Source organism: Haematobia irritans, chromosome 1, assembly GCF_050003625.1.
Source record: "Haematobia irritans isolate KBUSLIRL chromosome 1, ASM5000362v1, whole genome shotgun sequence".
In the NCBI taxonomy this organism is placed as follows: Eukaryota; Metazoa; Arthropoda; class Insecta; order Diptera; family Muscidae; genus Haematobia; species Haematobia irritans.
In genome coordinates, this window is record NC_134397.1 from 154109323 (window position 1) to 154686038 (window position 576716).

The 576716-nt window shown below is 33.5% G+C and overlaps 9 protein-coding genes and 3 long non-coding RNA genes across 18 annotated transcripts in view; 6 read left to right on the plus strand and 6 right to left on the minus strand.

The window, feature by feature from the left end:
- The first annotated feature begins 8837 nt into the window (after window positions 1-8837).
- Mur89F (Mucin related 89F) lies at window positions 8838-401622 on the plus strand. Its single transcript, XM_075291951.1, has 5 exons — window positions 8838-8919; window positions 77516-77558; window positions 251824-252064; window positions 389565-398380; window positions 400626-401622. The coding sequence occupies exons 3-5, from the start codon at window positions 251920-251922 to the stop codon at window positions 400911-400913; spliced, it is 9249 nt and encodes a 3082-aa protein (XP_075148066.1). The 5' UTR covers window positions 8838-8919; window positions 77516-77558; window positions 251824-251919; the 3' UTR covers window positions 400914-401622.
- A 1996-nt stretch (window positions 401623-403618) lies between these two features.
- Smug (Single-strand-selective monofunctional uracil-DNA glycosylase) lies at window positions 403619-405362 on the plus strand. The gene is made up of 2 exons (XM_075291952.1): window positions 403619-404018; window positions 404076-405362. The coding sequence occupies exons 1-2, from the start codon at window positions 403689-403691 to the stop codon at window positions 404613-404615; spliced, it is 870 nt and encodes a 289-aa protein (XP_075148067.1). The 5' UTR covers window positions 403619-403688; the 3' UTR covers window positions 404616-405362.
- On the minus strand, window positions 405055-405711 carry LOC142222030 (uncharacterized). The gene is made up of 2 exons (XR_012718245.1): window positions 405404-405711; window positions 405055-405253 (listed from the first exon to the last, which is right to left on the minus strand). It is a non-coding gene; the product is annotated as an uncharacterized LOC142222030 (long non-coding RNA).
- A 1870-nt stretch (window positions 405712-407581) lies between these two features.
- Det (baculoviral IAP repeat containing deterin) lies at window positions 407582-408324 on the plus strand. The gene is made up of 2 exons (XM_075314360.1): window positions 407582-407989; window positions 408092-408324. Exons 1-2 carry the CDS (start codon window positions 407687-407689, stop codon window positions 408221-408223), a joined length of 435 nt encoding a protein of 144 aa, XP_075170475.1. The 5' UTR covers window positions 407582-407686; the 3' UTR covers window positions 408224-408324.
- Window positions 408325-410305: 1981 nt separating this feature from the next.
- On the plus strand, window positions 410306-410941 carry LOC142222031 (tRNA-specific adenosine deaminase 2). The gene has a single exon (XM_075291954.1). It carries the CDS (start codon window positions 410401-410403, stop codon window positions 410884-410886), a length of 486 nt encoding a protein of 161 aa, XP_075148069.1. The 5' UTR covers window positions 410306-410400; the 3' UTR covers window positions 410887-410941.
- A 227-nt stretch (window positions 410942-411168) lies between these two features.
- On the minus strand, window positions 411169-415506 carry LOC142222032 (uncharacterized). Its single transcript, XR_012718246.1, has 2 exons — window positions 415242-415506; window positions 411169-411467 (listed from the first exon to the last, which is right to left on the minus strand). It is a non-coding gene; the product is annotated as an uncharacterized LOC142222032 (long non-coding RNA).
- A 4171-nt stretch (window positions 415507-419677) lies between these two features.
- m-cup (ankyrin repeat protein mann-cup) lies at window positions 419678-427843 on the plus strand. Of its 2 annotated transcripts, XM_075291957.1 has the most exons (9): window positions 419678-420348; window positions 420433-420634; window positions 423928-424250; window positions 424342-424522; window positions 424709-424884; window positions 424942-425037; window positions 426361-427049; window positions 427108-427233; window positions 427304-427843. In XM_075291957.1, exons 2-9 carry the CDS (start codon window positions 420435-420437, stop codon window positions 427526-427528), a joined length of 2016 nt encoding a protein of 671 aa, XP_075148072.1. In that variant the 5' UTR covers window positions 419678-420348; window positions 420433-420434; the 3' UTR covers window positions 427529-427843. The 2 variants fall into 2 exon arrangements, with proteins under 2 accessions (XP_075148072.1, XP_075148071.1); XM_075291956.1 differs by having other exon boundaries at window positions 419678-420634.
- A 2545-nt stretch (window positions 427844-430388) lies between these two features.
- Window positions 430389-460493, minus strand: knk (cytochrome and DOMON domain-containing protein knickkopf). Its single transcript, XM_075291955.1, has 9 exons — window positions 459755-460493; window positions 436741-436820; window positions 436538-436686; window positions 434299-434646; window positions 433687-434240; window positions 433357-433579; window positions 433228-433295; window positions 431262-431350; window positions 430389-431202 (listed from the first exon to the last, which is right to left on the minus strand). Exons 1-9 carry the CDS (start codon window positions 459885-459887, stop codon window positions 430711-430713), a joined length of 2136 nt encoding a protein of 711 aa, XP_075148070.1. The 5' UTR covers window positions 459888-460493; the 3' UTR covers window positions 430389-430710.
- Window positions 460494-472031: 11538 nt separating this feature from the next.
- On the minus strand, window positions 472032-524478 carry tws (protein phosphatase 2 regulatory subunit tws). 6 transcript variants are annotated; one of them, XM_075291958.1, is made up of 5 exons: window positions 523053-524478; window positions 497569-497889; window positions 476387-476538; window positions 475523-476326; window positions 472032-473311 (listed from the first exon to the last, which is right to left on the minus strand). In XM_075291958.1, exons 2-5 carry the CDS (start codon window positions 497735-497737, stop codon window positions 472943-472945), a joined length of 1494 nt encoding a protein of 497 aa, XP_075148073.1. In that variant the 5' UTR covers window positions 497738-497889; window positions 523053-524478; the 3' UTR covers window positions 472032-472942. The 6 variants fall into 6 exon arrangements, with proteins under 6 accessions (XP_075148073.1, XP_075148076.1, XP_075148077.1 ...); XM_075291961.1 differs by lacking the exons at window positions 497569-497889; window positions 523053-524478 and adding exons at window positions 491376-491949; window positions 492944-493100; XM_075291962.1 differs by lacking the exons at window positions 497569-497889; window positions 523053-524478 and adding exons at window positions 491376-491949; window positions 492793-492937.
- On the plus strand, window positions 473383-483921 carry LOC142222036 (uncharacterized). The gene is made up of 3 exons (XR_012718247.1): window positions 473383-473616; window positions 483330-483406; window positions 483496-483921. It is a non-coding gene; the product is annotated as an uncharacterized LOC142222036 (long non-coding RNA).
- A 4903-nt stretch (window positions 524479-529381) lies between the features above and the next one.
- TAF1B (TATA box-binding protein-associated factor RNA polymerase I subunit B) lies at window positions 529382-555562 on the minus strand. Its single transcript, XM_075291965.1, has 6 exons — window positions 555269-555562; window positions 549637-549832; window positions 549460-549580; window positions 540804-541247; window positions 539670-540740; window positions 529382-530838 (listed from the first exon to the last, which is right to left on the minus strand). Exons 1-6 carry the CDS (start codon window positions 555480-555482, stop codon window positions 530200-530202), a joined length of 2685 nt encoding a protein of 894 aa, XP_075148080.1. The 5' UTR covers window positions 555483-555562; the 3' UTR covers window positions 529382-530199.
- Window positions 555563-563651: 8089 nt separating this feature from the next.
- Window positions 563652-576716, minus strand: part of wake (ankyrin repeat and fibronectin type III domain containing protein wide awake) — a 138732-nt gene continuing 125667 nt past the window's right edge. The window contains exons 9-12 of the mRNA XM_075291966.1: window positions 575602-575808; window positions 575304-575514; window positions 573101-573233; window positions 563652-570977 (exon numbers count right to left, since the gene is read on the minus strand). Of these exons, the coding sequence (XP_075148081.1) occupies window positions 568503-570977; window positions 573101-573233; window positions 575304-575514; window positions 575602-575808 (3026 nt within the window). The 3' untranslated portion in view covers window positions 563652-568502. The remainder of the gene's footprint in view (window positions 570978-573100; window positions 573234-575303; window positions 575515-575601; window positions 575809-576716) is intronic.

A 576716-nucleotide genomic window follows, 5' to 3' on the forward strand; every position in this document is an offset into this window, starting at 1 on the left:
GCGTTACCGCAACTTAAGTAATTCGATTGTGGATGGCAGTGTTTAGAAGAAGTTTCTACGCAATCCATGATGGAGGATACATAAGCTTCGGCCTGGCCGAACTTACGGCCGTATATACTTGTTTCTTCATGTGATCTAAAAGTCTTTTAAACATTTATTAACGAAAAATTAAATTTCTAAATTCAAACTCGACTTTAAGTAGAAATATTGCTATGCCATTTACGTAAAAGCGTCTTTCAAATAATGTATATAAAAACATCTCCTATTTTTAACAGGTTGGCTAATAAGTCCCCGGTCTAACAAAGAAAAACACATTTTTTTGTCAAAATTCGTTTTTATTATTCAACATAATTCCCTTCAAGAGCGATACAATGATTATAACGACCTTCCAAATTTTTTATACCATTTTAGTAGTACTCTTTCGGCCTCAGTTTCGGCGATCATTGCAGCCAAATTTATTCCCTGCGAGCATCGTTTTGAGGTCTGAAAACAAGAAAAAGTCGCTGGGGGCCAGATCTGGTGAATACGGTGGGTGGGGAAGCAACTCGAAGCCCAATTCATGAATTTTTGCCATCGTTCTCAATGACTTGTGGCACGGTGCGTTGTCTTGGTGGAACAACACTTTTTTCTTCTTCATATGGGGCCGTTTTGCCGCGATTTCGACCTCCGCACGCTCCAATAACGCCATATAATAGTCACTGTTGATGGTTTTTCCCTTCTCAAGATAATCGATAAAAATTATTCCATGCTCATCCCAAAAAACAGAGGCCATTACTTTGCCACGCTTCGGAAACGGTTCACCGGTCGCTGTCCACTGAGCCGACTGTCTATTGGACTCAGGAGTGTAGTGATGGAGCCATGTTTCATCCATTGTCACATATCGACGGAAAAACTCGGGTGTATTGCGAGTTAACAGCTGCAAACACCGCTCAGAATCATCAACACGTTGTAGTTTTTGGTCAAATGTGAGCTTGCACGGCACCCATTTTGCACAGAGCTTCCGCATATCCAAATATTGATGAATGATATGACCAACAAGTTCCTTTCATATCTTTAAGGCCTATGCTATCTCGATCAACTTCATTTTACGGTCATTCAAAATCATTTTGTGGATTTTTTTGATGTTTTCGTCGGTAACCACCTCTTTCGGGCATCCACTGCGTTCACCGTCCTCCGTGCTCATTTCACCACGCTTGAATTTTGCATACCAATCAATTATTATTGATTTCCCTGGGGCAGAGTTCGGAAACTCATTATCAAGCCAAGTGTTTGTTTCCACCGTATTTTTCCCTTCAGAAAAGAGTATTTTATCAAAACACGAAATTCCTTTTTTTCCATTTTCTTCAAAATAACAAAAGTTGCTTCACAAAAGACGCTCTATCTCACAAACTAATTGACTTACAGACGTAAAATTTTGGCACGAATCATTTGAAGGTTGATACTATATAAAAATAATATGCATTTAACACTAGCGACGCCATCTATGTGTCAGACCGGGTACTTATCAGCCAACCTGTTATATCGGTCTATTTTTGGAACACTACAACTTAAAATTACAATTGGAATACTGTTAAAATGAGATTTAGGTACACCACCTGGAGTCGACTCCGGGGTCGGAGTCGAGGCTAATAAGAAATGCTGGAGTCGGAGCCAGAGTCGAGCAAAATTGACTCGACTCCACAGCCCTGGTAAATATACGCCGATTTTGTCCGATTATTATTAAAATGAAAGAGGCTTTCTCATATTGGACAAATTTTAACTAAAACATAATAATTCATATGCACTGAACTGAAATTGGCTTTAAATCCCCGGATTTTTTTTTTTGACAGTTCGTGTGAAATCACGTGGAGAGGCTTTGAAATGAAAAATCTTTTAAAATTGTCTGTCAGTATTACTGAGGATAGAGGAATTGAACCCATCACAATTTCTATGTAGGGCTCTACGGTGGCTCCCGAAAAGAGAAGTGATACAATTTCAAAATCCCTTTCATTCTTAGTATGGCCCTCGTTTTACACATTTTTCTTAGCCTATTGGCGATTATGTGCTTATTTTTCATAATAAGGAAATCTTCTTGATAACTTTTCTAAAATTATCTCTGAAAGAATAAACTTTTCCCAAAAACTAAACCGTTGAGTTAGGGCGGCAAATTCTAAATGATGTATGTTACAAATAGTTAAGGCCTATCTCGAGAGTTGCACATCTGCCACCACAATTTTAACTAAATCTCAACATTTAGGCAGAAAAGTACAACAAAAACAGCCTAAGGCTATAGTTGCAATGTGTTCTCTTCCACAAATGGACGTCAAAAGAAGGTATGAACATTTCAACACTGAATTGAAACTACAATAAAACATTTTCTCTTTGAAGTTGATGTGTGTGTGTGTGTGTGAATGGGTGCGTGCTCTAGCCTGTTATGTAAGTTTTGATAAATCGAGAGGCTGTTTTGTAGCCTAGATTTTCTTGTGTAAATAGTTTATTTTTTTTTTTTTAATTTTTGAGTAAGTTCTTAGAACAAGCATTAAAATACCTAAAGCAAGTTTACTATTTAAGAGTTTTAATGTTTTTGGGTCCATAGAGCACCTAAGTTTTACACACGCACACACACAAAAACAGAAACGAACAACAAGGCGTTTGTACAAACACTTATGATTTACCACTTGGTTACCATATGTGTAGGTAGTTCCATAGCGTAAACTTGGTAGTAGATCTTTGTTCTGCAAGTCCTTCATGCTTTTCCTCATGAAGACCTAGTCAACGTCAATGTGGTGGACTACAGTATTCCACCTAGTTTTAATTCGCGTTACAACCACGGTTGCCACTCGTGCCAAAATAAAAATTTCCGAAAAATAAAAAAATACCAAAAATCTATCAAATTTTAAAAAAATCTTACTTTGAAGATTTTGATCAAAATTTTATGATTCGTATATATATATTTTTTTTCAAAGAAATATTTTATTATTTGATTAGTATTTTATTAATTTATAGTATTTGCAAGGCTATATATACTATGGATATCTTCTATTAGCAACAATGCGTATATTTACAATTAATTTCTATAGAATTTTGTCAATATTTTATTTCTATAGAAAATTGTATAAAAATGTTATTTATATAGAAAATTTTGTCAAAATTTCATCCTGCACAGAAAAAAATATCACCGAAATATTTCCAATTAAAAAGTTAATTGAAGTTGAAAATTTTTTCAATTAATAAATTAATTGATACAATTAACTTTTTAATCATAATAGAAACATTAAGTTAATTAAGTGAATGATTGAAAATTTTAAAATTTTTAATTAAACAATTAATTGATACAATTAACTTTTTAATTAAATTCGGAAGACTAATTCAGTTATGAAAAAGTTCTGATTTTTATACCCTGATCCACACTGTGGAACAGGGTATTATAAGTTAGTGCATATGTTTGCAACACCCAGAAGGAGACGAGATAGACACATGGTGTATTTGGCAAAAATGCTCAGGGTGGGCTCCTGAGTCGATATAGCCATGTCCGTGAACACATTTTTGTAATCAAAGTCTAGGTCGCAGTTTTAGTCCAATCGACTTCAAATTTGGCACAAGTATGTGTTTTGGCTCAGAATAGATCCCTATTGATTTTGGCAGAAATCGGTTCAGATTTAGATATAGCTCCCATATATATATTTCGCCCGATATGGACTTATATGGCCCCAGAAGCCAGAGTTTTACCCTAATTTGCTTAAAATTTTGCACAAGAAGAACAATTAGTACTATAGTCAAGTGTGCCAAATTTTTTTGAAATCGGTTCAGATTTAGATATAGCTCCCATGTATATCTTTCGCCCGATATGGACTAATACGGTCCCAGAAGCCAGGGTTTTACCCCAATTTGGTTGAAATTTTGCAGAGGGAGTAGAATTAGCATTGTAGCTATGCGTGCCAAATTTTGTTGAAATCGGTTCAGATTTAGATATAGCTCCCATATATATCGTTCGCCCGATTTACACTCATATGACCACAGTGGCCAATTTTTTTACTCCGATTTAATTGATATTTTGCACAGGAAGTAGAATTGGCATTGTAGCTATGCGTGCCAAATTTGGTTGAAATGAAGCCAGGGTTTTACCCCAATTTGGTTGAAATTTTGCAGAGGGAGTAGAATTAGCATTGTAGCTAGGCGTGCCAAATTTTGTTGAAATCGGTTCAGATTTAGATATAGCTCCCATATATAGCTTTCGCCCGATTTACACTCATATGACCACAGAGGCCAATTTTTAACTCCAATTTAGTTGAAATTTTGCACAGGGAGTAGAATTAGCATTGTTGCTATGCGTGCCAAGCATTAAAATACCAAATTTGGTTGAAATCGGTTCAGATTTAGATATAGCTCCCATATATATGTTTTTCTGATTTCGACAAAAATGGTCAAAATACCAACATTTTCCTTGTAAAATCGCCACTGCTTAGTCGAAAAATGACTCTAATTTTCCTAAACTTCTAATACATATATATCGAGCGATAAATCATAAATAAACTTTTTCGAAGTTTCCTTAAAATTGCTTCAGATTTAAACGTTTCCCATATTTTTTACTAACATTGTGTTCCACCCTAGTGCATTAGCCGACTTAAATTTTGAGTCTATAGATTTTGTAGAAGTCTATCAAATTCTGTCCAGATCGGGTGATATTTAAATGTATGTATTTAGGACAAACCTTTATATATAGCCCCCAACACGTTTGACGGATGTGATATAGTATCGAAAATTTAGATCTGCAAAGTGGTGCAGGGTATAATATAGTCGGCCACGCCCGACTTTAGACTTTTCTTACTTGTTTTTTTTTTTTTTAATTTTTAATTAAAAATGTATTTCAAACAATCATTTGTTAATCCAAATAAAAACTCTAAGCCAATCCAGAAAGTAATTAAAAATAGTTATCTTTTTAATTAATAAATTAATTGAGTTTTGCAATCAACATCAATTAAATTTTTAATTGAATCAATTAAAAAATTAATTGAAATTTGCGGAAAAAATCAATTAATTTTTCAATCAAGAATTTTTTCTATGCCCAATTAAAACTGTGATTGATACTATCATTTTTTGTGATTGAAGACATTTCAATTAAAAAATTAATTGCATCAATTAATTTAGTGATTCAATTAGAAAAAAATTTTTTGTGTGTGTATGAAATTTTGTCAAAATTTCATTTTTATACAACATTTTCTGAAAATTTTATTTCTATAGAAAAATTTGTCCAAATTTTATTTCTATAGAAAAATTTGTCAAAATTTTATTTCTATAGAAAAATTTGTCAAAATTTTATTTCTATGGAAAATTTTGTCAATATTTTATTTCTATGGAAAATTTTGTCAAAATTTAATTTCTATGGAAATATTTGTCAAAATTTTAATTCTATAGAAATTTTTGTCAAAATTGTATATCTATAGAATATTTTGTCAAATTTTGAAATCTATAGAAAATTTTGTAAATATTTTATTTCTATAGAAAATTTTGTCATTTCTATACAACATTTTCTCAACATTTTATTTCTATAGAAAAATTTGTCAAAATTTATTTCTATGGAAAATTTTGTCAAAGTTGTATTTCTATGGAAATATTTGTCAAAATTTTAATTCTATAGAAATTTTTGTCAAAATTTTATTTCTATAGAAAATTTTGTCAAAAGATCATTTTCATAGTAAATTTTGTCAAAATTTCATTTTTATAGGAAAATTTTGTCAAAAGATCATTTTCATAGTAAATTTTGTGAAAACTTCATTTTTATAGGAAATTTTGCCTCAATTTCGTTTTTGATGGAAAATTTATCAATATTTTCTTTCCATTGAAAATATTGTTAAACATTAATATCCATAAAATTTTTTTCTCAATTTTATATCTATAGATTTTTTTTCTATAAAAAGCTGTGTCAAAATTTAATTCTGTAGAAAATTTTGTCCCAATTTTATTTCTGTAGAAAATTTTGTCAAAATTTTATTTCTATAGAAGATTTTGTCAAAATGATATTGCTATGGAAATTTTTTCAAAATTTCACTTCTATAGAAAATTTTAACAACATTTCATTTCTATAGAAAATGTTGTCAAAATTTTACTTCTACAGAAAAATTTCTCAACATTTTATTTATACAGAATATTTTTGCAAAATTTTATTTCTATAGAAATTATGTCACCATTTTATTTATATATTTTGTAAAAATTTTATTTCTACAGAAAATTATGTAAAAATTTTATTTCCATAGAAAACTTTATCAAAATTTTATTTTCATAGAAAATGTTGTCCATTTTTTTTGTAGAAATTTATGTCAGATTTTTATTTCTATAGGAAATTTTGTCAAAATTTTATTTCTATAGAAAATTTTGTCAAAATTTTATTTCTATAGAAAATTTTGTCAAAATTTTATTTCTATAGAAAATTTTGTAAAAATTTTATTTCTATAGAAAATTTTGTCAAAATTTTATTTCTATAGAAAATTTTGTCAAAATTTTATTTCTATAGAAAATTTTGTCAAAATTTTATTTCTATAGGAAATGTTGTCAAAATTTTATTTCTATAGGAAATGTTGTCAAAATTTTATTTCTATAGAAAATTTTGTCATAATTTTGCATCTTTAGAAAATTTGTTCAAAATTTTATTTAAATATAATAATTTTTCAAAATTTTATTTCTATTGAAATTATATCAAAATTTTATTTTTATGTCAACATTTTATTTATTTATAGAAAATTTTGTAAAAAATTTATTTTCACAGATAATGTTGTTAAAATTTTATTTTTATGGAAAAATTTTTCAAAGTTTTATTACTATAGAAATTTTTGCCAAAATTGTATTACCATAGAAAATTTTGTCAAAATTTTAATTCTGCAGATAATGTTATTAAAATTTTATTTTTATAGAAAATTGTCTTAAAATTTTATTTCCAAAATTTTATTACCATAAAAAATTTGATAACATTTCAATAGAAAGTTTTGTCAAAATTTTATTGCCATAGAAAATTTTGTCAAAATTATATTTCTATAGAAAACTATGTCAGAATGGTTTTCGATAGAAAATGTTGATTAAAATTTTACTTTTGTCAAAATTTTATGTCTATGAAGGTATTGGTCAACATTTTAGTTCTATAGAAAAATTTGTTTCTTCAAAATTTTATTTCTACTGCAAATTTTATTTAAATTTTATTTCTATAGAAAGTTTTGTTAAAATTTTATTTTTATATAGAACATTTTATTTTACTTCTCCAGAAAATTTTCTCAAAATTTTATTTATACAGAATATTTTTTCAAAATTTTATTTCCATAGATATTATGTCAACATTTTATTTATATATTTTGTAAAAAATTTTATTTCTACAGAAAATTATATAAACATTTTATTTCCATAGTTAATTTTGTCAATTTTTTCTATAGGAAATTTTGTCAAATTTTTTTTTCCATAGAAAAGTTTGTCGAAATTTTATTTACACAGAAAATTCAGTCAAAATTTTTATTCTATACAAAATTTTATTTCTATAGAAAATTTTGTCAAAATTTTATTTCTATAGGGACTGTTGTAAAAATTTTATTTCTATAGAAAATTTTGTCATAATTTTGCATCTTTAGACAATTTTTTCAAAATTTTATTTATATAGAACATTTTTACAAAATTTTATTTCTATAGAAATTATGTCAAAATTTTATTTTTATGTCAACATTTTAGTTATTTATAGAAAATTTTGTAAAAAAAATATTTTCACAGATAATGTTGTCAAAATTTTATTTTTATGGAATTTTTTTTCAAAGTTTTATTACTATAGAAAATTTTGCCAAAATTTTATTACCATAGAAAATTTTGTCAAAATTTTATTTTTATAGAAAATTTTGTTAAAATTTTATTTCCAAAATTTTATTACCATAGAAAATTTTGATAACATTGAAAGTTTTGTCAAAATTTTATTACCATAGAAAATTTTGTCAAAATTGTATTTGTATAGAAAACTATGTCAGAGTCTTTTTCTATAGAAAATGTTGATTAAAATTTTACTTTTGTCAAAATGTTATGTCTGTAGAAAGTATTGATCAAAATTTTATTTCTATAGAAAAATTTGTTTCTATTGAAATTTATTTCAATATTTTATTTCTACAGAAAGTTTTGTTAAAATTTTATTTTTATATAGAAAATTTTGTCAAAATTTTACTTCTATAGAAATCTGAAGTTCCTCATAGTTGAAATATTTTGCTAAATCTACGAAAATTCTACCAATCTACAAAACAAACAAAAAATCTACCATTTTTGATAGAATTCTACCAACTGTGGCAACCGTGGTTACAGCACAACTTCAATACATGGCCCATGAAGTTTGAATTATGTTTCCGTTTTTATTCGAGCCCACTTCCGGTAAATCTAAGTTGTGAGTTGGGTTCGTTTGTTTGGCACAGGGAATCAACCGGGAATGGCCAGGCAATATTTCAGTGCATTTTCATTGGAAATTTTTGAAAACTGAGCGCTGAGCATTCTTGCCCCATTCTATCCCTCACACCTTGGTCTCCGTTTGATGCAAAGGCAGGCGGTGAAAATGGTTTCTGGCATGGTTGGAGCTCTTTCGCAACAACTTTTCTGTGGGTAAACATAAATTTTTGTTTAATTTTATGAAACTCACTCAAGCACGTATTGTTTAGTTGGTGCAATGTTCGTGGCTACACCACACTTGGGCCACCACACTCATTCAAACGGAGTGTCGCCTGCAGTTGTCGCAAACCAAAAGGGTTCGCCCACAAAAAATGCACACACACACACACAAACAAATGAAGAATCCTTTAAAGTTACAAAAAAGTTTCTAATAAAGTTTTCTTTTCCTTAATTTCTATATTGCAGAAAAGGGGGTCGTCTGTTATTCGAAGGTTTCTGATCGCAATTGCACCTGGAGGTGTGTTACAAAAACTTTTTGCCAAGGTAAGAACCAGCACATTTATCTCTTGAAGATCTCTTGCAATGACCTATCATCCAAGTGGCCAAAACACAAATACTATAACACTTCACTTAAAACTAAAAATGTATTTGTGGAAAGTTGAATTGAAATTTGAAAGATGAAAGTGCGTAAGATGCACAGTATTCAAGTTTTATAGAAAATTCCTAAGAAATTCAGAATATAGAAGACACTAGGGCCCCCTGCTGCTGCGGAAAATATTTAGTAATCTACAGATGAACTATAAACTATGATAGATATATAGACTAATATCTCAAACCAACCTTACCCACACGCAGAGAAAGAATATGGTAACCTCATAGAGCAAAATGTTATTTTTGGATGAGAAGACAACAACATTTTTGGCGCAAAAACATAAAATTGTTGTCAAAATGAGATACGTCATGTTCGAGAAAATGGTTGCGTCAATCATGTTACATGTTCACAGTCCAAAAATAACATTTTGCTTTAGGATGCCTCTGTCATAGTAGTTCTCGTTTCTATTGGCAAAAACTTTAAGGATTTTTTTACACCAGAAAGTTAATCACTTGGTTCTAGGGATTATAATCAGAATTAACAAGTACATACGGCTGAAAGTTTACCAAGGCCGAATCTTATGTTCCGTCCACCATGGATTTCGTAAAAATTTCTATAATTATCAACCGATGTGAACCAATTTTCGCAAGGTAATTGGAGGTCAAATTTCAAACGTATCGGATGAAATTTGTTTCTCCATAAGGCTTCCGAAGTTAAATCTTGGGGACGCTTTGTATGGGGGCTATATATAATTATGAATGGAAGCCACCCTGGTGCAATGGTTAGCTCGCCCGAACCAAAAAATTTTTCAGCTGTGAATTATCCTCTCTCAGTAATGTTGGTGAGTGTTTCAAAGTTTTTCAAAGTGTTTTCACCGCATTGTAGAATGCCGTTCTGACTCCGCTATAAAAAGTAGGTCCCTTGCATTGAGCTAAACATAGAATCGGGCAGCACTCAATGATAAGAGACAAGTTCATCACAGTGGTATCGCAATCGACTGGATTGTATAAGTGAGCCTGAAATATCGGGCTGCCACTATACCTAACCTAACGTAATTATGGACCGATATAGATCATTTTTGGAACGGTTATTAGAAACCAAATACTGGGGGGTTACTATGTAACTCGATTCGAAAGTTTGAACAGCTCGAAAGTTGTATTCGATCCGAATTTATAGTCTTACCATGTAAGAGTTTTGAATCGAGTAAAAAGTGCTGTCACTATTTCTTAACATTTTTGGCAGTACTTTCGAATGTTTTATTCAGAGTTGGCAACATCTATTACTCGGATTATTTATGATGGAGTTGAGCACATTTGCGACGACTTCCTCGGTGTCCTTACTGCTTGTGGCCGTACTAGTGTCGTCGCTGGTTGGGGGGGTACTATTATTAATCCCAAATTTTCGGACTCCACTCATACCGTCCACCGCCTTCTGCATATCCAGCAACTCTACGACACCTTCTTCTAGCGCCGTGAACGAACATAATTTTACTGGTCCTCAGCCTGTGCCCGAAAAATTATTTCGATTCTTTCGCAGTTTGGCCTTAAGATGGGTCTTGTGATCTGCCCAAACCTAAAAAGAAATAATTAATTTCCATTTATGGGCAAACTATCAATTGCATACCTTTTTCCAACCGACCACTTCCCGTATTGGTGGACCGGCTGCATTTAGCTCTTCTGTCAATCGAGACCATAAATTATTGGTGACTTGTTTGGCTTCCGGAGCTTTGAGAAGATTCAGACGCGGATGTAGGACTCAGACGCGATTACCGGACCACACCATAATCCTGCAGGCAGAAGCGCGTGCCATAACGGAGTGTGTTAAATGGTTCGAAAATAACAGGAGGTCAGAGAACGGAGCAGCAGGAATGGTGCATGCCGGGCGTATTTTGAGGAAGAGGTGATTCGGGACCTGGCCCATCTGGAAAATAGGGAACGGAAACAAACTGGGGAATTCGTTCGAGACACAGTGGAAGTTAGAGCGCACAACAACCCGAGTACTGCCTTAGGTGTATGCCAGCCGACATGAGTCGAGCCAAGATGCTCTCCTCCTCTTTTCAACCTAACCTAAGATAACCCGGAAGCCAACTCTGGGGAACGTTTTATATGGGTGCTGTATAATTATGAATCGATATGCATCAATTTTTGTACGTTTGTTGGAGGGCATATACAAACATCACGTACCAAATTTCAACCGGATCGGATAAAATTTGCTATTCCAAATGACTCCGGAAGTCAAATCTGGGGGTCGGTTTGTATGGGGGCTGTAGTATATGGTCTCTAACAACCATGTAAAAATTGGTCTACATCGGTTCATAATTATATATAGCCCCCATATAAACCGATCCCCCGATTTGGCTTGCGGAGCCTCTAAGAGAAGCAAATTTCATCCGATCCGGCTGAAACTTGGTACTTGGTATTGGTATACGTTCTCTAATGACCATGCAAAAATTGGTCCACATCGGTCCATAATTATATATAGCCCCCATAAAAACCGATCCCCCGATTTGGCTTGCGGAGCCTCTAAGAAACGAAAATTTCATCCGATCCGGCTGAAATTTGGTACATGGCGTTGGTATATGTTCTCTAATGACCATGCAAAAATTGGTCCATATCGGTCCATAATTATATATATAGCCCCCATATAAATCGATTCCCAGATTTGTCCTCCGGAGCCTCTTGAAGGAGCAAAATTCATCCGATTGAAATTTGAAACATGGTGTTAGAATGTGGTCTCTAACAAACGCGCAAAAATTGGTTCATATCGGTCCATAATTATATATAGCCCCCATATAAACCGTTCCCCAGATTTGGTCTCCGGAGCCTCTTGGAGGAGCAAAATTTATCCGATCCGGTTGAAATTTCCAACATGGTGTTAGTATAAGGCCGCTAATATCCATGCCAAAATTGGTCCATATCGGTCTATAGTTATATATAGCCGATCCCCAATCACACAAAAATTGGTCCATATCGGTTCATATTCATGGTTTCACTCGAGCCAAAAATAATCTACCAAAATTTTATTTCTATGGGAAACATTGTCAAAATGTTATTTCTATAGAAAATTTTCTCAAAATTTTTATTTCTATAGAAAATTTTGTCAAAATTTTATTGCTATAGACAATTTTGTAAAAATTTTATTTCTATAGAAAATTTTGTCAAAATTTTATTTCTATAGAAAATTTTATCCAAATTTTATTTCTATAGAAAATTTTGTCAAAATTTTATTTCTATAGAAAATTTTGTCAAAATTTTATTTCTATAGAAAATTTTGTCAAAATTTTATTTCTATAGAAAATTTTTTCCAAATTTTATTTCTATAGAAAATGTTTTCCAAATTTTACTTCTATAGAAAATGTTGTCAAAATTTTATTTTGTGAAAATTTTATTTCTATAGAAACTTTGAACTTAATTATATACGTATTTAATCGGTCTTTTTTTTAATTTTTGTTTGATATATATCCCGTATGGACTAACTTACAATTGAGAAGACGGTGTTTAGAAGTTTTAATATACCTTGTCGTCGGCAAGTGTTACTGCAACCCAAGTAATTCGATTGTGGATGACAGTCTTCAGTAGAAGTTTCTACGCAATCCATGGTAGAGGGTACATAAGCTTCGGCCTGGCCGAACTTACGGCCGTATATACTTGTTTTCTTTCAAATTTCCAAATTGTATTATAGTTGTTTCTTTCAATCAAACTTTTCTCTATCCAGCCCAGAAAATTTCTGACTTATTTCGAAAAATTTATTAATTTTCCTTTTCTCTTTCAAATACACAATAATTTCAAAGCTACTCTATTTTCAAATTTTCCTTCTGTTATAAAGTGAACCAATTCTTATTTGTGACCTCTCACATGGGATAGACGGACATCGCTAGATCGACTTAGAATTTCACTACAACCCAGAATATTTCGATGTGATAGAAACGCAATGACAAAGTAGTAATATATCCCCGATCATATGTTGAGAGTATAATAGAGTCAAAGGTTTGAAATGTCGGTACATGGTGTTAGTATATGGTCTCCAACAACCATGCAAAAATTGGTCCACATCGGTCCATATTTATATATAGCCCCCATATAAACCGGTCACCAGATTTGACCTCCGGAGCCTCTTGGAATATCAAAATTCATCTGATTCAGTTGATATTTGGTACGTGGTGTTAATATATCGCCTCAAACACCCATGCAAAAATTGGTCGAAATCGGTCCATAATTATATATAGTCCCCATATAAACCGATCCCCAGATTTGACCTCCGGAGCCTCTTGGAAGAGCAAATTTCGTCCGATTCGGTTGAAATTTGGTACCTGAAGTTAGTATATGGTATCCAACAACAATACAGGAATTGGTTCATATCAGTCCATAATTATATATAGCCCCCATATAAACCGATCCCCAGATTTGACCTCCGGTGCCTATTGGAGAAGCAAAATTCATCCGATCTGGTTGAAATTTGGTACGTAGTGGAAGTATATGATATTTAACAACCATGCCAAAAGTGGTCCAAATCAGTCCATAATCATATATAGCCCCCATAGAAACCGATCCCGAGATTTGGTTTTGGAGGAGCAAATTTCATCCGAGTCAGTTGAAATTTGGTACATTGTCCTAGTATATGGCCGTTAACAACCATGCCTAACTAGGGCCATATCGGTCTACAGTTATATATAGCCCCCAGGTAAATCGATCCCCAATCATACAAAAATTGGTCCATATCAAGTTCATAATTGTGTATAGCCCCCATATAAGCGACCCCCATATTTCAATTCTGGCTCCCTACGTATCACGCAAAAGTCCTATCGATTCGTAATTATTTGTAGACTTACCTACACATACCCTTTTTGTCTAATTTATACCACGTATGGACTAACTCACAATTTAGAAAATGATTTAAGATACCACAACCCAAGTAATTCGATTGTGGATGACAGTTTTTCGTAGAAGTCTCTACGCAATCCATGGTGGAGGGTACATAAGATTCGGCCTGGCCGAACTTACGGCCATATATACTTGTCTCTTTTTAGCTTAGGATTTTCAAATGTGTGGAAGTTTCGTCCGCAGAAGTCTTTGGTGACATTAGCGTCATAATGTTGACAGTTCTATTCGTGTCAACTATGCCTGGACTATCCAAACTAAACGGAATCGTTTTATTCTGACTATTTTGCTATGATCTTCTAATAAGAGATCGTTTATTTTATTCCCTTTATCCTCCCATGAGTCTCCTCCCAATCCTCCCAGTCTTGGCCAACCTCTGAAGAACTTGTTTCATTTAGCACATACCGATCACACAAGAAAGGAAAAACTTTTGGAATACTTGTATTTCAGTATATATGTAGATCCAATGAGATTTTAATAAATAATAGTATAAACTTCATAAATTATAAGAATAATTTAAAAATTGCGAGAAACTGGAGCATCCGTACCAGTCCTGTGATAGATCCGTTAGTGGCAATTTTCACCTATTTCCCTTAGTATAATGTCACCTTCATTAACCCACCAGTGAAAAACTTGTTGGTGTTTAGACGAACCCATGATTCTTTATATGCAAGGCAGGCATGCTAACCATTACACGCACCTTCACAGTGTCTCTCTCACAGTGGTGAGATAAAGTACTTATAGAACCACCTACATAATAATTATTGTCAAACATATTGAAAATTATCTTCGCTTCGTTATACCTCATACACATTACACTTCCAAAATCCACTTTATCCAGATTTCAAATGTCATTTGCCTTATAAAAAAGGGATTTCAGATCTACTTTTAGTAGATTCTGAGCCTAATGTGTATGGCCTATTAGGTTAGGTGGCAGCCCGATGTATCAGGCTCACTTAGACACTATTCAGTCCATTTTGATACAACAGTAGTGAACTTTTCTCTTATCAGTACTGCCCGATTCCATGTTATGCTCAATGACAAGGGACCTCCTTTTTATAGTCGAGTCCGAACGGCAATCCACATTGCAGTGAAACCACTTAGAGAAGCTTTGAAACACTCAGAAATGTCACCAGCATTACTGAGGTGGGATAATCCTTTGCCCCCGACCTTGTGTTTGCAAGGCGGGCATGCTAACCATTGCACCACGGTGGCTCCCTTCTGTGTCCTTCGAAATGTTATTTTGTATCCTTCCTAACATACTCCTAATTTTCTATAGTCACCGCTATAGAATTTCCACAAAAAAAATATGAAACAAGTATATACGGCCGTAAGTTCGGCCAGGCCGAATCTTATGTACCCTCCACCATGGATTGCGTAGGAACTTCTACTAAAGGCTGTCATCCACAATCGAATTACTTGGGTTGCGATAACACTTGCCGATGGCAAGGTATCGTAAAACTTTTTAACACTGTCTTCTAAATTGTAAGTTAGTCCATAAGGGGTATATATTAAACAAAAAAAGGCCGATTAAATACGTATATAATTCAGTTTGACAAAATTTTCTATAGAAATAAAATTTTGACAAAATTTTCTATAGAAATAAAAACTTGACAAAATTTTCTATAGAAATAAAATGTTGACAAAATTTTCTATGGAAGTAAAATGTTGACAAAATTTTCTATAGCAATAAAATTTTGACAAAATTTTCTATAGAAATAAAATGTTGACAAAATTTTCTATAGAAACAAAATGTTGACAAAATATTCTATAGAAATAAAATGTTGACAAAATTTTCTACAGAAATAAATTTTTTACAAAATTTTCTATAGAAATAAAATTTTGACAAAATTTTCTATGGAAATAAAATGTTGGCAAACATTGCTATAGAAATAAACTTTTTACAAAACAAAAAATGAAATTTTGACAAAACTTTCTATAGTAATAAAATTTGACAATTTTTACATGGCTGTTAGAGGCCATATACTAACGAAATGTACCAAATTTCAACCGCATCGGATGACTTTTGCTCCTCCAAGAGGCTCCGTAAGTCAAATCTGGGGATCGGTTTATATGGGAGCTATATATAATTATGGACCGATATGGACCAATTTTTGCATGCTTGTTAGAGACCGTATACTAACATCAGGTACCCAATTTCAAACGGATCGGATGACTTTTGCTCCTCCAAGAGGCTCCGGGGTCAAATCTGGGGATCGGTTTATATGGGAGCTGTATATAATTATGGACCGATATGGACCAGTTTTTGCATGGTTGTTAGAGACCATATACTAACACCACGTACCAAATTTCAATCGGATAGGATGAAGTTTGCTCCTCCAAGAGGCTCCGGAGGTCAAATCTGGGGATCGGTTTATATGGGAGCTATATATATTTATGGACCGATATGGACCAATTTTTGCATGGTTGTTAGAGACCATATACTAACACCACGTACTAAATGTCAATTGGATCGGATGAATTTTGCTCATCCAAGAGGCTCCAGAGTTCAAATCTGGGGATCGGTTTATATGGGAGCTATATATAATTATGGACCGATATGGACCAATTTTTGCATGCTTGTTAGAGACCGTATACTAACATCAGGTACCCAATTTCAAACGGATCGGATGAATTTTGCCCCTCCAAGAGGCTCCGGAGGTCAAATCTGGGGATCGGTTTATATGGGAGCTATATATAATTATGGACCGATATGGACCAGTTTTTGCATGGTTGTTAGAGACCATATACTAACACCACGTACCAAATTTCAATCGGGTAGGATGAAGTTTGCTCCTCCAAGAGGCTCCGGAGGTCAAATCTGGGGATCGGTTTATATGGGAGCTATATATATTTATGGACCGATATGGACCAATTTTTGCATGGTTGTTAGAGACCGTATACTAACATCAGGTACCAAATTTCAAACGGATCGGAGAATTTTGCCCCTCCAAGAGGCTCCGGAGGTCAAATCTGGGGATCGGTTTATATGGGGGCTATATATAATTATGGACCGATATGGACCAATTTTTGCGTGGTTGTTAGAGACCGTATACTTAGACCACGTACCAAATTTCAACCGGATCGGATGAATTTTGCTGCTCCGGAAGGCTCCGCAAGCCAAATTTGGGGATCGGTTTATATGGGGGCTATACGTAAACGTGGGCCGATATGGCCCATTTTCAATACCATCCGACCTACAACAATAACAACTACTTGTGCCAAGTTTCAAGTCGATAGCTAGTTTCGTTCGGAAGTTAGCGTGATTTCCACAGACGGACGGACAGCCGGACAGACGGACAGACGGACAGACGGACAGACGGACGGACGGACGGACATGCTTAGATCGACTCAGAATTTTACCACGACCCAGAATATATATACTTTATGGGGTCTTAGAGCAATATTTCGATGTGTTACAAACGGAATGACAAAGTTAATATACCCCCATCCTATGGTGGAGGGTATAAAAATATATAAACCACCAAATCTAAATAGAGTAACATCATTTGCAAAATAAATATCCACTTGATATCCATACAGCAAATATGGATTTCTTTTATCTTCCCACAAACAAATAGAAAGTAGGTTAAGATAAGCTGAAAAATCACGTCATCCACGAAAAGGAGGAAAAAAAGTGAAGTAAATAAATTTCAAGCAGCACAATGCAATCAGCAGCAGCAGCAGAAAAATAGAATTTCTTAACAAATACAAAAATAACTCCATTCACAGCATTTTGCTTTTGTTGTTGTCGTTTTGTTTGCTTTTTCGTTATAGCCCCGCAGGGCAGGTAGCCTTTTGTTGTTCAAGAGGTGATACCTTGGAAGTCAGCTTGGAATTGTAGAAAAATTTCCATGGCAACCAGTCGGGTAGAAAGAAACGCGGCATCACAAGTGGCAGAAACCGCTAAAATGCAAACAATTCAAAAAGTACTCCACGTGTCAACATTTGTTTACCACCACCGATTCCTTTGCATTTCATACTGATGCTGCTGCTGGTGCTGGTGTTGGTGTTGGTGCTGATGCATCATTGTACCTCTCGCCATATATCGTGTATCGCGTATAGCGGGTCTGTGTGTAGTTCTTCTTTTATTTTTGTCCCAAAGTATTTTCGAATGCCGTTGTTGTGTTTGTGGTAGTTTTTGGATTCCGCAAACCAAATGGCGTTTTTTGTGCCATTTCTTCTTTTCCGTCATGGACGACAAACACTTCGTCGCCATCAACGGAATTCCTATTTGTTGTGCAGTCAATTTAGTATTTGTTCCATTTCAAAAACTGTTTCACATGCGAGGGGGTCATGTAAGTTCCAAGAGCTTTGCAAAATGGGGAAACAGGCAAAAATATTGATGTCATGTCATAAATTCCTATTGTCATAGCCATTGATGGAAGAGGTGATCCAGAACCTGGCTCAGCTCCTTAAGCGAATGTCAAAATCTTTGGATTCACGTAATTTTTTTTTGAGTGTAGAATTGTGGTAGAGGTATAATAAATTTGCCACTCTGTTTGTAACAAATCGAAATATCGATTTTGGATATTCTTGATTAGGGAGAAATTCAAAGACGATCGACCAAAGTCCGTCTCTCGGTTGTAATCACACTACAACCTTCAATCATTCTGAAATTTTAATCTACAAACAGGTCAAGTTCACAGATGGACTATTTCGGTCCAAATTTTGATATAGTTCTCATATACAGTAAAGCTGGTCTGACAGTTGACAGATTTATTCCAGTGACAGTACACGCAGAGAAGGAATATGATCACCTCAAACATGTTTCAAGAGTAAAATGTTATTTTTGTATGGTGACCATGTAACATGTTTGTCACTAAAATATTATTTTCTCGTCAAATAAAACCTGTATCTGCCGAAATCAGATACATGATTTCCGAGAAATATAGAAAATAGAAAATTTTTTCAAAATTGTATTTCTATAGAAAATTGTCAAAATTTTATTTCTATAGAAAATTTTGTCAAAATTTTATTTGTCGTTGTTTTTTATTGCAGCTTAAAATCATACATTGACTAAACTACAAGTGTAGCTTAACCAACAGAGGAAAAGAATGTTTGTCAAATTTATTTGGGCAAAGCCCTATAGACTGCAAGATGGTTGGATGGACGCACGTTTCGGAATTACCACATTCCTCATCAGCATCCTCTACTTGCAGCAAAACTATCAACCAATTATCAGAATAAATTCAGGCAGTTCATTAAACCCAACAATAAACCACACTTGAACCCTCCCAAAAAAGGCTTTACATTGATAGCCGGCTTATGCCGAAATACATTCGTACAAACATCTCTGATTTGATGGTGGCAAAGGCTTAGCCCAAATAAATTTGACAAGCATTATTTTCCTCTGTTGGTTAAGCTACACTTGTAGTTTGGTCAATGTATGGTTTTAAGCTGAAATCAAAAAAACAACAACAAAATTTTATTTCTATAGAAAATTTTGTCAAAATTTTATTTCTAAGGAAACTTTGTCAAAATTTTATCTATTATAGAAAATTTCGTCAGAATTTTATTTTTTATTGAAAATTGGTCAAAATTTTATTTCTATAGAAAATTTGGTCAAATTTTTATTTTTGATTTTTTTCAAAAAATTGTATCAAATTTTTATTTCTATAGAAAATTGAAGTACCTCTCATCTGGAAATTGAAGTACCTCTTATTTTTAAAGATCTTGGATGCATAGAAAATTTTGTCAAAATTTTATTTCTATAGAAATTTTTGTTAAAAATTGTTTTTCTATAGAAAATTTTGTTAAAATTTTATTTCTAAAGAAAACTTTGTCAAAATTTTATTTCTATAGAAAATGTTGTCAAAATTTTATTTTTATAGAAAATTTTATCAAAATTTTATTTCTATAGAATATTGAAGTACTTCTTATCTGGAAATTGAATTACCTCTTATTTTTAAAGATCTTGAATTCATAGAAAATTTTGTCAAAATTTTATTTCTATACATTTTGTTTCTCAAAATTTTATTTCTAAAGAATTTTTGTCAAAATTTTATTTCTATAGAAAATTTTGTCAAAATTTTATTTCTAAGGAAACTTTTCAAAATTTTATCTATTATAGAAAATTTCGTCAGAATTTTATTTTTTTATTGAAAATTGGTCAAAATTTTATTTCTATAGAAAATTTGGTCAAATTTTTATTTTTGATTTTTTTCAAAAAATTGTATCAAATTTTTATTTCTATAGAAAATTGAAGTACCTCTCATCTGGAAATTGAAGTACTTCTTATTTTTAAAGATCTTGAATTCATAGAAAATTTTGTCAAAATTTTATTTCTATGGATTGTGTTTCTCAAAATTTTATTTCTATAGAAAATTTTGTTAAAAAATTTTTTTTCTATAGAAAATTTTGTTAAAATTTTATTTCTAAAGAAAATGTTGTCAAAATTTTATTTCTATAGAAAATGTTGTAAAAATTTTATTTTTATAGAAAATTTTATCAAAATTTTATTTCTATAGAATATTGAAGTACTTCTTATCTGGAAATTGAATTACCTCTTATTTTTAAAGATCTTGAATTCATAGAAAATTTTGTCAAAATTTTATTTCTATACATTTTGTTTCTCAAAATTTTATTTCTAAAGAATTTTTGTCAAAATTTTATTTCTATAGAAAATGTTGTCAAAATTTTATTTCTATAGAAAATTTTGTCAAAATTTTATTTCTAAGGAAACTTTGTCAAAATTTTATCTTTTATAGAAAATTTCGTCAGAATTTTATTTTTTATTGAAAATTGGTCAAAATTTTATTTCTATAGAAAATTTGGTCAAATTTTTATTTTTGATTTTTTTCAAAAAATTGTATCAAATTTTTATTTCCATAGAAAATTGAAGTACCTCTCATCTGGAAGTACCTCTTATTTTTAAAGATCTTGAATTCATAGAAAATTTTGTCAAAATTTTAATTCTATGGATTGTGTTTCTCAAAATTTTATTTCTATAGAAAATTTTGTTATTTTTTTTTTTTTATAAAAAATTTTGTTAAAATTTCATTTCTGAAAAAAATTTTGTCAAAATGTTATTTCTATGGAAAATGTTGTCAAAATTTTATTTTTATAGAAAATTTTATCAAAATTTTATTTCTATAGAAAATTGTGTTAAAATTTTATTTCTAAAGAAAATGTTGTCAACATTTTATTTCTAAGGAATTTTTGTCAAAATTTTAATTCTATAGAAAATTTTGTCAAAATTTTATATTTATAGAAAATTTTATCAAAATTTTATTTCTGTAGCAAATTTTGTCAAAATTTTATTTCGATAGAAAATTTTGTCAAAATTTTATTTTTATTGAAAATTTTGTCAAAATTTTATTTCTATAGAAAATTTTGTCAACATTTAATTCTATAGAAAAGTTTGTCAAAATTTTATTTCTAAGGAAATTTTGTCAAAATTTTATCTTTTATTTCGATAGAATTTTATTTTTTATTGAAAATTTAATCAAGTTTTTATTTCTATAGAAAATTTTATCAACTTTTTATTTCTATAGAAAATTTTATCAACCTTTTATTTCTATAGAAAATTCAATAGAAAATTTTGTTAAAATTTTATTTATAAAAAAAAATTTGTTAAAATTTTATTTAAAAAAAAAAATTTGTCGAAATTTTATTTCTAAGGAATTTTTGTCAAAGTTTTAATGCTATAGAAAATTTTGTCAAAATTTTATCTTTATAGAAAATTTAATCAAAATTTTATTTTTGTGGAAAATGTTGTCAAAATTTTATTTCTATAGAAAATGTTGTCAAAATTTTATTTCTATAGAAAATTTTGTCAAAATTTTATTTCGATAGAAAATTTTGTCAAAATTTTATTTTTATAGAAAATTTTGTCAAAATTTTATTTCTATAGAAAATTTTGTCAAAATTTTATTTCTAAGGAAATTTTGTCATAATTTTATCTTTTATTTCGTTAGAATTTTATTTTTTATTGAAAATTTTATCAAATTTTTATTTCTAAAGAGAATTTGGTCAAATTTTTATTTCTATAGAAAATTGTATCAAATTTTTATTTCTCTAGAAAATTGAAGTACCTCTTATATGGAGAGGAATGTTTTGCAAAATCTACTAAAACATCGAGAAAAGTAGAGATCTAGCAAACGGTAAAAAATCTACAATTTTTGGTAGAATTCTATCACCTGGGGGCAACCGTAGAAAGAAGGTGTATTTATTATCCAAAATTCTTCGAAAGTACAAGAAAATTTTGTGGTTTAATTTCTCGTGCTCATTCGGGTAGTAGTGGTGAAAATCTACACAGTTATTTTATGGGATTTTTCTAAATTGTTCTAAATCTGAACCGTTTGTTAGATGTTTCAAAATCAATAGCTGCTATCTTTAAGCCAACGAATAAGATAGTGCCAAGAATTTGCACGAAGAGTCTTAAATTGCCAGCTGTAGTTTGAACACAAAAATGGACAGACAGACGGACATAGCTAAATCGTCTTAGAATCCCATTCGTCTTTTCTACCCCTTTGATGTCTATCATTTACACTCAAAAAAAAGTGAACTCTCTATTTCACTAAAGTCATATTAACTTTATATTAGTTCATAGAATCATTATGTTTGGAAAAAGTTTATTTTAGTCAAATAATTTTTTGCGTATGTTAGTTAAATGAACTAAAAAACGGGAAAAAGTTATACACAAATAAAGCATAAAGATTTCCTAATTTCGTATTTCTTACAAAATAGATCATTATTTCTTTAAATTTGCAAATTTTACCAAAAATGTGTCCATCATGAACTTCGTATGTCACTAAAGACATTCTTGCAATTTTGAACTCCAAGATTTCTCTTAAAACTACAAAATTTTCTTCAACTACTGAAAAAATTTAGTTATGTCTAATAAATTTTCTTGAATTTGTCGAAAAATATTTACTTATTTTTGTCATATCGGAGTGATGCCAGCGCTTGTAATACCGTTTAGTTAAAATTTTCTAAAAAAGTTCCAAATTTTCTAAAATTAATCGAAAGTTATCTTTCCTGGTGGGTTCACTGTTTTTTCAGTGTAGAGAATAGCAATTTTCGTTTTTTGTTATAATTGAGACAATTCTTTAAGCATTGAAATGTCGACTGTGCACTCAAACAAAAGTTTAGTTGGATCCAAAGATTTAGACCTTCCTTTAAGGATTTTGGTATTGATTCCGAGCCAAAGATGCGGCTTCTCTAAAAAAAGAAAATTTTTAGCGACCTATCTGGCTTTAAATCGAGGATAAATAAAATTAAAATTAGGATACATATCTTATTTATCAAATTTTCATACTCTTTTCGCGGTTTATTAATAAAGGTACTCAAGTACAAAGAACTGTCAGTTTAAAAATCCAAATTATAACGGATTCGTCAAAGAAAAAAATTTTTCTTAATTAAAAATAATACCCTGTGGCGCAGGGTATAAAAAACAAGTATATACGGCCGTAAGTTCGGCCAGGCCGAATCTTATGTACCCTCCACCATGGATTGCGTAGAAACTTCTACGAAAGACTGTCATGGACACTCGAATTACTTGGGTTGTGGTATCTTAAAACTTCTTAACATCGTTTTCTAAATTGTGAGTTAGTCCATACGTGGTATGTATTAGACAATACGTACACACAAAAAATTTTTTTTTGATTTCAATCACGAAAATCGCAGATTCAATCATTTTTTTAATTGAAATGTCTTCAATCACGAAAATGATAGTATCAATCACCCATTTTGATTGAAAACCAACACGATTTTCAATTAAAAATTTAATTGAGTTTTGTAACGGAATCAATTATTTGTGTGATTGAATCAATAAAAAACGTGATTGATTTTTAACATAAAACTCAATCACAGTTTTAATTGAATCAATTAAAATTTTAATTAATTTCGCGACAAAAATTAATCAACTATTTGATTCATTCAATTAAATAATTAATTGAAATTGGCTATAAATTTCAATCAAAAAATTTATATATTGCGCCCCCAAAATCGTATTTAGTTTTATTTGAAATAAAAGAAAATATGTGTTTCTTATAAAACATATTTAATATTTTATTATTTTTTGAATTGTGCAATAGACAAATAAATTTGGTTCTTGTCATTTGTGTTTTGTTCTAACATAACTTGCACATACAATTACTATCAATAAAAACTATAGGGTGAAAAAAAGACTATATAAATCATTATCTATATAAATCATTATCTTCCTTATCATAATAACCATGTCAGCATGTTCCTTCTAATATGTAAATGCGCCTAGATTTCCAATAAATCAGCAACCTGTAAGCTAAATTAGTTTTTCTGAAAGTAAACAGAATAATTCGAATTTAATTTTTTTCAATTAAAAGTTAATTTTCCTAAAACTTACCTGCATAGAATATCAAGTTAAATTCTTAGTTACAGGTTGCAGATTTATAATCTTCTTTTGCAGTTGTAGTCTTCTAGTATAAAAGGGTGTATTAAGGAGCTCGGTAATTTAATTTTAGTACAATTCCTTTCCAAAATTTCCACACACTGAAATCGTCTATTAAAACTTGAACGAATCAAAGACAAAAATAATGGCAAAACAATGAAATATTTGGTATTATGTTTATGATACTTTGCAAATTCTGGAAATAGAAAAAATATAAATGGAAAATACATATTTTTATTATTTTCGGATATTTTTCATATTTTTAAATTCAAAAGAAAGAACTTTTTTACCGTTACATAATTCAGCTCATTAGTTTATATATCAGATATACTGCTGTCTACTTGGGTTCAAACTGAAAAAGACAGGTAAAACAAAAATGCAATCTAATGCCAACGCTACTTCGCAACTTCAAGACCCATACCAACAAACCCACACCGCTCTTGGTTTTAAGAAAACTAGGAGTGAAAATAATTATAATTTTAAAAGATCAATATGGTACCCACCTTTTGATTGCAAACATATTCTTATATTCTTATATATTTGATAAAATGATGCAGTTGATTGATTGACCAATTTCACGAAATAAAATTGCTCACTAAAATAAATGAATAAAAAATATATTATTTTACTTTGTTTAATGTAAACAGGCTTCAATAGAAAACAGTATTCACATTTCACAATGTTTTACCTTCAATAAACGTAGATTGTTTTCCATTTTTACAATACCACAAAACACAAACACAGGTAATTTCTAATGCGTTCTGTCATATATTTTTTCAAACGTTTACCACGTGGCCATTTGTTGTTGCACACTTTATTTATTTCAACCCTTTGCTATGATTTGTTGTTGGGTTCAAAATATTTATGCACACATTTTGAATGCAGCAGACAGGATGTCGCCAATCATGTTTTTCAATTTACGCGAAAAACAAAAACCCAACCGTTCGTTACGAGTTACTTCCACAGACTGATCTCTCCATCATACATTGTTGAATAAATACCTATACTCTTGTTCTCTTTTCGCTCTTTCCATTGCTCAAAATTATTCAGTTTCAATCACAAAGGTGATTGGATCAATCACATGTGTAATTGGAAACGGAAAAAATTTCAATCACGTTTGTAATTGAAAATTATTTCCGAATTGATTAACAAATTGATTGAATCAATTAATATTTTAATTGGAAACGTAACAACTATCAATCCTTTTTTTAATTGGTTTTTATTCGGATTTGATTAAATAATTAATTGAATCAATTAACATATTAATTGAATCCGTTTCCAAATTCAGTTAAATGTTTAATTGAAAAAATTTTGGTGATAATTTTTTGTGTGTAGATAGCCAGAATTGAAATATGGGGGTCGCTTATATGGGGGCTATATACAATTATGAACTTGATATGGACCAATTTTTGTGTGATTGGGGATCGATTTATCTGATGGCTATATATAACTATAGACCGATATGGACCTAGTTAGGCATGGTTGTTAACGGCCATATACTAGCACAATGTACCAAATTTCAACTGACTCGTATGAAATTTGCTCCTCAAAGAGGCTCCAAAACCAAATCTCGGGATCGGTTTATATGGTGGCTATATATAATTATGGACTGATATGAACCAATTCCTGCATTGTTGTTGGATACCATATACTAACTTCAGGTACCAAATTTCAACCGAATCGGATGAATTTTGCTCTTCCAAGAGGCTCCGGAGGTCAAATCTGGGGATCGGTTTATATAGGGCCTATATAATTATGGACCGATTTCGACCAATTTTTGCATGGGTGTTTGAGACCATATATTAACACCACGTACCAAATTTCAACTGAATCAGATGAATTTTGGTCTTCCAAGAGGCTCCGGAGGTCATATCTGGTGATCGGTTTATATGGGGGCTATATATAACTATGGACCGATGTGGACCAATTTTTGCATGGTCATTAAAGACCATATATTAACACCATGTACCAAATTTCAGCCGGATCGGATGAAATTTGCTTCTCTTAGAGGCTCCGCAAGCCAAATCGGGGGATCGGTTTATATGGGGACTATATATAATTATGGACCGATGTGGACCAATTTTTGCATGGTTGTTAGACACCATATACTAATACCATGTACCAAATTTCAGCCGGATCGGATGAAATTTGCTTCTCCTAGAGGATTCGCAAGCCAAATCGGGGGATTGGTTATTTATATGGGGGCTATATATAATTATGAACCGATGTGGACCAATTTTTGCATGGTTGTTAGAGACCATATACCAACACCATGTACCAAATTTCAGCCGGATGGGATGAAATTTGCTTCTCTTAGAGGCCTTGCAAGCCAAATTTGGGGGTCCATTTATATGGGGGCTATACGTAAAAGTGGACCGATATGGCCCATTTGCAATACCATCCGACCTACATCAATAACAACTACGTGTGCCAAGTTTCAAGTTGATAGCTTGTTTCGTTCGGAAGTTAGCGTGATTTCAACAGACGGACGGACATGCTTAGATCGACTCAGAATTTCACCACGACCCAGAATATATATACTTTATGGGGTCTTAGAGCAATATTTCGATGTGTTACAAACGGAATAACAAAGTTAATATACCCCCCATCCTATGGTGGATGGTATAATAATATACCCCCCATCCTATGGTGGAGGGTATAATAAGCCTTAGTTCAAAGACATGCGACTTTAACGAAGGGATGCAAATTTACAAAATTTGTGTCCTAAATTTAATGAAAAAAGTTTTTGAAGCAAAGATTACAAACTTTATTTTAATTAAAATTGCATTATTTTGAAGGAATTTGTCCTTAATATTTTGTAAATTTCGCTTCCTAAAATTTAGGTTGCGTAATCTTTAATATCACGTAAATATTTTTTTTTCAGTGTGGCACGTCTCACCCAAGGGACATTTCACCCAAAGAACCGTAGGTTCAATTCCAGACTCTAACAAATCACGAAAACCTTTTTCATCATTGATTAGACATCAAAGTAGTACAATCGATATTTTTGACTACGACCCAACACTCTGCGATACTCCGTCCGGAATTGTTAATTTCCATTAAATTTAATTGAGTCTTCTTCTTCTATTTCCTCCAACTTTTGAAATTGCTTTTGTTTTATGGGCATCTTGGTATGATCAAATTCAAAAACTTTTTCAATAACCCCACTATGCTAACAGAAGGACTTGCATCGCACAGGTATCTTCAATATGGTATCAGGGTCCTTTTGCACCAAAAAAAAAAACTCTACACACACGCACATACCCTTACATGTATGTGCCGAAACTTTTACGATTATATATGGCATGAGGTGCGTCTACGTTGCGATATGGTTTCTACACGGACTATGACGGTTGAGGGTTGGCCTATTTATTCAGTTCACGTTGTTTACATACGATATGTTCCACTACCGATATTTCTTTGTCGTCATATTTATTTGGAGTATAGACTGTGTGTGTGTGTAAGAGAGTAAGAGTTTTGCACCCAAAAGTTTCCTCAATAAAGCATTCTTCGGATGCATGCAGCTGTTATTAGAATTTTGGTTTGCTATAGAGGAAAGGCTTTTAGTTCACTATGGTGTTATTTTTTTTTTTTTTTGGTTACCACCATCAAAGGCATCATATATTTATATACATATTTTCGGGATATGTTCTAGCATGCTTTTAGATGTGAATAGTAAGACTGGCAATTGGAAAAAGGGAACTTTTTGGGTGATTAGAGATGATGGAGTTGAGTGATATTTTGTGCATGAAAAAGAGTTGGAAAATTTTTTGTGGAAGGTCACTGTTTTGAATACTGAAGGTAGCACAAGATTGACATTTTTTCCAAATTGTAAACACAAAATGTTCGAAGAAATAGGGAAATATATTGCGTAATAAGTTATTTGTTTCCACTGCATTAATTTTTATTTCATTGAAATGTTAGGTTAGGTTAGGTATAGTGGCAATGTTAGGCTATTCAGTTCATTGTGAAACCACAGTAGTGACCTTCTCTTATTACTGAGCGCTGCCCGATCCTATATTTGACTCAATGACATGGGACTTTCGTTTTAAAAATTTCGCCTTCCTGGGCTTATCCGATTTGCCTGAAATATCAAATCCAGAGGTACTGTAGATCCATTAATAGGTCTGCCTGAAATTCAAAATATAGAGGGACGTAGCACAGTGGCTCCAAATCGTTTTTTTATACCCACCACCATAGAATGGTGATGGGGGTATAATAAGTTTGCCATTCCGTTTGTAACACATCGAAATATCGATTTCCGACTATATAAAGTATAGAAATCAGGGAGAAATTCTAAGACGATATAACATGTCCGTCTGTCTGTCTGTTGTAATCACGCTACAGTCTTCAATAATGAAGCAATCGTGCTGAAATTTTGCACAAACTCCTATTTTGTCTGCAGGCATATCAAGTTCGAAGATGGACTATATCAGTCCAAGTTTTGATATGACCCTCTCCCCCCCCCACCACACGAATTTGGTTTAGGGCTTCTAGAAACCGTATTTTCTATCCGATTTGCCTTAAATTGGAAATCTAGAGGCATTTTTGGACCATAAATAGGTGTGCCGAAAATGGTGCCTATCGGTCCATGTTTTGGTATAGCCCCAATATAGACCGATCGCACGATTTTTATACCCTCCACCATAGGATGGGGGTATATTAACTTTGTCATTCCGTTTGTAACACATCGAAATATTGCTCTAGGATCCCATAAAGTATATATATTCTGGGTCGTGGTAAAATTCTGAGTCGATCTGAGCATGTCCGTCCGTCCGTCTGTTGAAATCACGCTAACTTCCGAACGAAACAAACTATCAACTTGAAACTTGGCACACGTAGTTGTTATTGATGTAGGTCGGATGGTATTGAAAATGGGCCATATCGGTCAACTTTTACGTATAGCCCCCATATAAACGGACCTCCAAATTTGGCTTGCGATTGCTCTAAGAGAAGCAAATTTCATCCGATCCGGCTGAAATTTGGTACATGGTGTTGGTATATGGTCTCTAACAACCATGCAAAAATTGGTCCACATCGGTCCATAATTATATATAGCCCCCATATAAACGGACCCCCAAATTTGGCTTGCGATTGCTCTAAGAGAAGCAAATTTCATCCGATCCGGCTGAAATTTGGTACATGGTGTTAGTATATTGTCTCCAACAACCATGCCAAAATTGGTCCATATCAGTCCACTTTTACGTATAGCCCCCATATAAACGGACCCCCAAATTTGGCTTGCGATTGCTCTAAGAGAAGCAAATTTCATCCGATCCGGCTGAAATTTGGTACATGGTGTTGGTATATAGTCTCTAACAACCATGCAAAAATTGGTCCACATCGGTCCATAATTATATATAGCCCCCATATAAACGGACCCCCAAATTTGGCTTGCGATTGGTCTAAGTGAAGCAAATTTCATCCGATCCGGCTAAAATTTGGTACATGGTGTAAGTATATTGTCTCTAACAACCATGCAAAAATTGGTCCACATCGGTCCATAATTATATATAGCCCCCATATAAACCGATCCCCAGATCTGGCTTGCGGAGCCTCAAAGAGAAGCAAATTTCATCGGATACGGCTGAAATTTGGTACATGGTATTAGTATATGGTCTCTAACTACCATGCAAAAATTGGTCCACATCGGTCCATAATTATATATAGCCCCCATATAAACCGATCCCCTGATTTGATCTCCGGAGCCTCTTATAGGAGCAAAATTCATCAGATCCGGTTGAAATTTGCAACGTGGTGTTAATATATGGCCGCTAATAACCATGCCAAAATAGGTCCATATCGGTCTATAGTTATATATAGCCGATTCCCAATCACACAAAAATTGGTCCATATCGGTTCATAATCATGCTTGCCACTCGAGCAAAAATAATTTAGCAAAATTTTATTTCTATAGAAAATTTTGTCAAAATTTTATTTCTATAGAAAATTTTGTCGAAATTTTATTTCTATAGAAAATTTTGTCAACATTTTATTTCTATAGAAAATTTTGTCGAAATTTTATTCCTATAGAAAATTTTGTCAAATTTTATTTCTATAGAAAATTTTGGCAAAATTTTATTTCTGTAGAAAATGTTGTCAAAATTTTATTTCTATAGAGAATGTTGTCAAAATTTTATTTTGTCAAAATTTTATATCTATAGGAAATTTTGTCAAACTTAGTTATATACGTATTTAATCGGCCATTTTAAGTTTAATATATACCACGTTTGGACTACGTGGTATATATTACGGTATTAGGAAGTTTTAAGATAACTTGTCATCGGCAAAAGTTACCGCAACCCAAGTAATTCGATTGTGGATGACAGTCTTCAGTAGACGTTTCTACGCAATCCATGGTGGAGGGTACATAAGCTTCGGCCTGGCCGAACTTACGGCCGTATATACTTGTTCTTCTTGGGCTTCTAGAAACCATAGTTTCTATCCGATTTCCCTAAAATTGGAAATCTAGAGGTATTTTTGGACCATAAATATGTGTGGCGAATATGGTGTGTACCGGTCTACGGTTTGCTATAGCCCCCATATAGACCGATCTCCCGATTTTACTTCTTTAGATCGTATAGACCGATTTCACTTCTTGAGAGTATAGAAGGCGCACTGATCAGGAAAGTTGCTTGAAGCTGAACGTAAAATTGCCCGATTTTACTTCTCGCAATCAGTTTAATAATGGGGGTAAAAATCTTCACAGGTAGAATCTTTAAATTTCTCTTCGGGAAGCGTACTGGTTGAAGTGATCTGCTTGGGAGAATATCTGTCATCATTATTATATTTGATACATGGTGGTGGGTATTTAAGATTCGGCCAGGCCGAACTTACTGCTGTATGTAATTGTTTTTAAATAATTTTGGAACTTTTGAACGGATAAAGATATTAACATAATTTTTTCTTTGTGTGAATACTGAGGTATTTTCCTGTAAGTTTTTGGGTCCCCATCGGGTCCACGGGCTGACCAGTAAGCGTTGGAAGTTGGTCACCTCGGGGGTATACAATTTTGTTTTAGCTGCCTAATCCGCAATTATGAACCGATTTAAAAAAATCTTTGTGTGAATACTGAGGTATTTTCCTCTAAGTTTTTTGCAAGGGTCCCTATCAGGTCCACGGGCTGATGAAATCAATTAATTTTTTAATCAAGTCTTTGTATGTCCAATAAAACTGTGATTAATTCTATCATTTTTGTGATTGAAGACAACTAAAAAACAAGCGAGTAAAGTAGAAAGTCGGGCGGGGCCTACTATATCGTACCTTAAACCACCCCTACTGAATTAGTAAACATTGTTTGTGGGGTATGAGTTCCATTTCCATATGTAAGAATATTAAGGGGTACAAAGTTATGTGAGTTTTATCACAATCTGAACAGAAATGTCTGATCTTAGGAGCCATAGCTGATTCTGAACCTACAGAGTTTGTATGCCACTAATATTGCTCCCATTATTAAAAAAAAGAGGAAATCGCTCAATTAGTTTGGGTAATAAATCCAAATTTGTGCAAATCGGCCAATATATTTATGTACAAGCTACATGTATGGCTAAATAGATCGTCTATTACATCAAAATTTGAAATTTAAGTAACGTTGGTTAATAAATAAGAGTATTATGGCAAATTTTTGGAAAATCGAGCAATGCATATATATGGGAGCTATATCTAAATCTGAACCAATTTGGATAATATTTGGCAAGTTTAATTAATACCACAGAAGATTACCTTGTGCTAAATTTGAGTAAGATCTGATAATAAATGAGGCCTCTATTGTCAAAAATATGGTTATTAGGGGCAAATTTTTCAAAATCGTGTAATACCTATATGTGGGAGCTATATCTAAATTTGAACCGATTTAGATGATATTTGGCAAGTTTGGTTGGTACTACGGAAGGTTACCTTTTGCTAAATTTGAGTAAGATCGGGTAATAAATAATGGTTTTATGGGCAGATTTGTGAAAATCGGGCGATACATATATATGGGAGCTATATTTAAATCTCAACCGACTTGGGTGATATTTGGCAGGTTTGGTTTACACCACAGAAGGTTAACTTTTGCTAAATTTGAGTAAGATCGGGTAATAAATAAGGGTTTTGTGGTCAAATTTGGCTAAATCGGGCGATACATATATATGGAAGCTATATCTAAATCTGAACCGATTCCGATGAAATTTTGCACATTTGAAAGTTGATGAAAAATATTACTTTGTGCCAAATTTTACGATAATCGGTTAGTAAAAAACCGCAACGTAACCCCATTTGTCGAAATCGGGCGATACATATTTATGGCAGCTATATCTAAATTTGATCCGATTTCTTCCAAATTAAATAGCGTTCGTCCCTGTACCCAAAAAACACACTGTACCAAATTTCATCAAAATCAGTTAATAATTGCGACCGGAATCCTGCGAACAACAAATACATGGACAGACGGACGGACACCAAGCGCTAGATCGACTCAGGAGGTGATTATGAGTCGATCGGTATATATTTTATGGGGTCTAAAATCAATATTTCTGGTAGGCACATTTTTTGGCAGATCAAAGTTATTATACCCTGACCACTATGTGGTTTAGGGTATAATTATGTTATGAACTAATTTCGTGATTGAATAAAAAAAAATTTTGTGTGAAGAGAATAGTTCACCACAATGGTCTGACATAATGGCCTAACATAACCCAAGAACCACTTTAGATCCCTAAATAGATATGTCGAATATGATTTGTATAGGTCTATGTTTTAGCCCCTATATATACTGAAAAGAAATTTACCTGAATTAAATTTTAGTATGCGCAATTTACATAATATTAAGGACAAATTTCTTTAATATAAAGAAATTTTAATTAAAATAAAGTTTATAATCTTTACTTCGAAAATGTTTTTCATTAAAATTAGGACATACATTTGGGAAATTTGCGTCCCTCCGTTAATGTCGCATGTCTTTGAACTAAGGCAAATTTTCCTTAAAATAAAGAAACACATGTTTGATATAAAGAAATCGTCCTTAAATTAACTGAAATATTGACTCTTTAGATTTAAAACAAAAACGCTTCAAATATAGCCTAAGTCTTATTTGGAGGATTTAGCATCTTTGGTTTAAAGTGTTTTGTTTTTTGGAATTATGGAATCGTTTTTATACCCTCCACCATAGGATGGGGGTATATTAACTTTGTCATTCCGTTTGTAACACATCGAAATATTGCTCTAAGACCCCATAAAGTATATATATTCTGGGTCGTAGTGAAATTCTGAGTCGATCTGAGCATGTCCGTCCGTCTGTTGAAATCACACTAACTTCCGAACGAAACAAGCTATCGACTTGAAACTTGGAAGAAGTAGTTGCTATTGATGTAGGTCAGATGGTATTGCAAATGTTGCATATCGGTCCACTTTTACGTATAGTCCATATAAACGGACCCCCAAATTTGGCTTGCGATTGCTCTAAAAGAAGCAAATTTCATCCGATCAGGCTGAAAGTTGGTACATGGTGTTAGTATATGATCTCTAACAACCATGCAAAAATTGGTATTTTTATAGAAAACATTGTCAAAATGTTATTTCTATAGAAAATTTTGTCAAAATTTTATTTCTATAGAAAATTTTGGCAAAATTTTACTTCTATAGAAAATGTTGTCAAAATTTTATTTTGTCAAAATTTTATTTCCATAGAAACTTTAAACTTAATTATATACGTATTTAATCTGCCTTTTTTAGCTTAATATATACCACGTATGAACTATGTGGATATATTACGGTGTTAGGAAGTTTTAAGATACCTTGCCATCGGCTTCAGTAGAAGTTTCTACGCAATCCATGGTGGAGGGTACATAAGCTTCGGTCTGGCCGTACTTACGGCCGTATATACTTGTTTACTTTGAAGTATCCGTTATAATTTGTATTTTTATACCCTTCGCCACACTGTGGAACAGGGTATTATAAGTATAAGTGCATTTGTTTACAACACCCAGAAGGAGACGAGATAGACACATGGTGTCTTTGGCAAAAATGCTCAGGGTGGGCTCCTGAGTCGATATAGCCATGTCCGTCTGTCCGTGAACACATTTTTGTAATCAACGTCTAGGTCGCAGTTTTAGCCCAATCGACTTCAAATTTGGCACAAGTATGTGTTTTGGCTCAGAATAGAACCCTATTGATTTTGGATGAAATCGGTTCAGATTTAGATATAGCTCCCCTATATATATATTTCACCCGATATGGACTTTTATGGCCCCAGAAACCAGAGTTTTACCCTAATTTGCTTAAAATTTTGCACAAGAAGAACAACTAGTACTATAGACAAGTGTGTCAAATTTTATTGAAATCGGTTCAGATTTAGATATAGCTCCCATATATATCTTTCGCCCGATATGGACTAATACGGTCCCAGAAGCCACAGTTTTAACCCAAGTTGGTTGAAATTTTGCACTAGGAGTACAATTGGTAGTGTAGTCAAGTGTGCCAAATTTTATTGAAATCGGTTCAGATTTAAATATAGGTCCCATATATAGCTTTCGCCCGATTTACACTCATATGACTACAGAGGCCAATTTTTTGGTCCGATTTACTTGAAATTTTGCACAGGAAGTAGAATTAGCATTGTAGATATGCGTGCCAAATTTGGTTGAAATCGGTTCAGATTTAGATATAGCTCCCATATAAGCTTTCGCCCGATTTACACTCATATGACTACAGAGGCCAATATTTTTCTCCGATTTAGTTGAAATTTTGCACAGGGAGTAGAATTAGCATTGTAGCTATACGTGGCAAATTTGGTTGAAATCGGTTCAGATTTAGATATAGCTCCCATATAGCTTTCGCCCGATTTACACTCATATGACCACCGAGGCCAATTTTTTGGTCCGATTTAGTTGAAATTTTTCACAGGAAGTAGAATTAGCATTGTAGACATGCGTGCCAAATTTGGTTGAAATCGGTTCAGATTTAAATATAGCTCCCATAAAAGCTTTCGCCCGATTTACACTCATATGACCACCGAGGCCAATTTTTTGCTCCGATTTAGTTGAAATTTTGCACAGGGAGTAGAATTAGCATTGTAGCTATGCGTGCCGAATTTGGTTGAAATCGGTTCAGATTTAGATATAGCTCCCATATATATGTTTTTCTGATTTCGACAAAAATGGTCAAAATACCAATATTTTGCTTGTAAAATCGCCACTGCTTAGTCGAAAAGTTGTAAAAATGACTCTAGTTTTCCTAAACTTCTAATACATATATATATATCGAGTGGTAAATCATAAATAAACTTTTGCGAAGTTTCCTTAAAATTGCTTCAGATTTAAATGTTTCCCATATTTATACCCTGCGCCACACTGTGGAACAGGGTATTATAAGTTAGTGCATATGTTTGCAACACCCAGAAGGAGACGAGATAGACACATGGTGTCTTTGGCAATAATGCTCAGGGTGGGTCCCTGAGTCGATATAACCATGTCCGTCTGTCCGTCCGTCTGTCTGTGAACACATTTTTGTGATCAAAGTCTAGGTCGCAATTTAAGTCCAATCGCCTTCAAATTTGGCACATGTTCCTAATTTGGGTCAGAAATCGGTTCAGATTTAGATATAGCTCCCATATATATCTTTCCCCCGATATAGACTAATATGGTCCTAAAAGCCAGAGTTTTGGCCCAATTTGGTTGAAATTTTGCATAAGGAGTAGATTTAGCATTATATGCTATGAGTGCCAAATTTGGTTGAAATCAATTCAGATTTAGATGTAGCTCCCATATATATCTTTCGCCCGATATGCATTTATATGGACCTAGAAACCAGAGTTTTATCCTGATTAGCTTGAAATTTTGCACAAGGAGTACAATTAGTAGTATAGTCATGTGTGCCAAATTTGATTGAAATCGGTTCAGATTTAGATATAGCTTCCATATATATTTTTCGCCCGATATGGACTTATATGGCCCCAGAAGCCAGAGTTTTGGCCCAATTTGGTTGAAATTTTACACAAGGAGTACAATTAGTAATATAGTCATGTGTGCCAAATTTGGTTGAAATCAGTTAAGATTTAGATATAGCTCCCATATATATGTTTTTCTGATATCGACAAAAATGGTCAAAATACCAACATTTTCCTTGTAAAATCGCCACTGCTTAGTCGAAAAGTTGTAAAAATGACTCTAGTTTTCCTAAACTTCTAATACATATATATCGAGCGATAAATCATAAATAAACTTTTGCAAACTTTCCTTAAAATTGCTTCAGATTTAAATTTTTCCCATATTTTTTACTAACATTGTGTTCCACCTTAGTGCATTAGCCGACTTAAATTTTGAATATATATATTTTTTTAGAAGTCTATCAAATTCTGTCCAGATCGAGTGATATTTAAATGTATGTATTTGGGACAAACCTTTATATATAGCCCTCAACACATTTGACGGATGTGATATGTTATCGAAAATTTAGATCTACAAAGTGGTGCAGGGTACAATATAGTCGGCCCCGCTCGACTTTAGACTTTCCTTACTTGTTTTTTACTAACATTGAGTTCCACCCTGGTGCATTAGCCGACTTAAATTTTGAGTCTATAGATTTTGTAAAAGTCTGTCAAATTCTGTCCAAATCGAGTGATATTTAAATGTATGTATTTGGGACAAACCTTTTTATATAGCCCCCAACGCGGATGTTATATGGTATCGAAAATTTAGATCTACAAAGTGGTGCAGGGTATAATATAGTCGGCCCCGCCCGACTTTAGACTTTCCTTACCTGTTAAACTGATAGACGTGACTAACTTTGTTATATACCGCGAAAAGAGAATGGTAATTCGAGAATTGGAATCTGTATCCTAATTTTAATTTTATTTGTTTAAAAACCATATAGGTAGCTAAAAAATATCTTTATTTTAAAGAAGCCGCATCTTTGGTCGGAATCAATACCAAAATGGTCAACATCTTTGGATCCAAGTAAACTTTTTTCTTGAGTGTAAACCCAGATCTCAATTATGTTATTATTCGATTTACGTGAAATTCAAAATCATAAGTAAGTTTTGACCAACAGATAGCCGTGTCGAATATGGTGTGTACACTGATAGAAAAAACTTCGTTATATTAACGAAATGTGTCATTGAAATTGAGCCAATGAAACAAATTCGTTGATATAACGACATTTTTCGTTATTATAATGAATTTTCTCTTAATCAATGAAAAGTTTCGTACTATTAACAAATATTTTCATTATCGCAATGAAAATGTTTCATTATATCAATGAAATAGTTTCGTTAGCTCAATTTTAATGAAATTTTCTTTGTGTGTAGCGCTCTATGATTTGGTATAGCCCCTATATAGACCGATCTTCCGATTCGACTTCTTGGACTTCTGGACACCGCAGTTTTTATCCGATTTGCTTGAAATTCAAATGCCAGAGACATTTTAGGCCCACAAACCGGTGTGCCGAATATTGTGTGTTGTTGTGTATTGTATTTTCTCCGGCTTTTTAATTTTAGGCAATACCAAACATTTTCTCGTCTTAAGGTGTAACTGCTCGTGGTTCCCAACATCTATATCTATGTAGGTCAAAAGTTGATAACAAAACTTATGTTTAAACATAAAAAAAGCATTATAGACGTACTTCTCATCACTTGTGTCCTTAAGGAGTAAAGTTGGCACATGATCTATTACGTTGTGAGTGAACGCCTGTGCATACGGAATTTCTGTAATATTCCAACCATCAAAGGCATCCGCATCGTTTATCATTGGCCAAACAAACAACGAAATTTCATAGTAGAGACCATGCGAGATTTTCCCCATAGCCAGCCTCGCCCCTCTCCAACAAGAAAAAACTTTGCTCATTTACGCAAATTGTTATTCGAGAGGAGGGAGCATCATCGTCATCATCATCATCGCTATAGTGGACGACAGCAGCAGCTTCACAAAGAACAGCCCCAGAGGTGCCAATAATCAGCCAGGTCATATTCATGTATAGTGGTCTGTGCTCATGCATTTAATGGTGCGACCACCAACACCTCTTCGAACTTTTTGCCAAAGCCAATCTCAATTCTCATATCAGCCACATGGAGGGAATTATTCCTATACAAACAAACAAAAAAGAAAGAGGGAGACTACAAAAAATTATTATATGGCTATCATAACTACATTCATGCCATCCATCTGATGGAATTTAATAAGACCCGAATTTCATATGGAAAAGTCAACGCATAGGGAGGTGAATACAAACACACTCTATCACCAGTCAACACATGGAGGGACAAGGGTTTTTAATTTGCTCTTGGGGGCAGAAAAAAAAATTAATTACCAAATGTGGTCCTTTAACGCGCACTCGATTGACGCTCTTCTGTTGTGGAATATATGAGCGTGTGAGCCAATATTTGGCAATTAAAAAATCCAGAATTTTTCCAATATTGCATCCTATGTAAAAGTTTGCAAAAATAGAGCGCAATGCCCAATGGGATGATGTTGATAAAGTGAAAACATGATTATGATTTTTTTGGTTTGATCAAATATCATAAAATATGAATTTTCAAGTGGTTTTGCGATGACAATTTTTACGTTCCCATTTAACACGCTTCTAGGAAAAGGAATATGGATTTCCCGAAATGTTTCAATAGCAACCATCATATTTTCTCGGAAGTTATGAGAAAATAATCCACATGTTTGAATTGACCACGCAGAGAAGAAACGTAGTTGTCACGATCATATTCGAAGAGCTGAATTATACACCGAAAAAAGTGAACTGTTTTATAGGAAGAATGAACTACCTCGCACGAAAATTGAACTAAATTCTACTCCACATTTTGAGATTTCCACAAAACCAGGAAATTTTAATGTCCTGTAGTAATTTTTAACTGCAGTTCACGAAATTACATCATCTCATAGAAGAAAAAATAAATTAAAAGTAGAGAAGAAAATCATTGGCGCCAAATCATGACCATTTTAACCATACAGTAGTTCATTCTTACTATATACTCACGTTTAGTTCATCAAATTTTTGAGACATACTTAAAAAAGTAAGATTTCAATAAGCTGTGGAAAATTTCGATAAAAATAATAAAATTTAACTACAAGCAAATAATTTTTTTCCAATAAAAATAAGTTAAATTTAGCGTTAGTTTAACTACGGAATTTTTTCTGTGTATGATTGGCGTGCTTTTGTGTTAATAACAATAACATATTTGTCATCTAAAATTTAGTGTTCGTGGACAAAAATACTTTTCTTCCTATTATAAATGTTTCACACTCTTTTAGTCCATGGTCTGAGACAGAAATATTTGTCCAAGCCTTCAATACTGGCTTTAGGCCTTTTTCCCGATAATATTCGACATTTATTTTAAGCCCACGGTTGGTTCGATTCCTGCTTCGACCGAACACCAAAAAGTTTTATAGCGGTGTCACTCAGTAATGCTGGTGACATTTCTGAGTATTCAAAAATTTTGGACGGAGAACATGTTACATGTTCTCCGTCCAAAAATAACATTTTGCTCTCGAAACATGGTTGAGTTGATCATATTCCTTTTCTGCGTGTGCAATATGGAACGCCGTTCGGACTCGGCCATAAAAAGGGGGTCCCTTTGTCATTGAGCTTAACATGGAATCGGGCAACACTCAGTGATAAGAGAGAAGTTCGTATGACAATGGACTGAATAATCTAACCTAACCTATCGGCGGCGTTTGTACTCTGGTGGCCAATCAAAACTGAAAATTTTCAGATGACTTCTCTGACAAGAAAACCCGATTATTTTGTTTGTTCACAAACTGCTCAATTTGGAATGGCTTATTAAAGACAAATTTCTTAAAAATAATAAAATTTTAATTACTATAAAATTTGTAATATTTGCTTCAAACAAATCTTTAAATTAAATTTAGGATACAAATTTTACAAATTTGCGTTCCTCTCTTAAAGTCGTAGGTCTTTGAGAATGAAAATTTAATAAAATAATCTATCCTAATTTTAATTTTATTGATCCTATATTAAAAGCCGGATAGGAAGCTACAAATGTTTTTATTTTAGAGAACCGCATCTTTGGCTCGGAATCAATACCAAAACCCTGAAGGGAAGATCAAAATCTTTGGATCGAAAAAAAAAATTTTTGACTGTCTGTGGCGTAGATTTCAATCAAATCTGGCCTTCACTTTTCGGATCATTTCTGGTTTTGTTATCGGTTTGTTTCGTCCACTGTTTTGGTCATGGCGCAACATTGCCAATGTCACGGTAACGAGCAATTTCCGTGGTGCAATGGTTTTTACCTGCCTTTCATACCCAGGGTTATGGGTTCAATTTTTTGACAAATTTTTCTAAAGAACTAAAATTTGACAAAATTTTCTACAGAAATAAAATTTGGATAAAATTTTCTACAGAAATAAAATTTGGACAAAATTTTCTATAGAAATAAAATTTTGACAAAATTTTCTATAGAAATAAAATTTTGACAAAATTTTCTATGGGAATAGAATTGTGACAAAATTTAAAATTTTGACATTTTCTATGGGAATAAAATATTGGCAAAATTTTCTATAGAAATAAATTTTGACAAAATTTTCTATGGATATAAATAGAAATAAAATTTTGATAAAATTTTCTATAAAAATAAAATTTGACAAAATTTTCTATGGGAATAAAATTTTGACAAAATTTTCTATGGGAATAAAATTTTGACAAAATTTTCTATGGGAATAAAATTTTGACAAAATTTTCTATGGGAATAAAATTTTGACAAAATTTTCTACAGAAATAAAATTTTAACAAAATTCTCCAAAAACCAAAAACAAAATGTTGACAAAATTTTCTGTAGATACAAAATTTGACAAAATTTATATAGAAATAAAATTTCGACAAAATTTTCTATCAAAATAAAATTTTGAAAAAATTTTCTATAGAAATATAAAATAAAATTTGACAAAATTTTCTATGGGAATAAAATTTTGACAAAATTTTCTATGGGAATAAAATTTTGACAAAATTTTCTATGGGAATAAAATTTTGACAAAATTTTCTATGGGAATAAAATTTTGACAAAATTTTCTACAGAAATAAAATTTTAACAAAATTCTCCAAAAACCAAAAACAAAATGTTGACAAAATTTTCTGTAGATACAAAATTTGACAAAATTTATATAGAAATAAAATTTCGACAAAATTTTCTATCAAAATAAAATTTTGAAAAATTTTTCTATAGAAATAAGATTTGAGAAAATTTTCTATAGAAATAAAATTTTGACAAAATTTTTCTATAGATTTTTCTATAGAAATAAAATTTTAACAAAATTCTCCAAAAACCAAAAACAAAATGTTGACAAAATTTTCTGTAGATACCAAATTTGACAAAATTTATATAGAAATAAAATTTCGACAAAATTTTCTATCAAAATAAAATTTTGAAAAAATTTTCTATAGAAATAAGATTTGAGAAATTTTTTCTATAGAAATAAAATTTTGACAAAATTTTCCAATAGAAATAAAATTTTGAGAACATTTTCTGTAGAAATAAAATTTTGACATAATTTTCTATAAAAATAAAATTTGACAAAATTTGCTATAGAAATAAAATTTTGACAAAAATTTTTATAAAAATAAAATTTTGACAAAAATTTTTATAAAAATAAAATTATGACAAAATTTTTAGTAAAATTTTTCTGAAATTTTGGTAGATTATTTTTGGCACGAGTGGCGACCGAAATTTTCTACAGAAGTAAAATTTGGACAAAATTTTCTATAGAAATAAAATTTTGACAAAATTTTCTATAGAAATAACATTTTGATAAAATTTTCTATAGAAATAAAATTATGACAAAATTTTCTATAGAAATAAAATTTTGACAAAATTTTCTATGGGAATAAAATTTTGACAAAATTTTCTATAGAAATAAAATTTTGACAAAATTTTCTATGGGAATAGAATTATGACAAAATTTAAAATTTTTACATTTTCTATGGGAATAAAATATTGGCAAAATTTTCTATAGAAATAAATTTTGACGAAATTTTCAATGGATATAAATAGAAATAAAATTTTGACAAAATTTTCTATGGGAATAAAATTTTGACAAAATTTTCTATGGGAATAAAATTTTGACAAAATTTTCTACAGAAATAAAATTTTAACAAAATTCTCCAAAGACCAAAAACAAAATGTTGACAAAATTTTCTGTAGATACAAAATTTGACAAAATTTATATAGAAATAAAATTTCGACAAAATTTTCTATCAAAATAAAATTTTGAAAAAATTTTCTATAGAAATAAGATTTGAGAAAATTTTCTATAGAAATAAAATTTTGACATAATTTTCTGTAAAAATAAAATTTGACAAAATTTGCTATAGAAATAAAGTTTTGACAAAATTTTCTATAAAAATAAAATTTTGACAAAATTTGCTATAGAAATAAAATTTTGACAAAAATTTTTATAAAAATAAAATTTTGACAAAATTTTTAGTAACATTTTTCTGAAATTTTGGTAGATTATTTTTTGCACGAGTGGCGACCGAAATTTTCTACAGAAATAAAATTTGGACAAAATTTTCTATAGAAATAAAATTTTGACAAAATTTTCTATAGAAGTAACATTTTGATAAAATTTTCTATAGAAATAAAATTTTGACAAAATTTTCTATAGAAATAAAATTTTGACAAAATTTTCTATGGGAATAGAATTATGACAAAATTTAAAATTTTTACATTTTCTATGGGAATAAAATATTGGCAAAATTTTCTATAGAAATAAATTTTGACAAAATTTTCTATGGATATAAATAGAAATAAAATTTTGACATGGGAATAAAATTTTGACAAAATTTTCTATGGGAATAAAATTTGACAAAATTTTCTATGGGAATAAAATTTTGACAAAATTTTCTATGGGAATAAAATTTTGACAAAATTTTCTACAGAAATAAAATTTTAACAAAATTCTCCAAAAACAAAATGTTGACAAAATTTTCTGTAGATACAAAATTTGACAAAATTTATATAGAAATAAAATTTCGACAAAATTTTCTATCAAAATAAAATTTTGAAAAAATTTTCTATAGAAATAAGATTTGAGAAAATTTTCTATGGGAATAAAATTTTGACAAAATTTTCTACAGAAATAAAATTTTAACAAAATTCTCCAAAAACCAAAAACAAAATGTTGACAAAATTTTCTGTAGATACAAAATTTGACAAAATTTTTATAGAAGTAAAATTTCGACAAAATTTTCTATCAAAATAAAATTTTGAAAAAATTTTCTATGGAAATAAGATTTGAGAAAATTTTCTATAGAAATAAAATTTTGACGAAATTTTTCTATAGAAATAAAATTTTGAGAACATTTTCTATAGAAATAAAATTTTGACATAATTTTCTGTAAAAATAAAATTTGACAAAATTTGCTATAGAAATAAAGTTTTGACAAAATTTTCTATAAAAATAAAATTTTGACAAAATTTGCTATAGAAATAAAATTTTGACAAAAATTTTTATAAAAATAAAATTTTGACAAAATTTTTAGTAACATTTTTCTGAAATTTTGGTAGATTATTTTTTGCACGAGTGGCGACCGAAATTTTCTACAGAAATAAAATTTGGACAAAATTTTCTATAGAAATAAAATTTTGACAAAATTTTCTATAGAAGTAACATTTTGATAAAATTTTCTATAGAAATAAAATTTTGACAAAATTTTCTATAGAAATAAAATTTTGACAAAATTTTCTATGGGAATAGAATTATGACAAAATTTAAAATTTTTACATTTTCTATGGGAATAAAATATTGGCAAAATTTTCTATAGAAATAAATTTTGACAAAATTTTCTATGGATATAAATAGAAATAAAATTTTGACATGGGAATAAAATTTTGACAAAATTTTCTATGGGAATAAAATTTTGACAAAATTTTCTATGGGAATAAAATTTTGACAAAATTTTCTATGGGAATAAAATTTTGACAAAATTTTCTACAGAAATAAAATTTTAACAAAATTCTCCAAAAACAAAATGTTGACAAAATTTTCTGTAGATACAAAATTTGACAAAATTTATATAGAAATAAAATTTCGACAAAATTTTCTATCAAAATAAAATTTTGAAAAAATTTTCTATAGAAATAAGATTTGAGAAAATTTTCTATGGGAATAAAATTTTGACAAAATTTTCTACAGAAATAAAATTTTAACAAAATTCTCCAAAAACCAAAAACAAAATGTTGACAAAATTTTCTGTAGATACAAAATTTGACAAAATTTTTATAGAAGTAAAATTTCGACAAAATTTTCTATCAAAATAAAATTTTGAAAAAATTTTCTATGGAAATAAGATTTGATAAAATTTTCTATAGAAATAAAATTTTGACGAAATTTTTCTATAGAAATAAAATTTTGAGAACATTTTCTATAGAAATAAAATTTTGACATAATTTTCTATAAAAATAAAATTTGACAAAATTTGCTATAGAAATAAAGTTTTGACAAAATTTTCTGTAGAAATAAAATTTTGGCAAAATTTGCTATAGAAATAAAATTTTGACAAAATTTTTATAAAAATAAAATTTTGACAAAATTTTTAGTAAAATTTTTCTGAAATTTTGGTAGATTATTTTTGGCACGACTGGCGACCGTGATTCGGACTTGGCTTAAAAAAGAAGTTCCTTTGTTATTGCGTTCAATATTGAAATGAGCAGCACTCATTTATAAGAGAGAAGTTCATCACTTATAACAATGAACTGAATAGTACAATACAATAACAGTAGTGGCATTCTATAGCCTAACCTAATATATATCAGCCACATTTTATATTTGTTGTCAAACAAATCGAATGATACTAAAAATCCCATTGAACGCAAAATTCATTACAAAATTCGATGCAAATATAAGAAAGTTTTAATTCAAAACAAATCAACCTTTAACTTTTCAATTATTGTCCTAGAAATTTAAATAAACAAATCTATCAGAAAAACCTGAACCTGAAGCAAATCAATAAAACATTCAAATATTAAAAACAAAAAATACGAACATGTCTAAATCAAATTTCTGTGGTATAGCTAATTATTTTGACGTAAATGGTGATGGTACAAACATTGGTTACCAACAATTGAAATAAAATAAAAATAAAAAAAACGAAACAAATTTGAATGATTATATTATAGCTTAAAAACTAGTTATAAACGAAAATTTCCATTTAATTATAATTTATGTTTATTGTTGTCATAAATTTGTATAAATGTCATCTAACCAAATACCATATACAAACTCATAAAAATATCTAGGTTTGTGTGATTTTGTGTATGCACTACACATAAATCCATTAGATTGTATTCAAAAATTTGTCGAAAAAGTATATGTGTATATGTATGATATTAGGGTGTGTCAACATATATTGGATTCAACATATGTTGGAGAACAAAAACTCACCGATGTTCAAAAAAAAAATAGACTGGAAAGGTACAAGGAGATGCATTGCTTTGTAACGATTTTGGGTTTTCTCCGATGAGAAGCCATTTCAAATTGAACAGTTTGTGACCGGTTGTATTTACCGAAGAGATCAGCTGAAAATTTACATCTTCAGTTGGCCACCAGATCTAATGCACCACCAATGGAAATGGAGTCAGACGCCATAACGGCTGTTAGTCGCTCCCCGCTTATATTCATCGACCATGTGGTCAAAATAATAATTAACGAATATTATGGAAAAAAAGTCCTAAAGACAGTATTGAAACTCTGGGCAGACAAATATTTCAGGCGCAGTCTATGAAGATTCCAACAGGACTCGGCAACATCGCACTCACCACGCGTCAACAAAAACTGCGCGTCGGCGAGAATTGGCCAAACTAACGGAGATTCATTTTCGTGCAGGGAATAACGATCATATAAGGCCATCATTCTAAAGCCTTCGATACAGCGAACCACACTACCATATTACGGAAACTTCCTTCCCCAATAATGTTAAGGTTGGCCAACTATACACTAATAGAAACAAGTATATACGGCCGAAAGTTTGGCCAGGCCGAAGCTTATGTACCCTTATGTACCATGGATTGGGTAGAAACTTCTTTTAAACACTGCCATCCACAATCGAATTACTTAAGCTGCGGTAACGCTTGCCGATGGCAAGGTATCTTAAAACCTTCTAACAATGTCTTCTAAATTGTATGTAAGTCCATACGTGGTATATATTAAATCAAAAAGATCGATCAAATACGTATATAATTCAGTTAGACAAAATTTTCTATAGAAATAAAATTTTAACAAAATTTTTTATGCAAATAAAATTTTCTATAGAAATAAAATTTTGACGAAATTTTCTATAGAAATAAAATTTTAACAAAAATTTTCTATGGAAATAAAATTTTCACAAAATTTTCTATAGAAATAAAATTTTGGTAGATTATTTTTGGCTCGAGTTGCAACCATGATTATGAACCGATATGGACCACTTTTTGTGTGATTGGAGATCGGCTATATATAACTATAGACCGATAAGGACCAATTTTGGTATGGTTGTTAGCGGCCATATACTAACACGACGTTCCAAATTTGAATCGGATCGGATGAATTTTGCTTTTCCAAGACGCTCCGATGGTCAAATCTGGATAACGGTTTATATGGGGGCTATATATAATTATGGACCGATGTGGACCAATTTTTGCATGGTTGTTAGAGACCATATACCAACACCATGTACCAAATTTCAGCCAGATCGGATGACATTTGCTTCACTTTGAGCTCCGCAAGCGAAATCTGGGGATCGGTTTATATGGGGGCTATATATAATTATGTACCGATGTGAGCCAATTTTTGCATGGTTGTTAGAGACCATATACCAACACCATGTACCAAATTTCAGCCGGATCGGATGAATTTTGATTTTGAATGACCGTAAAATGAAGTGGATCGAGATAGCAGAGGCCTTAAAGATATCAAAGGAACGTGTTGGTCTGTGTCTGTGAAAAATGGGTGCCGCGCGAGCTCACATTTGACCAAAAACAACAACGTGTTGATGATTCTGAGTGGTGTTTGCAGCTGTCAACTCGTAATACACCCGAGTTTTTCCGTCGTTATGTGACAATGGATGAAACATGGCTCCATCACTACACTCCTGAGTCCAATCCACAGTCAGCTGAGTGAACAGCGACCGGTGAACCGTCTACGAAGCGTGGAAAGACACAAAAGTCTGCTGGCAAAGTAATGGCCTCTGTTTTTTGGCATGCGCATCGAATATTTTTTATCGATTATCTTGAGAAGGGAAAAACCATCAACAGTGACTATTATATGGCGTTATTGGAGCGTTTGAAGGTCAAAATCGCGGCAAAACGGCCCCATATGAAGAAGAAAAAAGTGTTGTTCCACCAAGACAACGCACCGTGCCACAAGTCATTGAGAACGATGGCAAAAATTCATGAATTGGGCTTTGAATTTCTTCCCCACCCACCGTATTCTCCAGATCTGACCCCCAGCGATTTTCTTGTTCTCAGACCTCAAGAGGATGTTCGCAGGGAAAAAATGTGGCTGCAATGAATAGGTGATCGCCGAAACTGAGGCCTATTTTGAGGCATAACCGAAGGAGTACTACCAAAATGGTATCAACAAATTGGAAGGTCGTTATAATCGTTGTATCGCTCTTGAAGGGAACTATGTTGAATAATAAAAACGAATTTTGACAAAAAAAATGTGTTTTTCTTTGTTAGACCGGGGACTTATCAGCCAACCTGTTGTTTGTAGACTTGCATATGCATACCTTTTTTGTCGAATATATACTACGTATGGACTAACTTACAATTTAGAAGACGATGTTAAGAAGTTTTAAGATACCTTACCATCGGTAAGTATTACCACAACCCAGTCTTTCGTAGAAGTTTCTACGCAATCCATGGTGGACGGTACATAAGATTCGGCATGGCCGAACTTACGGCCGATTATACTTGTTTTTTCTTTTTTTTTATTGAAGCCTCTTTTACAGACTCACCCTAATAAATAACCCACACACACACGTACATGTACATTCAATTGTTGTTGTTCTAATACTCGACACTGACTGAATTAATACAACGACCAAAACAACCAATCTCCATTTAAATGGATTTTGAATATTTAGTAGCAAAAGTAACACCAGTAGCTAAATCGATTGGATTTTAACGACTTTTATGGCCGCTACCTATGGAGGCAATAAAATTATAATGTTTTCTATGGAGCTTTGTTCGCGATTAGCTTAGTCTAGTCGATATGGTAATGTTGTCAATAAATTTTGTGTTGTTTTGTGCGTTGAAATTTTTCATATCGCCATATTATAATATCCAATAAATTTGAATTAAAATGAGATTAAGAGAAATTAACACTGAATTAGGAAAGATAAAGAGAATTTCTAAAATATTTTCATGTATATCGGTATATACAAATTAGATATCTCTCTATTCTGTAATTTATTCATCAAAGCTGTTACAGAAATCGTTAGGGTCCAATTTTTAATGGTTATGTCTATCATGTGATATTACGAAATTCGAATGAGAACAAAATCAATCTCATTGCGTCTATTCAATAAATTCAACATACATTCTGTGGTCGGTTTTAATGGACAGGTAAATCAATTTAGATTTAGCATAGTAAATATCAAGCTTAGCCCTTATTAGATTGTTACGAACTGAAAGACAAACATAATTAACTTCAACTCAATGATAATGTATAAATTTGTTATAGGATATAATGTAGAAAAAAAAATTAATGAACTTTAAGTTGCATTCAAATTGTATGATAAACATTTACATTCCATAGTATCTAATTCATTTGCACCATGCAAACATTTTTGTAGAAGTTATAAGGCTATCCATAAAAAGAAGGCAAGGTTAGGTTAGGTTAGGTAAAGTGGCAGCCCGATATTTCAGACTCATTTGGACTTTTCAGTCCATTGTGATGAACTTCTCCCTTATCACTGAGAGCTGCCCGATTCCATGTTAAGCTCAATGACAAGGGTCCTCCTTTTTATAGCCGAGTCCGAACGGCGTTCCACATTGCAGTGAAACCACTTAGAGAAGCTTTGAAACACTCAGAAATGTCACCAGCATTAGTTTAGGTTAGGTTAGGTGGCAGCCTGAAGTATCAGGCTCACTTAGACTATTCAGTCCATTGTGATACCACATTGGTGAACTGCTCTCTTATCAATGAGTGCTGGCCGATTCGATGTTAAGCTCAATGACAAGGGACCTCCTTTTTATAGCCGAGTCCGAACGGCGTTCCACATTATAGTGAAACCACTTAAAGAAGCTTTGAAACACTCAGAAATGTCACCAGCATTACTGAGGTGGGATAATTCACCGCTGACAAACTTTTTGGTGTTCGATCGAAGCAGGAATCGAACCCACGACCTTGTGCATGCTAACCATTGCACTACGGTGGCTCCCAAGAAGAAGCCAAACAAGTATATACGACCCAGAAGATATATACTTTATGAGGTGAGAGCAAAATTTCTATGTGTTACAAACGGAATGACAAAGTTAAAGATAACAAGTATATACGGCCGTAAGTTCGGCCAGGCCGAATCTTATGTACCCTCCGCCATGGATGGCGTAGAAACTTCTACAAAAGACTGTCATCCACAAATTTCAACTCACTCGGATGAAATTTGCTCCTCCAAGAGGTTCCAAAACCAAATATCGGGATCGGTTTATATGGGGGCTATAAATGATTATGGACTGATATGGACCACTTTTGGCATGTTTGTTAAATATCATATACTACCACCACGTACCAAATTTCAACCAGATCGGATGAATTTTGATTCTCCAAAAGGCACCGAAGGTCAAATCTGGCGATCGGTTTATATGGGAGCTATATGTAATTATGGACTGATAGGAACCAATTCCTGCATGGTTGTTGGATACCATATACTAACATCACGTACCAAATTTCAACCGAATGGGAAGAATTTTGCTCTTCCAAGATGCTCCGGAGGTCAAATCTGGGGATCGGTTTATATGGGGCCTACATATAATTATGGACCGATTTCGACCAATTTTTGCATGGGTGTTTGAGGACATATATTAACATCACGTACAAAATTTCAACTGAATCAGATGAATTTTGGTCTTCCAAGAGGCTCCGGAGGTCAAATCTGGTGGTCGGTTTATATGGGGGCTATATATAATTATGGACCGATATGGACCAATTTTTGCATGGTCATTAGAGAGCATATACTAACATCATATACCAAATGTCAGCCGGATCGGATGAAATTTGTTTCTCTTAGAGGCTCTGCAAGCCAAATCTGGTGATCGGTTTATATGGGGGCTATATATAATTATGGACCGATGTGGACCAATTTTTGCATGGTTGTTAGAGACTCTATACTAACACCATGTACCAAATTTTAGCCGGATCGGATAAAATTTGCTTCTATTAGAGGCTCCGCAAGCCAAATCGGGGGATCGGTTTATATGGGGGCTATATATAATTATGGACCTATATGGACCAATTTTTGTATGGTCATTAGAGACCATATGCTAACATCATGTACCAAATTTCAGCCAGATCGGATGAAATTTGTTTCCCTTAGAGGCTCTGCAAGCCAAGTCGGGGGATCGGTTTATATGGGGGCTATATATAATTATAGACCGATGTGAACCAATTTTTGCATGGTTGTTAGAGACCATATACTAACACCATGTACCAAATTTCAGCCGGATCGGATAAAATTTGCTTCTCTTAGAGGCTCTGCAAGCCAAATCGGGGGATCGGTTTATATGGGGGCTATATATAATTATGGACCAATTTTTGCATGGTTGTTAGAGACCATTTACTAACACCATGTACCAAATTTCAGCCGGATCGGATGAAATTTGCTTCTCTTAGAGGCCTCGCAAGCCAAATTTGGGGGTCCGTTTATATGGGGGCTATACGTAAAAGTGGACCGATATGGCCCACTTGCAACGCCATCCGACCTACATCAATAACAAGTACTTGTGCCAAGTTTCAAGTCGATAGCTTGTTTCGTTCGGAAGTTAGCGTGATTTCAACAGACGGACGGACGGACGGACGGACATGCTCAGATCGACTTAGAATTTCACCACGACCCAGAATATATATACTTTATGGGGTCTTAGATCAATATTTCGATGTGTTACAAACGGAATGACAAAGTTAATATACCCCCCATCCTATGGTGGAGGGTATAAAAATTCGTCCATTTAACGAAAATTTTTACGAATATAATTTTTTCGGTAAAGCGTCCATTTGGTGGAGAGTTCATTGGCCTCCCGTGCATACTGTTCCTACGACCACCCTTAAGTACTATATATTGGGTAATCGAAAAAGTTCACAGTCCAAAATAAAATTTTGCTCTTGAAACAGGTTTGGCGTGATCATATTCCTTCTCTGCGTGTTAGATAAAGCTCCTTTTAAAATTTCCCATATTGTTATACCCACCACCATAGAATGGTGATGGGGGTATAATAAGTTTGCCATTCCATTTGTAACACATCGGAATATCGATTTCCGACTATATAAAATATATAGTTTCTTGATCAGGGCGAAATTCTAAAACGATTTAACCATGTCTGTTTGTCTGTGGTAATCACACTACAGTCTTCAATAATTAAGCAATTGTGCTGAAATTTTGCACAAACTTGTCTTTTGTCTGTAGGCAGGTCAAGTTCAAAGATGGGCTTTGTCGGTCCAGGTTTTGATATAGTCGCCATATAAACCGAACACTGATTTTGGGGGTTTGGGCTTATAGAAACCATAGTTTTTATCCAATTTGAGAGATATTGGAAATCTAGAGGTATTTTAGGACCATAAAGAGGTGTACCGTAATTGGTGAGTATCGGTCCATGTTTTGATATAGTCGCCATATAAACCGACCTCCCGATTGTGGGTCTTGGGCTTATAGAAACCATAGTTTTTATCCAAATTGCCTAAAATTGGAAATTTTGAGGTATTTTAGGACCATAAAGAGGTGTGCCGAAAATCTTGAGTATCGGTCCCTGTTTTGGTATAGCCCTCATATAGACCGATCTCCCGATTTTACTTCTTGGGCTTCTAGAATCGGTAGATTTTGTCCAATTTGCCTGAAATTGGAAACCCAGAGGTGTGCAAGAAATGGCGTGCATCGCCCAATGGTTTGGTGTAGCCCCCTTATAGACCGATCTCCCGATTTTACTTCTTGGGCTCCTAGTTTTTATCCAATTTGCCTGAAATTCGAAATCTAGAGTTTTTAGGACCGTAAACAGGTGTGCCGACTATATTGTGTATCGGTAAAATGTTTGATATAGTTCTCTTATAAACCGGACCTCCGATTTGGGGTCTAGATTCTTGAACTACAATTGTGTATATCCGTCCATGTTTTTGGCATAGCCCCCATAAAACTGATCTTCCGATTTAACTCTTTGGGTTTCTAGAAACCGTAATTTTTATTCGATTTACCTGAAATTGTAAATATACTGGTATTTTAGACCCACAAAAACACGTATAGGATTTAGTTTTATCGGTCCTTTTTGTAAGGCCTCCACTACTTGAGGGTACAGAAAGAGCACTGATCATGAAAATTGCTTGAAACTGAATGTAAAATTTCCAGATTTTACTTCTCGTAATCACTTAAATAATGGGGATAAAAATCTACACATTTTAGATTTCAAGGAGTTATTTCATACTTTTTTTTTTGCACATTTACAAGCGATGTTTATGATTCCTCTAAAACTCAAACAAAAATGGTTCCTATAAATCCACATCTAGTCTTCATAGGTAAAATTTTTAAATTTATCTTTGGGAAGCGTACTGGTTGAACTGATCTGCTTGGGAGAATATCTGTTATCAAACCCCCCTGAAATTTTCAAAGGAAACTATTATATTAGATTCATATTTGTTGTTGCTAACAATTTGCTCCACTCCAGGTTATTAGCCGACTTAAGTTTTAAGACAGTCGATTTTGTAGATGTCTACAAAATTTTGGCCAAATCGATTCAGATTTATATATAGTCAACCATAGTATGGGAGTTACATATATAAATTTTATATAAATTTTGTCATTCCGTTTGTAACACATCGAAATATTGTTTTAAGATCCCATAAAGTATATATATTCTGGGTCGTGGTGAAATTCTGAGTCGATCTAAGCATGTCCGTCCGTCCGTCTGTTGAAATCACGCTAACTTCCAAACAAAACAAACTATTGACTTGAAACTTGGCAGATGTAGTTGTTATTGATGTAGGTCGGATGGTATTGCAAATGGGCCATATTGGACCACTTTTACGTATAGCCCCCATATAAACCGACCCCCAAATTTGGCTTTCGGAGCCTCTTAGAGAAGCAAATTTCGTCCGACCCGGTTGAAATTTGGTACGTTGTACTACTATATGGTCTCTAACAACCATGCAAAACTTGGTCCATATCGGTCCATAATGATATATAGCCCCCATATAATTCGATCCCCAGATTTGTCATCCGGAGCCTGTTGGAGGAGCAAAATTCATCCGATCCGGTTGAAATTTGGTACGAGCTGTAAGTATATGGTATCTAACAACTATACAAAAATTGGTTCACATCGGTCCATAATGATATATAGCCCCCATATAAACCGATCCCCAAATTTGGCTTGCGGAGCCTTTAAGAGAAGCAAATTTCATCCGATCCGGCTGAAATTTGGTACATGGTGTTGGTATATGTTCTCTAATGACCATGCAAAAGTTGGTTCACATCGGTCCATAATGATATATAGCCCCCATATAAACCGATCCCCAGATTAGACCTCCGGAGCCTCTTAGAGGAGCAAAAGTCATCCGATCCGATTGAAATTTGGTACATATTGTTAGTATATTGTCTCTAACAACCATGCCAAAATTGGTCCATATCGGTCCATAGTTATATATAGCCCCCATATAAGCCGATCCCCATATTTGACCTCCGGAGCCTCTTAGAGAAGCAAAATTCATCCGAGCCGGTTGAAATTGGGTACGTGGTGTTAGTATATGGTCTCTAACAACCATGCAAGAATTGGTCCATATCGGTCCATAATTACATATAGGCCCCATATAAACCGTTCCCCAGATTTGATCTCCGGAGCCTCTTAGAGGAGCAAAATTCATCCGAAATGGTTGAAATTTGCAACCATGCCAAAATTGGTCCATATCGGTCTATAGTTATATATAGGCGATCCCCAATCACACAAAAATTGGTCCTTATGGGTTCATAATCATGGTTGCCACTCGAGCCAAAAATAATCCACCAAAATTTTATTTTTATAGAAAACATTGTCAAAATTTTATTTCTATAGAAAATTTTATCAAAATTTTATTTCTATAAAAAATTTTGTCAAAATTTTATTTCTATAGAACATTTTGTCAAAATTTTATTTCTATAGAAATTTTTTTCCAAATTTTACTTCTATAGAAAATGTTGTCAAAATTTTATTTCTATAGAAACTTTAAACTTAATTATATACGTATTTAATCGGCCTTTTTTAGTTTAATATATACCACGTATAGACTATGTGGTATATATTAAGGTGTTAGGAAGTTTTAAGATACCTTGCCATCGGCAAGTGTTACCGCAACCAATTCGATTGTATATGACAGTCTTCAGTAGAAGTTTCTACGCAATCCATGGTGGAGGGTACATAAGCTTCGGCCTGGCCGAACTTACGGTCGTATATACTTGTTTTTTTTTTTGGTTTTGAAGAAATGCGTTAATGCAGCTTTTTCTCGAGAAACTACGAAACATTTACGTTGAATAATTATATTTCGTTAAATAGAGTTCATTATAAATTCATATAAAAAAATTAGTTAACATTTTTATTAGAAATAAGTTTGCTGGGCATTTTCTATAGTTATGACTAATAACGTTTACATGTTTTGCGATTCGTTATATGTACGAGTGTGTGTGTGTGTGCCATATGATTCCATATATGCGTATGTAAAAGCGGTATAAAATTTTGTTTGAATAGGAAATTGCTTTATCATGTGTACAATTAGAACATAATTCATTTAAATGTTAATTCGGAAAAATAACATAAATTTTTTATAATATTTTAATTGTGTTTATTTCTGTGTCATCATGAGTTTTGGGGCAATAATTCTGCAGTGGTAAACAATACGACAACAAACTTCCTATGTCAAATGATGCGCGATTGTTTGGTCAGTTGTTGTGTCAGGCAAAGCACCCACAGCCTAATTTTCAGTGATAACCTAGAAATGTATAAAGCGGATATGTCATAAAAATAATGCAAATAAATTGTAGTATGTACATTAGTATGGGTACAACATTATCAAAATTTAATGGGGATTGTAATGAAAAAGTCAATATTTCAGAATTTTTCAAAACTTGGAGAAGTCGAGTTTTTGAGTTTTGGACCTTTTGCAAAATTTGGAAATATCGAGGCTTCGAAAATTTTAAAAACTCAATTTTTAAAATTGAATGGAAATTTGGAGATTGTAATCCAAATAAAAAGTCAAGTTTTTCACCGTTCAAAATTTGAAAATTTCGATTGTTTGTGTCTTGGACCTTTTGCAAAGTTTGAAGAGATCGACGTTTCGGAAATTGTAAAACCTCAGTTATCAAAACTGAATGGAAATTTAGGGATTGTAATCAAAATAAATAGACTAGTTTTCAAGACTTCCAGACATTCTCAAAATTTTGAAATATAGACCATGTTTTGGGAATTTTTTCCGGTGTGCATACAATTGGAAATCGATAGGTATTTTAAGTCCACAAAGACTTGTGTTGAATTCGGTTAATATCGGCCAATGTTTTGGTATATCCTCCGTATACAGGGTGACTGATATGCATTGCAATCAACTTCAGGTTTGCTACCATTTCCAAGCCTCTCGTCTGACAGCCAAATGATTTATTCCATTGACATTAATATCCCTACATTACACACTACAATTCTCATCCGATAGCATCAAGCCTATTTTGTTTCTCATCCTGTAATTTTATATTTGCCTCTTTGTAAAAATTATTCACACTCATATCTGCTACATTTTCATATTGCCTTTGGCATCAATTTGGACATTAAATAAATTTCATTGTTTTCTTGGTTTTCTATGGGAAATATCTGAAACAAAGAAACATTTATATTTTATTGTCTTTTGATAACACTCTATAAATAAATAAAAATTAGTTCAATTATTAAATCACATAAAAGTTGTATTTACTCTTTTATTGTTATTTAAAAATCGAAATTCATTTAATTCTAAATGATTTCTATTGTTTTGTGGGGGCAAAATGAACAACAATATAAGGTGAATAGCAAAATACTAAATTATGTTCAAGTGATCAAAATTTTTTATATATTATGTAAAAGTACATAAATAGAGAGATTAAAAATTTAGAAATGAATTTATATGGTAGAATTATGAATTTGAAAATTTACATAAATGATATGATAACTGTGGGCACAAGAGCAAATTGGTGAAGTCGACGTATACAGTATTTAAATAAAGTTTCTGATGCGGTGACCTTTCAAATATTTGAATATCTTTTTGTAAATATTTAAATTTTAGTGAGCGTATTAAACAATATTTTTATAAACTCCTCCAATGGAAAGGGTATACTAACTTTGTCTTTCCCTTGCAACGCAGTAAAATAGTGGTATCAGATCGCACAAGGTCTAAATACCAGGTATACCGGTATGAAATGAGCGTGCAGATACAAATGCCTGGATAGGGAATATTTATAGAAAACGAGCCCTTAGTTTTTTTATACCCATGGGGTAGGGTGGTATATTAACTTTGTCATTCCGTTTGTAACACATCGAAATATTGCTCTAAGACCCCATAAAGTATATATATTCTGGGTCGTGGTGAAATTCTGAGTCGATCTAAGCATGTTCGTCCGACTGTTGAAATCACACTAACTTCCGAACGAAACAAGCTATTGACTTGAAACTTGGCACAAGTAGTTGTTATTGATGTAGGTCGGATGGTATTGCAAATGGGCCATATCGGACCATTTTAACGTATAGCCCCCATATAAACTGACGCTCGCGGAGCTTCCGGAGCCTCTTGGAGGAGCAAAATTCATCCGATCCGGTTGAAATTTGGTATATGATGTTAGTATATGGTCTCTCACAACCATGCAAAAATTAGTCCAAATCGGTCCATAATTATATTTAGCCCCGATATAAACCGATCCCCAGATTTGACTTGCGGAGCCTCTAAGAGAAGCAAATTTCATCCGATCCGGCTGAAATTTGGTACATGGTGTCAGTATATGTTTTTTTTAAAAAACATGAAAAAATTTGTCCACATCGGTCCATTATCGATCCCCATATAAACCGATCCCCCGATTTGGCCTTCGGAGCCTCTAAGAGAAGCAAATTTCATTCGATACGGCCGAAATTTAGTACATAGTGTTAGAATATGGACTCAAACAACCATGCAAAAATTGGTCCATACCAGTCTTAATTATATATAGCCCCCAGTTACACCGATCCCCAGATTTGACCTCCGGAGCTATTGGAGGAGCAAAATTCATCCGAGTATATGGCCGCTAACAACAATGCCAAAATTGGTCCATATCGGTCTATAGTTGTATATGGATCCCCAAAAATAATCTACCAAAATTTTATTAATATAGAAAATTTTGTCAAAATTTTATTGCTATAGAAAATTTTGTCAAAATTTTATTGCTATAGAAAATTTTGTCAAAATTTTATTGCTATAGAAAATTTTGCCAAAATTTTATTTTTATAGAAAATTTTGTCAAAATTTTATTACTATACAAAATTTTGTCAAGATTTTATTTCTACAGAAAATTTTGTTAAAATTTTATTTCTATAGAAAATTTTGTCAAATTTTATTTCTATAGAAAATGTTGTCAAAATTTTATATATATAGAAAATTTTGTCAAAATTTTATATATATAGAAAATATTGTCAAACTGAATTATTTATGTATTTAATCGGCCTTTTTTTATACCCTCTACCATAGGATGGGGGTATATTAACTTTGTCATACCGTTTGTAACACATAGAAATATTTTTCTAAGACCCCATAAAGTATACATATATTCTGGGTCGTGGTGAAATTCTGAGTCGATCTGAGCATGTCCGTTCGCCCGTCCGTCTGTTGAAATCACGCTAACTTCCGAACGAAACAAGCTATCGACTTGAAACTTCGCACAAGTAGTTGCTATTGATGTAGGTTGGATGGTAAGCAAATGGACCATATCGGTCCACTTTTACGTATAGCCCCCATATAAACGGACCCCCAAACTTGACTTGCGGGGACTCTTAGAGAAGCTAATTTTATCCGATCCGGCTGAAATTTGGTACATGGTGTCAGCATATGATCTCTAACAACCATGCAAAAATTGGTCCACATCGGTCCATAATTATATTTAGCCCCGATATAAACCGATCCCCAGAATTGGCTTGCGGAGCCTCTAAGAGAGGCAAATTTCATCCGATTCGGCTGAAATTTGGTACATGGTGTTAGTATAGGACCCCAAACACCCATGCACAAATTGGTCCATACCAGTCTTAATTATATATAACCCCCATTTAAACCGATCCCCAGATTTGACCTCCGGAGCCTCTTGGAAGACCAAAATTCATCTGATTCAGTTGAAATTTGGTACGTGGTGTATATAAAGGGTGATACGGTCAAAATGTGGTCAAGGGAAAACGCGTGTAAATCGGTGAAATCGTTTATTTAAAAAATCAAATTAAATTTCTTTTTCAAGTTCAATTAGTATAAAATTCAGGAAAAATATTCAGTTAGGCTTTCGCTTTTCCAAATCCGAATTGCCGGGCCTCACGCTTGACACCTGCCATCAGATTTTGTACAGCCACCTTGTCCACCTTCTTCGCCGCAGAAAGCCAGTTTGCCTTGAACTGCTGCTCGTCCTTATCAGTTTTTTTTTTGGTCTTCTTTAGGTTCCGATTGACAATAGCCCAGTATTTCTCAATTGGGAACCACCTGCAAATTGTTGGCGGCGTACCACTCCATGGCCTTTTTACCGTAATGGCAAGATGCCAAATCCGGCCAAAACAGTACGGAACAACCGTGTTTCTTCAGGAAAGGCAGCAGACGTTTATTCAAACACTCTTTCACGTAAATTTCTTGGTTGACAGTCCCGGAAGCTATGAAAATGCTGCTTTTCAAGCCACAGGTACAGATGGCTTGCCAAACCACATATTTCTTTGTGAACTTTGACAGTTTTATGTGCTTGAAAATATCTGCTACTTTCCCCTTCCTTTTGCCGTATAAAACTCCTGTCCCGGAAGCTGCTTGTAGTCGGCTTTGACGTAGGTTTCGTCGTCCATTACCACGCAGTCAAACTTCGTCAGCATCGTCGTGTACAGCCTCCGGAATCGCGCTTTGGCCGTCGTATTTTGTTTATCATCGCGATTTGGAGTCACTACCTTCTTGTAAGTCGATAGTCCGGCTCGTTTTTTGGCTCGCTGCACGGTTGTAGGCGACACACCCAGCTTATTTGCGGCATCTCGGAGAGAGAGGTTAGGGTTTCGCTTGAAACTACCGGCAACTCTCTTTGTCGTCTCAGCGGCTTCCGGTTTTCGATTTCACCCCGATCCAGACTTCCTGGCTGTCGACAAACGTTCCCCAAACAATTTAATTACATTTGTAACGGTTGATTTGGCAACTTTTACCGATTTTGCCAGCTTTGCGTGCGAGTAGCTCGGATTTTCGCGATGCGCGAGCAAAATTTTGATACGCTGTTCTTCTTGCTTGGACGGCATTTTGACATCTGAAGAGTGAATTCCAAAATCAAAATAGGAGCAACATTCTGCACACACACACCTTCAAAATGAGGGGTGTTCAGGTTTTTTAAATGCAAAATTGAAAGAAATACGTCAAGTTTATATTGACCAAATTTTGACCGTATCACCCTTTATATGGCCTCAAACAGCCATGCAAAAATTGGTCGAAATCGGTCCATAATTATATATAGCCCCGATATAATCGGATCCCCAGACGGAAGAGCAAAATTCATCCGATTCGGTTGAAATTTGGTACGTAATGTTATATATGTTATCCAACAACCATGCAAGAATTGGTTCATATCAGTCCATAATTATATATAGCCCCATATAAACCAATCCCGAGATTTGGCCTCCGGTGCCTTTTGGAGAACCAAAATTCATACGATCTGGTTGAAATTTGGTACGTGGTGATAGTGTATGATAGTTAACAGCCATGCCAAAAGTGTCCATTTCAGTCCATAATCATATATAGCCCCCATATAAACCGATCCCGAGATGTGGTTTTGGAGCCTCTTGGAGGAGTCCGACTCAGCTGAAATTTGGTACATTGTGCTATTATATGGCCACTAAAAACCATGCCCAACTAGGTCCATATCGGTCTATACTTATATATAGCCATCAGATAAATCGATCCCCAATCACACAAAAATTGGTCCATTACAAGTTCATAATTGCATATAGCTCCCTTATAAGCGACCCCCATATTTCAATTCTGGCTCTCTACCACATATGGACTAAATCACAATTCAAAAAACGATGTTAAGAAGTTTTAAGATACCACAACCCAAGTAATTCGATTGTGGATGACTGTCTTCAGTAGAAGTTTCTCGCAATCTATGGTGGAGGGTACATAGGCTTCGGCCTGGCCGAACTTACGGCCGTGTATACTTGTTATACCCTGCGCCACACTGTGGAACAGGGTATTATAAGTTAGTGCATATATTTGTAACACCCAGAAGGAGACGAGATAGACACATGGTGTCTTTGGCAATAATGATCAGGGTGGGTCCCTGAGTCGATATAACCATGTCCGTCTGTCTGTGAACACATTTTTGTGATCAAAGTCTAGGTCGCAATTTAAGTCCAATCGCCTTCAAATTTGGCACATGTTCCTAATTTAGGTCAGAATAGAACCCTATTGATTTTGGAAGAAATCGGTTCCGATTTAGATATAGCTCCCATATATATCTAATATGGACCCAGCAGCCAGAGTTTTATACCGATTTTCTTGAAATTTTGTACAAACATAACACTTAGTCTTATAGTCAAGTGTGCAAAATTTGATTGAAATCGGTTCAGATTTAGATATAGCTCCCATATATATCTTTCGCCCGATATAGACTTATATGACTCCAGAAGCCAGATTTTTGGCCGAATTTGGTTGAAATTTTGCACTAGGAGTACAATTGGTAGTATAGTCAAGTGTGCAAAATTTGATTGAAATCGGTTCAGATTTAGATATAGCTCCCATATATATCTTTCGCCCGATATGGACTAATATGGTCCTCAAAGCCAGAGTTTGGCCCGATTTGGTTGAAATTTTGCACTAGGAGTACAATTAGTAGTGTAGTCAAGTGTGCCAAATTTTTTTGAAATCTGTTCAGATTTAGATATATCTCCCATATATATCGTTCGCCCGATTTACACTCATATGACCACAGTGGCCAATCTTTTACTCCGATTTAATTGAAATTTTGCACAGGGAGTATATGGACTCAAACAACCATGCAAAAATTGGTCCATACCAGTCTTAATTATATATAGCCCCCAGTTACACCGATCCCCAGATTTGACCTCCGGAGCTATTGGAGGAGCAAAATTCATCCGAGTATATGGCCGCTAACAACAATGCCAAAATTGGTCCATATCGGTCTATAGTTGTATATGGATCCCCAAAAATAATCTACCAAAATTTTATTAATATAGAAAATTTTGTCAAAATTTTATTGCTATAGAAAATTTTGTCAAAATTTTATTGCTATAGAAAATTTTGTCAAAATTTTATTGCTATAGAAAATTTTGCCAAAATTTTATTTTTATAGAAAATTTTGTCAAAATTTTATTACTATACAAAATTTTGTCAAGATTTTATTTCTACAGAAAATTTTGTTAAAATTTTATTTCTATAGAAAATTTTGTCAAATTTTATTTCTATAGAAAATGTTGTCAAAATTTTATATATATAGAAAATTTTGTCAAAATTTTATATATATAGAAAATATTGTCAAACTGAATTATTTATGTATTTAATCGGCCTTTTTTTATACCCTCTACCATAGGATGGGGGTATATTAACTTTGTCATACCGTTTGTAACACATAGAAATATTTTTCTAAGACCCCATAAAGTATACATATATTCTGGGTCGTGGTGAAATTCTGAGTCGATCTGAGCATGTCCGTTCGCCCGTCCGTCTGTTGAAATCACGCTAACTTCCGAACGAAACAAGCTATCGACTTGAAACTTCGCACAAGTAGTTGCTATTGATGTAGGTTGGATGGTAAGCAAATGGACCATATCGGTCCACTTTTACGTATAGCCCCCATATAAACGGACCCCCAAACTTGACTTGCGGGGACTCTTAGAGAAGCTAATTTTATCCGATCCGGCTGAAATTTGGTACATGGTGTCAGCATATGATCTCTAACAACCATGCAAAAATTGGTCCACATCGGTCCATAATTATATTTAGCCCCGATATAAACCGATCCCCAGAATTGGCTTGCGGAGCCTCTAAGAGAGGCAAATTTCATCCGATTCGGCTGAAATTTGGTACATGGTGTTAGTATAGGACCCCAAACACCCATGCACAAATTGGTCCATACCAGTCTTAATTATATATAACCCCCATTTAAACCGATCCCCAGATTTGACCTCCGGAGCCTCTTGGAAGACCAAAATTCATCTGATTCAGTTGAAATTTGGTACGTGGTGTATATAAAGGGTGATACGGTCAAAATGTGGTCAAGGGAAAACGCGTGTAAATCGGTGAAATCGTTTATTTAAAAAATCAAATTAAATTTCTTTTTCAAGTTCAATTAGTATAAAATTCAGGAAAAATATTCAGTTAGGCTTTCGCTTTTCCAAATCCGAATTGCCGGGCCTCACGCTTGACACCTGCCATCAGATTTTGTACAGCCACCTTGTCCACCTTCTTCGCCGCAGAAAGCCAGTTTGCCTTGAACTGCTGCTCGTCCTTATCAGTTTTTTTTTTGGTCTTCTTTAGGTTCCGATTGACAATAGCCCAGTATTTCTCAATTGGGAACCACCTGCAAATTGTTGGCGGCGTACCACTCCATGGCCTTTTTACCGTAATGGCAAGATGCCAAATCCGGCCAAAACAGTACGGAACAACCGTGTTTCTTCAGGAAAGGCAGCAGACGTTTATTCAAACACTCTTTCACGTAAATTTCTTGGTTGACAGTCCCGGAAGCTATGAAAATGCTGCTTTTCAAGCCACAGGTACAGATGGCTTGCCAAACCACATATTTCTTTGTGAACTTTGACAGTTTTATGTGCTTGAAAATATCTGCTACTTTCCCCTTCCTTTTGCCGTATAAAACTCCTGTCCCGGAAGCTGCTTGTAGTCGGCTTTGACGTAGGTTTCGTCGTCCATTACCACGCAGTCAAACTTCGTCAGCATCGTCGTGTACAGCCTCCGGAATCGCGCTTTGGCCGTCGTATTTTGTTTATCATCGCGATTTGGAGTCACTACCTTCTTGTAAGTCGATAGTCCGGCTCGTTTTTTGGCTCGCTGCACGGTTGTAGGCGACACACCCAGCTTATTTGCGGCATCTCGGAGAGAGAGGTTAGGGTTTCGCTTGAAACTACCGGCAACTCTCTTTGTCGTCTCAGCGGCTTCCGGTTTTCGATTTCACCCCGATCCAGACTTCCTGGCTGTCGACAAACGTTCCCCAAACAATTTAATTACATTTGTAACGGTTGATTTGGCAACTTTTACCGATTTTGCCAGCTTTGCGTGCGAGTAGCTCGGATTTTCGCGATGCGCGAGCAAAATTTTGATACGCTGTTCTTCTTGCTTGGACGGCATTTTGACATCTGAAGAGTGAATTCCAAAATCAAAATAGGAGCAACATTCTGCACACACACACCTTCAAAATGAGGGGTGTTCAGGTTTTTTAAATGCAAAATTGAAAGAAATACGTCAAGTTTATATTGACCAAATTTTGACCGTATCACCCTTTATATGGCCTCAAACAGCCATGCAAAAATTGGTCGAAATCGGTCCATAATTATATATAGCCCCGATATAATCGGATCCCCAGACGGAAGAGCAAAATTCATCCGATTCGGTTGAAATTTGGTACGTAATGTTATATATGTTATCCAACAACCATGCAAGAATTGGTTCATATCAGTCCATAATTATATATAGCCCCATATAAACCAATCCCGAGATTTGGCCTCCGGTGCCTTTTGGAGAACCAAAATTCATACGATCTGGTTGAAATTTGGTACGTGGTGATAGTGTATGATAGTTAACAGCCATGCCAAAAGTGTCCATTTCAGTCCATAATCATATATAGCCCCCATATAAACCGATCCCGAGATGTGGTTTTGGAGCCTCTTGGAGGAGTCCGACTCAGCTGAAATTTGGTACATTGTGCTATTATATGGCCACTAAAAACCATGCCCAACTAGGTCCATATCGGTCTATACTTATATATAGCCATCAGATAAATCGATCCCCAATCACACAAAAATTGGTCCATTACAAGTTCATAATTGCATATAGCTCCCTTATAAGCGACCCCCATATTTCAATTCTGGCTCTCTACCACATATGGACTAAATCACAATTCAAAAAACGATGTTAAGAAGTTTTAAGATACCACAACCCAAGTAATTCGATTGTGGATGACTGTCTTCAGTAGAAGTTTCTCGCAATCTATGGTGGAGGGTACATAGGCTTCGGCCTGGCCGAACTTACGGCCGTGTATACTTGTTATACCCTGCGCCACACTGTGGAACAGGGTATTATAAGTTAGTGCATATATTTGTAACACCCAGAAGGAGACGAGATAGACACATGGTGTCTTTGGCAATAATGATCAGGGTGGGTCCCTGAGTCGATATAACCATGTCCGTCTGTCTGTGAACACATTTTTGTGATCAAAGTCTAGGTCGCAATTTAAGTCCAATCGCCTTCAAATTTGGCACATGTTCCTAATTTAGGTCAGAATAGAACCCTATTGATTTTGGAAGAAATCGGTTCCGATTTAGATATAGCTCCCATATATATCTAATATGGACCCAGCAGCCAGAGTTTTATACCGATTTTCTTGAAATTTTGTACAAACATAACACTTAGTCTTATAGTCAAGTGTGCAAAATTTGATTGAAATCGGTTCAGATTTAGATATAGCTCCCATATATATCTTTCGCCCGATATAGACTTATATGACTCCAGAAGCCAGATTTTTGGCCGAATTTGGTTGAAATTTTGCACTAGGAGTACAATTGGTAGTATAGTCAAGTGTGCAAAATTTGATTGAAATCGGTTCAGATTTAGATATAGCTCCCATATATATCTTTCGCCCGATATGGACTAATATGGTCCTCAAAGCCAGAGTTTGGCCCGATTTGGTTGAAATTTTGCACTAGGAGTACAATTAGTAGTGTAGTCAAGTGTGCCAAATTTTTTTGAAATCTGTTCAGATTTAGATATATCTCCCATATATATCGTTCGCCCGATTTACACTCATATGACCACAGTGGCCAATCTTTTACTCCGATTTAATTGAAATTTTGCACAGGGAGTAGAATTGGCATTGTAGCTATGCGTGCCAAATTTGGTTGAAATCGGTTCAGATTTAGATATAGCTCCCATATATAGCTTTCGCCCGATTTACACTCATATGACCACAGAGGCCAATTTTTTGCTCCGATTTAGTTGAAATTTTGCACAGGGAGTAGAATTAGCATTGTTGCTATGCGTGCCAAATTTGGTTGAAATCGGTTCAGATTTAGATATAGCACCCATATATATGTTTTTCTGATTTCGACAAAAATGGTCAAAATACCAAAATTTTCCTTGTAAAATCGCCACTGCTTAGTCGAAAAGTTGAATAAATGACTCTAATTTTCCTAAACTTCTAATGCATATATAAACTTCTAATGCATATATATCGAGCGATAAATCATAAATAAACTTTTGCGAAGTTTCCTTAAAATTGCTTCAGATTTAAATGTTTCCCATATTTTTTTTTTTTACTAAAATTATGTTCCACCCTAGTGCATTAGCCAACTTAAATTTTGAGTCTATAGATTTTGTAAAAGTCTATCAAATTCTGTCCAAATCGAGTGATATTTAAATGTATGGAGACAAATTTGGGACAAACCTTTATATATAGCCCCAAACACATTTGACTGATGTGATATGGTATCGAAAATTTAGATCTACAAAGTGGTGCAGGGTATAATATAGTCGGCCCCGCCCGACTTTAGATTTTCCTTACTTGTTTTTACTAACATTGTGTTCCACCCTAGTGCATTAGCCGACTTAAAATTTGAGTCTATAGATTTTGTAGAAGTTTATCAAATTCTGTCCAGATCGAGTGATATTTAAATGTATGTATTTGGGCAAACCCCACCACATTTGACGGATGTTATATGGTATCGAAAATTTAGATCTACAAAGTGGTGCAGGGTGTAATATAGTCGGCCCCGCCCGACTTTGGACTTTCTTTACTTGTTTTTTACTAACATTGTGGTCCGTCCCGGTTATTAGCCAATTTAAATTTTTAGTCTAGACATTTTGTGCAAATTTAAAATATTTGGAAGATGTTAAGATGGTATCAAAAATTTTGGTATACATAGTGGTCAAGGGTATAATATAGTCGGTCCCGCCCGACTTTAGACTTTCCTTACTTTTTTTCGAAATTTTCCTCAGTTTAAGTAAATTTTACTTTTTTAAGTATGTCTCAATCATTTTAGTTTTTCTTCTATGGGAAGTTATAATTTCGTGAACTGCAGTTAAAAAGTATAGCAAGGCATTAAATTTTCCTAGTTTAAAGAACGCTTTTTGTGGAGTAGAATTTAGTTCAGATTTCGCACAAGTTAGTTCATTCTTCCTATAAAACAGTTTACTTTTTTCTGTGTATGGTCCTTAATGCAATCTTCACATTTCATATCAAATCTTCAAATTGACCTATAAAGTAATAGTGATCGGATTGAAAAATTGCAATTATGTACTATATGTAGAAAAGAAAAAAATTCAACCCCAAATAGTTGCGATACCAATAAAACAGCAAATAGTGGAAGTTTATTATATGCTATAAAAAGTAGTGTAAATAAATTTGTAATATGTTTGTGTGTGTGTATATTTATGAGTTTATCAAAAATATGTTTATTATTGCAATTCTATGGTGTTTTCTCAGCATATTTCATAAAAATATTCTCACACGTGCAACGTAGACATATCCTGTCACATACAAACACTCACAGCCTCACATGTAAGTCTCTTATAGCCACAATACTCCAGAGTCGCTCGGAAGCCATACATATTTGTAAACATATCCTGTGTATGTGTAAATGTGTTTTGTGTATGTGTAATATCCATGTGTGTAGTTGAGACATTGTGTTAGTTTTATTTCGCAAAAAGGAAATTGTTTATTTGTCTACTCAGTATGAATTTTTTGGATAGTTATGATATCTCAACAATACTCACGTTCAAAATCTGGACATTAGGCGAGATCTAAACATGAAAAACCGTAATGCAATTGCCGAAATTTGGATCTCTGTTAAATAAGGCGTTGATAAAGTCTTAGCAATAGTATAAGGCTCAATTTCCTGCTGATGAAAATAACTTCCTCAGATGTCTCGTGTAGTCAAATATGAAAATAATATATGTAAAAAATCTGTTTTGGGACTTAATTTTCTAAAGGATTATGTAAAACTTGTAGAACGACCCGGCCCGCTTCGCTGCGTCTTCCTGATTTTTATACCCTCCACCATAGGATGGGGGGTATATTAACTTTGTCATTCCGTTTGTAACACATCGAAATATTGCTCTAAGAGCCCATAAAGTATATATATTCTGGATCGTGGTGAAATTCTGAGTCGATCTGAGCATGTCCGTCCGTCCGTCCGTCTGTTGAAATCACGCTAACTTCCGAACGAAACAAGCTATAGACTTGAAACTTTGCACAAGTAGTTGTTATTAATGTTGGTCGGATAGTATTGCAAATGGACTATATCGGTCCACTTTTACGTATAGCCCCCATATAAACGGACCCCACAAATTTGGATTGCGAATCCTCTAAGAGAAGCAAATTTCATCCGATCCGGCTGAAATTTGGTACATGGTGTTAGTATATGATCTCTAACAACCATGCAAAAATTGGTCCACATCGGTCCATAATTATATATAGCCCCATTATAAACCGATCCCCCGATATGGCTTGCGGAGCCTCTAAGAGAAGCAAATTTCATCCGATCCGGCTGAAATTTGGTACATGGTGTTAACATATGGTCTCTAATGACCATGCAAAAATTGGTTCACATCGGTCAATAATTATATATATAGCCCCCATATATACCGATCACCAGATTTGACCTCCTGAGCCTCTTGGAAGACCAAAATTCATCTGATTCAGTTAAAATTTGGTACGTGGTGTTAATATATGGCCTCAAACACCCATGCAAAAATTGGTCGAAATCGGTCCATAATTATATATAGGCCCCATATAAACCGATCCCCAGATTTGACCTCGGGATCCTCTTGGAAGAGCAAAATTCATCCGATTCGTTTGAAATTTGGTACCTGAAGTTAGTATATGGTATCCAACAACAATTCAGGAATTGGTTCATATCAGTCCATAATTATATAGCCCCCATATAAACCGATCCCCAGATTTGACCTCTGGTGCCTTTTGGAGAAGCAAAATGCATCCGATCTGGTTAAAATTTGGTACGTGGTGGTAGTATATGCTATTTAACAACTATGCCAAAAGTGGTCCATATCAGTCCATAATCATATATAGCCCCCATGCAAATTTCATACGAGTCAGTTGAAATTTGGTACATTGTGTTAGTATATGGCCGTTAACAACCATGCCTAACTAGGTCCATATCGGTCTATAGTTATATATAGCCCTCAGATAAATCGATCCCCAATCACACAAAAATTGGTCCATATCAAGTTCATAATTGTATATAGCCCCCATATAAGCGACCCCCATATTTCAATTCTGGCTATCTACGTATTGTCTAATAAATACCACGTATGGAATAACTCACAATTTAGAAAACGGTGTTAAGAAGTTTTAAGATACCACAACCCAAGTAATTCGATTGTCGATGACAGTCTACGCAATCCATGGTGGAGGGTACATACGATTCGGCCTGGCCGAAGTTAAGGCCGTATATACTTGTTTTAACTGAGAGACTATCGTAGAATATTTCACAGGATAAAATAATGAGACAATCCTTCTACAAACAATCCAAAGGATTTGAAGTTATTTTCGAAATTTACATGAATACGGATTTCATCTTTTAAGATTTTAAAAGGTTAAGGAAGAAAATAAATCCATCGTAATATACAAATGTTTCGCGCGAACCAGGATTGATAATGTTGATACGTTAATGCCTTTTTTTGATACATTTCGGCTGCCAAAAGCACGACCGCGAGCAATTTGGTACTTTGTCATCACAATTTCTCTATATAACATGGAGTTATTCTGCTCTAAATGTGAACGTTTCTTAGATATCCACTCAACTCTAAAAATTATGAAAAGCGGACATTGAAGAAATAAATATATTCCCAAATGAGGATGTAGAAATAATATTTTGGCAAACTTTTCTATTGAAATAAAATAATATAAAGTAAAATTTTGTCAAATTTTCTATAGAAATAAAATTTTTACAAAATTTTCTTAGAAATAAAATGTTGACAGAATTTTCTATAGAAGTAAAATGTTGACAAAATTTTCTATAGAAATAAAATTTTAAAATTTTCTATAGAAATAAAATTTTTACAAATTTACAAAATATATATAAATTTTCTATAAAATATAATTTTGACAAAATTTTCTATAGAACTAAAATGTTTACAAAATTTTCTACGAAATAAAATTTTTACAAAATTTTCTTAGAAATAATATTTTGACAAAATTTTCTTTGAAATAAAATTTTGACATTTTGTACAGAAATACAATTTTTACAAAATTGTCTAAAGAAATAAATTATAATAAATTTTCTATAGAATCAAATTTTCTATAGAACAAAATTTTCTATAGAAATAGTATTTTGACCAAATTTTCTATAGCAATAAAATTTTGACAACATTTTCTATAGAAATAAAATTTTGCAAAATTTTCTATAGAAATAACATTTTGACAAAATTTGCTATAGATAAAAATTTTTTACAAAATTTTCTATAGAAATACAATTTTTAAAAAATTTTATATAGAACTCAAAGTTTACAAAATTTTCTTAGAAATAAAATTTTGACAAAATTTTCTATAGAAATAAAATGTTGACAAAATTTTCTATAGAAATAAAATTTGACATTTTCTATAGAAATAATATTTTGACAAAATTTTTTTAGAAATAAAATTTTGACATTTTCTACAGAAATAAAATTGTGACAAAATTTCCTATCGAAATAAAATGTTAACAAAATTTTGTATAGAAATATAGGTTAGGTATAGTGGCAGCCCGATATTTCAAGCTCCATTGTGATACAACAGTGGTGGACTTCTCTCTTATCACTGAGTGCTGCCCAATTCTATGTTAAGCTCAATGACAACGATCGCATTTTTATAGCCGAGTCCGAACGGCGTTCCACATTGCAGTGAAACCAGCATTACTGAGGTGGGATAATCCAACTCTCAAAAAATTGTTGGTGTTTGTTCGAAACTGGGTTCGGACCCGCGACCCTGTGTATGCAAGGCGGGCATGCTAACCATTGCACCACGGTGGTGAAATTTTGACAAAATTTTCTTAGAACTAAAATTTTAACTAAATTTCCTATAGAAATAATTTTTTAAAAAATTTTCTATAGAAATACAATTTTTAAAAAATTTTATATAGAAATAAAATTTTACAAAATTTTCTATAGAAATAAAATTTTGACAAAATTTTCTATAGAAATAACATTTTGACAAAATTTTCTATAGAAATAAAATTTTGACATTTTCTATAGAAATAATATGTTGACAAAATTTTCTTAGAAATAAAATCTTGACATTTTCTACAGAAAAAAATTGTGACAAAATTTCCTATAGAAATAAAATGTTAACAAAATTTTCTATAGAAATATAGGTTAGGTAAGGTATAGTGGCAGGCCGATATTTCAAGCTCACTTAGACTATTCAGTCCATTGTGATACAACAGTGGTGAACTTCTCTCTTATCACTGAGTGCTGCCCAATTCTATGTTAAGCTCAATGACAACGACCTCATTTTTATAGCCGAGTCCGAACGGCGTTCCACATTGCAGTGAAACCAGCATTACTGAGGTGGGAGGTGGAATAAACCAACTCTGAAAAAACTGTTGGTGTTTGTTCGAAACTGGTTTCGGACCCACGACCCTGTGTATGCAAGTCGGGCGTGCTTACCATTGCACCACGGTGGTGCAATTTTAACAAAATTTTCTTAGAACTAAAATTTTAACTAAATTTCCTATAGAAATAATTTTTTGACAAAATTTTCTATAGAAATAGTATTTTGACGAAATGTTCTTTAGAAATAAAATTTTGACAACATTTTCTATAGAATTAAAAATTTCGCAACATTTTCTATAGAAATAAAATTTTGACAAAATTTTCTTTAGATATAAATTTTTTACAAAATTTTCTATAGAAATAAAATTTTTACAAAAGTTTCTATAGAAATAAAATTTTTACATTTTCTATAGAAATTATATTTTGATAAAATTTTCTTAGAAATAAAATTTTGACATTTTCTATAGAAATAAAATTTTGACAAAATTTCCTACAGAAATGTTGTCAAAATTTTCTATAGAAATGAAATTATGTCAAAATTTTCTATAGAAATAATATTTTGACAACATTTTCTATAGAAATAAAATTTTGACAACATTTTCTATAGAAATAAAATTCTGACAACATTTTCTATAGATATAAAATTTTGACAAAATTTTCTATAGAAATAAAATTTTGAGAATATTTTCTTAGAAATAAAATTTTCACAAAATTTCCTATAGAAATAAAACTTTGACAAAATTTTCTATAGAAATAAAATTTTGCAAAATAGTGTTCAAATTTGACTTTATGTAATTTTAGCACCTTTTAGCTTCGAAAAGTACATTTTTAACTAGTAATTTTTTGTCAACATCATTTATCATCCCTGGGCCAAACACAACATTTAGTTCGTCTTCTTTCAAGTGTGGTTGATTTCTCTTCAGTGGTGTGACTCATAGCATTATTGTTGGTTCAGGAGAATTGGGTAGCACTTATTTTAAGCAATATTTCACTCACAGTATGTGTATTTAAATTTCCACGACCAACATTTGATAAAAAATTTTAATAAAATTAATAAAAACTAAAGTAAAATTTGAATTCGGAAATACGTTGGATCACTTTTAAATATCTTGACTAGAACCTTAAAAGATATGCAGAACATTTTATTGTGTACACCTATTCCTTTCTCCGTGTGGAATCCATGGCGAGCTTCCTATTTCAAATGCATAAAAATACTATGTTTGCTGTCAAATAAAAGTAAATATTTACAAGTTCTTAAAATACGATCATAACAACATTTTTTGGAATGTCAGAAAATGAAGAACCCTCTGAGTACTATGTCTGTCAATAAATGGAAATTTAAGTTTCTTATTTAAAAAAGTCTGGGAATACTGTGTATTACAAAATTATATACTATGTTCCCATATAGGACAAGGGGGAGGTCCCCCTTCCCGTCCAAGCCTACCCCGCGTTATCTACTATTTCAAGTAGATCGGAGATGTTTAGTTTTTTCACAAAACTTTAAAACAAAAATCGTGCAAAGGGAAGATCCCCCTCCATTACAATTTCAATTCAATAAAAAGAGCATAACAATTTCAGTTTTGTATAAAAATATCTCTAAAAATCACATTAAAATAAAAAACATTTGTGGATTAAATACATATTAAATAAACGATAAAAAAATATTTTTCTATAAAAAATTTCAATTTTCTAAAATATAGTTATTAATTCGGTAACACATTTTTTTGCCAATAAACAAAATATATTCTCACTACTCGTAAGATCTTTATGATTTATATATAACAATGAAGAAAAAGACCTGTGCCATAAAAACCCAAGCCAAAGGGAGTCCCCTAGTTTTATTTCCGAACTTTTTTCCAAAAAATTTTAAAGATTATTTCAATATTTTCTTGTAATTTTATTAAAAATGATAATTGATTGTATGATTGATAATTACAAAAACTTATTGGGTACGCGAACGGAACTAATATCGTCATTTCCTATTCAAAAATAGGCATACCGGAATTTTCTTTTTTCTGAGTAAAAAAAATCGAGTAAATGCCTATAAAAAATTGGTAGCCTTGGCCATGTGTTGTTGTGGATAACTCCGATTGTATAACAGGTTGGCTGATAAGTCAAAGGTCTAACAAATAAAAACACATTTTTTGTCAAAATTCGTTTTTACTATTCAACATAGTTCCCTTCAAGAGCGATACAACGATTATAACGACCTTCCAATTTTTTGATACCATTTTGGTAGTACTCCTTCGGTTTTGCCTCCAAATAGGCCTCAGTTTCGGCGATCACCTCTTCATTGTAGCAAAATTTTTTTCCTGCGAGTATCCTTTTGAGGTCTGAGAACAAGAAAATGTCGATGGGGCCAGATCTGGAGAATACGGTGCGTGGAGAAGCAATTCGAAGCCCAATTCATGAATTTTTGCCATCGTTCTCAATGACTTGTGGCACGGTGCGTTGTCTTGGTGGAACAACACTTTTCTCTTCTTCATATGGGGCCGTTTTGCCGCAATTTCGACCTTCAAACGCTCCAATAACGCCATATAATAGTCACTGTTGATGGTTTTTCCCTTCTCGAGATAATCGATAAAAATTATTCCATGCGCATCCCAAAAAACAGAGGCCATTACTTTGCCAGCGGACTTTTCAGTCTTTCCACGCTTCGGAGACGGTTCACCGGTCGCTGCCCACTCAGCCGACTGTCGATTGGACTCAAAAGTGTAGTGATGGAGCCGTGTTTCATCCATTGTCACATATTGACGGAAAAACTAGGGTGTATTACGAGTTAACAGCTGCAAACACCGCTCAGAATCATCAACACGTTGTTGTTTTTGGTCAAATGTGAGCTCGCGCGGCACCCATTTTGCACAGAGCTTCCGCATATCCAAATATTGATGAATGATATGACCAACACGTTCCTTTGATATCTTTAAGGCCTCTGCTATCTCGATCAACTTCATTTTACGGTCATTCAAAATCATTTTGTGGATTTTTTTGATGTTTTCGTCGGTAACCACCTCTTTCGGGCGTCCACTGCGTTCACCGTCCTCCGTGCTCATTTAACCATGCTTGAATTTTGCATACCAAGCAATTATTGTTGATTTCCTTGGGGCAGCGTCCGGAAACTCATTATCAAGCCAAGTTTTTGCTTCCACCGTATTTTGCCCTTCAGAAAACAGTATTTTATCAAAACACGGAATTCTTTTTTTTCATTATTTTCACAATAACAAAAGTTGCTTCATAAAAGACGCTCTATCTCAAAAAGTAATTGACTTACAGACGTCAAATTTTGACACGAATCATTTGAAGGTTGGTACTATATAAAAATAATATGCATTTATTACTAGCGACGCCATCTATGTGTCATACCGGGGACTTATCAGCCAACCTGTTATGTGCTTTTATTTTGTCTATGCGACTTATTCGTTAACGCGGCACCTTCCAAAAAATTGCATATGCTTCAGCCATCCGGAAAATTTTCACCCATTCCACCCCAATACTCAATGTTCACTCACAACTACAATATTGCCATTTTGGTTGAGCACATATATCGGAAATATTTTGTATATTTTACCAGAGGTTATAATAAAATTGTTTCGATATCCATAGCGCGTATGTGTTGCAAAAGCGTATGGGGTATAGTTTTGCGATATTTTTCATAAATCCTACTTTATTTAAATATTTATTTATCAGCCAGTATACGTACAATAATAAAGTTTATTATTTTGTATTGAATAGAGCCCATCATGCATTTCATGTGTGGAGAGTAGGTTAAATGGTATGAATTCGAAATATACAACAAGAAAAAAACATCAACAAAAACAAACAATATGTAACAAGCAAGAAGAGCAGACAAAAATATGGAACAGGATATGCCAGGTTATGAAAAATATGCCGGCATAGGCAAAAGGTAAAAATACAAGTATTCAATTTCGTAATGCTGTTGCCAAAGGTTATTCACTTATGTTAGTTCAGCCGAGTCCTCTGTTACTCTGGGGAGATCGATTTTTTTTTTACTTTTAAAAAATGCCAACGAGAATTTAGGAAAAACCGGTGAAAAATATCAATACAAGAAATTGTAGATACTAGACAAAAAATTTCGTACTCTTAGCGATTTGTAACGTTAGTAAAAGGTGATACGGTCAAAATTTGGTCAATATAAACTTGACGTATTTCTTTCAATTTTGCATTTAAAAAACCTGAACACCCCTCATTTTGAAGGTGTGTGTGTAGGATGTTGCTTCTATTTTGATTTTGGAATTCACTCTTTAGTTGTCAAAATGCCGTCCAAGCAAGAAGAGCAGCGTATCAAAATTTTGCTCGCGCATCGCGAAAATCCGAGCTACTCGCACGCAAAGCTGGCAAAATCGCTAAAAGTTGCCAAATAAACCGTTGCAAATGTAATTAAAGTGTTTAGGGAACGTTTGTCGACAGCCAGGAAGTCTGGATCGGGGAGAAATCGAAAACCGGAAGCCGCTGAGACGACAAAGAGAGTTGCCGGTAGTTTCAAGCGAAACCCTAACCTCTCTCTCCGAGATGCCGCAAATAAGCTGGGTGTGTCGTCTACAACCGTGAATCGAGCCAAAAAACGAGCCGGACTATCGACTTACAAGAAGGTAGTGACTCCAAATCGCGATGATAAACAAAATACGACGGCCAAAGCGCGATCCCGGAGGCTGTACACGACGATGCTGACGAAGTTTGACTGCGTGGTAATGGACGACGAAACCTACGTCAAAGCCGACTACAAGCAGCTTCCGGGACAGGAGTTTTATACGGCAAAAGGAAGGGGAAAGGTAGCAGCTATTTTCAAGCACATAAAACTGTCAAAGTTCGCAAAGAAATATCTGGTTTGGCAAGCCATCTGTACCTGTGGCTTGAAAAGCAGCATTTTCACAGCTTCCGGGACTGTCAACCAAGAAATTTACGTGAAAGAGTGTTTGAATAAACGTCTGCTGCCTTTCCTGAAGAAACACGGTTGGTCCGTACTGTTTTGGCACTAATTCATCAATGGAACAATGTCATATTGTAATTTTCGTTTATTCACGAACGTTAGTCAACAAACACCAATTGTTAATATTACTATTGGTGTTTTCTTTTAGTGTATGTCTTCTTAAATACCCACCATCACGAATAGTCACCACCTTACAAACTATGGTTCGTGATTTCAATCCTAGTTGTGACCGAGCACCAAAAGGTTTTATCTCTTCTCGGTAATGGTGGAACGGCCTTCGGACTCGGCTATATGAAAGATTTTTCCTGCTAGAGAGCATAACATACCATAGATTTTGGCAGTACTCATAAGCGTAGCCAAAAAATCAATCCGTAAATGATACACCCTCAAAGAAAATCGCTTCTCTAACATATGTTCCAAACATATTTTGCAGGAAGCACATATATTATTGGATACTGCCGAAATATTAATATGTTTGTTTTATGTGAACATATTATATGTTTGGAAGCATTTTGAGCCCAAAAATATTATATGCTTGGAAGAATTTTTCCCAAAGAAGATTGTGCACATATCCTCACATAATTTTCACTTCCACGTATGGACTAACTTACAATTTTGAAAACGATGCAAAGTAGTTTTAAGATACCTTACCATCGGTAAATATTACCACAACCCAAGTAATTCGATTGTGGATGAAAGTCTTTCGTAGAAGTTTATACGAAGTCCATGGTGGAGGGTACATGAGATTCGGCCTGGACGAACTTACGGCCTTATATACTTGGTAATTTTTTTTTTGAGTATATGAATCCATATTAGTACATGTTAATATTAATTAATAGCGTTGAAAATGAAAAAGTTTTTCATTAGTTTGTAATTCTCATTGCAAACAATAGAAAAACACACGTAAAAAGTCACACAAGCCATAGAGTTACTTTTTTAGCTGATCTAATGAAAGTTATAATTTCTTCTGCCTAGAATTTAATTCATTTCAAATGAAATATATCGGCATATAGACTATAAAGTTATTTTCATAAATTGCTAATTGGATACACGCATCTGTATGATTTCTCTCTCGTTTTTAAATTTAATTTTAATAAACAAAAATATGTAAAGCTTCAATAGTAAAATAGTTGAAATAATTAATTTGAAATGTGGTCACATTCCTCTCTCTCCCTCTCTCATAAACGAACATACTTTTCTGATTCATTGCAGATTTTGTGCATCACACACGCTTGGCCAATTATCCAGACTTAAGGTGAGTTAACCAACCAAAACAGCCACCAACAACTACTGCCTGGCAGCCATGTTCTATAGGTTTAGTTTCGAATTTAGCAGAGGCACAGTATTTCGTATCTTTGCTCAACATTTATAGATTTCGAGAATATGAAGTTCATAGAAGCATTCGTAATATTGCAATATTCATTGAAGATATTTCAATGTCATCTTCAGATGCAGAATCCTAAGGATAAATTACCGTAACGTTAGTTCAACATACGGACGGACGGACATCGCTAGTTCGACTCAGAAATTCACCACGATATAATTATTTCCTTTTTGGAAACTCTTTATACACTGCGGCACACTGTGGAACAGGGTATTATAAGTTAGTGCATATGTTTGCAACACCCAGAAAGAGGCGAGATTGGCATATGGTGTCGCTCGTGAAATAGGTCGGTTTAAGCTCAAAGACATTTGAATTTATATACTGAAACATGCAAATTCGGAAAATGATAATTTTTTCTTTTGAACAAACCTGAATTGAAAATTATGTATTTTAAACTGAAAATTGAAACGAGATGAGATGATCGATTTGCTGCAGATGCGAACGTGAAAAAAATCGCGTGCGCGATTTGTGTTTTTTTAAATTTTATTTTGAAAGGCTCTAAAAAGGCAACTTAGTGCTTTTTGGACATCAAAACGCACTAAATTTCGTGCTAAAAGCACCAAATTGGCATCACTGGTCAGATACCATTCTTACAAGCTTGACTATGCATATGTTTCAGTGTTGGCTAATCCATATTTCCATAGTCTCTAGTAAGATCTGGTCTATTTTTGAACGCTTTTTATACCCTGCATCACACTGTGGAACAGGGTATTATAAGTTAGTGAATATATTTGCAACACCCAGAAGGAGACGAGATAGACATATCGTGTCTTTGGCAATATTGCTCAGGCCGGCCCTTGAGTCGATCACTGCGAATATGGGCCCTACTAAAATCAGTCTCAGAACCTAAATGAAGTAGGCCCCTACAAAATCCTATGGAAAACAACTACCGAATTTTAATGTTTTTTGGGAAGAAACTTCATTTTATTTTCGGGCCCCGTTTGCATTATGAAAACACACTCCTATATTTCAAATGAAAATAAAACCCAAATTTCCCTCTTTGGGATTGTGCATCGTTGTCAAGTGGCAACTATTTCTTTCTTGGGTGGCCGGCCTCGGTCTTTTATATCAAAAGAGAAAATGAGTCCTACTATTATTTTAAGGTTCATTTTCATTCATCAGTTACATTTTGTTGGAGCTCAGAGTCATTATGAAGCGTTGCTTCACATTTATGGAAAACAACCACATCTAAATTTTGTTATTAGGGAGTAACTTCATTTATTTTTGGCGTCCGTTTAAAGTATTAAAAACTCATATTTCAAATTAAAACAAGTAAGGAAAGTCTAAAGTCGGGCGGGGCCGACTATATTATACCCTGCACCACTATGTAGATCTAAATTTTCGATACCATATCACATCCGTCAAATGTGTTGGGGGCTATATATAAAGGTTTGTCCCAAATACATACATTTAAATATCAATCTATCTGGACAGAATTTGATAGACTTCTACAAAATCTATAGACTCACAATTTAAGTCGGCTAATGCACTAGGGTGAAACACAATGTTAGTAAAAAACCAGTAAGGAAAGTCTAAAGTCGGGCGGGGCCGACTATATTATACCCTCCACCACTTTGTAGATCTAAATTTTCGATAGCATATCACATCCGTCAAATGTGTTGGGTGCTATATATAAATGTTTGTCCCAAATACATACATTTAAATATCACTCGATTTGGACAGAATTTGATAGACTTTTACAAAATCTATAGACTCAAAATTTAAGTCGGTTAATGGACTAGGGTGGAACACAATGTTAGTAAAAAAATATGGGAACATGTAAATCTGAAGCAATTTTAAGGAAACTTCGCAAAAGTTTGTTTGTGATTTATCGCTCGATATATATGTATTAGAAGTTTCGGAAAATTAGTCATTTTTACCAATTTTGGACTAAGCAGTGGCGATTTTACAAGGCAAATGTTGGTATTTTGACCATTTTTGTCGAAATCAGAAAAACATATATATGGGAGCTATATCTAAATCTGAACCGATTTTAACCAAATTTGGCACGCATGGCTACAATGCTAATTCTACACCCTGTGCAAAATTTCAACTAAATCGGAGTTAAAAATTGGCCTCTGTGGTCATATGTGTGTAAATCGGGCGAAAGCTATATATGGGAGATATATCCAAATCTGAACCGATTTCAACCAAATTTGGCACGCATAGTAACAATGCTAATTCTACTCCCTATGCAAAATTTCAACTAAATCGGAGTTAAAAATTGGCCTCTGTGGTCATATGTGTGTAAATCGGGCGAAAGCTATATATGGGAGATATATCTAAATCTGAACCGATTTCAACCAAATTTGGCACGCATGGCTACAATGCTAATTCTACACCCTGTGCAAAATTTCAACTAAATCGGAGTTAAAAATTGGCCTCTGTGGTCATATGAGTGTAAATCGGGCGAAAGCTATATATGGGAGATACATCAAAATCTGAAGCGATTTCAACCAAATTTGGCACGCATAGTTACAATGCTAATTCTACTCCCTATGCAAAATTTCAACTAAATCGGAGCACAAAATTGGCCTCTGTGGGCAAATGAGTGTAAATCGGGCGAAAGCTATATATGGGAGCTATATCTAAATCTGAACCGATTTGGCTGATATTTTGCAAGTTTTTCGAGACCTATAAAATATTCGGATGTACGGAATTTGAGGAAGATCGGTTGATATACACGCCAATTATGACCAGATCGGTGAAAAATATATATGGCAGCTATATCTAAATCTGAACCGATTTTTTCCAAAATCAATAGGGATCGTCTTTGAGCCGAAATAGGATCCTATACCAAATTTTAGGACAATCGGACTTAAACTGCGAGCTGTACTTTGCACACAAAAATACATCAACAGACAGACAGACGGACAGACAGACAGACAGACAGACAGACAGACAGACAGACGGACATCGCTAAATCGACTCAGAATTTAATTCTAAGACGATCGGTATACTAAACGATGGGTCTCAGACTTTTCCTTCTGGGCGTTACATACAAATGCACAAACTTATTATACCCTGTACCACAGTAGTGGTGAAGGGTATAAATATGGGAATATTTAAATCTGAAGCAATTTTATGGAAACTTCGCAAAAGTTTATTTATGATTTATTGCTCGATATATATGTATTATAAGTTTAGGAAAATTAGAGTTATTTTTACAACTTTTGGACTAAGCAGTGGCGATTTTACAAGGAAAATGTTGGTATTTTGACCATTTTTGTCGAAATCAGAAAAACATGGGAGCTATATCTAAATCTGAACCGATTTCAACCAAATTTGGCACGCATAGCAATAATGCTAATTCTACTCCCTGTGCAAAATTTCAACTTAATCGGAGTTAAAAATTGGCCTCTGTGGTCATATGAGTGTAAATCGGGCGAAAGCTATATATGGGATCTATATCTAAATCTGAACCGATTTCAACCAAATTTGGCACGCATAGCTACAATGCTAATTCTACTCCCTGTGCAAAATTTCAACCAAATCGGAGCAAAAAATTGGCCTCTGTGGTCATATGAGTGTAAATCGGGCGAAAGCTATATATGGGAGCTATATCTAAATTTGAACCGATTTCAACTAAATTTGGCACGCATAGTTACAATGCTAATTCTACTCCCTGTGCAAAATTTCAACCAAATTGGGGTAAAACTCTGGCTTCTGGGACCGTATTAGTCCATATCGGGCGAAAGATATATATGGGAGCTATATCTAAATCTGAACCGATTTCAATAAAATTTGGCACACTTGACTATAGTACTAATTGTTCTTCTTGTGCAAAATTTTAAGCAAATTAGGGTAAAACTCTGGCTTCTGGGTCCATATGACTTATCGGGCGAAATATATATATGGGAGCTATATCTAAACCTGAACCGATTTCTTCCAAAATCAATAGGGATCTATTCTGATCAAAAACACATACTTGTGCCAAATATGAAGTCGATTGGACTAAAACTGCGACCTAGACTTTGATTACAAAAATGTGTTCACGGACAGACGGACAGACGGACATCGCTATATCGACTCAAAAGCCCACCCTGCGCATTTTTGCCAAAGACACCATGTGTCTATCTCGTCTCCTTCTGGGTGTTGCAAACATATGCACTAACTTATAATACCCTGTTCCACAGTGTGGAGCAGGGTATAATTAACCCCAAATTGTGTTTTTTTAGATTGTGCTTCTTTTTCAAGTGGGACCTTTTTTGGCTTTGTGGGATTTCACAATAGTGATAACTATATGCACTATTGTTGTTTTGAATAGCATAAGATTGGGTTTTTGAGAGGACATCCTTTGACCGGGATCTAAGACTTTTTCCAAAGAGATTCGAACTAAGGGACACATATTTAATTTTTATACCATCCACCATATATTAACCTTGTCATTCCGTTTGTAACACATCGAATATTGCTCTAAGACCCCATAATGTATATATATATATATTCTGGGTCGGTGTGAAATTCTGAGTCGATCTAAGCATGTCCTTCCGTCCGCCCGTCTGCTGAAATCATGCTAGGTTAGGTTAGGTTAGGTGGCAGCCCGATGTATCAGGCTCACATAGACTATTCAGTCCATTGTGATACCACATTGGTGAACTTCTCTCTTATCACTGACTGCTGCCCGATTCTATGTTAAGCTCAATGACAAGGGACCTCCTTTTTATAGCCGAGTCCGAACGGCGTTCCAGTGAAACCACTTAGAGAAGCTTTTGAACCCCTCAGAAATGTCACCAGCATTACTGAGGTGGGATAATCCACCGCTGAAAAACTTTTTGGTGTTCGGTCGAAGCAGGAATCGAACCCACGATCTTGTGTATGCAAGGCGGGCATGCTAACCATTGCACCAAGGTGGCTCACGCTAACTTCCGTTGGTATATGGCATCTAACAACCACGCAAAAATTGTTCCACATCGGTCCATAATTATATATAGCCCTCATATAAACCGATCCCCAGATTTGGCTTGCGGAGCCTCAAAGAGAAGCAAATTTCATCCGATCCCGCTGAAATTTGGTACACGATGTTGATGTATGGTCCTTAACAACCATGACAGAATTGGTCCATAATTATATATAGCCCTAATATAAACCGATCCCCATATTTGAGCTCCGGAGCCTCTTGGAGTAGCAAAATTCATCCGAAATTTGGTACGTGGTGTTAGTATAAAGTGTCTAACAACCATGCAAAAATTTGTCGATTTCGGTTCATAATTATAAAGGGTGATTCTTTTGAGGTTAGGATTTTCATGCATTAGTATTTGACAGATCACGTGGGATTTCAGACATGGTGTCAAAGAGAAAGATGCTCAGTATGCTTTGACATTTCATCATGAATAGACTTACTAACGAGCAACGCTTGCAAATCATTGAATTTTATTACCAAAATCAGTGGCAGAAAATCCGCTTTTTTATCGACAAATTTTGTTCAGCGATGAGGCTCATTTCTGGTTGAATGGCTACGTAAATAAGCAAAATTGCCGCATTTGGAGTGAAGAGCAACCAGAAGCCGTTCAAGAACTGCCCATGCATCCCGAAAAATGCACTGTTTGGTGTGGTTTGTACGCTGGTGGAATCATTGGACCGTATTTTTTAAAAGATGCTGTTGGACGCAACGTTACGGTGAATGGCGATCGCTATCGTTCGATGCTAACAAACTTTTTGTTGCCAAAAATGGAAGAACTGAACTTGGTTGACATGTGGTTTCAACAAGATGGCGCTACATGCCACACAGCTCGCGATTCTATGGCCATTTTGAGGGAAAACTTCGGAGAACAATTCATCTCAAGAAATGGACCGGTAAGTTGGCCACCAAGATCATGCGATTTGACGCCTTTAGACTATTTTTTGTGGGGCTACGTCGAGTCTAAAGTCTACAGAAATAAGCCAGCAACTATTCCAGCTTTGGAAGACAACATTTCCGAAGAAATTCGGGCTATTCCGGCCGAAATGCTCGAAAAAGTTGCCCAAAATTGGACTTTCCGAATGGACCACCTAAGACGCAGCCGCGGTCAACATTTAAATGAAATTATCTTCAAAAAGTAAATGTCACGGACCAATCTAACGTTTCAAATAAAGAACCGATGAGATTTTGCAAATTTTATGCGTTTTTTTTTTTAAAAAAGTTATCAAGCTCTTAACAAATCACCCTTTATAAAGCCCCCATATAAATCGATCCCCAGATTTGGATGGCGTAGCCTCTTGGAGGAGCCAACTTCATCCGATCAGGTTGAAATTTGGTACATGGTATTTGTATATGGTCTCTCACAACCATGCAAAAATTGGTCCAAATCGGTCCATAATTATATATAGCCCCCATATAAACCGATCCCCATTTGGCTTGCGAGGCCTCTAAAAGGAACAAATTTCATCCGATCCGACTGAAATTTGTTACATGGTGTTAGTATATGGTCTCTAACAACCATACAAAAATTGGTCCATATCGGTCCATAATTATATATAGCCCCCATATAAACCGATCCCCAGATTTGGCTTGCGGAGCCTCTAAGAGAAACAAATTTCATCCGATCCATCTGAAACATGGTGTAAGTATATGGTATCTAACAACTGTGCAAAAATTGGTCCACATCGGTCCATAATTATATATAGCCCCCATATAAACCGATCACCAGATTTGACCTCCGGAGCCTCTTTGAAGACCAAAATTCATCTGATTCAGTTGAAATTTGGTACGTGGTGTTAATATATGGCCTCAAACTCCCATGCAAAAATTGGTCGAAATCGGTCCATAACTATATATAGGCCCCATATAAACCGATCCCCAGATTTGACCTCCAGAGCCCCTTGGAAGAGCAAAATTTTTCCCATTCGGTTGAAATTTGGTACGTGATGTGTATATGGTATCCAACAACCATGCAGGAATTGGTTCCTATCAGCCCATAATTATATATAGCTCCCATATAAACCGATCCCCAGATTTGACCTCCGGTGCCTTTTGGAGAAGCAAAATTCATCCGATCTGCTTGAAATTTTGTACGTGGTGATCGTCTATGATATTTAACAACCATGCCAAAAGTGGTCCATACAGTCCATAATCATATATAGCCCCATATAAACCGATCCCGAGATTTGGTTTTGGAGCCTCTTGGAGGAGCAAATTTCAACCGAGTCAGTTGACATTTGATACATTGTGCTAGTATATGGTCGCTAACAACCATGCCTAACTAAGTCCATATCGGTCTATAGTTATATATAGCCCTCAAATAAATCGATCGCCAATCACACAAAAATTGGTCCATATAAAGTTTATCATTGTATATAGCCCCCATATAAGCCCCCATACTTCAATTCTGGCTCTGTACCACGTATGGACTAACTCACAATTTAGAAAACGATGTTAAGAAGTTTTAAGATATCACAACCCAAGTATTTCGATTGTGGATGACAGTGTTTCGTAGAAGTTTCTACGCAATCCATGGTGGAGGGTACATAAGCTTCGGCCTGGCCGACCTTACGGCCGTATATACTTGTTTAGTTTAATATATACCACGTATGGACTGTGTGGTATATATTACGGTGTTAGGAAGTTTTAAGATACCTTGCCATCGGCAAGTGTTACCGCAACCCAAGTAATTCGATTGTGGATGGCAGTCTTCAGTAGAAGTTTCTACTCAATCCATGGTAGAGGGTACATAAGCTTCGGGCTGGCCGAACTTACGGCCGTATATACTTATTTTTCTTAAAACTGTTTTGTATTCCATCAGTTATGATTCATTTTGAAATCAAAAGATAAAATGAGCTCTAATTTTAATTTGGGGTCCATTTTCAAGCTTCAGTTAAATTATTTTGGGACTCATATTCATAATGCACCGTTGCCCCACATTTGTGGTCCTATTTCAATTGGGTTTTGGGTCTCATTTTCCTGGGACCAATTCCATTTATTTTCGTAGCACAAAGGGGCCCAAAAAATAAAATGAACTTCATGTTTTTTCGTATCAGCCGTCATTTTCACACTGTCTTTTACATGACAATTTAAAAAGAGCCTTAGTTTAGTTCTGGAGTCTATTTTCATGCTTCAGTTTATTATGTTGTGGCTCATTTTCATGGGGCCTATATTCATTACGAAGCGTTATCACACTTTTGGGACTCTGTTTCAGTTGGGTTTGTGATCATTTCCCGTGGTCCATTTTACGAAGACCTTTTTTGTAATGATTCCTACCAAATGTACCGGACAACAAATTACTGTGCCACATGCCATCGTTCAAACTCCCTCTCAAAATCCTTGAAATGTAGAGTGGCCAATATTATTATTATTATTGTGAACTTACTGGCACACACCATCACAGAGCCTAAAATGAATTTTACCAGAGAGCAAATTGTTAAAATTTTGTGGTTTTTTCTGCCCCAATGAAATGCAGACAATTTGCAGTTCAATTTGTTAAAAGTAATTGATAAATATTCCAGATTTTCTAATTAATGTTTATCGATCGATACCAACGACTAAATGGGCTTTTATGCTTCTGGCCACAATTTATTTCGGTGTTGTATGCATCTTTATACATGTACATATGTGCGTATGCGTGTGTGTGTGAACTCTGGTTAAAATTGTATAAAATATATTTTATTATATTATATAGCATTGTTGTCGTTTTTGTATTCAAATAAATTTTAGGGTTTTGTATGTCATGAATGGAAATTCGGTTATATTTTGCAACCAGAATTAAATAAAATTTTACTATAAATACACAAGGTATGACAAATGTGGCCAAAATTTGTAAACATATAATTTTTGTGGTACCCATATAGAGAGATAAAAATTAAATCGTTCAGTATTGTTTCCATTAATTGGTAGTGGTAGTGATAGTGAGGCAATATAACCTAAAGAGATTTCGGTTTTCATTGATAACGATATGTATGATTCAACCAAGTGTTTAAGTGTTTTGGTTTTTTTTTTTGTGAGGTAATTTAAGTAAAATTCTAATAAACCTAAAATATTGAGAATATTCATAAATTTAGTTGTTGCAGAAAATCGTACGGCATCTGTAATCTGAAAAATGAAAATTCTTGATTTTGTAATTTTCTACAGAATTTTGTTAATTGATCAAATTAATTTCTTAATTGAAATTGCTTCAATCACGAATATGACCAATCACACAGTTAATTAGAAATATAGAAGTACAAAAAGTCTATAAATATTTAGGAGGTACAGTGGGGAGCAAAACTGAGTGCATGTTTACAAAAGCGTCGCCATAAAAGTAGTGAAAATGTTCTTTTTGAATACGGAAGTGGTGCCAAAATGACGCAGAAGCGATGAATTTAATATGGGCTTGTCATAGGACGGATATCCACCATTTTAACAGCCGCTGCACTGAATTTATATGACTTCTTAAAGTGTGAGCTGAATTCAGTGTTTTGGATGTGAATTAAGAAACTTTGTGATATTTGGACAAATAAAAAATTGTTTAAATGATTTTTAATGCATTGTAACGCTTGTCTGGAACTTTTGTCGTCGAATAACATATTTCAAAACTTCGCTATTTTTCTAGAAAGGATTTATAATTTTTTCGGCAAAATTTAAATAAATTGTACAATTTTATTAATTCTTTCCCTTGAAATTTCTCCCAAGCAAAGCAGTTCAACCAGTACACTTCCTGAAGATAAATTTAAAGATTTTACCTATGCAGACAATATCATATTCTTGATTTATAAGAACCATTTTTGTTTGAGTTTTAGAGGAACCATAAACATCTCTTTTAAGTGTGCACGTAAATGATGAAATAGCGCCTTGATTTGAAATCTAAAATCTGCCGACATTCACCTCCATATTTTAAATGACTACGAGAAGTCAAATCTGGAAATTTTACAGTCAGTTTCAAGCAATTTTCAAGACCAATGCGCCTCCTATACCCTCAAGAAGTGAAATCCGGTCTATATGGAGGCCTTACCAAATGGACCGATAAAAACTAAATCCGAAACACGTTTTTGTGGGTCTAAAATACTAGTTATTTACTATTTCAGGCAGATTGGATAAAAACTTCGGTTTCTACAAGCCCAAGAAGTAAAATCGGGAGATAGGTCTATATGGGGGCTATACTAAAACATTGACCGATACCCACCATTTTCTACGCAGTTTTTTATGGTCCCAAAATACTTCCAGATTTCCAATTTCAGGCAAATTGGATAAAAACTACGGTTTCTATAAGCCCAAGAAGTAAAATCGGGAGATCGGTCTATATGCGGACTATAAAACCTGGATCGATATAGCCCATCTTCGAACTTGACTTGCCTGCAGACAAAAGACGAGTTTTTGCAAAATTTCAGCACGATTGCTACATTATTGAAGATTGTAGCGTGACTACAACAGACGGACATGGCTATATCGACTCAGGGGCTGTCCCTGCGCTTTATTGCCAAAGACACCTACCTTATAATATCCTGTTCCACAGTATAGCGCAGTATATACAGGGTTTCTGATATGAAATGCTACAAAGTGGAGCATTAAATTTTTTTATTATACCCTCCACATTAGGATGGGGGTATATTAACTTTGTCATTCCGTTTGCAACACATCGAAATATTGATCTAAGACCCCATAAAGTATATATATTCTGGGTCGTGGTGAAATTCTGAGTCGATCTGAGCATGTCCGTCCGTCCGTCCGTCCGTCTGTTGAAATCACGCTAACTTCCGAACGAAACACGCTATCGACTTGAAACTTGGCACAAGTAGTTGTTATCGATGTAGGTCGGACGGAATTGCAAATGGGCCATATTGGTCCACTTTTACGTATAGCCCCCATATAAACGAACCCCCAAATTTGGCTTGGGGACCCTCTAAGAGAAGCAAATTTCATCCGATCCGGCTGAAATTTGGTACATGGTGTTAGTATATGGTCTCTAACAACCATGCAAAAATTGGTCCACATCGGTCCATAATTATATATAGCCCCCATATAAACCGATCCACCGATTTGAATTTCGAAGCCTATAAGAGAAGTAAATTTCATCCGATCCGGCTGAAATTTGATACATGGTGTTAGTATATGGTCTCTAATAGGCATGCAAAAATTGGTCCACATCGGTCCATAATTATATATAGCCCCCATATAAACCGATTCCCAGATTTGGCTTGCGAGGGTTCTAAGAGAAGCAAATTTCATCCGATCCGGCTGAAATTTGGTACATGGTGTTAGTATATGGTCTCTAACAAACGTGCAAAAATTGGTCCACTTCGGTGAATAATTATATATAGCCCCCATATAAACCGATCCCCCGATTTGGCTTGCGGAGCTTCTAAGAGAAGCAAATTTTATCCGATCCGGCTGAAATTTGCTACATGGTGTAACTACATGGTCTCTAGCAACTATGCGGAAATTGGTCCACATTGGTAAATAATTATATATAGCCCCCATATAAACCGATCCCCCGATTTGGCTTGCGGAGCCTCTAGGAGAAGCAAATTTCATCCGATCCGGCTGAAATTTGGCGCATGGTGTTAGTATATGATCTCTAACAACCATGCAAAAAGTGGTCCACATCGGTCCATAATTATAAATAGTCCCCATATAAACCGATCCCCCGATTTGGCTTGCGGAGCCTCTAAGAGAAGCAAATTTCATCCGATCCGGCTGAAATTTGATACATGGTGTTAGTATATGATCTCTAACAACCATGCAAAAAGTGGTCCACATCGGTCCATAATTATAAATAGTCCCCATATAAACCGATCCCCCGATTTGGCTTGCGGAGCCTCTAATAGAAGCAAATTTTATCCGATCGGGCTGAAATTTGGTACATGGTGTAAGTACATGGTCTCTAGCAACTATGCTAAAATTGGTCCACATCGTAAATAATTATATATAGCCCCCATATAAACCGATCCCCCGATTTGGCTTGCGGAGCCTCTAGGAGAAGCAAATTTCATCCGATCCGGCTGAAATTTGGTACATGGTGTTAGTATATGGTCTCTAATGATCATGCAAAAATTGGTCCACATCGGTCAATAATTATATATAGCCCCCATATAAACCGATCACCAGATTTTATCTCCGGAGCCTCTTGGAAGACCAAAATTCATCTGATTCAGTTGAAATATGGTACGTGGTGTTAATATATGGCCTCAAACACCAATGCAAAAATTGGTCGAAATCGGTCCATAATTACACGCTCACAAAAAATTGCTTCTGTAACATATACTCCCAAACATATTTTGCTTCAAGCATATACATTTTTGGGTATTGCCCAACCATTTATATGTTTGATCTCTTCCAATATATAATATGTTTGAAAGCATATTGGTCTAAACAGTATATGTTTGGGTAGTCTAAGTTCCAAACATTTTGTATTTTTGCATACAAATTCAATAATGTTGTCTTCCAAAACAACAATATGTTATTATATGAACATATAATATGTTTGGAAGCATTTTGCACCCAAAATTATATAATTTTTAGTTCTTAGCACCTTTTTCTGTAATACAAACATTGTAGAAGAAATTATTCAATTGTATGATTTTTTTTTATTTTAATTTTACCTTTTGCCGGACGGGGATTCGAACAGCGGACCACACAGTTTGTAAGGATCAAAGAAGTAGCTGATCAATTGCCCAAGGAAAAATAAAATGTTAATTTTGTAATAACAAGCAACAACCACCAACTTAATTCAATATCGCTCCCTGTTAAATAGCGCTCCAAGCTACTAAACACATATATGTTTATAGGCTATTTCTAAATTAATATATGTTTGCATCCAATCATTTTATATTTACAAACATTTTATGTCCCAAACATAATATGTTCTAACATATTAACATATATGTCCCAAACATGTTATGCTAGTTTATGAAAATTATATGCTTGCACTCAAAAATATTGTGTTTAAAAATTTGTGTTCCAAACAAATAATGTTTATAACCAAACATATGAAAAACAGTCTTTTTCAACCGTGTATATATAGCCCCCATATAAACCGATCCCCAGGTTTGACCTCCGGATCCCCTTGGAAGAGCACAATTCATCCGATTCGTTTGAAATTTGGTACTTAGTGTTAGTATATGGTCTCTAACAACCATGCAGGTATTGGTCCATATAAGGCCATAATCATATATATCCCCCATATAAACCGATCCCTAGATTCGGTGTTGGAGCCACTTGGAGGAGCAAATTTCATCCGAGTCAGTTGAAATTTGGTACATTGTGCTAGTGTATGGCCGTTAACAACCATGCCTAACTAGGTCCATATCGGTCTATAGTTATATATAGCCCTCAGATAAATCGATCCCCCATCACACAAAAATTGGTCCATATCAAGTTCATAATTGTATATAGCCCCCATATAAGCCCCCATACTTCAATTCTGGCTCTGTACCACGTATGGACTAACTCACAATTTAGAAAACCATGTTAAGAAGTTTTAAGATCCCACAACCCAAGTAATTCGATTGTGGATGACAGTCTTTCGTAGAAGTTTCTACGCAATCCATGGTGGAGGGTACATAAGATTCGGCCTGGCCAAACTTACTGCCGTATATACTTGTTTTTTTTTTTATTTTATTGTTCAGTTCAAAGTGGCTCTTCTTACCCCAGGCATGAGATCCGGTCATTACGCGGTAGAAACAAAGCGAGGGCCCTTCTTTTTAAGCCATTCTTGATTGACGTGCACTGAGTGCAATGGTTCTGTTCGTTATGTCCATGGTCTGCCGCTGAAATGTACTTCTGTCCAGGGCTTCAAATTACACTTAGAACATTTTCCCGATAATATACAGCATATATGTTGAATCCACGATCAATTAATTCGAGTGGGGGGTCGTTACGGCGGCCGACACCATAGGCGGCATTTCAGTTATGGTGGTCAATCGAAGTTGTACACAGAAAAAAGATTGTTTGAGGTAACTGCCATATAGCCCGATCTCCCGATTTGACTTCTTGGGCTTCTAGACACCGCAATTTTTATCCGATTTACCTGAAATTCAAAATCTGGAGATATTTTGGGTCGACGCATAAGTTGCCGAATGTGGTGTGTCCACTTTTTAGACACCATGCAATACTGCTAGTGCCAAGGTAACGAACAATGACACATAAATGTATTCACATTTAAATGCTGGAGGGCTCCATCGATAGCCAATTGTAGGGGTTTCAGCCAAATATAAAGCAATCACACTATCACGGTTGACTTCCATTACGAATAACTTTGTTTTTGAATCCAATATAAATCTGTCAACTGCCAGACGACCTGTTTAGAAATTATTGCAACCTCAAGTTGGGGCTACATATGTATATCAGTCACATTGTATATGACACATTTGAACACTTCCTCCGCAGTCAAATGTTTAGCATGCCCGTCTTGCACATGGGTTCCATCCCAGTTTCGATCATACACCAAAAAATTATTCAGCGATGGATTATACCCTCTCAATAGTGGTGGTGATATTTCTGAGTGTTCCATAGCTTATCTAAGTGGTTTCACCGCAGACTCGGCTAGGGTCCTTGTTATTGAGATTAATATAGAATCGGGCGGCATTCATTGATAAGAGAATATTTCACTACCACAATGGGCTGAATAGTCTCGGCTATAAAAAGGAGGTTCCTTATCATTGAACTAAGCATAGAATTGGCCAGCACTGAGTGTGGTATCACAATCGACTGAGTGGTCTAAGTGAGCCTGAAATAGCGAACTACCACAATATCTATCCTAATATAACCTAACACTTACTTTTCTAACGCACTTAAGAGCTCTTAAAGTACTTTGAAAACTCTTGAGCACTCTTTATAATTTGTTGACATTCTTTTATTTATGTTATTTATTTAGAAAAGAACTTAAAAAATATGAAATTTTTAAAAATAAAACTCTGAACAATTATTTAATAGACTATTTTTTATTGGTTTACTTCACATATCAACTGAAGATGATAGTGTGTTCCAATATCGCATCCTGTTTATGGTGAAACTCCAAGAAGACGAGTAAACAAACATCTCATCTTTCATTTGAATATTTCGTTTTCTTCATTCATATTTCATATTTTCTTGTTTTCTCTGGAATATTTTGTTACCCAAAGTTAAATGTTAAATATAAGAGCAGGCATCGCCCCAGTCGCATCCTTCCTTTGTGCTTCTTCAAATGCAATCATGTTGCATATTTTGCTAGCTTTTTGCTTTTATTCACTTTAAACTGTTGTGGCATACAAGTCAAGTCAAGTCAGCACAAAGAGCGTAATATTCCCAGGAAAATACAGCATACAGCATGAAGAGGACCATAAACTTCTCCACTCGACATAAATATCCTAAGGATATTTAAAGTTATCGCAAGCAAAAGAGCAAAATGAATAATGCCAAAATAAAATGAAACAAAAAGGCAAGAAATTCTCGACAATAATTTGGATATGAAATTTCTTAACCAAAACTGACTACTACTACAATAGTCTTGAGTCGAGTCAGATATTAATAATGCAATTCATATTAAATATTTGGCAGAATATGCAAATAATGCACATTTTTAATATGACTCTGAAAACAGTGGTAATCATTTTTAATTAAGTGAATTACTCGGTAATGCAACTAATTGGGGGAGGATAATTTTCATGCAGACGGTCAGACAGATTTCCCCTACTCGAAGTCAAATTACTATAGATCTTTAAAAAAATTAACACTATGTCCAATCCAAAAATTCTATGTCAGATTGACCGATTTTATACCCTGCGCCATATTGTGGAACAGTGTGCATATGTTTGCAAAACCCAAAACGTGAAGAGACAGACACACAATGTCTTTGGCAATAATGCTCAGGACCGGTCCCTGAGCACGGATGCCACTCCAGCCAAAACTAATCTGCCAAAATTTGGAACAAATTTTACCAAAAAAAAATAAAAACAGTAAAAATAATATTTTATTTTGTCGAAATTTTGTTTCTATAGAAAAATAATTGTAAATACATGAATTCTATAGAAAATTCTGCCAAAATTTTATTTATTTCCATAGTAAATTTTCCCAAGCTTTATTGCTATAGTAAATTTTCTCAAAAAAAAAAAAAATTTGGAAATTTTATACCTATTGAAAATTTTGCCAAATTATATTCCTATAGAAAATTTTGACAACATTTTACTTTTATAGAAAATTTTGACAACATTTTACTTTTATAGAAAAATTTTGTCAAAGTTTTATTTCTTGAGAAAATTTTGTAAAACAAAATTATTTCAATAGTTTTTTTTTCAAAATTTTATTTCTATAGAAAATTTTATTTCTATACAAAGTTTTGTCAAAATTGCATTTCCGTAGAAAATTTTGTCAAAATTTTATTTCCATAGTAAATTTATTTATTTTATTTATTTCCATAGTAAATTTTCCCAAGCTTTATTGCTATAGTAAATTTTCTCAAAACTGTTACATTATTTATTTTTATCTATTTTTAGAAAATTTTGTCAAAATTTTATTTGTATAGAAAATTTTTTGGAAATTTTATACCTATTGAAAATTTTGCCAAATTATATTCCTATAGAAAATTTTGACAACATTTTACTTTTATAAAAAATTTTGACAACATTTTACTTTTATAGAAAAATTTTGTAAAACAAAATTATTTCAATAGAAATTTTTTTTCAAAATTTTATTTCTATAGAAAATTTTGTTAAAATTTTATTTCTATACAAAGTTTTGTCAAAATTGTATTTCCGTAGAAAATTTTGTCAAAATTTTATTTCTGTAGAAAATTTTGTCAAAATTTTATTTCTATAAAAACTTTTGTTAAAATTTTACTTCTGGAAAAAATTTTGTCAAAATTTTATTTCTATAGAAAATTTTGTCAAAACTTTTTGTCAACATTATATTTCTATAGAAAATTTTTTAAAATTATATTTGTATACGAAATTTTTTGTAAATTTTATATCTACCAGCCAAAACTAATCTGCCAAAATTTGGAACAAATTTTACCAAAAAAAAAAATAAAAACAGTAAAAATAATATTTTTTTGTCGAAATTTTGTTTCTATAGAAAAAATTGTAAAGACATTAATTCTATAGAAAATTCTGCCAAAATTTTATTTATTTCCATAGTAAATTTTCCCAAGCTTTATTGCTATAGTAAATTTTCTCAAAACAGTTACATTATTTATTTTTATCTATTTTTAGAAAATTTTGTCAAAATTTTATTTGTATAGAAAATTGTTTTGGAAATTTTATACCTATTGAAAATTTTGCCAAATTATATTCCTATAGAAAATTTTGACAACATTTTACTTTTATACAAAAATTTTGTCAAAATTTTATTTCTAGAGAAAATTTTGTAAAACAAAATTATTTCAATAGATTTTTTTTTCAAAATTTTATTTCTGTAGAAAATTTTATTTCTATACAAAGTTTTGTCAAAATTGCATTTCCGTAGAAAATTTTGTCAAAATTTTATTTCCATAGTAAATTTATTTATTTTATTTATTTCCATAGTAAACTTTCCCAAGCTTTATTGCTATAGTAAATTTTCTCAAAACTGTTACATTATTTATTTTTATCTATTTTTAGAAAATTTTGTCAAAATTTTATTTGTATAGAAATTTTTTTGGAAATTTTATACCTATTGAAAATTTTGCCAAATTATATTCCCATAGAAAATTTTGACAACATTTTACTTTTATAGAAAATTTTGACAACATTTTACTTTTATACAAAAATTTTGTCAAAATTTTATTTCTAGAGAAAATGTTGTAAAACAAAATTATTTCTATAGAAAGTTTTGTCAAAATTGTATTTCTGTAGAAAATTTTGTCAAAATTTTATTTCTGTAGAAAATTTTGTCAAAATTTTATTTCTATAAAAACTTTTGTTAAAATTTTACTTCTGGAAAAAATTTTGTCAAAATTGTATTTCTATAGAAAATTTTGTTAAAATTTTATTTCTATACAAAGTTTTGTCAAAATTGTATTTCCGTAGAAAATTTTGTCAAAATTTTATTTCTGTAGAAAATTTTGTCAAAATTTTATTTCTATAAAAACTTTTGTTAAAATTTTACTTCTGGAAAAAATTTTGTCAAAATTTTATTTCTATAGAAAATTTTGTCAAAACTTTTTGCAACATTATATTTCTATAGAAAATTTTTTAAAATTATATTTGTATACGAAATTTTTTGTAAATTTTATATCTACCAGCCAAAACTAATCTGCCAAAATTTGGAACAAATTTTACCAAAAAAAAAATAAAAACAGTAAAAATAATATTTTTTTTGTCGAAATTTTGTTTCTATAGAAAAAATTGTAAAGACATTAATTCTATAGAAAATTCTGCCAAAATTTTATTTATTTCCATAGTAAATTTTCCCAAGCTTTATTGCTATAGTAAATTTTCTCAAAACAGTTACATTATTTATTTTTATCTATTTTTAGAAAATTTTGTCACATTTTATTTGTATAGAAAATTGTTTTGGAAATTTTATACCTATTGAAAATTTTGCCAAATTATATTCCTATAGAAAATTTTGACAACATTTTACTTTTATACAAAAATTTTGTCAAAATTTTATTTCTAGAGAAAATTTTGTAAAACAAAATTATTTCAATAGATTTTTTTTTTCAAAAATTTATTTCTATAGAAAATTTTATTTCTATACAAAGTTTTGTCAAAATTGCATTTCCGTAGAAAATTTTGTCAAAATTTTATTTCCATAGTAAATTTATTTATTTTATTTATTTCCATAGTAAACTTTCCCAAGCTTTATTGCTATAGTAAATTTTCTCAAAACTGTTACATTATTTATTTTTATCTATTTTTAGAAAATTTTGTCAAAATTTTATTTGTATAGAAATTTTTTTGGAAATTTTATACCTATTGAAAATTTTGCCAAATTATATTCCCATAGAAAATTTTGACAACATTTTACTTTTATAGAAAATTTTGACAACATTTTACTTTTATACAAAAATTTTGTCAAAATTTTATTTCTAGAGAAAATGTTGTAAAACAAAATTATTTCTATAGAAAGTTTTGTCAAAATTGTATTTCTGTAGAAAATTTTGTCAAAATTCTATTTCTGTAGAAAACTTTGTCAAAATTCTATTTCTATAAAAACTTTTGTTAAAATTTTACTTCTGGAGAAAATTTTGTCAAAATTTTATTTCTATAGAAAATTTTGTCAAAACTTTTTTCTATAGAAAGTTTTGTCAACATTATATTTCTATAAAAAAATTTTTAAAATTATATTTGTATACGAAATTTTTTGTAAATTTTATATCTACGAGTATTGAAAATTTTGTCAAAATTTTATTTCTAGAGAAAATTTTGTCAAAATTTATTTCTATAGAAAATTTCGTCAAAATTTTATTTCTAGAGAAAATTTTGTTAAAAATTTTATTTCTATAGAAAATTTTGTAAAAATTTTATTTCTTTAGAAATAGGAAAATTTCCAAAATTGTATTCCTATAGAAAATTTTATTTCTATAGAAATTTTTTCAAAATTTTGAAAATAGGAAAATTTTCAAAATTGTATTCCTGTAGAAAATTTTGTAAAAATTTAATTTCAAAGAATTTTTTTAAATTTTACTTCTACAGAAAATATTGTCAACATGTTATTTCTAGAGAAAATGTATGCCGTAGCTCTTAGTTGTAGAGGAATATTTTGCAAAATCTACCAAAACATAGAGAATTCTACTAATCTACCATTTTTGGTATAATTCTACCAACTGTGGCAACCGTGTTCCTGAGTCGCACTAGCCACAGCGTCTGTCCGTCCGTCTGTCTATGAACACATTTGTTGTCATCATAGTCCTGGTCGCAGTTTTATTCCAATCGATCGTAATCACAAGTATGTGATTACGGTCAGAATATAACCCAATTGATTTTGAAGAATTCGGTTCAGATCTAGATATAGGTCCCATACATATATGTTATATCTCCTTCGCACGATATGTACATGAGACCATATACTTACATCATGTACCAAATTTCATCTGGATCGGATGAAATTTGCTTCTCTTAGAGGTTCCGCAAGCCAAATCTGGGGACCGGTTTATATGGGGGCTATATATAATTATAGATCGATGGGGACCAATTTTTGCATCGTTGTTAGAAATCATATGGTGACACCATGTACCAAATTTCAGCCGGATCGGATGAAATTTGCTTCTCTTAGAGGCTCCGCAAGCCAAATCTGGGGATCGGTTTATATATATAATTATGAACCGATGTGGACCAATTTTTGCATGATTCTTAGAGATCATATACTTACTCCATTTCAGCCGGATCGGATGAAATTTGCTTCTCTTAGAGGCTCCGCAAGCCAAATCTGGGGATCGGTTTATATGGGGGCTATATATTATTATGCACCGATGTGGACCAATTTTTGCATGATTGTTAGAGACCATATACTAACTCCATGTACCAAATTTCAGCCGGCTCGGATGAAATTTGCTTCTCTTATAAACCCACCCCCAAATTTGGGGGTGGGTTTATATGGGGGCTATACGTTTAAGTGGACCTATATGGCCCATTTGCAACACCATCCGAGTTACATCAATAACAACTACTTGTGCCAAGTTTCAAGTCGATAGCTTGTTTCGTTCGGATGTTAGTGTAATTTCAACAGACGTACGGACGGACGGACATGATTAGATCGACTCAGAATTTCACCACGACCCAGAATATAACAGGTTGGCTGGTAAGTCCCCGGTCTAACAAAGAAAAACACATTTTTTTTTTTTGTCAAAATTCGTTTTTATTATTCAACATAGTTCCCTTCAAGAGCGATACAACGATAATAACGACCTTCAAATTTTTTGATACCAGTTTGGTAGTAATCGGTTTTGCCTCAAAATAGGCCTCAGTTTCGGCGATCACCTCTTCATTGCAATTTTTTCCCTGCGAGCATCCTTTTGAGGTCTGAGAACAATAAAAAGTCGCTGGGAGCCAGAACTTGAGAATACGGTGGGTGGGGAAGCAATTCGAAGCCCAATTCATGAATTTTTGCCATCGTTCTCAATGACTTGTGGCACGGTGCATTGTCTTGGTGGAACAACACTGTTTTCTTCTTCATATGAGGCCGTTTTGCCGCGAATTCGACGCTCCAATAACGCCATATAATAGTCACTGTTGATGGTTTTTCCCTTCCCAAGATAATCGATAAAAATTATTCCATGCGCATCCCAAAAAACAGAGGCCATTACTTTGCCAGCGGACTTTTGAGTCTTTCCACGCTTCGGAGACGGTTCACCGGTCGCTGTCCACTCAGCCGGCTGTCGATTGGACTCAGGAGTGTAGTGATGGAACCATGTTTCATCCATTGCCACATATCGACTGAAAAACTCGGTTGTATTACGAGTTAACAGCTGCAAACGCCGCTCAGAATCATCAACACGTTATTGTTTTTGGTCGAATGTGAGCTCGCGCGGCACGAGCTCACATCCGCATATCCAAATATTGATGAATGATATGACCAACACGTTCCTTTGATATCTTTAAGGCCTCTGCTATCCCGATCAACTTCATTTTACGGTCATTCAAAATCATTTCGTTGATTTTTTGATGTTTTCATCGGTAACCACCTCTTTCGGGCGTCCACTGCGTTCACCGTCCTCCGTGCTCATTTCACCATGCTTGAATTTTGCATACCAATCAATTATTGTTGATTTCCCCGGGGCATAGTCCGGAAACTCATTATCAAGCCAAGTTTTTGCTTGCACCATATTTTTATACCCACCACCATAGAATGGTGACGGGGTATAATAAGTTTGTCATTCCGTTTGTAACGCATCGAAATATCGATTTCCGACTATATAAAGTATATATATTCTTGATCAGGGAGAAATTCTAAGACGATATAAGCATGTCCGTCTGTCCGTCTGTCTGTCTGTCTGTCTGTCTGGCTGTCTGTTGTAATCACGCTACAGCATTCAATAATGGAGCTATCGTCCTGAAATTTGGCACAGAATCGTCTTTTGTCTGCGCGCAGGTCAAGTTCGAAGATGGGCTATATCGGGCCATGTTTTGGTATAGCCCCCATATAAACCGACCTCCCGATTTGGGGTCTTTCGCTTATAGAAACCGTAGTTTTCATCCAATTTGCGCGAAATTGAAGATCTAGAGATATTTTGGGACCTTGAAGAGGTGTGCCAAAAATGGTGAGTGTCGGTCCATGTTTTGGTATAGCCCCCATATAAACCGACCTCCCGATTTGGGGTATTTCGCTTATAGAAACCGTAGTTTTCATCCAATTTGCGCGAAATTGAAAATCTAGAGGTATTTTGGGACCTTGAAGAGGTGTGCCAAAAATGGTGAGTGTCGGTCCATGGTTTGGTATAGCCCCCATATAAACCGACCTCCCGATTTGGGGTCTTTCGCTTATAGAAACCGTAGTTTTCATCCAATTTGCGCGAAATTGAAAATCTAGAGATATTTTGGGACCTTGAAGAGGTGTGCCAAAAGTGGTGAGTGTCGGTCCATGTTTTGGTATAGCCCCCATATAAACCGACCTCCCGATTTTACTTCTTGGGCTTATAGAAACCGTAGGTTTTATCCAATTTGCCTGAAATTGGAAATCTAGAGGTATTTTTGGGCCATAAAGAGGTGTGCCGAAAACGGTTAGTATCGGTCGGTATTTTAGTATAGCCCCCATAAGAACGATTTCCCGATTTAACTCTTTAGGTTTCTAGAAACCATAGTTTTTATCCGATTTGCCTGAAATTGTAAATATTCTCGTATTTAAGGCTCACAAAAACGTGTATCGGATTAAGTTTTTATCGGTCCATTTGGTAATGCCTCCATATAGACCAATTTCACTTCTTGTGAGTATAGAAGGCGCACTGATCATGAAAATTGCTTGAAACTCAAAGTAAAATTTCCAGATTTTATTTTTCGGGTAAAAATCTACAGATTTAAAATTTCAAATCAAGACATTATTTTATAATTTTCTTGCACACTGACAAGAGATGTTAATGATTCCTCTAAAACTCAAACAAAAATGGTTCTTATAAATCCAGAATCTGATATAGTCCTCATAGGTGAAATCTTTAAATGTATCTTCGGGAAGTGTCCTCAAGTCCTCAAGCCCTCCTGAAATTTCAAAGGAAATCCTAATATTTGGTTCATGGTGGTGGGTATTTAAGATTCGGCCCGGCCGAACTTACTGCTGTATATACTTGTTTCCCTTCCCTTTTTTCACAATAACAAAAGTTGCTTCACAAAAGACGCTCTATCTCACAAACTAATTGACATACAGACGTCAAATTTTGACACGAATCATTTGACGGTTGGTACTATATAAAAATAATATGCATTTAATAAAGGGTGATTTGTTAAGAGCTTGATAACTTTTTTTTTTAAAAAAACGCATAAAATTTGCAAAATCTCATCGGTTCTTTATTTGAAACGTTAGATTGGTCCATGACATTTACTTTTTGAAGATAATTTCATTTAAATGTTGACCGCGGCTGCGTCTTAGGTGGTCCATTCGGAAAGTCCAATTTTGGGCAACTTTTTCGAGCATTTCGGCCGGAATAGCCCGAATTTCTTCGGAAATGTTGTCTTCCAAAGCTGGAATAGTTGCTGGCTTATTTCTGTAGACTTTAGACTTGACGTAGCCCCACAAAAAATAGTCTAAAGGCGTCAAATCGCATGATCTTGGTGGCCAACTTACCGGTCCATTTCTTGAGATGAATTGTTCTCCGAAGTTTTCCCTCAAAATGGCCATAGAATCGCGAGCTGTGTGGCATGTAGCGCCATCTTGTTGAAACCACATGTCAACCAAGTTCAGTTCTTCCATTTTTGGCAACAAAAAGTTTGTTAGCATCGAACGATAGCGATCGCCATTCACCGTAACGTTGCGTCCAACAGCATCTTTGAAAAAATACGGTCCAATGATTCCACCAGCGTACAAACCACACCAAACAGTGCATTTTTCGGGATGCATGGGCAGTTCTTGAACGGCTTCTGGTTGCTCTTCACTCCAAATGCGGCAATTTTGCTTATTTACGTAGCCATTCAACCAGAAATGAGCCTCATCGCTGAACAAAATTTGTCGATAAAAAAGCGGATTTTCTGCCAACTTTTCTAGGGCCCATTCACTGAAAATTCGACGTTGTGGCAGATCGTAAGTCTATTCATGATGAAATGTCAAAGCATACTGAGCATCTTTCTCTTTGACACCATGTCTGAAATCCCACGTGATCTGTCAAATACTAATGCATGAAAATCCTAACCTCAAAAGAATCACCCTTTACTAGCGACACCATCAATGTGTCAGATCGGGGACTTATCAGCCAACCTGTTATGTACATTATGGGGTCTTAGAGCAATATTTCTATGTGTTACAAACGGAATGACAAAGTTAATATATCCCCATCCTATGGTGGAGGGTATAAAAATTACGTTCCAAAATCGTGAACGGACGGTAACAAAATAGAATGGAAACATACAAGTGAATCAACACACATGTGGAGTCAAACGGAGAACAGACGAAGTCAATCTGACAACGATAAAATGACACCATGCGTTGTCAAAGCAACAAGCAGCGAACCTGGATTATATGTTCCATACGCGTTACCTTTCACCTTAGCTCATTACATCACCGCCGGGGTTGTCATAAGATTAATGAATATTTAAAAATTTTTAATGGACAAAGAAAAATAAAAGGAGCCCATGAAATCGTTAACGCCAATGAACGAAACCGCGAACATTCCTTTTTGATTTTTCGTGAATGTTTCCATTTGTTTTTGTTACCTTCCGTTCATAATTTTGTAACGTAATTTTTTCTATTAGTGGATGAATTATTGTATGTACTGTGTTAAATTGCACTAAAGCGTTTGTTTCGATAGTGCAATTGGTGGGGGTTGAAGAGCCTCGAACACAGCAATGCTGACTCGTGCTTCTGGTTGAAACTCTCGTGCGGCTAAGAACTCCAAGTGTTGTTCAAAATGGAGCGCGACGCCTAGTGACTTACGAAATAGAAAAGACACCACCTTATTGTTGAGTTAAATTTATTGAAGAGTCAACTTGACCCGTTTACTTCATTTGCTCAAACTTAACTAACCATTTCACTGACAAAATTCAATATTTAAATCCGTTAGAAATGAAACGGTTACTATATAATGGAAGAATGAATATGAATGTAAAATAAAATAAATACATAATTACAAAATCATACTTCATGTAGAATTTAGAATTGAATAATATACAATTGGTGTGAAACAAAATAATAACATAAATTAATGGCGTTTTCGATTCGCAAAAAATATGTTGCCTTGGTGTTACCCTACTTTTTCCCTCATTGCATTTTCCCCCCAATGATAGTGTCATTCCAAAGTTATTGTTAATTCATAATATTGTGCAGGATACAGGATCCAAAATCTATGGCAGTGTCCTTCATATTTTCCATTCGAAATCGCCATAAGAGAAAAAACAAGTAAGGAAAGTCTAAAGTCGGGTGGGGCCGACTATATTATACCCTTCACCACTTTGTAAGTCCACATTTTCGATACCATATCAAATCCGTCCAATGTGTTGGATGCTATATGAATCCATACACATATATTCTGTATATCTGAGCAGATATGTACATTGTTCTGCAATACTTATAGATTTTACATTTAAATCGGCTAATGCGCTGAGGTGGAACACAATGTTAGTAAAAAAAATAGGGGAAACAACTTCGCAAAAGTGTGTTTATGATTTATCGGTCGATAGATGTGTAATAGAGTAATAGGAAAATTTGAGTCATTTTGATAAGTTTTCGACTTAGCAGTGGCGATTTGATAAGGAAAATGTAGGTATTTTGGCCAGTTTTGCGTAAATAGGAAAAACGTATATATGGAATCTATATCGAAATCTGAACCGATTGCAATCAAATTTCATATGCATAGTTACTATGTTGAGTCTACTCCCTGTGCAAAATTTCACGTAAATCGGATAACAACTTTGACCTCTGTGGTCATATGACGGAAAAACGGGCGAAAGATATATATGGGAGCTATATCAAAATCTGAACCGATTTCAACCAAAATAAACACGCATATGCAGAACCTTAATTCTACTGCCTGTGCAAAGTTTCAAGTTCAGTTGTACTCCCTCTGCAAAATTTCACGTAAATCAGAGTAGCACTTTTGCCTCTGTGGGCATATTAGACCAAATCGGGTGAATGATATATATGGGAGCTATATCTAAATCTGAACCAACTTCAACTAAATTTTGCACAATTAACGATACTATAAAAAGTACTCCTTTTGCAAAATTTCAAGCAACTCAGGGCAAAACTCTGGCTTTTGAGGCCATATAAATCCAAATCGGACGAAAGATATATATGGGAGCTATATCTAAATCGGAACCGATTTTAACCAAATTAAGCACACTTAACGATACTATTAAACGTACTTGTTGTGCAAAATTTGAAGCAAATCAGGACAAAACTCAGGCTTTTGGGGCTATATAAGTCCAAATCGGTCGAAAGATATATATGGGAGCTATATCTAAATCTGAACCGATTTCAACTAAATTTGGCACAATTAACGATACTATTAAACATACTCCTTGTACAAAATTTTAATCAAATCAAGGCAAAACTCTGGCTTTTGAAGCCATATAATTCAAAATCGGAGGAAAGATATATAGGGGAGTTATATCTAAATCTGAACCGATTTCAACTAAATTTAGCACAGTTAACTAACGATACCATTAAACGTACTCGTTGTGCAAAATTCGAAGCAAATCAGGGCAAAACTCTCGCTTTTGGGGCCATATAAGTCCAAATCGGACGAAAGATATATATGGGAGCTATATATAAATCTGAACCGATTTAGCTGATATTTGGCAGGTTTTACGGGACTGACAAAACATTCATATGTACAAAATTTGAAGAACGTCGGTTCATAAATACGTGAATTATGATCAAATCGGTGATAACTATATATGGCAGCTATATCTAAATCTGAACCGATTTTTTCCAAAATCAATAGCGATTGTCTTCTACCCGAAGAAAGACGTTATGTCAAATTTTAGGACGATCGGACTTAAACTGCGACCTGTACTTTGTGCACAAAATTACACATACAGACTGACAGACGGACATCGCTAAATCGACTCAGAATTTAATTCTAAGCCGATCGGTATACTAAAAGATGGGTCTATGATAATTATTTCTTGGCGTTACATACAAATACACAAACTTATTATACCCTGTACCACAGTAGTGGTGAAGGGTATAATTAAGAGATTTGTATCGAATCTGTGTTTGCTCTTCGTAAGCACCAATCATAAACGTCATTAGGGAAGTTCACCAATAGTAGCTTATTAAACTCGCTTCAACATACTGCTGTTTACTTCTTCTTATTCATCAGGCTATTCTGGGCCACATGGGATTCTTTGTGTATTCCAAACTTCCAAATAAAATAATAAGAAAAACCTCCCATTACAAAATAATTTTGAAAGTAATTTATTTCAAAATTGATAAGCAATTACTAGTAAATCATGTAGTTGTAATTGTTTTTAATTTAAATGCAAATCCTGTTTACTCTTGCAATATCATGACCATTTGGGAAAGTACTTTTCTGCAACATTACCAATAGCTAACCGCAAACACAATTATTGGCAAGAAATAAACAACAAATAGTAATTTATGTTTGCTTTATGATAGTACTTACGAAAATCAGAGGTATGGTAAGCGATACCCTCCTGTGTTGGTAAGTCATTATTCCCAAGCATACAGTATTGCTGGACAGGTGTTGATATTTCATGAAACCGCCTGGTCATGATCCGAATTTCATACAGTGAAGTTACCTGAGCACGATCAAACAAACAAATATATACAAATATGAATTTAAATCACGAAAACAAATTTCTTTATTAATACAAATATGTTACACCCTTCACACATTCCTTATGTGAGATATTGGTTTCTACAAAAAAAAAAAAAAACAAGATGAACAAGAAAAATCATCCAAAATCATTCACGTTGTATCTACATCTCCAGATTTGTGTGGCCGATGTGTAAACAAAATACACCTGACGCCTTTAAGTGAACAAGCAAATATTCCAATATTCGCAATCACAAATTCAATATTACGAGTCAGAGTATATAGGCGTTTATTTGAAAACTGAAATGACTTTTCCAGCCACAGCAAACAAATACCCAATCAACCAAATACACATTCGCACTCAAACTCACATACACACACTCATACAAAAATTGGTTTATCCTGGTGTCAAGCAAAGCTCCAGTTATCCTTGAATGAAGTGTCCAGGTCAAATGATACACACAGCAAGAAATTATTTATACGCAAAGATCTCTTGTTGAAGAACACGAAAATACACGACACCGAAACCGGCACATCGGTTATCAGATATCGCAGAACTGTATACCATAAAGGTTTAGTGATGAACCTGTTGGGCTCTTAATTTCTCAGTAATGTATCTGTAAGACCAAATATCACATTGGGGGAACTGCTGTCCTGAAGGTCGTAGTGGCCCGACGATTGGCCCCAAAACCTAACTGAAGTAGGAATACAAAAAATTATATAGCAAACAACAACACCACATACTTATATTTTTTTGGGCGGCGCTATAAGCATGGGCCCCAAATCCTAAATGAACAAGGACCCCGAAGAATGATATGGAAAATACAAAATTTTTTTTGGCAGTAACTTCATTTTATTTTTGGGGTCCGTTTGCATTATGAAAATAACCCCAATTTCCTTCGTTGGGAATGTAATTAATTTTCAAGTAGGGTCTATATTTCTATTCTGTGATTTGTCAATGGTGGCAATACATACACACTCTTATTGTTTGACAACATTTCCTATAGCAATAAAATTTTGACAACATTTTCTATAGAAATAAAATTTTGACAAAAATTTCAATAGAAATAAAATTTTGACAATACTTTCTATAGAAATAAAATTTTGACAAAAATTTCTATAGAAATAAAATTTTGACAAAATTTTCTATAGAAATAAAATTTTAACAAAATTTTCTATAGAAATAAAATTTTGACAAAATTTTCTATAGAAATAACATTTTGACAAAATTTTCTATAGAAATAAAATTTTGAGAAAATTTTCTATAGAAATAAAATTTTGAGAAAATTTTCTATAGAAATAACATTTTGAGAAAATTTTCCATAAAATAATATTTTGACAAAATTTTCTATAGAAATGATATTTTGACAAAATTTTAAATAGAAATAAAATTTTTACAAAATTTTCCATAAAATAAAATTTTGCCAACATTTTCTATAGAAATGATATTTTGACAACATTTTCTATCGAAATAAAATTTTGACAAAATTTTCTATAGAAATGATATTTTGACAAAATTTTCTATAGAAATAAAATTTTGACAAAATTTTCCATAAAATAAAATTTTGCCAAAATTTTCTATAGAAATGATATTTTGACAACATTTTCTATCGAAATAAAATTTTGACAAAATTTTATATAGAACTAACATTTTGACAAAATTTTCTATAAAAATAAAATATTGACTAGTTTTTCTATAGAAATAAAATTTTGACAAAATTTTCTATAATAAAATAATAAAAAAAAAAATTTGGTAGATTATTTTTGGCCCGAGTGGCAACCATGATTATAAACCGATATGGACAAATTTTTGTGTGATTGGGGATCGGCTATATATAACTATAGACCGATATGGACCAATTTTGGTATGGTTGTTAGCGGCCATATACTAACGCCACGTTCCAAATTTCAGCGGATCGGATAAATTTTGCTTCTCCAAAAGGATCCGGAGATCAAATCTGGGGAACGGTTTATATGGAGGCTATATATAATTATGGACAGATATGGACCAATTTTTCAATGGTTGTTAGAGACCACATACTAATACCACGCACCAAATTTTAACCAAATCGGCCAAATTTTGTTCCTCCAAGAGGTTCCGGAGGTCAAATCTGAGAATCGGTTTATATGGGGACTATATATAATTATCGGCCGATATATACCAATTTTTGCATGGTTGTTAGAGACCATAAACTTACACGACATACCACATATCAACCGGATCGAGTGCGTTTTGCTCCCCCAAGAGTTCAAATCTGGGGATCGGTTTATATGGGGGCTATATATAATTATGAACCGATATGGACACATTTTTGCATAGTTATTAGAGACCATTTACTTACATGACATACGAAATTTCAACCGGGTCGGATGAATTTTGCTCTTCCAAGAGGCTCGGAGTTCAAATCTGGGGCTCGGTTTATATGGGGGCTATATATAAGTATAGAACGATATGGACCAATTTTTGCATGGCTGTTAGAGACCACATGCTTACACCACGTACCAAATTTCAACCGGATCGGATGAATTTTGCTCCTCCAAGAGGCGCAGGAAGTCAAATCTGGGGATCGGTTATATGGGGGCTATTCGTAAAAGTACTTACGCCAAGTTTCAAGTCGATAGCTTAGGTTATGTTAGGTTAGGTTGCAGCCCGATGTATCAGGCTCACTTAGACTATTCAGTCCATTGTGATACCACATTGGTGAACTTCTCTCTTATCACTGAGTGCTGCCCGATTCCATGTTAAGCTCAATGACAAGGGACCTCCTTTTTATAGCCGATTCCGAACGGCGTTCCACATTGCAGTGAAACCACTTAGAGAAGCTTTGAAACCCTCAGAAATGTCACCGGCATTACTAAGGTGGGATAATCCACCGCTGAAAAACTTTTTGGTGTTCGGTCGAAGCAGGAATCGAACCCACGGCCTTGTGTATGCAAGGCGGGCATGTAAGGAGGAGCAAGTCGATAGCTTGTTTCATTCGGAAGTTAGCGTGAAATTAACAGACGGACGGACTGACATGCTTAGATCGACTCAGAATTTCACCACGACCCAGAATATATATACTTTATGGGATCTTAGACCAATATTTCGATGTGTTACGAACGGAATGACAAAGTTAATATCCCCCATCCTATGGTGGAGGCTATAAAAGTGAGCCCTAATCTTATATCGGTTACATTTTGTTCGGGCTCGTTTTCATAGGGCTCATATTCAATCTGAAGCATTGCGCCACATTTGTGGCCATGTTTCAATTTGGGTTTGGGGCTCATTTTCTTCCCGCCCGAAGGTCTTAGTAGGGCGGTTGTTAAGCCGAAAGTCTAAATGGAACCAAGTCAATAATGAATCAAATATTACACCGGAAACTTGATTAAAACTATTAACATATTTTGACGGAACATTTCCGAAAATTTCCTCTTAATCTCACACACACAAACAAAATACATATATACCCGTGAATGTCTTTGAAACACCCAAATCATCACGACCATCATCATCAGTCAGTCAGTCAATGGAATCATATCATCATTGTCAGTGGTATTGGAAATGACAGTGCCATACATGATGATGCCTTTTCATTTGAACGAGCAGAACACATAAAATATTGTTGAGGATTGTAAACGAAATAAAAGTACATATCATTGGGGAGTAAACCTTCAAATTGACTAAGGCTACCATATTGTGGATGAGGAGGAGAAGGAGGAGTGAGAAAGAGTTCTAGCAAAGCCAAGAATGAAGTGGTTATATATCCTATAGATGCAATTGGATGCTATATTGCTTTTATTGATCCTTGGTAGATGGCTGGTAGATGGTAGATGGAATGACGATGATTTTGCTTTATGATGAGCCATGCTATCATAACAAAAATCATTTGTGTTTGTAATAAAAAAGAAATCTAGAAATTGCCATGATGAATTACTAAGAATTGGGAAGTAATTCATATAGAGCACAGAATTATTGTAGAAGTTAGCCGATTAAAGTTCAATTGAAGCCAATAGATGTAATGACAGCTAAATTTTATATGAGTACTTAGTTAGTTACTTGTGAAGTTTTGGGCTAACAGTTATAAGCTCCGTTCAGGAACTCTAGAATTTCTAATGACATTTTTTTTTTAATAAAAGAATAAAAAATCGGATATAAGTCGGATTTAACATAAGTTTTTAGATTCCCGTATATTGGACGCCTTTGGCATGAATTGCGCCTGGCAAACGGCTGACAAATTATACGCTGCATGAAAGTGGCTATGCGGTATTTTGGATCTTTCCGGGCGAAACAAAGTCTTGAGATACTGGATACTTTGCACTGAAAAAAAAAACAGTGAACGCACTAGGAAAGAACATTTTAGTTAATTTTAGAAAAAAAAATAATTTTAGAAAATTTTAACTAAACTGTATTAGAAACGCAGATGTCACGCCGACTTCCCAAAAATAAGTAAACAATTTTCGACAAGTTAAAGAAAATTTATTAAACAAATTTATTACTTTTCACTAATTAAAGAAAATTTCATAGTTTGAAGGAAAAAATTGGTGTTCAAAATTGCCATACGAAGTTCTTTAGTGTCTTTAGTGCCATAGGAAGTTCAAGATGGGGTCATTATTGGTAAAATTTGCATATTTTAAGAAATTCTGAACTATTATGTGGGAGACACGAATTTAGTTAATCTTTATGCTTCATTTGTGTATAATTTTTTCCTTTGTTTCATGTAATTTAACTAACGTACTGAAAAAATTAATAAAGTCATGGAAACTTTTTTAACTTTTTTAGGCGGAAAATTCCAACTAGAACTAGATTTCCAATCAACATTGTGGGGAATGAAATGAAGCGAGGAACATTCATTTTACGTCATTCTTTGTGTGCAGAGTGCGATGGTACTGAGCAGCGGTATGAAAATGAGCCCCAAAACCCAAATGAAAAGGTGCCACAAATGTCGAGCGATGCTTCATAATAAATGAAAGCCCCATGAAAATGAGCCCAAAAAATGAAGGCGCAATGAATATGGGCCCCATGACAATTAAACGCAAAACCTAAATGAAGTAGGACCCCAAAAAATTATATGGAAAACAATAATGCCATGAGTAGGGTTTATTTTCCATCAGTTGGGGTTTATTTTCACACAATCTTTTGAATCAAAAGTGGCCCTGTTTCATTTTAAGTTTTGAGACTGATTTTCCTGGGGCCCATTTTCATACCGCCTTAAAATCGACCCAAACAATTAAGGCCACCATTGCCACTCGTGCCTTAAATAATCTACTAAAATGTTAAGAAAATTTTGCCAAAATTCTACCAAATTTAAAATAATAGATTGTCAAAATTTCATTTCAATCGAAAAGTTTGTCAACATTTTATTTCGGTCGAAAATTTTTTCAAAGTTTTATACCTATAAAAACGTTGTCAAAATTTTTTATCTATAGACAATTTTGTCACAATTTCATTTCTATAGAAAATTTAGTCAAAATTTTATTTCTATAGAAAATTTTTGAAAAATTTTAATTTCTATAGAAAATTTGTGCAAAATTTTATTTCTAACGAAAGTTTTTGCAAAATTTTATTTCTATGGAAAATTTTTGAAGATTTTATTTCTATAGAAAATTTTGTCAAAAGTTTATTTCTATAGAAAATTGTGCCAAAATTTTATTTCTATACAAAATTTTATTTCTATAGAAAATTTTGTCAAAATTTTGTTTCTATAGAAAATTTTGTCAAAATTTTATTTCTATAGAAAATTTTGTCAAAATTTTATTTCTATAGAAAATTTTGTCAAAATTTTATTTCTATAGAAAATTTTGTCAAAATGTTATTTCTATAGAAAATTTTGTCAAAATTTTATTCCTATAGAAAATTTTGTCAAAATTTTATTTCTATAGAAAATTTTGTCAAAATTTTATTTCTATCGAAAATTTTGTCAAAATTTTATTTCTATAGAAAATTTTGCCAAAATTTTATTTCTTTGGAAAATTTTGTCAAAATTTTATTTCTATAGAAAATTTCGTCAAAATTTTATTTCTATAGAAAATTTTGTCAAAATTTTATTTCTGTGCAAAATTTTATATCTATAGAAAATTTTGCCAAAATTTTATTTCTATACAAAATTTTGTCAAAATTTTATTTCTATGCAAAATTTTGTCAACATTTTATTTCTTTGGAAAAGTTTGTCAAAATTTCATTTCCATACAAAATTGTCTCATTTTGCTATTTGTATAGAAAATTTTGTCAAAATTTTGTTTCTATAGAAAATTTTGTCAAAGTTTTATTCCTATAGAACATTTTGTCAAAATTTTGTTTCTATAGAAAATTTTGCCAAAATTTTATTTCTATAGAAAATTTTGTCAAAAATTTGTTTCTATAGAAAATTTAGTCAACATTTTATTTGTGTGCAAAATTTTATTTCTTTGGAAAAGTTTGTCAAAATTTTATTTCCATACAAAATTGTCTCATTTTTGTATTTGTATAGAAAATTTTGTCAACATTTTTTTCTATAGAAAATGTTGTCAACATTTTTTTTCTATAGAAAATTTTGTCAAAATTTTATTTGTGTGCAAAATTTTATTTCTATAGAAAATTTTGCCAAAATTTTATTTCTATACAAAATTTTGTCAAAATTTTATTTCTATAAAGAATTTTGTCAAAATTTTATTTCTATTGAAAATTTTGTCAAAGTTTTATTTCTATAAAAACATTTTGTCAAAATGTTATTCCTATAGAAAATTTTTGCAAAATTTTATTTCTGAAGAATATTCTTGCAAAATTTTATTTCTGAAGAAAATTTTTGCAAAATTTTATTTCTATAGATAATTTTCTCATAATTTTGTTTCTATAGAAAATTTTGTCAAAATTTTATTTCTATAGAAAATTTTGTCAAAATTTTATTTCTATAGAAAATTTTGTCAAAATTTTATTTCTATTGAAAATTTTCTCAAAATTTTATAGAGAATTTTGTCAAAATTTTATTTCTATGCAAAATTTTATTTCTATAGAAAATTTTGCCAAAATTTTATTTCTATACAAAATTTTGTCAATATTTTATTTCTATGCAAAATTTTGTCAATATTTTATTTCTTTGGAAAAGTTTGTCAACATTTCATTTCCATACAAAATTGTCTCCTTTTTCTATTTGTATAGAAAATTTTTTCAAAATTTTTTTTCTATAGGAAATTTTGTCAAAATTTTATTCCTATAGAAAATTTTGTCAAAATTTTATTTCTATAGAAAATTTTGTCAAAATTTTATTTCTATTGAAAATTTTGTCAAAATTTTATTTCTATAGAAAATTTTATTAAAATTTTCTTTTTATAGAAAATTTTGTCAAAATTTCCTTTTATAGCAAATTTTCTTTTTATAGAAAATGTTGTCAACATTTTATTTCTATAGAAAATTTTGTCAAAATTTTATTTCCAGAGAAAATTTTGTAAAAATTTTGTTTCTGCAGAAAATTTTGTCGAAATTTTTATTTTGAAATTGACAGGTTGAAATTTTTTTAAAAGTTTGACAAAAAATTTTTTCTTTTGAAATAAAATTTTGACAACATTTTTTTCTATGGAAAATTTTGTCAAAATTGTATTTCTATGGAAAATTTTTTCATAATTTTACTTTTATAGAAAATTTTGTCATAATTTCACTTCTATCGATCCTATCTATAGCAAATTTGGACAAAATTTTGTTTTCTTGGAATCAAAATTTTATTTGTATACAAAATTGAAGTACCTCTTAGTTGGAGGGGAAAATCTACCAAAACATCAAGATTTCGACCAATCTACCAAAGAGTAAAAATTGGACAATTTTTGATAGTATTCTTCCAACTGTGGCAACCGTGATTAGGGCTCATTTTCTCTTTTGATTTAAAATACCGTGTGAAAATCTACCATAACTGACGGAAAAATATAAAGTTTTAAAGAAAAAAATTAAATATTTTTTACTCAGTACGAATTTCTGTGGACTCGCCTTAGTCCACTTTAGACTCCGGCCATAGGAGAAAGTCTTAAAAGCTAGCAGAGGCCCGACCACGCAAGGGGGCCAAATCTGATGCGATACAATGCTATTCAGAACAATACAAGTGTGTATATTTGCCGCCATTGTCAATTCCCAGAATGCCAGAATAGGTCCAACTTGAAAACGATGCACAATCCCAAAAAGTACATTGGGGTTTAGTTTCATTAGATATGTTGGGATTTATTTTCATAATGCAAACGGACCCGAAAAATTAAATGTAGCTACTCCCCAAAAAAATACATACAAATTTTGTGGAGTCCTTCCTACTTCATTTATGTTCTGGAGCTAATTTTCATGAAGTCCCTAAGCGGCGGTATGGAAATGAGTCCCAGGAAAATGAGTCTCTTGGGAATCGAGTTAACCCACTCCTTCTTCATAGCGACGTGCTGAGCCCTATTGGAATTTCCATAATCTGCGGCCGAATTTTTTGGCTGCTCATGACTTCAATACTCCCTTTGTGACATTTTGGCGATAATATTCGGCATTTATTTACCAACTGATCACCTTTAAATGGCTTCTCATAGAAGAAAACCAAATTCGGTAAATGGCCACTTTCGTGCAAGCGAACTCCTTGGCACTCTCCTTACGCTTTTTGAATCGAATGCTTCAAAGTATTAAAAAGGCTGAATCTTAGTGCGATTTCGTTTCTGTGAAAAATCGTTACCACCATTGTTTCGCTCATTTTCCTACCACTCAATTGGTAGTGTTATTCTGGATTTATTACTCTTTCATAATATTACGATGTTATCATAATTAAAATTTTAACAAATCATCAAGCTTGGATATTCTCATCACTCTTTAGAAGCACATAATGGAAACTTACTTAAGCAAGTTCAATGGGAGTTCCCTTTCCCAGGACTCTTTACCCTTCAACTATATTGCAATTAAGAAATTTGGTTCCTTTTTTGTGCAATACTTTTTATTGAGTTGATAGTAGGTGAATCCTTGGATCCTTTCTCCATGGTCATAAGAAAATATTAAATATGCTTAGAACGTCTTACAAAAAATATTCAAAATATCTTTGAAGCTTCCCTGTCTGTGTTTATCCTTTGGTTTTGTATGTACTTTAGAAAATTCTTCTTCTCCTTTCCATATTTTATTAGAAACTTCTCCTTTGTTGCAGATGAGTATTTCATGAAAATGTTGACCGGATATTTTAATTCCAGCACCCTTGAGGTTATTTGCGTATAGCAAGTGTAGAAATGTGGTAGAGAAAACTAACATACACAACCAAAGTTGGAATCTGGAATCAGTACTTGAAGTGTACTTTACTGATATGCATAAACATTGTTTGGATATGCTGTGGTATATGGTATAATCTGATGTCCTTTTACATGATGTTGTCTTAGGCAATTGGTTCTGAGTATATCCTGATATCATTCAATTGAAATTAAATTTTCTTCTTATTGTTTCTTCATAGAATAATAAATCTTCAATGTATGGAGAATGACATGTCAATTTTATAGGTTGATTGGTAAATGTTGGCAGATTTAAAGGAGATTTAATGAAACTAAATAATACAAAATTATGAAAATGTTTTAATATGTAGGGAGAATGGAAGAATTCGGCCCCTAAGGATTTTAAAATTTCAACACACAATGTTGTTGTGAATTTACATTGCAATTTACATCTACATTGCAAAGAAACTTTATCTAGTTCAATAGATTTTCGGAATTTCAAGTCAAATAAAACCATTTTCCCATGGATCAGATGTCCTTTATTTTTAATCTATTTCAGAATAAGAACACAAGTGCTTATCTCTTTCGAGTTAAACATTAATTAATTCGGTTTTATTGATAAAAACTATTTTATAATCTACTTGTGTAATATTGGACAATCTCTCTAATATGGTCAGGATCTGATTGGAGCAGGCATTCTGGATGTCGTCGATAGGAAATTAACAGGTTGGCTAATAAGTTCCCGGTCTAACAAAGAAAAACACATTTTTTTTGTCAAAATTCGTTTTTATGATTCAACATAGGTCCCTTCAAGAGCGATACAACGATTATAACCACCTTCCAATTTTTTGATACCATTTTGGTAGTACTCCTTCGGTTTTGCCTCAAAATAGGACTCAGTTTCGGCGATCACCTCTTCATTGCAGCCAAATTTTTCCCTGCGAGCATCCTTTTGAGGTCTGAGAACAAGAAAAAGTCGCTGGGGGCCAGATCTGGAGAATACGGTGTGTGGGGAAGCAATTCGAAGCCCAATTCATGAATTTTTTCCATCGTCCTCAATGACTTGTGGCACGGTGCGTTGTCTTGGTGGAACAACACTTTTTTATCCACCATAGGATGGGGGTATAAAAGTAAAGTATAAATATTCTGGGTCGTGGTGAAATTCTGAGTCGATCTGAGCATGTCCGTCCGTCCGTCTGTTGAAATCACGCTAACTTCCGAACGAAACAAGCTATCGACTTGAAACTTGGCACAAGTAGTTGTTATTGATGTAGGTCGGATGGTATTGCAAATGGGCCATATCGGTCCACTTTTACGTATAGCCCCCATATAAACGGACCCCCAAATTTGGCTTGCCGATCCTCTAAGAGAAGCAAATTTCATCCGAACCATCTGAAATTTTGTACATGGTGTTGGTATATGGTTTCTAACAACCATGCAAAAACTGGTCCACATCGGTCCATAATTATATATAGCCCCCATATAAACCGATCCCCCGATTGGGCTTGCCGAGCCTCTAAGAGAAGCAAATTTCATCCGATCCGGCTGAAATTTGGTACATGGTGTTGGTATATGGTCTCTAACAACCATGTAAAAATTGGTCCACATTGGTCCATAATTATATATAGCCCCCATATAAACAGATCCCCCGATTTGGCTTGCCGAGCCTCTAAGAGAAGCAAATTTCATCCGATCCGGCTGAAATTTGGTACATGGTGTTGGTATATGGTTTCTAACAACCATGCAAAAATTGGTACACATCGGTCCATAATTATATATAGCCCCCATATAAACCGATCCCCAGGTTTGACCCCGGAGCCTCGTGGAAGAGCAAAAATCAACCAATTCGGTTGAAATTTGGTATGTGGTGTTAATATATGACCTCAAACACCCATGCAAAAATTGGTCGAAATCGGTCCATAATTATATATAGCTCCCATATAAAGCGATCCCCAGATTTGACCTCCGGAGCCCCTTGGAAGAGCAAAATTCATCTGATTCGGTTGAAATTTGGTACGTGATGTTAGTATATGATAATTAACAACCATGCCAAAAGTGGTCCATATCAGTCCATAATCATATATAGCCCCCATATAAACCGATCCCGAGATTTGGTTTTGGAGCCACTTGGAGGAGCAAATTTCATCCGAGTCAGTTGAAATTTGCTACATTGTGCTAGTATATGGCCGTTAACAACCATGCCTAACTAGGACCATATCGGTCTATAGTTATATATAGCCCTCAGATAAATAGATCCCCAATCACAAAAAATTGGTCCATATCAAGTTCATAATTGTATATAGCCCACATATAAGCGACTCCCATATTTCAATTCTGGCTCTCTACGTACCGTACAAAAGTCCATATCCATAATTTAGAAAACGATGTTAAGAAGTTTTAAGATACCACAACCCAATCAATTCGATTGTGGATGACAGTCTTTCGTAGAAGTTTCTACGCAATCCATATTGGAGGGTACATAAGATTCGGTCTGGCCCAAAAAACAGAGGCCATTACTTTGCCAGCGGACTTTTGAGTCTTTCCGCGTTTCGGAGACGGTTCAGCGGTCGCTGTCCACTCAGCCGACTGTCGATTGGACTCAGGAGTGTAGTGATGGAGCCATGTTTCATCCATTGTCACATATCGACTGAAAAACTAGGGTGTATTACGAGTTAACAGCTGCAAACACCGCTCAGAATCATCAACAAGTTGTTGTTTTTGGTCAAATGTGAGCTCACGCGGCACCCATTTTGCACAGAGCTCCCACATATCCAAATATTGATTAATGATATGACCAACACGTTACTTTGATATCTTTAAGGCCTCTGCTATCTCGATCAACTTCATTTTACGGTAATTCAAAATAATTTTGTGGATTTTTTTGATGTTTTCGTCGGTAACCACCTCTTTCGGGCGTCCACTGCGTTCACCGACCTCCGTGCTCATTTCACCACGCTTGAATTTTGCATACCAATCAATTATTGTTGATTTCCCTGGGGCAGAATCCGGAAACTCATTATCAAGCCAAGTTTTTACTTCCACCGTATTTTTTCCCTTCAGAAAACAGTATTTTATCAAAACACGAAATTCTTTTTTTTTTCATTTTTTTCACAATAACAAAAGTTGCTTCACCAAAGACGCTCTATCACACAAACTAATTGACTTACAGACGTCAAATTTTGACACGAATCATTTGAAGGTTGGTACTATATAAACGACATCTATGTGTCAGACCGGGGACTTATCAGCCAACCTGTTAGTATCTTCGTGAGATGAAAGAAATGAAGAAATTTGATTCGTAGATAATCGACAAGGCGTAAATATTTCGATTGGTCGGGATTTGATGATATATTAGGTTCGTTGATGAGTGCGTCGGTTACTTGATGATCGGTGGGTTGTTGAGTCATGGGCTTGTTGATGGACGGTGATGGATGAGGAAGTCGGCTCGTAGAGACTCGATAATTGATGAGGAATTCAGTTCGTTGATAATTCGTTGTTGACGAATAAATTGGGTTCGTTGATTATCAGTAGTGATGAAAACGCCGGTTTATCGATGTTCGGTAGATGCGCTGAAGTAAGGTTCGTATATAATCGGTAGTGGAGGAAAACGTCCGTTCGTCCATGATCCGTAGTTGATGATTCGTTGACAATCGGAATCGTTGAATCGTGGATGCTTGGTATATGCTGACTAGTTCGGCTCGTTGGCGATTGGGAAATCTGGTATTCGTGTGTTTGTAGATGATCAGGAACTGCTAATTAGGGCTTCGGCTTTAGGACGGTTGCCAGTGTTGCTACAGTTGATTGTTGTAGGGGCGGTGTGGCAGTGGCGTGACAGTCGGGATCAGCTTCGGGTCGCTAACACGGTTGCCACAGTTGGTAGAATTCTACCAAAAAATGGTCGATTTTTTTCTGTTTGGTTGATTGGTAGAATTCTTGCCGTTTTGGTAGATTTTTTAAAACATTCTCCGACGACGAAAAAAAAACTTCAATATCTCTTCTATTACCTTTATTTTTGAGGAATTTCAAAACAGAGAAATCAGGATCATGTAGACTATTATATTTGTATTTATACTCCAATTTCCGTAATATTTATATGGAAGTGGATTTTTGGGGGCTAGAAAGGCAGATTTTTATTTCCGAAATGCTTCATACGGGTGCTTCTGAAGAAGACAAGTATATTGGGAAGAAACATATTTTTGGTGGAATTTTCATAAAATTTTGGTAAATTATTTTTTACTCAAGTGGCAACAGTAAAGGTCGGTCTGTCAAGGTCGGTGTTTAGTATTACTGACGACTATCATGTGAATTACTACTACAGCTACTAGCTAATCTACAAGCGAACAGTAGACTCGAAGGTCTCTATGGTGAAACAGTAGGCCCAAGGTCTCTGTGGTGAAACAGTAGGACCGAAGGTCTCTGTGGGGGAATAGTCGGCCCGAAGGTCTTTGTGTATTATTTATTTCTCGTCTGGGAATAAATTCCTCCGACGACACAAAACAGCAGCAACGTAGCATGATACGAACCTAGTTGTATACAGTAGATGCAGTTCGGCTCGGTCCGTCGGTTCCCCTGGGGTTATTTCGTTGATTCGGCAAGGCTAATTCGGTGCGGTTTTAGGTTATTAAAAGTGTAGCAAGGGCAAAACGCAATGCCGAATTAGTGTGGAACGATTGTAACTTCCACCGCAAGCTAGTTGCCGAAACATCTAAAAAAAGCAAGATAAATGCCGAAACTCTTAGTGTGGGAACAAACTAATTATAATTAGTGTGGAAGCAAGTTAAAAGCCGAAGCAATTAGTGCTAAAACAAGATTAACACCGAAGTACTCAATGCGGAAGCAAGCCAAATGGCGAAGAAGTTAGTGTAGAAGCAAATTTCCTACTGTGCTTAGTTTGAATTGTCATTACTCATGTTCTTACTCTTAGCTGTAATCAAAGTAGATGACTCCAAAAACGATGGATATAGAATCTCAATAACATCGGAGGGAATCAGAACCCCTTCCCAATAAAACCTGGGTAATTACTGAAAAACTGCCTACCAAGAGCATTTGCGCCTTACCCTTAGCAATAGCACATGCTTCAGTATAATGGCTTACCACAACCGGATAGTATAAGTTACCACACATCAAATTTTCATGTTTATTTCTCAAACACAACATTTTTTACACATATCTCTTCCACGCTTACAATTTAGCTCTTGATAATGCTGCAGAGTAGTACTTTCCTTATAGGACACGCCCTTGCGAAAGTAATCAAGATTTCTATTTAATAGTAATTAATTACTAATTTGATACTAAATTACCTCCAACATTATTTGGTAATGAAAGGTTTTGCTGGCTTGTTAATGCATTTAACAATCCCTTAAATTTTTTTGGAATCCTAAATAAATATTATGTACACTATATACGAGTAAACTAATTAAATTTTTCTCTCTCTCTCTCTCTTTTCTATTGCAGGTTAGTACAAATATTCATCCAGATAGGTAACAAACAAACTGGCTTAATATTTTCAGTTTTTATACCCTCCACCATAGGATGGGGGTATATTAATTGTCATTCTGGGTCGTGGTGAAATTCTGAGTCGATCTGAGCATGTCCGTCCGTCCGTCCGTCCGTCTGTTGAAATCACGCTAACTTCCGAACGAAACAAGCTATCGACTTGAAACTTAGCACAAGTAGTTGTTATTGATGTAGGTCGGATGGTATTGCAAATGGGCCATATCGGTCCACTTTTACGTATAGCCCCCATATAAACGGACCCTCAAATTTGGCTTGCGATTGTTCTAAGAGAAGCAAATTTCATCCGATCCGGCTGAAATTTGGTACATGGTGTTAGTATATGGTCTCTAACAACCATCCAAAAATTGGTCCATATCGGTCCACTTTAACGTATAGCCCCCATATAAACGGACCCCCAAATTTGGCTTGCGATTGCTCTAAGAGAAGCAAATTGCATCCGATCCGGCTGAAATTGGGTACATGGTGTTAGTATGTGGTCTCTAACAACCATGCATAAATTGGTCCACATCGGCCCATAATTATATGTAGCCCCCATATAAACCGATCCCCCGATTTGGCTTGCGGAGCCTCTAAGAGAAGCAAATTTCATCCGATCCGGCTGAAATTTGGTACATGGTGTTTGTATATGTTCTCTAATGACCATGCAAAAACTGGTCCACATCGACCCATAACTATATATAGCCCCCATATAAGCCGATCCCCAGATTTGACCTCCGGAGCCTCTTAGAGGAGCAAAATTCATCCGATCCGGTTGAAATTTTGTACGTGGTGTTAGTATATGGTCTGTAACAACCATGCAAGAATTGGTTCATATCGGTCCATAATTATATATAGCCCCCATATAAATCGATCCCCAGATTTGTCCTCCGGAGCCTCTTGGAGGAGCAAAATTCATCCGATCCGGCTGAAATTTGGAATATGGTGTTAGAATGTGGTCTCTAACAAACCCGCAAGAATTGGTCGATATCGGTCCATAATTATATATACCCCTCATATAAACCGTTCCCCAGATTTGATTTCCGGAGCCTCTTGGAGGAGCAAAATTCATCCGATCCGGTTGAAATTTGCAACGTGGTGTTAGTATAAGGCCGCTTATAACCATGGTCCATATCGGTCTATAGTTATATATAGCCGATCCCCAATCACACAAAAATTGGTCCATATCGGTTCATAATCGTGGTTGCCACTCGAGTCAAAAATAATCTATCAAAATTTTATTTTTATAGAAAACATTGTCAAAATGTTATTTCTATAGAAAATTTTGTCAAAATTTTATTTCTATAAAAAATTTTGTCAAAATTTTATTTCTATAGAAAATTTTTTCCAAATTTTATTTCTATAGAAAATTTTGTCAAAATTTTACTTCCATAGAAAATGTTGTCAAAATTTTATTTGTATAGAAAATATTGTCAAAATGTTATTTCTATAGAAAATTTTGCCAAAATTTTATTTCTATAGAAAATGTATTTCTATAAATTTTTTTTCCAAATCTTACTTCTATAGAAAATGTTGTCAAAATTTTATTTTGTCAAAATTTTTTTCTATAGAAACTTTAAAATTATATACGTATTTAATCGGCCTTTTCTTGTTTAATATATACCACGTATGGACTATGTGGTATATATTACGGTATTAGGAAGTTTTAAGATACCTTGCCATCGGCTTCAGTAGAAGTTTCTACGCAATCAATGGTGGAGGGTACATAAGCTTCGGCCTGGCCGAACTTACGGCCGTATATACTTGTTAATATTGAAGTTTTCAGCTAGTGATGTTTTCAAGGAACATATAAGTTTACCTTATATAAGGTCTTCACTTCGGCAAGGACGAATCTTAAATACCTGCCACCATGAATCAAGGATACTATGTTAGTTTCCTTGCAAAACTCTTCGTCGTGTTGGGTTACTTGAAAATATATAGAATTTCAGGGGGTTTGATACTATTCCAAGCAGATCGGTTCAACAAGTACCCTCCCCGTCGCCAACGCAGATGAATTTGATGAAAAACCCTATCTCAAAAAGATCGGTGAAAATTGCACAGTTCCGGCAGCTAAATATGAAGTCCACAGGAGATTTTAGAGTTATTGTCTAATTATAAAAATAAAATGAAAATATCACCTTTCAGATTTAGTAGGGATTTAAATCAATAAGGGTCATTTTAACCAAGTTACAAAAATGCATACTCATCAGGAGATAGACTGACATTATCGCTTGAATTAATTGCCTAAATTAAATAACTGTTTTAATTTTGTTTTTTTTTTTTTATATATCAAAGATGAAATAAATATTATGCAATATAATCTAAATTTTTCACGTTTTCTTTGCTTTTCATTCTAAAGACATCTTTTAATTTGCTATCAATTGAATGAAAGTAAATTATCATTTACTAAAAATAACACCCCCTGCTATCTAGAGATGAATCTCACAAGAAGCTTGCGATGTCTATCATTGGACTTTTGCTTATAAGCGAATCACTTACAAGTGTCAGTCCAGCCATCCATGAAGGTGGCAGGCCAACATCAATGTTATGTTCACTATCACATCTAGGCAAAGAAAAAATTTTCAAATGTCCATACCGAAGCGTAGACAAACAATGACAGATTTTTCTAAGAAAATTAAAATTTTTTCATTAGCCAAACAAACTTTGCAAAGAAAATTTAAATTAGCCTAGACAAAGACCTCAACTGCTATGCTTGTTGGTTTGAGGTGATTGACTTATGCACTGAGGAAAAAATCAAAAATGGAAAGTCTTACTTTAATTTTAAAGAAATTTAATATTTTAAAATAAAACTAAAAATATCATAAACAAGTAAGGAAAATCTAATGACAGGCGAATACGACTTTATTATCTGTAGATCTACAATTACGATACCTTCTCAAATCGTAAAATAGTGGCTTGGAAGCTATACACAGATGTTTATATTTACACGAACATATATATTTGAATCTGAACCGATTTGGACAATTTTTTTTTACATTTTCACAAACTAAACTTTAAATTTAAACCGGCGAATATCCTGGGACAAAGAAAAAAAAACTTGACAAAATTTTCTATAAAAATAAAATTTTGACAAAGTTTTCTATAGAAACAAAATTTTAACAAAATTTTCTACAGAAATAAAATTTTGACAAAATTTTCTAAAGAAATAAACATTTGACAAAATTTTCTAGAGAACAAAAATTGAATAAAATTGAAATAAAATTTTGACAAAATTTTCTATAGAAATAAAATTTTGACAAAATTTTCTATAGAAATTAAATTTTGACAACATTTTCTATAGAAGTAAAATTTGGAAAAAATTTTCTATAGAAATAAAATTTGGAAAAAATGTTCTATAGAAAAAAATTGGAAATAATTTTCTATAGACATAAAATTTGGAAAAAAATTTCTATAGAAATAAAATTTTGACAAAATTTTCTAGAGAAAAAAAATTGAAAAAATTTTCTATTGAAAAAAATGTTGACAAAATTTTCTATAAAATAAAATTTTGACAAAATTTTCTATAGAAATAAAATTTTGACAAAATTTTCTATAGAAATAAAATTTTGACAAAATTATCTATAGAAATACAATTTTGACAAAATTTTCTATAGAAATAAAATTTTGACAAAATTTTCTATAGAAATAAAATTTTGACAAAATTTTCTATAGAAATAAAATTTTGACAAACTTTTGTATAGAAATAAAATTTTGACAAAATTTTCTATAGAAATAAAATTTCGACAAAGTTTTCTATAGAAATAAAATATTAACGAAATTTTCTATAAAAATAAAATTTTAACAAAATTTTCTATAGAAATAAAATATAAACAAAATTTTCTATAGAAACAAAATGTAGACAAAATTTTCTATAGAAATAAAATTTTGACAAAAATTTCTATAGAAATAGGTTAGGTTAGGTGGCAGCCCGATGTATCAGGCTCACTTAGACTATTCAGTACATTGTGATACCACATTGGTGAACTTCTCTCTTATCACTGAGTGCTGCCCGATTCCATGTTAAGCTCAATGACAAGGGACTTCCTTTTTATAGCTGAGTCCGAACGGCGTTCCACATTGCAGTGAAACCACATAGAGAAGCTTTGAAATCCTCAGAAATGTCACCAGCATTACTGAGGTGGGATAATCCACCGCTGAAAAACTTTTTTGGTGTTCGGCCGAAGCAGGAATCAAACCCACGACCTTGTGTATGCAAGGCGGGCATGCTAACCATTGCACCACGGTGGCTCCCTTCTATAGAAATAAAATTTTTATAAAAATTTCTATAGAAATAAAATTTTGAAAAAAATGTATAGAAATAAAATGTTGACAAAGTTTTCTATAGAAATAAAATTTTGATTAAATTTACTAAAGATATAAAGTTTTGAAAAAATTTCTATAAAAATAAAATTTTGACAAAATTTTCTATAGAAATAAAATTTTGAATAAATTTTCTATAACATTTTTTTTTTTGTAAAATTTGGTCCAAAAGATTATTTTTGGCTTATTTTTGAAACAAAATTTTGACAAAATTTTCTACAGAAATAACATTTTGACAAAATTTTCTATAGAATTAAAAAAAAAATCTATAGAAATAAAATTTTGAAAAAAAATTCTATAGAAATAAAATTTTGAAAAAAAATGTATAGAAATAAAATTTTGACTAAATTTTTCTACAGAAATAAAATTTCGACAAAATTTTATTTCTATAGAAATAAAATTAAAAAAAAAAATCTATAGAAATAAAATTTTGAAAACAATTTCTATAGAAATAAAATTTTGAAAAAAATATATAGAAATAAAATTTTGAAAAAAATTTCTATAGAAATAAAATTTTGAAAAAAATATATAGAAATAAAATTTTGACAAAGTTTTCTATAGAGATAAAATGTTGACTAAATTTTTCTATAGAAATAAAATTTCGACAAAATTTTCTATAGAAATAAAATTTTGACAAAATTTTCTACAGAAATAAAATTTTGAAAAAATTTTCTATAGAAATAAAATTAAAAAAAAAATTCTATGGAAATAAAATTTTGAAAAAAATTTCTATAGAAATTAAATTTTGAAAAAAAATGTATAGAAACAAAATTTTGACAAAGTTTTCTATAGAGATAAAATTTCGACAAAATTTTTCTATAGAAATAAAATTTTGACAAAATTTTCTATAGAAATAAAATTTGACAAAATTTTCTACAGAAATAAAATTTTGACAAAATTTTCTATAACATTTTTTTGGTAAAATTTAAAAATAAAAAAATATATAGAAATAAAATTTTGACAAAGTTTTCTATAGAGATAAAATTTTGACTAAATTTTTCTATAGAAATAAAATTTCGACAAAATTTTCTATAGAAATAAAATTAAAAAAAAAAAAAATCTATAAAAATAAAATTTTGAAAAAAATTTCTATAGAAATTAAATTTTGAAAAAAAATGTATAGAAATAAAATTTTGACAAAGTTTTCTATAGAGATAAAATTTCGACTAAATTTTTCTATAGGAATAAAATTTCGACAAAATTTTTTATAGAAATAAAATTTTGACAAATTTTTGTATAGAAGTAAAATTTTGACAAAATTTTCTATAAAAATAAAATTTTAACAAAATTTTATATAGAAATAAAATATAAACAAAATTTTGACAAAATTTTCTATAGAAATAAAATTTGACAAAATTTTCTACAGAAATAAAATTTTGACAAAATTTTCTATAAAAATAAAATTTTGACACAATTTGCTATAACATTTTTTTGGTAAAATTTGGGCCAAAAGATTATTTTTGGCTTTTTTTTTTTAAACAAAATTTTGAAAAAATTTTCTACAGAAATAAAATTTCGACAAAATTTTCTATAGAAATAAAATTTTGACAAAATTTTCTGTAGAAATAAAATTTTGACAAAATTTTCTATAGAAATAAATTTTTTACAAAATTTTCTATAGAAATAAAATTTTGACAAAATTGTCTTTCGAAATAAAATTTGGACTAAATTTTCTGTACATTTTTTTTACTAGGTCCTGAGTCGTCATAGAAACCGATAAACTTTAAATTAAACCGGTAACCGGTTGGTAAAATTTTCTATAGAAATAATAATTTGACAAAATTTTCTATAGAAATAAATATTTGACAAAATTTTCTATAGATATAAACTTTTTAACAAGATTTTCTAGAAAAAAAATGGACAAAATTTTCTATTGAAATAAAATTTTGACAAAATTGTCTGTAGAAATAAAATTTCGACAAAATTTTCTATAGAAATAAAATATTAACAAAACTTTCTATATAAATAAAATTTTGACAAAATTTTCTATAGGAATAAAATTTTGACAAAATTTTCTATAGAAATAAAATTTTGACAAAATTTTCTATAGAAATAAAATTGTGACAAAGTTTTCTATAGAAAAAAATGTTGACAAAATTTTCTATAGAAATAAAATTTTGACAAAATTTTCTATAGAAATAAAATTTTGACAAATTTTTCTATAGAAATAAATAGTTGACAAAATTGTCTATAAAATTTTTTTGGCAAAATTTGCTCCAAAAGCTTATTTTTAGCCTAAGTCGTCATAGAAACCAATAATTCGTCAACGTATTTTAATCCCGAAGGTCATAAAGGAACCATGTTACCCTTAATTTTATAACCGTTTGTTACACTTTCCTCTAAGTGTAAAATTGTCAGGTAACCAACGTTGATATATGGACAATCAAATAGAAGAAGAAAAAAACACACAAATTGTGGACAGACTAAAGTTAGACCGTGCAAAAAGAAGAAAAAGAAAGTTAAACTAATGAACGCATAATAAATGATGAAACGAAATGACTTTTAAGAATATTTATAAGGTGCTAATTTCGCAGATGAAATGTTTTCAAACGACCAAAAGCGACAAGACGCAGGCAACAATATGGTCTTACAGTCTCATTGTTATCTAAGGAAAATAGAAAACTTTAAGGATCACCTAGCGTTCCTTGGAGAATTGCTGAAAGTTTCCCAAACCAATTGATTGACACTTGGAAACACAGCACACGTACAAACACTCACACGTATTCCACAGGGACAGCTTCCTTTACCTAAGAAAAAGAAAAAAAACGAAGAAGTTTTAAAGGTAAAATTATACCCTGTCTTTGGCATTTATTGCTTTACTCCTCCAAGGGCAAAAAAAAAGAGCAAGTAGTAGGAAAACACGCAAAAAACCCTACAACAAGGAAATTTATCAAAATTGTTTTCCCACTTCCCAGAAGTGGTAACCAATACAAAACTTTATTCCTTCCTTTCTGCAGAACCAATAAAAGGTTGCAAACAAAAGGGAAAAGTTTCCTTTGCCACTTAATTGATTGCCATCAAATGTCGATACCCAGGTGAGTGACAGGACAACACATAGGATCACGGGATGGCAAAAGCTCTATTGACATTCTTTTGTGAAACTTTTTAGGAATGCATATTTTCATTGATTTTCTGTTCTGTCTTCGTTGATATTGATGTTGTTTGCTTATATAAAGAAAGTTGTTAAATTCTCAATAATCTTTTGCTAAAATCTCTTAAGAATGCTTCAAGACAATGCATATCCATAAATAAATAAAAACAAACTCATATATATTTAACAAAAATATTTTGTTAAATCTTGACATAATATCATATGGTGAAAGAAGGTGTAACTTTTCTGATAGGGGTTTTTGTTCTTTTGGACTTTTCTTATTTAATCATAAAAATTCAATGATTTTTGAAAACATAAGAAGATGCAATAAAAACTTTATCATGGATTCTTCTTAATCATGAATAAAAATCTTACGTTTTCCACAGAATTAAATAAAACTGTCGATATGGCAATGAGATCATATCTGGCAGAAGCAATCATCTTGAAGCAATGGTAACCATTGCCTTGCATACAGAGGATCCTGGGTTCAATTCCGATTTCGACAAAACACCAAAAAGTTTTTCAGATGTGGTTTAGTCTCTATCAATAAAGCTACACTGAAAAAAAATAATGACCTAATATGAAAGATTATGTAACACGCAATTTACACACTATTAAGGACAAATTTCTTTTCAACAAAGAAATTTTAATTAAATGAAAGTTCATAACCCTTGCTTTAGAAAATTTATTTTTTAAATTTAGGAACTTTTGCAACTTTGCGTATTTTTTTTTTTTGAAATTAAGAAAATATTTTTTTCCTGAAAATATCTGTCATAATATTGCAATTTTCAACAGACTTTTATTTATTCATCATTGCTGAGGGATAATCTGACAATTTTTTTCCGCAAAACAAGAATTCAAAATGGAAGGAAAATATCTATCTAATTTTGACCGAACAGTAAATTGTAGGATTAATTTTTAGGAAAATTGGTCGATAGTTCTATACTAGGTTCGGTTAGGTATAGTGGCAGCCCGATACTTCAGGCTCACTTAGACTATTCAGTCCATTGTGATACCACAGTGGTGAACTTCTCTTTTATCACTGAGTGCTGCCCGATTCTATGTTAAGGTCAATGACAAAGGACCTCCTTTTTATAGCCGGGTCCGAACGGCTATAAGAAGCTTCCACTTAAAGAAGCTTTGAAACACTCGAAAATGTCACCAGCATTACTGAGGTGGCATAACCCACCTCTGAAAATTTTTTGGTGTTTGGTCGAAACTGGGTTTGACCCTGTGTATGCAAGGTGGGCATGCTAACCATTGCACCACAGTGGCCAGTTCTATACTAGGTTGGTCTGATAATCTATTTAGTCCAAAAGAAAAGAATTAACAAGTATCCACTTAAATTCTAGTAAGTATCTTCTACACAGACTTGGCCAGCAATCTGGGTAAAGGTTAGTAGTAGAGTGTTCAAATAACCATTTTAGAAACCGGTTATCGGTTTTTTATTTTGCTCAAAACCCAATAACAGGCTAAAGCCGAAATATTTGAAATTAATGAAAAAACAGCAATTTTTTCTAAAAAAAACAAATAGTTAACCAATTATAGCAAAAAAATTATTATTTTAGAACAAACTAAGGAAAATTTCATGCTGTATTTCCAGTGTGATGACAAATTAATATTCTACAATTATTACACTTTATATATTCATCTTTACTTACCATTTGTTCAGACAATATTTACAAGGTTACGAGATTTTATATAATATATTACAGCGATTGAGACTTTAATGATTAATATTCTAAAGGTGCTCCCTTTCCAAGAGATATTTTCATTTAATTTTTATGAGAATACTCGTTTAAAGATGGTAAATGTCGAACTACATCCCTTCAGTGCATTGTATACACTTAAAGAAATTTTTTCTGAGGAGCGAAATTTTATACAAGCGACATTTTCGTTTGACTCCATTAAAAACAAATAAAAACAAGTATATACGGCCGTAAGTTCGGCCAGGCCGAACCTTTGTACCCTCCACCATGGATTGCGTAGAAACTTCTACTGAAGACTGTCATCCACAATTGAATTACTTGGGTTGCGGTAACTTTTGCCGATGACACACCCAGAGAAGGAATATGATCACCTCAAACATGTTTCAAGAGCAAAATGGTATTTTTGAATGGTGACCATGTAACATGTTTGTCGCAACCATGTTATTTTCTCGGAGGTTATGTGTCTGATTTCGGCAAGCATATTATTTTTGGCGAGAAAAGAACATTTTTGCCATAAACATGTTACATGGTCACCATACAAAAATAACATTTTGCTCTTGAAACATGGTTGAGGTGATCATATTCCTTCTCTGCATGCAAGGTATCTTAAAACTTCCTAATACCGTAATATATACCACGTAGTCCATACGTGGTATATACTAAACTTAAAATGGCCGTTTAAATACGTATATAATTAAGTTTGACAAAATTATCTATAGAAATACAATTTTAACAAAATTTTCTATAGAAATAACATTTTGACAAAATTTTCTATAAAAATAAAATTTTTAAAAAATTTTCAAAAGATTTAAAATTTTGACAACATTCTCTATAGAAATAAAATTTTGACAACATTTTCTACAGAAATAAAATTTTGCCAAAATTTTCTATAGAAATAAAATTTGACAAAATTTTCTATAGGAATAAAATTTTCTATAGAAATAAAATTTTGACAAAATTTTCTATAGAAATAAAATTTTGCTAGATTATGTTTGCTCGAGTGGCAAGCATGATTATGAATCGATATGGACCAATTTTGGCATGGTTATTAGCGGCCATATATTAACACCACGCGGCAAATTTCAACCGGATCGGATGAATTTTGCTCGTCCAAGTGGCTCCGGAGTTCAAATCTGGGGATCGGTTTATATAGGGGCTATATATAATTATGGACCGATTTCGACCAATTTTTGCATGGGAGTTTGAGGCCATACATTAACACCACGTACCAAATTTCAACTGAATCATATGCATTTTGGTCTTCCAAGAGGCTCCAGAGGTCAAATCTGGGGATCGGTTTATATGGGGGCTATATATAATTATGGACCGATGTGGACCAATTTTTGCATGGTTGTTAGAGACCATATACTAACACCATGTACCAAATTTCAGCTGGATCGGATGAAATTTGCTTCTCTTAGAAGATCCGCAAACCAAATCTGGGAATCGGTTTATATGGGGGCTATATATAATTATGGACCGATATGGATCAATTTTTGCATGGTTGTTAGAGATCGGATGAATTTTGCTCCTCTAAGAGGCTCCGGAGTTCAAATCTGGGGATCGGTTTATATGGGGGCTATATATAATTATGGACCGATATGGACCAATTTTTGCATGGTTGTTAGAGACCATATACTAATACCATGTACCAAATTTCAGCCGTATCGGATGTAATTTGCTTCTCTTTGAGGTTCCGCAAGCCAAATCTGGGTATCGGTTTAAATGGGGGCTATATATAATTATGGACCGATGTGGACCAATTTTTGCATGGTTGTTAGAGACCATATAGTAACACCATGTACCAAATTTCAGCCGGATCAGATGAAATTTGCTTCTCGTAGAGCAATCGCAAGCCAAATTTGGGGGTCCGTTTATATGGGGGCTATACGTAAACGTGGACCGATATGGACCAATTTTTGCATCGTTGTTAGAGACCATATACTAACATCATGTACCAAATTTCAGCCGGATCGGATGAAATTTGCTTCTCTTAGAGCAATCGCAAGCCAAATTTGGGGGTCCGTTTATATGGGGGCTATACGTAAAAGTGGACCGATAAGGCCCATTTGCAATACCATCCGACCTACATCAATAACAACTACTTGTGCCAAACTGAAACTGCATTTTTTTGGGTGCAACAAACAGAGCGAAAGTGGTATTGTAAAATATGTTTTGTGCTAGTTAGTGAAAATGTGTAGAAAGTAGACAGTTTCTCATCTTCAGTACCTTTTTACAAAAAGGTAAACTTCGAAAGAAACATAGGGCAAAGTAGATAGAAATTTCGTTGAGCTATAGAAAACCTGTTAGCCGATAGTAAACAGCCAGTTTGTAACCGAAAATACCATTTTTCAATTATCGGCTTTGATTTGTGTAATTGAATTCAATAAACTGGTGTCAGATATGGTCACCCCACCCAGTTAACCTCATCAATGCCTGCAAAATACTTTAAACTTGGCTACTATAAACTCCTCAAGCTTCTGAAATTTGTGCCCATCGAGTAACTTTTTACAGGTGGAAACAAAAAGGGGCCAAATCATACAATTCCCCGCCGCAATAGTTTACGTTAGTTTAGGTTAGGTATTTTTCATTATTTTTTTGGGCTCACTTGGACTATTCATACTATACATTATGATACCATAGGTGGTGAACTTGTCTCTAATATCAATAAGTTCTGCTCCTACACATAAAAAAATCTGATTCAATCATGAAAATAATTGATCCAATTAATTTTTTAATTGAAATGTCTTCAATCATAGTTTTAATGGAACATAAAAAAGATACATGATTAAAAATTAAATTGATTTCATTAGCAAATTTCAATTCATTCATAGAAACTTCTACTAAAGACTGTCATCCACAATCGAATTACTTGGGATGCGGTAACACTTGCCGATGGTAATGTATATTAAAACTTCCTAACACAGTCTTCTAAATTGTAAGTTCGTCCATACGTGGTATATATAAACTAGAAAAAAGGTCGATTAAATTCGTATATAATTCAGTTTGACAAAATTTTCTATGGAATTAAAACTTGACAAAATTTTCTATAGAAATAACATTTTGACAAAATTTTCTATAGAAATAAAATTTTCTATAGAAAAAATTATTTTAAAAATTTTCTATAGAAATAAAATTTTGACAAAATTTTCTATAGAAATAAAATTTTGACAAAATTTTCTATAGTAATAAAATTTTGACAAAATTTTCTATAGAAATAAAATTTTGGTAGATTATTTTTGGCTCTAGTGGCAACCATGATTATGAACCGATATGGACCAATTTTTGTATGATTGGGGATCGGCTATATATAACTATGGACTGATATGGACAAATTTTGGCATGGTTGTTAGAGACCATATACTAACACCACATACTAAGTTTCAACCGGATCGGATGAATTTTGTTCTCTTGGAGGCTCCTCAAGCCAAATCTGAGGATCGGTTTATATGAGGCTATATATAATTATGGACCGATGTGGACCCATTGTTGCATAGTTAGACACCATAACCAAAATCATGTAGCAAATGTCAGCCGGATTGCTTCACTTGAAGCTCCGCTAGCCAAATATTGGGATCGGTTTATATGGGGGCTATATATAATTATGGACCGATGTGGACCAATTTTTCCATGTTTGTTAAAGACCATATACCAACACCATGTACCAAATTTCAGCCAGATCGGATAAAATATGTTTCTCTTAGAGGCTCCGCAAGCCAAATCTGGGCGTCCGTTTATATGGGGGCTATACGTAAAAGTGAACCGATATAGCCCATTTGCAACATGGAATCGGGCAGCACTCAGTGATAAGAGAGAAGTTCGCCAATGCGGTATCACAATGGACTGAATAGTCTAAGTGAGCCTGATACATCGGGCTGACACCTAACCTAACCTAACCTAACCTAACCTATCACTTTAGTTTTAAATGAGGTCTTCCGAGTTTGATTAAAAGGTGATGGTCATTGACTTAATTAACTTAAAGTTTTTATCTGGATTAAACCACTTAAATAAGCTTTGATGTAATTGCACCAGCATTACTGAGAGGGCATAAAACAACCAAGGTAACTTTTCATTAAATAAGCGAAAAGTTACGTTGTTTTGACGAAAATTGTCATAACTTGCATGGATTCAGTTTCATACTTTTAATGAAATAGACTGAAGAATATACAAAGAATAGTTGGAGAAAAAATATACCATAAAAATAACGAGGAGAATTCTTATGTGGAAAGAACAAGAAATCATTGAGCTTACGACAATATTTTTCCAGTGTGCACCCAGAGAAGGAATATGATCACCTCAAACCTGTTTTAAGAGCAAAATGTTATTTTTGGGTGGTGACCATGTAACATGGTTTTCGCAACCATGTTATTTCCTCGGAAATCATGTATCTGATTTCGGCAAGCAGGTTATATTTGACGAGAAAATAACATTTTAGTGACAAACATGTTACATGGTCACCATACAAAAATAACATTTTGCTCTTGAAACATGTTTGAGGTGATCATATTCCTTCTCTGCGTGTGCCTTTATCGCCGCTTTCACCTCTTGGAATTTCCTATAAATTCAAATTTAACCCATAGAAGATCAACATCATAAAGCATATCATAATTAGATTTTATTTATGTGTAACAAAAAAAAGAAAACTTTGATTGTCCTAAGGTTCATAGGGATTAAGGTTTTTGTGATTGCTGCAAAGTTTTATGAAAAAAATCCTCCTGTGTAACTACCCTCTCGTGGGGAAATATCAATTAAATCCTATATCTGAAACTTCAACATTAAGTTGACATTAAGGAAGTACATATTGTCATATAAAAGTTTACCAGATGTCACAGGCAACAATTTATTGCGAATAAAAGAAAACAACAACAGCAACAGCAATAAATAAATTTCGCTTGTTGCAAGCAACAAAATGGCATGAGAACATCAGTGGTAACCACATATAGCACCTTGGCACAATTCAACATCCTAGGCATGGGAAGAATGAATGAGAAGAATGGGAAGAGAAAAAAAAAAAACAAAACGAGCCAAATAAACTTGGCTATAATGAATGTTCGTGCTAAAAACAAATTAATTACAGAAGGTAGAGAGATGGTTGCTTTATTTGCCATTATTAAGTTATATAACCACCCCTCCTACCCTCTTCCAACGCTTCCTTCCTTTGTCAGTATACCATCCTTAGCAAAACTTCTCTGCTCCCACACCTAGAATGGAGAGAGGCTCTTCATTACCCTACAAAAGGTTTTGTTCTTCCATATCGCATAAAGGACTAAGAGAGTAACTAAGTGCCCTGAATGAGAAGTGTAAAGGTTGGGGAAATATTTTATGATGGGTGTGAAAATGGCTCATAAAGAAATTCCAACACCAACATCGAACGAAAAAAAAACAAAAACACAAAAACGGCAAAAACACCAGCCGTGTTACAGGCGCACTGTTACAGCCAGACTGTATTAATGATTGCCAACAAGTACACGCAACATGGGGTGTTGAAATGATTGTTCTTTTTGCGCTACCACGAAAGTCATAGCAACAATGGTGGCAATAGAAATTGCATGCATTCGCTTAATTATGCAAAATTTGTAAGGACAATGGAAAGACAAGCATATGGATGATATAGCGATTTCTTAGTCTAGGCATTCAGAAGGAGTTCTCAAATCGTTGAAGTCAAAGAAAAATATTAGATAAACTTCTCACTATTAGTATAACTTAAACTTTAACTATTGCGATAGGATAACAAAGGTCGCAAGAGAAATCATAAGAAAAATAAGGTTTCATTTTCAAAATTGGGTCTCAGATATTTTTTTATGATCTCTTTAAATTTTAATGATATCTTGAAGGATATTTCATTATACTCTCCACCATAGGATGGGGGGTATACTAACTTTGTCATTCCGTTTGTAACACATCGAAATATTGCTCTAAGACCCCATAAAGTATATGGGTCGTTGTGAAATTCTGAGTCGATCTAAGCATGTCCGTCCGTCTGTTGAAATCACGATAACTTCCGAACGAAACGAGCTATCGACTTGAAACTTGGTAAAAGTAGTTGCCATTGATGTAGGTCGAATGGTATTGCAAATGGGCCATATCGGTCCTCTTTTACGTATAGCCCCCATATAAACGGATCCCCAGATTTGGCTTGCGGAGCCTCAAAGAGAAGCAAATTTCATCCGATCCGGTAGAAATTTGCTACATGGTGTTATTATATGGTCTCTAACAAACATGCAAAAATTGGTCCACATCGGTCCATAATTATATATAGCCCCCATATAAACCGATACCCTGATTGGTTTGCGGAGCCTCTAAGATAAGCAAATTTCATCCGATCCGACTGAAATTTGGTGTTAGTATGTGGTCTCTAACAACAATGCAAAAATTGGTCCAGATCGGCCCCCATATAAATCGATCCCCAGATTTGGCTTGCGGATCCTCTAAGAGAAGCAAATTTCTTCCGATTCGGCTGAAATTTGCTATATGGTGTTAGAATATAGTCTCTAACAACCATGCAAAAATTAGTTCATATGGGCCCATAATTATATATTGCCCCCATATAAACCGATCACCAGATTTGGTTTGCGGAGCCTCTAAGAGAAACAAATTTCATCCGATGCGGCTGAAATTTGGTACATGGTGTTACTATATGGTCTTTAACAACCATGCAAAAATTGGTCCACATCGGTCCATAATTATATATAATCCACATATAAACCGATCCCAGTGGTGAACTTCTCTCTTATCACTGAGTGCTGCCCGATTCCATGTTAAGCTCAATGCCAAGGGTCCTCCTTTTTATAGCCGAGTCCGAACGGCGTTCCAAATTCCAGTGAAACAACTTAGAGAAGCTTTGAAACCCTCAGAAATGTCACCAGCATTACTGAGGTGGGATAATCCACCGGTGAAAAACTTTTTGGTGGTCGGTCGTAGCAGGAATCGAACCCACGACCTTGTGTATGCAAGGCGGGCATGCTAACCATTGCACCACGGTGGCTCCCCTAACGACTGCACAAAATTTATCCATATCGGTTCATAATTATATATATTCCCCATATAAACCTATCCCCAGATTTGACCTCCGGAGCCTCTTGGAGTAGTAAATTTCATCCAATCCAGTTTAAATTTGGTACGTGGTTTAAGTATTTAGTCTTTAAAAACTATGCTAAAATTCATCCGTATCGGTCCAATTATATATAGCCCCCATATAAACCGATCCCCAGATTTGACCTCCGGAGCCTCTTGGAGGAAAAAAATTCATCCGATTCGTTTGAAACTTATTACATTGTGCTAGTATATGGGCGCTAACCAACATGCCAAAATTTTTTCATATCGGTCTATAGTTCTATATAGCCCCCAGATAATCCCCAGTCACACAAATTTTGGTCCATATTGTATATAGCCCCCTTATAAAGCGAGCCCCATATTTCAATTTAATCTTTTTTTTGTGTCTAATATATGCCACGTATGGACTAACTTGCAATTTAGAGGACGATGGTAAGAAGTTTTAAGATGGCAAGGTCATCGGCAAGTATTACCACAACCCAAGTAATTCGATTGTGGATGACAGTCTTTAGTAAAAGTTTCTCATCAATCCATGGTGGAGGGTACATAAGATTCCTGGCCTGACCGAACTTACGGCCGTATATACTTGTTTTAGATTTTTTTATTTATTTTTTTTTTTAATTTTTAAAATAAATCGTAGTTATTATTTCTAACTAATCAACAACTTTTAATAAATGTAATACCTAAATGCTTATATTTTTAAAATTTATTATTTTTTTAGTACTATAGAATTTTTCTACATCGTATTTATTATTTTTTAATTACATAAAACTTTTAACAAATTTAAATACTTAAATGCTTATTATTTTGTATAGAATAGCACTCCAATTTATTTTATTGTTACAAACTACTCAAATAAAAAAATCTCAAATCACCAAAAAAAAATTCTAACAAACTTTTTGACATGACCTCATTAAAAGTCATTAATGATTGATGAAAAACTTTCTGTCTCACTCTCTATCTCTGTCTCTCTTATTCCCATTGGTAACGAAAGGTCAGTGTCTGACATCGTTTCTATGAGTGTAAGCCGTCAGACAAATATTTCATTAGGACGAAAACAGCTAAAAAGAAATTATGAATGTTTTGCTAACTTTTCTCCATCGTTGTTAATGGTATTGGTACTTTTCTTGCAATTATTTGTTACAATGAATGAGAAAAAACAACAACAACCAAATAAATATTTGTTGCTATAATATTGTCGACAAGTCCAAAGCCAGAAGGAAACTAGACGCTAATTAAATAATGAATTATGTCGAAAGTTATGATTTTGTATGGAGAAGTGAATTTTTACCAAAAAAATAAAACGAAACAAAATAGTTTTCCTAATAAATTCCTTTTTTATTTCCCTTAATGCTTTCGAATTTGAGTTGAAGTTTTAGATTATAATAAAGTTCAGAAATCTATTTAACATATTTTGGAAATTAATGCATTGGCATGTCTGTATCTCTGAGCAATATATAATAGAGAAAGAGAGAAGACAATAATATTTACCTGTAGGAAATGATGCTAGTTAATGAGCTGCCATGTGTAGCATTGCCAATAAAATTTCATGAAAATCGTATTTTTTCGTAATCGGAATTTTAAAAATCGCCATTGTAAATAATATTAACAAAAAAAAAAAAAAACATTTTTTTATACCCTCCACCATAGGATGGTGGTTATATTAACTTTGTCATTCCGTTTGTAACACATCGAAATATTGCTCTAATACCCCATAAAGTATATATATTCTGGGTCGCGGTGAAATTCTGAGTCGATCTGAGCATGTCCGTCCGTCCGTCCGTCCGTCCGTCTGTTGAAATCACGCTAACTTCCGAACGAAACAAGCTATCGACTTGAAACTTGGTACAAGTAGTTGTTATTGATGTAGGTCAGCTGGTATTGCAAATGGGCCATATCGGTCCACTTTTACGTATAGCCCCCATGTAAACGGGCCCCTAAATTTGGATTGCAGATCCTCTAAGAGAAGCACATTTCATCCGATCCGGCTGTAATTTGGTACATGGTGTTAGTATATAGTATCTAACAACCATGCAAAAATTGGTCCACATCGGTCCATAATTATATATAGCCCCCATATAAACCGGTCCCCCGATTTGGCTTGCGGAGCCTCTAAGAGAAGTAAATTTCATCCGATCCGGCTGAAACTTGGTACATGGTGTTAGTATATGGTCTCTAATGATCTTGCAAAAATTGGTACACATCGGTCCATAATTATAGGTTAGGCTAGGTTAGGTGGCAGCCCGATGTATCAGGCTCACTTAGACTATTCAGTCCATTGTGATACCACATTGGTGAACTTCTCTCTTATCACTGAGTGCTGCCCGATTCCATGTTAAGCTCTATGACAAGGGACCTCCTTTTTTATAACCGAGTCCGAACGGCGTTCCCACGACCTTGTGTATGCAAGGCGGGCATGCTAACCATTGCACCACAGTGGCTCCCATAATTATATATAGCCCCCATATAAGCCGATCCCCCGATTTGGCCTGCGGAGCCTCTAAGAGAAGCAAATTTCATCCGATCCGGCTAAAATTTGGTACATGGTGTAAGCATATGGTCTCTAACAACTATGCAAAAATTGGTCCACATCGGTCCATAATTATATATAGCTCCCATATAAACCGATCCCCAGATTTGACCCCTTGGAAGAGCAAAATTCATCCGATTCGGTTGTAATTTGGTACGTGATGTTAGTATACGGTATCCAATAACCACGCAGGAATTGATTCATATCAGTCCCTAATTATATATAGCCCCCATATAAGCCGATCCCGAGATTTGGTTTTGGAGCCTCTGGGAGGAGCAAATTTCATCCGAGTCAGTTGAAATTTGGTACATTGTGCTAGTATAGGTCCATATCGGTCTATAGTTATATATAGCCCTCAGATAAATCGATCCCCAATCGCACAAAAATTGGTCCATATCAAGTTCATAATTGTATATAGCCTAGAAGTGTGCACGTGAGTAATAGTTTACTCACGCACACACACACTCACGACTGAAAAATCATACTCACGCACACTCACGCACGATATGTTTTGGTAGGACTCACGCACACTCACGAAAAGAATATTTGTACTCACGCACTCTTAAGCGTTTTATGGTGGTGATCAGGAATATTTTGGTGAGTGTAATTCGTTACTCACGCACATTCACGAAGGTGTTATTTTCGTGACTTACGCTCACGCACGACATTTTGGTTTGTTAATCACGCTCACGAACACTCACGTTGTTGTCATGAGCGTGACTAACGACCCACGCACGAATCACGAAAATTTTGAGTCACGACAATTTCGTGTCACGTGCACACGTCTAATATATACTACGTATGGACTAACTCACAATTTAGAAAACGATGTTAAGAAGTTTTAAGATACCACAACCCAAGTAATTCGATTGGGAATGACAGTCTTTCGTAGAAGTTTCTACGCAATCCATGGTGGAGGGTACATAAGATTCGGCCTGGCCGAACTTACGGCCGTATATACTTGTTTTTTTGTTAAAAACAAACCAAAAGTTTCTTTATTAATTTATTTTATATAAAAACCGAAATCAATAAAACATTTAACGAAGTATCTCATTACATCGGGGTGTAGTTGTTTTGTGTTACATAAATTGACAAATGCCTAGAGAAGTCAGACTCGACTTCAAACAAAAAAAAATTGACTATGTTTCAAAGGAAAAAAAACTCATTAAAATAAATTATTGAAAAATATATATTTTTCAATGCTTTTATGTAATTTCATTAACTTTGAAATTTTTCTTTCTGAATTATTAAAGCCAAGTTGACCTTAGTCAATCAAAATTTCTTTCATGTTAAGGTACCAAATTTTAAGTCAAATCACTTCACTATAAGGAAATATTTATCGATTTTTAGACAATGAAAGAAACTTTATATCAGATAAATGCATCTTCTACGCTAAGCTAAATTCGCTTTCGTATTTTAAGCGTCTTTCCATGGATATTCGGTTTTGCCGTCAACGACGAGGCATGGCTGTCGTAGCCCTATGAATCTTTCCAATTTTCATCGCCAGTATAGATGTGATGCAGTTTCCCGCAAATGCTATTGTGTGGGCACGAAATTTTACTATAAACAAGTAAAACATCAGTAAGTTCGGCAGGACCGAATATTATTTGCCCACCACCATCAACCAAATATAATGTTTCCCTTGAAAACTATTCGGATTGATTATATATAGAATTTCATGGGGGTTTGATGACAGATATTCTCCTAAGAAGATCAGTTCAACCAGATTTCTGGCCCTAAAAAACTTCTGGATTTCAAATTTCAGGCAAATAGAACAAAAAACAACAGTTTATAGAAGCCCAAGAAGTAAACTCGGGAGATCGGTCTATGTAGGGACTGTACCAAAACATGGACCGATTCACACCATTTGCTGAAAAACTATTTATGATCCTAAAACACGCCTAGATTTCAAATTTCAGGCAAATTGAATAAAAAATACGGTTTGTAGAAGCTCAAGAAATAAAATCGGGTTATTGGTCTATATGGGGCTACGATATAGTAAACCATAGACTGATGCACACCATATTCGGTACACCTATTTGCGGTCCTAAAACACCTCTAGATTTCCAATTTCAGGGACAGCGGATAGAAACTATAATTCTAGAAGCCCAAGAAGTAAAATCGGGAGATTGGTCTATATTGAGTCTATACCAAAACATGGACCAATAGGCACCATTTTCGGCACATCTATTTATGGTCCTAAAATTCCTCTAGATTTTCAAGTTCAGGCAAATCGGATAGAAAATACAGTTTCTAGGCGCCCAAGCTACTTATCGTTCAATGAATACACAATCGTAGGGTTTCCAGACATCGAAGGGGATTCAATAACGTTCATGCGAGCTCAATATTAAAGACGAACTGCTAATGAAGAGACGTATTTCAGCCACACTAGGATAAGCAAACATACATATATGAACGAGGCACTCCCCAAGAAGGAGTTCTATCACCTCTTCTTTGGAATGTTGCTATAAACAACCTTCTCGTTTCCCTAGAAAAATAAACGATAAAAGTGGTGGCATACGCAGGCGATGTAGCTCTAGCAGTCACGGGAAAATTCCACAATCAGAGATATTATACAGAGAGACCTCCGCATGACTGAGAAATGGGCGAAAGAGAATTGTCTTGGGGTAAATCCTGCAAAGACAAAACTAGTCATGTACTGCAAAGATCGCAAAACTCTCACGGTTAAGCCCATATCCTTAAGGGGGTATTGAAATTCCCTTTGGTGAGTGTGCAAAATACATTGGCGTTATTTTGGACAGAAAGCTGAACTTTAAGCTTAATATTGAAGAAAGGGCTAGGAAAGCAATTGTAGCTTTGTACTCGTGCAAAAAGGCAATATGAACAAGTATATAAAGCAGTAAGTTCGGCCGGGCCGAATCTTAAATACCCACCACCATGAACCAAATATTAGGGGTTCCTTTGAAATTTCAGGAGGGCTTGAGGACTTGAGGACACTTCCCGAAGATAAATTTAAAGATTTCACCTATGAGGACTATATCACATTCTGGATTTATAAAAACCATTTTTGTTTGAGTTTTAGGGGAATCATTAACATCTCTTGTAAGTATGCAAGAAAATTATAAAATAACGTTTTGATTTGAAATCTTAAATCTGTAGAAGTAAAATCTGGAAATTTTACATTGAGTTTCAAGCAATTTTCATGATAAGTGCGCTTTCTACACCCTCAAGAAGTGAAGTCGGTCTATATGGAGGCATTACCAAATGGACCGATAAACACTTAATCCGATACACGTTTTTGTGAGCCTAAAATACCAGAATATTTACAATTTAAGGCAAATCAGATAATAACTACGGTTTCTAGAAACCCAAGGAGTTAAATCGGGAGATCGTTCTTATGGGGCCTATACTAAAATATGGACCGATATTCACCGTTTTCGGCATACCTCTTTATGACCCGAAAATACGTCTAGATTTCCAATTTCAGGCAAATAGGATAAAAACTTCGGATTCTAGAAGCCCAAGAAGTAAAATCGGGAAAACGGTCTATATGGGGGCTATACGAAAATATGGACCGATACTCACCATTTTCGGCACACCTCTTTATGGTCCTAAAATACCTCTAGATTTCCAATTTCAGACAAATTGGATAAAAACTATGGTTTCTATAAACCCAAGACCCCAAATCGGGAGGTCGTTTTATATGGGGACCATACCAAAACATGGACCGATACTCACAATTTTTGGCGCACGTATTTGTGGTCCTACAATACCTCTAGATTTCCAATTTCAGGTAAATTGAATAAAAACTGCGGTTTCTATAAGCCCAAGAGTAAAATCGGGAGATCGGTCTATATGGGGGCTATACCAAAATATGGACCGATACTCACAATTTTTGGCACACATAATTGTGGTCCTACAATATCTCTAGATTTCCAATTTCAGGCAAATAAGATAAAAACTTCGGATTCTAGAAGCCCAAGAAGTAAAATCGGGAAATCGGTCTATATGGGGGCTATACCAAAATATGGACCGATACTCACCATTTTCGGCACACGTATTTGTGGTCCTACAGTACCTCTAGATTTCCAATTTCAGGTAAATTGAATAAAAACTGCGGTTTCTATAAGCCCAAGAAGTAAAATCGGGAGATAGGTCTATATGGGGGCTATACCAAAATATGGACCGATACTCACAATTTTTGGCACACGTATTTGTGGTCCTACAGTACCTCTAGATTTCCAATTTCAGGTAAATTGAATAAAAACTGCAGTTTCTATAAGGCCAAGAAGTAAAATCGGGAGATCGGTCTATATGGGGGCTATACCAAAACATGGACCGATACTCACTATTTTTGGCACACCTCTTTATGGTCACAAAATACCTCTAGATTTCAAATTTCAGGCAAATTGGATAAAAACTACGATTTCTATAAGCCCAAGACCCCAAATCAGGAGGTCGGTTTATATGGGGACTATATCAAAACCTGGACCGATATAGCCCATCTTCGAACTTGACCTGCCTGCAGACAAAAGACGAGTTTGTGCAAAATTTCAGCACGATTGCTTCATTATTGAAGACTGTAGCGTGATTACAACAGACAGACAGACAGACAGACAGACAGACAGACAGACGGACATCGTTATATCGTCTTAGAATTTCTCCCTGATCAAGAATATATATACTTTATATAGTCGGAAATCGATATTTCGATGTGTTACAAACGGAATGACAAACTTATTATACCCCCGTCACCATTCTATGGTGGTGGGTATAAAAATGTGGGGACTAAAATCGAAAATTGTGCATTGGCTACATACGGCAGTCATTAGACTTATAATGCTATATGGTGTTGTAGTCTGATGGCCGGCACTTCAGCAGCCGACAAGTTTAGATAAAGTTCAACTTATGGCTTGCTTGTGTATCTCAGGCGCATTCAGTAAGACAGGAACAGATTCCCTTAATGCCATGCTGCATCTATTGCCGTTAGACATTTTGGCCAAACAGTCAGCTGCAACAACGGCTGTGCGGTTGCGCGAGCTATGGCTGTGGTCGGAAAAAATGTACGGCGACAGTTCGGTCCTCCAAATAATACCAGATGTGCCTAACGTACTGGATTACACTCTGACGAAACCACTTTTCGACAAAAAGTTTGAGACTCTAATTTCCAATAGTGAGGCGTGGGACCCCGGGAATAAATTTCTACACTAATGGCTCCAAATTGGATGGACAAGTGCGTTTCGGAGTATATTCTAAAGATCTGGAACTTCGAATTGCGAAAAGATTACCTGATCACTGTAGTGTTTTTCAGACTGATATATTAGCAATAAGAGAGGTGGCGAATTGGCTGAGAAGTAATGTTCCAAAAAATGTTAGGTTTGGTGGCAGCCCGATGTATCAGGCACACTTAGACTATTCAGTCCATTGTGATACCACATTGGTGAACTTCTCTCTTATCACTGAGTGCTGCCCGATTCCATGTTAAGCTCAATGACAAGGGACCTCCTTTTTATAGCCGAGTCCGAAATGTACGGCGACAGTTCGGTACTCCAAATAATACCAGATGTGCCTAACGTACTGGATTACACTCTGACGAAACCACTTTTCGACAAAAAGTTTGAGACTCTAATTCCCAATAGTGAGGCGTGGTGTACACGGACCCCGGGAATAAATTTCTACACTGATGGCTCCAAATTGGATGGACAAGTGGGTTTCGGAGTATATTCTAAAGATCAGGAACTTCGAATTGCGAAAAGATTACCTGATCACTGTAGTGTTTTTCAGACTGATATATTAGCAATAAGAGAGGTGGCGAATTGACTGAGAAGTAATGTTCCAAAAAATGTTAGGTTTGGTGGCAGCCCGATGTATCAGGCACACTTAGACTATTCAGTCCATTGTGATACCACATTGGTGAACTTCTCTCTTATCACTGAGTGCTGCCCGATTCCATGTTAAGCTCAATGACAAGGGACCTCCTTTTTATAGCCGAGTCCGAACGGCGTTCCACATTGCAGTGAAACCACTTAGAGAATCTTTGAAACCCTCAGAAATATCACCAGCATTACTGAGGTGGGATAATCCACCGCTGAAAAACTTTTTGGTGTTCGATCGAAGCAGGAATCGAACCCACGACCTTATGTATGCACGGCGGGCAGGCTAACCATTATACCACGGCGGCTCCCACCATTCAGTCCATTGTGGTACCACATTGGTGAACTTCTCTCTTATCACTGAGTGCTGCCCGATTCCATGTTAAGCTCAATGACAACGGACCTCCTTTTTATAGCCGAGTCCGAACGTCGTTCCACATTGCAGTGAAACCACTTAGAGAAGCTTTGAAACCCTCAGAAATATCACCAGCATTACTGAGGTGGGATAATCCACCGCTGAAAAACTTTTTGGTGTTCGGTCGAAGCAGGAATCGAACCCACGACCTTATGTATGCACGGCGGGCAGGCTAACCATTATATCACGGTGGCTCCCTCCAAATAATGTTGACATTAATATATACTCAGACAGTCAACCTGCAATAAAATCCTTGGACTCTGTGTTCCTTAACTCGAAAACGGTCATCGACTGCCGCAAATCTCTCAACAAGATGGCTGAGCAGCACAATATTCGCCTATATTCAACATACCTGAGAACTGCGAAGCGGATGATTTGGCGAGGCTAGGAACTACCTTACATATTCCAGGGGAACTAGAATCTGTTGGTATGCCCCTGGCTACCTGCAAGCTCATACTGCATGAGAAGGCTGTTATGATGGCAAATGTTCGATGGGAGAATTGCAAGGGTTGTAACGACACCAAGCAAATATGGCGCCATATAAACTTAAATCGCACACTAGATATGCTAGTGTTCTCCAGACGTCAGATATCACTCCTGATATCTTTTATAACGGGTCGCTGCCTGATAGGCGATTTTGCAAAAACTATTGGCGCGAAGTATAATGACTACTGTATGAGCTGTCATGATGCGGAGGAAAAGGAATCAATTAAACACCTCTTGTGTGAATGTCCTGTATTTTGTGTAAGGCGTAAACGAGTTTTAGGGGCCTATAGCTTTATATTACTGGCGGACCAGGAAAACGATAAATTAAGCAGTCTGCTAATGTTTTTTGGAACAATCTGGTTGGTTCAACAGAAGGAAATAATCGAGAAGGTTCAGCGGTTAAAACTAGAAGTGCCCACATGTAATAGGTACTTTTAATGTGGTATCACAATGGACTGAATAGTCCAAGTGAGCCTAAAACTTAATCGGGCTGCCACTTTAACCTAACCTAGCCTAGGCGTCCCAAGAAGTACAATCGGGAGATCGGTCTATGTGAAGGCTATACCAAAACATGGACCGCTAGGCAACAATTCTGACACACCAATTTGTGTTCCTAAAATACTTCTAGATTTTCAATTTCAAATCGGATAGAAAATACGGTTTCTAGAATCCCACAAATCGGGAGGTCGGTTATATGGGGGCTTTATCAAAACCTAGACCGATATAGCCCTTCTCTTCGTTTTAAGTTTGGCTGCAGGCAGGACGACATCGTTATTAATGAATGCTGTAGCGTAATTACAACAGACAGACAGACGGACATGGTTATATCATCTTAGAATTTCTCCCTGATCAAGAATATATATACTTTATATAGTCTGAAATCAATATTTCGATGTGTTACAAACGGAAAAACAAACTTATTATACTCCCATCACCATTCTATGGTGATGGGTATAAAAATCATTCACGCGCCAAAGAAATAATCCTTAACCCTAGTTTAGTTGGTTATAATAGTTAATCACACTAGATGTTAGTTCCACATGGCCTCTTCCAATCATTTATATTTGCGGTTATATGAGTAATTTAGTGTTTCGCAATGTTATGTTTCTGTCTAACATAGACCATAAAATACCTTAAGTGGTAATTCCAGGAGTGGCAAATACCAATGAATCACACACACCTTGCAAATTTGTATATGACACGAACCCATCCTCAAGGATTTTTTTTGCTTCTCGAAATGTCTAGCTAGCCTTGTTTGCCTTAATGTTGTTCTTTTTCCAAAGAAAGCATAACAATTAGTGTATCATTCTTCGATTCTCTTCTCGCAATATTGTTTATGTTTATTTCTGCAACTGTTTTCCGAATTTCTTCGAATAAAGGACATATTTAAACTGTTAACTTTTATATTGATTCTATGTTGTAGGTGTGATGCAAACATTTCGAAGAATTAAATTTAGGTTGTTTTGAGATGTAATACTTTATATGACTTTCAATTTTAATTTTTACACTTAAACTTTTTTCATCCTCTCATTGAGATGGGTAGTTTGAAAAACACTCAAGAAATATAAAAAATAAATAAAGTCGATAAGTTCACTCAGGCCTAATCTTAAGAGCTGTCAACCAAGAATTGCAAAAAATACATACACTACTAGCTCATAACAGCAGATTATACAAACAGTGAAGAACAGATATCACAATTCCAAAGATTTTGCCTTTATACTAAAGAGTTTCGTAATGATTCCGATTCATATACTTACACTCAAAAAACAAATGAACCCTCTACTTCACTAAATCCAATGTAACTTTATTTTAGCATATGGAATTATTTTGTTTGGAGAAAGTTTACATTATACTAATGAGTTTTACTAATTTACTAAATTCGTACATCTCACAAAGTAGTTCATTATTATACCCTCCATCATAGGATGGGGGTATATTAACTTTGCCATTTCGCTTGTAACACATCGAAATATTGTTCTAAGACCCCATAAAGTATATATATTCTGGGTCGTCGTAAAATTCTGAGTCGATCGAAGCATGTCCATCCTTCCGTCTATTGAAATCACGCTAACTTCTGAACGAAACAAGCTATCGACTTGAAACTTGGCACAAGTAGTTGTTATTGATGTAGGTCGAATGTTATTGCAAATGGGCCATATCGGACCACTTTTATGTATAGCCCCCATATAAACCGACGCTCAGATTTGGTTTGCAGAGCCTCTTGGAGGAGCAAAATTCATCCGATCCAGTTGAAATTTGGTACATAGTAATAGTATATGGTCTCTCACACACATGTAAAAATTGGTTCATATCGGTCCATAATTATATATAGCCCCCATATAAACGGATCCCCAGATTTGGTTTGCGGAGCCTCTAAGAGAAGCAAATTTCATCCGATCAGGTGGAAATTTGGTACATGATGTTACTATATAGTATCTAACAACCATGCAAAAATTGGTCCACATCGGTCTATAATTATATATAGCCCCCATATAAACCGATCCCCAGATTTGACCTCCGGAGCCTCATGGATGAGCAAAATTGATCCGATTCGGTTGAAATTTGGTACGTTGTGTTAGTATATGGTCTCTAACAACCATGCCAGAATTGGTCCATATCGGTCCATAATTATATATATTACCCCCATTTAAACCGATCCCCAGATTTGATCTCCGGAGCTCTTGGAGGAGCAAAATTCATCCGATCCGGTTGAAATTTAGTACGTGGTGAAATTTGGTACATTACGCTAGTATATTACCGCAAACAACCATGCCAAAATTGGTCTATAGTTATATATAGCCAATCCACAAAAATAATCAACCAAAATTGTATTACTATAGAAAATGTTGTCAAAATTTTATTACTATAGAAAATTTTGTCAAAATTTTATTACTATACAAATTTTTTTTCTATAGAAAATTTTATTTCTATAGAAAATTTTTTCAAAATGTTATTACTATACAAAATTTTGTCAAGATCTTATTTCTATAGAAAATGTTGTCAAAATTTTATTTCTATAGTAAATTTTGTCAAAATTTTATTTCTATAGAAAATTTTGTCAAGATTTTATTTCTATAGAAAATTTTGTCAAAATTTTATTACTATAGAAAATTTTGTCAAAATTTTATTTCTATAAAAAATGTTGTCAATATGTTATTACTATACAAAATTTTGTCAAGATTTTATTTCTATACAAAATTTTGTTAAAATTTTACTTCTTTAGAAAATTTTGTCAAAATTGTATTTCTATAAAAAATGTTGTCAAAATTTTATTACTATACAAAATTTTGTCAAGATTTTATTTCTATAGAAAATTATGTCAAAATTTTATTTCTATAGAAAATTTTGTCAAACTGAATTATATACGTATTTAATCGACCTTTTTTTGTTTAATAAAGGGTGGTTAAATAAAGGGCCGATGTTGATTTTGAATAAAACACAAACTATTTGGGAAATTATTGTAATTTTATTTTATTATGATATATTGGTATTACTCAATTATGTATGGAACAAAATATCGGCCAAATGGGAGCCGCGACCTCGGTGGCACACCTTCATCCGATGGTCCAAATTTTCGATGACGCTGAGGCATAATGGAGGTTCTATGCCGTTAATGTGCCGAATTATCTCATCCTTTAGCTCTTGAATTGTTGCTGGCTTATCGACGTACATCTTTTCTCTCAAATAACCCCAAAGAAAAAAGTCCAACGGTATCAAATCACATGATTTTGGCGGCCAATTGACATCGCCATTACGTGAGATAACACGTCCATTGAATTTGTTGCGCAAAAGAGCCATTGTTTCGTTAGCTGTGTGGCAAGTGGCACCGTCCTGCTGAAACCACATATCATCCACATCCATATCTTCCAATTCGGGCCATAAAAAGTTCGTTATCATCTCACGATAGCGAACACCATTCACTGTAACTGGCTGACCGGCCTCATTTTGGAAAAAAACGGCCCGATGATGCCGCCAGCCCATAAACCGCACCAAACAGTCACTCTTTGTGGGTGCATTGGTTTTTCGACAATCACTCTTGGATTCTCATTCGCCCAAATGCGGCAATTCTGTTTATTGACGAATCCACTGAGGTGAAAATGTGCCTCATCACTGAAGATGATTTTCTTCGAAAATTGATCATCCACTGTTGCCATTTCTTGGAACCATTGGAACGTTGTTGGATTGTGTATCTCTCCATGATTCAAATTGTGTAAGTCTTAAATAGAGAAATATCAAATAAAATTCGGAAAAAAAAACTTGGCGTTTAGGTGTGGTGTGTTTCGGCCCTTACAATTCAATCACCCTTTATAACATATACCCCGTATGGACTAACTTACAATTGAGAAGACGGTGTTAAGAAGTTGTAGGATACCTTGCCATCGGCAAGTGTTCCGCAACCCAAGTAATTCGATTGTGGATGGCAGTCTTTCGTAGAAGTTTCTACGCAATCCATGGTGGAGGGCCTGGCCGAACTTACGGCCGTATGTTCCTGTTTAAAATTCAATTAAAAATTTAATTGGAAAAATTTAAATGGTGAAAATTCTTTCTGTGTATGCGTTACTTGTGTGCTGAATGAAGCTAAAAATCTAGAAATAATTTATGAAATCTAATATTAGCTTCTACATTCTTACGAACTATAGAAGTGAAAGGGGTGTAAGGCAAACAAATCATCAGGAGAGAGCTATGAGAAATATCAAAAAGCCAGGTAATTTAAAAATAAAAAATTTTACATCCAGAATTTACAAAAATAAGGTATATTTCTTTCAAACAAACTGTTTTGCCGTGAGCCACCGTGGTGGAATTGTTAACATGCCCGCCTTGCATACACAAGGTCGTGGGTTCGATTCCTGCTTTGACCGAACACCAAAAAGTTTTTCAGCGGTGGATTATCCTACCTCAGTAAATCCGGTGACATTTCTGGGGGTTTCAAAGCTTCTCTAAGTGGTTTCACTGCAATGCAGAACGCCGTTCGGACTCGGCTATAAAAAGGAGGTCCCTTGTCATTGAGTTTAACATGGAATCGGGCAGCACTCAGGGATACCAATGTGGTATCACAATGGACTGAATAGTCTAAGTGAGCCTAATACATCGGGCTGCCACCTAACCTATGTTTATTGGCCTCAAATTTCTTTTGGAAGAAAAGTACTTTTTTGCGCGCGAGGATTAGGACTATGTGGTGACGATATCTTTGAGTGTCTAAGGCGCAGGTAATACAACATGTATAGATTTCCCTAATACAATATTACATCTTGCCTTTAGATACATTGGATACGCGATCCCGATATGTAGTCGGACAAAAAATATTGCCACAGTTCATTTATCAAAATTTCGGACTAATTCCACATTCGATTATACTATAATAAAAGCGTCTTTCTACAAAAACTTGTTAAATACTAATTTGCAATAATGTATGGTGAGGTTTACACAGACCGAAATTGTGTGCACAACATATTTTTGTAGGCAGTAGTGTTTTTCTGACTAAAGTATTTGATAGCTGGTATTCTCGTCTACTTTTTGCACATATATGGTAGCTGTATGAACTTTCTGATCCTTATGACAATATAAAACGGAGAACCACAATATAACCGAATATAGGACGCAGAATTAGCTTTCATCTATAACTCACCCACATGTAAATAATACACATTTTTGCAATATTAAATTTTTTGTTTGTTTGCCATACGCATAAAAACCACCAATATCTCAATTCCGTACGTAATATGAAACCTGTTATCATCATCATACTTTTATTGTTTATTTCCCACACAATGAGTTTGCATAAAATGGGACAAAAACAAAATGTGCTTTTAAGTCAATAACAAAAAGTTAAATACTTTTATCCATATCCATAAATATACAATAGTGTGGAGTAGCATGAGAAATTATTATAATTCAAGCGAAAGTATATGGAACAAATAAATATTGCCGAAATTTTAATAGACTGGATCTTAAATACCATCTAGACAGTCGCCACAAAAAGAATCATGAATTCAGTCCCAGTTTCCCTTCCTTTAATAATGGTGATATTTCTATTTGAAGCTTCTCTAAGAGGTTTCATCATAATGTGAGAAATAGTTATAATATAACAGGTTGGCTGATAGGTCACCGGTCTGACACATAGATGGCGCCGCTAGTATTAAATGCATATTATTTTTATATAGTACCAACCTTCAAATAGTTTGTGAGATAGAGCGTCTTTTGTGAAGCAACTTTTGTTATTGTGAAAAAAAAATGAAAAAAAAGGAATTTCGTGTTTTGATAAAATACTGTTTTCTGAAGGGAAAAATACGGTGGAAGCAAAAACTTGGCTTGATAATGAGTTTCCGGACTCTGCCCCAGAGAAATCAACAATAATTAATTGGCATGCAAAATTCAAGCGTGGTGAAATGAGCACGGAGGACGGTGAACGCAGTGGACGCCCGAAAGAGGTGGTTACCGACGAAAACATCAAAAAAAATCCACAAAATGATTTTGAATGACCGTAAAATGAAGTTGATCGAGATAGCAGAGGCCTTAAAGATATCAAAAGAACGTGTTGGTCATATTCATCAATATTTGGATATGCGGAACCTCTGTGCAAAATGGTTGCCGCGCGAGCTCACATTTGACAAAAAATAACAACGTGTTGATGATTCTGAGCGGTGTTTGCAGCTGTTAACTCGTAATACACCCGAGTTTTTCCGTCGATATGTGACAATGGATGAAACATGGCTCCATCACTACACTCCTGAGTCCAATCGACAGTCGGCTGAGTGGACAGCGACCGGTGAACCGTCTCCGAAGCGTGGAAAGACTCAAAAGTCCGCTGGCAAAGTAATGGCCTCTGTTTTTTGGGTTGCGCATGGAATAATTTGTATCGATTATCTTGAGAAGGGGAAAACCATCAACAGTGACTATTATATGGCGTTATTGGAGCGTTTGAAAGTCGAAATCGCGGCAAAACGGCCCCATATGAAGAAGAAAAAAGTGTTGTTCCACCAAGAGAGAGAACGATGACAAAAATTCATGAATTGGGCTTCGAATTGCTTCCCCACGCACCGTATTCTCCAGATCTGACCCCCAGCGACTTTTTCTTGTTCTCAGACCTCAAAAGGATGATCGCAGGAAAAAAATTTGGCTGCAATGAAGAGGTGATCGCCGAAACTGAGGCCTATTTTGAGGCAATACCGAAGAAGTACTACCAAAATGGTATCAAAAAATTGGAAGGTCGTTATAATCATTGTATCGCTCTTGAAGGGAATTATGTTGAATAATAAAAATGAATTTTGACAAAAAAATTTATTTTTCTTTGTTCGACCGGGGACTTATCAGCCAACCTGTTCCCACTGGACTGTAAATGCCAACGTTTTTTTTATACCCTCCACCATAGGATGGGGGGTATATTAACTTTGTCATTCCATTTGTAACACATCGATATAGTGCTCTAAGACCCCATAAAGTATATATATTCTGGATCGTGGTGATGTTCTGAGTCGATGTAAGCATGTCCGTCCGTCCGTCTGTTGAAATCACGATAACTTCCGAACGAGCCACCCACGCCTTGCATACACAAGGTCGTGGGTTCGATTCCTGCTTCGACCGAACGCCAAAACTTTTTCAGCGGTGGATTTTCCTACCTCAGTAATGCTGGTGACATTTCTGAGGGTTACAAAGCTTCTCTAAGTGGTTTCACTGCAATGTGGAACGCCGTTCGGACTCGGCTATAAAAAGGAGGTCCCTTGTCATTGAGCTTAACATGGAATCGGGCAGCACTCAGTGATAAGAGAGAAGTTCACCAATGTGGTATCACAATGGACTGAATAGTCTAAGTGAGCCTGATACATCGGGCTGCCACCTAACCTACCACACCACCCTAATGTACATACATGCGTAGTTTCATTTCTGTATACCGATATCCATTATTAATATGACATGACACATAAAAAAACCATGACCAGCCAATAGAGATAATAGTAATTCTATTATACGTGATTATCGTCATCATGGCCATCCATAATCTTTTGTAGAATATTCCAGGATGTCACCTCTCCAATTGTAGTTGGGTCCACTTACAAGTACCAACAAAGCATTATTGTAATATCATCAATGACAATGGGAAATTAATTTCAAATATCTGTACGTACATTACAATTGAATGTACGCTACAGTGGACCACCACGATCAGATTAAAGATGATGCCGGAATCATGGCTAATCATCAATCGATAATAAGTGAGATGGTGATAGAAGGGGTGGATTCCGCAATAATCCATTATCGTATACCTAAGACGGTATTACCGGCGAATGTAACATTGTGAACAGACACTTGCATACCAATGATCATGGGTTCAATCCCGGTTTCGACCGAACACTACAATGTTTTTCAACGGTGGATTATCCCCTTTCAGGAATGCTCATAACATTTCTGAATTTTTAAAAGCTTCTCTAAGTAATTTCATTGCAATGTGAACGGACTCTGCTATAAAAAGGAAGTCCTTTGCCATTGAGCTAACCATAGAATCGGGCAGCAGTCATTGTTAAGTTCACGACTTGTGGTATCACAATGAACTGAATAGTCCAAGTGAGCCTACATAAATACCTATCCTAACCTATCGCAGATGGGATGGAGGACGTGGTACACATACACGCAAAGAAAAAAAAAACGTTTGGAAAACGTGTACCGAAAAGGTTTTTCTTTTGTTAGAGGTTTTTATCAACAAACAATTCGTTTGATACAAAATTTTTATTTTGTCAATAAAAACATTATTTTTACACCAACAACTCAGTCCATTTCGTTTATATCAAGTACACTGAAAAAACAATGAACCCATCAGGAAGAAAAATTTCGGTTAATTTTAGAAAATTTTTAATATTTTTAGACAATTTTAACTAAACAGTATAACAAACGCTGGCATCACGCCGGTGTCATAAAAATAAGTAAAAATTTTTCGACAAATTCAAGAAAATTTATTAGACATAATTAAGTTTTTTTACTTGTTAAAGAAAATTTTGTAGTTTGAAGGAAAAAATTGGAGTTCAAAATTGCAAGAATGTCTTTAGTGATATACGAAGTGCATGATGAACGCATTTGTAGTAAAATTTACAAATTTAAAGAAATATTGAACTATTTTGTGGAAGACACGAATTTAGTTAATCTTTATCCTTCATTAGTGTATTTTTTTTCCTCGGGTTTAGTTAATTTAACTAACGTAGACAAAAAATTATTATAGTAGAGGAAACTTTCTCCAAACATAATAATTCCATGAACTAAACGAAAGTTAAATTGGTTTTAGTGAAATAGAGAGTTCACTTTTTTTTGAGTGTACTGTACTTTACTGACTTTAAGTCCTTAATTAGACATATTTTACAGTTTCATAGTAAAAAATTTAATATGTTTATGAAATATCTGGAATATATGTAAAAAAATAAAAAATAAACTTTTTGGTGTTCGGTAGAAGCAGAGGCCGAACCCACGACCCTTAATATACAAGGCGGACGTACTAACCATTGCTCCACGGTGCCCAACTAAATGTATATTTCTGTTAAAAAAAAATTGTTTAATCGGGGCTTGGGCGCCGAAAACTAGGCTATATATAACTGTTTGCGTTCCTTGTGCGTTGGTAGCTATATCGATAAGTGTCTGCTGATGATAATAACAGCTACGTAGCTTAGTGGATATTGTATTGGCTTACAAATTGAGGTTTGAGAACAAGAAAAAGTCGCTGGGAGCCAGATCTGGAGAATACGGTGGGTGGGGAAGCAATTCGAAGCCCAATTCATGAATTTTTGCCATCGTTCTCAATGACGTGTGGCACGGTGCGTTGTCTTGGTGGAACAACACTTTTTTCTTCTTCATATGGGGCCGTTTTGTCGCGATTTCGACCTTCAAACGCTCCAATAACGCCATATAATAGTCACTGTTCATGGTTTTTCCCTTCTCAAGATAATCGATAAAAATTATTCCATGCGCATCCCAAAAAACAGAGGCCATTACTTTGCCAGCGGACCGGTCGCTGTCCACTCAGCCGACTGTCGATTGGACTCAGGAGTGTAGTCACATATCGACGGAAAAACTCGGGTGTATTACGAGTTAACAGCTGCAAACACCGCTCAGAATCATCAACACGTTGTTGTTTTTGGTCAAATGTGAGCTCGCGCGGCACCCATTTCGCACAAAGCTTCCGCATATCCAAATATTGATGAATGATATGACCAACACGTTCCTTTGATATCTTTAAGGCCTCTGCTATCTCGATCAACTCATTTTACGGTCATTCAAAATCATTTTGTGGATTTTTTTGATGTTTTCGTCGGTAACCACCTCATTCGGGCGTTCACTGCGTTCACTGTCCTCCGTTCTCATTTCACCACGCTTGAATTTTGCATACCAATCAATTATTGTTGATTTCTCTAGGGCAGAGTCCGGAAACTCATTATTAAGCCAAGTTTTTGCTTCCACCGTATTTTTCCCCTTCAGAAAACAGTATTTTATCAAAACACGAAATTCCTTTTTTTCCATTTTTTTCACAATAACAAAAGATGCTTCACAAAAGACGCTCTATATCACAAACTAAATGACTTACAGACGTCAAATTGTGACACGAATCATTTGAAGGTTGGTACTAAAGGGTGATACGGTCAAAACTTGGTCAATATAAACTTGACGTATTTCTTTCAATTTTGCATTTAAAAAACCTGAACACCCCTCATTTTGAAGGTGTGTGTGTAGAATGTTGCTCCTATTTTGATTTTGGAATTCACTCTTCAGTTGTCAAAATGCCGTCCAAGCAAGAAGAGCAGCGTATCAAAATTTTGCTCGCGCATCGCGAAAATCCGAGCTACTCGCACGCAAAGCTGGCAAAATCGCTTAAAGTTGCCAAATCAACCGCTACAAATGCAATTAAAGTGTTTGGGGAACGTTTGTCGACAGACAGGAAGTCTGGATCGGGTGGAAATCGAAAACCGGAAGCCGCTGAGACGACAAAGAGAGTTGCCGGTAGTTTCAAGCGAAACCCTAACCTCTCTCTCCGAGATGCCGCAAATAAGCTGGGTGTATCGTCTACAACCGTGCATCGAGCCAAAAAACGAGCCGGACTATCGACTTACAAGAAGGTAGTGACTCCAAATCGCGATGATAAACAAAATACGACGGCCAAAGCGCGATTCCGGAGGCTGTACACGACGATTCTGACGAAGTTTGACTGCGTGGTAATGGACGACGAAACCTACGTCAAAGCCGACTACAAGCAGCTTCCGGGACAGGAGTTTTATACGGCAAAAGGAAGGGGAAAGGTAGCAGATATTTTCAAGCACATAAAACTGTCAAAGTTCGCAAAGAAATATCTGGTTTGGCAAGCCATCTGTACCTGTGGCTTGAAAAGCAGCATTTTCATAGCTTCCGGGACTGTCAACCAAGAAATCTACGTGAAAGAGTGTTTGAATAAACGTCTGCTGCCTTTCCTGAAGAAACACGGTTTTTCCGTACTGTTTTGGCCGGATTTGGCATCTTGCCATTACGGTAAAAAGGCCATGGAGTGGTACGCGGCCAACAACGTGCAGGTGGTTAACAAGGACAAGAACCCTCTCAACACGCCAGAGCTCCGCCCAATTGAGAAATACTGGGCTATTTTCAAGGGGAACCTAGAGAAGACCTGCTAACGACGAGCAGCAGTTCAAGGCAAACTGGCTTTCTGCGGCGAAGAAGGTGGACAAGGTGGCTGTACAAAATCTGATGGCAAGTGTCAAGCGTGAGGCCCGGCAATTCGGATTTGGAAAAGCGAAAGCCTAACTGAATATTTTTCCTGAATTTTATACTAATTGAACTTGAAAAAGAAATTTAATTTTATTTTTTAAATAAACGATTTCACCGATTTACACGCGTTTTCCCTTGACCAAATTTTGACCGTATCACCCTTTATATAAAAATAATATGCATTTAATACTAGCGGCGCCATCTATCTGTCAGACCGGGGACTTATCAGCCAACCTGATAGTTTTTATGAAATTGATTTTATATCCTGGAAAGGAATAAATGTTTATCACAAAAGTATATACTTTTCTTCCAAATAAACTTCCAGACAGCGAAAAGCAAATGAGAAACGATCTTTGTTTGTCTAAAATTTCGTTTGGGAGGAAAGAATTATTTTGTTTTGCGTGTAGTTGGTCTTACGACTGGCAGCACACAGAGATGGATGGTTTGGAAATAACACGGAGCCAAAGAATGTGAATATTTTCACTTACAGCCCCAGAGGGCACTCAAAAAACTTTCCGACTAATTTTTTCGTGATGTTCTTTTTGTTCCGTACGTAAAAACTAAAATTAGAGGTCAACGTTGTTCGATACCTGAAGCAGCGGTTCAGAATGCGTGATTTGGAGATACCTCAATCAGAGTGACAAAAGTACTTCGTACAAGTGATTCAAACGCATGCTGAAGTGTATAGATCATAATGGGGAATATTTTGAAATATAAAGGGTGATACGGTAAAAATTTGGTCAAGGGAAAACGCGTGTAAATCGGTGAAATCGTTTATTTAAATAAAATAAAATTAAATTTCTTTTTCAAGTTCAATTAGTATAAAATTCAGGAAAAATATTCAGTTAGGCTTTCGCTTTTCCAAATCCGAATTGCCGGTCTTCACGCTTGACACCTGCCATCAGATTTTGTACAGCCACCTTGTCCACCTTCTTCGCCGCAGAAAGCCAGTTTGCCTTGAACTGCTGCTCGTCCTTAGAAGTTTTTTTGGTCTTCTTTAGGTTCCGCTTGACAATAGCCCAGTACTTCTCAATTGGGCGGAGCTCTGGGGTGTTGGGAGGGTTCTTGTCCTTGGGAACAACCTGCACGTTGTTGGCGGTGTACCACTCCATGGACTTTTTACCGTAATGGCAAGATGCCAAATCCGGCCAAAACAGTACGGAACAACCGTGTTTCTTCAGGAAAGGCAGCAGACGTTTATTCAAACACTCTTTCACGTAAATTTCTTGGTTGACAGTCTCGGAAGCAATGAAAATGCTGCTTTTCAAGCCACAGGTACAGATGGCTTGCCAAACCAGATATTTTTTTGCGAACTTTGACAGTTTTATGTGCTTGAAAATATCTGCTACCTTTCCCCTTCCTTTTGCCGTATAAAACTCCTGTCCCGGAAGCTGCTTGTAGTCGGCTTTGACGTATGTTTCGTCGTTCATTACCACGCAGTCAAACTTCGTCAGCATCGTCGTCTACAGCCTCCGGGATCACGCTTTGGCCGTCGTATTTTGTTTATCATCGCGATTTGGAGTCACTACCTTCTTGTAAGTCGATAGTCCGGCTCGTTTTTTGGCTCGATGCACGGTTGTAGGCGATACACCCAGCTTATTTGCGGCATCTCGGAGAGAGAGGTTAGGGTTTCGCTTGAAACTACCGGCAACTCTCTTTGTCGTCTCAGCGGCTTTCGGTTTTCGATTTCCCCCCGATCCAGACTTCCTGGCTGTCGACAAACGTTCCCCAAACACTTTAATTACGTTTGTAACGGTTGATTTGGCAACTTTTAGCGATTTTGCCAGCTTTGCGTGCAAGAAGCTCGGATTTTCGCGATGCGCGAGCACAATTTTGATACGCTGCTCTTCTTGCTTGGACGGCATTTTGACAACTGAAGAGTGAATTCCAAAATCAAAATAGGAGCAACATTCGACACACACACACCTTCAAAATGAGGGGTGTTCAGGTTTTTTAAATGCAAAATTGAAAGAAATACGTAAAGTTTATATTGACCAAATTTTGACCGTATCACCCTTTAAGAGAGAAGTTCACCAATGTGGTATCACAATGGACTGAATAGTCTAAGTGAGCCTCATACATCGGGCTGCCACCTAACCTAACCTTTGGACAAGGAAGAAAACTTTATATTAGAGAAATGTGTCTTCTATGCTAAGAAAAATTTGCACTCGTATTATAAAGACATGAAATCTGTGACCTGACGACAATATTTTTTTCAGTGTAGGTACAAATGTCCAACGGATTGAGATCCGTCCATTTTGGTGACCATTGTTCGGAAGAAATTTAAGCCATTCTGAGATCTGTGTGAATTTCCACGGTTTGCGGTCGAAATATTTATCTGCTCAATACAGCCTTTAGGACATTTTTCCGATTATATTCAGTATTTACGTAGACTCCACGATCATAGGCCGTTACGGCCGGCTCATAACATACCATTACCATCAGCGGTGCTTGAGCTCTCTGATGGCCAAACGAAGGTGTGCATATACAGCCGAGCCCTTTGGCAAGTAAGCCCTTCGTCTGTCGGCTGGCAGAACTAATGTAAGAGATTAAAAGAAATTTAGGTCCCCGACAAAAACTGGTTGGCCTCATTCTCTTCTAATGGTAAGCACCTGTGAAAATGGTCGTATACTTGCCTTCCCTTTAGGATTTTCGAGGCAAAGATGTGCAATTGTTTCAATTGTCCATATCACCATTTAAATGGTAGCGCCATGTCATAATCGCTTTAGTTCATTTAACAATCACTTATTACGTTATCAGCTAATTTACCATTATACAGAGTATTATTTGGCTGACAAAAGGCATTATGACAAGTTGAGCCAACCAAACAACCAACTACACGACTCCAATGGACAACACCACCAGTGGGGTATTTTATATCAACGAAAGAACTTTTGTAAAAATTCGCACACAACATGCCCTCAACTGAAGCTGAGGCTGAGGCATAAGTCCGTCCGATAAGCTACGCATTAAATGCTAAAACATGTTCGTTCTATCATATATTTAAATGGCAGATTAATTTCAACAAAAGAGGATTTGGAAAGAAGCGATTTTCATGATAATTCAAATCGAATAGATATTCGGAGATTTCAGGAGATTTGAAAATGGCCCTAGATCTGAGGTGGTAGAAGAAGGCCGCCAATGATGGAAGAGAGGTGCATCTATAATTGACTTTTATCCCATCACATGGCGACACTAATGATGGCCAGAAGCATAAACATCAACGATGAAAGGACACCATAGAATCGTCATCATCATCACCACACTCCTAATGAATTGTTCTTTTGAAACCATTTGAATTTGTTTATTTTGGTGATTTTTTTTTGCGTTGGTTGCCTGCCCCAGGATTAGAAGGACACTCCACAAAATGGTGACCCACCACTTTTAAATACCTTTAGGCATCATTTGGAATAAGAAAAAGTTTTTGTTTTTTGCATTCGATTTATTTTAAGCAATGTCAAATGCAGAAACACACAAAAAAAAACTGCAAAAGTACAACCGGAACACTTAGCATCAGCGAAAAATGCTCTTCCCTATGGCCCAAAACAAAAAAAAGGACACAACAAGATTTACTACTTTACCATTTTGTGAGAAATCTTTGCAACGTTTGTCTTTTTCATTTCCAAAAAGTTGCCTGATGGCAGGCAAAATCTTGCAATGGGAAAATAATGAATGCGAAAACGTCATCAGGATAACGCATCACAAGAACAAACGGCACTAACATCAACTAGGATATCTGCCACATCTTCCAATGCTGCCTTAGACCATTTCCCACTCGCCAACCATTTATTCTTTGGCTGCTTGCTTGCATTGTCGTAGAATATTTTTGCTAAAAGTGTCGCTTTGCTTTGTCAAAGTTTCACAAAGCGTAAAAGGATTGTGTGTGTCAAGCTGCAAAAGCCTAAGTGTACAGAGAAGAGAACTCGATTGTTCTTAATTTCGAATATTTTTGGGCAAATTTATTTACTTTGAAGACCATGCGTCATGCTACATAAGGTATAAGGGAATTATTATGAAGAAATTTGCTGATATGTAATGCAACAAAGTAAAGCACTATGTTGTTATTTTTATACCCTCCACCATTGGTATACTAACCTCAATTTTAGGTTGCGCAATTTACACACTATTAAGAACAAATTTCTTTAAAATAATGAAATTTTAATTAAAAGAAAGTTTATATTCTTTGCTTCAAAAATTTTCTCCATCGAAAAATAACATTATGCCCACAAAAATACATGTCGGAAATTGCATTTTTCAAAATTTTAAAAAATCAAAAACTCAGAAAGTCGATTCTTCCAAATTTTGAAAAAGTCAAAAACTCGGAAAGTCGAATTTTTGATTTTGTTTCCAATCTCTATAATGCTGGGTATAAAAATACACTGTTTGACGAAGGATATTTAAGTCGTAACCACACTGAAAAAAATATTTAAGTAATATTAACCATTACGCAACCCCAATTTTAAGATGCGCAATTTACACACTATTAAAAACAAATTTCTTTAAAATAATGAAATTTTAATTTAAAGAAAGTTTATAATCTTTGCTTCAAAAATTTTTTCATTAAATTTAGGACACACATTTTGAAAATTTGCGTCCCTTCTTTAAAGTTGAATGTCTTTAAACTAAGGCAAATTTTCCTTAAAGTAAAGAAACACATTTTTAATTTAAAGAAACCATCCTTAAATTAACTAAAATATTGAATCTTTATATTTAAGATAAAAATTCTTCAAATATAGGCTCAGACTTATTTTAAGGACTTAGATCTTTATTAATAAAATATTTTTTACTTTGAAGTATCTGTCATAATTTGGATTTATAAACAGGCCTCTGTGTGTACGTGAATAGCTTTATTAATATACCGGCAAAATAGAATGAACATTCGATAAATGAGTCCTGTGTCCTAATTTTAAAGCCAGATAGGTCGCTAAAAATTTTCTTTATTTTAAAGAAACCACATCTTTAACTCGGAATCAATACCAAAATCCTTAAGGGAAGGTCAAAATCTTTGGATCCAAGTAAATTGTTTTTTTTTTTTTTTTTTTTTGAGTGTGGACTTCACTTTTTGAATCATTTCTGGTGTTGGCAATGCTTTATTCACTTGTGGTTTTCAAGCAACCACACTATTACCCTTGAATTCCATCAAGAATAATGTAATAGATCAAAATGCCTTTCTAATTTTTTCTGCCCACCACCATAGAATGGTGATGGGGTTATAATAAGTTTGTCATTCCGTGTGTAACACATCGAAATATCGATTTCCGACTATATAAAGTATATATATTCTTGATCAGGGAGAAATTCTAAGACGATATAAGCATATCCGTCTGTCCGTCTGCCTGTCTGTCTGTTGTCTTCCTTCAATAATGGCGCTATCGTACTGAAATTTGGCACAGATTCGTTTTATGTTTGCAACCAGGTCAAGTTCGAAGATGGGCTATATCGGTCCAAGTTTTGATATAGTCCCCACACAGAAAAAAATTTCACGTACATTTTTCCAATTAAATTTTTTAATTGAGTTTTAAAAAATATTCAATTAAAAATTTAATTGATTCAACAAATTTTTTAATTGTAACAAAAATCAATCACAAAAATTAATAGTATCAATTAATTTTTTAATTGGATCAATTAATTTTTTAATTGACCTTCAATTAATTTTTTAATTGATACTATCATTTATGTGATTGAAGACATTTCAATTAAAAAATTAATTGGATCAATTAATTTCGTGATTGAACCAGAAAAATTTGTTTTGTGTACATATAAACCGACTTCCCGATTTAGGGTCTTGGGCTTATAAAAACCGTAGTTTTTATCCAATTTACTTGAAATTAAAACTCTAGATGTACTTGAGGACGATAAAAAGGTGTGCCGAAAATGGTGCCCATCGGTCCAAGTTTTGGTATAGCCCCCATATAGACCCGAGTTTGCTTCTTGGGCTTCTAAAAACTGTATTTACTATCCGATTTGCATGAAATTGGAAATCTAGAGGTATTTTGGAACCCCAAATATGTGTGCCGAAATTGAGTTGTATTGGTCCATTTTTTGGTATAACCCCCATATAGACCGATCTCTCGATTTTACTTCTTGGGCGTCTGCAGACTATATTTTCTAGGCGATTTGCTTGAAATTGAAAATCTAGAGGTATTTTAAGATCACAAATAGGAGTGCCGCAAATGGTGCCTATTGGTCCATATTTTGGTTTCTTTATTTCTTGGGCTTCTAGAATCCGTATTTCTTGGGCTTCTAGAATCCGTAGTTTTTATCCAATTGGCCGGAAATTAGAAATATAGATGTATCTTAGGACCATAAAGAGGTGTGTCGAAAATGGTCCGTATCGGTGCATGTTTTGGTATAACTCCTATATAGACTGATCTCCCGATTTTACTTCTTGGGCTTCTAGAACTTGTAGTTTTCATCCAATTCGTCTGAAAGTGGAATTCTAGAGGTGGTGAGTATTGGTCCCTGTGGTGAGTATTGGTCCCTGTTTTGGTATAGCCCCCATATAGACCTAACTTCCGAATTTATTTCTAAGACTTCTGGAATCCGGCTGACCACAGATAGGTCAACCGAATATGGTGTGTGTCGACCCATGTATTAGTATAGCCTCCTCATTGACCGATCTCCAGATTTAGGAATTAAATCTGGCTTCTACAAATCGTAGTTTTTATCCGCTTTGCACAAAAATGTAAATATACTGGAATTTTAGACCCTCAAAAATCTGTATCGCATTTATTTTTACCGGTCCATTTGGCAAGGCATCGATATAGACCGATTTAACTTCTTGAGGGTACACCCAAAGAAAAAATATTTTCCTCGAGAATAAACTTTTAGACAAACGAAATTCCCCTTTCGTATAAAGTTATTTCGTTTAGAACAAACTAATCCGAATTTTTCGATAAGCGATGCAACGATTGTCTCTAAAATTTGTGTCAAAAGAAATCTTTGCTTGTCTACAATTTCGTTCCTCAGAAGAGAAAACACTTCTTTCAGGGTATAGCAGTCGCACTGATCATGAAAACTGTTTGAAACTGAAAGTAAAATTTCCAGATTTTACTCATCGTATTCATTTAAATAATGGTGGAAAAATCTACAAATTTAAGATTTCAAATAAAGGCGTTATTTCATCAATACACGATATGTTTATGATTTCTCTAAAACTCAAACAAAATTGGTTGTCATAAATCCAAAATCTGATCTGGTCTTCATAGGTAGAATCTTTAAATTTTTTCTTCGGGAAGCTTACTGGTTGAATTGATTTACTTGGGAGAAGATTTGTCATCAAACCCCCCAAAATGCTATATATTATCAAGTAACCCGCTACGACGAAGAGTTTTCAAAGTAAACTATTATGTTTGATTCATGCTGGTGGGTATTAAAGATTCGGCCAGGCCGAACTTACTGCTGTAAATACTTGTTAAACACTAAAATGATCTGTCCCTGGAATAAATCTGTCAACTCTTGCACGAGTGGTTTAGAAATGATAGCAACATGAATTTGGTCGTAATACATAACTGCGACCCCGTAATATTGACAATAAAAACAAGTTGCAAATATATGCTAAAAATTTTCAAACATTACAACACAGCTAAGATGTAATGTTTGTAAAAATTTTAGCATAAACATATTCTCAGGTAATCATATCCTTGGACTCTGTGTTCCTCAAATCGAATATGGTCATAGACTGCCGTAACTTTCTCAACGAGATGGTTAAGCATGTTCAAATTAACCTAATATGGGTTCGTAGCCACGGGACAAGTAAAGTAGATGAAATGGGAAATAATTGTCACAATGTCGCGGCTAGTCCCTGTGATCGTAACATAAATTTTTGGAAACTTTCCGTTCTGCTGTAGAGTGCTTATACGCCACTAGTTGGCTAACAATGTATAAATTCCCAGATTTTGTTCGCAGACAACTCTCTTATAAATTGTACTTGCCTAACTTGGATTTTCCGTAGATTTCCTTTTTCATTTTGTATCCTTTGCTGAAATGTTTCTTTTCATGGTTTTAATATATCCTGCCACCAGCGCATACCATTCTCTTTGACTAACCAAAATAAAAAAAAAACAACAGGGGGAGGGTTAGAGATGGGAAATTGTTTAGCAATTTTTCGCTCTTCCGTCTGTGTCATTTCTTTATTCATCTTCTTTGGTTGGTGGAGGGTAAGCTTAAGCTAAAATTCCTATTAAGCCATTTTGGTACATCTTTACTTCAGCAAGGACTTTTTGAATGTAAATTTCTATCCCTTTCTTCAAAATTTTTGTTTTTTTTTTTGTTTTGCAAAAAAAAAAGTGAAAAAAACAAGCCGACCAAACCATAGTTTACTCAACAAGGCCCAAAGTGAAACATTGCAGTGGTAAAGAACAGGAAGGCCGTATATTTTGAATTTAACGTGATATAAAGCAAATTCATTTAGCATTGTTTAACAAGGACAAAGGCAAACGCTTCATCGCCAACTGCAAAGAATGGCTAAGTCAGCAAGATAAGGAAATGGAAAAGAATCAGTTATGGCCAATTCTTAAAATGTCCCATGAATTTAAGAATATACATTGAAAGATAAATATCGAAAAGCGTCACTAAGTCAAAGCGATATACACTCGAAAAAAAGCAAATGGGATATTAATTTACATGACCCACATTGGTAGGCAATATTGAACCATTTATTGTCCGTCCGTCCGAAATGTTGCAAAGAGTATACCAAGATTGGACTAAACGGATGGGCCACTTGCATGAAATATTCTTCAAACATTAAATTATAGAAGAATAAGTGTGACATACTGGATCAGGGATTTGGACCTCACTTCGATGTTTTTGTCAATTTTAAGTGTTTTTATACCCTCCACCGTAGGATGGGGGGTATATTAACTGTGTCACTCCGTTTGTAACACATCGAAATATTGCTCTAAGACCCCAAAAAGTATATATATTCTGGGTCGTGGTGAAATTCTGAGTCGATCTAAGCATGTCCGTCCGTCCGTCTGCCTGTTGAAATCACGCTAACTTCCGAACGAAACAAGCTATCGACTTGAAACTTGGCATAAGTAGTTGTTATTAATGTAGGTCGGATGGTATTGAAAATGGGCCATATCGGACCTCTTTTACGTATAGCCCCTATATAAACCGACGAACAGATATGGTTTGCGGAGTCGGTTGAAATTTGGTACAGGGTGTTAGTATACGGTCTCTAACAACCATACAAAAATTGGTCTATGTCAGTTCATAACTATATATAGCACCCATATAAACCGATCCCCAGATTTGGCTTGCGGAGCCTCTAAGAGAAGCAAATTTCATTCGATGCGGCTGAAATTTAGTACATGATGTTAGTATATGGTCTCTAACAATTACGCAAAAATTGGTCCACATCGGTCTATAATTATATATAGCCCCCATATAAACCCCCGATCCCCCGATTTGGCTTTCGGAGCCTCTAAGAGAAGCAAATATCATCCGATCTGGCTGAAATTTGGTACATGGTGTTAGTATATGGTCTCTAATAACCTTGCAAATATTAGTCCACATCGGTCTATAATTATATATATGGGGGCTATATATTATTATAGACCGATGTATAAATATAGATCGATAAACCGATCCCCAGATTTGACCTCCGGAAACTCATGGATGAGCAAAATTCATCCGATTCGGTTGAAAGTTTGGTACGTGGTGTTAGTATATGGTCTCTAACAACCATGCAGGAATTGGTCCATATCGGTAATTAATTATATGTAGCCCCCATATAAACCGATCCTTAGATTTGGTTTCTTGAGCCTCATGGATGAGCAAAATTCACCCGATCCGGTTGAAATTTGGTACGTGGTGTTAGTATATGGTCTCTAACAACCATTCAAAAATTGGTCCATACCGGTCTTAATTATATATAACCCCCACTTAAACCGAACCCCAGATTTGACCTCCGGAGCTCTTGGAGGACCAAAATTCATTCGATCAGGTTAAAATTTGGTACGTGGTGAAATTTGGTACATTGTGGTAGTATATGGCCGCTAACAACCATGCCAAAATTGGTCCATATCGGTCTATAGTTATATATAGCCGATCCCCAAAATTTTATTTCTATAGAAAATTTTGTCAAAATTTTATTACTATAGAAAATTTTGTCAAGATTTTATTTCTATAGAAAATGTTGTCAAGATTTTATTGCTGTAGAAAATTATGTCAAAATTTTATTTCTATAGAAAATTTTGTTAATATTTTATTTCTATAGAAAGTTTTGTTAAAATTTAATTTCTATAGAAAATTTTTTTAATATTTTATTTCTATAGAAAATTTGCTTAATATTTTATTTCTATAGAAAATTTTGTCAAAATTGGTCTATAGTAATATATAGCCGATCCCCAAAAAAATATACCAAAATTTTATTTCTATAGAAAATTTTGTCAAAATTTTATTACTATAGAAATTTTTTTAAAATTTTAGTTCTGTAGAAAATTTTGACAAAATTTTATTATTATAGAAAATCTTGCAAAAATTTTATTTCTACAGAAAATTTTGTCAAGATTTTATTGCTATAGAAAATTTTATCAAAATTTTATTTCTATAGAAAATTTTGTGAAAATTTTATTTCTATACAATTTTTTTTAATATTTTATTTCTATAGGAAATTTTGTCAAAATTTTATTTCTACAGAAAATTTCGTCAAGATTTTATTGCTTTAGAAATTTTTGACAAAATTTTATTACAATACAAAATTTTGTCAAGATTTTATTTCTATAAAAAATTTTGTCAAAATTTTATTTCTATAGAAAATTTTGTCAAAATTTTATTACTACACAAAATTTTGTCAAAATTTTATTGCTATAGAAAATTTTGTCAAAATTTTATTGTTATAGAAAATTTTGTCAAACTGAATTATATACATATTTACGGCCATTTTCATGTAGCTCCGTTAGGCTTTAACTGCCAGTTAACAGAAAGTAAATTGCAAATATCTTCTCTCCGGTTAACTTTAACTGAAAAATTTTCGTCAGTTAAGTTCCTAACTGGCCTATGGAATATAAAGGCAAGATTACAGCTGCGTCTATAATACGGTTTAAAAGTTGGTTAGTTAACGGAACACTAACGGAGCTTTATGAAAATGGGGGTTAATCGACCTTTTTTTTGTTTAATATATACCCCGTATGCACTGTTAGAAAAATATGTTTTTCATATGTTCCGATATAAACAAAATGTGTTTCGGGCACGATTTTAAACCACAATATATTTAAGTGCGAACATGTAATTTTCCTAAACTAACACTAAATGTTTGGGACATCTATGTTAATATGTTAGAATATATTAGGTTTGTGGCATGAATGTTTCATAAAAATCATATATGTGAATACAAACATATATAAATTTACAAATTTCAACTAAACATACATATGTTGTGATATTTTATTCAAAGCGACAGAGAGAGTATAGAGAGAAATAGAGATGGAAACCGGGAGAGTTGACGAAAGATATCAATATAACACAGCAAAAGAGTCAAAAGAGAACAATTTCTGTGAAACCGCTTGTATGTTGTTTCGGAAAACTGTTTTATGATAAGGCCAAAAATTTGATATGTTTAAGTCTAAATATTATTTAATTTGAATAAAGAGAATATACATTCTGAACCAAGAGAATAGACATTTGAAAAACAAACAGCTTATGTTTTCGCCTTGAGAGCAGCATTTTATGTATGTGTGGACATGTGTTTTGTTTATCATTTTGGCATTATTTTTTTCTTGGTTCGTTAAAAGAAATCAGGGGTCTTCATAAAAATAACGAAAGGGCACTATACTCTTTTTAGAGTTGGGACGGTAAAATGAAATAAGGAGGAAATAGTGAAAAATTACACAGTAAAATGTAAAAAAACAAAGTTTAGTTTCTCTTTATTAAAATGTAGTCCACGAGGAGTTGACGGACACCATCAAATATAAAAGCGGGCATTAAGTTCGACTTTTACAGCTAAAACAATTTAAAAAGTTTATTTTCTTTAAAATGAATTATTAAAGAAAAATAAAAGGAATTTTAGAGCGATGGTGTTAAATGCAAGTAAAAAACTGTTCACTCCTAAATAAATTTATGTTTATATTATAAAATTATGTATGTATGTTTATACTCGACTCCACGTTCTTCTTTTGTTAGTTTTTGAATTCCTTCCAAATTTTAAAGTTTTGTACAAAAACAGTTTTTTATTACAAGATTGTTATTTTTGCAATAAAAAATAATATTTTATCCAAAAATCATTCAATTTCGTTTATATCAAGCACTGTTACTGACTATAAATCTTTAATAACGCACATTTCGATGTTTCATTTAAAAAAAATAATATAGTATAAATATAAATGTGTAAATTAAAAAAAAAAAAAATGTTCGGTCGGAGCAGGGATTGAACCCACGACCCTTTGCATGCAAGGCAGACATGCTAACCAATGCTCCACGTGGCAAACAAATGTATGTTTCTGTTAAATAATGTTATGTTTGCATGGGCTCGTGGGCGCTGCAAACTATGCTATATAAATGTAACTTAAAACGATAATTATCTACTGGTGACTATAACAGCTACGTAGCCCAGTGGATAGTGTGTTGGCTTACAAACTGTATGGTCCCCGGTTCGATTCTCCGTGCAGGCGAAAGGTAAAATTTAAAAAAATTTATAAAAGTGAATAATTTCTTCAACATTATTTGTATTACAGAGAAAGGTGCCAATAACTAAAAAATTTCGTGGAAGTGAAAATTACGAGTATGTTAGGGAATGAGCACAATCGTGTTTGGGAAAAATTCTTCCAAGCATATAATATTTTTGGCTCAAAATGCTTCCAAACATATAATATGTTCACATAAAACAAACATATTAATGTTTCGGCAGTATGCAATAATATATGTGCTTCCTGCAAAATATGTTTGGAACATATGTTAAAGAAGCATTTTTTTTTGAGGGTGTGGACTAACTTACAATTGAGAAGACGATGTTAAGAAGTTTTAAGATACCTTGCCATCGGCAAGTGTTACCGCAACCCAAGTAATTCGATTGTGGATGACAGTCTTATGTACAAGTTTCTATGCAATCCATGGTGGAGGGTACATAAGATTCGGCCTGGCCGAACTTATGGCCGTACATACTTATTTCTTCTTGTTAATTTTTGTACAGCTCTTAAAAATTACCCTTTATATACATAGGTTCATTAAATTTTGACTCAAATCCAAAGAAAAATCCAACTATAACGGAAAATCGGAAACTAAAGGCTATGAAAATGTTCATTCGCCCGAATTGAAACATGTACAGTGTATAGATTTCTATCTGCCGTTTTCTTTTCAATGACTCTATTGATCAAGTTCCATAATCTTCTTTGTCCATAAAGCTGGAATAATAATTAATTATAAATTCAAATACCATGCATTTGTACGTTAATCGCCTGTTACAGTGTCAGGCTAACATGAAAAATATTGCAATGAATTTTTGAGAAAATTTTCTACAGAAATAAAATTTTGAGAAAATTTTCTACAGAAATAAAATTTTGAAAAATTTTTCTATAGAAATAACATAATTTTCTATTGAAATAAAATTTCTAAAATTTTTTTCTGTAGAAATAATAGAAATAACATTTTGACAAAATTTTCTGTAGAAACAAAATTTTGATAAAATTTTCTATAGAAATAAAATTTTGATAAAATTTTCTATAGAAATAAAATTTTGAAAAAATTTTCTATAGAAATAAAATTTTGACAAAATTGTCTATAGAAATAAAGTTTTGACAAAATTATCTATACAAATAAAATTTTGACAAAACATTTTATAGATATAAAATTTTGACAAAATATTCTATAGAAATAACATTTTGAAAAAATTTTGACAAAATTTTCTATAGAAATAAAACTTTGATAAAATTTTCTATAGGAATAAAATTTTGAAAAAATTTTCTATAGAAATAAAATGTTGACAAAATTTTCTATAGAAATAAAATGTTGACAAAATTTTCTGTAGAAATAAAATTTTGACAAAATTTTCTATAGAAATAAAATTTTGACAAAATTTTCTATAGACATTTTTCGGAAGGTTCAAGTGTGGTTCATTGTTGGGTTTAATGAACTGCCTGAATTTATTCTGATATTTGGTTGATAGTTTTGCTGCAAGTACACTGAAAAAACAGTGAACCCACCAGGGAGAAAACTTTCGGTTAATTTTAGAAAATTTGTAATATTTGTAGAAAATTTTAACTAAACAGTATTACAAACGTTGGCATCACACCGATGTCGTAAAAATAAGTAATTATTTTTCGACAAATTCAAGAAAATTTATTAGACATAATTAAGTTTTTTCACTTCTTAAAGAAAATTTTGTAGTTTGAAGGAAAAACTTGGAGTTCAAAATGGCAAGAATGTCTTTAGTGACATACGAAGTTCATGATGGACGCATTTTTGGTAAAATTTACCAATTTAAGGAAATTCTGAACTATTTTGTGGAAGACACGAATTTAGTTAATCTATATGCTTCATTTGAGTATATTTTTTCCTCGGTTTTAGTTAATTTAACTAACGTACATAAAAAATTATTAGAGCAAAGGAAACTTTCTCCAAAAATAATAATTCCATTAACTAAAATAAAGTTAAATTGGCTTTAGTGAAATAGAGAGTTCACTTTTTTTTTGAGTGTAGAGGATGCTGATGAGGAATGTGGTAATTCCGAAACGTGCGTCCATCCAACCATCTTGCAGTCTATAGGGCTTCGGCCAAATAATTTTGACAAACATTATTTTCCTCTGTTGGTTAAGCTACACTTATAGTTTAGTCAATGCATGGTTTTAAGCTGAAATCAAAAAAACAACAACAATGATTAAAGAACAAAACCAACAATAACCAAAACAAAACGGATGAAAGAAGAGGAAGCACGCTCAAAATAAATCCAGCCAACTGCACTCAAATCGATGGATTTGACGGTGGCAAAGGAAAAGAGATATGTTGGTATGAATTTATTTCGGCATAAGCCAGCTATCATGCAAAACCTTTTTTCGGAAGGTTCAAGTGTGGTTCATTGATGGGTTTAATGAACAGCCTAAATTTATTCTGATAATTTTCTATAGAAATAAAATTTTGACGTAATTTTCTACATAAATAAAATTTTGACGCAATTTTCTACATAAATAAAATATTCTATAGAAATAAAATTTTGAAAAAAAAAAATTCTATAAAAATGAAATTTTGACAAAATTTTTTATTTAAATAAAATTTTGCTAAATAAGTTGTTTGGTTTGGTAAAACTTTCTCCATATTTTGGTTGATTATTTTTAGCTCGAGTGGCAGCCGTGGTCGGCAAACTTCAACCAATAGGGGCTTGAAAATGAGGTTTCTCGCTTAATTTCTACCACACAATGATCTCCAAAATCTCCGGATCTCAATCCTATTACACAAAGAATATTTCATTACAATTAACCCAACGATGTTTTTCATTGACATAAATATCATTTTCCTTATGACAATGAAATTATTCATTAATAATATGAAATGTTTCATTATTTAATAGAAAAATCGTAACAATAATGAAAAGTTTCATTATATTTATGATGGCTAAATTTTAGTGACAAACATAAAGAAGATTTTCTACCAATATTGAACTTATGCCCGTAGGCAAAAGTGTTTACAATCTGAAGATGGCGGTTCGGGTCAAAATTCTGCAAACCCACTTTCACGCAGCTTTTTTGGCCGTTTGAAGGCCTTATTATGTGTTAAAGATAGGCAAATCGAACAAATCTACTATGATTCTAAAATTTGATGTTATATACGAAATTTGTTGGTTTAGAACAATAAAATTGTGAAAACAAAAATTAACAAAATATAGAGCTTTGGTTCTTAACTTAAGAACCATCTTCGGCCAAACTTACGGCAAGATATACCTCCGTTTTGGTGTTATGGAAAACGCCGTATATTTTTCTCCAAGTGCCATGGTACAAGACATATGCGTTTTGGATGTTTTAATAAAATTAACAGGTTATCCTTTGAATTGGCCAAACCTTATCGCAAACAAAAAGGATCTTCATTAAATAATGACCCCATAGATTTTCACTTTCTTTTACGCACGGACAGACGGGGCTCTTTTAATCACCTCACCTGAAGATTGAAATCTTTAATGCAAAATTTATGGTCATCACGTCTTGCAGGCCCAATGGAAAATCATCCTTGCCTCACGGAGGCAAGCTTTTATCATTGGACAGTGATTAAATGCCGCTTAATGGTTGCCTAAGCATGACGGTGATGGTGGCAATGGTGTTGCTCTTTTAACATTTCGCCCCCGTGTCAAGGGAAAAGGTCAATTACAACGAACATTAAGGATTATAAAATGTTTGTGTCCTGTAATTCTGCCACACAGCGTTTTAGAAACATTTCCATCGCTGGTTTTCATCTTTTTCGAGCACTTTCAATTCCCATGGCCTTCGTCGAATTGCGGAGTAGTAAAAAGGGGAGGGGGACAGACTGACAGGCAAGCAAGCATGCGACAGTGATGAAGAGCGCTTGAACTTTAGGGATTTGAATTTGAAATAATAAAAAAATAACACAGGATAAAAAAGGGAAAATCATTTCATTTGAATTGCGTTTAAATGGTGTCGTTGTATTTCGCATTTTTTCACAGCTGCCTTTGCTCTTCTAGGCCACAAAGTTTTTATGCCTGCCTTTTTTTGCTTTGCTTTTCATTTGACATGACCCTAACCCTCTGTGGATCTGCAATTGATTTAGTAATTAATTTAATTCTGCTATAATTTTAATAGCGTACAGTGATTACATTTCACTCAATCTGTTTTGGCTGTCTGTCTGTCTGTCCGTCGGTAATTTGCAAATGCCATGAGAATTCCAAAGCGCATAATACAGAGCGAGAGTCTTGCTTACTGGTCAGACACAGAGAAATGAAAGGGAAAAACTGAATTAAATAAAAATCACATCAAATTGTCACATAATTACTCTATAATGAAGTTTATTTTCATTTTTATTTGTGTTGTTTGTTTTTTTTTAGATTTGTTATTACATTTTTGCTACTCTCATTCATCCACGAAAAAAACGCGCACACAATTGTCCCGAAGTAATTAAACAAATTATTGCAAATTGATTTGTTAGGCAACATGAATTTTCGATTACTACCATTGACATTAAATGATAATTATTTTGGGTTATTTAAATGTAACATTTAAATACATTATTAATAAATTAGGAAATTCTAACAATTCGAAGAATTCCGTTAAAAGGAGGATTTTAATTAATGTTGTCCCTAAATGCATATAAATGTCCCAGTGAAGAATGTGAGTTGGGTAGAGAGTTAGATATATAGAGTACTAACTAACATAGCTGTCAAAGTGAGATTCTGCTTCTTAGGGCTCGGACCAGGAATCGGCTGCAATGCCATATAAACTAATAATACCATTTAATATTACATATAGAAATTATGCTATGATTCAAGTAAAACAAGTATATACGGTCGTAAGTTCGGCCAGGCCGAATCTTATGTACCCTCCACCATGGATTGCGTAGAAAATTCAACGAAAGACTGTCATCCACAATCGAATTACTTGGGCTGTGGTATCTTAAAACTTGTAAGTTAGTCCATACGTGGTAGAGAGCCAGAATTGAAATATGGGGGGTCGCTTATATGGGGGCTATATACACGCAAAGAAAAAACACGTTTGGAAAACGTGTACCGAAAACGTTTTTCTTTTGTTAGAGTTTTTTGAATTGCTTCGAAAATTTTAAACTTTTATCACCAAAAAAATTTGTTTGTTACAAAATTTTTATTTTTTCAATAAAAAAAGTTATTTTTGAAACAACAACACAGTCCATTTCGTTTATATCAAACACTGTTCTTTTCCGACTTTAGGTCTTTTATAAGACACATTTTACAGTTCAAAATTTAATATACTACAATGTAATGTTGAACATTTTTTCGGAATCTTCAGAACATATCTGGAATATATGTAAAAAAAAAAAAAAACTTTGGTCGAAGCAGGGATCGAACCCACGACCCTTGGCATGCAAGTCGGACATAGCAACCACTGCTCCACGGTGCCAAACTAAATGTTTGTTTCTGTTAAATAAACTTTGTTTATTCGGTTCGTGGGCGCCGCAAGCTATACTATATAAATATAACTTATATGGATATTTATCTATTGATGACCATAACAGGTACATAGCTCAGTGGTTAGTGTGTTGGCTTACAAAGTGCATGGTCCGCGGTTCGATTCTCCGTCCAGGCGAAAGGTAAAAAGATTTTAAAAATTTATAAAATCGTATAATTTCTTCTACATTGTTGGCATTACAGGAAAAGGTGTTAAGAACTAAAAAACATCGTGGATGTGAGAAAGATGTGAGGGAAAATGCAATTAGCAATAAAACAATGTTTTTTTTATACCCTCCACCATAGGATGGGGGTATATTAACTTTGTCATTCCGTTTGTAACACATCGAAATATTGCTCTAAGACCCCATAAAGTATATATATTCTGGGTCGTGGTGAAATTTTGAGTCGATCTAAGCATGTCCGTCCGTCTGTCCGGCTGTCCGTCCGTCTGTGGAAATCACGCTAACTTCCGAACGAAACAAGCTATCGACTTGAAACTTGGCACAAGTAGTTGTTATTGATGTAGGTCGGACGGTATTGAAAATGGGCCATATCGGACTACGTTTACGTATAGCCCCCATATAAACCGATCCCCAGATTTGACCTCCGAAGCCGCTTGGAGGGGCAAAATTCATCCGATCCGGTTGAAATTTGGTACGTGGTCTTAGTATACGGTCTCTAACAACCATGCAAAAACTGGTCCATATCGGTCCATAATTATATATAGCTCCCATATAAACCGATCTCTAGATTTGACCTCCGGAACCAATTGGAGGAGCAGAATTCATCCGATTCGGTTGAAATTTGATACGTGGTGTCAGCATATGGTCTCTAACATCCATGCAAAAATTGGTCCATATCGGTCCATAATTATATATAGCTCCCATATAAACCGATCCCCAGATTTGACCTCCGGAGCCTCTTGGAGGAGCAAAATTCATCCGATCCAATTGAAATTTGGTACGTGGTTTTAGTTTATGGTCTCTAACAACCATGCAAAAATTGGTCCATATCGGTCCATAATTATATATAGCTCCCATCATTGGCGTAGCTAGGGGGGGGCATAGCCCCCCCCCCCCCCCCCCCAGAATAGTTCTTGTCCCCCCAGAATAATCAAAGCTACAGTTGTTTTATATTTTAATTCAAGCTTTGCGATGTGTTTAATCCAATTAAGATTGTGGCAGGGAGAGTATGTTAAGCATATTTTTTAGTATTGATATTTACATTACAACTAAAAACACGTAATAAAAACACTAAAAGGAAACTTGAGACGCACATTTTCAAAAATAGTAAATTTATAACTACGTTGATTAAAATCATGAATCGTCACATGCCCAATTTACCATCTAAAATCGTCTAAATCACGAAAAATCCACAGAGTTGGCACCGCTGCTCTCAACAGTTGCTTCGTCGTATTCTGTTCTCACAGAATTTTTAAAAACTAATCGAAGATAGACGTTTTATAATATTCAATTTATTTTTTGCCTTTTATTTAATTTTTTATTCTTAGTATTTTTTATACACGATGAATATGTTAAGTTTATGTTTTGCTTTATGATTTCTAGTCCTGTTTTAAAACACACATTTTAAATAAAATATTTTTCAAACAAATACTTAAAGCAATGCTTTTATTTTTTGTTATATTAAATAATGGTAAGTTGCTATTTGATTATTTATAGCGGTGTCGTGGAACCGGCTCCCACACACAAAAAAATATTTTTTGTCTTCAACCATGAAATTAATTGATCTAATTAATTATACCCTTCACCACTACTGTGGTACAGGGTATAATAAGTTTGTGCATTTGCCAAGACATAGTGGTCATAAACCCATCTTTTAGTATACCGATCGGGTAAGAATTAAAATCTGAGTCGATTTAGCGATGTCCGTCTGTCTGTCTGTCCGTCCGTCTATCTGTATATGTTATTTTGTGCACAAAGTACAGCTCGCAATTTAAGTCCGATCGTCCTCAAATTTGGCATAGGGCCGTTTCTTGAGACAGAGACAATTGCTATTGGTTTTGGAAAAAAATCGGTTCAGATTTAGATATAGCTGCCATATATAATTATCTACGATGTGGTCATAGTTAGCGTGTTTATCAACCGATTTTCTTGAAATACTGTACATCCAAATATTTAATGAATCTCGCAAATCTTGCAAAATATCAGCCAAATCGGTTCAGATTTAGATATAGCTACCATATATATCTTTCGTCCGATTTAGACTCATATGACCACAGAGCCCAAAGTTTACTACCGATCTTCATGAAATTTTGCACAGAGGGTAGAATTGGCATTCTACCAATGCTTGGTACACTTGATTGAAATCGGTTCACATTTAGATATAGCTCCCATATATATCTTTCGTCCGATTTGAACTTATATGGCCTCAAAATCCAGGGTTTTGCCGTGATTTGCTTCAAATTTCGCACAAGGAGTACGTTTAGTAGTATAGGTAATTGTGCCAAATTTGGTTGAAATCGATTCAGATTTAGATATGGCTCCCATAGATATCTCCCGTCCGATTTGCACTCATATGACCAGGGGGCCCAAAGTTATACTCCCATTTACGTGAAATTTCGCATAGATAGCAGAATTATTATTCTAACTATGCATGCCAAATTAAGTCAAAATTGGTTCAGGTTGTATATAGCTCCCATATATACGTACACCAGAGTTGGGGAAATATGGTCGACTGTTTCATATTTTAGACCCATTTTCAATGGGATTTTCCTCCAATTGACTGGATAGTTTCCACAGAGAATACAAATATGGCCAAAATTCTCACAGTTTACACAAAATTCTGTGATGATTTCCCCATATCTTAGCCATATCCTACACACTGCAATGCCAAAATTTCCACAGAACGGATGAGTTTTAAATAAGGCTCCAAGTCGCCCTACACATATCTTGGCGAGATCTAACCAATATCCTTGTAAAATCGCCACTGCTGAGTAGCAAAAATTGTAAATATTACTCTAATTGTCCTATATCTCGAATACATATGTATCGCCTGAAAAATCATAAATCTCTTTTGTACAATTGCATTAAAATTTCTCTCGCTTCATATTTCCCATATTTTTTACTAACATTGTGTATCATCCCAGGGCGTTAGCCGATTTAAATTTTAATTCTAGAGTTTTTGTAGAAGTACAAAAAATTGTTTCCATTAAAAGTATTTGTATCTGGAAATGCAAACCTTTATATAGCTCCCAGCAAATTTTAAGTAGTTGAGATGGTAACACAAATGTTTGTCTACATAGTGTTGAAGGGTATAATATAGTCGGTTCCGCCCGACTTTAGACTTTACTTACTTGTTTTTTATTGAAATGTATTCAATAAAAAAATGATAGTATCAATCATCAAAGCCAATTAAAAAATTAATTGATACAACTAATTTTTGTGATTGAGTTTTTGTTTTGTTTTTGATTGATTTTGCTGCATATTGCCTTTAACACCGCAATAAAATTGAGGATGTATAGTTTTATCAATAGGCGTAATTTATCGCTTCGGAAATTTCGACAAAATTTTGAAGGGTGTCTGGGGGGGCATAGCCCCCCCAGAGAAAATTTCTAGCTCCGCCAATGGCTCCCATATAAACCGATCTCCAGATTTGACCTCCGGAGCCTCTTGGAGGAGCAGAATTCATCCGATCCGGTTGAAATTTGGTACGTGTTTTAAGCATATGGTCTCTAACAACCATGCGAAAATTGGTCCATATCGATCCATAAATATATATAGCTCCCATATAAACCGATCCCCAGATTTGACCTCCGGAGCATCTTGGAGGAGCAAACTTCATCCTACCCGTTTGAAATTTGGTATGTGGTGTTAGGATATGGTCTCTAACAACCATGCAAAAATTGGTCCATATCGGTCCATAATTATATATAGCTCCCATATAAACCGATCCCCAGATTTGACCTCCGGAGCCTCTTGGAGGAGCAAAATTCATCCGATCTGGTTAAAATTTGATACGTGGTGGTAGTATATGATATTTAACAACCATGTGAGTAAAATTTGTGGATGACAGTCTTTCGTAGAAGTTTCTACGCAATCCATGGTGTAGGGTACATAAGATTCGGCCTGGCCGAACATACGGCCGTATATACTTGTTTTTTTTTTGAGTTTGTCTTTATGAAATTGTTTTTACATCCTGGAAAAGAATAAACGTTTATCACAAAAAGTATATACTTTTCTTCCAAATACACTTCCTAACAGCGAAAAGCAAATGAGAAACGAACTTTGTTTGTCTAAAATTTCGTTTGGGAGGAAAGAATTATTTTTTGCTAATTATACAATTATACAATTTGCGTGTACAATTATGAGCTTCATATGGACCATTTTTGTATGATTGGGGATCGATTTCTCTGAGGGCTATATATAACTATAGACCGATATGGACCTAGTTAGGCATGGTTGTTAATTGCCATATACTAGCACAATGTACGAAATTTCAACTGACTCGGATGTAATTTGCTCCTCCAAGAGGCTCCAAAACCAAATCTCGGGATCGGTTTATATGGGGGCTATATATGATTATGGACTGATATGAACAACTTTTGGCATGGCTGTTAAATATCATATACTACCACCAAGTACCAAATTTCAACCGAATCGGATGAATTTTGCTCTTCCAAGCGGGAGGTCAAATCTGGGGATCGGTTTATATGAGGCTATATATAATTATGGACCGATGAGGACCATTTTTTGCATAGTCATTAGAGACCATGTACCACATTTCAGCCAGATCGTATGAAATTTGCTTCTCTTAGAGGCTCCGCAAGCCAAATCGGGGGATCGGTTTATATGGTGGCTATATATAATTATGGACCGATGTGGACCAATTTTTGCATAGCTGTTAGAAACCATATACTTATACCATGTACCAAATTTCAGCCGGATCGGGTGAAATTTGCTTCTCTTAGAGGATCCGCAAGCCAAATCGGGGGATCGGTTTATATGGTGGCTATATATAATTATGGACCGATGTGGACCAATTTTTGCATGGTTGTTAGAGATCATATACCAACACCATGTACCAAATTTCAGATGGATCGGTTCAAATTTGAGGGTCTGTTTATATGGGGGCTATACGTAAAAGTGGACCGATATGGCCCATTTGCAATACTATCCGACCTACATCAATAACAACTACTTGTGCCAAGTTTCAAATCGATAGCTTGTTTCGTTTGGAAGTTAGCGTAATTTTAACAGACGGACGGACGGACGAACGGACATGCTCAGATCGACTCAGAATTTCACCACGACCCAGAATATATATACTCTATGGGGTCTTAGACCAATATTTCGATGTGTTACAAATGGAATGACAAAGTTAATATACCCCCATCCTATGGTGGAGGGTATAAAAACGTCTTTAAAATAAAGTATTGTAGTCAAGATACAAAAGGTCAACAAATTTAAAGACAATTTCTTTTATTTTGAAGAATTTTTCAGAATTATTAAATCCATGTTGAACTTAGCAAAACAAAATTTGTTTTCATCTTAGCATACCCAATTTTCTCGGATTTTGGCAAACATGTTTATGTTTGGAGAGAAAACAATGTTTTTGCGACAAAAATTTTCTATGTTCTCCAACCAAAAATAACGTTATGCCCACAAAAAAACAAGTCGGAAATTGCATTTTTCCAAATTATAAAAAATCAAAAACTCGGAAAGTCGAATTTTTGATTCTGGTTCCAATCTCTATGATGCTGGGTATACAAATACACTGTTTGACGAAGGATATTTGAGTCGTAACCACACTGAAAAAAATATTTACGTAATATTAAACATTACGCAACCCCAATTTTAAAATGCGCTTTACACACTATTAAAAACAAATTTCTTTAAAATAATGAAATTTTTATTAAAAGAAAGTAATCTTTGCTTCAAAATTTTTTTTCATTAAATTTAAGACATACATTTTGAAAATTTGCGTCCCTTCGTTAAAGTTGCATGTGTTTAAGCTGATTTCCTTAAAGTAAAGAAACTCATTTTTGATTTAAAGAAATCGTCCTTAAATTAACTGAAATATTGAATTTTTAGATTTAAAGCTGAATACTATGTTCAGTTTTCAAGCTGAAAACCAGCTTGTTTTCACGGTTACTTTTTATACCCTCCATCATAGGATGGGGGTATATTAACTTTGTCATTCCGTTTGTAACACATCGAAATATTGCTCTAAGACCCCATAAAGTATATATATTCTGGGTCGTGGTGAAATTCTGAGTCGATCTAAGCATGTCCGTCCGTCCGTCCGTCTGTTGAAATCACGCTAACTTCCGAACGAAACAAGCTATCGACTTGAAACTTGCCACAAGTAGTTGTTATCGATGTAGGGGGATTGAAAATGGGCCATATCGGTCCACTTTTACGTATAGCCCCCATATAAAGGGACCCTCAGATTTGGCTTGTGGAGCCTCTAACAGACGCATATTTCATCCGATCCGGCTGAAATTTGGTATATGGTGTTTGTATATCGTCTCTAATAACCATGCAAAAATTGATCTACATCGGTCGATAATTATATATAGCCCCCATATAAACCGATCCCCAGATTTGCCTTGCGGAGCCTCTAAGAGAAGCAAGTTTCATCCGAACCGCCTGAAATTTGGTACATGGTGTTAGTGTATGGTCTCAAACACCCATGAAAAAATTGGTCGAAAGCGGTCCATAATTATATAAATCCTCCATATAAACCGATCCCCAGATTTTACCTACGGAGCCCCTTGAAGAGCAAAATTCATCCGATTCGGTTGAAATCTGGTACGTAATGTTAGTATATAGTATCCAACAATCATGCAGGAATTGGTTCATATCAGTCCATAATTATATATAGCCCCCATATAAACCGAAGAAGTTTTAATATACCACAACCCAAGTAATTCGATTGTGGATGACATTCTTTCGTAGAAGTTTCTACGCAATCCATGGTGGAGGGTTCATAAGATTCGGCCTGGCCGAACTTACGGCCGTATATACTTGTTTTTAATTAATTAATTTAGAATTATAAAATTATTTGCAATCAATTCTTTGGACTTTTTCAATCCATTATTTGGCAAAACTTGATCAAAATATAATCGTCTTCATAAATATATTTGTTCTTTTAATTTAGTGTTTTGGTGGAAAAACCGAACATAGTACTCACCTTAAGATAAAAACGCTTCAAATATAGGCTAAGACTTATTTTGAGGATTTAGGATCTTTGGTTTAAAGTTGTTTTTTGGAATTAAGAAAATATTTTTTACTTCGAAGTAACCGTCATAATTTTGATTTTTAAACTGGCATTTGTTTGTACATGAATAGCTTTATTAATATACCGGAAAAATAGAATGAAAATTCGATAAATGATATCTGTATCCTAATTTTAATTTCATAGATCCTAGATTGAAAGCCATATAGGTCCCAAAAAAATTTTCTTATTTTAAAGAACCCGCATCTTTGACTCGGAATCAATACCAAAATCCTTAAAGGAACATCAAAATCTTTGGATCCAAGTAAACTTTTTTTTGAGTGCAGGTCAATCTTGATTTGGTTACGTTTTTTAGTTTCCAACTTACTAAATTTTCTCCAAATTCTTCTTTCTAATTCTTGTTCGCTTTTTTCTTTCAGGTAAGCTGACATTTAAATAACACCATAATTAAACCATAACGGGGTATAAGATAGGTAAGAATTCTTAATTAATACACTGAAACCTCTCAAAATTGGACACTCTGAAAACTGAACACCTCCCAAACATGGACAGTTGTGTTTGGGGACGTTTGCTATATTAACACATTAAAATTAAACTCTCATACCTGGACAAAATTTAGGCGACCGTGGATGTCCACCTTTCAGAGGTTTCATTGCATACAAATTTTCGTTTGAACTACAGTTGCAAAAACTATCAATATTTTTAAAATTCTGATAAAATTAAAATAAAAATTTGAAGAAAATTTTTATATATTTAGCCTTTTATTCATAATAATTTACTGTAGGTTTATCGAATTTGTATGGTAATAGTAGGTTTAAAGTTTATGTTAACTTTTATGAATATGGGGGTTAGTATTCCTTACATGACCCCAAGATATTGGAAATGTATTTATACCCTGCTCCACACTGTGGAACAGGGTATTATACGTTAGTGCATATGTTTGCAACACCCAGAAGGAGACTGGGTGGGCTCCTGAGTCGATATAGCCATGTCCGTCTGTCCGTCTGTCCGTCTGTCCGTGAACACATTTTTGTAATCAAAGTCTAGGTCGCAGTTTTAGTCCAATCGACTTCAAATTTGGCACAAGTATGTGTTTTGGCTCAGAATAGATACCTATTGATTTTGGAAGAAATCGGTTCAGATTTAGATATAGCTTCCATATATATCTTTCGCCCGATATGGACTAATACGGTCCCAGAAGCCAGAGTTTTACCCCAATTTGGTTGAAATTTTGCACTAGGAGTTCAACTAGTAGTGTCGTCTAGTGTGCCAAATTTTATTGAAATCGGTTCAGATTTAGATATAGCTCCCATATATATCGTTCGCCCGATTTACACTCATATGACCACAGATGCCAACTTTTTGCTCCGATTTAGTTGAAATTTGGCACAGGGAGTAGAATTAGCATTGTAGCTATGCGTGCCAAATTTGGTTGAAATCGGTTCAGATTTAGATATAGCTCCCATATATAGCTTTCGCCCGATTTACACTCATATGACCACAGAGGCCAATTTTTTGTTCCGATTTAGTTGAAATTTTGCACAGGGAGTAGAATTAGCATTGTAGCTATGCGTGCCGAATTTGGTTGAAATCGGTTCAGATTTAGATATAGCTCCCATATATAGCTTTCCCCCGATTTACACTCATATGACCACAGAGGCCATTTTTTTGCTCCGATTTAGTTGAAATTTTGCACAGGGAGTAGAATTAGCGTTGTAGCTATGCGTGCCAAATTTGGTTGAAATCGGTTCAGATTTAGATATATCTCCCATATATAGCTTTTGCCCGATTTACACTCATATGACCACACTGGCCAATTTTTAACTCCGATTTAGTTGAAATTTTGCACAGGGAGTAGAATTAGCATTGTAGGTATGCGTGCCAAGTTTGGTTGAAATCGGTTCAGATTTAGATATAGCTCCCATATATAGCTTTCGCCCGATTTACACTCATATGACAACAGAGGCAAATGTTTAACTCCGATTTTGTTTAAATTTTGCACAGGGAGTAGAATTAGCATTGTAGGTATGCGTGCCAAATTTGGTTGAAATCGGTTCAGATTTAGATATAGCTCACATATATAGCTTTCGCCCGATTTACACTCATATGACCACAGAGGCCAATTTTTAACACCGATTTAGTTGAAATTTTGCACAGGGAGCAGAATTAGCGTTGTAGCTATTTGTGCCAAGTTTGGTTGAAATCGGTTCAGATTTAGATATAGCTCCCATATATATGTTTTTCTGATTTCGACAAAAATGGTCAAAATACCAACATTTTCCTTGTAAAATCGCCACTGCTTAGTCGAAAAGTTGTAAAAAAGACTCTAATTTTCCTAAACTTCTAATACATAGACTAGACTTTCTTTACTTGTTTTTTACTAACATTGTGTTCCACCCTAGTGCATTAGCTGACTTAAATTTTGAGTCTATAGATTTTGTAGAAGTCTATCAAATTCTGCCCAGATCGAGTGATATTTAAATGTATGTATTTGGGACAAAGCTTTATATATAGCCCCCAACATATTTGACGGATGTGATATGGTATCGAAAATTTAGATCTACAAAGTGGTGCAGGGTATAATATAGTCGGCCCCGCCCGACTTTAGACTTTCTTTACTTGTTTTAAATTATCATTGGCTTAAACGTTTCTACACACACAAAAAACTAATTCTTTCCAAACAAAATTTTAGACAAACAAATATCGTTTATCAAAAATTTGTTCGGACGAAAATTATTGTCCGTTTATGATAAAAAGTCAACACTTTTTGCAAGATGTGAAAGCCTTTAATTCAAAAATATTGTTTTAATTTTCCGGATAATTGTATCTTCTCCCAAATATGTCTCACTTTCACTTGGTTTGTTTACTTCTCAGCATACGAACAATGTAGGAGAAATTATTCAATTTTAGAAAATATTTAAAATTTTACATTTCGACCAGATTAACAATGGAACCGCGTACTGAGCCATGTAGATATTATTGTTATCAACAGACCCATAAATGGTTGCTTGTGCGGCCAAACACTTCTATTTATAGACCACATTGTTGGGCACACAAACCCAAATTAAAAAACTTTATTTAAAGGAATCTGGGATTGAATCTATGACCCATAATTCATAACCATTGGAACACAGCAGCTCCTTCGCCTTTAGTAAAAATTTGCTGAATTGTTATCGATGAAATTCTATTGTGAATATTCATACTCAGTATTCTAATATCTAAGGCTCTTTCTTTACTGCTTAGTTTCCCTTAAAGATTCATACGGTGAGCAACAATAAATAAATTTCTTATATTTGATTTTTATACACATTTTTCCCTCATTCTTTTCCGGTACACCCTCAAAAAAATCGCTTCTGTAACATATACTCCCAAAAACATCCTGCTTCAAACAGGATTTGTCCAAACAAAATATTTTTTGTATTGTTCAAACATATTATGTTTCACCGTAGGCCTACACTGGTAGAAAACATTTTTAATGACATTTTCTTTGTGTTTGTATTTTTAAGGTGCCAATTGGTTACTTTCCATTTTTTTACTTGCAACATACTCTCTCGATTTCTACTTCTAAACACTTATATGTTTATAGGTAATTTCCAAATTAATATATGTTTGCATCTACACATATTATATTTAAACCAGTATATACGGCCGTAAGTTAGGACAGACGGAATCTTATGTACCCTCCACCATGGATTGAGAATTACTTGGGTTGCGGTAACACTTGCCGATGGCATGGGGGCTATATATAATTATGGACCGATATGGACCAAATTTGGCATGGTTATTAAAGACTCTATACTAACACCACGTACCATATTACAAATGAATCGGATGAATTTTGCTTCTCTAAGAGGCTCCGGAGGTCGAATATGGTGATCGGTTTATATGGGAGCTATATATAATAATGGACCGATATGAACCACGCACAAAATTTCAACCAGATCGGATGAATTTTGCTCCTCCAAGAGGCATACTTACACTGACAAAAATATTGTCGTGAGGCCAAAGATTTCATGTCCTTAAAATACGAATATGAATTTTAGCATAGAAGACACATTTCTCTGATATAAAGTGTTTTTCCTTGTCCAAAAATCGATGAAGTCGACTTTTTTTCAACACATAATTTTAAAGACTTTTTTACTTGAAACTCTAAAAAAATCCGTCTAACGATGAATATAAATTTAATTTAATTTTTATTTCAAACAAATATTTGCTTGTTGTTAAATTTTATTATTTTTGGAAATTCTCCACAGCCTAATGAAATTTTCCTTAGAGTTCAATGACCGCCCATATATATTCAATATGCACTAAAGCAAAAGAAAATAAAAAGAAAAAAACTGAAAAAGCGAATAAATTAAAATTTCTTTCCTAGAATCAAGTACGCTGAACTTAAATTTAAAAGGGAATATGGTCTCTAACAACTATGAAAAAATTGCTTCATATCGGTCCTTAATTATATATAGCCCCCATATAACCGATCCCCAAATTTGACCTCCGAAGCCTCTTGAAAGAGCAAATTTCATCCGATCAGGTTGAAATTTGATACGTGGTGTCGATATATGGCCTCTAACACCCATGTAAAAATTGGTCAAAATCGGTCCATAATTATATATAGCGCCCATATAAACTGATCCCCAGATTTCGCTTGCGGAGCCTCTGAGAGAAAAAAATTTCATCCGATCCGATTGAAATTTCGTACATGCTGTAAGTATATAGTCTCTAACAACTATGAAAAAATTTCTTCATATCGGTCCATAATTATATATAGCCACCATATAAACCGATCCCTAAAATTTGACCTCCGAAGCCTCTTGGAAGAGCAAATTTCATCCGATCCAGTTGAAATTTGATACGTGGTGTCGATATATGGCCTCTAACACCCATGCAAAAATTGGTCAACATCGGTCCATAATTATATATAGCCCCCATATAAACTGATCCCCAGATTTTGCTTGCGTAACCCTTGGAGGAGCAAATTTCATCCGATCTTGTTCAAATTTGGTACATGGTGCAAGTATATGGTCTCTAACCACTATGCAAAAGTTGCTTCATATCGGTCCATAATTATATATAGCCTCCATATAAACTGATCCTCAGATGTTGCTTGCGTATCCTCTTGGAGGAGCAAATTTCATCCGATCTTGTTGAAATTTGGTACATGGTGTAAGTATATGGTCTCTAACCACTATGCAAAAATTGCTTCATATCAGTCCATAATTATATATAGACCCCATATAAACCGATCCGATCCGGTCAAAATTTGGTACGTGGTGTACGTATATAGTCTGTAATAATCATGCAAAAATTGGTCCATACCGGTCCATAATTATATATAGCCCCCATGCTTTTGGAGAAGCAAAATTCATCCGATCCGGTTGAAGTTTGGTATGTGGTGTTAGTATATTGTCTCTACACCCTCAAAAAAAATCGCTTCTTTAACATATGTTCCAAACATATTTTGCAGGAAGCACATATATTATGGGATACTGCCGAAACATTAATATGTTTGTTTTATGTGAACATATTATATGTTTGGAAGCATTTTGAACCCAAAAATATTATATGCTTGGAAGAATTTTTCCCAAAGACGATTGTGCTCATTGCCCAACATACTCGTAATTTTCAATTCCACGAAATATTTTAGTTCTTGGCACCTTTTTCTGTAATACAAATAATGTTGAAGAAATTATTCACTTTTATAATTTTTTTAAATTTTACCTTTCGCCTGCACGGAGAATCGAACCGAGGACCATACAGTTTGTAAGCCAACACACTATCCACTGGACTACGTAGCTGTTATAGTCACCAGTAGATAATTATCGTTACATTTATATAGCATAGTTTGCAGCGCCCACGAGCCCATGCAAACATAACATTATTTAACAGAAACATACATTTGTTTGCCACGTGGAGCAGTGGTTAGCATGTCTGCCTTGCATGCAAAGGGTCGTGGGTTCAATCCCTGCTCCGACCGAACACATTTTTTTTAATTTACACATTTATATTTATACTATATTAAATTTTTATAATGAAACTTCGAAATGTGGGTTATTAATCATTTTACTGTCCCAACTCTAAAAAGAGTATAGTGCCCTTTCGTTATTTTTATGGAGACCCCTGATTTCTTTTAACGAACCAAGAAAAAAATTGTGCCCATAATGCCAAAATGATAAACAAAACACATGTCCACACATACATAAAATGCTGCTCTCAAGGCGAAAACATATGCTGTTTGTTTTTCAAATGTCTATTCTCTTGATTCCGAATGTCTATTCTCTTTATTCAAATCAAATAATATTTAGACTTAAGCATATCAAATTTTTGGCCTTATCATAAAACAGTTTTCCGAAACAACATAAAAGCGATTTCACAGAAATTGTTCTCTTTTGATTCTTTCGCTGTGTTATGTTGATATCTTTCGTCAACTCTCCCGGATTGCATCTCTATTTCTTTCTCTATACTCTCTCTGTCGCTTTGAATAAAATATCACAACATATGTATGTTTAGTCGAAATTTGTAAATATATATAAGTTTGCATTCACACATATGATTTTTATGAAACATTCATGCCCCAAACATAATATATTCTAACATGTTAACATAGATGTCCCAAACATTTAGTGTTAGTTTAGGAACATTACATGTTTGCACTTAAATATATTGTGTTTTAAAATTGTGCCCGAAACACATTTTGTTTATATCGGAACATATGAAAAACATATTTTTCTAACAGTGTAACATCCATGCCAAAATTGGTCCATACACTAATAGAAAAAATTACGTTCCATAGTCGTGAACAGACGGTGACAAAATGAAACGGAAACGTTCACAAAAAATCAAAACGGATTGTTCACAATTTCGTCCACGGGCGTTCACGATTTCATGAACGGCATTCGTTTTTCTTTGGTCATGAAAAGTCTTAAAATAATCGTTAGACGTTATTATGGCAACTCCCTCGGTGGTGCAATGTGCTAAGGCGACTGTTAACGCGTGTGGTGCAGAAAACACAGGTTCGAGTCACGGTAGCGGAAACCTTTTTTAAATTTTGTTTATAAATTCGTAACCATAACGTTTTCAGATGGTGAACGCTGGTTGTTATTTCGACAACGCATGGTGTCATTTTATCGTTGTCAGATTGACAACGCCTGTTCTCCGTCCGACACCACATGTGTGGTGATTCACTTTCATGAACGAATCGTTTTGAAATGAGCACGCCGTGCATGATTTTTTCTATGAGTGTAATCATATATAGCCCCCATATAAACCGATCCCCAGATTTGGTTTTGAAGCCTCTTGGAGGAGCACATTTCATCCGATTCGCTTGAAATTTGATACAATGTACTAGTATATGGCCGTTAACAACCATGCCTAACTAGGTCCATATCGGTCTTTAGTTATATATAGCCCTCAGATAAACTGATATACATACAACATATCGGTTCTTGGTCCATATCTGTTTATAATTGTATATAACCCCCATATAAAGCGACCCCCATATTTCAATTATGGCTCCCTAGTTACCGCGCAAAAGTTCATATCGGTTCGTAATTATTTGTTATTGTTTTTACCTTTTTTTATACCTTTTTTGTCTAACATATACCACGTATGGACAAACTTTAGAAGACGATGTTAAGAAGATTTAAGATACCTTGCCATCGGTAAGTATTACCACAACCCAAGTAATTCTATTATGGATGACAGTCTTTCGTAGAAGTTTCTACGCAATCCCTGGTGGAGGGTACATAAGATTCGGCCTGGCCGAACTTACGGCCGTATACACTTGTTTAATAATTGGAAGATCTCTTTACACTGAAAAAAAGCATGCCCGGTTCCAAAGATTTTGTCTTTACTTTAAAAATTTTGGTATTGATTCCGAGCCAAAGAAGCGGAGAATACAAGTAAGGATACTTTTAAGACACAATTCTCTTTTAAATTTCGGTTTTGTGTACTTGCTTCTAGGAAGCAAATTTTAATTTTTCGCATTCTCAGCATTTTTTCTTCATATGCTATCAAAGTCCTTAAAAACGAGTTAACGACAACTTTATTTTCCAAATTAAGACTTGACTTCCATTAGAAATTATGCTATGTTTCAAGTAATAGACGTCTTTAAAATGACGTGTTGAATAATATGTCCTATACTTGAACGATTTTTTGCTTTGTAGTCAAGATGCAAAAAGGCAACAAATTTAAAGACAATTTCATTAAATTTAAAGAATTTTTCTGAATTATTGAATTCAAGGCTAAGGTCAAGCCCAAACATTTTTTCTTTCATGTTATGATACCCATTTTTAAGTGAAATCACTTAATTATAAGGATAATACGACTTCATTGAAAAGTTTATTGACTTTTGGACAAGGAAAAAAACTTTATGGTAGAGAATTGCGTCTTCCGTGCTAAGCAAAATTTGCATTCGTATTTTAAAGACATGAAATCTTTGACCTCACGACAATATTTTTTCAGTGTACGTTCCCTGTAAAGTAAACTAAATAAGTGATCATGCCATAAAATTAAATAAGATATCATAAACAATTTCTAGTATATCTTAGATGACCACAATATATTTCAAATGAATTTAATACTAGAACGGATTTAAATGGATTTCGATGGAATTTTCTTCAGCATTTACCACATAGGCTACAAAATTCTATAAATTTCCCACCACACGCCTCCACCTATGATCGAGCATGAACAACCAAAAATTGCTTGAGGCCAACCATTTGTCACATTAGAGTGCAAGACGCCAACCATTTCAGGACATTATTCAAATTTTATCGTCCATTGTCCAATTACATTCCGCGACAGGACATTTAAAATTGTTGCTCAACGAATTCCCAAAGACCCTCAAATGGGCATCAATAAACCAACAAAACAAACAAACGAACCTTGTTGCTGGTGGCTGACTGACTGACTGACTGGCTGGTAATAAACAAAGGAAAGCCCACTAAAACGTTTAAAACGTATTTTAAAATGACATTTTCTTGTGAAACTTAAGTGTTGTTAAAAGGCAAGCAAATGAATGTGTTGGAGGTATGTACATTGGTACTTTTGGGGTAGATGAGTAAATGACCAAAAAAGCTATGCCTTTCTTACTTTGGCCATTAATGGCCAAATCAAATTTTACCATTCTCTCTCACTCGCTCTCTCTCTCTCTCTCTATCTGGCTCTCTGTGCATCTGTTCTGAACGCCATTTGTTTCCCAGACTACTTATTTACCCCCACGACTCGAATCATCGTTAAGGAATTTCTTTGAAATAACAAAATAATAAAGTCAATTCCAGGCATTTGTTTCATTCTCTGTTGATGAGGATACGGTTGAGGGCTACAATAATGATGACGATGACTACGCGACGGTTGGTCATCAGAGAAAGAGGAAAACAAACGCGGTTATCAAAGGCGCGACAAAACAACATTCAAAGGCATTAAAAGCTCGTACATCATAAAGCAACATCGCCATGCTGTACTTCCTCCATCTACCATCCGCTTAATCTTTCCATTGGGATATGATTTAATTTTGGGAAGTATCCAAAATCTTCCTATTCGGGGTATAACAATTTTAACAATCCATTTGTAACAATTTTTGAAGGGTCCGTTAGATATATGCATGAGATGTGTTTTAGGGGTTAACGCAGTGGACGCCCGAAAGAGGTGGTTACCGACGAAAACATCAAAAAAATCCAAAATCGATATTCAACTGTGATCTAGATAATAGGAAAGCTCTGTGATATTTAGTTTTAAATCGGATTATTTTCAGCAATTATATAAAGTTTTGTGTTTGTCTCATATATGTTAGCGAATAAGAAAACATTATAAGTGCAATAGAAAATAACCTGACGAAAGATTAAATATTCAATAAAAATACCATCCCTGAAGAAGCTGGAATCGCCCAGCGAAACGTTGGATGACAAAAATGGAATAAATTAATCTTTTATTCGCATTAAAATACCTGACCTTAAAAGCCCAAAAATAACAATAGATGTTTGAAAATAATTAAAAAGGTCGAATCGAAAATAAAATCCACAAAATGATTTTGAATGACCGTAAAATGAAGTTGATCGAGATAGCAGAGGCCTTAAAGATATCAAAGGAAAATGGGTGCCGCGCGAGCTCACATTTGACCAAAAACAACAACGTGTTGATGATTCTGAGCGGTGTTTGCAGCTGTTAACTCATAATATACCCGAGTTTTTCCGTCGATGTGTGACAATGGATGAAACATGGTTCCATCACTACACTCCTGAGTCCAATCGACAGTCGGCTGAGTGGACAGCGAACGGTGAACCGTCTTCGAAGCGTGGAAAGACTCAAAAGTCCGCTGGCAAAGTAATGGCCTCTGTTTTTTTGGGATGCGCGTGGAATAATTTTTATTGATTATCTTGAGAAGGGAAAAACCATCAGCAGTGACTATTATATGGCGTTATTGGAGCATTTGAAGGTCGAAATCGCGGCAAAACGGCCCCATATGAAGAAGAAAAAAGTGTTGTTCCACCAAGACAACGCACCGTGCCACAAGTCATTGAGAACGATGGCAAAAATTCATGAATTGGGCTTCGAATTGCTTCCCCACCCACCGTATTCTCCAGATCCCAGCGACTTTTTCTTGTTCTCAGACCCCAAAAGAATGCTCGCAGGGAAAAAATTTGGCTGCAATGAAGAGGTGATCGCCGAAACTGAGGCCTATTTTGAGGCAAAACCGAAGGGGTACTACCAAAATGGTATCAAAAAATTGGAAGGTCGTTATAATCGTTGTATCGCTCTTGAAGGGAACTATGTTGAATAATAAAAACGAATTTTGACAAAAAAATTGTTTTTCTTTGTTAGACCGGGGACTTATCAGCCAACCTGTTATTCCTGAACTTGAGGAATTTCTTTTTTTTAACAATCTAACGAAGACCTCCTTCGCATATAGCCGCATCGGAACGGAGTGTCACATAACGGATGAAAGCACTTGGAGAAGCTTTGAGAGGAGAAAACCCACCGATGAAACACAGGTGTTCGGCGGAAGTGAGATTGTCATATATATGATCGTAATTCTTTTGCTAAAAATTTTGTATCTTTCCGAAAAGTTCTAACCTATATTCCCAAAAAGTTGTTTATTTTTTGTCGTGAATAAAAACCCTTTTTTTCTATACCCACACCCTCAAAAAAGATCGCATCTGTAACATATGGGAGTATATCACTGGGAGCTAAATCGGGAAAATAAGGTTGGTGGTCAAGCAACTTGTACTTTAATTCGTTGATTTTAGCCATTGTTAAAATATGCTTGTGCGCTGGTGCGTTGTCTTGATGAAAAATTATTTTTTTGTGTTGTAAGCCAGGACGTTTTTCTCGAATTTAATTGACCCAAAAATTGCAACAGTACTCTGAATTTATTGTTTTGCCCTACCAGCCGATTGAATTTTTTTTTACCCTTCTTTGGGGCACTTCCTCCAGCTTCAGTCCATTGTTTGGATTGTTCTTTTGTCTCTGGAGTATAGTGGTGGATCCATGTCTCATCAACAGTTAGGAAACGACGCTTAAAATCCATTTCGCTTAAAACTATCCCAACAAGCTTGAGAAATGTTCATTCTTATTCAAATGCGGCACCCATCTTGCAGAAAGCTTTTTCATCTGTAGTTCTTCATGGAAAATTAAATGGACTCGATCATTTGAGATGCCCATGATATTAGCTTCACGCACTTTTATTCGTCGATCATTTAATACCATATCATGCACTTTGGCTACAATTTCTGTTGTTGTTGCTGTTTTTGGACGTCCACTACGTGGTTCATCTTCAATGCTTGTACGACCACGTTTAAATTCAGCAACCCAATTTTTTACTCTTGCATATGAAGGAGCACTTTCACCTTTCACATTCACCATATCATTATGAATTTCTTGTCCCGATAAACTTTTTTTATGTAAATATTTAATGACAGCACGCATTTCTAATTTTTCCATTGTAAAAAAATTGTGGATGCGTCTTTTTTGAACACCTGTTTCTATATGAAGGAGTTGCCAGATCGAAACAAAATTTAACATGTGTTCATAACAAAGATGGAAATTTCCAAAACACTTAACTTTTTCTGTTTATACAGCGCTTTTTGTGCTAGGCTGCCCTCGTATACAGCAGTAAGTTCGGTCGGGCCGAATCTTAAATACCCACCACCATGAATCAAATATTATATTTTCCTTTGAAAACTTTTCGCCGTTGTGGATTACTTGGAGAATAGGAGTTTAGGGGGTTTGATGATAGATATTCTCCCAAGCAGATCAATTCAATCAGTACACTTGCCGAAGATAAATTAAAGATTCTATCTATGAAGACTAAATCAGATTCTGGATTTTTATTTGAATGTTAGAGGAGTCATAAACATCTCGTTGTAAGTATCCAAGAAAAAGATTAAATAACGCCTTGATATATATTCAAAAATCTTTAGATGTTTACTCCCATTATTTAAATGATTACGAGAAGTAAAATCTGGAAATTTTACATTCCGTTTCAATCAATGTTCATGATTAGTGCGCTAGTGAGGTGAAGAAGTGAAATCGGCCAAAAACCACGGTTTATATACGACCAAGGACTTAAATCGGAAGATCAGTCTATATAGGTGCTATGCCAAATTCAGCACACCTAATTGTGGTTCTGAAAACCCTATAGAATCTAGACGCCAAATCGGAGGGTGGGCTTATTCGGAACACCTATTTATGGTAGTAAAAAACCTCTAGATTTTAAATTTCAGGCAAATTGGATAAAAACTAAGGTATTGGATAAAAACTAAGGTATCGGATAAAAACTATGGTTTCTAGATGCCCACGAAGTATAATCGGGAGATCGGTCTATGTGGGGGCTATACCAAAACATGGACCGATACACACAATTTTCGACACACCTATTTGTGGTCCTAAAATACGTTCACGTTTCCAATTTCAAATCGGATAAAAACTACGGTTTCTAGAAGCCCAAGAAGTAAAATCGGGAGATCGGTCTATAAGGAGGCTATTCCAAAACATGGACCGATTCACACCATTTTCGGCACACCTCTTTTTGGTCCTAAAATACCTCTAGATTTCCTATTTCAGGCAAGTCGAATAAAAATTACGGTTTCTAGAAGCGCAAGACGATCCCCAAATCGGGGGATCTGTTTATATGGGAGCTATATCAAAACCTGGACCGATAGAGCCGATCTTCGAACTTGGTCTGCGTGCAGACAAAAGACGAATCTGTGCCAAATTTCAGGACAATGCAAACCACCTATTTGTGGTCCTAAAATGCTTCTAGTATTCCAATTTCAGACAAATCTGATAAAAAAATGTGGTTTTTAGAAACAAAATACCCCAAATCGGGCGGTCGATTTATATGGGGGCTATATCAAAACCTGGACCGATATAGCCCATCTTCGAACTTGACCTGCCTGAAAAAAAACGAAACGAATCTGTGCCGATTTGCAGGGCTATAGCGCCATTATTTAAAACTGTAGCGTGACGACAACAGACATACGGACGGGCGTGGAGACAAAAGACGAATCTGTGCCAAATTTCAGAATGATAGCCCCATTATTGAAGACTGTAGCGTGATTAGAACAGACAGACAGACGGACATGCTTATATCGTCTCACAATTTCTCCCTGATCAAGAATATATATACTTTTTATAATCGGATATCGATATTTTGATGCGTTGCAAACGGAATGACAAACTTATTACGGGTATAAAAAAGTGTGAACATAATATGTTCTAATATTTTAACATATATGTCCCAAACATGTTATACTAGTTTACCAACATTAGGTTAGGACAGCCCGATAGTTAATTTGTTGTTACAGAGCATATACTAACATCACGTAACCAATTTCAACCGGACCAGATACGATATGGCCCATTTGCAAAGCATCCGAACTACCTCAATAACAGCTACATAGTCTAAGTTTCAAGACAATAGCTTGTTTCGTTTAGGAATTTGCGTGATATTAACAGGCTGACATCCCTAGGTTAGGTTAGGTTATGTGGCAGCCCGATGTATCAGGCTCACTTAGACTATTCAGTCCATTGTGATACCACAGTGGTGAACTTCTCTCTTAATGACAAGGGACCTCCTTTTTATAGCCGAGTCCGAACGACGTTCCACATTCCAGTGAAACCACTTAGAGAAGCTTTGAAACCCTCAGAAATGTCACCAGCATTACTGAGGTGGGATAATCCACCGCTGAAAAACTTTTTGGTGTTCGGTCGTAGCAGGAATCGAACCCACGACCTTATGTATGCAAGGCGGGCATGCTAACCATTGCACCACGGTGGCTCCCAATATCGACCCAGAATTTCACCACAACCCAGAATATATATACTTCATAGGGTCTGAGACCAATATATCATGCAAAATTACTGTTAGAGGATATATCGGATCGTATGCAATTTTCTCCTCCAAGATGATTCGGAAATCAAATCTGGAGGTTGGTTTAACTGTCTAATTTTTCCCATTTGTAATACCATCCTATCTTCATCAAGAGACAAACGGACATTGCTAGATCGACACAGAATTTCACCAAGCCCCCAAAATATATCATATCATTATGGGTCTGATACCAATATTTCTATGTGGTACCAACGGAATGAGAGACAAAATTACGTATTCTTTTATATTATTCTATGACGTGTATAATAAGCTCTATTTACAATTAATTTTACACATCCTTATTAATTAAAATAAAACTGGACATCACGACATCGTATATTTTAATAATCATTTTAGCTGATTACAGTGTTGCATTTTTTTATAAAAATGTACTGTGTTTTTCCCTTTACTCCATCACGGCTTGACTACCAAACACTAAAAGAAAACAAGCCTAATGTAAACTGTAATGTAAACTACCTTAATCTTTTCTGTGATTTAAAATAATAAAAATTCACTTTAAAGGGTATAAAAAAGTCGCATTGATCAAATATATAATCGCATTAATGCTTTTTGCCTTTTTATTTGTATAAAGGGCCCAAAAAAGCTTCAAGCTAAATTCACCATGGACCGGCCTTAAAAGTTAACGTTGACAATGTCGCTTGTTGCTGGCCGGTTAGTTGTATGGTAAGGCTGCTGTCTCGCTTTGAACATAGCTCACATGAAGTGGGAAATGTGGGTGGAGGTATTGGAAGCGTTTGGTGTTATATTTTATGTTTGTCATGAGACCATTTTGGTAGTTGCTGTGGGCCGATGTTCTGCTACCACTTTGCTACTCGCTTCGATGATGAAGCCAGCCAGGCAACAGCTATGCATGTCTCTGGTGTTGGCAGTGACCATTCTCTGCGGCAAGTAAATGAATCGTAAATTCACACCAATTATGCGGGTAAACATAAACTGAATTTGCATGCGATTAATTTCATTTTGTTTTGTTGTTTTTTCTCTGGCTGTCTCATTTTGTTGTTTTGGGGTGGTGTTAGTCATGAGAAAGTGTGATTTTTGGCGGCTCTGGTCTTGTTTTGAACGGGATCGAAAACCGTATTGTGTGGGTGGGTGAGGTTGAGCTAAAGTTTGTGTATTTTGTAACCAAACTAAAATATTCCCAATTTATGTGGCCGTCCGTCTTTATAGCCATTTTTGTTGGTCATTGGCTTTAGTAGTCCATGGGTTTTTCGGATTTTGTTGACATACCAGCATTTAATAGCTTTAAATGCCAAAAAAAAATAACAGGCTATGGTAATAAATTTTTTTGTGAGAGAGAAGAGACAGGGAGAAAGAGAAATATGGTGGGAGGCGAGATGCACAATGTAATCATTTCGAGGCACCACCAAAATATACAATAAAAATATTAAGCATTTATTTTGCAACGATTTAAAGCAATCTGACTCTAAAGGGAATATCAAGCAAATGGACAAAATTGGGGCTAAAACGATATTATGACGACAATATGACCAGATAAGTGAAAACTTTGCGACATAAATATATTTTTTATACCCTCCACCATAGAATGGGGGTATATTAACTTTGTCATTCTGTTTGTAACACATCGAAATATTGATCTAAGACCCCATAAAGTATATATATTCTGGGTCGTGGTGAAATTCTGAGTCGATCTGAGCATGTCAGTCCGTCCGCCCGTCTGTTGAAATCACGCAAATTTCCGAACGAAACAAGCTATCGACTTGAAACTTGGCACAAGTAGTTGTTATTGATGTAGGTCGGATGGTATTGTAAATGGGTCATATAGGTCCACTTTTACCTATAACCCCCATATACACGGACCCGCAAATTTGGCTTGCGACTCCTCTAAGAGATGAACATTTCATCTGATCCGGGTGAAATTTCGTACATGGTGTTAGTATATGGTCTCTAACAACCACGCAAAAATTGGTTCACATCGGCCTATAATTATATATAGCCCCCATATGAACCGATCACCAGATTTGACCTCCGGAGCCTCTAAGAGAAGCAAATTTTACCCGATCCGGCTGAAATTTGGTACATGGTGTTAGTATATGGTCTCTAATGACCTTGCAAAAATTGGTCCACATCGGTCCCTAATTATATATATCCCCCATATAAACCGATCACCAGATTTGACCTCCGGAGTCTCTTGGAAGACCAAAATTCATCTGATTCAGTTGAAATTTGGTATGTGGTGTTAATATATGGCATCAAACACCCATGCAAAATTTGGACCACATTAGTCCATAATTACATATAGCCCCCATATAAACCGATCCCCCGATTTGGTTTGTGGAGTCTCTAAGAGAAGCAAATTCCATCCAATCCGGTTGAAATTTGGTACATAGTGTTAGTATATAGTCTCTAATGACCATGCAAAAATTGGTCCACATCGGTCTATAATTATATAGAGCCCCCATATCAACCGATCACCAGATTTGAACTCCGGAGCCTCTTGGAAGATCAAAATTCATCTGATTCGGTTGAAATTTGGTACATGGTGTTAATATATGGCCTCAAACACCCATGCAAAAATTGGTCGAAATCGGTCCATTATTATATATCGGCCCCATATAAACCGATCCCCAGATTTGACCTCCGGAGCCCCTTGAAAGAGCAAAATTCATCCGATTCGGTTAACAACCACGCCAAAAGTGGTCCATATCAGTCCATAATCATACATAGCCCCCATATAAACCGATCCCAAGATTTGGTTTTTGGAGCCTCTTGGAGGAGCAAATTTCATATCAATCACACTTGCCTGTATAAAAATATCTTAGAACAAGTTTTGAGTAAATTAAAACACATGTTTCGATATTCGCCCATAAACTCTTTTTAATTCGTCACAAAATTTCTCCTGATTTGATCCAAACGTAACTTTCTTAAATTTCTTCTTTCGAATGACTTTAAAGCAAATTTGTCATTTGAGATTCGCTGAAACCCAATACCCAATATAGACAAACAAATAAAAATCTACATATACTTATAAAGGGTGATTTGTTAAGAGCTTGATAACTTTTTTTTTAAAAAAACGCATAAAATTTGCAAAATCTCATCGGTTCTTTATTTGAAACGTTAGATTGGTCCATGACATTTAATTTTTGAAGATAATTTCATTTAAATGTTGACCGCGGCTGCGTCTTAGGTGGTCCATTCGGAAAGTCCAATTTTGGGCAACTTTTTCGAGCATTTCGGCCGGAATAGCCCGAATTTCTTCGGAAATGTTGTCTTCCAAAGCTGGAATAGTTGCTGGCTTATTTCTGTAGACTTTAGACTTGACGTAGCCCCACAAAAAATAGTCTAAAGGCGTCAAATCGCATGATCTTGGTGGCCAACTTACCGGTCCATTTCTTGAGATGAATTGTTCTCCGAAGTTTTCCCTCAAAATGGCCATAGAATCGCGAGCTGTGTGGCATGTAGCGCCATCTTGTTGAAACCACATGTCAACCAAGTTCAGTTCTTCCATTTTTGGCAACAAAAAGTTTGTTAGCATCGAACGATAGCGATCGCCATTCACCGTAACGTTGCGTCCAACAGCATCTTTGAAAAAATACGGTCCAATGATTCCACCAGCGTACAAACCACACCAAACAGTGCATTTTTCGGGATGCATGGGCAGTTCTTGAACGGCTTCTGGTTGCTCTTCACTCCAAATGCGGCAATTTTGCTTATTTACGTAGCCATTCAACCAGAAATGAGCCTCATCGCTGAACAAAATTTGTCGATAAAAAAGCGGATTTTCTGCCAACTTTTCTAGGGCCCATTCACTGAAAATTCGACGTTGTGGCAGATCGTAAGTCTATTCATGATGAAATGTCAAAGCATACTGAGCATCTTTCTCTTTGACACCATGTCTGAAATCCCACGTGATCTGTCAAATACTAATGCATGAAAATCCTAACCTCAAAAGAATCACCCTTTATATGTACATATTTATTTCTTTATTATGCAAACATTAAATTGTCTCCAGTTATTTATTTATCTCGACAATTCAAAGTTTATTCAACTTTTAACACATATTTCTTTGCTGACGGTAAATTGTTGTTATGGCTAATACACAACGTCAATCGCAGCAACAATTAAAGCATCAGCACCTACGATCTACGTAGGCAATGCTGTAATATCATTCGTATCTATGCCTGAAAGAATATGTTTATGGTATCCATTAAAATTCATATGTCTCTTTTTTCTTTGGCTCGTTTCTCATTTTCATTATTTAAATTTACAAGTACTTATTAAAAGTCACGTTCAAGTGGAATCCCCATACAAAACATCACACATATGGCACACTCCAATTGAGGGATTATCAGGTAGGAACAATGGGTCGAATTTTAAAAAACAAATAAGTGGAAAAAAAACCGTTAACAAAGATTTGAATTATTTTCAATTATATCTTAATTGAAAATGACTAATTATTATGATATCCTCAACTACACGCAAAAAAAAAAATTATTTCCTCCCAAACGAAATTTTAGACAAACAACGTTCGTTTCTCATTTGCTTTTCGCTGTAAGAAAGTTTATTTGGAAGAAAAGTATATACTTTTTGTGACAAACGTTTTTCTTTTGTAGGATGTAAAAACAATTTCATAAAGACTAACTCAAAAAAATCTTTTCTAGCTAATTGCTTTTTCCCTCACATCTTTCTCCTTTCCACGAAGTTTTTTTCGTTCTTAGCATCTTTTTCTGTAATATCAACAATGTAGAAGAAATTATTCGATTTTATAAATTTTTAAAATTTTACCTTGAGCCTGGATGGAGAATCGAACCGCGGACCATGCAGTTTGTAAGCCAACACACTATCCACTGAGCTATGTAGCTGTTATTATCATCAATAGATAATTATCCATATAAGTTATATTTATATAGCATAGCTTGGGGCGCCCACGAGCCGATTAAACAAACTTTATTTAACAGAAACATACTTTTAGTTGGGCACCATGAAGCAGTGGTGTCTACATTACATACATACTACAATATTAAATGTTTACTATTAAAACTGTAAAATGTGTCTTATTAAAGACCTGAAGACAGCAAAGAACAGTGCTTGATATAAACGAAATAGACTGTGTTTTTGGTTCAAAAATAGTTTTTTTTTTATTATTGAAAAAATAAAAATTTTGTAACAAACGAATTTTTTCGGTGATAAAAGTTTTACATTTTCGAAGAAATTCAAAAAACTCCAACAAAAGAAAAACATTTTCGGTACACGTTTTTCAAAGGTTTTTTTTTGGGTGTATGGGATAGGGGTTATACTAACTTTCCATTTTAACTCATCGAAATAATGGCCTCAGGCCCTTTAAATAATAACAAGTATATACGTCCGTAAGTTCGGCCAGGCCGAATCTTATGTACCCTCCACCATGGATTGCGTAGAAACTTCTGCGAAAGACTGTCATCCACAATCGAATTACTTGCGTTGTGGAAATACTTACCGATGGCAAGGTATCTTAAAACTTCTTAACATCGTTTTCTAAATTGTGAGTTAGTCCATACGTGGTATATATTAGACAAAAAAGTTATGTATAATAATTACGAATCGATATGGACTTTTGCACGGTACTTGGAGAGCCAGAATTGAAATATGGGGGTCGCTTATATGGGGGCTACAATTATGTACTTGATATGGACCAATTTTTGTATGATTAGGGATCGATTTATTTGAGGGCTATATAACTATAGACCGATATGGTCCTCGTTAGGCATGGTTGTTAGCGCCCATATACTAGCACAATGTACCAAATTTCAACTGACTCGGATGGAATTTGCTCCTCCAAGAGGCTCCAAAACTAAATCTCGGGATCGGTATATATGTGGACTATATATGATTATGGACTGATATGGACCACTTTTGGCATGTTTGTTAAATATTATATACTAACACCACGTACCAAATTTCAACCGGATCGGATGAATTTTGCTCCTCCAAGAGGCTCCGGAGGTCAAATCTGGGGATCGGTTTATATGGGGGCTATATATAATTTTGGACCGATATGAACCCATTTTTGCATGGTTGTTAGGGACCATATACTAACACCGCGTACAGAATTTCAACCGGATCGGATGAAATTTGTTTCTCCGAGGCCCCGCAAGCCAAATCTGGGCGTCGGTTTATATGGGGGCTATTCGTAAAAGTGGTCCAATATGGCCCATTTGCCATAAAAATGTGCGCATGGTATTGCAAATGGGCCATATCGGTCCACTTTTACGTATAGCCCCCATATAAACGGACCCCAAAATTTGGCTCGCGGAGAGTCCAAGAGAAGCAAATTTCATCCGATCCGTCTGAAATTTGGTACATGGTGTTATTATATATATATATATATATATATATATATATATATATATATATATATATATATATATATATATATATATATATATATATATATATATATATATATATATATATATATATATATATATATATATATATATATATATATATATATATATATATATATATATAGTTGTCGCCCGAACCTTAAGCCATATATATGAATAGATAAATAGTTATAGATAGATGGTCATGTTAATCCATGGAATTAATATGTATTTATTTGAATTTAGTACTTTTATAGCGATATATAGAATTAAGAATTAAGATTTACTAAAATGGCAGTACAATATTATTGGCCTCATTTGGCTTATTGTATTGTCTCAATAAATTGAAATTGAATTGAAATTGAATTGAAATTGAATTTTGTACGTGTTGTTAATGTATGGCCTCAAACACCCATGCAAAAATTGGTCGAAATCGGTCCATAATTATATATAGGCCCCATATAAACCGATCCCCAGATTGACCGCCGGAGCCCCTTGGAAGAGCAAAATTCATCCGATTCGGTTGAAATTTGGTACGTGATGTTAGTATATGGTATCCAACAACCATGCAGGAATTGGTTCATATCAGTCCATAATTATATATAGCTCCCGTATAAACCGATCCCCAGATTTGACCTCCGTTGCCTTTTGGAGAAGCAAAATTCATCCGATCTGGTTGAAATATGGTACGTGGTGTTAGTATATGATATTTAACAACCATGCCAAAAGTGGCCCATAATCATATATAGCCCCCATATAAACCAATTCCGAGATTTAGTTTTGGAGCCTCTTAGAGGAGCAAATTTCATCCGAGTCAGTTGAAATTTGGTACATAGTTATATATAGCCCTCAGATAAATCCATCCCCAATCACACAAAAAATGGTCCACATCAAGTTCATAATTGTATATAGCCCCCATATAAGCGACCCCCATATTTCAATTCTGCACGCAAAAAAATAATTCTTTCCTCCCAAACGAAATTTTAGACAAACAAAGTTCGTTTCTCATTTGCTTTTCGCTGTAAGGAAGTGTATTTGGAAGAAAAGTATATACTTTTTGTGATAAACGTTTATTCTTTTCCAGGATGTAAAAACAATTTCATAAAGACTAACTCAAAAAAAAAATTTTTTTCTGGCTAATTGCATTTTCCCTCACATCTTTCTCACTTCCACGAAGATTTTTAGTTCTTAACACCTTTTTCTGTAATACAAACAATGTAGAAGAAATTATACGATTTTATAAATTTTTAAAATTTTTTTACCTTTCGCCTGGACGGAGAATCGAACCGCGGACCATGCACTTTGTAAGCCAACACACTAACCACTGAGCTATGTACCTGTTATGGTCATCAATAGATAAATATCCATATAAGTTATATTTATATAGCATAGCTTGCGGCGCCCACGAACCGAATAAACAAAGTTTATTTAACAGAAACAAACATTTAGTTTGGCACCGTGGAGCAGTGGTTGCTACGTCTGACTCTCATGCCAAGGGTCGTGGGTTCGATCCCTGCTTCGACCAAAGTTTTTTTTTTTTTTTTTTTTTTTTTTTTACATACATTCTACATATGTTCGGAAGATTCCGACAAAAATGTTCAACATTACATTGTACTATATTAAATTTTGAACTGTAAAATGTGTTTTATTAAAGACCAAAAGTCAGAAAAGAACAGTGTTTGATATAAACGAAATGGACTCTGTTGTTGTTTCAAAAATAACTTTTTTTATTGAAAAAATAAAAACTTTGTAACAAACGAATTTTTTTGGTGATAAAAGTTTAAAATTTTCGAAGCAATTCAAAAAACTCTAACAAAAGAAAAACGTTTTCGGTACACGTTTTCCAAACGTTTTTTTTCTTTGCGTGTGGCTCTCTACGAATCGTGCAAAAAGTCCATATCGATTCGTAATTATTTATATTTATAGACTTATATAACTTGTTTGTCTAATATACAGTAATCCCTCGATTTACGTCGTCTCGGTTTACGTTGTTTCGATTTACGTCGTCAAATTTTTTGTTCCATTAAACTTCGATTTACGTCGCAATTCGATTTACGTCATCGATTTTTTGCCAACTTTATCAGAAACGCCTTCCATACGTAAAATATGTATCAACGATGATGACATCGAAACATTTTTTTTTTCTGAAATTCTTACCGAAATTACTGAATTACCTTTATTTTTTAAGTTTTTTATTATGTACACGCATATACATACATAAGTGGCCTTAGGAGTAAGTAAGAATAATTGTTAATTAGGTTGACGTCGTTTCGACTAACGTCGTCAAATTCCGGAACCAATCACGACGTAAATCGAGGGATTACTGTACACCACCTCAGTAATGCTGGTGACATTTCTGATGGTTTCAAAGCTTCTCTAAGTAGTTTCACTGCCATGTGGAACGCCGTTCGGACTCGGCTATAAAAAGGAGGTCCCTTGTCATTGAGCTTAACATGGAATCGGGCAGCACTCAGTGATAAGAGAGAAGTTCACCACTGTGGTATCACAATGGACTGAATAGTCTAAGTGAGCCTGATACATCGGGCTGCCACATAACCTAACCTAACCTAATATATACCACGTATGGACTAACTCACAATTTAGAAAACCATGTTAAGAAGTTTTAAGATACCACAACCCAAGTAATTCGATTGTGGATGACAGTCTTTCGTAGAAGTTTCTACGCAATCCATGGTGGAGGGTACATAAGATTCGGCCTGGCCGAACTTACGGCCGTATATACTTGTTTTTGTTCAATATCATCCCATTGTGCAACATTAAACCCATTTCGATTTGACGCTATCACTCTGTCAGCTCAAGGTAAACAACTTGAAAAAGAAAAAAATTAACGGGAATAACACGTCTGATAACAGGTGTGAAATGCTCGTCATCAAGATGCCAAATTATCACAACTCCATCCAAAAGAAATGAGCTAGATTTTTAAAGGGTTGGAATGTACTGAATTCCTTTGAAGAAAAAAGCCGTAAATTTGTTTTTATTTTTTTTTACTTTAATTTGTTTAAAGTGGTACACACGTTTAGTAAGCATTTGTCACACGACGACGTTGACCTCCTTTATTTTTTTATTTGCGTGCCCATTTTCAAATGAAATCGTTTCTTTGTGCCAGTAAAACGTTCAGGACATTGTCACCATCCTCTCATCCATGACTCAAAGAGCATGCTTTGATGTCCACGCTTTTTTTCTTTACTTCTCTTTCTGTCACTTCAAACGTCATTGTTTTAGCGTCTTTAGTCAGGTGTGTAAATGCAAATGACAATGTTAACAGAATGAGTTATGCCTGAGTCATGTCTTTTTTTTTTGCGAAATAGATAGCTATGTACGACATTCAAGGCAAATGCAGTAAAAGAGGATAAAAGCATTGTTCACTTTAGCTGCAATTCATACCCGGGGTGGCCGGTATGTATTGCAACAAAGTATAGCGCAATATTGTTTTTTAAATTGTTGTTCAATGGTCAATATTGTAGGAAACAACATCAAATTCTAGAATTAGTTTAGATTAGACCGAATTAGCTACTTTTGCACGAATCGACCACCAAAGCCATCACATGTTGCATGAAAGTGTCTCTGCTGTATTTTGGCACTTTTCAGGAGAAGCGCCGTCATGATCGACACTTTGGTATTTTTTAGTGCCAGTATATGGTGTCTAACAACCATGCCAATCTAGGTCCATATCGGTCTATAGATATATATAGCCCTTAGATAAACCGATCCCCAATCACGCAAAAATTGGTCCATATCAAGTTCATAATTGTATATAGCCCCCATATAATGCGACCCCCATATTTCAATTCTGGCTCTCTAATTACCGCGCAAAAGTCCATATCGGTTCGTAATTATTTGTAGACTTTCTCACATATATATTTTTTGTCTAATATGTTATACACCACGTATGGTTAGGTTACGTGGCAGCCCGATGTATCAGGCTCACTTAGAAGAAGTTCACCATTGTGATACCACATTGGTGAACTTCTCTTTTATCACTGAGTTCTGCCCGATTGCATGTAAAGCTCAATGACAAGGGACCTCCTGTTTATAGCCGAGTCCGAACGGAGTTCCACATTGCGATGAAACCACTTAGAGAAGCTTTGAAACCCTCAGAAATGTCTCCAGTATTACTGAGGTGGGATAATCCACCGCTAAAAAACTTTTTGGTGTTCGGTCGAAGCAGGAAACGAACCCACGACCTTGTGTATGCAAGGCGGGCATGCTAACCATTGCACCACGGTGGCTCCCTATACCACGTATGGATTAACTTACAATTTAGAAGACGATGTTAAGAAGTTTTAAGATACCTTGCATCGGTAAGTATTACCACCGATGCAAGGTATTACCACATTAGATTGTGCATGACAGTCTTTCGTAGTAGTTTCTACGCAATCCATGGTGGAGGGTACATAAGATTCGGCTTGGCCGAACTTACGGCTATATATACTTGTTTTATTTTACTTTTCAGAAACAAAAAAATGTCGAAAATAACAACAAATTTCAACATCAGTTTAGATTTTTCCGAATTGGTTACCTTTTCAAAAGTGGGCCTGCAGTAGTTGGACACATTCTTGGTGAGGCGCCATCTTGAGATATTTTTATACCCACCACCATAGAATGGTGACGGGGGTATAATAAGTTTGTCATTCCGTTTGTAACATATCGAAATATCGATTTCCGACTATATAAAGTATATATATTCTTGATCAGGGAGAAATTCTAAGACGATATAACATAAGCATGTCCGTCTGTTATAATCAAGCTACAGTCTTCAATAATGGCGCTATCGTCCTGCAATTTGGCACAGATTCGTCTTTTGTTTGCAGGCAGGTGAAGTTCGAAGATGGGCTATATCGGTCCAAGTTTTGATATAGTCCCCATATAAACCGACCTCCCGTTTTGGAGTCTTGGGCTTATAAAACCTGTAGTTTTTATCCAATTTGTCTGAAATTGGAAATCTAGTAGTATTTTAGGACCATCAAAAAGTGTACCGAAAATGGTGCCTATCGGTCCATGTTTTGGTATAGCGCCCATATGGACCGATTTCCCGATTTTGCTTCTTGGGAGTCTAGAAAGTGTATTTTCTATCCGATTTACCTGAAATTTGAAATCTAGAAGTATTCTAGGACCATAAAGTCGTGTGCCGAAAATGGTGAGTACCAGTCCATGTTTTGATATAACATAGCCCCCACATAGTCCGGTCTCCCGATTTTACTCTTGGGCTTCTAGAATCCGTAGTTTTTACCCAATTCACCTGAAATTGGAAATCTAGAGGTATTCTAGGAAAATAAAGAGATGTGCCGAAAATGTTGAGTATCGGTCCATGTTTTGATATAGCCCCATATAGACCGATCTCCCGATTTTACTTCTTGGGCTTCTAGAATCCGTAATTTTTACCCAATTTGCCTCAAATCGGAAATCTAGAGGTATTCTAGGACCATAAAATCGTGTGCCGAAAATGGTGAGTACCAGTCCATGTTTTGATATAACATAGCCCCAATATAGGCCGATCTCCCGATTTTACTTCTTGGTCTTCTAGAATCCGTAGTTTTTACCCAATTTGCCTCAAGTTGGAAATGTATATTTATTCTAGGAAAATAAAGAGATGTGCCGAAAGTGGTGATTATCGAACCGTGTTTTGATATAGCCCCCATATAGACCGATCTCCCGATTTTATTCGTGGGCTTTTAGTATCCCAGTTTTTATCCAATTTGCCTCAAACTGGAAATCTAAGACCATAAAGAGGTGTGCCGGATTTATTGTGTACCGGTACAGTTTTTGATATAGCACTCTTTATAAACCGGCCCTCCGATTTGGGGTCTAGATTCTAGAACTACACTCTTAGAAAAATATGTTTTTCATATGTTCCGATATAAACAAAATGTGTTTCGGGCACAATTTTAAAACACAATATATTTAAGTGCAAACATGTAATGTTCCTAAACTAACACTAAATGTTTGGGACATCTATGTTAATATGTTAGAATATATTATGTTTGGGGCATGAATGTTTCATAAAAATCATATGTAAATTTACAAATTTCGACTAAACATACATATGTTGTGGTATTTTATTCAAAGCGACAGAGAGAGTATAGAGAAAGAAATAGAGATGGAAACCGGGAGAGTTGACAAAAGATATCAACATAACACAGCGAAAGAATCAAAAGAGAACAATTTCTGTGAAACCGCTTGAATGTTGTTTCGGAAAACTGTTTTATGATCAGGCCAAAAATTTGATATGCTTAAGTCTAAATATTATTTAATTTGAATAAAGAGAATAGACATTCGGAACCAAGAGAGTAGACATTTGAAAAACAAACAGAATATGTTTTCGCCTTGAGAGCTGCATTTTATGTATGTGTGGACATGTGTTTTGTTTATCATTTTGGCATTATGGGCACAATTTTTCGTTAAAAGAAATCAGGGGTCTTCATAAAAATAACGAAAGGGCACTATACTCTTTTTAGAGTTGGGACAGTAAAATGAAATAAGGAGGAAATAGTGAAAAATTACACAGTAAAATGTATAAAAACAAAGTTTAGTTCCTCTTTATTAATAAGTAGTCCACGAGGAGTTGACGGACACCATCAAATATAAAAGCGGGCATTAAGTTCGAGTTTTACGGCTAAAAAAAATTAAAAAGTTTATTTTCTTTAAAATTAATTAGAGCGATGGTGTTAAATGCTAGTAAAAAACTTTTCACGCTTAAATAAATTTTTGTTTATATTATAAAATTATTTATTTATGTTTATACACGCAAAGAAAAAAAAACGTTTGGAAAACGTGTACCGAAAACGTTTTTCTTTTGTTAGAGTTTTTTGAATTGCTTCGAAAATTTTAAACTTTTATCACCAAAAAAATTCGTTTGTTACAAAATTTTTATTTTTTCAATAAAAAAGGTTATTTTTGAAACAACAACACAGTCCATTTCGTTTATATCAAACACTGTTCTTTTCTGACTTTAGGTCTTTAATAAGACACATTTTACAGTTCAAAATTTAATATACTACAATGTAATGTTGAACATTTTTTCGGAATCTTCCGAACATATCTGGAATATATGTAAAAAAAAAACAAAAAAAAAAACTTTGGCCGAAGCAGGGATCGAACCCACGACCCTTGGCATGCAAGTCGGACGTAGCAACCACTGCTCCACGGTCCCAAACTAAATGTTTGTTTCTGTTAAATAAACTTTGTTTATTCGGTTCGTGGGCGCCGCAAGCTATGCTATATAAATATAACTTATATGGATATTTATCTATTGATGACCATAACAGGTACATAGCTCAGTGGTTAGTGTGTTGGCTTACAAAGTGCATGGTCCGCGGTTCGATTCTCCGTCCAGGCGAAAGGTAAACAATTTTTAAAAACTTATAAAATCCAAAGAATTATTTTTTTGCGTGTACTCGACTCCACGTTCTTCTTTTGTTAGAGTTTTTGAATTCCTTCCAAATTTTAAAGTTTTGTACCAAAAACAGTTTTTTGTTACAAAATTGTTATTTTTGCAATAAAAAAATAATATTTTATCCAACAATCAGTCAATTTCGTTTATATCAAGCACTGTTACTGACTATAAATCTTTAATAACCCACATTTCGAAGTTTCATTAATATAGTGCAAATATAAATGTGTAAATTAAAAAAAAAGTGTTGGGTCGGAGCAGGGATTGAACCCACGACCCTTTGCATGCAAGGCAGACATGCTAACCACTGCTCCACGTGGCAAACAAATGTATGTTTCTGTTAAATAATGTTATGGGCTCGTGGGCGCTGCAAACTATGCTATATAAATGTAACTTATAACGATAATTATCTGCTGGTGACTATAACAGCTACGTAGCCCAGTGGATAGTGTGTTGGCTTACAAACTGTATGGTCCTCGGTTCGATTCTCCGTGGAGGCGAAAGGTAAAATTAAAAAAAAATTATAAAAGTGAATAATTTCTTCAACAATATTTGTATTACAGAAAAAGGTGCCAAGAACGAAAATATTTCGTGGAAGTGAAAATTACGAGTATGTTAGGGAATGAGCACAATCGTCTTTGGGAAAAATTCTTCCAAGCATATAATATTTTGGGACTCAAAATGCTTCCAAACATATAATATGTTCACATAAAACAAACATATTAATGTTTCGGCAGTATCCAATAATATATGTGCTTCCTGCAAAATATGTTTGGAACATATGTTAAAGAAGCGATTTTTTTTGAGGGTGTACAATTAAATGTGCTGAATACTGTGAGTATCCTTCCATGTTTTGGTATAGCCCCCATTACACCGAACTCTCGATTTAACTCCTAGGGTTTCTAGAAATTGTAGTTTTTATCCGATTTGCCACAAATTGAAAATATACTGGCATTTTAGACCCATAACAAAGTGTATATGATTTAGTTTTATCGGTCCATTTGGTAAGGCCTCAATATAGACCGAGTTCACTTATTGAGGGTATAGAAGGCGCACTGATCATGAAAATTGCTTGAAACTGAATGCAAAATTTCCAGATTTTACTTATCCTATTCATTTAAATAATTGGGATGAAAATTCACAGATTTTAGATTTCAAATCAAGGCGTTATTTCATAATTTTCTTGTACACTTACAAGAGATGTTTATGATTCCCCTAAAACTCAAAAAAAAAGGGTTCTTATAAATTCAGAATTTGATGTAGTCTTCATAGGTAAAATCTGTGGGAAGCGTACTGGTTAAACTGATCTCTTTGAGAAAATATCTGTCATCAAACCCCCCTGAAATTTTCAAAGGAAACTATTATATTTGATTCATGGTGGTGGGTATTTAAGATTCGGCCCGGACGAACTTACTACTGTTTATACTTGTTTTTATTTGGTTTGTCATTTTGGGGCAAAAATTGGAAATCAATTTCCACTTATTATTTCTAGTCCGTGACAGAACAAGTAAGATTACAGCAAACACCATACAGTCCATTACCTAGCTTCAAAGGGAGTCCCCATTCTCATTTCTACCAGCTGTCACAACCAGCAACCCCGCTAACGTCTGACTGGAAAGATCCCCTCTTTTTTGTTCACGCTGATTTTTAATGTGAAAACCGAACATAGTAGCAGTCTTCATGAAAAAACAAGTTTATACGGCCGTAAGTTCGGCCAGGCCGAAGCTTATGTACCCTCCACCATGGATTGCGTAGAAACTTCTACTGAAGACTGTCATCCACAATCGAATTACTTGGGTTGCGATAACACTTACCGATGGCAAGGTATCTTAAAACTTCCTAATACCGTAATATATACCACATAGTCCATACGTGGTATATATTAAACTAAAAGAGGCCGATTAAATACGTATAAAAAAAAATTTCTATAGAAATAAAATTTGGAAAAAAATTTCTATAGAAATAAAATTTGGAAAATAAAATTCTATAGAAATAAAATTTTGACACAATTTTCTATAGAAATAAAAATTTGACCAAATTTTCTATAGAAATAACATTTTGACAATGTTTTCTATAAAAATAAAAAACTTTGGTAGATTATTTTTGGCTCGAGTGGCAACCATGATTATGAACCGATATGGACCAATTTTTGTGTGATGTGATTGGGGATCGGCTATATATAACTATAGACCGATATGCACCAATTTTGGCATGGTTATTAGCGGCCTTATACTAACCGGATCCGATGAATTTTGCTCCTCCAAGAGGCTCCGGAGATCAAATCTGTGGAACGGTTTATATGGGGGCTATATATAATTGTGGACCGATATGGAGCAATTCTTGCATGTTTGTTAGAGACCACATTCTGACACCATGTTCCAAATTTCAACCGGATCGGATGAATTTTACTCCTCCAAAAGGCTCCGGAAGACAAATCTGGGGATCGATCTATATGGGGGCTATATATAATTATGGACCGATATGGAACAATTCTTGCATGGTTGTTAGAGACCATATACTAAAACCACGTACCAAATTTCAACCGGATCGGATGAATTTTGCTCCTCTAAGAGGCTCCGGAAGTCAAATCTGGGGATCGGCTTATATGGGGGCTATATATAATTATGGACCGATATGGACCAAGTTTGGTATGGTTGTTAGAGAGAATATACCAACACCACATACCAAATTTCAATTGGATAGGATGACTTTTGCTCCTCTAAGAGGCTCCGGAGGTAAAATCTGGGGATCGGTTTATATGGGGTCTATATATATTTATGGGCCGATGTGGACCAATTTTTGCATGGTCATTAGAGAACATATACCAACACCACGTACCAAATTTCAGCCGGATCGGATGAAATTTGCTTCTCTTAGAGGCTCCGCAAGCCAAATCGGGGGATCGGTTTATATGGGGTCTATATATAAATATAGACCGATGTGTACCAATTTTTGCATGGTTGTTAGAGACCATATACTAACACCATGTACCAAATTTCAGCCGGATCGGATGAAATGTGCTTCTCTTAGAGCAATCACAAACCAAATTTGGGGCCTATACGTAAAAGTGGACCGATATGGCCCATTTGCAATACCATCCGACCTACATCAATAACAACTACTTGTGCCAAGTTTCAAGTCGATAGCTTGTTTCGTTCGGAAGTTAGCGTGATTTCAAAAGACGGACGGACGGACGAACATGCTCAGATCGACTCCGAATTTCACCACGACCCAGAATATATATACTTGATGGGGTCTTACACAGATAAAAATAAGTTTGAGAACCAATAACTTTTTTTGGAAAACCAATAACAAAATTTGTTAATTTTCCTGCAACAAACTAATTTGTCATTTTAATAACCATTATTACAAAAAAGTTGTCAGCAATCGTTACCATCAGAAGGCAACAAATAATTTGTGTTCTCAATAACATAATTTGTAAGTAATTTGTTGAGCATCCAACAGTACAAAATATTTGTTGTTGAACGTTACGTTTAATCCTCAACAAATATTTTTGAATTTGAACGAAAAAATTTGTATGTGGTTTGTTGGAGTCTATCAATGACCTGTAACAAATTTATTGGTGTATTGACAAAAAATCAAATTGAAATTGACAGAATTATGGCACCAAAATTGCAAAATTGCCGGAACAATTTTGGAGATATTTTGTTAAGTACACACAGAGAAGGAATATGCTATTTTTGGATGGGGAACATGTAACATTTGTAAATGTATTTTTTGTCCAGTGATATATATTCTAGTTAATTAGAATTGTAATAACTCTAATCCCGATATTAATATGGTTTTATTAATTATCTCATACAACAAACACATTTTAGAAACAACCAAATTGAAAAATATAAGTTTTTCAAACATTTATGTTATGCTTTTCTGTATTCTCTGATGAATGAGCTCTTTGCTTGCTATCATACACGTGCATGTGCTCATACTCATTTTTTTCTAACGGTATTCTTCGCATACTTCTTTTAGCTTTCGTACATGTTCTCAGCGATGTGCGCGTAACCAGTCTTGTATTTTTGTTTTTGTTTTCATATCGATAGCAGTCAACTATTTTCGCAACAAAACAATTTGTTGAAAATTCAGAATATTTCTATTATTTTCTCTGTCAAGCATCTACAAACACATTTCAACAACAAATGCCTCATATTCAATAGACAAATTTGTTGAGCATCAGCAGATTTTACATACAAATAAAGTTGTTAATATTTATTTGCAGTTATTTTTTTGTGTGTAGAGCAATATTTCGATGTGTTACAAACGGAATGACAAAGTTAATATGTGGAGGGTATAATAACAACTCAGCCGAGAGAGATAGAGAAGATGGCTCTTTTGGATTTTCACATATTCATCAGACCTGTTTATTGGACAAAATTCTGATTTCAATTATTAGATAAGTCAACCCTCAATTGATCGAATTTCGAAAAGTCCCTATCTTATGTGTACGAAAATGTATTTATTATTCTCATAAAATTATTATACCCATATACGAGTATAGATGGTAATAATTACCCAAATGACAATTCACCATAAACAATATTTCTGTCCAGTCCTTGGAAATTCTATATTATTACAGATATTATTATTACCGATATCTGATTATAGTAAAATGTTAATTTTATTCTTTCACCGCAAAGAATACACATACATTTTCCAATCTCTCTGCATGTGGGTGAAACACACAATCTCATAAATTTCAATTTTCATAATTTATTACAATTAACTATTCTCAATTTAATATTAAAGTAAAGTAATTTTATTGGTCCGTCATTGTTCTGTGAACGCGAAACGAATATGATTGCTTTTCCCCTTATTCCCCCATATGACAACGATGTCCAATGGACCAACCGACCGACCGACCGATCGATCGACCAACACATCCTTTCGATGAATGTTCACATTATGGTGTGTTAATTGAATTTCATTACACGCCGTCAATTAAACACATGCATGAATGGCTATTGTAGAACTCAATCAATAATGACATTTTCAAAATGCAGCCAATGTTAAATGACTGCCCATCTATAGTTGAGAATCCAAAGCTGTTTGGTGGATGTTGTAGCTCTGGAAGTTACTGCAAGAAGATCCAACCATATAAGGTTTGCAATAGCAGCAATGACACAGAACGCTAATACATTGAACAAAATTGAGAAGCTTCGGTTACGGATGCTCCCATAACGAAATGTGGCATAAAAAGGCGATTGTTGAATTCAGTGAGTATATACGGAGAAAAATATTACCAAAAAAAATTTTTTTAAGTAACAATTTAATTGAATTTAAGACAAGTGTAATCAGCATTATATTAAGGTGTACATAAGGGACCTGCATAAATGTATTTGCCCGACAAATCCTTCAGTCAAGACATGCTAGCATAAATGTGAGGACCAGTGCTGCCAGTATTTTTCTGATTCTTGTCCCCAAATTGGTATGTTTTTATCCCCAAAAATCCCCAATTTAAATTAAAATTCCCCAATAAAATTTTGACAAGTTTTTTTGTGAAAAATAAAAAATAATGAAATAGGCCCTGCTGTGCAAAATAAGTAATAATTAAAAAATTTAAAATATATATAAAATGTTTGTCATGCCAGCTGTAATTAGATTTCGAAACACAAAACCAGGATACCGGTGATCGTCTTTCTAATGCCCGAGATAAAAATGGGAGTTCGGTCAACATGTATTTATAAAATTTAGTAAAATTGTGTGGTAGATAAATAAAAGAAGATGGACCATTGTCAACATTTCTATAATTATGGGATGATGTATTGTCCAAATCAATGGTGAACAATGATGAATTTAGGAGCGAGTCCACACGAAATGAGTAAAATTATAAATTAGCCCCTGGGCCACCACCAGCGTTGCCACAATGAATTTTTATTTTGGACCAAGATTTTTCCAAAATTGAACCAAAATTCCTACCAGCGGATCATTTTACCAAATTAAATTAACATCATTTAAAAGTTAAAATTTTTCCAAAATTTTACTGTCAAATTTTTATTTCTATTAAAAATTTTTATTTCTATTTATTTCTATAGAAAATTTTGTAAAAATTTTATTTCTATAGAAAACTTTGTCAAAATTTTATTTCTATATAAAATTTTGTAAAAAATTTAATTCTTTAGATTTTTTTGTCAAAATTTTATTTCTATAGAAAATTTTGTCACAATTTTATTTCTATAGAAAATTTTGTCAAAATTCTATTTCTATAGAAAATTTTGTCAAAATTTTATTTCTATAAAAAATTTTGTAAAAATTTAATTTCTATAGAAAATTTTGTCAAAATTTTATTTCTATAGAAAATTTGGTCAAAATTCTATTTCTATAGAATTTTTTGTCAAAACTTTAATTATATAAAAATTTTATTTCTATAGAAAATTTTGTCACAATTTTACTTCTATAGAAAATGTCACCAAAATTTTATTTCTATAGAAAATTTTTTTCCAAATTTTATTTCTATAGAAAATTTTATCAAAATTTCATTTCATTAGGAAATGTTGTCATGATTTCATTGCTATAGTAATCCAAAACTTTATTTCAATAAAAAAAAAATTATTTCTATAGAAAATTTTGTCAAATTTGTATTTCTATAGAAAATTTGTCAAACTTTTATTTCTATAGGGAGCCACCGTGGTGCAATGGTTAGCATGCCCGCCTTGCATACATAAGGTCGTGGGTTCGATTCCTGCTTCGACCGAACACCAAAAAGTTTTTCAGCGGTGGATTACCCACCTCAGTAATGCTGGTGACATTTCTGAGGGTTTCAAAGCTTCTCTAAGTGGTTTCACTGCAATGTGGAAAGCCGTTCGGACTCGGCTATAAAAAGGAGATCCCTTGTCATTGAGCTTAACATGGAATCGGGCAGCACTCAGTGATAAGAGAGAAGTTCACCAATGTGGTATCACAATGGACTGAATAGTCTAAGTGAGCCTGATACACCGGGCTGCCACCTAACCTAACCTAACCTTTATTTCTATAGAAAGTTATTGCAAAATTTTATTTTTATTTTTACAAAATTTTTGCATTATTTTGTATCTGTACAAATTTTTTTTAAAGTTTATTTTATTTGTATAGAAATTTTTGTCAAAATTTTATTTCTAGTTATTTTGAAAAAATACCGATTTAACGAAAATGGACCAAAATCAACCGAATTCCATTTGGTCCGACCATCGGACCAAACTAAAAAATTTATAATTTTTTGAACCAATTTTGGTCCGATCGGACCAAAATGTCAACCCTGGCCACCGCAATAAAATCCTGTGTCCCATTCTAGTCCAAATGCTCCATTTGCACCCTATTGTATACCGTGGAATAAAGAGGAACAACGTTTTCTTTTTTAAATTTTGAAGTTGTGCATATTTGTAGAAATTAAAGATTTTCATGGAAATCTCATTTATCACGCAGCGAAGGAATATGATCACCCCAACCATGTTCTAAGAGCAAAATGTTACTTTTTCACGGAAAATATGTAGCATGTTTGTCGAAACCATGTTCTTTTCTCCGAAATTATGTATCTGATTTCGGAAAGCATGTTACGTTTGACGAGAAAAGAATAATTTTGAGACAAAAATGTTACATGATCGCTGTGAAAAAATAACATGGTGCTCTGGATACATGTTTGAGGTAGAGGTGTGCACGTGAGTAATAGTTTACTCACGCTCACGCACACTCACGACTGAAAAATCATACTCATGGACACTCACACACGATATTTTTTGGTAGGACTCACGCTCACGCACACTCACGAAAAGAAAATTTGTACTCATGCACACTCACGCACGAAAAGTCGTGGCTCACGAAAAATACCGTGACTCACGAAAAATATCGTGACTCACGAATAATTTTATGATTAATTTACCTTACCGAAGTGTCTGAAAACATGAGCATTATTAAAATCGAGAGTGTTATTAAACTCTTAACATCACAGGTGTCACTAAAATTGTAATTGAATTTAACTCTTAAGCGTTTTATGTTGGTGAGCAGGAATATTTTCGTGAGTGTAATTCGTTACTCACGCACACTCACGAAGATATTATTTTCGTGACTCACGCTCATGCACGACATTTTGGTTTGTTAATCACGCTCACGCACACTCACGCTGTTGTCATGAGCGTGACTCACGACTCACGCACGAATCACGAAAATTTTCGTGAGTCACGACAATTTCGTGTCACGTGCACACCTCTAGTTTGAGGTGATCATATTCCTTCTCTAGGTGATTATACTGAACCGTTTTCGATCAAAAATCCCCAAATTTAACGAAAAATGTCTATTAATCAGAAATTCAATTTTTACCTCCTATATCCCTAAGTCGTAAAGTTAAACGGTCCATGAATGTGGTCAAAGGGATAAAGTCAAAGGCAGCAAATATTTTTTTATGGACGTAAACATCGATTATAAAAAATCGGCTTAGACCTTCCAATTGTTGACAAAAAAATCGATTACTCGAAAGTAGATTGTTTTCCTATGACCCCACAGTCACTGTGGTGTAAAAGTTAATCGATTGGTCGATCGATGTTACGATTTTCAAAAAACAAAATCGTTTTAATTCGATTTTCAAAAAAATCAAAAGCCGACATAGACCTTACAATTGTGGATAAAAAAATCGATTACTCGAAAAGTAGATTGTTTTCCTGTGACCCCACAGTCACTGTGGTGTAAAAGTTAATCGATTGGTCGATCGATGTTACGAAAAAATCAAAAGCCGACATAGACCTTACAATTGTGGACAAAAAATCGATTACTTGAAAAGTAGATTGTTTTCCTGTGACACCACAGTCACTGTGGTGTAAAAGTTAATCGATTGGTCGATCGATGTTACGATTTTCAAAAACAAAATCGTTTTAATTCGATTTTCAAAAAAATCAAAAGCCGATTCCGATTCTTCGACTTTTTTGTCTACGATATTATTGGAAAAGTTCATTCGAAAAGTCCTTTTTCTATATTTGTGTTTCTATAACCAATGTGGTCTTATGATTAATCGATTAGTATATACTGGATTGTTAAAGTCTATTATTCGAATTTTAAGATTATAAAAAGTCGACATAGACCGTTTCGAAAAAATCCGATAAATTAGAAAATCGAATTTTGGTTGTTATATCCTTATGGGTAATAGGACCTGCACTTGTACGCAGGTAATGGGCTCACTTCAACGAATTTCCAACAGAGTCGAAAAATTGACCTCGCCCACACTCTAAAAAGGTTTACTTGGATCCAAAGATTTTGACCTTCCCTTAAGGATTGTGGTATTGACTCCGAGCCAAATAAGTGGATTTAAAATAAAGACATTTTTAGCGACCTATCTAGCTTTAAACTTAAAATTAGGGTACAGATCTCATTTATCGAATTTGAATTCTTTTTCTCGGTATATTTAACAGCTATTCACGTACAAACAAATGCCATATATAAGGGTTTTTTAATTCCAAAATACTTTAAACCAAAGACGCTAAATCCTCAAAATAAGTCTTAGAATATATTTTAAGACGCTCTTGTCTTAAATCTAAAGGACGATTTCTTTAAATCAAAAATGTGTTTCTTTACTTTAAGAAAATTTGCCCTAATTCAAAGACATACAGCCTTAACAGAGGGACGCACATTTCCAAAATTTGTGTCCTAAATTTAATTTAAAAAATTTTTGGTGCAAACATTTTAATTTTTATTTTAATTAAAATTTCATTAGTTAAAAAAATTGTGCTTAATATTTTGTAAATTTCTCATCCTAAAATTTTAGTTGTGGAATCTTTAATATCACGTAAATATTTTACATACATCCAAAATATCCAATATTGGTTTTTTCAACAACCCCTGGTCAAGAACATTTACCTCAGTGTATCCTTTACAATTGGTTAATTTTTCCAACAAAAACAACACTGACAAGGTAATGAGATGGCAAATGGACGATAAAACATTGCTCTGATGATGTCATTGCCATTGTTGATGTTCTTGCTTGCTTGCCTGACTGCCCGCATTCGTACTGCCGGTGCTCTCTCTGTATTGCTTCCCTTTCTTTTTCATTGAATGCATTTTAAAATACATTAAAATTTTTTCCACGATAACAAAAATCGAAATGAACGAACGCACGAACACTGGCAACCCAGAACCAAGGACTAAAAGGACAAACTAATGAGTAGTGAACAGTTTGTGAGCCTGACAGGAAATACCTCCTGCTCCAATGGCTTCTTTCTCTATTGTACCAAGTACCAAGCACCCACGCTCACTTCCTCACTTACATTACACAGACATCAAGGCAAATAAAAATGTTTAAAATCACATTTGACTGGTACTTAATAGGGGGAAAGGACCAGGTGAGCTATGTGGACGAACATCACCAACAGATCTGTAGACAAACGTCGATGGTCCATCTGCGAAAAATTGTGGGAGAAAAAAAAACTCAGTTACTCACATACAAGTGGCCATAAAAATGAATTGCAATGGTGACCAGTAAACGAAAGTGTACCTGTACACAACATAGTCAATCTCCAATTTGGTATGGAAGAGGGTTTGAAAGCATCAAGTGCCATAGGGAACGAGTGAGCTGTAGAAAACCTCATGTTTTATATTTAAAATATCACGTGACATGAGTAACAGCAACCGACATGAATAAAACAAATGTTGGTTTATTTTTTATCTGCAATCACCCTGAGCGATAAAAAAATTGTATAGCTTTATTCAGACATATATGCGTCAATAAATTGCCGTATATAGCAAATTGCGATTGCTTGAAAGTTCGATGCCAAATACGAACCAAATCGTATAATTTTTATTATTAGTCGAAATTATTTTACATGGACTTGTACACATTCAGTCCAAAATCTAAGCAAGTAGGTTAGGTTAGGTTAGGTGGCAGCCCGATGTATAAGGTTCACTTAGACCATTCAGTCCATTGATCTCATTTTTATAGCCGAGTCCGAACGGCGTTCCACATTGCAGTAAACCCACTTAGAGAAGCTTTGAAACACTCAGAAATGACACCAGCATTACTGAGGTGGGATAATCCACCGCCGAAAAACTTTTTGGTGTTCGGTCGAAGCAGGAAACGAACCCTCGACCATGTGTATGCATGGCGGGCATGCTAACCATGGCAAAACGGTGGCTCGTCATTCAGCCAGTGTGTTCTATATTTAGCTCAATGACAAGAGACCTCCTTTTTATAGCCGAATATTTATATTAAAAATGTTGTAAAAATTGTATTTTTATAGAAAATTTCCCCAAAATTTAATTTGTCAAAATTTTATTTCTATAGAAAATTTTTTCAAAAACAACAATAACGATTGAAGAGAAGCCAACAATAACAAACAAAACGAATAATAATTTTATATCTATAATAATTTTGTCAAAATTTTATTTCTATAGAAAATGTTCTCAGCATTTTATTTCTATAGAAAATGTTGTCAAAATTTTATTTCTATAGAAAATTTTGTCAAAATTTTATTTCTATAGAATTTTTTTCCAGAACTTTATTTCTATATAAAATTTTGTCAAAATTTTATTTCTATAGAATATTTTGTGAAAATTTTATTTCTATAGAATATTTTGTCAAAATTTTATTTCTATAGAAAATGTTCTCAGCATTTTATTTCTATAGAAAATGTTGTCAAAATTTTATTTTTATAGAAATTTTTTCCAGAACTTTATTTCTATATAAAATTTTTTCAAAATTTTATTTCTAAAGAAAATGTTATCAAAAATTTATTTCTATAGAAAATTTTGTCAAAATTTTATTTATATGGAAAATTTTGTCAAAATTTTATTTATATGGAAATTTTTGTAAAACTTTTAATGCTATGAAAATTTTAGTCAAAATTTTAATTCTATGGAAATTTTAGTCAAAATTTTATTTCTAAAAAAATTTTGTCAAAATTTTAAATGTAAAGAAAATTATATTTCTATAGAATATTTTGTCAAAATTTTATTTCTATAAAAAAATTTTGTCAAAATTTTATTTCTATAGACAATTTTGTCAAAATTTTATTTCTATAAAAAATTTTTCCAGAACTTTATTTCAATATAAAATTTTGTCAAAATTTTATTTCTATAGAATAATTTGTCAAAATTTTATTTCTATAGAAAATGTTCTCAGCATTTTATTTCTATAGAAAATGTTATCAAATTTTTATTTCTATAGAAAACTTTGTCAACATTTTATTTCTATAGAAAATTTTTCCAGAACTTTATTTCTATATAAAATTTTGTCAAAATTTTATTTCTATAGAATATTTTGTCAAAATTTTATTTATATGGAAAATTTTGTCAAAATTTTATTTATATGGAAATTTTTGTAAAAATTGTAATTCTATGAAAATTTTAGTCAAAATTTTAATTCTATGGAAATTTTAGTCAAAATTGTATTTCAAAAGAAAATTTTGTCTAAATTTTATTTATATAGAAAACTTGGTAAAAGTTATATTTCTATAGAAAATTTTGTCAAAATTTTATATCTATAGATAATTTTGTCAAAATTTTAATTCTATGGAATTTTTGTCAAAATTTTAAATCTATGGAAATTTTAGTCAAAATTTTATTTCTAAAAAAAATTGTCAACATTTTAATTCTATGAAAATTTTAGTCAAATTTTTTTTCTAAAGAAAATTTTGTCAAAGTTTTATTTCTATAGAAAAATTTGTCAAAACTTTATTTCTATAGAAAATTTTGTCAACATTTTATTTCTATAGAAAATTTTGTCAAAATTTTATTTCTATAGATAATTTTGTCAAAATTTTATTTCTATAAAAAATTTTGTCAAAATTATATTTCTATAGAAAATTTTGTCAAAATTATATTTCTATAAAAAATTTTGAAAAATGTTACTTCTATAGAAAATTTTGTTACAATTTGATTTGTTTAGAAAAATTTGGCAGAATTAATTCTATTTCTAAAGGGTGGTTAAAATTTCGAGGGCCGATGTTGATTTTGAATAAAACACAAACTATTTAGGAAATTATTGTAATTTTATTTTATTATGATATATTGGTATTACTGAATTATGTATGGAACAAAATATCGGCCAAATGGGCGCCGCGACCTCGGTGGCACACCTTCATCCGATGGTCCAAATTTTCGATGACGCTGAGGCATAATGGAGGTTCTATGCCGTTAATGTGCCGATTATTATCTCATCCTTTAGCTCTTGAGTTGTTGCTGGCTTATCGACGTACACCTTTTCTTTCAAATAACCCCAAAGAAAAAAGTCCAACGGTGTCAAATCACATGATCTTGGCGGCCAATTGACATCGCCATTACGTGAGATAACACGGCCATTGAATTTGTTGCGCAAAAGAGCCATTGTTTCGTTAGCTGTGTGGCAAGTGGCACCGTCCTGCTGAAACCACATATCGTCCACATCCATATCTTCCAATTCGGGCCATAAAAAAATCGTTATCATCTCACGATAGCGAACACCATTCACAGTAACTGGCTGACCGGCCTCATTTTGAAAAAAAATACGGCCCGATGATGCCGCCAGCCCATAAACCGCACCAAACAGTCACTCTTTGTGTGTTTTTCGACAATCACTCTTGGATTCTCATTCGCCCAAATGCGGCATTTCTGTTTATTGACGAATCCACTGAGGTGAAAATGTGCCTCATCATTGAAGATGATTTTCTTCGAAAATTGATTATCCACTGTTGCCATTTCTTGGAACCATTTAACACGTTGTTGGATTGAGTATCTCTCCATGGTTCAAATTGAATAAGTCTGAAATAGAGAAACATTTTGTTTCTATAGAAAATTTTTGTCAAAATTGTATTTCTATAGAAAATTTTATTTCTATAGAAAATTTTGTCAAAATTTTATTTCTATAGAACATTTTGTCAAAATTGTATTTCTAAAGAAAATGTTGTAAAAATTTTATTTATATAGAAAATTTTCTCAAAATGTTATTTGAGAAAATTTGTTTATTATAGAAAATTTGTCAAACTTTTATTTTGTATAGAATATTTGCGAAGTATCTCTTAGTTGGAGAGGAATATTTTATACACCAAAACATCAAGAATTCAATCATTTATCAAACAGTAAAAAACTACGGTAGAATTCTACCAAGTGTGGCAACCGTTCCTCCAGACCCTCTTGGACGAGCGAATTTCCCTTCTGACTGTCTTCCTACCCTTTTCCAGTCTTGTTCTTATCTGGATCATCCAATAGTTTTTTCGTCACCCTTCCGACTCTGAACAACTAGGCCCGCGTTGTCTTTGCGATCTTTAAGTTCACTTCCCTATATATCCTAGCTCTTATCGCCAGTTCATTTGTCTTTACCTTTCCTCTTATTCCGACATGTCCCGGCATCCATATGATGTGGATCCTGCCGTATTCGGAGTACTATAATTTTATGGTTTCTTAACTTTCTCATTTACACGTGGATTTTTTTTTTTAGTTCTCAGCACTTTTTTCTGTAATACAAAGAATGTAGAAAAAAATTATTATTTTATATATTTTTTGCCAAAAATTTACTTTTCGTGTAAATGGATGATCGAACCGTAGACCATTTTGTACGTAAACACACTATTAACTAGGCCATGTAGTTCTCATTGTCATAAACAAACTATTATCTCTATAGTCATCAACGCACAAGCAATGCACATAGTCAAGCTGTTCTATTTATAGAACAAAAGTATTGGCCACGCACAAGCTGATGTAAAGAAACTTCATTTAAAGAAAAATACTATCTACTATCCTTTGATGGTTCGTCGTCAATGGTTAGTAATATCTTCAATGGTTAGTAATATCTTTTTCATTTATGTTTTTAGTTCTAAGCATTTTTTCTGTAATACAAACAATATAGACGAAATTATTCGATTTTATATTTTGTTACAAATTTTACCTCTCGTTCAGACTGATGATCGAACGGCGGACTCTTTTGTACGCAAACACACTAACAACTAGCAACATGTATCTCGTATTGCCATCACTAGACAATTATCTCTATAGTCATTAACGTACAAGCAAAATATACAGTCTAGCAGTTCTATTTATAGACCACAATTGTTGGGAACACACAAGTCGATGTAAAGAAACTTCATTTAAAGAAAACACATTTCTTACCCATGATGTACCAAAAACAACAATTAAATTGCAAATAATGTTTACACAAATTTTCTCAAGATTTCAAATGGATATTCGGCACGACAGGTACTATATTAAAATTTTACTATGTGTCTTATATAGTCAGAAAGGAACTGTGCTTGATTTAAACAAATGGTGATTTTGGACTATTTTTTTTTTTTATTGACAAATAAAAAATGTTTGTATTTTCGAAGAACAATGTTTGCGAAACCCCGTTTTCCAAGCTTTTTTTCTCTTTGTGTATACATACCAGCTTATAGTAAGTAAATATCTGTGACAATATGAGTGTCATGTATATCTAGAGGATAATTTATATACCTGTGTATGTGTTTGCGAACTGTAGGATAAAAACATGATGCATTTCACAATATCGTGTATAACTTTTGATATGACAGATAGTATTTTTAACAAACAACAAAAACAATAAGACCAAAAACGAACTAACGGTAGCAAAATAACACCATTGACTATGACATGTGTTGGCTGCTATGACTATGGGCCTGGTTAGTTGACTGGGTTGGCTAGCTGATATGCCATAGTCTCGTTATCTGTGATACTGCTGCTGTCACAGCAGTTAATGCTGATGCTGATGTTGACTCTGACTCGTGATGTTGATTTTATTTTGTATATTTTGTTGAGGTAATTTGTTAACATGATTTTATGTTTGTTTCCGTTTTGTTGTTGTTACCTCTCATTTAATGTGCAACGGATTTGGTTTTTGTCAATAAATTAATGAAAGATTGATTGAAAAAACGATACGCACACACACACACACACACATAAACAAAATTACTTGTTTATTATCGAAGAAGAAAAAAAATCACGCTCATTTCATGGAATGTTTTGGTTGTGGTTTCATTACAGTACACTATAATTGCAGATGACCTGGTAATGTTTAATGTATTTGCATACAAACAAGTCACTTGGATGATTGATTGGCATGATAACGATAGGCAACATTTTTATACTTTCACTAATTACAAATCGAAAACACCAGAAATTTAATTAGGCACTGAGATTATTCTGATAGATGACTTTTATGAGATTTTCAAGAATTTAGGGTAGAGCGAAAAACATTTTGGAAAACGAAAATCGCAAACTTTGTTCTTTTATTACAATTCTTGGAATTTCTTAAAAAAGTTCAAACTTTTAGAACTAAAAGAAACAAATTTACAAAATTTTTAATTTTACATTGAAAAAAAAAATTGCTATACCAAATTCTGTGATTTTATACCATAGAACATATTTTTAGATTTTGTAGTAAAAATTTGGTAGTTCGCGGTAGATCCGAAAATCTCAGTGGTACAATCCGAACATCTCATAGGTACAACGTTCTCGGTGGTGGAACTACTAGCCCAAAGGCGGTGGTGGAACTATTGAATATAAAACCGAATATATAAGAAGTAGAACTATAGATCGAACCATTTCAGTGCTGGAATTATACAACCGTATATCTCAGCTGTGGAACTTCACTTCCAAAGGCTTCAGTGGTGGAATTGCAAGCCCGAAGGCCTCAGTTGTAGAACCGAATATCTCAACTGTGGAATTACAAGCCCGAATGTCTCAGCTGTGGAACTATAAACCCGAATACGAATATCTGCAACTAATGACAATAAGCCCGTATTTTTGAATGCTAGAACGGTAGATCTGAGCAAGTCAGTGCTGGAACTCAGGGGTCGAACTGTAGTTCCGATTCCAAACATCTATTGGCCCAAACTACACAGCTGGGAACTACAAGCTCTAAGCACTCAGTGACACTATATCCCAACACCTCAGTGGTGGAACTACAGGCTCGAATATTTTAGACGTGAAACCAAAAGCCCGAAAGTCTTGGTGTGAAAATATAGACCCAAGGTCCTCAGTGGTGGAACGATAATTCGGAATGTATCAGTAATAAACCAATGAATCCAGAGCTCAGTGGTACATCTCTAGGACCGAATACCTCAGCTGTGGAACTATTAGCCTGAGGGTCTAAACGGTGCAACTATAAGCCCGAAAAGTAGATCCGAACATCTCAGAGGTTGTCGCTCTGTGAGTCCGTGTTACTATAGTTCCGTGGTTCGATCCTCCATTCGCACAAAAGTTACAATTTAGAAATTAAAATCGAATATTTTTTTCTCGTGTAAGGAAGAGAATGTTCAGAGAACTAATTAAACAAATTAGTGAGACACATGTGTATGAAGATGCTTATATTCATATGTTTTTATACCCTCCATCATAGGATGGGGGTATATTAACATTGTCATTCCGTTTGTAACACATCGAAATATTGCTCTAAGACCCCATAAAGTATATATATTCTGTGTCGTGGTGAAATTCTGAGTCGATCTAAGCATGTCCGTCCGTCCGTCTGTTGAAATCACGCTAAATTCCGAACGAAACAAGCTATCGACTTGAAACTTGGCACAAGTAGTTGCTATGGATGTAGGTCGGATGGTATTGCAACTGGGCCATATCGGTCCACTTTTACGTATAGCCCCCATATAAAGGGACCCTCAGATTTGGATTGTGGAGCCTCTAACAGAAGCATATTTCATCCGATCCGGCTGAAATTTGGTATATGGTGTTGGTATATGGTCTCTAACAACCATGCAAAAATTGGTCCACATCGGTCCATAATTATATATAGCCCCCATATAAACCGATCCCCAGATTTGGCTTGTGGAGCCTAAAAGAGAAGCAAATTGCATCCGATCCGGCTGAAATTTGGTACATGGTGTTGGTATATGGTCTCTAACAATCATGCAAAAGTTGGTCCACATCGGTCCATAATTATACATAGCCCCCATATAAATCGATTCCCAGATTTGTCCTCCGTAGCCTCTTGGAGGAGCAAAAATCATTCGATCCGGTTGAAATTTGGAACATGGTGTTAGAATGTGGTCTCTAACAAACACGCAAGAATTGGTCCATATCGGTCCATAATTATATATAGCCCCCTATATAAACCGTTCCCCAGATTTGATTTCCGGTGCCTCTTGGAGGAGCAAAATTCATCCAATCCGTTTGAAATTTGCAACGTGGTGTTAGTATAAGGCCGCTAATATCCATGCCAAAATTGGTCCATATCGCTCTATAGTTATATATAGCCGATCCATAAACACACAAAAATTGATCCATATTGGTTCATATCATGGTTGCCACTCGAGCCAAAAATAATCTACCAAAATTTTATTTTTGTAGAAAACATTGTCAAAATTTTATTTCCATAGAAAATTTTGTCAAAATTTTATTTCTATAGAAAATTTCAAATTGTCAAAATCTTATTTCTATAGAAAATTTTGTCAAAATTTTATTTCTATAGAAAATTTTTTCCAAATTTTATTTCTATAGAAAAATTTATCCAAATTTTATTTCTATAGAAAAATTTATCCAAATTTTATTTCTATAGAAATTTTTTCCAAATTTTACTTCTATAGAAAATGTTGTCAAAATTTTATTTCTATAGAAACTTTAAACTTAATTATGTACGTATTTAATCGGCCTTTTTAGTTTAATATATACCACGTATGGACTATGTGGTATATATTACGGTGTTAGGAAGTTTTAAGATACCTTACCATCGGCAAGTGTTACTGCAACCCAAGTAATTCGATTGTGGATGACAGTCTTCAGTATAAGTTTCTACGCAATCCATGGTGGAGGGTACATAAGCTTCGGCCTGGCCGAACTTACGGCCGTATATACTTGTTTTTCTATTTTATTAATTCAATAATAATAATAATGTTATACCCAGCACCATAGGATGGGGGGTATATTAACATTGTCATTCTATTTGTAACACATCGAAATATTGCTCTAAGACCCCATTAAGTATATATATTCTGGGTCGTGATGAAATTCTGAGTCGACCTAAGCATGTCCGTCCGTCTGTTGAAATCACGCTAACTTTCGAAAGAAACAAGCTATCGACTTGAAACTTGGCATAAGTAGTTGTTATTGATGTAGATCGGATGGTATTGCAAATGGGACATATTGGACCACTTTTCCATATCGGTCCATAATTATATATAGCCCCATATAAACCGATTCCCAGATTTAAGTGTCGGAGCCTATTGAAGGGGTAAAATTCATCCCATCCGGTTGAAATTTGGTACGTGTTGTTAGTATATGGTCTGCAACAATCAAGCACAAATTTGTCCATATCGGTCCATAATTATATATAGTCCCCATATAAACCGATACCCAGATTTGACCTCCGAAGCCTATTGGAGGAGCAAAATTCATCCGATCTGTTTGAAATTTGGTACGTGTTGTTATTATATGGTCTGCAACAATCGAGCACAAATTGGTCCATATCGGTCCATAATTATATATAGCCCCCATATAAACCGATACCCAGATTTGACCTCCGGAGCCTATTGCAGGGGTAAAATTCATCCGATCCGGTTGAAATTTGGTACGTGTCGTTAGTATATAGTCTGCAAAAATCAAGCACAAATTGGTCCATATCGGTCCATAATTATATATAGCCCCCAATATAAACCGATCCCCAGATTTTACCTCCGGAGCCTTTTGGAGGAGCAAAATTCATCCGATCTGGTTGAAATTTGGTACGTGTTGTTAGTATAGGGTCTGCAACAATCAAGCACAAATTGGTCCATATCGGTCATTATATATAGCCCCCATATAAACCGATACCCAGATTTGACCTCCGGAGCCTATTGAATGAGCAAAATACATCCTATCTGGTTGAAATTTTGTACGTAGCGTTAGCTTATGACCTTTAAGAACCATGCAAAAATTGATCCATATCGGGTCATAATTACATGTATCGCCCATATAAACCGATCCCCAGATTTGAACTCCGGAGCTTCTTGGAGGAGTAAATTTCATCAATTTGGTACGTGTTTAAGTAATTAGCATATGACTTTAATAAAAAAAAGGGAGAAAGTGTATGTTCTCTACACCCAGAGAAGATATAAGATCGCCTTGCAACCGTGTTATATTCTCACACATTATGTATCTGATTTCGATAACTATTTTATGTTTAGCGAGAAATCTCCTAAAATAACATTTTCTAGGATGTGATCATATTCCTTGCCTGCATGTATTATACCTTAGTTATCAAGTACAAGAATTATTCCCCCATTAATTGATATCTTTAAAACTCATTCCAACTTACTTCTTATCTATAGTTCACCCAGTGGCAATTGCATTGAGGACCTTTAGCTTAATCTACAAATTGTTCCCATCTCTTTAATAAGATAATTGTTCCTTCCAATCACACTGCGAAGAAGGAGACAAACATTGGAGAAAGCAACATTCAAGTAAATTGTAATTGCATTCTAACAATGCACAAACATTTCCTCGGGCCACTTTCTCCACATTTCTTTTTCATTTTATTTTCTTTGTAATTTGCAATAAGAGAAAACAACAAAAAAGTACAAAAAGTGTCATTTCTTATTTTGTTTAGCATGATGCTTCACAGGGTCTCTGTTTTTTTAGAATTGTCTTTGGTTAATAACATTTTGCCAACTACAACCCATTCGTTCTTAATTTCCTCTCTCTCCGATTCAGTTCAGTAATAACAAGAGAATGGTGAATGCGCTTATAATCCTGTCAACACTTTGTCCAACGCTTCTGTGGGGAATTTATTATTATCACTTTGGTCACGGACTTGGCCTTTTCCATGACCACACAGCTATTGGTAAATTGTGAGTGAACCATTGAAGATCATCAGGTATAGTAGTTAAGGGTACACCGAAGCGAAGCTTCTGTGAGAATTAAATAGAGTAAATACATACACTAAAAAAAATGATTGTTTTTACACAGGACTGTTTCTTAGTACAGAATTCTCGTCATGAATGATAAAGCTAAAAGCAGCCCGATGTATCAGGCTCACTTAGACTATTCAGTCCATTGTGATACTACATTACATGTGTGCTGCCCGTTTCCATGTTAAGCTCAATGACAAGGGACCTCCTTTTTATAGCCGAGTCCGAACGGCGTTCCACATTGCAGTGAAACCACTTAGAGAAGCTTTGAAACCCTCAGAAATGTCACCAGCATTACTGAGGTGGGATAATCCACCGCTGAAAAATTTTTGGTGCTCGATCGAAGCAGGAATCGAACCCACGACCTTGTGTATGCAAGGCGGGCATGCTAACCATTGCACCACGGTTGGTCCTACAAACCAAACTAAGCGGATTCGACTAGGAAAGACTGCTGAAGTCCAAAATATACGAACAAGATCCATGGTATATAATAGAAACAACTTTGGGATGCTTGAATCCAAAGGAGAATTGTAAAAAACGCTTCGAATAAGCATTTACTAATATTGGCACTTTGGCCTAAAAATACAAATTAAAACAAGTAAACACAGCCGAAATTTCGGTCATGCCGAATCTTATGTACCCTCCATCATGGATTGCATACAAAGTTCTGCTATCAACCAATATCACATTACTTGGGTTGTGGGAACAATTATTCAAAAGAGTCTATAAATAAATATGAACCGATGTGAATTAGCTTTTGCATGGTAATTAGAGGGCCAACCGGATCAGGTGAAATTTATTCGTCCATGAGGCTTCCGAACTTAAATCTTGGAGGCCAGTTTATAGGGGAGCTATATATAATTATAGACTGATATGGACCAATTTTTGCAAAGTTGTTAGAGGACATATACAATCGTCACTTACCGAATTTTAACAGGATCGGATGATATTTACTCTTCCAAAAGCTTCCGGAAGTCAAATGAGGAGATTGATGGACCGATATGGACTATTTTATGCATCGTTGTTAGAAGGCCAATACTACGATCATGTACAAAATTTTGACCAGACCAGATGAAATTTGCTCCTCTAAGAGGCTCCATATGACAAATCTGGAGGTCAATTATATGGGGGCCATAATAATATTATGGACCGATGTGACCCAATTTGTGCGTGATAGTTGAAGAGAATAACTGACATCACATACACAGAAAAAAAGGTGTCTTGTAAATTTAAGGACCATTGTAACTTTCACATAGTTCAACAAATTTACTGTAATATAGTTTATTTTTCGTAACCACAACGAAAATTAACTTAGCTAAAGGAAAACTTATAAAAATTCAGTAAATGTTTTTTAGTTCACTAACTACGAAATGGGAAGGATTTTTCCTTAAAAAAATTCCAACACAGTAGTTAATGCATCGTTGATTCTATTATAAAAATACATGGACAATATAAAAATCTTACTACGAAATGTGGACAATTTACTAAGAAAAAATTTTGTATGGAAAAAAATTTTTGTAGTAAAAATTAACTTAACGACATTACCGATTCGCATGATGGCTTCCTACAGATTATTTACCTTTTTATTATAAGTTGGAGTGTTTTTCCTCACATGGAACATTTTAGATGAAGTAGAATAAAAAGTAGTTAATATAATCCTTGACGGGTGTATATAATTTTTTATAGATTCCTCATAGATTTGGTATATATTTTACCTTAACTTATAGATAGAATTCCAACTAAACAATAAACGTGCTACTGGAAAATGTGAGTGCATCATGTGAGGGAGTTTTTAGAGACATTTTGTGTATATCTCGTATGATTGTTTGTGTTTGTTATTGCGTCATTTATGTTGTTGTTGGTTGTTTTGATTCTAGAGACAATGGAATGTTCCTTGTGTGTTGTTTGTATCTTTTGTGGTGAGAGTTGTTTTCTTGCAATAGCGAGATCAGAAAGGGATCGTGTGTGTGTGGAGTTGTTTTTCTTTACGGTATGTATCCTTTATGACTATTTGTGTCTTTGAGTTTTATTGCTACATTCAGTTCTGTTGATGCATTTATGAAGTGCACACGTGGATTTAATTTTGCAAAATTGTACGTGCGGTATTGGTGTTTATTAATGAAAATATATTTTAGAAACTGAGAAGTGAATGATGTGATGTTAGAGTAATCAAAAACGCTTTTTATTGATAAAAAAAAAAAACAAATAACAGATTAAGGAACTGTATATTTCTGTTAATAGTTTAAAATTAGTACGGATTTTTAATTGATTTACATAAAAAATATACAACATGAGTCGTAATAGGATGATTTATATTTATTCTACATCTGGATCACAGGTTGGAGATGTAACAATTGTTTTTGAATCTATATTTTTTATGTTACAGCAATTCCTACAGGTGAGTACTAAGTTCGAGTTTAGCCGCTAAAATTAAAAAAAAATCACTAAGAAAAGTATAAAACTATACGTCTTCGATACAAATTTACATAAAACTTGATGGAGAATAGCCCAAACCAAGTTTTTTATAAAGATTATTTTTTTATAATGGATTATTAAAGAAAACTTATCATGAAAATTTCGATTTTAGCCGCTAAACTCGAAATTAATATCCACCTTAAATATTAAATGCTATACTGAAAAGTGGAAATTATGTCTAATTTTATAATATTTTTTATTTCAAATATATTCTGAGAATAATTTCAATAACGCCCCATTAGTCCATGGATGTGATTCTAATAATGTACCTACTGGATGGATTTTTCAATGTGGTAAGTTTTTCTATAAACGGTATTTTGTCCGTTTTTAATAAAACCAAAATTTCAATTTATTAAAAATAATTATTTTTATTTGCAGGTAGACAGGCCTTGTAATGGTAATTTTTTGGAGTATTCTTACTGTTTAATGCTAACTAAGCTGACATCTTTATTGGCTCTAGAAAATACTCTTGAAAGCCGTAAGTTAAAAATATGAACAATAGAATTCGATATTTTTCTTATATTTTGTATAACTTTGCAATTTCAGATGCTTATAAGACAAATCCGCCCAACAAAAGTTAGCCAAAATCGATGAAATTGGACAACAATTCAATGAATATAGCAACTTATGCCGCATATATCTTTCATATGGATAGAAAACATGGAAATTTAAATTAATTAGTTAGTCCTAATAACATTGAATATTACTCTTTTGAGTAATATCCATCCAACGTACGAATACAAATATTTCCTTTATTGTATATCATAAGCCATAGTTTTGTGTAATATAATAATAATTTTTTGAAATAAAATACTGGTGGTTATAGAAAATTGACTTGTTTTGTACGAAAAATTTCTTAGTTGTATACAGGCTTGTTGTACCTTTGATTCCTCAATTTCTCTACTTTTTTGAAAATTATACCGACAAACAGTTTATTTCAAACCACTTTCTTAATACAAGTTTCCCAAAAAATTGTTCATTTTTCCGGATAGCAGGAATATTTTGAATTAGTTTAACTATATTCTTCCCACAGCATAGTAATAATGAACTAAAATACGATGCAATACATGAACTAATTTTTAAGAAAATCATGAACTTATCTAGATGAAAAAAATCTTTGGCGCCAAATCATGGTCATTCTTACTATGGGTTAGTTCATTTTTCATAAAAAATAGTAAACTTTTTTTTCGGTGTACAAAATTTCAACAGGATCCAAAGAAATTTGCTCCTCCAGGGACCGTTGAAGACAAATCTTGGAGTCAGTTTATATGGGGGATATATATGGTTATGGACCGATATAACCCAATTTTTCCATTTTAGTTGGAGAGAATATATTTACATCACGTACCAAATTTCTGATTAAATTCATCCATCCAAAAGGCTCCTTAAGACAAATATGGGGATCGATTTTTATGTAGACTATATAATTTTGAATCGATATGGAGTAATTCTGATGAAGGCCATATATTTACCTCACGTACAAAATTTCAACCGGATTGGATTAACTTCGCTCTTTCAGGAGGATCGAAAAGGCAAATCTGGGGATCGGTTTATATGCGGCCTATACCTAAAGTGGTTCGATATAGCCCATTTGCAAATACCCTCTGATCAATAACAACTACTTGTTCCGAGTTTCAAGCCGATAGATTGTTTCAATCTGAAGTAAGCGTGATTTCCACAGACGGAAGGACATATATATTCTTTTTGGAATCTTAGATCACAATTTCGATGTGTTACAAACGGAACGACAAAGTTAGTACACCGAAAAAAAGTAAACTGTTTTATAGGAAGAATAAATTAACTCGTACGAAAATTGAACTAAATTTTGCTACACACTTTGAGATTTCCCCAAAGCGTTGTTAAAACCAGGAAAATTTAATGCCCTGTTGTACTTTTTAACTACAGTTCACGAAATTACACCCTCAAATAGAAGAAAATATTAACCGAAAGTTAAGAAGAAAATCATTGGGGCCATTGACCATGACCATTTTAACCATTCAGTAGTTCATTTTTTGGAATCGTACGAAAATTTTCATTTGCTTTAGTTCATATTGAACTTATGTGTACGGTCATCGAACTTTATACCCACGTTTAGTTCATAAAATATTTGAGACATACTTAAAAAAACGAAAATTTCATTGGGCTGTAGAAAATTTCGCAAAAAGTAATCAAACAAATAATTTTTTTACAATAAAAATAAGTTAAATTTACCGTTAGTGTAACTTCGGAAATTTTTTCCTGTGTACACCATTCACTGTTGACACTCCAGTCAAAAATAATCTACCAAAATTTGGAACAAATTTTACCAAAAACTACCAACAAAATTATTTTGTCAAAACTTTATTTCTATAAAAATTTTGTCAATATTTTATATCTATAGAAATTTTAGTTCTAATCTTATTTCTAGTGTAAATTTTCTTAAACATTTATTTCTATAGTAATTTTGGTCAAAATTTTATTTCTATAGAAAATTTTGTCAAAATTTTATTTCTATAGAAAATTTTGTCAAAATTTTATTTTTATAGAAAATTTTGTCAAAATTTTATTTTTATAGAAATTTTTTTTCAAAATTGTATTTTTATAGAAAATTTTGTCAAAATTTTATGTTTATAGAAAATTTTGTCAAATTTTTATTTTTTTGGAAAATTTTGTCCAAGTTCTATTTCTATAGAAATTTTTTTTCCAAATTTTATTTCTATAGAAAATTTTGTCCACATTTTATTTCTATAAAAAATTTTGTCAAAATTCTATATCTTTAGAACATTTTGCCAACATTTTATTTCATAGAAAATTTTGTCAAAATTTTATTTATGTAGAATATTTTGTACCTCTATGTTGGAGAGGAATATTTTGCAAAATCTACACGCAGAGAAGGAATATGATCACCTCAAACATGTTTCAAGAGCAAAATGTTATTTTTATGTATGGTGACCATGTAACATGTTTGTCACTAAAATGTTATTTTCTCGTCAAATATAACCTGCTTGCCGAAATTAGATATATGATTTCCGAGGAAATAACATGGTTGTGAAAACCATATTACATGATCACCACCCAAAAATAACATTTTGCTCTTAGAACATGTTTGAGGTGATCATATTCCTTCTCTGGGTGTACCAAAACATGAAGAATTCTACCAATCTACAAACAGTAAAAAATCTACCAACTGTGGCAAACGTGACGCCAGAACCTCCACCCCCTTCCCATTCTATGATGGAGGGTATAAAAAGAATGATATTACAAAAATTAATTAAGTACATTTCAATAGAATTCCACTTTCTTTACTTTGAGTGTATTAAAGCAAAAGGACCAACTGATAATAGTTTGAAAAGATACGGTGGTAGTGAATGAAAAGAAAAAAGTGCATCTTAATTGCAGCAACCTATTAACCGTTGGGAAGCTGTGAGGTTTTTCACCCAATGTCCTTTGAAAGAGTGTAATGTCGTATTTGTAAGGAGCAAATACGGTTGCCATCATAGGTAAATGAAATTGTTCTGATATCACTATGTGAGGCGTCAAGCAACATGAAGATGAAAGCCATGACAACGGCGGTGATGACAAGTTTCGTTATAAATTATACCTTAATCAAACAGGCTGACTTGCATATATTAATTTCTTTTATAAAATCTTAAAAACATTCATTTGAAATAGATATAGGATCACCGATATGTGGCAGCCACGATCTTGATTGCTATAGGTGTAAAGTTCAAAATAGTTTTTCGTGACCGTTGGTCTAGTTGAAAATTCATCCAGGTTCTAGTCACGGTAGCGGATAAGGATCTTAAAAACAACAAGTATATACGGCCGTAAGTTCGGCCAGCCCGAGTCTTATGTACCATCCACCTTGCATAGAAACTTGTCTTTAGTACAAGTTTCTATGCAAGGTATCTTCAAACTTCTTAACACCGTGTTCTCAATTGTAAGTTAGTCCAGACGGGGTATATATAAAACAAAACAAGTATATACGGACGTAAGCCGGGCCGAATCTTATGTACCCTCCACCATGGATTGCGTAGAAACTTCTACGAAAGACTGTCATCCACAAATTTCAACTCACATGGTTGTTAAATATCATATACCACCACCACGTACAAAATTTCAACCAGATCGGATGAATTTTGCTTCTCCAAAAGGCACCGGAGGTCAAATCTGGGGATCGGTTTATATGGGAGCTATATATTATTATGGACTGATAGGGACCAATTCCTGCATGGTTGTTGGATACCCTATACTAACATCACGTACCAAATTAAAACCGAATGGGAAGAATTTTGCCATATATTAACATCACATACCAAATTTCAACTGAATCAGATACATTTTGGTCTTCCAAGAGGCTCCGGAGGTCAAATCTGGTGGTCGGTTTATATGGGAGCTGTATATAATTATGGACCGATGGACCAATTTTTGCATGGTTGTTAGAGACCATATACTAACACCATGTACCAAATTTCAGCCGGATCGGATGAAATTTGCTTCTCTTAGAGGCTCCGCAAGCCAAATCGGGGGATCGGTTTATATGGGGGCTATATATAATTATGGACCGATGTGAACCAATCTTTGCATGGTTGTTAGAGACCATATACTAACACCATGTACCAAATTTCAGCCGGATCGGAAGAAATTTGCTTCTGTTAGAGGCTCTGCAAGCCAAATCGGGGGATCGGTTTATATGGGAGCTATATATAATTATGGACCGATATGGACCAATTTTTGCATGGTTGTTAGAGACCATATACTTACATCATGTACCAAATTTCAGCCGGATCGGGTGAAAATTGCTTTTCTTAGAGGCTCCGCAAGCCAAATCGGGGGATCGGTTTATATGGGGGCTATATATAATTATGGACCAATTTGAACTAATTTTTGCATGGTTGTTAGAGACCATATACTAACACCATGTACCAAATTTCAGCCGGATCGGATGAAATTTGCTTCTCTTAGAGGCCTCGCAAGCCAAATTTGGGGGTCCGTTTATATGGGGGCTATACGTAAAAGTGGACCGATATTGCAATACCATCCGACCTACATCAATAACAACTACTTGTGCCAAGTTTCAAGTCTATAGCTTGTTTCGTTCGGAAGTTAGCGTGATTTCAACAGACGGACGGACATGCTCAGATCGACTCAGAATTTCACCACGACCCAGAATATATATACTTTATGGGGTCTTAGAGCAATATTTCGATGTGTTACAAACGGAGTGACAAAGTTAATATACCCCCCATCCTATGGTGGAGGGTATAAAAAGGTCGACTAAATACGTAAATCATTCAGTTTGACAAAATTTTCTATAGAAATAAAATTTTGACAAAATTTTCTATAGAAATAAAATTTTGACAAAATTTTCTATAGAAATAAAATTTTGACAAAATTTTCTATAGAAATAAAATTTTGACAAAATTTTCTGCAGCAATAAAATTTGACAAAATTTTCTATAGAAATGAAATTTTGACAAAATTTTCAATAGAAATAAAATCTTGACAAAATTTTGTACAGTAATAAAATTTTGACAAAATTTTGTATAGTAATAAAATTTTGACAAAATTTTGTATAGTAATAAAATTTTGACAAATTTTTCTATAGTAATAAAATTTTGACACAATTTTCTTTAGTAATAAAATTTTGACAAAATTGTCTACAGTAATAAAATTTTGACAAAATTTTCTATAGTAATAAAATTTTGGTAGATTATTTCTGGGGTTCGGCTATATATAACTATAGACCGATATGGACCAATTTTGGCATGGTTGTTAGCGGCCATATACTAGCGCAATGTACCAAATTTCACCACGTACCAAATTTCAACCGGATCGGATAAATTGTGCTCCTCCAATAGCTCCGGATGTCAAATCTGGGGATCGGTTTAAATGGGGGTTATATCTAATTAAGGTATGGACCAATTTTTGCATTTTTGTTAAAGACCATATACTAACACCATGTACCAAATTTCAGCCGGATCGGATGAAATTTGCTTCTCTTAGAGGCTCCGCAAGCCAAATCTGGTGATCGGTTTATATGGGGACTATATATAATTGTGGACCCATATGAACCAATTTCTGCACAGTATTTAGAGAGCATACACTTACACCATGTACCAAATTTCAGCCGGATCGTATGAAATTTGCTTCTCTTAGAGGCTCCGCAAGCCAAATCTGGGGATCGGTTTATATGGGTGCTATACGTAAAAGTGGTCCGATATGGTCCATTTGCAATACCATCCGAACTACATCAATAATAACTACTTGTGCCAAGTTTCAAGTCGATAGCTTGTTTCGTTCGGAAGTTAGCGTGATTTCAACAGACGGACGGACGGACGGACCTGCTCTGATCGACTCGGAATTTCACCACGACCCAGAATATATATACTTTATGGGGTCTTAGAGCAATATTTCGATGTGTTACAAACGGAATGACAAAGTTAATATACCCCCATCCTATGGTGGAGGGCATAAAAATGGGGGTGTCTAGACGCTTAAGCAAATCAGGAGATCGGTCTATATGGGAGCATTGTGGACCGATTCATACCATATTCTGCACACCTATTTATGGACTTAAAAAAAAACAAAGAATAGAATAAAAATTTGGGGTTTCTAGACGCTCAAAAGTCAAGTTGGCATGTATGGACGCTTAAGAAGTCAAATTAGGAGAACGGCCTATATGGAAGATATACGGAGCTATCTATATGTACCGATTAAAAACATGTTCTGCGCACCTATTTAAGGATCTCGAATATCCCTAAATTTTGGATTTCAGGCAAATTGGATGAAAATTGCTCTTGAGTCATTATTGAAGGGTGAACAGACTATTCCATTGTGGCAGGTAAAAGCAACTAAAGTGATTTTCAATCAATTTGGTGAAACAATCCCCATTTTTTTTTTTATTTTTAATATTTGATTTCCGTTCACTTTATATCTAAGATTTAAAACCTGTTTTTTCATTCGTTTTATTGAAGCCTGTTGTATATGTCATTAATAATTTGATACTTTCAACTTCAACTGCTATGTCTTCATCGAAAATAATGGCAAATTCTATTAATATTTCAAAAACTAAAGATCTCAAAGAAAGTAAAGAAATAGAGGAGAAGAAGAAGAAACCAACCAAAGATTACAAGAAATGAAAAGTTATTACAAAAAGTCATTAAGATTGGCGGAATTAGTTTTGGTTTTTTTGCTCTTCATCATAGTTTCATGTTTCCTTTCTTGTCAGCCATTTTATGCAGTTTTTTTTTTTTTTTGTTGCCTACTTGTCTTCCTTATTAATGGATGGATGGATAGTTGGCAGGATGGACCAATGAATGAATGGAACTGAGCAATTGCTTAAGGAACTCAAGCTCTTCAAGTGCTAACCATCAACGAAAAAAGCTTAAAGTGCTGATGAAAAAACAGCATCAGAAATCTTGAGTAACCCATCAAGTATCATAAAGTATGAGTGGAAAAGCCGGAAACTGGCCACTAAATGTAAAGGAACTTTACAAAACCATACCGAACCCGAAGTATAAATCCACCATAAAGCTTCTGTGTGAAAAGAAAGGACAACGACATCAGCCACCATTCACTAACGCCACTATACTATAGGACATAATTGGTAATCATAAAGGAAGGAAGGATGAGAGGATGGTAATAATATTACTTGCAAAACTATAGTACGAGTTGTTCATGTTTGGTTCTTCTTCTCCTTGAACCATTCATGGTTCACTTTTCATCTCTGTGTGGATGAGAAGAGCAAATGGGGGAAATGGAGAAAATTAGGACTTAAAAAAATGGGAATTAGCAACACAGCAGGAGGGGAATGAAATGTCAAGAAGGTTATAAATTATGACGATTTAGTTTTTCAATTTGTTCAAGTGCAATGTTTCTGCTTTTCTTTGCCATGTATGCATGTGGTGTTAAAGTTTTCAAATGATGCAACCACCCTAGTAAGTGGGTGTTAAAAAGTGTCAAGGATATACAATGAAGGATTTATTTTATTAACAACTACTAGGTGATGTAGATGTACAAACATAATTATCATATAAAAGCTAAAGGTAATCATGTGCAAATGTTGTAAGTTAAGCCTGCATGATTCCCTTGTTCTTTGATTATAGTAAATATGTTTCTTTCCATCGATAATTATCAGTATAGTAGTCGAATAATTGAATTATATCATTGAAATGAAGTTGCTGTAAGAAGAAGTAATATATCTATTAGAATTATTCTGGCAATGACACCAGAGTTTCTTAGAAATTGTCAAGTTTCCTACTAAACAATTGAACACTTCCAACCAATAACAATTGAGATGAAAATAGAACACTAAAGACTTTGTGCAACTTATTTTTACTTGAGATATCCTTAAGTGCATTGATATTCAATTCAACGGCAAAAAACGAAGGAACAGATACATATAGATAGAGATCATGTATTGGATGAAATGTAAAATATTGTAAGTGAAAATTTGTGAGGTGACAATATTATATTTTCTATCGTCAGTTCAACGAAAGCCATGGCAACAATATACAGCATGTCAAGAATGACTTTGATTTTTTAGTACTATTCTCTAGTTAAACCCTTCAACATATGACCGAGAGTATACTAAATGTATTATTCCCTTTGTAGAAAATCCAATTATTGGTCTCAGACCCCATAGAGTACATACATATATTCTGGGTAGTGGGGAACTTTTGGGTCGATCTAGCGATGTCCGTCCGGTTTTTCCCTATGAAAACTATTTCAGATTCTGGATTTATAAGAACTAGTTTTGATGGAGTTTTAGAAAAATCATTAAGCAAGTGTGCAAGAAAATTATGAAATAACGCCTCGATTTGAAATCTGTAGATTTTCACCTCCATTATTTAAATGATTACGAGAAGTAAAATCGGGAAATTTTACATTCAGTTTCAACCAATTTTCATGATCATTGCGCCTTCTATACCCTCAAGAAGTGAAATCGGTCTATGGCCTCCATATAGACCGATTTCACTTCCCAAATGGACCGATACAAACTAAATCCGATACACGGTAACATATTAAAAGTCTAAAATTTCAGTATATTTACAATTTCAGGCAAATCGGATAAAAACTACCGTTTCTACAAGCCCAAAAAGTAAAATCGGGAGATCGGGCTATACTAAAACATTGATCGATACGCACCATTTTCGGCACACCTCTTTATGGTCCTCTAGATTTCTAATTTCAGGCAAATTGGATAAAAACTACAATTTCTACAAGCCCAATAAATAAAATCGGGAGATCGGTCTATATGGGGGCTAGACCAAAACATGGACGGATACTCACAATTTGTGACACACCTCTTTATGGTTCGAAAATACCTCGAGATTTCTAATTTCAGGCGAATTGGATAAAAACTACGGTTTCTATAAGCCCAAGATTCCAAATCGGGAGGTCGGTTTATATGGGGACTATATCAAAAGCTGGACCGATATACCCCTTCTTCGAACTTGACCTGCCTGCAGACAAAAGGCGAGCTTGTGCAAAATTTCAGTACCATTGCTTCATTATTGAAGACTGTAGCGTGATTACAACATCCACACAGTCGGACATGGTTATATCGTCTTAGAATCCTTGATCAATAATATATATACTTTATATAGTCGGAAATCGATATTTCAATGTGTTACAAACAGAATGTTACAAACAGAATTATACACCCGTCACCAATCTATGGTGGTGGGTATAAAAATATTGTTTTAATATTTCGATAATTCGACAAGCACATTTCGGGAATACAAGGCTACCATAGTGGCATCAAGAACTCTCCTTCTGAACATACACAGAGAATACAGATTGGTTGTGACAATTGAATTTATTTCCAACCTACTTTTGGCAGTTGTAGCAACTACCAGTTGACAGTTGTGTCACACGACTGATTCGGTCGACACAACTAATATCTCATATGGTGTTGGTTGGGTCTGCCGACGACATCGGTTACCGCTACCTTCATCATTCGGTTCTGTTGCCCAACCTTAATATTACTCCTGACTGAATTAAAAACCAATTCCTTCCAAATCAAATATTATATTGTATTTTATTTAAATATATGTATAGTATAAATCAAAAAACTATGTAATTGATATCAAATCATGAAAATGGTACGATTATGTTCGTTATAAATCAGCTCGTATACCCTTCGCCATGAATTGTAAATCATCCTATGCGCCAAAAATCAAGAACAAATTGTAGATTAATCTTATTTCATTTTACGTCCAAAGAAGTTACAATTCAAACCTTGGCCCAGAATCAGGGAAATCGTTCGATGCATCAAAAATATATATGGTCATCTATTGGTCCTCTATATGGATATCAATAATTTAACCTTCGTGATGTGAAAATATTTGGTAAAATCGTTCAGATTTAGGAATATTTTCCACACTCAACTGCTTTCGTCTCTGAAATGTAGCTTTTTAAAAGCCAGGTCTAAATCGCTGGTTAAAGGGTGATACGGTCGAAATTTGGTCAAGGGAAAACGCGTGTAAATCGGTGAAATCGTTTATTTAAAAAATCAAATTAAATTTCTTTTTCAAGTTCAATTAGTATAAAATTCAGGAAAAATATTCAGTTAGGCTTTCGCTTTTCCAAATCCGAATTGCCGGGACTCACGCTTGACACCTGCCATCAGATTTTGTACAGCCACCTTGTCCACCTTCTTCGCCGCAGAAAGCCAGTTTGCCTTGAACTGCTGCTCGTCCTTAGCAGTTTTTTTTTGGTCTTCTATAGGTTCCACTTGACAATAGCCCAGTATTTCTCAATTGGGCGGAGCTCTGGCGTGTTGGGAGGGTTCTTGTCCTTGGGAACCACCTTCACGTTGTTGGCGGAGTACCACTCCATTGCCTTTTTACCGTAATGGCAAGATGCCAAATCCGGCCAAAACAGTACGGAACAACCGTGTTTCTTCAGGAAAGGCAGCAGACGTTTATTCAAACACTCTTTCACGTAAATTTCTTGGTTGACAGTCCCGGAAGCTATGAAAATGCTGCTTTTCAAGCCACAGGTACAGATGGCTTGCCAAACCAGATATTTCTTTGCGAACTTTGACAGTTTTATGTGCTTGAAAATATCTGCTACCTTTCCCCTTTCCTTTTGCCGTATAAAACTCCTGTCCCGGAAGCTGCTGTAGTCGGCTTTGACGTAGGTTTCGTCGTCCATTACCACGCAGTCAAACTTCGTCAGCATCGTCGTGTACAGCCTCCGGGATTGCGCTTCGGCCGTCGTATTTTGTTTATCATCGCGATTTGGAGTCACTACCTTCTTGTAAGTCGATAGTCCGGCTCGTTTTTTGGCTCGATGCACGGTTGTAGACGATACACCCAGCTTATTTGCGGCATCTCGGAGAGAGAGGTTAGGGTTTCGCTTGAAACTACCGGCAACTCTCTTTGTCGTCTCAGCGGCTTGCGGTTTTCGATTTCCCCCGATCCAGACTTCGTGGCTGTCGACAAACGTTCCCCAAACACTTTAATTACATTTGTAACGGTTGAATTGACAACTTTAAGCGATTTTGCCAGCTTTGCGTGCGAGTAGCTCGGATTTTCGCGATGCGCGAGCAAAATTTTGATACGCTGCTCTTTTGCTTGGACGGCATTTTGACAACTGAAGAGTGAATTCCAAATTCAAAATAGGAGCAACATTCTACACACACACCTTCAAAATGAGGGGTGTTCAGGTTTTTTGAATGCAAAATTGAAAGAATACGTCAAGTTTATATTGACCAAATTTTGACCGTATCACCCTTTAATCCGGATTGTTGCATACCTTAAAAGTCGATCTATATAGTTGAGAAACAAACAAAAAATTAGGATGTTAGATGATACATGTATCCATTTTGGAATTTATAAAATTTAGAACTTACCCGCAAATATACCAAAACTTCGATGCCACGTGTTCTAGGTCGTAGTACCGGCGCATTTTATTAGATCCGCTTTAAATTTAGTGATTTCGTTTGAAACAAATATACATACGACTTCTTTGGGCACTAAATAATTTGTTATAATATAAATGACATTTGAGAAATTTATCAAATGGCATTCGGCTGAGAATACCGTATATCAGTAAGGACAACAGAATTATAGTAACAAAATTTATTTAAAGTATGTCATATCAATCGAATTCTAATAAAATTGTTCTAAAAAGAGACATTTGGTTGCTACAACCATTTGTTTTGAATCACAAACGAATATCTATTGAAATTATAACCAAATGGTATGTTTGTGATTGATGAAAATAGATCAGCACAATTGATATTTAATACTCAATACAGAATTTTCGTTAGTACAACTGATTTCCAACCAATCGTTTTCTGTGTGTGTACACACAGAAAACAAATTGTTTGGAAATCAGTTGTGCTAACGAAAATTCTACACTCAGAATTAAATATCAGTTGTGCTGAACTATTTCCATCAATCCATCAATAAGCGTTTGCCTGTCTTTAATATCATTTGATTATAATTTCAAAAGATTTTCGTTTGTAATTGCTAACAAATGGTTGCCTCTCTTTTGAAAAAAATTATTTGAATTCGATAGATGTGACCTACCTTAAATAAATTTCGTAACTGTCATTTAGTAGTTTTAACTGATATTTGGTATTCTCAGCCGAATGCCGGTTGATGAATTCTCAAATGTTATTTTTATTTTAACAAATTATTTACCATTAAAGGAAGGCATATTTTTACAGACTTCAAATTGCTTTAAAACGAAACGCATATATATATTGTATGTAGGATAGGAATGACAATATTAGCTGTGGTTTTTAACTTTTCATTGAACCTGCCATTTTGCATCTGGTAATAGCTGTGGACCATTTTTGATGTGATATGATATTGTGGGTAAGTTTTGGAATTAGTTTTATAAACTCTAGCAGTGATACCTATACCCCGAAACTTTCTGATTTTATTTCTTAATATCCCTACGATAGTGACCCATTTTTAAGCAATGCAGCACTATGTACTCTGGACTCCACCTTGGGCAGAAAAATCAACTCTGCACTCAAAAAAAAAGTGAACTCACTATTTCACTAAAGCCAATTTAACTATATTTTAGTTCATGAAATTATTATATTTGGAGAAAGTTTCATTTACTCTAATAATTTTTTGCGTACGTTAGTTAAATGAACTAAAAGAAGGAGAAAAAATATACACAAATTAAGCATAGAGATTTACTAAATTCGTATTTCTCATAAAATAGTTCATTATTTTTTCAAATTTGTAAATTTTACTATAAAAGCGTCCATCATGAACTTCGTATGTCACTAAAGACATTCTTGCAATTTTGAACTCCAATTCTTTCCTTCAAACTACAAAATTTTCTTTAAAAAGTGAAAAGAAAAATATTTATGTCTAATAAATTTTCTTGAATTTGTGGAAAAATACCTACTTATTTTTGTGATATCGTCGTGATGCCAGCGCTTGTAATACTGTTTAGTTAAAAATTTCTGAAACTATTCAAAATTTTCCAAAATTAATCAAAAGTTTTCTTCCTGGTGGGTTCATTGTTTTTTCAGTGTAGTTAACCAGCGATATAGTCGTGGATTTTAAGAAGCTACATTTCAGGTACGAAAGCAGTTGGATGTGGAAAATCTTACTAAATCTGCACGATTTTATCAATTTGTTCACACCACGAATATTCAATTATTGATATCCATAAAAAAGGACAATATAGTTTTGATGCTGTCGAAGTCAGATACATAATGTCCGAGAAAATAAGAGGGTTGCGGCAACCATGCTACATGTTCAGCGTCAAAAATTTTTTGTTTTGCTTTAAGAATCTGGGTGTGGATACATTTTGATGCAATAAGTAGAGATTCTAGACAAAAATTGGTATCTACTAATTACATACATTTAGCATATTAAGTTTTATTTTTACCACTATATGTTACCTATATGTAAATAAAATAAAATATAATATTTCACTGTGAAGTAATTGATTTTAAATATATTTTTAATTCGGTCATGAGTAGGTTGGGCAACACAACCGAATGATGAAGGTAGTCACAACCAATATCGTCAGCAGACCCAACCAACACCATATGTGGTATTAGTTGTGTCAACCGAATCAGACGGGTGACACAACTGCCAACTAGTAGTTCATACAACTGCCAAAAGGAGGTTGGCACTAAATTCGATTGTCGCAACCAATCTGTATTCTCTGTGTATAGTTCCCATATAAACCGTTCCTTAGATTTGAATTACGCAGACAAATTTCATCCGACTCGGTTGAAATTTGGTACGTGATGTTAGTATATGGTCTCTAACAACCATGAAAAAATTGGATTATATTGGTCTATAATTAGGGTAAGTGCAGCAAATGTGGTATACCCATTTGTTTTTCGATAGCTAAAAATGTTGTTTTTGTCCGACGAGGCTAAGATTTTAGACATTCATTTTACTAGTGTTAGCCATCCACGCAAACTCATTAAGAACGAATTCATAAAATGTTCAGATAATGTGGTAAACCATAATGTAGATTTTTTTTGAAAAAAAAAATAATGCAACATATATATCGAAATTGCATACATTTTATTCTTATTTAGTACTCGTCAGTTACTTACATCCGAAAATTAACAAATGGAAAAACACCAAAAACACCATTCAATCATAGGCAAATGTGATTTTTTTCAACTGGCACAAATAAAGAGTGGCAAAAATCAAACTGATCTTTGATTGCTTCAGTCTCTGTCAGCCACAATCCATTCAGCTTGGTTTAGTTATTCGTATGTTGTTAGATAGAGAAACAAGCTACTATACCACATTACCAGCATGTACCACATTTGCTGCACTTACTCTATTTATAGCCCACATATAAAACGATTCCAAAATTTGATTTCCAGAGCCTGTTGAAAGATCAAAATTCATCCGATTCGTTTCAAATTTGGTACGTAGGTTAGGTTAGGTTAGGTGCACGCAGAGAAGAAACATGATCGTCACAATCATATTCGAAGAGCAAAATAATATGATAGGAACTATTTTTGCGGCGACCATGTAACATATTAACCTGCAACCATGTTGGCTCAGTGAACATGGTTCTAAGAAAAATATAATTGTCCTCATCTAAAATGTCATTATATTGATAAAAAGAATTTTGTTTCCATTAAAAGACAATGGTCACGATCTAAAATGTTATGTTATTCGTCAAAAATGTTTTTCTTCTAGTTAAAAGAACATGGTCACAACCTAAAATGTTTTGATTTTTATGAAAAAACTATTTTCGTCGTCGAAAAAAGGACGCCACTTGAGAAAAGAAAACACAAAATCAACTTTATTTATTTGTTTTTATTTATTTATAAACTAATTCATTGCTTATTTGTATTTATAATGTCGTGCAAGCAAACATCACATATTTTTACGCACTCTAGTTTGGTTCAATTTCAACAATAAGTAATCATTCCATATTTACTTCGTGCCCATCAAATGTACAAACGCAGACATCATGTAACTGCAAATAAAAATAAATTATACCATATATCAAAATACACTTTCCTTTTTTGTATTCACATAAAACCACGTGCCATTTGTGAATAAATAAATTAACACAAAACACAATAATTCCGTATTCTCCGTCCATTCCAAGAAACAATCAACACACGACTGACGCGCAAAATGAAAATCGTGTGTACCTGCTCAATGTTTTTTATAAAATTCTTGTCGCTGCAAAAAAATTAAAAAATTAAATGGTCACGAAAACAATGTACATGGTCTTTATGGCCATGTAATGGTTGTATACATGTCTATACGTAAACTATAAAAATACTTTTTTTTCTGCAAAAAAGTAAAAAAAATTGAATGGTCAGGTACATGATTTTCCTGACCATATAATGGTCTCTAATTCTATCATTTAAATGATAGAACATGTTTGCGGTATTTGATAACCATTCAAATGCTTATTGCCAACATATATTTTTCTCCGCTCGAAAATTATTTTTACAAAGACAAAATACATGGTTTTCGCGACAATTACATACTCTAAATAAGCATTAAATGGATGCGGCAACCATGTCCATGTTCTGTGCGTGTGGCAGCCCGATGTATCAGGCTCACTTAGACTATTCAGTCCATTGTGATACCACATTGGTGAACTTCTCTCTTATCACTTCACTGAATGCTGCCCGGTTCCATGTTAAGCTCAATGACAAGGCACCTCCTTTTTATAGCCGAGTCCGAACGGCGTTCCACATTGCAGTGAAACCCCTTAGAGAAGTTTTTGAAACCCTCGGAAATGTCACCAGCATTACTGTGGTGAGATAATCCACCGCTGAAAACCTTTTTGGTGTTCGGTCGAAGCAGGAATCGAACCCACGACCTTGATCGACATCCGTAATTAGATATAGCACCCATATAAACCGATCTACAGTTTTGACTTCCGAAACCTCTTGGAAGAGTCGTTTTCCTGCGATCCGGTTGAAATTTGGTACGCGTTGTCGGTATATTCCCTCTAAAAACCATGCAAAAATAGTCTTCCTTATTAACACATGTGTCAAAATTGTTTCATATCGGTCCATAATTATATATAGCCCCCATATAAAGCAACTCCCAAAGATTTCACTTCTGAAGGCTCATGGGGGAACTAATTTAATCCAATTCGTTTAAATTTTGTCCACCTAATTATCATGCGAACCTTGGTTCATATCGGTTAGGTTGAAAACAGGATCTAAGTTTTTCTGCCTCATAAGTGCACTTTAACTTATTGTTTACCATGGTGCTCTTATTTTGGCTTGGAACTAGGTCGTTTACGAATTCCCCATTTTGGTTCAAGTCCCTGTTTCCTAGCTGGGTCATGTCCCGTATTATATATTCTCCGATATTGTTAACTCTTTGCATAGTAAAGGCATGGTCGTGGCAAAGACAGTGTTTCAAGTTCTCATCATTCTCAAAACACTATCTGCATGCACTATCCTCTGCTGCTCCTATTCGGCAATGATGTGCTTTCAATTCTAAGTGCCTGGTTATTATTCCCACGGCCGTCCTACTCTCCTTGAGTAGTTCTCCAGAGTTATTTTGCGTAGGAGAGCCTAGTATTATCCCAGCCATTTAACACACTCCGTTATAGCACACACTTCTGCCTGCATAATTATACTGTAGTCAGGTGACTGGGTGAAAATGTTCTTTTTGGATCCTGAAGTGGTGCAAATTAATAATTGATAATGGCTTGTCATAGGACGGATGTCCACCATTACAACAGCAGTTGCACTGAAATAAATAATTCTTATATTTTTTATATTTTTGTTAATTTATTCTAGCGCTTGTCTTAAACGTTTGTCCTCAAATATGTTCAATTTTTCTAGAATGGATTTTTTTTTCGACAAAATTTAAATAATTTGTACCATTTTATTAATTCTTACTCTGTTTTTAACCTATTTGAAATACAAAAAATTTAAAATTATCCATTAAAAATAAGAAGAAAACCAGTTATAAAAAAATTAATCAGAATAGCTTCCTGTGTAGTTTAAAAAATATAACTTCTTTGAGAAGACATTTTTGGAAGTGCTTTTAATGTTGGACCTTTAGAACAACTTCTATTTTTTTACTAGATTCCAGTGCCTGGCTCCTTCCGTTAATAATTAACAATTGTTATACCATTTGGTATTTCAGTTAGCAACAAATAACACTCCAATTGTCTTTCCAAGAAAGACACTAACATCTTCTTTGCATTTTTCTTTCATCGCTCTGTTCGTTTGTGACACAAAATTAATTAACTTAATTGATTTGAAATTTATTAAGCCTGAAACACTTAGAAAATGTTTTCGTTTTCTTCCTTCTGTCTGTTTAACCACTATTGCAGAACTAATTGTCTATCTAAATTCGAAAGGGAAAATGGAGTCGAAATTAATTTGTAAAAAAAATATTTTTTTAATAACAATAATAATTACGATGATGATGACGATGACGATGACGATGATACTAATAACGAAGTTGCAAAAAGCCAAACGCTAATTTATTACAATGTTTTCTGGTCTCTGTTACAGCATTTCAATCGAAGCATAAAAGGGCAAAAAGTTCTGGCAAAACTTGAAGGCGTAACAACATCTTAAGTATAGTTTTTGTTTTTGGAGGGAGAAGAAATGGCGCCTAATTCGACGCCATTTCCCTCAATTGGCGTGACAACAAAAATGATGATGGGAGAGCAAAGATGGCATAATTTCAAAATCATCACAATCACAATTGGAATTTTATTACTACAAACAGCGCAACAAATTACAGCACAAGGTATGTATGAATGGAATTAAAAAAAATGCGTTTTTCTAATTAGGGCCAATTTTGTTAGATGAAATTTAATTTACTCTCATCTCTAGTTGAAACAATCATTTTGAGATCATTTAGTTTGAAGGCAAAAATTTCTAAAAAAAATATTAGTTATTCGCCTCTCTTGAATGAACATGGCTGTGGGTAAGATATAGGTACAGTTGCATTCGTGAGTAATTTGTTTTTACGGATATCTCTCGGAGAAAATTTTGTGCTCACGAACAAACGCATGCTTATAAACCCACTCTTCCCTTTGTTTGGGAAAATATCGAAATATTGCTCTAAGACCCCATAAAGTATATATATTCTGGGTCGTGGTGAAATTCTAAGTCGATCTAAGCCTATCCGTCCGTCCGTCTGTTGAAATCACCCTAACTTTAAAACGAAACAACCTATCGACTTGAAACTCGGCATAAGTACTTGTTACTGATGTAGGTCGGAAGGCATTGCAAATGGGCCATATAAAGCAACGCCCAAATTTGGCTAACGGAGCCTCTTGGAGAAGCAAAATTCATCCGATCCGGTTGAAATTTGGTACGTGGTATAATTATAGGGTCTCTAACAACCACGCAAAAATTGGTCCAAATCGGTCCATAATTATATATAGCCCTCATATAAAGCGATGGCCAGATTTGACCTCCGGAGCCTCATGGATGAGCAAAATTCATCCGATTCGCTTGAAATTTGGTACGTGGTGTTAGTATATGGCCTCTAACAACCACACAAAAAATGGGTCCATACCGGTCTTAATTATATATAACCCCCATTTAAACCGATCCCCAGATTTGACATCCGGAGCTATTGGAGGAGCAAAATTCATCCGACCCGGTTGAAATTTGGTACGTGGTGAAATTTGGTACATTGCGCTAGTATATGGCCGCTAACAATCATGCCAAAATTGGTCCATATCGGTCTATAGTTATATATAGGTTAAAGTGGCAGCCCGATTAAGATTGAGGCACACTTAGACTATTCAGTCCATTGTGATTAGTTATATAGTTATATATAGCCGATGCCCAAAAATAATCTACCAAAATTTTATTACTATAGAAAATTTTGTCAAAATTTTTAATACTACACGCAAAAAAAACGTTTGGAAAACGTGTACCGAAAACGTTTTTCTTTTGTTAGAGTTTTTTGAATTGCTTCGAAAATTTTAAACTTTTATCACCAAAAAAATCGTTTGTTACAAAATTTTTATTTTTTCAATAAAAAAAGTTATTTTTGAAACAACAACACAGTCCATTTCGTTTATATCAAACACTGTTCTTTTCTGAATTTGGGTCTTTAATAAGACACATTTTACAGTTCAAAATTTAATATACTACAATGTAATGTTGAACATTTTTTCGCAATCTTCCGAACATATCTGGAATATATGTAAAAAAAAAAGAACAAAAGCAGGGATCGAACCCACGACCCTTGGCATGCAAGTCGGACGTAGCAACCACTGCACCACGGTGCCAAACTAAATGTTTGTTTCTGTTAAATAAACTTTGTTTATTTGGTTCGTGGGCGCCGCAAGCTATGCTATATAAATATAACTTATATGGATATTTATCTATTGATGACCATAACAGGTACATAGCTCAGTGGTTAGTGTGTTGGCTTACAATGTGCATGGTCCGCGGTTCGATTCTCAGTCCAGGCGAAAGGTAAAAAAATTTTAAAAATTTATAAAATCGTATAATTTCTTCTACATTGTTGGTATTACAGAAAAAGGTGCTAAGAACTAAAAAACTTCGTGGAAGTGAGAAAGATGTGAGGGAAAATGCAATTAGAGGGAAATGCATTTTTTTTGAGTTTTTCTTTATGAAATTGTTTTAACATCCTGGAAAAGAATAAACGTTTATCACAAAGAGTATATACTTTTCACCCAAATACACTTCCTTACAGCGAAAAGCAAATGAGAAACGAACTTTGTTTGTCTAAATCTTCGTTTGGGAGGAAAGAATTATTTTTTTGCGTGTATAGAACATTTTGCCAAAATTTTATTTCTATAAAAATATTTGTCAAAATTTTATTAGTATACAAAATTTTGTCAAGATTTTATTTCTATAGAAAATTTTATCAAAATTTTATTTCTATAGAAAATGTTGTCAAAATTTATTGCTATAGAAAATGTTGTCAAAATTTTATTTCTATAGAAAAATTTTGTTAAAATTTTATTACTATAGAAAATTTTGTCAAACTGAATTATTTACGTATTTAATCGGCCTTTTTTGTTTAATATATACCCCGTATGGACTATGTTATGGTGTCTTTGGCAAAATTGCTCAGGGCCGGCCCCTGAGTCGATCTAGCCATGTCCGTCTGTCTGTGAACACATTTTTGTGATCAAAGTCTAGGTCGCAATATAAGTCCAATCGAAGACAAATTTGGCACAAGTATTTGTTTTGGGTCAGAATAGAACCCTATTAATTTTGGAACAAATCGGTTCAGTTTTAGAAGACGCTAGAAATTTGACCTGATTTACTTTAAATTTTGTACAGGGAGTAGAATTAATGTTCTCGATATACACACCAATTTTGGTTTAAATCGGTTCAGATTTAGATATAGCTCCCATATATAGCTCCGATATGCACTCATATGACAACAGAGGTTAAAGTTGTAATTCAATTTGCGTGAAATTTTGCACCGGTAGTAGAAATAACATTGTAACTATTTGGTTGAAATCGGTTCAAATTTAGATATAGCTCCCATATATATCATTCGCCCGATATGGAATTATATGGCCCCAGAAGCTAAAGTTTTGTCCTAATTTGCTGTAAATGTAGCACAGGGAGTAGAATTAATATTATAGCTACGCATGCCAAATTTCGTTGAAATCGGTTCAGATTTAGATATAGCTCCCATATATATCTATCGTCCGATATGCACTCATATGACAACAGAGGTCAAAGTTGTAATTCGATTTACGTGAAATTTTTCACTGGGAGTAGAAATTACATTGCAACTATGCATACCAAATTTGGTTGAAATCTGTTCAGATTTAGATGTAGCTCCCATATATATGTTTTTCTGATCTCGGCAAAATTGGCCAAAATACCCATTTTCCTTGTAAAAACGTCACTGATAAGTCGAAAACTTTTAAAAATGATTCCAATTTTCCTATACATCTAATAACATACATACCTATCGACCGATAAATCATAAATACACTTTTGCAAAGTTGCCTAAAAATTGCTTCAGATTTAAATGTTTCTCATATTTATATCAAAGTCTAGGTCGCAATTTAAGTCCAATCGCCTTCAAATTTGGCACATGTTCCTAATTTGGGTCAGAATAGAACCCTATTGATTTTGGAAGAAATCGGTTCAGATTTAAATATAGCTCCCATATATATCTTTCTCCCGATATGCACTTATATGGACCCAGAAGCCAGAGCTTTATCCTGATTTGCTTGAAATTTTGTACAAACATAACACTTAGTCGTATAGTCAAGTGTGCAAAATTTGATTGAAATCGGTTCAGATTTAGATATAGCTCCCATATATATCTTTCGCCCGACATGGACTTATATGGCACCAGAAGCCTGATTTTCGGCCGAATTTGGTTGAAATTTTGCACTAGGAGTACAATTAGTAGTATAGTCAAGTGTGCAAAATTTGATTGAAATCGGTTCAGATTTAGATATAGTTCCCATATACATCTTTCGCCCGATATAGACTAATAGGGTCCTAAAAGCCAGAGTTTTGGCCCAATTTGGTTGAAATTTTGCACAGGGAGTAGATTTAGCATTGCAGCTATGCGTGCCAAATTTGGTTGAAATCGATTCAGATTTAGATATAGCTCCCATATATATCTTTCGCCCGATATGCACTTATATGGACCCAGAAGCCAGAGTTTTATCCCGATTAGCTTGAAATTTTGCACAAGGAGTACAATTGATAGTATAGTCATGTGTGCCAAATTTGATTGAAATCGGTTCAGATTTAGATATAGCTCCCATATATATGTTTTTCTGATTTCGACAAAAATGGTCAAAATACCTACATTTTCATTGTTAAATCGCAACTGCTTAGTCGAAAAGTTGTAAAAATGACTCTAATTTTCCTAAACTTCTAATACATATATATCGAGCGATAAATCATAAATAAATTTTTGCGAAGTTTCCTTAAAATTGGTTCAGATTTAAATGTTTCCCACATTTATTTTTTACTAAAATTGTGTTCCACCCTAGTGCATTAGCCGACTTAAATTTTGAGTCTATAGATTTTGTAGGAGTCTATCAAATTCTGTCCAGATTGAGTGATATTTAAATGTACGTATTTGGGACAAACCTTTATATATAGTCCCCAACACATTTGACGGATGTGATATGGTATCGAAAATTTAGATCTACAAAGTGGTGCAGGGTATAATATAGTCGGCCCCGCCCGACTTTAGACTTTCCTTACTTGTTTTTTACTAACATTTTGTTCCACCCCAGGGCATTAGCCGACTTAAATTTTAAGTCTACAGAAGTCTAACAAATTTTTTCCAGATCAGATTTAAATATATGTATATATATGGGAACATAAACTTTATATATAGCACCCAACACATTTGATTGATTTGATATGGTATCGAAAATGTGGATCTACAAAGTGGTGCAGGGTATAATATAGTCGGCCCCGCCCGACTTTAGACTTTCCTTACTTGTTTCATGTAGAAAAGTGTACCACTTTTTATGCAACTTTCTTAAAAATTAGTGTACCACTTTTATTGTGAATGACATTTTTTCTGGCCCTTTTTGGAAATACTCAACGGTCTTATTTCATTCATGAAACTGTTATGAATATTTCATTTTTAATATTTTTTTCAAGAGTTGTCGTGTTGTGAAGTCTATCTAATCAGTTCTAACAAACAATCATGTTCCCGCTAATTTGTAATAAATATGCAATAAAATCAATAGCTTTTATGAATTTTTAATGTAAATATGTACCAGAAAAATTCTCTAGAAAAACTCATGTCATTGTTATACTTATCCATTGAAATGAAAAATGAAACTACTACTACTACTACAGAATAAAAACAAAGCCACAAATTTCAGCATAAATAATAATTGAATTTATTTGTCATAAAGCAAAATTTATTTGTTACATTTAATATTTTACAATTCGATTTATTTACCTTTTTCCACATCATTTTATTTAAAGTTCACCCTTAGCGCACTAACCATAACAATCATATATTAATTAAAAATCTGTTTTTATCTAACACAAAATATGAATAAAATAAAATTTAAAAATAAAGAAAAACAATAACCAAATTGGAAACCATACATAACAAAAAACAACCAACGCCAATCTCATTGATAAATACAATATATTATATATAGATATCTTCGGTGGTTTTTGTATAATAAAACAAGCAATTTAAATTATTATTTAACAAGGCTAAAAAACGTAGTAACGTCGACAGTAGAAATCATTAAAAAAAAACGTTTTTTAGATTCGCAATGGTGACATGATAAATCCGCTACAAAGTTTACAAGTGAAGATTATGGTTGTAAGAATGCTTACCAAACATGTACAGGCATTTCCACCTTCTGCGGTATAGCAACGACAAAAGTCGTAAATTGTATTCTCGACAAAACGAAGTTGGCTTTATCTTTAAGATCGACTAATCGACTTTCGATGTTGGCCAAAATCAACTTATAGAAATGGTCGAGTCAAGAAACTTTGAACTTTTGTAAAGAAAAACTTTTTATCAGAAAAGTGCGACTTCAATGCTTCTATCCAAAACTAGCATAAGTATTTTTAGGGCTAGAAATCTGTGAGAAAAACGACCCTACAATCGACTGATTAAGAAATCCAACAGAAACCCGGACGTACGACGGACACGACAAAAAAAAATTAAAGGTCGAAAAGTCAACCCATAGATACTAATTACATAACCCTAAGATCGACTGACTAAAAAATCCAACAGAAATCCTGACAGTCGACAAAAGAATTTTATCAGTATATCGCCTTTGGAAGCGACTTGATTAAAATGGTAGGGATGTGTAACGAAAAACAAAACAATCACGACGCGATATTCACAAAAAATCATTTATTTTATCTTAGGATTCACAAAAATATTCTAATGGTGGAATTTATTAACAAATTTCATAAATTATAAAAATATTGTTTTAAATGGCAACGAATTCAAACATAATATTTATAAAATGTTTTATATTATAATTAATATGGATATTTTTCGAAAGTGAAATATATGTACTTTTACATAATATTTACGAAAAAGGTCATATATTAATTAAACATTTTATACCCTGCGCCAAAGGGTATAATAAGTTAGTGCATATGTTTGCAACACCCAGAAGGAGACGAGATAGACACATCGTGTCTTTGGCAATAATGCTCAGGGTGGGTCTCTGAGTCGATCTTGCCATGTCCGTCTGTCCGTCCGTCCGTCTGTGAACACATTTTTGTGATCAAAGTCTAGGTCGCAGTTTAAGTCCAATCGCCTTCAAATTTGGCACAAGTTCCTGTTTTGGGTCAGAATAGAACCCTATTGATTTTGGAAGAAATCGGTTCAGATTTAAATATAGCTCCCATATATATCTTTCTCCCGATATGCTCTTATTTGGACCCAGAAGCCAGAACTTTACCCTGATTTGCTTGAAATTTTGCACAAACACATAACACTTTGTCGTATAGTCAAGTGTGCAAAATTTGGTTGAAATTCAGATTTAGATATAGCTCCCATATATATCTTTCGTCCCATATGGATTTATATGACCCCAGAAGCCAGAGTTTTAGCCCAATTTGGTTGAAATTTTGCACTAGGAGTACAATTAGTAATGTAGTCAAGTGTGCTAAATTTTATTGAAATCGGTTCAGATTTAGACATAGCTCCCATATATATCTTTCACCCCATTTTCCGTCATATGACCACAGAGTTCAAAGTTGTAGACCGTTTTACGTGAAATTTTGCACAGGCAGTAGAATTAAAATACTAAGTATGCATGACAAATTTGGTTGAAATCGGTTCAGATTTCTATATAGCTTCCATATATATGCTTTTCCGATTTGGGCAAAAATGACCGCCACTGCTAAGTCGAAAACTTGTAAAAGTGACTCCAATTTTCCTTTATTTCTAATACATATATATCGACCGATAAATCATAAATTCACCTTTGCGAAGTTGCCTCAAAATTGGTTCAGATTAAAATGTTTCCCATATTTTTATACCCACCACCATGAGGGGTATATAACTTTGTCATTCCGTTTGTAACACATCGAAATATTGCTCTAAGACCCAATAAAGTATATATATTCTGGGTCGTGGTGAAATTCTGAGTCCATCTACACCCTCAAAAAAAATCGCTTCTTTAACATATGTTCCAAACATATTTTGCAGGAAGCACATATATTATTGGATACTGCCGAAACATTAATATGTTTGTTTTATGTGAACATATCATATGTTTGGAAGCATTTTGAGCCCAAAAATATTATATGCTTGGAAGAATTTTTCCCAAAGACGATTGTGCTCATTGCCTAACATACTCGTAATTTTCACTTCCTCGAAATATTTTAGTTCTTGGCACCTTTTTCTGTAATACAAATAATGTTGAAGAAATTATTCACTTTTATACATTTTTTAAATTTTACCTTTCGCCTGCACGAAGAATCGAACCGAGGACTATACAGTTTGTAAGCCAACAAACTACCCACTGGACTACGTAGCTGTTATAGTCACCAGTAGATAATTATCGTTATAAGTTACACTTATATAGCATAGTTTGCAGCGCCCACGAGCCCATGCAAACATACATACATTTGTTTGCCACGTGGACTCTCCAGTCAACTCTCCCGGTTTCCATCTCTATTTCTTTCTCTATACTCTCTCTGTCGCTTTGAATAAAATATCACAACATATGTATGTTTAGTCGAAATTTGTAAATTTATATATGTTTGCATTCACACATATGATTTTTATGAAACATTCATGCCCCAAACATAATATATTCTAACATATTAACATAGATGTCCCAAACATTTAGTGTTAGTTTAGGAACACACCTTGTGTTTTACAATTGTGCCCGAAACACATTTTGTTTATATCGGAACATATGAAAAACATATTTTTCTAAGAGTGTAAGAATGTCCGTCCGTCCGTCTGTTGAAATCACGCTAACTTCCGCACGAAACTATTGAAAGCTATCGATTTGAAACTTGGCACAAGTAGTTGTTATTGATGTAGGTCGGATGGTATTGCAAATGGGCCATATATTTACATATAGCCCCCATGTAAACCGACGCTCAGATTTGGTTTACGAAGCCTCTTGGAGGAGCAAAATTTATCCGATCCGGTTGAAATTTGGTACGTGGTGTAATTATATGGTCTCTAACAACTACGCAAAAATTGGTCCATATCGGTCCATAATTATATATAGCCCCCATATAAACCGATCCCCGGATTTGGCTTTCGGTGCCTCATGGATGAGCAAAATTCATCCGATTCGGTTGAAATTTGTAAGTGGTGTTAGTATATGGTCTCTAACAACCATGCAACATTTGTCCATACCGGTCTTAATTATATATAACCCCCATTTAAACCGATCCCCAGATTTGACCTCCGGAGCTCCTGGAGGAGCAAAATTCATCCGATCCGTTTGAAATTTGGTATGTGGTGAAATTTAGTACATTGCGTATATATGGCCGCTACCAACCATGCAAAAATTGGTCCGTATCGGTCTATAGTTATATATAGCCCATCCCCAAATATAATCTTCCAAAATTTTATTCCTATAGAAAATTTTGTCAAAATTTTATTAACATAATATCGAAAATTTTGTCAACATTTTATTACTGTACAAAATTTTGTAAAATTTTTTTACTATACAAAATTTTGTCAAAATTTTATTTCTATAGAAAATTTTGTCGAGCTGAATTATATACGTATTTAATCTTTTTTTTTTTTTTTTTTTTTTTGTTTAGTATATACACCGTATGGACTAACTTACAATTGAGAAGACTGTTTTAAGATACCTCGCCATCGGCAAGTGTTACCGCAACCCAATCAATTCGATTGTGGATGACAGTCTTTAGTACAAATTTCTATTCAATCCATGGTGGAGAGTACAGAAGATTCGGCCTAGCCGATCTTACGGCCGGATATACTTGTTATTACTAACATAGTGTACCGTCCCAGAGCATTAGTCGACTTAAATTTTAAGTCTATAGATTATAAATTTTGTTCAGATGGAGTCAGATTTAAATGTATGTATTTGGGACAAAAACCTTTATATATAGCACCCAACCCATTTGACGGATTTGATATAGTATCGAAAATGTGGATTTACAAAGTGGTGTAGGGTATAATATAGTCGGCCCCGCCCGACTTTAGACTTTCCTTACTTGTTTAAATTATTTATTTTCACCACAAAGACCACACCGTTTGCGTTTAAAAACGAACAAAAATGTGCAACACTGATTGAAATTCTTCTTATTCCAATTCTAATACGAGCTTATTGGACACGAAGATTGGGGAATCTCACAAGCCTGACTATATATATATATGTTTCAGTGTTTGCTAATACATATTTCCATAGTCTTTACTAAAAATCTGCCCGGGTGAGATGATTCAGTGTGTGCCTTATATGTTAATTTCTTATGAATAATATTTTTCCCAAATTGAACCAATTTTGCACCACCACTGTGCATCATCTTTCTTATAACTACAATCCTTTAGTGCTTCTTCTTGGTAAATTAATCAGCTGTGGTGATGAAATTGAAAAGCAATCACAGTACACGCCTCATACACTTTCTTTTGTATTTTCAATAACGCTATTATTTAGATCGAAGAATAAAAGCGACTTCAACAGCTGTTTGCAAGTGTAACCATGTGCACCGTAGACTAGGGATCTATAAATCGATTATTCGAATTTTGGCATGAACATCTAAAAAAGTCGAAATCGATTATAATCGCAAAATCGATTTTAAATTTTCAACTAATTTTTAATTGTGACTATCAAAAATCGATTTTAATGTTTTATTCATTGGTTTCAATTAAATTTAAATGTACCTAGTTGTAAGGAAACGAGCACATATTTCTTAATTTTTATTTATAGAATTAGACAAAGTTTAGCGTATGGCGTGCTTGTGTTTCTCAGGCGCATTCAGTAAGACAGGAACAAATTCCCTTAATGTCATGCTGCATCTATTGCCTTTAGACATTTTGGCTAAACAGTCAGCTGCAACAACGGCTGCGCGGTTGCGAGAGCTATCGCTGTGGTCGGAAAAAAGGTACGGCCACAGTTAGGTCCTCAAAACAATGCCAGATGTGCCTAACGTAGTGGATTACACTTTGGCGAGACCAGTTTTCGACAAAAAGTTTGAAACTCTAATTCCCAACAGTGAAGCGTGGTGCACACAGGCCCCGGAAAATAAACGATATATAGATTTCTACACTGTTGGCTCCAAATTGGATGGGCAAGTGGGTTTCGGGGTATATTCTAAAGATCTGGAACTTCGAATAGCGAAAAGATTACCTAATCACTGTAGTGTTTTTCAGGCTGAAATATTAGCAATAAGGGAGGTAACGAATTGGCTGAGAAGTAATGTTCCAAAACATGTCAACCTGCAATAAAATTCTTGGACTCTGTGTTCCTTAATTGGACTCCGTGTTCCTTAATTCGAAAACGCAAAACTCTTAATGAGATGGCTGAGCAGCACAATATTCACCTAATATGGATGCCTGGCCATAGGAACATACCGGGGAACTGCGAAGCGGATGAGTTAGCAAGGCTAGGGACTACCTCACATATTCCAGGGGAAATATAATCTGTTGGTATGCCTCTGGCTAACTGGCAAGCACTTACTGCATGAGAAGGCTGTTATGATCAAAGATAATAAAAGAGGAAGATGGGAGATTGGCTTGCGTCATACCAAATGTTGCATTTACCAGATTAGTTTAATACATGTTTGTAACCTTCTAGTTGTTTTTAGTTTTCATTTTTTAAATGAAAAATTTAATTTTCTTAATGAAACAATGATAAATTTTAGGCAACAACAAAAAAAATTAAATTTTCCCCTTTATGGAAATTTATTTCGTGCTCTTAATTTCTTTTTATGTGCATTTTAATGCTATGCCAATACTTGTCGTATACGCGTTTGGTTCGAGTATTAAACTAATGTGGTAAATGGTTTGATGTGCTCAGTAGCCAATCTCCCATCTTCCTCTTTTATAATCTTTGGTTATGATGGCAAATGTTCGATGGGAGAATTGCAAAGGTTGTAACGACACCAAGCAAATATGGCCCCATTTAAACTTAAACAGCTAGCATATCTAGTGTATGCTAGTGTTCTCAAGACGTAAGATATCACTCCTGATATCTGTTATAACGGGTCGCTGTCTGATAGACGATTTTGCAAAAACTATTGGCGCGAAGTATACTGACTACTGTCTGAGCTGTCATGATGCGGAGGAAAAGGAATCAATTAAACACCTCTTGTGTGAGTGTCCTGCATTTTGTGTAAGGCGTAAGCATATTTTAGGGACATATAGCTTTAGATTACTGGCGGACCTGGAAAACGTTAACTTAAGCAGTTTGTTAATGTGTTTGGAGCAATCTGGTTGGTTCAACAAAAGTAAATAATAGAGAAGGTTCAGTGGTTAAGAATAGAAGTGCCCATATGTAATAGGTACTTTTAGTTAAATGTGGTATCACAATGGACTGAATAGTCTAAGTGAGCCTGAAATTTAATCGGGCTGCCACTTTAACCTAATCTAACCTATGGAAGCTATATCTAAATCTGAACCGATTTTAACCAAATTCGGTGAGAATATTTATAATGTTAATTCTACTCCCTGTTCAAAATTTCACGTAAATCGGAACAAAAGATTGGTCCTTAAGGCCATAGGAGTGTAAATCGGGCGAAAGATATATATGAGAGTTATATCTGAATCTGAACCGATTTGACTGATATTTTGCAAAATTTACGAGACTCACAAAATATACGATTATACGAAATAGAAAGAAGATCGATTGATAAATACGTCATTTATGACCAGATCAGTTATAAATATGTATGACAGCTATATATAAATCTGAACCGTTTTTTTTTTTCAAAATCAATAGGGATCGTCTTTGAGTCGAATAAGGACCCTATGCCAAATTCGAAGACGATCGGACTTTGCACACAAAAATACATCAACAGACACACAGACGGATGTCGCTAAATCAACTCAGAATTTAGTTCTAAGTCGTTCGGTATACTAAAAGATGGATCTATGACTACTCCTTCTCGGCGTTACATACAAATGCACAAACTTATTATACCCTGTACCACAGTAATGGTGAAGGGTATAAAAATCGAATATTCGAATTTTGATTGGCAAAAATAATCGATTTTTGATTAAAAGTCAATAATCGAAAAGTCGAAAAATTGAGATCTCTACCGTAGACTAGCTACAGTGCAAAATGGATTACACTTTTAGTCTTGCGATGGGCAACATTCCGTCAGTTGAACGTGCACATTTTCTGTAGGCTGCACTGGTTTTTCCAATCGAACAATTAGACAGGTGATGTCAGTATATGTATTTTATATAACATAGTTTTCACAAAAAATAATTCGATTATGCACTAAAGAATTTTAAAGAATTGTGCACACAATCTTATCAAATATTAGCCCTACACTATTATAGGGTGATCACAGTTCAATTTCAAATAACCACAAAACTAGAGTATGCATTATTAAAAAAAAAGAACAAAACACACAAATACTCCAAAAAAAAACATGGCCTGAAAATAAATAGAACGCGATATATTAAAATCAAATATAAATTATATTATTGCCGCAGTCAGACTAAGTGGAGTCAGGTACATATTACATATCGATAAAGTGAATGAGTATTTTTTTTTTTTTGTGTTAGCCATTTAAATCAATTGAACTCAAATTGATGAGGCAATTTATTTGGAATATATGAGATTTATAAAACTGAAAGAAAAAACAGTAAAAACTATATATTCCTAAAATAAATTATTGGAAATTACTTCTGAGGAGGAAAAAGCATAATAAATATGTGTGTATGTATGTATGTCAAATTTTAAATGTATATAATTGCAGTTTTATATTAGCGGGGAGTTTGTATACATAGGGAAGGAATATGATCACCACAAACTTGTTTCAAGAGCAAAATTTTATTTTTAGGCGGAGAACAAGGAACATGTTTGTCCCAAAAATGTTGTCTTCTCGCCAAAAAATATACATGATTGCCCAAAACAGATAAAAAAGTTCTATGATAATAACAGGAGGGTTCCAACAAACATGTTATATGTTCCCCGTCCAAAACTAACATTTTGCTCTTCAAACATGTTTGAGGTGATCATATTCCTTAGCTGGGTGTATAGCAAATATAGCCCAACATCAATTCTATTTGTGTACAAATAGTAATCTCAATCAATTTTGAATTTGGCCGGTGTTTCCTTTTGGAGGGACACTGTCCATTTGTGCGATCGGGCTAATAACTTCATATTAAATACCCACGATTACGAACTATGCAACAACAAAGATACAAATTTGGAGCTTGACAAGGCTGAAGAAGACTACCTTTTGGGGCCTGCCAAGGGGGACTTTAAGTTTTGGTACATCCCTGTTCCGTTTTTCGCTCTATTTTAAAGTTGAATCACTTAACTCTAAGGACCAAACGCCTTCGACTAATGCTCAAGTAAGAAAACTTCATATGAGCGAAATACGTCTTCTATGCTATGCAAATATGGTATTTGAATTTTGAAGACAGAATCAGGGATGCAAAATGCAGTACTATAGTACTTTTTTCAATACTTTTTCACCCTGGTCAGTACCGTAGTACCACCGCTAAAGATTTAGTCCCTTTAGTACCACAGTTTTGAACCGATATCAGTTTATATGGTACAAAACCCTGGACAAAATATTTTAATATTTTGAGAAAGTCTCTAACAACTAACTAAAGTTCTTTTGCAGTCCTTATAAATTTTACAAAACAGAAATTGTGGGAAGAAAATCTTGATTTTATAAAAGCCAGCGTCAAAATCACGATTTCCTTGAATCTCAAGAATATTTTGCGCTGGAAATGCATGTGATTCTAACATATATTGCGAAGTTATCGATCAGTACTCTTTGAAAGCGGATTTAGAACTAAAAAAAATAACTAATGGCGATTTCGATTGGTAGAAAAGGTGCAACATTCTCGAAATTGTTTGCAAAATATGAAGGGCACTGTTATGGCTTTTAGGTCCTGTATCCCTCACAATATTATGAATTAACAAATATTTTGGAATGACACTATCATTTGAGTGAAAATATAATGACGAAAAAAGTAGTGTAACACCAAGGCAACATATTTTTTGCGAAACGAAAACGCCCTAAAATTGAGAAGTTGATAAACAAAATTTGATTTTATTACAATTCTAATTCGAGCTTATTGAACATGCACTCAAAAAAAAGTTTACTTGGATCCAAAGATTTTGACCTTCCCATAAGGATTTTGGTATTGATTGGGAGCCAAAGATGCGTCTTCTTTAAAATAAAGACTTTTTTGCGGACCTCCCTGGCTTTAAATCTAGAATCAATAAAATTAAAATTGGATACAGATCTCATTCATAGAGTTTTTATTTTCTTTTTGCAATATATTTATGTACAAACAAATTCCAATTTCAAAATCCAAATTATACCAGGTACTTCAAAGAAAAAACAGTTTTCTTAATGCTAAAAAAAAAACTTTAAACCAAAGATGCAAATCCTTAAAATAAGTCTTAGCCTATATTTGAAGCGTTTGTGTCTTATATTTAAAAATTCAATATGTCAGTTGAATTAAAGACGATTTCTTTAAATTAAAAATGTTTTTCTTTATTTTAACGAAGATTTGCCTTACTTCAAAGGTCTACAACTTTAGCAAAGAGACGCAAAATTTCAAGATTTGTGTCCTAAATTTAATGAAAAAAAAATTTTGAAGCAAGGATTATAAACATTCTTTTAATTAAAATGTCATTGTTTTAAAGAATTTTGTCCTTAGAATTGTGTAAATTTTGAGTTCTAAAATGTAAGTTGCATAATCTTCCATATTAGGTCAATATTTTTTTCAGTGTGGAAATTAATTATGTTATTGAAAAGAAAATGCCAGATACCAATCTCACAACCCTGACTATACATATGTTTCAGTGTTGGCTAATACACATTTCCGTTGTCTTTAGTAAAATCAGGCTGAGTGAGATTATTCAATTTGGGTCTTATATGTTAATTTCATAAGAAAATTACATACGAGAATTATTCTTCCCAAATTTAACCATTTTTCGCCATCTCCTCGCCTCATCTTCTCATATTACTACAATCCCTCAATCTTTTTTATACCCTCCACCATAGGATGGGGTTATATTAACTTTCCGTTCTGTTTGTAACACATCGAAATATTGCTCTAAGACCCCATAAAGTATATATATCCTGGGTCGTGGTGAAATTCAGAGTCGATCTAAGCATGTCCTTCCGTCTGTCCGCCTCTTAAAACTTGGTAAAAGTAGTATTGATGTAGGTCAGATGGTATTGCAAATGGGCCATATCGGTCCACTTTTACGTATAGCCCCTATATAAACGGACCCCAGATTTGGCTTGCGGATCCTCTCAGAGATGCATATGGTACATAGTGTTGGTATATGGTCTCTGACAACCATGCAAAAATTGGTCCACATCGGCCCATAATTATATATAGCCCCCATATAAACCGATCCCCAGATTTGACCTCAGGAGCCTCGTAGATGAGCAAAATTCATCCGATTCGGTTGAAATTTGGTACGTGATATTAGTATATGGTGTCTAACAAACATGCAGGAATGGGTCCATATCGGTCTATAATTATATATAGCCCCCATAGAAACCGATCCCCAGATGACCTCCGGTGCCTTTTGAAGAAGCAAAATTCATCCGATCTGTTTGAAATTTAGTACGTGGTGTTAGTACACTGAAAAAAAGCTTGTCGTGAGATCAAAGATTTCATGTCTTTAAAATACGAATACAAATTTTGCTTAGCATAGAAGACGCATTTCTCTAAAATAAAGTTATTTTCCTTCTCCAAAAGTCGATAAACTTTTCAATGAAGTCGTATTGTCCTTATAATTAAGTGATTTGACTTAAAAATGGGTATCATAACATGAAAGAAAAAATTTATAGGCTAAGGTCAACTTGACTTTAATAATTCAGAAAAATTCTTTAAATTTAATGAAATTGTCTTTAAATTTGTTGTCTTTTTGCATTTTGACTACAAAGCAAAAAATCATTCAAATATAGGACATGTTTTTCAAAACTTTATTTTAAAGAAGTTTTTTATTTCAAACAGCATAATTTCCACTGGAAGTCGAGTCTTAATTTGGAAAATAAAGTTGCCGTTAAAGGACTTTGATAGCATATGAAGAAGAAAGCTGAGAAAGCGAAAAATTAAAACCTAAATTTAAAAGAGAATTGTGTCTTAAAAGTATCCTTACTTGTATTCTCCGCTTCTTTGGCTCGGAATCAATACCAAATTTTTTAAAGTAAAGACAAAATATTTGGAACCGAGTATGCTTTTTTTTCAGTGTATATGGTCAGTCAGTTGAAATTTGGTATATTGTGCTAGTATATGGCCGTTACAACCATGCTTAACTTGGTCCATATCAGTCTATAGTTATATATAGCACTCAGATAAATCGATCCCCAATCACAAAAAAAACTGTCCATATCGGTTCATAATTGTATATAGCACACATATAAAGCGCTCGCCATATTTCAATTCTGGCTATCTAGACTTACCTATATATACCTTTTTTGATTAATATATAAGATGATTTTTCACTAGAAATTATAATAACAGAAAATTTAAACAATATAATTCCTCGTTTAACTAAATTATTTCTCGGTGAGAGAAAAAAAATTAAATATATTTCTTAATATTTCAAAATTAATTTTAATATTTCATATGCCATTAGTAATTTTTTGAGAATGTCAGCCTCATTTGAAATGTATTTGACGAACTCTTGGCCGTAGTATGTTTTTCTTGAATAAAAACCAAATTTTAGTTAAAAAACTTTTTCGCTTAAAAAATACCTCTTTTGGACTTTCTTAAAATTTTATATTCCATCCCTGTACAGAAAACGTTTCCATATTCTTATAAAGATTCGATTGCAGTCGAAGGAGGATAACATATTTTCATGAAAAAGAATACATCACACAAAAGAAACACTTTCGTCCTTATGGCGATGGTCAATTGGTTGGCTACTTGTATTTGTTGCATTTATTTTTCGTATTTATGCATTTGTCAAACGCACGCATATGAGCACAGGAATAAACACACAACTACTCTCCCTGCACTAACAAATACCCAACATAAAAAAACGCATTCACCCTGCCAACATTTGGGTGATAGTTTTATCGCCTATCGCTAAGATGTCACTATTTCGGATCGCCAGGAAGTTTTCTGGTAGTAAAATCTCAAGCACAGCAACAATAAAAACAACTATCGCGTGGGGTGTTTCCGTTTCGAAACAAATTCGACTCTAACAGCGATCAAAAATCTAAATATAGACTCCATACATCGACATAGCTAATTTTTCAATAGCACCTCTCTGAGAGTACATGTGTGTAAAAATCCACTATCAACCAACGAGCGTGGGTGGCACAGAGGGAGAGCCTCTGACTTGAAAACGAAAGGTTCCGAGTTCAATGCTCGGTGCATCCGATCATCATTTTTATTTTTTAAAAAATAACTATCGCTTTTCTAACTACTTGTAGTCACTGGTTCGATTCCCCGAGAACACTATCGCGTAGTGGGACATTTGTTCCCGAACGGGGACCCTAATTCGATAAGAAGATGATATCGCCTGCGAAAGTTTTATCTTCCGCGGCGAAACTACTTCGATACACTTTCGATAGAAAATGTTTGCAGGGCAATGGCCTGAAAAAGTAAAGCTGACATACGAAATGAGTCTGAGTGGGTGTGTGCGTGTTTGTTGCATTTGTTTAACAAGAATGAAATAACAACAAAAATACATTGCTGGTATACGAAAAAAGGGAAAACAAATCGGCCACAATAGCCAATGTAGGTGGCAGGCGACAGTAATACAGCTAGCAGCAATGTTCGTTCGCATGAATTTCACATTTTTATGTCCTTCAACGTTGCAGTTTGAAGTGGCAATCAGGCCAATTGATAATACACATGTTAAACGCACACTACAACTCACATATATGGATGGCATGCCCCCACAACAACTCTCCACATCTCTCTCACTCTCAGTTGATGATGGTAAATGCAACTAAAAGAATAGATTCTTTATTCACAATTTAATTTTTTCTGCGTATTTTTTAATCAAATGCGTGTCATTGCAATGACACGAGAAAAAAAATAAAAAAATACAATTAACTTGAAAGACTGGCAGGCAAGTTTGCTGCGAACATTTCCCATTTCAAATACAAATATAATATGGGTTGTAAGATGAATTCTATATAAATATTTGTTTAACCGTATTGTGAAGAATTTAATGCCGTATTGTGAAGAATAGAAACGCAGCAAAAAAAAGAGCTTCCAAAAAAGTAGTTTGGATCCCCAATCTGTGATCCGGAAGTAGTGCAAACTTGGATCATCTCCAATGAATTTTACACGGGCTTGTCATAGGACGGAAGTACTCCCTTTTTGGATCCTTTGCATTGCTTTAGAAGTTGTACCTGGAAGTTAATTTGAATGGAGAAATTAAAAAAGCGAAAAAAAATTTTTTCAACCAATTTCACTTTTTTTCAACCATATGTTTTATTACACATTTATTTTCCTATTATCTAATTTTTACAATTTGAAAAACTTTTTCACTCCGACCAAGGGTTGAACCTGGGTTTGCTGGCACCATAACAGAACGCCTTAGCACACTCAGACACAAACGCCATTGAACATAAAGCGTCGAAAGGTCAATTCAAATGTATGTGATATGATCGTAATACGACACCAAGGAATAAGAATCTAATTGCTTCTCGAGAAGTTCTTCATTAGTATGAACGAAAAAATAAGAAAGGCAGGTTCAAATCTCATTTTTTTATCAAATATTTTTCTAAAAAAATATTTTTTTTATGTTATGCATCGTTTTTATACCCTCCACCATAGGATGGGGGTATATTAACTTTTTATACCCTCCACCATAGGATGGGGGTATATTAACTTTGTCATTCCGTTTGTAACACATCGAAATATTGCTCTAAGACCCCATAAAGTATATATATTCTGGGTCGTGGTGAAATTCTGAGTCGATCTAAGCATGTCCGTCCGTCCGTCCGTCTGTCCGTCTGTCCGGCTGTCCGTCCGTCTGTGGAAATCACGCTAACTTCCGAACGAAACTAGCTATCGACTTGGAACTTGGCACAAGTAGTTGTTATTGATGTAGGTCGGATGGTATTGAAAATGGGCCATATCGGCCCACGTTTACGTATAGCCCCCATATAAACCGATCCCCAAATTTGGCTTGCGGAGCCTTCCGGAGCAGCAAAATTCATCCGATCCGGTTGAAATTTGGTACGTGGTCTAAGTATACGGTCTCTAACAACCATGCCAAAATTGGTCCATATCGGTCCATAATTATATATAGCCCCCATATAAACCGATCCCCAGATTTGACCTCCGGAGCCTCTTGGAGGGGCAAAATTCATCCGATCCGGTTGAAATTTGGTACTTGATGTTAGTATACGGTCTCTAACAACCATGCAAAAATTGGTCCATATCGGTCCATAAATATATAGCTCCCATACAAACCGATCCCCAGATTTGACCTCCGGAGCCTCTTGGAGGAGCAAACTTCATCCTACCCGATTGAAATTTGGTACGTGGTGTTAGTATATGGTCTCTAACAACCATGCAAAAACTGGTCCATATCGGTCCATAATTATATATAGCTCCCATATAAACCGATCCCCAGATTTGACCTCCGGAGCCTCTTGGAGGGGTAAAATTCATCCGATCCGTTTGAAATTGGGTACCTGATGTTAGTATACGGTATCTAACAAGCATGCAAAAATTGGTCCATATCGGTCCATAATTATATATAGCTCCCATATAAACCGATCCCCAGATTTGAACTCTGGAGCCTCTTGGATGAGCAAAATTCATCCGATCCAATTGAAATTTAGTACGTGGTGTTAGTATATGGTCTCTAACAACCATGCAAAAATTGGTCCATATCGGTCCATAATTATATATAGCTCCCATATAAACCGATCCCCAGATTTGACCTCCGGAGCCTCTTGGAGGAGCAAAAGTCATCCGATGCGGTTGAAATTTGGTACATTTCGTTAGTATATGGCCTCTAACAGCCATGTAAAAATTGTCAAATTTTATTACTATAGAAAGTTTTGTCAAAATTTCATTTCTATAGAAAGTTTTGTAAAAAGTTTATTTCTATAGCAATGTTTGTCAACATTTTATTTCCATAGAAAATTTTGTCAAAATTTTATTTCTATAGAAAATTTTGTAAAAAATTTATTTCTATAGATAATTTTGTCAACATTTTATTTCTATAGAACATTTTGTCAACATTTTATTTCTATAGAACATTTTGTCAACATTTTATTTCTATAGAAAATTTTGTCAACATTTTATTTTTATAGAAAATTTTGTCAAAATTTTATTGCTATAGAAAATTTTGTCAATATTTTACTTCCATAGAAAATTTTGTCAACATTTTATTTCTATAGAAAATTTTGTCAAACTGAATTATATACGTATTTAATCGGCCTTTTTTTTTGTTTAATATATACCCCTTATGGACTAACTTACAATTTAGAAGACAGTGTTAAAAAGTTTTACGATACCTTGCCATCGGCAAGTGTTATCGCAACCCAAGTAATTCGATTGTGGATGACAGCCTTTAGTAGAAGTTCCTACGCAATCCATGGTGGAGGGTACATAAGATTCGGCCTGGCCGAACTTACGGCCGTATATACTTGTTATTTCTTATTTTCGGCATATATTTTCGCATAAATATATTTTTCCATTAAAAATCAACAAAAAAAAAATTCTCGTAATTTGCAAAGTCTTCTCAAAAGAACTTCCATGGAAGCGAAAAAGTCAAACGGCACAGGTTCAAATGCCAGCGATGGATGAAATTTATTTTTTTTTATTATTATTTTTTTACTTTTTTATTAATTTTCTATATTTTTTTATTTTTTTTTTTAATTAGTTTTCTATTTTTTTTCTTTTTTGTAAAATTTAATTGTCCAAAATTTGCACTTCAAATAGTCTGATTGTGTTCTTTCTAATACTTGTCCAGAAGGACCGCATAGGAAGTAGAAAAAAATTATTGGGGGATACCAAGATGCGCTTTAGAAGAAATGTTTGTGCCCTTGTCCAAAAGGACTGCATCGGAAGTGGAAAAAAATCATTGGGGGATCCCAGGATGCGCTTTAGAAGAAATGTTTGTGTACTTGTCCAACAGGGCTGCATCGGAAGTTGAAGAAACTCGATGGGGGATTCTGGGATGGTCTTTAAAAGAAATGTTTGGGGAACAACTTCCAATTTTGTTTGCTGGGAAGGTATCAACTAATAATAAGAGATTTCATATTATATAGCCTCACATAAACCAAAATGTTATAAAATCTATCTATCATATTTTTTTGCCAGTTTAAAGACATAAGGGTGTGCCGATTGTTCCACTTAAATTCAATACGGCTTCCTATTGGTTTGGTTTTTAGTGATTCAACCGAGAAAAATGTGCAGAATGTGCTCTGAGCCGATCAAGAAAATGGATTGAGAGCTGTGCGAATGTGATCTGCTTATATTTGGACCCAGTTGGACCAGGGATGGAAAATAAAATTTTTAAGAAAGAAATTTTCTATATAAAAAAAAATTTAACAAATTTTTCTATAGAAATAAAATTTTGACAAAATTTTCTTTGAAAAATAAAATTATGGTAAAATTTTCCATAGAAATAAAATTTTGAACATTTTTTCTATAGAAATAAAATTTTGACAAAATTTTCTATAAAAATAAAATTTTGACAAAATTTTCTATAACAAGTATATACAACACTAAGTTCGGCCGGGCCGAATCTTAAATACCCACCACCATGAACCAAATATTAAGGTTTCCTTTGAAATTTCAGGAGGGCTAGAGGACTTGAGGACACTTCCCGAAGATACATTTAAAGATTTCACCTATGAGGACTATATCAGATTCTGGATTTATAAGAACCATTTTTGTTTGAGTTTTAGAGGAATTATTAACATCTCTTGTAAGTGTGCAAGAAAATTATAAAATAACGTCTTGATTTGAAATCTTAAATCTGTAGAAGAAAAATCTGGAAGTATTACATTGAGTTTCAAGCAATTTTCATGATCAGTGTGCCTTCTACACCCTCAAAAAGTGAAGTCGGTCTATATGGAGGCATTGCCAAATGGACCGATAAAAACTTAATCCGATACACGTTTTTGTGAGCCTAAAATACCAGAATATTTACAATTTCAGGTAAATCAGATAAAAACTACGGTTTCTAGAAACCCAAGGAGTTAAATCGGGAAATCGTTCTTATGGAAGCTATACTAAAACATGGACCGATACTCACCGTTTTCGGCACACCTCTTTATGACCCGAAAATACCTCTAGATTTCCAATTTCAGGCAAATAGGATAAAAACTTCGGATTCTAGAAGCCCAAGAAGTAAAATCGGAAGATCGGTCTATATGGGGGCTATACCAAAATATGGACCGATACTCACAATTTTTGGCACACGTATTTGTGGTCGTACAATACCTCTAGATTTCCAATTTCAGGTAAATTGAATAAAAACTGCGGTTTCTATAAGCCCAAGAAGTAAAATCGGGAGATCGGTCTATATGGGGGCTATACCAAAATATGGACCGATACTCACAATTTTCGGCACACGTATTTGTTGTCCTACAATACCTATAGATTTCCAATTTCAAGTAAATTGAATAAAAACTGAGGTTTCTATAAGCGCAAGAAGTAAAATCGGGAGATCGGTCTATATGGGGGCTATATCAAAACCTGGACCGATATAGCCCATCTTCGAACTTGACCTGCCTGCAGACGAAAGACGAGTTTGTGCAAAATTTCAGCACGATTGCTTCATTATTGAAGACTGTAGCGTGATTACAACAGACAGACAGACAGACAGACGGACATCGTTATATCGTCTTAGAATTTCTCCCTGATCAAGAATATATATACTTTATATAGTCGGAAATCGATATTTCGATGTGTTACAAACGGAATGACAAACTTATTATACCCCCGTCACCATTCTATGGTGGTGGGTATAAAAATATAGATATACATTTTTGGCGAAATTTTGTATAGAAATGCATTTTTGACAAAATTTTTCTATAGAAATTAAATTTTGACAAAATTTTCTATAGAAATAGAATTTTGAAAATTTTTTCTATAGAAATAAAATTTTTAAAAAATTTTCTGTAAAAATAAAATTTTGACAACATTTTCTATAGATATAAAATTTTTACAAAATAATCTATAGAAATAAAATTTTCTATAGAAATAAATTTTTGGCAAAATTCTCTATAGACTCAAAATATTGCAAAATAATATTTTTTTGGTAAGATTTTCTTCACATTTTGGTAGATTATTTTTGTCTCAAGTTTCGACTGTGACTGTAATTGTTTATTATTATATTATCGCATTATATTAGTATGCGATCGATAACTTCTTATCTATGCTTTTTCGACTAAAACGTTCTTGAAATTCAATAAAATCGTGCTGTTGACTATGGCTTTTACCAAATCGACATTTTCTTCCCGCATGAACTTGTCTGTTTTGCCAAATTTGTAAAAGACTATTAGCAAATTTGTTAAAGACTTTCTCAAAATATTAAAATATTTTTTCAAAACTATTGTACCATAAATCTGATATGGGCTCAAAAATGTCTACACAAAAGATACCAAATCATTCGCGGGGGTACTACGGTACTAACCAGGGTGAAAAAGTATTGAAAAAGTACTATAGTACTGCATTTGTGTGTCCCTGATTTGGACACAATCAAAAAACACCTTTCCTCAATACAGACAAATTAAATAATTAAAAGAACAACAAACGCTGGTTCAAATCTTACTAACTGCAAAACCTTTTAAAAAAATTCCATTGAAGTGAAAAAGTCAAACGGCACAAGTTCAATTCCCAGCGGGGATGAATATTTTACTTTTTTTAAATTATGTTTTAATATTTTTATTGATTTTTCTATTCTTTTTGCGAAATTTAATTGTCCAAAACTTTAAACTAGAACGGTCTAATTCCGTACTTTATAAGAATTGTCGAAAAAGATTGCGTCAGAAGTGAAGAAGAATGGGTTCTAAAAGAAATGTTTGTGGACTTGTCCAAACGAACTGCATTCCGGGATGCGCTTTAAAACAATGTTTGTGGAACAACTTCCATTTTTTTTTTGCTGGTTTATTTTAACTCACTGGTTTAACATTTTTACTTATACTTAGTTCTTTATTCGTCGTGAATATAATTTTCTCACATCTTGCTGAAAAAATGGAAGGAATAATACAAATTGATAAATATTAACACAATATTAAAAAGAAGATATATATTTTTTAAGTCTTCTTATTAGCTACTAACTTATATATCTATGCTGAAAAGACATATAAAAAATTGTCCAAATTGTCACCTGGAGTTATTCTGAAAAAATATATAATTTTTTACATTAAAGAAAAATATTAAATTTCCAAAAAAAATATTAATTTTCAAAAAAAAAAAATAATAATAAAATAACCTATATTTATTCAAATATCTGCTCTGGGTGTACATGATACCGGTATTCACTCTAACTAAACCACAAAAAAATTGGTCCATATCGCTCCCTAATTAGGTATAGCCATCATAGACACATATACAGATTTGACTTCTTGAGCTGCCTGTGGTCCTTTTCATCCGATTCATTAGAAAACAGCATGTTCGGAAAACAAACACTCCACACAAATACTTTACCCCGAAACACAATTTTAGACTCGTGACCCTCATTAATACAACCATGAGTGTCTACGCTAACATTGCGTTCATTTGACATAATTTCGCTAAAAAAAAAAACTTCATATTTATTCATTGCTCTGGAAAACATCTGAAAATATTCTAAATTAACGGTTGAAAAATATTCGTGGCAAAGAAAAAAAGAAGTACCGGTGCCACAACCTTTTAAATTTTATTTAATAAATGCCTTTCGGCTTGAATGAATGTGTTTTGTGAATGCGTAAAAGTGCTTTTACCCTGATTGCTTGATAAATCATTGGAAAGTATCATGTCATTGCCAATATTATAAAATAAACAAAAAATATAGTTTTTGTAGGCGGATGCCGAATTTTATTGTAGTAATGCATTTTGGTTTTAATTAAAAGTATTTCATATTGAAAAAAAAATATTCCCTTAATAAAATGAATTACCCCAATGACTTAATTTAACTTGTTAATAAAATGTCATAAATAATTTTTTCTACATTCATATATGTCAAATACATACTGAAAAAAAAACGCATGCCACTCATAATTTTGGTATTGATTCCGAGCCAAAGAAGCGGAGAATTGAAGAAAGGGTTAAATTTAAGTTTTGCTTTTTCGATTCTAGGAAAAATATTTTAATTTATTCGTTATTTCGACTTTTTTTCTTTATATACATACAAAGTTTTTTAAAAATGTGTTAACAACAACTTAAATTTCCAAATTCAGATTCGACTTCAAGTAGAAATTATGTCACGTTTTAAGTAAAAAACATCGTTGAAATAAAGTATTGAAAAACAGCCATTATTTTTAAAACTTTTTTGCTTTGTAGTAAAGATACAAAAATTGAACAACATTTAATTTTAAAGATTTTTTCAGAATTATTAAAGACATATTGACATTAGTCAAACAAAATTTTCTTTCTTGTAAAGATACCCAGTTTTAAGTCGAATCACTTAACTATAAGGACGAAGCGACTTCATTGCAAATCGATTTTGGACAAGGAAAAACCTTTAACAAAATTAAATTTCGTAATTTAAGGACATGAAATCGTTGGCCTCACGACAGTATTTTTAGTGCATTTTGAGAAGTCGTTCTTAGTTGCGATGACGGGGAATTCCTGTTCAAGGGCACCTAGTAAAAAAATGGAGAATTTTTCCACAAACAGTTCTTTTTAAGAGCATCACGGTATTTTCCATCAATTTTTTCCACTTTGGATGAAGTTCTTTTGAATCAGTCTTAGAAAATACGCTATTTTGCGATTTAAAGTGAAAATGTTTACTTTGGTCAATTAAATTTCGCAAAAAGAATAGAAAAACAACAATAAAGCATGTTGACCTGGGAGCGTTGGGCAAGATGTCTCACTTACTCAGCTACTGTTAGTTAGTTCACAGTTGGCAGCTCCACATAGATATTTCTCACCAAAGCAACAAAATATATAATGAAAATAAAATTGAAAATTTCATGACCGCGGAAATTTGACGTGTGCCTTTTTGACTCTTTCACTTCCATGGAAGTTCTTTTCAGAATGTTTTGCAAATTACTAGAATTTCAAGTTTTTTTTTATTGGGTTTAAATAAAAAATAGATTTTTGCAAAAATATACGCTCAAATAACAAAATAAAAGCTATGTGCAAGATAAAAAAAACATTGAAAAAATATTGGAGAAAAATGTTTGCCACTGGTGAGACCTGCGTTCTTTATTTCTAAATTTCTTCATTCAAATGAACTTTCATGCCACAACTTCTAAAGCAATGCAAAGTATCCAACAACCAAAAAATTCCGTCCAATTACAAGCCCATGTTAAATTCATTGGAGATGATCAACGTTTGCACTACTTCCGGATCACAAATTGGGGATCCAAAAACTTTTTTGGAAGCTCTTTGTTTGCTGGGTAGTCCTTATCGTCTGATAAGGGCATATTAGTTTTTACCTCTTGTGTGGAAGCATAAGGATTCTGAAAAGTTAAAAAATGGGTAATATGAGTCGGAGATTCGATTTTTATTTGTAGAAAGTAAATCATCATCAGCGAAATTGGAGTGGATCGAGATAAAACAGAGATAAGTTTAACAAAATAAATCATCTTTTTCAATTTTTTTTGACTAAATAGACTAAATTCTTCCCATCATGCTAGACATCATTTAAGATCCCAGCCAAAAGCTTTGGAAGTGGTTCTAGAGGCACAACTTTAAAAGCACTTACAAAAATGTCCTCCCATAGATTTTCTTCATTCAATTCAATTTTCATACCCTCCACCATATTAACTTTGTCATTCCGTTTGTAACACATCGCAATGTTGCTCTAAGACCCCATAAAGTATATATATTCTGGGTCGTAGTGAAATTCTGAGTCGATCTAAGCATGTCCGTCCGTCCGTCTGTTGAAATCACGCTAACTTCCGAACGAAACAAGCTATCGACTTGAAACTTGGCACAAGTAGTTGTTATTGATGTAGGTCGTATGGTATTGCGAATGGGCCATATCGGTCCACTTTTACGTATAGCCCCCATATAAACGGACCCCAGATTTGGCTTGCGGAGCATCTAAGAGAACCATATTTCATCCGATCCGGCTGAAATTTGGTACATAGTCTTGGTATATGGTCTCTAACAACCATGCAAAACTTGGTCCACATCGGTCCATAATTATATATAGCACCCATATAATCCGATCCCCAGATTTGGCTTGCGGAGCCTCAAAGAGAAGCAAATTTCATCCGATCTTGCTGAAATTTGGTACGCGGTGTTAATATATGGTCTCTAACAACCATGTAAAAATTGGTCCACATCGGTCCATAACTATATATAGCCCCCATATAAACCGATCCCCAGATTTGGCTTGCGGAGCCTCAAAGAGAAGCAAATTTCACCCGATCCGGCTGAAATTTGGTAGATGGTTTTGGTATATAGTCTCTAACAACCATGCAAAAGTTGGTCCACATCGGTCCATCCATAATTATACATAGCCCCCATATAAACCGATCCCCCGATTTGGCTTGCGGAGCCTCAAAGAGAAGCAAATTTCACCCGATCCGGCTGAAATTTGGTAGATGGTTTTGATATATGGTCTCTAAACACCATGCAAAAGTTGGTCCACATCGGTTCATAATTATATATAGCCCCCATATAAACCTATCCCCAGATTTGGCTTGCGGAGCATCTAAGAGAACCATATTTCATCCGATCCGGCTGAAATTTGGTACATGGTGTTGGTATATGGTCTCTAACAACCATGCAAAACTTGGTCCACATCGGTCCATAATTATATATAGCACCCATATAATCCGATCCCCAGATTTGGCTTGCGGAGCCTCAAAGAGAAGCAAATTTCACCCAATCCGGCTGAAATTTGGTAGATGGTTTTGGTATATGGTCTCTAACAACCATGCAGAAATTGGTTCACATCGTTCCATAACTATATATAGCCCCCATATAAACCGATCCCCAGATTTGGCTTGCGGAGCCTCAAAGAGAAGCAAATTTCACCCCATCCGGCTGCAATTTGGTATATGGTCTCTAAAAACCATGCAAAAGTTGGTCCACATCGGTCCATCCATAATTATACATAGCCCCCATATAAACCGATCCCCCGATTTGGCTTGCGGAGCCTCAAAGAGAAGCAAATTTCACCCAATCCGGCTGAAATTTGGTAGATGGTTTTGATATATGGTCTCTAACAACCATGCAAAAGTTGGTCCACATCGGTTCATAATTATATATAGCCCCCATATAAACCTATCCCCAGATTTGGCTTGCGGAGTCTCTAAGAGAAGCAAATTTCATCCGATCCGATTGAAATTTGGAACATGGTGTTAGTATATGACCGCTAACAATCTTACCAAAATTGGTCCATATCGGTCTATAGTTATATATAGCCGATCTCCAATCACACAAAAATTGGTCCATATCGGTTCATAATCATGGTTGCCACTCGAGCCAAAACTAATCTACCAAAATTTTATTTCTATAGAAAATTTTGTCAAAATTTTATTTCTATAGAAAATTTTGTTAAAATTTTATTTCTATAGAAAATTTTGTCAAAATTTTATTTGTTTAGAAAATTTTGTCAAAATATTATTTCTATAGAAAATTTTGTGAAAACTTTTTTTCTATAGAAAGTTTTGTTAAAATTTTATTTCTATAGAAAGTTTTGTTAAAATTTTATTTCTATAGAAAATTTTGTAAAACTGAATTATATACGTATTTAATCGGTCTTACAATTTACCTTGCCATCGGCAAGCGTTACCGCATCTCAAGTAATTCGATTGTGGATGGCAGTGTTTAGAAGAAGTTTCTATGCAATCAATGGTGGAGGGTACATAAGCTTCGGCCTGGCCGAACTTACGGTCGTATATACTTGTTTATAACTCGCTTTTTTCATATTTTAGTGGGTAATTTTAACGTTTTTTGTTTCAATGAGTAAGTATTAATAAAATTATTAAAATATTTTCGATAATATGCTAATGACATCTATAGAAAAATTGAAAATTTTTCAAAAATATTTGAGGTCATACGTTACAGACAAGCGTTAGAATGTATTAAAAATTTATAAAAGTTATTTATTTCGCACAATATTACAAAATTTATGAATTCACATCCAAAGCACTGAATTCGGATCACATTATAAGAAGTGATGCATATTCAGTGCAAGGGCTGTTCAAATGGTGGACATTCGTCCTATGACAAGCCTAAAATGCTAAATTCAGTTCGCTTCTGCGCCAATTTTGCCCCACTTCCGGATCCAAAAAGAACATTTTCACTACTTTTTTGGCGACGTTTGTTTTTTTTTTTTTTTTGCTGGCATGATAATGAAGTTTAGGTTAGGCATAGTGGCAGCCCGATATATGGGGCTCATTCAGTCTATTCAGTCACTTGTGATACCACAGTGTTGAACTTCTCTCTTATCACTGAGTGCGGCCCGATTCTATATTTAACTCAATTTCAATGGACCTGATTTTTATAGCCGAGTCCGAACGGCGTTCCACATTGTGGCGGAACCACTTAGCTTTGAAACACTCAGAAATGCTACCAGCATTACTGAGAAGGAATAATCCACCGCTGAAAAACTTTTTGGTATTTGGTCAAAACTGGTATTGAACCCATGATCCTATGAATGCAAGGCGGGCATTTTAATCATTGCACCACAATTCCTGAATTTCTTGGACAAAAATGTGTCTTCAAGAATTTTATATTAAATAAAATCTGTCGACTATTAATAAATGTGGAAAATTTCAAGAAAATATTGCACCATATAAAATGTGTCGAAAATTTCCACTCTGCCGTATTTCCCATTGAATTCGCATCTATACGAAAATTAATGGAGCATTTCGATTTTGGAATTTTCTATTGTTGATATCTATTCACCTATGACATAATTACTTCTTGGCTTAGACCAAAACCAATGTGACCACCACGAACATACGTACATTAAGCTTCTCTACCGACTAATGATTTATCATGGAAATTGCTGCAGGAGGAATTTCATTAATCTCACTCTCAAACCAATCTCATCAGTTGCAACCGTTGTCTCGCAATGTCTAAGTCGATTTTTATCATTTACTACTGCAAAAGGAATACCATCTCTATCTCTCTGCCTCTCTCTGTTTCACCATCACCTGAAGTTGGAAATGTTGTTTCGCTACATTTGGTTCATTTTACTTCGACGTTACCTAATTTCGAGCCATTTGTCTTCATAAATAATGCATTTGCAACAAGGATGACGATGGTGATATGCTGTGATAAAGTCTTTGCATATCGTTTCATTGACTGAAATGCTTTCCTAGTTGCCCCCCTCCGCACCCCCACCCTCATCCACCAAAAGGCATTTTCCAATTTCCTTAGGTGGAGGAAGTGTGGAAGAGCTTATTCATTTGTCTGTGTCTATCATTCACTTCAGACTTCAGTGATGGCAGTACCAGCGCGAAATCTTTGAAATACACTCCTTGCCTTGGATGCAAATATGTTACCTTGACACTTCATTGTTCATCGATGATGGGGGTGGGGGACATTAACCAAATACTTCTGTTGTACACTAAGGGAAACTATGAAAGAAATTGATGTTGTGATGAGTCGAAATAAAATCTTCTTTACAATTTGCACAAAATCAGATTATTAGGATGTGATACTGCGTTTGTGGGCAAGCACACTCCCTTCGTCTTGGTTTGTAATCCTCTCACTAAACACTCAAAAAAAAGTTTACTTAGATCCAAAGATGTTGACCTTCCCTTAAGAAGTTTGGTATTGGTATTCCGAGCCAAAGATGCGGACATGTTTAAGGGACATATGTAATCTAGGATGAATTAAATTAAAATTAAGATGCAGCTCTCATTTATGAATTTTTCATTCTCTTTTTGCTATAAACCAGGTGTACCGGCATGAAATGAGCGTTTTTTAGTGTGGCACCCATTTTCCACACTTTTGGATGTTTTCCATAGCTTTCAAACTATCAAAAATTGTTTGTTGTTCAACACTTAACATCGCAGTCATTTGCTTTTGACTCAAAGTATCATCTCCGTCGGCGTCTTCAAACCTTTTGGTGGTCTTCCACGTTCTCACATCAAAATCAATATTTCTGAACTGTTGAAACCATCTTTTGCATATTGCTGCTGATAGAACATGATTACCTGATAGAGCATGATTACCATATGCCTCGACAAGCATTCGATTCGACTCTGCAGCACATTTCTTCACAGAAAACAAAAAATTAATGATATACCGGGTATTGATAAAGCTATTCACGTACACACAAATGCCAATTTAAAAATCCAAATTATAACAGATACTTCGATTTTTTTTAATTCTAAAAAGAAACTTTAAACCAAAGAAGAAAAATCTTCCAAATAAGTCTTAGCCTTTATTTTAAGCGTCTTTATCTTAAATATAAAGATGCAATATTTCAGTTAATTTAAGGACAATTTCTTAAAATCAATGATTATCTTTATTTTTAGGACATTTTGCCTTAGCTGAAAGACATATGATTTTAACGTAAGGACGCAAAATTTCCAAAATGTGTGTCCTAAATTTATTAAAACAATTTTGATGGGTGGTATATTAAATTTGTCATTCCGTTTGTAACACATCGAAATATTGCTCTAACACCCCATTAAGTATTTATATTCCGGGTCGTGGTGAAATTCTGAGTCAATCTAAGCATGTCCGTCCTTCCGTCTTTTGAAATCACGCTAACTTCTGAAAGAAACAAGCTATCGACTTGAAACTTGCCATAAGTTGTTATTGATGTAGATCGGATGGTATTGCAAATGACCATATCGGACCACTTTTATGTATAGCCTCCTCCGTCCTTCCGTCTTTTGAAATCACGCTAACTTCCGAAAGAAACAAGGTATCGACTTGAAACTTGGCATAAGTAGTTGTTATTGATGTAGGTCGGATGGTATTGCAAATGGCCATATCGGACCATTTTATGTATAGCCCTCATATAAACGGGCCCCAGATTTGGCTTGCGAAGCCTCTAAGAATAGCATATTTCATCCGATCTGGCTGAAATTTGGTACGTAATGTGGGTATATGGTCTCTAACAAACATGCGAAAATTGGTCCACATCGGTCCATAATTATATATAGCCCCCATATAAACCGATCCCCAGATTTGGCTTGCGGAGCCTCAAAGAGAAGCAAATTGGATCCTATCCGGCTAAAATTTGGTACATAGTGTTGGTATATGGTATCTAACAACCGTGCGAAAATTGGTCCATATCGGTTCATAATTATATATAGCCCCCATATAAACCGATCCCCAGATTTGGCTTGCGGAGCCTCAAAGAGAAGCAAATTGAATCTGAACGGGCTGAAATTTTGTACATAGTGTTGGTATATGGTCTCTAATAACCATGCAAAAATTGGTCCACATCGGTCCATAATTATTTATAGCCCTCATATAAACCGATCAGCAGATTTGGTTTGCGGAGTCTCTAAGAGAAGAAAATTTCATCGGATCCGTCTGAAATTTGGTACATGATATTAGAATATAGTCTCTAACAACCATGCAAAAATTGGTCCATAATTATATATAGACCCCATATAAACCAGAGCCTCCTGAAGGAAGGCTCACTTGACTATTCAGTCCATTGTGATACCACAGTGGTGAACTTCTCTCTTATCACTGAGTGCTGCCCGATTCCATATTAAGCTCAATGACAAGGGACCTCCTTTTTATATCCGAGTCCGAATGGCGTTCCACATTGCAGTGAAACCACTTAGAGAAGCTTTGAAACCCTCAGAAATGTCACCAGCATTACTGAGGTGGGATAATCCACCGTTGAAAAACTTTTTGGTGTTCGGTCGAAGCAGGAATCGAACCCACGACCTTGTGTATGCAAGGCGGGCATGCTAACCATTGCATCACGGTGGCTCCCCTATATAAACCGATCCCCAGATATGACCTCCGGAGCCTCTTGAAGGAGCAAAATTCATCCGATCCGGTTAAAATTTGGTACATTGCGCTAGTATATGACAAATAACAACCATGCCAAAATTGGTCCATAGCAATCTATAGTCATATATAGCCCCGAGATAAACCGATCCCCAATCACAGAAAAATTGGTCCTTTTCGGTTCATAATCACGATTGCCACTCGAGCCAAAAATAATATACCAAAATGTTATTGCCATTGAAAATTTTGTCAATATTTTATTTCTTTAGAAAACTTTGTCAAAACATAATTTCTATAGAAAATTTTGTTAAAAATTTATTTCTATAGAAAAATTTTTCAAAATTTTATTTCCTTTTGTTGTTTTTGATCTCAGCTTAAAACCATGCATTGACTAAACTACAAGTGTGGCTTAACCAACAGAGGAAAAGTATGCTTGTCAAATTTATTTGGGTCAAGCCCTATAGACTGCAAGATGGTTGGATGTACAGCTGTTTCGGAATTACCACATTCCCCATCAGCATCCTCTATTTGCAGCAAAACTATCAACCAATTATCAGAATAAATTCGGGTAATTCACTCAACCCAAAGTGAACTACACTTGAACCTTCCGAAAAAAGGTTTGATAGTCGGCTACCATATCACTTTTCCTTTGCCAAACTCAAATCATCGATTTGAATGTAGTTGGCTGGGTTTGCTTTTGAGCGTTCTTCCTCTATCTTCATTCGTTTTGTTTGTTATAGTTGGTTTCTCTTCAATCATTATTATTGTTTTTGATCTCAGCTTAAAAACATGCATTGACTAAACTACAAGTGTAGCTTAACCAACAGAGGAAAAAATTTTATAAAAAAATTAAAGAATTTAATTTCTGTAGAAAATATTGTCAACATTTTATTTCCGTATATACTTAATTTATAATAAAAATTTTCTTCGCCGTATACCAAACTAAACTTTTAATCATTGCTATTGTCATATACTACATAAAAAATATTTTTTCGCTGTGTATAAATTCTGTGAATATAACAACATTTTAAATTTGCATATTTTTCTCTATTACTCGAGGAAATCTTTTTACTTTTTTTTTGTCAATTTCTTTTATGTCTTTGAGAAAAAAGTAACTGAAGTAAGAGAAATAGTAAAGAGCCTTTATCATGGTTGAAAACAATCTGCTATGGTTAAAGTTTAGTTCAAACTACAATTAACACATGCCTGGATTCATGTCCAAAACAAAAAACAGGAAATCAATAGGGAAATTTGTAAACGAGACTTGAACTTTGGAACCGAAGACGAACAAGAAAAAAATCGAATGTCAATGAGCTAAACATAGGTGAGACAATTAAAAAAATAGAAATGTTCTATAAAAAGACAAATAATTGGATTAAAAGGAAAGAAATTTGAAAATAAGAAACAAATTGAAGCTAATTCCTACACCCTCACAAAAAATCGCTTCTGTAACATATACTCCCAAACATATTTTGCTTCAAGCATATACATTTTTGGGTATTGGTATGGTCATTAGAGAACATATACCAACACCATGTACCAAATTTCAGCCGGATCGGATGAAAGTTGCTTCTCTTAGAGTAATCGCAAGCCGAATTTGGCGGTCCGTTTATATGGGGGCTATACGTACAAGTGGACCGATATGGACCAATTTTTGTTAGATACCATATACTAACACCATGTACCAAATTTCAGCCGGATCGGATGAAATTTTCTTCTCTTAGAGCAATCGCAAGCCAAATTTGGGGATCGGTTTATATGGGGGATATATATATTTATGGACCGATGTGGACCAATTTTTGCATGGTTGTTAGAGACCATATACCAACACCATATACCAAATTTCAGCCGGATCGGATGAAATATGCTTCTGTTAGAGGCTCCACAAGCCAAATCTGAGGGTCCCTTTATATGGGGGCTATACGTAAAAGTGGACCGATATGGCCCATTTGCAATACCATCCGACCTACATCAATAACAACTACTTGTGCCAAGTTTCAAGTCGTTCGGAAGTTAGCGTGATTTCAACAGACGGACGGACGGACATGCTCAGATCGACTCAGAATTTCACCACGACAATATTTCGATGTGCTACAAACGGAATAACAAAGTTAATATAAATCTGAACCGATTTTGATTATATTTTCCACATTTGGTTGATACCACAGAAGGTTACCTTGTGCTAAATTAGAGTAAGATCGGACACTAAATAAGACTATTATGGTCAGAGATAAAGTTATAAGGAATACATTTTTCAAAAACGGACGAGCAAATTTTTGAAAATCGGGCGCTACGTATATATGGGAGGTATAACCAAATCTGAACCAATTTCGATGATTTTGTGCACATATAGTGAGTGCTATAAAAAATTAAATTTGGCCAGATCGGTTTATAAATAAGGGACTTATGGCCAAATTTGGGAAAATCGGGCGATACATATATATGGGGGCTATATCTAAATCTGAACCGATTTCAATGAAATTTTGGCACACTTAAAGGGTGGTCCATTGGATTACTTTGTGACAATTTTGACGCCGATCGGTTAGTAAACGAACGAAATCTGACCCCATTTGTCGAAATCGGGCGATACATATATATGGGAGCTATATAAAAATTTTATCCAATTTCTTCCAAATTCAATAGCGTTAGTCCTTGTGCCCAAAAAACACTCTGTATAATATCATCAAAATCGGTTAATAATTGCGACCGGAATCCTGCGAACAATAAATACATGGACAGACGGACGGACGGACACCAAGCGCTAGATCGACTCAGGAGGTGATTCTGAGTCGATCGGTATATATTTTATGGGGTCTAAATCAATATTTCTGGTAGGCACATTTTTTGGCAGATCAATGTTATTATACCCTAAACCACATAGTGGTTCATATTTTCCTAAAATTGCTTAAATTGAGTTAATAAGTCTTTCAGAAGAGTAAAGACATTTAAAAAAATTTTAAATCCAAATTTTTCCTTCAACATGTGAAATTTTCTTAGACAACAGAAAAATATAGAAGCAATTAAATAAAGAACCCACTTTTTTGTCTTATAGCAATATGGATATGTTCGTTCATCTCTTGAACGAAGACCATTCAGAAATTGTTTACTTTTTTACACAATGTACTCATAAAAATTTCATAATAATATTAATAAACCTCATAAAAAATCTCGTGATCTTTGTTCAAATGAAAAATATTTTTATACCCTCCACCATAGGATGGGGGTATATTAACTTTGTCATTCCGTTTGTAACACATCGAAATATTGCTCTAAGACCCCATAAAGTATATATATTCTGGGTCGTGGTGAAATTCTGAGTCGATCTGAGCATGTCCGTCCGTCCGTCTGTTGAAATCACGCTAACTTCCGAACGAAACAAGTTATCGACTTGAAACTTGGCACAAGTAGTTGTTATTGATGTAGGTCAAATGCTATTGCAAATGGGCCATATCGGTCCACTTTTACCCATATAAACGGACCCGCAAATTTGGCTTGCAGACCCTCTAAGAGAAGCAAATTTCATCCGATGCAGCTGAAATTTGGTACATAGTGTTAGTATATGGTCTCTAACAACCATGCAAAAATTGGTCCATATCGGTCCACTTTTACGTATAGCCCCCATATAAACGGACCCCCAAATTTGGCTTGCGATCGCTCTCAGAGCAGCAAATTTCATCCGATCCGGCTGAAATTTTGTACATGGTGTTAGTATATGGTCTCTAATAACCACGCAAAAATTGGTCCATATCGGTCCACTTTTACGTATAGCCCCCATATAAACGGACCCCCAAATTTGGCTTGCGATCGCTCTAAGAGCAGCAAATTTCATCCGATCCGGCTGAAATTTGGTACATGGTGTTAGTATATGGTCTCTAACAACCATGCAAGAATTGGTCCATATCGGTCCATAATTACATATAGCCCCCATATAAACCGATCCCCCGATTTGGCTTGCGGAGCCTCTAAGAGAACCAAATTTCATCTGATCCGGCTGAAATTTGGTACATGGTGTTAGTATATGGTCTCTAACAACCATGCAAAAATTGGTCCATATCGGTCCACTTTTACGTATAGCCCCCATATAAACGGACCCCCAAATTTGGCTTGCGATCGCTCTAAGAGCAGCAAATTTCATCCGATCCGGCTGAAATTTGGTACATGGTGTTAGTATATGGTCTGTAACAACCATGCAAGAATTGATCCATATCAGTCCATAATTATATATAGCCCCCATATAAACCGTTCCCCAGATTTGATCTCCGGAGCCTCTTGGAGGAGCAAAATTCATCCGATCCGGTTGAAATTTGCAACGTGGTGTTAGTATAAGGCCGCTAATATCCATGCCAAAATTGGTCCATATCGGTCTATAGTTATATATAGCCGATCCCCAATCACACAAAAATTGGTCCATATCGGTTCATATTCATGGTTGCCACTCGAGCCAAAAATAATCTACCAAAATTTTATTTTTATGAAAAACATTGTCAAAATGTTATTTCTATAGAAAATTTTGTCAACATTTTATTTCTATAGAAAATTTTGTCAAAATTTTATTTCTATAGAAAATTTTGTCAAAATTTTATTTCTATAGACAATTTTTTCCAAATTTTACTTCTAGAAAATGTTGTCAAAATTTTATTTTGTCAAAATTTTATTTCTATAGAAACTTTAAACTTAATTATATACGTATTTAATCGGTCTTTTTATACCCTCCACCATAGGATGGGGGTATATTAACTTTGTCATTCCGTTTGTAACACATCGAAATATTGCTCTAAGACCCCATAAAGTATATATATTCTGGGTCGTGGTGAAATTCTGAGTCGATCTAAGCATGTCCGTCCGTCCGTCCGTCCGTCCGTCTGTCCGTCTGTCCGGCTGTCCGTCCGTCTGTGGAAATCACGCTAACTTCCGAACGAAACAAGCTATCGACTTGAAACTTGGCACAAGTAGTTGTTATTGATGTAGGACAGACGGTATTGAAAATCGGCCATATCGGACCACGTTTACGTATAGCCCCCATATAAACCGATCCCCAAATTTGGCTTGGGGAGCCTCCCGGAGCAGCAAAATTCATCCGATCCGGTTGAAATTTGGTACCTGATGTTAGTATACGGCCTCTAACAACCATGCAAAAATTGGTCCATATCGGTCCATAATTATATATAGCTCCCATATAAACCGATCCCCAGATTTGACCTCCGGAGCCTCTTGGAGGAGCAAAATTCATCCGATTTGGTTGAAATTTAGTACGTGGTCTTAGTATACGGTCTCTAACACCCATGCAAAAATTGGTCCATGTCGGTTCATAATTATATATAGCCCCCATATAAACCGATCCCCAGATTTGACCTCCGGATCCTCTTGGAGGGGAAAAATTCATCCGATCCGGTTGAAATGTGGTACCTGATGTTAGTATACGGTCTCTAACAACCATGCAAAAATTTGTCCATATCGGTTCATAATTATATATAGCTCCCATATAAACCGATCCCCAGATTTGAACTCCGGAGCCTCTTGGAGGAGCAAAATTCATCCGATCCAATTGAAATTTAGTACGTGGTTTTAGTATATAGTCTCTAACAACCATGGAAAAATTGGTCCATATCGGTTCATAATTATATATAGCTCCCATATAAACCGATCCCCAGATTTGACCTCAGGAGCCTCTTGGAGGAGCGAAATTCATCCGATCCAGTTGAAATTTGGTACATGGTGTTTGGTATATGGTATCTAACAACCATGCAAAAATTGGTCCATATCGGTCCATAATTATATGTAGCAAAAGTCATCCGATGCGGTTGAAATTTGGTACATTTTGTCAATATATGGCCTCTAACAGCCATGTAAAAATTGGTCAATATCGGTCTTTAGTTATATATAGCCGATGACTTATTACACAAAAATTGGTCCATATCGCCAAAAATAATCTACCAAAACTTTATTTCCATAGAAAATTTTGTCAAATTTTATTACTATAAAAAGTTGTGTCAAAATTTCATTTCTATAGAAAGTTTTGTCAAACGTTTATTTCTATAGAAAATTTTGTCAAGTTTTTATTTCTATAGAAAATTTTGTCAAAATTTTTTTTTGTCAAACTATATTATATACGTATTTAATCGGCCTTTTTTTGTTTAATATATACCCCGTATGGGCTAACTTACAATTTAGAAGACAGTGTTAAAAAGTTTTACGATAACTTGCCATCGGCAAGTGTTATAGCAACCCAAGTAATTCGATTGTGGATGACAGCCTTTAGTAGAAGTTCCTACGCAATCCATGGTGGAGGGTACGTAAGATTCGGCCTGGCCGAACTTACGGCCGTATATACTTGTTTAGTTTAATATATACTACGTATGGACTACCTTGTAATTTAGAAGACGGTGTTGGGAAGTTTTAAGATACCTTGCCATCGGCAAGTGTTACCGCAATCCAAGTAATACGATTGTGGATGACAGTCTTCAGTAGAAGAGTCTACGCAATCCATGGTGGAGGGTACATAAGCTTCGGCCTGGCCGAACTTACGGCCGTATATACTTGTTAAATCTATATTTTCTATGAATATTTGTAAACCATAGGTCGGCTAAACACCACGCTTTTATTATTAATTCTATCTTTCGTTGCTCGGTAATTTTCCATGTCAACAGAAGTCAATGAATTTTTAGCCCGTATATTAAAATCAAAATAGCTACAAATGTTTCAAATTATATACATTTTTTCTGGACAAGAGTCCATTTTTAAATTTTGCTATGAACTAATAATAGGCCAAGAGAATAAACAAGAAAATTACCAGTAATTCATCCATCCTATAATCGGCAAGTTGGCTATGAAACAAAGAGCAACAGTTTTCTTTTACGCACATTTGTGGCATACCAAGAACTCTGACACGAACCAAGAAGAAGGCATTTTTCAACAGTGTCTTAAATAGTAAGAAATCCATATAAGTTCATTGTGGCGCAAAATTTACCCAGAAATCGCTAATATGTTAATCCTATTTCCAATAATTTAATCCTGTCAAAATATCGTTTATTTTTGACTTTAAGCCCAATTAAGGAATTTAAAGGTTTTCCCTATTCCTCCTCAATAAATTTAACAAATTATGTCTGGTCACGGTAATAGTGTCTATCATTTACGTCAATTCAATTCCACTGTATCATCTTAGGTCCCTGACAGCTGATTTGTAGTGTTGATTAATACCACTTGGTGGAGGAGATTGTTGCACATGCGCATCAAAGATATTTAAGCTTTCAACATGGTTTTTGTCACGCTAACATGGACAAAGCGAACTTGCCTTTCAACGTCGATGCTTAAAGGAGTCAGTTGGCAACAACTTCTAATTTAGTACTTCAGTGGCATGTTGCTTAAAAGGCTAAGAAATGGAAGGCCTCCTAAGCGTGTATTCTAGGAGATTCTCAAAATAACTTTTAGCCTTAGATTTTTTATCTTTAATCCAAAGTCAGCGGCCCACCTCAATTTGAGTCCATAATAATGCCAATTCATGTTGAAAGGTAATATCAATACTGCTTAGCCACATCGTATTCTACCCCGTTAATTGTTTACTAGACTTCTTGATTTAGCCCGCTTTTCCCATTGGGTAAACCATGAAGCAAAGGATGCTTTATGTCTTGGGACTCTGATATAAATAAAAGCAAATAACCAGCAGCATTCAGTTTCACCACAACAAGGAATTGGATGGCAAAACATAAATAACCACTGAATAAACACCAATGCTGACATAAACATCGCTACTTGGTTTTGGTGGGGGAATGAGTGGCTTTATAATGGGAACTTGACTAGGTTGAATTGGCTTGCCCCAGACTGGTTCTTGGGGCACAACTCCAGTGCAGTGTTTTGTGCTTCCACACGCAATTGTCTTAATTCGTTTGTTCAACACATATAATTTGTTCGTTGTGCTTTTCTGATGCGCAAGAGTCTTTGGTTTTGTCCTCCAATCTGATCTACAAGAAGTTAGGCTATAAATAAGCTGTTTATGTTGCATGGTATTCATGGATGTCAGCCAAACCACAAGAATATTTGTAACGTTAAAGAAGGCCTTGTTGATTGGAATTTACAATGAAAGATCTGTAATTTAGACCAATAACAAGAGTTAAGTGTGAAATTGGCTTAACGAAATGAAAATGAAATTTAGTTGGAGGCCTGGGATGCGATATTTTATTTTTAGTTTATGTAAAGATTTTCATAAATCAGCCACAGGAGATTCTTGGGCAAAGGTCAAATTGATAGGTGAATTGATTTTAATATTTGTTAACAAACAAATCCAAAATCGAGACCTCTTAATCGGTTATAAAAACCGAAACCGGATAGTGAAAAAATTGTGATTTCATACATACAAAAAAATTGTTCTGATTCAATCACGAAATTAATTGATCCAATTAAATTTTTAATTGAAATGTCTTCAATCACAGAAATGATAGTATCAAATAAAAAAATTAATTGATATTATGTATTAATTTTTGTGAGTGATTTTTGTTTCAATTAAAAAATTTGTTGAATCAGTTAAATTTTTAATTGAACATGTTTTAAAACTCAATCAAAATTTTAATTGGAACAAGTATATACGGCCGTAAGTTCGGCCAGGCCGAAGCTTATGTACCCTCCACCATGGATTGCGTAGACTCTTCTACTGAAGACTGTCATCCACAATCGTATTACTTGGGTTGCGGTAACACTTGCCGATGGCAAGGTATCTTAAAACTTCCCAACACCGTCTTCTAAATTACAAGGTAGTCCATACGTAGTATATATTAAACTAAAAAAGACCGATTAAATACGTATATAATTAAGTTTAAAGTTACTATAGAAATAAAATTTTGACAAAATAAAATTTTGACAACATTTTCTAGAAGTAAATAAAATTTTGACAAAATTTTCTATAGAAATAAAATGTTGACAAAATTTTCTATAGAAATAACATTTTGACAATGTTTTTCATAAAAATAAAATTTTGGTATATTATTTTTGGCTCGAGTGGCAACCATGAATATGAACCGATATGGACCAATTTTTGTGTGATTGGGGATCGGCTATATATAACTATAGACCGATATGGACCAATTTTGGCATGGATATTAGTGACCTTATACTAACACCACGTTGCAAATTTCAACCGGATCGGATGAATTTTGCTCCTCCAAGAGGCTCCGGAGATCAAATCTGGGGAACGGTTTATATGGGGGCTATATATAATTATGGACTGATATGGATCAATTCTTGCATGGTTGTTACAGACCATATACTAACACCATGTACCAAATTTCAGCCGGATCGGATGAAATTTGCTGCTCTTAGAGCGATCGCAAGCCAAATTTGGGGGTCCGTTTATATGGGGGCTATACGTAAAAGTGGACCGATATGGACCAATTTTTGCATGGTTGTTAGAGACCATATACTAACACCATGTACCAAATTTCAGCCGGATCAGATGAAATTTGGTTCTCTTAGAGGCTCCGCAAGCCAAATCGGGGGATCGCTTTATATGGGGGCTATATGTAATTATGGACCGATATGGACCAATTCTTGCGTGGTTGTTAGAGACCATATACTAACACTATGTACCAAATTTCAGCCGGATCGGAAGAAATTTGCTGCTCTTAGAGCGATCGCAAGCCAAATTTGGGGGTCCGTTTATATGGGGGCTATACGTAAAAGTGGACCGATATGGACCAATTTTTGCATGGTTGTTAGAGACCATATACTAACACTATGTACCAAATTTCAGCTGCATCGGATGAAATTTGCTTCTCTTAGAGGGTCTGCAAGCCAAATTTGCGGGTCCGTTTATATGGGTAAAAGTGGACCGATATGGCCCATTTGCAATAGCATCCGACCTACATCAATAACAACTACTTGTGCCAAGTTTCAAGTCGATAACTTGTTTCGTTCGGAAGTTAGCGTGATTTCAACAGACGGACGGACGGACGGACGGACGGACATGCTCAGATCGACTCAGAATTTCACCACGACCCAGAATATATATACTTTATGGGGTCTTTGAGCAATATTTCGATGTGTTACAAACGGAATGACAAAGTTAATATACCCCCATCCTATGGTGGAGGGTATAAAATTGTAGTGAAATTTTTTTCTGTGTTCAATCACTTTCAATGCCCAATAACTTTTTTTATAGACCCCATATAGACACGTAAAAGAATTTGAACCAGATCGCATGAAATTTGCACCTCCAGGAAGCTCTGGAAACGAAACCTCTGGATAGGTTTATATGGGAGCTATATATAATGATAGGCCGATATGTACCAATTTTGGCATGCAGTACGTACCAAATATAAACCAGATCGGATGAAATTTCCTCATCCAAGAGGCTCCGCAAACCAAGTCTGAGGATCGGTTTATATGGGGGCTATATATGTTATCATGGGCCAATATGGACCAATTTTTGTATGGTGGTTAGTGGTCATACCATAGACTTAGATCATGTACCAAATTTCAAACGGATGGTATGAAATTTATTCTTCCATGGGGGTCGGTTTACATACACTGAACAAAAATATTTACGTAGTATTAAAGATTACGCTACCTAAATTATTAGGATGCGATATTTACAAAATATTAAGGACAAATTTCTTTAAAATAATAAACTTTTAATTAAAATAAAGTTTAGCTCCAAAAATGTTTTTCATTAAATTTTGGACACAAATTTCGTAAATTTGCGTCCCTCCGTTAAAGTCCCATGTCTCTGAACTAAGTCTTATTTTCCTTAAAGTAAAGAAACACATTTTTGATTTAAAGAAATTGTCCTTAAATTACACTCAAAAAAAGTTTACTTGAAAAGTTTACTTGAATGCGGCTTCTTTAAAATACATTTTTTAGCAACCTATCTGGCCTTAAATATAGGATCAATAAAATTAAACTTAGGATTCAGATCTCATTTATCGAATTTTCATTCTCTTTTCGCGGTTTATTAATAAAGGTACTCACGTACAAACAAATATCAGTTTAAAAATCAAAATTATAACGGATCCTTCAAAGTAAAAAATGTTTTCTTAATTCCAAAAAAACTTTAACCCAAAGACGCTGAATCCTCAAAATAAGTCTTAACCTATATTTGAAGCATTTTTATGTTAAATATAAAGTTTCACTATTTCAGTCAATTTAAGGACAATTTCTTTGTGTTTCTTTACTTTAAGGAAAATTACCCTTAGTTCAAAGACATGTGACTTTAACGGAGGGACGCAAATTTACAAAATGTGTGTCCAAAATTAAAAAAAAAAAAACAAAAAATTTGAAGCAAAGATTATAAACTTTAGTTTAATAAAAAGTTCATTATTTTAAAGAAATGTGTCCTTAATATTTTATCACAATGGTCTGAATGGTCTAAGCCTGAATCTTAATCGGGCTGTCACTTTAACCTAACCTTAACCTAATATTTTGTAAATTTCGCATCCTAAAATTTAGGTGGCGTAATCTTTAATACTACGTAAATATTTTTTTCAGTGTACCAAACTTAAAACCCAGCTACGTCCATGAAATCCTCTGTATAGTATTCCACACCCTTATGTTCTTAGTTACTAGAAAATACATTAATACATTGTCCCCCCTTTATCTCATTACTGGATGACCTACGCCACTGGTATTTCGGAGAGGGCATTCTGCTAGCCTGGAACTAATATGCTATACCCACCCAGCAAAAAAATTTGGAAGTTCTTCCAAAGGCACAACTTTAAAAGCACTTCCAGAAGATGCACTCCCAATGATGTTCTTTATTTTAACTACCAAGGAAGTTCTTTTAATTCAATTTTTTATAACTTGGTTTTTTCATACTTTTAATGGGTAATTTTAACTTTTTTGTTTCAAATAAGTTAAAAACAGAGTACGAATTCATAAAATGGTACAAATCATTTAAATTTTGTCGAAAAAAATGCTAAATTAAATCTGAAAAAATTGTGAGGTCAAACGTTTCCAACAAGCGTTAGAATCCATTAAAAATTATAAAACATTATAAAAATTATTTATTTGAGAAAATATCACAGAATTTTTTAATTTACATCCAAAACATTGAATTCGGATCACACCTAAGGAAGTGATGCAAATTCAGTGCAACGGCTATTGAAATAGAGGACTTCCGTCCTATAACAAGCCCATGTTAAATTCATCGCTTCTGCGTCAATTTTGCACCACTTCCGGATCCAAAAAGAACATTTTCATTACTTATTTGGCGACGCTTTTTTTACGGGGCGGCTTTGCTTTCCTAGAAATTCCTGAAAATCGACCCATAAAATTTGTGTAAATATAACTAGCCTCCCAGACTAAAAACCCTGCTACGACCGTGAATTCCTCCGAATAGCATTCCACACCCTAAAGGGAAATAGACTCAATTGAAAATTTTCAAAAATCATGACCCTCCTTTATCTCATTACTGGATAACCAATGCCTCTAACATTTTGGAGAGGGGGTTCTCCTAGCTTAGGCTAATATGCTAAGCACAAAAATCGACCTACAAAATTGATATAAATATAACTGACCCCCTCCATAAAATTAAAACCAGCTACACACAATATGGATCTAAATATAACTGACCCCCTCCTAAGAATTAAAATCCAGCTACGACCATGATATCTTAGACTAAAAGCTTAATTAAACTATGCCGCAGAGAGGTTCTATACTTATTAGATTTTTTTGACCTACGCCTCTGCCTTCTTTTGTAGTTCTCCTATCTTCAAGCTAATATTGTATACCCACTTTTGCTTTTAAATGAGAACACTTGTGTTTAGAGTCCCCAATTCTATCTGGTTTTCTATAGCTTTCTATTACAAAAGAAAATTATATTATTCTTGGAAAAACCTTACCAAATATCCTATTACAGATAAATTTAAATTAATTAACCATTTCCACCAATATTTCGACACACTTTCCATGCCAAAAACACAATTTCTATTTGTGGCATTGTTGGCTCAAATTGCTTTGACACATTCACAGAAACTCTTTCACCCTTCGAACGAACTTGAACTCAAGGAGGCTAGAGAGTTCACTCAAAGAAAACTCATTAACTCAAAAGAACAACTATTAGAAAACAGTTTATAAAATATGTACATTTTCTCAATGCGACATGTCCTTTGCCAGCATGGGTTAAATTAATTTTTTACAATTATAGTTCATTAAATTAAATGACTTTTCCAAAGAACCAACACAAGATGATGGGGACACAAAGTCCAAAGTAAATGTTTTACTAAGTGGAACGAGAAATCTACAATGTAGCTGTATGCCTGCTGCCAGTTCTTCAGTTTGATATTGTCATAGCATCTGTTCAGTGGAATGGAATCTGAAACTATTCCCAATGAAAACTATTGTCATTGCAAGAAATTACATAGCGACGAGGCAGCTAGAGCAGTTGAACTCAAGCGAAGACCATATTTGTCTTGTCTTGGTAGTTAAGGGTGCATCGAGGCGAGCTCTCTTGCTTGCTTCCTCGAAGAGACTCTGTACTAAAGTTATATTTTATTCTGGTGACAATGAGTTGAAGAAATATGAGCTTAAGAGTAAAGGCCCTGGGAGTTAAACAGTCCTTTTCACCCATTGTTTTTCCCATTATAATAGCTACTTATCAGACATTGAGGACAACTAAGTAAAAGATGGAAGTCACTGTTTTTTTGCCTCAAATCAAAGTCGAAACGTGCAAATATCTTTGGTCTACATTGGAATCTTAGAAAATATGTCTTTAGTGTATTCCAGTACGATGGGGTTGAATGTAATCATATAAGAGTGAAATATACAAGCATTGTCAACTACATTGTTACAATTTAATTATATCACAATTCTATTTATACTGAGTGGTTAGCAAATAGAATCTAAAGAAAAAGTTCAAAACAGAACACCAAAAGAGAGAGAGAGAGTTAGAGCCATACCCTGCACGCAATAAAAAAATATTAAATAATAATTTTAGTTGAAATAAATGGTCTGTCTTCAAGATGTGTTTTTGCGAGAGAATACAAAAATGTAAACAGAATCGAAAATTTGAGTACCGAATTTTACAATAAAAAAATTACTTGGCTCCAAAGGGCTGAGCTTTCCGTAAGAATTTAGGTATCCAAGCCAAAGTTGCGGTTTAAAACAAATCTGGGTTCTATTTATCCAATTTTCATTTTCATTTGGCGATGGACTAAAATGTTATTCATCTACAAATAAAAATGTCAGTTGCAAGAATAAAATGTTTTCTTAATTAAAAACAAGTATATACGGCCGAAAGTTCGGCCAGGCCGAATCAAGGCAAGGTATCTTAAAACTTCCTAACACCGTCTTTTAAATTTGCAATGTAGTCCATAGTGGTATATATTAAACTAAACAAGTATATACAGCACTAAGTTCGGCCGGGCCGAATCTTAAATACCCACCACATGAACCAATTATTAGGTTTCCTTTGAAATTTCAGGGGGCCTTGAGGACACTTCCCGAAGATAAATTTAAAGATTTCACCTATGAGGACTATATCAGATTCTGGATTTATAAGAACCATTTTTGTTTGAGTTTTAGAGGAATCATTAACATCTCTTGTAAGTGTGCAAGAAAATTATAAAATAACGTCTTGATTTGAAATCTTAAATCTGTAGAAGTAAAATCTGGAAATTTTACATTGAGTTTCAATTTTCATGATCAGTGCGCCTTCTACACCCTCAAGAAGTGAAGTCGGTCTATATGGAGGCATTACCAAATGGACCGATAAAAACTTAATCCGATACACGTTTTTGTGAGCCTAAAGTACCAGAATATTTACAATTTCAAATCAGATAAAAACTACGGGTTCTAGAAACCCAAGGAGTTAAATCGGGAGATCGTTCTTATGGGGGCTATACTAAAATACACTAATAGAAAAAGTTTCGTTATATTAATGAAATGCGTCGTTAAAAGTCAGCCAATGCAATAAATTCGTTAATACAACGAAATTTTTCGTTAATATAACGAATTTTCTGCAAATTAACGTAACGTTTCGTACTATTAACGAATATTTTCATTGCATTAATGAAAATGTTTCGTTATATCAATGAAATTTTTTCGTTGGCTGACTTTTAATGAAATTTTCTTTGTGTGTATGGACCGATACTCACCGTTTTCGGCACACCTCTTTATGACCCGGAAATATCTCTAGATTTCCAATTTCAGGCAAATAGGATAAAAACTTCGGATTCTAGAAGCCCAAGAAGTAAAATCGTTAAATCGGTCTATATGGGGGCTATACCAAAACATGGACCGATACTCACCATTTTTGGCACATCTATTTATGGTTATAAAATACCTCAACATTTCAAATTTCAGGCAAATTGGATAAAAACTACGATTTCTATAAGCCCACGACCCCAAATCGGGAGGTCGGTTTATATGGGGACTATTTCAAAACCTGGACCGATATAGCCCATCTTCGAACTTGACCTGCCTGCAGACAAAAGATGAGTTTGTGCAAAATTTCAGCACGATTGCTTCATTATTGAAGACTGCAGCGTGATTACAACAGACAGACGGACATCGTTATATCGTCTTAGAATTTCTCCCTGATCAAGAATATATATACTTTATATAGTCGGAAATCGATATTTCGATGTGTTACAAACGGAATGACAAACTTATTATACCATTCTATGGTGGTATAATAAGTTTGGTGGTTTCACAAAATTTTTTTAAGAAATAAAATTTTGACAAAATTTTCTATAGAAGTAAAATTTGGACGAAATTTTCTATAGAAATAAAATGTTGACAAAATTTCCTATAGAAATAAAATTTTGACAAAATTTTTTATAGAAATAAAATTTTGACAAAATTTTCTATTGAAATAAAATTTTGACAAAATTTTCTATAGAACAAAAATGTTGACAACATTCTCCAAGAAATAAAATTTTGACAAAATTTTCTATAGAACAAAAATTTTGACAAAATTTTTTATAGAAATAAAATTTTGGTAGATTATTTTTGGCTCGAGTGGCAACCATGATTACAAACCGATATGGACCAATTTTTGTGTGATTGGGGATCGGCTATATGAAATTTGGTTCGCTTAGAGGCTCCGCAAGCCAATTCGGGGGATCAGTTTATATGGGGGCTATATGTAATTAAGGACCGATATGGACCAATTTCTGCATGGTTGTTAGAGACCATATACTAACACCATGTACCAAATTTCAGCCGGATCGGATGAAATTTGCTTCTCTTAGAGCAATCGCAAGCCAAATTTGGGGGTCCGTTTATATGGGGGCTATACGTAAAAGTGGACCGATATGGCCCATTTGCAATACCATCCGACCTACATCAATAACAACTACTTGTGACAAGTTTCAAGTCAATAGCTTGTTTCGTTCGGAAGTTAGCGTGATTTCAACGGACGACAAAGTTAATATACCCCCATCCTATGGTGGAGGGTATAAAAATTTATACCAAAGATGAAAAATCTTCAAAATATAACTGAGACTATATTCGAAGCTTTTTATACCCTCCATCATAGGATGGGGGTATATTAACTTTGTAATTCCGTTTGTAACACATCGAAATATTGCTCTAAGACCCCATAAAGTATATATATTCTGGGTCGTGGTGAAATTCTGAGTCGATCTAAGCATGTCCGTCCGTCCGTCCGTCCGTCCGTCCGTCCGTCCGTCTGTTGAAATCACGCTAACTTCCGAACGAAACAAGCTATCGACTTGAAACTTGGCACAAGTAGTTGTTATCGATGTAGGTCGGATGGTATTGAAAATGGGACATATCGGTCCACTTTTACGTATAGCCCCCATATAAAGGGACCCTCAGATTTGGCTTGTGGAGCCTCTAACAGAAGCATATTTCATCCGATCCGGCTGAAATTTGGTATATGGTGTTGGTATATGGTCTCTAACAATCATGCAAAAATTGGTCCACATCGGTCCATAATTATATATAGCCCCAATATAAACCGATCCCCAGATTTGGCTTGCGGAGCCTAAAAGGGAGGTAAATTTCATCCGATCCGGCTGAAATTTGGTACATGGTGTTGGTATATGGTCTCTAACAACCATGCACAAATTGGTCCATATCGGTCCATAATTATATATAGCCCCCATATAAACCGATCCCCAGATTTGGCTTGCGGAGCCTCAAAGAGAAGAAAATTTCATCCGATCCGGCTGAAATTTGGTACATGATGTTGGTATATGGTCTCTAACAACCATGCAAAAATTGGTCCATATCGGTCCTTAATTATATATAGCCCCCATATAAACCGATCCCCAGATTTGGCTTGTGGAGCCTCTAAGAGAAGCATATTTCATCCGATCCGGCTGAAATTTGGTACATGGTGTCGGTATATGGTCTCTAACAATCATGCAAAAATTGGTCCACATCGGTCCATAATTATATATAGCCCCCATATAAACCGATCCCCAGATTTGGCTTGTGGAGCCTAAAAGGGAGGTAAATTTCATCCGATCCGGCTGAAATTTGGTACATGATGTTGGTATATAGTCTCTAACAACCATGCAAAAATTGGTCCACATCGGTCCATAATTATATATAGACCCCATATAAACCGATCTCCAGATTTGGCTCTCGAAGCCTCAAAAAGAAGCAAATTGCATCCGATCCGGCTGAAATTTGGTACATGGTATTGGTATATGGTCTCTAACAACCGTGCAAAAATTGGTCCACATCGGTCCATAATTATATATAGCGCCCATATAAACCGATCCTCAGATTTGGGTTGCGGAGCCTCAAAGAGAAGCTAATTTCATCCGATCCGCCTGAAATTTGGTACATGATATTGGTATATGGTCTCTAACAACCATGCGAAAATTGGTCCACATCGGTTCATAATTATATATAGCCCCCATATAAACCGATCCCCAGATTTGGCTTGCGAAGTCTCCAAGAGAAGCAAATTTCATCCAATCCGGTTGTAATTTGGAACATGGTGTTAGTATATGATCTTTAACAACCGTGCCAGAATTGGTCCATATCGGTCCATAATTATATATAGCCCCCATATAAAACGTTCTCCAGATTTGACCTCCGGAGCCTCTTGGAGGAGCAAAATTCATCCGATCCGATTCAAATTAGGAACGTGGTGTTAGTATATGGTCGCTAACAACCATACCAAAATGGTTGCCACTAGAGCCAAAAATAATCTACCAAAATTTTATTTGTATAGAAAATTTTGTCAAAAATTTTATTTCTATAGAAAATTTTGTCAAAATTTTATTTCTAGAGAACATTTTGTTAACATTTTATTCGGTTCATCATAAAATTTTCATCATTGTCAAAATTTTATTTCTATAGAAAATTTTGTCAAAATTTTATTTCTATAGAAAATTTTGTTCAAATTTTATTCGGTTCATAATCATGGTTGCCACTCGAGCCAAAAATAATCTACCAAGATTTTATTTCTATAGAATATTTTGTCAAAAGTTTATTTCTATAGAAAATTTTGTTAAAATTTTAGTTCCGTAGAAATGTTTGTCAACATTTTCTTTCCATAGAAAATTTTGTCAAAATTTTTATTTCTATAGAAAATTTTGTTAAAATTTTATTTCTGTAGAAAATTTTGTCAAAATTTTATGTCTACTTTGTCAAACTGAATTATATACGTATTGGATCGATCTTTTTTGATTTAATATATACCACGTATGGACTTACATACAATTTAGAAGATGGTGTTAGGAGGTTTTAAGATACCTTGCCATCGGCAAGCGTTACCGCAACTTAAGTAATTCGATTGTGGATGGCAGTGTATAGAAGAAGTTTCTACGCAATCCATGATGGAGGGTACATAAGCTTCGGCCTGGCCGAACTTACGGCCGTATATACTTGTTTATCTTTAGTACAATGACTCAATATCTCGGCTAATTAGAATTCATATATTTAAATCAAAAATGAGTTTTTTACCTTAACGAAAACATTTGCCTTTCTTCAATGATTTACGATTTTAACATAAATATTTTGAACCTTCTTTCAGATAAAATTTATTTATTTAAAAACCAGTAAGGAAAGTCTAAAGTCGGGCGGGGCCGACTATATTATACCCTGCACCACTTTGTAGATCTAAATTTTCGATACCATATCACATCCGTCAAATGTGTTTGGGGCTATATATAAAGGTTTGTCACAAATACATACATTTAAATATCACTCGATCTGGAAGAATTTGATAGACTTCTACAAAATCTATAGACTCAAAATTTAAGTCGGCTAATGCACTAGGGTGGAACACAACGTTAGTAAAAAAATATGGGAAACATTTAAATCTGAAGCAATTTTAAGGAAACTTTGCAAAAGTTTATTTATGATTTATCGCTCCATATATATGTATTAGAAGTTTAGGAAAATTAGAGTCATTTTTACAACTTTGCGACTAAGCAGTGGCGATTTTACAAGGAAATTGTTGGTATTTTGACCATTTTTGTCGAAATCAGAAAAACATATATATGGGAGCTATATCTAAATCTGAACCGATTTCAACCAAATTTGGCACGCATAGCAACAACGCTAATTCTACTCTCTGTGCAAAATTTCAACTAAATCGGAGTTAAAAATTGGCCTCTGTGGCCATATGAGTGTAAATCGGGCGAAAGCTATATATGGGAGATATATCTAAATCTGAACCGATTTCAACCAAATTTGGCACGCATAGCTACAATGCTAATTCTACTCCCTGTGCAAAATTTCAACTAAATCGGAGTTAAAAATTGGCCTCTGTGGTCATATGAGTGCAAATCGGGCGAAAGCTTTATATGGGAGATATATCCAAATCTGAACCGATTTCAAGCAAATTTGGCACGCATAGTTACAACGCTAATTCTACTCCCTATGGAAAATTTCAACTAAATCGGAGCAAAATATTGGCCTCTGTGGGCAAATGAGTGTAAATCGGGCGAAAGCTATATATGAGGGCTATATCTAAATCTGAACCGATTTGGCTGATATTTTGCAAGTTTTTCGAGACTCATAAAATATTCGGATGTACGGAATTTGAGGAAGATCGGTTGATATACACGCCAATTATGACCAGATCGGTGAAAAATATATATGGCAGCTATATCTAAATCTGAACCGATTTTTTCCAAAATCAATAGGGATCGTCTTTGAGCCGAAACAGGACCCTATACCAAATTTTAGGACAATCGGACCAAAACTGCGAGCTGTACTTTGCACACAAAAATACATCAACAGACAGACAGACGGACAGACAGACAGACAGACAGACAGACGGACATCGCTAAATCGACTCAGAATTTAATTCTAAGACGATCGGTATACTAAACGATGGGTCTCAGACTTTTCCTTCGTTACATACATACAAATGCACAAACTTATTATACCCTGTACCACAGTAGTGGTGAAGGGTATAAATATGTTTCAAAACTATTTTTTAAAATTTTTTAGTGTCTAAAAAACGTTTGTCTAAATTTCGTTCCCCTGAAAACAACTCGGTCGGTGTACCTATCCCCAGAGATAGCTCTTCAGAATCTACTGTGTGGCTGCTATCATTTCTTAACCATTCGTCTGATAGACCTATTCCATTAACAGTACATTTTATTGTCTATAAGATCACAAAAGCATTTTGATCTATCGTATTCTGAAATAAAGTTATTCGTGATGGAATTCAAGTGTAATAGTGTGATTGCTTCATATTTGACTGAAAACCCATAAGTGGATTTCATAAGAGCCCTCCAGCAATTAAATGTGAATACATTTTTTGATTCCCTTACCATAGCTCGTTACCATGATACTGGTTGTGTTGCATTCCCGCTTGAATTCAACGTCAATATAAATCCCGAATATTATCAGAAAATCTACCAAAATTTTACATTTTTTGATTCCCTTACCATAGCTCGTTACCATGATACTGGTTGTGTTGCATTCCCGCTTGTATTCAACGTCAATAAAAAGCCCGACTATTATCAGAAAATCTACCAAAATTTTATTTCTATAAAAAATTTTGTCAAAATTTTATTTCTATAGAAAATTTTGTCAAAATTTTATTTCTGCAGAAAATTTTGTTAAAATTTTACTTCTATAGAAAATGTAGTTAAAATTTTATTTCTATAGAAAATTTTGTTAAAATTTTATCTCTATAGAAAATTTTGTCAAAATTTTATTTCTATAGAAAATGTTGTCAAAATTTTATTTCTATATGGACTAACTTACAATTTAGAAGACGGTATTAAAAAACTGTAAGATACCTTGCCATCGACAAGTATTACCGCAACCCAAGTAATTTGACCGTGGATAAAAGTCTTTAGAAGAAGTTTCTACGCAATGCATGGTGGAGGGTACATAAGCTTTGGCCTGGCCGAACTTACGCCCGTATATACTTGTTTTTTTATACCCTCCACCATAGGATGGGGGGTATATTAACTTTGTCATTCCGTTTTTAACACATCGAAATATTGCTCTTAGACCCCATAAAGTATATATATTCTGGGTCGAGGTTAATTTCAGAGTCGGTCTGAGCATGTCCGTCCGTCCGTCCGTCCGTCCGTCTGTTGAAATCACGATAACTTCCAAACGAAACAAGCTATCGACTTGAAACTTAGCCCAAGTAGTTGTTATTGATATAGGTCGGTTGGTATTGCAAATGGCCCATATCGGTTCACTTTTACGTATAGCCCCCATATAAACGGACCCCCAAATTTGGCTTGCAGAACCTCAAAGAGAAGCAAATTTCTTCCGATCCGGCTTAAATTTGGCACATGGCGTTGGTATATGGTCTCTAACAACCATGCAAAAATTGGTCCATATCGGTCCATAATTATATATAGCCCCCATATAAACCGATCCCCCGATTTGAACACCGGAGCTTCTTAGAGGAGCAAAATTCATCCGATCCGGTTGAAATTTGGTACGTGGTGTTGGTACAACCATGCAAAAATTGGCCCATATCGGTCCATAATTATATATAGCCCCCATATAAACCGATTCCCAGATTTGGTTTGTGGATCCTCTAAGATAAGCAAATTTCATTCCGATACGGCTGAAATTTGGTACATGGTATTAGTATATGGTCTCTAACAACCATGCAAAAATTGGTCCATATCGGTCCATAATTATATATAGCCACTATATAAACCGATTCCCATACCAAAATTGGTCCATATCGGTCTATAGTTATATATAGCCGATCTCCAATCACACAAAAATTGGTCCATATCGGTTCATAATCATGGTTGCCACTCGAGCCAAAAATAATCTCCCAAAATTTTATTTCTATAGAAAATTTTGTCAACATTTTATTTCTATAGAAAATTTTGTCAAAATTTTATTTCTATAGAAAATTTTGTCAAAATTTTATTTATATAGAAAATTTCGTTAAAATTTTATTTCTATAGAAAATTTTGTCAAAATTTCATTTCTATAGAAAATTTTGTCAAAATTTCATTTCTATAGACAATGTTGTCACAAATTTATTTCTATAGAAAATTTTTATTAAAATTTTATTTCTATAGAAAATTTTGTTAAAATTTAATTTCTATAAAAAAATTTTGTCAAAACTTTATTTCTATAGAAAATTTTGTCAACATTTTATTTCTATAGAAAATTTTATTTCTATAGAAAATTTTGTTAAAATTTTATATCTACAACATTTGTTTGTGAACATTTTATTTCTATAGAAAATTTTGTCAAACTGAATTATATACGTATTTAATCGATCTTTTTATACCCTCCATCATAGGATGGGGGTATATTAACTTTGTCATTCCGTTTGTAACACATCGAAATATTGCTCTAAGACCCCATAAAGTATATATATTCTGGTTCGTGGTGAAATTCTGAGTCGATCTAAGCATGTCCGTCCGTCCGTCCGTCCGTCTGTTGAAATCACGCTAACTTCCGAACGAAACAAGCTATCGACTTGAAACTTGGCACAAGTAGTTGTTATCGATGTAGGTCGGATGGTATTGAAAATGGGCCATATCGGTCCACTTTTACGTATAGCCCCCATATAAAGGGACCCTCAGATTTGGCTTGTGGAGCCTCTAACAGAAGCACATTTCATCCGATCCGGCTGAAATTTGGTACATGATGTTGGTTATGGTCTGTAACAACCATGCAAAAATTGGTCCACATCGGTCAATAATTATATATAGCCCCCATATAAACCGATCCCCAGATTTGGCTTGTGGAGCCTCTAAGAGAAGCATATTTCATCCGATCCGGCTGAAATTTGTACATGATGTTGGTATATGGTCTCTAACAACCATGCAAAAATTGGTCCATATCGGTCCTTAATTACATATAGCCCCCATATAAACCGATCCCCAGATTTGGCTTGTGAAGCCTCTAAGAGAAGCATATTTCATCCGATCCGGCTGAAATTTGGTACATGGTGTTAGTATATGGTCTCTAACAATCATGCAAGAAATGGTCCACATCGGTCCATAATTATATATAGCCCCCATATAAACCGATCTCCTGATTTGGCATGCGAAGCCTCAAAGAGAAGAAAATTGCATCCGATCCGGCTGAAATTTGGTACATGGTATTGGTATATGGTCTCCAGCAACCGTGCAAAAATTGGTCCACATCGGGCCATAATTATATATAGCGCACATATAAACCGATCCCCAGATTTGGGTTGCGGAGCCTCTAAGAGAAGCAAATTTCATCCGATCCGGCTGAAATTTGGTGCATGGTATTGGTATATGGTCTCTAGCAACCGTGCAAAAATTGGTCCATATCGGTCCATAATTATATATGCCCCCATATAAAACGTTCTCCAGATTTGACCTCCGGAGCCTCTTGGAGAAGCAAAATTCATCCGATCCGGTTCAAATTAGGAACGTGGTGTTAGTATATGGTCACTAACAACCATACCAAAATTGGTCCAATCACAAAAAAATTGGTCCATATCGGTTCATAATCATGGTTGCCACTAGAGCCAAAAATAATCTACCAAAATTTTATTTCTATAGAAAATTTTGTCAAAATTTTATTTCTATAGAAAATTTCGTCAAAATTTTATTTCTAGAAAAAATTTTGTTAAAATATAAATTTATAATAAAATTTTCATCATTGTCAAAATTTTATTTCTATAGAAAATTTTGTTCATATTTTATTCGGTTCATAATCATGGTTGCCACTCGAGCCAAAAATAATCTACCAAGGTTTTATTTCTATAGAAAAATTTTGTCAAAAGTTTATTTCTATAGAAAATTTTTGTTAAAATTTTATTTCTGTAAACATTTTTGTCAAAATTTTCTGTCTATAGAAAATTTTGTGAAAATTTTTATTTCTATACAAAATTTTGTGAAAATTTTATTTCTATAGAAATTTTTGTTTTTTGATTTTTTGATTTAATATATACCACGTATGGACTTACATACAATTTAGAAGATGGTGTTAAGAGGTTTTAAGATACCTTGCCATCGGCAAGCATTACCGCAACTTAAGTAATTCGATTGTGGGTGGCAGTGTTTAGAAGAAGTTTCTACGCAATCTATGATGGAGGGTACATAAGCTTCGGCCTGGCCGAACTTACGGCCGTATATACTTGTTTGATTTAATGTATACCATGTATGGACTTACATACAATTTTGAAGACGGTGTTAAGAAGTTGTAAGATACCTTGCCATCGACAAGTGTTGCCGCAACCCAAGTAATTCGACCGTGGATAACTGTCTTTAGAAGAAGTTTCTACGCAATCCATGGTGGAGGGTACATAAGATTCGGCCTGGCCGAACTTACGGCCGTATATACTTGTTTTTTTTTTTTTGAAAATTGAATTATAAATTTTAAATTCGATTATACTACTTTTGATTCTTTTGAAAATCTAATCAAAAATTCTAATCACTTTTTAACAAACAAGTCGAAGAGTCAACATCGGATAGAAAGGGAAATAATATTTCTATGGTAACTCAGAGATATTCTACAGACGATCTTACTTACCATTCATTCTTACTGTAATCCATGTACTCTTTGTATATCTTATATAAGTCATAAAAATAATAATCTATTAAATGTAATATTTATTTTCTTTTTATTTTCAGGTGAGTTGATATTGCAAAACTGCAATTTCCCAAAAATAAATCATTACCAAATAATAATGGGCTAGATTAAGTAAGGTAAGGGGTGAACATTTCGCTTATCACTGGGTGCTACCCTAATCTAAGCTTAACTCATTCATATCAAGGACCCTAACCTTGACACGAAAGTAAACACTGTGGTGCCCACTCTACCCCTACTATTGATATTGTGTGACATTAAAAACTTTTCTTAAAACTTCTTTACAAAGACCTCATTCGGAGCACACTTTTTTTACCATTGCTTTACATTAAATCGATTATTCAACATTTTAATAGGGTATATATCAATCGAATTTTAAAACTTCTCTTAAATGTGTACTTGAAACAATGTTGTGACAAAAGTCAAACACAGTTGATTTGTGTTAATCATAAAAGCGAAATCTTTTATGAACTCCAACTGCAGTGCTCACTTACTTGCCTTATTACTTACTCTTGTGGCACTATCAAAAACCCAAAAAATGTGAACTTTGTACATTATTTAAAGTCCAATAAATCAAACTATAAAAATTTTATTATTACAAATATATAGAGATGGCAGTGTGGTGAATATACTCAAAAAAAGTTGATTATAAACCAATTCGCTTTGTACTTAGGAAAATAGCTTGTTAAACAAACCTTGACATCCCTAGTGTTCTATTCATCTCCCTTCTAAATGCCATAGGAATATACTCTGAAGGATGCAGAATAATGTGTGTTGCATCATTCATATCGTAGTCATTGCATTTCTCCCGAGGGAAGAACTATTCTTGGTGTATGTGTTTAAGTTTTCATTTGAACAAAAGCCACCTTCACTTTATCAAGGCAAAGCTAGTACCTTCAAACTTTGGTATATTTTTATGTCCCCGAGGAGCAAACAATGCAAGTTGGGAGACCGATGAAACAAAACCCTTCAACCAACAAAACAGCTGTAACATCAAAAACACCAGCATCATCATCATCATCATCATCATCACCACCATCAAATGTGCTGCAACAGCTACCAGCGAACATCATCAACGTTATTATCAGAAACTTTGACTGAAACAATAGTTTGCTTTAGTTGAATATTAACAATGAATATGAACGAACATTGTAATGTTTATATTGCATATACTACAAATATATTGGAGTTAGAGGATGGTATGGACAATTTGGAAAACAGAAAGTAGGAAATATGTTTTTTGAAGGGGAAAGAGACAGGTGAAGCAAGGACTTAGCTCAATGATAATTTTTCCGACACTGACCAACAACAATTGGTATGTTAACACGCAGTGAAATGAGCATCATGATCACGCAAAAAATATAACGTTTACAAAACCGGTGTAGATTAGCATAGGAGTGGTGGTAGTCGACTTAGATTATTCAGTCCATTGCGATACTACATATGGTGAACTTCTCTCATAACAATGAGTGCTGCCCCAACCACTAAGTCCGAACCACTTTAGAGAAATATTATTACACTTCGAAATGTCTGCGCTTCGGAATAGTAACATATGGAATATACAATAATAGAAAAAATCACGTTCCCAAATCGGAAACAGACGGTAACAAAATGAGACGGAAACGTTCACAAAAAATCAAGACAGAATGTTCACGATTTCGTCCGCGAACGTTCTCGATTTCATGAATGGCGTTCGTTTTTCTTTGGCCATGAAAAGTCTTGAAATAATCGTTAAACGTTTTTATGACAACTACGTCGGTGGTACAATGTACTAAAGTGACTGGTGCAGACAAACGAGGTTCGAGTCACGGTATAATAAGTATAATTTTTTCATGTATAAATAAAATAATCATAGAAATGTATTGTGCAGGACTAAAAAAACAAGTATATACGGCCGTAAGTTCGGCCAGGCCGAAGCTTATGTACCCTCCACCATGGATTGCGTAGAAACTTCTACTAAAGATTGTCATCCACAATCGAATTACTTGGGTTGCGGTAATACTTGCCGATGGCAAGGTATCTTAAAACTTCCTAATACCGTCTTCTAAATTGTAAGTTAGTCCATATATATATAAAACTAAACTATATATATATTAAACTAAAAAAGGCCGGTTAAATACGTATACAATTCAGTTTGACAACATTTTCTATAGCAATAAAATTTTGACAACATTTTCTATAGAAATAAAATTTTAACAAAATTTTCTATAGAAATAAAATTTTGACAAAATTTTCTATAGAAATAAAATTTTGACAAATTTTTCTGAAGAAAGAAAATTTTGACAAAATTTCTATAAAAATAAAATTTTGACAAAATTTCTATAAAAATAAAATTTTGACAAAATTCTCTATAGAAATAAAATTTTGAGAAAATTTTCTATAGAAATAACATTTTGACAAAATTTTCTATAGAAAAAATATTTTGACTAAATTTTCTATAGAAATAATATTTTGACAATTTTTTCTATAGAAATAAAATTTTGACAAGTTTCTATAGAAATAAAATTTTGACAAAATTTCTATAGAAATAAAATGTTGGTACATTATTTTTGGCTCGAGTGGCAACAATGATTATGAACCGATATGGACCAATTTTGGCATGGTTGTTAACGGCCATATAGGTTAGGTGGCGGCCATATACTAACGCTACGTTCCAAATTTCAACCGGATCGGATGAATTTTGCTCCTCCAAGAGGATCCGGAGGTCAAATCTGGGGAACGGTTTATATGGCGGCTATATAATTATGGACCGATATGGACCAATTTTTCCATGGTTGTTAGAGACCACATACTAGGTTAGGTTAGGTAAGGTTAGGGTAGGTGGCAGCCCGGTGTATCAGGCTCACTTAGACTATTCAGTCCATTGTGATACCACATTGGTGAACTTCTCTCTTATCATTGAGTGCTACCCGATTCCATGTTAAGCTCAATGACAAGGGACCTCCTTTTTATAGCCGAGTCCGAACGGCGTTCCAAATTGCACTGAAACCATTTAGAGAAACTTTGAAACCGTCCGAAATGTCACCAGCATTACTGAGGTGGGATAATCCACCGCTGAAAAACTTTTTGGTGATCTTGTGTATGCAAAGCGGGCATGCTAACCATTGCACCACGGACAGCCCATACAAACGATTACCCAACGTTTCCACAACGTAAGCATGTCTCAAGATTCAGAAAAAGCAAAAATTTACTTGTCATTGTCGTATCAGCTGATCAAAAAACAAGCGTCATCGATGAAAAATACGATTAGCGTGAAAATATATTTCATTAAAAATTTAGTATTGTGTTGGTTTCGGTTAAAATGAACGATGAGAAATTAATATTTTTCGTGAAATTAATTTTAAATGCAAAAAAAACAAACTTTTTTTCTCCTAGTTCTTGATAGTTTGTTGGTACGTTTTTTTTTCAAGTTGGCTAATCGCCAAAAAATCATACGTTGCCGTTATGTTACGGCCTGGTTAGATGCATAACCAGGCCTTTACGCTTGAAATCCATCACGAGCAAGTTGATGAATGCACCCAGCAACGAATTTTTAACTTCTTAATAAATCATTACTTTTAATGTACGATTACATCCAAAAATCCACTTCTAGAGATGGACTTAATTTTCACCAGAAGTTCTTTTGAGGTGATGTATAAACATTTTTTTTATTTTACTCAGTTTTCGGATATCAAACACAGTAAGGCCAAACAAAATAAATATATTTAAAAAGTGAACTGATCCATTTCTCTGAAGACGTGGTGATTAGATATTTGCTAGTAATATTCAAAACACCTTTCGAAGAGATACAAGTATAAAAACTTAATAAAAATTTTATATTTTAAGGTTTTCTTTTTTTTTTTTTTTTCTTTTATGAAAATACCGAAATACCATCACACATGAAGGACTAATACGAAATGCTGCGGATACTTAAAAATATGACTTCTACCCCATGACAAGCCCATGTAAAATGCATTACTTCTGAGTCAACTTTGTACCACTTCTGGATCCAAAAAGAACATTATAATTGCTTTTTTGGTTACGCTTTTTTGATGGTGCAATTCATCAAAATGCTTTTGTAAGCTTGTAAACAATAAAATGCACTGTCAGGTTGCTATCATTTTTAACCCGACTTGGAGTTGGTTGTAATACATACCACCCACACTGTATACTACAGTAAACCATTTAAATAATAGTAAATGTTTGAAGGTAACTGGCATTTTCATTATATTTGTTTTCTCCTTCTTCCATTTTTCGATTATTTGATCATTTTGATTTACTTATATCATATTTTCGAATCATTTCTTCCTCACCATCCTCGTTCCTTAACATTGCGGAGCCACTCCTATACAATGAAAATTACCCATTGTCATGTTAGAAAGTAAATTTATTTTCTTCAAGTAATTGATATACCCCAAAAAAAATTTTTGCTATCCACACTTGAGTAGAATTTATTCAAACTTTTGAATTTCAATACAGCTGACTTTAGAATTCTTGAAGATGGTTCTTGCTGGTCGTTGCGTATGATTGTTGCTGATGCTGTACAACAACTTTCTCTCCACAAGCAATCACCAGTTCTATTTTCCGTATGTACATGTGTTGATTCCATAAAATATCCTTTGGTGTGTTAGCTAACATCAAAGATGGTGCTACTGCCACTGAAAAGAGCTTTCTGCATCATTATCCATCATATCATCGTTTGGCTGCTGGTTGATTGGTGTTGTGGTTGAATTCCTTTTACCGCATCGCATATACGAAATGATTGTTACAATTGCTCCTTGTTCTCTAGATGCATCCTTTGGCTTTATTATACTGACATTGGATGCTCGCTGACTACTTCGGGATGTTATGATGATTATTGTGGTGAGGCTTGGGATGGATGTGGTAGTGATGGATGGTGTTACTTGTGAAAATTTTGTTGAAATTTCTAAAAACCGCGTGTGTTCATGGCAATTTGTTTATACTTTCAACAATTTCATAATACAAATTCCTATACTCTTGAATGAATGAGAGTTCATAACCACATACAAACACATGTACATTTACTTTCATACATTTGTCTGCTAAAAGATATATCCTTTCAGACAATGCACAATACAGCACATGTATTAATTGAATAACCATAAATATAATATTTCATATATGGTACAGTGGTGAACAAAATATGAAAGTCATTTGGAATTAATGAAAGGTGTTAACAAATGGGTACTATTTCCATATTTAGGAAACAACTCAAAAATGTTGATTCATCTCCTGATGCAAGAGCAGCTTGTTATACTCACCACCAAAGGATATGATAAGAATATTAGAATTTTGCCATTACGTTTGTAACATATAGTTTTCCGACCATGTTTATTGTTTTTTCCAACTATTTTGACTGTCAATTACTTTTTTCATTGATAATATAATTTCTGTGATAAAGACATTTCAATTAAAAAATTAATCGGATCAATTAATTTCGTGATTGAATCAGAAAAAAATTTGTGTGTATATGTGTTTAGAAAGGGAGACCGAGAGAGTATGCTTAGACGGAGAAGGAATATGATCAACTCAAACATGTTTCAAGAGCAAAATGTTATTTTTTTATGGTTACCATGTAACATGTTTGTCACTAAAATGTTATTTTCTCGTCAAATATAACCTGCTTGCCGAAATCGAATACATGATTTCCGAGAAACTAACATGGCTGCGAAAATCATGTTACATGGTCACCACCCAAAAATAACATTTTGCTCTTGAAACATGTTTGAGGTGATCATATTCCTTCTCGGGTGCTGCAATTAAAAACATGATAGTAAAAATATATACACAAAATATGTCATTAAGAGTTTTCTTCTACCAGTTTATGCCTAAGGTAAAACATAATATTTTGTATGGACCTATCCTGAAAATATATTTGTTTGAAGCAGAATGTGTTTGGTAGTATATGTTACAGAAGAGATGATTTTTGAGGGTGTGAACAAAATGCGATTTGTTGAATATATTTGAGGTCAAAAGTTTAAGACAAACGTTAGAATGTATTAAAAGTCATAAATTTTTTTTTTTTTGGAAAATATCACAAGATTTTTTTAATTCACATCCAAAACACTGAATTCGGATTACACCTTAACAAGTGATGTAAATTCAGTGCAACAGCTGGTGAAATGGTAGAAATCCGTCTTATGACAAGCCTATGCTAAATTCATTGCTTCTGCGTCAGTTTTGCACCACTTCCCTATGAAAAAAAACATTTTCACTACTTTTTTGGCGACGCTTTTTGTTGCTGGACTGCTAAATTAGAAAATGTTTTATAAATATCTATTTAAATTATATGTTCATAATATTTTGACCGGTACTATACATTTCAATTTATGTGTGCCCATCACCTGTAGTTAACGCTTCCGACATACTGAGGACCTTAGGCCATAATCATTTTACTTCATAGAAACTCATATATTTACTTTCAACAATATATCAACATGAAAATGAAGCCTTCTGAGGTTCCATTAGAAAAATGCATAGGTAATTAAAAATGGCTTAAGCTAAATATGGCTTGAATATATTGTAGGATTCCTGAATTCCTTGTTATAAAATGTATATATAATATTTTGCATTCGCTAAGAATATGCTACAGTTATGACAACTATATATTTGATTCTACATCAATGATATGTACACGCAAAAAAATAATTCGTTCCTCCCAAATGAAATTTTAGACAAACAAAGTTCGTTTCTCATTTGCTTTTCGCTGTAAGGAAGTGTATTTGGAAGAAAAGTATATACTTTTTGTGATAAACGTGTAATCTTTTCCAAAATGTAAAAGCAATTTCATAAGGACTAACTCAAAAAAAAAAAAACAAGTATATAAGTTCGGCCAGGCCGAAGCTTATTTACCCTCCACCATGGATTGCGTAGAAACTTCTACTGAAGACTGTCATCCACAATCGAATTACTTGGGTTGCGGTATGACAAGGTATCTTAAAACTTCCTAATACCGTAATATATACCACGTAGTCCATACGAGGTATATATTAAACTTAAAATGGCCGATTAAATACGTATATAATTAAGTTTGACAAAATTTTCTATAGAAATAAAATTTTGACAACATTTTCTATAGAAGTCAAATTTGGACAAAATTTTCTATAGAAATAAGATTTTAACAAAATTTTAAATAGAAATAACATTTTGAAAAAATTTTCTATAGAAATAAAATTTTTACAAAATTTTCAAAAGATTTAAAATTTTGACAACATTCTCTATAGAATTAAAATTTTGGCAACATTTTCTACAGAAATAAAATTTTGCCAAAATTTTCTATAGAAATAAAATTTGACAACATTTTCTATAGGAATAAAATTTCGACAAAATTTTCTATAGAAATAAAATTTTGCCAAAATTTTCTATAGAAATACAATTTTGCTAGATTATGTTTGCTCGAGTGGCAAGCATGATTATGACCCGATAGGGACCAATTTTTGTGTGATTGGGGATCGGCTATATATAACTATAGATCGATATGGACCAATTTTGGCATGGTTATTAGCGGCCATATATTAACACCACATTGCAAATTTCAACAGGATCGGATGAATTTTGCTCGTCCAAGTGGCTCCGGAGTTCAAATCTGGGGATCGGTTTATATAGGGGCTATATAAAATTATGGACTGATATGGACCAATTTTTGAATGGTTCTTAGAGACTATATACTAATACCATGTACCAAATTTCAGCCGGATCGGATGAAATTTGCTTCTCTTAGAGGATCCGCAAACCAAATCTGGGAATCGGTTTATATGGGGGCTATATATAATTATAGACCTATATGGATCAATTTTTGCATGGTTGTGAGAGACCATATACTAACACCACGTACCAAATTTCAACCGGATCGGATGAATTTTGCTCCTCTAAGAGGCTCCGGAGTTCAAATCTGGGGATCGGTTTATATGTGGGCTATATATAATTATGGACCGATATGGACCAATTTTTGCATGGTTGTTAGAGACCATATACTAATACCGTGTACCAAATTTCAGCCGTATTGGGTGAAGTTTGCTTCTCTTTGAGGCTCCGCAAGCCAAATCTGGGGATCGGTTTATATGGGGGCTATTTATAATTATGGGCCGATGTGGACCAATTTTTGCATGGTTGTTAGAGACCATATACCAACACCATGTACCAAATTTCAGCCGGATCGGATGAAATTTGCTTCTCTTTGAGGCTCCGCAAGCCAAATCTGGGGGTCCAATTATGGGGGCTATACGTAAAAGTGAACCGATAAGGACTAATTTTTGCATGGTTGTTAAAGACCATATACTAACACCAGCCTAATCGGATGAAATTTGCTTCTTTTAGAGCAATCGCAAGCCAAATTTGGGGGTCCGTTTATATGGGGGCTGTACGTAAAAGTGGACCGATATGGACCAATTTTTGCATGGTTGTTAGAGACCGTATACTAACACCATGTACCAAATTTCACCCGGATCGGATGAAATTTGCTTCTCTTAGAACAATCGCAAGCCAAATTTGGGGGTCCGTTTATATGGGGGCTATACCATCCGACCTACATCAATAACAACTACTTGTGCCAAGTTTCAAGTCGATAGCTTGTTTCGTTCGGAAGTTAGCGTGATTTCAACAGAAGGACGGACGGACGGACATGCTCAGATCGACTCAGAATTTCACCACGACCCAGAATATATATACTTTATGGGTTCTTAGAGCAATATTTCGATGTGTTACAAACGGAATGACAAAGTTAATAAACCCCCCATCCTATGGTGGAGGGTATAAAAACATTGTTTTCTTGCTAATTGCATTTTCCCTCACATCCATGAGGTTTTTTAGTTCTTAACACATTGTCCTGTAATACCAACAATGTAGAAGAAATTATACGATTTTATAAATTTTTTAAATTTTTTTACCTTTCGCCTGAACGGAGAATCGAACCGCAGACCATGCACTTTGTAAGCCAACACACTAACCACTGAGCTATGTACCTGTTATGGTCATCAATAGATAATTATCCATATAAGTTATATTTATATAGCATAGCTTGCGGCGCCCACGAACCGAATAAAACAAAAACAAACAAAGTTTATTTAACAGAAAAAAACATTTAGTTTGGCACCGTGGATCAGTGGTTGCTACGTCCGACTTGCATGCCAAGGGTCGCAGGTTCGATCCCTGCTTCGACCAAAGTTTTTTTTTTACATATATTCCAGATATGTTCCGAAGATTCCGAAAAAAGTGTTCAACATTACATTGTAATGTATATTAAATTTTGAACTGTAAAATGAGTCTTATTAAAGACCTAAAATCAGAAAAGAACAGTGTTTGATATAAACGAAATGGACTGTGTTGTTGTTTCAAAAATAACTTTTTTTATTGAAAAAATAAAAATTTTGTAACAAACGATTTTTTTGGTGATAAAAGTTCAAAATTTTCGAAGCAATTCAAAAAACTCTAACAAAAGAAAAACGTTTTCCGTACACGTTTTCCAAACGTTTTTTTCTTTGCGTGCATACAGAACAAAAAACGACGCCATAGGTAAATAAACCACAATTTCTTATAAGCTATTGTCCTTATACATGATGCATGGTGTAGAATACCTCTGATTCAGCCGAGTAGTAGTTTCGCTAAAAGTTCTTTCTTTTCACTTGATTTTTTTAATATTTACCATAAAACAACATCTTTGTTATAGCAATAGACTATTGCATTGATTTTTTTCATACACAAAATATTAAAGCATATCATTTTTGTTTAAATTTAAAACGGTCTATATAAGATTCCTTTATGCACGCTAAATTTCACAGAACATACATACATTTGTTAGAGGCAATATGTGATGGTGGTATTTGGATGCATGTATGAGTAAGTGTTTCATGTAATTGAAATTGTTTTAATTGAATTCTCTCAGTTACGGCCAAAGGCAATTTTTAAGCTAAACAATATCATTGGAAAATTGTTGAACGAACATTTTAAAAATTCCCATTCTAATGAAAATGTTTGTAAATTCATCTTTTTTGTGTAGAAAAATATAATTTATATTTAATGTTTTAAAAGATTTAAAAAAAGAACTTCAATACGTAAGATTGAAAATTTGTTGAACTTGTTTGAATATTTCTTGGCATGGTCTTTAACATTTTGGGAAAACCTAAATTCACCAAACGTGATAACATGTTGGGTTATGTTCAATTCAATAATTGGAAAAAAAACAATCGTTTTACCAAACACATCTTTCTACATTCTTTCCTTCGAAATGAAATTATAGATCAGCGAAGATTGCTATTAATGATAAAGTTTTCTTCTTATAAGCACACAAACATTTGTTTATTATACCCGCTTCCACATTCAATTAATTATTTTTTTGTGTGCACATCGGATAAAATTCCAGGTAAATGGGATACAAATTATGGTATCTTGGAGCCAAAGAAGTATAATAGGGATATCGGTCTATATGGAGTCTAAACGATAACATCGACCGATGCAGTCCACATTCGGCACACCTATTTATGGACCAAAAGTACCTCATGCATTTCATGCAAATCAGATAAAACTTGCGTCAGCATCTAGACTGCTCAAGACCACAAATAGGGAGTTTATATGGTCCGGCATAGTCCATCTCCGAAAATGACTTGTGTAAACTTTCCGCCCGATAGGTTTATTATTGGAGGCTGTATTTCGATGTTTCACAAGCGGATTGACAAACTTAATATGCTCCATCACACGGTTGCCATTCGAGACCAAAATAATGTACCAAGATTTGGGGAAAATTTTACTAAAAAATTACTAAACAAAACATTCCTATTTTGCAAAATTTCGAAATCGAAAATTTTGTCAAAACTTTTTGTCTGTAACAATTTTTATCAAAATTTTATTTCTATAGAAAATTTTGTCAACATTTTATTTGTATAGAAAATTTTGTCAAAATTTTATTTCTACAGAAATTTTTGTCAAAATTTTATTTCTACAGGAAATTTTGTTAAAATTCTATTTTTATGGAAATTTTTTAAATAATTTATTTCTATAGAAAATTTTGTCAAAATTTTATTTCCATAGAAAATTTTGTCAAAATTTTATTTTTATAGGAAATGTCAAAATTTTATTTCTGTAGTAAATTCTGTCAAAATGTTATATCTATAGAAATGTTTGTCAAAATTTTATTATACCCTCCACCACAGGTAACACGTCGAAATATTGCTCTCAGACCCCATAAAGTACTATATTCTGTCCGTCCGTCCGTCTCACATTGGGGTTTTTGATACCAAAAATGGGAATTAATTGAAAAATTAAATTTAGGAGAACCGAAAAAAATTTTATAGTCGGTAAAAGTACACAAAATTCCACATCACTAGCGCAAAAATTGTGTCTTTGACAAGTACCGTTGTGTCACTATATGTTTGTCAGTTTGAAGTTGGAGTTATTTTACGTTTTCCTTGCGTGCGATATAAATGTAAATTATTTGTGTCTTAAAAATTAGTTTTGAATGTTTTCTAAAGTGATAATTAAAAAAATAATAATGGAATCCTCAGGTTAATAAGATTATTTTTGTGTTTTTTGTTTTTATGTGTGACTTGTGTTATTATTTGCAATTTAGTTTCGCTCGTAAGTCTTTAAATTAGAGGATTTCGAGAAATATGTCGACAAATAGTTGTGAATAAAGCCAAATTAAGTAAACAAGTTTTTTTTTTTTCTAAAACAAATTCTTTTGAAAGCATAGATGAAAAAGTTGTCTGCACTTTTTTGCACATTTTGAAATTAAATGGAAATACATTTTTCAACCCCTGGTACTATATGTCGCCAACTGTGCACAAATATTTATTACATGGAGCAGAAATAATTAACCACGCTTTACTTCCAATTGGACAGTTGTCGGAAGAAGCGCAAGAAGCTCGAAACAAAGATTTTAAAAATTTTAGAGAGCATTTTTCGCGAAAATGTTCCAGGGGAAAGTCAAATGAAGACATGTTTAAAAGACTGTTAATTACTTCGGATCCAGTTATATCAGAAATGAGAAAATTAAAAGAGAAGAAACCCCACAATTTGCCTATGGAAGCAATTCAAATGTTGATATTTGAGTCAAATCTTGTTGGTGATCAAAATGCCAGTGTTGATGATAATGATACATATAGTAATTTTACTGATGATGATGATGGTGAGGATGGTGATGATAATCATTGTTAAGAATCAGATCAAAAAGCAGATATTCATTCTCTTTTTTTTTTTGTTGCAAATTAACTAATGGAAAACAAATAAAATGTGGACTAAAAAATATTTAAAATTTGATTGGTTTTATGTCTTTTACGTATAGCCCCCATATAAACGGAACCACAGATTTGGCTTGCGAAGCCTCTAATAGAAGCATATTTCATCTGATCTGGCTCAAATTTGGTACATGGTATTGGTATATGGTCTTTAACAACCATGCAAATATTGGTCCACATCGGTCCATAATTATATATATAGCCCCCATATAAACCAATCCAAAGATTTGGCGTGCGGAGCCTCTAAGAGAAACAAATTTCATATTATCCGGCTGAAATTTGGAACATGGTGTTGGTATATGGTCTCTAACAACCGTGCAAAAATTGGCTCACATCGGTCCATAATTATATATATCCCCCATATAAACCGATCCTCAGATTTGGCTTGCGGAGCCTCTGGGAGGAGCAAAATTCATCCAATCCGGTTGAAATTTGGTACGTGGTGTGAGTATATGACCTTTAACAACCATACCAGAATTGGTCCATATCGGTCCATAATTATTTATAGCCCATATATAAACCGATCTCCAGATTTGACCTCCGGAGCCTCTTGGAGGAGCAAAATTCATCCGATCAGGTTGAAATTTGGTACATTTCTCTAGTGTATGGCCGATAACAACCATTTTATATTTCTATAGAAATTTTTTTCAAAATTTTATTTATTTTTTCTTTTTTTATATTAAAATTTTATTTCTATAGAAAATTTATGAAGCATTTCATAGTTGGAGAGGAATATTTTGCAAGATCTTCCAAATTATTAAGAATTCTACCAATCTACCAAACAGTAAAATCTGCCATTTTTGGTAGACTCGTGTTCATATAAAACGACCCCCATATTTCAATTTTGGCTCTATAATTACCGCACAAAAGTTAATATCGGTTCGTAATTATTTCTTCCCTATATATGCCGGTCGTATTTTATCGACCTTTCTTTTGTTAAATGTATATCCCACCTGGACAAGCTTACAATTTAGAAGATTATGTTAAGAAGTTTTAAGATGCATTGCCATCGATCGCAACCCAAGTAATTTAATTGTGGATGACCATCTTTAGTAGACGTTTCTACGCAATCCATGGTGGAGGGTACATAAGATTCGGCCTGGCTGAAGTTACGGCTGTATATACTTGTTTCTATAGAAAAATTTGTCGAAATTTTATTTCTATTGAAAATTTTGTCAAAGATTTATTTTTATAGAAATTTTTGTCAAAATTTTATTTTTATAGAAAATTTTATTTCTATTGAAAATTTTGTCAAAAATTTATTTTTATAGAAAATTTTGTCAAAATTTTATTTTTTTAGAAAATTTTGTCAAAATTTTATTTCTATAGCAAATTTTTATAGAAAATTTTGTCAAAATTTTATTTCTATAGAAAATTTTGTCAAAATTTTATTTTTATAAAAAAACTTTGTCAAAATTTTATTTCTATAGAAAATTTTGTCAAAAATTTTTATCTATAGAAATTTTTGTCAAGATTTTATATCTATAGAAAATTTTGTCAGTATTTTATTTCTATAGAACATTTTGTCAAAATTTTATTTCTATAGAAAATTTTGCCAAACTTTATTTCTATAGAAAATTTGTGAGGTATGTTACCTCTTATTTGGAGAGGAATAATTTCCAAAATCTACCAAGACATCAAGAATTCTACCAATCTACCAAACATTAAAAAATCTACAATTTTTGTTATAATTCTACCAAAAACATTCTAGATGATTTTATCAATAAGTAATTTACAAAAAAAATAATAGTAAAATTTTAGCTCTGGTTGTGTTATGGCTGCGGTAAACATACCGCAAATTCTTGTTATACCTGATGCATGGTGTAAAAACCTATGATTTTATCTATAGAAATTTTGGTCAAAATTTAATTTTTATAGAAAATATTGTCAAAATTTTATTTCTATAGAAAATTTTGTCAAAATTTTATTTCTATAGAAAATTTTGTCAAAAATTTATTTTTATAGAAAGTTTTTGTCAAAATTTTATTTCTATAGAAAATTTTGCCAAAATTTTATTTTTGTAAATAATTTTGTCAAGATTTTATTTTTATAGAAAATTTTGTCAAAATTTTATTTATATAGAAAATTTTATCAAAATTGTTTATCTATAGAAAATTCTATCAATATTTTTTATCTATAGAAATTTTTGTCAAGATTTATATCTATAGAAAATTTTGTCAAAATTTTATTTCTATATAAAATTTGTGAGGTACATCTTATTTGGAGAGGAATAATTTCCAACATCTACCAAAACATCAAGAATTCTACCAATCTACCAAACAGTTAAAAATCTACCTTTTTGGGTAGAATTGTTACAACTGTGGCAATCCGGTCTAGAAGTTTTCAACAATAATTAATTTCCAAAAAAAAAAATAGTACAATTTAAAAACAAAAATCTTCTTTTACATTATTTAAAGTTACCCGTTCATAGATTTGGCGCCACAACACATAATTCGTTTTTTAATCTGAGCCCATAGATGACAGTTGTCTGTTGATGTTTTGATAAAGCAAAATTCCATTACCATAATTTAAATGGTCAATAAAGGTAGATCGTAAAATGTCAAAAATATAGCAAGACATCTCAACTGGTTTCAGTGGAATTCCATTCTTGATATTGTTGTCATGAATTTCAATATCAATGTTACTCATTCAGATATAAGTGATTGGTGCGAGTTTAGACTATAATTAAAGTGGAAAAAATATGGGGAATGCGTATGTGACTCCATAAATGGAAAGTGTGAAAAAGATAAATTTATTAAAATATGTACACAACTAAGAACACAACAGAAGAAACATATTTGTCACGAACATATTGGGAAATAATCTGATTAAAATTAAGTACATGGTATTTGTGACCACGTTTCTTGTTATATCTTTACACGCAAAGGAAACACTCAATCCAATGTAATATTCCTGAGGTGGTAGTTTGGGATTTCCATCAGTTCCCTTCATTGGACGATTTCAATTATTAGACTATAATTCAATTATTAGACTGTTAAAAAAAAAAAACAATATTTCCAAAAAAAACAAAATTCATTAGAGACATTTTCACATTTCAAATGTGAACCAAAAACAATATTTATGACTCTTAAAAACATATTTATAACTCTGGAGAAATTAAAAATAAAACTAAATGAGCCTTCTTTATATAAATTGATTTAAATTAAGTAAAACTAAATTACATAAATCTTACTTGTTTTCCTCACCTTGTGGTACACCCCAAAACAAAGATCTCATATCACTGAGTTCTTTAGAAAACGAACATCATTTAAGTCCGTTAAGTAACTGTCAAAACATTTCGAGCACATACGTATAGATTTTTTCTTAAAATTTTGGAACACAAAAAGAAACTTTTGAAGAAATATTACAATTTGTGTGAAGTCATAAATTTTGTCGAAAACAAACTTTTATTTTCAAATGAATTATATTCTCCTACTGTCCTTTTTGGGGCAGGAGAGTGTAACATTTCCAAATAAGTTTCTTCTTCATAGTTTTTCTATCTTCATTCATATTTTGCTGGAGATTGAAGTGCAGCCGATGTAGCTACAATTGCTGGTTCTACAAAACTTTGCACATTTTTCTTCAATGTTCGTCGTTCATCAGATGCATCAATATTTCGATTCTGATGGGGGCATAGAATAGGAAGTATTTACTGCCAAACTAGTGCCACTGTCAGATGTCATAATATATTAAGTCGATGAGGATATTAGAATGGATCGCAATAACTCTGTATATTCTCAGATTGGACTCTGGGTACTTTTTATAACCGCTTCCAAAGGAGCGAGTAAATTATTAAAAGATTACAATCCCGCAATTTAAAGAGAGAATTTAGCTACTAAAATTTTTAAAATATAAGCCTTAAATATGTTGCAGAATAAAATTAAAGATTTCTTTGAAAAAGACCAACTAATTTGAACTTCGTTTGAATTATTTCCCACCACAGGGACGAAAAGGACTGTTTTTCATATGCAGCAGTGAACAGTGAACAAACATAAAGAACAAATCTTCTCACAAAAGAGGTCAACTGATAACTCACCATAACTCAAGCGTCGCCGATGGTAATATCATAGGCCATCTCGTATTTATCGAACGTGGAGTCAAAATAAATGCCGATTATTGCCGAGCAAATGTCCTAAGGTACACCTTCAAACAAAAATCGCTTCTGTAATATATATCCCAAACACATTTTGCTTCAAGCATATATATTTTCAGGATTGGTCTAAACAAAATATTGCTTGTATTGTTCAAACATATTATGTTTCACCTTAGGGCGTACACTGGTAGTAAAAAATTTTAATGAAATTTTCTTTGTGTGGATATATTTTTAAGGCGCCAAATGGTTACTTCCATTATTTTACTTGCAGCATACTCTCTAGGTCTCTCTTTTTTAACACATATATGTTTATAGGCTATTTCTAAATTAATATATGTTTGCATGTAAGCAAACATTTTATGTCCCAAACATTCTATGTTCTAATATATTAACATATATGCCCCAAACATGATATGCTAGTTTATGAAAATTATATGCTTGCACTTAAAAATATTGTGTTAAAAAATTTGAGTTCCAAACATATAGTTTTTACACCCAAACATATGAAAAACAGTCTTTTTCGTCTGTGTAGTATTGGCCAAGCAAACATTTTGGCCGCTCGCTCGGAGGTCGCTACATTTTCACCGCACAATGGCCAGACAAAGCTCCGGATTTCAATCCGTTGGACTTTTGCGCCTGGGCCATTTTGGAAAGTTAATTTGGCTCTAAATATATCAAAATTTCGATCATCGCATGACGGCGCTTTAACGGGAATGGGCCAAAATATCGCATATGGCTTTACCACTCTTTGAAAGCCACAATTCGTGCCAAAAGTAGCCAATTCGAACAAATCTGAACTGATTAATCATTATTCGAGCTGTATGACAAAAGAAGATAATGGAACTTGATCAATTGAGACATTGAAAACGCCGGATACAAATCTAGCCCGATATTTCAGGCTCACTTGGACTATTCAGTCCTTTGTGATACCACAGTGGTGAACTTCTCTCTTATCACTGAGTTATGCCCAATTCTATGTTAAGCTCAATGACAAGGGACCTCGTTTTTATAGCCGAGTCCGAACAACGTTCCACATTGCAATCACATAGAGAAGCTTTGAAACAATCAGAAATGTCACCTGCATTACTGAGGTGGGACAATCCACCGCTGAAAAACTTTTTGGTATTCGGTCGCAGCAGGAATTGAACCCACGACTCTGTGTATGCAAGGTGGGCATACTACCCATTGCACCACGGTGACTCACTGACTATACATGTTTCCGTTTAGACGAATAAATTTTTCCAAAGTCATTAGTATACCAGGTATACCGGTATGAAGTGAGCGTCAAGATACAAATATCTCGATAAGGAACATTTGTATATCATCCCGAATGGAAACATGAATACTCAGGCGAGTATTGATTTGTATTTGGCGTTTACATATCAGCACCATCCATATATTAAAGGGTGACACGGTCAAAATTTGGTCAAGGGAAAACGCGTGTAAATCGGTGAAATCGTTTATTTAAAAAATCAAATTAAATTTCTTTTTCAAGTTCAATTAGTATAAAATTCAGGAAAAATATTCAGTTAGGCTTTCGCTTTTCCAAATCCGAATTGCCGGGCCTCACGCTTGATACCCGCCATCATATTTTGTACAGCCACCTTGTCCACCTTCTTCGCCGCAGAAAGCCAGTTTGCCTTGAACTGCTGCTCGTCCTTAGCAGTTTTTTTGGTCTTCTTTAGGTTCCGCTTGACAATAGCCCAGTATTTCTCAATTGGACGGAGCTCTGGCGTGTTGGGAGGGTTCTTGTCCTTGGGAACCACCTGCACGTTGTTGGCGGCGTACCACTCCATGGCCTTTTTACCGTAATGGCAAGATGCCAAATCCGGCCAAAACAGTACGGAACAACCGTGTTTCTTCAGGAAAGGCAGCAGACGTTTATTCAAACACTCTTTCACGTAAATTTCTTGGTTGACAGTCCCGGGAGCTATGAAAATGCTGCTTTTCAAGCCACAGGTACAGATGGCTTGCCAAACCAGATGTTTCTTTGCGAACTTTGACAGTTTTATGTGCTTGAAAATATCTGCTACCTTTCCCCTTCCTTTTGCCGTATAAAACTCCTGTCCCGGAAGCTGCTTGTAGTCGGCTTTGACGTGGGTTTCGTCGTCCATTACCACGCAGTCAAACTTCGTCAGCATCGTCGTGTACAGCCTCTGGGATCGCGCTTTGGCCGTCGTATTTTGTTTATCATCGCGATTTGGAGTCACTACCTTCTTGTAAGTCGATAGTCCGGCTCGTTTTTTGGCTCGATGCACGGTTGTAGGCGATACACCCAGCTTATTTGCGGCATCTCGGAGAGAGAGGTTAGGGTTTCGCTTGAAACTACCGGCAACTCTCTTTGTCGTCTCAGCGGCTTCCGGTTTTCGATTTCCCCCCGATCCAGACTTCCTGGCTGTCGACAAACGTTCCCCAAACACTTTAATTACATTTGTAACGGTTGATTTGGCAACTTTTAGCGATTTTGCCAGCTTTGCGTGCGAGTAGCTCGGATTTTCGCGATGCGCGAGCAAAATTTTGATACGCTGCTCTTCTTGCTTGGACGGTATTTTGACAACTGAAGAGTGAATTCCAAAATCAAAATAGGAGCAACATTCTACACACACACACCTTCAAAATGAGGGGTGTTCAGGTTTTTAAATGCAAAATTGAAAGAAATACGTCAAGTTTATATTGACCAAATTTTGACCGTATCACCCTTTATTTGATATATTCTCAAATCTACCGCTGGCCGCCACTTTTCAAACCCTTGGTGGAGGGTATATGAGCTTGTGCTTAGCCAAACTCAGTGACTTGGTTCTATAAGAGTGGAATCATAGGTCGGAGCACAAACAAAACAAGCATACGGACATAGTAAGTTTCGTATCAAAATTCAAACCTTTGATGCGTTTCAAACAAATTTAATTCCCCTTCAAATCTCCATGTTATAAGCGAAAGTTCATTATATCATAAACCAATTAACTAAAAGTTGGCTAATCATATTAACTTGTTTTTTTTATAAAATAAAAATATCCTCCAGACTTTTTGCGATCCACTCGACTCTTTATGCATCTTTCAATTTCATCAGTAAACTAAAAATAAAGTTTATGATACCAAATGGTATTTTTCGTAACAAATTGTTAAAAATTCTCTTTTAACAACTTTATTACGATGATTTTCGTTTCCTTTCTCTTTTACCGTAAATATTGCGGGGAGGGGGGCTTGGGAGAAACATTTCGTTTGCACACATTTCTAGCATCTTTCATTGGATTTTCTGCGAAGAAAAAAAAACTAAGAAAACATAGTTTTGTATTGAAATCCACACACACACGCCCACATGCTACCGACATTTTAAAATTGTGCAACATTTTCTTAGAATGATAAGAAATGGAAAAAATCGAAATTTTATATAATTTTTATAAGTTCAATAATAAAGTTTGAAATTCATTGTTAGAGATATTAGAAAGGAATATGATTGCAATGGAAAGTATTAACACTTGCGTTGGTCCATTTTTTTACGGATTCAACAATGAGTGTTTAATCCACAGAAAATGTTCATTTCTTATGTCATCTATAAATTTGAATTAAAGTTCAAGATAAACATGTATATACACTCGAAAGATCGGATAGAGGGGCGCACATTTCTAACATTTAGTAAAAATAATTTTATGAAGCAAAGATTATAAAGATTCTTTTAATTAAAACTTCATTATTTTAAAGAAATTTGTACTTAATATTGTGTTAATTGTGCATCCGAAAATTTAGGTTGTATAATATTTAATACAACTTAAATATTTTTTTTGGTGTAGTATCAACTATTAACATTTAACGTTAAAAGTAAAATATTTTTAATTTTATTAAATATATGGGCCAATTATTATTATTTTTATTAGTTCTAGTTGCAAATGTTTTGAACGGAACAAAACTCTTATTTTTAACTAATTTTATAAATTATCAAAAAGTCTTTGTCGTTAGTTTCCTTATTCCCTAAAATCTTTAAATCTGACATAATAACCAACAACAGCGCACTAAAGTTTTAGGTTTAATATTTTTATTTTCATTATAGTTAGCTTTGATATACTTATATTGGTCTGAGACCAATATTTCGATGTGTTATAAACGGAATGGCAAAGTTAGTCTACCCTCCATACTATGGTGGAGGATATAGCTGTAGGGAAAAGATGGCACATTTATTATTAAAATACAAAAAAATCTAACATTTAGTTTATAAAGTTTTTGGAACATACTTGGCATAAAAAAAAATTTATTGGACTTGAGATAATTTCTTTAAAAATTTTAAATATGAAGTGAGGTAAATTCATATTTACCATGAGACCATTGTCTACCCAACTGTCGATTTTGTGGGGAATGGTAAACAAGGTTGCAACTCGAACCCAAAATAATCTACCACAATTGGGAGAAAATTTTGCCAAAAATCTAGCAAACATAAAAATTTTATTTTGCAAAATTTTATTTATAACAAAAATTGTGTCAACATTTTATTTCTATAGAAAATTTTGTCAAAATTTCGTTTCTATAGAAAATTTGATCAACATTTTATTTCTATAGAAAATTTTGTCAAAATTTTAATTCTATAGAAAATTTGGTCAAAATTTTAATTCTATAGAAAAGTTGGTCAAATTTTATTTCTATAGAAAATTTTGTCAACATTTTATTTCTATAGAAAAATTTATCATTTTTTTTCTATAGAAAAATTTATCACAATTTTATTTCTATAGAAAATTTTGTCAAAATTCCGTTTCTATAGAAAATATTGTCAAAATTTAATTTGTATAGAAAATGTTGTCAACATTTTATTTCTATAGAAAATTTCGTCAAAATTTATTTTCTATAGAACATTTTTTCAACATTTTATTTCTATAGAAAATTTTGTCAAAATGTTATTTCTATAGAAAATTTTGTCAAAATTTATTTTCTATAGAAATTTTGTCAACATTTTATTTCTATAGAAAATTTTGTCAAAATGTTATTTCTATAAAAAATTTTGTCAACATTTTATTTCTATAGAAAATTTTGTCAAAATTTTATTTCTACAGAAAATTTGGTCAAAATTTTATTTCTATAGAAAATTTTATCCAAATTTTTTTCTATAGAAAAATTTATCACAATTTTATTTCTATATAAAAATTTATCAAAACTTTATTTCTATAGAAAATTTTGTCAAAATTTTATTTCTATAGAAAATTTTCTCAAAATTGTATTTCTATGAAAATTTTTGTCAAAATTTTATTTCTATAGAAAATTTTGTCAAAATTTTATTTCTATAGAAAATTTTGTCAAAATTGTTTATCTATAGAAAATGTTGGCAAAATTTTATTTCTATTGAAAAGTTGGTCAAAATTTTATTTCTATAGAAAATTTTGTCCAACTTTTTTTCTGTAGAAAAATCTATCAAAATTTTTTCTATAGAAAAATTTATCACAATTTTATTTCTATATAAAAATTTATCAAAACTTTATTTCTATAGAAAATTTTGTCAAAATTTTATTTCTGTAGAAAAGTTGGCCAAAATTTTATTTCTATAGAAAAGATTGTCAAAATTGTTTTCTATAGAAAAATTTATCAACATTTTATTTCTATAGAAAAATTTACCAAAATTTTATTTCTATATAAAAAGTTATCAAAACTTTATTTCTATAGAAAATTTTGTCAACATTTATTTTCTATAGAAAATTTTGTCAACATTTTATTTCTATAGAAAATTTTGTCAAAATGTTATTTCTATAGAAAATTTTGTCAACATTTTATTTCTATAGAAAATTTTGTCAAAATATTATTTCTATAGAAATTTTTGTCAAAATTTTATTTCTATAGAAAATTTTCTCAAAATTTTATTTCTATAGAAAATTTTGTCAAAATTTTTTATCTATAGCAAATGTGTCAAAATTTTATTTCTATAGAAAATTTTGTCCAAATTTTTTTCTCTATAGAAACATTTATCAAAATTTTTTTCTATAGAAAAATGTATCACAATTTTATATCTATATAAAAATTTATCAAAACTTTATTTCTATAAAAAATTTTGTCAAAATTTTATTTCTATAGAAAAGTTGGCAAAAATTGTATTTCTATAGAAAATTTTGTCAACATTTTTTTCTATAGAAAAATTTAACATTTTTTATCAAATTTATCAAATTTTATTTCTATATAAAAATTTATCAAACCTTTATTTCTATAGAAAATTTTGTCAAAATTTATTTTCTATAGAAAATTTTGTCAAAATGTTATTTCTATAGAAAATTTTGTCAACATTTTATTTCTATAGAAAATTTTGTCAAAATTTTATTTCTATAGAAAATTTGATCAAAATTTTATTTCTATAGAAAATTTTGTCCAAATTTTTTTCTATAAAAAAATTTATCAAAATTTTTTTCTATAGAAAAATTTATCACAATTTTATTTCTATATAAAAATTTATCAAAACTTTATTTCTATAGAAAATTTTGTCAAAATTTTATTTCTTTAGAAAATTTTCTTAAAATTGTATTTCTATGAAAATTTTTGTCAAAATTTTATTTCTATAGAAATTTTTTTCAAAAATTTTATATGTCAAAATTTTATTTGTCAAAAGTTTATTTCTATAGAAATTTGTCAAAAGTTTATGGCTATAGAAAATTTTGTCAAACTTTTATTTCTACAGAAAATTTGGTCGAAATTTTATTTCTATAGAAAAATTTGTCAAAAGTTTATTTCTAAATAAAATTTTGTCAAAATTTTATTTCTATAGAAAATTTTGTCAAAATTTTATTTTTATAGAAAAATTTATCAAAATTTTACTTCTATAGAAAAATTTATCAAAACTTTATTTCTATAGAAATTTTTGTCAAAATTGTATTTCTATTTTCTCAAAATTTTTTTATAGAAAATTTTGTCAAAATGTTATTTCTATAGAAAATTTTGTCAACATTTTATTTCTATAGAAAATGTTGTCGAAATTTTATTTCTATAGAATATTTTGTAATAATTTGTTTCTATAGAAAATTTGGTCAAATTTTTTTTTATAGAAAATTTGTTCAAAATTTTTTTATAGAAAATTTTTGTCAAAATTTTATTTCTATAGAAAGTTTTGTCAAAATATTATTGCTATAGAAAATTTTGTCAAAATGTTATTTCTATAAAAAACTTTATTTCTATAGAAAATTGTGTCTAAATTTTATTTCTATAGAAAATCTTGTCAACATTTCATGTCTATGGAAAATTTGTGAAGTACCTCTTAGTTAGAGAGAAATAATTAGCAAAGTCAAGAATTCTACTAATCTACCAAACAGTAACAAATCTACAACTTTTTATAGAATTCTACGAACTGTGGCAACCGTAATGAAAAGGCTGAATATCAGCATGACAACAAAATTTGGACTCTTGCTTACGTTATTTCCGTATTCAGTAAGCGATGTAATTCTTCTACTGCCTCCGGTTTTTTGCTGGGTAACAACAGTAAAAAGCATAGATATTTGCAAATGTTTTCATCAATTAAATTAATGTGTCTAAAATATACAAGACCGTTAAACTTCAAAAGAAATGTTGAATTATCTATCATACATCGTTTAAAAAGAGTTCTAATTTAGTATTTCAATAACTTTCAAAGGTCATAAGGACATCTTGATGTGGAGTTCATCCGGGCATATTGAACCACTTCCTTTCCATACAGGGCCAATTATCATTTGCCATAAATTTATCATTTTTAGTGATTCTCTAACTGCCTTTACTCTTCTTTTGAACTTTTCAAGCATTGAACACAGAGAGAAACAGAAAGATAGAGAATGAGAAGTAAAGAAGGTTCGAAAAGGCAAACATACAGATTTGTTACTTTCCTATACCACAATTGCACTGAATTCTCTGCTTATACATATGCACACTCATGCATTGGCCCCCACTTCATACATTCCCAAAAGGATGAGTTCTCGGTAATAGAAGTGTTGTTCATACGCACGACTGAACACAAGTGTATTTTCTGTTTGCCTCGGGTTGTCCCGATTTTTTTCTTTTTTTCAATTTCTTGTGGCTTTTGCCTCCTCTTTGGAGAGGTTTTGAAAATATTTGTAAGTTAATTTTGTGTATACTGCCAACACTCTTTGAAACACTTCTTTTTTCCACCACTTTTCACTTTGGCACATCTGAAATGTATGATTCGTTGAGTTTACAACATAAATCTCGGCGTATGCAGTTACACCCTAGAAAAATTGAGGTGAAAATGCCCAAGAGAATGACAATACTACACAATTGTCCTTTATATTTCGGGATTGGGCAACCCTAGTGTTGCAATCTGCCAACTGACAGTTATATCGTAAAGCTTTACATGTTTGAGGTTGAACGTAATCAGGAACGTTTTGACATAAGAGCGTTATTTGTGTTGATTACATCAACTTAAAAAATTCATCCCGTCCAAAAAATAAAAAAAAAAACAAAACTGGAAATTTTCGTGCGATTATTTACTACAACTTTCGACGTGTACTCAACTCAAGTGCATCGATGAACTTAATTCAATTTTTGGCAATGAAGCTCAGTCAAGGACCAGTGTTTATCGATGGTATGAGGAATTTTACCGAGGTCGTTGTTCACTCCAAAAAGAATTTCGTGAATTTCCAAAATCATTTGTGGTTCCGGTAACCATTTATGCAGTACGCCAACTGATATCGCAAGATCATGTGAGCTGTCGTGAGATTGAGACAACCTTAGGCATTAGTGAGATCAACATACATTAAATATTGCATGAAAATGTGGCCATCAATAAAATTTGTTCGCTTTGAATCCCACACAATTTGCCAATCGCTCGTGTCGATTGGTCCAAAAAAAACGATCGCGGTGCTTCGAAAGACGTCTATGACATCGTGACAGGGTATGAATCGTGGATTTACGCGTATGAGACCGAAAGTAAACAGCAGTCCACTGTAAGGGTGTTTCAAGATGAGCCAAATCCAACAAAATTTGACATGTCGCAATCACACCACTAGAACAACGTAGAGTGATACACAGCCATTTGTTTGTCAGTCGTCTTCCAAGAAATCTGGAAAACCAAGCACCAAAGACGGATCACTCACACATCGACTCAAACAACTGCATTTTTAAGAACTCAAAACATCGATTTGATGGGTTATCCGCCGTATAGTCCTGACTTGGCACCGAATGACTTCGTTTTATTTCCGTATTTAAAATATAAAATGAGAAGTCAACGTTTTTCGACACTTGAAGAAGCGCTTTATGCGTTCGGAATGCATGTTTGGAAGATACCTCAATCAGAGAAGCAAAAATGCTTCCAATATTGGTTCAAACGCATGCAAAAGTACTTTAATTGTCCATTAAAAAATATTTGATTAACAAATTAATTGATTTCATTAGCAAATATCAATAAATTTCTTAATGGATTCAATTAAAAATTTAAATGATGCTGATAGCAAAACTCATTTAATTTTTTCATTAAAAACCTAACTACATTCAATGACTTTCTTAACTGAATTAGTGTTTTTAGTTTGATTAAAAAATTAATCGTTTGAAATAAATATTTAATTATTTAAAACATTTTCCATCACTTTTTGAAGTGACTTAGTCTTCAATCATTGAATTAATTAACTTAATGTTTCTCTCTTGATTAAAATGTTAATTGTATCAATTAATTTATAACTTGAAACAATTTTCAACTTTTTAATTGGAAACATATTGTTGATATTTTTTTGGGTATATAATAGATCTTAATGGGAAATGTTTTAAAAAACCATAAAGCAATTTTCAATGATTAATTCTTTTGTTCTCTAATCCCGAAATAAAAAAGGCAACTCACACCAGGAATGGAAAATACAATTTTTAAGAAAGTACAAAAAAGGTATTTTTTGAGCGAAAAAGTACTTTTCACAAAATTTCAACAAAAATTCCATTGGAAGATTATTGTCAAGAGGACCTTTAGAGTGAATTTTTAAGAAAATAAAATTTTGTTTGTCGAATCCACAATTTTAATTTTTTTAGTTATACATCCGCTTACTAGGAATACAGTATTGTAATCACGGTTTGGTAGATTTGTAGAATTCATGGTATTTCATAAATTTTCTGTAGATAAACTGAAATAAATTTTTAACAAAATTTTCTAAAGAAATAAAATTTTGAAAATATTTTCTACGGAAATATAATTTTGACAAAACTTTCTATAGATATACAATTTTGACAAAATTTTCTATAGAAAAAAATTTTGACAAAATTTTCTATAGAAATAAAATTTTTACAAAATTTTCTATAGAAATAAATTTTTTACCAAATTTTCTATAGAAATCAAAATTTTGACAAAATTTTCAATAAAAAAACATGTTGACAAAATTATTTATAAAAATAAAGTTTTGACAAAATTTTCTATAGAAATATAATTTTGACAAAATTTTCAATAGAAACAAAATTTTGACCAAATTTTCTATAGAAACAAAATGTTGAAAAATTTTTCTATAGACATCAAAATTGTGACAAAATTTTATATAGAAATCAAAATTTTCTACAGAAATAAAATTTTGACAAAATTTTCTATAGAAATCAAAATTTTGACAAAAAATAAAATAAAATTTTCCAAAAGAAAAAAAATTTACAAAATTTTCTGCAGACATAAAATTTTGACAACATTTTTGCAAAATAATATTTTTTTTGGTAGTTTTTGGTAATATTTTCTCCAAATGTCGGTAGATTATTTTTGTCTCAAGTTTCGACCTTGAATGGTTCGCATTTTTTTAGTACGCGATCAATAACTTCTTATCTATAAAGTATTCGTGTGGAAGCGTAATATAGAATCACATGCTTTTTTCGACTAAAACAAATTCAATAAAATCGTGTTTTTGACTATGGCTTTTACAAAATCGAGATTTTCTTCCCGCATGAACTTGTCTGTTTTGCCAAAATTGTAAAAGACTACTAGCAAATAAGTTTGGTAAAAACTTTCTCAAAATATTAACATATTTTGTCAAAACTAGTGTACCATAAATCTGATATCGGCTCAAAAATGTCTACACAAAAGGTACTAAATCATTCGCGGGGGTGCTATGGTACTGACCAGGTTGAAAAGGTATTGAAAAAAGTACTATAGTACTGCATTTTCCATCCCTGACTCACACATGTCACACTCATAGTTAGATGAATAGTTAACTACTCAGCCATTTTGGTATGAAATTTGCGACAGTCTACCTTGCATCTTTTCATTTTACAGCCATGACATTAGCTCATGTAGCTTTTCGGCATAATGTGTATCTAAAACGTCTAAAATCTATAAATACAATATGGCATTCAGGTCATCTCTACATGTTTTGAAAAATACACTTGAGATACACAATACTCGTAACTGCTTAAGTCATTCTAGGATTTTCTACTCCATGGAGGTCGGCATCCTGGCTTGAATAACATTGAATAAATGCAATATGACATTAGGAGCGTCTGCATATGTTTGGTTAAAGGTCTAAAGACTGTTTTATATCGACAATGCACATTTCGTTTTTTTGCCTTTATCTCGTTGATCACGGATACCAGACCACTTGGGATTTCACTTTCTGTTTCATCCATCATTTTGCTGAGACACTCTGCAAGCATCGAAGAGAGGAGTGCGTTTATAACGACGCTGCAAAGTAGGCCTCTTAGATATCTTTTGTCCAATTCGTAGAGCTGACTACATCATGCCATACAGTCTCAGTAAACCTACTTTTGTAACGCATGTGTCAGCTTAGAAGGGAAATTTGGATCAATACAAGTTCCAAAAGAACTATCGAATAGTATATCTCCACTACTTTCCAAAAACTATAACCAAATCAATTTCCAAAACGAATAAATTTATGCACACGTCATTGAATGCTCTTCAATGTCTACGAAAATTGTTTATTCATCTTTACATTGGGCATGCAGCATTATATGAAGGCGGAGTAGACCTGTCCTTGGAATGTTGAGAGCTAATTTGGATTAATTCTAGTTCTAAGGCAGCTATGTACCAGTCTCTCCAAAATCTTTTGAAAGATACTCCTTCCACTGCCAAGAGATGTACCGCAAGGATCAATCCTTGGACCCCTCCTCTACTCAATATATTCGAATGATCTACCTGATCAAATTAAGCATAATCATATTCAAATGTACGGTGATGACGGACAGCTTTACTCCTCGTGCAAACTGAATTCCATAGCGACTTGTGTATCGAATCTTAACGCAGACCTGCAACGAATACTGAATTGGGCCTCAAAGAACTACTTAATACTTAATCCTAATAAGTCGAAGGCAATTCTAATCCGTAACAAAAATGTTGGCATAGGTGATAACGTCAACATTTACCTAGGATCCACACAAATTGAAATTTTGGATAAAGCAAAGAATCTTGGGGTAATCTTTGATAAGAATCTTACCTGGTCTGATCATATTTCTTCTGTGGACTACGAAACACTTCACACCACCGAATATTAGAATACTGTTAGTAAAAAGCTACATACTACCTACATTACTGTATGCTTCTGAAGTATTCGCTGATATAAATACAACTGACAAAAGAAAACTTCAAACTACTTTTAACAATGTAGTACGACATGCTTTTAGTTTAAGACGATTTGACAGAGTCTCACAATAGTCATTACTGATACTGAAGGTACCACTGGAAAGATACTTAATTAGCAAATCATTAATATTGCTACATAAAATAATTCACACCAGTAAACCTTTATATCTATATGCGAACTTGATCATCGCCCGATCATCAAGAGGGAAAAATATTATACAAATTGCTAACAGAAAGACATTTTTTATCAGCACGATCCGTCTCTGGAATCAACTTCCTAATGAGCTGCAATTAATATCCTGGAATATTATTCAACCATGTGAAATACTTTAGTACAGGGGAAGCTACATTTTTTATACCCTCCACCATAGAATGGGGGTATATTAACTTTGTCATTCCGTTTGTAACACATCGAAATATTGCTCTAAGACCCCATAAAGTATATATATTCTGGGTCGTTGTGAAATTCTGAGTCGATTTGAGCATGTCCGTCCGTCTGTTGAAAACACGCTAACTTCCGAACGAAACAAGCTATCGACTTGAACACAAGTAGTTGTTATTGATGTAGGTCGGATGGTATTGCAAATGGGCCATATCGGTCCACTTTTACGTATAGCCCCCATATAAACGGACCCCCAAATTTGGCTTGCGATTGCTCTAAGAGAAGCAAATTTCATCCGATCCGGCTGAAATTTGGTACATGGTGTTAGTATATGATTTCTAATAACCATGCAAAAATTGGTCCATATCGCTCCACTTTTACGTATAGCCCCCATATAAACGGACCCCCAAATTTGGCTTGCGATTGCTCTAAGAGAAGCAAATTTCATCCGATCCGGCTGAAATTTGGTACATGGTGTTAGTATATAGTCTCCAATAACCATGCAAAAATTGGTCCATATCGGGTTATAATTACATATAGACCCCATATAAACCGATCCCCCGATTTGGCTTGCGGAGCCTCTAAGAGAACCAAATTTCATCCGATCCGGCTGAAATTCGGTACATGGTGTTGGTATATATTCTCTAATGACCATGCAAAAATTGGTCCACATCGACCAATAGTTATATATAGCCCCCATATAAACCGATCCCCACATTTGACCTCCGGAGCCTCTTAGAGGAGCAAAATTCATCCGATCCGGTTGAAATTTGGTACGTGGTGTTAATATATGGTATCTAACAACCATGCAAGAATTGGTCCATATCGGTCCATAATTATATATAGCCCCCATATAAGCCGATCCCCACATTTGACCTCCGGAGCCTCTTAGAGGAGCAAAATTCATCCGATCCGGTTGAAATTTGGTACGTGGTGTTAATATATGGTATCTAACAACCATGCAAGAATTGGTCCATATCGGTCCATAATTATATATAGCCCCCATATAAATCGATCCCCAGATTTGTGCTCCGGAACCTCTTGGAGGAGCTAAATTCATCCGAGCCGGTTGAAATTTGGAACATGGTGTTAGAATGTGGTCTCTAACAAACACGCAAGAATTGGTCCATATCGGTCCATAATTATATATAGCCACTATATAAACCGTTCCCCAGATTTGATCTCCGGAACCTCTTGGAGGAGCTAAATTCATCCGATCCGGTTGAAATTTGGAACATGGTGTTAGAATGTGGTCTCTAACAAACACGCAAGAATTGGTCCATATCGGTCCATATCGGTCCATAATTATATATAGCCACTATATAAACCGTTCCCCAGATTTGATCTCCGGAGCCTCTTGGAGGAGCAAAATTCATCCGATCCGGTTGAAATTTGCAACGTGGTGTTAGTATAAGGCCGCTTATAACCATGCCATAATTGGTCCATATCGGTCTATAGTTATATATAGCCGATCCCCAATCACACAAAAATTGGTCCATATCGGTTCATAATCATGGTTGCCACTCGAGCCAAAAATAATCTACCAAAATTTTATTTTTATAGAAAACATTGTAAAAATGTTATTTCTATAGAAAAATTTTTCAAAATTTTATTTCTATAGAAAATTTTGTCAAAATTTTATTTCTATAGAAAATTTTGTCAAAATTCTATTTCTATAGAAAATTTTGTGAAAATGTTATTTCTATAGAAAATTTTGTTAAAATTGTATTTCTATAGAAAATGTTGTTAAAATTTCATTTCTATGGAAAATTTTTTCCAAATTATATTTCTTTAGAAAATTTTATGAAAATTTTATTTCTATAGATTTTTTTTATTTAATATATACCACGTATGGACTTACATACATTTTTGAAGACGGTGTTAGGAGGTTTTAAGATACTTTGCCATCGCCAAGCGTTACCGCAACTTAAGTAATTAGATTGTGGATGGCAGTGTTTAGAAGAAGCTTTTACGCAATCCATGGTGGTGGGTACATAAGCTTCGGCCTGGCCGAACTTACGGCCGTATATGCTTGTTCCACACTAATATAATACATTTTAGAATATTGTTATTTAGTTATACTTATTTGTTATTTTATTTTATTTATAACTGTAATTTAATTTAATATATATTAATAACAATATTATAATAATCTAACCATGTTACTCCAGTACTATAATTCATAAGATTCAATCTTGTTGTCCTGGAAATACCATTCAATAAATGAAATGAAATAAAACATTTAGGATCCTTATAGAGGCCATTTACCAGGATAAGGATAAAATTTTTCGTTGCTCTTCTCTTTGTATTCCCAAATCTAAACTCTCCCAAAATGTGTTATTTATTTGAAACTTTATAGAAAAATTAAATCACCAGCTTATCACTTTCTTCGAGTGTTGTCAGTTCGTTTCCGTAACCATTCCATACAGTAGTCAAATGTAATAATTGTGTTAACATGCGATTTGTAACAACGGCTACAACAATTTCATAGAAAATTGCATTTGTCCGTTGGTCCCGCACATACCTAGTTGAATAGGTGAACTTTTTTTTATATGCTCATCCAAAATCCTAGATTTAGGGCATTTTTTCTTAGTTTGGTCTTTGGCCAAAAGCATCTTTCTGCAGCTCTATACATTGGTCATGCATAATAATGCGATAAGCCATCATCGAGTTTGTCCATGGTCATAGAAACGATTTTGCAGCCAGTTACCTTTTAGTTTTCCTAGTAAAGGGTCAAGTGGTTCAACCCAAAACATATGATTACTAGTAAAAAAAAGCAAGAAAAGGTTACTTATAAGCTTTATGATTTCATGCATTACACTAAAGTTCTAGATGATATGAATGCTTTGTATTTGTGCAAAGATGTTGGAATATTCTTGAAGGTTGTTTCCTTGGATGACTTGTAGAAGATAGCAATTTCTTATGAACTGAGCCACGAAGAGTAAAAATGCAATTTTTCTTAAATGAATAAATTGAATATATGGTGACAATTTTCAAGAAATCATGAGTTGAAAACTTACATAGAAAGTCGTCATAAATAATTGCATTAGATACAGCGAAGCTCGGATTTACGAACGATATATTATCTGGCCTTTTCTTTATTTAGAAAAAAATCGTAAAAACGAACGGAAATTTTAAAGGTTAAGTTTTATTGTAAATCTTAATTTTTGCCATATGAGGAGATATTCATGAGTATTTGGCAAAATTAAAGTATGTATTTAAAAATAATATTATTTAACCCTAGAAAGCTTATCCTACTGAAAGTCACGGATAAGCTAAACATACGTCTGTGGGACGTACATAGTTTGTCATCATCTGAACAAAATTTGTTTTAAATTTTTGTACTTATACCGATTTTGGCTAAACTTTTATTTATTGTGTAACAAATAAATCACATTTTCGGTACTCATTTTCATGAGGGCGTAAATAAGCTGTTTAGGGTTAAATTAATGACATTGGTATATCGCTATTATTTTTTGAATACAGGTCATTTTGAAATAGGGATCCAACTTTCCCATGGCGGCCTCTATACACCAATGCCAATATTCGTATAGCTGTGCACCCTAACTTCTTCTCGTACACATTTAATTCCAGGAATTCCTTAATTTGTTTCCAGCACCCATTTTTATACTAGTACAGGTCCACGCCAATGGGGTGGACTTTATATATCTTTTTAAAGGAGTGAAGTGACATAGACAGTTTTCCACAGTATCTTCATACTCATAATACGCCTTACATACACTGCTCTTATTCGGCATTAGGACTCAACTATAAGAAGGAAGTCAGAATTTATTGATAAGATGCAAGTTAAGCACCTGTGGCAACACCATGGACTGATTTGCACACTTAGACTATTCAGTCCAAAATATCGGTTTGCCACTATGTATCCTATTTCCCGGCCTTCACACAGAGAAGGAATATGATCACCTCAAACATGTTTTAAGAGCAAAATGTATTTTTTGGACGGTGAACATGAAGCATTTTTGTCGACCCAGAGGTCGTGGTGAAAATCGGAGTCAATCCAGAGATATCCGTCCAACGTTAACTTCTGAACGAAACAATCTATCGACTAAAAACTTGATATAAGTAGATGGGATGGTATTGAAAATAGACAAGATTTGATTTCCGGAACCTCTTGGATCCGGTTGAATTTTGGTACTCGATGTTAGTATATGCTCACTAACAACCATACAAAAATTGGTCCATATTGACCCAAATTTATATTTAGCCCTCATAAAGGGTGATACGGTCAAAATTTGGTCAAGGGATAACGCGTGTAAATCGGTGAAATCGTTTATTTAAAAAATCAAATTAAATTTCTTTTTCAAGTTCAATTAGTATAAAATGCAGGAAAAATATTCAGTTAGGCTTTCGCTTTTCCAAATCCGAATTGCCGGGCCTCACGCTTGACACCTGCCATCAGATTTTGTACAGCCACCTTGTCCACCTTCTTCGCCGCAGAAAGCCAGTTTGCCTTGAACTGCTGCTCGTCCTTATCAGTTTTTTGGTCTTCTTTGGGTTCCGCTTGACAAAAGCCCAGTATTTCTCAATTGGGCGGAGCTCTGGCGTGTTGGGAGGGTTCTTGTCCTTGGGAACCACCTGCATGTTGTTGGCGGCGTACCACTCCATGGCCTTTTTACCGTAATGACAAGATGCCAAATCCGGCCAAAACAGTAAGGAACAACCGTGTTTCTTCAGGAAAAGCAGCAGACGTTTATTCAAACACTTTTTCTCGTAAATTTCTTGGTTCACAGTCCCGGAAGCTATGAAAATGCTGCTTTTCAAGCCACAGATGGCTTGCCAAACCAGATATCTGGTTCTGGGGATCGGTTTATATGGGGGCTATATATAATTATTGACCGATGTTGACCAATTTTTGCACAGTTGTGAGAGTCTATATACTTACACCATGTACCAAATTTCAGCCGGATCGGATGAAATTTGCTTCTCTTAGAGGCTCCGCAAGCCAAATCGGGGGATGGGTTTATATGGGGGCTATATAATTATGGACCGATGTGGACCAATTTTTGCATGGTTATTAGAAACCATATATTAACACTAAAGGGTGATACGGTCAAAATTTGGTCAAGGGATAACGCGTGTAAATCGGTGAAATCGTTTATTTAAAAAATCAAATTAAATTTCTTTTTCAAGTTCAATTTGTATAAAATGCAGGAAAAATATTCAGTTAGGCTTTCGCTTTCCCAAATCCGGGCCTCACGCTTGACACCTGCCATCAGATTTTGTACAGCCACCTTGTCCACCTTCTTCGCCGCAGAAAGCCAGTTTGCCTTGAACTGCTGCTCGTCCTTAGCAGTTTTTTTGGTCTTCTTTAGGTTCCGCTTGACAATAGCCCAGTATTTCTCAATTGGACGGAGCTCTGGCGTGTTGGGAGGGTTCTTGTCCTTGGGAACCACCTGCACGTTGTTGGCGGCGTACCACTCCAAGGCCTTTTTACCGTAATGGCAAGATGCCAAATCCGGCCAAAACAGTACGGAACAACCGTGTTTCTTCAGGAAAGGCAGCAGACGTTTATTCAAACACTCTTTCACGTAAATTTCTTGGTTGACAGTCCCGGAAGCTATGAAAATGCTGCTATTCGAGCCACAAGTACAGATGGCTTGCCAAACCAGATATTTCTTTGCGAACTTTGACAGTTTTATGTGCTTGAAAATATCTGCTACCTTTCCCCTTCCTTTTGCCGTATAAAACTCCTGTCCCGGAAGCTGCTTGTAGTCGGCTTTGACGTAGGTTTCGTCGTCCATTACCACGCAGTCAAACTTCGTCAGCATCGTCGTGTACAGCCTCCGGGATCGCGCTTTGGCCGTTGTATTTTGTTTATCATCGCGATTTGGAGTCACTACCTTCTTGTAAGTCGATAGTCCGGCTCGTTTTTTGGCTCGATGCACGGTTGTAGACGATACACCCAGCTTATTTGCGGCATCTCGGAGAGAAAGGTTAGGGTTTCGCTTGAAACCACCGGCAACTCTCTTTGTCGTCTCAGCGGCTTCCGGTTTTCGATTTCCCCCCGATCCAGACTTCCTGGCTGTCGACAAACGTTCCCCAAACACTTTAATTACATTTGTAACGGTTGATTTGGCAACTTTTAGCGATTTTGCCAGCTTTGCGTGCGAGTAGCGCGAGCAAAATTTTGATACGCTGTTCTTCTTGCTTGGACGGCATTTTGACAACTGAAGAGTGAATTCCAAAATCAAAATAGGATCAACATTCTACACACACACACCTTCAAAATGAGGGGTGTTCAGTTTGAAAGAAATACGTCAAATACGTTCAATTGAAAGAAATACGTCAAGTTTATATTGACCAAATTTTGACCGTATCACCCTTTACAAACCGATCCTCAAATTTGATCTCCGGAGCCCCTTGCTGGAGTAAATTTCATTCGATCCGGAGAAAATTTGTACATGATGTTACTATATGCCCCCTAACAGCCATCCTTCCGGAGCCTCTTGATGACCAAATTTCAACCGATTCGGTTAAAAAGGCCTATATATGTATTTCATTTGCATTTTTTTTCTATGTTATAGGCTCACCGTATTTAGTAGAACTTTGGTGAAAGGTACATAAGATTTAGTTTGGCCGAACTTTCGGCTGTATTTACAGTTTGTAAGTGAATACACTATCCACTCAGCCATGCACCTCTTTTACAGTCAAGCAATTCTATTTATAGACCACATTGTTGGGCTCACACAAGTCGATGTAAAGAAACTTTACTTAAATAAAAACGAGGGAGCCACCGTGGTGCAATAGTTAGCATGCCCGCCTTGCATACACAAGGTGGTGGGTTCGATTCCTGCTTCTACCGAACACCAAAAAGTTTTTCAGCGATGGATTGTCCCACCTCAGTAATGCTGGTGACATTTCTGAGGGTTTCAAAGCTTCTCTAAGTGGTTTCACTGCAATGTGGAACGCCGTTCGGACTCGGCTATAAAAAGGAGGTCCCTTGTCATTGAGCTAAACATGGAATCGGGCAGCACTCAGTGATAAGAGAGAAGTTCACCAATGTGGTATCACAATGGATTGAATAGTCTGCCTGAATAGTGAGCCTGATACATCGGGCTACCACCTAACCTAACCTAACCTAAATAAAAATAAACCACTTAAGTCGGCCTCTGTCGATGTACATTTTTGGAAACAGAAGGAATGTAATTGTACACATATTCCAAAATGTTCCAACGATTTTGAAAGGATGTTCAGCATTATATACTACTATATTAAATTTTTACTACGAAACCTCAAAATGGGTCTTATTGAAGACATAAATGCAGAAAAGAGCTGTGATTTCGTTTTTATTTATTGCACAAATAAAAACTTTGTAACAAAAATTGTGTTTTGTGATAAAGGTTTGAACTTAAATTAAAGAAAAAACTACAACAAAAGAGCTACGTTTGTGTTGCCCGTTTTCCAAAAATTTCTTTTCTTTGCGTATATAAGACACCCTTTCACATAGAAATTTGTTTTTAAAGCATCCATAATTGATGTTACAACTTAACATCAATTATGTTATGGGTACGTTAATAGCCCTTTTTCATTGAATTTTCTTGCCAACAACTCAAGGAAATTAAGTGTGAGTTTGAAGTTTAAAAGACACACAAAACATTTCAAAATATATCTTTGAAGCACAACTAAAATCTGTAATTATCTCCTTCTCATCAGAGTCCCACTTTATTTTAAACCCTCTTCTGTACATTGGGCAATTTCATAATCCTTTTAATAACCCATTCCAATTATTTATGTCATGTTAGATTTTGATTAGACAACCAAATTGATTTGCAACCTATAAATTAAATATTAAAACTCTACAATTAATTAAAACGCATGCTCCATCTGGTATTATTTGTAAATTAAATAAAGAGCCTCAAATATATTGTCCTCTTTCCCCCCACAATGCAAAGATCATTCATTTTATGCAATGTTTCCTGCTATATGTTCGTCTGTGTCTTGACTTTATTATTCTATGGCCCTGCCTGCCAAGGGTCTAATCATTTGGAACACAAATTTACTATGTGCACACTTTAGTAAGGTAATTGCTTTTATAACAAAATAGATTTTAAATATTTCAACAATTCCCATTAGACTGCAAGAGAGTGAGTGAAAGAGATGATCTCTGGTAGTTGTTCAAAGACAAATTTCCATTTAAATCTATGGAATATAGTAAAAGAACTCCTAAGGAAGGGTCTTGCAAACAATGACAACAGAACCCAGAATTTAAACATTTGCTTGCTTGTACCTTTTGACAAAAACAAATGGTGGGACGGGCAACCTGGGGACCATTACTTTCCCTTGGTCTTCAATAGGACTATCCTTTCTGCGTCCGTTTTGCCGTAAATGCCATAGAAATGGGATAGTGGGATATACCCAAGAACTAGGCTATATGCGCCACATGTGCATAGTGTTGAAGGTAAGACTTATAGAGAGGAGATAAAGTATGAGAAGGGTCTTACCAATTTTGTGTTTGTTAAAATTTAATTCAATAAAATTTGTGAGTGTAGTTACTCCAAAGATGGTAGCCATTATTTGTTTGTTTTTCTTCCATTTCTATGCGGCTTGCTCCTTCATTTCCAGTGTAGGGAATTTGGGAATAGTTGTTTCGTTTGTCAGATATATATTTTTTTTATTTTTGGTAGGAAATCTGCAGTTGATGATAGTTGAGAATTTTTCAGATGCAATTAAATTAAATAAGTCTCTTTATCAACATTTTTTCAATTAAATTTTTAATTGAAAAAAGAATCGATTACGAAACCTAATGATTCAAATCAAACAAAACAACTCGTTTGTCAGATATATATTTTTGGAAGGAAATCTGCAGTTGATGATAGTTGAGATTTTTTTGGATGCCATTAAATTAAATAAGTCTCTTTACCATTTTTTCAATTAAAATTTTAATTGAAAAAAGAATCGATTACAAAACTTAATGATTCAAATCATTTTGTAATCAAAAGAAAAATCCATCACACCATTTAATTCATTAATTACCCAGTTATTATACCCTCCACCATAGGATGGGGGTATATTAACTTTGTCATTCCGTTTGTAACACATCGAAATATTGCTTCAAGACCCCATAAAGTATATATATTCTGGGTCGTGGTGAAATTCTGAGTCGATCTGAGGATGTCCGTCCGTCCGTCCGTCCGTCTGTTGAAATCACGCTAACTTCCGAACGAAACAAGATATCGACTTGAAATTTGGCATAAGTAGTTGTTATTGATGTAGGTCGGATGGTATTGCAAATGCGCCATATCGGTCCACTTTTACGTATAGCCCCCATATAAACGGAACCCCAAATTTGGCTTGCGAATCCTCTAAGAGAAGCAAATTTCATCCGATCCGGTTGAAATTTGGTACATGGTGTTAGTATATGGTCTCTAGCAACCATGCAAAAATTGGTCCACACCGGCCCATAATTATATATAGCCCTCATATAAACCGATCCCCCGATTTGGCTTGAGGAGCCTATAAGAGAAGCAAATTTTATCCGATCCGGCTGAAATTTGGTACATGGTGTTAGTATATGGTCTCTAACAACCATGCAAAAATTGGTTCACATCGGTCCATAATTATATATAGACCCCATATAAATCGATCCCCAGATTTGTCCTCCGGAGTCTCTTGGAGGAGCAAAATTCATGCGATCCGGTTGGAATTTGGAACATGGTGTTAGAATGTGGTCTCTAACAAACACGCAAGAATTGGTCCATATCGGTTCATAATTATATATAGCACCCATATAAACCAATCCCCAGATTTGATCTCCGCAGCCTCTTGGAGGAGCAAAATTCAACCGAAATTTGGTTGAAATTTGCAACGTGGTGTTAGTATAAGGCCGCTAATAATCATGCCAAAATTGGTCCATATCGGTCTATAGTTATATATAGCCGATCCCCAATCACACAAAAATTGGTCCATATCGGTTCATAATCATGGTTGCAACTCGAGCCAAAAATAATCTACCAAAATTTTATTTTTATAGAAAATATTGTCAAAATTTTATTTCTATAGAAAATTTTGTCAAAATTTTATTTCTGTAGAAAATTTTGTCAAAATTTTATTTCTATAGAAAAATTTTTCCAAATTTTATTTCTATAGAAAATTTTTTCCAAATTTTACTTCTATAGAAAATGTTTTGTCAAAATTTTAGTTCTATAGAAACTTTAAACTTAATTATATACGTATTTAATGGGCCTTTTTAGTTTAATATATACCAGGTATGGACTATGTGGTATATATTACGGTGTTAGGAAGTTTCAAGATACCTTGCCATCGGCAAGAGTTACCGCAACCCAAGTAATTCGATTGTGGATGAGAGATTTACCACCAAAAAAACCTTTGTTGTTACAAAATTTTTGTTTTTGCAATAAAAAAAATTCTTTTGAAAAGAGCGAGTTAGACACAATTTTTCATATACACATAGCAGTATGTAATGCCGAACATCCTTTCGAAATCTAGCGAAAATTTATGGAAATCAGTGTGGCTGATATGTATTGCAACCAACTTCAGGTTGCTACCATTTCTAAGCCCCCAAGTCTTGATAGTGTGATGGCATTGGCCACCTTTAGAGTAAGCTACAAGTAAAAGAATTGAAGTATTGGTGCCTTCAAAATATATATACACAAAGAAAATTTCATTAAAATATTTTTCTACCAGTGTATACATAAGGTGAAACATAATTTGTTTAAACAATACAAACAATATTTTGTGTGGACTAATCCTGAAAATATATATGCTTGAAGCAGAATGTGTTGTGGTATATGGTACAGAAGAGATTTTTTAGGGTGTATACATTGTAATGAAGTCATCATGAGGAATTCATTTCCCAAGTTCTTCGGCAACTAAATTTAGAGTTGACAGAATGGAATGAAAAGTTCGTACTTTGGGTCCGTTTGTTAATTTATTTTTCATCAAATTACGCTCCACGCAGACACTGCTATGAGCTAAAGTTAAAATATATATATTAAATAAAATATATTCATACAAATTAGAAAACAATTGCTCATTAAAATTATTATTTTTTTCTACTTTGAAACAAAAATCTTCTTGATTTGTACTTTCTATAGCTCGAATCTTCAGATTTATACTCCAATATGTTAAGCTCGTTTATAAAATCATCAGACCTTTTAATTGTATTTATGATATCAACATAATTTATATCATCACTGGTTTTTAATGGTAATGTGGATCTAAGAATATTAATTTATTCTTTTCTTTGTCATTTATATCACTTCTGGATACAATTTGATTACAAATAATTTGGTACAATTTTTGAATTTTTTTAACTGTATTGATATTAGTTTTAGGCATTATTTGTTTATTTATTTATTTCATTATTGTTGTTTTTGATCTCAGCTTTAAACCATGCATTGACTAAACTACAAGTGTAGCTTAACCAACAGGGGAAAAGTATGCTTGTCAAATTTATTTGAGCAAAGCCCTATAGACTGCAAGATGGTTGGATGTACAGCTGTTTCGGAATTACCACATTCCTCATCAGCATCCTCTACTTGCAGCAAAACTATCAACTAATTATCAGAATAAATTCGGATAATTCACTTAACCCAAAGTGAACTATACTTGAACCTTCCGAAAAAAGGTTTGATAGTCGGCTACTGCCTAAACAAATTTACAAGCATATCTCTTTTCCTTTGCCAAACTCAACTTTATTTATTTCATTTATTTCATATTTATACTTATAAGTAAATTATAAGCATTAAGCTTTAGCGTATGTATGTGTAGTTTTAGGAATGTTTTCTGAAATAATTTGTGGCTTTGTGGCCTACATATTTTGCAATTTCTCTGTCTTTCTCTCTCATTCTCCAAAAGTGTTTGCAAACATTTTTCAACTGAACTCTCATGGGATCCATCATTAATTATTCTTTGTGTTAAATTCCCGTAAAGTGGCACAAATTCGTAAAAATTATCACATTTAGTGGCACCGACGAAAAAAGTGGCAAACTTGGCACAACGGTAACGCTGGTTCCACATTATGGTGAAACCACTTAGAGAAGTTTTGAAACACTTAGAAATGACACCAACATTACTGAGAGGGTATAATCCACCTATGATAAACTTTTTGGTGTTCGGTCGAAACTAGGTTGAACCCAAGATCCTATGTATGCAAGGCGTACCGTTGCACCCCAGTGACTCCCCAGTCATAGTTCATTTGACTATTTGCAAGCTACAACAGCATTCAGAAATTTTGCATGTGATCGTAAGTCGCTCCCGGCTCGCATTCTTTCAAAATATTTGGCGAATATTATCGGAAAAAATCACATTGAAACCATATTCTTCGCTTTATTTCTGCCGCGCAATGATCGCAAAAATCTCCGGATATTAATCCGTTGCACTTGTGCGTCTGCAGATTTTAGAATTCATATTACATATCAGCCACCCTGTATATATAAAATAACATTATCCGTTTCCATAAATCTTCTATATGAAAGGGACCGACTACAGTGGTTTGTTCTCCTTAAATAAAGTTTCTTTACATCGGCTTTTGTGTGCTCAACAATGTGGCATATAAATAGAACTGCTTCACAGTATAGGTTGCTTGTGCGTAGATGGCTATAATTCTATCTTGGCGACAATAAGTACTACATGGCCCAGTGGATAATGTTCGATAGAAGAATATTTTTTTTTCTACATTGTTTGTATTAAAGAAAAAGTGCTGAGAAATAAACCACGTGGAAGTAAGAAAGATAAAACTCCTTACAGCGAAATGAAAAAAAAAATTATTGGTTTCCGATGTTCTTGGAGCTTTCTTGAACAACTTGGATACACTCTCAGTCGATTTTAAAAAGGAGGTCCCTTGCCGTTGAGTATACTTTAAGAGAGAGGTGACAATAAGGGGTTACCAGTGTACCTAACCTATTATGGCGACTAGAACGATAGGACAGTGGACTTGGGCAATGACCTATTGTAATGCAATGATTAGAATGCTCGCCTCGGATTCAGAGGGTCATGTGTTCTTTCCCGTAGGTCTATGCATAACCCGCGAAACACCCTCTTCATTGTTTTCAATACCTGTAACAAAGTGTATTCCGTTAGTAGTAGTCTTTCAATTCGTTGAATCTTAACTCAAATTCCTTTATATTTCGTAGTGTTTCCGTTCTGTTTTTTTTTTCTCTACATTTTCCCCATGTGGGCCTTTGAGCATTGGCTGTAGTGGGTTTGAACGTATATACGCTCCGAACTATATCATAAAATTTAATTTTGTAAACATTCTATTAAATGGTTTGACTCCCAACAAATGTAGACACGGCCCTAGTCGAGGATGTATGCATGTTGTCGTGCAAAGAAAAAAATCCTTTTGGGACATTATCATATTTAAAGTAAGGACGACAACACATTCATTTGACAACATGAAACCATTTGCAGTTACTATCCCCACCACATAACATATACTGGTCATTGATTTTTGCTATATGGACGGAAAAATAGGGAAGACTACCGAATAGGCTCCGTATCCCACTATTTATATGTATATATGTGTTTAGTTTTTGGTCAAGAGAAACATCAGTAGCAGTAGATCCTATGGAAACTCCATAAAATCCATGTTATAAACTCAATAAATATTTAATTGTATCACACAATTGGTTGTTTGTATGCATGGATTACTAGACGTAGGACATCCAACCAAATGCTTTGTCAATCCATCGATTGCCCGCAGTAGTACTACAACGAACTGACTATGTACAAGCAAAAGCGGCAAATCACTAAACCAAACTTAATAAAATAGAATTTAGTTAAATGTATAAAATTCTCCATTCGATGATACCCAAATGGTTTCCTGAAAACAACTCTTTTTTGTTGCCATTTTCTGTGATGGTCATTGGTGATGAAGCCTATGTAGATGAAAAAGGCGACAAACAGTGATAAAGAGCAGGAGAGTGACAAATTTTATAATCGATAACCATAGGAAACCATTTGTGCGAAAGAGGCCTAGTTAAAATAGACACAAGCAAATTACTAGTTTACATATCCAATTAGAGAGAATCATATGATAAACTACAGTGATTTGGTAATTCAATTATTACTTCATCACACCATACACTCGAAAATTTTGACTTAATGAGAGATTTTTACCATCACAGTAAAAGAATATGATGTAAGTAGAATATGATGTATTGATTTAAAACATCAATTTCAAGCAATTTTTTAAAATAAATATTCACCCACCTGTGACTTGTTTTATCTATAAAGATTCAAATCCCCAAACAAAATTTTTCTTTAAATCTCGATGTTTTTATACACTGGTAGAAAAAGTTTCGTTATATCAATGAAATGTGTCATTAAAATTTAGCCAATTAAAAAAATTCATTGATATAACGAAGTTTTTCGTTATTATAACGAATTTTCTCTTAGTCAACGAAACGTTTCATACTATTAACGAACATTTTCACTGTCTTAATGAAAATGTTTCGTTGTATCAATGAAAAATTTTCGTTGGCTCGATTTTAATGAAATTTTATTTATGTGTACCCTCAACCAAAACATAGGCTGATGGCAACGCTTATTTAGGGACTTAAAGTACCTCTTAATTTTGAAATTCAGGCAAATCAGATAAAAATTCGGATGTCTAGACGCTCAAGAAGTCAAATCGGAAGATTGGGCTATATGGGGTTCATACCAAAGCATGGACCGATACACAACATATTCTGCACACCCAAAATCCGGGCTGTAGAGTCGAGCCAATTTTGCTCGACTCCGACTCCAGCATTTTTCATCAGTATCGACTCCTACTCCGGAGTTGACTTCTGGTAATATAACTAAATCTGATTTTAATACCACTAATTTGTAGTTCCATTGTGGGGGGTACCGTAAATGGTTCGATATAAATTATCGTATTTATTTATGTGTGCAAAAAAGATCTTAATTTCACATTTGATGCCAATGGAATTCTATATTGTAAATTTAAGGCAATGTCGGTCCTATGTTTAATAAATAAAATAATGATATAAATATCCATTACAATATGAGCAGATACCAATAGTCTGTGTATATGTATTTGTAGACAAGTAAAGAAAGTTCAAAGTCGGGCGGGGCTTACGAGTATTGTATTATACCCTTCACAATGTGTTGAAAATTATTGATACCATCTCAAATTCCTTAAATTTGTTGCAAGGTTTATATTCCATATGGATGAATTTGAATCTGAATTGATTTATAAAAAATTTTATACACTTATACAAAATCTATGTACTTAAAATTTAAATCTAACGTTATGGGACGAACATTTTAGTAAACACCAAATAAGAAAAGTCTGAAGTCGGGCCGACTATAATATACCCTGCACAACTTTGTATTTAGATCTACATTTCGATAAAATTTAAAATCCTGCAAAACTTGTTGAGTGCTTTATATAAAGGTTTATGTTGCCATTAACCAATATTTAAAACTAAACCCGATTTGGACAATATTTTGTAAGACTTCTACAAAATCTTGGGCACAGTGTGGCACAGAGTATAAATATGGGAAATATTAATAATATTTGGGCAATTTTTCAAAAATGGATTTAGGATTCATTAGTCGAAAAATATGAATTAGAGGTAGGGTGAGTGCAGCAAATTCGGTACAGACTGATAATGTGGTATAGGAGCTTTTTTTCTCTATCTAACAACATACGAATAACTAAACCAAGCTAAATTGATTGTGGCTGTCAGAGAATGAAACAATCAAAGATCAGTTTGATTTTTGCAAATATTTCTTTGCGCCAGTTGAAATAATTCATATTTACCCGTGCTCAAATGCTTTTTTTTGTGGTTCTTAATCATTTCGATTTGTCTGAAGGTATATTTTCAATTTATTAATTTTCCGATGTAAATAACTGACAGGTACTAAATAAGCATAAAATATAAGCAATTTCGATACATATATTGCATTTATTTTTTTTTACAAAAAAATTTACATTATGGTGTACCACATTACCCGCACATTTTATGAATGCGCGCTTAATGTGTTTTTTAATAAATTCGAAAATATATCCGAAATTATGGGTTTCTTATTTTTCGCTCATAGTTGCGTCGATGGCTAACATTAGTAAAAAGAATGTGGTAAACTCTTAGCCTCGAGAAAAACAAAAAATTTAGCTATCGAAAAACAAATGGGTATACCACATTTGCTGCACTCACCTTATAGGAAAATTTTAGAAATTTTTACAAGTTTTCGTCTTAGTACAATCAAAAAAAAATTGAACTCTCTATTTCACTAAAGCCAATTTAACTTTATTTTAGTTCATAGAATTATTTTGTTTGGAGAAAGTTTCCTTTACTCTAATAATATTTTTCGTGCGATAGTTAAATTAACTAAAACCGAGGGAAAAATATACACAAATTAAGTATGAAGATTAACTAAATTCGTGTCTCTTACAAAATGGTTCATTATTTCTTTAAATTTGCAAATTTTACTACAAATGCGTTCATCATGAACTTACAAGACATTCTTGCAATTTTTAACTACAATTTTTTCCTTCAAACTAAAAATTTTTCATTAACAAGTGAAAAAACTTATTTACGTCTAATAAATTTTCTTGAATTTGTCGAAAAATTTTTTTGTAATACTGTTTAGTTAAAATTTTATAAAAATATTCAAAATTTTCTAAAATTAACCGAATGTTTTCTTCCTGGTGGGTTGACTGCTTTTTCAGTGCAGTGAGTATCAGTGAGCATCAGTAAAAAATAAATTTTTGAGAAAGTTTGCTATAGAAATAAAATTTTGAGAAAATTTGCTATAGAAATAAAATTTTGAGAACATTTGCTATAGAAATAAAATTTTTAAATTTTATTTTTGAGAAATTTTGCTACGAGTATAGAAATAAAATTTTGAGAAAATTTTCTATAGGAATAAAATTTTGACAAAATTTTTCTATAAAAATAAAATTTTGCCAAGATCTTCTATTGAAATAAAATTTCGACCAAAATATCTATAGAAAGAAAATTTTTTACAAAATTGTTTATAGAAATAAAATTTTGAAAAAATTGTTTATAGAAATAAACTTTTAAACAAAATTTTCTATAGAAATAAAATTTTGCAAAATTGTCTATAGAAATAAAATTTTGACTAAATCTTTTATAGAAATAAAATTTTGACAAATTTTTCTATAGAAATAAAAATTTTACAAAAATTTTTATTTCTGATTGATTATCGTTGACCTTTTTATTTTATTTTTAAGCAATACTTACCATAGTTTGGGCTATAGGTCGATTAAAAAACATAGGATTGATGTTTTTTATTTAAGTTTTATTTCCAATATTTCGATTGACTTCGTCAAAACCGTTTTCAAGGCTGAAGTGAAACAAAAAAAAATTTGACAAAATTTTCTATAGAAATAAAATTTTGACTAAATTTTTTATAGAAATAAAATTTTGACAAAATTTTCTATAGAAATAAATTATACATATGTATATAGGTATTTGGTCTTAAAATAAAATTTAAAAAAATAAAATCGATTGTTCGAAATATTTTAAATAAATTTTTATTGTGGTGGGCATTAAAATGCATCGATTCAGCCCATCTGCTAGTCGAACATTCTAGGAAATTACATTCCGTAATTGGAAGTTGTTTTTCGTTTACAGTCATACCGTACATTGATCGAATGAATAACGCAATGGAAACTAATTTGCGTAAAAACGTTTTTAGTTACAAAAATGTGAAGTGTTTTAAAAAATTTAGTTTAGCCGGAGTCGAGCAAAATTTTTACGACTCTTCAGACTCCGACTCCACAAAAAAATTTGGAAGTACTTCCAAAGGCACAACTTTAAAAGCACTTCCAGAAGATGCACTCCCAATGATGTTCTTTATTTTAACTACCCAGGAAGTTCTTTTAATTCTATTTTTTTATAACTTGGTTTTTTCATACTTTTAATGGGTAATTTTATATTTTTTTGTTTCAAATAGGTTAAAAACAGAGTAAGAATTCATAAAATCTTACAAATCATTTAAATTTTGTCGAAAAATTTGCAAAATTCAATCTGAAAAAGTTGTGCATTTTTGAAAATATTTGAGGTCAAACGTTTCCAACAAGCGTTAGAATCCATTAAAAATTATAAAAAATATAAAAATTATTTATTTGACAAAATATCACAGAATTTTTTAATTTACATCCAAAAGCATTGAATTCGGATCACACCTAAAGAAGTGATGCAAATTCAGTGCAACGGCTGTTGGAATGGAGGACTTCCGTCCTATGACAAGCCCATGTTAAATTCATCGCTTCTGCGTCAATTTTGCACCACTTCCGGATCCAAAAAGAACATTTTCATTACTTTTTTGGCGACGCTTTTTTTGCTGGGTGGTTATAACTAAAGAGAATTTCGTTTGTCTTAAATTTCTTTACGGAGGAATGTAAGTTTTCTTTGGGTGTATAGTATGAGACCAATTATACGAGCAATCAAGTTGCGATTTTTATTTATTTCCACTTGTACGTCTAAACCTCAATATCAGGAGTTCAGCCAACTGATTAAAATTTTTTTGGACGTAAAATGTCGACTTTTCAATTTTTGAAAAAGTCGAAAACTTGAAATTATATAGTAATGAAACGGCAATTATTCCGATCGACTATTATTTCGATTAAAATCCCTAATTTGAATTCGTAATACTTCCTCAGCGAATATAACTGCTATAATTTTACGAAATTCATATTTATTAAATTCAATAAACATCATAACATATTTTCTCTAGTTCTGAAGGTTAGGTTAAAGTGGCAGCTCGATTAAGTTTCAGGCTCACTTAGATTATTCAGTCGATTGTCTCTAGTCCTGAAACCACTGTGCTAATTTTAAATAGCCTTCTACCCGACACATTTACCCCTTTAAAATAACCATTTCTAAAACAAATCACAGTATTAAACTTTTATTACTCGTATCAAGGAAGTACTCATACTCGTATGTCCATACTATACATATGTATACAAATTTATGATAGGCAAAAGGAAAGGTATACCAGTAGTTGTGGTTTTTTTAATAGACCAACCCCAAAACCCTTTCAACTAACTAATTTGCTACTAACACCAGCTTCAATGGACAAGACAAACAACAACTATCATCGATGTAGAACATTTTATAATTTGACGTTCTCTTGTTTAAGTAATTGCTTTTTTCATTTCCCATTTCGTGATGTTTTTTTTTGTGCTGCCTTATTTTTAAAAGATCCTTGTGAAACCCATCAAATCCCAAAAGCTATTTGCCCATCCATTCAAATCCTGTAACACTACCAAATGTTGTCCTTTCCAACGACTCTAATGAAGCTATACTATTATGTATTAGAAAGGGACTTTTTGCAAAGATATATTCCAGTGTATGTGTGTGTATATATACAATGGTCGAATGACAGTCTGTACATGTGTATGTGTGTGTGTTTGTGATAGAGAGAGACAAATTTATTTAAGCCATAAGTTATAAAGTACACATTATGCATAATTAAAATAATAAAACGGTCAATTCTTGTTAGCCAATGTGTGTATGACATAGGAGATTCTGTCCATGTGTACGCGTGTGTTTGTCTGGCCTGAGACCTGATGACTATATGCATGAGACGAAACTGTGTACTTAGGACCATGAAACAGTGGTGAGCCTACATCTATGAGGGGTAAGGTTATAAAATATTCTAGTATAGTATGTATACACATAGAAAATCCCCTACTTGTATAATCAATACTGGATTATGATTATTTGAGAATTCTATTGAGATTTTATACGAAACTTTAAAGACATCAAAATATAACAAGTATATACGGACGTAAGTTCGGCCAGGCCGATTCTTAACATATGTACCCTCCACCATGGATTGCATAGAAACCTGTACTAAAGACTATCAACCACAATCGAATTACTTGGGTTGCGGTAACAATTGCCGATGGCAAGGTATCTTAAAACTTCTTAACACCGTCTTCTCCATTGTAAGTTAGTCCATACGGGGTATATATTAAACAAGAAAGGCCGATTAAATACGTAAATAATTCAGTTTGACAAAATTTTCTACAGAAATAAAATCTTGACAAAATTTTGTATAATAATAAAATTTTGATTAAATTTTCTATAGAAATACAATTTTGACAAAATTTTCTATAGAAATAAAATTTTGGTAGATTATTTTTGGGGATCGGCTATATATAACTATAGACCGATATGGACCAATTTTGGCATGGTTGTTAGCGGCCATATACTAGCGCAATGTACCAAATTTCAACCGGATCGGATGAATTTTGCTCCACCAAGAGCTCCGGAGGTCAAATCTGGGGATCGGTTTAAATGGGGGTTACGTATTTATAATTAAATCCGGTATGGACTAATTTTTGCATGGTTGTTAGAGACCATATACTAACACCACGTACCAAATTTCAACCGGATCGGATGAATTTTGGTCCTCCAAGAGCTCCGGAGGTCAAATCTGGGGATCGGTTTAAATGGGGGTTACGTATTTATAATTAAATCCGGTATGGACCAATTTTTGCATGGTTGTTAGAGACCATATACTAACACCACGTACCAAATTTCAACCGGCTCGGGTTAATTTTGCTCTTCCAAGGGGCTCCGGAGGTCAAATATGGGGATCGGTTTATATGGGGGCTACATATAATTATGGACCGATATGGACAAATTTCTGCATGGTTGTTAGAGACCATATACTAACACCACGTACCAAATTTCAACCGAATCGGATGAATCTGGGCGTCGGTTTATATGTGGGCTATATATTATGGACCGATGTGGACCAATTTTTGCATGGTTGTTAGAGACCATATACTTATAAATACTTATAAAATAAAATTTTGAGAAAATTTTCTATAGGAATAACATTTTGAGAAATTTTTCTATAGAAATAAAATTTTGACAAAATTTTCTATTGAAATAAAATTTTGACCAAAATATCTATAGAAAGAAAATTTTTTACAAAATTGTTTATAGAAATAAAATTTTTGGAAAAATTATTCATAAACTTTTTAACAAAATTTTCTATAGAAATAAAATTTTGCAAAATTGTCTATAGAAATCAAATTTTGACTAAATTTTTTATAGAAATAAAATTTTGACAAATTTTTCTATAGAAATAAAAATTTTACAAAATTTTCTATAGAAATAAAATCAATAAACTCAAATCTGGGGATCGGTTTAAATGGGGGTTACGTATTTATAATTAAATCCGGTATGGACCAATTTCTGCATGGTTGTTAGAGACCATATACTAACTCCACGTACCAAATTTCAACCGGATCGGGTTAATTTTGCTCTTCCAAGGGGCTCCGGAGGTCAAATATGGGGATCGGTTTATATGGGGGCTACATATAATTATGGACCGATATGGACAAATTCCTGCATGGTTGTTAGAGACCATATACTAACACCACGTACCAAATTTCAACCGAATCGGATGAATCTGGGCGTCGGTTTATATGTGGGCTATATATATTATGGACCGATGTGGACCAATTTTTGCATGGTTGTTAGAGACCATATACTTATAAATACTTATAAAATAAAATTTTGAGAAAAATTTCTATAGGAATAACATTTTGAGAAATTTTTCTATAGAAATAAAATTTTGACAAAATTTTCTATTGAAATAAAATTTCGACCAAAATATCTATAGAAAGAAAATGTTTAACAAAATTGTTTATAGAAATAAAATTTTTGGAAAAATTATTCATAAACTTTTTAACAAAATTTTCTATAGAAATAAAATTTTGCAAAATTGTTTATAGAAATAAAATTTTGACTAAATTTTTTATAGAAATAAAATTTTGACAAATTTTTCTATAGAAATAAAAATTTTACAAAATTTTCTATAGAAATAAAATTTTGACAAAATTTTCTATAGAAATAAAAGTATGACAAAATTGTCTATAGAAATAAAATTTTGACTAAATTTTTTATAGAAATAAAATTTTGACAAAATTTTCTATAGATCTGGATGTCGACCAATTTTTGCATGGTTGTTAGAGACCATATACTTACACCATGTACCAAATTTCAGCCGGATCGGATAAAATTTGCTTCTCTTAGAGGATCCGCAAGCCAAATCGGGGGATCGGTTTATATGGGGCTATATATATTTAATTGTGTACCTTGGTCCACATCGGTAGTTGTTAGAGACCATATACTTACACCATGTACCAAATTTCAGCCGGATCGGATGAAATTTGCTTCTCTTAGAAGCTCCGCATGCCAAATCAGGGGATCGGTTTATATGGGGGCTATATAATTATGGACCGATATATACCAATTTTTGCATGGTTGTTAGAGACCATATAGTAACACCATGTACCAAATTTCAACCGGATCGGATGAAGAGGCTCCGCAAGCCAAATCTGAGCGTCGGTTTATATGGGGGCTATACAAATGGTCCGATATGGCCCATTTGTAATACCATCCGACCTACATCAATTACAAGTACTTGTGCCAAGTTTCAAGTCGATAGCTTATTTCGTTCGAAAGCTAGCGTGATTTCAACAGACGGACGAACGGACCTGCTTAGATCGACTCAGAATTTCACCACGACCCAGAATATATATACTTTATGGGGTCTTAGAGCAATATTTCGATGTGTTACAAACTCCACCCATCCTATGGTGGAGGGTATAAAAAAAATATGAAAAAAACATTTTTTTTTCTTCAAAAACAAAACTATTTGCCGAATTTCCTAAAATAAAGTTAATGCATTATAGTGTCCTTCTCATGTCTTGAAGTTCCTCTGTATATCCACATTACTCATGGTCACTACCACATACCATAACCCCTTCCGGTTCCAATTAGTAGACAGTTATTTGCAAATGTTATTTTTGTAACCACTATACTATTTGCTGAAATTATCCTGTCACCATACACCATGGCATAACCAAGTGACCATTTTTCCTAATCGCAATGTGGATATATAAATTCTATTCCATTCCTTTCCCCCTCTATTTTTGTCTTTCCTTTCCCTCTCTTGTTTTTGTCTATACGGTCGCTATTTCTCTTCTATGTCGGTTAAACCATAAACTAACAAAAATTAAATGCGATTATTTGTTAGATTATAAAACATTTTGTGGCTAAATCTGCTCTGAGTGTGGTGGTCCACCAATAGAGTTTACTGTCACACACCACACCACCTACCTACCCACTGTCAGACTTATTCCCCTGCATCTGTGACTTGTTTAATTTTGATAATTTAGTTTAGATGATAATGAGAGTAACCTTTTGTTTTTTGGGAGTAGGAATTGGGATGTTTTTGTCTACTGGTCAAAATTATAAAAGACAAATTAAATGTATTTTAATACGACATTTTGTTCGTGTTTTATCATTGGTTTTTAACAACAACAAAATACTGCTTTAGATTAATGAAGACATCATTTGAAAGCGCTTGTGATTTTCATGAATACTGAATTAATCTAAATTATCGAAAATAAGTAAGGACCATTTTCATGTAGATGGCTTAGGGTTTAACTGCCAGTTAACAGTATGTAAATTGAAAATATCTTCTCTCCATTTAACTTTAACAGAAAAATCAGTAGTTAAGTTCCTAACTACAATTTGGAATACATCGACAAGATGACAGATATATCCATGGTACACAGAAAAAAAGTAAACTGTTTTATTACAAGAATGAACTACTTCGTGGGAAAATTGAACTAAATTGTACTCCACATTTTGAGATTTCAACAAAGCTTCGTTAAAAACCAGAAAAATTTCGAAAAAATTGAACTACAAACAATTTTTTTTTTCAATAAAAATAAGTTTAATTTAGCGTTAGTTTATCTACAGAAATTTTTTTCAGTGTTTTTCGGTTTAAACTTTTGATAGCTAACAGAGTTTCGTGAAGAAACAAACCCTTTTGAAATGTTAGTATTCAACACATTTAAAAGGGGTGTATTTATACGATTTCATACCAATTACTACACTCAAAAAAAGATCCAATGATTTTGAATTTCCCTTAAGGATTTTGGTGTTGATTGTGAGCCAATGATGCGGCTTTTTTAAAATAATGACATTTTTAGAGACCTACACTGAAAAAACAGTGAACCAACCATGAAGAAAATTTTGGGATAATTTTAGAAAATTTAGATTATTTTTAAAAAATTTTAACGAAACAGTATTACAAACGCTGGCATCACGCCGATATCACAAAAATAGGTAAACATTTTTCGACAAATTCAAGAAAATTTATTAGACACAATTCATTTTTTCACTTGTTAAAGAAAATTTTGCATTTTGAAGGAAAAAATTCGAGTTCAAAATTGCAAGAATGTCTTTAGTGCCATACGAAGATGGGCGCATTTTTAGTAAAATTTACAAATTTAAAGAAATAATGAACTATTTTGCGAGAAGTACGAATTTAGTAAATCTTTATGCTTCATTTGGGTATAATTTTCTCCTCTATTTTAGTTAATTTAACTAACGTACGCAAAAAATTATTAAATCCATGGAAACTCTCTTAAAACGTAATATTTCCTTGAACTAAAATAGAATTAAATAAGCTTTAGTGAAATATAGGGTTCACTTTTTTTGAGTGTATCTAGCCTTAGGATAAAGTTCTCATTTATCAAATGTTCATTCTATTTTCGCGGTATATGAATGAACAAATTCCCCCTTATAAACAAATGTCAGTTTACAAATCCAAATTATAATGGATACTGCAAAGTAACAAATGTTTTCTTAATTCAAAAAAAAAAAAACAAGTATATACGGCCATAAGTTCGGCCAGGCCGAATCTTATGTACACTCCACCATAGATTGCATAGAAACTTGGGTTGCGGTAACGATGCGGTCGATGGCAAGGTATCTTACAACTTATTAACACCCTCTTCTAAATTGTATAGAAATAAAATTTTGACAAAATTTTCTATAGAAATAAAATTTTGACAAAATTTTCTACAGAACTAAAATTTTGACAAAATTTTCTATGGAAATAAAATTTCGACAAAATTTTCTGTAGAAATAAAATTTTGACAAAATTGTATATAGAAATAAAATTTTGAAAAAATTTTTATAGAAATAAAATTTTGATAGAGTATTTTTGGCGATATGTACCAATTTTTGTTTGGTGATCGACTATATATAACTATAGACCGATATGGACCAATGTTGGCATGGTTGTTAGAGACCATATACTAACATCACGTATCAAATTTCAACCGGATCGGATGAAGTTTGCTCCTCCAAGAGGTTCTGGCGATCGATTTATATTGGGGCTATATATAACTATTGACCGATATGGACCAATTTTTGCATGGTTGTTAGAGACCATATACTACGACCTCGTACCAAATTTCAATCGGATCGGGTGAATTTTGCTTATCTAAAATGCTCCGGAGGTCAAATCTGGGGATCGGTTTATATGGGGCTATATATAATTATGGACCGATATGGACAAATATTGGCATTGTTGTTACAGACCATATACTAACACAATGTACCAAATTTCAACCGGATTGCGTGAATTTTGCTTATCTAAAATGCTCCGGAGGTCAAATCTGGGGATCGGTTTATATGGGAGCTATATATAATTATGGACCGATATGGACCAACTTTGCATGGTTGTTAGAGACCATATACTAACACCACGTACCAAATTTCATCCGGATCGGATGAATTGTACTCCTCCAAGAGGCTCCGTAGTTCAAATCTGGGAATCGATTTGTATGGGGGCTATATATAATTATGGACCGATATGGACCAATTTTTGCGTGGTTGTTAGAGACCACATATTAACACTACGTACCAAATTTCAACCGAATCGGATGAATTTAGCTCATCCATGAGGCTCCGGATGCCAAATCAGGGGATCGGTTTATGTGGGGGCTATATATAATTATGGACCGATGTGGACCAATTTTTGCATAGTTGTTAGAGACCATATGCTAACACCATGTACCAAATTTCAACCGGATCGGTTGAATTTTGCCAAATCTGAGCGTCGGTTTATATGGGGTCTATACGTAAAAGTAGTCCGAAATAGCCCATTTGCAATACCATCCGACCTACATCAATAACAACTACTTGTGCCAAGTTTCAAGTCGATAGCTTATTTCGTTCGGAAGTTAGCGTGATTTCAGCAGACGGACGGACATGCTTAGATCGACTCAGAATTTCACCACGACCCAGAATATATATATTTTATGGGGTCTGGGAGCAGTATTTCGATGTGTTACAAATGGAATGACAAAGTTAATATACCCCCCCTCCTATGGTGGAGGGTATAAAAAATGTAAACCAAAGATGCTAAATCCTTAAAATAGGTCTTAGCCTATATTTGAGGCGTTTCTATCTTAAATCTAAATATTAAATATTTAAGTTACTTTAAGGACGATTTCTTTAAATACAAAATGTTTTTCTGTTCTTAAAGGAAAACTTGCCTTAGTTCAAAGATATACGACTTCAGCGGAGAGACGCAAATTTCCCTATGCCACAGTGTGACACAGGGTATAAAAAGGCGTTATACACAGTGAACCCACCAGAAAGAACAATTTTGGTTAATTTTAGAATTAATTTGTATTACAAACACTGACATCACAAAAATAAATAAATATTTTTCGACAAATTCAAAGAAAAAGTTGGAGTTCAAAACTGCAAGAATGTCTTTAGTATCATACGAAGTTCTTCTATTTTGTGAGAAGTACAAATTTAGTAAATCTTTATGCTTCATTTGTGTATAATTTTTTCTCGTTTTCGCAAACTTACGCAAAAAGTTATTAGAGTAAAGGAAACTTTCTCCAAACATACACTGAAAAAAATATTGTCGTGAGGTCAAAGATTTCATGTCTTTAAAATACGAATACAAATTTTGCTTAGCGTAGAAGACGCATTTCTCTAAAATAAAGTTATTTTCCTTGTCCAAAAGTCGATAAACTTTTCAATGAAGTCGTATTGTCCTTATAATTAAGTGATTTGACTTAAAAATGGGTATCTTAACATGAAAGAAAAAATTTATACGCTAAGGTCAACTTGACTTTAATAATTCAGAAAAATCTTTAAATTTAATGAAATTGTCTTTAAATTTGTTGTCTTTTTGCATCTTGACTTCAAAGCAAAAAATCGTTCAAATATAGGACATGTTTTTCAAAACTTTATTTTAAAGAAGTTTTTTACTTCAAACATAGTATAATTTCTACTGGAAGTCGAGTCCTAATTTGGAAAATAAAGTTGCCGTTAACTCGTTTTTAAAGGACTTTGATAGCATATGAAGAAACAAAGCTGTGAAAGCGAAAAATTAAAATTTGCTTCCTAGAAGCAAGTACACAAAACCTAAATTTAAAAGAGACTTGTGTCTTAAAAGTATCCTTACTTGTATTCTCCGCTTCTTTGGCTCGGAATCAATACCAATTTTTTTAAAGTAAAGACAAAATCTTTGGAACCGAGTATGCTTTTTTTTCAGTGTAATAATTCCATGAACTAAAATAAAGTTAAATTGTCTTTAGTGAAATAGAGGATTCACTTTTTATACCCTCCATCATATATTAACTTTGTCATTCCGTTTGTAACACATCGAAATATTGCTCTAAGACCCCATAAAGTATATATATTCTGGGTCGTGGTGAAATTCTGAGTCGATCTAAGCATGTCCGTCCGTCCGTCCGTCTGTTGAAATCACGCTAACTTCCGAACGAAACAAGCTATCGACTTGAAACTTGGCACAAGTAGTTGTTATTGATGTAGGTCGGATGGTATTGAAAATGGGCCCTATCGGTCCACTTTTACGTATAGCCCCCATATAAAGGGACCCTCAGATTTGGCTTGTGGAGCCTCTAACAGAAGAATATTTCATCCGATCCGGCTGAAATTTTGTACATGGTGTTGGTATATGGTCTCTAACAACCATGCAAAAATTGGTCCACATCGGTCCATAATTATATATAGCGCCCATATAAACCGATCCCCAGATTTGGCTTGCGAAGTCTCCAAGAGAAGCAAATTTCATCCAATCCGGTTGTAATTTGGAACATGGTGTTAGTATATGATCTTTAACAACCGTGGCAGAATTGGTCCATATCGGTCCATAATTATATATAGCCCCCATATAAAACATTCTCCAGATTTGACCGGAGCCTCTTGGAGGAGCAAAATTCATCCGATCCGGTTCAAATTAGGCACGTGGTAGTATATGGTCGCTAACAACCATACCAAAATTGGTCCAATCACACAAAAATTGGTCCATATCTGTTCATAATCATGGTTGCCACTAGAGCCAAAAATAATCTAACAAAATTTTATTTTATTTCTAGAGAAAATTTTGTTAAAATTTTATTCGGTTCATAATAAAATTTTCATCATTGTCAAAATTTTATTTCTATAGAAAATTTTGTCAAAATTTTCTTTCTATAGAAAATTTTGTTCAAATTTTATTCGGTTCATAATCATGGTTGCCACTCGAGCCAAAAATAATCTACCAAGATTTTATTTCTATAGAAAATTTTGTCAAAAGTTTATTTCTATAGAAAATTTTGTTAATATTTTATTTCTGTAGAAAATTTTGTCAAAATTTTATGTCTACTTTGTCAAACTGAATTATATACGTATTGGATCGATCTTTTTTGATTTAATATATACTACGTATGGACTTACATACAATTTAGAAGATGGTGTTAGGAGGTTTTAAGATACCTTGCCATCGGCAAGCGTTACCGCAACTTAAGTAATTCGATTGTGGATGGCAGATGAAGTTTTTACGCAATCCATGATGGAGGGTACATAAGCTTCGGCCTGGCCGAACTTACGGCCGTATATACTTGTTTTTTTTTTTTTTTTTTTTTTGAGAGTATTGTCCATTTCTATCTTTGTTCAAGAAAATTGTTCCTCGTGTCCAATGAAAAGAAAAACTCTTATTACTGTTATGACAGGGACTCTGTTAAAAAAAAATTAAAAACTCTTTTGCATTGTCACTATTATTTTATCATACGTATTTTCCAATTATTTATACATTTCCTCTTTGTACAGAGACAAAAAACAAGGCGATAAAATAGTTTTTTTTTGCCAATCACTAAAATATATAGAGTTTATAACTTCCTATCGACAATTTTGGGTTTTTAAAATATATAACGACAACCAACCAAATCAATATAAAATGACAATATCGAAACTAAAAAACATAACCCCTTTGGCCGGTAATTTATGATGCACTTTATCAAAAAGCACCCAATAAATGGCAGGTAATGTAATTACTGACAAAAAAAAGATATTTTTCAATGTTGCTTACATCATAGATCCTGTATTGGTGCCCGAAATGTCGCCTGATATGACCAGAGAAAAACACACACACAAGTACAGGGCCATCAAATACAATAACCAGGCTTACACAGTGGTGGGATATTTAGGCGCCAATATTTGTCGTCTCCATACAATGAATTTTTTTTCAAGCAATTCCCACTGTGCCCGAGAACCCAAAACAAAAAATATGCCATACAAAACCAAAAAGCGTAACAAACTGTTCAACTATAACAATTTTATGATTTTCCGGAAGATCGTTCTTGCAACCGACACTTTTTGGATGATAATGGTGCTGGTGGTGGCAATGGTGTCGATATTGACATCGTCATTCGTTGGTACTGGTGTTTATGTCATTGTAGTTGTCCTTTTCGTTAGGGTCATCGGCAAAGTTTGGGGGGAGGGTGGTGGGTTTATTTCAACATAACACAAAGAACGCACACTCCTCATAGGCAGTTAGCCATTCGCATTGTTCAAGTGAAGCCTAAAGGAAATCGACAAGCCACCGCCGTCATTGATTTTTGTCACAAAACACAAAATGGCTCAACATCCGTTTTCGGTTGCTTTATTGTTGTTACTGGCTGTGGCGCTGCTGCTACTGACAAAAGCCTACAGATGTAGTCCGTTGTTTTTCACATTTCAAATGTTGATGGCTTTTGAAGGCTTTTTGGGCCATAAACGGATAATTTATCGTTATTCAAAATATGACCATAGAAGGATACATATTTTGTTGTTGTTGTTGTTATCGTTGTTTCCCCCCCAAAATTTAATATGAAATTGTAAAGCAGATACATGTGCACGAAACAGCAGCCTACAACGACGATAGCAACAAAAATTGAAAAAATAAACTACTATCCTATAGTATTTATTTATTCCTTGTTAGAGCATCAATTGAACAGTAGTACGAATATAATAAAATCATTTTTTACAAACATTTTTAAGCAATATTTTTTAATGTTTCGGCTATAAGTCGATTAAAAAACGCATGTTTGATGTTTCATTATTTTAGTTGACTTTGTCAAAATCATTTTCAAGAAAAAAACGTACGTTTTTTAATCGATCTATAATCGAAGCTATGAAAAATATTGCATAAAAATAAAATAAAACAAGTAAGGAAAGTCTAAAGTCGGGAGGGGCCGACTATATTACACCCTGCACCACTTTGTAGATCTAAATTTTCGATACCATATCACATCCGTCAAATGTGTTGGGGGCTATATTTAAAGTTTTGTCCCAAATACATACACTCAAAAAAAAGTGAACTCTCTATTTCACTAAAGCCAATTTAACTTTCGTTTAGTTCATAGAACTATTATGTTTGGAGAAAGTTTCCTCTACTCTAATAATTTTTTGTGTACGGTAGTTAAAATAACTAAAACAGAGGAAACCAGTAAGGAAAGTCTAAAGTCGGGCGGGGCCGACTATATTATACCCTGCACCACTTTGTAGATCTAAATTTTCGATACCATATCACATCCGTCAAATGTGTTGGGGGCTATATATAAAGGTTTGTCCCAAATACATACATTTAAATATCACTCGATCTGGAAGAATTTGATAGGCTTCTAAAAAATCTATAGACTCAAAATTTAAGTCGGCTAATGCACTAGGGTGGAACACAATGTTAGTAAAAAAATATGGGAAACGTTTAAATCTGAAGCAATTTTAAGGAAATTTCGAAAAAGTTTATTTATGATTTATCGCTCGATATATATGTATTAGAAGTTTAGGAAAATTAGAGTCATTTTTACAACTTTTCGACTAAGCAGTGGCGATTTAACTAGGAAAATGTTGGTATTTTGACCATTTTTGTCGAAATCAGAAAAACATATATATGGGATCTATATTTAAATCTGAACCGATTTCAACCAAATTTGGCACGCATAGTAACAACGCTAATTCTACTCCCTGTGCAAAATTTCAACTAAATCGGAGTTAAAAATTGGCCTCTGTGGTCATATTAGTGTAAATCGGGCGAAAGCTTTATATGGGAGATATATCCAAATCTGAACCGATTTCAAGCAAATTTGGCACGCATAGTTACAACGCTAATTCTACTCCCTATGCAAAATTTCAACTAAATCGGAGCAATAAATTGGCCTCTGTGGGCAAATGAGTGTAAATCGGGCGAAAGCTATATATGGGAGCTTTATCTAAATCTGAACCGATTTTGCTGATATTTGGCAAGTTTTTCGAGACTCATAAAATATTCGGATGTACGGAATTTGAGGAAGATCGGTTGATATACACGCCAATTATGACCAGATCGGTGAAAAATATATATGGCAGCTATATCTAAATCTGAACCGATTTTTTCCAAAATCAATAGGGATCGTCTTTGAGCCGAAACAGGGCCCTATACCAAATTTTAGGACAATCGGACTAAAACTGCGAGCTGTACTTTGCACACAAAAATACATCAACAGACAGACAGACAGACAGACAGACGGACAGACAGAAGGACAGACAGACGGACAGACAGACGGACAGACAGACAGACGGACATCGCTAAATCGACTCAGAATTTAATTCTAAGCCGATCCGTATACTAAAAGGTTGGTCTATGATTACTCCTTCTTGGCGTTACATACAAATGCACAAACTTATTATACCCTGTACCACAGTAGTGGTGAAGGGTATAAATATGGGAAACGTTTAAATCTGAAGCAATTTTAAGGAAATTTCGAAAAAGTTTATTTATGATTTATCGCTCGATATATATGTATTAGAAGTTTAGGAAAATTAGAGTCATTTTTACAACTTTTCGACTAAGCAGTGGCGATTTAACAAGGAAAATGTTGGTATTTTGACCATTTTTGTCGAAATCAGAAAAACATATATATGGGATCTATATTTAAATCTGAACCGATTTCAACCAAATTTGGCACGCATAGTAACAACGCTAATTCTACTCCCTGTGCAAAATTTCAACTAAATCGGAGTTAAAAATTGGCCTCTGTGGTCATATTAGTGTAAATCGGGCGAAAGCTTTATATGGGAGATATATCCAAATCTGAACCGATTTCAAGCAAATTTGGCACGCATAGTTACAACGCTAATTCTACTCCCTATGCAAAATTTCAACTAAATCGGAGCAATAAATTGGCCTCTGTGGGCAAATGAGTGTAAATCGGACGAAAGCTATATATGGGAGCTATATCTAAATCTGAACCGATTTTGCTGATATTTGGCAAGTTTTTCGAGACTCATAAAATATTCGGATGTACGGAATTTGAGGAAGATCGGTTGATATACACGCCAATTATGACCAGATCGGTGAAAAATATATATGGCAGCTATATCTAAATCTGAACCGATTTTTTCCAAAATCAATAGGGATCGTCTTTGAGCCGAAACAGGACCCTATACCAAATTTTAGGACAATCGGACTAAAACTGCGAGCTGTACTTTGCACACAAAAATACATCAACAGACAGACAGACAGACAGACGGACAGACAGACGGACATCGCTAAATCGACTCAGAATTTAATTCTAAGCCGATCCGTATACTAAAAGGTTGGTCTATGATTACTCCTTCTTGGCGTTACATACAAATGCACAAACTTATTATACCCTGTACCACAGTAGTGGTGAAGGGTATAAATATGGGAAACGTTTAAATCTGAAGCAATTTTAAGGAAATTTCGAAAAAGTTTATTTATGATTTATCGCTCGATATATATGTATTAGAAGTTTAGGAAAATTAGAGTCATTTTTACAACTTTTCGACTAAGCAGTGGCGATTTTACAAGGAAAATGTTGGTATTTTGACCATTTTTGTCGAAATCAGAAAAATATATATATATGGGAGCTATATCTAAATCTGAACCGATTTCAACCAAATTTGGCACGCATAGTAACAACGCTAATTCTACTCCCTGTGCAAAATTTCAACTAAATCGGAGTTAAAAATTGGCCTCTGTGGTCATATTAGTGTAAATCGGGCGAAAGCTTTATATGGGAGATATATCCAAATCTGAACCGATTTCAAGCAAATTTGGCACGCATAGTTACAACGCTAATTCTACTCCCTATGCAAAATTTCAACTAAATCGGAGCAATAAATTGGCCTCTGTGGGCAAATGAGTGTAAATCGGGCGAAAGCTATATATGGGAGCTATATCTAAATCTGAACCGATTTTGCTGATATTTAGCAAGTTTTTCGAGACTCATAAAATATTCGGATGTACGGAATTTGAGGAAGATCGGTTGATATACACGCCAATTATGACCAGATCGGTGAAAAATATATATGGCAGCTATATCTAAATCTGAACCGATTTTTTCCAAAATCAATAGGGATCGTCTTTGAGCCGAAACAGGACCCTATACCAAATTTTAGGACAATCGGACTAAAACTGCGAGCTGTACTTTGCACACAAAAATACATCAACAGACAGACAGACAGACAGACGGACAGACAGACGGACAGACAGACGGACAGACAGACAGACGGACATCGCTAAATCGACTCAGAATTTAATTCTAAGCCGATCCGTATACTAAAAGGTTGGTCTATGATTACTCCTTCTTGGCGTTACATACAAATGCACAAACTTATTATACCCTGTACCACAGTAGTGGTGAAGGGTATAAAAAATATACACAAACGAAGGATAAAGATTAACTAAATTCGTGTCTTCCACAAAATAGTTCAATATTTCTTTAAATTTGTAAATTTTACTACAAATGCGTTCATCATGAACTTCGTATGTCACTAAAGACATTCTTGCAATTTTGAACTCCAATTTTTTCCTTCAAACTACAAAATTTTCTTTAACAAGTGAAAAAAATTAATTATGTCTAATAAATTTTCTTGAATTTGTCGAAAAATATTTACTTATTTTTATGACATCGGCGTGATGCCAGCGTATGTTATACTGTTTAGTTAAAATTTTCTAAAAATATTCAAAATTTTCTAAAATTAACCGAAATTTTTCTTCCTGGTGGGTTCACTGTTTTTCAGTGTACATTTAAATATCACTCGATCTGGACAGAATTTGATAGACTTCTACAAAATCTATAGACTCAAAATGTAAGTCGGCTAATGGACTAGGGTGGAACACAATGTTAGTAAAAAACAAGTAAGGAAAGTCTAAAGTCGGGCGGGGCCGACTATATTATACCCTGCACTACTTTGTAGATCTAAATTTGCGATACCATATCACATCCGTCAAATGTGTTGGGGACTATATATAAAGGTTTGTCCCGAATACATACATTTAAATATCACTCGATCTGGACAGAATTTGATAGACTTCTACAAATTCTATAGACTCAAAATTTAAGTCGGCTAATGCACTAGGGTGGAACACAATGTTAGTAAAAAATATGGGAAACATTTAAATCTGAAGCAATTTTAAGGAAACTTCGCAAAATTTTATTTATGATTTATCGCTCGATATATATGTATTAGAAGTTTAGGAAAATTAGAGTCATTTTTACAACTTTTCAACTAAGCAGTGGCGATTTAACAAGGAAAATGTTGGTATATTGACCATTTTTGTCGAAATCAGAAAAACATATATATGGGAGCTATATCTAAATCCGAACCGATTTCAACCAAATTTGGCACACATGACTATACTACCAATTGTACTCCTTGTGCAAAATTTCATGCTAATCGGGATAAAACTCTGGCTTCTGGGTACATATAAGTGCATATCGGGCGAAAGATATATATGGGAGCTATATCTAAATCTGAATCGATTTCAACCAAATTTGGCACGCATAGCTACAATGCTAAATCTACTTCCTGTGCAAAATTTCAACCAAATTGGGCCAAAACTCTGGCTTTTAGGATCATATTAGTCCATATCGGGCGAAAGATATATATGGGAGCTATATCTAAATCTGAAACGATTTCAATCAAATTTTGCACACTTGACTATACTTTTAATTGTACTCCTAGTGCAAAATTTCATCCAAATTCGGCCGAAAATCAGGCTTCTGGGGCCATATAAGTCCATGTCGGGCGAAAGATATATATGGGAGCTATATCTAAATCTGAACCGATTTCACACTTGACTATACAACTAAGTGTTATGTTTGTACAAAATTTCAAGCAAATCGGTATAAAACTCTGGCTGCTGGGTCCATATTAGTGCATATCGGGCGAAAGATATATATGGGAGCTATATTTAAATCTGAACCGATTTCTTCCAAAATCAATAGGGTTCTATTCTGACCCATATTAGGAACATGTGCCAAATTTGAAGGCGATTGGACTTAAATTGCGACCTAGACTTTGATCACAAAAATGTGTTCACAGACAGACGGACGGACGGACAGACGGACATGGTTATATCGACTCAGGGACCCACCCTGAGCATTATTGCCAAAGACACCATGTGTCTATCTCGTCTCCTTCTGGGTGTTACAAACATATGCACTAACTTATAATACCCTGTTCCACAGTGTGACGCAGGGTATAAAAATATGGGAAACATTTAAATCTGAAGCAATTTTAAGGAAACTTCGCAAAAGTTTATTTATGATTTATTGCTCGATATACATGTATTAGAAGTTTAGGAAAATTAGAGTCATTTTTACAACTTTTCGACTAAGCAGTGGCGATTTTACAAGGAAAATGTTGGTATTTTGACCATTTTTGTCGAAATCAGAAAAACATATATATGGGAGCTATATCTAAATCTGAACCGATTTCAACCACATTTGGCACGCATAGCTACAATGCTAATTCTAATCTCTGTGCAAATTTTCAACTAAATCGGAGTTAAAAATTGGCCTCTGTGGTCATATGAGTGTAAATCGGGCGAAAGCTATATATGGGAGATATATCTAAATCTGAACCGATTTCAACCAAATTTGGCACGCATAGCTACAATGCTAATTCTACTCCCTGTGCAAAATTTTAACTAAATCGGAGCAAAAAATTGGACTCTGTGGTCATATGAGTGTAAATCGGGCAAACGATATATGGCAGCTATATCTAAATCTGAACCGATTTCAATAAAATTTGGCACACTTGACTACACTACTAATTGTACTCCTAGTGCAAAATTTCAACCAAATTGGGATAAAACTCTGGCTTCTGTGACCGTATTAGTCCATATCGGGCGAAAAATATATATGGGAGCTATATCTAAATCTGAACCGATTTCAATAAAATTTGGCACACTTGACTATAGTTCTATTCTAGAACTAATTGTTCTTCTTGTGCAAAATTGTAAGCAAATTAGGGTGAAACTCTGGCTTCTGGGGCCATATAAGTCCATATCGAGCGAAATATATATATGGGAGCTATATCTAAATCGGAACCGATTTCTTCCAAAATAAATAGGGTTCTATTCTGAGCCAAAACACATACTTGTGCCAAATTTGAAGTCGATTGGACTAAAACTGCGACCTATACTTTGATTACAAAAATGTGTTCACGGACAGACGGACAGACGGACATTGCTATATCGAATTAGGAGCCCACCCTGAGCATTTTTGCCAAAGACACCATGTGTCTATCTCATCTCCTTCTGGGTGTTGCAAACATATGCACTAACTTATAATACCCTGCGTTTTTTTTTTCGTTTTTTTGGTAAAATTTTTTTAAGAAACTTTTTGTTTTGCAACAAAGAACATTTTACTACATTGAAAGAAGAGTTTTCTTTTTTGAGCAACGAAAAAAAACATCGTTAAAGCAAATAAAAACAATATTAAATACCCACTGCCATGAATCAAATATTAAAGTTTCCTCTGAAAAATCTTCGTCGTAGCGCGTTACATGGAAATGTATAGAATTCCTGGAAGATTTGATGAGACCGATATAGCGCAACCGAACTTGACCTGCGTGCACAAAAAACCGAATCTGTACCAAATTTCAGGACGATAGCGCCATTATTGAAGACTGTAGCGTGATTACAATGGACAGACAGACGGCCAGACCGACATGTTTATATCATCTTAAAAATTCTCTTTGATGAAGAAATTAAATTACCACAAATCTACCAGTTTACCAAAATTCCAAATAAATTTGACAAACAGACTTTTCCTCTATTGGTTAAGCTTTGTTTAATAAAAATTTTATTTCTATAGAAAAAATTTTTTTTTCAAAATTTTATTTCTTATTGCTTTGATGTCAGCTTAGAACTATACGTTGACTAAACTACAATGGTAGCTTAACGAACAGAGAGAAAATATCAAAAATTTAGTCTATAGAAAATTTTGTCCAAATTTTATTTCTATGCAATGAAAAAAATTAAAAATTACGCAACCCAAATTTTAGGATGCGAAATTTATTAAGGACAAATTTCTTTAAAATAATGACATTTTAATTAAAATAAAGTTTATAATCTTTGCTGCAAAAATTGTTTTCATTAAATTTAGGACACAAATTTTGTAAATTTGGGTCCCTCCGTTAAAGTCCCATGTCTATGAACTAAGGCTAATTTTCCTTAAGGTAAAGAAACACATTTTTGATTTAAAGAAATTGTCCTTAAATTAACTGAAATATTGAAACTTTAGATTTAAGATAAAAACGCTTAAAATATAGGCTAAGGCTATTTGGAGGATTTATCGTCTTTGGTTTAAAGTTTTTTTGGAATTATGAAAACATTTTTTACTTCGAAGTATCCGTTATAATTTGGATTTTTAAACTGGTATTTGTTTGTCCGTGAGTACCTTTACTAATAAACCGCGAAAAGAGAATGCAAATTTGAAAAATGAGATCTGTATCCTAATTTTAATTTTGTTGGCCCTAGACCTAAAGCCAGATAGATCGCTAAAAAATTTCTTCATTTTAAAGAAGCCGCATCTTTGGCTCGGAATCAATTCCAAAATCCTTAAGGGAAGGTCAAAATCTTTGGATCCAAGTAAACTTTTTTTGAGTGTAGAAAAAATTTCTTAATTCACATCCAAAACACTGAATTCACCTCACACCTTAAAAAGTGATGCAAATTCAGTGCAGAGGCTGTTGAAATAGTGGACATCCGTCCTATGACAATCCCATGTTAAATTCATCGCTTCTGTGCCAATTTTGCACTACTTCCGGATCCAAAAAGAACATTTTCACTACTTTTTTGGTGATGCTTTTTTGCTGGGAAATTACGAGAATTTTTAATTTTTTTTTGATTTTAATGAAAAAAATATATTTATACGAAAATATATGCCGAAAATAAAAAATAAAAACGATGCATAACATAAAAAAATATTTTTTGTTTTTGATAAAAAATTGGCGCTGGTGAGATTTGAACCTGCGTTTCTTATTTTTTCGTTCATACTAATAATGAACATCTCGAGAAGCAATTATGTTTGATGTTATTCCTTGGTGTCTTATTACGATCATATCAAAAACATTTGAATTGACCTTTCGACGCTTTATGTTCAATGACGTTTGTGGCTGAGCGTGCTAAGGCGTTCTGTTATGGTGCCAGCAAACCCAGGTTCAGCCCCTGGTCGGAGCGAAAAAGTTTTTCAAATTGTAAAAATTAGATAATAGGAAAATAATAGTGTAATAAAACATATGAATGAAAAAAAGTGAAATTGGTAGAAAAAAAAAAAATTTCTCTTTTTAAATTTCTTCATTCAAATTAACTTCCAGGGTACAACTTCTAAAGCAATGCAAAGGATCCAATATGGGAGTACTTCCGTCCTATGACAAGCCCATGTAAAATTCATTGGGGATGATCCAAGTTTGCACTACTTCCGGATCACAGATTGAGGATCCAAACTACTTTTTTCGAAGCTCTTTTTTTTGTTTCGTTTGTTTAAAATTTCAATCCGAAGGAAAGCATTTTTCCTGGATGTTAGGTTAGGTTAGGTTAGGTTAACAGGGTATTATAAGTTAGTGCATATGTTTGCAACACCAAGAAGGAGATAGACACATGGTGTCTTTAGTAAAAATACTCAGGGTGGGCTCCTGAGCCGATATAGCCATGTCCGTCTGTCTGTCCAATCAACTTCAAATTTGGCACAAGTATGTGTTTTGGCTCACAATAGAACCCTTTTGATATTGGAAGAAATCGGGTCAGATTTAGATGTAGCTCCCATATATATCTTTCGCCCGATATGGACTTATTTGGCCCCAGAAGCCAGAGTTTTACTCTAATTTGCTTACATTTTTACACAAGAAGAACAATTAGTACTATAGTCAAGTGTGCCAAATTTTATTGAAATCGGTTCAGATTTAGACATAGCTCCCATATATAACCATCGCCCGATATGGACTAATATGGTCCCAGAAGCCAGAGTTTTACCCCAATTTCGTTAAAATTTTGCACTAGGAGTACAATTAGTAGTGTAGTCAAGTGTGCCAAATTTTATTGAAATCAGTTCAGATTTAGATATAGCTCCCATACATATCGTTCGCCCGATTTACACTCATATGACCACAGTGGCCAATTTTTTACTCAGATTTAGGTGAAATTTTGCACAGGAGTAGAATTAGCACTGTAGCTATTCGTGTTTTTATACCCTCCATCATAGGATGGGGGTATATTAACTTTGTCATTCCGTTAGTAACACATCGAAATATTGCTCTAAGACCCCATAAAGTATATATATTCTGGGTCGTGGTGAAATTCTGAGTCGATCTAAGCATGTCCGTCCGTCCGTCTGTTGAAATCACGCTAACTTTCGAACGAAACAAGCTATCGACTTGAAACTTGGCACAAGCAGTTGTTATCGATGTAGGTCGGATGGTATTGAAAATGGGCCATATCGGTCCACTTTTACGTATAGCCCCCATATAAAGGGACCCTCAGATTTGGCTTGTGGAGCCTCTAACAGAAGCATATTTCATCCGATCCGGCTGAAATTTGGTTCATGGTGTTGGTATATGGTCTCTAACAACCATGTTAAAATTGGTCCACATCGGTCCATAATTATATATAGCCCCCATATAAGCCGATCCCCAGATTTGGCTTGCGGAGCCTAAAAAAGAAGAAAATTTCATCTGATCCGGCTGAAATTTGGTACATGGTGTTGGTATATGGTCTCTACCAACCATGCAAAAATTGGTCCACATCGGTCCATAATTATATATAGCCCCCATATAAACCGATCCCCAGATTTGGCTTGCGAAGCCTCAAAGAGAAGCAAATTGCATCCGATGCGGCTGAAAGTTGGTACATGATATTGGTATATGGTCTCTAACAACCATGCAAAAATTGGTCCACATCGGTTCATAATTATATATAGCCCCCATATAAACCGATCCCCAGATTTGGCTTGCGAAGTCTCCAAGAGAAGCAAATTTCATCCAATCCGGTTGTAATTTGGAACATGGTGTTAGTATATGATCTTTAACAACCGTCCCAGAATTGGTCCATAACGGTCCATAATTATATATAGGCCCCATATAAAACGTTCTCCAGATTTGACCTCCAGAGCCTCTTGGAGGAGCAAAATTCATCCGATTCGGTTCAAATTAGGAACGTGGTGTTAGTATATGGTCGCTAAGGACCATACCAAAATTTGTCCAATCACACAAAAATTGGTCCATATCGGTTCATAATCATGGTTGCCACTAGAGCCAAAAATAATCTACAAACATTTTATTTCTATAGAAAATGTTGTCAAAATTTTATTTCTAGAGAAAATTTTGTTAAAATTTTATTCCGTTCATAATAAAATTTTCATCATTGCCAAAATTTTATTTCTATAGAAAATTTTGTCAAAATTTTATTTCTATAGAAAATTTGGTCAAATTTTATTCGGTTCATAATCATGGTTGCCACTTGAGCCAAAAATAATCTACCAAGATTTTATTTCTATAGAAAATTTTGTCAAAATTTTATTTCTATAGAAAATTTTGTCAAAATTTTATGTCTACTTTGTCAAACTGAATTATATACGTATTTGATCGATCTTTTTTGATTTAATATATACCTCGTATGGACTTACATACAATTTAGAAGATGGTGTTAGGAGGTTTTAAGATACCTTGCCATCGGCAAGCGTTACCGCAACTTAAGTAATTCGATTGTGGATGGCAGTGTTTAGAAGAAGTTTCTACGCAATCCATGATGGAGGGTACATAAGCTTCGGCCTGGCCGAACTTACGGCCGTATATACTTGTTTTTAATTTAATCTGAAGGAATTTTTCTTTTAGAAATCGTTTGTCTAAAATCGTTCCAGAAAAAAAACTATAACTCTTTATATACTATAGATAAGTTTAAATTGTTATTGAAGAAATATACCTCAGATTACACAATGTTCATAAAATAATATAATCTCTTATAAAAATGACACATTTTATTAAATTGTAAAAAAACTAAAGAAAAAACACAACAAAAAATCCAATTTATTTACAATTTATCTTGCGAACATTTTCAGAACCAATATTGTGCCGCCAGCAAGTCTTGTCATATTGGCAGCAGATTTTTTTCACTTCGAATTCGAATGTGTTCACATACATTTTGTAAATCTGAAACATTGATTTATTTTTTATTTCCATATAGTACAAATGTATTTTACACACTCACAAACCTTGGCTGAAATTACTCACAAAAAATTTTGTTTTTTTTTAACAAAAAAATCTTATATAACACATGGTTTGTGATATGGAAATTATATTCGCTCAAATTCGAAACAAGGCATAACGACAGAAAATCCTGAAACAGTTTGGCGGCTTTACTTTTCAAACCATAAACATACAAAAAAATCTGTCTAAAAAGGACGTTTCACGAATAAAAAAGGACATTCTCATACTGGTAGATGTTCAAATGGCAAATACGTTTGAATTATCCCAATGTTGAAAATATGTCGGTCGTGTACCAAAAACACACACACACATATATATATTATTGAACGAGCTTGGTGTGTGTTTTTTTAATGCAACTGACACTTGTTTTAAATCCCAACAACAAAACATATAAATTATTTTAGCCATAAAAATACAAAGTAAAAGGAATAAATTTTATTGGCCGTTTTTTTGGTGCCGGTAATAAGCATCGTCATGCTGTGGCAAAAGGTTATTTGGTGGTACATGTTTGCATCATAGTAACATACAGGCTGCTAAAGGACGCCCGTAGTGGGAGATTATGGCAATGATTGGATTTTAAATGGGGCCCATTCTAAATTATCTTTCGATTTTAAAGATTTATGCAACAAATATAAAACAGGCATACCGGAATCAAGTTATGACCCTACATTTTAAGAAAATTAAATTAAAGTTGATGCAACGAAAAGGCTCATAATATAATAAAGTAGAGCCTGCACTTAAAAAAATATCGTCGTGAGGCCAAAAATGTCATGTCCTTAAAATACGCTTATGCCTAGCCTAGAAGACGCATCTCTCTGATATAAAGTTTTTCCCTTGTCCACATATCGACAAACATTCCAATTAAGTCGCTTCGACTTTATAGGTAAGTAATTCGAGTTAAAAAAAGCTATCTTTACATGAAAGAAAATTTTGGACAAGTTGATTCAATGTGTTTAAAAATATGAGATATTTTTCAATACATTATTTTAAAGTCGTATTTTACTTCAAACAGCAAAATTTTTACCTGAAGTTGAGTCTGAAATTGGAAGTTTAAGTTGTCGTTAACACGTTTTTAAAGGACTTTGATTACACATAAAGAAAAAAACGGAAGAAACGAATGAATTAAAATTTGTTTTCTAGAATCAGAAGAGAGATAAAAGAGATTTTTATCCTTAAAATATCCTTACTTCAATTGTCCGCTTCTATGGCTCGGAATCAATACCAAAAGCATTAGTGTAAAGACAAAAATCGTTGGTACCGGGCATACAAAAATATAATAATAATTTATTATTATTTAACGAAGACTCGAACCACGGACCATTCGTTTTTATTCAACACCCTACCTACCTACATACTAAAAGGTTTTTATTTACGGCAAAACTAAACAATTTTTAACAAAGAAATTTTTTGGTGATAAAATATTTTTTCGAAAAAATACAAAATACTGTGTAAAAAGAAACAACTTATGCAACACCCATTTTCAAAGTTTTTTTACGTGTATACTGAAAAAAAATATTGACCAAATATGAAAGATTATTCAACCTAAATTTTAGGACACCCAATTTACACAATGTTAAGGGAAAATTTCTTTAAAATAATGTAATTTTAATTAAAAGAAAGTTTATAATCCTTGCTTTCATTTTTTTATAACCTTCACCCTGTACCACACAGGGTATAATAAGTTTGTGCATTTGCATGTAACGCCAAGAAGGAAAAGTTTGAGACCCATCGTTTAGTATACCGATCGTCTTAGAAATAAATTGTGAGTCGATTTAGCGATGTCCGTCTGTCTGACTGTCTGTTCATGTATTTTTGTGCGCAAAGTACAGGTCGCAGTTTATGTCCGATCGTCCTCACATTTGGCATAGGGTCGTTTTGTGGAACAAAGACAATCGCTATTGATTTTGGAAAAAATCGGTTCAAATTTAGATATACCTGTCATATATATGTATCCCCGATCTGGTCATAATTGGCGTGTTTATCAACCAATGTTCTTCAAATTCCGTACATCCGAATATTTTATGAGTCTTGAAAAACCTGCACAATATCAGCCAAATCGGTTCAGATTTAGATATAGCTCCCATATATATCTTTCGTCCGATTTAGACTCATATGGCAACAGACGCCAAAGTTTACTACCGATTTTCGTGAACTTTTGCACAGAGAGTAGAATTAACATTCTACCAATGCTTGGTAAATTTGATTGAAATCGGTTCAGATTTAGATATAGCTCCCATATATATTTTTCGTCCGATTTGGACTTATATGACCTCAAAAGCCAGAGTTTTGCCCTGACTTGCTCCAAATTTTGTACAAGGAGTACGTTTAATAGTATCGGTAAGTGTGCCAAATTTGGTTGAAATCGGTTCAGATTTAGATATAGCTCCCATATATATCTTTCGTCCGATTTGGACTTATAAGACCCCAAAAGCCAGAGTTTTGACCTGACTTGCTTCAAATTTTGCACAATGAATTTATGAATATTTTACGAAACATTCTGCCTTAACATTTCTTCATAAAAATGCAAAGCATTTTCTTTGAGATAATAAAGAAGTTTCATTGAGGTTGTAAAATTTCCATTTGCGACATAAAATTGTCTTTGATAATGTGTTTTTGAGTGCATTCTTTTATACAATTGTTTAATGCATGTCAATGCTACTTCTCAGTTGGCTGACAGCATGTTATGAATAAAAGTGAAGCAACCTAACTAAAAGTTATTCAAAAACTTAAGATGTAAAGTAGTGATGACAGTTTTCAAACTTATTACTACAACCAAATGTACTTTGGACTATAAAATTTTTTTCACAAAAAGTACGAAATTGTTTCATTGAAAGTATGAACTTCATAAAAAGTATGAACATTTTTCGTAAAAAGTACGAAACAATTGCATAAAAAGAACGAAATTGTTTCATAAAAAGCAAGAAAATTTTTCATAAAAAGTACGAATTTGTTTCTTATAAACAAAGACAAATTTCGTTATTTTAACGAAATTTTTCGTTCTTTTTACGACGAAAATTCTTTCGATGTTGATTTGGAGCACAATAGGTCACCTAAAAATGTCTTAATTTGAAGATGCCGTATCGTTGAAACGAAGGTCAAAATCTTTGGATCCAATTAAACTTTTTTTAAATGTAGGCAATTTCTTCTTAAATTCCATTCGATTTCCAAATTTCAGGGAAGTTTTAAAAAATACGCTTAAAACTAAAATCTAATCCCTTATGGTTAGGTGTAGTAGAGAAGATAGAAATTTGATTTTTTTTTCATATTGGGTTAAATTTGAGCATTTAAGGCCCTCAAGTGATGTTATGGGGTGATCCGTCCCTATTGGCACTATACGACCTATTTAAATCTTTTTTACTACCCATCCTACGCTGAGGCTCCTCCAAAAAGCTTAAGCGCTCAATACGTTACCTATGATTTTCAATATACCTTGGCAAATAGGCAATTATTGATGCAAAATTGCACCATTATTGTGTTTTTGGAAAAGTCTTTTCTCTTCATTCCACCAAAAAACAAAACTAGTTTTTTTAAGCATTTTCCAATACAACGAATTCTCACATCAGTTGAAATATTCTCTTGTAATTTATCAAATAACATTCATTTTTTTGCAAACAATTAATTTAAAAGCCATTAAATTGAATGTAGGCTTTTTTATGAAGAAACAAAAAATCCAAACCAACCAAAACATGGAAATACAAGAGACCCTAGCAATAGGAAACCTTCAGAGGTTATAGTGTAATAGGCCGTGTAGCAAAAAAAAATGCTCAACCATATCTGTATCAACCTCCATTCCCATTATGTTACTGAAAATTGTAAATAATTGTCAACGGAAGGAAATTGATATAAATTGCATTTGTAATGCTATACGCAATTCTCAATTCCTTGGTGTCTTCGCGACGCCAGGTTTCCATAAGAGGTGCTTTTTTTGCGCCTCCTTGATGGGGGGAACGAGTAATTACCGGAAGCTCATGGTAAATTAAATTTTTATTAAGATATAAACTTTACCAAAGCAATAGGAACTAGCAATGAAAAAGAGAAGCATAGCTTACTGTGATAAGAAATCGCAATTACATTTATTGCTGGTAATTCCCCGGAGAAAAGTAGGACAATTTTTAAATTTAATTGCAAATTTAATGGCAAAAAACTGAGAGCACCAATGGCATAAGTTAGATGTGATTTATAATTCTATTTGTATGATACGGTCAATAAGAATGTTTGGCATATTAATAGATGGGGATGTTTAGTATTGAATGAGTTGTACGAAAGGGAAAGGGTTTGAAGCGTTGATACTTTTGCGTCAGTATATGTCATACTTTTTACATTTTTGTGCCACTTTTTTACATCGTGTCACTTTTAAATTTATTCCCTTTATACTAGAATATATTTTGTAGATTTTGATTCCAAATCCTGTAATTATGATGGTTAGTGCCTTAACAAATATATAGTATGTATATTTGTGATCATTTTTCCTTTGCATGTCATAATGTTTTCAAACGGACTTGTGTAGCGCCTAAAACTAAGCAACAAAAGTTGTCTACAGCAGAGAACTGCAACCGGTGGCTTTTTTCGTATTGCAATCTTACCCACAAAATGTCGGTGGCAGTGAGTAAGACACCAATTACCATGCGATCTTTTACATTGATACAAATGCGAGAATAAAAATACCACTAGTATATAACAATGTTCGTATGCAGTGTCTTACAATCTTAAACCAATCGACATCGTAACAACGCGCGGTGTGGTACTTAAGTGTGATTGCAACAATTACCACCAGTTGGCATTAGCCTAGCACAAAAAGCGCGGTACAAACAGAAAAAAATTAAGTGTTTTGGAAACTTCCATCTCTATTATGAACATATGTTAAATTTTGTTTCGATCTGGCAACTCCTTCATATAGAAACGGGTGTTCCAAAAAGACGCATCCGCAATTTTTTTACAATGGAAAAATAAGAAATGCGTGCTGTCATTAAATATTTACATAAAAAAGGTTTATCGGGACAAGAAATTCATAATGATATGGTGAATGTGTTAGGTGAAAGTGCTCCTTCATATGCAACAGTAAAAAATTGGATTGCTGAATCTAAACGTGGTCGTACAAGCATTGAATATGAACCACGTAGTTGACGTCCAAAAACAGCAACAACAACAGAAATTGTAGCCAAAGTGCATAATATGGTATTAAATGATCGACGAATAAAAGTGCGTGAAATTGCTAATATCATGGGCATCTCAAATGATCGAGTCCATTTAATTTTGCATGAAGAACTCCAGATGAAAAAGCTTTCTGCAAGATGGGTGCCGCATTTGTTAACAGTCGATCAAAAACGCATAAGAATGAACATTTCTCAAGCTTGTTAGGATCGTTTTAAGCGAAATAAGATGGATTTTAAGCGTCGTTTTATAACTGTTGATGAGACATGGATCCACCACTATACTCCAAAGACAAAAGAACAATCCAAACAATGGACTGAAGCTGGAGGAAGTGCCCCAAAGAAGGCAAAAACAATTAAATCGGCTGGTAAGGTTATGGCAACGGTTTTTTGGGACTTCAAAGGTATTTTACTGATTGACTATCTGCAAAAGGGTAAAACAATAAATTCAGAGTACTATTGCTACCTTTTGGATCAATTAAATGTACAAATTCGAGAAAAACGTCCTGGCTTACAACACAAAAAAAATAATTTTTCATCAAGACAACGCACCAGCGCGCAAGAGTGTTTTAAAAATGGCTAAAATCAACGAATTAAAGTACGAGTTGCTTGACCACCCACCTTATTCTCCTGATTTAGCTCCCAGTGACTTTTACTTGTTCCCAAATCTAAAAAAATTCCTTGCTGGCAAGCGTTTTACCTGTAATGAAGATGCAATTACAGTTGTAAACCACTATTTTGAAGACCTTGAGGAAAACTATTTTAATCAAGGGATAGAATTGCTAGAAAAGCGTTGGACTAAGTGTATTGAAGTTTCAGGAGATTTTATTTGAAAAATAAAAATATTTTTGAAAAACTAACTATTCTCTTTCTTTGATAGGCTAAGAAGTTTCCAAACCGCCCTCGTACTCTCAATTTAAAGTAAATCAAAATGAAAATTTGGCCTCCTCTGGTAATATGAATCTATATATGGAAACTACATATAACTAAATCTGAACCGATTTCAAGCAACTTTGACATACTTGACAATATCACCAATTGCACTCTTTGTACAAAATTGGAAGCAAGGTGAAACTCAAGCCTCTGTGGTAATTAAATCCAAAGAAAGATATACGGGTAGATACATATATCTGAACGGTCTTTGACCAAATTTGTCATGCAAACTTGGAATGTTAATTCTACTATCTCTGTGAAATTTCACGTAAATCGGAATACGAGTGTAAATCGGGAGTAATAACTGTATGGGAGCTATGTCTTAATCTAAACATATTTCAGCCAAATTTGACAGACTTGCCGACACAACCAAATGTTTAGTTTGCAAAATTTTAAGCAAACTCTGGCCTCAACAAGCTTTTGATCGTGTATGGCATCCTAGATTGCTGTTTAAACTAAAAGAATTTCTACCCACACCAATTTACTTGCTCGTATAGTCAAGTGTGGAAAATTTTACAGAAATCGGTTCAGATTTAGATATAGCTCCCATATATATCTTTCGCCCGATATGGACTTAAATGGCCCCAGAAGCCAGATTTTTACCCTAATTTGGTTGAAATTTTGCACCAGGAGAACAATAAGTACTATAGTCAGGTGTGCCAAATTTGATTGAAATCGGTTCAGATTGAGATATAGCTCTCATATACATCTTTCGCCCGATATAGACTTATATGGCCCCAGAAGCAAGAGTTTTAGCCCAATTTGGTTGACATTTTGCACTAGGAGTACAATTAGTAGTGTAGTCAAGTGTACTAAATTTTATTGAAATCGGTTCAGATTTAGATATAGCTCCCATATATATCTTTCGCCCGATTTTCCGTCATATGACCACAGAGTTCAAAGTTGTAGTCCGATTTTCGTGAAATTTTGCACAAGGAGTAGAATTAAAATACTAAGTATGCATGTCAAATTTGGTTGAAATCGGTTTAGATTTCTATATAGCTTCCATATATATGTTTTTCCGATTTGGGCAAAAATTACCAAAATACCCACATTTTCCTTATAAAATCGCCACTGCTAAGTCGAAAACTTGTAAAAGTGACTCAAATTTTCCTTTATTTCTAATACATATTTACACTGAAAAAAAAGCATGCCCGGTTCCAAAGATTTTGTCTTTACTCTAAAAATTTTGGTATTGATTCCGAGCCAAAGAAGCGGAGAATACAAGTAAGGGCACTTTTAAGACACAATTCTCTTTTAAATTTGGGTTTTGTGTACTAGATTCTAGGAAGCAAATTTTAATTTTTCGTTTTTTCAGCTTTTTTTCTTCATACGCTATCAAAGTCCTTTAAAAACGAGTTAACGACAACTTTATTTTACAAATTCAGACTCGACTTCCAGTAGAAATTATGCTATGTTTCAAGTAAAAACACGTTTAAAATAAAGTGTTGAAAAACATGTCATATATTTGAACGATTTTGTGCTTTGTAGTCAAGATGCTGAATTATTAAAGTCAACTTGACCTTAGACCAAAAATTTTTTCTTTCATGTTATGATATCCATTTTTAAGTCAAAATCACTTAATTATAAGGACAATACCTTCATTGAAAAGTTTATCAACTTGTGGACAAGGACATTCCTCATGAAATCTTTGACCTCACGACAATATTTTTTTCAGTGTATCGACCGATAAATCATAAATACACTTTTGCGAAGTTGCCTCAAAATTGATTCAGATTAAAATGCTTCCCATATTTTTTACTAACATAGTGTACCATCCCAGGGCATTAGCAGACTTAAATTTTAAGTCTATAGATTATAAATTTTGTTCAGATGGAGTCAGATTTAAATGTATGTATTTGGGACAAAAACCTTTATATATAGCACCCAACACATTTGACGGATTTGATATAGTATCGAAAATGTGAATTTACAAACTGGTGCAGGGTATAATATAGTCGGCCCCGCCCGACTTTAGACTTTCCTTACTAGTTCAAAATGATTGTGTCACCTTATTTTGCGAGTGAAACTTTTTCTGGCACTTTTTAGAAATTCTCAACGGTAACACAGACTCCGATAAATGAGAAAAAACCACATCTGTTTTCATTATATGCGTTTCTTTCCTTAGGCAATTGTTGTTTATAAGAAAACAAAGTTTTTCTTCATAGTCATAGTCAGCCCCACTCGATTATAGATTTTCCATATTGGTTTTAATTTTTTTCTAATAAAAATGACTATCTCTACTTTAAGAACTTCGTCTAAAACTGTACAATAATAATCAAAATTTTACTATTTTATATCTCTATTACAGATATTACATCCTCACCGTTACACTACAATGACAATGAAAACTCCATCTATCATGGCAACGGAAATGAAGGTGCAGATATAGACCCCCATTACCGTAGAGACTGGGCAAGCAATGAAAATGATATCATAAGCAATGTCGAATCACCTGAAGTATTCTCATGTCTAACGGAAGGCCTACATGCCCATCAGGATGAGTGCCACTTGTACTATCGTTGTGAACAACAAAATGACGGTTACATCAAAGCTTATTTGTTGAGTTGCAAGCGAGGAACCATATTCTCACGTGATTTAAAATTATGCATGCCTCCGTTGTTGGCAAATCGTGAGGAATGTCAGCATTATATGAATGAAATCGATACACAACTGACAACTGATGTTACAGATGCCGATAGCGTTGAGGGCCATCACATTGCTCTGGGGAATTGGGGTAATACTGACAACTATGATGAAAGTATTGATAACAGATTGATGCACATCCTACAAACGGCTCACTTACGTGGTGGTATTGGCAGCAGTGGTGGTATTGCAAACAATGGTAATGCCATGGCTGGTACCTCCAATCAATGGCAAAATTATGGGCTTACAGGATTAAGCGGTGTTTCGGTAATTTCCTTTTCTACCTCTTCCGCACGTTCGGCTGGCAATATGGCCCTAGATAATGACCAAGGACCACCATGCAGAGGAGATGGATTTATGAGTGATCCAGATGATTGTACTGTTTTCTATCGTTGCATATCCAATGGTCAGACATTTAATAAAATTGGCTTCCGCTGCTCGGATGGTACAGCTTGGGATGAATCATTGCAATCATGTAATCACATAGATAGTGTACGAAGTAATGGTGGATGTATGAATAGGGAGGATGAACAACAACAAATAGGACCTCAAATGGATGAACAGCAAACATCAACACAATCATCACAAAGCAGTTATCAGAATACGACATCCTCTGCATCTAGTTCACAACATAACTCTTCTACATCGTCATCTTCATCTTCATCAATGTCGTCATCTACATCTACATCTTCTTCGTCTTCGTCCTCTTCCGCATCTCAACAATCTTCGACAGAAAGTTCTTCGAGTTCTTCGTCCAGTACTCAAAGTTCCACATCATCAAGCAGCAACCAAAGTCAATCAAGCACTGCTTCATCTAGTTCCAGTTCCACCAATAATGAAAACACCACACAAAGCTCCAACAATCAGCAATCGTCGAATAGCACTAATCAAAATTCCAACTCTCAAAGTTCAAATTCAAATAACCAAAATCAATCAACCGCATCCAATAATCAAACATCTTCAAGCTCAAATTCCCAAAACGCTAATAATCAAACTGCTCAGTCAAGCTCCTCCAACAATCAGAACTCGACCTCAACAACAAATAAACCAGCTTCCACGCATTGTGAAGATGAAAATACCTACATACCAGATATGGAAAATTGTGCCAAGTTCTATCGATGTCGTGACAACGGAAATGGAACATTAGAAATGGTACCATTTACATGTGGACCTGGAACCGTTTGGAATCAAGATGATAAAGTTTGTGATTTACCCAGCGATTCGCAACGAGAAAAGTGTAAAATTACCCAATCTGGATCTTCTAACAATCAATCAGGATCATCAAACAACCAATCTGGTTCATCTTCAAATAATCAGTCTGGTTCATCAGGCAATCAATCAAATTCATCCAATAATCAATCAAGTTCGTCGTCAAGCTCATCTAATAATCAAGCAGGATCTAATAATACTCAATCAGGTTCATCTTCCAGCAATAATCAGTCATCTAATAACCAATCTTCAGGATCGTCCAACAACAATCAATCTAATTCGTCAAATAATCAATCTGGCTCATCATCGAACAACAATCAATCCAATTCATCAAATAATCAATCTGGTTCGTCATCTAGCTCGTCAAATAATCAATCCACTTCATCAAATCAATCATCTACCTCAGGCTCATCTAATAATCAAGCGGGCTCAAATAATACTCAATCAGGCTCATCTTCCAGCAATAATCAGTCATCTAATAACCAATCTTCAGGATCGTCCAACAACAATCAATCTAATTCATCATCGAACAACAATCAATCAAATTCATCAAATAGCCAATCGGGTACTTCATCAAGTAATAGCCAAGCACAATCGGGAAGCTCATCTAATAATCAAACTTCATCTGGCTCAGGCAATAAACCACAGAAACCATCGAATCCCGATGGAAAATGTATTGATAGTGAAACATATTTACCGGATAAAACTGATTGCGGCCGCTTCTATCGATGTGTGGATAATGGTAATGGAGGCTTTGATACTATTGCTTTCGATTGTGCTCCAGGAACGGTATGGGATTCTGATTCGAAAGGTTGTAATCATCCCACAGACGTACAAAAAGAGCAATGTAAAGTTATGGCAAATGGTGGAAGTTCATCTTCCCAACAACAGGGTTCCTCGTCTTCTAGCGGTTCGCAAGGTTCGCAAAGTTCCTCATCCACGACCGAATCCAATCAATCTTCAAATTCCCAATCATCTTCTAGCTCAGGATCAAACCAATCTTCTAGCAGTAGCGGCCAATCAGGCTCTCAAGGATCACAAAGCTCCTCATCGACAACGCAAGATGGCCAACAGTCATCATCTCAAAATGGATCACAGTCATCTTCTAGCTCTGGATCAAATGAATCTTCTTCCACTACCGAATCAAATCAGTCTTCAAGTTCAACAACCCAGTCATCGAGTGGTCAACAATCTTCTTCTTCACAAAGTGGATCTCAATCCTCCTCGAGTTCAGGATCTAATCAATCATCGAGCAATAACCAGCAAACAGGTTCATCTCAAGGTTCTTCAAGTACGGGGTCAAGTCAGTCATCAGGTTCCACAGCCCAATCATCTGGTAGCCAAGAGTCGTCTTCAACACAAACCGAAACTCAATCATCTTCAAGCTCTGGATCTAACCAAAGTCAAGAATCGTCCACATCACAAAGTAGCTCAAATCAATCTGGTTCCAGCACTCAAAGTTCATCTTCATCATCTACCGAATCTAATCAATCTAGTGGCTCCACTACACAGACAGGCAGTCAACAATCATCCACATCATCATCAAGTTCTGGTTCAAGCTCATCAACCAATAATACCTCATCGCAATCTGGTACCTCATCGCAATCAACTGAATCGAACACACAAACCGGTAGCAATAATCAAACAACAACGACTCAGAAACCATTCCGTCCAGCCGAAAACTGTGAAAGTGAGGAAACTTTCCTGGATGACAAAGAAGATTGCAGTAAATTTTACAGATGCATAGATAATGGCAAGGGTGGTTATTCGAAGGTGTCCTTTAAATGCCCTCCCAATACTATTTGGCATCCGGAAGCGAATAGTTGTGATCACCCAGATCAAGTACCGAAAAGAAATTGTAAAATGCCACCGCCGTCTACACCTTCAACAAGCACAGAGTCTAGCAATTCCACATCTTCCTCCACCCAAAGTAGTAGCCAAAATTCCACAACTAGTAGCACATCTGGAACTCATGAATCTTCTTCGTCACAATCCTCATCCACATCATCCTCTTCACAAAGTTCTTCATCGCAAGAGTCAAATACAACTCAAAGCAGCTCATCCGGATCCACGTCAACAGAGGGGTCCAGTACTAACCAAACATCAAGTAGTTCTCAAAGTTCCACAACATCTCAAGAATCATCATCGCAAAGTTCCACATCCTCCTCCTCATCTTCTCAAGGGTCATCGACAACGCAAAGTTCAAGTTCCTCTTCCTCACAACAGTCTAGTACATCTTCACAACAACATCCAATGGGAGTTTGTAATAGTAATAACCAATATCTGGAAGATTCTCAAAACTGTGCCAAGTTCTACAGATGTGTGGATAATGGCAAAGGTGGCTATGATAAAGTTGCGTTTACCTGTGGGCCCGGTACTGTATGGGATAATCAAATTGAAGCCTGCAATCATGCTTGGGCTGTGAAAGATCGAAAATGTGGTACAGGTTCAACACAAACAGGAACACCAACACAAAAGCCAACTACTTCAAGTCCATTGCCTACAAGCAAACCCATAGAAGAACCTCCAACATCTAAACCAACAACAACGCAGAAACCAAAACCTACAACAAGGCCACCAACCACACCACCACCACCACAACCTCAAGGCATTTGTAAGACCGATGGTTTTGTGGGAGACCCAAATGATTGCACCAGATTCTACCGTTGTGTTGATAATGGCCGAGGTGGATTTACTCAATATCCATTCCGCTGCGGAGATGGTACTGTGTGGGATAGTGATCTACAAACATGTAACCATGATTTAAATAAATGTAATCCAAATACAGGCGGTGGTACCTCAACTCAAGAAACTACCGAAGGAAAACCAGGCTATGAACCCACAACCAATAAACCACAAGAAACAAGCCAAAAACCTCAGACTATTTCAACAACAGTAAAACCTGGATATGAACCCACAACAGATAAGCCTCAGGACACTACAGAGAAACCTCAGATTAGTACAACCACTGAAAAACCTGGATATGAACCCACCACAGAAAAGCCTCAAGATACTACACTGAAACCTCAGACTACCACTAGTAAACCAAACCCAATAGCTACAGACAAACCTTCAGATACTACTACACTAGGAACAACGACTACATCTAGTCCTACTACAACAACGATGAAACCAGATCCAAATAAACCAATTTCCCCCAAAGATCCATGTCCGAAAGAAGGGTTCTTCGGAGATAAAGATGACTGCCAAAGATTCTACAGATGTATTGATAATGGGAAGGGAGGTTTCGAGAAACACTCATTCAAATGTGGCAATAACACGGTGTGGGATGCCGAAATAGAAAGTTGCAATCATCCATCAGAAGTATCAGATCCAAATTGCCGTACCGGATCAACCAACATGCCTGGTTACTATCCCACAACAACTAGTAAATACGAGACAAGTACTTCCAAGCCAAGTACTGGCGAAGAAACCACAACCATGCCCACAACGTCAACAACTCCTATACCAAACCTTCCACCTGGAACCCAATGCAAAGGAGAAGGTTTTATGGCGGATCCAGATAATTGTCGTATATTCTATCGTTGCACTAGCGATGGCAAAGGTGATTACATAAGACATGAATTTAAATGCGCCAAAGGAACAGGATGGAATGAAGATAAACAAGCATGTGATTATAGAGAGAATATTGAACGTTGTAGCGGAACCACAGAAGAACCTGAACCGGAAACCACAACTATTGAAGATGTAACAAGCACAACGGATAAATGGAGTACAACGACAGAAAAATATACTACCACCACAATTGAATACACCACTACTACATCTGCTAGCCCCACAACAACCTACAAACCTACCATAACAACCACTCACTATCCAACAACAACTTCGGAAACATCAACAATGACTTCCACCACTACCACAGATTACACAACAACCATGCAGCCAACTTCTACAACACCCATACCGAATTTGCCCTCAGGAAAAGAATGTAAGGGAGAAGGTTTTATGGCTGATCCAGACAATTGTCAGAAATTCTATCGGTGTATTAAAACTGGAAACGGATATGAAAAACATGAGTTCAAATGTTCCAAGGGTACAGCGTGGAATGAGGATAAACAAGCTTGCGACTACAGAGAAAATGTAGAGCGATGTGCTGGTACCACAGAAGAGCCTGATTTGGAAACAACGAGCACAGAATATGAGAGCTCTACCACTGAGAAATACACCTCAACGACGATGGATTATGAGAAACCCACCACCACCAGCATGCCAACGACCACAGATAAACCAACCATGACTACCACAAACAAATATCCAGAAAAGCCCGCACAAACAACCACAACGCCAACAACAACGACTTTTAAACCAACCACAGAGACAACCATAATGCCAACAACAACGACTTTTAGACCAACCACAGAAACAATCTCCTCCGAAACAACTACAACTATGTCGACTACATCCACAACACCAATACCCAACTTGCCACCTGGCAAGAAATGTCAGGGAGAAGGCTTCATGGCCGATCCCGATAACTGCCAAAAATTCTACCGATGCATTATGACTGATAAAGGATATGAAATGCATGAGTTCAAATGTTCGAAGGGTACAGCATGGAACGAAGACAATCAAACGTGTGACCATAGATCAAATGTGGAACGTTGTGCTGGAACTACGGAAGAGCCAGACATCGAAACTACAACAACGGTTGCTGAAAATAGTACCACGGAAAAGTACACTTCAACGACAATGGATTACGAAAAACCCACAACCACCAGCATGCCAACTACAACTCTTAAACCAACTATGACCACAACTACTCAATATCCCATGGAAACAAGTTCTGAATCATCGACTTCTACTGATTATACAACTACAACTATGGAACCATCATCAACGACCCCAATACCCAATTTACCACCAGGCAAGACATGCCAAGGGGAAGGATTCATGTCCGATCCGGATAACTGTCAGAAATTTTATAGATGCATCATGACAGATAAAGGCTACGAAATGCACCAGTTTAAATGTGCTAAAGGTACTGCATGGAGCGAGGATAAACAAACATGTGATCACCGTGATAATGTCGATCGTTGTCAAGGTCAAACAGAGGAACCGGGACCTGAGACAACTACTCAGGAATATGTCACAAGTAGCACAACAGAAATAGAGCCAACCTCAACAATGAAACCCACCACTACTACTGAGAGTGCAACAACTACAACATTGAAACCTACCACAACAGCGGAGACCCCTACAACTACGACGGAGAAAGCTACAACAACCACAGAACGTCCTACAACTACGACTATGAGACCTACCACCAATGTGGAAACAACAACAATGATATCTTCCACCACAACTGAGTATACAACCACCATGGAACCCACATCTACAACACCCGTTCCAAATCTACCACCAGGTAAAGAATGCAAGGGTGAAGGATTCATGGCCGATCCGGACAATTGTCGCAAATTTTATCGTTGTGAAAAAACCGCTAATGGCTATGTGAAACATGAGTTCATGTGTGCTAAAGGAACAGGTTGGAGTGAGGACAAACAGACATGCGACCATCGTGATAATATTGAACGCTGTCAAGGCCAAACTGAGTCTCCAGAACTAGAAACGACAACAACGGATAAACCCACACCAAGTTCGGAAAGTCTTACAACAACAACTACTGATTATGAAAAACCAATTACCACCACCACGATGGGTACAACCTCGACTGAATCAATGCCTACAAAACCCTCCACCACCACGGAAATGTCAACGACAACTGAACAAACCACCGAATATACCACCACAATGCAACCGACCTCAACGACACCAATACCGAATTTGCCACCAGGTACCGAATGCAACGGTGAAGGTTTTATGGCAGATCCAAACGATTGCAAAAAATTCTATAGATGTGTGGCCAATGGAGATTCCTATGATAAAAAAGAATTCATGTGTGGTAAGGGTACTGGTTGGAGTGAGGAAACACAAACATGTGACTATATGGCCAATGTAGAAAGGTGTGCAGGACAAACGGAACCACCCGAAACAACGACAGAATCCGTAACTACAGAAAAACCTGTGACGACTACCGAAGGTACTACAACCACTGCTATGGCAACTCAAAAACCAGCGGAGTCAACAACCTTACCACCAAGTACGACAACGATGCCTACCACAACCGCCATGCAAACATCGGAGATAACAACCACTGAGTTACCAACCACACAGACAATGCCCACAACTACTGGAATGCCTGGCTATGTTCCCACCACAGATTCAACCACTGAGCAATACGAAAGCACAACCATGGAACCAATTAATCACACATGTACTGAAGAAGGATTCTTCCCTGATAGCAGCGATTGCAATCGTTACTATCGTTGTGTAGATGCTGAAAAAACAGGTAACTATCAAATATACAGTTTCCGTTGTCCAGAAGGAACAGTGTGGGATACCTCATTGGAAACCTGTAATTATGCCGACAAAGTATCGGGCAATTGTTCTTCGGGCAGCGCTGCCACGACTACAGAAATACCAACAACCGAAATGAATACCACGGGTAAACCAGAAATGACCACCACTCAAAGTCCCAAAGAACCCACCACTACGATGGCTCAAATTGACACTACTACAACGGAAAATCCCAACGAAACCACTACCAGTACTGGAAAACCACAAACCACAACTACCGATAATCCTAAGGAAACAACAACTATGGGTAAACCAATCGAATCGACCACCACAGACAATCCCAAAGAGACAACGACCATGGAGCCAGAGACCACCACTACAGACAATCCCAAGGAAACAACAGGAAAGCCAGAAACCACCACTACCGACAATCCCAAGGAAACAACAGGAAAGCCAGAGACAACCACGGATAATCCCAAAGAGACAACAACTACTGGTAAACCAGATACAACTGGCAAACCTATGGAAACGTCAACAACAGAAATTCCCGAAACTACAACCTCAATGGAACCCATCACTGGTCAAACAACAACACAACCAGAATCCTCAAGCAATACGACTGGTCCTTGTCCTCAAACTAGTGAAGGGCAACAACTATTTATCTGTCCAACTGGCTTCAGACGTCATCCCAAGCATTGCAATATGTTCTATCAATGTACAGAAAAACAGGATAGCTATGATCAAAATATTGTGGTTTTCCAATGTCCCAATGGAACGGTATACCATGAAGATTTAAATAGATGTGATTCTCCCAAACAGGGTGAAAATTGTGATGTTAAGGCACGTACAACATTAATTGGCCAATTTGAGGATGATTACAAGCAAAGTCATACGGTAAGTAGATAGGATTCATGTATTATTGATAAGTGACAATGATCCATACCAAGAGCGTTGTCATTCATCAGACTATAAGAAGTTATAACACCAGCTTGAAAACTGAACATAGTACTCAGCTTGAAAACTGAACATAGTACTCAGCTATAGGTGAGTATTAAGTTCGAGTTTAGCCGCTAAAATCGCTAAAGTGAAAACTAAATCATTAAAAAAAGCATAAAATTATGCATATTTGTTGCAAATTTTAGTATAACTTGGTGGGGAATAGCCCAAAGCAAATTTTCACAAAGTATTCCTTAAAGTGGATTAATTAAGAAAAGTAATCTTGAAAAAAAAATGGTTATTTTAGCGGCTAAACTCGAACTTAATACTCACCTATAGCTGAGTACTATGTTCAGTTTTCAAGCTGAAAACCAGCTTGTTTTCACGGTTACTTTTTTTAATTAACTAATTTAGAAATATAAAATTATTTGTAATCAATTTCTTGGATCTTTTCCATCCATTATATTGTCGTCTTCATAATTCTATTTGTACTTTTAATTTAGTGTTTTGGTGAAAAAAAACGAACATAGTACTCACCTTATACACCCTCACAAAAAATCGCTTCTGTAACATATACTCCCAAATTTATTTTGCTTCAAGCATATACATTTTTGGGTATTGCCCAAACATTTATATGTTTGATCTCTACCAATATATAATATGTTTGAAAGCATATTGGTCTAAACAATATATGTTTGGGTAGTCTAAGTTCCAAACATTTTGTATTTTTGCATCCAAATTCAATAATGTTGTCTTCCAAAAAACAATATGTTATTATGTGACCATATAATATGTTTGGAAGCATTTTGCACCCAAAAATATTATATGCTTAAAAAAATTCTCCCAAACAATATTGTGCTCAAAATTTTATTTATTTATTTATATATTTACAATCATAATGAATTATGAAAATAAACAGGTAATATAGGTGCTAACAACATAGGTTTTCGACCTGAATGCTCAAAATTTTGTTTCTGCCTAACTGTATATTCCCCCACATCTTTCTCACTTCCACGAGATTTTTTAGTTCTTAGCACCTTTTTCTGTAATACAAACATTGTAGAAGAAATTATTCAATTTTATGATTTTTTTTATTTTAATTTTACCTTTTGCCGGACGGGGATTCGAACAGCGGACCACACAGTTTGTAAGGATCAAAGAAGTAGCTGATCAATTGCCCAAGGAAAAATAAAATGTTAATTTTGTAATAACAAGCAACAACCACCAACTTTATTCAATATCGCTCCCTGTTAAATAGCGCTCGAAGCTACTAAACACATATATGTTTATAGGTTATTTCTAAATTAATATATGTTTGCATTCAAGCATATTATATTTACAAACATTTTATGTCCCAAACATAACATGTTCTAACATATTAACATATATGTCCCAAACATGTTATGCTAGTTTATGAACTTTATATGCTTGCACTCAAAAATATTGTGTTTAAAAATGTGTGTTCCAAACATATAATGTTTATAGCCAAACATATGAAAAACAGTCTTTTTCAACCGTGTATCAAGTTATAATGAAATCTGCGACAAATATGTATAATTTTATGACGTATTTTACTCATTTAGTTTTCACTTTAGTGAAAATTAGCGGCTAAACTCGAACTTAATACCCACCTATACACGTAAATTTTAGAATGTAACCCCCCTAATTTTGAATATACTCTGACTGAACGTACTGTATATGCCAAATTATTGAAATCAATTTCATAGAAAAACGAATAAACAAAGTCTTTGGAGAACATAGGGATGTGAAAATAACTTAATTTTTTTTCTTTGCGGTATTTATTTGAACAAACAGTGAATATATGTATATGAATTTAAAGTAAATGGAAATTTCTCGTTTCCATGGTAACTTTCATACTAAACATCTAAACTCGGTGTGAACGGTGAAATGTTTTGGAAAACGAATTAGTAGGAACATAGCATAAGTAATTACAAAGGTTGACATTTTTCGAGGTACTGACATTATTGCAACAACTTCCAAGTAAAACGACATGTCAAACACATTTTGTTAGAGTTGCAAAAAAAAACGTTATTGCTAAATTTTATAAATGTAGGACAACAATAGTTTTGTGTATTTCATATTTGGATTCATTTTCATCAATCAGCTCTGATAGTTAGCAATACCATTTATATTAAATTTTCTTTTTTCACAATGTTAATTTATACAACTTTTCTTTTTTTAGATACAAATACGTTCAACAGCTCCTCTTTGCCCAGCCGAAGGTCATTTTGCCCTCAATCAAGATGATTGTGGTCAGATCTTTGTAAAATGTCAATACTCATGGGAAACACAACGCTTGGAAGGTCAAATCTTTAGATGTCCCAAAGGATTTGCCTACTGGTCTGTAAGTCGTCGCTGTGAAAGAGCCCAGAAATTGCAAAATTGTGCCACAACGAAATATGCAATTTCCTCATCAATTCCAGTTGAATGGTCCAACATTAGCAACAGACGTCGAAATCTTAAAATCTAGTTTTTTCATAAGAAAAATAAGAATAAGTCTTAATATATTGTAATTTACACATTCAAATGGAATTGTTTGATGTGCCTGCGAAAACTCTAAGGGTTGCAAATAGAATGAACTTATTCCTACACATCTGTAAGATTAAATGAAGACTGAAACGTTTTCCTAATTTCCAGGCATAACAAATGATCTTTGAAAAATAGATTATTTATTTTAAATTTATAGGTTCTTATTCATATATTATAAAAAAGTCTTCAAAACGAAGCAGCAATTTCTCGTATCTGAAACGAAGGCTTTCGTTAAACGGAAACTTCAAAAACCGCTCAATTGATAAATAAAAAAATGCGGCTGAATTTAGTAGAACGAACAGATCGATTCGGTTATGGTAAATTTGCTGCTGACTGAAATTGGAATTTTAAGCCAGTTTTAGTTCAATATGAAATTTGATCCATAATATAGTAACTAAGAAAATTTTGGGTTTTAATATTATTTGGTGTTGGATTTTTAATTTTAATATGGGCATGGAAATTGGGTATAATATTAAATGTTTAATTACTAAGATATGATGATTGTTAAAATTACTTGCGCTTCGAATTAATTATATAAGTATGTATTTAATTTATATAGACTTATAGTCGTACCGAAATAACTCATAAAATGCCATAATAATTATGTAGTGCTTAGATAAGCAAATAAATAAAATGTTTTTACAAAAATATACGAAGAGCGTTTGAGTCGTAGAGGCTGAGGAATTCATATTTTTATTTGAATAAACCCATCGTGGAAGAAGGAAGGATAAGACGAATATTTCTTAAAGTACATCTATTGAAGGTATGCGCCGTCCATACATAAGTTTATCCGGACGACAGTGCTCGTGTCGAACATATCTCAGACATTGGCTACACTATAAGTTAAGTCCGAAGGAATAATCGATACTGTTACATATTTATGGGATCGAAAACACATGTACCAATTATTTAGTCATCGCCGACAATTCGTATCGATTGGCCACATTGTAAGATTCTTTACAAAAAAGATATTCCGTCCGGAAAAACTTATAGTCTGGACGACGCAGTGGTAATATTATTACCAGAATTGCGAACTATGTTAGCACGATGCATCTGTGTCTGAAGTCCAAATCTCTGTGTCTAAAGTCCATCTTATAATGATTATAAGCAAATAATGAATTTCCATCGGTTCCGATTAAATTTGCTCTTCCAAGAGGCTCTGGAAGTCAAATCTGAAGATCGGTTTATATGGGAGCTATATAACTATGGACAGATATCGGCCATCAGTTGTAATTAGGGCTGTCACCCGGGACAAATCCCGTCCCGAAATCCCGGGATTTTCGAGACGGGATTTATCCCGAATCCCGAGATTTTTTATTTTTAATCCCGGGATTTTTCGGGATCCCGAAAAAGTAATTCAAATTTGCTGAAATTGTGGGCTTTTATGATTGTTTATTAATAAATTGGAGTTTTCACTCATTGTAAACCGCCGTTAGATTTCATAACCGACAAATTGAGTTAATAAACATTTATGGTACACCTTGAGTAAGAATTTGTTATACATGGGGTATATTGAACAGCACAATTTCATCAAAAATCGAGTCCGCAAAAGTCATGGTTCTTTGAATAATGAGTTCATGTGAAATGGAACACTACATAAAATAATAGAATAAAATAATAGAAAATATGACAAGATCGCATTTATCTAATAACAATTTAGAAGTCTTGATATTTTTACTTAAAACGAAGTACATAAGTATACGAAGATACGCATAATCTAACCCAGACCTTAAAATGTTTTGTTGAGTAATGCGCTTTACAGACTATCAGTTATTCCGGACGAAATGTCGGTTTTTGTAAAGAATCTTACAGTGTGTCGGGTCGATACGACTTGTCGGCGATGACTAAATAATCGGTAAATGTGTTATCGATCCCATAAACATGCAGCAGTATCGATTATGCCTTCGGACTTAACTTATAATGCGCACAATATATGGGATATGTTCGACACGAGCACTGTCGTCCGGAATAACTGATAGTCTGTAAAGCGCATAAGATTGCGATATGAAATGTATTTTTTATATAGTTTTGTCACAACACATTTTTATTTTCTTCACAATGTTGAATTAGACAAAATGTTCGTTAAGTATGATAGCAATTTAAAATTACTTTTTAATATTGTTTTGTTTTTAGTTTTTTGTTCATAAAATGAATTAAACTAAATTGGTTCAATTTACAACAATTTTTTGGCGCTGTAGATTGTTGTTACTTGAAATATTTATAGAATCCCGGACATTTCGGGATCCCGAAAAAATCCCGGGATCCCGGGATTCTGAATTTTGAAATCCCGAATCCCGGGATTTTTAAAAATCAAACCCGAACGACAGCCCTAGTTGTAATGCGCCATCCAGAATATAGGTTTATCCGGACGACAGTGCTCGTGTCAAAAATATCCCAGATAGTGACCACATAATAATCGATACTGCTACTTCATAAGCGATCGCTAACACATTTATTGATTATTTAGTCATCGCCGACAAGTCGTATCGATCCGACACAAACACCGACATTCCGCCCGGAATAACTGATAGTCTGTAAATCGCATAAACAGTGTTTCTCATACCGACAGTCGTAATTATTGTGTTTACACACGACCATGTTTTCGACAACCTACGAACGTCACGTTTGTATTTACTCGCTGCCGGTTGAACAGCTGTGTCTATTTAGACGTTTTTGTTTACAACAAATTTAACCTGCAAAATACAAGTTTAAAAATATGTTAAAGAAAAAGCTTGAATACAAAATTACTAACAATCCCACACCAAATACGAGTCATAATGTGATCGATGCAACGAATAAAAATGAAACATTGAAGGTCTCACCATTTTTTGTCGCTTCATTCTGGGAACAATTTTATGGCTTAGAGTGTCAATTGAACGGAGCCCTTCGTTTGCTAACACCTCCACCAGAGATTACACATATATATAATCCTGTTGAATATGCTGCTCAAGTTCATTGTGAATATTTAAGACGTTATTTAAAAGGACCAAAAAAGGTTTTGTTTATTGGTATGAATCCAGGCGGCGATGGAATGGCCCAAAATGGGGTAAGTATTGACTTCATTATTGCTATTTTATTGGGGCAATCACAATATTTTACATAGGTGCCCTTTGGGAATATATCCACTGTACGTGACATTATGCATTTACATGGCATAGTCCATCAACCAGCTCTACAACATCCCAAAAGACCCATTAAAGGGTTCGACTGTACGCGAGAAGAGCCTAGTGGCAAAAGATTATGGTCCTTATTTCAAAAACTTGCCAATGGCTCTTTGGATACTTTTTCCCAGCAATGTTTTGTACACAATTTTTGTCCATTGGCATTTTTTGATGCTCAAGGACGGAATATAACACCCAGCGAAATAAAAGGTCTCTACAAGAAGGACATACAGGATATATGCCTTCGTACAATTGAATGTCAATTGCATTTACTCCAACCTGATGTTGTTATAGCCATTGGTGACTATGTATATAAAACATTGCAAAAGTCTTTTTATTGCAAGAATAAGCGTCTTTTACGTCTGGCTCATCCTAGTCCTCGATCTCTTAACAATACAAATTGGCCCGAGAAAGCTGAACAATTTTTAACAGAGAATAATATATTGAAGTACATGAGAAATGAAACTATTTTTGGTTTTTAATTATTAATTATTAAAGCCCCTTAAATTGATTCCAATTGGATTATATCCCAGTATTAAAGAGCTGTGCTCTGATAAATATAAATGATCTCGTTTAGCTTTACGATATGAAATTCATTTTATGTGGAGTTTGTTTTCTGTTTTTAATTATTATTTTCCAATACCGCTCTAACCTAATGACTTCAAATTGCAAAATATTTTATTTTTGTTTCTATTATTAACCAAATATGTATCTGTCTAGTATCACTAAGGTAATGCCTAAACCATACACTTCGTCAAATAATGATACACCTCAACTAAACTAAACCATATTAAAATCCAATCCATTTGTCAGAAGTATTTTAAAATGTTCAAATGTTACATATGAAATTTTATACATCACCTGATTTTTTTCTTTTTTAGTTTTATCATTTTACAGAATTTTCAACTTATGTCCATTAACTATTTTTGTTGGTTTTATTTTTCTGCAACATTTTATATTATACAAATTCTGATAGTTTCATTACACCAAGGGGATTTTGTTCATTATTATCCACATTAAATAACATGCCCTGTAATATTTTGCTTAAGGTACAAATTCAGATAGTTTTCATTTCCACTAGGTTCAAAATCGTTGGGAAAATGTAGATCTAGTCCTCTGTCTGAAAGAAATCCTTTTTATATTAAATTTCTGTCTACCTCAAAATGTTTATCTATGAATTGAATTAATTTTAATAAAACATATTTTAATAAATAAACTTTTATAACCAACTGTAAGCTTTACTCATTCATATTACTTTTATAGTACATACCTACTGGCACAAAATGACTGGCATAAATTTAAAAGAGTTAATTGATGGTGAAATAATCATCCAATGTTCTCATACTCGGTATTGATTATCAGTTCGCCAGTACAAGAACATTAGAGGTATTTATTATAATGTGTCCATCGTGATTATATTTTCATCGACATTGTGGCCAAGCCCAAACGGAGCTCCGCATATCCGGCCGCATTATTATTGACAATTTTTTTTGGATTCCTCTAAAATAAAGGTGTAAAAATATAAATTAAGACGATTATACTCAAGTCTGGTTAAATTATGGATGGAAGAGATCCAATGCATTGATTACAAAATATTTCATATTTCTATATTAATTGATTAAAAAATGTAACATTGTATTCAGCTTGAAAACTGAATATAGTACTTTTAAAAATGTTGAAAAGTCCTCCGCATCCTAGATATTCATATAATTTTTACTATCAACAATTCTAATGATCAAGATTTATGTTTGATATATTTTCAATCAAAAGGAAAATGCAAACAGTAGATACCAACACAGGAATTGGCATACAAAAATTACACCAGCGATTATTGGCATGCAAATTAAATTTTACTGGAAGACCATAATGTGCTTTTGAAAAGAAACTACAATCAAATGATAATACGCATAACGAAACATTCATTTTTGCATTGCATGCCAATAATTTTTTCCAAATATGCTTTATGGGCATAAAATAAGTTGCTAGTGGCGCCTCACGGAATTCTCTGTAGTTTTTTATCGTGTGTAGTACGATATGAACTTCCAGTGGAATTTTCCCATACCCCTAAGAAATACATTACTTTATATTCTAAAAGAAATTCCGTATTATTATCAACTTTTTACATTTAGTTTCCATAAGAAATAATTGAAAAACTGTATTATTGGCATGCATAGCAAATTTCCATATGAAATCTAAAGATGATTTTTAGAACATACGTTCCTGAAAATCGTCAATGGATTAACGTTTAATATTAGTACCGCCGGTAAATAAGATTTAGGTTAGGTTATGTGGCAGCTCGATGTATCAAGCTCACTTAGACTATTCAGTCCATTGTGATACCACAGTTGTGAACTTCTCTCTTATCACTGAGTGCTGCCCGATTCCATGTTAAGCTCAATGACAAGGGACCTCCTTTTTATAGCCGAGTCCGAACGGCGTTCCACATTCCAGTGAAACCACTTAGAGAAGCTTTGAAACCCTCAGAAATGTTACCAGCATTACTGAGGTGGGATAATCCACCGCTGAAAAACTTTTTGGTGTTCGGTCGTAGCAGGAATCGAACCCACGACCTTGTGTATGCAAGGCGGGCATGCTAACCATTGCACCACGGTGGCTCCAATATCCACATTTTACTTTATACATCATAAACATTAGGGTCGAAACCTATTAAAGTGGATTTGAAATCCATCAAATGACAGTTGATATCTAGTTAAAGTGGGTTTTGGAAGTGTAATTGGTAATTAGGGTAAGTCGTTTTTATCTGTTGTTTCCATTTTATAAAGACATGAAATACACGAGAATCATGTGATTTTCGTACCAATACTTAGTACTAAGTTCGTTTCTGCGAAAAACGAATATCTTCATCTATCTCCGTAAATAGGGTCTCAAACCCAGGCATGTTAACTTATTTATGCGAAATAATATACCTGCCTATTTTTTCGTGCGAAAAATCCAGGGTTGTCTAAATATGTGTTTGAAAATGCTCAAAACAAAGATTTCGCATTTATTCCGCGCTAACGTTTTTTATATGGATGGCTTAAAGGTAGAATTACATACCATGCGTTCAATGCGTCCGATGATTGAAGAGTAGAAATTTCTCTTTGAAATCAAAAGCTGGAATAGTTTGCCGCAAACAGAAAAAAATCAACTCTTTCAACAACGCACGGATTGACACATGGTGTGTAATTCAACCTTAATGCATTGAATTATATTAAGGGAAATATCTGGTGTTTCTTCAGAACACGGTTTCCCAACTGAAATTAATCACGAAAATGTTTGAAAACATGTTCAATTTCAACAGTTCTCCTATGGATTCGTATATTGGGTGTACATTTGAAAGAAAACGTTATTCCATTAGGTCGCAAACAAAATTTCATATATTACCTATACGCCATCTACACTATGTTATCCACTTTCCAACACTGAACCCCATTTTTTGACAACTGACGTAAATGAGAGAAGCATTTTTAAAATAAACACAGCAACGTACCGCGAAAGGGACGCTGATAAAATATATAAATTGTGTATTTTAAAAGAAATAAGTTATTTAAAAATGAGTGAAAAATTAAGCGAGAAATTTAGCAAATTTGATAAGGTTTACCTAATGGAGAAACACCGAATTGATAGTTTTAAAAAATGGCCCTACGATGAGACGACGGAATGTAGCATAACAAAAATGGCCCAAGCTGGTTTCTATTGGTCAGGAAATAAAAATGACGAGGATACGGTCACATGTTTTGTTTGTGGAAAAACATTGCACGGCTGGGATCCAACTGACGATCCATGGACAGAACATGCCAAACATGCACCACAATGCCAATTTGTCAAATATCGTCACAAGGAAGCTGATTTGACGGTGAGTCTTTGTGTGTATAAGGGTGTTTGTGAAAACAATGGATGATGTTTTCACAATCGATGATCATGAAAGATCCTGTTTTATATTTTTTTACAATTCCAGGTGGAAGAATTCTTGAATATATTCTCAACCGTTGGCATGAATAAATTACAAAAAGATATCAATGCAATGAAAAATAGTTTTCTATCACGGTCATCATCTGAAATGGAAAAATTTTTAATGGAGAAAAAGTGAGCAATGGAGAAAATGCGAACCTAGGTTACTTATAGGATAGAGTTAAATATTATTAGTAAAAGCAAATAAATGATTCTTGTTTAAATTGTTTTGCAAAAGAATTCTACTTTACAAAGTTAATTATGGCATAAAGGTGATATTTATTGGCATAAACGGTGTATATTCGGTATATCTCTATTGTTGAAATGTCTGTACCCAAAGTAGGGCATCTGGACAAATTGAGGACTCATCACAAAGAGAATAAAATTTGCCAGCAAATGAAGTTTAGGTTTAGATGTTCATTGGAAAAAGATATTACAAGCAATGAAAATTGTAAAATTATTACATTAAATTTTTAACAATTGCTACCCTTGTGCACGGCATTATATAAAGCTGAGTTCTTATTATAGGCGTTACACCAAAGAGAGTTGAAATGGCCTTTGTATGCATACTATTGCATACAAAGGCCTGTATTGTTAAATCCGAGTCAGCTAACTAAATTATTGTTAAAGGTTAGCTAACTAAATTAAAATTTTACGACGAATGTCTGTCATATAGTGTATGTACTCATATGCGAAATGCGATCTTAACTACTAAAAATGTTGTTGTTGTAACAGTTTTTAATGTATTTTCATCCATTTTGTTCTATGCTTGTGTAGTTCAGCTAGTAGCCAGATCAAGGAACTCTGCGACAAGGATGGGGTGTGTCCAGAGTGATCTGGTAGTGAGACGGGTAGGCTTAGCTGGGTAAGCAAAAAGGTGACGAGTGTCATGTGGCCCTTGATTACATATGGGACACACGTCAGCTACGCTGCTATCAATCACTGATAAGTATAAATTGAGGCGGCTGCACTTGCCTGATCTTAGTTGGGCCAATACTACCCTTGTCTGCCGTGGAAGGTCTCTCTCCTCCGGTGCTATGGGCGGCGATAGGACTCCGAGAACAGGATTAACCTTGTAGCTTCTCACCGCTTCAGTTACAGTATCCTCATGAATCCTGTTCAGACCTGTCTTGTATGCTGCCTGATCTAGAGGCTCTCTTTTGTAACGCTGGATCTCGGGCTCGAGAAGGTGAAGATCAACCCTTACATTCCTGGGTGGAGGTTGTCTATCCACAAGATGGTGATTCGGATGACAACTTCGATGGCAACCCAAGAGATACTGCTTTGACAATATGTAGTTGTGTCGACGCACTGGGATGATCTTTGTCTCCGCATAAAGGTGATCCAGGGGTGTACTGCGGAGATATCCTGTTGCGGTTCTAAGGGCAGCGTTCTGACAGTTCTGTATGTTATTCCACTGCGTATCGCTCGTTTGAGGTGTCCACACTGGCGCTGCATAGTTTACCACTGACCGGCCAATTGCCTTATATGTAGTTAACAAGGTTTCTTTGTCCGCACCCCAAGTGCTGCCGGCAAGTGACTTGAGGACCTTGTTTCTACCGCGGAGCTTTTCACAAATTGCAGTGGCATGGGCGGACGACTTATAAAGGCTGTCGAATGTGACCCCGAGAATCTTGGGGTAATTTGTTGTCGGAATTGTTTCGCCATCGACTCTGACATTCAACTACCTACTACTGAAAATATTTCAGTTGACCGTAAAAATATTTAAAATTTACTTTCTGTTAGCAGAGAGTTAAAGCCTAGCGGAGCTTCTTGACAATGGTCCTATTGTTTAACGCACGATGTTTGCACTAGGGATTTCTCATCGATATTTTTCCGATTATTAAGATGTTTAAAAATATTTTTCTGGCATTCTATGGTCAGTTGCTAATGCAAATAAAACCTATTTTGATTTTTTTCAATACTTTCATCATTCTCGATCAGGTTAGATAATGTACAAAAATCTTTTGTATTACAGGATTTCACATTGCAAATCAGTTTGTTTTCGATATAGCCACAATGTTTGAAATCCACTGCGAGAGACCTTATTTCTTTATATCATGTCTACTGATATCATTCGAAATCTACTTGGAACATATTTTGGGGATTTGCACTTGCAAGTTTTACCTATTAATTTTTGTTGGAATGGAACATATATTGGCATTTATAGCTAACATTCAAGTTTCTTTTTGTTTTAATTGGCATCACTGAATTTCATATGTTTTTGTTTATAAACAAAAAACCATATTTATAAATTATTTCAACTTTACGAATTTTGTTAAATTTCTGCCAAAAACTTTTGTTCGGTTTTATAAAATGGCATTGGATGAGTACATGACGGAGGCATTTATAGAAGCTCGAAAAGCACTCTCTTTAGGCGAAGTTCCTGTTGGATGTGTGTTCATTTACAAAGAAAACATTATAGCACGAGGAGGAAATGAAGTTAATGCCACCAAAAATGCTACACGCCATGCTGAATTTGTATGCATCGATCAAGTATTGGAATTCTGCAAGAATATGAACGTCCAACCAAATAAAGTATTTCCGGAAATATCCGTTGTAGTAACTGTTGAACCGTGTATTATGTGTTCGGCGGCCCTTCATGATCTCAGAGTTAGGGAAATCTTTTATGGCTGTGCTAATGACCGATTTGGTGGCAAAACTGTTGTTGACGTCCCAAATGTTATGGGATATTCGATTAAAATAGAAGGGGGTGTGAGAGCAGACGAGGCAATGGATTTGTTAAAAGAGTTTTACAAAGGTGAAAATCCTTCGGCTCCAATAGCTAAGAGTAAACGGTGATGAAGACCTTACTATAATGTATTTATGAGTAATAAAATGTTTTCCGCTATTAGTATTAGTTATTTTTTATTACATCCTAACTACTCAGTGTTCCTTAAATTGTAGATCACTAATATTTGAAGGAATAGTTTTTGAAATTATTAACAAAAAGGAAGAGTTAAAATGAGTTCTGCAAAAGAGGTTATTTTCATACGAGTTTTGAACCTTGAAGGTCGGTGCAATGTTCTGGTTTCATAGCTTACATTTGTTATTCATAAAAATACGTATGAAGACAAAGTCTAGTTACATCCTCAGATAAATTTTACTCATTTTTATTATTATTTTTATAAATATGTAATTCAAGAAAACTTCAGCAAAAACTCCTGTTTTTATCTTGTATATTTTTCTGTTCTTCCCATGGGAAGGAACTTATTTGCAAGAGGTGCATACGGGCCCTTAAATCTGATATCTTGCACACAACACAGCTTAATACAGCGTTCACGTCAATCATGTTTTGGGGTTTGAAATGTTTCCCTTTGTAAGTATTTAAAACTAGTCGTTTTTCTCATACTAAAATCAAAGTCCAAACGTTTTTAATTAATCTAAATACACAGAAAAAAATATCACAAAAATAAATAAAAATTTATTTCAAACAATCAATTTTTAAATCAAACTGAAAACAAAAGTCAGATTAGAAAGTAATTGAAAATAGTTACGATTTTAATTCAAATGATTTTTTTAAGTGTTGCATACAACATCAATTAAATTTTAGATTGGTTCAATTAAAAAACAAGATATACGGCCGTAAGTTCCAGGCCGAATCTTATGTACCCTCCACCATGGATTGCGTAGAAACTTCTACTAAAGATTGTCATCCACAATCGAATTACTTGGTTTGCGGTAACACTTGCCGATGGCAACGTATCTTAAAACGTCTTAACATCGTCTTTTAAATTGTAAGTTAGTCCATACGGGGGTATATATTAGACAAAAAGGCCGATTAAATACGTATATAATTTAGTTCTTGACCGGTATATGTAGTGAAGTCTACAAATAATTACGAACCGATATGAACTTTTGCGCGGTAATTAGAGAGCCAGAATTGAAATGTGGGAGTCGCTTTATATGGGGACTATATACAATTATGAATCATCAATTTTTGTGTGATTGGAGATTGGTTTATCTGGGGGTTATATATAACTATAGATCGATATGGACCAATTTTGGCATGGTTGTTAGCTGTCATATACTAGCACAATGTACTAAATTTCAACCTAATCGGATGAAGGCTCCGGAGGTCAGATCTGGAGATCGGTTTATATAGGGGCTATATATAATTATGGACTGATATGGACCAATTTTTGCATGGTTGTTAGATACCATATACTAACATCACGTACCAAATTTCAATCGGATCGGATGAATTTTGTTCCTCTAAAAGGCTCCGGAGCAGCGTTGCCAGAATTGTTTCACCAAAAACCGCTAGATTTGCCCAAAAAAATAGCTAAAAAAAGCTAACAAATGCTAAAAAATAGCTAGAAAAAAAGCTAAATTTTTTGTATTGAAATTTAACAAACTTAAAGGCTTTATTTTACTTACAATGCATATTATTTTCATTTTAATTCCACTTCTGTGAGACTGTAATAATATCTAAGGCATATTAGATCTGTTTGCGTATTCGATACATTTTGATTACTATCACAAATTTTTTACTGGAAGTCCTTCGTTTTGTTGGAGCTACCTTCCCAACACCTCTATTTTATTTACTTGTTATTTTAAAATATTAAATGATCTAAGCATGCTTTGGATTTGGTAAAAAAATGATTTGTCATTTTTTTAAATAAAATTTTAGTTTGGATTTGAAATTGTGAAAAATTCGAAATACATTACTTTTATTTAAATTGTAGAAAATACCTATAGTTTACATTTCCCAGTAAAAACATTTTCCTTTTGTTCATGAGCTATCAAAGTGCTTTAAAAACGTGCTAACGCCAACTTAAATTTCCAAATTCAGACTCGACTTCAAGTAGAAATTATTGTATATATACGTTTTTAAAATAAAGTGTTGCAAAAATCTTCTATTTTTGAACGCTATTTTGGTTTGTGGTTAAGATGCAAAAACTCCTCACATTTAAAGACTATTTCATTAATTCTTCCTTCTTTCATGAAAACATACCCATTTTTAAGTTGAATCACTTAATTATAAGGACAAAACGACTTTATCGTCTTTTGGACAAGGAAAACAGTTTATATAAAAGAAATTCACAAATGCTATTATAACCAAAATTCGCGTTCGTATTTTAAGGAGACGACAATATTTTTTCAGTGCACACATCTACTATTTTAATTTAGTAATATCGTAATAACTTTAGAATATTATAATAACATAAAAAGGATAAACGAGTCAAATGATAATATTCCCAATAATTTACTGACAGTTTATCTAACAAATTTGTATGGTCATAGTAGATTTAAAGTTTACGATAACTTTTATGTATATAATGAGAAAACTTTACAACAAGGTGTACTTGCTACAAAAATGCCCGCATAATGGCTGGACTCATTATTAATGTTTCAACTGAGCTTTGAAATATGTGGAAACCCTTATACTTGCAGCAAGGCTTAGATAAAAACGCCGATTTTTCCATATTTCAATAGAAACATGTCGAAAATAAAAAAGCCAAAAATAGCTAAAAGGGTCATGAAAAAAAGCCAGAAAAAAAGCTAAAAGCTAAATGCATTTTTTTCCCGCTAAACGTCTTCAAAAAAAGCCAAATCTAGCGGGAAAAATGCTAAATTGGCAACGCTGCTCCGGAGGTCAAATCTGGAGATCGGTTTATAAGGAGGCTATATATAATTATGGACCGCTGTGGATCAATTTTTGCATGGCTGTTAGAGACCGTGATTACACCACGTACCAAATTTCATTTGCTTTTCTAAGAGGCTCCGCAAGTCAAATCTGGGGGTCGGTTTATATGGGGGCTATACGTAAAAGTGGTCCGATATGGCCCATTTGCAATACCACCCGACCTACATCAATATTGTTATTTACTACTTGCGCCAAGTTTCAAGACGATAGCTTATTTCGTTCGGAAGTTAGCGTGATTTCAACAGACGGGCTAGATCGACTGAGAATTTCACCATCCAGAATATATACTTTATGGGGTCTTAGAACAATATTCCGATGTGTTACAAACGGAATGACAAAGTTAATATAGCCCCCATCCTGTGGTGGAGGGTATAATAATTGAAATTTTCAAATTAAATCAATTTTATTTAATTTATGCCCAGTTAAAACTGTGATTTGTATTATCACATTTGGTGATTGAATCACAATTTTTTTTTGTGTACTATGTGTGTACATCAAAAACATATTACCCACTTTAATATCTTTTTTGGTCTATGTTAGGTTAGGTTAGGTGGCAGCCCGATGTATCAGGCTCACTTAGACAATCCAGTCCATTGTGATACCACATTGGTGAACTTCTCTCTTATCACTGAGTGCTGCCCGATTCCATGTTTAGCTCAATGATAAGGGACCTCCTTTTTATAGTCGAGTCCAAACGGCGTTCCACATTGCAGTGAAACCACTTAGAGAAGCTTTGAAACCCTCAGAAATGTCACCAGCATTACTGAGGTAGGATAATCCACCGCTGAAAAATTTTTGGTGTTCGATTCCTGCTTCGACCGAACACCAAAAACACTATGTTAGGGTGTTCAATACCGACACAAACCGAAACCGGATAACGAAAAAATTGGCATTTTCAGTTAACCGCGAAAACTGGGTTGTGACCATCGGTTAATCGGTTTTCTGTATTTCAACGAAATTTCTTTTTTTTTATTTTTCATATATTTCTTCCAAAAGTGGCAGAGATATACCGAAGGTGAGAAACAAATGACTACCCTACGGGAAATTAGTGCAAATTGCCACTAATGGACCCATTACAGGACTAGTACTAGTGCTCCAGTTTATCAACATTTTTAATTGTCATAAATTTATTGATTTTTATACTCTCTTGATATTAAAATCTTTTTGAATCCACACTTTTACTAGAATACAACTATCAGAATTATTTATTGTTCTACATATTCCTTTCTGGTGCGATACGGATGGAAACAGGGTCCTAAAAGTTTGTCCCAGACTTTTTCAATAGCAGTTGTCTATGGGGTAATCCTACTAAGTTGTTCCAGCACGTGTCTTTTGGGATGAGTCCAAGTCGTGTCCTAAAGTGTAAATATGCCCAGCCAATGACAAACCCATGTTAATTGGCCTGTCCATTCCATACGCTTGAACCAGAACTGTGACTGGTCCATACACACCAGGGACTAACACTGTACCGGTCCTGGGGTTGATCCATTTTCCGTAGGCTACTTACAACACAGTTTCACTAATTAAATGAAGAGATTTTAGTCAAACGACATTCCTCTTAGGTGTAAAGTCCTTTCTTTGAGCGCAAATAAACCCGAATTGATTAGAAGCGTTGTGACATTGTCTCAAATCTTTTTTTTTTTTTTTTGCTTGTAAAGACAATGTTGTTTGTATAAAATGTCGGTCCTCCGAAAAGAAAAAAATTCTTTTAGAAAACTTATAGTCCACACCAAAAAATGTGTGGATGTATAGAATTTTATATGATTTTACAATATTTGGTGTTTCAGCAAGAAAACAAATTAAACAAGTAAAGTCTAATGCAGCGGTGCCGACTATATTATACCCTTCACCACTATGTAGACAAACACTTGTGTTACCATCTCAACTACTTCAAATTTGCTGGGAGCTATATAAAGGTTTACATTTTCAGATACAAATACTTTTAATGGAGACAGTTTTTTGTACTTCTACAAAAACTCTAGAATTAAAATTTAAATCGGCTAACGCCCTAGGATGAAACACAATGTTAGTAAAAAAATATGTATTTAAAATTTTTGCTACTCATCAGTGGCGATTTTACAAGGATATTGGTTGGATCTCGCCAAGATATGTGGTCAAGTGTGTGGTCGGGCGACTTGGAGCCTTATTTAACACTCAACCGTTCTGTGGAAATTCTGGCATTAGAGATATGGGATATTCATCACAGAATTTTGTTGAAAGTGTGGGAATTTTGGCCATATTTGTATAAACCGGAAAATGAATATATGGAGACTTTATCTAAATGTGAACCAAATTAGATCAAACTTGACACACTTAAATATAATATGAAATATATTCTCTGTGGAAAATATCCAGTCAATTGGAGGAAAATCCCATTGAAAATGGGTCTAAAATATGAAACAGTCTACCATATTTCCCCAACTCTGGTGTACGTATATATGGGAGCTATATATAATCTGAACCAATTTTGACTAAATTTGACATGCAGAGTGTAAATATATATATATATATATATATATATATATATATATATATATATATATATATATATATATATATATATATATATATATATATATATATATATATATATATATATATATATATATATATATATATATATATATATATATATATATATATATATATATATATATATATATATATATATATATATATATATCTGAACCGATTTCAATCAAATTTACCAAGCATTGGTAGAATGTCAATTCTACTCTCTGTGAAAAATTTCACGAAAATCGGTAGAAAACTTCGGCCTCTGTTGCCATATGAGTCTAAATCGGACGAAAGATATATATGGGAGCTATATCTAAATCTGAACCGATTTGGCTGATACATTGCAAGTTTTTCGACACTCGTAAAATATTCGGATGCAGGGAATTTGAAGAACATCGGTTGATAAACACAGACAGACAGACAGACGGACATCACTAAAGCGACTCCGAATTTAATTCTAAGACGATCGGTATACTAAACGATGGGTCTCAATTTTTTCCTTCTTGGCGATGCATACAAATCAAAGACCATTAATAAAGAAGACATGAAATGGGCTTTGATAGTGTTAGTACTAGAAAACAGAGATTAATATCATACTTGTTGGAAAAGCACTCCGAACTTACTGGTTTGATGCAGACAATTTTTATTTAGCTATTTTCTCCAACATTTCACGCAAATTTCTGTGTCGGTTGCACTAAATTAGTAATAAAATGTTTCACAAAGTGTTTTTGTTCGTTTAATAGTTAAAAAAATTGCTAAAATAAGCGAATTAAGTTTTGTTACGAATGCAAAATGAAAAGAGAAACCGAAAAAAAGTTGCAACGTCTCATGGAACATGTATGATATTAATCTCTGTTTTTTCAAGAAAAAGAGGAAGAGCAAGCTTATCTCACGTCTTCTTTATTAATGGTCTTTGATACAAATGCACAAACTTATTATCATAGACCAAGGAAGGTATAGACAACGAAAGTGAATTCACAGCGCTGTAGTTTGTCGGCACACCGTAGATGGCTCTTTTTCGTCTGCAATTGAGTGTTTTTTTCAATTCAGCTTTAATTTGTTTTCTTTCGTTTGTTCTTTTGATGAAACATCAAATATTGGAAAAACATGTAAAACTCTATACATCCACATCTTTTTTGTTATGCAAATTGACTGATTTGTACGGTAATTCTCGTTTTCCAAAAAGAAATTGAGTCACTTGACTGCGCAATTGAGCATAGACCAATTTTGTTTTCTTCCTTTGTTTTCTTGATGAAACGCCAAATATTGTAAAAGCAAATAAAATTCTGATTTGTACGGTAATTCTCGTTTTCCAAAAAGAAATTGAGTCACTTGACTGCGCAATTGAGTGGAATGACTGCGCACTGCAAATAACCATAGACCAAGGAAGGTATAGACATCTCAAGTGAATTCACAGCGCTGTAGTTTGTCTGCACACCGTAGAGGGCTCTTTTACGTCTGCAATTGAGTGATTTTTTAATTTGACTTTAATTTGGTTTCTTTCCTTTGTTTTCTTGATGAAACACGAAATATTGTAACAACATATAAAATTCTATACATCCACACCTTTTTTGTAATGCAAATTGACTGATTTGTGCGGTAATTCTCGTTTTCCAAAAAGAAATTGAGTCACTTGACTGCGCAATTGAGTGGAATGACTGCGCACTGCAAATAAACAAAACCATGGTGAATTATCAAGGTATGTCTCTATATTTTCTTGGTCTATGAAATAAACAACACCATGGTGAATTATCAAGGTATGTCTCTATTTTAATTGGTCTATGAATTGAGCATAGACCAAGGAAGGTATAGACATCTCAAGTGAATTCACAGCGCTGTAGTTTGTCTGCACACCGTAGATGGCTCTTTTTCGTCTGCAATTGAGTGATTTTTTAATTCAGCTTTAATTTGTTTTCTTGATGAAACACCAAATATTGTAAAAGCATATAAAATTCTATACATCCACACCTTTTTTGTAATGCAAATTGACTGATTTGTAAGGTAATTCTCGTTTTCAAAAAATAAAGTCAAAAAGTCACTTGACTGCGCAATTGAGCATAGACCAAGGAAGGTATAGACAACGAAAGTGAATCACAGCGCTGTAGTTTGAAGGGTTTTAGACGATGCAATAATTGCATGCAATAATTGCACGCAATTCTTGTTTGTTGGCAAACGGGGTAGAGAAGCAAAGGGGGTAGAAAAAATTTCATGTTTTCCGTTCCTCTTGCAATTTTTTGACATTTCTGAAACTTGAAATTTCAAGTGATTGCATGAAAAAGTTCAACGTATAAATGCTGAAGTTTTTAAGAAGCAACTTTAAAAGAGAATACAAAAAATTGCACGCAACCAATTGCATCGTCTAAAACCCCTCTTTGTCTGCACACCGTAGATGGCTCTTTTTCGTCTGCAATTGAGTGATTTTTAAAATTGGCTTTAATTTGTTTTCTTTCCTTTGTACTTTTGATGAAACAACAAATATTGAAAAAACATATAAAATTCAATAAATCTACACCTTTTTTGCAATGCAAATTGACTGATTTGTACTGTATTTCTCGTTTTCCAAAAAGAAATTGAGTCACTTGACTGCGCACTGCAAACATAGACCAAGGAAGGTATAGACATCTCAAGTGAATTCACAGCGCTGTAGTTTGTCTGCACACCGTAGAGGCATAGACCAAGGAAGGTATAGACAACGAAAGTGAATTCACAGCGCTGTAGTTTGTCTGCACACCGTAGATGGCTCTTTTTCGTCTGCAATTGAGTGATTTTTAAATTTGGCTTTAATTTGGTTTCTTTCGTTTGTTCTTTTGATGAAACACCAAATATTGGAAAAACATGTAAAATTCTATACAGCCACATCTGTTTTGTAATGCAAATTGACTGATTTGTACGGTAATTCTCGTTTTCCAAAAAGAAATTGAGTCACTTGACTGCGCAATTGAGTGGAATGACTGCGCACTGCAAATAAACGAAACCATGGTGAATTGTCAAGGTATGTCTCTTTTTTAATTGGTCTATGGTGGAATGACTGCGCACTGCAAATAAAAAAAATCATTGTGAATTATCAAACGATGTCTTTATATTTTCTTGGTCCATGCAAATGGCATAGATAAACAAAATCGTTGTGAATTGTCTTTATATTTTCTTGGTCTATGAAAATGGCCATAGACCAAGAGAATTACTGTACATATCAGTCAATTTGCATTACAAAAAAGGTGTGGATATATAGAATTTTATATGCTTTTACAATATTTGGTGTTTCATCAAGAAAACACATTAAAGCTAAATTAAAAAACTCATTTGCAGACGAAAAAGAGCCATCTACGGTATGCAGACAAACTACTGCGCTGTGAATTCACTTAAGATGTCTATACCTTCCTTTGTCTATGCTATGATGTCAGTTATCGATATCACGATAATAGACAATAGGATATTTGCAGTTCGTTCGACCACAACACAAAGTTGAGTTTCATTCCGGAAAAAATTGAGTTTTACAAAATTATCAAGTTTTTAATGTAGCCATATGAAAATTTTATTCGATGAATTCATTTGAAAAAGTGTAATTAATGATATAAACAAAACTAAGCTTTGAGAAAAAAATGTATGTCACAGTCCTTCCATATTTGCGGAAGTCAAGTGAAAGTGGCAACAATCCGATTAACGAATGACAAAATTTTAACCCGAAAATACAAATTGATACGATTATTGATTGCATATTGAATATTGAGCAAATAGATTACATATACATAACTTTCACTTTATTACGAAAAAAAAGTGCAGTGAATGACCGAAAGGCAACAGCAGAAAGACCAAGTTTGTTTGCAAATACATTTTTTCCGCTCATCTTCCCCTGAAAGGTCGGTGCAAGCGGGAAGGAAGATTGACTGCCAGACTATTGATGTAAAATTAGCCACAGCACGGGGTGGTGGTAGTGTGGGTGTTTTTAATACCCTCGGATGTTTACGTTTACATCGTCGTCGTGGTCCTCTTCTAGTTTAGTTGCAGCAGGCAATACGTTGTCAAGTATTAAATTGGTGTACTCTGTTGAGATATATACAAAAGAAAAATACTGTGAATAAGAAAAGAAACTAATTGTTGTGAGTACGCGAGTGTCTAAAAAGAATTAATTTAGATATTGACGTCACAAGAAATAACAACATATCTTCTTTACATATGTAAAGTTATGGCCAATCCAGCACCTTTAATGAGTTTTGTGGAATTTGTCAAATCTGAATCTGACATCGGTGCGATATACTCAAACAATTCTACAGTACCACTTTTACAATTGAAAATAGCAAAATTGAGTTATGAGTTGCACGAGGAGATACGCAAATGTTCCGAGAATTCAACGATCTCGAAACATTTGCGTGAGGAGCTTGAAAGGTAAGTGAGAAAATTAATTTATTCTAAATGTATATTGACATCACATGTATCCATTATCCATTACATAGATCATTGATCCAGTGAAGTTGTTCATTCGTCTCTATACATCAGCTATTGTACAATTCAGTCGCTGCTCTTTTGGGGGTCGAAGAATCGTTTTGTACAACTCACAATTCTCTGTTTTGAATCTCTAATTATCAAAACAAAACACAAAACGCATTGTTTACCAAAGACCATTAATAAAGAAGACGTGAGATAAGCTTGCTCTTCCTCTTTTTCTTGAAAAAACAGAGATTAATATCATACATGTTCCATGAGACGTTGCAACTTTTTTTCGGTTTCTCTTTTCATTTTGCATTCGTAACAAAACTTAATTCGCTTATTTTAGCAATTTTTTTAACTATTAAACGAACAAAAACACTTTGTGAAACATTTTATTACTAATTTAGTGCAACCGACACAGAAATTTGCGTGAAATGTTGGAGAAAATAGCTAAATAAAAATTGTCTGCATCAAACCAGTAAGTTCGGAGTGCTTTTCCAACAAGTATGATATTAATCTCTGTTTTCTAGTACTAACACTATCAAAGCCCATTTCATGTCTTCTTTATTAATGGTCTTTGTTGTTTACCAAAGACCATAAATTTAAAATTTATTGTCTATGTTGTTTACCCATGTGAACATAACATGTGTTCTTAATATTCTCTCGTTGAATTCTCTTTCGATCTCACACTTAGAAATTATACAAACTCTTGGAGGCTTAGGCCAAAATTAGAGATGCCATGCTTTTAGAAATAGATAGAAATCACGACATCATAATTGTTGAAATGTTCTTTTTCAAATTATTTGTTCAAATATAAGAAAGAACGAAGCATTGCAGGATTATCATCCCAAAGTGCTCTTTTTTTATAAGACCGAAAACGGCTGATTTATTTTATTTTTTTTTTTTTCATGATTTGTTTTATAATTTTTACTTCTTCCTTAAAAAATAATAAAAATGCAAGCAGAAATTCACTTTCATAAGTGGATCTTTCTATTGTTTTGACTGCAAATTCTTTTTTTCAAAAATTTTGATACCAAGATTTATTCGAAAGATTACGAGAGTATGAAATACTCATACCTGCTGTATACAGTTTTCAGTTTTATTAGCCTCCCAAAGATAGTACTTACTTTTTATGGAGGATGCTGTGTACCGTGGCTGTTCTGCTTCCACTAAGGCACATTCGGAGCAGGCCAGATTGGTAATTGCCATAGTTTTCTGAGATTCAAAAGGTGTGTGATCCACATCGATAAATTGTAAAAGGATCAAATGATATACTACTATACTACGTCAAACATATTACTAATGTCAATTTGTATGTTGATGAGGCGGGAATTTTATTCTTTTTTTCTTAGCGGAAAACTGTAATTTGTATAAGAACATAAAACACATGAGAGTCACCGTGGTGCAGTGGTTGGCATAACATCTAGTGCATTAGATCATTCTGGACTCATCATGTCATAATGAAAAAGTTCACTGATGGACATACAGGTTAACGGATTTTTAGCAAACAATAATATAGAAAGTATAAATCGCGTAAATCGATTAAGACTAAACATATCTTGGCCATCCCTGGACAAATACACTAAAAATACAAAGTTTCAAAAATTAAATATCATCACTGTACTTGTAAACTACAAATAGTCGTCCCAAAATTGTCTCACAAGGGCAGAAGCCACGTCAAAATGTTAATAACGGCTGAATATATTAACATCTATTTCACATACGCCAACCAAAGGATGCGCTGATCAGAAATATATTCAACCAAAGCAGGAGACTCATTTAGTCTATTAAAAGAGAAATATAGGTCTGTGATTCGATGATCCATTTAAGAAGATAAATCGTACAGAGAAATCTAATGGTGTTTGGATGCTGTGTACCGTGGCTGATCTCCTTCCACTAAGGAAAATTCGGAACAGACCAGAATGGTAACTGCCATAGTTTTCTGAGATTCACAAGGTATGTGATCCACATCGATAAATTGTAAAACGATCTAATGATATACTACTATACTACGTCAGATTATTGTATCGATTCAACTCTGAAATAAATAAAACAATCAGACACAATTGGCCAAGCGCTCTTTTTTCCGGATCTAAAATGTCATATGTCATATAAGCAAACTATTCCCAAATTGATTATTATATCAAATGACGAGAAGTGAACATCAATTTGGAAAGTATAGAATCAACGGTTTACACTCATTAAAACGAAACGAAAATTTCAACTATTGATGCTATTACAGTAATCATCAGCATTATCCTTCCCCAATAAAATGCCGCAACATTTGTACTTGGGTATTTACCTGAATAAAGAGAGCGTTGAATAAAGTGAACTTATAATGAAATCCAAAATCCACAAAGACTCAAAATCAAATATCCAATTTCAAAATCAAATGTGCGATTACTTTGGTATGAAAAACATCTTTCAAAAACTACCCACAAAGCCGAAGCATAGTAAGCGGAAAAAGGAGAATCGGAGAGTATAAAGCGAATGAAATCCAAAAGCAATAGTAAAGACTCTATATTAAATATGCGACTTCAGCGAGGTATTTTCATGGATGAAGATCCAGAATGAGGAGTTTGTGTATGTTACCAACAATAATTACCTCTACTTTCCCGGTCAAAATTTTTTCAGAAAAATTGAGCCATACATTCCACTGCATAATGCCGCAATATTTGTTCTTTGGTATGAAAAACATCTTCAGGAACTACTCACAAAAACGAAGGAGAGTAGGCAAAAAAATGAGAATCGGATAGTGTAAAGCGAACCTAAAATGAAATCCACAATCAATATGATTTCAAGGACCACATTCCAGAATAAGGTTAAGATCAACGGTGCAAGAGGAGTTTGTGTATTTTACCAACAATAGTTGCCTCTATGTTCGCGGCCAATATTTTTCAGACAAATGCGTGTGTCATATGTATTAACCTAGTTTACGGATTTAGAATTTAGAAGATTTTATATTGTATCCGAAACTTTATAAATACCGTACGAAACAGAATATCTAATATAGTGACCATCATCATATTGATCTATTTTATATCCTGATGCAAATAGTGTACGTATATTTTATCTTAATTATTTTATTTTCATTGCGAAAATGAAGTTTACAAATTTTAAGACGGAGAACACTACGGCTGAGGAAATCATCCAATAAACTCCCATTTGAATCATGATCACATACACATTAAAATTCTAAGCATCTTTGTCATTAAATCCTGGATTAATATACTATCAATTTTATTCAACAGCAATAGCCGCGAAACACGTCGTGAAATCGTAAGACGTATGAGAGGGGGATGTGCACCACTTTTTATTGCATGTAGTCGTGGCTGTGTTCCAATTGCTGAATACCTAGTCACCATTTGTGAAGCTGATATCGAACAAAAAGGTACTTTCGAAGCTCCCGAGGATCGTTCATACCACATCGCAACTCCACTGTGGTGCGCAGCTGTGTCCAATAATTTACCCATGGTTAAGTATTTGCTGAGAATTGGCAGTGATATCAATGCAGCGTCAGATACAGGTTCAACGCCCGTTCGCAGTGCATGTTATATGTCACACATAGACATGGGTAAGAAAACACAAGACGATGAACTTCATATATACCAAACCACAAATATATTTTTAATAAAATGCCATAATTATGCATGCTAATTCTCTAGTGAAATTTCTGGTTGATAATGGAGCTGATATAAAACGGCCCAACATTAATGGCGGAACTTGTTTGATTAACTCGGTGCAGTCTCCAGAATTGTGTTTATTTTTAATACGCAAGGGATGTGACGTAAATGCAGTTGATATACAAGGGAAGACCGCTTTACATTACGCCATACAGGAACATAGGTAGGTGTAAGAACTACTAGTCATGATCACTGATAAGATAAACCCACAACAAATTAATATAATCTAGTCTCACATCATTGTAAAATACTTACATTTTAATAACATTATTAATATTGGCCCACGACGCAGTAGCGAACAATGTATTACATAACATAACGAAACACCTGCATATCCATATTCTTCTAGACTGGAAACTACTAAGCTTTTATTGGAACATGGTGCCAATCCCTTTGCTGTTAGCCGTCATGGTGATGATGCTTTGAGAACAGCTTGTTTGAAAGGAGCCCATCAAATATTCGATTATTTGCGCAATAATTTGGAATATTCACTCGAAAGGTTGGCTGAAGCACATGAATTAATTGGTATGCAATTATATTTGACGACTTGAGAAATAATATGTTTATGGATATCATTTTTAGGATCTACATTTTTAGATGAACATAATGAGAGTCGTGTGGCCATATTACATTGGCGATTAGCCCATCATTTAAGAGCTTCAAGAACTCCTTATATTGGTATGTTATTTGTAGAATTTGCCAGTGTTTTATATGCGACTGTACATAAAATTAAATCCAAAAATAATAGCCTATTGGAAAGGGTTCCCGGTACAATAGTACGTGTAAAAAGTACTATTAATAGTGCTTCCGATTTAAAGGTAGTTGGTGATATTGTTCCATTTGCCTCCCCAACTACAGACTTTCCCACTCACGTCTTGGTTTTTCGGCCATTGTCCATAGGTTTTCAGAGCGAAATGATGGAGCCATGTTTTATTACATCATCGAACAAAGCTCCGAATCGTTAACTCGGTGTTCTTTTGATTAAAGGCGAGCTTATGCCACAACCAATTTCCATAGATATTCATGATTGAATTTTTATATAAGTAGTGTGCCTCTTACTCTGAGGATTTTGTAATGTTTTTGTCGGTAACAACCTGGTCTGCATTCGCCGTCGTATGTACCATGTCGAAATTTACGGTACTAATCCTTAATCTTTGTGGAAAATGTCCAGAAACTGGAGCAAAACGTTTTCTTCAGCAGTATTTTCCCTCTTCAAAATGCAACGATCTCTGTTAACATGAAAAATAGATTTTTGTTCATTTTTTTTTTTACACTGAAAACACAGTAATTAGTGGGAAATTAAAAATGTTACCAATTGAATATATATGCTAAAAATCATCACAGTCGACTTGTACTGGTTGACCATGGAAACAGTGTACTGTGGAGTCTTGGCAGTTTTCAATAGCCGTAAAGCCTCGTGAGCGACTCACGTAGTATTTGATATTACAGCTAAAGATGGCCTTAATGCTATATTGCATCTATAACAATGACACCAAGGCTATGTGTGTTATCTGTAATGTGAAGCACCGGCCCGTAGCATTAATGTGTTAACTACACATTGTTTTTAAAGGCGTAATAATCGCATGGTAAATACGTCACAAATGAGAAAATCCTACACATGATATCCTATATACAAATGTAGCTAATTAGCAACAATTTTATATTTGTATATATTGATGTTTTTTATACGTTCGAAAAGTTAACTTTACAAATGTTTATAGCCGTCAAGAAGTAAAAAACGAAAACAACAAAAGTTAAAAAATATTTCATTTATATATTGTCTATATGATATAACATATAACATAAGCAACAATCTTGTAATAGCGTATTTAGAATATTTTATAACTTTTTTTAGTCTAGGGGTGCGAAAGTATTTAAATTGCAAGAATGTAGTACTCTAACCTAAACAAACTTGTTTTTTAATTCAATGTCGCAAAGTAAACACGTTATAAAAAAAATAGTAAAAAAACAAGTTATTTTCATAATATTTATAAATTGCAGAAAAAAATCCTAAAGTTCCTTTGCGTGAGGCATATCGCAATGCAGTGGAATTTCGAACATTGGAAGAACTCGACAACATCTCCACCGACATGGATGCCATGCGCATACAAAGCCTATTGATTTGTGAACGTATACTAGGTATATCCCATAAAGATACCCTCTTCCGTCTTACATTTCGCGGTGCTTCATATGCCGATTCATTGGAATTGGAACGATGCATTCAATTGTGGACGCTGCTTTTAGAAGTTCGTGTTCAACACAATACCCTGTTGCATTTCGATACATGTTTTGCAGCGCAAGCTTTAGTAAGACTTATGCTGGAATTACATGAACGCTACAATGAAAGAAGTTCTGGAAATGTTACATTGCCATGTTTTAAAGATGTATTGGCAGTTTTTAAACTACTCACTGACACTGTGGAAGAATGCCATACCCTACTCCAAATACGTCCTATATCTAGACGCCAACAGGAGAATTTCGATACCATATTTAAATGCATTGCCCATGCTATTTATTTATTAATTGCTACATCCAATTCGCATGAAGAATCCCGCCTCGTTTATTTGTCAGTTCGGAAATTAGTACAGGCCAACATAACCAGTGCATGTACTCGTGATTCGTTGTTACATCTATGTGCTTCACGATTGAATGTCATCAAAAGTGGTTTGCTTAACGACGAAAATTTAACTGTAAGCTGGATATAACTTGTTATCATTTATTCCCCCGTAACTCTTTTTTTTATTTAAGGTAATTTTTCCTAATCCAACAGTTATTAAGTTATTGCTAGACTGTGGCATGAATGTTAACGCCAAAAATGAAGTAAAATCCACTCCATTGCATATAGCAGCTCAACCATATAATTTTAGTAATGAGGTAGGTTCTCATATCTAAAATGACTTCAAATCAAAACAAAATCTCCATTCAATTTTTTTTTATTTTATAGATAATTGCAATACTTCTTAATCATGGTGCCGATCTCGACCAACCAAATAAATCAAATGAACGTCCTTATACCTTAATTTCTTTGAATTCAACAAATACTATACCTCTTATGAATTACATTAATCTTAAATGTTTAGCTGCCACAATAATCAGTAAATATCGTATACCCTATTGTAACCAAATACCAAAATGTTTAGAGACTTTTGTCAAAGAACACGAACCTTGAAATTAATAGTCTCCTAATGTGGCTAATCTCATACCATTGTGAAGTTTCAGATTACAGATTTCAGTCAGAATACAAAAAAAAAAAAAAAATAAGAATATCATACGAGTATATATACATGCAAGCATACATTAATAAATATATAATCAATTCAATAATTAACAATGAATGCAATTATTACTATTATTTATATGAGTATATGAAAAATTAAAAAAGTGATATAAACTCGAATTGTAAAAAAATGTTATACATGCATACATGATAATTATAACTCTTAATTTATTTTAAAATAAAACAAACATGATTTACACATATTAAGCAACGAGTATCTTATTATTTTTCGAGTAAAATTGGTTTTCCTGGTTTAAGAATAATATATTTGAACGTATTAGAATGTATTAGTAGAAAAAGTGGTTAATTTTATAAATCATGTTGACCACTCCAGTTATATAAATTTATTACAACAATTAAATTAAACGACGGAGCGTTTTTTACAACTTTTTTATTTATACCCAAAATCACTATAGGGTCAGATTATAAGACTTTTGATGTGGGAAAACAAGTTCGTACGAGAGACACATTTTCTATACACTCAATTCACTTTTGACAAAATTTCCTATAGAAATAAAATTTTGAGAAAATTTCCAATAGAAATGAAATTTTGAGAAAATTTCCTATAGAAATGAAATTTTGACAAAAATTCCTATATAAATGAAATTTTGACAATATTTCCTATAGAAATGGAATTTTGACAAAATGTCCTACAGAAATGAAATTTTGACAAAATTTCCTATGGAAATGAAATTTTGACAAAATTTCCTACAGAAATGGAATTTTGACAAAATTTCGTATATAAATGAAATTTTGACAAAATTTCCTATAGAAATGAAATTTTGACAAAATTTCCTATAGAAATGAAAAGATGGGAAAAATGCCTATAGAAATGAAATGTTGAGAAAAATACCTATAGGAATGAAATTTTGACAAAAATTTCTATAGAAATGAAATTTTGATAAAGATTCCTATAAAAATGAAATTTTGACAAAAATTCCTATAGAAATTAAATTTTGACAAAAATTCCTATAGAAATGAAATATTGACAAAATTTCCTATAGAAATGAAATATTGACAAAATTTCCTGTAGAAACGAAATTTTGACTAAATTTCCTATAGAAATGAAATTTTGACAAAAATTCCTATAGAAATGAAATTTTGACAAAATTTCGTATGGGAATGAAATTTTCCATAGAAATGAAATTTCCTATAGAAATGAAATATTGACAAAAATTCCTATAGAAATGAAATTTTGACAAAATTTCCTATAGAAATGAAGTTTTGACGAAATTTCCTATAGAAATGAAATTTTGACAAAATTTCCTATAGAAATGAATTTGACAAAATTTCCTATAGAAATGAAACTTTGATAAAAAATTCCTATAGAAATGAAATTTTGATAAAAAAAAATTCCTATAGAAATGAAATTTTGATAAAATTCCTATAGAATGAAATTTTGACAAAATTTCCTATAGAAATGACATTTTGACAAAATTTCCTATAGCAATGAAATGTTGACAAAATTTCCTATAGAAATGAAATTTTGACAAAATTTCCTATATAATTGAAATTTTGATAAAAATTCCTATAGAAATTAAATTTTGACGAAATTTCCTATAGAAATAAAATCTTGACAAAATTTACTATAGAAATGAAATTTTGACAAAATTTCCTATAGAAATGAATTTTTGACAAAATTTCCTATAGGAATGAAATTTTGACAAAATTTCCTATAGAAATGAAATTTGACAAAATTTCCTATAGAAATGAAATTTTGACAAAATTTCCTATAGAAATAAAATCTAGACAAAATTTACATAGAAATGAAATTTCGACAAAATTTCCTATAGAAATGAAATTTTGACAAAATTTACTATAGAAATGAAATTTTGACAAAATTTCCTATAAAAATAAAATTTTGACAAAATTTCCTATAGAAATGAAATTTTTACAAAATTTCGTATGGGAATGAAATTTTGACAAAATTTCCTATAGAAATGAAAATTTGACAAAATTTCTTATAGAAATGAAATTTTGAGAAAATTTCCTATAGTAATGAAATTTTGAGAAAATTTCCTATAGAAATGAAATTTTGACAAAAATTCTTATATAAATGAAATTTTGAGAAAATTTCGTATAGAAATGAAATGTTGAGAACATTTCCTACAGAAATGAAATTTTGAGAAAATTTCCTATAGAAATGAAATTTTGAGAAAATTTCCTATAGAAATGAAATTTTGAGAAAATTTCCTATAGAAATGAAATTTTGAGAAAATTTCATATGGGAATGAATTTTTGACAAAATTTCCTATAGAAATGAAATCTTGACAAAATTTACTATAGAAATGAAATTTTGACAAAATTTCCTATAGAAATGAAATCTTGACAAAATTTCCTATAAAAATTAAATTTTGACAAAATTTCATATGGGAACAAAATTTTGACAAAATTTCATATGGGAATGAAATTTAGACAAATTTTCGTATGGAAATTTTGACAACATTTCTTATAGAAATGAAATTTTGAGGCGTCTGTGTCCTCAAGAATCAAATCGGAACCGATAGCAATCAAATTTAAGATCTCTAGATTTCTAATTTCAACGAAATGGTGTAGATGCCCAAGATGGGTTTGTATGGGGCCTAGATCAAATCGATTGATTCTAAACAAAAAACAAAAAAAAAAACAAATCTGTGTCAAATTTCAGGACGAAATCTTGAATATTGAAGTCTGTAGCATAATTGTGTTACAACAGACAGACAGACGGACATAAGTAAATCGATGGTGAGTAAAATTAAACATAAAAGCAATATTTATATTTTTCTCTAATTTTATTTGAATTAACTTATATTTCCTAAAGGTGATCGTATATTTATTAACATAGAATGACTGATTTTTTTATATACGGAAGAAAACTTGGACAAAGAAGAAAGTAGAGTCTTTGCGATGTTAGTATTTTTAAGGACTTGTATTGTGTTGTAAAGAAACTTATGTAAAAATAAAATAAATTGTGTAGAATAGAAAAAAGGATACATGAAAAATGATTGAGAAACATATTTTATCCGAATTACATTATGCATATATACATATATTTTTAAACTAACTAATAACATCAGTCGTTATTATTGAATAAATTATTTAAATATTATTGTAAATATTGCTTTTAAAACAAAAATCAATACAAATGTACGTGGGTCTTCTTGTCTCATAGATCTCCCTGAACTCCTCACATTATTGTAATTGTCGATGATGTTAATTTTCCATCCCATATTAGCGTGCGTAAAACTATTGTAGTAAACCGTATCAGGCCATGTAATATTTGGAGTTATCTCCAATATCGCTGGTTCTTCAGGAGGACAATCAGTTATCAGAGATCGATTGAATTTTTTGAAACTTGGGAAATTATCATCTAATCGACGATCATATCCGAAGGGATAACGCGATATGCAAAGTGGCCCAGCAGCAGTAGGTTTTGGGCGACCTCTTCGGGTAAATTCAACGCCGGCTAAGACCCTAATTTCACTTTGTTTGGCATCGCTGAGACGGTCATATCCACCCCGTGGTTCATCTGTAATAACGAGCGGATGATAGTTGTCCGGAGAATGTGGATTATTACCACCTCTAACCTGTAATATAATAAATAATTAAATACCTAGAGTTAAAGTGTAAACTATGCAGCACTTACCCTGAATACATATGTAAGACCTCTTTTCATGAATAATTCAGGTATCATGTATCCATTTATATACCACGCTAATCCGCTTGAGACATGTCCTACGAAATAAATAATTTGTTTATGATTCTATTATAGGTATGATTCTATATAGGTTTCCAATTATAAATTTTGGGATTATAGAACAATAGCTATCATACTGCACCTTTCTTTCTAAAGGTGGATATTAAGTTCGAGTTTAACCGGCAAAATTGCCAATATTTCACGTTTACTTTTCTCTATTATACATAATATAAACTATTTTGATCTCTCCTATTAGCGACATTTTTTCGAGTTTATAAATATCTCTTAAATGGTAAACGTGTAGAATTTTAATTTTCTTTATATAGATTTTTTCAAAATTTTATTTCTAAAGAATATAATTTGTCAAAACCAGGGCTGTGGAGTCGAGCCAATTTTGCTCGACTCCGACTCCAGCATTCTTCATCAGCTCGACTCCGACTCCGGAGTCGACTCCGGGTAACATAACTAAATCTCATTTTAATACCACTAATTAGTAGTTCTATTGTGGGGGTACCGTAAGTGGATCGATATAAAGTATGGTATTTATTTATGTGTGCAAAAAAAGGTCTTAATTTCACATTAGATGCCAATTGAACTCTATATTTCAAATTTAGGGCAATGTTTAATAAATAAAATAATGATATAAATACCCATCATAATATGAGAAATAAAATTTGCAAAAATTTTTATAGAAATAAAAGTTTGAAAAATTTATCAATAGAAATACAATTTAAAAAAAAATTGTGAAGCCAACAAAATTTTGCAAAATTTTCTATAGAAATAAAATTTTGCAAAATATTCTACAGAAACAAAATTTTGACTAAATTTTCTATAGAAATCAAATTTTGACTAAATTTTATATAGAAAATAATATTTCTATAGTAATGAAATTTTGAATACATTTTTTATAGCAGTGATATATTTATAGAAAAAAATCAAAACTTTAATGCTAGAAAAGTTTTCAAAACTTTATTTCTATAGAAAATTTTGTAAAAATTTTATTTCAATAGAAAATTTTGTCAATTTTTTTCTATAGAAAATTTGTCAAAATTTTAGATTTACGTATTTTTCGTATATATCAAAAATATGAAAGCGACACTGCTTTTATAGAAAATTTGTCAAAATTTTATTTTTATAGAAAATGTTGTCAAAATTTTATTTTTATAGAAAATGTTGCCAAAATTTTATTTTTATAGAAAATTTTGTCAAAATTTTATTTTTATAGAAAATTTTGTCAAAATTTTATTTTTATAGAAAATTTCTATAGAACATTTTGCCAAAATTTTATTTCTATAGAAAATTTATTTCTAAAGAATATAATTTGTCAAAACTATATTTCTAAAAAAATCAAAACTTTAATGCTAGAAAAGTTTTCAAAACTGTATTTCTATAGAAAATTTTGTCAAAATTTTATTTCCATAAAAAATTTTGTCAAAATTTTATTTCTATAGAAAATTTTTTAAAAATTTTTTAGTTCTATGGAAAATTTTGTCAATTTTTTTCTATAGAAAATTTGTCAAAATTTTAGATTTACGTATTTTTCGTATATATCAAAAATATGAAAGCGACACTGCAATAAGCGCATGGAGTTAAGAGCAGGCCAGAAAGGTGTTTTATTTAATAGTAGAGTTGTATGAGCTCTCTGGAACATCTGGAAATCGCAGTGAAACACGATTAATTTTCAGATACAACTTCGCGGGCTTTGAGGAATATTGTTAGAGGTCTATGTGTTGCTTGCGTGAAATAATTCGTCTTAAAGACCAATATTGTGGGCAAGTTTCTAATGGAATATTGGAGATAAGGACTGAATTGATTGGCTGTTGGCTATACAGCAAAGGAATTAATTGTCATGTTTCATTCATTGGAAAATCGTATGTTTAAATTACAATATAATTTTTTCCTTATTTGTCTTTACCTGTCCATCCTTGATAGCCTTTCAAGCCACCGGAAGGTCCCAAATATGCATTAAAAGTACGAATTGTGCTGTAAGTAAATAAAAACAGTTAATATTAATTTAACCCAATAGAAAGCTACAAATACTAACGGATCCAAAATTTTCACACGTTCCCACGTTTGTACTGGTGCATCTACATGCTTAGTAAAACTGAAGCAATCGTTTACAGGCTCAGTGGTATTAAAATCAATTAGAACGTCACTCTTTGGATAGTAGGTATGGAATGCAGGTTCATAATTGGTATCTAATTTACCCAAAGCCCATATCACGTAATTGCTTTTATCGAGTCTTATTACCTTATCACCAGGATCAGCTGGAAAAGAAAAAATTATAATTAAAAATTTACATTGAAGTATTAATTTAAATTCGTCTTCAAAATTATGCGAAATTTATGAATACGTAATCATTGTTTTCACTTACAAGATATTAGAGTCCTTCTAAAGGTTATAGTGTTAATACCATCTTTGCGGCTGTAAGTATTCAACTGAAAGCTGTCCAAACCTCCCACCACATCATCTCGGCAAACACCTTTATTTTGACCCAACACTTGAACACATGGTGCCAAAGAAGTTATATTATAATCCACCGAGTAACCTCGTATATCATCTAAATAGGCGACTACAGCATCACCTCCTACCATTTGTGAGGAAGTATCCGATCCAGACAAGCCAAAAGACATATAATCATCTTTCTCTACTTGACCCGAAAGTTGCAAAGTAATTTGAGGTCCAAATACCTCCCAAGAGACTTGTAAATTTTTATGCAACTGTCTGCAATTGGGTAATGAGAACTCATAAGGCGTAATCCGGACCAACGATGGTGGAACATTCAGATTATCTGCTATCAGAACATGACCATAATTTTCGTTATCAGCTAAATCGTATATGCTAATCCAATCAATATCGAATATGGTTTTATCACCAGGTAACTCCAATGTTATGGTCTCTTTGTTATATTGACGTATGGGGTCCAAACTTTAAATACAATCAGAATAAGTAGAAAATTAAAAAAATAAATAGTGTGTATACTTACTATCCCATTTCATCTGGTATTTTACTGCCTCGACTAGATGGTTGGGCTCCAACACCTGTCCAGAAAAATGTTCTTTTACCTTTGCCATCATAAGTAAAATCTGGTATTCTTATGGTTTTTGAGTCTAGAATTTCAATAGCACCACTACTAACATTATGACTACGTTTAGAGAATGTACCACCAACTTGAGGCTGTGGTGGTTCAAACTCTTCGGGTATATAGACATCCCCGAAGTTATTTTGATTATTCAAATCATAAACTGCCAACCATTTAACTTCTGTAATTTTCTTACGATCCGGTAGGGACAGTGTAAAGTCTTTGTTATGATAACGATCTAAGATATTAGTTCTGCAATACAAAAATATTTATTAAAAAAATTTAAGTACATGTGTACTATTTATTAGTGCCCGGCCGAGTATTCGGCATCAGCTTAAGATTTTATATTCCGATTCCGTTCAGACTTTGATCTGCTCTTTTGAAAAAGAGATATTCCTATAAATTAAGGAATACTTCGTCGTTATAAATTTTAACCCAAGTGCCATTAATTGTACCCACCAATAAAGGGTGATACGGTCAAAATTTGGTCAATATAAACTTGACGTATTTCTTTCAATTTTGCATTTAACACCCCTCATTTTGAAGGTGTGTGTGTGTAGAATGTTGCTCCTATTTTGATTTTGGAATTCACTCTTCAGTTGTCAAAATGCCGTCCAAGCAAGAAGAGCAGCGTATCAAAATTTTGCTCTCACATCGCGAAAATCCGAGCTACTCGCACGCAAAGCTGGCAAAATCGCTAAAAGTTGCCTAATCAACCGTTACAAATGTAATTAAAGTGTTTGGGGAACGTTTGTCGACAGCCAGGAAGTCTGGATCGGGGGGAAATCGAAAACCGGAAGCCGCTGAGACGACAAAGAGAGTTGCCGGTAGTTTCAAGCGAAAGCCTAACCTCTCTCTCCGAGATGCCGCAAATAAACTGGGTGTATCGTCTACAACCGTGCATCGAGCCAAAAATCGAGCCGGACTATCGACTTTCAAGAAGGTAGTGACTCCAAATCGCGATGATAAACAAAATACGACGGCCAAAGTGCGATCCCGGAGGCTGTACACGACGATGCTGACGAAGTTTGACTGCGTGGTAATGGACGACGAAACCTACGTCAAAGCCGACTACAAGCAGCTTCCGGGACAGGAGTTTTATACGGCAAAAGGAAGGGGAAAGGTAGCAGATATTTTCAAGCACATAAAACTTTCAAAGTTCGCAAAGAAATATCTGGTTTGGCAAGCCATCTGTACCTGTGGCTTAAAAAGCAGCATTTTCATAGCTTCCGGGACTGTCAACCAAGAAATTTACGTGAAAGAGTGTTTGAATAAACGTCTGCTGCCTTTCCTGAAGAAACACGGTTGTTCCGTACTGTTTTGGCCGGATTTGGCATCTTGCCATTACGGTAAAAAGGCCATGGAGTGGTACGCCGCCAACAACGTGCAGGTGGTTCCCAAGGACAAGAACCCTCCCAACACGCCAGAGCTCTGTCCAATTGAGAAATACTGGGCTATTGTCAAGTGGAACCTATAGAAGACCAAAAAAACTGCTAAGGACGAGCAGCAGTTCAAGGTAAACTGGCTTTCTGAGGCGAAGAAGGTGGACAAGGTGGCTGTACAAAATCTGATGGCAGGTGTCAAGCGTGAGTCCCGGCAATTCGGATTTGGAAAAGCGAAAGCCTAACTGAATATTTTTCCTGAATTTTACACTAATTGAACTTGAAAAAGAAATTTAATTTGATTTTTTAAATAAACGATTTCACCGATTTACACGCGTTTTCCCTTGACCAAATTTTGACCGTATCACCCATTAGCAAGAAGAGATGTATGCAACGAACTCCAATCGTGTCCAGATCCAGGGTCTCTGACTAGGATTGGTTGGGTCTAAAGTGGCAACAAGTTTGATGCATTTATATGATCTTACTTGGGCTGAAATCCCGTACCATTGCAATTCGACCAGAAATTCCTCTTAGGAATATGAACATGAGATACTGGTAGTAGAGTGATGCAATGATTAGAAAACTTTACATTCTCGTTCATCTTTAAATTGTATATTCTATGAATTTTCCGGAAATACTATAGTAAAATTGAGTTTCTGCGACGGGCATTATTTTTGTGAATATATTCGGTCTGGACTTTTACCTAAATTTTGGCGTTCGGCCGGGCTCTAATTTATGGTACACGCATATAATTTACTTACTTCCCATACTCATCGGGAACAATGAAACCCTGGGGTCCTGGTCGATTGGAGGCTCCAGCCCAGAAGAATGTATCAGCACCATTACCATCGTAGTTGAATCCCACTAATAGAAATGTGTATTCATTTACGGCATATACATCACCCGAAACCTATAAATAATCAATTGTTGAATAATTATTCAGCTTTGTATTTGTCATATATACCTGATGATGGTATGAATTGATTTTTCCTAAATATTTTCCCTGATAAGGACCATCATCATCGTCAAAACTGCTGGCTGCATCTGAAAAGAAAGATTAAAAACGTTAATATTCAATTGCTCTCAAATTAAATTTTTCCTCTTGAATTTAATGAGATTGGCCTTCTACTAAAGTTTGTGATCAATGCACAATTTACCTTCCAAAAAGAAGAATCAAACCCACTACATTGAAAGTGAAGTACATCTAATTTTGATCCTATTTTTTCCAAATTATATAAAGTTCGTTCTGGTGACAAAAACTACTTTATACCAAATTCCATAAATATCGCATAGGAATCGCGAACAGTATCTTCTCTGAAAAAAATATTTACGTGGTATTAAAGATTACGCAGCCTAAATTTTAGGATGCGCAATTTACAAAATATTTAGGACAAATTTCTTTAAAATAACGAAATTTTAATTAAAATATAGATTATAATCTTTACTTAAAAATTTTTCGTTAAATTTAGGACACAAATTTTGTAAATTTTCGTCCCTCCCTTAAAGTCGCATGTCTTTGAACTAAGGCAAATTTCCCTTAAAGCAAAGATACACATTTTTGATTTAAAGAAATCGTCCTTAACTGAAATTTAACTGAAATATTCAATCTTTAGATTTAAGATAAAAAAACTTCAAATATAGGCTAAGACTTATTTTGAGGATTTAGCATTTTTGGTTTAAAGTTTTTGTTTGGAGTTAAGAAAACATTTTACTTTGAGGTATCCGCTATAATTTGCATTTTTAAACTGGCATTTGTTTGTACGTGAATAGATTTATTAATATACCGCGAAAAGAAAATGATTTTAACTTTAACTTTAATTTTAACTTTATTGATCCTAGATTTAAGGCCAGATAGGTCGCTAAAAAATGTCTTTATTTTAAAGAAGCCGCATCTTTGGGTCGGAATCAATACCAAAATCATTGAGGGAAGGTCAAAATCTTTGGATCCAAGTAAGCTTTTGTTTTTTAGTGTTGGCAGCAATATCAACATCTCAAATATATTTCAAGAGCAAAATGTTATTTTTAGACGGAGAACAGGGAACATTTTTGTCGCAAAACTTTTATTTTATCGCCAAAAATGTACATGGTTGCCAAAATTAGATACATAATTTCCGAGAAAATAACATGTTTAGCCAAACATGTTTGAGGTGATCATATTCCTTCTCTGTGTGTAAATAGAAAGATGATCGGGCATCCAGTACTAGATCGGTTTAGAAAGTTATTCTCAGTCGGTGTCTACTGCTGTGTTTTTATATGTCCTGTTTTTTTAACAGACTTTTAAGGTCTACAAGAATTATTGGGCCTAGAAGAATTATTTCTTTTCTGGAATTCTTTTTTGCCTTTTGCTCAAATGCGCGGTAACCGATCATGTTAACTATTAACCCTTGCTTCAAATAGTTGTACAAATACAGTGAAACCTCTCAAACTAGAACACTCTGAAAACCGGACACTTCTCAGAAGTGGACAATTTCTGTGAATCGTTTGCTCTAATTAACACACTAAAAGTAACCTCTCATAAGTGGACATCTCCCAAATGTGGACAAAATTGAGGTGATGGTTACTGTCCACCTCTCAGAGGTATCACTGTATATTTCGATATCATTTATTTTCCAATCCAGTTCGCCTTACCAATACTTCATGGACATCCATTAACCACACTTTGAATTTATTCAATGGTAAATTGTTTCTACAACGACTACTTTGTTGTTAATCAAATCTATTATGTACTTTACAGGAGCGTAGCTAAGGAGGATATCCGAAATAAATATGAAATTTTATATTAAATTTTTTATATTAAATAATGAACAATTCCCTACTATTAATGAACATTTTCATTGCCGTGATGAAAAAAATTGTTTATGACAGTAAACATTTCGTTGGATTAATTCAATTTAAAATTGAATATACTAACATGAAAGAAAATTTCGTTTTAGTAAGGTCAACTTGGCTTTAATACTTCTGAAAAAAAACTCAAAATTAATTAAATCGTCTTTAACCATGGAAAGTCATCCTTATTTTTTGTACACTAACGTAATCCCTTATCATTTCGACTATGGCTTATTTCAATACGCTATAATTTGAATTGTGAGCAAAAATGTGAACCAAAATTTAATTTATTTTCTTATTTAATTTGTTTTTAATTAGTATAAAACAATAATTCATAAAATAGTTGCACTAGTATAACTTAAAATTTGGAATAAATTTGGAAATCTAAATTATCGTTAACACGTTTTTAATGGACTTCAATAGCTCAAGAAGAAACCAAAAAAAAATAAAATTTGTTTCCTAAAATCAAGTAGGCAATACTTAAATTTAAAAGAGAATTGTGCCTTAAATGTTTCCTTACTTCTCCGCTTCTTTGGCTCGAAAGCAATGCAAAAATCATTAGTGTAAAGAGAAAATTTTTGGAACCGGACATATTTTTTGTTTTCAGTGTATGTGGAAACTCTATAAAAATTTGATATGGCATTTTCCAAATTTCATTTAATATAATTCTAACTCTATTTTGCGAACAACAAATAGATGGACAGACGGAAGTACAGCCGGGGCTAAATACACCGTGGTTATAAGTACACCCAGAGAAGGAAACTAATCACCCCAAATATGTTTGAAGATCATAATATTACTTTTTCACGGGCGACATGGATCACTTTTCTGGTTAAAGTACTCTCATAAAAAATCTGCTAAAAATAACAATTAGTATATGTGGTTATATTTATTTATATTTTTGTACTTGAACAAAAAATGTTTATGTTTACAAATATTTGATAATTATTCAGTTTTTTTGGGTAAATACAAGACATACTCTTAATATGTCGTCTTTATTGTGCTACGATAGCTCTTAGTTTAACTGTTTTGTTTGTTTTAGCAAAACTAAAATGTTCGTTAGAGCAACCGATATTAAAAACTACCAGACAATGTTTTTTCGTAGTTTTTTATGATAGATGCATAGATTTAAATTTCCCTTTCAAAATGATGCTCTTTTAAAACTTTTTGAAACCCCTGTTAAACCGGACATACACTGAAAGAAGAGTTTTCCGTGGAACGAAATTTTTGACAAACAAAGGTTTTCTACACCCTCAAAAAAATCACTTATACAACATATATTACCAAGCAAATTCTGCTTCAAGCATATCCTTTTTTCAGGATTGGTCCAAACAAAATATTGTTTGTATTGTTCAAACATATTATGTTTCACCTTAGGCATACACTGATAGAAAAAACTTTTAATGACTTTACTTGCAACATAACATATTCTCTCGGTTTCTCTTTTTTCTTTGTGCTAGTTTATGAACATTATATGCTTGCACTTAAAAGTAATGTGCTAAAAATTGTATTTCCAAACATATAATATTTACACCAAAACATAAGAAATACAGCCTTTTTCGTCCGTGTAGTTCTAGTATATTGTTTTTTAAAAGCTAATAAAAAATATTATAGACAATGGTTGCATTGTCTGTCATAAATACTCCTAAAGAAAATACCAATACAAAGGGTTATTGCTCCGAAAGAAAGTATTTTTTCTTTGTATGTAGTAAACAATCAGGGCAATATTTAATGTTTTGTGGTCTCATTACCAACATTTTGGTGATTCACTAAAGTTTCCGAAAATAATTCCCCACCATTACAATAAAATCTTGGCTACGTCCGTGATACCGCTATGATTGCTTCAACCAATTGTGGAAAATGTTTCTGAAAACTTAAGGCAAACAAAGAATTGTACAACAGCGAAAAATATGCAGCCACTAAACAATTGTGCGAATAAAAACACTAATTAGTTAATATAAATATATATATAGGGCATTCCATGAATGGATTGGGCCATAAAATTAGTTTGTTTTACAATTTTTTTGCATATAAATATTGGTAGCTACACGCAAAGAAAAAAAAACGTTTGGAAAACGTGCACCGAAAACGTTTTTCTTTTGTTAGAGTTTTTTGAATCGCTTCGAAAATTTTAAACTTTTATTACCAAAAAAATTCGTTTATTATAAAATTTTTATTTTTTCAATAAAAAAGTTAGTTTTGAAACAACAACACAGTACATTTCGTTTATATCAAACACTGTTCTTTTCTGAATTTAGGTCTTTAATAAAACACATTTTACAGTTCAAAATTTAATATAGTACAATGTAATGTTGAACATTTATTCGGAATCTTCCGAACATATCTGGAATATATGTAAAAAAAATAAAAATAAAACTTTGGTCGAAGCAGGGATCGAACCCACGACCCTTGGCATGCCAGTCTGACGTAGCAACCACTGATCCACGGTGCCAAACTAAATGTTTGTTTCTGTTAAATAAACTTTGTTTATTCGGTTCGTGGGCGCCGCAAGCTATGCTATATAAATATAACTTATATGGATAATAACTTATATGGATAATTATTATCGAAATGTAAAAAAAATTATAAAATCGTATAATTTCTTCTACATTGTTGGTATTACAGGAAAATGTGTTAAGAACTAAAAACCTCGTGGATACGAGAAAGATATGAGGGAGAATGCAATTAGCAAGAAAACAATGTTTTTTGTTTTAGTTAGCCTTTATGAAATTGTTTTTACATCCTGGAAATGAATAAACGTTTATCACAAAAAGTATATACTTTTCTTCCAAATACACTTCCTTACAGCGAAAAGCAAATGAGAAATGAACTTTGTTTGTCTAAAATCTCGTTTGGGAGGAAGGAGTTATTTTTTTGAGTGTATTAAGAGAAAACAAATAAGGGCGGGGCCGACACCACTTTGTAGATCTAAATTTTCAATACCATATCACATCCGTCAAATGTATTGGGGGCTATATATAAAGGTTTGTCCCAAATACATACATTTAAATATCACTCGATCTGGACAGAATTTGATAGACTTCTACAAAATCTAAAGACTCAAAATTTAACTCGGTTAATGCACTAGGGTGGAACACAATGTTAGTAAAAAAATATGGGAAACATTTAAATCTGAAGCAATTTTAAGGAAACTTCGCAAAAGTTTATTTATGATTTATCGCTCGATATATATGTATTAGAAGTTTAGGAAAATTAGAGTCATTTTTACAACTTTTCGACTAAGCAGTGGCGATTTTACAAGGAAAATGTTGGTATTTTGACAATTTTTGTCGAAATCAGAAAAACATATATATGGGAGCTATATCTAAATCTAAACCGATTTCAACCAAATTTGGCACGCATAGCAACAATGCTAATTCTACTCCCTGTGCTAAATTTCAATTAAATTGGAGTAAAAGATTGGCCACTATGGTCATATGAGTGTAAATCGGGCGAACGATTAATGTGGGAGCTATATCTAAATCTGAACCGATTTCAATAAAATTTGGCACACTTAACTACACTACTAATTGTACTCCCAGTGCAAAATTTCAACCAAATTGGGCTAAAACTCTGGCTTCTGAGACCGTATTAGTGCATATCGGGCGAAAGATATATATGGGAGCTATATCTAAATCTGAACCGATTTCAATAAAATTTGGCACACTTGACTATAGTACTAATTGTTCTTCTTGTGCAAAATTTTTAGCAAATTAGGGTAAAATTCTGGCTTCTGTGGCCATATAAGTCCATATCAGGCGAAATATATATATGGGAGCTATATCTAAATCTGAACCGATTTCTTCCAAAATCAATAGGGTTCTATTCTGAGCCAAAACACATACTTGTGCCAAATTTGAAGTCGATTGGACTAAAACTGCGACCTAGACTTTGATTACAAAAATGTGTTCACGGACAGACGGACATGGCTATATCGACTCAGGAGCCCACCCTGAGCATTTTTGCCAAAGACACCATGTGTCTATCTCGTCTCATTCTGGGTGTTGCAAACATATGCACTATGCGCAGGGTATAAAAATATTTGATTCATAAGTGCTAATAACCGCACACATACATAAGTTCACTATGAAAGCAGAAGAATATTTTTGTATGATTTCCAAGAGTAGTATGGTTAAAATGGCCATGATTTGGTGCCAATGATTTTTTCTTTACTTTTAGTTAATTTTTTCTTCTATGAGAGGGTATAATTTCGTAAATTGCCAGGGCATTAAATTTTCCTTTTTTAACAACGCGAGGTAGTTCTTTCTTCGTATAAAACAGTTTACTTTTTTATACCCACCACCATAGAATGGAAAATAAGGTGTATCGGACCATGGTTTGGTATAGCCCCCATATAGACCGATCTCCCGATTTTACTTCTTGGGCGTCTACAAACTGTATTTACGATCCGACTTGCCTGAAATTGGAAATCTGGGGGTATTTTGGGACCATAAATAGGTGTGTCGAAAATGGTCCGTATCGGTTCATGTTTTAGTATAGCCCCCATATAGACTGATCTCCCGATTTTACTTCTTGGGCTTCTAGAATTCGTAGCTTTTACCCAATTTGTCTGAAATTGGAATTAAAGGTGTGCACGTGACACGAAATTGTCGTGAGTCACGAAAATTTTCGTGACGTGAATTCGTGACATTTTCCGTGAGTCACATTTAAAAGATTTGCGTGAGTATAAATTTTCTTTTCGTGAGCGTGAGTCCTACCAAAAAATATCGCGCGTGAGTGTGCGTGAATAAGATTTCTCCGTCGTGGGTGTACGTGAGCAAAATATTACTCATACCTCTAATTGGAATTCTACAGGTATTTGAGGAGCATTAAAAAGTGTGTCGAAAACCGTGAGTATTGGCCCATGTTTTGGTATAGCCTCCATATAGACGTACGTCCCGAATTTATTTCTTGGGCTGCTAGAATCTGTAGTTTTTATACAATTTGCCTGAAGAAATATGATTGTCACAATCATATTCGAAGAGCAAAATAATATGATAGGAGCTATTTTTGCGGCGACCATGTAACATTTTCACCTGCAACCATGTTGGCCCAGTGAACATGGTTCTAAGAAAAATAAAATTGTCCTCGTCTAAAATGTTATTATATTGATACAAATAATTTTGTTTGAATCAAAAGAAAATGGTTACGATCTAAAATGTTATGGTATTCATCAAAAATGGATTTCTTCCAGTTAAAAGAACATGGTCACAATCTAAAATGTTTTGATCTTTATAAAAAAACTTTTTTCGTCGTCGAAAAAAGGACGCCACTTGAGAAAAGAAAACACAAAATTAATTTTATTTATTGTTTTTATTTATTTATAAATTAATCATTGTTTATTTGTATTTATAATGTCGTGCAAGCAAACATCATATCTTTTTACACACTCTATTTTGGTTCAATTTCAATAATAAGAAATCATTCAATATTTACTTGTGCCCATCAAATGTATCAACGCAGACATCATGTAACTACAAATAAAAATAAATTATACCATATATCAAAATGCAGAACAAAAACCAGGTATATTTTTTCAATTACACTTTCCTTTTTTGTATTCACATAAAACCACGTGCCACTTCTCAATAAATAAATAAACACAAAACACAGTAATTCCGTATTCTCCGTCCATTCCAAGAAACAATCAACACACGACTGACGCGCAAAATGAAAATCGTGTGTACCTGTCAATGTTTTTATAAAATTCTTTTCGCTGCAAAAAATTAAATGGACACGAAAACAATGTACATGGTCCTTATGGCCATATAATGGTTCTAGACATGTCTATACGTAACCTATAAAAATACTTTTTTCCCTGCAAAAAAGTACAAAAATTGAATCGTCAGGTACATGATTTTCCCGACCATGTAATGGTCTCAAATTTTATCATTTAAATAATAGGACATGTTTGCGGCATGTTTATTGCCAACATATATTTTTCTCCGCTCGAAAATTATTTTTAAAAAGGAAAAATACATCGTTTTCGCGACAATTACATACTCTAGATAAGCATTAAATGGATGCGGCAATCATGTCCAAACATGTTTTTTCTGTGTATGTATCTTCTAGAAACCGTAGTTTTTATCGGATTTGCCCGTAAATATACTGGCATTTATTTTTACCGGTCCATTTGGTATATCACCAAACCCCCTAAAATTCTATATATTATCAAGTAACCCACCACGACGAAGGGTTTTCAAAGTAAACTATTATATTTGATTCATGCATTTAAAATTCGGCCCGTCCGAACTTACTACTGTATATACTTGTTTCTGTGTGGTTTTTACTAACACATAATATTAAAAGCTTCCTTCGAGTGAACTATTTGCACTATATAGTGCATCCAAGTAAACTCCGTTTGTCAATTTATATATAAACATTTTTCTTAGCAGTTTCTATTAAATTTTTAATTGAAGTATAGTTGACCATAACTAAAAAAGCTAAATTTTACTTTTTTTATGCCCTCCACCATAGGATGGGGGTATATTAACTTTGTCATTCCGTTTGTAACACATCGAAATATTGCTCTAAGACCCCATAAAGTTTATATATTCAGGGCCGTGGTGAAATTCTGAGTCGATCTGAGCATGTCCGTCCGTCCGTCCGTCCGTCTGTTGAAATCGCGCTAACTTCCGAACGAAACAAGCTATCGACTTGAAACTTGGCACAAGTAGTTGTTATTGATGTAGATCGGATGGTATTGCAAATGGGCTATATCGGTCCACTTTTACGTATAGCCCCCATATAAACGGACCCCCAAATTTAGCTTATGATTGCTATAAGAGAAGCAAATTTCATCCGATCCGGCTGAAATTTGGTACATGGTGTAAGTATATGGTCTCTAACAACCATGCAAAAATTGGTCCATATCGGTCCACTTTTACGTATAGCCCCCATATAAACGGACCCCCAAATTTGGTTTGCGATTACTCTAAGAGAAGCAAATTTCATCCGATCAGGCTGAAATTTAGTACATGGTGTTAGTATATGGTCTCTAACAACCATGCAAAAATTGGTCCACATCGGTCCATAATTATATATATCCCCCATATAAACCGATCCCCCGATTTGGCTTGCGGAGCCTCTAAGAGAAGCAAATTTCATCCGATCCGGCTGAAATTTGGTACATGGTGTTGGTATATGTTATCTAATGACCATGCAAAAATTGGTCCACATCGACCCATAATTATATATAGCCCCCATATAAGCCGATCCCCAGATTTGACCTCCGGAGCCTCTTAGAGGAGCAAAATTCATCCGATCCGGTTGAAATTTGGTACGTGGTGTTAGTATATGGTCTCTAACAACCATGCAAGAATTGGTCCATATCGGTCCATAATTATATAAAGCCCCCATATAAATCGATTCCCAGATTTGTCCTCCGGAGCCTCTTGGAGGAGCAAAATTCATCCGATCCGGTTGAAATTTGGAACATGGTGTTAGAATGTGGTCTCTAACAAACTCGCAAGAATTGGTCCATATCGGTCCATAATTATATATAGCTCCCATATAAACCGTTCCTCAGATTTGATCTCCGGAGCCTCTTGGAGGAGCAAAATTCATCCGATCCGGTTGAAATTTGCAACGTGGTGTTAGTATAAGGCCGCTAATAACCATGCCAAAATTGATTCATATCGGTCTATAGTTATATATAGCCGATCCCCAATTACACAAATATTGGTCCATATCGGTTCATAACCATGGTTGCCACTCGAGCCAAAAATAATCTACCAAAATTTTATTTTTATAGAAAACATTGTCAAAATGTTATTTCTATAGAAAACATTGTCAAAATGTTATTTCTATAGAAAATTTTGTCAAAATTTTATTTCTATAGAAAATTTTGTCAAAATTTTATTTCTATAGAAAATTTTTTCCAAATTTTATTTCTATAGAAAATGTTGTCAAAATTTTATTTCTATAGAAAGTTTAAACTTAATTATATACGTATTTAGTCGGCCTTTTTTAGTTTAATATATACCACGTATGGACTATGTGGTATATATTACGGTGTTAGGAAGTTTTAAGATACCTTGCCATTGGCTTCAGTAGAAGTTTCTACGCAATCCATGGTGGAGGGTACATAAGCTTCGGCCTGGCCGAAATTACGGCCGTATATACTTGTTTTTTTCTTCGGAAAATAAAACTCTTTTCAGGAGTTTCAATTTTTCCGTCTTAAATTTTTTACAGTTTCTTGTTTATTGCAAACAAATTATTTGTTTATAGTTAAATTTTATTTTTTTTTTTTTCGAAATATTCCACAGTTTAAAGAAATTTTGCTTTTTTGAAATATGTCTTAAACATTTTATGAACTAAATGTGGGTATAAAGTTCAACGACCATACAGATAAGTTCAATATAAACTAAAGCAAAAGAAAATTTTCGTATGATTCTCAAAAATAGTAAGAATGAACTACTGTATGGTTAAAATGGTCATGATTTGGCGCCAATGATTTTCTTCTTTACTTTTAGTTCATTTCTTCTATTATGAGAGGGTGTAATTTAGTGAGTTGTAGTTAAAAAGTACAACAGGGAATTACATTTTTCTGGTTTTAACAACACTTTGTTGAAATCTCAAAATGTGGAGTATAATTTAGTTCAATTTTCGCGCGAGTTAGTTCATTCTTCCTATAAGACAATTTACTTATTTTCGGTGCAGTTTGTTTAATTTCCGAAAATCAATAAAAAGTCATTATTTTTTTTTTTAATCGATTTTAAGTTCATGATATTACTAATGTATTGTACAATTTAGTCAATTTTTTATTTAACTTCAATTTAACCTTTATTTCAATTTTAATACCATAAATTGAATTGTTTTCAGTCGTTTGGACATTTCTTACAATTTTAAATATTTTTTTGTGTTTAATTAAACTGAAACCCTATTTTAATTTTCTATATCTTGAAATTTAGTTCTAATCGATTTAATATAATTACGAATAACATTATTTCAGTGAAGTTGTAAATTAAATCTCCCTACACAGAAAGAAGAGATTTCTTTTCCCAAGAAATTTTAGAGACATTTTCTGTAAAAAATATCCTTTAAAATCAAATAAAACAGATTAGCGACAATCGTAAAATGACTCGACATAATGTCGGGTAAATGTGGTTAAATAGGAAATAGTTAATAAGAATCGGAAATTTCGTTTGTACAAAATTTCGTTCCGGAGGGAAGTATTTCTTCTTTGTGTGTATAATTTCTAACATTTGGATTCATGTCATTGTGCAAAATCTTCTACCATAGTATGTAACCAACAAAAATATTTCACCTTGTTTATTTTCTTTTTTATTATTCATAAACCCATCGAAAATAATAATTAAATTCATTATAAATTGACTCAAACTCTTGTGGTTTAAGGTGATGACTAAGATACCGAAGATGACTGGAGATGAAATGAATCCAAGAATTTCTTAAGGCCATTGAAAAATACAGAAATCCCAATCATTTGCATCCAATCGATCTGACAAAACTTTTGCATATTTTAAAACACACATGACATATTAGGTGAATTGAAATTTTATTAAACAAAGACATAAAGGAAAAGCATGGGACTCAACTAAAATATTTTTTAATAATTAATTTATGCTACACCAATGAAAGACATAGTAGTCAACCAACAATAAAACAACAAACCTATTGTTGTTACCGCATTCACAAATGAGAGCAAAAGTAAAGCCGAAAGAGTTAGTGGGTCTACCAGTATACGTATAAACAAGACTGGTCTAGGTTTGGACCAGTTTCGCTAGTTTGGCACGAAAGTGAATTTCTTTTGTGCGATTTTAGTTCACTTCAATTTATTTTATAGCTTTTGGTTCCTCTATACCGCTTGCATGAACTCTGAGTTTATTAAGAAGGTAAAAATGGCAACAAAGCTGAGCTTAAACATTGTAGCTACTCATATACAGACTTTGGATTATTGAATGAGTATCGAGAATAAGTAAAACAAGTATGCTTAAATCTGTGTACCCTCAATCCGGTTCCCAATTTTTATTGTACTACTTAAAGATTAATATTCGTTTAATTGGCATCATTTTGTTACAATAGAATTTCATTAATGCATTGCAAACAAATTATTGTTTTGTAGTAAAATTTAATTAATTTGAAATTTTCCACAGCCCAATAAATTTATTTTAAGCAGGGATGGAAAATGCAGTACTATAGTACTTTTTTCAATACTTTTCCACCCTGGTCAGTACCGTAGTACCCCCGCGAATGATTTAGTACCTTCCCTGCCAGCATTTCAAAGTTCCATTTCATCGTCATCGCTACCACAGACTTGTAAGTGACACTGCAACAATCGCCAACTGTGATAGTATTTTGCCATCACTATTGGCATGAAAGTATTTTGTCATCACTATTGTTACAAGAGCCATTTTATATTTTGTGAAACACCAAGCACAACTAGCTTCTTATAATTTATTTAAATAAAAACGATAATGAAGAGCTGAAAACATAGTTATTTCGCTTAAAATTGTAAAACGTATATTGGTGAACAATTTTTACTTTCCAAATGGAATAAAGTGATAGTTTTTCAAATATTTTTCCAGACACGCTGCCTCCATTGGGAATAAAAGCCCTGACTGATAGATGCTACAACATGTAATATGTAACTTGCAACTTGTAACTCAACATCAATCTTTTATTAATGCATAAAAATATGTTAAATGTGATGTTATAGGTATAAATGTTATATTTATGAGAATTTATAAATGTCTAATAAAATTAATAAACATCTAAACAATCGTATTTTACTTGACCACAATGATTTTTTTACAACTATCTTAAAATACACTTTCTCTGATTGTTTGAAGGGACTCTTATTGGCGTCCTTCTAAATGTATCCAGAAGGGCACCTAATAATTGCACTTATGCGATACTTTTTGTAGTAACTTGGCATGGTACAACTTCTCAATAGTGACGGCGCTTTTCCGAGGAGTTTTGAATATCTCATACGACTGTTTTCGACGTAGTGGAGATTCTCAGAAGCGCCCCCAAATTCAAAAAATGTTGGCAGGGTTTTGTGCAGACAATAGTTTTGACAAAATATTTTAATATTTTGAGAAAGTCTTTAACAAACTTATTTGCTAATAATCTTTTACAACTTTGGCATAACAGACAAGTCCATGCGGGAATAAAATCTCGATTTTGTAAAAGCCATAGTCAAAAACGCCAATTTATTGAATTGCAAGAATGTTTTAGTCGAAAAAAACACGCGTTCCTATACTACGCTTCCACACGAACACTTTCTAGATGATAAGTTATCGATCGCTTACTAAAATAATGCGAACCAAAAACTACCAAACAATATTATTTTGCAAAAATTTATTTCTTCAGAAAGTTTTGTCATAATTATATTTCTACAGAAAATTTTGTCAATTTTTTCTTTTGGGAAAATTTTGTCAACATCTTATTTCTATAGAACATTTAGAAAATTTTCTCAAAATTTTATTTCTATAGAAATTTTTGTCAAAATTGTATTTCTATAGAAAATTTTCTCAAAATTTTATTTCTATAGATTTTTTTTTTTAATTGAGGAGTTGACAAACAAAATTTTATTTGCTTTAAATTCAGTCTAAAGGAGTTCTCTACAATAATCACCCAATGGGATTTTTGTTGAAACTTAGTGAAAAGTACTTTTTCGCTAAAAAAAAATACATTTTTTGTACTTTCTTAAAAATTGTATTTTCCATCCCTGATTTTAAGTGTTTCAAACATTTTATGAACTAAAGATTGCCAAAAATAGTAAGAATAAACTACTGAATGGTTAAAATGGTCATGATTTGAAGATATTTTCTTTACTTTTAGTTCATTTTGTCTTTATATAAAATATTAAGTCAATCATTGACGTAAACTCTTCGTCGTAACGGATTACTTGAAAAAATATATAGTATTTCAAGGGGGTTGATGACAGATTCCCAACAAAGCAAATCGGTTCAACTACTGCGCTTCCCGAAGATAAATTTTATGTTATTAAATGTGGAGACTACATCAGATTTGGGAGTTATAGGAACCAATGCTATTTCAGTTAAAAAATTAAACTTGTCAAGAAAATCCGATGAAGGAGCGTCTTTCATATAATTTTAAATCTAAATTCTATAGATTTTCATCCGCATTACTCGAATTACCACGTCAGCTCTGAAAAAAATGAGACTTCTCTATGGTGGCTATACCAAAACATGGACTGAAAAATATTCGGCACACTTATTTATGGACCCATAAATAAGTGTGCCGAATATTCCTCTAGATTTCCAATTTCAAGAAAATATGATTAAAATTTCGATTATCAAGAAATCAAATCGGAATATGGGTTTATGTGGGAGCTATACCAAAACATACGCATAATATTCGACAAACCTGTTTGTGAACCTAAAATACAACTAACGTTTGAATTTCAAGCAAATTGGATAAAAACTGCGAAGCTGGAGATCGGTCTGTATGGGGACTATATCAAAACTTGGACCTATACACACCATATTTGGCACGGCTATTTGTCGATATTAATCGGATAAAAATTGCGATTTCGAGAAGACCAAGAAGTCTAATCGGGGTTTCGGTCTATATACTATACCAAAACATCCACCGATACACATCATATTTCGCATACCTGTTTATGGATCTAAAGTACCTCTGGATTTCCACTTTCATGCAAATCCGATAAAAATTGCGGTGCCTGAAAACCCAAGTCAAATCGAGAGATCGGTTTATATGGGGGCACCCACTGTGGGCCTACAGTGCCTCTATATAGTTTGAATTTCATGCAAAACATCCACCGATACACATCATATTTCGCATACCTGTTTATGGATCTAAAGTACCTCTGGATTTCCAATTTCTGACAAATCCGATAAAAATTGCGGTGCCTGAAAACCCAAGTCAAATCGAGAGATCGGTTTATATGGGGGCACCCACTGTGGGCCTACAGTCCCTCTATATAGTTTGAATTTCATGCAAATTGCATAAAAATTGTGGTGTCTAGGGCATCCAAATTGGTGGGTCGCTTTATATGGGGATAATATCAAAAAGTGGAGTGATATAGCCCAACTTCAAATTTGACCTGCATGTCTTGTCTGGCGTCAGCACTCAATTTTGCACTTTTCTACACCGGTGTCAGTTGGAACATTTTCTAGTACTTGGTCTATAACCCTTTATTTTTTAATACCATATTTATACATTTTGGCATACTTTCAACCAATTCCTGTATATTTCATCTGGTATATTCTGCCACTCAAGCTGTACTCGTTCCCACAGGTCTTCTAATTTTGATGGAGCTGATTTGTACAATCCCAGCCGTCTTCCCACGATTGACCATAAATTCTCAATCGGGTTGAGGTCGGGGCTTTGCTTTCATCACTTGAAATTTTTGCTCACTAAGCCATTTTTGAACTATGCTTTGCATCACCATCTTGTTGAAATACGACTTCATCTTCAGGATAGGCACTCTTGTCAACAAACTCGGGAAGATGAGTCTGGCGAGTTGGCGAGGTAGTCTTCCTTCTTCATTATACCATCAATTTTCTGCAATGACCCAATATGCCACCAAGTGAAGCAGCCCCAAACCATGATGTTTCCACCACCATGCTTCACAGTTTTTTTAACATGGTGGCGTTGAATGGTATCACCAGAACGACGCCAGCAATATTGTATACCGTCCGATTGGAAACGGTTAAATTTGAATTCATCTGACCAGATTACACGTTTCCAGTCACCTGTCGTCCAATTTTTATGCTGTCTTGCAAACTTCATTCGCGCCTTTTGATTCTTTTCGGACAATGCAGGTTTATTTTTTTTACAACTGAAACATAACCAATGTTGTCGAGCGCTCGTCTTTCTGTCCATTCACTAACTTGCTTATTTTTGACAACAGTAGTATTTTTCGGCGTTACGGACCTTTTCTGCTTCATTTCTGCCATCATAAGGCGAGCGTCTCCTTCAATCAACAGTTTTCGGTGGCCTCTGGTTTGCTCTTTGGGAGTAGCATTTCGTCTTTTTTGGACGCGAATGACCACATAGTGACTTATATTTAGTTCCTTGGCTATTTTCCGCGATGAAGACCCATTATTAGTTAAGGAAACTATATTGTCCTCCACATCGTGGGATAACTTATTCATTTTAATTTTTACTTGATATTATTGCAGTACACTTCGAATAAAGCTTTAACTCTTACTAGCAAACACGTTTCTAAACACAAAGTTGTATTACAGAACATAAAGAAAGAAAAAAAAAATACAAAACTAACGGTACATTTTGGTTTTATGATAAGTACATCAAAAAGTGCACATGCAAGTTTTTTTCTGTTATGTTTATTTATCTCTCTGAATTCTTTACTTTTTGTTTTGAGTTTTTTTGTTGTTTTATTTAGAATTGAAGAATGAAAATTATTTTGAATTTCTTTATTGCTGCTTTTTTTATTAGTTTAGAATTGAAAAAAATAATTATATACTCATTTCTGCACGCCATTCTGAAGTCGAAAATCGATATATCGATGTGTTACATAAGAAATGACAAACATACGAGAGCAGTTCGGAAACTTCTTAGCCTAGCACAAAAAGCGCGGTATAAAAAGAAAAAAGTTAAGTGTTTTGGAAACTTCCATCTCTGTTATGAACACATATTAAATTTTGTTTCGATCTGGCAACTCCTTCATATAGAAACAGGTGTTCAAAAAAGACGCATTTTTTACAATGGAAAAATTAGAAATGCGTGCTGTCATTAAATATTTACATAAAAAAGGTATATCGGGACAAGAAATTCATAATGATATGGTGAATGTGTTAGGTGACAGTGCTCCTTCATATGCACCAGTAAAAAATTGGGTTGCTGAATTTAAACGTCGTACAAGCTAGAGGTGTGCGCGTGACACGAAATTTTCGTGACACGCGTGATTCACGCGTGAGTCACGTGATTCGTGAATGAAATTTTGACCAAATCACGTGAATGTGCGTGAATGGGACTGAACAAAAATGTGTCGTGCGTGATCGTGCGTGAACATCAAATTCTGTTCGTGAATGTGCGTGAGTAAATTTTTTTCAAAATCACGCACACGACAAAATTCACGTTCACGAAAAAATTCACATTCACGAAAAATTCACGCTCACGACAAAATTCACGCTCACGAAGAAATTCACGTTCACGAAGAAATTCACATTCACGAAAACTTCACACTCACGATGACATTCACGTTCACGAAAAAATTCACGTTCACGAAAAATTCACGCTCACGAGAAAATTCACGCTCACGAAGAAACTCACATTCACGAAAAATTCACGCTCACGATGAAATTCACGTTCACGAAAAAAATCACATTCACGAAATAATTCACCCTCACGAGAAATGACACGTTCACGAGCCTATTTACGCTCACGACAAATATTATATTTACAAAAACGTCTTGCTCACGATAAAAATTATGTATGAACAAGTAAGTAAAGTCTAAAGTTGGGCGGAGCCGACTACTATATTATACCCTTCACCACTATGTAGACTCTCAACCACTTCAAATTTGCTGGGAGCTATATAAAGGTTTGCATTTCCAGATACAAATACTTTTAATTGAGACAATTTTTTGTACTTTTACAAAAACTCTAGAATTACAATTTAAATCGGCTAACGCCCTGGGATGAAACACAATGTTAACATAGTAAAAAAATATGAGAAATATGAAGCGAGAGAAATTTTAATGCAATTATACAAAAGAGCATTTATGATTGATCAGGTGATACATATGTATTCGAGATATAGGGCAATTTTAGTAATATTTACAATTTTTGATACTTAGCAGTGGCGACTTTACAGGGATATTGGTTAGATCCCGCCAAGATATATAGTCAAGTATGGGTTATGATATATTATTTGGTCAAGTCGGGCGACTTGGAGCCTTATTTAAAACTCAACCGTTTTGTGGAAATTCTGGCATTACAGTGTTTAGGATATGACTAAGATATGGGGAAATCATCACAGAATTTTGTGTCAAGTGTGGGAATTTTTGCCATATTTGTATAAACCGGAAAAACGAATATATGGAGGCTTTATCTAAATCTGAACCAAATTAGATCAAACTTGCCACACTTAAATATCATATTAAATATATTCTCTGAGGAAACTATCCAGTCAATTAGAGGAAAATCTCATTGAAAATAGGTCTAAAATATGAAACAGTCTACCATATTTCCCCAACTCTGGTGTACATATAATGGGAGCTATATATAATCTGAACCGATTTCGACTAAATTTGACATGCATAGTTAGAATAATAATTCTGTTATCTCTGCAAAATTTCACGTAAATGGGTGTTTAACTTTGGCCCCCGTAGCCATTTGAGTATAAATCGGGCGAAAGATATATATGGGAGCTATATCTAAATTTGAACCGATTTCAACCAAATTTGGTACACTTATCGATACTATTAAACGTACTCCCTGTGCAAAATTTGAACTAAATCACGGCAAAACTCTGGCTTTTGAGGGCATATAAGTGCAAATCGGACGAAAGATATATATGGGAGCTATATCAAAATCTGAACCGATTTCAATCAAATTTACCAAGCATTGGTAGAATGTCAATTCTACTCTTTATGCAAAATTTCACGAAAATCGGTAGTAACCTTTGGCCTCTTTGTTCATATGAGTCTAAATCGGACGAAAGATATATATGGGAGCTATATCTAAATCTGAACCGATTTATCTGATATTTTGCAAGTTTTTCGAGACTCATAAAATATTCGGATGTACTGAATTTGAAGAACATCGGTTGATAAATACGCCAATTATGACCAGATCGGGGATAAATATATATGGCAGCTATATCTAAATCTGAACCGATTTTTTCCAAAATCAATAGCGATTGTCTTTGTCCCAAAAAACGACCCTATGCCAAATTTGAGGACGATCGGACTTAAACTGCGACCTGTACTTTGCGCACAAAAATACATGATCAGACAGACAGACGGACATCGCTAAATCGACTCAGAATTTAATTCTAAGACGATCGGTATACTAAACGATGTGTCTCAGACTTTTCCTTCTTGGCGTTACATACAAATGCACAAACTTATTATACCCTGTACCACAGTAGTGGTGAAGGGTATAATAATGATTGAACATTTTTACATTTTTAAATTGAAAACATACTTCCAAATAAAAAATTAATAATTTTCGGAAATAATTGGTTTCATTGGTTCATTAAATTTTGGCTTAGATTTAAAAAAATAATTCTATATAGTATAATTATAATATATGTAATTATAATATAATAAAAAATAAAATAAGTAAACAATAACACTATAAATCATTGATTGCCTCAATTAAAAATTAATTAAGTTTTTCGGCCAAAATCAATCCAAATTTTAATTGAATTTATATTTTGATTTGATTAAAATGTTAATTGTATCTGTTAATTTTATAATTGAGTACGTTTTCAACTTCAGATTTTTAATTAGAAATATTTTGGCGAATTTGTTTGGGTAGCTCATTTGTATCACGAGCGAGAGTGAGTAAGTTTTTAAGTTCGCACTCATTCGTGAATTACATTTTTTCGTTTGTTTTGTAAGTTTAATAGTCGTGAACCTTCGTGAGTTGCATTTTACATCGTGAGCGTGCGTGAATAGTTTTTTTATGAATCGTGAGTGTGTGGATGTACGTTTCATTATTCGTGAACGTGCGTGAGTAGTTTTTTTTCGAATCGTGAGTGTGCGTGAATAAGTTTGTTGTTCGTGAACGTGCGTGAGTTGATATATCCCGTCGTGAGCGTGCGGTAGTCACTATTCTGCAATCGTGAGTGTTTATCTTTGCAGGATTTTGGTTCGTGAACGTGAGTGAGCGTGAATCAATAAAAACCTTCGTGCGTGAATGTTACGAATTCATTCGTGAGCGTGCGTGAGTGTGAGCAATCCAAAAACGGGCGTGCGTGATCGTGCGTGAATGTTACGAATTCATTCGTGAGCGTTCGTGAGTGTGAGCAATTCAAAAACGGGCGTGCGTGATCGTGCGTGAATGTTACGAATTCATTCGTGAGCGTGCGTGAGTGTGAGCAATTCTAAAACAGGCGTGCGTGATCGTGCGTGAATGACATTTTGAATTTGTGAGCGTGCGTGAGTGTGCGTGAAAAATTCCTCACGCGCACACCTCTAGTACAAGCATTGAAAATGAATCACGTAGTGGACGTCCAAAAACAGCAACAATAACATAAATTGTAGTCAAAGTGTATGATATGGCATTAAATGATCGACGAATAAAAGTGCGTGAAATTGCTAATATCATGGGCATCTCAAATGATCGAGTCGATTTAATTTTGCATGAAGAACTACAGGTGAAAAAGCTTTCTGCAAGATGGGTGCCGCATTTGTTAAAGGGTGATACGGTCAAAATTTGGTCAATATAAACTTGACGTATTTCTTTAAATTTTGCATTTAAAAAACCTGAACACCCCTCATTTTGAAGGTGTGTGTGTGTAGAATATTGCTCCTATTTTGATTTTGGAATTCACTCTTCAGTTGTCAAAATGCCGTCCAAGCAAGAAGAGCAGCGTATCAAAATTTTGCTCGCGCATCGCGAAAATCCGAGCTACTCGCACGTAAAGCTGGCAAAATCGCTAAAAGTTGCCAAATCAACCGTTACAAATGTAATTAAAGTGTTTGGGGAACGTTTGTCGTCAGCCAGGAAGTATGGATCGGGGGAAATCGAAAACCGGAAGCCGCTGAGACGACAAAGAGAGTTGCCGGTAGTTTCAAGCGAAACCCTAACCTCTCTCTCCGAGATGCCGCAAATAAGCTGGGTGTATCGTCTACAACCGTGCATCGAGCCAAAAAACGAGCCGGACTATCGATTTACAAGAAGGCAGTGACTCCAAATCTCGATGATAAACAAAATACGACGGCCAAAGCGCGATCCCGGAGGCTGTACACGACGATGCTGACGAAGTTTGACTGCGTGGTAATGGACGACGAAACCTACGTCAAAGCCGACTACAAGCAGCTTCCGGGACAGGAGTTTTATACTGCAAAAGGAAGGGGAAAGGTAGCAGATATTTTCAAGCACATAAAACTGTCAAAGTTCGAAAAGAAATATCTGGTTTGGCAAGTCATCTGTACCTGTGGCTTGAAAAGCAGCATTTTCATAGCTTCCGGGACTGTCAACCAAGAAATTTACGTGAAAGAGTGTTTGAATAAACGTCTGCTTCCTTTCCTGAAGAAACACGGTTGTTCCGTACTGTTTTGGCCGGATTTGGCATCTTGCCATTACGGTAAAAAGGCCATGGAGTGGTACGCCGCCAACAAAGTGCAGGTGGTTCCCAAGGACAAGAACCCTCCCAACACGCCTGAGCTCCGTCCAATTGAGAAATACTGGGCTATTGTCAAGCGGAACCTAAAGAAGACCAAAAAAACTGCTAAGGACGAGCAGCAGTTCAAGGCAAACTGGCTTTCTGCGGCGAAGAAGGTGGACAAGGTGGCTGTACAAAATCTGACGGCAGGTGTCAAGCGTGAGGCCCGGCAATTCGGATTTGGAAAAGCGAAAGCCTAACTGAATATTTTTCCTGAATTTTATACTAATTGAACTTGAAAAAGAAATTTAATTTGATTTTTTAAATAAACGATTTCACCGATTTACACGCGTTTTCCCTTGACCAAATTTTGACCGTATCACCCTTTAACAGTCGATCAAAAACGCATAAGAATGAACATTTCTTAAGCTTGTTTGGATAGTTTTAAGCGAAATAAAATGGATTTTAAGCGTCGTTTCAAACTGATAAGATATGGATCCACCACTATACTCCAGAGACAAAAGAACAATCCAAACAATGGACTGAAGATGGAGGAAGTGCCCCAAAGAAGGCAAAAACAATTCAATCGGCTGGTAAGGTTATGGCAACGGGTTTTTTTGGGACTTCAAAGGTATTTTATTGATTAACTATCTGCAAAACAACAAATTCAGAGTACTATTGCAACCTTTTGGATCAATTAAATTTACAAATTCGAGAAAAACGTCCTGGCTTACAACACAAAAAAATAATTTTTCATCAAGACAACGCACCAGCGCACAATAGTGTTTTAACAATGGCTAAAATCAACGAATTAAAGTACGAGTTGCTTGACCATACACCTTATTCTCCTGATTTAGCTCCCAGTGACTTTTACTTGTTCCCAAATCTAAAAAATTCCTTGCTGGCAAGCGTTTTACCTCAAATGAAGATGCAATTACAGTTGTAAACCACTATTTTGAAGACCTTGAGGAAAACTCAAGGGATAGAATTGCTAGAAAAGCGTTGGATTAAGTGTAATGAAGTTTCAGGAGATTATATTGAAAAATAAAAATATTTTTGAAAAAATAACTATTCTCTTTCATTGATAGGCTAAGAAGTTTCCGAACCGCCCTCGTATTTTACCTCCCTTACCATTCTATGGTGGTGGGTACAATAATTAAAGCCAAGAAACTTTCTTCGTGTTGAGGAAAATTTTACTGCAATCACCAAATTTTCATGAACAAAAAATTTTCTTTGTAAGAAAGCAAAAAACATGATCTATTGGCAGACAATAAATTGAATGTGCGTCAGATAGGAATTTCAAATGTAGGTCATAGCCTATTGAGGCAAATTTTACTACAATCACCAAATAAACAAAAAACAATTGGCCGCCCATTAATTGAAGGTGCGGCAGACAGGAATTTCAAATGATCGTGTAGGTTATATCCTACACAAGATTTGGGACACCAACTCCTTCCGCGCCATTCTCCAGTTGATCGAATTTGTCAATGAACTGTTTCCCCCATCCAATTACATTTGCCTGAGTTTGTCTCGTACACACAAAATATTTTTTTTTATTTAATCACGAAATTAATTGATCTAGTTAATTTTTAATTGAAATGTCTTCAGCCACAGAAATTATAGTATCAATTAAAAAATTAATTGATCCAATTAAAAAATTAATTTATATTATTAATTTTTGTGATTGATGTTTGTTTCAATTAAAAATTTTGTTCAATTAATTAAATTTTTAATTGAATATTTTTCAAAACTCACATAAGACTTTAATTGGATAAATGTTCGTGAATTGTTTTTCTGTGTATACGATAATTAAAACGAATCATTCTTCATTGGACGAATGCTGTGCCAACTAAACAACAATAAAATATAATAAATGCTATTTTTTCTATATATTTACCTGAATACAAAGGAAAAGTTAAACATAATACGGCTATCGTCGTTGCATATAAACACCACCATACTGTATTAAATTTAAATAATTGAAGGAAATAACTTCTTCCGCCTATTGAATGCCACAAATTCAATGTCATTTTCGAACAAGTACAGGAATTTTTGGTTTGTTGTTATTTATTTTAGACTACGTGGATGTTGATTATGATAATTTTTGCTGGTCACACTATTTTGAATAATTGCTTTTTTTCTTTATGCTTGTGGGAGGTAGGGTTTCAAATATGTACATATTCACTTCAAATAAACATAATTTTCTTCAATTTGTTATGTTTCTTTTAAATAGAGCTTGTGAATCATTACGTTTACATTTCACTTAATTTGTTATTTTATTGAGAAATTTCATTGCATGTTGTAGAAAAAACGATTCAAAACACCTCGCCGTACCGTCTTACTCTGCGTCATCACTTTATCGTTGTGTCAAGCGAAATCCGTCCAATTGAAATGTACTTTTCCCTCTTCAAAGAAGCAATCAAAGAGGAAACTAAAAAAATAACAGCACTCAAAACTTGTTTCACTTTTCGTTTCACAGCGTACACAACTTAGAGTATGAGTGGAGCTTGGATTTTATTTGGTATGCGCATGCGATCCCGCCCTGCCGCTCACTACCGCTTTCGCAGAGATTCAATTAAATAAAGCTTCGTCTTGAATACTACCATGGACTTTCGCGTGTTAACCGCAGCGTGGTTCTTCTTAAACTAACTTTAAGATTTTGTGAGCGGTTGTGGCCAGCTTTGGCTTTCATAGCCAGCAACAGGGCCATTGTTATGCATTTGGCTGACTGGTGTTCGTGGTCAATGCGCTCAAAACGGTGTCTACTGCAAATGGGGAGAATTCATTAATGTGTGTATGGTGTGGTGCTGAATTTCAATGACTTTTCTTTTCTAACTGTTATTTTTTCATTGTTGTGTGAGTAGCGAAGAGAGTAAGAGTGCCGGTTGTCTCCTTATACGCCCTCTCTTATTATGACCTCTTTAACTAAAACGAAAGACTTAAGAAACAAACGCCAATGGGGTGGTTAACAAAAACCAAACGAATCGTATGCATTCATGTCCATTAAAATGGCAATATAATTTTTTTTTGAAAATAATTAATAAAAAAAGAATTAATAATAAAAAGTAATATCCCAGGTCTTCAATAAGCATAAATTATCATTTATAAATTTCCTCAAGTATTCTTAAATGCATTCAAATCCGGTTGCCGTAATTGGTAGAATTCTTGATGTTTTGGTAGATTTTGCAAAATATTCCTCTCAAACTAAGTGGTGCTTCACAAATAGAAATAAAGTTGTGACAAAATTTTCTCTAAAAACAAAATTGTGACAAAATTTCTTATAGAAAAAATTTTGACAGAATTTCCTACAGAAAAAATTTGGACAAAATTTTCTACAGAAATAAAATTTTGACAAAATTTTCTATAGAAATAAATATTGACAAAATTTTCTATAGAAATAAAATTTTGAGAAAATTTTCTATAGAAGTAAAATTTTGAGAAAAATTTCTATAGAAATAACATTTTCACAACATTTGCTATAGAAATAAAATTTTGACAAAATTTTCTATATAAATAAAATGTTGACAAAAATATTTATATCAATAAAATTTTGACAAAATTTTCTATAGAAATAAAATATTGACAAAATTTTCTACAGAAATAAAATATTGACAAAATTTTCTATAGAAATAAAATTTTGACAAAATTTTCTATAGAAATACAATTTTGACAAAATTTTCTATAGAAATAAAATTTTGACAAAATTTTCTATAGAAATAAAATTTTGACAAAATTTTCTATAGAAATAAAATTTTGAGAAAATTTTCTATAGAAATAAAATATTGACAACATTTTTTATACAAATAAAAATTTCACAAAATTTTCTATAGAAATAAAATTTTGAGAAAATTTTCTATATAAGTAAAATTTTGACAAAATTTTCTATAGAAATAAAATTTTGACAAAATTTTCTATAGAAATAAAATTTTGTCAAAATTTTCTATAAAAATAAAATTTTGACAAAATTTTCTATAGAAATAACATTTTGATAAATTTTTTTTAGAAATAACATTTTGACAAAATTTTCTATAGAAATAAAATTTTGACAAACAATTTTATATCAATAAAATTTTGACAAATTTTCTATAGAAATAAAATTTTGACAAAATTTTCTATAGAAATAAAATTTGTACAAAATTTTCTAGAAAAATAAATCTTTTATGGAAAAATTTTGCAAAATCAGATTTGTTTCTTTGGTAAAATTTTCTGAAAATTTTAGTAGATTATTTTTGGTTCGAGTGGCAACCGTGTTTTTAATACGCACCGAAAAAAAATAAACTGTTTTATAGGAAGTATAAACTAACTCGAACGAAAATTTAACTAAATTTTACTTCACATTTTGAGATTTCCACAAAGCGTTGTTAAAACCAGGAAAATGTAATGCCCTGTTGTACTTTTTAACTGCAGTTCACGAAATTATACCCTCTTAAAGAAGAAGAAATGAACTAAAATTTTGGCGCCAATGGCGCCAAATCATGACCATTTTAACCATACAGTAGTTCATTCTTACTATTTTTGGGAAATTTTCATTTGTTTTAGTTCATAGTGAACTTATGTGTACGGTCATCGAACTTTATACTCACGTTTAGTCATAAAATATTTGAGACATACTTACAAAACCGAAAATTTCATTGGTCTGTGGAAAATTTCGCAAAAAATAATAAAATTTAACTAATATCAAATATTTTTTTTACAATAAAAATAAATTAAATTTAGCGTTAGTTTAACACGGAAATTTTTTTCTGCGCGATAAGCACTCCTTTTTCCCTGTTGTGTCTTAATTTGAGAAAATTCAGAATTTTGCGACAAACATAAAGAATATTTGTTTTACAAAAGCACTTAGATATTAAGTTTTTGTTTCAAAAAAATTAAAGGCTTTGGAATAATTAAGTTAAAAATGACTAACAAAATTTACGTTTTGCAGGCTTAGCAGATATTTATGCAGTATTGATTAACAAATTCCTACGAGTGATTGAAATTGTAACATAAATGCAATTCGCTTTCCTCGAATTCAAAATTCACTTTCGAAGAAACTATAGAAAGGAATTTATTTATTAATTGTTATAACAAAAAGGAATCTGCTCACATTGAGGTTGCCTTTTCAACATTTTAAGAAGAGAAAGGACCAAGGGTTTACCAAAAATATTTTTTGCATTGTGTGAATAATGTTTTGTTATTAGAACTTCGGGTACACTGAAAAAATAGTGAACCCACTAGGAAGAAAAATTTCGGTTAATTTTAGAAAACTTTGAATATTTTTGGAAAATTTTAACTAAACAGTATTACAAACGTTGGAATTACGCCGATATCACAAAAATAAGTAAATAATTTTCGACAAATTTGAGATAATTTATTAGACATAATTAAGTTTTTTCACTTGTTAAAATTTTGTAGTTTGAAGGAAAAAATTGGAGTTTAAAATTGCAAGAATGTCTTTAGTGGCATACAAATTCATAATGAACGCATTTGTTGTAAAATTTACAAATTTAAAGAAATAATGAACAGAAATACGAATTTAGTAAATCTTTATGCTTAATTTATGTATAATTTTTCCCGTTTTTAGTTAATTTAACTAACGTACGTATTAGAGTAAAGGAAACTTTCTCTAAACATAGTAATTCCATGAACTAAAATAAAGTTAAATTGGCTTTAGTGAAATAGGGAGTTCACTTTGTTTTGAGGGTACAATGTCAACAAAATTTTTCAAATGACTCAAAATGTTTTTTCAAATAAAATAAAAATAAATCACAAAAATTATTTGTATCAATGTTTTAATTGGATCAATTAATTATTTAATTGATTTTGGGGGGAAATATGTTATTGCGTTTAGAAAAAAATTCTAAAAGAACAATAACCACAAAATTTATACAAAAATATTTACTATTACTCCTATTTTAATTAAATTAATTTTCATACCAACGATGTTTTCTTTTGTTATTAAAGTTGTGTCTAAAATTTTACAGCAAAAAAATAAAACAAATTTCATGAGTTTTGTTTTTCAATTTCATTGTTAACATTTTGTCTTTATTGTTGTATTTTAAATTATTTTGTATTGTTTTTGTTGTTTGTTTTTAATTAAATTATCATTATTTGCTTGCAAAACTAAATAGTAGATTTGTTTAGTTTTTCGTTTTTCCCCTTCTGTATCTTAATATGTATATATATAAATTTTGTTTTTAGCATTTCTTTGACTGCTTTCATAGGTTTCTTTTGCTTTATTTTGAGTTAAATTTAATGTTTTTTTGTTTTGGTTTTTCCTTCATCATCATCATCATCATTAAATGCTAAATAATGCATGTGTGTGTTTTCAAAAAAGTTTTGTATGTAAATATCGAAAATGTAGGCAAGTGTCTTTATGTGTATTTATTTATGCCTTTTTTATCGTTTTAATATTATTTTATATGTTGTATGTCTATTAGTTTATATTGTAATTTGTCTGATTTTTCATGTTGTATTTTGTTTTTCATCAATAATATTTACAAAACTTATTGCAAAGTCATGTAAATTATAGAGCGTAAAATATGCGATAATGTAAAATAATAAAATCATAATGAATCCAAAATATACAATTTAAAAACAAGTTCTCAAGAACTTTACTAAAAAAAATTGTTTTAAAATTAAAATGTGTTATCTTACTTTGAATATTTAGGACTAACGTAACTCGAGTAAACGGGAAACAAAAATTGGTTCTAGCCGAGTTCATCAGCGAGCATCCTAGCTTGTTAAAGAACCATAAAAAATTGTGCATACACCGAAAGAATTATCTTCGTAAAAAGAACAAAAAATTGCATTAAAAGTACGAAGTTTGTCATTGTTTTACAACCAAAGTAAGTTTTCATTAAAAGTACGAAATATTTCGTACTTTTTACGAAGAAAAGTTCTTCCAATTGTTTCATAGTTGCACTGGTAGAAAAAAAGGCGGTATGTGGCCATTACCGTTTGGTATTAATAAATTGATTCGCGTTACCTTTTAATTTTGGTACCACTATGTATCAAATCATTTACATCCGGTATTATTGTGGTATTAACTATCACAACGCCGTAACACATGATATGTAGACGTTGCGAGCAATTGTAATTGGTCGCCTTGGTAGTTTAGTTTTTTTCATGCGGCTAGTAAATAACAATAGTTTGGGATAAGATGACGAAAATTAAATGAATTCAGAGAATATAGCGAAGTATAGGTAAGTATAATATTTTTTTAGCATTATTTATGTTTTCTAATTCGATCATCCTTTAATTAGATGCGCAACTGACATACAAATACCTTCCAAATACAACAAAAGGCGACTTGAGGGATGCAGTGCCTAAATTGCGACATGGAGAAGAATTGGGAGAAAAACTTTGGATGGAGAAATGACTTGAGGGATACAGTGCCTGAATTGCGACATAGAGCTGAATTGGGGAAAAAACTTTGAATGGAGAAATTATTAGGTTTTTGTATGTACTTCATGCATTAAATGAAGTACGTAACAAAGACATTTTACGTGTTTTTTATTAAACTAAATATTATTAAACCAATACCATTTAGGTATTATTTGGTAATACCGCACTGTTTATACATCAATACCTTTATGGTATAAATAATAGTACCGCTTAGGTATTATTTTCAATACCATATTGGTACTTTCATGCTTTGCCTACCGCCTGTACCATTCGGTATTGATATTGTACCATAAGGGGTTGGCTAACTATCAATAAGTTCGTACTTTTTATGATTTTTTTTTACTTTTCATGTAACAATTTCGTTCTTTTTATGAAAATGATTCGTACGTTTTATGAAAATCTTTCGTACTTTTTTCAAAAATGTTTGAACGTTTAGAAAAAAAAAATGTAGTCCAAAGTGCATTTGGTTGTAGTAACAAGTTTGAAAAATGTCATCACTACTTTACATCTTAAGTTTTTGAATAATTTTTAGTTTTATTGCTTTACTTTTATTCATAGCATTCTATCACCCAAATGAGAAATATTTAATTTTCACAAAAATCATGAAATTTGAAGAAAGTTTCGTTAAATGTACGAAGAAAAATTAATGTAGAATATTTCGTAGACGTTTGGTATATTCGTAAAATGTTCTTCGTAAAATTTACGAAAATGAATGAAAATTTCGTTGTTTTAACGAAGAATTCTTGGTAAAATTAACGAAGAGAATTCTTTCGGTATACGTATGTCCACATAAGGTCCCTGTAATTGACCAATTTTTTTTACAAAACATGTCACGAGTCATGGTGTTTTGTCGAAAAACAAGGAGGGGTGCTAGGTGGATTTGCCAAAGTCGAAAAATAAGCTATAGAGAAGGTCTATCACATAAATATTAAACATTTTCCAGGCCCCTTAAAGGTAGGTGTATTTTCGCTCTCCTGTAAAATTGAGTTTTTAGACTTGTGGGGTTTTGTCATAAATCCACATTTTAAATAGGTTTTTATTTTTTACAATTCAGTTTGAATAGAGAAAATCCTGTAGAAATATTAAATATTTTTCCGAACCCGTACATTGTGTATATAGAAAAATTTATAACATATATCAAAATGTTAAATTGTTGATAATAGACGGACGGTCAAAAACACAATGAACTTTGTTTTTTAAAACATTTCTAAAAGTGTACAAAAAACTTTTCACTTTGTTTTAAATGTAAACGCTGATTAGATTTTGTAAACCTATGTACAGTGAAACCTCTGAAAGGTTGACACCCACGGTCGCCTAAATTTTGTCCACAGAGAACTGTCCGCATTTATGAGGTGACCGGTTTTAAGAGTATCCAAGTTTGAGAGGTTTCACTGTATTTTTAAAGTATTTCCAAAATGTTTGTTGCATTATTTTAGATTTATAAATATAAAAAAAAAACATTTTTATTTTACGCATAGTATTTTTAGATTTATCATTGAACCAATAGATCTATGGGTAGCTATTGTAATTCCTTATATTATATTTTAACATTGTAGGTATTGAAACAAGAAAATTCTATTGCAATGCATACACATTACATTTATATAAATTTGTTACGAAATTAAAAATCCACATATGGATCATAAATGGAAGCGAACAGAATTTAAACATCAATTAAAAGCATCGCTTAAATTGTATAACGTTTATAAAACAATAATTTTTATATGCAAATTATATATCTTTTATCCTAAATATATATTTGGGTTTCTTTAAACAAAATGGCTTATTTTATATATATTATTATATATTAATATTTTTGATTTCTTAATGATAAATTTAAAGCTTAACAGTCAAACCGTTAATGTCTGTATGTTAAATTTACCCTTACTTTGGTTGACACCCTCTACACCGACTCCTAATATTTTCACTGCAATATCTTTATTTCTTCTAAAATGTTTTATATTTGACGAAAAACATTACATGCCGTTGATGGTGATGCACAGTGGAGATTAATATAAACTTTTTTAACAATATCTCAAAAGTCGGTTGATTCAAAAATTTCTATAGAATTTAAATTGATGTAAATGGCTCAGTTGACTCTGTACAAGAAGTTTCGATACATTCTCTTGTAAACCCATTTAAAGTGAAGAACGTGGTTTCATTGTGAGGTATAGCCAACATACGTACAGTCGGATACCCCGATTTGAGCGCCGTGATTGACCTTAATAATTTATGTACGTAAATTATCGAAGACCAAAATGTCTTATTTTTCATCCAATCTGCAGTATCGAAGGAGGCATTGTCTACATCTCAGCAAAAAATATTGGGAGTTGATCTAAAGGCACAACTTTAAAAGCACTTTCCAAAATGTCCTCTCAAAGATTTTCTTTATTTTAACTACACAGTTATCGAAGGCCAAAAGGTCTTATTTTTCATCCTATCTGGAGGAAATATCGAAGGACGCGTTATCTACATCTCAGCAAAAAAAAATTGGGAGTTGATCTATAGACACAACTTTAAAAGCACTTTCCAAAATGTCCTCTCAAAGATTTTCCTTATTTTAACTACATATGAATGTTTTAATTCAATTTTTTATAACTCGGTTTTTTCACATTTTTAATGGGTAATTAGTCCACATCGGTCCATAATTATATATAGCCCCTATATAAACCGATCCCCAGATTTGGCTTTCTTTATTTTAAACAGATTACGAATTAATGAAATGGTAAAATTTATTAAAATTTTGTCGAAAAAAAATGACGCCAAACGTTTGAGACATGTGTTAGAATGAATTAAATATCATAAAAAAATATTTGGCAAAATACCATAGAATTTGTAAGTTCTTATCTATCCTATGTCAAGCCCATTTTAAATTGCGTTGCTTCTGTGCTAATTTTGCACCACTTCCAAATCCAAAAAGACAATTTTCAGTACTTTTTTGGCAACTTTTTTTTTTTTGCTGGAATATCACATAGAAAAGAAATTCTCAAGCTTAATATTGTTTCTAGATTTCAATATTTCGCAACAAATATATCAATTTTTAATTATTACATATAAATTTTTATCACTGATATTCTATCAAATTTCAATTATGGTAATTTATATTGAAAATCTCTATTGAATTTAATGATAAAATGTGTTCAATGGTTAAAGGTTTTTCCATCATATATACCAACATATCTTATGTTATCAACAAGTATCAGGAGAACAGAAAATACAATAGGCACAAATTGATCTCGCCGAAACATATAACTAACATTTAGCGCGAGAACAATAACCCACTTAATGCTTAAAAATAGAGTAGTATCACTACGACCCAGCAAAAAAAGCGTCGCCAAAAAAGTAATGGAAATGGATCCGGAAGTGGTGAAAAATTGACGCAGAAGCGATGAATTTAACATGGGCTTGTCACAGGACGGAAGTCCTACATTTCAACAGCCGTTGCACTGAATTTGCATAAACTTCTTTAGGTGTGATCCGAATTCAATGTTTTGGATGTAAATTGAAAAATTCTGTGATATTTTGTCAAATAAATACTTTTTATTATTTTTTATAATTTTTAATGGATTCTAACGCTTGTCGGAAACGTTTGACCTCAAATATTTTCAAAAATTCACAATTGTTTCAGAATGGATTTAGCATTTTTTTTTTTTGGACAAAATTTAAATGATTTGTACCATTTTATGAATTCTTACACTGTTTTAAACCTATTTGAAACAGAAAAAGTTAAAATTACCCATTAAAAGTATGAAAACCCCAAGTTATAAAAAATTGAATTAAAAGAATTCCTGGATAGTTAAAATAAAGAACATCATTGGGAGTACATCTTCTGGAAGTGCTTTTAAAGTTGTGCCTTTGGAAGAACTTCCAAATTTTTTAGGTGGGGATGGTCTACTACTGAATTGCACCGATTTCCTCTAGTTTTTTCTCTGATGTTGGATTCATGTATATATAATTGTCTTATCTATGATGTGTCTGTGTATGTGAGCAATGCTGTCTGTATCTTATTTGTAGTTAATTCTCTTCTCGGTGGGGACATTATAGATGCAAAACATCTCTAATCAGTAATGCCAACTCCCGATGGGCTAAAAGCACCAAAAAAAAATCTAACATCTAAAGTCCCACAAAAAAAAACTACTGCATCCAGTTACAATTCAATGTAGTACTAACAAAAAATAAACTTCTATTTCTGGATTAGAATGGATTACTTCAAAGAACTTTTATAGAACTCTGGATATGGGTATTGATTTGAAGCATTTTTTAATTTTGTAAAATTATGTTATGAACATCTATCCAATTGTACAGCTTTATATTTTTAATGCTTATTTTAATTTCATTCAAATTTGATGTATGAATTTCATATTTCAAAATACATATTGTTTTTTTTGAAAAGGAATTTGTCGACATTACATTTGGAAATATTCTCTAGTATTTTAGTATTTGAAGGGTCTATTCATAATTCAATTATAAGTGCTTTTGTCAATTTAATACAAACATTTTTAATGACATCTTTATCATGTTCAGAAATTTTGCACACGTCGCTACATTTTTCAAAAGAATACCCTAAAAAAAATATTGATTAAAAAAGGGATCAACATCAGCTTCATAAGAATCAAATTCTATATTTGGAAATATAGTTGACTTTCTTAAGCTTTTCACAGATCATTCTGAAAATGTCGTCAATCAAACTGAAAACTGTTCATTTGAAAAAAAGCACTAAATGTAAACGCCAGAAAGCACCAAGTTGGTGCTTTTTTGTGAAAAGGCACTAAAAAGGCAATTTGGTGCTTTTTTGAAAATCAAAAAGCACTAAATTTGGTGCTAAAAGCACTAAGTTGGCATCACTGTCTCTAATGTTAGTCGCTTACTGTTGCTGCTCTCTCTCTCTCTCTCTCGAACACTATCACATCATCAAAGTTCCAGAGATGTTTCTTTATCGCACAGTGTGTTGCCAGCGCTTTCTTTATGGATTGTGTGCATATTGATTTCATAGAATTTCTGCTCTCTCTCGAACACTTTCACATCGTTAAAGGTCTGGTGATGTTTCTTTGTCGCACAGTGTGTTGTCAGCGTTATTTTTTGAAGTTACTGCTGCGAAGTTTTATATCTGATTACGTGCCTATTGTACTTCCTGTTCTCCTGGTACTTGATATACATTTGATAGAAAATCCTTAATGGTTGGTCATTCCTCACATACACACAGACACATCATAAATACAAGAGGGAAATCAGTGCAATATCAGTAGCAGACGAGAGTAGGATACTACTCTATTTTTAAGCATTAAATGGGTTTTTGTTTTTCGCGTATATGTTAGTTATTCGTAAGTGTTCTATGAGAGTTGTTCGTGCCTATTGTATTTCCTGTTCTCCTGATACTTTTTGATATACATTAAAGCAATAGAGAGTATTTACCACAGATTTCATAGAATATCTACTCTCTCTCTCTCTCTCTCTCTCTCTCTCTCTCTCTCGAACACTCTCACCCCGTCAAAGTTCTGGTGATGTTTCTTTGTCGCACAGTGTGTTGCCAGCGCTGTTTTTTTAAGTTTGTTACTGCTGCGAAGTTTTATATCTGATTGCGTGCCTATTGCATTTCCTGTTCTCCTAGTACTTGATATACATTTGATGAAAAATCCTTAATGATTGGTCATTGCTCACATATACAGACACATCATAAATACAAAAGGGAAATCAGTGCAATATCAGTAGCAAGCGAGCGTAATGATTCTACTGTATTTTTACGTATTAAGTGGGTATTTGTTTTTGGCTTATATGTTAGTTACTCGTAAGTGTTCTATGAGAGTTTTCGTGGTTATTGTATTTCCTGTTCTCCTGATACTTTTTGATATACATTAAATCAATATAGAGTATTTACCACAGATTTCATAGAATATATGCTTTCTCTTTCTCTCGAACATTCTCACATCGTCAAAGTTCGGGTGAGGTTTCTATTGTATTTTCTGTTCTCCTGATACTTTTTGATATACATTTCAGAGATTTTCTCGTTCATATCGATTCATAAATAGGCATCCGATCCGAGATACATCATCTATGAAGGTCATTAAAACAATGTTTATTGTATTCGATCACGAATTAATTTTTTTTAACTAGCCAACATCCTGTATTGCCAGTCGGTTCTAGATAGATTCATGATTTTGAATATCTAGATCCTCATTTTTCATGAGTTTCAAATTCATTGAATTTATCTAACCAAAATTTTGGATATTGTAAAAAAAATCTCCATATTGTGCCTTGACAGCCGATATAAAATAATTTTTATTCATGCTTTATTTGTTTACATTCCGTGTTCTATTTATGATGTTACAGCATAGATATTAAAACGCCTTAAGTTTATTATTCTAGGTGTTTTTAATATAGATACTGGGGGAGTTCGATCGAAGCATTGAGCTACGGTCATAAATCCCACAAATTTTGAAAATGTGTTATTTTTTAAATTTAATTATTTTTCAATCTGCTTTGAGCTTAAAAATCTTGCTGTAACACCACTAAATTGTTAATTGCTATTTAGTGGCAGTCAAAACGTTATTCATTCAATCACAAGCCATTTTGGTCAGGCCCAAACCTTTTCCTTATACTAATTTCCGTCCCTTCATTTAGTTTTAATATCTTTCGTCATTGTTTTAAAAACAGTTTTCAGCCTATCTTAATGTGTATGTGTGCTTTTCTTTACCACTGCTCCAGAATATGTAAAAATATTAAAAAAAAAAACACACAAAAACAATATTACAAAGCATGCATCAACCTAAAACGAAATAAAAATCAAAATATTTGAAATTTTTGGGATTTTGTTTTTCTTTTTATTAAAATTTTTATTCTTATTTCTTTTTCAGATGAATGACGTGTATTGTTGTGGGACAGAGAGATAGAGAAGTAAATAAGCGGTAAGGGGATTTTTTTTGCTTTTGTTTTCTTCTTTCAATATTTATAATAATGATATCTTTTTTTTAGTTTTTTCCAAGTTTTTGTTTTTATAATAACATTACAAAAAACTAAGCGCTTTTCTTAAAAAGAAACGCTTATTATGCTTAATCTTTAATTATTTTGTTTTGTTTACTTTTTTATAATTTTTCATTTGAGTTTTATATAAAATTAAAGTATTTCCTATAAAAACAAAAAAGTTTTAAGAGTACGTTGTTGTTGTTGTTGTTTGTTTTAGAAAAAGGCATTTTTTTTGTTTTTGACACTATGGCATATGTTTTGTTTAATAATAATATAATAATAATAATTAAAGAGTACAATGAGATAATCAAGAAGAAGGTAGGGGTGGAGAAGTGTAGAATACAAATTAAAGAATATGTATAAAGCTTTTCTAGATGTAGAAGGAGAGGTGTAGAAGCCAAAGATAAAATAAACAAAATACATGAGAGCAAAATAAGGCTTATGGAAAACAAGAAATATTTTAACAAATTGAAAAGGCATTCTAACTTAAGACCAGGTTTCGATAGAGGTAGGAAAATTATTTTGTTGCAATTAAGAAGAACTAGTAGTTTATGGGGTTTGTTCCTTTAAGAAATCGATTATAAAGGCAGATTTTGAGTTTATTCTTTTTGCTTTTTTAGGATTCGGATTTTTTTCTTGGACTTTGGAGAAGGAGGAAAATTGTTCTGAACATGGTGTTTTTGTTGTATAGAATTATAGAGTATATAGTAACAAAATATTGTTTGTAAGTGAATGTAGGCTAGAATTTATCCTGAAATATGAACAAATTGTTGGTGGCTGCCACAGCGATAATATTCTCTTGCGGATGCCAAGCTGTATGTAGGATTTTCTTATTGAAATCTAAACAATCAACACTGATTTCATCTTTTTTTCGTTTGCCACCTGTGCAAACTTTACGTGGCTTTAGCACCGTCTTCGGTTTGATAATGTCTCTAGAGGCCTCTAGGGTGACATCTTTTTTTGTATTACGATCAAATACACGGAAAAAGTTATTATAACTTCCGGTCATTATTGAGGTATCTTTCCCATTCCAACAGCATTCGAATTTATCGAAAATGCAATCATTCTCATAGAGAGAACATAATTTCGCCCTAAGATATTCATGGACCTGCAAAGTAGAAAAGAAAAACAGGATTTAGACATATTCTCTCCTATTATATTACACAAACATTAATAAAATGTTTATATCTCTTAAAAATTAATTAATGATTCAGATCTTATATCTGATTTATATAATTTCATTACAGGAAAATCAGGATGACGTATATTTTTGTATGGAGCGAACCACAGTGATCATAACTTTAACTGTTACCAATAATGTTATTTAACCCAGCTGGTTAAATGGACTTACGAATTTAGTCTTGCATTTATGAAATACTTTACGACGGTTGACATGTCAGAAAAATTAAAATGGTAAGGTAAATATTGATGTCTTCTGATACAGATCCAGCCTATCAAAGTCCACTATAATATTATATAGTAACATCGCCATTTTTTCTGCAAATGTACACACTTTCCATTGTTGACAGTATTTGTAGGTAAGTAATAGAAACCCTTTTTTTTAGAATTTCCTCTAACAAACGGTTATCAATTTATTGATCATTTGTTTTTTCTTTACTGCCATTTCCACAAAACGAAAGTTTTGTGCAAAGTGAGTAGATTTGGGATTTATGTTCGACAAAAAATTCGAACGAATCGAGGTGGATAATCCCAATTTTGGTGGTAACGTTACGTTTTCATTGGTATTGATTTTTTGTGTTACTTGTCGTTTAGACCGAGCTTAAAGAACCCGAAATCGGTGTTTGTATGCGAACGAAGACTAGATTTCGGATATCGGAATTCGGCGGTAAGACTTCGATTGATATATTCTATAATCACAGCATGTTTTGTGGCGTTGGTTGCTAAATCTATGTTGATGGTTGGCAGTTGAAAAATCTCCAATGGAAAATAGCGCCTCAAAGAAGGATCGATGATTACCGCCAGGTCGGATGATTACCTTCTTGATAACCCCAGGTGTTTCAACATCAACATTGTAACTTCGTCCTCAACGCCTTGAAAGCCTAAGTCAACAACATCGACTGAGGCATATCATATAGTACACAACGAATGCAATCAATGAATTTCCGCGACCCTCTCTTTCACTCACACACACTCTTTGGATCTGTCGACGTCACGTTACCAAAACTACGGTCTGTTATCTCTTCTGTCTGGATTCGAGATGTCCTATAAATGGGGTCCATAATTTGGCTGCACTGGTAGTTAACAACGTAACTATATTCTATACAGGTCTGTCAAGTTAAATAGATTAAACCACGTTCTGCACGATGAACTAGGATATCCGCCAGAAAATTTCTTGTGCCTCGAACAACTCGCCATATATTTTATTACTATCGCATTATTTTTACGGGATCATACTACATTTTGAACGCCGAACGCATATCAATGAACATAAACCAACTGGGATGGCTTCTGAATCAACAGATTTGACGATGCAGTGAGTTATCAATCCGTTGTTTCGGAAGTCATCCCAGTTTGATTTATTTTCATTGATATGCGTTCAGAATGTAGTATGAACGCGTAAAAATAATGCTATAGTAATAAACTATATGACGAGTTGTTAAGGGCACCAGAAATTTTTTTCGGATATCCTAGTTCATCGTGCAGAACGTGGATTAATCTATTTAACTTGACAGATCTGCATAGAAGATAATTCCGTTGTTTGTGGGGGGTATAAAGCCTCAGCACCGAACCGGTAGAATGTAAATCTAGGAAACACAGGAAGCTCTGTTTCCTAGATTTCCGCTCGATTTATCGCTCCCCGGAATCAAAATAAGTTGCAGAATCAATGTACCTTCTGGAACTGGTACAAAAATATTGAGAGTAAGATGGTTAGGCGGTATATATTGATGTGCACAAGAAAATGCTTGAAGGTCGATTAAAGACTGATTTTGTACAAGTGTAATAATTACAATCAGTACTATAAAAATAAATGAGGATGTGAGTATCCGAAACAGCCATTTTCTCGTCATTTGGATACATCGTTATTTTTTCCATAACACAAAAAAAGTAATAATTAAGCCTACTTATAATAAGAATTTATATCAACTCATAGAAAAAAACAACTTTGAAAACATTTTCCCAATCTCAATTACATTTTTCCACAATAATAAATAATAAAATATCCCGACTGCCATATATGCCCTAGAATTGTATCCAGAATATATTTTTGACACATAACTGTATTAAATTGTATCAAAAATAAAGATTTAACACATTACTGTGTATAGGTAGTCATATACTGTGTATATACACCACTTACCGGATAAGTTTCAATAGGTTTTGTTTCCATATGCAAATCCCATACTTTAATACTCAAATAATCTCTGGAGATCATATAACGGCCCGAATTGCTTAATTTCACATCGCTTATTGAACTAATGATCTCACTGAAGAAACTACGATTTGTTGGATTTTCCGGCTCTTCAAATTGTTTACTATGTCGATCACAAAGGGCCGACGAACGCATGTCACACAAACGAATTGTGCCTTTTGAACTTGAGTACACGAACACATTGCACTCGGTTGGATGGAACTCAGCTGCTGTTATCACCTCTGTCAATTCTTCCATATTCGTCGGCTTGATGTCGACTATATTAAAACTTTGATCGGTTACTTCCAAATGCCACAGATTAATTCTTAAATCATCTGCCGATAAATAAGTCTCTTGATCTGAATTAACACTAATCGAATTGATGTGATAGGTATGGGCGTTGGCAAAAATGCGTCTGGGCGATGCTTCGACCATTAGAGGGATTTGTTTTACAGAAGGAACTCGTAAGGCGGTAATATTTTGTGGGTCCTTCGTTAGGCCATTTTCCTCTTTGGTATTGTAGCCTTCGAAGGATTTGTCGCGCTCGCTGACTTTCCACAATTTGACGGTTTTGTCATTGGTTGAAAGCAGGAAGTGTGCAGGATTTTTTCTTCGTAACCATCGTATTTTATTAATTTTTTCTTCAATTTCTAATGATTTGAGATAATCGAATTCGGGCTCATGCGATTGGAATGTCGAATAGACATTATATTCACCACGTCGTGGATTTGCCGTTTTAGATGCAGGATCACGCTAATTAGAAAATACAAATGAATTATATAAGCATTATAAAAGTCATTGAAATATACAGACCTGGAAAATAACAACTCGTCCACCTTTATCGCCAGTTGCCAGCAACTCGCCATCGTGATTGAATTCAACACAGGATATAATATCTGCATCAGTTACATCATCGTCCAAGGCGCCTTTTATTTGTGAGAAGCACCAACTAGCTTCTCCATTACCTAAAAGAAAAGGAAAAAATATTTTATGGTTAGAAATTTATGTTAAAAATAAATATAATATAAAATTTAATAAATTGCATATAAATTCCAACGATGTTGTTTTGAAAATAGAAAAATCTATCGGCTCAAAGCCGAGGGTTTGAATAATTGAGCTCTCTTTTAATTTATTTTACAAATCTGATAGCTTGTTTTATTTCGAAATCTCGTTTTCCTACAACGCGAGAAACAGATAACTAACGCCGTCTATTGGAATAATACAAGATTTCATTATGGGCATTATGGGAATCTGTACCTGTCCCATGTGCATTAGATTCCATTCGCTGAACACTGAAAATATATATGTAACTATTTTATCCCACTTTTTGGTTAATATATTTGAAGTAATCAAAAAAAGCCTTTTTTTCATTTGGAAAATTAAAATTAACAAATAAGTTTTCATAAGTTTACTAAAACTATATAAATTAATTTTTGTAGTTGCGTTAAATGTAAGCTAATTAAGCAAAAATTTTACCCAATTTTTGCAACGCGTTCCATATTTCTCCCTTTCTTGGAATATTGTATTAAGTGACCACCACCTATCCACATTGTCATTTTACAGTTTTTCATCCGAATATTGGTGAGATTGATTTGTTTATTGTTTTTAATCTAGACTAGGATTTTGCATGTGCTACTATAAATGACATACAAATAGAAATGAAAATAAAATAGATGGTAATGGCGTGATCAATAATTTTGTTCCCAAGGTTTCCATATTTACCACCAGATTATTGTGTTGTGGAAAGGGTAAGTAAACCAATAGACAAGCTAGCAACAACCAAACGACAGTTTGTTATCCTCCATTACATCTAACCAAACAAATCTCTTTCAATAAATGTATTGTAAGTTTCATTTATCATAGCCACTAGTTGTTACTACTATTTTTACATTGTTGGCTACACCCAAAACCGTATCACTGGTTAGTCTTTTAAAGTAATATGAGAAAAATGAAAAAAAAAAAGCGAATCAAAACATCTAACCCGTTAGTTAGGCAGGCAACTCAATATTTTAGTCTCACTTAGACTATTCAGTCTAATGTGGTACCACAGATGATAAACTTCTCTCTTATCAATGTGTGCTGCTCGATTCTATGTTTACCTCAATGTCATTTGTATAGGCGAGTCCACAAGGCTTTTAACATTGCGTGAAATCACTTGGAGAAGCTTTGAAACACTCTGCCGAAGGTGGACATTGCACAACGATGGCTCTCGATAGTTAGCGATGTATTATGCATCGTCAGTGTGGTCCCAGTGTGTATAGTTGCCACCATTGTCAAATCACAGAAACTCCAACTATAGAGCTCGACCGAAGCCGAGTTTTTTGGCCGAAGCATCAAACGATGTTCGGTATAAAAGATAAAATTACTCAATCGCTTCCTACCACATATGAAAAACTCATGTAGACATTCATAAGTGCAATTAGATCGAAAGTAATCGATGGCAAATAGCTAATAAGGCATTTCCCAATTGTGACCCCTATAAGTCTATTATTCTTCACGACAAAATAATTTAAAGAATTAAAATTTTTTCAAAATCAGCTGAACTTTTCTTGCAGCTAACCTGAAGCTACTAAAAATCGTAAAAGCGTTCAGTTAAACAGTCTCATGAAGCTGAACCGATTCTTCGGTAGAGCTCTACAGTACTTCCTGAGTTGTTTTCACCTCCACACCAAACTAGTCAGTGTCGATCTTCAATATATGGAGAACGAGATCCTGCGTGACAAGTCAGCTTCTGATAAGGATTCATGAAAATAGTGTGTCAGGCTAGGTTACTAATGGACCAACTTGCGTAACTGGTGTATGTCGCATCTGCAACACAGAGCTATTTACACGACACACGTTAAGCTATTCTACCCTTCATCGGATTACTCTAGATACGTCTCATTTTAGTCGCAGATGTATACAAGAATCGAAAAGTAAATGGTTTAAAAATATCTAGAAATTTTACAATTTTAATAATCATAATATCGAGCTACAGTGGTGCACCTTTTGTATACAATAGGTGATGGGTTCAAACCCAGTTTCGACCAAATACCAAAAGGAGTTTTCAGTGGTTTTCAATGAATTTCTGAGTGTATTTAAAGCTTCTCTAAGTTGTTTCAATGCAATGTAAACGCCAGTAGGACTCGGTTGCAGAATGGTACCTTGTCATTGAGCTAAACATTCAACACTGTGGTATATAAATAGTCTAAGTCCACAAAAAAAATCTAATTCAATCACGATATTAATTGATCCAATTAATTGTTTAATTGAAATACCTTCAATCACAGAAATGATAGTATCAATTAAATATATTAATTGATAATTAATAATTTTTGTGATTGATTTTTTTTTTCAATTAAAAAATTTGTTGAATCAATTAAATTTTTAATTGAATATTTTTTAAAACACAATTAAAATTTTAATTGGAATAATTTTCGTGAAATCTTTTCTGTGTAGCCAAAAATATCGGGCTGCCAATGTATCTCACCTAACCGTATAATCATAAAGAATATCTTTTCCTAATTTCAGAAACGATTTGCTTTGATTCGGCCGAAAAAATGAAACTACCAAATTCCTTCGGTCAAGCTTATTTACTCAGGATGGTCGTATTGAAGGAAAGAAGGAAAAACTAAAGCGCACAAAATGAAATATTTAAACATTAACCCATTCCCTGAGTGGAGGTACAACAAAGAAAACCACGTACCAACGACACTTTTGAATATTTGCTCAAAGTGGCCCTCAATGATAAATCTGTGTTCACTTCGTTTTTTTTTACATTTTTGTGTGTCTAACTGGAAAAAAGGCTGTAAATGTAATGTTCACATAATGGTTTTCCCCTTACACATCATGACTGTCTGGTGACCTCATTGGTTTTGACTGTAGTTACACTACCAACGACAACATCAAGTACTAATATTGCCTTTTTTGACTGAATTTTTATGTGAACTATGGTGGCATGAAAAAGGATCAATGGAGTACAAAAAAACAAAACGAAAGCACGTGATGGATATTAGCTACAAATGGGAATAAAAAGTTAATAAAAGACAATGGTTATTATATTTGAACAATTTTAGAAGCCTACACTAGATAGCATTTACGTTTTTCATATAATCACCAAACATGTTATTTTCATTGAAATTGTTCACTAAAGATTATAGATGAGTTTATCATTTTTTGAATACAATGAAAAGCCTTTTCTTATATACTAACTTTTTCATACCGAAATATTGATCTAAGATCTGTGTTGATCAACTATTGAAATCATTCTTTCGAACGAAACGAGATAACGGCCTGTAACTTTACACCAATAGTTGTTATTGATGTAGATCAGATAGAATTGGAAATGGGCCATATCAGATCATATTCGGGTATAGTCCCCATATAAAACGATCCCGAAATTTGACTTCCGACCCGGTATGAAATTCGCAATCAGTATCACTCACTTACAACCAAGGATATATTTCTCCTCATCAGCTCATAATTATATCCAGCACCAATAAAAACCGATCGTTAAATTTCATTAATATCACTCCATATCGGTGTAAAATTATATGTATATAGTTCTCGCATTAACCTATCCTTAGTTTTAATATTCGTACCTCTGTATGTGGTTATTTCATCATAGACTTTATAATTTCCGTAAAGTTAGTATACTACTGTGAGTAAAAAATAGTATATAAATCAATTTGTATGCCTAATATTTTACCCTAAATTAAATTTAAAATTTCTTTAAAATAAGAAATTTTTACTCAAAAGAAATTTCATAATCTTTGCTTTAAAAATAATTTTCATTAAATTTGGAACATGAATCTTTGAAATTTGCATTTGAAAGCAAAAATTTCATTGAATTGAAGAAAAAAAATTTGATTTAAAGAAGTACTATTTAGAATAACTAAGATATTAAATATTTGGATTAAAGATAAGAAAGCTTCATAACAGGTTGGCTGGTATTAAATGCATATTATTTTTATATAGTACCAACCTTCAAATGATTCGTGTCAAAATTTGACGTCTGTAAGTCATTTAGTTTGTGAGATAGAGCGTCTTTTGTGAAGCAACTTTTGTTATTGTGAAAAAAAAAAAAATGGAAAAAAAAGGAATTTCGTGTTTTGATAAAATACTGGTTTCTGAAGGGAAGAAATACGGTGGAAGCAAAAACTTGGCTTGATAATGAGTTTCCGGACTCTGCCCCAGGGAAATCAATAATAATTGATTGGTATGCAAAATTGAAGCGTGGTGAAATGAGCACGGAGGACGGTGAACGCAGTGGACGCCCGAAAGAGGTGGTTACCGACGAAAACTTCAAAAAAATCCACAAAATGATTTTGAATGACCGTAAAATGAAGTTGATCGAGATAGCAGAGGCCTTAAAGATATCAAAGGAACGTGCTAGTCATATCATTCATCAATATTTGGATATGCAGAAGCTCTGTGCAAAATGGGTGCCGCGCGAGCTTACATTTGACCAAAAACAACAACGGGTTGATGATTCTGAGCGGTGTTTGCAGCTGTTAACTCGTAATACACCCGAGTTTTTCCGTCGATATGTGACAATGGATGAAACATGGCTCCATCACTACACTCCTGACTCCAATCGACAGCGATCGGTGAACCGTCTCCGAAGCGTGAAGGGGAAAACCATTAAGAGTGACTATTATATGGCGTTATTGGAGCGTTTGAAGGCCGAAATCGCGGCAAAACGGCCCCATATGAAGAAGAAAAAAGTGTTGTTCCACCAAGACAACGCACCGTGACACAAGTCATTGAGAACGATGGCAAAAATTCATAAATTGGGCTTCAAATTGCTTCCCCACCCACCGTATTCTCCAGATCTGACCCCCAGCGACTTTTTCTTGTTCTCAGACCTCAAAAGGATGCTCGCAGGAAAAAAATTTGGCTGAAATGAAGAGGTGATCGCCGAAACTGAGGCCTATACTGGCCCCCAGCGACTTTTTCATGTTCTCAGACCACAAAAAGATGCTCGCAGGGAAAAAATTTGGCTGAAATGAAGAGGTGATCGCCGAAACTGAGGCCTATTTTGAGGCAAAACCGAAGGAGTACTACAAAAATTAGAAGGTCGTTATAATCGTTGTATCGCTCTTGAAGGGAACTATGTTGAATAATAAGAACGAATTTTGACAAAAAAAAATGTGCTTTTCTTTGTTAGACCGGGGACTTATCAGCCAACCTGTTATGTAGGCAAGGATTTATTGTTAGGACTTTATATTTTTAGGTTACTTCTTTTAATTAATAAACCATTTTTTACTTTAAAAAACTGCTAACATTTCGGTATTTCCTTGTTTATATATTTTAATCATATAACTTAAGAATGGAAATGCTACGTAATCAATATCCTGGAACGTATCCATACATGGTTTGACAAATACATATATTATTGTCGTAATATATATTTTTGCAATTTTAATTTCGAGTTTTGGTGGAAACACAAAACATAGAAGCCATCATAAATAGGTACTAGGGCAATACTGTATTACATTGGTTTTGGATTTCTATAACGAAACAAAAATTAAGAGGTTTTCTTCTGGGTAGCAGAATAACAGGAATTTTATGGTGGAAACCATCATTTTATATATTTATTTATTTATTTATTTCATAAAGAGTCAAGTCGCTAGACCATATATGACCCAAAAACTACACAATTCTTTGAGTAATTGACTTAATTTATAACATTAATTAGAATAAAAAATATAATAAAAAGAATCACCGGCTAGGAGTCCGATTTTAATTTCATCTAGATAGTAGGAAATTTTTATTAGAAATGTGAATATATTATTTTGGTTTTAGAACCACAATATTTCTTGTTCGCCCACATCAAAGTACACACACACTGACCACATAGTGGTTGTTTAGGTCTTTCTTAATGAATTCAAAATATTAATAAATTTTAATTTTTACATACAGGGCAGTTTCGTAATCGATTTTAGACAGCACTGCACAATAATAATACAGTGAAGCCTCTTAAAGGCGGAAACCCACGGTCGCCTAAATTTTTTCCACATTTGGGAGGTGTCCAGTTATGAGCGGTTAATTTTAATGTGTTAATATAGCAAACGTCCCCAGACAAATATCCATATTTGAGAGGTTTCACTGTAATAATATCGGAACACATACCTATAAATGAACATTTAATGTAATTATTTTACAGATTTGCTATTTTAAGATTTCGCAGTCACACCTCCTTGCCCACCTTCTTATAAAAAATGCACTCAATAATTTCTCATCATCATCTGTACAAAAAAAGGGTAATAGCTATATCTAGTAAACAATCAATACAAAATAAAAAATTCATTCAAACCAACTTTTCTTAGTACACTGAAAAATTTCTGGTACAACAATTCAATGGTGGAACTACATATCTTAGTTCCTTGATCTGGATAGAAGCTAACACATCGGCTTGTATCCAGATCAAGGAACACAGCTACTAGAATGGGAGGTGTCCAGAGTGATCTGGTGGTAGGTTTAGTTGGGCAAGCGAAAAGGTAACGCGTGTAATGTGGCCTTTGGGTGCAGATGAGACTACCGTCAGCTGCGCTGCTATCAATCACTGACAGGCTGCACTTGGCTGATCCTCATTGGCCCCAAACTACCCTCGCCTGCCGCGGGATGTTCGGAATTTGGTGGGAACGGAAGAAAAAACGGAATGCAAATATTTTCTTTCGATTTATATAATGTGAATAATAAAAGAAGCATATTCGATTAATTATGACTTCGTTTCTGCGGTTTTCTAATTATAATATTTTGTTTTTATTTGCAGTTATATCAATGGTGATTCTTTTACATGGTCTTACAAAAAGCTGGATATAATTAAAGTGAAATTGAGAATATTTAAAGGTATTTAATCTTTAATAAAAATAAAATTTAAGAAAACTATTTTGTTTTGTTATTGTTGGTTTCTTCTTCAATCATTATTATGATTTCAGCTTAAAACCATGCGTTGACTAAACTACTGGAGGAGCTTAACCAACTGAGGAATTTTTGTGAAATCGATGTATCTAAAAAGCCCTTTCTGTTGCAATATGGTTGGATACGATCGTTTCAGAACTTCCTCACCAGCATCCTCTACTTGCAAAGAAACTATCAAGGGTGATACTAAAATTCGAGTTTAGCCTCGAAAATCAAAAATAAATCTGTAAACTCAGAATAAAATTAATATTCTTTTTGATAAATGTTATTATAACTTAAAGGGGATCAAAGAGTTGTAGTTAAAATCCGAAGATCTGATGCTCTAAAGCAGCCTCTGAATGCTCAATATTGGTACGGATATGGACGATCTCTAGTACACATTTTATATATTTTTATTTTACATATATTTGCTTATATACAATTGAAAGATAATTCAAGATATAAAATTTTGCAAACAAAATCAAATATTATTAAAGTTTTTTCAGTGTGCTAATACATGTATAGTAATAATGAAGAATACCTAATAAACGATTGCAACGTTTAAACAAAAAGAACAACCAACAATTGTACATGTCAAAGGTAGGTGAACTTTTTAGTGCTTTCATATGCATGTGTGTGCTAAAAGGAGTAAGTATATTTGTAGTATGGCCAAATGGAATACTGCAAAGCAGTGAGCCAACCACAAAAGCTCTCGCACAAAAACAATTGATCAATTGAGGAAGAAATTATGACAATTTATCCTCCACATACATATTCAGTAGATAAAAAGTAATTGACTAACGAACTAATTTATATAAAATTTTTGTCCGGATAATGATTTTTTTTAAATAATTAATTTCATAAAATGTTCGAAACAATAGAAAAATAGTCATACACACAAAAGCACTTTTCTTTAAAATGAAGACAACGAAATATAGGTCAATACTAATTTTGTAAAATGAATGAACATTTTTGAAGAATTACCTCAACATTTTATATTATCTCCTTTTCCAAAAACAAATTAAATCTGTAGTTTTATTTAATTCCGAGAGTCCTACAAGAAACAATGATACACTAGATGAACAACTACGAGGTTCGTAAAGATAACATTTATACGAATTTCGACCTTTTGACTATACCGTTAAATTTTGACGACAAAAGAGAACATACTCTTTTGCTGAGCTGTCAGAATAACAACAGTTACATCACATTTTTTATCTTTCAATTTATATATTTTCATTAAAGTGGGGTTAGGTTATTATCATAAGTTTAACAACACCAAAAGTAATTTGGACTCAATTTTAACCAACATCAAAAGTCAATTATACTCGAATTTCAAAACAATCCACAGCTGATTAGACGAGTTTTAACATTATGGAAATTTTACTTTGACTTAGACAACAACGCGACGTTCGAGAGCGAATGAAAATGCAATGAACATTTATGAACAGGTGGCGCAGACATTTCAAGAAAGTGACACACTTTTTTAAATAAAATTAACAATTAAACGCATTTATATCACAGTTTTATGTAGAGTTTTGATGTAATTTTTTAATTTAATTTTCACAATAATTTTATCTCTATTTTATTTTAGCCCATTCCTTGAAATGTAATGTAAAAAAGATGATCTAAATTATTCTGCACTAGAAAATTTTTTTGCCTACTTTTAGGCGGAACAATCGTCCGCCCCTAAATTGTTTTTAAATGTATTCGACTGGAAAGCCCGATTGTTTGTTAAAACACGGATTATATCCGCAATCTTAATGGCATTTGGGATGAAAATGTATACATAAAAGTTATTAAAAAGTGGCACAAATATTTGAAAAATTTCAGATGTAGTGGCACAACAAAAATGTGGCTTGAAAAAATGTATAAAAATTTGCCACTAAAGTGGCACAACGAATATGTTTGGCAGTAGATGAACTATATATACGTAAAACTATTTACTTTTCTTCTAAGAAATGTCAATATTTTAATGTAAAAAGTTGAAGAGTTTTTGCATATTTTTAAGAGCTAAGGTTTTAATTTTGTTTTTGATCTGCTATAGAACGTGATGAGCCAAACAAAAAATAATGGCAAACCAAATCAATGTTTGTACTTCCATTTTATAAAGGTATATCACACATATTTCAAACGAATGAAATCAGCAACGTTATTTCAAAATAAAAAAAAAAATCTCACATATTTTTAAATACTTCATCGGGTTTCAACAGGGACGTATTCAAGTTACAGATCAATTTCTCACTAATCATTCAACGTGTTAAACTTGTAAATTTAATGTAAGCAAGTAGAATATTTTGACTATGTATATATGCGCAAACTGCATTGTTGTATACGTTTCACTTTGGTACTGAAATATCGTTTGTGAAATTATTCACTATTCACGATGAAACGATTTCCCTTTTGCCGCTTCCTCTTCTCTGTAAATTTATACCAGAAACAAATTTTACCATTAAGTTAATGGGAATTTTTCTTAGAGGGTGCTGAAGATAAATGTCTTCTATTGTTTTCTATTTTAGAATTGCAAAACAACACATATATATGTATACACCAACGTTCTGTTTTGTTTTACTTTATAATAAAACAAATAAAAGAAATTTGAAAGAGTATCGAAATATCATACTTTCGGTTACATTCTTGTGAAAAATACTTTTATAAACGCACAGTGGGTTAAAAAAATCTAAACACCAGCTTCACTGCAGTTGATCTTATATAGTATAGTATCAAATCGGTCCATGTTAATAGATCTGTCTCTATGGATGCATGAAAATAAAAATAGACTGGTGGTAACTATCGTTCGTTAATATACATGTGACTACAAAAGCAGCCTATAACCAATCTAAAGCACTTTTAATAAAAAATGTCATATTGGTTTACATGGAATGGCACAGGTTAAGGGGGTATAAACATATTGCGGAGGTTGTAACAACATGGAAAAGAACTCAATTAAAATTCGCAACATTTGAGAAGGATGGACAAGGGCCCACATAGACTTTTCACCCCATTGCGATCGCACAAGTGGTGCATTTCTTTCTTATAAATAAGTGCTGCTGATTCTATGTTTTGCTCAATAACGAGGGACCTTCTTTTTACAGACTGTTCTAAATATTCCATACGGCAAATGGATCAACCCCAGGACCGGCCAGACTCGGCTATAAAAATAGAGCTACCTTGTCACTGAGTTAAACATTTAATCGGACAGTAATCAGTGACAAGAGAGAAGTTCACCACTGTGGTATCGCAATGGAATGAATAGACTAGCTGAGTCTGAAACCTGCCATATGCCAAACCTAACCTAATGTAGATTGTTTGATTTTTGAGGTTCAAATAAAATAAACTGTTAGGTTTCCCACTTCTCCTCAGATAATTTTTAATTCGTTTCAAAGTATACAATTTATACGATATTACAAAATCTTATTCTCTGAGCGGGATTCCAGGATATTTGAAAAACATTCCGTTATCCAGAATATGGAAAATGTCCAAGAAACACTACTTGATATAGATACACCTAGACCTCGGTTTGCGTTCTTTCGAAGTTGCGTCGCTGTTGAATTAGTACTAGTTTCCACTTTGCGTCGTTAGATTTTCAAAGCTGCTTTATTATCTATCTCCAATCTTTGCATAGTTTGCCATAGAAACTCATAACTCACTTTGCGTCGTTTCAGTTTGCGTTGTGTTTTTTTGGAACGTATCTGCGACGCAAAGCGAGGTCTAGGTGTATGACTAAATCGTATAGAAATTGCTCAGAATTGTATGTTGTTTCATCAATTCATTAAAAGATTACATCGAAAATATCCGAAAAAAAGTAAAAATTTTCTCCAAGAGTGGAACGCATATACCATACCAGCAAACATCTATAGAGCACACAGTTAATTTGTCTAGGTATTATCATACTAACTTGTTTTTCGACAAAAAAAAATCTAATTTCATCTCTTTTTAAAGGAAAATAACCGAATGATCGTCCATAAAACAGACTCTTGATTTTGATTAGGAAAGAAAACCTCCCCAGTTTTAAAAAGTTTAATTTGAGGAAGACTTCGATTACACATGCTACATACATACATCTACATGATTAGGACAAATAAAATCTTTATACTGATTTTATCGCCTAGTAATATAACACCGGTTCTTCAAATTAAGATAATCCACAAAATTATACTCAGTATCTAGGTATGGCACATGGTCCTTCGCACTTGAAAAACGCTATAAGCCTTCTATTTCTAAAATGTCTGACATGGTAAACATGACAAATCACAGCATTCTCGCAAAATAAACATTCTAATAAGAAATTGAAAAAATAAACAAAAATACCAATAGAGTACATATTTTTCGAAAATAATGCAAACAAAATAGTAAGAATATAATAAAATGGCAAGCAAAGATAATATAAACAAATCAAGAACTAGTATCTAGTTCTCCATGGTAATGGCAATGTGGGGAAAAAGCGGGTGATATTCGTTTGGGTATGAGGGAATGTAAAAATATAATGGGCCGATAACAGACAAGTCACAAATGAAATAGAATATAAACAACAAAGTATAAATAAAATACGACAAAAGACGAGGAGCAAAAAACGCTACGAACAACTGACATCACAAAACATATAGACGACGATGATGACGCCGCCCGCCAATTCAACTGGTTGGTCGATTGATCGTTTTTTCTAATGCACTACCAAAAATGATCTTTGTAAAACTACGATGACGATAATCACAGCGATAATAATTAAGCACGAACCTAGTTAATTAAACAATATAATTTAATAAATATTTACGAGAACATTTAGCAATGTTGTGTGATGCCAAAGTGTGAAAATTGCTTGTGAGCAAAAACTGCTTAGCACGAACATTTTGTTAATTTTGATTGCAACCATACTGTTATGCCGGCCTATCTACTACTATAATGTAGACCAAAAAATTCAAGCACATAGATATTTTTAAACTCGATTTGTTTCGACAAGAAATTAGCATCTCTCTCATACAATATGTACGATTTTCTTATGGCAATGCCGAATTATAAGAAATGATAGACGACATTTTAAATTTCAAACGAAAAGGGAAATCATTGTGAGGTGACGATTTTGTATTTGAGAAGGCGAGACAGTACCTCCGCGGGGGCGAAATAAGTCTTGCTAACTTTTGCCGTATACTTATAAGCGAATTTACGCTTCAGCGCCTAATATATATGAATAATCCATACAAAATAAAAAATAAAAAAAATAAATCCTCCAGAAAAATTCTTACAATTTTTCCGAATGCGAAAAGATCGTACTATCACTTTAATACTACTTTACTGATATCTCAAATATGTACAGTAGGGTACAAAACTGAGCACATGATCTGTACTTTTGAGTTGAAATACCTGACAAAATATAATCACCCAATCAAACTTATTTATTTTTGGGAATTTTTAATAATTTTAGGCATACCTCTAATAAGATTTTGTTGTCATGTTGTTGCTTTATTTCTCTTTGATGAACATTTTCTTAGTTGGTAATATTTTTATAGGCACTTCAACTCAAAAGTATAAAACATATGCTCGAATTTGCACGCTACTGTATACCCATCGCATTACCGCAAAGGTCGTTATGCGAAATATATACATATATATCGGTTAATCCAAATTCTCAGCAACACTAGTGGAATTTAAAAAAAAGTGTAATTCCTAAAAAGTCAATATTTCAAAATTTTAAGAAAGTTGATTCTTTGTTTCTAATTGCAATTTTTAATAGACAACTGGGTTTGCAATTCTTTGGAAAATTTGTTGACTTCCTTTCAAGGTAATGTGATCGTTTTCGCACCAAAATCTACAATAAGTTGGGTACAGTGTTCGATTTTTCCACCAAAACTCTAAATTAAAAGTTCAAATATATATATAATGACGGTTATATTTTTATCTAGTCTTGGGTGTACAAGTTTTGAAGTATTGATTGTGTACAATTTCATCTTTTATAATTACTTGATTCAAAATTAGCTGTTGAAAAAAGCGGCATTTCGATTCAAAACCCGGTCATAGAACCCGTCTTTAAATGGAAAAAATATACATGAAGAGATTTCGTTTTCTATTAAATCTTATTAAAACTTTATAGAAAAATCTTCAACGCATTAATTGCGTACTTTTATCATATTTTGAAATTCAAAAACAAAACACCAAAAGACAAGTTGGTTTTCGACATGAAACCCGAACATAGTACCAATCATTTTTATGTTCAACGCTACATATATACATAATTTCTTTACAGGACTAAGGAAAAAAGATTAATAAAAAAGACGCATTTTGACTTAGAACTCATATCACTTTAAAATATGTGATATCGACAAAATTGAAATTGATCCGCCTCCAAAATGTAGACAAAATTTAGGTGACCACTTCGAGAGGATTTACACTACCCTACGGGAAATTGCATACTCCAAAAGGGGGTTTGCAGTCCTTGGACAGTGTTGAAAACCCTGTGTCCGCCCGGGCCGTAGCCCGACTGCAGCGAGGGTGGGGAAATTGGTGTTAATTGCCGGTAACGAACCGGACGCAACTTTTTAAGTTTTATTGCATTTTTTACTCTCTTGATATTAAAATTCCATTGGATCTACACATTTACCGAATAACCTATTTTTCATATTCGGAAGAAATTTACTTTAGCACAAGTTGTTAAAAATCGACATAATTTGTTTTGAGTGTAGGGGAAGGGATTTTAAATCAAAAAAATTAAGGAAAAATTTGTCGGAAAAGCCTAGTTTTCGAGATATCGACATCTGAAAATCGGTATTTTCCTTTATATTTGTGTTAATTCTGACAGAAAATTTTCATGAAATGAATAAAATTCGTTTTTTTTGCGTATTTGGTAGAAATAGCACATTTTAAGCAGAAAATATTTAATAAAAATTTTGTCGGAAAAGCGTAGTTAAAAAATTGGGTATAGGTGGACGGCCTTCGGCCGGGGTTTGAGACTTTCTCCTATAGACAGGGCCCAAAGTGGGCTAACGCGAAGCCAAAGAGGATAGGTAGCAGGCCTTCGGGCGGGTTTTAGACATAGTCCAAAGTGGGCTAACGCGAACCTAAAGTGGAAAGGTGGACGGCCTTCGGCCGGGGTTTGAGACTTTCTCCTATGGACAGAGTCCAAAGTAGGCTAACGCGAACCCAGGACCTCTCCGGGTCCATGTTATTCTAAATATATCACTTTTAGGATGATTATGTGCGATGGATACTAAATCCAATATACGTGAAAACAGGTCTTTCCGACAAAAAGTGGTTTATTACATTTTGTGTTAAGAATCGAAAAGTCTACACGCTGGCCAAAAATTGGACCAATCGAACCACTTGTACTAAAGTAGATTTAAGCCTTTCTTTTTTTACGGTGCGAGTAACTTTAACCCACATTTTCATGAAGCTCCGTTAATGATACGTTAGCTAACGAAATTTTAAACCGTACTATGAACATATCTGTCATCTTGTCTATATAATTCATATACCAGTTAGGAAATTAACTGTTGATTTTTTTTTTGTTTTTCATTTTACTTTCTGTTAAATATCAGTTAAAGCATAACGTAGCTACATGAAAATGGACGTAAATCATAAAAACGTAATAATGGACTACAAACTATTTACGCAGTGAATTGGTTATAATTCATTTTAAAAAGTTAAATTCGTGTTTTCTTTATTTGTCTTTCATTCGTAATATAAGGAGTCCAGACTAAAGAATCACCAATGTTTAATCAAAGCTTAATTTCAAATATTCCAATTCTTGTTTTTGCGCCAGAAAATGCAATGTTAAAATAATGTCCGATGGAATTGACAATAAAAGGCAACAACTTGAAAAATAAACACACATACCATCATGCACACACAGCAGCGCGGCACAGCATTCATACACACACTCACGCATCTATTCTATAACATTCAGCGAATTAAAAAAAAAACTTACCGGCCATGACAGTTTAACAGTTTGCTGGACACCAAAATGTGAAATATATGTTCAAAACGAAGGCGAAAATCCCCAATAACAGTGTGCGAACAGATTCACAGGAAACGATGTCTTGATGTGGTGTTGTTTATGGTGTTATTGTAGAAGAAATACGCGGGGGAATGTAAAGGATAGAAAATCTTTTGTATTTGGTAATTCACTTTTGCTTGTTGTTGTCGTTCTCAATTATTGGTAGACGGATGGATGTTTCAGTGGGAAAAGCACTTTATAATTCACTTTTTATTGCTTTTATTTGTTTTATGGTTATTGTTATGCTTACAAAAGAGAATTCATCATTTAACTTTCATAAGGCATTTAATGTTAATTTTAAAGGGAGGGGGACAAATAACAGCGGTGCTATGTACGACTTCGTCGTTCTACAGGCAGACTTTCTGCGTATGAAGTTGAAGAAACTTCGAAAAAAGTTTTATTTTAATATTGATTGATTGAAAGTTTTCTTTTTTAAAGAGGAAATCTCCGTAGAATGCAGGACAGCGGGAACAACAGTGAACTGGATTTTGTTAAGGAGGTAAAGCTGAAAGTCGAAGAAATCACTTTAGTTTTACAACTTCTTTTTACACTCGAATATTCTAAGCTTTGTTTCGTCTGTCACTCGATCGTAGGTTTTTTTTTAACATAAAAACACAACACACAATTCTTAACAGACGTGCACGGCGGCCTAACCTTCAAATGGAGAACCGAAAGCAGACAGACCGACCGACCCTGGTGTGCTGTGTGTGTGTATGACCGATACTGATTTTGCTGAACTTTTAATTTACGCAATTGAACTCTAATAATCTTTGCAATTTTGTAATACGCCACCAGAACATAGAGTAGCTGCGATTATAGGAAAGAAATTATGTTTTCAAGAGCCGAACATTGTTTTTCCAATTAGAAAGAAAAATGCATACCGCGTGACTCAAGTTAAAAAGAAACAGAACAAAATCATTTTTGACTTTGTTTCACTTCACCCCGATTACATATAAAGAGACGAGAAAAACAAGATTTGTTTTAATTTCACTTATTTTGCACTTTCATTTCTTAATTTGTTTCAAATAATGACAAATCATACAACCACTGCTCCTCAGCTTGTACTCGGACACACACACACACGCACGCACAAATTTTGACGGCGACATCCCAAAGCACGAAAAACAACAAAAGAATGTGAGAAGAAAAAAACTTGCAATGCCAAAAATGAAGCATTATTACAGCGAATTCGCACACACACTACCGACTTGAAATAAACGAACTAAAAAATTAAAAATCTTATTTTGCACTTTTGTTCAAAACCACGAACTAATCAATGATTGGCATGGTAGTTTTTGATAACTTTTTTTTCTTAGAATTCACAACTATTTGCATGTCGTTTATCTACCTCATTGCGTGTGTAAGAAACTTTTTTCGGACATTTCACATTTCTTTCTTCTCCGTTCAACGATTTGTTCTTAAAATTGGAAGAATTAATATAAAAACACTTTATGCCGACTTAACGGATTTGTGTTTCTTATGCAATTTTCGTGTATTACGTTTTATTAGCTTAATTAAATGCTTTGTTAAATGACAGCAGACTGCAAGCTTCAACCAAACTTGTCCCTTATTTGGCATCGGTGTTCGGTTAACCGAAAAATTGACAACTCTAGTTTGCCGAACACAAACAAGTGCAGTACCGAGTAACGATGCAAATTTTATAGCCGTTGCTAGATTTCGCATGACGGCTTTACGCCGGTTGCCAAATTTGATTTCAACTACAGAGTCAGACGTGTTCGCGAAAATGTCTCTATAAACTACGGCTTCTCTGTGACAATTGGCGTTGTACTCTGAGAATATTTGTAGTGGTCTCTTTATACTACGTTCGCACTAGACACGAAATCTCGCCATTTAGAACAAAAATCTCTTTACAAATCTCAAGTGTTCGGACTGGCAAAATAACGAGATTTCGTAGATTTGAGGATTTAACAGCTGTTTGTAAATATATCTATACAAACACAAACCCGTATGTGGACACGCACACAAACATTCATCTACAAGGAAAATTGGATCAGGGTTGCAAAAAGAGCATTTTTAGTACTAAAACCACAGTTGTACAAGGCTGTATAGGTGAATTTTGAAAGTGATTTTATTGAAATCCTCAACGGCCAGCTGATATTTGCCTATTGCAAATCTACTGAGATCTGGGAGGATTTCGGCCAAAATCCTCGTTTACCAGGATTTCGTGTCTATAGCGAACGTAGTATTACATCAGATTATTGGTACTGCGATTCATACAAGTTTTCTTTGTATATTTTTTATGGGGTTCAATCGATTTATACCATGGTAAAATTATTTATAATGTAGCCTTAATTCATCAGGTATTTTTCAATGGCTCAGCTAAATGTCAAAAAATATTGATATTTTGAGTTTTGTTTTTGATAAAAATTTAAATTGTAAAGGTGGGTATTAAGCTCGACTTTAGCCGCTAAAATCGCCATTTTTTCATTAAAGTGAAAACTAAATCATTAAAAAAGGCATTAAATTATACATATTTGTTGCATTATAACTTGATGGGGAATAGCCCAGCAAATTTTCATTAAAGTGAAAACTAAATCAGTAAAAAAGGCATTAAATTATACATATTTGTTGCATTATAACTTGATGGGGAATAGCCCAAAGCAAATTTTAACAAAGTTTGTATTCCTTAAAATGGATTATTAAAGAAAAGTAATCGTGAAAAAATGATAATTTTAGCGGCTAAAGGTGGGTACTAAGTTCGAGTTTAGCCGCTAAAATCGCTAAAGTGAAAACTAAATCAGTAAGAAAATGGATTATTAAAGAAAAGTAATCGTAAGCAATGGCGATTTTAGCGGCAAAACTCGAACTTAATACCCACCTTAAATACAAACTTTGTGAAAATTTGCTTTGGGCTATTTCCCATCAAGTTATAATCCCTGCCAGCATTTCAAAGTTCCATTTCATCCTCATCGCTACCACAGACTCGTAAATGTCACCACAACCATCGCGAACTGTGATGGGGAAGCATATCAAAAAGTACAAAATGTACATGAAAGTATTTTGCCATCACTACTGTTAGAAGAGCCATTTTATTTTTTGTGAAACGCCAAGCGCAACCAGCTTGTTATATTTTATTTAAATAAAAACGAAAATAAAGTTCTGAAAACATAGATATTACGCTTAAAATTGTGAAAGGTATATGGTGAACAATTTTTGACTTTCCAAATGGAATAAAGTGATAGTTTTTCAAATATTTTTCCAGACACGCTGACTCCATTGGGAATAAAAGTATTGGCTGATAGACGCTACAACATTTAACTTACAACTTGTAACTCAAAATCAATCTCTTATTAATGCATAAAAATGTGTTAAATGTGATGAGGTAGTCGTATAAATGTTATATATATGAGAATTTATAAATGTTTCATAAAATTAATAAACATCTAAACAATCGTGTTTTACTTGACCACAATGATTCTTTTACAACTATCTTAAAATGCACTTGGTCTGATTGTTTGAAGGGGCTCTTATTGGCGTCCTTCTAATTGTATCCATAAGGGCTCCTAATAATTGCACTCATGCGATACTTTTTTGTAGTAACTTGGCGTGGTACAACTTCTCAATAGTGACGGCGCTTTTCCGAGGAGTTTTGGATATCGTATACGACTGTTTTCGACGTAGTGGGGATTCTCAGAAGCACCCCCAAATTCAAAAAATGTTGGCAGGGATAAAATCTGCAACAAATATGTATAATTTTATGCCTTTTTTACTGATTTAGATTCACTTTAGCGGCTAAACTCGAACTTAATACCCACCTTAAACTTGAACTTACAGCCTATTTCTGCTATCCGAATTCTAGTCTTCTAGTCTAGTTCGCATACAAAACGGAAAACAGCTGATTTTGGTTTCTCTAAGGGGTATTTAAACGAAAATCGAAACGAAAGTCAATGCGAACGAAGACGTAATGTAATCTCTAAAATTGGGGTTCTCTAATGCGCTTTACAGACTATCAGTTATTCCGGACGGAATGTCGGTGTTTGTAAAGAATCTTACAGTGTGTCTGATCGATACGACTTGCCGGCGATGACTAAATAATCGGTAAAAGTGTTATCGATCCCATAAACATGCAGCAGTATCGATTATGCCTTCGGACTTAACTTATAACGTGCACGATATATGGGATATGTTCGTCACGAGCACTGTCGTCCGGAATAACTGATAGTCTGTAAAGCGCATAACTCGATTCGTTCGTATTTTGTCGAACTGAAATGTCAAAACCACTCACTTGGTAAAGACCTTTCGTTTTGTGGAAAAAGAAATTTATAAATAAGGAAAAACTTAATAATTGATACATTGATTAAATCTTTTATTGTAAATATGTGATAAATGTTGTTTATATCGATCTATTTTTAATTTATAACCGCCATAGAGACAGTTTAAGGCAAAGTCTAACACGAACAAACACATACATTTCGAATGAAACACTCATTAAAAGGAGAACTGAACTGTAATACGGTGTTCTCACCAAGCATGTTTTGGGGTTTAAAATGTTTTCCCTTTATAAGCACTTCAAAACGAGTCGTTTTCGCCATACTAAAAAACAAGTTCAAAACACAAGTTTTCCTCCAAAACACGTCAATTTTAGAATGTGAACCCACCTAATTTGGAATATACCCCGAATAACCTACCCTATTTAAAATATATGTCAAAATATTGCAATAAGTTTCATAGAAAAAAAGAATAAACTAAGGCTTTTAAGAACATGGACATGTGAAAATAACATAAAATGTTTTTCCCTTTGCGCTCGCGGTAATTATTTGGACATAGGTTGCATATATGTGAATTTCTAGTTTCCATGGTATCTGTCAAACTAAAACATCTCAACCCGGTGTGAACGGTGAAATGTTTTCGAAAAACGAATTGGGAAAACGAGTCGGTGGGAACATAGCATAGGACCCACCTTTAATTGCTTCTTTTTCTTTCATCTAAAGAGCATTGATCTACCTCTTGTTAATTCTACTTTGAAAGATTTTGTTTTGCCTACGCCGGCAAAAACTAAACGGCATCTTTGTAATGTTACACTAGCGCCATCTTACGAAATGTCATAGCAGTAACGCCATCTTCATGCGGGAATGATTTGAATAAAGTAGCCACTTCATTTAGACTAGATTTTACATATGCGACATCTACATGTCAATATAATTGCGAATAAAACTTTGATAATAGTTTTATGGATAGGGAAGTGTAACGGATATTTATACGAAATTGTATACAAATATATTAAAAAACTAATATATTTGTAGTAGATGAAATCGGTACAATTTGCAATACCAATTTCAACTATTTTTAGATTTGAATTTAATAACTATTGAAAGAATCTTATTTGTAAATTAAATGCCCATGTTCGCAAATCCACTTCCAAGTTAATGTGAATCAATTCCACGACTTTGTTGTCCTACAATCCACTTCCACTGGTTTCGTGAAATCAATTCACTTGCAAAAGTCTTGGTGAAAGTTGAAGTATGTCCAAGATCGAAGTATTTCCGGTTAAAAAAAGTTCTCGCGTAAGAAATTTGAAACGTTTTATATTTATTACACGAGTTTCATTAAAAATATGTAATTTTTAATTTAGAAAAAAATCTATTGATTCCACTTATTTTGAATTCCGCCTTAGTGAATTTTTGGGTGATTTGTGCAACCCAGCTGGTTACAGAAAAGTTTAAAAGAGAACGTAGAATTAAGGACACCAAATTTTTACGTTCGTGGATTTGACGTGAATAGTGGAAGTGGAATTGAAGTGGATATGTGAACATGGGTGAACTTCTTGGTCGAATGATATTAGCTTTGAAAACAGTTGTTTTTTAAATACAAAAGAAAATACTATGCCTTACGTAAAGATATTCGATCGATAAATATATCAATAAACTAACAATTCTCGACGTTTGCTTGCAAGATTTCGTATTTAATTGAAATGTTCTCGTGTAACAGGTTGCGTATATCTCGACTTTATGCTAATGAGTAAAATTCCACTCACATCTACGAATATCTGAGTGCTTTTACAATCATTATGGTGCTAATTGAAATGTAGCTTAATAATAATTCACACCTGTAGAAATACATACAAAATACATATGTTTTGTTGTTTAGCAAAATTTGAACTTACTTTGAGGTTTTTTTGCTCCATTCATGGCTGTGTTCAACATATTGCCGATTTTGGTAAAACTCGATTGGCGCATAAAGGCATTATGTTGCCGTGGAGGCAAGGGAGGCGGTGATGATGGCGGCGGAGGTTCGGGCTCTAGAACAGGACTCTGGCGACCCCATCGCCCCATTTTAAATGATTTGCTTTTTGTTATTTTAACTTCAGTGTTATTGTTGTTATTGTTATTATTATTGCGGTGTTGTGGATTGGTATCGATGGCGATACCGCTGCTATTGTTGTTGAGGGAATTTCTTCTTCCGAGGGACGCAATGTTGATAGATTCTGCAAAGACGGAAATCATAAAAACATACTATTTAAAATTTACTTCATCTATTATGCACCCAAAAAAGTGAAACCACAATGAAAGAAAATGTAGGTTTATATTTGAAAATTTGAACAAAAAACTATTTTATTAATTACAACATGATACAAATAACTTAATAATTTTTGTCAAAATGAAGAAAATTTATTAAAAATAATTTTTTTCTGTTGTTTAATAAAATTTCATATTTGGAAGAGCAATTTGGAAATAAAAATTGCTAAAATGTCTTTAGAGCTCTATCAAGTTCTAGACAGACACAATTTAAGTAAAATTTACTCATTTGAAAAAGTAAAATTAGTAAAATTGTGTACTTCCTTTGTATAAAACATTTTTCTCCATTTTTAGTTCACGTCAAAAAATAATTAAAACAAGTCAAAGTTTCTCACATTTGGCAAAATTGAACTAAAATCAACTAATTTTCATGAACTAAAATAAAGTTAAATCGGCTATAAAAAATTTCGTCGTCTTTTTTCTGGGGGTATGTTTATTACGTGAAATTTTAGATCGCAGATCAAATGAAGAGACCAACAAAAGCATGAAATATCGGCAAATTTTTTTGCAGTTTCAGCCGAATCTAAAAAATGTACCAAACATCCAATAAGATGCACCCTTGAACTCTTCAGAACACTAAATCCAATGTAACTTTATTCTAGTTGATGGCATTATTATGTTATAGTAAAAAATCTCCAATATGAGAAGCTTCCTTCATCTTAATATTTTTATGTACGTTAGTTAAATAAACTAAAAAAGAGACAATTCATGAACAAATGAAGCATAAAGATTTACCAAATCCCTATAAAATAGTTCAGAATTTGTTATACATTATTCCAAAATTGAACTTTGTATAGCACTAAATAAAATTTTGCAATTAAAACTCCAGTTTTTTCCTTCAAAAAAGGAAAGTTTCTATAACAAAAACAACACAAACAACACAAAATAATTATTGATAATAAATTTTAAATTTGTGTTAAAGTAAAATTTGTATAAAAGCATTTACAAAAAAAATCTTCTTTAAAATAAAGACCTATCTAGCTTTAAATCTAGGATCAATAAAATTTAAATTAATATGTAGATCTTATTTATCGAATTTTCATTCTTATATTAATAAAATTATTGACATACAAACATATACAAGTTTAAAATTTTAAATTACAACATATATAGTAAATAGTTTTCCTAATTCCAAAAAATCTTAAACCAAAGATGCAAAATCCTCAAAATATGTATTATCCTATAAACATTCTTTTAATTAAACGTTCATTATTTTAAAGAAATTTGTCCCTAATATCGTGTAAATACACAAAAAATTTTCATTTCTGATTCAATCACGAAATTAATTGCTCCAATTAATTTTTTAATTGATTTTTAAATGATAGTATCAATTGGGCATAAAAAATACTTGATTAAAAAATTAATTGATTTCATGAGCAAATGTCAATTAATTTTTTAATTGATCCAATTAAAAATTTAATTGATGTTGATTGCAAAACTCAAAAATTTTCTAATTAAAAATGTAACTATTTTCAATTACTTTCTTAACTGACTTTGTGTATTTAGTTTGATTAAACAATTTATTGTTTGAAAAAAAAAAAATAATAAAAATTTAAAAAAATTTCCATCACTTTTATGGACGGACAAAAAAGACTGTTTTTCATATTTTTGGGTCTAAAAGTTATATGTTTGAACTCAAATTTTTTAACACAATATTTTTAAGTGCAAGCATATAACGTTCATAAACTAGCATAACATGTTTGGGACATATATTTTAATATGTTAGAACATATTATGTTTGGTACATAAAATGTTTGTAAATGTAATATGCTTGATGCAAACATATATTAATTTAGAAATAGCCTATAAACATATATGTATTTAGAAAGAGAGACCTAGAGAGTATGCTGCAAATAAAATAATGGAAGTAGCCATTTGACGCCTTAAAAATATATCCACTCAAAGAAAATTTCCTAAACATTTTTTTCTACCATAGTATGCCCTAAGGTTAAACATAATATGTTTGAACAATATAAACAATATTTTGTTTGTACCAATCCTGAAAATATATATGCTTGAAGCAAAATGTGTTTGGGGTATATGTTACAGAAGCGATTTTTTTGAGGGTGTAGTTGACTTAGTCTCTCGAGTTTGATTAAAATGTTAATTGTATCAATTAATTTTTTAATTAAAAATTTAAAAATGTTCAATCATTGACTTAACTAACATATTTTTTCTAACTTGATTAAAAAGTTAAATGTATTAAATAATTTATTAACTAACAAAATTATAAACTTCAGTCAACTTTTTAATTGGAAATATTTTGGTGATATTTTTTTTCTGTGTAGCGTGTTCGAAAATTTAGGCTGCATAATCCTTCATCTTAGGTCAATATTTTTTCAGTGTGTTGCTTTGATTTCATCTTAAAAACATACGTTGACTAAGCTACAAGAGTAGCTTAACCCACAGAGGTGAAGTATGATTTGGGCAAAGCCATGTAGGCAGCAAGATGGTTGGATGGTTTCTGAGCTCCCATATTCCTCATCAGCATCCTCTACTTGTAGCGAAACTAATAACAAATTATCAGAATTAATTCGGATAATTCACTAAACCTAAAGTGAATTGCAATCGAACCTCCCAAAGTCAAATCATCGATTTGACTGTAGTTGGCTGGGTTTGCTTCAATTAGTTGACTGGGTTCTGCTTCAATTAGTTGACTAAACTTAACAAACATAGGCCCTGCCCTTTCGACTTTTATTTTTAAAGAATAGTGAAAATCTAAACTTCTAAACCAATTTAGTTAAAATTTTCGGAGAATCTGTGAACTAATGTAGGGTACTTGATTCTTCGATATGTGGCTCAACTTCGGAGAATGTTCCAACGACTGGAATACAGAACATAATTTTTAAATATTTCGGTGGGGAGGAGCGACCCCTTCCCAGATTTGTTGTTAAGTATATCTAGAAAAATATTTCTGATATATACAAAGGCTGTTGAATTTATGTATTTTGATAAACAGATGACGATATATTCATTAAATTGTTGTTTTACGAAAAATCCATACGACAATTTAATTATAAGTAGGAGATTTTTTATCGATTGGCTTGGTAATAGGTATATAATTGAATATCGAATGAAATATACACAAAAATCTGAATTAGTTTCTACCAAGTTCAAGTCGATTGGAGTAAAACTGCAACCCAGAGTATGAATACAAAAGTGTGTTTACTGAAAGAGGGCTATCGACTTAGGCGTGGTTCTGAGCAGGTTTGCCAAAGACATCACGGGTCTACCCCATTTCCTTGCGGGTGGTGCAAACATATCCAAGCGAGAATCTACACCGTTATACACACAGAGAAAAATATTAGAAATTCCACAAAAAGCAATATGTGTCGCAAGACATTTTAATCCATTTATTTCCTAAAAATAACTCCTGCAACAAAAATAAGTTGTATTTAATTCTTTTGTTTTCTCCATGTATGATTGATGATGTTATGATATCAAATCTTTATACTGATGTCAATAGCAACATTATTGATATTATTTCTGGTATTGTTTTAAATGACATTCCTTGACATTTCTGTTTTGTACATTGAAATGTCAATGTCATTGCATTTTACTTTTCATTTTTGTATAGCAATTTTCACGATTGCCATAGACATACACCACAATATGAATGAAGACACCGAAAATATTTAAAAAAGAATCGAGTGCTATAAGCCAATTAATGATTTGTAAACAAAACGGGATACGTGTGCGAATGCTGTCATAGTCACTGGTTTAAAACGTCCCACACTCATATTATTAATACTGGTCAAATGTCCAATTTAAAGGTCACGAGAGCTTAACATAAGTGTACACTCATAAAAATAGATCAGTTTGTGCGTCGACAAAAATATCAGAACAATTGTTATTGATATAATAGATAAGGGATTGTAGTGATAATTTCGACTTTTTGTTTTTTTAATATTAAAAAGTTGATTTTCGATGTTCAGCCTTTTTATTTAAAAATTCCCTTTCTGTTAATATTAGACTTTACGAATTTTTCGTTAAACGACGATTATTCCGTTTTGATCACAGTGAAAGCAATTTTTGAAGTCGATAAGTTAATTTAAAAGATTACAAGAAGAAAACTTCGAATAATCGTTTTTGTCGTTATATCAAGAGGAGTGGTAAATACACGTTGGAGTTTAGATAGTTCATTGAACTATGATTTTTCGAATTGCATTTTGCAATATGGATAGAGTGAAATGTTTAAAAGAAAATATACAGTGAATAATATGGTAGTATGGTAAAATTTCCTTCAATTATTTATGCGAGTCGTTCCATATTTTCTCATATTTCGAAACAAAATTTATTACTTTGCAGTTTCGCTTTGATTACTGAAAATGTGATTTTTTTTGTTACGCAATAAATAAAAGTTTATCCAATAGCTTGTTTAAATAATAAGGATTTGGATTAAGAATCTATGTAAGTACAATTTAAAAAGATATTGTCACCATGGTGATAAACTATGATACGTCCAACAGACATATATTAATCTTATGCGTAACTTTCGGTAGGTTAAGCTTTCTAGGGAAATAAGGTTTGATTCACATAAATAAAGTTACCTTACATCGGCTTGTGGGCGCCCAAAAATGTGCTATATAAATAGAACTGCTTGACTATATGCGTTGATTGCTATAAAGATATTTGGATGTTGATGACAATAAAAGCTACATGGCCTAGTGGTTAGTGTGTTTGCTTACAAACTCTATGGTCCGATGGTTCGATTCTCCATCTGAGCGAAAGGTAACATTTGCAAAATTTATAAAATCTAATAATGTCATCTATATTGTTTGTATTTTAGTGGAAGTGGGGAATAGTATATGAAGATGCAATTAGTCAGAAAATTTCAAAAACAAACAAGTATATACGGCCGTAAGTTCGGCCAGGCCGAATCTTATGTACCCTCCACCATGGATTGCGTAGAAACTTCTACGAAAGACTGTCATTCCCAATCGATCGGTTTATATGGGGGCTATATATCGGTTTATATGGGGGCTATATATAATTATGGACCGATGTGGACCAATTTTTGCATAGTTATTAGAGACCATATATTTACACCATGTACCAAATTTCAGCCGGATCGGATGAAATTTGCTTCTCTTAGAGGCTCCGCAAACCGAATCTGGGGATCGGTTTATATGGGGGCTATATATAATTATGGACCGATTTGGACCAACTTTTGCATTGTTGTTAGAGACCATATACTAACACCATGTACCAAATTTCAGCCGGATCGGATGAAATTTGCTTCTCTTAGAGGCTCCGCAAGCCAAATCGGGGGATCGGTTTATATGGGGGCTATATATATTTATGGACCGATATGGAATAATTTTTGCATGGTTGTTAGAGATCATATGCTGACACCATGTACCAAATTTCAGCCGGATCGGATGAAATTTGCTTCTCTTAGAGGCTCCGCAAACCGAATCTGGGGATCGGTTTATATGGGGGCTATATATAATTATGGACCGATTTGGACCAACTTTTGCATTGTTGTTAGAGACCATATACTAACACCATGTACCAAATTTCAGCCGGATCGGATGAAATTTGCTTCTCTTAGAGGATCCTCAAGCCAAATTTGGGGGTCCGTTTATATGGGGGCTATACGTAAAAGTGGCCGATATGGCCCATTTGGCAAATGTAGACGGACGGACATGCTCAGATCGACTTAGAATTTCACAACGACCCAGAATATATATACTTTATTGGGTCTTAGAGCAATATTTCGAAGTGTTACAAACGGAATGACAAAGTTAATATACCCCATTCCTATGGTGTAGGGTATACAAAAAAATAGTTTTAATTAATTTTCTTCATATCCTGTAAAGAAGTCAATGTTTATCACAAAAAATCTTTACTTTTCTTCCAAATAAACTTCCTTACAGGGAAGAGCAAATGGTAAACGATATTTGTTTGTCTAAAATTTCGTTAGGGAGTTAAAATTTTTTTTGAGTGCAGATATCCATATTCAAAAAAAATGTCTTGCGTACAAATAATAATAAAAAATATTTCCCAGTTTAAGCTGAATGGCTCCTAAACTGAACCTTGTACAAATAACAACAGGCAGACCGGTAGACATATGGTCGGATATAGTGTTAATAGTTAATAGTTTGAATGGTCAATAATAATTCAATTCTTATCCCATGGAGGAGGTTATTGGAAAATAAGTGTCAACTTAGCATGAATTCTTTCGCGTCAACGTAAATATTTTGCACACAAAGAAAAAATTCATTTCTTCGGATCGAAATTTTAGACAAATTTTACAATGTATTTTCTTTTCAGCAAGCATACTGGGGTAAATGAGTTGAGTGATTCAACGATTGGATCTAATAGGTATTGTTTGCCTTCACTGAAAAAACAGTGAACCCACCAAGAAGAAATATTTTGGTTATTTTAGAGAATTTAGATTATTTTTAGAAAATTTTAAGTAATTTTTTTTCGACAAATTCAAGAAAATTTAATAGACATAATTATTTTTTTTTTACTTGTTAAAGAAAACTTTGTAGTTTGAAAGAAAGAATTGGAGTTCAAAATTGTAAGAATGTCTTTAGTGTCATACGAGGTTCAACATTGGCGCATTTTTAGTAAAATGTACAAATTTAAAGAAATAATTTAGTAATTTAGTAAATCTTTTTGCTTCATTTTTGTATAATATTTTCCCGTTGTTTAGTTCATTTAACTAACGTATCCAAAAAAATATTAGAGCAAAGGAAACGTTTTCCAAACATAATAATTCCATGAACTGAAATAAAGTTAAATTGGTTTAAGTGAAATATAGGCCTCACTTTTTTTGAGTGTTGAAGGCATATTTTCAATGGACAAAACAAAACCTTGCTCCTCTTCTTTCAGTGTATATAAATTCGAAAATCTAAGTGAGAGAGCTTAATGTAAATGTAACAAGATTTAGAAATATGGTAAACGAAAATATTGTGTTAGTAAATATTTGGAAACAATATTATAATAACTGAATGCTTCGACTTTCTATACACGGACGGAAAAGACTGTTTTTCATATGTTTGTGTGTAAAAATTATATGTTTGGAACTCAAATTTTTTAACACAATATTTTTAAGTGCAAGCATATAATGTTCATAAACTAACATAACATGTTTGGGACATAAAATGTTTGTAAATATAATATGCTTAGATGCAAACATATATTAATTTGGAAATAGCCTATAAACATATATGTGTTTAGAAAGAGAGACCTAGAGTGTATGCTGCAAGCAAAATAATGGAAGTAGCCAATCCACACAAAGAAAATTTCAATAAAATTTTTTACTACCAGTGTATGCCCCAAGGTGAAACGTAATATGTTTGAACAATACAAACAATATTTTGTTTGGACCAATCCTGAAAATATATATGCTTGAAGCAAAATGTGTTTGGGGTATATGTTACAGAAGCGATTTTTTTTGAGGGTGTAGGCTGGTCGACACAATCCCATCGAGATGTTGAACACAACCAAATGTGTTGGTAGATTCTATGAATAAGATTATCAATTCAGTTTTCTCCGCAAAAATTTGACCGCATTAATCGAACTATGACAAACCAAATGTTGCTATAACTGGTAAAAAGAGGGTCACAATGAATTCGGTTGTGAGTCTCCATGAAGTCACACTTAATGACAGGAGCGAAGCTTTTTAGATCTTGGATCAAAGTTTTGTATTTTGTGTGCCGAATACCGTCATATATCATGCAATCGCAAATATTCGCATGTAGTAAAATCTTTAACTAATATGCCTCCTATCAGCACCGATTTAATAATATTTCCTATTCTACCAACTATCATAACTTTTAAAAATCGAAGACACGTGCTATTACTTTTTCCCAAAACAAAAGAACAAATACAAAGTATGTGGCACGGGATATTTTTTGTATTCAGCGTGATTTCTTATTACACAGACCTAGAACGAAGACCACTTCCTCGTGATCTGTAATCATTTGTGAATAGTTTTAACATTTTCATTTTTTTTGTTTGTTTTTGTGCCAGATGCATCTACATTACACTTTCACATCACAAATAAGTAGAATAATTTTAAATTAGATACGGTCACATTAGGGTTTTGTTTATCCCCCAAAAAAAGTGAACAATATAAACTAGACATACACTTATATATGAATAATCATTTGTTAATCTAAAAATATATTCGAATATATTTATATCTAAGATGTATTAATGTGTTTTTATCAAATTTCCTACACCCAGTTTAAATGGTCACAAGTAATGGCTAGTTGACACGAAGCGTTGCCAATTAAAACAAACATTTTTTTTATTGGAGCCTGTAACCTTCCTTCATCGTATCCATCTGACGAATTGGATAGGAACCGCGGCAGCAATTGCGGAGCATGATTTTTTAGCCATTCTTGGTTTACACATGGACTAAACATACTATTTTTCATATGTTTCGGTGATATGAACCAACTCCTGCATGGTTGTTGGATACCATATACTAACATCATGTACCAAATTTCAACCGAATCGGCTGGGCTCCGGTTGTCATATCTGGGGATTGGTTTATATAGGGGCTATTTATAATTATGGAACGATTTCGACCAATTTTTGCATGGGTGTTTGAGGCCACATATTAGCACCACGTTCCAAATTTCAACTGAATCAGATAAATTTTGGTTTTCCAAGAGGCTCCGAAGGTCAAATCTGGTGATCGGTTTATATGGGGGCTATATATAACTATGGACCGATGTAGACCAATTTTTGAATGGTCATTAGAGACCATATACTAACACCATGTACCAAATTTCAGCCGGATCGGATGAAATTTGCTTCTCTTAGAGGCTCCGCAAGGCAAATCTGGTGATCGGTTTATATGGGGGCTATATATAATTATGGACCGATGTAGACCAATTTTTGAATGGTCATTAGAGACCATATATTACCACCATGTACCAAATTTCAGCCGGATCGGATGAAATTTGCTTCTCTTAGAGGCTCCGCAAGGCAAATCGGGGGATCGGTTTATATGGGGACTATATATAATTATTGACCGATGTGGACCAATTTTTCCATAGTTGTTTGAGACCATATACTTACATCATGTACCAAATTTCAGCCGGATCGGATGAAATTTGCTTCTCTTAGAGGCTCCGCAAGCGAAATCGGGGGATCGGTTTATATGGGGGCTATATATAATTATGAACCGATGTGGACCAATTTTTGCATGGTTCTTAGAGATCATATGCTGACATCATGTACCAAATTTCAGCCGGATTGGATGAAATTTGTCTCTCTTAGAGGCTCCGCAAGCCAAATCGGGGGATCGGTTTATATGGGTGCTATATATAATTATGGATCGATGTAGACTAATTTTTGCATGGTTGTTAGAGATCATATGCTGACACCATGTACCAAATTTCAGCCGGATCGGATGAAATTTGCTTCTCTTAGAGGATTCGCAAGCCAAATTTAGGGGTCCGTTTATATGGGGGCTATACGTAAAAGTGGACCGATATGGCCCATTTGCAATACCATCCGACCTACATCAATAACAACTACTTGTGCAAAATTCGATAGCTTGTTTCGTTCGGAAGTTAGCGTGATTTCAACAGACGGACGGACGGACGGACATGCTCAGATCGACTCGGAATTCCACCACGACCCAGAATATATACTTTATGGGGGTCTTAGAGCAATATTTCGATGTGTTACAAACGAATGACAAAGTTAATATACCCCCATCCTATGGTGGAGGGTATAAAAATTGGAAGTTGTTTCACAAACATTTCTTTTAAAGTGCATTCCGGAATCCCCTATCGATTTTTTCCACTTCCGATGCAGTCCTTTTGAATAAGTCGTAGAAAGTACGGAATTAGGCCGTTTTAAGTCAAAATTTAAGTTTTGGACAATTAAATTTCGCAAAATCAATAAAAAAGTAAAAAAATAAAATAATTCATCCCCTCTGGGATTTGAACCTGTGCCGTTTGACTTTTTCACTACCATGGAAGTTCTTTTGAGAAGGTTTTGCCAATTTCGATAATTTTTAATTTTTTGTTGATTTTTAATTAGAAAAAAAATTTATACAAAAATATATGCTGAAATAAATAAAATAAAAACGATGTATAACATAAAAAATAATTATTTTTTTGGAAAAATATTTAATAATTATAAATATTGTTATATAAATATTATTTTTGAAAAACTAACTATTCTCTTTCATTGATAGGCTAAGAAGTTTCTGAACCGCCCTCGTAATCATTATCATCATGTGATCGGATGATTGTCGATTCAATTTCTTATTGCCCTACTATAGCGATGTCGACTGTTCGTAATATTAAAATTCGACTAATCGATTTTTAATTTTTTCATACATTGTAAGGCATATTTAGTAACTTAGTCGCTTTGATTTCAAATTAATTTAAATTGCCCACTTATTAAACAATGTGTTCAAAAAGTGGGGAATTTAAAATAGAGATAATCTGGAAATGTATCGATGTATGCTTCGAAATACATGCTTGCAAGAAAAACTGGAGTAATTCTTACCATCAATTATGAGGACAATTTATTTGAATATTTCAAAATTTTTGGTATAAAATAATTTTATATTGAATTTTTATTTTTATTTGAACATTGGCGTAGCTAGCAACATTCTCGTAAGGGGTAAAAGCTACAATGTGTGCTCAGATACCTCAACAGGAGAAAAAATAAATTCTTGTAGATGGGAAGAAACCAGAATATTTAATTCAATGATATAAAACATAGTTTGAAGAAATTTGCATGGTATTTGGTAGAGGGAGATGACAAACCCCTTTAGCTACGCCTATGCCGACAATCAAAGTTCTGATCCAATGAAAAAAATTATAATCACCTGATAGCTTGGAACTACCTCCCTAAATATGAAGGTCGTCAAACGACTTAAATATGCTCAATGTTTTTGAAGAATACGTAGATAACTGTTATCTAAATAAATCGAATTTATCATAATAGAAACATTATAGTCTAATATAGATAGATACTGAAAATCTAACTAACATTAATTAGGGCATGAAAATAACGTCCATTGGCCCCTCGTAAGGGTTCCCTGTTTTTTGTATATGACAGTTGGACTAAATACAATAAAGATATCTTGTGCTAAATATATATGAAAATATATGCATGCTTACATACACATACATATATAATATTAGTCAACATATATTTGGGATGTATCGCCTTAACCCCAATGATGAACCTCATGCCAACTTGTATTTTAATTCACTAGGAATGATGGGATACTGAGACGACAACATTATGTTGGAAACCAATGAGCTGTTACAAATTGCTTAGTTTAGAAGAAGAATAGAACTGTCTGCCTTGTTGACAGACAGACTGGAAAGTATATGATGTGCGTTGTTGGTGGCGTTTGCTCTATTTTCCTTTTATGAGGAAACTTGCTGAAAATCCTTCATATTGTCCATGAGCGATTTACATAGGGATACGCTCAAAATGAAAATGTAGAACATATAATACGTGAACCATATGAAAAAAATCATGCTTTTGTTATATTATATTTCAAGTTGTTTTCATGACCCACGACAATGTGACCCGACTGACATTACGGTAGTAAAAATCCGTTTGGAGGCGAGATATATCTGAAATCATTAGTTCAGTTAAGACTACAACATCTTCATGGAGAACACATATAAATTTTTAACCGTTTTTAATTAGTGTTTTTTTTAACAAATTTTTCCAAGAGTCTTCAACGGTTGATTATTCCCTCTCCGTAATACCGTTTTTAAGTGTTTCAAAACTTGTTCAAGTAGTTTCACCGCAATGTGAAATGCCACTTGGACTCGGCTACAAACCACGGTTAGCAAAGCTGGTAAATTCTACCAAAAATTGTAGATTGTTTGGTAGATTGGTTGAATTCTTGATGTATTGGTAGATTTTGCAAAATATACCTCTCCAAAAAGAGGTACATCAATTTTCTTTAGCAATAAAATGTTATTTCAATAGAAATAACATTTTGACAAAATTTTCTATAAAAATAAAATTTTGGCGAATTTTTCTATAGAAATAAAATTTTGACAAATTTTTCTATAGAAATAAAATTTTGACAAACTATTCTATAGAAATAAAATTTTGTCAATATTTTCTATAGAAATAAAATTTTGACAAAATTCTCAATAGAAATAAAATTTTGACAAAATTCTCAAAAGAACTAAAAATTTGAGAAAATTTTTTATAGAAATAAAATGTTTACAAAATTGTGTATAGAAATAAATTGTGAGAAAATTTTCTATAGAAATAAAATTTGTACAAAATTTTATATAGAAAAAAATGTGCCAAAATTTTCTATAGAAATAAAATTTTGACAAAATTTTGTAAAGAAATAAAATTTTGAGAGAATTTTGTATAGAAATAAAATTTTGAGAACATTTTCTATAGAAATAAAATTTTTACAAAATTTTATATAGAAATAAAATTTGGACAAAATTTTCTATAGAAATAACATTTTGACAAAATTTTCCATAGAATAAAATTGTGATTTTTTAAGTATGGTAGATTTATGGTAAATTTTTCTTAAAAATTTGGTAGATTATTTTTGGCACGAGTGGCAAGCGTGCTACAAACAGGAGGTCCCTAGTCATTGAGTTAAACATAGAGTGCTGCCCGCCGAATGTTCAACAAAATAATATAAGTAATACCAAGAAACAACATATTTTTTCCAGAAAATTTAAACTCAAAAACTCTTCATGTCAGAGTCAACGGAGACCTATACTGCCATATACCAATAGATTCATCTCGGAAGGCTTGCAGAATCTATGGTGATAGTAAAAAAACGCTCCCAACTATAAAGTTAACGGTTATTTTTCAACGTAAAAATAAGGGGTCATAAATAAAACTCTTTTTATGAGTTTTATTTTTTCCTTCAGAAAATAATACTCTTTTTTGGAGTTTTATTTTTTCTTCTTCAGAAAATATTACTCTTTTTTGGAGTTTTATTTTTTCTTCTTCAGAAAATAATACTCTTTTTTGGAGTTTTATTTTTTTCTTCGGAAAATAAAACTCTTTTCAGTAGTTTTAATTTTTCCGTCTTAAATTTTTTACAGTTTCTTGTTTTATTGAGTCTATCTCACATAAAGTTTGTATTAATTTATTTGTTTAATTTAACGAACATACTTTTTCCAAATTTTCAACGGAAAGATTTTAACGCAGGTCGCTCAGTACCAATTTAAGAGCAGAGAATGCTCTTTCCACGCAGGAACACCCTGTACAGTTTTTGCCAATATATACAAATACGGATAATTTACTTTTTTTGCTTCCCAGAACTCAAAAAGAGGTTTATCAATCGACAAGGGTCTTTTTTTCTTCCCATTATTAGTTTCTTCGCTTTCTTGTTCCCTGTCAACATTTAGAGTGTTCAAAAATTGACCCAAAAGCGATGTATTCGATTGCGATGTATCACAAACATCTGATCGATCATCGCATTGGATTCAAAAATATAAGGCTGCAAGTAGTGTTGGATTTTTTAGCAGCACTTTTTCACGCCGTTATAATATTGTCAGAAATTCTGAGCTGGAGGGATTCGACTGAATGTCAAACTTCATTTAAAGCCATATTTTATAGAAATCGCTATAAAATAATTGCTCTTGAAGCATTTGTGTGGCGACGTATATAGGATCCAAGAGGGCTAATAAGTCTTCCACACTTTCCCATTCTGACTGACTTAGATTAAGCGCGGCATTGACATTTTTCAAGCAGAAGGCGATCATAGCAAGGCCTACTTCCAAAAATGAGTTTTATTTTCCGAAGAAAAAAATAAAACTCCAAAAAAGAGTATAATTTTCTGAAGGAAAAAATAAAACTCATAAAAAGTTTTATTTATGACGGATAAATAAAACTCTCTTTTTAACAGTTTCATTCGAGGTTTTATTTTTTTAGTCACAAAATAAAGATTAAAAATAACTTTTTTTTGCACTTATAACCGTTACGGCCCCTGTATTTTTTAAAACAAATTTGACATTTTCATTAGCCCTAGACAGTCATCCTTCGTCAAAATGACGACGCTTATTTTTATTTTCGATCTAGACTGTATTTTGGTCGATTTGCAAATGACAAAATTAAGTTATTTTAATTCAAAGATTTTATGAATTTTTATTTAATATTAATTCAAATTAAATGAACTGAATAAAAAACTAAACTAGATTTTGGTTCTCATTTTTGCTCATGGTGCAATTTAAAGCGCCTTAAAATAGGCCGTAGTCAAAATTACGAAGGATGACGTTAATGTAAAAATAAAGATGACTTTCCAGGGTTAAAATTAAACTTAATATCAAATTTTTTAACACATTAAGAAATTCAATTCAATTATATTTCTCCTTAGTTTTTATTAATCCTTAAAATAGGTCATATGCCTATTTTCACAATAAATGTAGTCCTTTCGGTGTTACCTAATAGATCATTTTAAATTTCATACTTTGGATTATTCATTTCCAATTTAGGAGAGTGTTATTTTCATCAAGCCTGTTTATTTAATGGTTAAATTGCCTGAGAAAAATGTTATTTTTTTCATCTTGAAAATGGGGCTCTCGTATCCATAATTCCCCTAACTTTAAATTTAACGTCGTCTTTGTAGTTGAGACCAGGGCATTGGGTACAAAATCTAGACGTAATACCTTATAGTAAGGAATGATTTTTGATAAAGATATATGATATTATTCGTTTTTTATTTGATTTTTGGTCGACCTTTTGTTAGAATTATAAATTAATGTTTCTTCAAGCTCGACCTCGACCTATGATATTGATCGCGAATGTAGTAGATGAATCTCCCCACATTAAAAAAAAAAATGCATGCCCGGTTCACTAATAATTTTGGTATTGATTCAGATCCAAAGAAGCGGAGCATTGAAGTAAGGATTCTTTTAATACACAATTCTTTTTCAAATTTGAGTTTAGCGTACTTGATTCTCGGAAACAAATTTTAATTTATTCGTTTTTTTTTTCAACTTTTTTTTTCATATGCTATTATTTATTTATTTATTTATTTATTTACAAAATTAGACTTATAGTATAATATAAGAATAATATTACAATAGTAGCATTGGCTACAGAGGCCATCAGCTAAAGCATATGCTATTAAAGTCCTTTAATAACATGTTAACAACAACTTTTAAAAATTATGATATGTTTTAGCTTTGTAGTCAAGATAAAAAAATTGAAGGTGATTTTATTAAGTTTGAAGAATTTTTCGGAATTATTACAGTAAAATAGACCTGATGTAACATTTTCTTTCATGTTAATATACTCATTTATTATCGAAATGAGTCTTCTATGCTAAGCATTCATATTTCAAGGATATGAAATCTTTGGTCTCACAAAATATTTTTAGTGCAAGATTTTCCTGAAATTTTTGATAATTTTTAGAGCCAGAAAGAAACATGTATATACAGTTTATATCAGCCCATTTTTATATATTTTCTGAGCATTGGATTTGCTTTATGATTTTGTGAACGGTTAATGTCGGATCATATTTAATTGATCCTCTACACAGAAAAAAATATTGTCGTGAGGTCAAAGATTTCATGTCTTTAAAATACGAATACAAATTTTGCTTAGCATAGAAGACGCATTTCTCTAAAATAAAGTTATTTTCCTTGTCCAAAAGTCGATAAACTTTTCAATGAAGTCGTATTTTCCTTATAATTAAGTGATTTGATTTAAAAATGGGTATCTTAACATGAAAGAAAAAATTTATAGACTAAGGTCAACTTGACTTTAATAATTCAGAAAAATTCTTTAAATTTAATGAAATTGTCTTTAAATTTGTTGTCTTTTTGCATCTTGACTACAAAGCAAAAAATCGTTCAAATATAGGACATGTTTTTCAAAACTTTATTTTAAAGAAGTTTTTTACTTCAAACATAGCATAATTTCTACTGCAAGTCGAGTCCTAATTTAGAAAATAAAGTTCCCGTTAACTCGTTTTTAAAGGTTTTTGATAGCATATGAAGAAAAAAGCTGAGAAAGCGAAAAACTAAAATTTGCTTCCTAGAAGCAAGTACACAAAACCTAAATTTAAAAGAGAATTGTGTCTTAAAAGTATCCTTACTTGTATTCTCCGCTTCTTTGGCTCGGAATCAATATCAAATTTTTTAAAGTAAAGACAAAATCTTTGGAACCGAGTATGCTTTTTTTTCAGTGTACATCTTTCAGGTTTATATATCTTTATTTCGATTCGCGAGCTCAGGTTTTGATTTTTTTGTACATTCTAAATGTAAAGTTTATTAATTTCGTAAAGGAGTTTATTAATGTAAAGGAGTTAATAAATTCGGCAAAGATCCAGGCTTTCGAATGTATATAATTTAAATGATAGTTATGTTCGTATATTTTGAGGTGGGAGCTAAAATTTTTCTGGAAGGGGCTTCCTCCATAGGTGGCGGGGTCATTATAATCGTTTATATTATAAGATACTTTATTAACCAAGATTATTTATCACATGGAAGCAAAGTTTTGAAAAAATCTCTAATTATTTTCTTTGAGTGTGAAATCCTCCCCCACCTCCTTCGCCAAAAAATTAGTACAACAACGTAATGTGACGTATACGCAGCATCGTACATTGTTGGGAATATTTAATTTTAAAAATAGGTTTTTACTCAAACGTATACGTCTTATTGTCGACTAGGATATGCGTTCTATTGCAGGCAGACCTTTGGCTACCGTAAAGTACAATAGGCTCTACCGAAATGGGATGTTAACCAATGAAAAATTTTTTAATGCTTAAATTACTCATTTTTTACGTATATGTAATAATATAAAAATGGTTAAATACATAAAATACATAAAAAATGTCTAAAACAAAAAAAACAAACCCCTTCCATTAACTTACGGCCTACACAATCTTTTGCCGACGTTCAAAATACTCGCCATACACAATTTCCAAGTTTTAGTAAGAAATGAGGAATGCGTTTCAAATTCATAGTTAGAAAATCATAACTTTATCTAAAACTAAGTAAATTCCTAATATTGTATATATTATTATCAAATTGAAACAAATATTAAATCTATTTTTTGGGGTAAAAAATTTTATGTTTTGAAGAGGAAAGAAATTTGGTATCAAAATATCTTTAGCGCTGTACAAAGTTCCAAATTAATTCATTTTGGATAAAATGTACTAATTTCCGAAAATTTTGAGCTATTGAGAAATTCGAATATTGTTACAGTTGAGTGTTAATTTTCTGTATTCCGATTTTTTACAGCGTATTTGAGACGAAATGTTGCCTAGATCACACTGGTTATCGGTCAATGTAAAAATTACAGCTACACCCTCCAAAAACCGCTTCTGTAACAAGCATATTATTTTCAGTATTGGTTCATTGTTTTTGAAGACCCCCAATTATTACTTCCAGTTTTTAAACATTTGATTACTTGTAGCAAAATGTCCTGAACATATTTGTGTTGGATTAGAAATTAAAAAATGTTTATAATTTATTTTAATGTTACTCCGAAAAAATTCCGTAGTTAATTTAATGCCAAATTTAACTTATTTTTATTGCAAACAAATTATTTGTTTATAGTGGTGCAGGCGTATAGAAGAACTGATTTAGATCAAAAAGTACAAAATGTACATGAAAGTGTTTTGCCATCACTATTGTTAGAAGATCCATTTTATATTTTCCCTACGTCTCATCTAGTCAACGAATACCAATCGTTATTATTACGATTCTGTTTTGTTTGGTCATATCGGACAATTGAATGAATTCTGAAATTCAGATTAATTTTACACATTTTCGTGCTTCAAATTAATAAAAAATATGTTCACCCATATAAACTATAGGCAATAACTCTAAATTGTCTGTACAATTGTACAGTGAAAAATGTTTTTATTAATAGTAGTTTATTTTTATTAATATACTATTCCCTTTCATTTGGGAAATGGTGTATATATCCGAGATAATATTTGTTTTGTTTTGTTATTCACCTCCAACTTGTACAAAAAAATAAACAGAAAGTAGTTTCTTGAGAAATATTAGAAAACAAACATATTTTAATGAAGGAAACTGTCCAATTGAAATATAATTACCTTGTTGCCCTCGCACTACTTCGTCCTTGTTGTTCCCTTTCTCCTGAAGATGCTAGCATTCAGTTATTACGTTTAAGATTGTATCCCAAAATAATCATTCTTCATAAGCAAACTATGCAGCAGATGGTGTCAATGATACTCTAAGTGAGTTTGCATTTAAATATCTACGTGTGCTCTGGCTTTCATATATGCATATGGATACGATGTCTGCTACTAAAGATAGTGGAAGATTGTGTTTTTGTGAATGAATAAAAAATAGAGGTGAACAAAATACAGTGGTGAACAAAATTTGTTGTAGGTGCACATATTCCTGGATTAAATTAATATGAGCAATTCGTTAGAAAATTCTCGCAACCATATTACTTTCACTGTATCTGATTTCGGCAAGCAAGGCTTTGTTTGGCGATAAAACAATCACCCTTATTCCTGAAGTCGCCCTCGCCGTCGCTTTTCTTCTATCGCCACTAATTGGTATTCTTTTTGTCACCGTTAAATTTACCAGCGACGAGTTTAGTGATTAATTTTTGAAGAAGTTTTTTAGACTTTATTAAACGAACAATTCAAAAATGGTAATTGTTAAGAGGTAAAGTGACTAATTTTCAACAATTACAAAAAAAATGGAAAAAAAAGAACTAGAACTGACTCCAACGATTTAAAACAATTAAAATTCAGTTTTGCACATCAGCTGATTGTTTTCTTTCACGATAATTCCTGTGCCATTTATCCCAGCCATGTCGCCAATTTTATAGTTTTGGAAGCTTTTACTGTCCTTGAGTATATATCCACATTTTTTCCCGCGTCAAATTAAATATCTTTTCTTGATTATCAGACTTATAATTGCGTCAGAAATAAAAATATTTTAAACCGAAAAAAATTAAATTCATTTTTTGCACCTCGGCTGAATGTTTTCTAGTGATATCTACCTTTTATTACCGAGTATTGTAATTGGTACAAAGAGTAATCGTCGTCGTCGGCGTCGCCACTCTACAGGAATACCAAATGAATGACAAGACGACTTAAAAGCGACAGACAACAAAAAGTGACTTCAGGAATAAGTGTGAATATTTTTGCGACAAAAATGTAAAAAATAACGTTATATTCTTCAAACATGTTTAGGGTGATCACATTTCTTCCCCTAGCAAATTAAAGATATTTTAATAGTTTTAGTTTTTGATACAGACTTCTGCAAATGTAATAACAGAGTTGCTGCTAAAAAGTTTTTAGTTTGCTGAAAATGACGTTCAAGTTGGATTACATCTAAATAATACTAAATTAAAATTATAATACTTTTGCCTTCTTTTTGTCCAACTTTAGAAGTTTGTGTTACCATGGATTCATTGCAGTTAACAGGTTGACTGATAAGTCCCCGGTCTGACACATAGATGGCGTCGCTAGTATTAAATGCATATTATATTTATATAGTACCAACCTTCAAATGATTCGTGTCAAAATTTGACGTCTGTAAGTCAATTAGTTTGTGAGATAGAGCGTCTTTTGTGAAGCAACTTTTGTAATTGTGAAAAAAATGAAAAAAAAGAAATTTAGGGTTTTGATAAAATACTGTTTACTGAAGGGAAAAATCATTATCAAGCCAAGCAAAAAATTAGCTTGATAATGAGTTTCCGGACTCTGCCCCAGGGAAATCAACAATAATTTATTGGTATACAAAATTCAAGCGTGGTGAAATGAGCACGGAGGACGGTGAACACAGCGGACGCTCGAAAGAGGTGGTTACCTACGAAAACAAAAAAATCCACAAAATTATTTTGAATGACCGTAAAATGAAGTTGATCGAGATAGCAAAAGTCTTAAAGATATCAAAGGAACGTGTTGGTCATATCATTCATCAATATTTGGATATCCGGAAGCTCTGTGCAAAATGGGTGCCGCGCGAGCTCACATTTGAACAAAAACAACAACGTGTTGATGATTCTGAGCGGTGTTTGCAGCTGTTAACTCGTAATACACCCGAGTTTTTCCGTCGATATGTGACAATGGATGAAACATGGCTCCATCACTACACTCCTGAGTCCAATCGACAGTCGGCTGAGTGGACAGCGACCGGTGAACCGTCTCCGAAGCGTGGAAAGACTCAAAAGTCCGCTGGCAAAGTAATGGCCTCTGTTTTTTTGGGATGCGCGTGGAATAATTTTTATCTATTATATCTTGAGAAGGGAAACCCCATCAACAGTGACTATTATATGGCGTCATTGGAAGGTCGAAATCGCGGCAAAACGGCCCCATATGAAGAAGAAAAAAAGTGTTGTTCCACCAAGACAACGCACCGTGCCACAAGTCATTGAGAACGATGGCAAAAATTCATGAATTGGGCTTCGAATTGCTTCCCCACCCACCGTATTCTCCAGATCTGGCCCCAGCGACTTTTTCTTGTTCTGATACCTCAAAAGGATGCTCGCAGGGAAAAAATTTGGCTGCAATGAAGAGGTGATCGCCGAAACTGAGGCCTGTTTTGAGGCAAAACCGAAGGAGTACTACCAAAATGGTATCAAAAAATTGGAAGGTCGTTATAATCGTTGTATCGCTCTTGAAGGGAACTATGTTGAATAATAAAAACGAATTTTGACAAAAAATGTTTTTTTTTTTCTTTGTTAGACCGGGGACTTATCAGCCAACCTGTTAGACCAGCTGAAAATTTACACCTTCGATTGGTCACCAGAACTCAAGCGCCACTGTAAAGGTCGATGCTCGCTCGTATTTATCAATAATGCCCGTATCTAATTTTTCGAGACATATCCCAGATGTTGACCACACCATAATTTATGTTCGACCACATACCCGATACTGCATTTATCGATTTTTTACTTATAGTCGACAATTCTTAGAGCATTTATTTATCAATATTGCCCGTATCTAATTTTTCGAGACATATCCCAGATGTTGACCACACCATAATTTATGTTCGACCACATACCCGATACTGCATTTATCGATTTTTTACTTATAGTCGACAATTCTTAGAGCATAAAAATAAAAATTGGAAGTTAGAATAATAAATTGGAAGTTAGAATAACTTCCAATTTTGGTTTGCTGCACGGACGAAAAGACTGATTTTCATAATTTTGGGTGTAAAAATTATATGATTGGAACTAAAATTTTTACCATACTATTTTTAAGTGGAAGCATATAATGTTCATAAACTAGGATAACATGTTTGCGACATTTATGTTGATATGTTAGAACATATTATGTTTGGGACATAACATTTTTTTGTGTGGATGCAAATAAATATTAAATTGCCTATAAACAAATATGTGATTCCAAAAAGAGGCCGAGAGACAACATGCACACAAAGAAACTTTCTTTAAAAGTTTTTTTTTTTTAACAGTGTATGCCTAAGGTGAAACGTAACAATATTTTGTTTGGACCAATCCTGAAAATATATATGCTTAAAGCAGAATTTGTTTGCGAGTATAAGTTACAGAAACGATTTTTTGAGGAATTAGAGTAAACTTTTCTAACTTTTGGAATTTTTCGTAGCTTTCTGGAAAGTTTTTGCAGTAACAAAATTGTTTTTTTAATCATTTTAAAGCCATTTTTCAGTAAAGGTCGGTATGCACCTCTAGCGAAATTTTCGGTAGCAAAAATTTATTTAAGTCTACAACAACAAAAAACAGGGCTGTGTACACAAATTTTAAACCAGCTAATCGCTTTTAAAAATTGTTAATATATGTTCCAAATATTCCTCAAATAAATTGTTTATTATTTACTGACCTTTTAAAACTTTTACGCACACAATGATTGTAATAAATTAAATGTTTGCTGCCAAAATATGCTTTTGACAACCCTGTTATTTTCATTAGAGGTGCGTACCAGCTTACGAAATTGAACGCTAGCGAAAATTTCGTTAGCATAAATAGCAATGCATTTCTTATGGGAATGAAATTTTTCGCTAGAGGTGCATACCGGCCTTAAACAAAACAACGTTGCTTTTAAACATTTATTTTCGATTGTACATGGACGAAAAAAAACTGTTTTTCATATGTTTGGGTGTACAAATTATATGTTTGGAACTTAAATTTTTTTGCACAATATTTTTAAGTGCAAGCATATAATGTTCATAAACTAGCATAACATGTTTGGGAAATATATGTTAATATGTTAGAACATATTATGTTTGGGACATAAAATGTTTGTAAATATAATATGTTTAGATGCAAACATATATTAATTTAGAAATATATGTTTATAACATAAATTTCATTAAAATAAAATAAAAGAAAATTTCATTAAAATTTTTTTCTACCAGTGTATGCCTTAAGGTGAAGCATAATATGTTTGGTTAGGTTAGGTTAGGTGGCAGCCCGATGTATCAGGCTCACTTAGACTATTCTGTCCATTGTGATACCACACTAAGTGCTGCTCGATTCCATATTAAGCTCAATGACAGGGGACCTCCATTTTTATAGCCGAGTCCGAACGGCGTTCCACATTGTAGTGAAACCACTTAGAGAAGCTTTGAAACCCTCACACCCAGAAAAAAGTGCCTTCGAAACTAAAGGAAAAAATTTTCATCAATATAGTTTATCCATTTTATTTCCATTAAGGTAAATTTTTGTGAAAAATAATAAAATTTACTCGTTTCAGTAAAAAAAATCCTAAACTGTAAGCAGTTAGGAATAGTTCATTAACTAGAATAAGGCATGGAATTTTACTCATACTATTTTCTTCGCTGGGTATAAGAATTTACTACTGAAAAAGAAAATTTTATTCACCGATAACAAAGCATTCGTAAAAATAAACAAAAACCGAACTAAAACCAAGTTTCCTCAAAATTAGTAAAATTTCTTATAAAATGATAATTGCGAGTTCCTTTATAATAGAAAGTTTTTCATACATACGAACAACACTTGGCATAGAAAAATATTTTAGTTCATTCGTACTAAGAAGTATGCAATCCTTTCAAAACTTAAGGAAACACACTTGTTAGAATATAGGAAATTTTCCTAAATTTCTATTGTCTACCTGTAATCGATACCTGTCATCGTAATCGATGTGTTTGCGCGTGGGTGTAATCGATATATTTGCGCGTCGGTTGTTTTTTTAGTTAGAATCGCGTTGTTTTGGTATACGGAGAGATTGTTAAAAAATAATATGGTAAAATAATATAATAAATAACAAATAAAATATATAAAATATTTGTTATTTTAAATTAGTGAGAAAAATTTTCGTTTTTTTAAATAAATCTATCAATGTTCGTGATAGTGTATAAAGAAAGAAAACACCAGCAGAATAACAACCCTTTCATTTGTCTTCATTTTGGAATCTTCAATTATCAGGTAATATTCAGTGACGCTAACCTTTTGCAACAAAAATGTTTTATGATTTTTTATATTTGTAGGTATTGAAATTGTAAAAGGAGGACAAAATCGTTAGGCAGCAACTTATTAAAAGTGAAAAGTACAAGAAGAAGAAAAAGTGCGTTTTACAGTTGATAATATCACACGGAAATTGGAAATAGTGGATTAATAAACTAATATTTCAAAGAGATTCGATGCTGTTGATTCTTAATAAATATATTCAATATATTAATAAAACATGTCTTTTATTGAAGATAAAATTGCTTATAGAAATAAATAAAATTGTATTTAAAAACTAAGGTAAGCAGTTCTAATTATGAAGTAAAAGTTTTACCACAAATGTGTAAGATTTGTCGAAATGAATGAAAAAATTTCAATAAAATCATTCCATATATGAATTCAAATTAGTTAATTTTTTTCATTCTGTAGTATAGTGGTATATAAATATAGGAAAATGTTAACTAATATATGGAATGCATTATTCCTAATTTCTACGAAAATCACATCGTTCAAACAAATAAAAATGTCATTGGCGCTATACGAAGTTCAACTTTCTTCACAATGAGTTCATTTTAACTTAAAGAAGGGGTCACTTTTTTCTGGGTGCAGAAATGTCACCAGCATTACTGAGGTGGGATAATCCACCGCTGAAAAACTTTTTGGTGTTCGGTCGAAGCAGGAATCGAACCCACGACCTTGTGTATGCAAGGCGGGCATGTTAACCATTGCACCACGGTGGCTCCCAAGCTAATATGTTTGAATAATACAAACAATATTTTGTTGGACCACTCCTGAAAATATATATGCTTGAAGCAAAATGTGTTTGGGTTTGTTACTGAAGCGATTTTTTTAGGTTTGGTAGCTAAAATCTGTTAGACGATTTGAAAGACAATCGAAAGTCGATATCAAAAATCATCAAAGTCCGAAATTGAAGGTCACTTTTGGCAAAAATGAGATTCAGAGATCATCGAAAGTCGATATCAAAAATAACGAAAGTTCGAAATTGAAGGTCACTTTTGATAAAAGTTCGATTAGACTTAAAGGTCAGTACTATGTTCGTTTTTCGCGGTTACATTATTAAGACAGTCCAATATAAAGCAGATAAATTAACTATATGATTTTCACAGTTTCTTATTCCTCTAGATTTCGGCAAGACTTAACAGGAATATGTTTGTTTTCATTTATAATTTTGATTATTTAAGGAAAAGTAATCACGAAAATAAAGTGGCTTTCAACTCGAAAACCAAACAAGTACCCACCTTAAAGTGGGTATTAATTTCGAGTTTAGTCGCTAAAATCGCAATTTTTTACGATTACTTTTCTCTAAAAAATCCATAATAAATAAATAAAATTTGTGAAAAGTTATTATATTTGCATCGAAGAGGTATTATTTTATACTGTTTTTTACTGATTTAATTTTGATATTAGCGGCTAAATTCGAACTTAATGCCCACCTTTATAAACAAAATCTAAAATTTCGTTCATACTATAATCGTTGCGGGTAATTTTCACCCATATATATTCATATTTTGAATTCATGTTTTCGTCGTGAAAATTTCTTCACCACAAAGATAGAAGTCGTCCCATATGGCCTAACCAAAAATCAATGCTAAATCGTGATTTATTTGGGAATAAATATGTTTTTGTTTTGTAAAGAATAATAAATTAAAATACAAATGAAAATTTACCCCTGGGGTTAAGAGATGCCTGACATTAATATGTATATACAATTAAACATACTTACTATTGATTTATCTCGTAAAGTCAAGCCAGAAACTATTTATAAAGATGATCATCAATTATGATGAAAGTGTTAAATTTTTTGTTTTTGAGATATAATTCCAACAAAAACAATGAACAAAAAGTTCAAACAATGACGGCGACGATGATCTGAACTGATCTGCTGTGCTGATTGATACGGTGATATTGAATTTAATGTTAGCTCAAATAATTGGGAATATAGCACTCGAATGCTTTTGTGGTTATGATTATTGTTTTCCTATTTGTTTAAACAATTACTTTTGCACTTATTTGTTGGTACAAAATTTTATTTTTTATTTTGTATCATTTATATATATGGGCAAAGATTTGTTCACAAACGCCAAATACAATATGTTGGTGTTGTTGTTGTATTTTGCTTTCACACAAATTTTCTTTAATATTCCGATTTTTTGTTTGTTAATAAAAATGTGTCTTTATATTTTTGTTTGTTTGTTTGTCAACAAATAATGTTGTGCAATTATTTTGAAATTTACTAGATTTTTTAAAGGTGGATAAACGTATTTTGAGAGGGTTTCTGGTAAATTTTCGCGACGTAATATTTTTTACAACAAATCCTCAATTTAATTTAATAAATTTTATTTTAAAGACAACACTTATCGTACTGGCGGCAGCTGCTCGAATTACTTAACAAAAAAACGTCATACACTCTGGCACAAATTCACTCTGAATTATTTGCTTCCCTCTCACGTTTGGCTTTTCTCTAGATTTCTGTTTATCACTCTGTAGACCACTATTTTTATTTATTGTAATATAACCGCCAAAACTTATTTTATTCTTTTTATTAGTTTTTGTTTTGTGGATGTCCTTCAATGCGGCGCAAGGAAATAATTACTCTTTGCTATGTTTGCCGATACTATTGCTGCTTCAGAATTGTGTTGTTGTTGCTCTTATAAAATCACTTTATAATTCTTTTTTATATTTTGGCAAGTTTTGTCATATTAGAATAATATTTTCTGCAACATAACATATGTGCATAGCTCTCTAGCTGTAATGCGCGGGGGGGTGAAGAACACTAGTGCAACCCCACCGACAATATGTGCAGTTGTTGTTGGTGAATATATTGTGTTGTTTTATTTCTTTTGCACAATATGTTGTGGTTTGATGGGTGGTTTTTGGTGTTGTTGCTGTTGTTCTTGTCATTAGAGAAGCATCTGCGCTGCTAATACTTTTGATGGTAATGATGATGGCATGACACCAAGGTAGAGTATTATTTCTTCTTCAATTTTCTGTTTTTTTTCTTCTCCTTATTTCATGTTATTTGTTTTTACTATTCGCACATTTCTTTCGTCTTCTCACATTCCGTACACTAAAAAATTTTCTGAGCTCTGCTACTGTTGGCGGCTGCCTTTTGGTACTAAATTAGTCACGATGCTATTCGCTTCGCGTATTGATGGAAACTGAATTATAAAAATTTGAGAAAAACAACAATACGTGTTGCGTTTTGTGTCTTTTGGCATGTACACGAGACAAAATGCAGACACACACTTATGCCCCCCAAAATTACACACAAACACAATAGATTGGTTCTCAGAGAATAAAAAGCATAGCGGGGAAAATGCCCCCACCGGAAGTTTACAGAATGAGAGTATGAGAGAGCTATATCACTGATGAGAGACTAGATATGTATGTACGTTGTTAGGGTCGCAATATTAGGTGGCCATCTAATAGATTTTTCATTGTGCAGTAATGCAAATAAATTTAGTAGATTGGTGTAATAAATTAAAACCTTTTAAATAATTCTCTAATTCCTAGAACTGTCTCGAAGCACCTATACAAAAATTTCATATTTCTTAAAATAGTTTTTATTATGAGGAAGATTTAATGCAAGGAGTGAATGAGATAGTAGATATACTTACATATGAGTTTTTCGGAAGAAATTAGTTTACTTCTCTTTTGCAATTCAGCCGAACTTCAAGGGCTACACTGAAAGATTAGTTTTCTTTTCTCAGGAATGAAACTGAGTGAATTTTTAATCAACAGTCTTATTTTTTAACCATGTCTAGTTTTGGAACTATATTTTTATATTCTGCCGTGTCCCCGATGAGGACAATTCAGCACCAAAAACAAATGACAGTGAAACTTAGTTGAAAAATTAGTAAATAGAATAAACATTCCTTGATCTGGTTGGAATTGTTGTTTTCAGAAAACAACACACTATTATTTACATTGTTCTGCCTTAGGTTAGGTTAGGTTATGTGGCAGCCCGATGTATCAGGCTCACTTAGACTATTCAGTCCATTGTGATACCACAGTGGTGAACTTCTCTCTTATCACTGAGTGCTGCCCGATTCCATGTTAAGCTCAATGACAAGGGACCTCCTTTTTATAGCCGAGTCCGAACGGCGTTCCACATTCCAGTGAAACCACTTAGAGAAGCTTTGAAACCCTCAGAAATGTCACCAGCATTACTGAGGTGGGATAATCCACCGCTGAAAAACTTTTTGGTGTTCGGTCGTAGCAGGAATCGAACCCACGACCTTGTGTATGCAAGGCGGGCATGCTAACCATTGCACCACGGTGGCTCCCAATTGTTCTGCCTTGAAATTAGTATTAATCAAAAGTAAGTGTGAAACTAGTAAGGAAGGGTACACAGAAAAAAAATGTAAACTGCTTTATTGAAAAAATGAACTACTTCAATCGAAAATTGAACTATATTGTACTCCACTTTATTTCAGATTTCCACAATGCGCTATTAAAACAAGGAAAATGTAATGACCTGGTATAATTTTCAACTAAACTTTATAAAAGTACATCCTCCCACAGAAGAAAAAATTAACTAAAAGTAAAGAAAAACATCATTGGCGCAAAATCATGACCATTTCAACCATACAGTAGTTAATTTTTACTATTTTTGGGAATTCCTCGAAAATTTTCTTCTGCTTTAGTTCACTTTGAACTTATGTGTACGATCATTGTTTATTTTATTTTACAAACTTTTATTTTACAAACTTTTTGATACATAAAAAAATTCATTGCTGTGGAAAATTTCAAAAAAAAATTAACTATAAACAAATATTTTTTTGCAATTAAAATAAGTTAAATTTAGTATTGGTTTAACTGCGGACTTTTTTCTGTGTAGTGGCTATGCCAATATTTTGTAAATTTTATATACAGTGTTGCCAGTGTTTGGGATCTCTCCGAAAATTGGGGATTTTTTCGAGAATGGGTACTTGGTGATTTCATGGGAGGAATTTCCAGGAATTTGGGTATTTTGTGATGATTTTTACTTTACAAAATGGAGGATTAAAATGAACTCAAGCAAAACACACACCCAGAAAAAAGTGACACCTTCTTTAAGTTAAAATGAACTCATTGTGAAGAAAGTCGAACTTCGTATAGCGCCAAAGACATGTTTATTTTTTTGAACGATGTGATTTTCGTTGAAATTAGGTAGAATGCATTCTATATATTAGTTAACATTTTCCTATATTTATGTTCCACTATACTACAGTATGAAAAAATTTAACTGAATTGAATTTATATATGGAATGATTTTATTGAACTTTTTTCATTCATTTGGACAAATCTTACATATTTGTGGTAAACGTTTTACTTCAAAATTAGAACTGCTTACCTTCGTTTTAAAATTAATTTTTAAATAAAATTTTATAAATTGCCTGTATAATTTTTTTTTCAATAAAATACATGTGTTATTAATATATAAAATATATTTATTAAGAATCAACAGCATCGACTGGCCTTGAAATATTGGTTTATTATTCCACTGTGAAACGTAATGTTTTCTTTTTCTTGTACCTTTCACTTTTAATAAGTTGCTGCGTAACGATTTTATCCTCTTTTTACAATTTCAATACCTACAAATATAAAAAATCATAAACCAATTTTTTCACAAAAGGTTAGCGTCACTGAATATACCTGTTAATTGAAGATTCCAAAATGTTGGTGTTTTCTTTGTTTACACACCATCACGAATATTGATAGACTTATTATTATTTATATTCAATAATTTTCAAAAAGAAAACGAAAAAAAACTAATTTAAAATAACAAATGTTTTATATATTTTATTTGTTATTATATTATTTTACTATATTATTTTTTAACAATCTCTCCGTATACCATAACAACGCGATTCCAACTAAAAAAACAACCCACGCGCAAACATATCGATTACATCGATGACAGGTATCGATTACAGGTAGATAAAAGAAATATAGGAAAATTTCCTATATTCTAACAAGTGTGTTTCCTTAAGTTTTGAAAGGATTGCATACTTCTTAGTACGAATGAACTAAAATATTTTTCTATGCCAAGTGTTATTCGTATGTACGATAAGCTTTCTATAATAAAGGAAGTCAGTATTATCGTTTTATAAGAAATTTTACTAAATTTAAGAAAACTTGGTTTTAGTTCGGTTTTTGTTTATTTTTACGAATGCTTTGTTATCAGTGAATAAAATTTTCTAGGTCAGTAGTAAATTCTTATACCCAGCGAAGAAAACATATTTGTAAAATTCCATGTCTTATTCTAGTTAATGAACTATTCCTAACTGCTTTCAGTTTAAGATTTTTTACTGAAAAAAGTAAATTTTATTATTTCACACAAACATTTAACTTAATGGAAATAAAATGGCTAAACAAAATTGATAAACATTTTTTCCTTTAGTTTCGAAGGCACTTTTTTCTGGGTGTTTGTATTAGGTTATTAAGCTTTATAATCTTCTACATTCATACCCTGGCACCATTTCAAAGTTCCATTTCATCCTCATCGCTACCCCAGACTCGTAAGTGACACTGCAACAATCGCCAACTGTGATAGTATCTTGCCATCACTATTCGAATGAAAGTATTTTGCCATCACTATTGTTACAAGAGCCATTTTATATGTTGTGAAACACCAAGGACAACTAGCTTCTTATAATTTATTTAAATAAAAATGATAATGAAGTGCTGAAAACATAGTTATTTCGCTTAAAATTGTGAAAGGTATATTGGTGAACAATTTTTGACTTTCCAAATGGAATAAAGTGATAGTTTTTCAAATATTTTTCCAGACACGCTGCCTCCATTGGGAATAAAAGCGCTGGCTGATAGATGCTACAACATGTAACTTGCAATTTGTAACTCAGCATCAATCTTTTATTAATGCATAAAAATATGTTAAATGTGATGTGATAGTCGTATAAATGGTATATTTATGAGAATTTATAAATGTTTAATAAAATTAATAAACATATGTATAAACAATCGTGTTTTACTTGACCACAATGATTCTTTTACAACTATCTTAAAATGCACTTTCTCTGATTGTTTGAAGGGGCTCTTATTGGCGTCCTTCTAAATGTATCCAGAAGGACACCTAATAATTGCACTCATGCGTTACTTTTTTGTAGTAACATGGCGTGGTACAACTTCTCAATAGTGACGGCGCTTTTCCGAGGAGTTTTGGATATCGTATACGACTGTTTTCGACGTAGTGGGGATTCTCAGTGGCGCCCTTAAATTCAAAAAATGTTGGCAGGGTACATACTTTTCAACAATATTTGAATTTTTTTTAATTAATTCATATAAAGGTTTTTAACTATTTTTGCCTTTAAAACTAGTATACATAACTAATATAATGTATATGTTCAATAAGAGTCTCATTTGTTGTAATATCTCATGTGATAAAATCGTATTAAATGGATTGTTATTATTAACTAAAATAAATAAAGAGGAATATGAAAACTGAACTGAAACTCTGAGGATTTTTCTAAATCTGTTCAGTAAATGAAATACTTTTTCGTACATTCTTAAAAAAGGGATTAAAGAAGCACAGTGAAGCCTAAAAAACATTGCTCTTATTAAACATACGTTTAATTTCGGGCCCAAGCGCTAATTTACTTTTTACTATACTCTAAATGTTGCTCCAATATCTATGTCCATCCCTGATTTGATATGATCAAGATTGTTCTTATCTGCCCATTTTTAATACAGTAGGTAACGGATACAAGCACATCTCATATAAGAAAATGTAGAAAAAAACACCATGTCTTTTTGTTGTGTTTTAGTGCAGAAAATGTTTCATATAAGAAAACCTTGTATAAGAAAAAAAACTGCTAAAAGAACAATCTGACAATTACACAAGGACAAAATCTCATTCAAAACCAATTCTTATAATTATAAAAATCTTTTTCTATGTGTCGGCAACACTTAATATTCTTTTTCAACATATCAATAAATTCAAAACTGTACTCCTTTAAAACATTCCTGATTTGATTTAATTCAAATCTTTAAATTTTCTCGATGAATTGCAACCTATTACATAATATATGTATAACAACTACAAAGGCATCCTTTGCTCAATTCACATATATTTTAGATAAGAATAAATAAATATAAACTCTGGTATAAAATTATGTTTAATTTCAACAAGTGGTATAGTACAGTATAATTACGAAATGTACAAACTTCGAGCATACTATAACGAAATATCGCTTATACATATACAATATGTAGGTAAACTTAAATAATTTATTTTTTTAGTTTTGGCCAATAGTATTATTTTGTTTTTTGGATATTCCTCCTTTAGCTAATACGGCGGCCTATCGCATTGGTGTAAATTATTTTTTTATTTACATCAATGCGATAGGCCGTATTAACTAAAGGTGAAATATCCAAGAAACATTAAATAATTTAATATTAAGAAAGACTGAAAAAATATCTTAAAAATATTTCCAATGATATAGTCGATTGAAGTTGAAAATGTATACAATTACAAAATTAACTGATACAATACTTTTTAAAAAATTTTAAAAATAAAGTCAATAAAGAAAATGAATAAAAAATTCTACATTTTTAATTAAAATATTAATTATCCAAGTTAAAAAATAAAAATTATATATTTGACAAATTTTAACTCAAATCGAAATGAAAAATCTTAAATCAAAATTAATTTTATAATTGAATCAATTAATCGTTTGTTCCGAAGAAATCAATTATAATTTTATATCTAAGTAATTCTGTTATTTATAATATCATGTTCATGATTGAGACAATTTCAATTTTAAAATTAATTGTATCAATTAATTTTGTGATTGAATCAAAAACATTTTTTTTACATCCTTTTAGTACATGCGAAAATAACTAACGTTGTTGTAAAATGGCATGTATTACCAAATGTCTCTGAGTGACTTAATCATGTCTCTGTATTCTGTTAAGGATTTCTCAGATTTTAAATAAACACAATCTTTGACATCATTTAAATCCTCAACTCCCATGCAAAACATTAATTCAATTATTAATAATTGTTCATAAACTACGGGCCAGTCGACATCAAGTGTCTGGGCACAAGTCTCCAAGAGCCAAAAAAATCCTTTTGGTAGTTTATCGCGTACTTGAAGATGTTGTCCGGTTGTTAACGGAAGCATGTTACCCAATAACATCCAACAATCCATGTTGGAATTTAAAAATTTAAGTGTTTCAGGTTCAATATTGGGCGGTGTTGTAGTTTCGGTAATAAATTCACTTTTAATGTAAATTTCTCCAATTGACATTGGTGTCATTGGTCTTGAAGAATTATTATGGTTAGTATTTGAATGATCCATATGGGGCTCAAGGTTATCGTAGAGATAATCTTCATCATCTATATCTGCGAAAATATCTACTATACCCAAATTTCGTCGTGGTTTTTTTATATTATTAAATGTTGGTAACGGATCCATATTGCATTCACTAAATACATCAATAGAAGAGGTATTTGTTTGTTCACAGTGTGTTTTTGTACAATAATTGTTTGATGACATGGATGTCTTTTGTTTGGGCCGCGGGAGAAGATCGATTTTTGGGAGAAAAGACAAAAAAAGAAAATATAGAATTTAGAGAATATTGTACACAAAATATTTTTGATGGTATCTTTAAAGCTTCGATCTATTTAGTATCCTAAAATATACATAGATTTAGAACCACATACATCAACAATCCCAGCACAAATTAGGTAACCACATCTCATTACAATTTACATTACCAAGAGTAAAGCTGTCATTACACATTGCATTACATTGCAGTGAGTTATAATGGCTAACTTGTAATGACAATAATAAAAACTTCGCGGTAATTTTTTAATTGATATTCTCAAAATGTAATGTATGTGGCTATTAATGACATAATAAAATAGAATAAATGATTGTACCATTAGGTATAATTACTCACATAATTGAGCATTTACTTAAAAAAATCAAAAAGAATATGTTATGTAACGGTAATTCTGAAGATTTTTTCATTAAGGAATATTCTTCGCGAATATTTCATAATAACTGTGTTTTAAATTAATGACGTTACCATACTAAAGGGTGATTTGTTAAGAGCTTGATAACTTTTTTTTTTAAAAAAACGCATAAAATTTGCAAAATCTCATCGGTTCTTTATTTGAAACGTTAGATTGGTCCATGACATTTACTTTTTGAAGATAATTTCATTTAAATGTTGACCGCGGCTGCGTCTTAGGTGGTCCATTCGGAAAGTCCAATTTTGGGCAACTTTTTCGAGCATTTCGGCCGGAATAGCCCGAATTTCTTCGGAAATGTTGTCTTCCAAAGCTGGAATAGTTGCTGGCTTATTTCTGTAGACTTTAGACTTGACGTAGCCCCACAAAAAATAGTCTAAAGGCGTCAAATCGCATGATCTTGGTGGCCAACTTACCGGTCCATTTCTTGAGATGAATTGTTCTCCGAAGTTTTCCCTCAAAATGGCCATAGAATCGCGAGCTGTGTGGCATGTAGCGCCATCTTGTTGAAACCACATGTCAACCAAGTTCAGTTCTTCCATTTTTGGCAACAAAAAGTTTGTTAGCATCGAACGATAGCGATCGCCATTCACCGTAACGTTGCGTCCAACAGCATCTTTGAAAAAATACGGTCCAATGATTCCACCAGCGTACAAACCACACCAAACAGTGCATTTTTCGGGATGCATGGGCAGTTCTTGAACGGCTTCTGGTTGCTCTTCACTCCAAATGCGGCAATTTTGCTTATTTACGTAGCCATTCAACCAGAAATGAGCCTCATCGCTGAACAAAATTTGTCGATAAAAAAGCGGATTTTCTGCCAACTTTTCTAGGGCCCATTCACTGAAAATTCGACGTTGTGGCTCGTTAGTAAGTCTATTCATGATGAAATGTCAAAGCATACTGAGCATCTTTCTCTTTGACACCATGTCTGAAATCCCACGTGATCTGTCAAATACTAATGCATGAAAATCCTAACCTCAAAAGAATCACCCTTTATGTTTTAAATAAATGCTTTATTGTACCTCATTCACATTACACTTTCAAAATCGCCTTCACTAGATTTCAACTGTCATTTGCCTTATAAAAAGGGATATACAAAACCCCCTATAGTAGATTTCGAAAATAATTTGAATCTAACTCCCTTAAACAACAACATTTATTTCTATTTTAACTGTAAAATTAATTTGCCTGTAATCTTATTTAGATTATTTGTTACATTTTTGTTTATTTCTACAATATTCGTTTCTATTGAAGTAATATTCATATTACAGCATTACTCGCCATATTTTGATCCATTGTAATCGGCTAGAGAAGTCAATATTTTCGAGATTTGGTTGTCTGAGTGGCTATTTTGCAAACTTTGGTATATCAACGAATAAGTGATTATATAATATAATAATATAATCACCTAATATGTAATCACTTATTCGTTGATATATATGCTTTAAAAGCACTACTTATTTCATTGCCAAATGTATGCCTGGGGAGAAGTACTTTCCTTCTAGGACATGCGTATGTAAATGTAATCCGGAGCGATTTTTAAACAGGCTTACCTACAAGATTATCGGGTAATGAGAGTTTTTGCTGAGATGGTATGACATGTAGCAAAAGTCCATTTTTAAATTTTCATTTTGGAAAAGGCGACGTAGACTACTCAGCACGGTTGCCACAGTTGTTAGAATTCTACCAAACATGATTGATTTTGTTACTGTTCGGTAGAATTCTTGATGTTTTGGTAAATTTTGCAATAAAGTGGTACTTCAATTTTCTATAGAAGTAGATTTTTGTGAAAATGATGAAATAATAATTTGGAAAAAAATCTGTAGAAATAATCTTTTGAGAAAATTTTCTGTAGAAGTAGTTTTGAGAAAACTTTCTACAGAACTAAAATTTTTATAAAATTTTCTATAGAAGTAACATTTGGATAAAATTTTCTATATAAATAAAAGTTTGACAAAATTTTCTATAGAAATAAAATGTTGACAAAAGTTTCTATAGAAATAAAATTTTCCTAAAGAAATGCAATTTTGACAATATTTTCTATCAAAATAAAATTTTGATCAAATTTTCTATAGAAATAAAATTTTGACAAAATTTTCTATAGAAACAAAAATTTTCTATAGAACTAAAAAAATTTTACAAAATTTTCTATAGAAATAAAATTTTAAATGCATATATCATCTGTGATGCGCATTTAAACTGATTGTCTGTACGAAGTACACATAGTGTACCGTAGTACATGTAATGATATAATGGCATTATTTATTAGCCTATCATTACCGGTTATTTTTATGGTGTATGGAAACGTGAAAATGTTGTCCAAAATGGTTGGGAAGACAGCTGTTTCGGATTTCCACATCCTCATCAGTTCCCTTTATTGGACGATCTACTGATCTCAATTATTAGACTATGTTGGTAAGTCATTCTTCTATTGTAAAGAACTAGCTTAAGCAAATCCAACATGTCCAAAAAAAGAAATGCAGTAGAAAACATTTTCACCTTCCAATTACACCACTCCAGTATGTTGCCGTCGGCAACTGATTTACTGGAGATTGAATGCCATGCAATGACATTCGATGGCCGTATGCTGCCTGTTTCCATTGTTTTTGTTGTTTTCGTTCAGTCGTTTTGTTTTTAAATGCATATATCATCTGTGATGCGCATTTAAACTGATTGTCTGTACGAAGTACACATAGTGTACCGTAGTACATGTAATGATATAATGGCATTATTTATTAGCCTATCATTACCGGTTATTTTTATGGTGTATGGAAACGTGAAAATGTTGTCCAAAATGGTTGGGAAGACAGCTGTTTCGGATTTCCACATCCTCATCAGTTCCCTTTATTGGACGATCTACTGATCTCAATTATTAGACTATGTTGGTAAGTCATTCTTCTATTGTAAAGAACTAGCTTAAGCAAATCCAACATGTCCAAAAAAAGAAATGCAGTAGAAAACATTTTCACCTTCCAATTACACCACTCCAGTATGTTGCCGTCGGCAACTGATTTACTGGAGATTGAATGCCATGCAATGACATTCGATGGCCGTATGCTGCCTGTTTCCATTGTTTTTGTTGTTTTCGTTCAGTCGTTTTGTTTTTAAATGCATATATCATCTGTGATGCGCATTTAAACTGATTGTCTGTACGAAGTACACATAGTGTACCGTAGTACATGTAATGATATAATGGCATTATTTATTAGCCTATCATTACCGGTTATTTTTATGGTGTATGGAAACGTGAAAATGTTGTCCAAAATGGTTGGGAAGACAGCTGTTTCGGATTTCCACATCCTCATCAGTTCCCTTTATTGGACGATCTACTGATCTCAATTATTAGACTATGTTGGTAAGTCATTCTTCTATTGTAAAGAACTAGCTTAAGCAAATCCAACATGTCCAAAAAAAGAAATGCAGTAGAAAACATTTTCACCTTCCAATTACACCACTCCAGTATGTTGCCGTCGGCAACTGATTTACTGGAGATTGAATGCCATGCAATGACATTCGATGGCCGTATGCTGCCTGTTTCCATTGTTTTTGTTTTTTGACTGAACGAAAACAACAAAAACAATGGAAACAGGCAGCATACGGCCATCGAATGTCATTGCATGGCATTCAATCTCCAGTAAATCAGTTGCCGACGGCAACATACTGGAGTGGTGTAATTGGAAGGTGAAAATGTTTTCTACTGCATTTCTTTTTTTGGACATGTTGGATTTGCTTAAGCTAGTTCTTTACAATAGAAGAATGACTTACCAACATAGTCTAATAATTGAGATCAGTAGATCGTCCAATAAAGGGAACTGATGAGGATGTGGAAATCCGAAACAGCTGTCTTCCCAACCATTTTGGACAACATTTTCACGTTTCCATACACCATAAAAATAACCGGTAATGATAGGCTAATAAATAATGCCATTATATCATTACATGTACTACGGTACACTATGTGTACTTCGTACAGACAATCAGTTTAAATGCGCATCAAGATGATATATGCATTTAAAAACAAAACGACTGAACGAAAACAACAAAAACAATGGAAACAGGCAGCATACGGCCATCGAATGTCATTGCATGGCATTCAATCTCCAGTAAATCAGTTGCCGACGGCAACATACTGGAGTGGTGTAATTGGAAGGTGAAAATGTTTTCTACTGCATTTCTTTTTTTGGACATGTTGGATTTGCTTAAGCTAGTTCTTTACAATAGAAGAATGACTTACCAACATAGTCTAATAATTGAGATCAGTAGATCGTCCAATAAAGGGAACTGATGAGGATGTGGAAATCCGAAACAGCTGTCTTCCCAACCATTTTGGACAACATTTTCACGTTTCCATACACCATAAAAATAACCGGTAATGATAGGCTAATAAATAATGCCATTATATCATTACATGTACTACGGTACACTATGTGTACTTCGTACAGACAATCAGTTTAAATGCGCATCACAGATGATATATGCATTTAAAAACAAAACGACTGAACGAAAACAACAAAAACAATGGAAACAGGCAGCATACGGCCATCGAATGTCATTGCATGGCATTCAATCTCCAGTAAATCAGTTGCCGACGGCAACATACTGGAGTGGTGTAATTGGAAGGTGAAAATGTTTTCTACTGCATTTCTTTTTTTGGACATGTTGGATTTGCTTAAGCTAGTTCTTTACAATAGAAGAATGACTTACCAACATAGTCTAATAATTGAGATCAGTAGATCGTCCAATAAAGGGAACTGATGAGGATGTGGAAATCCGAAACAGCTGTCTTCCCAACCATTTTGGACAACATTTTCACGTTTCCATACACCATAAAAATAACCGGTAATGATAGGCTAATAAATAATGCCATTATATCATTACATGTACTACGGTACACTATGTGTACTTCGTACAGACAATCAGTTTAAATGCGCATCACAGATGATATATGCATTTAAAAACAAAACGACTGAACGAAAACAACAAAAACAATGGAAACAGGCAGCATACGGCCATCGAATGTCATTGCATGGCATTCAATCTCCAGTAAATCAGTTGCCGACGGCAACATACTGGAGTGGTGTAATTGGAAGGTGAAAATGTTTTCTACTGCATTTCTTTTTTTGGACATGTTGGATTTGCTTAAGCTAGTTCTTTACAATAGAAGAATGACTTACCAACATAGTCTAATAATTGAGATCAGTAGATCGTCCAATAAAGTGAACTGATGAGGATGTGGAAATCCGAAACAGCTGTCTTCCCAACCATTTTGGACAACATTTTCACGTTTCCATACACCATAAAAATAACCGGTAATGATAGGCTAATAAATAATGCCATTATATCATTACATGTACTACGGTACACTATGTGTACTTCGTACAGACAATCAGTTTAAATGCGCATCACAGATGATATATGCATTTAAAAACAAAACGACTGAACGAAAACAACAAAAACAAATAAAATTTTGACAAAATTTTCTATAGAAATAAAATTTTGACAAAATTTTCTATTGAAATAAAATTTTGACAAAATTTTCTATAGAACAAAAAAAGTTTTAAAAAAATTTTCTATAGAAATAAAATTTTCATTCGTTTTGTTTTGTTATTGTTGGTTTTTTTCTTTAATCATTGTTTGGTTTTAAGCTGAAATCAAAAACAACAACGAAGAAATAAAATTTTGACAAAATTTTCTATAGAACAAAAAATTTTGAAAAAAAAAATCTATAGAAATAAAATTTTGACAAAATTTTCTATAGAAATAAAATTTTTACAAAATTTTCTATAGAAATAAAATTTTTACAAAATTTTCTATAGAAATAAAATCTTGACAAAATTTAGAAAATAAAATTTTTGTTGTTGTTTTTATTGCAGTTTAAAACCATACATTGACTAAACTACAAGTGTAGCTTAACCAACAGACAAAAAGAATGTTTGTCAAATTTATTTGGGCAAAGCCCTATAGACTGCAAGATGGTTGGATGGACGCACGTGTTGGAATTACCACATTCCTCATCAGCATCCTCTACTTGCAGCAAAACTATCAACCAATTATCAGAATAAATTCAGGCAGTTCATTAAAGCCAACAATGAACCACACTTGAACCTCCCGAAAAAAGGTTTTGTATGATAGCCGGCTTATGCCGAAATAAATTCAAAACAAAATTTTCTTTTTTTTTCTATAGAACTAAACAATTTTGACAAAACGTTCTATAGAAATAAAATTTTCTCAAAATTTTCTATACATAAAAATTTTCTATAGAAATAAAATTTCGACAAAATTTTTCATAGAAATAAAATTTTGAAAAAATATTCCATAGAAGTTCAATTTTGATAGAATTTTCTTTATAAATAAAATTTTGACAAAATTTTCTATAGAAATAAAATTTTGACAAAATTTTCGATAGAAATATTTTTAAGCTGAAATCAAAACAATAACGAAATTTTCTATAGAAATAAAATTTTCAGAAAATTTCCTAAAGAAATGCAATTTTGACAACATCACATTTTGATCAAATTTTCTATAGAAATAACATTTTGACAAAATTTTCGATAGAAACAAAATTTTCTATAGAACTAAAAAATTTTGACAAAATTTTCTATAGAAGTAAAAATGTTGATAAAAATTGTCAAAAAAAATTCTATAGAAATAAACTTTTGAGAAAATTTTCTATAGAAGCAGTTTTGAGAAATTTTCTACAGAACTAAAATTTTTATTAAATTTTCTATAGAAGTAACATTTGGACAAAATTTTCTATATAAATAAAAGTTTGACAAAATTTTCTATAGAAATAAAATTTTGTCAAAAGTTGCAATAGAAATAAAGCTTTGACAAGAGTTTCTATAGATATAAAATTTTGACAAAATTTTTAAGCTGAAATCAAAACAACAATAACGAAATTTTCTACAGAAATAAAATTTTGAGAAAATTTCCTAAAGAAATGCAATTTTGACAACATCACATTTTGATCAAATTTTCTATAGAAATAAAATTTTGACAAATTTTCTATATAAATAAAATTTTGACAAAATTTTCTATAGAAATAAAATTTTGACAAAATTTTCTATAGAAACAAAATTTTGACAAAATTTTGTATAGAAATAAAATTTTTACAAAATTTTCTATAGAAAATTTTTCTATAGAACTTTCTATAGAACTAAAAAATTTTGACAAAATTTTCTAGAGAAATAAAATGTTGATAAAATTTTCTACCGAAATAAAGAAATAAGCTACACTTCTAGTTTAGTCAATGCATGGCTTTAAGCTGAGATCAAAAACAAAAAAAAACAACAATAACGAAATAAAATTTTTACAAAATTTTTTATAGAAATAAAATGTTTACAAAATTTTCTATAGAAATAAAATTTTGACAAAATTTTCTATAGAACTAAAAAATTTTGACAAAATTTTCTATAGAACTAAAAAATTTTGACAAAGTTTTCTATAGAAATAAAATTTTTACAAAATTTTCTATGGAAATAACATTTTGACAAAATTTTCTATAGAAATAAAATTTTAACAAAATTTTCTATAGAAGTAAAAATGTTGTTAAAATTGCTATAGAAGTTCGATTTTGATAAAATTGTCTATAGAAAAAAAACATTGTCAACATTTTCTATAAATTCAATATCTTTAAAAATTTTAATATCCATTGTAAGTTCTCATTTTCTGTAGAAGTAATAACTTTCCCTTGTTGGTGCAAGCTTAAATCGTTAAGGCATTTATAATTCGACACATTTACAATTCAAGGCATAGTTATACAACCAAAATTGTCGCTAATAGAAAATACCAAAATATATGATATTGCAAATACTGAAATAAAATAAAATAGTAAAACATTTATTTTGTCGAAAAAAAATCTAACAAAAATTTTATCAAAACCTTCAAAATAAAGGTTTTTTAAGTTTGCTAGATTTTTTTTTTTAAATTCTACCAGCATTACTAAGGGGGGATTGTCCACCGCTGAAAAACGCAGTGATTGAATCCAGCCCTTTGTATGCAAGGCGGACATGCTAACCATCGCACCACGATGACTTGATGACTTATAAATAACAGGATTTCATTTCGCAAATGCGTTGCAAATCTCCCGAAATAACGTGTAATTACTATTTTTCAACCTGACTAATACCTCATTCACATTACACTTCCAAAATCCACTTTACCCAGATTTCAAATGTCATTTGCCTTATAAAAAAGGGATTTCAAATCTACATTTAGTAGATTTTGAGCCTAATGTGTATGACTTATAAGATGGGTCTGACAAATTGTGGTGATTCATGTAGACGTAGTAGATATAAAACAAATCGGTGAAAATTCCTGCGGAATAAATGTGACGCGTAATTTTTATTTGCTCACCTTTTTCTTTTTCTTGGAGATTGCTGTTTGATCATCCGTTATCCATGCTAGATCATCTTCATTTGCACTGATATGATTGCTTATATTTTTAATCCATTCCATATCCGTTATGTTAAAATTTGCCTTCTGCTGTTTTCTACAATCATATATTTTTCTCGTACATAGAAAGATTCCCGTGTAATTTCTATTGTTCGTTGTTTCTAAACAGCTGACTTGCAAGTCTATATTATTATTCCGAAAATATTCGATTAACGGTTTTACTTCCAGGTATGACTGCATATCACGCTTAGTATGATCTGTGTGCATAAAATGTGGTATTGTGGGAATAACGCCATATTGTGTGTTGAGATTATCGCGATGCAGAAGAATAGTCTTAAAGTAAGTTAAAGCTGGTGTGTAGGTGGGTTTGAAAATAATTTTTGCTTGGCTCATAGAGACATCAGTGTCTAAATCGGCGTCGTTTTCTCTCGTCTTATAATTTTCCAAAAAGTTTTCCAAAATTACTTTGAGGCTATCTAATTTTTGTTTGATAATGGGATGCGATGATACTGTGTTATAGGATTGGGCTAGTTCTTCTCGTCTTTGTATATCGTCAGTCATTTGCTCTAGAATTTGTTCGGTGCTCTCCCGCTGCTTAAATTGCTTGCAAAATGCCTGATTATAATAGGATACAATAATTTTTCGCATTTCTATATATCTCTGCCATTCGGTCCATACAAACAGTAGTGGACGATTTTCCTTATTTTTACGGTTTAATTCTTCGATTTTTCTATTAAGCTTCATATTGGCACTTGATATCTGTCTCTCCTTGCATCCATCCAGACCAAATAGTAATTTTAAGATAAAAATAATGTACGCCATCGCTCTGGCCTCATAATCTGGATATTGATTAGAACCACGAGTTTTAAAACAGGGTGGTAGAAAATTGATTAATCTTTCTGCATAAATGCGTACTTCTTGAGGCAGACATAACTCGGAAACGTATCTCTGAACGAGTTCAACTATGTTGGGCGTAGTAAAATTTCTAATTCCAATGTTTTTAGCAAACAAACCTACGTGTTGGCGGAAATTCTGCAAATATTTAAATATAAAACATATGAATATAAAACCGAGTTAATATGTTAATTCACATACCTTGTCTATACATTTTTCTGAAAATCTATGAAATTCGACTTTTTTCAAAATTTCAGTCACATTAGGGGCAATATTTTCAGGAAAATATTGAAAAATATTTTTGCTTGCAATGTGATCCTCATATATAAAACGACGAAGATCTGTTAATTGCAAGTCATCTCCAATTAGATTCAATGCTATAGCCAAAATACTATAAATCTGTCTAATATTCATCACGGTAAGACAATACTCTCGGCGTTTTAATTCTGTAGAGTTAGGTTGGCTATGGCACTGCAGTAGACCCTCAGAATCCATTTCGTGGCGCAGCAAATGCTTTACTGGCATTCTCTTTTTTAGATATTTACGTGCTTTCATATTGAAAGAAAGTTTAATAGCTTTGTTCGAATTTGCTGACGTAGATGTTGCAGAGGTTGCCGAAGAATACAATGATTCGTTTAACTTTCGCTGGAATCGAAGAAATGAATAATTAATTTAGATTAATAAGTAGACTAAGAATAATATAAACAAATTTTCATACATATTGAATTGGACAATCTACTTGTGACAGATGAAATGTATCTTTCGAGTCGATGGCTTGTATTTCGCTTGCTGAAATAATATTGCAATACGAACACAACAAAGTCGAACCCAACAAAATCAACTATTGAGGATTGGTGGAATGAGACAAAAATTCAGCGAACTCAGTGGACGCCCAAAGGAGATTTCTACGTACGACTACATTAGGAAAATCTACAAGATGATTGTTATTTGAAATTGAATAAGATACCAGGCACTCGAAAGATATCATCTGAAATGTTACATCCAATCTTTCATGAATATTTAGGTTTGAGAAAGCAAATTGAGTGTCAGATGAGCTCACATTTAAGCAAAAATAAAGGTGATGTTATGATTTATTCAAGATGATCAAGCATAATAAATTTCACTTCCGAGTCCAATCGACAGTCCTCAAAGTATACATTGTACACGATGACCATGATCTACAGCTTCAAACTAAACGCAAATGGAAAAGTTGTGGCGTCTGTATTGTGAGATTCGCATGTAACAAATTTCATTGAATACCTTGAAAAAGGAAGAGCTATCAACAATGACTATTATGTACTGTAAAAGCTAAATAACGGCCGCATTTGGAGAAAAAGAAAAACATTTAGTTTTGATTTACTTCCGCATCCACCGTATTTTCCAGAATACTACTTCCTCGGCGATACGGATAAAAAAAGATGTTGACATTGCCCAAATTACGAGACGCTTTAGAAATTTTAAAAGTTCTACTTCACGTTATTGACCTTTAACTGTTACTAAGGGTGTACCCCAAGGATCGATATTGGGCCCTCTCCTATTTTGCCTTTATATAAATGACCTTCCAAGTTTTCTAAAGTTTCCAAAAATGCATGTATATGCTGATGATTTGCAAATCTACTTGAGTTGTAAAAAAACTAAGTTGACAGATGGAATCGATAAATTAAATTTGGATCTACTTAACATACATGAATGGGATACAGAAAACAGTCAACATGTTAACCCAAATAAATCAAAACTATTAATCATGAGCAATCGCACACATGTCGTTTCGTTTTTATCAGATTTGCCTGAAATTGGAAATCTACAGGTATTTTGGGACCATAAAGAGGTGTGTCGAAAATGGTCCGTATCGGTCCATGTTTTAGTACAGCCCCCATATAAACCGATCTCCCGATTTTGTTTCTTAGGCGTCTAGAAACAGTATTTTCTATCCGATTTGTCTGAAATTGAAAATCTAAAGGTATTTTGGGACCATAAAGAGGTGTGTCGAAAATGGTCCGCATCGGTCCATGTTTTGATATAGCCCCCATATAGACCGATCTCCCGATTTTGCTTCTTGGGCGTCTAGAAACTATATTTACCATCCGATTTGCCTGAAATTGGAAATCTAGAGGTATTGTGGGACTATAAAGAGGTGTGTAGAAAATGGTCCATATCGGTCCATGTTTTGGTATAGCCCCCATATAGACCGATCTCCTGATTTTGCTTCTTACGCGTCTAGAAACAGTATTTTCTATCCGATTTGTATGAAATTGAAAATCTAAAGGTATTTTGGGACCATAAAGAGGTGTGTCGAAAATGGTCCGCATCGGTCCATGTTTTGATATAGCCCCCATATAAACCAACCTCCCGATTCGGAGTCTTGGGCATATAAAAACCGTACTTTTTATCCAATTTGCCTGAAATTGGAAATATAAAGGTATTTGAGGACCATAAAAGGTGTGCCGAAAATGGTGCTCATCGGTCCATGTTTTGATATAGCCCCCATAGAGACTGATTTCCCGATTTTGCTTCTTGGGCTTCTAGAAACTATATTTTCTATCCGATTTTCCTGAAATTGAAAATCTAGAGTTCTTTTGGGACCATAAAACGGTGTACCAAAAATGGTGCCCATCGGTCCATTTTTTGGTATAGCCCCCATATAGACCGATCTTCCATTTTGCTTCTTGGGCTTCTAGAAACTATATTTACCATCCGCTTTGCCTGAAATTCTTGAGCTACAATAAACTGTATTTATTACATGATTTGCCTGAAATCGAAATCTAGAGGAATTTTTAGACCACAAATAAGAGTGCCGAAATTGAGGTATATCGGTCCATTTTTTGGTATAACCCCCATATAGACTGATCTCTCGATTTTTACTTCTTGGGCGTCTAGAGACTATATTTTCTGGCCGATTTGTTTGAAATTTAAAATCTGGATCACAAATATGTGAGTAGCAAATGGGGCCTATCGGTCCATGTTTTGGTATAGCCCCACATACACCGATCTCCTGGCTTTATTTCTTGGGCTTCTAGAATACGTAGTTTTTATCCGATTTGCTGGAAATTAGTAATCTATAATAAAATTTTAGACAAACGAAATTTCTTTTTCTTATAAAGTGTTTTCGTTTATTCAACGATTGTCTCTAAAATTTGTGTCAAAAGAAAACTTTGCTTGTCTAAAATTACATTTCTCAAAAAAGAAAACACTTCTTTCAGGGTATAGCAGGCGCACTGATCATGAAAATTGCTTCAAACTGGAAGTAAAAGTTCCAGATTTTACTCATCGTATTTAAATAAATGCGGAAAAATCTACAGATTTAAGATTTTAAATCAAGGCGTAATTTCAACATATACACGATATGTTTATATTTTCTTGGTTCTCATAAATCCAAAATCTTATTTGGTCTTCATAGGTAGAATCTTTAAAGTTTGTCTTCGGGAGCTGGCTCGTTTGGGAGAAGATTTGTCATCAAACCCCTACAATTCTATATATTATCAAGTAACCCACTACGACGAAGAGTTTTCATAGTAAACTATTATACTTGATTCATGGTGGTGGGTATTTAAAATTCGGCCCGGCCGAATTTACAATTTTTTATACTTGTTAGAATTATATTTTGTTGTTTTTAAATGATTATAATAAAATATCTCTATATTTGTTGTGATTTGTAATTGTAATTGTAAATCCTACCAACATTAATCATATACTGTAATTTAAAAGATTTTATATATCTTGTATGTGAATGAGTAAGTAAAATAAATAAATAAATTACAAGTAATAAAAAACGATTTTTAATGTAGTGTAAAAATGTCTACCTACCGTAACCCGTTCAATTTAAAGTCAACATTTGGAATTTTTAGATAGAAGTCGATTTCGATTTGGAACTTTTAGACAGAAGTCGATTTCGATTTGATAGGGATTAGTCGGTTTTGGACAACATCAAAATTCAATTTGATTTGAATTTCAATAACATCAAAAGCCGATTAGTCAATTAAAGAAGATTTTGATTTAAAAAAAAAAGGTTACTGCTCATATCTCCAAAAGTGTCATAGAGCGAAAAGGAGTAAATAATTTCCATAAGATTTTGAAGTTAGTTAGCATATAAGACACAAACTGAATCATTTCCCCCTTCCAGATCTATACTGAAGGTTATGGAAATTCGCAATGAAACATTTATAGCCAGGCTTGTGTAAATTGGTATCTGGTATTTTCTTTTTAATAACTTAATAATACACAGAAAAAATATGGTTCGTAATTGATAGCAAGTTTTGTACTTCAATTTATTTAATCGCAATTCTACCCAGTTAGTTTAAATTTCAAATTGGTACATTTTTGTCTGTATACTAATTCCTTCATTTTCATGGCCAATTAGCACATATGTAATATGTAGAAATTCCAAAAAAAAAGTAGGAAATTCCATTCAAATCCTTAAATAAAATCAAAATTTTTATATGAAACACATGTTTTGCCAATATCTTCAAACTTAAGAGTTGAAAAGCGAAACGGAGCTTAAAAAATCGTAAATCCCATCCAAATCTAGAAAAGTGGATTTTTAACTTTTATATCCCTACTCAGCGAATATTTCTTGAAGCCAGAAGGCCATCTTTTGCAGTGGTCGACCTATTCAAATTAAAAAAAAATCTAAACGTAGAGAAATGGGCCAGAGACAGCATACAAGCGTCCTTTACATTCATTCTTTACCAGAAGTTAGGTTAGGTATTGTGGCGGCCGATATTTCCGACTCACTTAGACTATTCAGTCAATTGCGATAACACAGTGGTGAACTTCTCTCTTATCACAGAGTGCTGCCCGATTCTATGTTAAGCTCAATGACAAGGGACCTCCTTTTTATAGCCTAGTCCGAACGGCGTTCCAAAGGTAGTTTTCAACTGGAAGTTAAAGCATTCGGCGAGTATACATATATACATCGTCTCCAAATGACCTTGGATTTCAAATAATATCGATCTGATGATGTGAGAGAAGTTCCGACTTGTGTTGTTCATAGGACGTATGTAATAAATATTTATTTTATTTAATTATCTATGCACTTTTTCAATTATTGTACAGCATACTTCAAGTACTAATACAATATAAAGTGAATGAAAACACATTTAACTACCGTGCAGGTTTTTACGATATTATCTATAAATACTGAACACTGATTTACTTCTACACTTCAACAATGATTGATGAGGCTCATTAAAAAGTACGATTTCCTCAAATCTCCTTAAAATTTGCATCGACATATGGTAGCAAGCGGATTTCAATAATTTAAAAATGTGTATAAAAGGCTTCGAAATAGCATTTTATTTTATTCACTCAACAGTTCTCAAATCTTAATAGAAATGCGTTTTTTACTTTGTTTCTTGTTTTTAACAATTTTCTATTTGGCAGTAGGCATTAATGCATCTGAATCTCCAAAAGAGTTGGAATATGAAAACTTTGATACACCAGCTTTTGATGTGATAAAAAATGGTAAGTTTCCTTTAGCGTTTTATCGTAATTATCTAAAACATGTTTATCGTTGCAGATGATGAAATGATCAAAACCAAGTTGGAGATGGAGAAAACAGTACCGGAGCCACGTACAAAATCCTTATTACTGCCTCTTCTATTCCCAAATGTGTTCTCTTTTCCCCAAATGTAATATGTATATTTATAGAATTGAGCACAGGATGAAGAAATATACGTGAAGTGACATTTCGATATTGTGAACTACTAAGAGCTATGAAACCTGGTTTCTTTTTTTAATTGTTTTATTCTAATTATTTCCAAAGTTTATTTCTTTGGGCTTCAAACGAAAGATATTTGTTTAAATTTTGTTTTTTTAATATATGTATACAAATATTTCTCAAGAAATTTACAAAAAATTTTGAGTTCATGGCAAAACTAGTAGCCAGAGAATGAAACTGATCCATTTTGTTGGCGCCGGCTGACACTAAGTTTTTACCATTGATGGCGTAGATTAACGTTACAATTTTGTGTAGACGAAATTTTGTCTAGTAGTTTTCCAAAGAAATTACTATGAAATGGGCTTCTGAACAATTTAAGTCTACACTTAGTCAAGATTTGCATTAAAAAATTATAAAAAAAAAACAAGTAAGGAAAGTCTAAAGTCGGGCGGGGCCGACTATATTATACCCTGCACCACTTTGTAGATCTAAATTTTCGATACCATATCACATCCGTCAAATGTGTTGGGTGCTATATATAAAGGTTTGTCCCAAATACATACATTTAAATATCACTCGATTTGGACAGAATTTGATAGACTTTTACAAAATCTATAGACTCAAAATTTATGTTGGCTAATGCACTAGGGTGGAACACAATTTTGGTAAACAAATATGGGAAACATTTAAATCTGAAGCAATTTTAAGGAAACTTCGCAAAAGTTTATTTATGATTTATCGCTCGATATATATGTATTAGAAGTTTAGGAAAATTAGAGTCATTTTTACAACTTTTCGACAAAGCAGTGGTGATTTAACAGGAAAATGTTGGTATTTTGACCATTTTTGTCGAAATCAGAAAAACATATATATGGGAGCTATATCTAAATCTGAACCGATTTCAATCAAATTTGGCACACATGACTATACTACCAATTGTACTCCTTGTGCAAAATTTCAAGCTAATCGGGATAAAACTCTGGCTTCTGGGTCCATATAAGTGTATATCGGGCGAAAAATATATATGGGAGCTATATCTAAATCTGAATCGATTTCAACCAAATTCGGCACGCATAGCTACAATGCTAAATCTACTCCCTGTGCAAAATTTCAACCAAATTGGGCCAAAACTCTGGCTTTTAGGACCATATTAATCCATATCGGGCGAAAGATATATATGGGAGATATATCTAAATCTGAACCGATTTCAATCAAATTTTGCACACTTGACTATACTACTAATTGTACTCCTAGTGCAAAATTTCAACCAAATTCGGCCAAAAATCTGGCTTCTGGGGCCATATAAGTCCATGTCGGGCGAAAGATATATATGGGAGCTATATCTAAATCTGAACAGATTTCAATCAAATTTTGCACACTTGACTATAAGACAAAGTGTTATGCTTGTACAAAATTTCAAGCAAATCGGTATAAAACTCTGGCTGCTGGGTCCATATTAGTGCATATCGGGCGAAAGATATATATGGGAGCTATATCTAAATCTGAACCGATTTCTTCCAAAATCAATAGGGTTCTATTCTGACCCAAATTAGGAACATGTGCCAAATTTGAAGGCGATTGGACTTAAATTGCGACCTAGACTTTGATCACAAAAATGTGTTCACAGACAGACGGACGGACGGACAAGGTTATATCGACTCAGGGTCTATATCGTCTCCTTCTGGGTGTTACAAATATATGCAATAATACCCTGTTCCACAGTGTGGCGCAGGGAGTTATAATGGAGTTAAAGAGGACATTTTAACATTTTTCCTTAGTACACATTAATATTTTTAATGATATTTTATATTTTAGTCGTTGTTGTTGAAACTGTTTTTAATGTAGTTTCATCCATTTTGTTCTATGCTTGTGTAGTTCAGCTGGTAGCCAGATCAAGAAACCCTGCGACAAGGATGGGGTGTGTCCGGAGTGATCTGGTAGTGAGACGGGTAGGCTTAGCTGGGCAAGCAAAAAGGTGACGAGTGTCATGTGGCCCTTGATTACAGATGGGATACACGTCATCTACGCTGCTATCAATCACTGATAAGTATGAATTGAGGCGGCTGCACTTGCCTGATCTTAGTTGGGCCAAAACTACCCTTTTCTGCCGTGGAAGGCAGACAAGGGTACGGTGCTATGGGCGGCGGTCGGACTCCGAGAACAGGATTAACCTTGTAGCTTCTCACCGCTTCAGCTACAGTATCCTCATGAATCCTGTTCAGACCTGTCTGGTATGCTGCATGGTCTAGAGGCTTTCTTTTGTAACGTTGGATCTCGGGCTCTAGAAGGTGAAGATCATCCCTTACATTCCTGGGTGGAGGTTGTCTATCCACAAGATGGTGATTCGGATGACAACTTCGATGGCAACCCAAGAGGTACTGCTTTGACAACATGTAATTGTGTCGACGCTCTGGGATGATAGTGGTCTCCGCATGAAGGTGATCCAGGGGTGTACTGCGGAGAAATCCTGTTGAGGTTCTAAGGGCAGCGTTCTGAGATAGGTCTGTATGTTATTCCACTGCGTATCGCTCGTTTGAGGTGTCCAGACTGGCGCTGCATAGTTTACCACTGACCGGCCAATTGCCTTATATGTAGTTAAGAACGTTTCTTTGTCCGCACCCCAAGTGCTGCCGGCAAGCGACTTGAGGACCTTGTTTCTACCGTGGAACTTATCACAAATTGCAGCGGCATGGGCGGACGACTTAATACAATTAATACGTGTTGTAATCGGGACTGACATACTTCAAGTTATTTGATGTAGAAATATTTAAATGTTTAAAATTTTAAAAATATTTGATTTTAAATTAAAAAAGAAATAGATTCAGAAGACATTTAACTCTTTGGTGCATTTAAACCGTACTATGGACATATCTGTCATCGTGGCAATATATTTCATATGCCAGTTAGGAACTAACTGCTGAAAAATTTTTCACCCAATGTTTATCAGTAGTTAAAGTCTAAAGGTAGAATTACATACCATGCGTTCAATTCGTCCGATAATTGAAGTGTTGAAATTTCTCTTTGAAATCAAAAGCTCTAATAGTCTGCCGCAAACAGAAAAAATCAACCCTTCCATCAACGCACGGATTGACGCGTGGTGTGTAATTCAACCTTAACGGAGCTACATGAAAATGGCCATAAATATTAGTAATAAAAATTATCACAATTACTCCAACTTTTTTTATTAAACAATTTAATTACCTTGGCCCTTCGCCAACTTCTTGTACTCATATCTTCGCCTCCACTAGTACAACTAGTATCATTCGCACTTTTTCGACGTTTTCGCTTTAATTTTGTATGATTGTAAATAGTTTCTGCATCACTAAAATAACGGAGAGTCATTATGCAATGTTGATATAAGAGCTGCCTGATACCTACTTCTTTAAATAACGAATGCCCAATTTTGGTAAATCAGCATGTTTCTTATTAAAGAAAGCAACTTCCATGCGTCGCAAATATGCAGCCCATACTTGCAATGCCATAAGCTTTAATTCTTCCTTGGCCCCAAATTCAAGAAGTTCTTGGACGTAACCACGTAAAATGTAATTGTAGAACTCCCAAGAAGTCAGCTGAGCTAAAATAAAGCCAAATTCAGTAGAAAAATTAATCAAATGAAAGAATCTTTTTAAATTAGCTGCATAATATAGAATAGCTAAAAATGGACAGAGTTCTCGGGGATACCCGAAATCATATTTATTGGCCCTATTGTCGATGTTTTATTGATATATTTTAGGTTTGCGACTGTCGCAAAGTTGTAAACGTCACATACGCGTCGTAAATGTAGAAAAGGTAACAAACGTCGCAAACTCAAAATACTTCAGTCGCGTCAGCTGGACAGCGAATTCGATGATATCCAAGATGATGATATGTGGGAAGAAGTTTCAATTCTCAGGAATATCCATAAAGTTATTAACGGATTTAAATAAATAAACTAAAGAATAGACTTATTTCAATGGGAGAGTCCAACCCGAAATTGCTATGTCATACTCGATGGTGCAGTAAACGTGACGACGCTAATAATTAACCTTCCACAAATTTAAGTGAACTGTTGTTTAGTAACAATGAATTCATGAATTCATTTTTGACTTTTTAGGGCCTATTTTCTTTCTAATTAAAATTTGACCAAACTCCATCTAGTCATTCGCTGATGCAACAAAAGCTTGGATGAATATTATGGACCACGCCAACTCAGAATACTTTGAAGTTGCGAATGGGAGATGTAAAACTAGTTGAGTTTTTAATAAATACAATATAACATCATATTTTTTTGCATCCCTTTTTATTGGGGAGCCAAGCAAAATTAAATTTAAAAATGTTCATAATTTCTTTTATATGAAATGAGGTTTTCTACATTAGGTTTGCGACGTTTGTGACATCCGTATTATACCGTTGTAAATGTATGTCGCAAAAGTCACAGTCTGCGACAGGCCAACCCTGTATATTACGCCTCTGCAAAACTCTGAACCAATATGGCTTCCAATTTACATACGCAATAGGTATCAAAAAACTTTTACCTTATACAAAATTTGATCGTTTAAGTGAAGTGAAGTGATCGTTAAGTTAAGATAATATGATACTCTGGTTTTAAGGAATACGCGAAATATTACCAATTCAAACGGCCATATTTATTTTGTGTAAAAATATTTTTAGTTGAAAATCTGTGGAAATAATCGAAATTTAAGAATCTATTCAAATGCTCTATGTTGCAATAATGTGCAATGTCCAATACACACAAAAAAATATTTTTGGATTCAATCACGAAATTAGTTGATCCAATTAATTTTTTATTTATTTATTTATTTTTATTTATTTCAAAATTTTTTCGTAATTACAATGCCTTCCATCACAGAAATGATAGTATCAATAACCGAAGTCAAAAGTAATTGATCCAATTAAAAAACAAGTGAGTAAAGTAGAAAGTCGGGCGGGGCCGATTATATCATACCTAAACCACACCTACTTAATTAGTAAGTATAAGGATTTGTGGGGTACCATTGAAATAGGGTTGCGAGACAAACCCTATCTCCATATTCAAGAAAATTAAGGGGTACATGTTTGTGTGAGTTTTATCACAATCTTAACAGAAATGTCTGATATATGGAGCTATAGTTGATTCTGCACATACAGAGTTAGTATGCAACTAATATTGTGTCTATTACAAGAGGAAATTGTTCAATAAGTTGTTAAATATATTTATGTAAGAGCTACAGTTAGTCTAACTACTATCGGCTAATACATTAAAAATTGAAATTTGAGTAACATTGGTTAATATGTTAAATAAGAGTATTATGACCAACATTGGGAAAATCGAGCGATGCATTTATATGGGATCTATATCTAAATCTGAACCGATCTGTATGATAGTTTCCAGGTTTGGTTTGATATATTCCACGCTAAATTTGAGTCAGATAGGTTAATAAATGATGCCACTATGGTAAAAATAAGGTTATTGGAGAAAAATTTCAAAATCTGCCGCTGCATATATATGGGAGCTATATCTAAATCTGAACCGATTTGGATGATATTTAACAGTTTTAATTGATACCACAGAAGGTTAATTTGTTCTAAATTTGAGTACGATCGGTTAATAAATAAGGTTCTTATAGCCAAATTTGGGAAAATCGGGCGATGTGGGAGTTATAGCTAAATCTTAACCGATTTCTATGATTTTTTGCACAAATAGTATGTACTATAGAAGATTAAATTATCTTACTATAGAAGATTAAAACTATAGAAGATAAGGTTTGGCCAACTTTGAGTAAGATCGGTTGATAAATAAGGGACTTATGGAAAAATTTGTGAAAATCAGGCGACGCATATATATGGGAGCTACATCTAAATCTGAACCGATTTCGATGAAATTCTGCACACATGAAGGGTGGTAAAATAGATTACTGAGTGGCAAATAATTTACTGTCCGATGATCTGATAGTAAATAAGCACAATCTGATCCCATTTATCGAAATCGGGCGATACTTACATATATATGAGAGCTATATCTAAATTTCATCCGATTTTTTCAATAGCGTTCGTCTTTGTACCAAAAAAGCGCCATATACCAAATTTCATCAAAATCGGTTGATAATTGCGAACGGAATCTTACGAACAACAAATACAGGGGCGGACGGACGCCAAAGGCTAGATCGACTCAGGAAGTGATTCAAAGTCGATCGGTATATATTTTATGGGGTCTAAAATCAATATTTCTGGTATGCACATTTTTTGGCCGATCAAAGTTATTGTACCCTGAACACTATGTGGTTTAGGGTATAATTAATTGATATAATTAGGTTTTGTGATTGATTTTTGTTTTAATTAATTTGTTTTAATCAAAAAAATTTTAATTGAATATTTTTGAAAATTCAATTCAAATTTTAATTGGAAATGTTTTGGTGAAGCGCCAGCATGGTAGGAAATATACACAAGCATTGTCATATATAATTTTTAATTTTTAATTTTTCTCTTTAAATTGGCATCTAAATAATTCGACAACCACTTTGATATGAGTTGAGGTGCGAAACATGAGTTTTTAGTCATCCAAGGATTACACGAGCGCTCTGTGATTGTGACGTATAGAGTCGGCATGTCCATCGTCTACGCCCAAATTTTTTTCCCAGACAACTCCAAACCAACTTTTAAAATGGTTTCCCAATAATATTGACGCCAGGCAAGAGAATCGTTGGGGTTGGATTATTTCATCGGGCAGCCGGATCAAATTCTTAGCTTACTCATTACTCCATAGTGTGTTTTTGTCTTGAGGCAAATTTACGACGATTATGCATTCGTTTTAGGCGGACAGCTTCTATTTGCCAACGCTCATATAAATAAATTTATTACACTTTGTAATTATAATAAATAAAGAAATAAAAAATTAAATATGCACTCGTAGCATATATTTTACTTTTTCTAGTCTAATTTTTTCTTTGGTGTAAAATTGTATGCCGATTCTACTTCTTACGGGCGAGTTCGGCTGCCTCATTATATGTGAAACCACATATAAGCCTTGATACTTTAAAAATATTACCAGCTAGACAAGAGATAATCTGCCACAGAAAAAGGTACATGACCAAACTACCATACTACATTTTTGCATGCAAAATCCACGCTGACTTTTACATGTTGGATGATAAGTCCCCGGTCTGACACATAGATGGCGTCGCTAGTATTAAATGCATAATATTTATTATTAACATAGTACCAACCTTCAAATGATTCGTGTCAAAATTTGACGTCTATAACAGGTTGGCTGATAAGTCCCCGGTCTGACACATATTATTTATTACTTATATAGTGCATATTATTTATTATTTATACAGTACCACCTTCAAATGATTCGTGTCAAAATTTGACGTCTGTAAGTCAATTAGTTTGTGAGATAGAGCGTCTTTTGTGAAGCAACTTTTGTTATTGTGAAAAAAATGGAAAACAGGAATTTCGTGTTTTGATAAAATACTGTTTTCTGAAGGGAATACGGTGGAAGCAAAAACTTAGCTTGATAATGAGTTTCCGGACTCTGCCCCAGAGAAATCAACAATAATTGTTTGGTATGCAAAATTCAAGCGTGGTGAAATGAGCACGGAGGACGATGAACGCAGTGGACGCCCGAAAGGGGTGGTTACCGACGAAAACATAAAAAAACACAAAATGATTGTGAATGACCGTAAAATGAAGTTGATCCAGATAGCAGAGGCCTTAAAGATATCAAAGGAACGTGTTGGTCATATCATTCATCAATATTTGGATATGCGGAAGCTCTGTGCAAAATGGGTGCCGCGCGAGCTCACATTTGACCAAAAACAACAACGTGTTGATGATTCTGAGCGGTGTTTGCAGCTGTTAGCTCGTAACACACGCGAGTTTTTCCGTCGATATGTGACAATGGATGAAACTTGGCTTCATCACTACACTCCTGAGTCCAATCGACAGTCAGCTGAGTGGACAGCGGCCGGTGAACCGTCTCCGAAACGTGGAAAGACTCAAAAGTCCGCTGGCAAAGTAATGGCCTCTGTTTTTTGGGATGCGCATGGAATAATTTTTATCGATTATCTTGAGAAGGGGAAAACCATAAACAGTGACTATTATATGGCGTTATTGGAGCGTTTATAGGTCGAAATCGCGACAAAACGGCCCCATATAAAGAAGAAAAAAAGTGTTGTTCCACCAAGACAACGCACCGTGCCACAAGTCATTGAGAACGATGGCAAAAATTCATGAATTGGGCTTCGAATTGCTTCCCTACCCACCGTATTCTCCAGATCTGGCCCCCAGCGACTTTTTCTTGTTCTCAGACCTGAAAAGGATGCTCGCAGGGAAAAAATTTGGCTGCAATGAAGAGGTGATCGCCGAAACTGAGACCTATTTTGAGGCAAAACCGAAGGAGTACTACCAAAATGGTACACCAAAAATTGGAAGGTCGTTATAACCGTTGTATCGCTCTTGAAGGGAACTATGTTGAATAATAAAAACGAATTTAGACAAAAAAAGGTGTTTTTCTTTGTTAGACCGGGGACTTATCAGTTAATTGAATATGGAAATTTGAACACTCTGTAAAGTTCTTGAAATTTTGCTATCTTACTGACACTTGCAACAATTTGATATTATTTCAAAATTGCTTCCTTAAAATGTAGGCTCAACTCAAATTTGAAAATATATGTGTAAGCTCGATATATAGATTTTGTCAAAAAAATATTTTCATAGGGGTCTCTCTAATACACATACAGGCATGGTTTGCTTTTAATATCGTTGTTCTTATATTATAATTGGGTACTTTTGTGAATGTTTTGCAACAATTTGATATCATATCAAAATTGCTTTCTTAAAATATAGACCTCAACTCAAATTTGAAAATATATGTGTAAGCTCAATATATAGATTTTGTCAAAAAAAAAAATATTTTCATAGGGGACACTCTAATACATATACAGGCATGGTTTGCTTTTAATAAATATCGTTGTTCTTATATTATGAACAGGTACTTTTGTGAATGTTTTTAATGTGGGTAATTACTTACGCTTTTCTGCCTTAACAACATTTATTTTCATAGTCTTTGAAAGCTTTGTTCCCGCAGTCTCATTGAAGGCATCGTCCTCATTTTCTACTTCTACTTGTCGAACTTGTTCTTGTTTTGTACCACACTCTAGACAAAAATAGAAACCTTCACGTTGTTCAAATTCATTTTCACCGCACACCGTACACGAAATATTGGGAATTGCGACGTCCTCCATTATTCGTTTAATTCAGTAAACGAAAAAGAATATTATATGAAGGAGCACAAATTGCGGTTGGATCAAGAAATAAAATGTAAACAAAAGATTTTGACATTCGTATATGTACTACCAGACTGCATAAGAAGTCCAATAAGAGGGTGGCAACCTTTTTCTATGTTTATACTATTTACCACAAGATGGCGTATTGGATAGGATGCCAACGTTGTATTTTATTAATACGCCGTTAAATTTAAGCATATGTTGTACTCGCAAAAATCCCTAAGAAATAACTAATTATTAAATAATAATAAAAGGCAAATAATGACGGCAAAACGTTTATTGCCTATTAGGCTTTGTCTAAAAGGTAAATTTGTATGTATGCAGTATGCATATAAATTTCATCATCTCATTTCCCCAAGGTAATCAGTATCACTTACCATCCAGTAGACCAAATAGATATCCTCTTTAATATTTCTTATTATTTTTCTTTTTTATTTTGAAAATACACATAACCATTTGTTTTGAGTCTTTTTTGTCAACATTTGTTTGATTTTATTCGTTTTTCTGTCTTTATCAAGTGTACATTCGTTAGTTTTTACTTACATTATAATTTCTATATACAATAAAATTTAGACTAATACAAGAAAGCATACATCAATTTCTTCTTTTAACATGGGTGACAACAAACAATACCAATTTTACATATATACGTAGACAACATACACATATCTTTAATATAATTTTGTTTTATTAGAGCCAGCCTCCTTATTATATGAATATCCATTGGATCACTTAAGAATATATATTGTATGATTTGGGTTTTATTTTAATTTTTCTTTTTTTTTTTTTATTGACAGTCACAAACATTCAGTATACATAGTAAACATTTAATTTTGCTAAATTTAATTTACAAAAAATAAAAAACAGTCACACTATAAATGAAAGCTCAAGTTTTTCATAATCTCAAATATCATTCAAGGACAATTTCGAATATAGTGTGAACGGGTATTAAATAAAATAAAATAAAATAAAACAGAATTCCATAAACATTGCCACAAAATAAAAAATACACAAATAAATTAAACGTATACGCCAGGAAAGTAAACCTAGATACGACTGGTTTGAAGTTACTCATCCTACGGGAAATCTAGAAAATAGGTTACTGAAGTCAGCCAAAGATTCGAGTAAGTGTGAATTGTGCTATCCCTTTTCTTACCTCGAGAGACTGCTAACTTTTAACGTGATGTTGAAAACATCACAACACGACACTAGTTTTACATGCAAATTGAAATTCGTTCACGATTCAAAACAATGAATCAACCCACATAGGATGTAAAACGGTGAACAGAATAATAACGATAAAATGACACCATGTGTGTTCAAAGCAACAACCAACATTCATGATTTGTAATCGTAATTATTACGAATTTATAATCAGTCATGTATGATTTAATTATCAATCAAGAAATGTGTGGACCCGGGTTCCACTAACGGTTGTCACAGTTGGTGGAATTCTACCAAACATAGTAAAAAATATTGACAAAATTTTCTATGCAAAAATTTTCTATAGAAATAACATTTTGGAAAAATTTTCTATAGAAATAAAATTTTGACAAGATGTTCAATAGAAATAAAATTTTGACAAAATTTTCTACAGAAATACAATTTTGACAAAATTTTCTATAGAAATAACATTTTGCCGAAATTTTCTATAGAATACAATTTTGCAAAATTTTTCTATAGAAATAAAATTTTGCAAAAATTTTCTATATATAAATAAAATTATGACAAAATTTTGCCAAAATTTTCTATAGAAATAAAAATTTGACAAAATTTTCTGTAGAAATAAAATTTTGCAAAAATTTTCTATAGAAATAAAATTTTGACAAAATTTCTATAGAAATAAAATTTGACAAAATTTCTATAGAAATTCAATTTTGACAACATTTTCTATAGAAATAAAATTTTTGACAAAATTTTCTATAAAAATAAAATTTTGACACAATTTTTATAGAAATAAAATGTTGACAAAATTTTCTATAGAAAAAAAAAATTGACAACATTTTCTATAGAATAAAAATGTTGACAAAATTTTCTATATAAATAACATTTTGCCAAAATTTTCTATAGAAATAAAATTTTGCAAAAATTTTCTATACAAATAAAATTTTGCAAAAATTTTCTTTTTATAAATAAAATTTTGACAAAATTTTGCCAAAATTTTCTATAGAAATAAAAATTTGACAAAATTTTCTATAGAAATAAAATTTTGCAAAAATTTTCTATAAAAATAATATTTTGGAAAAATTTTCTATAGAAATAAAATTTTGACAAAATTTCTATAAAAATAAAATTTTGACAAAATTTCTATAGAAATACAATTTTGACAAAATTTTCTATAGAAATAAAATTTTTGACAAAATTGTCTATAGAAATAAAATTTTGACAAAATTGTCTATAGAAATAAAATGTTGACAAAATTTTCTATAGAAATAAAATTTTGACAAAATTTCTATAGAAATACAAGTTTGTCAAAATTTTCTATAGAAATAAAATTTTGACACAATTTTTATAGAAATAAAATTTTGACAAAATTTCTATAGAAATACAATTTTGACAAAATTTTCTATAGAAATAAAATTTTTGACAAAATTGTATATAGAAATAAAATTTTGACAAAATTGTCTATAGAAATAAAATTTTGACAAAATTTCTATAGAAATAAAAATTTGACAAAATTTCTATAGAAAAACAATTTTGACAAAATTTTCTATAGAAATAAAATTTTTGACAAAATATTTATAGAAATAAAATTTTGACAAAATTTTCTGTAGAAATAAAATTTAAAAAAATTTTCTATAGAAATAAAATTTTGACAAAATTTTCTATAGAAATAACATTTTGCCAAAATTTTCTATAGAAATAAAATTTTGCAAAAATTTTCTATAGAAATAAAATTTTGCAAAAATTTTCTATATACAAATAAAATTTTGACAAAATTTCCAATAGAAATACAATTTTGACAAAATTTTCTATTGAAAAAAAAATGTTTGACAAAATTTTCTATAGAAATAAAATTTTGACAAAATTTCTATAGAAATACAATTTTGTCAAAATTTTCTATAGAAATAAAATTTTGACACAATTTTTATAGAAATAAAATTTGACACAATTTTTATAGAAATAAAAATTTGACAAAATTTCTATAGAAATAAAAATTTGACAAAATTTCTATAGAAAAACAATTTTGACAAAATTTTCTATAGAAATAAAATTTTTGACAAAATATTTATAGAAATAAAATTTTGACAAAATTTTCTGTAGAAATAAAATTTAAAAAAATTTTCTATAGAAATAAAATTTTGACAAAATTTTCTATAGAAATAACATTTTGCCAAAATTTTCTATAGAAATAAAATTTTGCCAAAATTTTCTATAGAAATAAAATTTTGACAAAATTTTCTATAGAAATAAAATTTAAAAAAAAATCGATAGAAATAAAATTTTGACAAAAATATTTTCAATCATGAAAATAATTTTTAATTGAAATGTCTTCAATCGCTGAAATGATAGTATCCATCACCAAAATCAAGTAAAAATTTAATTGATACAATTAATTTTGAGATTGTGTTTTTTTTTTCAATTAAAAAAATTGTTGAATCAATTAAAGTTTTAATTGAATATGTTTTAACATTTTAATCAACAGCATACACACAAAAAATTTTGTTATTCATAACAGAAAAAAATTTGTGCCAAAACAATTTTTTCAAAATTTTCTGCTATGTCTACTAACAAATTTCTTTGGGTGTGTTTGAAATTTGGGCTTTATCGAAATCGTTTGTAAATTTTATATTTTGCAATTAAAAAAAGAAATTATTTTGTATGACAAAACAAGGATAAGGAGAAATAGTCGGAGAGAACTAAACGGAAAGAAAAACATCAAAAAATGAACAGTCTATCGGGATGAAAGAAATGTGATTTCAGCTACAAGAAATAGAGAGTTATTTATGAAATTAATTTATTAATTTATTGTATAATCGCTTATATCCGGATAACGGATTTGAACATTTTGCATTAACATAAAATCTTTTAGTTCAGTAAATAAACTTGCTATTTCAACAAATTGCTGTAATAGCAAATATATTTTTATTTGTCAGTTAAGTTGCAGTTTTCTCTGTTTTCCCTTTCTCAGCAGAAAAAAAAACTGCCGGAACAGCTAGCTTTGTTGATGTTATTACTGACTTTTTATGTAGATTTTTGTTTAGATCTATTTCTATGCATAATTTCTATATAGGTAAAAATAAAACGTCCTTTTCTATAGATTATATGCTTCACATTATGAAAACCTGTCATTTAAAAAACAAACACTTTTTGCAAAACATATATAAAAATATGTATTATATTTGTATGTAGTATGTATGTATATATTTGCTATGGGACGGAAATGTATTTTTTGTTATTTTTTTCTGAGATTTGATGCAAAGATATTTTAGAGAGCTTGCAAAAAAAAGTAAATAAAATAAATTGGATAGTTTTTTTTTATATTTTCGTATACCATAAAAATAAAAATATCATATGTATCCAGTTAAAGATTCCGTGGGAAAATCTACTAACAATATATAAAAGGAAACACAAAAATAAAAACATTTTATAACAATTATTTAACTTTTGTGTACTATTCAACATTTAGAGATTTACAAAAACTTAGTTTATTTTTATATAGGGAAATCGTATTTTTGTTGTCATATATGGTTAATTTTTGTATAATATTTTTTGTTTTTTATTTCACAATTCTCATGGATTTTATTGACTGATTAAATTATTTCATTTTGTTTTCATTCTTTTAAAATATTTCATAAGAATCAACGTTATATTTATTCAAAGTAAAGCTTTTTCTTGTGTGTTTAAATTAATGAACATTAATTGGTATTAGAAACAGTTACGAAAATTTGCTAAAATATTTAAATTATAAAACTCTGATAGAAAAAACTCTGCTAAACTCATAGAAAAAAGTCTGCTAAAACAGCAGTCAATGCCTGCTGTTATATTTTTGTACTTCAGGATCTAACGAACAACACATTATAAAATTTTTGAGGTTATACATTTTTCCCCAAAGCATACACACAAAAACATTTTTGTCTGATACAATCACCAAAATAATTGATCCAATTAAGTTTTTTCGTGAACTTTTTTTCCGTGTATTTAAGGACCAAAAATAGTTTTTGATATATTTTTGCACTGTAATATACTTACAAGCTCCCAAACAACAAATTATAACATTTTTGAGGTTATAAATTTTTCCCCAAAGCATACACACAAAAACATCTTTGTCTGATACAATCACGAAATTAATTGATCCAATTAAGTTTTTTCGTGAAATTCTTTTTCTGTGTATTTAAGGACCAAAAATTGTTTTTGGTATATTTTTGCATTGTAATATATTTACATGCTCCCAAATGCAATCAGCAATTTAATAAATATTCAGATTTTTGGGCAAGTTCTATATATTTTTTTAAATACTAAACGATTTTTATACACTAAATTTCTATGTGATCTACGTAAAAATGTAGCTAGCAGAAATATTTATCCTAGGCCTCTAAATCCAAAAATCCAAAGAAATTATAGACCTCATTAAGTTTCCTCTGTCATTTGTTATTGAATCAAAAATGTACACGAACGTGCCATAAAAAATCTACCAAAATTTTAAGTAAATTTTACCAAAACTCTATCAAATTTCAAAATCTTATTTTGAAGGTTTTTAATCAAATTTTTTTTTGGCTGTTTGGCTCTTTTCTCCGAAGGAAAGGTTTTAATATATTATTTTAGAAGTTTATTTGCATTATTATTTGCAATACTACATATAGCATGATCTTTTCTATTATCCACAAGTTTTTGAGTGTTTTTTATTTTAAATGTTTTAGCTTTCACCAACAAGGGAAAGTTACTATAGTAACTTTACTAGACGGGAGAGCTTAAACACAATGGATTTTGGAAGTACAACCTACCACGAAAATTAAAATTTTTAAAGATAATTTCGTCAAAATTTTATTTCTATAGAAAATTTTTGCAAAGTTTTATTTCTATAGAAAATTTTGTTAAAATTTGTATTTCTATAGACATATGTGTCACAATTTGTGTTTCTATAGAAAATTTTTGCAATATGTTATTTCTATAGAAAATTTTATTAAAATTTTTATTTCTTTTGAAAATTTTGTCAAAATTTTATTTCTTTAGAAAATGTTTGCAAATTTTTTTCGGTAAAAAATTTTTCAAAATTTTATTTTCATAGACATTTTTTGCAAAATTTTATTTCTGTAGAAAATATTTGCAAAATTTTATGTTTATAGAAAATTATTACTTAAGTAAATTTTACCAAAACTCTATCAAATTTCAAAATCTTATTTTGAAGGTTTTTAATCAAATTTTTTGGCTGTTTTTTCTCCGAAGGAAAGGTTTTAATATATTATTTTAGAAGTTTATTTGCATTATTATTTGCAATACTATATATAGCATGATCTTTTCTATTGTCGACAAGTTTTTGAGTGTTTTTTATTTTAAATGTTTTAACTTTCACCAACAAGGGAAAGTTACTATAGTAACTTTACAAAACGGGAGAGCTTACACACAAAGGACTTTTGGAGTACGACCTAACACGAAAATTAAAATTTTTAAAGATATTCAATATATAGAAAATTTCGTCTAAATTTTATTTCTATAGAAAATTTTTGCAAAATTTTATTTCAATAGAAAATTTTTGCAAAATTTTATTTCAATAGAAAATTTTTACAAAATTTTATTTCTATAGAATTTTTTTTTCAAAATTTTATTTCTATAGAAATTTTTTTCATTTATTGCAAAGTTTTATTTCTATAGAAAATTTTGTTAAAATTTGTATTTCTATAGACATTTGTGTCACATTTTGTGTTTCTATAGAAAATTTTTGCAATATGTTATTTCTATAGAAAATTTTATTAAAATTTTTATTTCTTTTGAAAATTTTGTCAAAATTTTATTTCTTTAGAAAATGTTTGCAATTTTTTTTCGGTAAAAAATTTTTCAAAATTTTATTTTCATAGACATTTTTTGCAAAATTTTATTTCTGTAGATAATATTTGCAAAATTTTATTTCTATAGAAAATTTTATCAAAATGTTATTTCTATAGAAAATGTTGTCTAAATTTTATTTTTATAGAAAATTAAAGTACTTCTAAATTGGAAAGGTATATTTTGCAAAATCTACCAAAATATAACGAATTCTATCAATCTACCAAACAGTAAAAAATCTACAATTTTTTGTAGAATTCTACCAACTGTGGCAACCGTGCTTTTAGTACCAATTCACCATGAAATAATTTTCAGCAGTGATATTTGTCAAAAACCTAATTAAGCAGTATTTGTTTGCTATTTTAGCGGAGAAAATGTTTTGTTGATGTGCGGATGTTTGTTGTAACCAATATGCTGTGTGAAGTTTAAAGTGTAGTCGAGAACACCTCTTAAGCGTGACAGCTCACAAAAGCCATATATGTGTGTACCAAAACAAGTAGGAATGTTTGCTATTTCAACAAATAATTACAGCCTATTTTAGCAGAATTTTTGCTGTTTTAGCAGACTTTTCTGCTTTGTTTAATTTTTTTTTTGTATTTTTAAATTTTCAAAATAAAGTCAACATACATAGAATGTACCATTTTGGCCATAAAATGTTCACGCATTAATATTTTTAAAATCGAAATTGTAACATTATATGGAACAAGCTTTTAAAAAATATACAAAAGAAAAAATCTGCAAATAAAGGATAAATAAAATTTTTATATAGATATAGTGAAAGTGTATTTTTTTATTTAAAACAAAAATGTGATATTTATAGAACTTATAGATCATATACGATTATTTAAAAACAAAGTTAAATGATTAAAATAACAACAAACACTTAGATCAATTCAAGCATTCAACTTAATACAGAAAATAAAATTATAATGAATAGAAGAAGTTTAGAAAAAAACTCCTTCAAGATCATGCGATAACTGATGACTAAATAAAATGATGATGATGATCAAATCAAGGTGCCTGTGTAAATAAGAATAAGAAATGGATATGAATGAAAAGAAATCCTATAAATAATATCATTATGAATAGAAATAATTGCCACAAATAGAAGTTTAAAACTAATATACAATTGAAAAGCTTAAATATTTTTGTTTTGTTTTTATTTCTTAAAGAAAATGCTAAAACAAAAAATTAATTGATAAAAATCTAATTTCTAATAAATTTGTTTAATTTTTTTTTTTTCATAACATTTAAAATACATACACACCTAAAACATGTATTACAAGTTATGTTTACTTTGTTTTCTCATACAGAACTTTGTATTTGTTGTGTTTATCCTTCATCGTTTTTTAACATTCAAATAATTTGCTACAACATCTAGTGGACAAAGTATTGTATATAAAGTGCTAAAATTATTATAGTTGATTTATTGTTTTTTGTATATAATGTATACATTTGGAAAAAAATATGTATGATGTATATAATATTTGCTATGCTAATTAATACATATGTAGTTTTGGTTGTACATAATATTTAATTTTTAATAGTTTGTTTTTTATTTATATATATAATTTGTATGCCTAACATGTGACATATTTTTTTAAATATACATATAAATGATAAATATTACATTCATTTCATCAATTATTTCCATAAGATTGTTTTAATTTTTTCGTAATACAGTTTTTGTTTGTAAAACATAAATTTTATTTTAATTGCCTTTTTTGTGGTTTTATTCTTTTCGGTATCTTTCAAAAGCATAAATTCCTTTAAAACTCAGTCTAAATTCTGAAATTGGTCATTGACTACTAATTTGGTTGTTTTTCTATAATTTAAAAGATTGTTTCAAAAAAATGTGTATTTCTCATTTAATGGTCATTTGTTCGATTTGCAAAAAAAAAAGTTGAACTTCTTTTATAAAGCTTTTCAATATTGATTGGTGTGAAATTCTATAGCATAAAGTTAATTGTTTTTACGATAATTGTAATTAAAGTAATTTCTATCTATTTTCATAAGCTCCACATATAGGTATAGTGATGAAGCAATGGGATGCCAAAATTATTTCGGATCTGCTAAAAAATCCAATTATAATTGGGAAGCTAGTAAATTCAAACTTCGGCCGAATTGGATATGTTCTCTTCACTGCCACCGTTGTGACATTGGCAGTGGCAAAATCCCCACTTATTTAATGAGATTGTACTTTTGTGCCACTACATTTCTTTTCTACCCATTTTTATGTTACTCTTTGGACTATTATGGGCACTTTCAAAGGATTTACATGGTACATCTTAACCCCGAATCCTAATAAGATTTTGAGATTTGTTTACTGTCGAAAATATACTGCCACATTTTATACTCGCTTTAAAAGTCCGCCTAAAAATATGCCATGGTTTTCAGTTAGTACATGGGCATACAAGCTAACCCGTTAAACACCCAGCAAAGAAAGTCTAGCCAGAAAAGCAATGAAAACGTTCTTTTTGGTTCCGGAAGTGATGTAAAATTGACTCAGAAGAAATTAATTTTACATGTACACAAAAAAAAATAGTTTTTGGATGCAATCACGAAATTAATTGAACCAATTAATTTTTAATTGAAATGTCTTCAATCACAGAAATGATAGTATGAATCACCAAAATTAACTAAAAAAATTAATTCATCCAATTAAAAAATTAATTGATACTATCAATTTTTGTGATTGATTTTTGTTTTAATTTAAAAAAAATTGTTGAATAAATTAAATTTTGTATTGAATAGTTTGGAAAATTCAATTAAAACATTTTTTCTGTGTGGGCTTGGCATATGTTGCAAGTCATCTTCTTATCATCTCATCTTCTTGCAAGTCATCTTACTGTATTGATTTCGCATTAGTTCTTTAGATGTGATGCTATTTCAGTATTTTTGATTTCATTTAAAAAAAAAGGGAAACAATTACAAAAAAAATACTTTTTCGACTTTTACCCCTACGTAAAGCTTTTTTGAAAATACTAGCCAAAAGTTTATCGCAAATTCTACGTCTGTCCAGAAATGGATCGGTAACTTTTCAAATAATTTTTTTTTCTTCTTTCTTTTTATTCTATTATTTTATTTCTTTTTTTTTCTATTATTTTATTTCTTTATATTATTCTATTTGTCCACCTCTAGAATAGCATTTTTTAGTAATGACTTAGAGAGAACTTCGATTTTTTTCGGCAGTCAAATATCTAGAGTAACCCTTAAGACAATTTGTCTTAAGTTAATTCCCGCTAATTCAGGCTCACTTAGACTTTCAGTCCATTGTGTTACCACAGGAACAGATTCCCTTAATGTCATGCTGCATCTATTGTCTGTCGACATTCAGGCCAAACAGTCAGCTGCAACAACGGCTGTGCGAGCTATCGCTGTGGTCGGAAAAAAGGTACGGTCACAGTCCTGTCCTCAAAATAATGCCAGATGTACCAAACGTAGTGGATTACACTCTGGCGGAAACACTTTTCGACAAAAACTTTGAAACTCTAATTCCCAACAGTGAGGCGTGGTGCACACAGACCCAAGCGAATAAAGATTTCTACACTGATGGCTCCAAATTGGATGGACAAGTGGGTTTCGGAGTATATTCTAAAGACCTGGAACTTCGAATAGCGAAAAGATTTCCCAATAACTGTAGTGTTTTTCAGATTGAAATATTAGCAATATGATAGTTGGCGAATTGGCTGTGAAGTAATGTTCCAACAAATGTTGGTATAAATATATTGTCAGACAGTCAACCTGCAATAAAATCCTTGGGATTCTGTGTTCCTTAACTTGAAACGGCCATCAACTGCCGCAAATCTCTCAACGAACAGTACAATATTCACCTAATAAGGGTGCCTGGCCATTGCAACATACTGGGGAATTTCGAAGCAGATGTGTTTGCAAGGCTAGCAACTACCTTTACATATTGCAGGGGAACTAGAATCTGTTGGTATGCCTCTGGCTACCTGCAAGATCTTACTGCGTGAGAAGGCTGTTATGATGACTAGTGTTCGATGGGAGAATTGCAAGGGTTGTAACGACACCAAGCAAATATGGCCCCATTTAAAACGCACACTACACTAATAGAAAAAAATTGCGTTCCACAATCGTGAACGGACGGTGACAAAATGAAACGGAAACGTTCACAAAAAATCAAAACGGAATGTTCACGATTTCGTTCACGGGCGTTCACAATTTCATGAACAGCATTTTTTCCTTTGGCCATGAAAAGTCTTCAAATAATCGCTAGACGTTGTTACGACAACTCCGCCGGTGGTGCAATGTGCTTAGGCGACTGTTAAATGATAACACAGGTTCGAGTCACGTTAGCCGATTTTTTTTATTTGTTTATTAATTCGTAACCATTACGTTGTCAGATCATGAACGCTGGTTGTTGTTTTGACAACGCATGGTGTCATTTTTACGTTGTCAGATTGACCCCGTCCGTTCTCAGTTTGACAACACGTGTGTGTTGATTCACTCTCATGAACGGATCGTTTTGAAATGATAGATATTCTAGTGTTCTCAAGACGTCAGATATCACTCCTGATATCTGCTATAACGAGTTGTTCATGTGAGTGTCCTGTATTACTGGCGGACTTGGAAATCGTTAACGTTAAGAAGTCTGCTAATGTTTTTGGAACAATCTGGTTGGTTCGACAGAAGAAAATAATCGATAAGGTTCAGCGGTTAAAGCTAGTAGTGCACATATGTAATAGGTTAATGTGGTATCACAATGGACTGAATAGTCTAAGTGAGCCAGAAACTTAATGTGCCTGCCACTTTAGCCTAACCTAACCTAACCACAGTGGTGGACTTCTTTCTTATCACTGAGTACTGCCGTGAATCTGTGTATGCAATGCGGCCATGGTAACCACTGCATCATGACAGCTTCCATTGTGGACCTAAAAGTAGTTGGATTTTACTATGGAACCAATGATCAGGGATATATTGATCGATTTTTCCCAGCGTAACAAAGGTTTCCCTTGTGGTGAATTAATATTCAACTGTTATATACTTGTATACTTTGAAAACAATTAAGAACAATATGAAGTTCGACCGACCATATCCGTGGGGGGAGGGCTATCAAAGTATACGAAAATTTCCTCGAGCATAAATCAAGCATTACAATCGGAGTAATCAAAGAGAGAGCGAGAAATAAAGAATTGCAGGCAAAAATATATTTTCTTTGAGAATATAACATAATTGCACAAACATGTTTCCTGTTCGTGCAACAGATTTGAAGTGATCATATTCCTACTCTGGTTGTAGGATAAATTGCTTAGGTTGTTTTGCTATGGAATTGAATGGAGCGTCTCTAACGCCAGGGAAATTATACCCGAATCCAATATCAATTGAAGTTTCAAAGAACTTTAAGCTTTCTCAAAACGGCTCGGTTAAAATTATTACTCGAAGAATTAAACTACTCACCAAAGAATGTCATTCAATTTGGATTAGCCATGTTATTGTAGAAGAATCTCTCGACATAATGATGTATTGGTTGTCTTTAGATTTTATATCCCGAACTTTCCCGGAAATGAAGTAGTAAAAATACTACATTCCAATGTTCGAAAAAAGACCCAAAGCACGGAGATAATTTAAAATTCAAATTTACAGATAATTTTTAAAATATCCATATAGAAAAACCCGACATTTACACCTTTTCTGGTTCCTATGTCGTCAACTTGGATAATTTTTAACGTTACCCCACTTACATCACTAAACGTATATGGTACCTTCCGATACTACTATTTGAGAAACACTGATTCTGATCAAAAACTAATCTTTGGTCGAAATCTAGTTTACTCTTTAAGTCGATTCTAACCTGGAATGGACTAACTAACCTAATTTACAAACGAGAAAAAAACATAGATATTGAGCCCATAACATTGCTTTAAAGCTTTTCACACTAAATGCCTTAGATTCGCTTAATATTGTTCCATAGTATTACAACAAGTATTTTGTTTTTAGGACATGTCCTATTTGCGATCGATTTCTCTAAACTTATATCAAATGGGATTTACGATTTGAATGCTCAATGGCGGCCAGTAATTCATGCTTTTGTCGCACATACAGTCTACCCTTTTTCCAGGGATTTTGTAAGAGTAAAGGTTTAAAATCATCTCGTAAACATCGTTCCCTGGCACCAATGACAGCCACCAAACAGAAATTGTCCAAGACATCGGCAGAATAGATGGGACCATTGCTACCCTTTAGAACAGCAGCCATATTCAATTGCTTCACCACCAAATTGATTACCTCTCGGGCAGAAGTTTTTGCGGTAACATGTAATTTTAAACTAGTACCGGAAGCTAAACCCGTATTATAAGCTGTGTAGACCTGTATTATTCCGGAGGGAGTGTTGTGTTGTGGTACAGCTTCTGAAGCATTTTCGGAGGCAAGACTTGGACAACTACTCGCTGTGTATTCTTCTGTGCTGTTTAGTCTTTGCATTTGTTTGCTGGTGGATGCTTTGGGAGCAATATTTTCATCCAAGCTGGATGATGTGGAACTCTTCATATCCGTTTGTAGAGCACTAAGCGAGGATTTCAGGTATACAGCATTGTCCCTTAGATTCGCACTGGATGCGGATTTTACTTTCTCAGCAGTTTTAATTTGTTTGCTCTCATATTCTCCATTATAGTTGACTTTCAGCGATTGACTCGAGCCCAAATTGTGAGGATCTGTGACCAAGTATGGAGCCGAGCTGGATGAGTGCACTGTAATCATGGGAGTTACGGGTGTCGATGAAGTTGGTGTTATATTCGAACTGGTGCGCTTACGTTGTAAACCCTGAATATGCTTTTGATTTTGTTTGGCTGCTTCGCTGAGTGTATCATCAGATCGTGATGGGGGTACACTAAACATTTGACCAAAATCGCTGGTGCTTGTTAGGGCCGAGTCGTTGGCTGAGTAAAAACTATGTGTCGTACAGTGGGATGTTACTGAATCGCCCGAATTCTTTCTTAGCGATGATCCCATATCGGTTGATACAAAATCACCTTGGACTTGCAATAGATTGGAGGTTGTAATCGTTGAAGGAGTTGCAAGAGTTGAACTTGTTACTGTTAGGGGTTGATTTAACGTCTGCTGCTTTTGGCTATATGCCATAGATGTTGCTGGAGATGGCTGTGACGTCGGAGTTGTGGCGGCTGAGAGACCTAAATTTTGTTCTGACTTAGAATGTTCTGGTCCCAAATTTGAGCTGCTATGGCTAGAATCTGGACCTGGCCAGCTACCTCTACCCGATCCTGATTTATGGAATTTCATATCACCTCGCAGCGGAGGCTGCAGTAGTTGGGGATTTGGAGTTGAGGCCTGCTCTGAATTTTGAGCAAATTCTAAAATATCCTTCATCGCTGCCGAGGGTGGTGCATTCTTGTCACGAGCGAATGCAATGACATCCATTAGCCATCGCACTGACTTCCATACTGCATTGAGACTGGCTGTCAATTCCTGTAGCTTGGCCAGACGTTCTTTGGCTGTCTGTAATTCGCTAGTCGAGAATGCCTCTCTTTGCGAATGATTGGCCAGAGTGGTGTCCAGTTCCAGTATACACGAAAGTCTAGCATATTTTTGTATAATTCCTGGTTGGTACGTGGATAGATGAATCATTTCGAATGCCTGTATGCTAAGACTGGCCAAATCCTCACGTTGCAGAAGTAGTTCGGATTGTCCTGGTACAGCACAACTTAATTCCACCGAGGGACATATTATCAGGAAACTAATATCCCTACTATGCTCTATTACTTCCACATCAAATAGTCGGTGGGTTAAAGCATCTTGTGGCTTGATATTCATATACGAAAAAAGCTTATTCGTAGCCGCTGTCAAATCGTACAAAAATAGCCTCTGAACTTCGGTGGTAGCTTCGGTATTCGTATTGAAATCTAAGCCCAACCGCAAGGGGCTAGTACTACGAGTACCATCTTCACGCTTACCATCTGCCGATGTATTGCCTCGCTTTAGCACTTGCCATTCCTCGGCAGAAATATGACTATTATCGCGTACCTTACAATGTGGCAAGACATTGGGTGTTTTGGCGGGTACAACCACTTGAATTTGATCCATGGAACATTGCATTTTCAAATAGCCCAAATATAGGCCAGGACCTAAACGCTGGTGGGCCATTTGATGATATTGCAATTGATCCGTTAGGGAGGATATTAGAATTTCATTGATGTTGTACTCTTCATGTAAAGCTCCCATCTTCTTTTGCAATTTATTCACGGGTAGCCAACGAGAATTAAGAATTGAAACTTGTTTTTGACTCTTTACCGATTGTATGCAGGTTAACACCACCGTACCGTGATTATCCTTCAGGGGCTTGTAATACAGCTGACCGAGATCGTTGAAACCCAAGGCCGATTGCATTTGACATACGGCTGAGAGTAATTTCGTACGAAAATGATTTGCCGAAGTTAAATTACGTTCCATATCGGTGCGTAGTGATTTCACATCATCCCATGTACAAGCGACCTGTAAGAGAAAATGGAAAATTAAAAATTGGATGAAAGATTTGGTGACAGTGGGATATAACAAAAAGCTTAACAGTATTGATGGAAAACACAGCAAGCGTTCCTTCGTTAAATCGTGCCCTACCAGTAAGCCACATAACAATAAACACAAGGCCTGTTAGGTTAGGTGGCAGCCCGATGTATCAGGCTCACTTAGACTATTCAGTCCATTGTGATACCACATTGGTGAACTTTGGTGAACTGTTGGATGAAGGACCTAATGGGTCTAAGAAGAATACCTCGGAAATTATACAATTAGGCAAGGAAGCCTGCAGCTGTGGAATGCATAAATTTTGAGAAGGAGACAAGGAAGGCTAAAAGAATAGTTTTTATCCTGCATGATAGAGGAACTTTCTAGTATTAAGGACAATGCAAGACTTCCTAAGATTTTGTCAAATCAATCTAAGTTTAGTGGAAACTTGCAGAACAACGATGGAATCTGGACTGAATCACCAGAGGAGACTATAGACCTTTTATTGAAACATACTTTCCAGAATGCGAGATGAGCGACACAGCATATATCTGTGGTTTCAGAAATTTATTTACAATGGAGCAAATAAGGAAATATCAAGTATTGTAACCAAGAGAGCGTTAAATGGGCGATACACGGTTTCGGGCTATACAAATCTCCAGGTTTGGACAGCGTATATGCATGTATGCTTCAGGAGTCTTTCGATCTACTAAGCGAAGCTTATGAGGACTTAATGAGGGTCACATTGCGATTTGGATACATACCAAAGGCCAGGTGGAAGGTTAGGGTGAATTTCATTCCAAAAGCTGGGAAGATAGTGCTCTGAACAGCGAAGAATTTTAGACCCATAAGTCTATCATCCTTCTTGTAAATGACTATAGAGAGGATGTTAGATGACTATATAAGAAATCAACTGAGCATGAAACTATTAATCTGTGCTCTGCAATCAGTAGTACATCACATAGAGAAATCTATAACATACGTTGACTATACACTGATGGCGTTTCTTCATATTGAAGCTGCATTTAATAATACAATAATTGATCGAATAGTACTGGCATTAAAGGAGAATGGTGTGGAAGATTTTAGGTTATGTTAGGTTAGATATAGTGGCAGTCCGATATTTCAGACTCACTTAGACTATTCAGTCCATTGTGGTGAACTTCTCTCTTATCACTGAGTACTGCCCGATTCTATGTTAAGCTCAATGGCAAGGAACCTTTATAGCCGAGTCCGAACGGCGTTCCACATTGCAGTGAAACCACTTAGAAGCTTTGGAACACTCAGAAATGTCACCAACTTTACTGAGGTGTGATAATCCACCTTTGAAAAACTTTTTGGTGTTTGGTAGTAACTGGGTTTGAACCCACGATCCTGTGTATTCAAGGCGGGCATGCTAACCATTGCACCACGGTGGGAGATTTTATAATAAAGTGGATCGAGGTAATGTTACTTGAATAGAATATAGAGGTTGAACTGGCTAAGACCGCAATATCATTGCCACAGTGCGGAGAAATATCACTCTTGCTATGGCTATTGATAGTAAACGAGGCTTTAATTGAGCTGAGAAGCAAAGGCATTAAGGTAGTGGCGTGACAGTGGATGTCATCCTAATATTGATATCGGGAAAATTCCTTTATACGAACTCAGGTGTGTTGAGTAAAGCTTTACCATATCTTCCAGACTGGAACGGGGGATGTGAATTGGGTGTGAACCCTGGAAGAACAAAGATGATGCTATTCACTAGAAGAAAGATCATTGGATACAAAGTTCCTAAATTTCAAGGGACGAAGTTCAGTCACTTCTAGGTCGATCAACCTGTAATAACCTAAATTCAAATTATTCATATTCTAATTCGTTTGTCTACAATTTCGTGAAAAAAAAAACAATAATCGTTTTGACTAACAAATTCGTCTCTTGGATTACCAGAATATAGGCTGAGATTAACACATTTCCAATATATACCTTAGGAAACATTTTTCTCATATCAATGAGTGGAGCCTGATTTAATTTCCAATTTAATAAACAGGGACATATTTTTTATACCCATAATCGAGTTGTGTTTGTTTCAATTTTTATTGTATAATGACACTTTTTTAAGCACTTTAACTTACCTTCATCAACCAGTGATAGTCACTATTTAAAGTACTAGGGAAGGATTCATCGATTTCTATGACAGGAAGAAAATCTTCACTAGTTACCAATATCTTATCTTCACAATAGACAATGCTCGCCAAATAAATACCCCTGAAATTAAAAAGAATAACATTAACATACATACATACCAAAAAATATTTTTTGTATTCAATCACGTTAAATCAATTTTTAATTGAATTTTATTTTTCAACTAATTCAATTAAAAAAATAAGTTGGAATATTTGTTCAAATATATTTTAATTTTTTAATTGAAAAATTTTTTGTTCATAGTACTAGATGAGTGGAGAGAAGCAAAAAAAATTGCTGAAAGTGCTCGATGAGAGGAGAAATGTAATATCTGGATTTGCTAGATTGGTTGCCGTTCGCTTTTTAGCCTAAAAAGTCTAAAAACGGAAAATTCGGTGAAAAAAGTAGTAATGTTTTCGAAATTTGTGGGGTTGAGAATATGAAGATGACATTTTACCGACTTAGTATATTACACAAAAAAAAATTCTTGTTCAATCACAAAATTAATTGATCCAAAATAATTTTTTAATTGAAATGTCTTCAATCACGAAAATGGTAGTATAAATTACAGTTGTAATTGGGCATAAAAAAATACTTGATTAAAAAATTAATTTATTTATTAGCAACTTTAAATTAATTTTTTCATTGATTCAATTAAAGTTGTAATTGATGTTGATTGCAAAATTCAATTAATTTTTTTTTATTAAAAACATTACTATTTTTCAATCACTTTCTATAACTAGTTTTAATCACTGTTTATTTTAATTAAAAACAAGTATATTACTTGGATGTTGGTATCTCAAAACTTCTTAACATCGTTTTCTAAATTGTGAGTTAATCCATACGTGGTATATGTTAGACAAGAAGGCTCCAAAACCAAATCTCGTGATAGGTTTATATGGGGGCTATATAAGATTATGGACTGATATGGACCATTTTTGGCATGGTTGTTAAATATCATATACTACCACCACGTACCAAATTTCAACCAGATCGGATGAATTTTGCTTCTCCAAAAGGCACCGGAGGTCAAATCTGGGGATCGGTTTATATGGAAGCTATATATAATTATGGGCTGATATGCACCAATTCCTGCATGGTTGTTGGATACCATATACTAACATTACGTACCAAATTTCAACCGAATCGGTTGAATTTTGCTCCTCCAAGGAGCTCCGGGGGTCAAATCTGGGGATCGGTTTATATGGGGGCTATATATAATTATAGACCGATGTGGACCAATTTTTGCATGGTTGTTAGAGACCATATACTTACACCATGTACCAAATTTCATCCGGATCGGATGAAATTGCTTCTCTTAGAGGATCCGCAAGCCAAATTTGGGGGTCCGTTTATATGGGGGCTATACGTAAAAGTGGACCGACATGGCCCATTTGCAATACCATCCGACCTACATCAATAACAACTACTTGTGCCAAGTTTCAAGTCGATAGCTTGTTTCGTCCGGAAGTTAGAACGGACGGACGGACATGCTCAGATCGACTCAGAATTTCACAACGACCCAGAATATATATACTTTATGGGGTCTTAGAGCAATATTTCGATGTGTTACGGAACGGAAACGGAATGACAAAGTTAATATAGCCCCCATCCTCTGATGGAGGGTATAAAAATTATTGTTTCTAATAAATTTTTAACTAAAAATTAAAAAAAAGTCCATATTTTTTTAACTGACTTAATCGTCCGAGTTTGATTAAAAAGTTAATTGTATCAATTAATTTTTTAATTGTAATTTTAAAATATTTCAATCATTGATGTAGTTGACTTAATGTTTCTAGTTTGATTGAAAGGTTAATAGTATAAATTAATTTAATCAATTAATTTAATCAACTTTTTTAATTGGGAATATTTTGGTGATATTTGTTTCTGTGTAAACATTTTTGTTAGTCAAGAGCTACAACTTTGCTAAAGACAGCAGCAATTTTCGAGCTATGGCCATGCGAAAAATAGAAGAAAATTGCACAAAAGTGCTCAAATCGAATTTGGCGAAAAAACGAAAGGCAACCAATCTAGCAAAATCCAGAAATTAATTTTCTTCTCTCATCGTGTACTTTCGGCTGGGATAAGTTTAATTTAACTTAATTAAATAATTTATTAATCGAACCGATCCATAAAAAAACCTGCTCTACTTACCTTCTCAAGTGTTTCTGAAATTTGGAAGCTACCGAAAATAATTGTTTAATTGTTGTTTTCTTTTTAGGATTCCTTCGTTGCTGGCTATTTGTATCCAAAGTCAATTCAGACACATCGGCAGGTCGAGCCAAACGAACAGCTGTGAACAAATTGTCCAGCATTCGCTGACGTCCTATATAACGATCTTCGCGGTTGTTTAAATCACGCCAACCTTAAATTTGGTTTTTGCAAAAGAAAATAAAAATAATGAAATTTTTTAATATATTCTGTCTTCCTTTTATCTCATCAATTCACTTACTTGATGGTATAACACTAGCCGGCACTGAACACTTATAGGGTCCCCATCCTTTAACATTGCCGCTTGCAGCCCGTAGAAAATAACGTCGACCCTGAGTCAAACCTGAAATGTTACATTGAGTACCCATGGTTCCATGGAAACTACGCCAATCCATGAGTTCACGTTCGCCCACCACATTACTGAAATCTGCACGTGTTGACCATTGCACTGTAAATAAAAAAGAAGATTGAATGGAATATGAGAATACGAATTAACCATGAAAACCATAATAAAGAAAAACATATTTGGGATGAACATATTACTTCTCTGGAAGTATACACATAGAAAATATTGAACTAATATAAAAGATAATGCAACCTAAATTTTAGGATACGCAATTTACAAATATTAAGGACAAGTTTCTTTAAATTAAAATAAAGTTTATAATCTTCCCTTCAAATTTTATTTTCATTAAATTTAGGATGAATCTTGAAAATTTGCGCCCCTTTGTTAAAGTCGTATACCTTAGAAGTAAAGTAAATTTTTCTTAGAGTAAAGGAAAAACATTTTTTATTAAAAAACTCATATTTAAATTGGCAGACTTATATTTACAGAGAAAAAATATCACATATTTTCAATAAAAAAAAAATTGATTAAACTTGAAAATGTAATCATTTAAATAATTAATTGATAGAATTAACTTTTTAAACAAATTAAAAGCTAAAACCAATTAAGAAAATGATTGAAAATTTCGTTCAGAAATAATTAGTTTCATACTACACATAAAAATATTTCACGAAAATTTTTGCAATTAAAGTCTTAATTGAGTTTTTAAAAATATTCAAATAAAAATTTAATTGATACAAAAATTTTTTTAATTGAAACAAAAATCATTCACTAATATATTAATAGTATCAATTAATTTTTTAATTGGTTCAATTAATTTTTTTAATTGACTTTCAATTAACTATCATTTCTGTGATTGAAGATTGAATCAGAAATATTTTTTTTTTTGTGTATGCTCTGGTTCATTAAATTTCAAATCAAATCTAAAGAAAATTTCAACTATAATCGTAAAGTTCATAAGAAAGTATAAACTTACAAAAAAAAAACATTTCATCTAAAGTAAAATCCTT

Excerpts from the sequence above, each read along its gene's own strand:
- Mur89F (XM_075291951.1), top strand. The coding sequence starts at position 251,920 with ATGGCGCCTAATTCGACGCCATTTCCCTCAATTGGCGTGACAACAAAA. Across the intron at positions 252,065-389,564 it reads GCAACAAATTACAGCACAAG|ATATTACATCCTCACCGTTA; the intron begins GTATGTATGAAT and ends TCTCTATTACAG. Across the intron at positions 398,381-400,625 it reads ATTACAAGCAAAGTCATACG|ATACAAATACGTTCAACAGC; the intron begins GTAAGTAGATAG and ends TTCTTTTTTTAG.
- Smug (XM_075291952.1), top strand. The coding sequence starts at position 403,689 with ATGTTAAAGAAAAAGCTTGAATACAAAATTACTAACAATCCCACACCA. Across the intron at positions 404,019-404,075 it reads ATGGAATGGCCCAAAATGGG|GTGCCCTTTGGGAATATATC; the intron begins GTAAGTATTGAC and ends TATTTTACATAG.
- Det (XM_075314360.1), top strand. The coding sequence starts at position 407,687 with ATGAGTGAAAAATTAAGCGAGAAATTTAGCAAATTTGATAAGGTTTAC. Across the intron at positions 407,990-408,091 it reads ACAAGGAAGCTGATTTGACG|GTGGAAGAATTCTTGAATAT; the intron begins GTGAGTCTTTGT and ends TTACAATTCCAG.
- LOC142222031 (XM_075291954.1), top strand. The coding sequence starts at position 410,401 with ATGGCATTGGATGAGTACATGACGGAGGCATTTATAGAAGCTCGAAAA.
- m-cup (XM_075291956.1), top strand. The coding sequence starts at position 420,435 with ATGGCCAATCCAGCACCTTTAATGAGTTTTGTGGAATTTGTCAAATCT. Across the intron at positions 424,885-424,941 it reads TGAAGCACATGAATTAATTG|GATCTACATTTTTAGATGAA; the intron begins GTATGCAATTAT and ends TATCATTTTTAG. Across the intron at positions 425,038-426,360 it reads TTCAAGAACTCCTTATATTG|AAAAAAATCCTAAAGTTCCT; the intron begins GTATGTTATTTG and ends TATAAATTGCAG.
- knk (XM_075291955.1), bottom strand. The coding sequence starts at position 459,887 with ATGACATTGAATTTGTGGCATTCAATAGGCGGAAGAAGTTATTTCCTT. Across the intron at positions 436,821-459,754 it reads AACTTTTCCTTTGTATTCAG|ATGCAGCCAGCAGTTTTGAC; the intron begins GTAAATATATAG and ends CTTTCTTTTCAG. Across the intron at positions 436,687-436,740 it reads TCAATTCATACCATCATCAG|GTTTCGGGTGATGTATATGC; the intron begins GTATATATGACA and ends GATTATTTATAG.
- tws (XM_075291958.1), bottom strand. The coding sequence starts at position 497,737 with ATGGGGCGATGGGGTCGCCAGAGTCCTGTTCTAGAGCCCGAACCTCCG. Across the intron at positions 476,327-476,386 it reads GACGAGTTGTTATTTTCCAG|CGTGATCCTGCATCTAAAAC; the intron begins GTCTGTATATTT and ends TTTTCTAATTAG. Across the intron at positions 473,312-475,522 it reads AACCTATTGAAACTTATCCG|GTCCATGAATATCTTAGGGC; the intron begins GTAAGTGGTGTA and ends TCTACTTTGCAG.
- TAF1B (XM_075291965.1), bottom strand. The coding sequence starts at position 555,482 with ATGGAGGACGTCGCAATTCCCAATATTTCGTGTACGGTGTGCGGTGAA. Across the intron at positions 549,833-555,268 it reads TGTTGTTAAGGCAGAAAAGC|CTCAGCTGACTTCTTGGGAG; the intron begins GTAAGTAATTAC and ends GCTTTATTTTAG. Across the intron at positions 549,581-549,636 it reads GGCATTCGTTATTTAAAGAA|TGATGCAGAAACTATTTACA; the intron begins GTAGGTATCAGG and ends CCGTTATTTTAG.